The 576716-nt window shown below is 42.9% G+C and overlaps 10 protein-coding genes, 3 long non-coding RNA genes, 2 other non-coding genes and 1 pseudogene across 36 annotated transcripts in view; 8 read left to right on the top strand and 8 right to left on the bottom strand.

The window, feature by feature from the left end:
* The window catches only part of LOC137164829 (uncharacterized), a 15733-nt gene extending 3154 nt beyond the window's left edge, over positions 1-12579 (top strand). Inside the window, exons 2-3 of one of the 2 annotated variants that reach the window (XR_010923213.1) lie at positions 2257-2529; positions 12445-12579. This is a non-coding gene — a long non-coding RNA (uncharacterized lncRNA). Of the gene's footprint in view, positions 1-2256; positions 2530-3401; positions 3528-12444 lie in introns of those variants that run through there. The other variant, XR_010923214.1, reaches the window with a different exon arrangement.
* A 1181-nt stretch (positions 12580-13760) lies between these two features.
* Positions 13761-138485, top strand: DOC2B (double C2 domain beta). Of its 2 annotated transcripts, XM_067565781.1 has the most exons (9): positions 13761-14413; positions 41543-41622; positions 62339-62413; positions 76108-76217; positions 108611-108737; positions 111179-111336; positions 135454-135535; positions 137115-137211; positions 138349-138485. In XM_067565781.1, exons 1-9 carry the CDS (start codon positions 14095-14097, stop codon positions 138483-138485), a joined length of 1185 nt encoding a protein of 394 aa, XP_067421882.1. In that variant the 5' UTR covers positions 13761-14094. The 2 variants fall into 2 exon arrangements, with proteins under 2 accessions (XP_067421882.1, XP_067421883.1); XM_067565782.1 differs by lacking the exons at positions 135454-135535; positions 137115-137211; positions 138349-138485 and adding an exon at positions 112674-113918.
* On the bottom strand, positions 124903-144077 carry LOC137164827 (uncharacterized). The gene is made up of 4 exons (XR_010923210.1): positions 144041-144077; positions 138310-142576; positions 129021-129707; positions 124903-126044 (listed from the first exon to the last, which is right to left on the bottom strand). It is a non-coding gene; the product is annotated as an uncharacterized lncRNA (long non-coding RNA).
* LOC137164828 (uncharacterized) lies at positions 144075-155088 on the bottom strand. The gene is made up of 5 exons (XR_010923211.1): positions 155040-155088; positions 148995-149059; positions 148051-148307; positions 147247-147303; positions 144075-144236 (listed from the first exon to the last, which is right to left on the bottom strand). It is a non-coding gene; the product is annotated as an uncharacterized lncRNA (long non-coding RNA).
* On the top strand, positions 145616-150845 carry LOC137164823 (pinopsin-like). 2 transcript variants are annotated; one of them, XM_067565793.1, is made up of 6 exons: positions 145616-145644; positions 146691-146986; positions 148070-148252; positions 148916-149061; positions 149335-149574; positions 150705-150845. In XM_067565793.1, the coding sequence occupies exons 2-6, from the start codon at positions 146755-146757 to the stop codon at positions 150843-150845; spliced, it is 942 nt and encodes a 313-aa protein (XP_067421894.1). In that variant the 5' UTR covers positions 145616-145644; positions 146691-146754. The 2 variants fall into 2 exon arrangements, with proteins under 2 accessions (XP_067421894.1, XP_067421893.1); XM_067565792.1 differs by lacking the exon at positions 145616-145644 and having other exon boundaries at positions 146638-146986.
* An 8906-nt stretch (positions 155089-163994) lies between the features above and the next one.
* On the bottom strand, positions 163995-233514 carry TEX14 (testis expressed 14, intercellular bridge forming factor). The gene is given in 32 exon segments (XM_067565771.1): positions 163995-165010; positions 165528-165591; positions 167730-167839; positions 168968-169063; positions 170280-170397; positions 174839-174916; positions 176150-176236; positions 176662-176761; positions 180227-180417; positions 180870-180997; positions 188797-188859; positions 190760-190850; positions 191746-191824; positions 192567-192686; positions 194668-194768; positions 196492-196764; positions 198815-198897; positions 201922-202001; positions 202003-202029; positions 203110-204098; positions 205312-205462; positions 205662-205852; positions 206444-206595; positions 208364-208542; positions 213770-213893; positions 214368-214481; positions 215790-215920; positions 216514-216595; positions 217266-217402; positions 218351-218516; positions 220153-220267; positions 233378-233514. Coding segments are annotated over 32 exon segments (4593 nt in total). The 5' UTR covers position 233514; the 3' UTR covers positions 163995-164973.
* On the bottom strand, positions 221458-221673 carry LOC137164974 (small nucleolar RNA U3). Its single transcript, XR_010923255.1, has one exon. It is a non-coding gene; the product is annotated as a small nucleolar RNA U3 (small nucleolar RNA).
* LOC137164973 (small nucleolar RNA U3) lies at positions 226328-226543 on the bottom strand. Its single transcript, XR_010923254.1, has one exon. It is a non-coding gene; the product is annotated as a small nucleolar RNA U3 (small nucleolar RNA).
* Positions 227782-227980, bottom strand: LOC137164975 (small nucleolar RNA U3; annotated as a pseudogene).
* Positions 233515-236559: 3045 nt separating the features above from the next.
* RAD51C (RAD51 paralog C) lies at positions 236560-257404 on the top strand. 3 transcript variants are annotated; one of them, XM_067565784.1, is made up of 10 exons: positions 236560-236738; positions 238785-239043; positions 239322-239488; positions 240120-240253; positions 244245-244376; positions 247039-247105; positions 250446-250506; positions 253706-253766; positions 255989-256067; positions 257022-257138. In XM_067565784.1, exons 1-9 carry the CDS (start codon positions 236621-236623, stop codon positions 256046-256048), a joined length of 1059 nt encoding a protein of 352 aa, XP_067421885.1. In that variant the 5' UTR covers positions 236560-236620; the 3' UTR covers positions 256049-256067; positions 257022-257138. The 3 variants fall into 3 exon arrangements, with proteins under 3 accessions (XP_067421885.1, XP_067421886.1, XP_067421884.1); XM_067565783.1 differs by lacking the exon at positions 255989-256067 and having other exon boundaries at positions 236566-236738; positions 257022-257404; XM_067565785.1 differs by lacking the exons at positions 253706-253766; positions 255989-256067 and having other exon boundaries at positions 257022-257404.
* Positions 257405-267500: 10096 nt separating this feature from the next.
* Positions 267501-365410, top strand: PPM1E (protein phosphatase, Mg2+/Mn2+ dependent 1E). Of its 4 annotated transcripts, XM_067565778.1 has the most exons (10): positions 267640-267939; positions 344132-344250; positions 352125-352324; positions 353749-353937; positions 356822-356965; positions 357331-357424; positions 357578-357989; positions 359127-359169; positions 359743-359781; positions 365295-365410. In XM_067565778.1, the coding sequence occupies exons 1-9, from the start codon at positions 267641-267643 to the stop codon at positions 359770-359772; spliced, it is 1530 nt and encodes a 509-aa protein (XP_067421879.1). In that variant the 5' UTR covers position 267640; the 3' UTR covers positions 359773-359781; positions 365295-365410. The 4 variants fall into 4 exon arrangements, with proteins under 4 accessions (XP_067421878.1, XP_067421879.1, XP_067421880.1 ...); XM_067565779.1 differs by lacking the exon at positions 365295-365410 and having other exon boundaries at positions 359743-362777; XM_067565777.1 differs by lacking the exon at positions 365295-365410 and having other exon boundaries at positions 267501-267939; positions 357578-362777.
* Positions 363274-410308, bottom strand: TRIM37 (tripartite motif containing 37). 3 transcript variants are annotated; one of them, XM_067565772.1, is made up of 26 exons: positions 410230-410308; positions 410029-410126; positions 407578-407679; positions 405447-405487; positions 404522-404638; positions 400819-400906; positions 398971-399093; positions 397738-397861; positions 395606-395673; positions 393122-393246; positions 391913-391963; positions 389676-389757; positions 386441-386517; positions 383523-383702; positions 382707-382821; positions 382217-382429; positions 381639-381775; positions 380841-380938; positions 379144-379344; positions 374722-375033; positions 371063-371194; positions 369771-369957; positions 368743-368861; positions 366374-366526; positions 364633-364717; positions 363274-364036 (listed from the first exon to the last, which is right to left on the bottom strand). In XM_067565772.1, exons 1-26 carry the CDS (start codon positions 410234-410236, stop codon positions 364033-364035), a joined length of 3039 nt encoding a protein of 1012 aa, XP_067421873.1. In that variant the 5' UTR covers positions 410237-410308; the 3' UTR covers positions 363274-364032. The 3 variants fall into 3 exon arrangements, with proteins under 3 accessions (XP_067421873.1, XP_067421876.1, XP_067421874.1); XM_067565773.1 differs by lacking the exons at positions 363274-364036; positions 364633-364717 and adding an exon at positions 365404-365579; XM_067565775.1 differs by lacking the exons at positions 400819-400906; positions 404522-404638; positions 405447-405487; ... (1 more) ...; positions 410029-410126; positions 410230-410308 and having other exon boundaries at positions 397738-397967; positions 398971-399089.
* Positions 410309-413212: 2904 nt separating this feature from the next.
* On the bottom strand, positions 413213-433126 carry SKA2 (spindle and kinetochore associated complex subunit 2). Its single transcript, XM_067565770.1, has 7 exons — positions 433004-433126; positions 418970-419059; positions 417977-418153; positions 416442-416528; positions 415577-415616; positions 414219-414351; positions 413213-413455 (listed from the first exon to the last, which is right to left on the bottom strand). The coding sequence occupies exons 1-7, from the start codon at positions 433034-433036 to the stop codon at positions 413329-413331; spliced, it is 687 nt and encodes a 228-aa protein (XP_067421871.1). The 5' UTR covers positions 433037-433126; the 3' UTR covers positions 413213-413328.
* Positions 433127-433164: 38 nt separating this feature from the next.
* On the top strand, positions 433165-453356 carry SMG8 (SMG8 nonsense mediated mRNA decay factor). 4 transcript variants are annotated; one of them, XM_067565769.1, is made up of 11 exons: positions 433622-433748; positions 434840-434954; positions 435435-435588; positions 436283-436405; positions 437710-437949; positions 438088-438183; positions 439696-439808; positions 439933-439992; positions 440078-440174; positions 441272-441376; positions 446463-446555. In XM_067565769.1, exons 2-10 carry the CDS (start codon positions 434845-434847, stop codon positions 441338-441340), a joined length of 1062 nt encoding a protein of 353 aa, XP_067421870.1. In that variant the 5' UTR covers positions 433622-433748; positions 434840-434844; the 3' UTR covers positions 441341-441376; positions 446463-446555. The 4 variants fall into 4 exon arrangements, with proteins under 4 accessions (XP_067421869.1, XP_067421870.1, XP_067421868.1 ...); XM_067565768.1 differs by lacking the exons at positions 433622-433748; positions 446463-446555 and adding an exon at positions 433165-433340 and having other exon boundaries at positions 441272-442406; XM_067565767.1 differs by lacking the exons at positions 433622-433748; positions 446463-446555 and adding an exon at positions 433812-433836 and having other exon boundaries at positions 441272-442406.
* A 481-nt stretch (positions 453357-453837) lies between these two features.
* On the top strand, positions 453838-496221 carry GDPD1 (glycerophosphodiester phosphodiesterase domain containing 1). 9 transcript variants are annotated; one of them, XR_010923206.1, is made up of 13 exons: positions 453838-454025; positions 461239-461281; positions 466933-467068; positions 467632-467677; positions 468367-468485; positions 473409-473498; positions 475386-475519; positions 477116-477175; positions 478019-478070; positions 479223-479429; positions 479805-479904; positions 487992-488058; positions 490170-490804. XR_010923206.1 is itself a non-coding variant. In XM_067565764.1 (11 exons), exons 1-10 carry the CDS (start codon positions 453890-453892, stop codon positions 479343-479345), a joined length of 939 nt encoding a protein of 312 aa, XP_067421865.1. In that variant the 5' UTR covers positions 453838-453889; the 3' UTR covers positions 479346-479386; positions 479805-483513. The 9 variants fall into 9 exon arrangements, 2 of the variants coding, with proteins under 2 accessions (XP_067421865.1, XP_067421863.1); XR_010923204.1 differs by lacking the exon at positions 490170-490804 and adding an exon at positions 495951-496221 and having other exon boundaries at positions 479223-479904; XR_010923203.1 differs by lacking the exon at positions 490170-490804 and adding an exon at positions 495928-496221 and having other exon boundaries at positions 479223-479904.
* A 7-nt stretch (positions 496222-496228) lies between these two features.
* Positions 496229-547356, top strand: YPEL2 (yippee like 2). The gene is made up of 5 exons (XM_067565765.1): positions 496229-496637; positions 512302-512614; positions 542658-542701; positions 543564-543672; positions 544575-547356. Exons 2-5 carry the CDS (start codon positions 512498-512500, stop codon positions 544662-544664), a joined length of 360 nt encoding a protein of 119 aa, XP_067421866.1. The 5' UTR covers positions 496229-496637; positions 512302-512497; the 3' UTR covers positions 544665-547356.
* The last annotated feature ends 29360 nt before the right edge of the window (positions 547357-576716 follow it).

The raw sequence follows: 576716 nt of genomic DNA, 5'->3' as shown, positions 1-576716 counted from the left end.
AGAAGCCACTCCTAGACTAGTAATAGTTCCTAGTAAAGTTATGTCCACTCCTACCTGAGCCATCTCTTTCCCACCCCCTCTCAGGTCAACAGCCTTTCTTGCAGTCCTGGCTGAATCAGGGCTCTGGGGCCTTGCAGTGTTTTGTTTGAAGAAGCACATGAGGCTCCCTGCAGAATTCCTGTTGATTGGAAAAACTATGATGGAGACCATGACATGACATGACCTTGAGCTTAACCGTAGGGGCCTCAGCAGCGGCATTTACAAGTGTTTGTGAAAAGCCCATTGGCCATTCCTAGCCATGCCCTAACAGGAGAGCAGCTTTCCCTAGCTAGTCCTGATACTGCTGAGCTGGGAATTAAAAGCCACTCCGTACTTGGCAGCCTGTGAGAAGGGATGGTAAGTGGGGAATAACAGTTAGATGCTTAGCCTTAATTTCCATAGCAGTGATGAGGAAAGGCAGGGATCATCGGGGAAGTTTCCAAGCTGTTAGCAGAGGAGGTGGTAAAAAGGAGAATGAAAACATTCCTGGCTTTGGCTGCCTCCACAGTAGCTCAACTCAGTCTCAGAACAGAAGCGATCAGACAATGGAGTGCTGTGTAACTGGGGAAAGGAGAAAGCCAGCCACTAATGTAGGCATAGCAAACAGGACCTTCCCCAGTGGTCTATATAAACCCATGTAATTCTCACTGAAGTCGGTAGGAGTTTTGCTTGCTTAAACCTGCCAGATGGGGTGCTTTGGACGGTCTCTTGTCCAATGGTTACCCTGTGAAATTCACCCCTGTGCAAAGGCCTATGCATCACCTAAGTACTTGTGATGGGAATGAAGCGGTGTTTGGAGCCCTGTGCTGGTCCCCTGCACAGGCTGGATCTCACTTACAGGTGACTGTGTTACATGTTGCTGCAGCTGAGACTGGGACTGGCCCCTCCAGGAGTGTGGGTGTCAGCTTTGTCAGGTTCCCTGGCAGAATGGAGCCTGAGCTGGGAGTTGCCCTTGGCAATCAGAGACTCGATAGCCCTGCGTGCTCCTGATGTACCCCATCCAGGGAAACATGGGGAAGGCGCTTCTGCGACTGATGTTTAGGTCCTGCCCTTACTCTGGCTGAGTAGTGACAATAGGCCTGACCCAAACCCCATTGATATCAGTGGGGAGGCTTTGACTTCAATGGGCTTTGGAGCAGGCCCGGTGTGAGTAGTTTGATTTCAGTAGCACTACTGTAGGTGGGCAAGGCTGGCAGGATTGGGCCCCCAACAATTCAATGACTGAAGGGGAGTAAAGAGATCGTCTGTCCCTCACATCTTGGCACCCAGAGGGCTGGTCTTGGGCAATTTTAGAATACTGACACGAGAGGTCTGCTCAGGCCTAATTTGAAGCTCAGCCCAGAACCCAAGCCCAGCACCGCCAACCCGAACCCAGCCAAGGGTGTCAAGTCATTTTCAGACCCAATTTAAACTCGACACTTCCACTGGAATCTCTGTGCTGCCACCTCATCCTTAGGGCTCAGCCTGGTGGGGGCTTCTCACTCCCCCTGCACATTGCCCATCTCTCTCCGCCTCCTGTCTGACTTCTCTGTAATTTGAGAGAGCGTCTCACCAGCACTCTCACTGCACAGCACAGATGGAGTGCAGCAAAGGGGTGGTGGCCAACGGAAGCAGTACACACAGCTGCTGTCATTGGGTTGATCCCCTGACCTGGTCTGAGCCTGAGTGGGTCAGGTTGTTTTCATATCCAGCCTGGCCTGAATGTGATGCTTGTAGTCGGGTCCCGCTGGGTTCAGGATGGGTCTAAAGGCTCTAAATATCAGCATCCTGCTCTGTCTGGTTCATGGCCTGTATGTCGGCCTGGCTGGGCAAAAGAAAAAGTTTTTAAAATTGCATCCGGCCAGGCCCACATACAGGCCGGTCACCAGCCAGCTGGAGACAGCAGAAAAGCTGCTGCTGGCTGAGGGTCAGGATCTGCACTGGAGAGGAGAGGTGGCTGTTGCTTTATAGCAGACCATCCTGGCTTGTGACCCAACAAGACCTGAGCTTTCTTCTCAGTTCCTGAACGAGTGACTGTGGCTGGATATGTAGTCCTAGAGACCTGCCTGTGCCATGCTGGGCTATCTCAGTGACAGCAGGACTGTGTGAAAAACCGCAGGGCTGCAGTTCTACAGACGGTATGTCACCCAGGCAGCTGTCAGAGGGCCATGGATATATGCAGCTTCTGCTCTCTCAGCTCATCTCAGACACTGAGACATGAACGCTTCTTCCTTGCAGGCTGCCGATGGCCCCCATGCCTGGTGCAGGAATTCCTCAATCTTCAGAACGATGCATGTGATTGGCAGATTGGCCCCCAGGCTAGTCATGTCACCGCTGATATCACTAACCGTACGGCAAACAGCTGGGCTCCTTCTGCTGCTGCCCCGGAGAGGTGCCACTGATGGATGGTCTTATCAGCCAACACACACCACTAGAAGTGAGCTTGAACATCCTGGACCGGTTCCCAGGCTACAAATACCTCCATTCCAGCTCTTCCTGGTTCAGTGACAGGTATGGAAAGTCCCCAGGGCTGGGCTGGAGCTCCTGCGTTTGAAAGGAAATGGTACAATGTTGCCTTGCTGTGGTGGTTGACATAAGATAACAGATCTAAATATATTGTCGATCTAATCGGAAATGGAATGGGCTCAGTGCCCAGCCAGCATCACTTCTGTGGGTGACTCACTGAACCTGGAGATAGGATAATTGGAGCATGAAAAGGGCTGGGTAGAGAATCTCTCACCATTGGCTAAAATCTTCTAGCTGAGAGGGTCTCAAGCTATGGTCTGTGGAGAGCAGGCAAGTCACATGGTGCTGGTTTGCCATCCTTTCCAGCTGCTGCTACACTTCATTTACTACAGCTGCTTTAGTCCCCACATGGATTGGGAGAGTGTGGGCAGGGCGACATCCCTCCTTGCCCAGCTGTGCCCCTCACAGGGCCTGGACCCTGCCACTAGCACGGGCCAGCCTCCCTAGCCAGCGCTCCAGGGGCTATGCTGGGGGTGGGGCTCACTCCAGTCTCCAGCTCCCTTGGCCTGGGAAGCCATAATATGGCCCACAGCTGATGTAACAGTCAGCTAGTGAAACCCACTCTGTCCCTCCTCCTTACCCTCCTTGTGACAAGGGGGCCAAGAGCTTGTTCTGAGTTCATTGACATGCTTGTTCACAAGACATATGTTCAGTCTATAGAACTCCTGGCCACATGAGACCAGCAGATCAAACACAGTTGCTGGATTTTAGACAGGGAGATGTGACTTGAAGCCACTAATATAGTTTGTTCTTGTGTAAAGTGTAAGTGTCTCTTGGAGGCAGAAGGGGATAGTGGGTTGGGGTTGGGCAGGAATTGAGCTATGTGTCTAATGTGCAGGTTTCACTTTATACTGAAGCATCAGGTACAGGCTACCCCCAGAGTCAAGATACCAGATGTGAGGGGCCAAGGAGTCTATCCAGAAAGGCAAACCCTATGAAGGAAACCTCGGTCTGAATAGCAACATTTTACCCTTCTCATCCATTGATCTTAAAGCACTTTAGCATGGAAGCCCGGTATCATTATCCTCATTTTACAGATTGGGGAACTGAGGCCCAGAGCGGTGACTCACTCCCATTCACACAACAGATCCGTGGGACAGCCTGCACTAGAACTCTTCTCTCCTGACTCCTAGCCTGGCACCGTGTCCACGGGACTCTCCTGCCTCTCTTTTACAGTGTTCTGAAAAAAGCCAACCCACATGGGATTATTCCCCGCCAAGTCCCGGGAGGTTATGATGTAAGCTGTTAAACACACCAACAGCACAGGTGCCTTTGCCTGGAGTGCAGTGAAGAATCCATCTCACTCCCTTTCCTCATTAAGTCTAGGACATCTGCCCACAGCTCCTGTTAGTCTGTCCTCTTTCCATGCCGGGTCAGGCTCTGCTTGCCTTGGGCAAGGTCACTTCTTAGTGACTTGCCTCTCTGCCTCTGACAGCGGCCATTTATCAGCGGGGCGTATTTGCAGCCTCATGCCAGTAGATAGCAATGAAGAGTGCAGAGCTGTGGCCAGAGAAGACAGGGAGGGGGAAAAAGCCCTGGGCCAGCTTCCTATGGTACATTTCCTAGTATTTATTTTCAGGCTAAGCAGTGGATCTTCCCCCTCCTTCTTGGGGAGGATTTGTCTATGGCCTAGTGCCGTGGATCTTGCTGCCAGGAAGTTTCCATCCTACATTTTCCTGTTTTACATTTTGTCTCTTCCTACTTGCATTCACCAACAGAGCAGTGCATCTCTGCCCTGCCATTCTTTCTAATCAAGAGGGGCCAGATCCAAAGCTCCACTGATTTCAGCGAAGCCACGTCAGTTTACACCAGCTGAGGATCCGGCCTTCGATTTCAGATCTGAGTAGTGTATGAAAGCACTCTAGATTTACACCACTGGATCTGGGAGCAGAATTCTGTCCCTTCTTCTTAACAGTTTCCAGTTCCCTCTGTTGAATCATTCCTCCCATCAGGTGAGATGGGTGCATGAAAATGATATTTGCAGGGTGGTTTTGCATGAAGAAATCCAATGTGAGTAGTTCACTTGCACCCCAGCAGCTTCCCAATGGGAAAGGCTCACTCAAGCACAGTCAGGATTTGCGGCCGCTTAGCTAGTCAATGTTTGTTTACAGCTTCCTTGTGAGGAAGACAGCAGGACAATTACCCTCACATCTGGCAGGGCCTGAGGAGAAGTGGGTAGGGAAGGACTGAGGCAGGCAGACTCTTTCAAGGCAATGACAAGCACATTTACAGTAATAAGTAGCAGTTAGCACTTAAGCAGAGTTTTGCTTGGATTGCTTTTGACAGGATGATGTGTTAGTCTGATGTGTATGTGGCTGAGAAGTATTTATAATGCTTTTTCAATGCAGCCAAATTGCTCTTTAATTTGGTGAAACCAATAAGTTGTTTTTATGAATCCCCATAGCTAGGCGTGTGGCATTTTGATACTACAGGGGCATTGATGGTCTTTCCTTTGCAGCTGTCTCCCCGATATCCTGAAATCTCTGTGAGGAGTGGGCAGGAGAGGCGTTTATCTCCTTCCTAGTGTGTGCATTCTTCCTTCAGTTTGTGCTTTTGTCTGCTAAGAGGAGTGATCCAAAGCCCATTGAAATCAGGGAAACGACTCCCCTTGACTTTAGTGGGTTTTGGCTCTAGCCTGGGATTGGTGCTAATATTGTATAACACAGCTGGTGGTTTTTTCCCCGGGTTTTCATACTTCCTACTAGCAAACTAAGGCTGGAGCGGTACACAATCATGGCCACAGAAGGGTCTGAATGGAACCTGTGTCCTCTCCCCTGCCAGGACTTTCTGGTGGCGCCATCAGATTCTTCACACTTAAACATTTGTTTAAAAATGAAAATTGGACCAATACTTTCAAGAGTAGTCACTGGTTTGGGGTGTGTCCAGCTTGAGAAACCACGTGCCTGGTTTTCAGAAAGTGATGAACCCTGCAGCTGCCACTGATGTCCCGTGGAGTTGTGGGTCTTTGGCCCCTCTGCAAATCAGAGCCAAGAGGGCAGATTTTTCAAGTGCTGAACCCTGACAACCGGGGGCCAGATTTTCCAGGAGCATTTCTGAAAATCTGGCCTCCTGGCTCGTGCACTGACTGGGAGTCAGGATACCTGGCTTCTGTTCCTGGCTCTGCCACTGGCCTGCTGGATGACCTTGAGCAAAGCACTGCCTCTCTCTACCTCAGTTTCCCTATTTGTAAAATGAGGATAATGACCTCCTTTGTAAACCACTTTGAAATGTACTGATGAAAAGTGCTATATAAGAGCTAGATGGTGATACTGATTTTTATTCTATGGGGGCTCAATCCAGTAGAGCATTGAAGAATATACTTAAATCTATCCCTGTTCAAAAAAGCATTTACACATGCATTTAAGTTCCATTGAAGTCAGTGATGCTTAAAGTTAAGCATATGCTTAAGCACTGGGCTGAACAGAGGGGCCATGATGCCTACGTGGGAACTGGGCTCTTTTGGAAATCCTGTCCCAATTGTGGGGCCCAGCTCTTGAACATGTGGCCCAGGAGTCTGAAGTTTGGGTTTTCCAAAACGTAAGGTTCCTAAAATGCAAGGCTATTATGGAACATGTCACCTTTCCTTTCCAGCCCTACCAGTGGTGGTGGAAAACCTTCTGGATGTGACCCAACACTGGTCAATCTGAGTCTGGAAACAGACAGAAAGAATTGATCTCAGAGGGATAAATTGATTTCATGCCTCATTCAGCTCAATTGATGTTGACTCTGAAGTCTAATGATAACCACCTAAGGGCCTGGTCTCCTGAAATCTCTGGTAAAACTCCCATTAATGTCCATAGTTGCAGGACCAAGCCCTAAATGACATTATTAACTCTTATTGGTAGCTGAATATCCAGTATAGCATAGCACTGTGGGTATGTTTTATGGTACTATCACTTCCCAGTCTGACCCCTATGCACCTGTATAACAGCCCTGCTCCCTCCAGCATGCTGCTGTTTATCTGACTCACACCATGTGGGTGGTATTGATTCTAGACTAAATGTGAGGTTTCTAACCCTCCTGCCTGGGAAAAAAAATGAAAATTGTGCTGTCATCCTCTTGGAGTGAGAGGGGAAGGCTGCAGGGTAAGAAGGAAATGCAGGAAAAAAACCTACTAAGAGAAATGTACTGGATAATTTCATTGAATGCTGACTCCAGTCGGCTGATGTGCTCAGAGCAGATGAAATTAGCCTAGCAGGAATTGATGTTATGCAGTACTCTCTCCCAGACCCCACCCTTGGACACACTGGCTTTGCACTGCTATTTAGTTTACAGATTCAGGAGGAAAGGAGACACAACAACTGAAAAGAGTGAAGCAGACTGACTATGATGGCACTGCTGGCCAGCAAAGCCATTGCTAAGGGTTTTTAGACTTGTGCTCGGGAGTATAATTGAGGGACACAGAATGAATTGAAGAAGTAGGAACAACAGGCTGGCTATCAGGAAAATATTTCTGTCATTGAGGATCAATTATTAGGCCATGGAACAGTCTTCAATGGAAAACATTTCTTGGGCCATTTAAAATTGGTCTGGACAAAGGCAACCATCATGCATTGACTTGGAGCTGGGTTACCTGATGTAAAAAGGCTGTTGATGAGAGGTAGCATGGTCTAGTGCAGTATCCGTGGATTGGTACTGGTCCCTGACGCAGTTTAGGAAGGCAACAAGCAGATCCCTGGTATCAAAAAGGTTGTGAAACACTGACTCTAGCAGGTAGGGCAGTGGATCGGGAGTCAGGAATCATGAATCATGGGTTCTATGCTTGGCCTGTCTCAGATTGAAACAGCTGGGCAACGAAAATCTTAAGAAGGAAGCTTCTTCCTGAAACACCTTCCGACTGCAGCAAAACTTCCAGATTTTGTCATCCACACACATAGAATCATAGAATATTAGAGTTGGAAGGGACATCAGGAGGTCATCTAATCCAACCCCCTGCTCAAAGCAGACATGCAAGACTGACAGTGGCAGTAATGCACACACACAGGCTGCAGCATCACACGCCACGTGGCTGGAGCCTTTCCTCTGAAAATCTTCCTTCAGCCCCCTGACCCTGGATAGATAATAACCAGAAGCACCTTTTGACTATTGACAAATAAGCAATAAAATTCAGTGCCTCCATCTCTCAAGCTCACTGGCTGTATACCCCCAGACAGGAAAAGTAAAATAAGGCTGTTTGTTGGCTTGCAGGAAAGGAACTTGTTGAGAAATGAAATGGTATCTAGCCAGGAGGTTATAGCACTTGCCATCACCAGGGCAGCTAGGGCATACAAGGTTGCCTGTCCACGTACTGACTAGAGTCTAGACCCAGCCCCACTTAACTTATGAGTATTGCTGTGATCATATTACCAGAGGGACTGGATACACCTGTTGAGTTTCATTGCAGAAGGATTTCTACATGAAGGGAGAGATATTAAACTGGGAGAATAATGTGTGCTCAGGATTGCCAACCCTGAAGCATCCAAAAATCAGGAATCAGGCCCCAAAAATCAGGAGTGGTTTAAAAATCGTGAGGTTTTGGCAGGTTTTTAAATTTAGATTTTTTTTTTTAAATGTCTTTTGGTTTCTGAGCTGTTCAGGTACAAACGGGTCATATTTTCAATCTTTACTCTGCAATCAAGAGGGCTAAAAAATTAAATTTTAAGTGGAGAGCTGAGATGCTCATGTAATCACAGGATTCCAGATGCTCCCACTTCAAGAAGAGCACCAAATATTGCGAGACTTGCAATAAAGCTGTGAGAGTTGGCAAACACTGTGTATTAAACATTTGATCATGGTGAGTCACTAGCTAATCTGGGATCATCATGGCACTGAAAATGCAGAGACAAGCGTGTCCTCATGCTTTCCTCCCAGGTCTTTGCTGATTGATCTGGTTGTGGGAAAGCAGGAAAAAACCCTCCATCCGTTCCCATATTTATTAATTTTAAGCAGCATTGTTGAGTACAAAGAGTACAGGAGTTTGCATTGTGACTGGCTTTTCAAAAAGGTTTCGTTTGTGCCTGTTTTGCAAAGGAGTGTAGGCTGTATTTTACCACAATATTCTGCTCACAGCTGGTAATTGTTGGTTAAATCTGGTCAAATGATGGTTGCTAGCTGGACATGCTGGAGAACGGAGAACCGTGTGTATTACTTGAGCAGAATAACAGCAGGGGCCAGGATGGGCCATGTTTACAGGGCTGCTGGGGAGCCTGAAACGGCACAGCCTGTAGTAAGCCTCATGGGATGATTTAACCAAGTCTCCTGCTTGTTCTTACTGCTTTATTTAGCAAATGCAACAAGTGTTTAACCAGGCAGGGTCTGTGCAGCACATGTAATGAGCTCAATAAAGAGACCATTGTAGTCTGTGGCATAGCACTCATTGACTTCAGTGGAAGTAGGTTTGTTCCCAACAGGTGAGCGTTCACTAGGAAGCAGTGCACTGTAGTCAGTCATGGAGCAAGACGCACGCTGGTTTTCAGTTCACAGGCCGCCGCCCCCCCACACACACACTGTAGTGAAGCTCATTTGAATTAAAAACAAATATGCCCATCTAACAGCAGGGCTGGATTAAAGCAATCCAGGCCCCTGGTTATGCCACAGCACCCATGGTCCCACCCCTCTGTCCTCCCCAGGAGTGGATGGGGTTCCCTACCCCACACAGTGCCAATAGGGCTCTCTTCCCCACCCCCACAGAGGCAGGAGTGGCAGCATGGGTCCCCATTCCCTGGAGAGTAGTGGGGCGGCAGCAGCAGGGAGGCCCTGCTGTTCCTGCTCCAGCAGCTAGGGTGGATCTGAGTGGGTGGGCGGACGGGATGCCCCTTCCCCCCCCCCTGCGAGCAGTGGATCTTGGTGTTAGTGCCCTTTTGCCATAGGGTGTGAAGTTCACACATCTCAGAGAGATTGTTTCAAGCTCTCTGGAGACTCAGGCAGACAATACTGCATCAGTTGTGCTTGGATCACATTTTCAATATTTTCTTTGCAACTACAAGAGCTAGAAACTCTTTTAAGGGACGATGAGATTCGGATATTACCGCCTGACCGCAAGAGCCACTGGCCTAAAGTGCGTATGCCTTAATCCCGCCCTGGAAGTGGTTAGAGCAGGGGAATGGGATATAAAACTTGGTAGGGTTCTGTTCTCATATCTGATACTGACCTACCTTGAGCATGTTCTGTCACTGCTCTGTGCCTCCGTTTCCCCATCTATAAAATGAGGAGACTGCTACTTCCTTATCTCACAAGTGTGCGGTGAGCCCTCCTTGATAATTGTTTTAGTGTGCTTTGAGATCCTTGGACGGAATGTAAATGATGATGTCTAGCGATGCCTTATGGTAAAAACTTTAACATGGGATGAGTTTTGAGCAAATCATTCTAACCATGTGTCACATTGACTAGCCCAAGTACAGCAGGAAGGTGGTTTCTTGTGTGTATGGTTTTGTTTTTCACCAGAGATGCTGATCCACAGAGCTGATGTCTAATGCAACCGTAAATAAAGAACCCTTAGAAATGTTACTACCTTTTCTCCATGGTCAGCAATAGGATCATTTGTAATGGACTAGATTCAATCCTCAGTTTCACGGGTGTAAATCTGGAGTAACAGAGAGTGGAAATTGGCCCTATTTTTTTAATGAGACAATTAGGTTGAAATTTGCCACTAAGATAGTCTCCATTTAGGAAGCAGGGTTCAGCTGAGGTTTGTTTGCTCTTTGGGATGAGGGTGGTTTCTTGGCTCTGTGTGTTTGTTTGTACAGAGCCTACCACAGTGGGGTCCCAGTCGCTAGAGAGTACAAATAAGAATAACAACAGCCCTGTAAGGTATTTCCAATACTTTTCAGATAGGGAAACTAAGGTACAGAGCTGTTAAGAGACTTGACCAAGATCAGAGTGAGTCAGTGGCAGTCTTTGATGTGGGAAAGCAAATGTCCTTAAATTATCTCCATTCAGGACAATGATTAACTTTCAAGTTAAGCATGTGCTGAATTGCTGCCCTGAACTGGAATGCCTTCCTGAGTCCGTGCCAGAGAGAGTTGGAGAGATGACTGACTCCCAGTCCTCTGCTCTAGCTAGAGGGCCTCTTTGCTCCGGATACGAGAACATCAATCAATGCCTTGATCTGAAATTAGTTGCCGAACCTTTCTTGCTGCTTGGTGTCACTCTGAGGAGCGACACAAGTTGCTGACCTGCAAGGCTGTGTGTATTGAGCTGGTGCTGTAATTGCCAGCAATATACACCACTGGGAGACACAGCTTTAGATTAGGCTTGATGTACTTACTTCTCCATCATCCAGTTACAGCTTTGATGTCAGTTTCGCTTTGGTCAATTTCACCTTGTCAAAGGGATAAACATCCCCCTCCCCCACTCTTCCCTGGATGGGATATCTCTCAATGCCACTGCAGCAGCAGAGAGTCTGTGCTGAGAGTCTCTTCCTTCCACTGAAGAGTTCTAAGGCAGGCTGCTGCTTAAATGATCAGATATCTTCCTCCCTTTCATTAGGAAGGGGACCTTCACCCCTCTCTGTAAAGGAGGGTGGGTGCAGTGTGGTAGCAGTGAATCACATCGCTGGATCTAGGGGGTCAAATAATGTCATTTTCCAGGCATTAGACAGACGGTGGGAATTAAAAGCTTTACCTGGAAACTGGCTCTGCATCCCCAAGCCTGCTTTTGTCTGCTGGCCCAATTAATACCTCTCACTATTTTTGTCTCTTTACCTACCATATTGTCTACCTGTCAGCGTGTGTGTGTGCATGTGTGTCTGTGTCAGTCTCTCCCTCGGGCCTGATACCTGATCATGTAGCCAGCCTAAGCCACATTCAGAGAAGCACATGGCAAGCCAGTCTAGTGGTTCTCAACCCATGGGCCACTTGCGGCCCAATCAGCACACATCTGCACGGATCTGTGATGTCCTCGGGTCATACAAATAGTATATCTAGTGCGTAGATCCTGCAGCCCACATAACACACACAGCCGCATATGCGACCCACAGTGGTAAATGGGTTGTGAACCACTGCTCTAGTATAATCCTGTAGCCTGGACATCCTGGCCCTTGAATGAAATGGTAGCAGATACTTGGCTGGAAGGGTTTATTGTAAGTAATCCTGTACTTTGGTTTCGGATCATAAGGTCTGATCCCTAGCACATTAAAATTAATGGGACGACTTCCAGTGACTTCAGTGGGCTGTGGACCAGTCCCACGGACAGTAGAGACTGGAAAGGCCTATAAGGTCATCGAGGCCATTTCCAGCAATAGATTTTTAGTGCTGTATCCAGCCCAGTTCTGAAGGCCCCCAGGACAGGGCTCCGACCACTTTCCTGTGGGAGACAATCCCATAATGTAATAGAGCTGGGCGGTTTTGTCTGAACCGTTAACCGAAACTTCCCTTGTCTTAATTTGATCCAACTCCTATTTCTATCCTTTGTACTCTCACCCTGCCCTAGGTGCTGTTCACACCTTTCCAGTGGGGGTAGGTAGTGAAAGTGTCTTGTCACACCTTAAAGCCTGATGCTGTGAGGATGCTGACAGCCTCCTCGGCGTTTTTGAGCAGCTCCAACCTTCCAGCTGCTGCAGCAGAGGAAGTTTAGAACCTTGGTGGGATCTGGCCCCTAATCCTGGCTCTGCCAAGTGGTTAAACTTCCAGCAATCATAAATATACACAAAGTATTCTAGATTACAGCGAGATACAGGATGGTTTCATAGTTAAGGTTAAACCAGAGCCTTGCTGGGTCAGGTTGGGGCAGTCACTCACCTCCTTGTGTCTCAGTTCCCCGTTTGTGAAACCCTCCCTTTCTAGTCTGTTTTGAAGGTAAACTTTGGGAGGCAGCGCTGAGAATAGTGGGACACGGTAGCAATACAAATAATGATTATTTGGACTTTATATGTATGTTTGACTCTTATTTTATTTAATATATATATTCATTTATATATAAAAGGAGAGAAAGAGCTGCTCTTTCTGGGCATCGGGCCTAATTCTGGCGGAAGTCTGAAAGCATGCTGCACCCAGAGCGGGGTACTGTAGAAATGAACACAGATGGTCAGAACCAAGCATAGAAGCAAATCCTCTTCCCGCTGTTTGTAATGTTCCTTGCAGGCTGACCTTGTCAGTCTGGCCCCTGCCCACGGGGCGCCTCAGCCTAAATCCCTTGAACGTGAAGTATCTGATGCTTCCATCTGGACCATGGACACCTGGGAATGAAAACATTGTGATCTCACAGCAGTGGTGCTGTGTACCCTTAGGGCAGGGAACAAGGGACAGCATAATGTCCTTGCACCGAAACCACCAACCTTCTCAGTGCAGCAGACCAGCCTTGAGGGGGAAGGAGAGCAAGAGAGGACAAGGAGGAGACAGTCTCCTGTTCTCTCCCGTCCTCCCCAATGCAGCCTCGGGTGGAGGGACCATGTTTTGGGAGAGGAATATGCTCCCCCTGTAACAGTCCAAGTGGTCTTTGTTGGCTTAGTGTTCGCAGTACGAGTCCAGGATGCTCATTAACAGTTACCAGCAGCTAATGGGAGCTGAACTGTGCATTAGGCAAGAAAGTCGGATCGTTTCCCTGGGTTTCCCCGGATGTACCCCGCAGAGGGCCAGCCCGAAGTCCGTGTAGAGGTGCCCAGAAGGCCCCTCGTGCTCCGAGCACAGGACTGGGCGCTGAGCGCTCGCTGGAGCTAGACCCACTCCGCCTGTGGCTTTGGGAAATCAGGGCTTCTCTGCCCCAGCTTCCCCGCTGGAGACGTTGGGGGGTTTGTGGTTTCCCTTCTGGCTCCCGTCCCGACCTTGCATCGCTGTTGTGGCGACCGCTGAGCGCTGGCGGGGGGCGAAGCGTTCCCGGGGGCAGGCGCCCGGCCCGGCCCCCGGCAGCGGCTGCTGCAGCGTGCAGCGAGACCAGCAGTGCAGGGAGGCGAGTCTCCACAGCACGGGCCGTGCCCATGTGTTGCTTCCCGACCCCTGCGTCTTCGCTGCAGCCCCCGCTACCCGGCCGGGCTCCGGGGAAGGCGAGGCGGGACTGCTCCAGCCCTGGCCGGCTGCCGATCCGCGGCGCGGCGGAGCCGGCAGCTCTGCGGGGCTGTGCGCGCCGCCCGCCAGGGGCTGGAGCCGGCCCGGAATGCGGCGGGCTCCGCTCGGCGCGGGAAGGGGGGAGATGGCCCCGCGCCGCGGCGGGCGTCTGGCCGCCCTCGTGCACCAGGCGCCGGGAAGCCGGGCCCCCTGCGAGCGGCCAGCAGCGAGCGCGGGGGGCGGGAGCGACTCCGCCCGGGCACGTGGTGGTGGGGGGGCGCTGGCCTCTGCTCCCCCCCGCACACCTGTCCTCCCCGGCCCGCATTCCGGGGCACCGCTTGGCGGCGAGCCGGTGACATCACCCGCGTGCCCACCCCCCTCCCCCCGCGCGCGCGGGCGGCCGGCGCGGGCACTGTCTGCCAGTGCCAGGGCGGCCGGCGGCAGCGCGTGCGAGCCCGAGCAGGCAGGGCAGGGCAGGGCGAGCGCCCCGCCGCCTCAGCTGCCCCCGGGACCGGAGCCCGCCCGGCCGCCTCCGCGCCCAGCCTGAGCCCGCCGCCGGCCCGGGGGGCGCGCTCGGCCCGCAGCCGCCTGCATGACACTCCGCAAGGGGGAGCGGGCGACCATCAGCATCCAGGAGCACATGGCCATCGACGTGTGCCCCGGCCCCATCAAGCCCATCAAGCAGATCTCCGACTACTTCCCCCGCTTCCCGCGCGGCCTGCCCGCCGCCGCCAGCCGCCCCGCCGCCAGCCAGCCCGCCCTCAGCCCCGCCGAGCCGGCCCGCGACGAGGACGAGGACGTGGACCGGCTCTTCGGGGCGTACGGCGCCAGCGGCCCCGCCGAGCAGCCGGCCCGGCGCCCGGCCGAGGAGGAGGCGGCGGACGCCGAGGGCTACGAGTCCGACGACTGCAGTAAGTTTCCAACACCCCCCCCCCGGCTCTCGGTGGCCGCCCGCGGCGCGGCGCTGCCCGGCCGGCCGGGCCCTGGCTCGCCTGCAGAGCCCCTGGCGGCGCACTCGGGCGGAGGGACCGTGCAAACAGCCACCAGTTGCCGCGGCTCTGCCCGGGCGCGCCGCTCAGCTCTCCGGGGCCGCGGGCGGTGGGGGTGGGGGCTCGGGCTACCCCGCTCCAGGTCCGGGCTGCAGGGCCGGGGGCTCAGGTGCCGAAGGGCCGCTCCGCTGCCCAGTAAGTCTCCGGCCGCCCGCCCGTGTGAGCCCGGGGTGTCCGGCGGCCCGCGGGGAGCTGCTCGGTGTTTCTCTGGCACCGGGTGTTAGGGGCGGGCTTTGCAGCCAGATTTCACCCCTCCGCGCCCGGAGTGTCCATCTCGCCCCGTGTTAGCGCCGCGGCAGAGCCGTGGCGCGTCCGGCTGCTTTGAACCAGCAGCTCCATGTAGTTGATAAGGAGGGGCCCGATCCTGCCAGGTGCTGAAGCCCATGCGGGTTGAGGGATTTCGCCTTTCGGGATCAGGCCCAAAGTTTGAAGCGAGGAGAGGACTTAGGCAAGGAGCCGGGTTAAGAGCTGACAGTGCCCCGCTGTGCTGAGCTGACGGAGAGGAAGGGATGGATCCCAGGAAGCTGGAGGTGCTCTTTAGGGACCTGCATTGAGAAGGATGTGGTCTTTTCTTTGAGAAATGTCATAGTCCTCTATTGTTGCTTCTGTTTCCCTGCTTCCCCACTGGTAGCTGGCTAAACTCATGAGCCAGATCCTGATCACCCTGGAGTCACGGCAGTTACCCTGGATTTGCACAGCCACGGCTGAGATCAGAATCTGTCTGGCATAAATCCATAGGCCCAAACTGCTGGCAAAGTAGCACTTTCCCAAGGAAGAATTTGGGCTTTGGTGAAACTGAGCATGTGAGAGTCCCAAACTAGTATTTTCTGTGTTCATGGCCTTGTAAGCCAGGTTTGGTGGCACACACCCTCTGGTTGGGAGGCGTCTCGCTGAACCATTCCACTCTGCTAGCGGAATGCAATATTAAACTGCACTCCCAGCCAGACGGTTAATAACGACTTTGATCGGCTTTGGGTTATTTGCTGCTCTAATTATTAGATCATCTTTGTTCATCCTGACAATAGAAATTGGAGCATTTAGGAGCAGGGGCAGAGACACATAATAAGGAGCGAAGTGCTAAGGGGCTCTGCGCCTCTTTCCTTGGCTACCGGGAGATCATCTGGGGAGGTTTCAGAATGTTAGACTTTGGGCTCTAAAAACCACACTTCCCACCCCCGCTAACTAGTCATTTGGAAGGACTACGTGTGGTCGAGCCAGCCCTCCTCGTCCTTCTCACTGACACCATAGAATCAATTAAACTGGTTTCCAGTAGGCCAGCTGGTGTTTGTCTTGTTGCAGCTAAAGTTAAAAATATGTTTCTTACAGTATAACAGGTGGCAGCAAAACTGCTGATGCTGGTTTGCCAGATGTGGTTATTTTTCCACTGGTAAAGATGCAAAAACAAAAGCTTTTCCTGCCTGCGCCAGAGCAGTTAATTCCTGGTTTTATTTGTAGCGCAGCAGCACCTAACGGCCCCAACCGAGGTTGGAGACCCATTTTGCTGGGAATGCTGCATAGGCTTCGGAAGGAACAGCCCTTCCCCTTGAGAGTTTACAATCTAAATAGAAAAGACAGATGAAGGAAGGATTATTATCCCCATTTTAGAGATGGAAAACGAAGTCACAGAGAGGTTAAGGGACTGGCCCAAGGTCCCACCAGAACCCTCAGTGTCAGAGCTGGGATTTGGACACAGATCTCCTGAGTCTGAGTCCAGGGCCTTAGCCTCAAGATCACCTGCACTGACTGATGCATGAATCCTGAATGTCCCTGTACACGTATACCTTGGCATAGAAATAACAGTGATGGTTTAGAAGCATTACTGCGGGTGCCTTTGCTCCTGGAGCAGTAAGTGCTGTGAGCAAGGTGTCTGCAAGATACAATACAGGTACTGTCTGTGGTTGCAAAGGTCAGAACACTTCCCAGCTGATTGGACTTGCTACAGGCTTTCCCAAGGAAATAATATTACCACTGAGACAGCAAGTCGCAAAGCCCTAGATGATCTGAGTGAAGGGATGGCAGGCCTCTTCCACTTAGCCCAGAGGAGCTAGGCCACTACTACATGAGGCTTCAGTGTCAAAAGCTTCCCTTCCCTCCTGGCTTGTGTAGGGCCTTGCCGACCCACAGTGATACAGCAATACTAGTGATGCATCAGGTAGATAACAGTCTGCTGATCACATCTCACACTCAGCCTCTGTTGTTGAAATGCAAGTCTTGCCCTGCAGGGATCCTGCAAGGAACTCAGGGAAACTTCTATTACTAGTCATTATCTCCCACAGAGAGGATTCGCAGAGCTCTCTATGGCTGCACTTCTCACCTGGCTCCATGGAGACGCTCTCAGCGACATGTAACAACACTGTGCCTTGGCTGGAGATGAACCGTAGGTATTGGCACAGCCTGGAGGGGAAGGATGGTGCTGTGGCTAATGTCCGGCCAGGTGACTTGGCTCAGATTCTTGGCGTGGCAGTGACTCACTATGTGAGCTTGGGCAAGTTGCTTCACCAATCTGTGTCTCAGTTTCCCTGCCTGTAAAATGGGAATAATGAAACTTTCCCACCCTCTAGGGGGTTGTAAATGCCTTCTCTTCAGAAGGCTCTCTGGGATTCTCAGGCAGCCTTGTTCTGGAGTAGCCCAGGGTCTCCTTTCCAGCTCGGTTTACTTCTCAAGCCTGGTTATTGATGTTATTTCAACACCACCTTTTTCTTCCTTTTCTGCTCCTCTCAGTTACCTGTTCCCCTCTGACAGCGGGGTATTTCCCAACCCTGTCCCCCACCCCCAAATATTTCCAGAGGTAACAGCAGGGGGATTGGAGGGGCCAGGAGATGGCCAAAGTAGATGACTAAGCTGCTGCCCCCACTGAGATCTCTGTTGTAGAATCAGTTAAAACAGAAGAGAGAAACGGAAAAGACCTGTTCAGCCTTCTGGCTTGACACCCACCCCCATTGCCAATATTGGAGTGTCTCCAGTGTGATCATAGAAAGAGACGTTCTAGAAGGACTTGTCAGATCCTGTCTGGCCCGTTCTCGGGACAGTGTGGGTTTGCTTCAGACAGTGGAGGTTCCAGCCCTCAATCTAATCCCATTTTAAAATGCCACCAATGATCTAATCTAACCTTCTATCTCCTAGGATAGTGTTTCTCAAGAACCGGTCCATGGACCGGCACCAGTCCCTGAAATTTCCCTGACACAGTATAGGAAGCCGGTCCCTGGTACCAAAAAGGTTGAGAAACATTGTCCTAGGTGCCCCCTTGTGCAGCAGGCAGCTCCCCTCCTTCCTGAGGAGTGCAGCCTAGGGCAAACTTACTGAGATCAGGGGCAGTTTTTTGCCTGAGGCTATGTCTACACTGATGGCTGCAAAGTTGCTGCTGTCAGATCGACTTATCTGGATCGACTGAGCGGTCAGTGAAGACCCGCTCAGTCGATCCAGAAGTTGACGTACTAAAAGCACCTCCTCAAGTGACGTAGCGCTGCGCTGATGGGAGCATGGTTCCCGTCGGCGCAGTGCAGTGAAGGCGGCACACAGAAGGGAAGCACAGAAGTCGACGGGAGTTACACAAGTTACACAACTTTGCGTAACTCCCGTCGACTGCCGCCAAATCACCGAGGTAAGTGTAGACCAAGCCTGAGTAAGAAATGAAGAATGACTGACTAAAGACTCCACCAGAATTTCTGCCCAGGAGAGAGAAGCCTTCATTTACTCTCTTAAAAATCTCTCTCTCTCATCTCTTTCCTAGAGATTCTTCTAAATCTCCAAAGGCTTACAGAATGCAGGGAGAAAACCCGCTGTTTGCATCATTGTTTTTAAGAGCAGAACAGGGCGTTTAATTCTGGTGCTTTGCTAAATCAAAACCATAAGGAGCAAAGAGGAACGAGGATTCCTCCAAGGGAGCAATGCAGACACAAGGCAGGGGAACGCAGAGAGAAACCCACTGGGACTGGAACTCCCAGCTGCTGGAGATGGTGCATGACAGGCCGGACCTGCTGTTTCACTGCACCTTCTCCACCAGGAGAGAGGGGCAAGGCTCAGCCTGGGCTTCATCCTGACTGGCAGAGAGCAAGGAGGAATAGCCCAGGGAGAGAGCCCCCAGAGGAGGGGAAAGAAAGGGAGCAGGTGCGGATGGCAGCAAAGGGGAATAGAACTGTGACCTGGTTACAGCAGCTCTTTGGGGAGCTGTGGAAGATTCCGGAGGAGCTCAGGAAAACAACGCCAGTCCCCACAGACCAGCGAGGGAGAGGCGATAATCAGCCTGTTGAATGCTGACTGCGAGAGCCTCAGTGAGTGAGCAGGGCTGGAGGGGACCAACAGAGGGGATAATGAGGGTGGCGGAAACCTCAGGGTGGCTCCGGGAGAGAGTATCGTGGAGCCTGCGTTATCATCAGACACAGGACTGGAGATGCTGGAAGGGGGGGCGGGAGCCACTTGCAAGGTCCTTTATAATAATATAATGACTCTCTGCCCTTCTGCAGCACCTCTTATCTCTGGATCGCCAAGCGCTTTGCAAACAAGAGTGAAGGAAGCCTCAAAAACCACTGAGGGGCAGGCGGGCATAATCCCTGGTTTGCAGAGGGGATGCTGAGAAGCAGAGGGGAATGGCGAAGCCCCGAGTAGAAACCACACCTCCTGCCCTCCACCCTGTGCTCTGGCCACAGGGAAAAGATTGATGCGAAGGCAGGAGAAGCCAGTGAAGGAGCTGTGACTGAGGAGTAAAGTCCCTAATGGATCAAAGGGGTGAAGCTAGAAGGCTAAGGCAAAAGGAAAAATCTCCTCCCGTGGGGTAGTTGGTGGCACACCAGGCCAGGTGGAGGGAGGAACAGCACTTGACAATTATACTCTGAGGGCCAAAGAATTATTATTTATTATTAATTGTATAACTATAGTCCCTAGGAGCCCCCAGTCATAGACCAGGACCCCAATGTGCTAGGTGCTGTACAAACATAGGACACAAAGACAGTCTCTGCCCCAGGAAGCTTACAATCTAAGTATAAGACAGGAGATGGAGACAGACAGGAGCAAAGGAAAACATTGAGACAATATTGGTCTCAGCACACTAACAGCCTAATGTTGTCAAGAAGTGCGCTTCAAGCCACAAGAGCAAATGCTGTTTGTCATCAGTGACCCTTGCAATGTGTCTGTCTGTCTAGGGGTGGATGGGTGCTCTTATGGTTAAGACCTTGAACTAGGAGTCAAGCAAGACTCTTTGGTTCTGTCCCTGCTCTGACCTTCCCTGTGACCTTGGATAAGTTATTCCTCCTCTCTGTGCCTGTGCTGTGTTGTATAGAGATAATAATACTTCCCATATGGGGGTTGTAAAGAGGAGCTCCTGCATGTTTAGGAGGGGCCGGGTCCATCTCTCACTGTGGGGTACTAGGGCCACTGGGACATGCCAGATTTTCATTCCTGTTCTTGTCACTGGTACTCAGGTTGCTTGTAATACATGATTCAGAATCTGGCTGAGACTTTGAAAATACAAGTCTTTGTTCCACAGAGTTTGTTTTCATCAGATGGTTTTCATTGTTCCTAATTGAGCTGCTAATAAGGTGTCAAAGCACTTATGCAAATTAAGGAGAAGAGAGAGTTTGGAGTAGTGATTGGAGCATGGGGGAAAGACAAACACCCCAAAAAATCAGTTTAGTGCATTTTATTAGACGAGAAGCAACTTTTGCATAATGGCTTTTTGGTGGTGGGGAAGGAACTTACTATAGATTTATTGGAACATCATACTTCTCCCATCTACTTCCAGTAGCCTGCAACCTTCCAATGAAACAAGTCTGTGTATTGCACCCATTACCATGGTTTCTGGGCACCAAAAGAAGTACAGAAAGCAAAACTGATAGTTTTTCAATCTTCTACTGTGTTTCCTTTATAATACACTGTGAAAGTGCATGTGCATAGATTTTATTACCAAATATTATTAATTATTGCTATAGTGTTTGCTGTTCTTGGGGAAATGATGCCAAATCATCCTTCAGGGCTGAATTCACATTGTTACAGCTGTTGCTCATGTTTCCTTTTGCTGCACAATCAGTTTGCTGGTCCAGAGTAATTGGTTATTCCCAGACGGTCTGTCAAACACTAATGATAACTTTGTTTACATATAAAATAAGCCAATCTTAGCAGCATGGCGTCATGTTTAGGGCATAGAGCCGGGAGACAGGGAAGCTGGTTCTGTTTGTGACATCACCACTGACTCTCTGTGAATTTGGGCAAGTCCCTTACCCTCTGTCTGCTGCAGTTCCTCATCTGCAAAACAAGCATGATAATACCTAGCTAGCTTTGTAAAGTGCCTTTGGGATCCTCTGATGAAAAGTAGCATCTGAGTGCAATATAGTTAGGCATTATGGGTTTATAGGAAAGCTGTAATTCTCAAATAGTATTGTTAAAGCAGGAATCACTAGAGGGCACTGTTACACACAAATCATTCTTTTTCACAATGTGCAAGTGAGTTTTTAGTTTTTGAAGAAATGCTGTGTGGTTGTTAGTTCATGATAGGCGGGTGTTTTCTGGAGAGAAGCTGTGGCAGATAGCGGAGAGTTTGCTTAGTACTTTATCTTTAAAGGCAATTCTTGGAATAAGGTAGCTTTTTGGGAACATGAGCATTGGCAGGTGGGTTGAGATTTCTAGAAGAGGAAACTGCTGGTCCTGCTTGTGCCTGCCTCTGTCTCATGGCGGATGTGTATGGGTAATCAAAACAAATTACACTTAGAATACACCCAAACTCCTCCGACAGGAAGCTGACATGCAAGGCCCCAGAATTCTGCTACCGTGAGGCACAGGGATGATAGTGTTATAAATGTCAGCTGTAGGAAATCTTATTTCTAGCTCAAATTGCAGGCCTATCCTGATGTACTGCATCTTGTGACATCTGCTACAAGTGATTCTCTGGGAGATGTTTCTTAGGAAGACACTTAATTTGGGCGAAGAAAATCATTAAGCAGCCAAAGTCATAATGAAGATATTTACTACCAGCTGTTTAAAGGTGGTGATAAGAACAAAGGGAGGGAGGCAAAGTCTATGAATGACATTAGTTGACAAAGATGCTGGGAATAAGCGAGGGGGAGAAAACACAGTTTGGAAATAATCAGGATATTTACATCCACAGAGCAGCTCCTTAGCATATGTCACTGCTGCTATTAATAACCTTTTCTTTGACTTTGCAATCCAGATTATGCAAAAAGAATATTTTTACTACACAAATTGCCATTGATTTCAACAGGTGCTTGGATGACAATATTAAGTTTTACTGACACTGTATCAGGTCCAATTTGCCAGTAGCCATAAAGTCAATGGAAGTGTTTTATATGCACAAGTGAGATGTTAAACCCAAGGTTTAAGTGAATAAAAGAGCTTGTAACCCTTTTTGCAACTGGAGAGATGCTAAACTTGATGATTTGGCCAAACTCCAGTTTGAGCGATGTACCAATCAGACCTGAAAGTCCCCTTGCAGTTTCACTTGAGATATTTTACTGATTGAAGGGCATTTATATGGGATAAACTATTCTTCTTCCAGTGATTGCTCATGTCCATTCCACTATAGGTGAGTGCACGCCTCCATGCATGGGTCCCGAAACTTTTTTCCCCTAAGCAGATCCCATAGGACCGGCTCTGGTGCCCCCTGGAGTCCCACGCACATGCCGTGGAATATGAGGTGCTGCCGGCCCTACGCCCTCTCAGTCCCTTCTTTCCGCCCATGATGGTTGCTGGAACTAGCCTTGCTCTCTGCAAGTTCTATTCCCCTTGTTTAAACTCTTTGTTATTCAAAGTACTTTAGTTAGTTTTAAGTAGTTAAGTAGTTGTTAAGTGTAGTTAGATAAGAAGTCCCTGAGGGACTTAGAGTAGCCCGGCCATGCCCCGGCCGCCTGGGTTTAAGCCATGTGCTTCCTGCGGGAAGGCTTTCCCGCTCAGCAACTCCCACGATCAGTGCCTTAAGTGCCTGGGGGAAGAGCACAGGAAGGATAAATGTAAGATCTGCAGGGCTTTTAAACTGCGGACTCAGAAGGACTGAGAGATCCGGTTTTATAGCCCTGCTCATGGAGGCAGCGTGCCACCCGGGGTCTGAGCCGTCCCACTCCAGCTCAGCACGAGTGTCACCGTGGTGCAGAGTGCATCGCCGGCACCAGCCTCGACTCGGCACCAAGCAACGTCCCCGGTGCTGAAGAAGAAGAGACAGCACGCGGAGCGCGGACACTCCCATGCGCCGTCGGTACGGGCAGGGTCAAGTGCAGAGATGCACCGGCCACAGCCCATCGAGTCTTCTCCAGTGCCTGCATCTCTGGTCAGGGAGCCTCCCACGATTCCTGGGAGTGGGAGAGTGCCCCTGCCGACGCCGTCGACACCGGAGGCTTTTCAGGCAGCAAGAGCCTTGTTGGCCTTGCCTACACCACCTCCGCCCCCCCTCCGCCGAGGGAGAAGGGGCCGGTGTCCAGTAACTGATGTTCTTCGAGATGTGTTGCTCATGTCCATTCCACAACCCACCCCCCGTCCCCGCTGCTGGAGTTGGCAGAAAGAAGGGACTGAGGGGGTGCAGGGCCGGCAGTGCCTCATATACTGCGGCATGCGCGCAGGACTCCAGAGGACACCAGAGCCGGCCCTACAGTGTCTGCTAAGGGGAAAAAAGTTCCGGTAGCCATGCACGGAGGTGTGCACGCACCTATAATGGAATGGGCATGAGCAACACATCTCGAAGAACAGCAGTTACTGGTAAGTGACCTTGTTTTCTTTACTACTTACCCTGAGACACAGTGCAGTGTTGCTGTATGCTTTTGGAAAACTGCCATGTTCCGCACCAAGTGGTGGCTGCATTTCAGTGATGGGGAATGTGACGTGCATACATGTGGCTTATCAAGGGCTCTGGTAGCCTGTGGGCTGAGAGCTTTTCCATGCATGTAGGTTATCATTCCTTCCTGAGGTGGTTTTGCTGCAGTTTTCAGGGGACATTTGTTGGCACTGTAGCTACTGTGATAAGCGTTCAACCAAACAGATTGAAGGTGAATGGATTTTGACTAGGCTAATCAGACTCTTTCATAGTAGAGAACTGTAATGTTGGGACCAGGCTGGAGTTCTCATCTATCTTAGGTACTTATTTGTCCCCTACTACCTTTGTATCTGAGCACCTCACAATCTTTAATGCCTTTCTCCTCACCATACCGTTCCTTGTGAGGGAGGGCAGTGCTGTTATCCCCAGTGTATAGAAGGGAACTGAGGCAGAGAAAGATTCGAGCCTGGTCTATACATAAAATTTAGGTTGACCTAGCTAGACCGCTCAGAGCTGTGAAAAATTTTACGCCTGTGCGATGCAGTTAAACCAACCTAAAGCAGTGGTGTACCGATGGGAGGTCGGGGGGACCAGGCCTCCGGGTGCTGGCCAACGGGGGGGTGAGGCCACCCCATCCAAGCTGGCGCTGGGCTGCAGGGCTGGAGCAGCGGGTAAGTGTGGGGTGCTGGACCTGCCCTTCATGACAGGTGGGGGGCACAGGAGGCTGAAGAGTGGCTGTTCCCTCTTCTGCTCCTGTGGTCCCCCCTGGGCATCATGAAGGGCTGGCCCAGCGCCCCCCCCCATCCTCAGGCCAGGGGGTGAGGTTGCCCCCATCCCAGCCAGCGCTGCATGGTGGATAGGTGGGGGGTGGCAGAGCCAAGCCCGCATTTGCACACACCCACAGGCCTCTAACCCCTCTTTGCAGGTACAGACCCCCCCTCTGCCAGGCAGCTGGGGGGCAGCACATGAGGCGGGGTGGCACATGGAGGGGGTGCAAATGTAGGCTTGCCCCCTGGGCTCTGGAGACCCATGGTACACCACTGACCTAAAGTCCAGTGTAGCTAGGTTGACGGAAGAATTCTTCTGTCAACCTAGTTACTCTGAGGAGAAAAACCCCTTCCATTGACGTAGGAAGTGCCATAGCTGTGCCACTGCGCTGGAGTGTAACCAACCCTGTGCCAAATGTCACTCAGGTAGTTTGTGGTGGGCAAGGACTTGAACCTGGGTCTCCTAAGTCAGAGGCTAGTGCTTTAACCGCTAGACAATTCTTCCTTTCTACATACCAACCACCTATTTTTATCCTGACATGTCCCCAGCTGGTTTACAGTCCATGAGCCAAACAAACCAGGTGCTATTCCCATGGGAGACAGTGGGACTTGCCTCCACTTACGCCAGAGCTGAACTTGCCCCAGCACATCTGCTATCTGAGCTAAGGATGGAGTGTGGGGAAGCCTGGTATGAAAGGGTGGGGGAGCAGTCTAGCTAGCGTGTGTCTTGTCCCCACAATTCCGGATCTTCCTCCTGAGACCCCAGGAGGGGAGAATCAGGGGGGTGCTCCGGGGGCAGTCTGCACACAGTGCTCAGGTTTGTCCAGGTCTCCATCTTCCTCTTTCTGGCTGCAGCAAAGGGCTGAGCACTCGCCTGCTGCAGAAAGGAACCATATGGCCGGTAGCCTCGAGCAGTTCAGGCTAATGAATGTGCCACATGGCAGCATCTTAATAATAGGCCTAATTTTGAGTGGGCTGACTCTCCCCACCCCCAACAGTGTGCCATTTATTAACCCTTTCATCCCATCTTCTTCAGTGCTGGCTGTGCAGGAAACCAAAATTCCAGACACGTTCCTTTCCGAGGCTATTGCTCGTAGCAACGTATGCAGCCACGGGTCAGAAGGGATTCAATAACCAAACTCACTGACTGGAGAGAATCATCTCCCAAGCCATGGCTATTACTCCCATTGCCATGAGCCAAAGCCCACTGGAGGCAATGGAAGATTCCCACTGACTTCGGGAAGCTTTCAGTCAGGTTCAGGCAATGCAGCTTCATCCTTCTTGGCTTTTTGTACGTGCTCCTGGGCACTGCCTCTTGGTTAAGCATGCCTGCCGCAGTGCCATGGCTGACCATTGAGCATAGTGCTGTATTTTATTGGTCCACCAAAACTGACTATTAACGTGCCTCTGTGTGCACTGGGATCACCGCTGCACTGCCAGCAAGATACTTACCAAGGATGTGGTCTTTCAAAGTGCCACCTACATCCAATGCTGCAGAGCAAAATGCCAGGGTAGCGGGATGTGCGGACAGGGAGGAGAGTCGTAGTTGTGATGGCGTCTGCCTGATGACCCTGTAGAGAGCTGGAGTTAATGGGAGTTGAGGGCGCTACAGGAACAGGCTCTATGGCTGCCAGGTGCTGAGTGCCCTCAACTCCCAGTTGGCTTGTAGAGACTGAATGCCCACGGGCAGTTCCTGGCAGACCAGTCACTTGGTTTAGTTTGTATCAGCTTGTGGACATCAAAGATTTCCTTCTCCCCATGCCCCTGCAGGATAATTTCCTCTCATTTGTAGTTATTCCCTTGTTGCTCAGCAGTCAAACTCAGGAATGTAGGGCTTCAAAAGCGTCTGCTCTCAGTGCGGCTCTGAATGTTGCGAAGAGACGATCCCTCTGCACAGTGGTGAGCATCTCCTCTGGCCCCTTAGCAGCAGCACTGCTGTTGTACTGTATCGGAGAGTCACATTGAATGTGTGCAGGGATTTCCTCTTACCAACTGCTCCACGACAGATCTCTTCACTCATCGCTCAGACATTCCAAAGCCCAAGTGCTTGCTAAGTTTTTCATCTTTATATTTAACACTAAAGGCAATTTTTTCGTTGTTAATTGCAATGCTGTATTTCATTAAAAAGAGAGAGAGAGAGATTTGAAGGCCATTTCTAAATTGAAATTGCTGAAAGTGTAATTGCTTATGACACCAGGGACCATTTAGTACTGTAAAACATAATTGCATCTCTGAACTGTTCTGAGCAGATAAGTGAGCACTCCTAGTTTGAGAAGATAGAAGACCTATGAGCACTCCATCATCTAGCTACATAATGGGCTCAGCATGCGGGAGCCATCAGAGGTTCAACACTATCACAGTCCATGACCTCTGGAAAATGGAGAAATATTCATTCCTGTAGACTTTTAAGTGTGTTTTGGGAAAAAAACAAAAATCTTCTGCGACGGGGAAACAGTTGGAAGCTTGAAGAGTTTTGTTACTTTCTCACTCCTGATTCCATTGAAGTCAACAGCAAAACGGGACTAGAATCCATTCCCACAGGAATGAAAGGACTACCTGCCTTGTGTGGTAAACGCTGCTCTTCTGTTTGCTTGAAGGCATGCACTGCGTGAATTGAAGTGTTTCCTTCTGCATCCCAAAGAGCCTGCGGCCTCGGGCTCTGATCTTACCAGAGCTCACCAGTTCAGTGGGATAAGCCATGGGCAATCCAAGGCTGAGAGACCTGCATGGAAAGTGCAGGTGTTGCAGAAGGGGGAGGCAGGTAATCCAATAGAGGAGCCTGTCCTCTAAGTCCATGCTGAACGCATTCCTTGGGATAGTGCTAACTGGATAAGTCTCAAGGGCAGGATTTGCAAAAGCACTCAGTTTCAGCCTAACTCTTTCCCATGTGGAGTCAGTGCTAAAACTCACATTGACTTCAACAGGAGCAGAGTTAGACCAAGGATGAGTCCCACCTTGAACCCTGACTGCTTATAGTCATCGAAGTCTAGAGCTGTTGTGGGCACACGCAGCACTTTGCAGGATCTGTCCCCAGAAGTGCCAAGACACTTTTCACCAAGGTAGAAGTGTTAGTTGCAGTGTCCTATCCAAACCGTGTTCTAATTCCCCAGTAGCATCAGCTCGCTTACCCACCACAGACCTGCAGCAAGTGCTAGTGAGACAATGCAGTGGTCACTGTTGGGCTGGAGAGATCTCCCTTTATACTTCAATCTGGGAAGGGTTTGGGGTTTCTTTCTGGATGAGAAGCACTATAGATGAATAGGATGTTGCTATTCTGACTAATCACAGCGGTTGTGGAGAAAGGATGAAGAGAGGAGTCAGCTTTTCAGTCATCCCTGGTAAACTGCTGACCTGAATTACAGTGTAACCCCATTAGTGTCCATGGACTTATTCCTGATTTACACCAATGCAAGCGAGGGAGAATCAAGTTCTGCAGCTGTAAAAACCACCTACATATCGGCTCGCAGCACGTAGTTGATTTAGAAGGTAGCATTATCTCACCCAAAAGCCCTTGACGTGCTGTAATTAGATTACAAACAGAGGCAAGAGTGCCTGAGCCTCTACCTGCTGAAGAGATCTTTGCTAATACTTCTCTGAAATTGCAGTAAATTATCTCCATTCTTCCTGAGCAGTCATGTACTGACATTTTGCACGGGACTCTAAATGCACAGCTTTACTTGCTGTTTTTCAGTACCTTTAAAATAGTTCCAGTGCAGAGAGGAATTAAAGCAGCAGAGGAATGGGGATCCATCTTTTATAGTGTATTTTAAAAAAAACCCACCAGTTTCTGAAGAAGGTTACTGACCCTGTTCTTTCTCTATGGGTGAGCTAATCCAGCCAATCCTCTGGAAGTCTTTTCACTGCTTCAGTCTGATCTGCCTGGCACAAAATCCATGAGCAGATTATTTTGGGAGCAGCAATGCTGATAAGTGCAGGGACTTAAAGCTTGCAGACTCGCTTTTAATTAGTTCTATTGCATTTTTTGGTAAACACCTCCATTCTCTCCACCCTACAAACTTGTGGGTCTTTGTTGCTGTTTTTTTCCAATGGTAGTTCCTGAAATGTAAAGCTTCATAGGAATTGGGGGAGAGGAGGAGGCCTCTCAAGTCATAAATTCCTTCCCCATTAGCCGGAACAAGACTGACCTTACAATTGCTTCACTAAAGTTTGGTCCAGTCATCCAAACAATAGGGCTTCGTCCACATCCCACCAGGGAACTATTCCACTGCTGAATAGATCTCACCATCAGGAACTTTTCACCTTTGCTTAATAGCTTCCCATCTCATCTAATATCAACACCTTGTGCAGGTCTAAATAACTCTTCTTCCTTTGAGTTATGGACACCCTGCAGATACTCGGAGATGTCTAATATCCTCCGGCTGCCTGCTGCTTAAACTTACACGAATGCAAGTTCTTGCCATCTTTCCTAGGCAGTCAAGCCCTGCCTGCAGCCCTTTAATTGTTTTATTTGCTCTTCTGTGAACTTCCTTGTCTCTGTAGTAATGAGATGCCCAGAACTAAACTAGTATGATGTCTCTCCAGGTCCAGCTGGAGGGCAAGAGTTACCGGATCAGTTCTGCCCTATGCTGTGCCTGGCTAGCTGCTGTTTATCCTAGGGAAGGCTGAACCATGATGCCGCCAGTTGAGTGTGTAAGAATGTTGTTTGCAATGTTGTTGCTAGGTTGGTCCCAGGATATCAGAGAGACAAGGTGGGTGAGGTTATATATTTTTATTGGACCAACTTTTGTTGGTGAAAGAGACAAGCTTTTGTGCCACTCAGATCTCTTTGGCATGATACATCAAGAGGGCACCCAACTTATATTGCAAGGGAGGCATTTTGGTCCCAAGATAGTAAAGGTCGTTTTAATGTCTAGACTGAGGTGGATCAGAACCACTGCCCCTCTCCCTTGGGATGCTCAAGATCCAGATCTCAGTTCTGTGGCATCCTCTAGCTTTAATTGATTCTGGTGATATTCCAACGCTCTTGCATCCTTCTGACCTGTTGGCCGTGCAAGCAGGCTGAAAGAGCCCGTGCATTCTATCATCCTTTATAAACTCAGGCCCCAGTAGATTAGGAGACAAATAGAGATTTATTGTTGCATTTTCTTGTTCTTCCAGAGGGTATAAATAGAAGCCGCCCGTCTCAGCCTCCCAGGCACCCAGAATGCTGATAGGAAATGTCAGCAATAAACAGTTTCTCTGGACTTTGCCAATAATAGCAATATAAACTGCCGCTCCCTGACACCTCATTGGCTGATAGGTTCCAAAACAGACGAGATGTATCTCAAGGCCAGGTTCTGAGATGCACCGGCATTTTATTCCATCCTGCAATAATTTTGTGGCCCATTGAATTAATACTCATGTCCAAGAACCGGCAATAAAAGAGACCACGTTCCCGTACACATCAGATTTATCTGCCTTTTAAATTCTGTGTTAAATGCCAAACCTGGCTGGCACCTTCCCATCAATCTTTCATAATTCACAGAGGGAAGAAGGATCAAAACCTGCTAATGAGTTCAGGTCTCCTAATGGTTATTTTATCATTGAAGCAGAATAATAACGCTATTGCTTTGAGATTTCTAAGTGGCAGCTTTATAATTCCTTACAGAAGTTTACAACTAAAAAAAAACTAAACTAAAATAAAACAAACTGTCTGATTAAAGGTCAGTGTCAGGAATAGCCCAGTAGTGTTTTAAATATGTCTAGTAAGCAATGTTTCTGGTCTAATTGCTGTCCTTTCATCTTTGAGAAACTTGCTTCTCAAATTAAAAGCACCGTCCTAGTTTTCATCTCAAATGTGTGTTTGGTAAGAATTGGGAAATAGAATAAAGCAAGCAAGAATTCTGCTTAGCTTCACTAACGGCCTCATTGGAAGTCTAAAGAGCCATTAGGAGTCTTTCTATTAGTGTCAATAGGCTTTGGCTTCATACTCTAATTCCGTCGTCTGTTCTGGAACTAGAGGAATCCTTTTATAGATCCTGATATATGAAGGCCCATCACTTGAAGGCAACTTGAAAAAAGGGGTGGAAATACCGAGGTTGAGTGCACGTTGTGCATTGCCTGCTGCTTGTCTGGTGTATGTTTGGCTGTGAATGTTTGCACTGTCTGCTTCCATTGCTGGGTTTTTGAATATTTATAAGTGGCTCCCTCAAAATCTTTTGCTGTCTTTTGGCTATGACTAGTTTGAGAGCAGAGGCATCTCAATTGCATTCTCTCGGGTGAGATCCCATTTTGGTGGCATCTTCTTCTAAGTCCTTATCAGAAATGCCATTTATGATTCTTGTCCCAAATTTATTCCCTTTTACTGGCCCTAAATTCCCAGTGTTCCTCTAACTCCTACTAGGCTTCTAACAAACGCTCTGACTGGTTTGCCAGGCATTACACTACTGGTGAAAACAAGCTCTTTCCTGGATGTTTCAGCACAAAGCAACCATCAAACTTCTTAAGGACTGTCTCTCAGTCACTCAGCTGTGTTTGCTCGTCCAGCACATAAGCACTGAAAACACAGTCAGCTTCTCTACCCAATGCGTAAATGAGAGAGCTCACCTGGAAAGCCACCTTTCTCTCTTCTGAGCTTGATGGTGACCTGAAAGCATGTGTCACATTGCTTCCACTCTGGCCATTCTGTGAATCTGTTAAAGTTTAGACATTTCAGTTCAACCAACTTAGGCAGATCACTCAGTCTTTCACAGATTTACTTCTGGCATCATGTCATGATATATGGTATCCATGTTTTCTGAATCAGCAGGTATTTATTAAGAAAACAGTTACAGAGACAAACAAATTGGCATCCACATAGCTTGATTCCAGCTTTTTCTCCTCTGTTTACCAGGGACCACACCCTGCATGGAACTCTGTACAGCACACAGAGACCTCTAGCAGCTAAATAATATACTGCATGTAGACATATAATGACAGGAACTGTCGTCCTATCCATTATAAAGCCCTTTTCTCAGGGATACTCCATTATAATTTTCTCCCAGGTGGGTTGCTGTGGGTGAGCAGAGTCCTTCAGACTGTTTCATATCATGGTCTGTCACGTTCTGGAGTTCAATCCAGACCAGAAAGTGGTTGTGTCACCACCTGCCCTGTAACCCTGTGTGCCTTAAATGCTCTGCTGCAGTAGCTCACAGCCTGGACACCGACAGCCAGGAGGCAAATATGTAGGTCCCTGAGTGTGTGCGTGCCATGCAGCCCTGGTTCCATACTTTGGCCCTAGCGGCCTGCCTACAATACATCAGCCCCACCCTAGTCTCCACCAGCTTGCCTAATTTTTGCAGGGTGACTCCAACACGCTCCCAATCTGAATTTGAATTTCCCCAAAACCATCTGCTCTGAAGTGTCCACCCCTCTCTTGCAACACTCAGAAAAGTAATTCTGTCCGTTGCGCCTTTCGAGCAACGAACGCAGTTTATTCCTTTAACTGGAGTTAACAATCACTTCAATTCAGACACAGCACTGGGCTGGTTTAGATTAAAAGTAAAACACTTTTATTTAATTAAAAAGAGGTTTTTAATCAGTTCAAGTACAGGGGATAAAGACAAAATGTCTCCTGTCCAAGCCAGGGCAGTGAGTGGCCTTGGAAATGAATGTGAAGCTGCTGGTGATTTTCTGCAAGACTCAGCTTGTTATCCCAAATGGCGATTTCAAGGCCATTAACAAACGTAGCCTTTTACGTCTCTCTCTAGTGGCTGGTTGAAAGTGGATATTGGTCTATTACGGCTGCCAGCCAGAGGAGTCTGATGTTACCTCAAGTGACAGAGGTTTCTGCTTGTAGTGCCAGAGGCGATGGCCCAGGATGGCTGTTGTTGGGTGTGAAGAAGTTTGAATGCTTATGCAACATTTAACTGAAGTCTGTGCACCTTTTAGAACTGCAGAGTCGTACCTTTTCATGGGGATGGTCTGCATTCAGGGGGGTAGGGTCTGGATCCTCAGTGTCAAGTTCTGACCTAGGGAGGGGAGTTTGACCCTTACCCTCTTAACTCCCAAAATGTGGGGGACTGGTGCTCCAGTCCAAGCCCTTCTCTAGATGAAGACCGCTGTGTTTTTCCAACCTTTGTGCTGTGTTACCTGTCATAGAAACCCCAGAAAAAAAGGGGATGGGGGAAAATAACCATTCATAGTCTAAACACATGCTTCACAGAGGATCCTTTAAATTAATTATACCAAAATGCTTTGGGGTCAGGCATATGAAATGCAGTAATTTCCTGCGGGTGTACTAGCTCTTTGTGTCTTGACATGTGAGACAAGATGATAATGCATTTGTTCTCATCTGTTAAGAGCCCGAAACAAATACAGCTGAATGTCACCATACAGGCCTATAGCCACAGCCAGTGAAACAGGATAACTATCTTTAATTAACCTTCCCGGGACTTCTTTATGGTGGGTCCTTTTTGTTTTCCATTTCCAACAAAGAGGATGCTGTCTACAGGGGCGTTCTGGTAAGTGAAGCTGGCTGGGTGGACTGCTCCAGACCTTTAACTTTAGGTAGCTTAGTAAGGGAGTCTTTGCAGTGAGCAGAAAAGGTTGTGGGAACCCAGAGGATACAATTGATTAAGCACCTGATATCAGGGAAGCCCAGCTACAGAAATTGGGTATGGATGGGGGAAGGAACACTCGCAGACAGCTGGTGCTAATAAAGTGACAGGTACCTTGTGAATGCTTAAATAGATTAGCTAGAACTAGATGGAGCAGGTGAGTTGGATTGAGCTGGATGAATGAATCTCACGGATGATAGAGATAGGCCACAGTCTTCTGGCATGGAGTCAGGCTGCGGTTCTTCGTGTGCTACACTTATTTATTAAAAGAAATACAGAAACTTATGAGCATCTGCTTCAGTGTTTTGGTTCCTTTAAATTTTGTCTGCCTTGCTGGAACTAGGAGATCTGTGCTCCAGCAGCAGCTGAGGGTGAAGAGTTGTTCTGTGAGGACGAGCCGTTTGTCATTTCCTGGCCAAAATCGGGTTTCAAGCTAATCCTGTAATTTATTTTTTAGATCACAGAATCTATCAGGCTAAAAGATCCCTTCATGAGATTAAATTATTCTAGCTGAGCTCAGGACAATCAGAATTCAGGGATCTCAGCAGATGAATGATTAAAGGGCCTTCTCAGCAAACACATGGAAATAAGCAGGCTCCAATTCTGGGAGATTTCTTGGACACCTAAGGTGAACGGAAGACTTGTCAAGTTCTGCTGACTTGGCTTTAGCAGCTGAGATAGTTGGCATTGGAAAATGAGTTATGTCTCTTGGCCTGCTGCTGGGCTGCCTGTTTGTCATGGAGGATTCAGCTAATTATAGCCACAGCTTGAAGGGCTGGGAAAGATTTGGATGAGCCCACCCTTTTCTGGCATCTGAATAATAATAATCATCATCTTATGTTTCTATAACTCCTCAGCCCCAGGCTCCCAACATGCTTCACAAACTATATGCAGAGATCACTTACCTGCTACTGAAGTGCAGCACCGGTGGTTGGGAGCATGGCAATGTTGTATTTGTTCTTGTGTGGTATGGGGAAGTTAATCTCTAGAAAATAACCAGACTGTATGGGCCAAATTCAGAAATAATGTGCAAAGTGCTGTAATTTAGCTCTCATCCTGCTTTAACTTACGTCTTCTTTAAGCTCTTTGGTGTACATTCTACTAATTTAGGGCTGTTCTGCAATAATAATTCCAGAAGAACTCCCTGGATAGATACTCTATTCTGGAATAAAAGTGAGTTTGGAAGCATGTTAATTATTCTGAAATAAACAGTGGATATAATTAGCTGACTCCTCCATAGTAAACAGGTATCCCAGCAGCAAACTGAGACATACAGCTCCCATTTTCCAATGCAGACTATCCCAGTTGCTAAAGCTGAGTCAACAGAATTTGACAAGTCTTCATTTCAATGTAGGGGTCTGTCCTGGGCCTGCTACTAGTCAATATTTTCATTAAGGACTTGGATAATGGAGTGGAGAGTACACTTACAAAACTTGCAAATGACACCAACCTGGGAGTGGTTGCTACACTTTGGAGGACAGGATTAGAATTCAAAATGACCATAACAAATCGGAGAATTGTCCTGAAAGCAATAAGATGAAATTCAGTGAAGACAAATGCAAAGTAGAACACTTCGGAAGGAAAAACCAAATGCACAGCTACAAAATGGGAAAAACTGGCTCAGGGTAGTACTGATGAAAAAGATCTGGAGATTTGAGTGGGTCGCAAAGGGAATATGAGTCAACAATGTGATTTACTTCTGAAAAAGGCTAATATCATTCTGGGGGGATATTCTGAGGAGTGTCATATGTAAGACGTGGGAAGTAATTGTCCCAATCTACTCAGCACAGGTAAGGCCTCAGCTGGAGTACTGTGTCTGGTTCTGGGTGCTACTCTTTAAAAAAGAGGGGGACGAATTGGAGAGAGTCCAGAGGAGAGTAAGAAAAATGATAAAAGGTTTAGAAAGCTTGATCTGTGAGGAAAGATTAAAAAAACGGGGGCTGTTTAGTCCCAAGAAAAAAAGACTGAGGGAGGATCTGATAACAGTCTTCAAGTCACTTTTATTCCAGAAAGGAGTGTCCACACAAGGAGCTATTCTGGTTGATTTCCCTGTGTAGACAAGCCCTCACATTCCTTTGGTTATCACTAGAGTGGGTACAGATAGATCTAAGACATCCTTGGCCCCATTAAACTCCCTAAATTACACTACTTTAAAACACCACCTCTAACTTTTTGTGTCTGTGTGTGAGAGAGAGTGCATGCATGTAGAATACATGTGATGGATGGGCATGGGTGACTGCCAGTGCCCTCCGTGGTCCGTGAGTGGCAGAAGCACCCTATCTCAAGAGAGGGATACTGTGAGTTATGCAGTTCTTTCCTCAGTAGTCAGGTCTTCTCGGCACCTGTAATGCGTGTTGCTTAGATTATCATTATTTTAGCCATTCAAAATTCATAGATTTTTAAAGCAGAAGAGACTGTCTAGTCTGACCTACTGACTAGCACAGGCCAGAGCATTTCACCAAGTGAATCCTGCAGTGAGCCCATATCTTTTGGTTGAGCTAGAGCATATCTTTTAAAAAGACATCCAGTCTTGGTTTAAAGGCTTCAGGTAATGGAGAATCCAGCACCTCCCTAATTTAATTACCCTCCAATGGTTAATTACCCTCACTTAATAATCTGTGCCTTATTTCTAGCCTGAACGTGTCTAACTTCATCTTCTAGTCACTGAATCTTTTAATTTGATTGCAAATGCTTTGAATTTTGGTTTTGAGTCTTTCCATTATCTGACGCGTGCATGTGGGCCCCGAAGGAGGGTACGGTTACCGAGGAAACTGTCGTGGGATTCGGTTTGTTGATTGGCTGTGGTGTTAGATCAGAGGGTGGCGTTTGAGAGGTGTGCAGTGCACAAACAGAAAACATGCCTGCTGGTGAGTTCATGTCCATTTGGACTTGTGAGCTGAAAGAAACGTGGTTGAAGTTGAGGGACTGCTGGCCAGCTGTTAGGGAGTGAGTGAAGTGCTAGAATCCAGGGTTTCATTTCACTGGAGTAGGAAGGATGGCTCTGAGTGCTCGGAAGGGCTATTTTTAAAAGGACACTAGGATAACAGCCATAGAATCATAGAAATGTAGGGCTGGAAAGGACCATCATCTAGTCCAGCCCCCTGCCCTGAGGCAAGACCAAGTAAAGCTAGACCATTCCCGACAGGTGTTCTTAAAAACCTCCAATGACGGGGGTTCCACAGCCTCCCTTGGAAGCCTAAGCCAGTGCTTCTATCCTTCAGAGTTGGAAAGTTTTTTTCCTAATACCTAATCTAAATTTCCCCTGCTGCAGATTAAGTCGATTACATATATATATATATATATAAAAGACGGCAAATGTCCAACCCTGGGTTGGTGACAATCCATCAGATTATCCAAAGAGAATGGAATTTAAAACTCCAATTTGCTTTTCTCCATTCATGCTATTTGTTTGCTGGTTTTTTCATTTCCCTCATTTGGGACCGTGAAACTGGAGCAGTCATTGTACTTTGGTTTCTGCTTGGTTTCCTGTCAGCTTTACTTTCTGATTCTTACACACTTTACAGACTCTGCAAAATGTCTTTGGTTGCGGGTGCTGCAGGGGAATATTGGTTGGTTTTTACGTATTTAACCCCAAAAATATTTTTCTTTTTCAAGTTAAGTTTTAAATTTGGGGCCCAGCTGGATCTGAGAGTGGTGCCCATTGGTGGATCATTTGGCCAGATGTGCAAATATACAGCTGTGCATTCTCTTTATGGCAAGAATAATGGAAATTACAGCATGTGTGTGGAGCAGTTTTTTCAGCCTACTGTTTTGTTGTTTTCAGCATGTGTATGTGGGAACAGATCCGATCCTATATACACAGACAGGCTGGTGGTCAGTGCATGTACAGGATGATATTTCAAGGCATGGTCTCTTGTGCAGATGGAAGATAGGTAGTTTGGTTATCCGAGCAGAGTGGCTCAGTGGAATTTCGAGTCCATCCTGATAGATAGCTTGCCTCCTCATGTGGGGAAATGCCAGACTCCTTCTGACTGAAAATGAGTTATTGGAGCTCTGTTTGCTTTAGGAGCCTCATGGCAGCAGGTGCACATTTAAGACCAACAGTGGCATATTTCAGCTTGAGGCAATGGACACTGCTGCCCACAGTGCAGCTGTCTCAGTCCTATTAAGAACAACCACCGCCCTGAGTGGCATTCACAGCAGTGCTAATTACTCTGCATCTGGGGCCATTAAAATCTGCAATATTGAACAACACAACAGCACGGCCACGCGCTGTTTGCTTCCTTCCGGGCAAAAGGTATACTAAGCGCAGGAACTGAATTCATCTCTCCAGGCTCAGCAGCCATTTCTCTTATCTCTGTTGTATCCCTCTGATGATTCAGGAGCAGTATTAATGGTAATCTTCAATCTTTGCTTGCCTATAGCCGCAGTGTGGGTCATCAACTCTGCCAGGGGGGAAATGGGATTGGGGCAGGGTACTTGGGGCTCCAACATGGGAGGCAGAGCATCCCTGGAAACTGAAAAGTATTAGCTATCATACAGGGCAGCTTCTGCTTTGAAATAACAACCAGGAACATATTGTTACCTGGTGTGTGGCAGGGGTGGGACGGGCTAGTGAGCTAAATTTGTGGCAGTCTTCTCTAGCTTAGGGGGTAGAGATTTGTATGTGTGGAGCAGAAGAAGCTGGGTTTTAATCCTGGCTCCCCAGGAGAGTGATTGGCTTATTCAGTAGCTGCATCTGTTGCGTGCAGCAGACGGATGTGCTGTGTGCAATTCTTTAGCTTGTGTCATGCAGGAGGTCACTAGATCGTAAAGATGCTTGTAGCCTTGAACTCTGTGAGGCTGTCGGGTTAGCTGGAATTCTGTGGAGAGACAATCTCAGATCCCAGCAGCTCTGGCTCAGCCCTTCATCCTTCTGAGAGAGATGAATTGAGCACCCTGCAAACTGTGTTTATGGCCTTCTGAGGGGACCTTTCAGAGTGAGGTCCTGCCATGGAAGAGCCCAGCAGTGGTTGCATTTCAGTGTTAGTGACTCTGTCTGGGTTGCCTTGGTAGGCACTGTCATTACTATTATACCTGAAGAGTTCTTAGGCTCAGTGGCCTGATAATGAACTGTACCACAGGGATAATGGTTGTGCATTGGTTGCTCTCAGTTCTTGCTGTTTCAGCAAACCGAGCTACTCACAAGCCCCAGTGACGTCAGGAAGGAGTAAGAGACACTGGCATCCAGTCAGGATGTACATGAAACTTAGCAGCTGCTGAGGGAAAGATGCCTCCATAAGTAGACTCTCCATCTTAGCGTGAGGAGTGTGGGGAAGACGGAGGATCTTGGGAGTGGCACTGGATAGATGTCTTTAAAAGAATATGGGAGTGAATTCTTTGCTGGTGTAGACTGAAATCAGTGAAGCTATGACCTTTTATATTCACTGGTGAAATCGACATGACAATCAAGTCAAGAGACAGGACTGGTCAGTGTCCATGCTGGTAGCTGTAGGGTACAAAGCCTACATCCTGCCTGAAAAAAAGCACAAGAATGCAAATGTTCCCAAAGAGAATGAACAACAGTCAGAGAAAATTGCTGGCCCTACATAAACACCCACCTGGGTGACCCTATGTAAACACACCACAGGTGTTCCCTCAAGGATTACAGGCTCACCTCCCCTGAAAAGCAGGCTGTGAGCAACCAGCTTGGGGGATCAAACCTGCATCTCCCATGTGGCATACGGATCAGTGTCGCTAAGCCAGCCCACCTGGCTCTGGCTTGTTTTTTAAAGGTGTAAATAATACCAGGGCAAACACCCTTTGCAACTTCCACAGGTGCTGCAGTCCAGATGACATCTTCCCGCTCAGCCGGCTGGAGCTCTGAATGGCACGCTGATTTCCTTTGTGCCCTCAGAACCGCCTTGTCTCCAAATCAAGGCACCACACACACTCAGAGTTTAAAAACAACACCATCACAGGACGTTATTCTGTTCCCATTAAAGCCTATTCATCATTTTCTCCATCTCATCATTATTCATGCTGCTGTTCAAACTCTTTCCTCTGACTGTTTTGCTAAATTTAAGTGGCTTTAGAATAGTCAATTCCCCCTGGTTTTTAATTCTTTCCCCTGAGTTCAGGTAGGGCCCAATCTGAAGTCTCTTGCAGTCAGTTAAGGTCTTTTCACTGATATCAGAGGGTTTTGGATCAGTGCAGGCCCCTTGGCTTTCTGTTTTGTGGGAACCAGTGTGAGGTGGTGGTGTGCTGGTCGTGGGACGTAGGACTGAGGACGAGAGAGGCTAGAATTCCTGCTGAAGTGGGGCTGAATATACCATCATGTGGAGTCCTACATGCAGCAGAGGGAGTGCATCCCTCTGCAGCAGAACATGCTTGGTGCTGGGTCTGGAGAACCCACTCGTGAGCATGACAGGCAGTCGCAAGCTCTTTCACGTGAGTCCTTTAAACTCCTGGGTGAGCCCAGGCTAAACTGACGGTGCTGACAGTTAGGAAAAGCATCTTGTAAACGGATTGAGTCTGATCTGAGAGGCGCTGATTGTGGGGCCTTATGGTGCCATTTATTTGGTGGTCCTGTGCTTTGAACATCTGTTTCCTCTTGGGGAGACCAGCAGATGGGTGATGCTGTAAGGATGAATAATAAAAGGTGGCAACATGGTCTAGTGTTCACAGCATGAGACTGGAAATCAGATGTGGAGATTTGAATTGTAATCCCAGCTCTGACACTGATTTACCATTCGACCTTGGCCATGTCATTTAACTTCTCGGTGCCTGTTCTGTAACACGTGAATAAGGCATGCATTATAAAGTGCCTTTGTTAAACAGCCTGTGATGGCTTGATGAGTCACAGGTAAGGACCGAGCATGATATTTAAAACACATCTATTCCTAGCCCCACACTGCGTGGCTGCAGGGATTCACTCCTTCCTGTTGCTTATCTTGCTTAGAAGGGGACTGTCATGGGGCAGCCTGCCCCTCTAAGGGCCAGGGTTCTTGGGGCCAGCCAGCCCTGTTCAGTTACCGGGGCCAGAGCTTCCTATAAAGGGCTGAGAAAGCTCAGTTGTAGGGGGGTCTGCTGGAGGGAGGTTTGCTTCTGTGGCTGGCCTTGGAGCAGATGGGGTGCACAGGGCAAGGTCTCTGAGCCCCATAGATTGTGTGGGTATAGGGTTTGGATTTATAAACCGTGCTCTGACGGGAGGGCTTGATAGAGATGTGGATGTGGCCTTAGTCCTTCCTGGGTTGGGGGAGACGGGCCGGAGCCTTACCAGGACCAGAAGGGTACAGAGATGGGTGTAAGTTTGCATCCGACTGTTGAGGCTGCTGTGCAGCCCAAGTTATTCTGGGTCTCACTCGTTATCCGGAGTGATCATAAATGGCAGCTCTGCGGTTTTATCAGCTGTATTTGCTGGTCTCCCATTTTAGCAGCTGCAAGGAATACTTGGGACCAAACCTGGCAAGCAAATTCCCATAGCAGGTGGTAAATTGCAAACTGCCAGCCCTCCTGATTCAGTCATAAAGCACTTTCCGAAAACACGGTTTTCGTTCCCTGAGTCTGGAGGGGTGTGGTTCCTAGCCACTGACTCCCAACCGTCGGGAATGGTCGCCTATTGTCCATTGCATGTTCACCAGGATAGTGCCACGCAGGGTGATATCCAGGCACCTGGACCTAAACTGAAAGTGCATCCAGTGTCCCTTCCAGGGCTGGCGCCTGTTCCCGTCACGCTTGTGGAAGCAGCAAGAGTGTCCTGCCCTGGGAGCTGATTTGGGGCAGTTGCATGGCAGTCAGCAGCCGTGGGGATTTTGCCTGCAGTTCCTGCTTTGGCCGCTACGGTCTGCTTGTCCAGCAGGCGGCTGCAGTCGCTGCTGTCTGCTGTCCTCGGGGGTCCCCGTTGGACTGAGCAGGGCACCCTAGAATAGTGAGAGCACAACGGAGCACTAAGCAGTAAGGCGGGGGGATCCCAGCGGGGTGCTGCCTCCCCTCTTTGCCTCCAGCACAGCAGCCTCCCCGCGGTGGCAGCGGGTCCGGGGGCCCCTGCAACATGGGATGGAGGGGCAGTGGAGCTGGCTCCTTGTGGGAGCCTGGGAGGAGGGCTGGGTTGGGGGTTCGGCTGAAGCCAGCCAGGGAGTGGGATTGCAGGGTGACTGCAGCCTGCCAGGGTGGGGTAGGGAAAGCGGGAGCTGCTGTGGGAGGAATGAGGACTAGGTTTGGGGTGGCAGAAGCTGATGGCTCCCAGGGGAGGGGGAGTAAAATGGGTGGGGAGTTAGCAGTAGCATTATGTTAGCCAAATTCAGCTACGCGCACGTGGGTGGCGCTCCCGTTACGACTGAGGGGTGCTCTGCCCCCTTGGCATGGGCTGAATTTGTGCCTCGATATGTCGTGTTACAGTGGAGAAGGGTCGTGACTTATTCCCAGTCCAGCAGGGGCGAACAGCCGACTTGCAAGGGAACCTCCTCCGTGAGCTCTGAAGCTCAGTTTCTTAGACCCAGAGGCTCAGCTGAGGACGTCCCTGGGGCTGGATGCGGGGTGGCTGAAAGCATCATTGTCCCAAGCGTGATACATGTGCTAGTGTCCGATCTGGTTCCCATCAAAACCAGTGGGAGTTTTGCTCATTGCTCCTTGGAGTTGTACATGTCTGGTCTGATTGTCAAAGGTGCTGAGCACCTCGGTGGTGTGACCAGATGTCCTGATTTTATAGGGACAGTCCCGCTATTCGGGGCTCTGTCTTATATAGGCGCCTATTGCCCACCCAGCCCATCCTGATTTTCACACTTGCTAGCTGGTCACCCTAAGCTGGGATTGGTCAGCACCTCTGACAATCGGGTCCCAGGTTTGCAGGCTATTTCACACCAGGCTTGTAGGAGAATCTTTCACATCTCACCAAGTTCCTTTCCCTAGTAGTACTCCACTTTATTTCCCCGTAATGAGAGTGAAAACAGCATTTGCTGGGCCGCTCAAGTTAATAAGGCTCTTCTGTCTTTTTCAGCTACGCTGGGAACACTAGATTTCAGTTTGCTGTACGACCAAGAAAACAATGCTCTCCACTGCACAATCAATAAAGCCAAGGTATGTCTCAATGCTAGTCTACAAGCAGCAAGAATTAAATATGCATAGATCTAATGACCTTTGCTCTGCCTCTTGTCTGTTGTGGAGCCAGTGATGTGCCAATCTGTAATGAGCAAGGGGCTGGGATGCCTCTGGTTCATTGCTCTGTGAATTTCCACTGCACGGGCTGCAGCTAAATCCCCAGAGCGCTGGGTTCTCTCTTTTGAAGTATTTGCTAAAATTAAAATGAAATGTGGGAGTGGTGCAGGGGCTGAGCATGCTGTGGCATTCATGGGAGAGTGGGTGGTTAGATGGCTGGTATCCCTCCAATCTCCAGGGCAGCACTGAGGGGCTTTCACATCTGAGGGGGCGGGACAAAGCAGCGTGGAGGATGAGAAGCTATCCCTTGCCTTGATCTATCTCCGTCTCTCTCTCTTGCTCTCCTTTACTCTCATCTCCCCTCTCCCTTTTCTTCTGGCCCCGTCTCAACTCGTTCCTTTTCCTGCTCCCCTCCCCCTTTTCTATGTATTTTTGATGCTCCCATCTTTTCTTTTCTTTCCCATTCCCTCTCTCTTTGTCCCTGCTCTATGAAAGATTTCTGTGGGTTTGACACTCATCCTGCAGCGATTGCTGATGTTAGTCACCCCACTGGCCAGCGGACCCTGCTGATTCAGCCCTTCCTGGAGTTGGACTCCTTGACAAGGGATGGTATGCCCAGTGGTGCTGACTTGGCAAAGCAGACGATCAGTGGACTCCTGAAATGATGCTCAGGTTGGTCCTGGGACATGTGACGCCTTTGGCCAGATAGCCCATAGAACCCAGTGCATGGGTAGGTGCTCACTGACCGTTCCGGTACTGTACGGCTTCTCAGTCAAGCTTCCGGGATCCCACCCTGGCAGATAAAAGCTATGCTACTGACCGGTCCAGAGAACCTGCCGTCCACAAGTAGGGGGGAGAGGTGGAGACCACATGGTGGAGGGGATCTAGTGTATCCTATGGGAACAACAAGTCCAGTTGCTAGAAAGTTGATTCATCTGTTTTCAGAGATAGGAAGTGCTGGAGGCAGTGCTTCACTTGTGCCCCGGCTGAGCCCCGGCACCTCTGGGCTTACTGCATCAGTTACGAATGTAAAAAAATTGCTTGAGGTCCGGCTGTTGGCATAGCCGTGGGGCCCATTCTTAGTCTGAGTTTGTCTTCTCAATCCTAACTAACCCCTGCCCTCTTTAAAAAGATTCCTCATGTGAGGGGGTGTCTGTAGTTAAAATTTCTTAGCCCAAATTCAGGGCCAATGGGAGCAGGTAGGCCATCAGGTATTGACAGCAGCATTGCCCTCCTTGACCACTGCACAACCAGGGCCAGTTTCTCAACTGGTGTGAATCAACATCAATGGGGCGAGACCCATTTAGACCAGCTGAGGATCTGACCTCCAGGCACCTGGATTTTCCCGTGAAGCTGTGAAATGGCAGTGTACAGATCGGAGCAAAAGGAGGGATGGTCCGGTGATTATGGCACTAGCCTGGGGTTTAGACACTGACAGGGTTGCGGTGATCAGGGGAGGGCGATCTGTGTGTGTAGGTGTCCGCAGGTTCAGAAATCCCACCCCAGGCTCCTAATGGTGGCTCTGCTATTCAAGCCATCGCTTCCATCAGCTGACGCAGCCTCGCCCCAGCTTCCGCCATTCTCGCGTTGTTGTTCTAGCTGTGGCATTTTCAGAGACATTGATGTCCTGAATCACTTTTAATATTTTTTAACTAGAGCATCGACACGATGGCTAGAGCTATTTATACAAAAAAGAAACCAGCCCAACATTATGATTATTTACTTGACGCTGTGACCGGCTGTCAGTTTATGAATGGCTCTGTTAAATGCTGCTAATCATTGCCACAAAGCACTCTGCATCAGCTCCTTTGCTGTCTGGGTAATTGAAGCGATTAGGTTTTTATGCTCATTTTGGAGCAAAAACTGCCTACTTATGGCCTGATTCTGCTTCTGCAGAAGTCGATGAGAAAAGCATTCAGCCCTTCATCAGCTCCCCTTTGTAGGAGGTTTTCTGAGAGGACTACGATAGCTGAGCCCAGAACGATGCAATAAATAAATACAGCAAAGATGAAGGTGACAAGCTGGCTGGAGAGATGCCCAAAAGATAGATGGTGGCTTGGAGAAGCAAAATTGTTGCCCTCTCTCTACAGTTCCATGTAACTTCTGTGAGTTAGTGTCTGCAGGCAGAGTAGGGCTCAGTTGTGATCACAGTAAAGATGCATCTGGCTGGGTGCCATTGGGCAGCACGTTGTTAACATGTTAATTAAACTGCCAGTGCTAGAAGTGGCCGTTGCAAACAGCTGGCAGGGGAAGAGCATCTCAAGAGTCAGGGTAAGGTTTTCCCTCTTGCATCTGATTGCTGCTTTATTGAGTGGAGGAGAATGTTGCCTATGAGTTGATTTCCTGCCTGTCTCCTCTGACTGAAGGTGATGAGATTTTCACCGAGGGAGGGAGTTAATCCCTGCTACGAGGAACACAAAGTCTGAAAGGGCAAAGTACCAGAGCACTAAACTCCCAATACGAGCAGCTCTTGGGCATTCATTGCAAGTCAAATCTGGCTCCTGGTTGCCAGAAGGAGCAAATTGATCTCCCGGGAGTAAGTGGCAAAGTGGGACTGAAAATAATGGGAATTGTTTTATATTCTCCTCACCCAAAAATGAGGTTTTTATTTATGTATTTGGATTGCATGGTCATGGGCCAGAATCCCATTGTGCTTGGCCCTGTACAGACAGAGCAAAAAGACAGTGCCAAGAGTTTACAATCTTAAGCAGGTGTGCATCTGTCAGGACTGTGTAATCTGAGCTATCCAGAGAACAACCACTCCGTTATATGCCTATGGTATGCGTCCCACCCTTTGCTAGTCACCCAGCCTTGCCTCTCAAGGAGCTGCAGTGAAGTCAAGTAGCTCCTGGTATTCCTAACAAGCCACCTCCCAAATTTTGCCTGATCCATTGCATGTGGCACAGGGCTACATTTGTTCTGTCAGCTATAAGTCAAAATGACGAGAAAATACAGCTGCCTGAGGAGATAGAATATCCACCTGCAGAATGAAATTAAGGCCTTTTCCTCCTCAGTGCTTTTCTTATGGTGAAAATCGATGTACGTGTCGGGTGATGTGTTTTGCTTCAGTGCTGTGCATAGTGGGGCCGTGCTAAGTCTGCCTGCACAAAGGTGACAATCTGCCCTGTGCACAGAACATACTCAGATACTGTACCCATTGTGCTATCTCCGGCTCTAAAATCAGTTTCGCCCTCAACATGATAGGCATCAGAACTAATGCCTTGCTCCTTAAAGAAACCACCTCATTACCCTCTGGGTCTGAGGATGTCATGCTGTCTAATCAATATCCCTTTTTTGATCCTCCAGCTCTGCTTTTTTGATGTTAATGTGTAACATACAAGATGTTATTTATCCCCTCCTCCCCCTGTAGCATAAATGCTTGAGGCAGGAAAAAGTGAGAATGCAGTTGAATGAATCTCCATGCTGTCTGAATCAGGTGGCTGAATGGAAAGCATGGAGCTGCATTCCTATAGCTATAGAGAGATGTAGCTATAGAGGCAGAGTTCGGGGAAGTATTATAGATCAATAAGGGAACTGAATGGTGAGATTTCTTCTCCCGCCCCCTTAGCCAGAGTGAGTGAATTTAATATGCTGACACTCAAGCAGTCCTCATTGTCAGGCCGCTCCTTTGGTTTATTTAGAGAGCCGTGCTGAGGATGATGTTTATAATTGGGTTTGTAGTGGGAGGAAGACAAGGAAGAAGGAGACCTCTAAGCAGAAAGTGATATATACTGATGGCGAGACTGAAGGAGAGGGTGACACAATTTTGCAGGTATGGGAGCGGGGGGAAAAGCCCATTCCTGTTCCAGAACGAAGCCATCTGCTAAGGCCAGGACTTATCCCGCGCCGCTCTCAGTCTCTTTCAGCTCATTCTGACAGCAGCTATTGCAGTCTTTTACTGTATCCTTTAATGGCCATGCTTTTTTAGTTCTTCCTCTTCTTACTGCTACTGCCCAGGCCTTATTCACCTCATCAGCAGCAAAATGAGGCAGATCCAGCACACAACTGGGCTCTGAAGGGATATAGACAAATATCTATGTGAAGCCAAAAGTTACTAGCTATGAGGACTGATCCCAAATGAAATGGTTCATCGAGCTCATCTGTAGAGCCATATCCCTTGCTCATGTCAATTTACACAGCTCCATTGGAATCAATGGGCTCAGATCTCCAACTTGTGAAAATCAGCACCGCTCCATTGGAGCCAATGAGCCAGATTTGCAGCTGGTGTAAATTGGTGTAGCTCTAATGGAGCCTCTAAACGCTACTGTAATACAGATAAGGAACTCTAAGGTGCATCTGTGAAACAAATCCAAACTCCAGACCATTTGAGATACCCCCGTTGTTAACAAGTGCCACAGCCATCCTGCCAGGCACGGCAGCTGGAAGGGGCCCACCTGCAAACAGCAAAACACAGACATTGTCTACATGGGGAAATTGATTGGAAGAGCCACTGTGGAGTAGCATCCTGTGTGAACACTCTCCTTCTGGAATAGCTCTAGCTATTTAGATTCACTCCCTGACTTATTCCAGAATTATTCCCCATCTAGACAAGCCCACGGTGGAAAACTAAAGGTTTCATTTACAGCCAACGTTTGCGAGACAGCCACTGAGGAGAGATGTTGTATCTGTGACCACCCAAGAGCTGCACAGCATGGGCCATTTCCTGCCTGCTGTCAAGCTGCCATGGCGGTGAGAAGGGCTCTTTGATAACTAAACAAGTCTGTGTTAAGGCTGGAAAGTGCTTTTGATCTTACCACCAGTCTCTCCACAGGACTCAGCTCATGGAACCAAATTAAGCAATGACAAAGGGTTTGTTTTTCCTGGCCTTGCTTGGAGCTGGTACAGAGCCTGCGGTTAGCTTCCACCAGCTGATCTTGGGGAGCAGTTGACTGGGGAAAAAGGATCCAGAGCCGTTTTGCTGAAGGCTGTGTAAAAACATGGATCCCCTTGAGCCAAGAGAACTTTTTCAGTCTGTGTCTCTTGGCAGCTCTTTGGCACCAGTAAGGACCCTTGTACACACACAAAGGGAGACGCGCACAAAGCTGCCCTCCCATTTCCCTGCATTGAGCATTCTTCTGTTTGGTAGCTCACTTGTGCAATAATAAAGGAAAGTGAAACGTGAGTGACCCTATTAAAATGTACTTCAGGGAAGGGGTGGCATGCAGAAGGGCCAGCCAGACATAATGCACCAGACTAATCTCCGGGGGCTCGAACTTTCCTATCGAATGCATCTGCTACAAATTACCTATAGTCTGGTGCTCCGGGGAAGCAAAGTCTCCATAACTATAGTGAGCTGGAGCTGCTGCAACTGTTCCCGGGGTGTTCCTGGGCAGGGATCCTGTTTGAGGGAGCTCCCTTTTGAGAGGTGAAGCCATGAAGTCGCAGTCTTGCCCCTCTGGTTGATCCTGCATGTTCAGGCTAGTGTAGGGCAAGAGGTTCACTCTGAATAAGCACCCAAAAATCTGAATGCTGATTGATGGCTGATCCAAACCACACAGAATGCTGGAGTTTGGGCTGAAATTTTCTTGAGAACCAGCTTTCCAGGGACTTTCAGAAGCCCGGAGTGTCCGGGTAGGTTGGTTGGTGATCTCATGGGAGCAGCCTTTCCCATGGAGCCTGGTGCTTCTGTTTCGAGGCCCTCATTCCTGAGGCTGGGTCAGAATAGCTTTGTCTCATTTGCAGATAACCAGCCATGAACGTTTCACCCGTATCCTCCGACTCCCTTAGAATGGATTCATGCTTCCCTCTTCCATGCCTTCCTTTGCTCTCTGCATGAGTAACACTGGGTTCTTAGGACAGGAGATTGCAGTAGTAGTCAGAACACCGGGATTGACAGGCACGTTGGGTAGGTGCCATCCCTCAGCTCCTGTGCAAGGATGGTGTCTGTTTATTAGAAGAGCAAACTCCCTGAAAGATCCAGGTGTTCTGGGTGACGTGAGCTCTGTGGGGCAGGGACCATCTCTTTGTTCTGTCCCATTTAATACAGGAGGCCTAGTACCATCCGATGAAATTCAGACTCTGGGGAGTATAGGCAGGGAAAGCCCAGTAACCATGCAGGCTATGAAAGAGGCCAGATCCCCAGCCATGGAAGGGCTCCCACGTCCAGGACCTCCAATCTCAGCCCCATGGACCCAAGGAGGAATGATGGGCTTCCCCAGTGGCTGTAGCTGGGGCGATGTCTCAGCAGCCTCCTCAGTGAATCCCAGACACTCTGCTGGGCATCCTACCACCACTAGGTCGACTCCCAGACATAAGCACTGCTCCGCTAGAGTAAGGGTTGCAGAATCTCCTCTCATGTAAGGAGGTTATTTCTTCTCCTCCCCCCGCAACACACTGTGGGCAGCTCCTGTTCCGACCAACATGCACGATGCCCATGCATCCTTATTTGTCTGCAGTAGCTCCTAGCAGCCTCCATCAAGATTGGGGCCCGGTTGCACTCGGTGCTGCTCACCACTAGAATGGTGGGAACAGACCCCTTGATCCCAGAAAATCACTTTAAAGCTCAGCTTATTTGTGCTGTGACGTTCGAACGTTGCTGTGCTGGTTTTTTCCATCCTTCTCTCACTCCACTTTTCTGTTTTATTTACTGTGCCATCCATCCACCCTCATTTCATCTCTCGGCCGGGGAAAGCTGCCAAAGCTCCGCCACAGAAAGGTAAGGGTCAGGACCCCCGTCTCCCAGATGTAGCTTGTACGTAGATGCATAGACGTAAAACTAGATGTAAACCTAGAGTGGTAGTCTGCCTCAGCCTTGCTAATCCAGCTGAAAGGTGTGAGTGGTATTCGGTAATGAATTGCTCTGATAGCATTACAAATGCAATTTGCTGGATTGACCCGGTGTGACTGTGTGTAGATATTGGGAGAACCTTCCCGGTAAAGCCTGGTTGGGATAAAGCTAATACAAAGGAGCATTCTCCTTGACTCCCAAAGCTGCTGAAGCCTATTATAGGCTCCTGTCCGTGGCACTAATATGTCTACACGAGACCTCCTGCACAGAGAGGGAGGGAGTCAGAGTATTAGATGTGCTGCAATAGACAGGGTAACAAACGAACGTTGCACTTGGTAACAGTCAGGGCTGCAACAGAACACACCCCATTCTTCCGAAGCCTTTAAATCCTGGAAATAGGAAGTGACTGGGCAAGACACGTGCGTTCCTTTGCGCCTTCAGAGTGTCTGCAGTGCTGTCGGGCATGCACTCCAGCATGCCATCAGGCTTCATTTCCATCCCCAGTGGATACCCAAAAGCAACATGTTCTCCAGCATCATTCAGTTCGCATCCAGTGCAAAACCCTGCCAGGGACCCTCACTGCTTTTACTTCAGCTATCTCCACAGATCAGCGCAGCTGGTTGTTCCCTGCGCCAGGCTTTTGGGAAGTGAGGGGCCCCGCATGCTGCTGAGGTCACTGGGAAAGGTTTTGCGTTGGAGAGTGATTAAATCGAGACAAATTGTGAGAGTTACTGTTGGGGGCAGGTGAGGAATGGCTAGTCGATAAGGAAGGAACCAGCGGCTTGCATCCTTGGGTCGTGGTCCAGGACTGGCGCTCGTAGGCACTACCACAATACAAATTAATAGTAGTGCCACGTTTGGCCAGGGACATTGTTGGGAGAAATCAGTGTAAGTCCATTGGCATCAATGGAGGTGACGGCAAGGATGGGTCTGGTTCATTGTCTTTCTAGCACGACACATCCTTCAGGCTACATATCTGCTTTTACAGATAGCATTTAAAAGCCTTCAGTCTTTTATCGGCTCTGGAAACAGCTTTCCCCCTCTTAAATAAAAACTCCTTCCCCTTTGATCTGCTCCTGCTCTTCTCTATTTATTTTGATCTGCTGTTTTCTATCTGCTCACGTGTGTCTCTTGAGTCCTGATAGCTGCTCCTCGCTGGTGTTAGGAGGTCCTGTGCTGCACCTACTGCAGGTTGGATCAAATAACGTGATGTATTAGACCATTGGGCTGACAGTTCTTTCCTCTGCAGCCTTTGCCCATTGGACACGTTGGAAGGTTAGGCTATCCCGGACATGTTCAGTAGGTGTGCTCTGCCTGGTGGTACATTTCCTGGTGCAGGTTAGGGTGTGTTATTATTTATTGACAGCAGGACCTCTGGGATGCTCAGTGCTTTCCAGGCATTCAAGGAACAGTACTACTTGCTTCCAGGGGCTCTCAGTGTAAACGTGCCCTGAGTTTGGAGATAAATGGGAGGAGGACGAGGGAAGCAACTGGAGAGGCAGGAAGGATGGAGGATGACTTTTTGTGGGGATAGGCAGGACTAGGGCATGCTTAGATGCTGACAGTCCTGAGGCTGATTAACTGACACTGGAGGTTTGGCAGGGCCCTGCATGGCCCAGAATAATGGGAGTGCAAAGATGGCTTAAAGTCCTCCCGCTTCATCCCTTCCCCCAGCTCAGGACTGGAGTGACTGCGAATCAGGCCTGTTGTGTTCCCAATCATACAGAATGGACCTATTGGGGGGGCAGCTCTGGCTGGATTAGGAGATCTGGCTGCGTGGATCTAATTGCATGATTGGGACCCTAGAGAATTATTTTTAAAAGTGGCTAGACAAATCAAACAAGCAGAAACATGAACGTCCTTTTCTCAAGCAACAGTAGGTGGGAGTTGTCTGGTCTGCCTGGAATACGGTCTTGGGACACAGTCATGATAAAAATCATAATTCCATAACCTTTGTTACTGCAGATGTTTTACATTATTAGAACTGAAATGGTTTTTGCCGACTTGAATATTGAAGAAGCTCAAATAGCGCCATGTTGCCAGCTGTGTTATATGCAATTACGGTAGCTGTTGCGGGCTCCAGGTCAGATCTTGGCCCCATTGTGCTAGGTGCTGCATACACACATAGTATGAGAGAATCCCTGCCCCAAAGAGCTTACACGCTAAACAGAGAAGCCAGCTGAAGGATGGGAGAATGGAACATATGGCAATGGTGAATTAGGCCCTTTCGTGCCACTGGACATCCTTGGAAGATGGATCCCTGCATTTAGCAGGGTTTCCCCTTCTCTCCTGCGTTGGGTCTGTCGCTTTGGTTCTCTACAAGGATTCAAACTCCAGCCCTTCAGGTGGTGAAGAATGGGTGTCTAATCAGGAGAGGCAGCATGTCTTGGCGTCAGGAACTCCTGTCTTCCAGTCCTGCTCTTGTTTCTGATTTGCAGTGTCACTTTAGGTGCCTAAAGTTGGACTTCTAAACCCACAATGGGTAGCTTGATTTTTTCAGAGCAGCTGTGCACAATAGGAAGCTGGGGGGCCTCAGTGCCTTTGGAAACTAGGCACATTCCTTATGTGTCTAATTTGGACTTAGGTGCCTAACATTTGGACTCCCACGTTTAAACATTTGAGCCATCCCAACTCTGTGCCTTAGTTTTCCCAGTGTTGAATGGGGAGAACAACACTCACCCACCTCACATGGAATTACAGTTTGTAAATGAGCTTTGAAAATGCAAAGTGCTGTCTGAGTGTTTAGCATTATTCTGAATGTATTAGCAGGGGGCATTGGAGGATGGAGGCAATAAAAGTCCCGCCCACCTAGATCTGGCCGAGAGGGCAAGGATTGCTCAGCCCACATTTCTCTATTGATGTTAGAGGATGAGTCACTCCCCGGTTGGGGAGACGAACTGATACAGCAAGAAGAATGCATGCCCAGAAAGGAAACACCTCCAGGATTAACCCTGAATGGCTTTCCCCGTGTATTTATCTATCATTTTGGTAATTTGTTTAACAGGTTCAGTGAATTTGTTACGTTGACCTCAGTGTATCCCCTTACAGACAATAATGTGAATCTGTGGGCTGCAGGTCAGGTACAAACACTGTACTATGTATAGCATGCCCTTACAAACACATACACTTGGATAGAGCCAGATTCTGATCTGTTACACCAGTGTAAGTGCAGAGCAAATGCACCGATTTCTGTAGTCGCTCTAGATTTACATCACTGTGACTCCGATCAGAATCCGTTCCATAGGGACAGAGCCATCCCTAGGGTATGGCGAATCAGAGTGACTGCCCCGGGCCCCCGGGCTTCGCGCCAGGACCGGCGGGAAGGTGGGGTGCACGCCGGGATGGACAGGAGATGGGTGGCTGCCACCAGGGGTCCTGGCTTTGTGCCGGGACCAGGCAGGAGGTGGGTGGCTGCAATCTACCTCCAGGCTATGCTATCCTAGGGACAGCCCTGCATAGGAACCACAGAAATTAAAGACTAGGAGCAAAAGGGATATCAACCTCCCCAACCAGAGTTAGAGCAGGGTCATGAGTAAACATCTACCTTTGACCAGTGTAAATATGCAAGAGGCTTTCTCAGACACAAAAAGGACAAGCTGCCTGCAGCAGCCTAGGACTAATGGAATTCTCTCTCTGGATCACCTTCCCTCAACCCGTATTTCACACATCAGGCACATTTGAATTCAGATGCATTGCTGCTGTGTTTGGATCAATATGAAAATAAATCACTTTGATATATGAGCCTGTTTCTGGAATTTGTTAGCAACAGATTTTTATCTCTTTTGGAGTAAGGGGATTTTTCTCCCCTTGCTGAACTGTTGTGAGTTCACTTAACTTTTTTGTGGGGACTGGAATGGGCAACACAGACAGTGGGAACCCCCACCCCCAGCCTGCACTGTGATGTGCGTCAGTAAACCTGCTGTGCTATATTGGATCATTTTCTTGGCAAAAAGTCCTATAGAATTCAAATGGAAATGCTGACTTTTTTATAGCATCTTTTAACCATTCTAAAGAAATTAATAGGAAATTATACCCCACTATATAATTCCATAGGATTGTTCAGATAACCTATTGAAAGGATGTAATTTTCTGTTACATTCTATAGGAATTTAGAACCATCCTGTAGAATATGACAGAGAATTATATTTCACCATAGAAATTCTATAGGGTGGCTCAGATAACCTGTAGAGAGGATATAATTCTATGTTAGATTCTATACAATCCCATTAGTTTTCTTCCTATTAAATGCCATAGAGTTTTCCTTTCTAGTCCTGTTTCTTCTCTAGGACAATGGTCACTGTCTTGATGCTTCAGAGGGAGACCTATTCATCCCCATTGTGAACCTTTTCAATTTGGCCATGCTGGAGAGGAGATTGAATTCCTTCCTGATCTTTGCAGGCTGGCAGCTCGCACCCTGAAGCATGAGCTCTGATGACGAGCCTCGTGTTAGCATGCAGAGCCTCAGATGTTATTGACGGCTATAAAAATGATTCAGCTTTTTCTCAGTGCATAATAGGATTGCTGTTGTTTGCTTAAGCCAATGGGACTGTTTATGAGGCATCAAATCCTGCTCCTATGTTTTCAGATGAGGTTATTGTGAAACACATACGTCAGCAGAAATAGCAGAGCTAAACAGCTGCACTTGCCTTAAATAGATGCCAAGGTTTGTGCCAGCAAAGTTTTTCATTCATTCACTTTTATCCCCTTAGGATCCATCTTCTCATGGCTGTCTTCTCATTGGTTCCACCTTCAGTTACCTCAGTGTAAAGTGGGAGTCACTCTGAATTCACACCGGGTAACTGAGAGTGAAATCTGCGCCCCTGTGTACAGACTCCAGTCAGTGTTTGGCAAGGAGAGCGTTAACACACTGTCTCTTTGCATAGAGGAAAGACCGGATGAGAGAGAGGGGGTAGGTCCAACTGTAGTGAAACAAGCAATTTCTTTAGCACTAGCTTGTAAGGAAGAGACAATGCTAAATGGAAAAATCCTTTTTTCAGCCAGCTCAGACTTTGGCTGTGTAAAGCCTTCCTGTTGGCTAATTTCATTGAGCAAAAAGGCTGCTGCAGGGAGCCTTTTTAACTCTGAAGTGCAGAGACCTGAATTGTGAAATTTTGTATCATTTTGAGCAAGCCTCCTAAAAGTCTGATAATATCATTTGGCTGGGCATCAAGTTCCTGGGATATTGATACTGCCCTCAGCCTAGACTTGCGTAACTTGTCCCATTATGGTGACTTCCCATCTTTGGAGCCTGCAGGCTCGCTCCAGAATTACATACCAGGGACAACACACTCACTACTGGTGAAGAGAAGTAGCCGGGAGAACCATTAGGGATGATTTCATCCCGAGGTAAGACTCTGTGTCTGATTCTTTTATTAAAATGAGCAGTGCACCCGTGTGCAGAACTGCGTTTGGAACAGGGGTTGGTAACACTGCAGAGCCCATGCTGGCTGTACAAAGGGAGCGTTGCCTAATGATTAGAGCATGGAGCTACGCATCAGGACTCCTGGGTTCTGTTTCCTGGTTTACCACCCAGGCTTCCTTGTGCCTATTTCTCCTTTCCGTAAAATGGGGATGATATTCCTTGTGTTGCAGAGATGTTGTAAGACTTAAAGATTGTAAAATAGCCGGAGGTCATGGAACCAAAGGTACTAGCGGACCAAGTATTAGTGGTATTGGGGTTAGCTAAAAGGGGAGCAACAGAAGGTCTGTCTATCTTCTCTCTCCACCTCCCAGTCTCATAACATGATGGGGATTCTGTACATGGAACCAAAGGCTATTTTTTGCTTTCCACCTTGTCACTGAAAATGCTTCCTGTACTGTTGCACTGCGTGAGCTGCTCTCTCTGTTCATGACAGCTTTGATGACGTGTTGGTAGGTATGCTAATTCAGAGCTGCCCATGTGCTGTTACAAGCTCCCGACCTGGCTCGGCAAGAGCAAGATTTAAATGACCAGCTTTAGAGATTGGCGTTAGTTGTGCTTACCCTAGGCAATGAAAACACATGGGGCAAAGCCTTGTAATTCTTTAGGCTGTTTAGCTATGGACTAAGCTCTCCCATGCTTTGCTTGGTCATTGCAGAAACTCTTTCAGCTTTGTTGTTATTGTTTATTTGTATTACCTTAGCACCAGGGAGCCCTAGTCCTGGACCAGGACCCCACTGTGCCAGACGCTGAACAAACACACAGCAAAAAGATGGTCCCTTTCACAAAGAGCTTAGGATCTAAGCTTCAGACCATGATCCTGGTGTGGGAATACTACATAGCACACCAGCTTATTGTGTCTGATCATATCTCCAAGCTCTAACAGGTGACCTCAGTGACTAAAACCGCCTGCAACTTACTTCTGTGCAGAGCTGTCTGGAAAAAAGAATTTCCATCCAGTTGGACATTCCAGTTGTCCTATCCAAACTGTCCCTTTACAGGGAGTCTGGCTCAGCCTTACCTCTGATGGATCAGCTGGGGCATGGTTATTAGTACCTACCCTATCACTAATTGTTTGTTGCTCCTCTGAAGGGAAGGTAGACCTGAGGCAGAAAGCTCTGATCCAAGGGGATTAAAGATCCCTAGGGAACTTGATGCAGGGCAAGTGAGGCTACCAGCCACTGGGGGCGCTGCAGAGGGCTACTCTGCCACACTCTTATTTCAATATATGTTTCTGTCCCAAAACAGGAGTAAAAGTCAAAACGTTGAAAATTTTCACAGGACCAAAAGTTCCGAAAAACATTTTGTTGAGGAATGTGGATGCTTTCAAAATGTAGATTTGAAACAAAAGGCTTAGCTTAAAACTTTCACATCAAAAGCAGAAAATCTGGTCAGAATCAACATTTTCTCATGGAAAAATTTCAAATTTGGCAAAACCTTATCTTTATTCAGGAAATTTTTTTGGTGGAAAAATTCCCCCAGCTCTGCTTTGAATTCCTTTTGGCTCATCTGGTAGTGGTGGTCGCGGTGTCTGACATGTCCATCCTTTGTGACAAACACGTAGACACCTCCTCACTAGAGTGTTGAAGGGAGAACTTCACGTCCCTTGAAATGAAATTCAGCCAAAGCAAAAGCAGCCCCTTTAGCCTGTGCTGATGACTGAGCAAACTGAACGACCAAGGCGGGTTCCATATCCTGTGTTGCCCAAAAGGGATACGATGAATGACCAAGGGGCAACCACCCCCACCTTTCCCCCCCATGCCTATAAAATACACAGGTGTTTTTAAGGGTTCTAGACTAGCCTGGTTGATAATGCACAAGGGATGGGGCTGTTCTGACAGGCTGTGGGATGATACCTCTGAGTAAATAAACAGCAGAGCTGGGAGCTGCCATGGAGGGGAAATCATAAGGAGGAGTTATGGGCAGTCTGACCCATTTCTGCAAGGCCGCACAGTAGAGTTCTGAGCGAGGCTACAACGCAGAGATCCCTCCACCTCCCCATTCTGTGTAGGAGGATGTAATGTGGTCTGGGGGTGCGGGAGCTGCTGTTGAAGGGTCATCTGAGGTGCCAGAGGGAGGCCATGTGAATGGAGGGGAAGTGGGAAGCGCTTGGAGGTGAGATCACCCTCCCTCCACCCTATTTCAGGTAGACATGCACCTCCAGCCGGTCTCTGGCTGTTCTCTCTCTGCAGCCTCTCATTTTCATGCTGTTGGGCAATGAGGTCCGTGTCAGGGGAGGCCCCGTTACCTCATAGCCAAAGCAGGGGACTAGGAATGGGGAGTGCCATGTCCTGTTCCCAGCTCTGGTATTGACCCCACTGTGTGACCGTGGGCAAGCCCCCCATGGCCTGGTGTATGGAGCTGCTGGTCAACCCTAGCATGCATTAAAGCATGCGGGCAGTCAGGACTTCTGAAAACCAGGCTGTTAATCCCTCAGGGCCTCCGTTTTTAGTGTCTCCTCTACACATGGGGGTGATAATCCATACACCTGGCCCCTCCGTACACAGGTGTAAGACCCTCTGATGGGAAGGGGCAAGAGTCCGGCTAGATCTCTAATACATTTTAGGAAACTACTGTGGTAACTTGACTAGCTGCAGGAGCCCTCAGGCTCTGAGCGTGAGGTTGCTAGGCTGCCTCCTAACTGCACAGAGAGAGCTCCTGGAAAATACCTTGTGTGTGTGTAAAGCGTGGTGGAATCGATCCGTCTCCTATGATTTCTGTACAGTTCTAACATGGAGTTACTAGACAGGCTGATTAGCGCTGCTTGTAATTAAATCCCATTGATCTGCCTTTAGCTAAATGTCGCGGGTGCAGGGAGACATTGGCAATGGCTGGAATACAGCGGGGCCGTTGATCTCTGCAGAGGTGGTGTGTGTCTTTGCAGTTGGAAAATGAACCTTTTTCAGCTGACTTCCTCGTGGCCTGGCAAAGGGCGTGTAGATCGGGTTGTAACATCCTTCTGCACTTGAGCGGATTTGAGTTCCCGTGAAAGTGGGGGACTCATCCAACTCCTGTTGAAGCCAATGGGAAACTTTGCATGAAAGCCCATGGAAGTCTGTCCATTGACTTGTAAAAAGGGTTTGATCAGGGTCTAAGTAGGATCACCTAGATCCGTTCATAGTACGGTCAGGCAGCTTAGCCTGTGCAGCTAAGCTCTTCTGTCCTGGTGTACTTTGGCCCTAGGCTCTCCCTCCACAGCTCTGCTGATACTGCTCAATTTCAGCTCACAGCAGCCACCCCTGTTATTCCAGCCTTGGGCTCCTTCCACACAGATCAGCCAGTGCATCTGTCTTGACCCATATACCGCCCTTCACTATTCCAGGCTGTGGCTCCCACACACAGTTCTGCTTGTTGTTTTCAGTCCTGACCCATGTCTTCCCCCTGCTATTCCAGCCCTAGGTTCCCCACATGTAGCTCTGTTGATGGACATCCATCCTGGCGTTCAGCCCCCAATCTCTGCTGTTCCTGTCCTCGGGCTTTTTCCTGAGCAGCCATGACAGCCACATCAAACAGTGCACACTGATCTTGTGATGCCTGACAGAGGGGCTTGGGATGAGGTCAAACACGCTTTAATGTGTCGACCTTCTAAACCAGTGGTTCCCAACCTGTGGCCCAGGGGACAAAAGTGGCTTGCAGAGTCTTTCAAAGTGGCCCGCTGCTCCCTTCCCACTGGCTGCAGAAGGGAGCCGCTGTCTAAGGACCCAGGTGGAGTGTGTTCCCCTGGGGCTACAAGACCAGTGCAGGATCCTTGCTACACCCAAGGGGCAGGAGATCAGTGCTCTCCTCCCCCTGTCTGTAGCAGGGAGCATGGCAAAGCGCTCCGCCTGGGTCCCTAGGCGCTGAGCCCCTGCTGGAGCCAGAGGGAAGCGAGCACTGATCTTCCATCTCCCTGGCTGCAGAAGGGAGCCACTGCCTAGAGACCCAGGTGGAGCACACGGGGTTACAGGACACAGGCAGTTTCCCTGTTGCAGCCAGGGGAACGGGAAATCAGCAAGGAGGCAGCCTCCTCGCTGAACTCCTTTCGTCTGGCTGCAGTGGGGGTCTACAGGGGCTGCTGGCAGAGCAGCCTGGACCCACCATGCTTGAGGAGGGGCAGGACTCTAAAAACCAGTGCCTTCTGGTTTGGCCTGCACTTAGCAGGACACCCACCATGACTTGGCTGCCTGGCCATGTGCTTCAGTGTGTAGTGACAGTCACTCATCTGCACTAGTGCTTTGTCTGTGAGTCTGTGACACACTGGGCGTAATTTGTAGGTGTAAAATAGTGAATACAAATGAGCACAGTCACATCAAAATGTTTACTTTCAATATGTGGTGATTTGTCGTCCTTAACGGTGCATACATGGATACGTTTTTGTGAGTTGATAGATTGGTGGCCCTTCAGGGTTGTAACGATGATATCTGGGGCCCTTGGGAACCACTGTTCTAAATCATCATGGAGACTCAGGTCCCAGATGTGAAAACTGCCTCAGTGACCTCCTCCTACCCAATATCCCCCTCAAGCCTGTTTTAATACTGCCAACCCAAGCGACGTCACCCACGGTTATACTGATCGGATTGCATCCCCTTGGCTTAAACTCGGATACAGCCCTCAGCTGAGTGCGCACTTCACTGTGGGGATGCACGGCTGGGCAAGGCACATTTGCATTGGAGCAAAGGAGCCTCTAGACTAGGGTATGTTATGAGCTAATCACTTCAGAAAACTGAGCAGCCCAGATTACAAGCTCCATTCCAGCAGCAGAGCACCAGCCGTTAACCCTCTTGTCAGGCTGGGGATTGGCGTGGGCCCCGCATGAGGCTCTCCCTTTCCAAACAACTGGAAGCACATTCTTCTGTGTCTAGCAGTTTTCTCCATTTACTTTAATTAGGTTCCAAAGCTGGGTGGTTTGTGTTTCTCAACACTTGACAGCTTCCTTGTCCGCTGGCTGTTCAGGTACAGTGAAGACGGCGAGCCCCCCTCTCCTCTCGAAGCAAAGGATGGTGTTTGAAGAAGCTCAGCTAGGACATCGTCTCTCCCCCAGCCCCCCACAAACTGTGTTTCATTGTCACCACTACCTCCGTAACCCCTGCCTCCTGCTCTGCTGGGTCGGTAGCACAGAAACGGCAGCAAACGGGTGTGGTGGGAAAGGGTCTCAGCCCGCTTGCTGGCAGGGCAGCTCATGAGAGTGTCTGCTTTGGGAGACTCCAGCCCGGTTTTGCATTCTGGGTACGTCTCTGACCCGCTCTTGTTTTATTATTATTGGTGTGTATTACAGTAGCACTTAGAGGCTACTGTAGTTGTGGTTCTCTTGTGCTTTGCATGTACACAGTGATACAGCTCCTGCCCCAGCGAGCTTACTAGTCAACAGAGGTGCGTCTGAGGGAGGTTCTTATCCCCATGTTACAGGTGAACAGAGAGATCCAGTGATTTGGCCAACCTTACACAGGGAGGCTGTGGCCAAGCCAGGAGCTGATCCCAGGTCTGCCGAGTCCCTGTCCAGGGTCCTAGCCTCCAGACTTTATTTCTGCCTCTAGCTTTCCTAAGGCTCTGCCGCTCCGGCGGTGGGAGCTGGGACGCTCTCTGAACGTTTTGTTGAGGCACTGCTTAGGTTCTCTCTGAAGGCAAGATTCTGCCCTGAGGCCGTCAGTGGGGCCGGTGCACTGCTGGGTGGTGTGCGCGCCATGGGCACAGCTCTGCTCAAGGCCAGGCAGCCCACTGGACCACTAGCTGGGAGCAGGACCTGTGTTCTCCAGGGAGGCTCTGCCCAGCCCCTGGGCCAGGCACAGGAAGGTGGGGGAACTCCTTGTGCTCCCCTCCCCATGCATAGAGGCTGCTCAGAATCTCGCCTCGAATGGGGTTGAGCTGAGGCCTCAGACAGGTGCTGCCTGGATACACGTGGGCCCCAGCTTTGGAGGGAGTCTTAGGGTAGCTGGGGGTGTTTGAGGCCAGCTGGGAGAGGAGTGAACATGAACTGCAGCTGTGGCACGGGCTTGTCTATGTCATGCAAAAATTAGCCTTGTGCCTAAATCAGATCCAGCAGCTGGGGAGGGAGCCAGGAGTGATATCGGGAGCTTCTGACCATTTCCCAGGCTTTATCCCCAGGATGTAGCCCAGTGTTTCTGCTTTGAGTTACCCACAAGCAGGCTTTGATCTCTACAAGCCTATTCATTGTGTGCAATCACTGACCAGCAGTTGATGAATGTGTCTGCCAGTGGGTTGTCTGGCAGTGGTTCGCTCTGATTAATCTTGGACAAGAAATACTTTGTTTGTCATGCGGGGGTGTGTTGGGTTACTAGGGTCACGTGGCATGGTTTCTGCTCCCTGATTGGATGATGGGAGGAGAGTGAATTGGCTGCGTGCAGGTGTAAAATAGTTCCTCCTAAGCTGTTAGCGTGTGGGCAGAAGCCATGTGCGCCGATGTTCATGGAAAGTGACAGTCCCTAGAGCTGCTGGCAGCATCCGCCCCGCTCCAGCTCCCACCTGCGTCGTCAGCTTTCCAGCAAGTGCCCGTTACAGGTTCCAGGGGGTTTGCAGTATGGCAGGTGGTTGGGAGTTTTGCCCTGTGTTCATGACCTGCTTGCTCTGTACCTCCAGAGGTCACCACTGCTCCTTGCGGGTCTGCAGTTGTTTGGATGCCCACGTGGCTTCTGTGGATACAGCCCAGCAAGGACTGCACAGCCCAGCAAGAGGCCTTGGTGGGGCGAGCGAGCAGAGTGGGGAAACCAGATAAGAGGGTAACCTGAGAATGGCTGTAACTGTTGGTCACTGGGGCGGGCGGGGGCCACACTGAGAATGCCCTTTCTGTTGGTGTACTCTGGGGCAAGATGGTCTGGTGCCAAAATAGGCATATGCATGCTGTCTGTTGTTCCACCACAGTTTGCGAACCCCATTGCTGCAGATCCATCCACTATGTCCTGCACATTGCCGAGAGGCACAGTCTTGCGTACCAGATTAATGGCTCTACACAGTTGCCTGACAATGGTCCCTCCAGTGGATTTCCAGCCCCAAAATGATTTCCCACTGACTGGTAGCAATCCGGTGTCACAGCTTTCCCCATGTGATCGCCACTCGCTCCTCCACTGTCACTGCAGCTCTCGTTTTGATGTCCCTGCTCTGAAGGACTAGGTTGAGCTTGGCAAACAGAGCCAGGAATGTGGCCTTGCACATCTGAAAGTTCTGCAGCCCCTGCTCATCCTACCAAGCCTGCATTATGATGTGATCCCACCAGTCAGTGCTTGCTTCTCAGGTCCGGAAACAGCGCTCCACCTACAGCTGCTCCGTGAATGCCATCAGCAGTCTTGAATTGGTTGTCTCGCTGTCCCACAGCAATCTGTCCTCCAAGAAAGTCATGTTTCCTGCTGACTCAGTTCTTTGTGCGGCTCTGCAAACACCAGAGGATCATGCGTTCTGTGCTTACAACGCTTATGCCAATCGTGCAGAGCTGTGCTGGCTCCTTGCTTCTCAGAGGTGGCGGACAGCGAGGAGGGCTGCGCAGTTTCATGGGATTTTAAAAAAGCACGAGAATTATGGGATATAGCTGACATTATGGGATGGAGGCGGTTGCATGCTTCGGAAATTGATCCTTACTCCCAGTCACCCCTGCGCAATTTGTTTCTGCCCCACCATGCATTGCCAAAACTTCCCAAAAGAGCATGCGCTGGATGGTGGTGGGTTGCACAGTGGGATACCTGCCCATGGAGTACTGCACTGTGCATCGACACGAGCTCTGCTGGTGAGTACGCACAGTGCCGACACCAGGAGCCAGGCTGTACAAACCACTGCGGCTTTATGCCAACTCAACTCACATCAACCAAAGTGTGTAGTGTAGACATGGCCTTTATGATCACAATGGTCCTCTCTGGCCTTATCATCGATGAAGGGCTGTGAGTGATTCATTACATTCGCACTCTGTTGCCTCCGGATTCTCACTGCAAATAAAGTAGCAGGAGGCTGAAAGCAGCTTCCGCTTGTTTGAAGACTGTTCTTTCCTCACACAGTGCCTTAATAACGGAGATTAGGTAGGTGCCATCAGACCTTCCCTGTGTGCACAGAAGTAACACCACAACAGCAGAGGTGTGTTTACACTCCAGCAATTATGAAATAGCAGAACCCTACAATTTTATACCTCCAAAATTGCTGAGCTGAGCTGCCTTACTCTTGAATTAATTGTGATTTGGGTGCTAGAATTGGCTGCTAAAATAAAAGCGGAGATGCAGTAACAACCAGTGCTAATTTCTGTGAGTGAAATATTTCGGGGGGCTCTTTCTTGGTCAGAATTGCACACTGCATTTGAATTTCGAGTGTCTGTCTTTTTGCTGCACAGCTTGGATTCCATGGCATGCATACATTGCCATCGAACAGTGCAGGGGAAATGATATAATTGTTAAGCAGGTATATTTATTGAGGTAGAAAATGGATTCGGAGTCACACAGAGGTTGCTCAATCTGAATAGTAAAGAGCTGGCCTGTGCTGTAATTGTTGTAACCTTTCCTGCTTTTTTCCCTCCTCTTCAGGGCCTGAAGCCAATGGATCATAATGGTTTGGCTGATCCATATGTCAAATTGCACTTACTCCCAGGCGCTAGCAAGGTGAGTTGTCTTTTAAATTCCATCTAAAGTCTGTGTCATGTGCACGGTTCAGCTCTGCTGTTCTGCTTGCCTTGTGGAGTTGTACCATCTGCTGTCTAGCGTATAGCAACGGAAGATGCTGCTGGTGTGGGTTGGGATATATTTTCCGATGAAAGTTGGCTATGTCAAAAAATGTGTTTTGTTTCAGGGGCAGATTTTCCATAAGCCTCCTTTCAACATGCATGCACAATCTACAAGTACATCCATGTTATAGTATTTATTTAACATGGACAACACACTGGGTGAGTGAGAGTCCCCAAAGGTATCTCTCCTTAAAGACGCACAGAGGGGCTCAGACACCACGGTGATTGACAGCGTGAGCAATGGTATGAATAGATAGACACAGCTGACAGTGCACTGGTTCCATTCCATACACTCAAAATGTACATTGACCCTTTTCATTTACTGTCTTAGCGAGAGTCTATGTCAGGAGCACATGGGGGGATATTCTGGACCCACTGAAGTCAATCTACCCCGTCATACCTGTCCTCCCTTCCAAAAACCAGAGAGGCCTAGCAGACTGAGCATGGGAGTTTTACCATTGACTTGAACAGAACCAGGATTTTCACCCTTGGGGCTTAGTACAATGTCAAAAACTAGAGTTCAGATTTGAATTTCACGGGGTCCTCCTCTAATAAAATGCCTACGGGGGCTAAACTCTCCAATCAAACAAAGAACCAGACACAAGCGACAAGATATAGTTGGGGCAAAAGTCTGACTCCCCAAAAATGGAGTTCATGGGGCAATCTGAGTAGCGAGTGGAGCTGGGCAAAACAATTTTCTGTCTGAAAATGTCATTTTGACAAAAACACATTTTTTTGCAAAATTCTATAGCTTGCAACAAAATTTTGTCTAGGAAAAAAATTGGCAAAATTAAAAAAATGTCAATGTCCCGTGTTGACTTTTTCAGAACGAGAAGTTTTTTATTTTTATTTTTTATTTTGAAATTTACATACATATATAACATATAATGTTTTAAATGGTCCAAATCCAAACAATATGTTTCAATTAATCCAACACAAAAAAATTGGACATTTGTTTTGTGGGGGGAAAAAAGATATTACAGTTTGTTTATTTAGGAAGTATTAGCTGGTTTAAAAATTCTTGCCCTGAAAATATCTGAAACCAAGTAATAATCCGTACGATGGCGAGCTTTTGTTTAAAGAGATGTTGTATAGGAGTCATCAGAGCTCTACTTTTCTTTTTCTCTTGAGAGGGTATCAAGTAGCCTAGCAGCAACTAGACATTTTGTCCTTTCATCCTGATCCAAGATGAATTTTGTTTTCAAAATCTCTAAATTTTTCACAGGACAGAAAAACTGTTTTTTGACCAGCCCTAGTGGCAAGTGCTAAATGAAGGAGGTAGAGGCCTTTAAATGAGACTATCCCACAACTGAAAAGCTCTTGGCTGTTGCAACAGAAGCAGACAATCTCTTTAATAATTGGGTCCCGCACATACTGGGCTTTAAAGATTATCCCTAGTCCATTGAATTTCACCCAGGGCTGGGAAGGGTGCCAGTGTGATGCATAGATATTATGCCTGCATAGTGACCCACTCAATGGAGAGGCTGATTATTTGTCCTTGACTGTCCTGTCTTGAGCGATGGAAGTGCCCACAAGCTTCCTGGGCAGGTAGAGCCTGTTGAAAACTAGCTGTTGAGTGATAATAGGGCAGGAAAGTCACTAATACAGAGGCTTAAGTCTGTCATAGCTTGTGTGGATTAATGTCAATTTTGCTGATTTAAAAAAAAAAAAATGAAGTTCTGAAAAGATAGCAGTGTTTCCTGGTGAGAAGAGCAGCTCCCTAAACAGAGGATCCCAGTCTCTAGGGCTTCATAAATTAAGAAGACCAAAAGGGACCGTTATGATTATCTAGTTGAGCCTTCTGTGTAACCCAGGCCAGAGACCCCACCCAGTGATTCCTGCAGAGGAGAGGGCTAGTAAAATGAGGAGAGGAGGTGACCACTGGCCATGTGTCTCCACCATTTAGCTGGTGTATCAGAGGCCGGTGGATGCCTGAAAACTGCACAGTCCTGTGTGTCCTTTCTGTATTCCTGACCAGGACTTTGGGACAACCCCTTAGACGGTCCCCTCGCCCCCCCCCAGCCTGAAATTCCTTCCCACAGGGAGCCCTGGGCCAGCTGAGGCAGGACTCTGGGTGTTTGGGAAGCATGTGTGCTCACTCATGCAGTCCTTGCATGATCAGCAGAGAACCCCTAGCTCAGGACTGGGGCCCAGTAGATTTAGTTCACAAGCTCATTGGAAAGCAAGCGGGTGTGGAAGTGTTTTAAAGCCTACCCAAGCCAGGCAGGGGGGTGTTTCTGGGAAAAAGCTCCTTTCTCCTCTTCTTTTGCATTTTAAGCCCCACAGACCATAATCAAGCAGATTACAAACTGGAAGGGAAATATTTCCACAGATGTATGTTTTGAATTTGCTGGCAAGCAGTGTAATTAAAATGCTGCCATATAGGGAGAAGTCAGTATAAGCGATGAGGTAGAAGAATTTAAATACTGTATGCACATATGTTATGAATATTAATCTTGTGCTCCTTTTATACCAAAATAGTGGGGCCTTTTTGGGGCGGTATGTTTTTGTTGAAGTTCAGTTGAATTAATTCATAACACAGGGTATTGGACGGCGTTTCATTACAGATAGGGAGAGCCATGAGCGCTTTCATCAGTAGATATTATCTGTCACTTTGATTTTTGCAAACCGACTGATGGAATTTCTGCTGGAGGCAGTGAAGAGCAAACTGAAGTCTGCATTTCCTATCCTATTTCCTACTCTGTAGTGGCGGGGGCGAAGTGGAAGCAATAAAGCGGTCTTGGGAATGACTGAATTTAAAACCTGGGCAGCTGCACCTAGAATAACTTGCATTCTGGATGTCCTGTTTGTTGCTACAACGTCGCCGTGTGCCATTGATTTCCAGTTTTACAATAGTACTGAGCACTTACCATATGTAGGGCCTTCCCTCTATGCATCTCAAAGTGCTTTGCGAAGGGGATTAAGTATTGTTGTGGCTATTTACCGACTGGGTAGCTGGAGCACACAGTTGTTTTGGAAAGTTCAGCCCTAAAGCTCTGAGAAGTAGGCATCTAAACCCGTTACCCGTCAATGGGACTTGGGCACCTAGCGTCCTCACATGTCTCTTAAAATCCCAGCCATGGGGACTGGCTCAGGGTCACCCAAGAAGCCAGTGGCAGAGCCAGGGATAGAACCAGTAGTCTTGGCTCCCAGTCTAGTCCTCAAAGCACGGGATCGTATTAGGAACAGGTAGAAGGTGCTTCTCTGGGTGGTAACTTGTTCTCTCTGAGGGAGTTCATTATACCCCAGATGCTAATAACCCCTTCTCCATTACAAATCAACAGGGGTACAGACAGTTGAAGGAGGAGCCAGCGTGAGATGTACCTTGCAACACAGCAATGGGGTGGTTCTTAACCTTCTGCCTAAAAGGTGGTCAAGTAATCTTCCTAGTACATCATCTACTGGGGGACAAGATTCTGCTGAGGCAGGGGAGGGGGAGGGATCCCTCAGGCCTTTTCTGTGTCTGAAATCTGGGATCCTGTTGGAAAAATAACCTTAAAATAAGGGTCTGCATTAGCCATGTATCCATGACACATTAAAATGGTTCATGCAGGGGAGAGCTGCTTTGATCAAAGAGCTGCAGCACATCTCTTGAGTGGCATCACTGGCTCTGCAGCTCCGTTTACTTTTCCTTTCCCGTCTTAGGCCCTCATCTTTATACCGCCCCACGACCACAGCTGACTGGCTCAGCTGCATGTGGCCTTGAGTCTCTCTAGGGTTCTCCCCACAGCTGGGGGGGTGGATACTTGCTGCTGTTGCACAAACTGCCCCGAACCATCCACCACCCACCCACCTGGTCCCTCCATCCCTTCAGCTAACTGTTTGGCTCTTGTTTTCGTTAATTTGCTGGGCCTAATTTTCAAATGTGGCCACCTAAGTCTGGCAGCTGGATGTAGGTTCTCCACTAGCAGTTGGCTGGGCATCACATTGAGGCGCTAAGTTGGGCATCTAAATGTAGGTGCTCCAATACCCCTTGGTTGCAAAGAGCATTTAGCTGTGTCAGTGCCAGTTCTCGCTCCCAAGGACCTGCTTCAGTGCCCAGATGGGAGATTTGGGTGCACAGGTAGGTGCCCTGCTCTGTAACTGTGTTTCTGCACTTGGGCGTGAGTTACTATGAAGGACACTGGGCAGAATTAAAGGTGCTGTGTTTATATTTTGGAGGTGGGAGACGCAGGTAGAAATAGTGACCCAAATAGGAAATAGGTGGGGGAAAAGGGAAGTGGCACTGCTTTCTTTGCCCTCACCCAACAACCCTGGCATGGTACAGTAGATTCTACCTGTGCAGACAGGCAGGGTAGCGTCTGGCTTGCCACCTAAGCCCTCCCTCTTCATACAGCAAACCTCTTCTGAATCTTTTGTACAACTGCTGTGGCAGGTGAACCGGAAACCAGTGCCCTGAACCAAACAAACCAGGATTAATCATGGGCTAGGGCTTAACAGCAGGGCCGCTTTTAGCTGCTGGGTGACAAGTGATGATTGGCAGATTCCCCCTTTTCTTGCTGCTCTTGGTTTCCTTTGTGAATTGGTAATGTGAAACACCAGGAGCACTTCTCCTGAAACTTCTGCCTTGAGAAGAACCATTCAGGAATGGTGCCTCAGTCCCCGCCTATCCGCATTTCTGGCGCTGCTAGGAAAAAACTGGCCCATCACCAGCACCCCTCTCCTCAGTGGGGCCCTCTGCAGGTTGCTAGTGAAATCCCAGCCCTCTGCTCCACTGACAGGCACTTGCATGTTTTAGTAACCTTTAGTTTGCTTCAGAGAAATGAATTAAATATTTCAATCTCCAGTGAGTGTGACTGAGAGGACCCCCCCCCTTCCTCCCTCCCATCTTCAGCCCTGGTCCTGCTGAATGCACTGCTCGTGCAAAGAGGGGAGAGCAGGCTCAGGACAGGGGGCATCTCTGACAATTAACAAGCACTTACAGGAGTTTAAATTTAATCCCAACTGGTAATTAACAGCCAGGAAAGTCCCAACCTTCAGGCCACTGTTGCCATTGTGAGGCAAATAAATAAAATATCCAAGACTGGTTTGTCTCCCTGATGCAGGTGATGCAGTTTTCTCGAGTTTACTGTTCTGTTCTCTTGCTAACAGTTAATGCTCTGTACGGTGACCTTCATGAACTCCTGTAGTGAGTTATTGCAGTGCACTCCTCCTGCAAGTCCACTGGGAAATTTTAGTTAATGCTGCCCACTTACTTGGCTGTATTTCATGCCTGGGTGTCCAGTTAATTGCTGGTTACGATCCAGGATGTTACGTTTGATCTACCATATAAAACAATGTGTGTTTCAGATTCTTGGAGATCACCTCTCCAGCTGACAGTCCCTAGAGTCACTAGTCTGGACGCTGGGAGCCGAGCATGTCCTCCACTCTGGAATTTGCTCCCTTTTCTTGCTTTGACTGAGTCCTGGGTGTTGTCAGGCCTGTTAACCTATGTCTTTCCTGAGGAAGTGTGTGGTTCCTTGCCTTGTGGGGAGATTTTCTGTATCATTAGCTGATGAATGATTAGAGAGTTATTTTTCTTGTATCCATGTTTAGAGGTCATGGTTTATGCATTCTGCTATAAATTGGAAATTATAAATAACTCCTGGGAGAAAGCAGAACTTCAGTATCATTGTCCTGTTAGATGCATAATGCAAACTAGCAGCCTGAGATCAAAAATATTCCACACGCATCAGCTGTTTAGCATGCGTTTGTTCTCCATGCTTGTTTGGCCGCCCTGTCCTAATGCAATTCCTGCCTGCAATTGAGTTACTGTATCTGGTATCTTTCAAAACACACTGGTAATCGGCCTTAATGAACACTTTATCTTGTGCCAAGCAAGTTTGCAGACCTAGAGCCAGTCCTCCTGCAGCCTGTGGCTCCAAGACATGCATGGTGCCGTTGATGACAGGAATAAAATGGAAATCAGAACTCTGCCAGGAAGATAAATGGCTGTCAGTGCCTCCTTAGACCTCTTTTGTGAGAACGTGTCTAATTTTGAAACTATTTTACAAAGTTGGGGAACGTTTAAGGTGAGCAAGGCATTCAAATCAGGCTTGGCTGAAGCTGGAAAAGATAATTCCTTTTTGCAATCTTGTTGAGTTTCATTCGCCTCCTACCCTCATGGAACCATCTCCTGTAAGGCGGTGATTGATTTCACGTGAGGTTCTTTTCGGAAGAGCTATGCTGCCTCCTCACCTGACAGCCCTACTAGCTGATTCACTTATTTTATTTTATGCTGAAAGGGAGCTGTACTTGAATGACATGAAATATGATTGGTTTTGCAGGGTTTTAGATGTTCATATTAATTAGTTCCCTCCCTGTATTCCAGCCGTGCTTTATGTTCCTGTAGGATTGACTATCTCTCCATAAGGTCAAAGAAAGAGCCTTGCACTTACAGGTGTCTCTTCGTCCAACCAACTTTCCTTAATCATGGTAGTGGAATAAACCTCAGTAGTGTTGTGCAAATCCAAGATCTCTTCTATAGACAGACTGCTTTTGAAAGCTACCTAAAGGAGCAAACACTAGGAAGAGGTTCCCATTCTAAAGGGACCAAATACATATGAATCCAAGTTAAGCAGGTGTGCTCAAAGCTTTGGGGGGAGAGACTGGTGATTTTTGCACAGATCCCAGCAAAAGTTAGATATGTGCTGTTTACTGGGGCTTCTAGTTGCTGCCATAATGCAAACAAGATTAGAGCTCTGTTGCGCTGGGCGCTGTACAAACCTGTGGTAAGGGCTATTCTACATGGGAGCTTTTCCCAGTTACACCAGTTAACTTTAACTCCATAACCACTATAGTGATACCCTGTAGCTCCTTGGGTGGGGACTCTAATTCTGGAATAAGAGTGGCCTTTTCAGTTTAGCTTAAACTGCTTCCAAAGAAACATATAAGCTAAACTGGAAGATTCTCCTGTACTGAAATAAGAGTGTCCACATGGGGGAGCTACACCAGCATAACTAGAAAGGTTTAAATTCACACCCTGCTTCCACCCCATAGCTCTCCTGTGTCGACAAGCCCTAAGAGACAGTTCCTGCCCCAAAGAGCTTACAGTCTAGATAGACTAGACAGACAAAGGATGGGAGGGGAAGTGACTTAGCCAAAATCACACAGCAAGTCAGTGGAAAAGGTGAGAACAGAACCCAGGTCTCTCGACTCTTAGCCCAGTGCCCTGCCCGCTGGATTTGGCTGCCTGTGGGTTCTGTCTGAATCTCGGGTGAGGCTTTGTACAGTATAGTCAGCAGTCTCATCCCATGACTGCTTAGGCCTACTCCATGCTAGAAAATTAGGTCAGCTGAACAACATCGCTCCACACCTTTGAGTGACATAGTGCAGCCATCCTGACGCTGGCGTAGACAGCGCTAGGCTGAAGGAAGACGTCTTTCATTGACCTAGCTACTGCCTCTCAGGGAGATGGATTACTTATGCCCGTGGAAGAACCCCTCCCGTCAGTGCAGGTAGTGTTTACACGGAAGAGCTACAGCAGCCGCGCAGCTGCAGTTGTGCCCCTCTAGTGTTTCGAGTGTAGACGCACTATTATTCTATGCTGAGATTTAGGGACACCTTGTTGATGACACCAGACAAAAGATTGTATTGGGTTTGTGGGATTGCAAGGAACCAGAGAACAGAGTGAGTCTGTCTGTTCAACAGCCTCGATAAAATATCCCTTTGTATATTAGTTACTGTAGAGTCCTGTCTCTTTTCTAGTGGGAGGGACACACCAGTTTGGTTAGGACATAATAAAGGAAGAATTTGGTTTTTGGGGTTTTTTTTTAACCTATTAATCTATCCCAAAACAGATTTAAAGCCAGATTACCTGACAAGTGTTGAGTGATTCTGATCAGGCCTTCTTTTAACCCTTGGATAAAATAATTGGAGGGTGATTTTTGCTGTAATTTCTTTGAAGGGAATGAAAAATTGCTCCAGAATATAGGATGCCTTTTGTAAAAGAGCAAGTCCATCTAAGCAGCAGGAGTGGCAGCTCTTAAAGCATGAGAGAAACCTTTTACTTCCCAGTGTGCTAAGTGCCCTGCTTGCCTATAATATGGTGCTTGCAAAACAAAGATGATGGATGTAACAATGCGTCTGAAATACTCTGCAGACAACTTTTACGTATTGATTTCATCAGAGCTCATTACATTGAGAAATGGGCAGAATGAGGAGGACTCTCCAGCTTCACACCCAATTACAGTGGAAATTGCTGCTCAGTCAGGCTGTCCCGATATCAGGGAATTAATGGAAAAGCCCTACTTCAAATCAGCAGGCCTTTTCTACAGAACAATGCGTCATTCTCCTCCCCAGTGGGGGGAGGAAAAAGAGTCAAAGTTTTATTAAGCTCAGTCCATCATTATCACCGTTGGGGGGAGGCGGAGAAGGAGGCAGAGTGAGCGGGAAGAGGGAACACAGGCTGTCGTAAAATCGATCGTCCTTTCATCACTGGGATTCTGCACTCTTCTTTTGCCCAGAAGGTATTCTGGGCTCCATGATGGAAAAAAAAAGTGATGGAATGAAGCTGTTGCTGTTCAGGGAGCGCTTGTTTGAGCTACGTGAACTCAGCACTGGTGAGAGATGTTGGGTCGGCAGCCTGGAGATGAAGCCCCTTCTCTCTAGCTCCTGAAGATGACAGAGTGGGGAGTGGTGCTGCAAGGTGCCCCATGCTTCTGCTGCCCCACCAATGGGGGAGAAGGTGGCTTGGTCTCCAGGGCCTGATCGGGCCAGTTAAGTCTAAGGGGATCGTTTTGTTGACATCAGCAGGTTCTAGCTAAGACCCCCGTTGAGTAGTTAACCCTTCTCGTGCAGGCTGGGATGTGCAGCATCTGTGACGTGGCCACCTATCCCCCTGGAAGTGGCCTGAGACCCACCAGACTTGTTTCTCACACACCACTAGCTGGAACGTCGTTCAGCTCACGTTTAAGTTTAAAGCAGGCTGGGGGATAGGTAGGATAATTGGCCGTCTAGTATTCCTCTCACAGAGCCTCTTTCACTCCCAAACGGGCTTTGCGCAGAGGGTAGTAAATTTCTTCTAGAGCAGTGGTTTTCAAACATTTTAGGTTGTGTAACCCTTTCCAAGTAATGTACCCTACCGCATACCCCATCTGAGAGAGGGTCAGAATATACTTATGATTAGATTGCCAAGTCTTACGAAACAAAATGTGTTGTCTGCCATAATAGGATTTTTCTCACATACCCCCTGACGAGAGCTCGTTCACCAAGGGGTATGTGTATCCCAACTGAAAACCACTGCCCTAGAGTGAGGGATGGAGCTGTCTTCTCCCCTTGCTTGGAAAGCATCAGCATTTCTTTCGTTTGTGGAGTGCCTGGCCTGACAGTGGAGAAGATGGTCACACCAGTTCTCTGCTGTTGTGATTGCATGAGCCTGGTCTGGAGACTTCCTATTAAGTATCATCCATCTGGATCCCCGTGGTAGCTGGAATTGCGGTGCTGCCACACCTCCCGTTGTGCAGCTAGCAGTGATGTACACCTGATGCCCAGTTGGCAGTGCTATGCGGGAAGTGTGGGGGATGAGGTGTGTGGGTTTCTACCTAAGCCCTGGGATGCCATGAGTTTATGCCCTGATGCATGAAGTTTGGTTACGCTGTCTTACATCCAGCAGCATTATTTGTCTCTGTGATCCCCACAGGCTGACTACATGCTGGTGGAGGAAGTATTGCCTTATATTTGTTTTAATTTACTTGCTGTTTGTTCACTGACACCCCGATGCGCCTCCCCAAAAAAAGCCTCTTTAGCCAACAGACCCAAAAACTCTCTCTAGCTTTTTCCAGGGTCTCACAGGTTACTGCTTGGCTTTCTTGCTTTTGCCTCTGCTGCTCTCTCTGTGTCTGTTCTCAGTTTCTATGTTCATTCTGCCTTCCTTCACACCCCCTTGGTTACAGTACCCACCTGGTGGTAGTTTCTGGACAGAATCTATTAGGCTTTGTTTTAGGTTAGACCCCCCCACCCCACCCCTAAGTGTTTCTTACAAACTATCTTAAGCAAAAGGTGAGTTCACACATCAGTCTGAATAAGTTTTAACTCAGCCCATCACAAGGTTTCACCTAGTTCATAACATGTTTTCTCACGTGTTGTCTTTCATTATTTGTTCCCTTTACTGTGAAAATTAAAAAAAACAAGGCTTAATTTATACAATCCCACAGCTTGATAAAGCCTCTACTTTTTCTGTCCTCTGCTTTTATTTGCTGCAGCAGCACTTCACATCTGTGTCCACCCTCGCCAGGAGTGTGATGTAATGTCATCTAAAATAAAGAGCAATGGAAGTAACTAGTCCATTAGTCCAGATGGCATTGTTTAATCAAGCTTTCTTTGGTGTGTGCTGCATATTCTGGGCTGCCGAGGACCTGCACCAGTTTATTCCTGCTCTGTATTTTCCTACTGGAGCTAGAAGTTGTTTTAAGAGACATGGATTATGTATTCATTTCCTTAATGCTATATAGTTTTACTGCCCTTCTTCAGCCCTTTTTTAAAAATGCCACTGGATAGTTTTCCTAACCATGCCATCTACGTCCCCAGTGGTTAAACAGTGGCAACATTTGTATTTTCTTTTGGTTACCCTATTATTGTCAATTCCAAGTGTCCAAAAATTACAAGTCAGCCCCTCCATTCTCCCCAATATCATGAGATTTATTTTTATTTGGGGGATTTCCCACTCTCCTCCCCACATTTTCAAGTTTTTCTCTTTAACCCAACGGGCTAGAAAGTGACACTAAAAAAAAGTGAAAGCTGAGATTGTAGTGTGATCACCTGACTCCAGGAACTGGGGCTTTAAGAAAAACACCAAATATCGCACAAGTTGTGAAATAGTCGTGTGGGTGGGCAGTGCTGCCCTGAATGAGCAATTATAGGAGTCAATTGAAAAGTCTCACTTTAAGATGATTTTAAAAAGACTTTAGACCTGGGGAAAGATTCAGGGTTGACAGTCCTAGAGTGGGAAGGCCCCTCTCTGGTCCTCATTCAGCAAAGCAGCTAAGCAGGTATGTTTACTTTAAAAAAACATGCTGAGTTTCAGCCTTCTACAGTAAAATGTGAGCGTGTGCTCAGATTCCATTAAAGCCAATGGGGCTCAATAGCTTGCTTGCAGTTAGGTATGCGCTTAAGTGCAATGCTAGATCAGGGCCTTTCTCCACAGAGCAGGTGAAGCCTGGGCAGTGGCAGGCCAGACTGCCCCTCACTCGCCCCTTGTTTGTTCTGGAAAGGGCTGCCAGATTTTTCGAAGTCAATGGAAAGTGTCCTCACCCAGTATGACTCTGGCCCTTTAAGAGGGAGCAGGGCCAGTGGAGCTGTGCTGCATCAGTTGACCCAGATTAAGCTTTAAAAGGGGAGGCCTGGGATGGGGGAAGAGGTAATGAGAGTCAGAGTCAGAAAGCTGCAGGAGCAGCAGGATGGGGAGAGTCCTGGAGGGGAGGCAGTGAGAGCCTGAAAGGTAAAGGAGAAACCTCCCTTGGGGTTTGTCACCCACAGGAAGCTGAGGAGCTGGCTTTGTTCTGTTTAAGGCTGGGCAATAAAACTGCGTCAGAGAGACTGTGGTTGGCAGTGCATCCTTTGCAAGCTGGGGAGAAACCCTTGTCACTCTCCGCTTCACACGCGCCAACCCCTAGCCAGGAGACTGGTGCATCTCCACTGCCTTTCAGTCCTGGGCACCCGTGCTGAGAGTGCCGGTATAGTGGCCAGTTCGAGCCGGCTGGAGAAGTGGTTCCTAAGGTGATTTTTCTCTGTTCTCCGACTTGTAACCTGTAAACATCCTGCTGATCATCACGACTGGCCGGACGCCCGTGCAGGGAAAGAGATGGCCTCTTGTTTCACTGCGGTGATGTGGAACTAGGAAGTACAGATTAGTCACCAGCAGGATTTGGACTTGGATACTTAATTTTGACCTTTAGGTTGGCAGCCCCTGAGTTTATTCAGACTCTGGAGCAGACTGAATGATCTGGCAACCTTCTCATCAAGAGGTGTTCAGCTTTTGAAACAAGGTGTGTGAAGATGAATCCCTCATGAGCCTGCTTTCTGGCAAAGCTCCTTAGGATTTATATGCTAACGAGAGACCCTTAATTACAAGCCAGTGCCTTGACCCATCTCATAGGCAGAAAGCAGCTGGGGTGCTCTGATGATCTCCATGGGGAGTGGAACACATTCCCACTAAACTTCCTAGTGCCTGTTCCAGGCTGACATTTAGGTATTTATTGGGCAACTCTGTGTCCTAAGATGTGGCCAGCCTTCCTAACAAGATGGAGTAGACTTCCCACGAGGCCTTGCAATGAATGAGTAATAACTGGATAATGTGCAACAAGAGAACAAAAAATGAAAATAAATTCATCCCAAAAATGACTCTGGGAAGCATCTCAATAACGCATTAATAAGAGATACTCATCAGGGTGGTTCGTTATTTTCAGAAATGGATCGGACGTTCGGGCACAGTAGTTTGTTTTTTAGTGACACTAAGTTATGGTGCCAATACTTTATGGAAAAGGCCTTGTGCTGTTTGAGAATTACATGATAGTATCCTGCTGCACCAGGTGTCGTCCCTGGTTTGACAGTGTTGTGCAGGAGTTGAACTGAACTGCTTTCTAGCTCTTATGGCTTTGTTTATGCTAGAAAATTGGACCACTGGCATTGGAACTGGTGCGCGAGCACTGCTGTCTGCGCTAGCCATGCTGTTTTGGGTACATAGTGTTTTTCCCATGTCCATACTAGTCCTGTGTAACATTTTTGCTGTCACAATGTCCCTTGGGTTCTTGGGCTGTGCTTTCTGGCGCAGTTCCTTAAAAGCCGTGTGCTAAGGAGTCGCTCAGGCTTGCTGGGAACTCTTCTCCAGCTGGTACCAATGAGTCTGTGTTACACTAGGGGACTCTGGAACTGTGGGTGGAACTTGGCGGAATACCACCACTGTCCCTCACAGGCTCCCCCTCTGAGCCCTGACACTGTGTCTCTCGTTTCTTCTTGCCTCGTTAGGGTGGTAATGGTCCTTCTGCTGTGGTGCTGTGTTGTGTCCCTCCGGCACAACCTGTTGACAGGCCACATTGAGACGTGGGGTTGAAAAGAACTGCCAAATCTAATCAAATGTAGATCAAGGAAATGATTTTGAGTCTTCCAGAAACTGTAGCTGTACTAAACACAAGAATGCAAATAAACATCCCGAACAGCAAATTGTTGTTCTTTTTATAAAAATAAACCTGAGTTGATTTCCCCCCTCATTCCCCACACACCCTATAAATGAAGTCCCTGTTCCCTTACTGCTGTCTTCCAAGATGCCTATTTTGCTGCTTATTTACAGGATAGATAATTGGGTTGCTCTGTAAATGACCCACAAGGCCACTGTCTTTGTGCACCTCCAATTATCTGCTGCACCTGCGAGGTCGAGGGGGATTTTTGCTATCCTGAGGGAGTGGATCAGCAGGGTGGTGCAAAGTCAATGGATGTGTATTGGAACTGAGGGCCAAAGGGGAGCTGCTCAGGTATTCTGTATCATCATTTCATGGGCCTAGCTTCATTCCAAGTGATCATTCATCATCTGCACCCAGTAACCAAAGCAGTTACCGGGGTCAGGCTAGACTAACCATGTGTATTATTTACTTTTTCCAGGCAAATAAACTAAGAACAAAAACTTTGAGGAACACTCTGAATCCCACCTGGAATGAGACCCTCACTTACTATGGCATCACAGATGAGGACATGATTCGCAAGACGCTAAGGTAAGCGTAACCCCGGGGACATCTCAGAGATGCAGGCGGAAAAGGTCACACATCTCTTTATTTGGAAAGAGAGTTTTCTTTGTACTCAATTCATGCAAGTGGGAAGGAAAAGAATGCCTATTCCAGTGATGCATTGAGAGGGGAAGCCAATGAAATCCATATTCCATACTCCTGTCACCCAGAAGACCAATCCGTACTGGGTGAATGGCCAGCCAAGATGCAGAGCACCAGAAAATCAGCCCCACCGTATTTCAGCTAAATCTGAGCACCTTCAGTCAGCCACATACTGAGTTGCACCAAGGCCCTTACCAATTGAGACTAGAATGTTACGTGTTTATGGAGATTACCAAGCACCAAGTTCAGTTGCCTAGAACCTTCACTGCAAGCAGCCACGGCTGGGATGTTCAGAGCTGAAAGGAGATAAGCACCCAACTGTCATTGAAATTAATTGGGAGCTAGACACCTTAATTCCTTCAAGCCTCTTTGAAAATGTCAGCCCATGTAGCTAGTCAATCTTTCAGGCTATGCTGGGCCTGGGATGTGTTTATAATGGGACGTCAATAGTTAGGATACAGCACAGAACTCTCCCTTTGTCCTGTGTCAAGCAGTCACCTGTGCATGTGCTTTTCAGACTGGAATCGTGATAGCACATTTATAGCTCCTTCTTTCCACCAGATTGAGAGATAATTATTATTTCCCAAGGCCCCTCATTTGCACACTTCTCCTGCCGGGATCAGTCACAGCCCTGTGGTGACAGATATTTGATTTATAAGCTGCCTGAATTTGAATAGCTGGTGAAAAACCTTATAGCATTTCATCATTATAAGCTTCGTAATTCATCAGCTTGGGGTCTGATCTGCAATTTTTTTTCACCTTATAATTCCCAAGCTTGCTAAGCATACCTTATTTATGTGTTGCTTCTCGCTGGAAATACTGTAGGTGAATTGCAGATCTCTATTAGAAGATGTGTTTTGGAGGAGGGCCGAAATGCATTTGTAAATTGCTATAAAATGAAATAGAACTTGGTTTAACTTTGCAAAAATATGAGGAATCTGATATCTTGCAAGCAAAGCAGTGTCCCGCCTGGTCGGGGCGTAGATGGAAAACCTTCAATGTGGTTTAGTAGATGCAATTCCTTCTTCTGAACCTAGCATGGTGTTGGAAATGCTGCCTTTCTGATGGCTACAACACTGAGGTCCCTTTAGCAACACTTAGCTGTTTACCTCAATGTCTTGGCTACCAATTTGGCGTAACTAACTGCCCCCTAACTACATCCCCTCACTTCAACTGATCCTACTTAACTAGGACTCATTCATTTAACCCTTGCTCTTGCATTGAATTTAATTAATTGAAATTAATAGAGAGACTTTTAACTTTTAGATCTGTCCTTCTAAACAGTTGCTGTGATACATCCCAGTGGTTGGCTGCATAGATTCTTATGTACATGATCTGTAAATCTCTTTTATCTAGCTAGTGCCTCCATGTAGAAATCAATGAAAGATGTTTTAAAAGAAAGAAGGATTTTGCATATCGCATCTAGGATTGATAGCTTTTTAGCTCGCTGATTGAAATTTGAACATCTAAAAGTATATGCTGAGAATTTATTTTTTCATGGAAGTATTGAAAACATAATTACTGTAATGTAAAGTTATATATAGTAGGTGAATTTGGACTCTAAACCTGCTGTCATTCATAACTCACGTGCTGATGAGAAATTTATCTCCCTGGATTATTATTTCACTTGGAAAATATTAGTCATGCTGAAAGTGCTGTGGGCTTCTCAGGCTGGAAAGCCTGTGTTTTATTATTTTTTCCTCCATGCCTTTGAAGTTTTCAGCTAGTTTGAGTGTGAAAATCGGTTTATAGAAAGATGACTGGCTGAGTTGTTTGCTGAAATGCACTGGGGAGAAAAAGTGTTTTGGATTCAAACTTCACCTTTCCATCAGCTCTCTTAATTGTTTCTTGCTGAGGAAATGCCATCTGGCCAGCCCCCACTGGGGTGGCATGATCATCTCTTGGGACCAGACAGGTGCAGTGTAGGAATGGAGCCTCCGTGTTTGAAATAGTTTTTAATCTCTCCGTTCTCCTCCTGGTGGAATTATGATTCCCAGCATGTCCCTGATATTGGGATCTGACCCAGCTGTCATCTTCCTCATCAGCTGGTGGTGCGTTGGTTAGTGGTGTGTTACTCTGTCTTTTTGTTTTGCATTCACAGTCTCTAGCACAATGGAGTCCTGGCCCATGACGGGAGCCCCTAGGCATTGTGACAATGCAAATAATTGTATTAATAATAATAATTGGCAGAGAGGAGGATCTTCCTACTTCTCCCACTCCCGGCTTTTCTCCCCAGGGGTTGAGAGCCCCAACAAGAGTCCCATGGGAATGCACTTGGTTTACAGCTTCCTCTGGAGGGAGGGCAGGATCTCCTGCTCTCCCCAGTCCTTCCGTGTCGAGGGGTGTTCTCATTCCAGCCGTCAGGAAGCAGAGACGCTGTAGAGAATTTGAACCACAAAGGTGGGATGCTCTGGGGGAAGACATTAGTAAAAGGTGAATAGCGGCACCCTGCTCAGTCTGATGGCAGGCCCAGTGGCTAGGACACTGGACTTGGACACTGGAGACCAGGGTTTTGCTGCTGGCTCACCATCTGACCTTGGGCAGGTCACTTTCCCTCTCTCAGGTGTTCCCCCATCTGTAATGAAGATAATGATATTTACTAAAGTGCTTTGAGATCTACAGATTAAGAAGTGATGTATAAGAGCCATGTGTTTGTTACTGTTTTCCTACATCACATCTCAGCACGGAATTTGCCGCCCCAGGCGATACCATATGCTCTATCACATCCAGATCCTGTATTCAGCAGTAGCCTGCCCCTGCTGCTTTGGAGCACAATTAGAATCACTGACAAGTGTAACTGGGTGTGCAAACCTCCCTCCCTACACCCCTCTGAATTCCTTCCCGATTCCTAAGGTGGTCAGCTGAACTCCTGAATCATAAGGTTCTGTTGTCCTGCCTGAACATGTGCAACCTGACATGTTGTTGGTCATCAAATTATCCAGCGTTGTAAGTCCAGATACAGGGTCTAATTATGATTTCCAGCAGCAGTGAGTTCCACAGGCTTCTCATTGTGCAGAAAGGGCTGTAACAAGAGGGCTATCTTGAGACTTAAAAGCATACCAATTACCTCGCAAAGAAAGAAAAAAGAAAATGGTCTGAGGAAGCAGAAGAGTGACTGGTGAGAGGAGAAATCTGGACCACATGTAACAACCTGAGAGGAGCAGAGCTGGGGTCTTGTTCTGTCACCATCTCGTTGCTTAGGAGTTTCAGGACCATGTTTGGGTCAGAGTCCCAGTGTCTGGTTTATGAAATTCAGAAGGGGATGTTTGGTTTGTTTTTGTTTGTTTATTTTACCACCACTTTGGTGCTTGTTTAAGAGGAATCAGTCCTGGGGAAACACCAACACACAAAGCGCTAAGATCTTTTGTTTTTCCTCTCCTTCCCTGGGCAAAGCTTGACATTTCTCCTTCTCCACAACATCTCCGGCTCTAGCCTATGGCGCAGAACTCTTCTAATGCTGCTTGATTGCAGCCTGCTAACACTAAGTAAATAACTATAATCTCCGCTAGCTGACTGGGAGAACAGTAACGCGTCTTAGAGAGCAAACCAGCCCCCTGGGGGTGTGGTCAAGCAGGTAAGTACAATGCTGGGCTAGATAGAAATCTAGATAGAAGTCCCACCCTGCTGCTGCATATGGAGAAGAGGAGTCTCATGTCCCCCAATACATCCATGCAACATATCTCAGGATTCGGCCCACAGATATTAGAGCCTGCTTCTGATCCCACATACACTGGTATAAATTGGAAGTAGCTCCATAGAAGTAAAGGGTCACACAGGTGTCAGCGAGAGGAGAATAAGTTGTCTTGTCTATGCATTGCCAGAGAAGGATCGTTTCCTATCAGCTGTACACAGCCTTGCCATACGTATTACTATGCACATCTGTATGTGTGCATACATGTAACTGTATGGCTAAGGGATTTGGGCACCAATTCCAATTAAAATTGACTTAGCTTAGCTTCCGAGCTCCAAGGTGTATTCTCCCCAGATGCAAATGGAACCACTCGCCTCTGGAGAGAGACTATCTCCCCTTTATTGTGATGCATATAACATTGTGATCTCTGATATAACTGAGTTTGTAAACTCGCCTGGTTTTTAGGGAAGCTGCCCGTATCACACCAAATACATGAATCAGCCTCGGTTACACACTGGATTAAATACTAGACAGCTAAGGATTAAACTAGCTGACACTTCTCGCAGGAGCAGCTGCATCTTCTGTCTGTTACAATCCCTCTCAGAGCTAAAATCCAGCTGTACCAATGTGAAAAGTCACTTGCGCAGATTCACTCTCCCAATCTCCTAATTTAAGGCGGTGTGATTCATAGCTGCGTAATAGAGGATGCCAGTGATGTGTAGGTGCCGGTAATAACCTGGTTTGATCAGCAGCAGAGAACAATATGAGAAGAGAGGGGAGGGTTGGGAAGGAATGATGCAAGGGTGGGAAAAGAGGTGGCTGTGCCAGTAGCACATGCTGCAAACTCTGGGCAGCAGGATCTCTGTATCTCATTGCTACTGCTGTTGGATGAAGCTAATGCTTTTCCCATTTATACCTTGGTTTGTAGCTCCATGCTGATGGCACTAGCCCATGGCACATTACAGTTTTCCACTCTCTCGCCTCTGCATTGCAACACACCACCAGCTGCAGCGCCTGTTGGCCTGAATGGACCAGGCTGAGGGTAGGACAAGATGCCTCTTTCCTCTCCTTGGTGAGAGTACAGAGCCATGCGGGCCGTGGGCATGTATTCCGGATGCAACTGGGAAACTGTATATATAGACACTGTTTTGTTTTCTATGTAGTAACTTAACAAGGTGATTCAGAGCTTCACTCAGACAACACTAGTGCAATTTGCTGCTGTCTCTCTGTCCCCAGTGTGTCTGAGTTACTTTTGTGAAGGCTGTTAGTGTGGTTCCTTTGTTCACCACTGCCACTGCTCCCTGTTTCCATCAGACACGTGAACAATCCTCTTTACATTTTGATTTAGAATGATGTTGCGATGTACTGTGTGCGCACCACTGCCCCTCCTGGAGGGAGTTGGAACTGCTTGTCTGTGATATGCCCTGTGCTGTTAGCAGCTGATGGAGATTCTCCTTTCATTCAGGGAAGATGACCTGTGCTTTTGGAGCAGAAGGGTCCCAGTCTTGCTATAAAGTTCCAAATGGCCATAAGGTTAGCACAGTGACACCTAGAACATTGTAGGTATTAGAATGGCTTGGATTGTTATAGGGTTATGGCATCCCTTGTCTGCCCTGGTTTTGCTCTTCAGTTTTTCAGTCCCTCTCAGATGGAGTAGTCAGCGATAAAGGGACTGGGCTCTGTCTAAGCTCACCTGGTTGCAATTCTGCTGCTTATCTTTTGTATTAAGGTTGAATGTGGAGGCTCTGATTGAGGATCAGGCCCCTGTTATGCTAGGTGCTGTACATACACCACGCAAGAAGATGGTTCCTGCCCTAAAGAAATGAGGATAAGATGAGATGACAGGTGGATCCCCAAGCAGGCTGGGAGCAGACGGGGATGCTGAGCTGGCTCTGATAAGGTTAATGAGCAGCAGTGACAGCACGCCAGCTTCCTAGCCACCGCCATTGAGTGTTGTGTAAGTGTGGCAGCGGAGGGGAATTGTCAGCGTTTTAGTGCTTCACAGTGCACGTATGCCACTGCCCTCCCCAGAGCCATGTCCCGGCTTTCTCTGTGCATCAGTTTGCTTTCTAGGGATAACTCCTGAAGAGTTTGGATGCCCAGATGGAGGAAATCAAAGCAGATCAATTCTCGCCTTTGGTCACTATGGCAAACGGGGACCCCCTAGAATTCAGGCAGACGGAACTCGCATGTGAGACATACAGTTCTTCTCCATTTGTGTTAATTAAGTTTCCCTTCCCCCTCACTGATGCAGGCAGAGAGAGACTCTGTTGTAACTTGAGTCTCATCTCATTGCCCCAGGCCCCTTTTCTACTCCATAGGACATGGGAGAAGATTGCTCTGCTACTGATACTTAACTGATCTAATTAGATATCACATCCTTCAATTTGCTGCACTACTGGAGCTGTCGCTTTCATTTACCAGGTAGAGGCAACTGTTGTGGGAGCTTGAGTGGTGAGTTCGAATCCCAGTAGTTAACTCTGGGGATCTCATGCATGCCATTGATGGGCAGTTACACAGGATGCATTCCTGTCGAGCTGCGTAGCAATAATCTACACTCCTGGGGACAATGAAAAGACCCTAGTTTTGGAAAGGGTGTAAAAATGAATTGTGCAGTTGTGTGCCTGCTTCTTGATGGGTACGTCTTCACTGATGGCGGCAAATTCGCCGCCGTCAGATCGGTCTATCTGGATTGACTGAGCAGTCAGTGAAGACCCGCTCAGTCGATCCAGACGTCGACGCGTTAAAACCACCCCCTCAAGTGGTGCAGCACAGTGAAGGCGCCACGTAGAAGAGGAGTTACGAAGCCAACGGGAGTTATGCAAACTTCTCTGCGTAGCTTGTGTAACTCCCGTCGACTGCTGCCGAATTTGAAGGTAAGTGTAGACCAGGTCGATGAGATATCCAGAGACATATATGGTTTCTAACTATGCTAAGATGATGGTAAAGCTTTCTGAAAAGCTGCGATGGATCCTCTAGTTAAAAGCAACCCCTCCGCTAGGAATAACATCTGCTTGGATGAAAACACTCGGTACAATTGAGGATCTTAAGCAACCTGTTTATGTGAGATTCTGAGCCGTCTCTTTTTAGGAAAAGTTAACAGCCAAACTTCTGAAAGTTTGTTCTGTCTTCCCCATGAGGTATTAAGATCACATCTTGCAGCTGCTGTTTCCTCATCAGCAGCCTGCCTCAATTAAATTAGGTGATAATTAAGGATTGAAATTGTGTCTCCTCTTAGCTCCACGCTTGCTAGAAACGCCTAGAATACAGTTCTCACTTCTTGGTGTTTGCATTTCATTGACTGAAGACCTTTGTGGGCTCCTGCATCGCAATGGACTGTACAACATTCTCGGGGTAACGAATCCCCAGCCGCCACCTACTGTGAAAATGTGCATTGACTGGTACTGGGCCCAGCCTAGGGGACCTGAACTTCCCCCAACTTTCAGATTAACGCCAGATTAACTCTTGTTTTGAAGGGAGCAGAGTGTGGCTGGAGCAGGGAATTGGGAATCGTGGATACCAATCCCAGCAGTGCCACCAACGCCACGTGGTGGGACCTTGGACAAGTTCCTTCCACGTCTGTATCTGTAAAACGGGAGTAGGATTCCATATGCTAGTGCAATTGCTGGGGGGAGGCGGCCTAAAAGACCAGGCAGGGCAATGCTTCCTGGGGACTCAACACAGAGCCAGCGAGGAGAGTGCCCCCTGCTGAATTGCTTCTCTGGTGCTGCAGAGTGTGGAAAAGATTTTGGCTTTGGATGTTATTGGTCCCGGAGGACCTGGCTCCCTGCCAGAGAGTGGTGGAAAGTCCAGAGCAAGTGATCTTTATTCCATGTAGCCAGGCTGTAAGGGAATGGGGACACTGCATGGGTGCGTCCTGCACGCCGCGCCCCGCCCCCCCTCGGTATAACACGTCACCCAGCTACCCCTGCACTTAGCACCAAAGCCTCCTTGTGGACACACAGAGCAGGGACACCACTCACAAAAGGGCATCAGTCTTGGGTAAACCGATGCCCCCTGTTCCGGAAGGGGACAAGATTCTGCTACTGCCGGTCTTACCCTCAGATCCTTCTGGGAAGCAGAGTTGCATCCCTGTAGGTTGGAGAGGAAGCAACTTTTCCCATACAAGCCAAAGAACTTGCTTGTCCCCTCTTGGCAGGGGGAACTAATGATACCAGCTTCCAGCTGGGGGAAATCAGCTGCCAGTCGCAGCCAGCCCCATTCAGTAATTCTCTTTGATACGTGAGCACTGCAGTACAGCAGTTTAGTGGGAGGAAGCCAGGCTGGCGTTGGGTTAGAGCTGGAGTTGGGAGTATTGATTTCATTACACAGAGAGTGGTTCTGCTTATTATAACTGTGGTTACATCTGCACTCAGTGCTGGAGGTCTGATTCCTGGCTCGGGGAGATGCGGCTGCGCTAGCTCCGATCCAGCTAGCGGGCTGACAGGGGTGTAGCTGTGGCGATACCAGTAGCAGGTGGACTTGCTGCCCTGAGTCCACCCCCATCAGAGATGCTAGCCTGTCCCTCCCCTGTTGCCCCCATGGCTGCGCTCTATTTTTCGCACACTAGCTCAAATGGGAGCTAAGCACATGCACATCTCTCTGCCAGCTAGGACTTTCACTCCCAGGGGCAGGTGACTAGATAGCAAGTGAGCAAAATCAGGATGGGGTGGGAGGTAATAGGTACCTATCTAAGAAAAAGCCCTGAATATCGGGACTGTCCCTATAAAATCAGGACATCTGGTCACCCCAGCCAGTGGAGATGTACCCTGTTCTGTTATCTAACTCTTCTCCTGTCCCTTCCGCCTGTGGAGGGATTGTTTATCCTTCCACTTCCATTTACTGAGGGTAGAGTTGCACGTGTAGGAATTGCCAGGGGCCCATCCAGTGTCCCATCAGCTCAATGACAAGCACCATATGGTAACGGGGGAAGGTACAACACAGCCCATAGTTACCCCACGGGAAGTTCCTTCACCTCCATCTTAGTTAGAGGCTAACTTATATACCTACAGCTGGAAGGAAGGGGGGTTCATGGTTAGGCCTTGAATACACACAGCTGAATTCACTGCAAATCTGTTTCCTGCCAAAGCTGACATGACAGGATGCGTTGAGGGACTACAAGCCTTCTTGCCATCCCTGCACGCCTGGCTGAAAAGTTCTCCCAGCCGAGCAGCTGTTTGGAAAGGCTGAATTCTGCCCACCCTGAGTCTCCGAGGTGCCCGTTCTACCATAATTCTTCGGGGCTCCAAGTTTAGGAATGCTCGCCAGCATCCCCTCCTTTCCCCTGCATACACTTTAGGAGTCCTCCTCTGCATCTCCGCGCCAGCAGTCAGGCTGATGGATTAGCATTTTATTTCATGGGGCGGAAGGGGGAATTGCATCCTTGATACGTTACTATGGTGACTGGAGCTACAAAGATAACCTAAATCTCAGAATGAATGTACCATGATTTAAACAGGCTTAGATTCTCAGTTGTCTCAGCCCGAAGACATTGTGAACAAAAACTGGGAAAGTTTGACTAATCATGCTTTGTCTTTTTCTGGAAGAGGCTCAAGGAAAGAATTAAAGAATTGCAGTCCCTGAAATCAGCGAGGCAGCAGTGCTGGCCAATGAACTTTGCAGCAACAGCTCTTTGCACCTGGGCTGAGCAGCAAGCAGTCATTTTGGCTGGCCTGAGATTGGTCTGGTGCCCACCTCTTTCCAGCCCTCCTACCGTGAGACTAGTCTACAGCTGGTGTCAGCATTTATTTATTCAGCTCAGCACCCATTCAGGAAAGCACTCATTATTCAAGACAACACTTAAGCATGCGCTTAAATGTAAGCTCAGGCTTCAATCCTCTTGAAGTCAGTGGGACTTACGCACCTGCTTAAAGTTAATCATGTGCTGACGTGCCTTCCTGAATTTAATGTAGCAAAATTTCACATGGAAATGTTCTCCGTTTTTGGTGGCCAACACATTAACATACCAGAGTGAAGTTGTCTGTCACCATGGTCCTGTTTATCCATGTCCAGGGGGAAGCCAGTATATAAAATTCAAGTAGTCCTCAGTTTCATTAAGAATATTTCCCAAACATCTCATTCCTTTTCTACTGCCTTGTGAGTGGGGAATTCACAGTCAATACATCAGAGGAGTGAAGTTCTGGAACAGCCTTCCAAGGGGAACAGTGGGGGCAAGAAACCTAGCTGGCTTCAAGACTGAGTTTGATAAATTTATGGACGGGATGGTCTGATAGGACAGCCGAATTTGGCAATTGACAGATCTTAGATTATTAGTGGTAAATATGCCCAATGGCCTGTGAAGGAATGTTAGATAGGATGGGCTCTGAGTTCCTACAGAGAATTCTTTCTGGGTGTCTGGCTGGTGAGTCTTGCCCACATGCTCAGGGTTAGCTGATCGCCATATTTGGGGTCAGGAAAGAATTTTCTCCCAGGGCAGATTGGCATAGGCCCTGGGAGGTTTTCGCCTTCCTCTGTAGCATGGGGCACACGTCACTTGCTGGTGGATTCTCTGTACCTTGAAGTCTTTAAATCATTCTTTGAGAACTTCAGTAACTCAGTCTTAGGTTAGGGGTCTATTACAGGAGTGGGTGGGTGAGCTTCTGTGGCCTGTGTTGTGCAGGAGGTCAAACTGGATTCATAATGGTCCCTTCTGCCTGTATAATTTATGAGTCTGAGTTTTTATTTAGTTAATTATCTTATAAGCTGCAGATGAGATCAGATGTCTCACAAATTTGCTACAAAGTGGAAAATTTCCTTTTTTTTCCTCCACAGCTTGAGCTTTCTTGCTTTTAAATGGGGGTGGGGGGTGTTAAATCAGGTGAACGGCGTCAATTTGTGAAGTGTTGCACCGCTACGTGCAGCTGTGGTGTAAACTGCATCCTCAGGCCAGAGGCTCCATCGGAATCATTCCAGCCTGTAGCTTGAAAGATCATTTGCCTTTTCCATGAAGAGGAAGGACAGCCTTGTGGATAAGGAACTGGATGGGCCCTCATGAGACCTGGATTCAATTTTGAACTCTGCCACAGACTTCCTGCATGACTTTAGTTGTTACTTTACCTCTCTGTACCTCAGTACAACAGGCAGAATGTCTACTTAGCAAGCACTTCAGGGCAGAGACTCTCTTACTATGTGTATGTACAGCACCTAACGCAATGGGGCCTCTAGGCGCTACCATCATACAAATAACAACAGCAGCTTAGCATGCAAAATAAGACATTGCAGCTTACATATACATGCCCAGCATACAGGGGGTGTGTGTGAATCCAATATGAAAGTAGCACTTGCTGAATTTTTTTCTTTAGTTCTTTGTATGGCTGTAATCTAATGAAAAATGTCTGCTGCTCTGTTGGTAAAAGATAGCTTCAAAGCAGCAGGGACTGCGGATTTGCTCATTCTAATCAACCCAGCCTCATTGAAAGGCAGCTGTACCAAGTTGAAAGAGCCTGGGTGACGCCCCTTTGGTTTGAGAAGAGATTGCTTGCTGGATGCCTCTTTGGTGCTGAAATTCACGGCCTGACAGGGAAATTGATGCTGGAGTCTCTTTAATGTAAAAATAATGGACAAGATCAAAGCTGCCGGTCGCCACCTCCCTGCCGCTTGGGGAGCTGTGTGACGCAGTGGAGCAGAAATGGAACAGGAGCCAAAAATCTTTCTCCCTGCCTCTACTGTCCCGGGCCAATTCCTCCACGGGCTGGCTGACTCCACACTCTGCTTCAAAGGCTGGTGGACTGGATCCTGCCTTGGTCTAATACAGCAATGCAGGGGAGTAAAGGTACTTCCTTCCTGGAGGCTTTAATGCTGCCTGGACTGTAGCTCCACACCCTTGGAGGGCGGGGGAGCAAGGACTGTGATCCTCATGCTTTCTCTCCCATACGCTCCCACCTCATGACAAAGGATCTGTAGAGCCATGGTTAACCTGCCTCCTACGTGCCCACAGACGCTCAGGATAGGGGCAGCCCAGCAAAGGGCTGTACCAGATTACTCTCCCCCACACTTCACCCCCAGTGCAGCTCACTGAAGGCTGGACACTGGGAAAGTCCAGGCCACTGTCAGCTGAGAGCTTTAGGGGTGGCTCTGCTTTAACGAACCTGAGTGACAGGAGGAGGCGATATTAAAAGAGAACAACGATGCTTTGAGGGTGTGCTTTGGCTTCAGCAAGCTCCACAAGCCAGTGCGAGCATCCACAAGAGAAATAAAATGAGGGAACAGCAAGCAAACCGCCCCCCCTAAAATAACACCCCTACTTCACGTATTACCTTAGCACCGAGGCTCTTGAGGGGCCTGATCCAAAGCCCGTTCATTGAATTCAGTGGGCTTTGGATCAGAGCCAAAGTGCTTTGCTAACCATTACCCCATCCACCAACCCGGGATGGTAGGGAAGTAAAACCCTGGCACAGAGAGATTAGGTGACTCAAGGCTACGCAGGAAGTCGGTCACAGAGCAAGAACAGAACCCAGGAGTCCTGGCTTCCAGTCCTGTGCTCTAACCATTCAGACAGAAAGCAGCCAACGTGCTGAAAGCTACTTGTCCTGCAGCATCCAGCCACAGCAACCTTTTGCAAGGCAGTGAGTCATTTCATGACTTGCAAGCTCTTGTGAGCCAGGTGAGCACCACGGCTGTCCTGTGTTTGGGGAGCAGGGCAGTGCCTGGGGTCGGTCACCGTTTACTCTGGACTCGCTGGCTGGCTGTTTTTCAAGTGCTTTTGAATATTGTTTTAGTGCAGGGGCTTTGCTCCTGAAAACCTGGCACTGAACGAATTGCCTAGAGAATTGATAGATCCGTAGTAATGTCACCATAGAGAAACCTCCCTTAATCAGCCCTTCGCTCCCCTTCTGTCACAAAGGAAGGTGACATTTGAGTGCGAGGAATGCGAGTGTCTCCCTCGCAGGGGGAATATCCCATCATGAGCAAATTCTCGTCACTTGTGCATCATTCTGATCCCTTCCCATGGCCTGAGGAAGGGGGTCAGACTCGGGGGGTGGGGAGTAACAAAGAGCAGACGTTAATAACTTTTCTTTAAAAAGAGTGCGGGGGATTTACAGGAGAAAGTCACCTTGCAGCTCACTCTAGTTGAACTAGGAGACCTGTGGCAAGTGTACTGCCACAGGGACGTTTTGAGGCAGGCTGGTGGTGCATGGAGCATGTACTGCTCTAGAGACAAGGACATGGACATTAATGTTAATGAATCAGCCCTCCAAAATAAGACAGCTATTTCAGATTTCACCTAACATCTTGGGTCTGAGGCTCTTGAAGGGCCTGATCCAAAGCCCGTTCATTGAAGGGCACGGATACTTGCTCCTCTTCCATGGATAGTACAAGAAGTTTTCCCCTTGACTTGAATGAATACATTGAAAACAACAGCAGGGTTTGGAAGATTTTCTGTTGAGTGGGGGAAGAACCATGTTTTCGTGCCGTAGCTGTACAAAACTGCAACCAAAAAGTCAAGGAATTGTTTGTCAGATGCTCGGAGGTCGTGAGTCATAACGTTTAATTTAAACGAGTGCACTGCATTTTATCAATGCATGTGTCATAGAGCAAAGAAAATAAGAGCTCTTGGAGAAGTGCATATTACCTGAGACTTCGGAACTACTCACTTGCTGAAGAGAAAACTGACCTCTCCACCTCTATAATAATTTTTTCATTAAATGCTATAGATACCGGCACCTTTATAAATAGCCACGATAAACAGAGACAAAAAAAGGTCAGGGAAGTTTGAAGTTTGAAAATTAAAAGACCAATATTTTCCTCTGGGTGATGTTGTCTTAGTGTCTGATATGTTAGCTAACAAAGGCACAGTGAGATGCAATGGCTGGGGGTTGGAGTTAGACACATTCAAACTGGAAATAAGGTGCAGTTTTTTAATATTGAGGGTCGTTACAAGCATTGGACCAAATTATTAAGAGACGTGATGCATTTTCCGTCTTTAATAGCGAATGGATGTATTTCTACAAGTAACACTCCAGTTCCACGACAAGCGAGGGGCTGGATGAACAGAAAGCATACAGCAGTGGGTAGGAGAATGGACATTAAGAGAAAGGGTAGTGTAGATACAAGCCTAATACGCAATGCTGGCAATAAAATGACTATGCCAAATCGTATAAGGAATGTGAGCAAAGCCCAACAGCAAAAATTAAGATGTTTGTACACCAGTGCGAGGAGCCTGGGTAACAGAATAGAGAAACTAAAGCTACTGGTGCAGGAAGTGAAACCAGGTATTACAGAGATAAGAGAAACATGGTGGAATAATAGTCAATTAACTGATTTTTGACTACTAGCAGTAAATATGCCCAATGGCCTATGATGGGACGTTTGATGGGGTGGGTTCTGAATTACTACAAAGAATTCTTTCTGGGTGTCTGGTTGGTGAGTCTTGCCCACATGTTCAGGATTAGCTGATCGCCATATTTGGGGTCAGGAAAGAATTTTCCCCCAGGGCAGATTGGTAGAGGTCCTGGTGGTTTTTCGCCTTCCTCTTCAACATGGGGCACAGGTCACTTGCTGGTGGATTCTTGAAACCATGATTTGAGGACTTCAGTAAGTCAGTCATAGGTTAGGGGTCTATTACAGGAGAGGGTGGGTGAGGTTCTGTGGCCTGCATTCTGCAGGAGGTCAGACTAGATGATCATAATAGTTCCTTCTACCTTAAAAGTCTATGAGATCCCTGGGGGAAATTCTCTGACCTGTGTTTATGCAGGAGATCAGATTAGATGGTCTCTTCCGGCCTTAAAATCTATGGATCCAGTTCTCATTCACCTGAAGGTTGCTTATGCTACTCTGGTTGTGTAAAGGAGCTTTACAGGGGGCATAAATTATGTTTATACCTACTTAGGGCTCCTACCTTAGCGTGGGCTACGTTGACCTCGATGTTAATGAGAACCAAGCCCTTTGGTTCCATATACCTAGCTAATATTCAGGTAGGGAAAATCAAAGCTCTGGGGCCATGAGGTTATTGACTCTTTTCCCTGGTGCTGAGGCAGCCTCTAGTAACGCATCTTTGTCACCGTTACCATCACACTGTGCATATACAAAGAGTGAGAGATTTTCCTGGGCCAAAACAATCTCAACCACATCTGGACTGAACACCCCAAAGCTGAGGGTGTTGGGGTCTGGGGCCCATCTGTGGCTATATCTCCACTGAAAAAAGGGGCTGTGTTATTTCCCTTGAGATCGCAGTCTTGAACTAGCTACTTCAGTGTAAAATCCTAGTGGAGACAAGATATTAGCTTTTACCGTTCTGTAGCTAGTCATGGCCAACCCTCTGCCCCACCCCTCAGCTGTCCTGGGGATGACCTCAACTAGCTAAATTGAGGCAAAAACTACACTTTTGTCTCTGTGAGGCTCTTACATTGTTAGCATTCATTGTGCTTCTAGAGCCGTTTGCAGCCAAGGCTCTGGACCTGGCAAGATTTATTCACACGCTTATCTTTACACTCTGTGAGAATTCCACTCACAGTCAATGAGATCACTCAAGTATACGTCACAACAGGAGTGGGACCAAAGTGTCTAACAGACTGCATGTATGCCGTAGGCATAGACTGTATGTATACATAGGCTTGGCAGAATTCCATTTTTTAAATAAGTTTGAAAGATAATATTGCTGTTTATTCTTAAGCGTTTTTCCGATTTTTTTATTGATTTTAAATTTTCACAGCTATGTAAAGTTACGGGTTTTAAACATTTTTTTTAAATTGTATCTATTTAAATTTTCACAGTTGCAGGAAATTATGGGTGGGGTCAGACAATGGAGGGTCATATAATAATTATTTAATGAGGGTAGATATTGATAATCAAAAAGTTAAACAGCTGTTAAAACACAAATTGTTAACATCACATGTCAAAATATACAAAGTAAATATTCTTAAATCAAACTCTAATAAATTCTCAAGCAGCATTTTTTTTCCTTTGCCTATCTGTAAATTTTGATTATTATCAGTGGAAATATTTTTACGTCAGTTTGTGTGTATATGGTGAAATCAAACATTTACTGATAAAAACCTAATCCTTCCAAGCCCATGTATACAATAAGCACAATTATACCTTACCCACCGTTAAAATGCAGCCTCCTCTGCGGTGTAACGCAGCAGCTTTTTATTGTTTTAACAGTGTAAAGCAACACCACATATCAGGAAGGACTGTCAGTGAAGAATACCAGACCACGTTGAAGTAATAGGAGAAATTTAAATAGGCAGAACACATTGCCTAAATTAAATAATGTGATGTTCAATAAAATAGATCATATACTCAGTAAATACTAGAGCTGGTCAGATATTGGGTAAAATTATTCATCCAAAAATGTATTGAAGAAAAAATTCATCATTCATTGACTGTAATATTCAGCCAGCTATAGTGCTGGTCTACTAATGCCAATAATCTTTGTTTAATAATACATTTGACAGGCAGCATTACTCATGAAAAGTATTATTAAAAATGTGAGCAGTTCTAATAAATAACATACTTTTAATGTATTATTTGTTAATGTAGCACCAAGGAGCTTTTGTCATGGCCCAGAACCCCATTGGTCTTGCTCAGCCAGCGCTGTACATTACAACTGGTATTTATTAGGAGTGTTATGATAGTGCCTAGGACCCCAGGCATGGCCCAGAAGTCCACCGTGCAAGGTGCTGAATAAACACAGAACAAAAAGAGAGTCCCTGCCCCAATGTGCTTACTATCTACATTTAAGACAAGAGACGACAGATGCAGATGGAGGGGGGAGTACATTTCTGGAATATCTTTCACTTGAGGTTCTCAAAGTGCTTTACTGACAGTAATGGGGATATTCCTAAACCGTGGTCAGTGGGGCACTTGGGGGTGGCTTGTAGATTAATAACAACACCTTGCCATTATATTATACATAGAGTCCAAAGTGCTTCACAAAGGAAGTCAATATCATTGTCCCCAGTATACTGGCTGGTCACATGACACCGGCACCGCCTCCTTGTTTCCAGTTGGCAGATATCCTTCAAAGACAGCTAGACCTAACCTGAACACCTACTTCTCCATTTTAAGCACCTGCTGAAGTTGCCACAGGGACACTGTAGGACTGCAACTGGGAAAGGATGTGTCCATACAGGCACTATCTAGTAAGATGTGGCTCATGCTGTGAAAATGTTTGAGACCCCCTATATTAATGCACTAAGTGCTGAAGTCTCTCCCCTCCTCCTCAAGCTTAAGTAGGTTGTTACACCCATTATACAGTTGTACGTTCTGATTCAGAAGTGGTGATGAGTCCAAGGTTACATAGCAAGTCAGCGGTAGAGTCATGAATAGAACCCAGGAGTCCTGATTGAGTGGGAGGGAGAATAAAGTTTCATGAGCAAAGACTGTTCACTTGCTTTTTAGTTTTCTCCAGAGATTCTTCTTACAGTTACTAACCTGAAGAGCCAAAGACAAGAAGAAGTCCCTATTAAAAGCCATCAAACTAAAAAGGAGACTTGATGGAATATGCTTAATAACGGGGGAGGGGATTTTTTAATTTAAAGAACTTATAATGGCCAAGTCAAACTGTCTGACAGATGCTCTGCTACTGAGGGTTGTCATGGATCAGATTTTATAACCCACAGTATAAAAAAATCCATTGCATTGATTTCTTGTAATAAAATTCAAACAAGTATATTTGCATTACATCCGTTACCAAAGGGAAAGGGTAGGCCAGGAGCTGCAAACAGATCTGACTCACTCTCACTGCATTGAAATACCAGACTAATATACTTCTAGCATCTCATGTTTAAAAAGATCTGATAGGCAGAGAAGATGACACTTGCGCACTTAACGTACACATCCCAATCTGCAAATAACGTGGGTGCACTGAAGCCAGTCAAAGGGATGATGGTTGCTGATGTGAATTAAAGAAAGATCATGTTTCTACTGGGATAGGAGCTTTCTTCTCAACTTAATTTTCCCCCTGTGAAACCGTTAGCCTAAGTTCAAAGATACAAACACTCCTGATACCCCCACAATAGATGGCTGTATCCGAAAGAGACTGTTGGAGGTACCCCATTCTGTTATATCTATGTCCATCTCCACTGCAGCCTCTGCTGTCTTATTAACCTGCTTCTTACTGATGTGCTAATAACTGCATCCTCTGAGGTAATTGACTCAGCAGCCCTTATGATTAATAGCTTTAATTTCTGATGGAACCCAGAGGGAATTTGAAGAAATGATCATTTCTCCCCCCACCTCCTGGTCTTTTACAAAAGCCTGGATCGGGTTGCGCTAGCTGTCAGCCAGCAGGATCCCTTCCACGCTGGTGAAGAGCGTACCTCTTCAGTAGTGACATGAGACGGCTTGCTTTTTGGAAGGTTGACTCTCTCCACCCGTTTGCTGTCTTTGTCAGTCATGATGAGTTGCTCAGGTGGGAATTCGGCTTTAGTGAGACTTGAGTTGGACTAGCTTTAATGGTTTAGCTTCATTCCACATTGGCAACCCAAATAACGAGGGCCTTCTGTCTATCCAACACAGATTCAAGTGCTGCGCCCGGTGCTAAATGCTATCTCATATCCGTTGCTCTCAGTACTGGAATAACGGAAGAATCAGTGTTGGTTCAATTTTTCCCCTTTACTGGTTAATGGAGCAACTGCTTTTAACTTAGTTAACTATAAGTCTCTTAGATGCTGTCCTCTTAAGTTAAATATACGGGTTATGCATTTTCAGCCTCTTGGGGATTAGTTGAGGGTTCCCAATTTAAAAACTTGCCATATGGAATTTCTGTTTTCAAAAGGGTTTTTTGCCTCACACTGTAACTGTCAGAGCCTGGATTTCTCAGCCTTCTGCAAAATAAAGAGCCGGCTGCGTTTTACTGGTAGGTTAGGTGTAACTATCCCTGGGCATTTGGGAAAGGGACGGACTGAGGCCTGGATGGGGTTATCTGTTGGTCAGGGATAACTGGGTTTTAGCACTGAATGCGATGGCAGTAGGGCAGTGAATTTTAACAGATTTGGGATTATTATGAAATCTGAGTTTCATAAGGAGTGCCCCAAACATGGGCTGAGCATATCTAGGGTTCCTATAAGGAGCTGTTACGACTAACGCTCTGGATTGGCTCCTATGCAGTGGCGTACCTTGGCTCTTCGGCACCAGGGGGCCAATCCTGGTTTTTGCGCCCTCCCCTGCCCCCCAGTTGGTGGGAGCAGCAGTGAGGGAGGGGGCTGTCTGTGGGTCCGTTTCCCGCTCTCCTCCAACTCCCTTCCCCACTGTGGCGGCAGTGGCGTACTAAGGGGGCCATATCCCCATGTGCTGGCCTGGGGGGGGCGCTGGCCGGGCCCTCCTTGGCAGAGCTGCCCCCCTGCTGACATCCCCAGTGGCCACACCGACCTGACCCCCTCTCCCCCGGTGGGGAGCAGGAGTGACAGGGGCCGGGCAGATGGCCCCAGGCCGCCCGGCGGGGGAAGGGACCCTATCTGACCCCTGTGCAGCCCAGATCCCTGTGGCTCCCTCCTTGCGCCCAGCGCAGGGGTGGAGAGGCTGGATCAGCACGGCCGCTGGGGATGTGAGTGTGGCGGGTGGGGGTTCCTCCGGGGAGGACCCGACCGGCATCTCCCCCCAGGCTAGCACCCAGGGGCATGGCCCCTTCCCGCCCCCCTCCTCAGTACGCCACTGGCTTCTAATTGTCAAACAGCTAGTCTGTGCTAAAACATCCTTTGTTTATTTGTTGTCACCCCCAGGCGCTCTCCAGCTTCTTTGTCTGCTCCCCTGTTCTCTGGTTTTTAGTTACGAGCTCTTGGAGGCCGGGATTATGATTTGTGATACACTTGCACTGTGCTTGGAATAGTGGGCCTCCAGCCTCCCCGATATTCCCAGCAATGGTAACATCTCTTATCTAACAAATACTTGAGCTCATAAAGCTAAAAGAGCTCGCAGATGTTAAATGCTTCCTTCTGTGCACGTCTAGTTCCTTTCCCATCCTCTCATACACCTAGTCAGAAACAATCTCTGCCCTGAAGTGCTTGCTAGGTAGACAGGACAGGGGGGTGTTATTCTGCCTGTTATACTGAGGTTCAGAGAGCGCGGTGATGTAACTCAACTGAAGTCGTGCCGGAAGTCTGTGGTCGAGCTCAGAACTGGTCTGCATCAAGGACTGCAGCGTGTTAACATTGTGCAGCTTAAGAGGCGTTACAACACAGCATCCTTTCACCGCGTTTACCGGCCCTGATTCTGCCTGGTTCTTGCTGGAGACAGAACTGTATATGACCTATGACCAGTTGTGCCTCCCCCGCGCCCGCCCCCCAACCCTGCTATAAGAAAGTCTGCACAGCCTTTGTCAGGAGCCCTGAGCTCACACAGCGTGGAGCGTGGACCCTTGACCTAAGTCAACATCTATCAGTTTTGAAAAGCATCACTATTTAAGATGCTGCAAGGGAAAACGGTGCTCCCATGCAGCAAGTATTTATTATTCCACTGGCTTCTCTCCTGACACAGAGAGTTGTCTCTGCAAAGTAATGAAGACACGACTCATTAGCTGCCAGCGCAGGAAAGGCATTTATAGATTTAGCAGGGGGACGAAAATTCGGTGAGCACCACCAAAGCTCTGTTAGCCGATTATTGCCGTTCTGTGCAATCAGCCAGCCCCTCTCTTTGTTTGCTGTTCAGAGAGCCATGTAGCTGGAGGCACCTAATTTATGGAGAATGATCAGCAGGGTTGGAACGTATTTGGGGTACGGTTGGCTGTCTCCAACATTAAACTGGGTTTATCCTTCTTTTGAATGCTCTGTCTTACTCACTCTGAACTCCAGGCCCCAAGAGGACATCCTCACCTCACTCCCCACAGGCTGTTCTGGGAATGCAAGAAGGTGGAAAGGTTCAGCAGAAAGAAAAACCCAATCATGTCAGAAAGGGCTTTTCCTGGAAGGTCTGGTACAAGAAAGCAAAACCATAAGCAGAAAGGAAACTGATAGACTCCTCAGCTCAGGTGCAGGCCAGTCCTGTGGGCCTGGCTGTGAAGGCCTGTCATCCCAAAGGCATTCCCCCTGCCTTGTTTTGCCGGCAGCCCTCGAGAATATGAGAATGTGAGCAGTGTGTGACATTTCTCCTGTCCCAGTCCCCACCCCGACTAGGATCCTTGGAGGTACTCTGCCTGCTTTACCTCTGCTTCATGACTTGTTAAACTGCTTTGCCAGTGTGAATTGTAACTGCACTGGGATAATACTGGGGCAAACCCTGTCTGTCCGCCCTGCCACCCCAGCTTTGGAAAGCACTAATCACTGGGAGTTAAGCAGGGAGGCCTGTTACTTCAGCGTCTGCAGTTTGAAACAATCCATTTGTTAGTTAACTGGCTGGAGCCCTAATAGAAGTTTATAGCTGGAAAGACGTGCTGTCAGCAGACTCCTTGTATTAGCTGGAGGAAAGTGGATTAATTTAAGCCAATCTGCAGTCTCTGTTCAACTAGGCTGACTTCATTAATGGCTGTGGGTTTACTCTGGATTCACACTGGTATAAGTGAGATGGGGATCCAGTCTGTTGTCATTTTAGCATCAGTAGCCTGGGCGGTGAAGATCTCTCCAAAGCAACATATTAGGAGCTGGGCTTCTGCAGACTTCATTAAAGTTTAATAAAACTCAATCTAGTGTGGAATGAAATCACATTTCTCCTACCCCTGGCATCTGAAGACAGTTTAATAAGAGCCCTCTCTGGCAACATTGAACGGCCAGCCTGGCTCTTGGCTCAGAAGAATTTTATTTTAGCCACAAATGATTTTGATATTTTAATAGAAGAAAGGTAACAAAGTGAAAGGCCTGGGCCCTGAGCCACGCTGTTTGCTCTTTAGATAACCCAGAGGGCTGTCTCGGCTCGCAATGATTCTTATCAAGTGATTTGCGTCATTAACCACCCTGGTGGATGTCCACTATCAAGTGCATTTCACTGCTTTCTTGCCTTCTTGTCCATTTTTCTTCATTAGAACGCTTTTAATGAGGCCACTTCTGCAAAGGTATTGTCCCAGCTTGATAACCTGTCACCATTGTCTGAGAAATCACTCTACACAGCCGAAGCTTCTAGTGGAAAGGAGCATCTTAGATCTCTAACCAGTCAGCCACTAATGTTTGATGGAACTTGGAAATAGCTGGGAAATAAAGACCTTGCAGGTACCAGGGGCTTCTGAGTTGTGGTCTTTTTAGGGTTATCTTGTAGGAAGATGTTAGGGGGAAAGTAGGGGGAAGGGAAGCAGATTATCCCACAGCTATTATTTTGGAGTCTTCCACCTCTCTCTGAAGCATCTGGTGCTGGCTTCTGTCAGAGACAGGACACTGGACTAGTTGGACCTTGGGTCTAATCCAGTCTAGCCATTCCTATGTTCTCTGTGGCTATGTTGCCCATCTCTAAAACAGATATAATAAGCAGGCACTGAGTTGTGGTTATCAAGATGTGTTGACCTGAGAGGTAGTTATTGACTGAGACCTGGTCAGTATTTTCTTCGAAGGATGAAAAACCCTGATGTTCAGTGAGTCCTGAAATCAGAGCATGGATTGTGACATGCGTTCTGTGTGCCTGCATCAGGAGTCCCTGAAAGCCTCTCCTGTGCAGCCATGAATTTTAAACGCGTAACAGGGTTTTGGTTTGGAAAAGAAATCCGAGAGAAACATTAACAAAGGCAGCTCAGGTCCCAGGTCCGGCGAGAGCATTACTTCTTACAAACCAGTGAGGAATTGAGATTCACATAGGCCGTCTGATTAGCTCACCGGGGTAAATACTAGTTGTATGCAGCGGTGTTGTAGCCTGGTTGGTCCCAGGATATTAGAGAGACAAGGTGGCTGAGTTCATATCTGTTATTGGACCAGCTTCTGTTGGGGAGAGACAAGCTTTCAGGCATATACAGAATTCTTCTTCAGGTTTGAAAGTTTGTCTCACTCACCGACAGAAGTTGGTCCAGTAACAGATCTGACCTCACTCACCTTGTCTCTCTGGTTTTCACATAAACAGTCCTACTCTGAATCTCTCTGATGTTGGAAACAGCTACATCTCCTCCTCTCAGTAGTGTCTCTCTAGCACTGAAGCAAGCCTGGCTCAGTCTGTGTGTATTGAATGTGGGTGCTGTTGTGTGTCTTTCCTCATCTAAGCAACCGTTGATGCCTTGCGGTTAAGATGAATTGGCCTGGGTGTCCTGACAGATGGGGCTGGCTAGGGGCGGGGGTTTCACTGGATTCTGCAGCGATGAAAGGCTTTTGGAAATGGGGCTAATGGCAGCTGGATTGAGGTGAAAGGGCTCTGCATTGATCTCCTGCATCCTCTGACAGCCACAGGCTGCATGAAGTAGAAAGGAGCCTGGAGATTACAGCACCAAAATGCTTATCCAATATCCCACCCATCCCTGCTGGGCATGACTGGGTGGGGTACCCCAGCTGGGTGTAGCTCCCTGCACCTTTCCTTCCCCTTTCATCTTCCCCCCAGCCACAACTGTGATTCAAGTCACCTACATATACTCCTGTGCTTTTCCTGGCTAGACCCCGGACTCAGCAGGTTGGAGTGATGGGGAGAGCGAGGTGTGGGGTTGGATTTCTCTGCCCCTAGTGGAGTTTGTCCCCTGCTCTGCATTCCTGTTAACATCCCCTGTTCACACGCAGGCGCAGGCCGTTAGGGACTGACTTGTAACTCTGCTTCCTGCACATACAGCCAGGAGCACTGGATGTACCAGCTGCAATGTACTGGGGAGGATGTCCCAGGCAAGGGCTCCATTTCCCTGGCCAACCCCCGGGTGTCAGCAAGGTGCAAAGTACACAGGCTGGGATTTTCAGAGAGGACTAAAGGAGCGAGGTATCCAAAGGCAATGAGATTTTCATTCCCTAGATGCCCTCTTCCCACTCCATGCTGGGTTCATCTGTCATGCAGCTGAGCCCAGTGTGTGTGTATTTGGAGGAGTGGGGGAGGTGATTCGCAGGCCACCACAGAGAATGCTCCAGCAACTCCAGCTGGTGACAGATGGCCCAGCTGGGCTGTACCAGGAAGCAGTCCTGTGCTGACGGCAGGAGGATTAGGGAACCCAAATGGTTTTCTTCTGTCTCTCGTGTCTCTGAGGCGATGGTGGGAAGATAAGTCCCTACCTGGGAGGCTACTGTGTTGGAAAGCTGAGCGCTAGCCTGCAGAGGGAGTACCAGCTTCACAGGGATAGCAGTAACTGGGAAAAGTTAGCATTTATACAGAGCTTTGCAGCTCCAAAGCACTCTGCAACGAGAAACTAATCACTAAAGTCTCTGCCACGTTAACTCTTCAGAGTATGAAATAAGCAAACAACCCCCCCACCAAGGTTAGATATGTAACAAATCCCGGCTTTCGTCCCAGGTATCACTTCTCGGCACATCAGGGTCACTCCGAATCTCACCACAGACTCCAGTAGGGCTAGAATGCAGATCCAGAATTACAGTCCCCATCACTTGAACTCCAGGAGATTCCCCACTAGGTGCTAGCAGTACAGGGTCTGTGACAAACAGCTGAGCAATTCTGTTTCCATCCAGTAGAGGATGGTGTTGCCCATACATGCTAGGCAGTTCATTCCCTTATTCTTTATGGGCTTGGGAGCTTCTGGCTGTGTTTTCTGGTTTTAGTCAATGGCTGAGGGAAGTGCACTTTCACGAGAGGTCAGCTATAATAATTGCATAAAGGACGTACATAGTAATGAAGTTACTCTGTTAATCTGCTGCCAGGCAAAGAAGAGAGGTCTGGGAAGCTTACTGGGCTCCTGCTTAATGACAGAAGCAACCAATTAGCACACGAAGAAGGGGAGGGTTAAAAGAAGGGCCGGGCCGTAGGACCCCAGGTCCCATTAAAACAGCGACAGACAGTGCCTGCCTAGCCCCTAGCTAGATGTGACCTTTTATCTTGCAATTGAAATGACTCCCCCAACTGTTCCAGGAGGAATAGCATCATGGAGGGCTGTGATTATGTTGCATTAAGGGCCAATTCTGTGCTCCCTGCCTGCTGTCCCAGAAAGGGGCAAAAAGGGACCAAGACATGCGCCTTGGTGACTTACATTGTCTCTACGTACATGCTTAGGCTCAAGGGAAGGATGGCCAAGTGATTAGGGCACAGGCTGAGACCTAGGTTCAATTCCATGCACTGCTACAGACTTCCAGTGTGGCCATGGGCATGTCACTTAGCCTGTCTGTGCCAACTGTACAATGGGGGTAAGAGCCCTGCCTCTCGGGCATTGAGAGGATAAATCCATTAAACAGTGTGAAGTGCCCAGATGCCATGGTGATGTGGGTCAGAAGATAGATAGAAGCAGCAGAGCAGGGAAAGGTGCAAGGAGCCACATCCAGGTAAAGCCAACCAGAATGTTTGAGACTGAGCAATCCCAGTACAGAGCCTGAGTGGGAAGACAGAGGCTGGTGAGCTAGCATGGCATGAGGCAAAGAGGAGGATTGGGGGCCTGGTTAATCTGGGGACCTTCTTCATGGTTCCCTTGGGGTCGTTCCCTTGGCATTAACCTCGACAAATTCTTTCCAAGTTCAGGTTTATTCTAAATGGGAAGTGGTAGAGGGGCTGGGGTAGGGGGAAATCTGGACCCTGCTGGGTTTGTGCTGGAGTCTGTTAGCAATTTGCACCCCAGAGCGGAGTACAGAAAAGGCACCAATATGTCAAACCAATCTCTGGTGCTTTCATTAGTTACTAAGGCTCTGGAATTGTTAGCACGCACAGTTATTAGCACTGTTGCTGCCGTGATCATTATACTGGTCACTTTTTTTTAATTGTTCTTCCCTGTAGAAAAAAAAAAATGAATCCACCATGCATGAAATGCTCATGTAACATTTAAATTACTCCAATTATGTTGCTTTTGGCCCCAATTCCTCATGGAAAACAACACTGAGCCACTGTAATTAAAATAGACGTGACAGTCTTATCACATCAGCCCTCCCCACGACTCGGAGCCTTGGGAGTTTGTTCTCATCCCTCCTCGCCTACACACAGTGAGCGCGTGCTCTGAAGACGGAAGGAGAGGAGCTGCAAGGTCCACATGTATTGGCAGCCCAGGTAGGATGTCTTGGGTGAAGACAGAAACCTGGCTGCGTTGTCAGGATTTTACACATGTGCTTTGCAGACCGTCTGCATTGGCTGAGCGTAGCCAGACTATGGTGATGAAAGCCCGGTGTTAATGGGACAGCTGCAGGGGTTGTGGAAGCAACGTGGATTGCAGACATGGTTAAAGTAAACAGGGGCATTAAGCACTCAACTCCAAAGTAAAGGGCTGACACCCAGACCACCTGGCATGGCCCCGTGGCCCCGAGGGGAGAGTGGAGCTAATGGAGTTTACTGGATTTCAGACTTGGGAGCTGGAACCAAATTGGTGTGTGGGCGTGAGCAGCAGTGTGTGCCTGCTGCTGATAGTCTGTTGCTTTATCTACACTTAAAGGTAGGATTGCATAGCTACGCGGTCAGGGGTGTGGCAAAACCTGACCGACCTGGCTATGCCAGCAAATCCCAGTGTAGACACAGCCGTGTTGGCGGGAGAGGGTTTCTGTCCGAATAGCTAACATCATTCAAGGAGCTGGTGCTCCTCCACTGACAGGAAGATTCCTGTCATAGGCTGCATCTCCATTAAGGGCCGTGCCCATGTGGATCTTTGGAGAGAGAGGAACAAGACAGAAAAGTTTCTGGCCTGAGGCTTCTGCGGAAGGGAGCTGTCTGCAGGCAGGTCTGTCCAGGTGCCATTCAGGGAAACAGGAGCTTGTTTCTGCAGGAAAGGTTCACAAATCACACAAAGAACATACCTGCCTCTGCCTCCCTGAGTCCTCATCCAAGCAGCCGTTGCCTTCCCAGGCCCTGAAGGCAGCAGTATTTCGGGAAGCGTTTGGGAGAGGCAGCAAGCCACAGGAAAACCGCCAGTCGGGTGTTGCAGCTGCCACTTCCTGGGTGCCAGAACAGAAGCCGTACACACACAACACCGTAACTTCACAACACCTCAATGGTCCAGTGTTCCAGCACGGTGCCAGCAACAGGAAACCTGAGCTCTCATCCCTCTGTGCCAGTGACTCACTCAGGCCTTGGGCAGGGCACGCAGGGTCCGATCCAAAGCCCACTGAAGCCAATGGGAATTCTTCTGTTCACGTCAAAGGCAGCTGTATTGTGCTCTTGACTTGCAATCCTGCAGCTGCCGCTGATTTGCTGGGACTTGTGGATGCTCAGCATCCCTGGCAGTCGGTCATTGACGTGGCCATTCTGGATTCCCCCGCTGTAAAATTGGGGGATCGTGTTGTGGTGCTGGCAGAACAGGTGGCAACTTATGCCAAGGACCCCATGCCTCATCTGAGCACTCAGAGATGCAGAGCTGGAATCAGCCCGGCTCAGCTGTGTGCTGGTCTTGTTAAAACAGGTATTGGAATTCTAAGAATACGTTTAGTGTTTAGACTTTATTGAATGCTTCTGAGCTGCTGCCTGCATTAATCTCACTGACAACAGCTGTAGCCCATACTGAAAGGTCATATTTGAGCATTTGCATTGTAAGCCCATTCTATAACTGTGTAACAGAAGAGAGACATTAACTAGTGTGAAATGCTGGTCTCCAACCAAAGATGGTGTGTCCTGCCCGACAAGGAAGGCCCATTGTTGTCAGATAGACTAGATTGGAACATTAAAGAGGACAAAAGACTTGGTTGTTTACTCTTCCCCCGTCCCCACCACACACGGGAGGATGAGTCTTGCAAGTGAATTCCTTCCATCAGTTGAGTTTGCAGCTCAAGGCTGAAGAGGGCAAGGGAATAAGAACCTCCAACAAGAAGGAACAGGATCTCATTGCTGCTTGGACTCTGGGGGCAAGGTTTCTAGGCATAAGCAAGGGATCCCCAGCTGCTTAGCATGCGTTAGCCCTAAAGGACATCTAGAGGTCGTTTATTATAGAAGCTTCTATTATCTTTTGAAACTTAAGACTTTAACTCATTTGTTTATGTATGTTTACCTGTTTTAACCATGTAAATAATTCTCTTATTTCCTTTCCTATGAATAAATCAGCATGTAATTTATTATAGGCTTGGCTACTAATGTTGTTGGTGTGAGATCTAAGGTGCAATTGACTTGGGGTAAATGACTGGTTCTTTGGGACTGGAAGTAACCAGAATATTGCTGTGATTCATGGTGTGAGGGACTATCTCTCACAACGGTAATCTTGCCTAGGTGACAAGACAGATCAGACAACCCAAAGGAGCGGTCTGGGACTCCATGTTTAAGCTGTTATAGTGCCTGAGGTGTTTACACTTGATAATTGCTTGGTGAAATCTAAGTACAGAACACAGAGCCAGTTTGGGGGTTGTGCCCTGGTTCTTAACAGTCTGATCTGCGTCTGGTACTTACGGTCTTGAGTCTGCAGGACAGCTTGACATGGGCTACCCAGTTTATTATTATTTATTGAATTGTGGTAGCTCCTGGAATTCCTGTCTTAGATCATGGCCCCATTGCACTAGTGCCATGTGTGTATGCACACACACGCTCTCTCTCTCTTTCTTAGTGCCAACCCTGGGGATGTTGTAGGGACTCTGAGCTCTCTGGGTCTTTAAAGCACTTTGGAAATGTAGGACCCAATCCCTACTCACGTGAGGAGCCCTATTTGCTTCAGTGTGGCTGGGCTGCAGGATTGGGCCCACAAATTGTTTGTTTCGGTTACAGTGGTGTCTAGAGACCCACATGGAGGCTGGGGCCACCTTGCACTAAGTGCTGTGCACACATATAGTAAGAAGCAGTCCTGCCCCAATGAGCTTACAATTTAAATAGACAAGACAGAGAGTGGGGTGGGAAGCAGACACCCACAGAGGGTAAGTGACTTGCCCAAGGTCATGCAATGAGTCAGTGGCAGAGCTGGGAATAGAACCCAGGACCTAGTGCAGTGCTTTCTCCACTCACCCATGCTGGCTCCCACCTATAACGCACCATATAAGTCTTGTTGCTCTGCTCTGAAGGCAAAGGAACAGACTGATAGGTCAGTTGATCTAAAAGCACTGGGGATCCTGCAGTGCACCCAGGAGCTACTCCCATGTCCAGTTCAGCCACTGCTCGTGCCGGCTGGCATTAATGTGTTGCCATTGCTCTTGATTAAAGCGCCAAGATGCCAGCAAATTAAATAGTTTCCATAAGAAAAATATTCCCGGAGGTCAACAATCAGGAGCTGCGAGTTGGTGGCTGGGAAAGTTTTCAAAGGTGAACATGAAACCTCTCTGAATGCATGAATTCTCTAAGATTAATGTGGCCATTTCTGCGCTTGGGCTCTAAAATTCTAATAAAAGCCACAGGGTAACTTATCTCATGCACAAAATTAAAGTGCTCTGGATGCAGATGGATTTTTCCCCCCTCAATATTTATTATTTCTTGACACTCGGAGCTAAGAAATAGGAGTTTATATGGAGCCCTATAAACTGCAGTACAAATTGTACACTCAGATCTCTTCAAACACCGCAGAGATCCAGCCATCTCGGAGGTGGAGGACAGCACCAGTTTTGGATGGGGAGTGAAGCAAAATCCCTCACCCAAATGAAACTGCAAGAGGATTTAGCTAGGCAGAATAGAATTTACCGGAGCTGAAATGTGACTGGAGCTCACCAGCGTTATTGTATTATTTGTCTGATGGCTGTGCCTAGGAGCCCAGTCCTGGGCCAGGACCCCATTGCACAGGGCACTAGACAGTGGTCTCTATGCTGAGGAGCAAACAATTTATTAGTGTCTTATTTTTGCAAATAGTGCTTTGCGAGCTTTAGGGATCAGCCTCTCCCCAAGGGAAGTCTCATCTGAAGTGGACCAAAATAAGGCTGGAAATAAGCAAGGGTAATTAACCACTGGAAAAACTTACTAAGGGTCATGGTGGATTCTCTATTATTGACCAATTTTAAATCAAGATTGGATGTTTTTCCAAAAGATCTGTTCCAGGAATTATTTGGGGGAAGGTCTCTGGCTTTTGAAATCTCCAACACTCTGTGCGTCAGCTCTGCACTGTCACATGGGGATGGTAACACGTCATTTCCCCTGGCCTGTGGCTGTCTTGTCTGTTTAGAGTGGACTGGCAGCTCTTTGGGACAGGGACTCTCTCCCCCTATAGGCGTGTGCAGCAATAGCACAGTGAGGCCCTGCTCTCAGTTGGGTCTCTCTAGGTGCTACTGTCATGTACATTTGTAAATATTCATAAGAATAAATTGGCTCTGGTTTGGTGCGTCTCATCTGTAGATCTCAGAGCACTTTACAAAGCTGGCCCCAAGCATGAAAAGTGATTTGCCCAAGGTCATGCAACTAATCAGTAGCAGAGCTGGGGTTAGAAACCAGGAACCCAAATCCATTTTCCCTCCAGTGCTTCCTGCTGCTCTGTGGCCTGACTCTGAGAGCTGCTAAGCACCCGCAGCTCCCACTGACTTCAGTGGAAATGCTCAGGATTGGGCCAGGCCTCCTGGTGAAGCACTGGAATGGGTTACCTAGGGAGGTGGTGGAATCTCCATCCTTAGAGGTTTTTAAGCTGCGGCTTGACAAAGCCCTGGCTGGGATGATTTAGCTGAGGTCAGTCCTGCCTTGAGCAGGGGGTTGGACTAGATACCTCCTGAGGGCCCGTCCAACTCTAATATTCTGTGATTCTATATGTTGGTGCAGGAGTCTGCAGCATTTACCTGTCAATCTCATGCCGTGGCAGGACCCCTCCGCTGCGCATCTCCCTCTAGGTATTGATGAGGCACCTTGGAATCTGAGGTGTGGATTTTCTGTCTCTCCAAACCACCCATGGCTGTGTCTGGCATTGGCCTGGAAGGCAATATCAGAACAAGTTAATGTGTGTAATTTTAAACTTAGTGAGCAACCGTGACTGGAATGATTAATGCTGTGCAGCTGCCAGCAAATGGAAAGTGGATCGAATTGCATTGGCCAGGCATATTGAACGAGCCATCAGTTCGAAGGGGAGGCTGCGAGGCAGTGCGCTCTGCTCTGAGTTCGGGCCGTGTATGCGTGAGCGAGCTGACCAGATGAATTCAACTCTTCTGCAAACAGGAGAGCTGATTGCATTAGTATGTCATTGCTAACAAGGGGCTGGAGTTGGGAGAGTCTTGGTCCATTTCACTCTCAGGTGCAAACTGGCACAGACAGGAGCGAGTGACTGTCCCACGCCTGCTTTGATCACCAGCCTGCCTCTGCCAACGCCTATTGTTTGAGAGCCGCAGGTTGTTCCCTTGATGCTCTCGCCCCCAGGAAATGAGCTGTGAGCACAGTCTAACTCACTCCGTCAGATACAGGGCTAGCCCCCACCTTGAGCTGTGCCTGCAGCATCTCCAAGGACGAGTGCGCTGGCCAGCCTGTCGAGTTATTTCTAACTATATCTCGTTAGCTGTTTAACAGCAGTGCCGCAGCAGAACAACATGCAGGGTGACAATCCCACCTGCTTTAGCTTTCCAGCATTGAGCGTGTGTGCTGGGGGAATGAGATTCCAGCCTGGAGATGCCTCTATTTGCTCCTTTTACTTGGCTGAGTTTAAAATTTGCAGTGAGAAGTTTGAATGGGCTGCAGTCGGCTAGTTAGGCCCTGGCAGCAGAACTTGTGTTAAGCAGAGAGGAGGGAAGGGAAGCGTTCATCGCCGGGGCGGTTTTGGTGTTGGTTTACGTTTTGCATGGTGTTCAATGCAGACTGTGCTCTCAGGCTGTGCTCGGGTTCTCCCAGCGCTCTGTCCCCAGCACCCAGGAGCTTTGTTCTAGCCCACAAGAACTAGAGAATGAAACGGACCCGTCTTGTTTCACCATCCAAGCAGAGTGAAATAGCAGAAGTCAAGAACAGGCACAGAGCCGTGGGGGGTGGCTTAGCAGTGTGACTGTCAGGGCCAACTCCAGTGCAGCAGCATCGACTGCACTCTCCCATCCACGGCGGAGACGCTGCATTCCACTCAGTTTGCCAAGTGTCTGGAGGGTGGTGTTTAAATCTGGATGTCCTCCCTGCTCTGTGTGGGCATTACAGATCCAGAGGTGCTGTTGCTAGAGCTCAGAGTTTGCCACGTGACTTTCTCTGACATTTTCTCATCCCTTCCACCGCTGTACATCAGCTGATGCCCCCCCAAACCAGAGGTGGCTGCATTTTAATGGGAGTACACGCATACACACTTTGTAAAATGGTCTGGGAATACACTTGGATAATACTTGAATATGCACCTACGGTTACTCTGCTTCTGCTCTGTTTCTGATGGGGAGGGAGTCGGGTATGGGCCACCTTTTATGGAGCTCTGAAGACAGCTTCCCATACTTCCTGCACTGTTAAACACGAACCCTCTGAGCTATCCCCTTTCTGACACTGCCCCAATAGCCCTTGGTGAAGGATCTGACTTCTCTTGGGCTGGAGAGTCACTCATTTCAGTCTCTGAGTCATGCTTTGAAGGCTTAGCTCTGGAGAACAGGTGAATTAGTCTATAGTTGGTGAATTGGGACTATATTTTTCCTATGGCCACAAGACACTAACTGGGCCCCTTTCTCAGTCAATTCCATCTGAAAAGCCAACGTTTGGATGGGCCGAGGAGTCAGTGCTCTGCTTTCTCACCCTGGAGGAAGCTTGCTCTGCAGCTGCCCATATCATACCAGGTCTGGGAGAAGCAGGGGGCTTGAATATGGCACTCAGTTCACCCCCAATTAACAGGAAATACTTTTCCTGACCAGATTGGCCCTTCCTCTTTTGCCAGCCTGTCTCGGGACTGATTCTCTCCCCCCCACCCCCCGTGTGTGTGTTTCAGAATTTCAGTCTGTGACGAAGACAAGTTCCGCCACAATGAGTTCATCGGGGAGACGAGAATCCCTCTGAAAAAGCTAAAGCCCAACCAAACCAAAACCTTCAGCATCTGCCTGGAAAAGCAGCTGCCGGTGAGTGGGGGCAGGTTTCTGGGATGGGTGACTGGGCAGAGGGGCAGAATCTAACTTTGACTGGTTGGCTCTGGCTTTGCACGCCACCTTTGGCCTCCTCAGCCCCTTTTGACTTCTTCGACCCGCCCCTAAAGGCCCCCTCGCCAGCCTGGCCTCTCTCAGCTCTCGTGCTTGGCCGCCCGCTGACCCTGACTGGGGCCACCCTCCTCTCCTCCACGGCAGCCAATAGGCCGAGGAGGTTGAGACGGATCAGCCAGAGGGCAAAGAATGCAAGGCCAGCAGCCTTCCTCCATGCTAGGAGGACTCCAGCTCCCGTTAGTGCAGTGCCGCATGGGTTGATGGACTGGACCCCGGGGCAGAGCTCATTTAGCCTGGGAGGAGAACTTGCATACGTGTTGTAAAGAGCTGGCTAGCGTGCGCCACCGCTGCCCTCTGTTGAATAGATTGAGAACGGCTCAACCATGCGCCATAGGCCTTGCACTGCTAATGGAGATTCTCCTTTAGCTTACGTGGCAGAGGTGTATGCATCCGTTCACGTGCAGCCTGATGTTGCATGGTGTGCAGTGTAGTGACCATTGAAGTCAGGCCTGTTACAGTACGATAGACAAAAGGCTAAGCGCTAATCAGCTAGAAACGCAGTTTTTTTAGCTTGTCCCACTCTTCCTAGGGGAGGGTGTGGGGAGGAGAGGTCATCCTGCCATGTGCTACGTCTCCCATCCCTGGGTGGGGAACGGTGATTAGCATATTCCTGGCTAATCGCTCAGGCTGACCACCTTTCAGATCAGAGGAGCAGTGCTGCAGGATGTGTCACTGGGCTGTGACTCCGTCTATCAGTGCGGATCGGTTCCTGGGGATATTAAGCCATGTACGTGCGCAGCAGACACAGATCTCAGATGCTGTTGTCCTTTAAAACCATCCATCCTTTTCTTCCTCGTAAACAGCCCTAACAGCCAGCCGATTGCTTGTCATGCCGATCAGCACAGCCAGGGTTTCATGGCAAATGTCCTTTCCTGTGCCTCAGGGCGTTGCAGTCCTGCCAGGGTGTCCAGGCAGGTGCAAGGAGAGAGCTGGGTTTTTCCTGGCAGTGCAGGCTCAGCGGCGAGTGGATAGGGTCAGCACGCTGGGACGTGCTCCACTCCAGCACTGCCTGGACTGTCCTGCCCTTCTGATGGCAGTGCTGGCTTCCACTGAGCGTCTGCTGCCTGACTCACAGAGAGAGAAAGCGAGAGCCACGTCAGCCCCACGGGGTGAAATCCAGGCCCCACTTGAAGCCAGTTGGGCCATTGGCTCTGGTGGGCCCAGCATTTCACCCTAGGTCCAAGGAGTGAGCAGACTAGGAGGCTGTCTGCCGGCTGGGTCTTTCCAAGCCACCTAACTGATTTGGACGCCCACTTCTCATTCTCTGAAGTCCTCAAGCAGCTGAAAATCTTGGCCTTCTGCCTCCCACCCAGTTTGCTGATTGGATCATTAAACTCCCTGGGTCCAGTTCCCTTCGTGCCCCAGTGACACCCATTTAAGACAGGAGATGCTCTATTGCAGCCAGTGGCCTTATCCCAAAGTCAGGCCGTCTGGGTTGCATTCAGACTGAGGGGTTGTGGCCCAGCTGCGCCTCTCCCGTCCTTGGTCACCCCAGAGGCTCTGTGCACATCCCCATATGCCCAGCTCTGGCCAGTCCCCATGTTGCTCGCCTTGGGGATGAGTTATCTCCAGATTCCATTCCAGGAAACCCTTGCCCGAGGGTGCATGCGAGAGGTACCGTGACTTAATCTGACACCTCCTGAAATGTGCCATTAGTTATCATTTGGGCTGCTTTTAATCCCGGCTTGCAAGCAGGGCCTGGCAATAACAAACACGTTGTTGTTCTCGCAAATGACTTGCCCTCCTCAGAGGGAGGCAGCGATTTATCACCCAAGGTGAGCGCTGCAGTAGGCTGAGTTTCCTGTGCTTTGGCTCTGGATCCAGCAGGGTTTCCCCACCCATGCAGCATTCCTGAGCAGATCCCTGACTTCCAACCCATGGAGCAAGGATAGTAGTCGCCATGCAGCTGTCAGCAACGAACCAGCAGGACGGCTCCTTGACGGAGCAGGGAACTGGCCCAAGCTGGAATAGTTGCTGTAGCTGCGCTCGCAGGCCCATCCGATGCAGTGGGCAGCCCAGACAAGGTGGAGCTGGGCACCTGGTGAAAAACGCAGCTGCAGTGTCCCTGAAACGCTTGGTGAATCCGTGGCCATGTCACTGCATTGCTTCAGTTGGAGAAAAAAATCCCAGGATTTCAATTGTCCAATTCGAAACGACTTTTTGTTTTGAAATTTCCTTTAATTTTATTTTTAAATATTAAAAGACATTTTAAAAATGCTCCAAGTGGAAACGGGATGTTTCATTCCGGGTGGAACGAAAAGCTCGCTGAGTTGTGCTTGCTTCTCCCTCCCGCCGCCTCCCAGATAGATAAAACAGAAGACAAGTCCCTGGAGGAGCGTGGCAGGATCCTCATCTCCCTCAAGTACAGCTCGCAGAAGCAAGGCCTGCTGGTTGGCATCATCCGTTGTGCACACCTGGCTGCCATGGACGCGAACGGGTACTCCGACCCCTACGTGAAAACGTAAGCAAGTGATGCGTGATTTGCAGGAGCCAGGGGCCCGTCCGCCCCAGCAACCTGGCAGAAGGGCCAGGGCTTGCTTCTGGCTTCGGTTGTTAGGGGGATTCCAGCCACACCTCCCCTGCAGAACTAGTGTGGGGGGAAGGGAGCCTTAAACTGGCCTGCTGTGGGGCTACGTGTGAGGCTTGGCTGCGCACGGGGACTGGAAGACGAATCCCCGTCTCGGCGCGAGGCTGGCAGAGTGGGGGGCTGTGGTGAGCTGCCCCAGCCTGTCTGGCTAGCACACCGAGACTGGGAGTTTCACAGGAGCCAGAGGTGCCCAACTGCTAGTGAGTCATGATTCGTAGAAGGGCCCATTGCGATGGTCAGAGAAACAAGCCAGAGAGCCTGCCCAGTGGGTCCTGCCGCGGAGAGGGCCAGGGAGACGCGGAGCTGCTGTATCACAGGCCGGTGAATTGTTGGCCACTGCACACGGTCCTGATTGTCCTTCCCATGTTGCTGACAGGACTTGGAAACCACCCGCTAGCCTCTCCCTCCCACACCCCCGGCCCGGCAGCGGCTTCCCACGTTACAGTGGGCCCAAGGCCTGCTGGGTGCTAGTGGGATTTGGGTGCTGAGTCTCTTAGGGTCAGATTTGTAAAGATATTTAGGAGCCTAAATATGGAGATAGGTGCCGTGTGGGGTTTTCAGAAGCGTCAAGGGCCTGTCTGCATCTTTAGGCTCCTAAATACCTTTTACAATCCAGCCGGTAGGCTCTTGTGAAATCCCAGCCCACCTGTCTGGCTACAAGACAATAGAGCAGCAGGGAAAAAGCCACGTAAAGGGCAGAGACATAACAGCACCTTCCCTAGAGGCAGCTGGGTGCTACGTGCTGCCTGCAACATCCTCTGGTTCTGGCTAGCCAGAGCCGCCTCGCTCCTGGAGTCATAAAGGTGCAGTGACAGATGGGGCAGGTGTCTCCTAAAGCAGGTGGCCGGGGCAGCCACGTGTGATTATAGTCGCCAGCCTGGGGACAGTGATAAGTGTCTATTGCTTACGACATGATCCGGTGACTTTCCCTGCCACTAATGTAACGATTTAATTGTGCACAGTCACGTCCTTATGTGGCGTAACCAGGAAACATTCTGCAGGGCCTGTGCGCATGGCAGGAGGCAGGGAGTTTAACCCATTGCGGGGGGACCATCCATGTATGCTCGGCCTCCTGAGGTACCCGTGCTGCTGAGCGCTTGAGTGAGCCAATGGCGCACATGTGGCTAATTCAGGTAACTTGGCGCTCTCTCGGGAGGCCTGTGGAGTTAGGTCAGGGGACTGGGAGTCACAATTCCTGGTTCTGTTCATAGTTCTGCCTTCGACTCGCCAATGTGGCCTGGAAAAGCAAGGCTGGCGTTGTTCACCTTCCGCAAAGAGGTAGCGTGGGCACAGCAGTGGAAAGCTCCTCGAGATCCACGGATCAGCGGTGCTGTGGGAGAGAAAAGCATTAGTGATGCAGGTTCCTCATCTGGGAGATGAATGTCCGTAAGCAGGAGCATTTGTCCGCGTGCCACTTACCAGCTGACCACCATACACTGCGAGGACATGTTAACGAAAACCGCCTGTGCTCCGCGACCTGCTAGGGATGGTGCTTCCCAACCGCCGGCATGGCCCATTAGCCACTCATCTGCAAGGCCCTTCCCAGGGGAACACGGGCCAAGCACTGAGTGAGGCAGGGGAATGGGGGGGGAATGCTGACAAGCTGTTGTGTGTGGTGCTGAAGGGAGGCTGCAGCGTCCTCTCAGTGCAGGGGAGTGCGGGGCTCCGTGCGCTGCAAAAGCACCAGAGACGGGGAGCTGCGGAGTGACTGGAGCTTTAAACAGTCGTGAGGACGCTGAGCAGAACAAGTTGCATGGAGTGCCCCATTGCCACTCCCAAACAGCACTTGCTGAAACGCACCGTGCCCGGGAAGGGTCGCGGAGGGTCCGGCTTTGCATCACTCCAATTTGGCTCCCTCATTAATGGCCTGCCGTGGAGTAATAGGCTCAGCTTCCCCTTTGTTTATTTCTGTCCAAGACGCAGAGCACCGGGGGCGAGGGCCTGGGAGTCTGATTAGGGAGCCGGGGGTAATTATCTTCAGGGGCAATGGGGCTACCCGGCACTGAGCCCGATTGGATGGGACTCTTCCTATCATCACCCCATCGGGACTGAACTCCACAAGCAGCTGCAGCGATCCGGGGGCAGCCGTTGGGGGGGGCTGTGTGTTTGTGGAACCCCCCCTGCATTCTGATTTCCTCCATCTCGTTCATATCATGGGCCTCTGGCTGTGTAGCAGGGAACAGAGAATTGGGGGGAATAATTGAGATGTCTAATCTTGATTAGAGCCCTGATTAATTCAGCAAGCCCGATAGTTTGCATAATACGAGCTCATTTCCTTGTGCCGGGGAAGCTGGAAAGGTTCAGTCCAAAGAATAAATCAGACCATTTCCCTCCCTTAAATAGATTTTAAAACAAAACAGGGGGCTGTGCAGCAGGCTGGCTTTGAGCTGGGGTGAGGGTGAAGGCTCGTGCCTGTGAAAGGGAGCCAGACATGGTGCAGCAAATTATCCCTCACAGTCCTCTGAATATTCTTCACTTCTGACCTGCAGCCCCCTGCTATTTCCGCCCAGGCTTCCCCACCCTACACACACACAGCTTTGCCAATGCGCCTCAGCTGTGACCCACAGCCCCCTCATAATCGCAGCCCCAGGATCCCTCCCAAACCCACGCGCAGCTCTGCAAAGCGCCTCTCTCTAACCCTCCCTGAGCAGAAACATCCCTTGTCTCACCAGTGGCTGTGGGATGTGCAAAAGTATCTTCTAAGGACAAAGCTGAGGCCAGGACCAAGCTGTTGTGAAACTGGGCGTGACCAGGATGTGATGTTAACGCCCAGTGAACAAGTTAGCCTGAATCTTCGCTTGGGGCCGGGGACATGGGGCCTGGGAATGAGATGTGGAGCCTTTCACCTCTCAGCTGCTGCTTCCAAGTAAGACCAGCCCATCTGGGGTCCCGTCACAGGCAGTGTTAATTTCCCCAGGGAATCTTGGGCTAGCTAGTGTGTATTGCCAGGGGCAGCACACGTGACGCCGCCTTTTAAAATGGGGGGTTAAAGACTCCACCAGGGATGCAGAAATCCAGCACATCTTGCATTCAGGTGTAACCCTGCATCCCCAGTGCACTAAGCCCTGAGAGGAGAGGAGGGCTAAGGGGACTTCAGTACCTTTCAGAAGGCTCGAATAAGTTTGTTTAACAATGGGGCCCTGACCCGTGTCTGGGGTCTCTAGGCATGGCTGGAGTAGAAGCAATAATTGAACACCTCCCTGATTTGCCCCCATAAGAATTCTGCCATGCCCAGCGGTGCAGCCCCTCGCAAGGAGAGGGATTTTCTTTGAGACGCCAGCTACAGCCTTGGCACTCCCTGCAGTTTCATAGAATCATAGAATATTTTGCAGCAGAACAATTCCCTGCCTGGCAATGCAGCCAGAATAACGCGCTTTGGTTAGTGACAGGGCAAAGGGGCTGCCACGGGTGGGCAGCGGCTCAGGTTGGCCATGGCAATTAGCTAACACACCTGGTAGCACCTACTCCCCTCCTTCCCTCCCTCCCCCGCTTGGTGGCCTGTTTTTAAAGACAGTTCAGAAATTGAGGTCACCGGCTAGACCAGTACAAGCGCAACCTGGAGCTAATCTGCTACGAGCACCTGTGATAATCCACCGTGCTGCGAGGGAGCGAAATGCCAAATGCCGCTCTCACAGCACTGTGTGGCAGTAAGCCCTAGGTGGTAAAGGTGGCGCTGTCACAGCTCCCGCTAGGACACGCCGGAGGGGAGAAGGAGAGAAACTGTGAGCTGGATTCTCAGCTGCTATAAAGCGGCACTGACTTGAGGGTTTACACGAGGGGCTGACCGGGCACTTTCACATCCAGCCCATTTCAAAGGGGGATTGCACGAGCTACATCGGGCGAGGATGGACGTCTGGGAAGGGGAGAAGCTCCCTACAGCCAGGTCGGAGCTTGGGGCAGGTGGCTGACTGAGTCCTCCTGGTCTTTGTCGCGAGGGAGCAGCCCAGAGCGGGAGAACCAGGCTGAAAGTGACGCAGCTATTAGATTAACCGACTGTGGGGAGACAGGCTGGGCGCAGTGAGTCCCCCCACTGTTACTTCCCTTTGTTCTCCTGTCTCCCAGAGATCGGCCCCCGTTTGGTCTGCAGGCTGAGCTGCCGTTCGCTGACACTTCCCGGCGCGTTGACTGGCTTGCGCCAGGCCACGCACACCGGGGCATGAGTGACGCTGGCGGCCGGAGGCGCGGCCGGCTGAGCCGTAGGGCGCTGCAAGGGCTGTGTTGCCCATGAGCTCTGCCCTCAGATGAGTCGGGCTGATCCCTCGAGCCGAGTCGCCTTTTGGCGCACGAGGGGGTCTGAGGCTGCCCTGTTGGAGTTGATGGGCACCTTGCCTCTGCCGTCAGCTGGAGCAAGGCTTTCCTTTCTGGTGGGAAAAGGAGGCTGGCACCTGCAAAGCAAAGCACGTGTGGTACAAGCCTCTCCCGCACCGAGCGAGACAAGACAGGTTTGGGCTGGGAGCAGAGCACACCAGCCAGGGACCGAGTGGTTGGTGGGTTCTGTGACGTGCCCACCCCTCCGCCAACACCACCAAACTCTGATGGCACCAAGCCTCCAGCCCTGGTCGCTGTCTGCCTGAGTTGTGTGGCTCCCACCAGCTAACCAACGGCCAGCCCATGTTTAAAGCCCTCCCGAAGGCAATATTTCAAGGCGAGGAAATAACTCTTCCCCTGGAAAGCTTTCAGAACAGCAGAGCCTCAGTGCATTTAAAGGGCAGCGCAAGAGGAGGGTTTCCCCAGCCCCAGAGCCCTGCCAGAGGCCAGTTTGTGCTGCAGGGTAGAGGGGCACAAATCATGAGCACTGATCAGGGGTACTTCTGTGTGTGAGTGTTCAGTAAGCTGTGTGGGGCTGTCTTTAGCGTGTGTGTGTACAGTGCTCCCCGATCTCTAGCCATGCCCTCCAGTTCTACCATCATGTTAATAATGGGGCCCTAACGCGCCGTAGCTCCCGCCCGCTCCAATGTGCGGGGTCAGGTGCTCCATATTGGAGCACATATGGAGTCATAGCGAGAGACAATTATGGCAGTAGCAAAGCCAATCTCTGTAATGGCTCTGTACGGGCAGTGATGCAAGCTATGAGCAGCCTAATCGCTTCTAACTACATGGGAATATCTCTTGGTCACCTCACCATTTGTACCGCAAACACTTGCCTGGCAATCTCTCTCCATGGGGTTGCATACTAACAATGCCCTGTCAGTCCAGTCGCGCTAAAGGAATTCATTCACTCTGGGGAGGGTAGCAGGATTGCTTTCCAGCAACTACGAACACTTCCACTTTTAAGGGAGGGGAGACTCAGGGATGGTGCTTTTCTGTCTCGCCTGTCGCTGCCTGGGTTAATTATTGCAGGTGAGTCTGGAGTCACTGGGAGAGGCTCTCTGGCCTGTGTGATGCAGGTGGTTCTAGATGCCCCCTTTTGGCCTTACAGGCTAAGGCTGAAATTTTTCAAATCCGGCTGTGGGATTTGTGCATCCAATTCCCATTGGAAAATAACAGGATCTGGAGGTCGAAACCCTGCAGCTGGCTTTGGAAAGTTCAGCCTGTGGGTTTATGATCAGTACCTGGAGATCCCAGGGTGGAAGAGGTGAAAGAACATAACGTCTGCCAGATTCTACATTTGTTTGAGAAATCCGCTCTCCATCACCATGATACTGGCGGGGGACACTCCATAGCCACAGTCTAACAAAACCAGGCGCTTTCTTGGCTTCTTCACCTGAGACAGCACAGGGCGCCCCTGGTCACCAGGGCATGGGTACTTCTGCAAAGACAAGGAAGCAGTTAAAGCATATCAGGCAGCGAGAAGCTGTAGTTCCACGTTTGCTGATAACATTTTGCAGGGGCTTGAGGTGAACAATAACACCAGAGGTCTCCTTGACAACCTTTCTGTGGGATTGGTCAGCCGTGGCCATGTTCATTCTGTGCCTGGTTCTGCAGGTTCTTAAGACCGGCCAGACTGGGTCAGACCCATGGTCCCTCTAGCCCAGTGTCCTGTCTTCCGACAGTGGCCAATGCCAGGGGCGCTTGTGTCTAGCTGAAGACAACAGAAAGGGTAACGCCATGCGTAGATCTAGTGCTGCTTGGACAAAGGCAGTTGTGTCCAAGAGGGATGGGAAAACAGTTGGAAAAGCAGGTACCAAGTGAGTGATTTATCCTAGGAGGGCATCATCAGAGCATTGGGAGCAGAGGGGGAGGAGAGTTTGTCAGCTCACATGGGAGGCCTTGGACTGTGAGGCAGGAGAGTTTATAAGTTTCATCTAGATAAAGTGAATAGCCGTTCACCTGGACAGGCACTACCACACACCGGTCAGAAGTCCGATGCTCACACGGGAATTGCCAGATTGGATCAGACCACTGGTCGGTCTATCCCACCCTGCAGTACTGGTATAACCAGCCTCCAGGGAGTTATGTGAGAAATGGATCTCTGTCTGCTACAAATCCTCAGCAAATGCAGAAATCAGGACAGGTGAAAAAGTTTTTATGATCAGACACTGAGGTTAAATTCATTGAGCTATTTAATTTGCAGCCTCATCTAGTAAGTTTTGTTCCCATCCAAGGGTCTGGATGTTGTTGTTCCTCCTGAGATTTTTTTTTTCCCTTGGAGAATTTAATGACAGAATCAGCCAAGTGGAGCTGCCGAGTGGTAGGTGGAGTGCATTTATGCTGGTGTCGGCCCATGATGGTTGTTGACGGGCAGCCCAGTCTGATCTCCTTCTCCCACCACCAGCAGTGGAGACGGTGCGGTGGAGATAGCTCAACGTGACCAATTTAGGACAATGTTCCACATTGGCTTTACTGTACAAAAAGCCTCAGAGCCTGTTGTTGTGTGTGAAATCAGTGTGACGAATCCTGCTCCGCTTCCCAGTGCCAGTGTGACAGAACCATCGTCACGAATCAGCCTGCTGCACAGTCTCTTCTGAAGCCAAGAGCTGAATGAGCAAGGGAGACTGAGCTCTGCCTTTGTCATGCCTGGAGGGCTCCCTCTAGGTGTGCTTGGGGAATGTTGGCAGGGCCGGGGAGTGAGTGGCTTCCACTGGCTCCGCTAAGGGGACTAGCACATAGCCACTGCGCCAGCTATACCGGCCCACTCCCGTTCCATCACTGTAATAACTCCACCTCCCTGAGTGGCCGTAGCCAGGTCAGTGGCAGGAGCACCCTTCCATCAACCTAGCCACACCTACACCGGGGTCAGGTTGTCATAGCGCTGGCACTCAGGGGTGTGACTTTTTTTACATGCCGGAGCTATGTCAATCTAGATTTTAAGTGTAGGCCTGTGTCCTGTGACTCAGTGAAAGACTCTGGTCACCAGGTCTGTCAGTCACTACATTCACAACAGAACAAAACTGCAGAGCAAGAAATGGTAGTATGTTCTGGATGGGTTTTTTTGTTTAAATGCAAAAGATGGGGAGGTTTGGAGAAGGTGACAAAGAAAGAAATGTTGGCAGAGCTGTTTTTTGTTTAACCAGTTCAGGTTCAGCACCAGGAATAAAGAGAACACACTCTCAATGGCTCTGTCCCCGCCACCGTTTCTTCTAGTCCTGGCTTGGCTTTGCAGTAAACAGCCTTCGACCTTGCATTGTTGTTCTTGGAAGTTAGGGGGCAGGAACATAGACATTCCTCATCTAGTCCAGCCCAGGGGAGGTGGCTGGATGAAAAGGGGTGTGTGCCACACACCTAGCATGCACTGTTTGCTACAAGAAGATTAACATATCAAAATTAGATGTTCAGAGCAAAGAGACGAAGAGCAGAGTCCTTTATAGCGCAACTGACTGTGATGAGCCTTTGTGTTGTGCTGGGTTCGAGCCACTACAGTGATAAGAGCATTAGAACAGCCTTGGATAGATTGGCAGAAGTCCCGCCCCCGGTCGCTCCCATTGCGACATTGCTGGCTAGCGTTCGGAAAGAATTCCATGCCCAGCATGCAGCCCACGTGCTGAGCTCCTCTGCAAATCTGGCCACTCGTGGTGCCTAAATGGAAGCTGCAAGCGTGGCCTCTATGGCCAGGCTGGCCTCTGTCCCGTTCACTCTGGGACGTCCATTGGCGCTAGAGCATGAGCCCTGGCCAGAACTACCTCTGGTTGGTTCCCTGCTCGGTGGCACATCAGCCACCTGAAGAAACAAATGCACTTTCTCTGCTGTCTTAACTGGTCACATATGCGCTCAGCCGCCGGTATTTCTTCTAGGTTTTGCATTTGTGATTCCACTAACTCAGCCATTGCCTGGCTTCTTTCCTTTTACCATAGCAAAAAGCAGAGCTGCTGCCTGTGACTCGTGGTCTTGCAAACAAGACTCGCTATTACCAACGCATGTGCCTCTGCTAACTTTGCAGACTGTGCCTTTAACCCCTAGTTCTTCTACCGACCTGGAGCACGTGGGCCCCCAATTCAGATACATGGCTGCTAGGTCCATACAGAAAGCAAACTGGAGTCAGTCTGGCCAGTCTGTGTTTGGAAACTCCACCCCGCCATAGTTGAAATTAACTGATCTCATTAGGATATTCAAATGAGAACATCACAGGAGCAGATTGCATTTCTTTACAAGCCTGTTATTCCCCGGTGATTATTTCACAGCGCATCAAACCAATGTACATGAAAACCTGCCTTTTTGTAATTGAAGCCTCTCGCTCTTGTGCTTTTTAAACTTCACATTTCGTGGATGCTAATTTATTTAAAAGGAGGAGAGGGGAAAACAAAGTTCATCAAATTCCCTGGGGCTTTGGGGGTTTTGTTACAGGAGGGAGTTTCTAAGGTGCCTACGTGATTTAGGAGCACAAGTGCCGAGAACACTCCATGGGGAGTTGTGCTCCGAGTCCCCCGGAGCAGGATGAGCCGTGGCACCGAACTTATGCCAGCCTCTGAACACATGCGCTTCCCCTTCTTCCCTGCTGGCTAATGCAGAGGCGCTGCTCAGATGTGCCCACAGTGGGTGAGTTTGCAGCCCCAGTGTATGATCTTGCCTACGCTGGAGTTTGCCAGGGTTACATCAGCTTATTATTATTTATTGTTTGTGTTGCAGTAGCAGCTGGGAGCCTTAGTTATGGGCCAGGACCCCGTCATGCTCAGTGCTGAACAAACAGGCCAAAGAGTCGGTTTCTGCCCCCAGAGAGCTTTCAGTCGCAGTGTAGCTGCGCCATCACAAACCCCTTGTGCAGACAGACAAAGCTGTTGTTTGTACTGGTGAGCGGAATCAAGGGTCAGTTCCCATGGTACAAATTGTGGTTTAGAAATCCTGTAACGGGGGCAAATTCCCAGTGTAGGGCAGGCCTGTCGAATCCAGGCAGCTATGAGTCCAGCTGTCGCTTAGCTACAGACACAGCAATTCATTATGTCTCCCGAATGGAGCCGTTCCTCTTCAAGGCAGGCAGAGGAGGACGGGATGCCCACTAACTATCCGGAACTCTTCCGGCGGCACGATCCCATTAGCCCATTAAATGGCTTTATTTTTCAGGCCAGCTGTGTGCAGGTCTGACAGTCCAGATGAAGCCATTATGTGCTGTTCCCTCTATTCCAAATGACTGTCTTCTTGAATGTGATTAGTGCTGGACTTTAGCAAGGTGGGGTGGCTGTCTTTAGATAAGCAAAGCTTTCAATATTGCTAATAAACAGGATTGAGCAGGCTGTACCATGTGTGCTGCCTGCTTAATGCAATACTGCTTGCCCTGATCCCGTGCTATTGCCTGGGCTAAGTCAGCTCAGGACTGTCTCTGTTGTTAGTTATCATGTATTCCGGTAGTGCATGTCAGCTCTCGCGAAGGTGGGGGGCTATCGTGCCAGACTGTACAAAAAAACACGAGAAGATAATTCTAGCAACACAAGACTGACAGATGTAGACAAGTAAATAGCCCACCAACATTTTCTTCTGGGTTAGTTTCCCCCATGGATCATGTGTGTGAGAATTATCTAGTCAAATCTACGTGGTGGCTGGCAGTAATTAGCACTGACATGCGGTCACTAAGAAGCAATACTACCGCTGTCCCCCAGTACCGGGGAGGGTTACACGGTGTGTTCAAGATGTAGACTTTTGCTCTCCACCCCACCTCAGGGCTCACTGTTGCATGCAGAAGTAGGTGCTATATTGTCAGTTCTGACTTGCATTGCCCCCAGACAGCACTGGCTCCAAGCCCTGTGGCCAGTCAGGATGAGGGCCCCATTGTACACAGAAGGACAAGGCAGTCCCTGCCCCAATATAGTTCCACTTACCCAGTTCCCTGTATCCAAAAACCCCATCATCCAAAGCCATAGTGTTCCCTCCCATGGAGCCCTGTGTTACGTAGTCACCTGCTCAGGCCCAGCAACAGCAGTTCTGGGCACAGGACAGAACAGTCACAGGCCCCCCTACATGGGGATGGCTGAGGGCCGAGTAGGCTTCTGCCAGACGTTTTTACTTTATTATGTGCCATACAGGTTCCCAGGAGGCTGAGGAGGCGGGAGCTGCTACTCAGATCCCTTGGGCTCCTCAGGGAGATGTCATTGATGACCCTGGGAAGCTGAGTATCTTCCAGCAGATGCCACCTCCTCAACTGCCTGGGACCCTGCATGGCGCATAATAAATCAGCTCAGCTCAGGGGAGAGGGTCTCAGGAAGGGGGGCTGTGGAGGAGAAGAGGATACGTATCTATCCTCCCATCCGCCCAGGCCCTTTTAAATCACGACCCCTGGGCAATTGCCTCCCATCAGCAGGCCTGCACCTGCTAGTAACTTCGCAATTAGCCTCTTAGTGTCTGTTAGTGCTAATCAGCGGCTTTGTATCTGGACAGTAGATCTGAGCAATAACCTGCACTTCCTGAGGCTTGGTCTACACTACCAGTCCACACCCGAGCAATGCAGTTCTAGCTGCCGAACGCCCGGTGCAGACAGCACTGTTGATTGAGGGTTTCTCCTGTCGATGTAGCTATCGTCTCCTGGGGAGACGGAGTACCTAGCTCGCCCGTCAGCGGAGGTACTGTCTTTGCTAAGTGCTACAGCAGCGCAGCTGCAAGTGTAGACGAGACCTATCCCATTTCAGCAACAACAGGATGGTTGGCAGGACCGTGTCAATAAAGTTAGTGCTTTACACGGTGATACAGGATAAAGTATCGGCAGTGTGCCTTTCAGTCCCCATATTTTTGTCAGTGAAATGGCAATTCAGCCTTTCCAGGACCCTCAGGTACCCAGGTGCTGGGATAAAAGGCGTGTACTGTAGATCCACTAGATATCTGCTGTCAAACCTCGTCTCAGAGACAGGGACCACGGCTAGATGGTGCATTTTGTGGCTGGTCTTTCTCTTGGTCTGTGGTTCCCCACAGGCAGAGACCCATGAGCATCGCCCTTCAGTTGCCACAGGAAGATCTCAGTAAAGCTTTCAAACCTACCTCGTGAGTGAGGGGAGGCTGCCCCCATCCTTCAAGTGCTCCATGGGTCGGCGCTAACGGGACAGGGGGTATTCAGATGCTGTTGTGTCCTGTGCCACTTCAGTGGGGCACAAGGATGCACAGAGAGCCACGAAGAGGCTCCAGAATGGTTCCTAGCTTTCTGTCTCGTCCCTTCTCCCTGATCCTCTTCACTTCCCTCTCTTCTGCTCTAGTGCCCCCACCACTGTAATCGTAGCTCTAATCCCTCCTCCACCCTCGCCTGGACTGCCCCCACCCCAAGCTCTTCCTAGACCACATGCTCCTGATGTTGAGAGTTGGCTGTCTCAGGAGGCAGCTGCTGCTGGACCAGTCAGCCCTGCTGGCTACTGGCAGATAGTGAAGTGGCCTCCAGGTCAAACATTTGGGCCAGGCTGGCTCTGGGGGTTGCCCATCCCTGATGCAGATCTTGTGGACAAAGGAGCCCAGCTCTACTGCACACGCTTTTCAAACCTCTCCTACACCAGTCCTTTACTGCGCCATTAACCATCAAGTCTATGGGCTCAGTCTGGATTCAGCAGCAATGAACTCGACAGGCTCCCCTCTGGATCTGATCAGCTGTTTTCTCCCAGTCCTCTCTTACAGCCAAGCTCAGTAACATATTGCAGCAGAGTAAGCAGGGCTTCATGTGCCAGCGCTTTGCTGGAGATTTTGCCGCACTGTCACACACCGCATGCCCTTTGCAGGCGCACACGAGTGTTTTTCTTGCTGACAGATGCCATCTGAATGGGAAGCTTTTGCCACTCCAGAGATGTTACTGTCTGGCTTCTGGCACTAATCCCGCCAGCATCAGACTGGGGATTTTGACACTGAATAAAAGCGACCATGCCGTGAACTAGCAAGAATGAAACATTCTTTTTCATTTTAGCCCCTTAGCATGAGGTCAATTTATTGGACGGTGCGGAGGAAAAATCTCACCAGCCGCAAAGCGCAGACAGCAAATGCAGTCTCCTCTAAACTCAGCGCCGTTCCTCCAGGCGTGTCAAGTGGAGGGACCAGCTAGTGAACACACTGCATTAGCTGCCTTCGGTAGGATACTCAGTTTAGTTTATAAGGTGAGAGCTTTCATCCTTCAAGCACAGCAGCAGCAGCAGCAGCAGCAGCATTCCTGGTGACACGCCTCGTCCTAAAAACACCAGTTCCTCGCCTGCTGAGACGTAAGAAGAGGGTCCCTGTGCAGTGATGAAATCAGGCCCCCAAAGATTGGGCAGCAGCTACAGCTGAACTAAGATGAAAAAGCTTCTATCAGGCCACTGGAGACAGTGTGTGTGGCATGAACGTGCGTCCATGCACTCCTGTAAGTAGCTGTGCCCACCAGTGGAGTAGTTTTCTGGGAACGTTGGGAGATCTAGGAGGGGGTTAGCACGCAGAGCCCATCGGCGCAGACCTGTCAAACCTTCTACAAAGAGTAATTCGAGGCCTGGTCAGTTTTTGCTTCTGAGTGATTTTCACACAATGGAAGTGTGTGGGCACAAGGTGTGGATACCCTGATGAATAAGGGCTGTGACTGCTTTCGGGGGGGGGGGGGGGGGTGTGTGTGTGTGTGTGGGTGTGTGTGTGTGTGTGTGTGTGTGTGTGTGTGTGTGTGTGTGTGTGTGTGTGTGTGTGTGTGTGTGTGTGTGTGTGTGTGTGTGTGTGTGTGTCTACAAGGTGCTGCCAGCGACACAGCCACCCAGGACGGCAGGGATCTGGCCAAACAAATGCACTTCCACGCTGCTAATGCGCGGGCTCTGAGAGCCAGCAGGCGTGTCGCAGCAGACTTTTCAGATGCAGTGCAGTTTTTTTCCCTGAGAGCATAAAAATCAGTGACGCCTGCGATTGCCAGAGGGCGTGATGGGATGGGGGTTAGCAATGCTGTCTGGGTTTTTGTCAGGGAGGAGAGCTGTGGCAGTATTTCACGCAGATAGTTTTTAGTTTCAAGAGCTGAGTCTTCAGGACCAAACTTCTTAGGAGAGTAAAGTGCTGGGTGTAGCCAGAGACGTGCACATGTAAAAAAATGGCACCTCTTAACTGAGCAGAGGCACTCCTTGCAGGGCGCAGTCTCGCCCTGGCTCTGACAGGCTGCTGTGGACGTGTCTAGGAACAAAGGAATTGCCAGGCAGGATCAGCGCCAAGGCCCACCTAGTCCAGTGGCATGTCACAGGCCGTGGCCGACACCATATGCTTCAGGAGGTATGAGAGCCCTGAAGCGTTACATGGGGGAATCTGCCCCCATGTAAATCCAATCGCTCATAGTAGAGCTTGGCTGCTGCCTTGAGGCAGGGGGTTTTGTATCTGAACATAGCGAATGGACCGGGCGAGAAATCTGCCAGTGCAGGGGCAGCGTGGAGCCCTATGCAACCGCCACTTGTGAGTCCCCGGAGTGTGCAGGCATTTTGTGTGGGTGGTCCAAGAGGATGAAGGCTGCTCTTACATTTGGGAGGGGCTTGAAGTTAAGCACTTGCTTAAATGCTTTGTTGAATCAGCTGGAGTGCACCTGGCTGCAGAAGAGTGTTGCTCAGTTCACGCTGGGGCGTCCTTTTAAGAAGTCAGACAATCCCTTTAAAATGATGATCTGAAGCTGTTTTGTTGTATGGATGTCTTTGTATTAATGGAACGAGCTCAGCTTTTCCTCTGTAGATGGGCTGTGAGCTCATCTAACCTCATGCTAATGTGGGGATGAAACTAGCAGTTGCTCCAAGTATCCTGTTCATGTAGCATGTGCTCGTGGTTAGGAGTAAACAACATAATTCAAACGGCAATTACAAAGCTAAGACTAACTAAGGAAAACATATTCTTTCCCTTGCACTCGCTCTTAAAAGCAGCCTGGAAACCTCCATCTCATTTATTACCTGGAAAGTTGAGTGTGTGGGTGTTATGTTTTGTAAAACAGTCTATTCTGTAAAAGGCCCTGTATTTCAGATGTGTTTTGTACCAGCCCCGCGCCAGTTATGATTTTTTTCTTGTTGCTGTTTCAGCTGTTGCTGGTCTCTCTGCTGTGTCTGTGTCCTGCCAGCCTCAATTTTAATTCACTGTGTGTCTGAGAGATGCTTTTATAAACCCCCAGATAGCTACACACGAGAGCTTTATGGCAGTGAAATGGTTGTTGAGCTCATAGTAGTTAATACGTGTATTGACGCTGAGCAATGAATGAGGCAGTCAGATTCAATCTTGAAAGATGGTTTTATCCCACAAAGGACATATGCTGTGTTCCACAAAGTGGTCTTGTCCTAGCAATTGAAAAGAACAGAGACAGTATTTGATGTAGTCACCACCATCAGAGTAAATATTAGCTTTACACATAAGGATCTCAAAGTTCTTTGCAGGAAGCATCCTGACATTGAAATGCAGCCACCTCTGGAGTGGAGGGGCGCAGCTGGCTCACTCACAACAGCATAACAGAGATGTTGCCCTATGACACAAGTGACAGGGCCGAATCCCCTCTCAGAATGTATGTGGTGTCTTAATTTCCTTCATTTCTTCACTTTTTTTTTCTATTATTCATTTTTAATATATATACAGAAAAAACAAGCACAACAAACTGCATAAACTGCTCATAATAATAACTGTTTGCCATCTAACCTTAACTCTACTTGAAATATTTAATTATATATATAATATGAATAAATTGTTTGTATTATACAATTTACAAACAAAATTTGTTTATAAAAATCCAGCTGGTTAAAGAAAAATTATTAAGCTAAGAAAAAGAATGAAATTAGAGTTGGAATCCTTTGTGACACAAACCAAGTCTGCTTTATGTTATAACTAAGAGAATTAAGACTTATTGACTCAGCATATGGCAGCACTTTCGTGGGGGGGGGAGGGAGGGAGGAGGAGGTGTGTGTGTGTGTGTGTTGTGTCCTGTGCATCTCTCCCCCAACCTCTGCAAAGGGCTTTTACATGTTTAGTGCATCATCAAGGCTGCATCTCGCACCCTCCTGAGTGTGATCTCACCCAGCTAAATGTAGCATTTCTTCACCAAAGGGAGCTCACGGCTCCCCGCGGGCAGACTGCCTTGTTTTCCTTTGTAAAAGCCATGCCACGCTCCTGGTGTCTGTCCTGGCCGGGCCCTTGCTAGATGTGACGACTGCAAGTAATTAAAGGAGAGTGCATATGCAGAGATGCCAATTTCATAACGCAGCAACATATGATTTAGCTAGCGTCCTCATTCCTCAGGGTAGATTCCACCAGGACAGAGTGCATTTATTTCCATGAAGTTTACCTTCCAGTCTTTAATTGATAAACACTCTAGCCTGCAGGGTTTTGTTCCTCTGACAATGTGCTTTGATCTAGGCTACCTGAAATGGTCCTAGTGCTGACTTTTCACTTAGTTGTATTAGCAGGAATGTTGTAAGACACTGAGAAGTAATTCTTCCACTCTACACCAGGCTGATAAGGCCTCATCTCATTGTGCCACTTCTGGGCACCACATTTCAGGAAAGATGTTGATATACTGGAGAAAGTCCAGAGAAGAGCAACAAAAATGATTAAAGGTCTAGAAAACATGACCTATGAGGAAAGGTTGAAAAAATTGGGTTTGTTTAGTCTGGAGAAATGAAGACTGGGGGAGATGTGATAAATTTTCAAATACATACAAGGTTGTTACAACGAGGAGGATGAAAAATTGGTCTTGTTAACCTGTGAGGATAGGACAAGAAGCAATGGGCTTAAATTGCGGAATGGGAGGTCTAAGTTGGACATTAGGAAAAACTTCTTCTCAGGGTGGTTAAGCACTGGAATAAATCGCCTAGGGAGGTTGTGAAATCTCCATCACTGGGGATTTTTAAGAGCAGGTCATTAGATAACCATCTGTCAGGAATTGTCTAGTTAGTCTGTAGTCCTGCGTTGAATGCAGGGCACTGGACTAGATGACCTACTAAGGTCACTTCTAGTCCTAGGTTTCTATAATTCTGTGCAGACAAGCCCTTACTTCTAACTAATATGTACTCGTTTGGAAACCCCCCTCCCCCCAGCTCTGGCGCTTGAAGAGGCCAGTCTTAGGCCTAGTCTATAGATAAAAGTGTTGCCAGCATGGCTAGGTCAGTTGGGAGTGTGAAAAAAAATCACTTCCCTAACAGCCAAAGCTATGCCAGCAAAACCCCCAGTGCAAACTCTTATATGAGCCAAAAGGCCTGTGTCGTTTATTTCAGCCAGGGAACTGGTATAAAGCTATACTAGCAAACTAACGCTTTAGCTGGTATAAGCTGCACCTCCGCTAGGAGAGTTGGCCAGTACAGCTGGACCAGTGTATCTGTATCACAACCCCTGCCTTGTATAGACCAGGCCTGAGGAAATGAGATTTCAAGGAGCTCCCCAAAACAAAACTACTGTATGAAGACTCAGCTCCAGCGCGCCTAGGATCCAGAGAGCCCCCTTCACTTCAGCCAACTTCCTGCTAAACCAGTGCACGTTCCCTGCACCGTGCATGGCATGGAGCGACCCAACAGGCAAATGTCTGAGTGCCATGCGATGTTTGTGTGCTGCTACTTTCCCTTCTGGAGTAGGCATCAGGCTATAAATACAGCCCATGTTTATGGGATGGGGGCAGAGGGGGAGGGGAGGCGAGACGAGACGAGAGCCCTTTACCTTTGGGAGCTGTCCTAGTAAATCATGGAGAAAGTGGCAGCCTCTGCAGTCCAATTTGGGTGTTATTTGAGTTTGAAATCTGGCTCTTTCTGAATGTGACTTTACCTCCCCTTTCAAGTACAACATGATTAGTGCCTAACTGATTTGTTGCCCTGCTGGGGCGGCTCAGATTGTATGTTGTCTCTTATCAGCTGTGCACAGGCTGTCGGGGTGCAGGGACTGGGGACCACTGATAACTTGGCTTAAGTGTAGATTCCACTACGGTCACTGAACTGCCACTGTCAGCTGCTGGGAGTGTCATGGATGCTGCTTAGCGCTCGTGCCAGAGGGAGGGCTCGCCTTCCCCCAAACATACGTCAATTATTGCAAGACCCAAAGAGCTGTAGTGATGTGACACCCAAAACAAGGCTTCTGCTGACAGGATTGTATGGGCTGAAGGGGTCTGACAAAAATGCCCACACTCCCAGTGCTAAAGGTAGCTTTATGCTGTTTCCTATCCCTGGCGGCTGCATCCCTGTAGCATCCCTGAGTCTGTGTGGGTTGGCACAGGAAGGTTCATACTCTGCTCATTAGCTAGGATATACACCACTCTTCTTTTGTTATCTGCTGTGGCTCACCTGTGCCACTGGTAGCTGCGACTCCTTCCCAATGTCCCTGGAAACGGTGCTGCTGCATTAAAAGGGGCTTCTGTACTCCTGTGTATTTTACTATCCGATGCAAATCTGATGGTAGGGACGCGCTTGCTTTTCCTCTCGGAATTTTGGGAACTGGTGGTGTTCAGCCCCTTTGAAACCAGGCCTCCAATGTCCCAGTGCTAGCTCCCAGCTGGGTGGAATCCAGACAGAGCCACTCACGTTTTTGACTCTTCATGCAAAAGCTCCAATGCTCATGGTGCTGTGAGAACACACTGTAGGTGTGGCACGGTGCACACACCAGAGAACACAGCAGGGCAGAACTCACTGTAATGGGATAAAACCAAGAGAAGCAGGATGATCTGGTGGGTAAGGTGCTGGGACTCAGGAGAGCTGGGTTCAATTCCTGGCTCTGCCACAGACTCCCTGAGGGCAAGTCATTTCATTTCTCAGTTTAGATTCCCATCTTCACAATGAGCTTACCAGCACTTCCCTTGTGTCCACTGCACCAAAACCAGCCTTAAAACAACCTCTGTGGGCTGGCTTAACACCCTCTGCCCCCTGGCAGCTCAGAGACTCCTGGCTGTTCTCTGCAACTCTTGTCCTGCCCACCAATTGCCAGACTCGGGGTTCAGTGGGTGAGGCTGATGATTCAGACCATGCCAAGGTGAGCTGAGGAAGCAAGGAGAGTCTTAGTGCTAGGTTGTGACATGTTCAAGCCTGCTATTCCTGCAAAGGGAGAAGGCTGTGTCTGTGACTAGATTGTAAAATGTGAGGCATAGAAACAGGTTGTGTGTGAAGTTTCAAGCTGCCCACCTGTCATTGCTATTCAGGCCCTGGGGCTCTGTATGGTCAGGATGTTCTGTCTCGGTCCTTGGACCGCATCCATCATTGCAGTATCAGACAAAAGCTTTGTCTGAGTCTCAGGGCTATGTAATGACCCTCTTTCTTTTCAGCAGAGGATGATCATGGCATTATCCCTTTTTAGAGCAGGTCTGGAAACCTTTCATTTCAAAGGGCCTTTAGCCTCATTTCTGATCTAATTGTGTGAGCTGGGTCTATTCTACCAGCCCATACCCATTTGGGGCACTACGGGCTAACCTGTCAGCTAGAAATATTTCGCTGCTAGCACGTTAGGCACATCGCTGCTGATGGTCACCACCAGGGTGGATGGAGATGCTGCAAGTGGTGCCAGTTTTCTATGCTGTTTAAATGTTATTGGGCATCCAGTCCAAAAAAACATACACACACAAGAAGGGCCATAACTTGTAGGAACATAGTCTAATTTTGACCAAAATTGGCAGAGAACTAAATACAACTGATAATGCGATCCAAATATGTGTCAACATATGTGATCAAAATAGTACTGTTTTGGAAAGTTTGGGAAATATTTAGCCCCAGTGCATATTGAAAATGCATATTATTGCATTTTCCCATACTGTTTAGCCTTCAGTTAAAGCAAAAGTCTGTAGTCACACGACAGTATGAGCTTGTTTGTACCATGTAATGCATCAAAATATTTGTCAATTGTAGAATGGATTGATTTGAGAAAAGTTTTTCTGTTGGCTATTTTTTTGAAGATATGCAAATAATAACCCCTTACTTATAAAACATACTTTTGATGTTATCAACTCTGCTGGAAACAGTCTAAAATACACGATACAACTGTAATTACAAGCTTCTTACTATCACTGAGTATAATGACAATACATGTAAACGGTAATGACTCTTAGAAGGGCTGTAGAATGTTTTGTATGAATACATCACAGAACACAGTATAACCATATACTTTTATATAACCTCCCCATATAACTATGAGCTACTGAATGTCTAATGCAACACCCCTTTGAGCTATATTTACTCATAAAAATAGTCAAAGTAATTTGCAGAGAGTTGAAACATTTCTCCTGCCCCTCAGAATCTGTCTCTGATCTGTTGAATACTCCGTTGTTACACGTGTCGCTGTCAGAGCCGCATGCACTGAATCTTCCCTGTGGCATTTGCATCTCCTTGTTGCACAGGTACTCTCACAGCTACCCTGCACAAAGGTGAGGATGGGTTTTGGAACAGGTGGCAGCATCATCTTGTTAGGAACGAGTTATCCCATGCTATCTGTCTGTCACCTCTCCACTGGTGATGGGACACGAAGATTCTGAACTGCTCCATGATTCCATATATTTGACTGATAATTTGACTGCTTCAGGAGGTCATCGTTGGTGGCAGTTTTTCTTTTTGTTCTTCTTAGCAAACAACTTGTACCACCCATTAGAATAAAGATGAACTGGTGAATTGCCTGCCGGGTGCAAAGGTTGCAGATTGCTCGAGACAGGCTTGTGCCCAGTGCTGGTGGTCAGGGGACACATTGTACCAGTGACATAAGGAAAAGTAGGAGAGCAGTTCTGGAGGCCAAATTTAGGCAGCTAAATAAGAGATTGAAGTCCAGGACCTCCATGGTGGCATTCTCTGAAATGCTTCCAGTTCCACACACTGAGCCAGTTAGACAGGCAGAACTGCAGCGTCTCAATGCATGAATGAGACAATGGTGTAGCAAGGAGAGGGTTCGGTTTATTAGGATCTGGGGAAACTCTTTTCCTTCTTGTATAAGCTCCACCTAAACCAAAACAGAACCAGATTGCTGGCGTGTAAAAGTAAAAAGGTTGTGGAGTAGTTTTTAAACTAATGGCGAGGGGAAAGCCAACAAGTGTGGAGGAGCACATGATTTGTACAGAGACATCCCTTAGGGGGGAGGATCTATTAACAGGGATTCTCTGTATCCTTGTAAGGAGGAAAGGATAGATGTTGAGAAAGTATAGGTAGGAAATGAAATGAAAAAGAGTTGCATCCATTACCTCATACAATGGCAGACAGCTAAAAAGTGACATTTTATCAGTTGTTGTTGTCTTCAATGCTTCAGCGAATCGTCGGCCATAACAATCATTCGCCATTTGGTCTGTTCCTGTGCAGCCGCAAGGGCTTGATGGGCCATGAGTCCAATGCTGGAACAGATGCACCCATGTAATAGTGGATCTGTCTCCGGGCTGCCTTCACCCCTTGGTTGGTGAAATTTTATCCCAGATGTTACAAGCCACCCGGCAAATAGTGTTCACCGGAACGTCTTGCGGCATTCTGGCCACATGTCCAAAAAGCATAAGACACGGTCTGCGAACAATGGCCCCAGTAGTCTGTAGAGGACAGCGACCGTAAACGTCTGTGTTACGAATGAAGTTGTTTCACTTCATGCCCAATATACGATGTTGGCATTGTGTATGGAAAGCCTCCAGCTTTGCCCAGTCTGAGCAGCACGGTGTCCATGTTTCATAACCATACAGCAGGATGCAGCTCGAATAGATCCTGAACTTGGTTGTTGGGGCGAGATTAAGTTGATTCCATATTTGTCGTAAATGACCTATGGCAAACACTGCAATGCCAATCTGGTGGGGAACTTTGGTATGAGAGTTGGAGGAACTGGTGAGTATAGAACCCAAATAGCAAAAGCTGGAGACTGCTCTGATGTCTCATTATTCAAAGAGTTTGGAGTCATGCAGCTTTGTCTTTAATTATGAAACAGTGGAGGCCAATTTGAAGAGCAACTAGCAAAATACTCAAAAACTAACAGCAAAAAAATGTTTAAAGTATATCAGAAGCAGGAAGCCTGTCAAACAATCAGTGGGGCCACTGGAGCTAACGGAGCACTCGAGGAAGAGAACGCCATTGTGGATAAGGTAAATGAATTCTTTGCATCATCTTCACTGCAGAGGAGGTGAGGGAGATTCCCACACCTGAGCCATTCTTTTTAGGTGACAAATCTGAGGAACCCTCCTCTACTGACACCTCAGTTTGGGAGATTTTGGAACAAATTGATCGATTAAACAGTAAGACGTCACCAGGATCAGATGGTATTCACTCAGCAGTTCTGAAGGAACTCAAATATGAAATTGCTGAACTACTAGGTATGTTACCTATCACTTGAATCAGCTTCTGTACCAGATGACTGGAGGGAGGATAGCTAATGTGCTACCAATTTTTAAAATAGGCTCCAGAGGCGATCCTGGCAATAACAGGCCAGTAAGCCTAACTTCAGTACCAGGTAAATTGGTTGAAACAGAATTATCAGACACATAGATTAACTTGATTTGTTGGGGAAGAGTCAACACCGCTTTTGTAAAGGAATTTTGTGAGGGTTTCAGCAACATGTGGATAAGGATGATCCAGTGGATACAGTGTACTTGGACTTTCAGACAAACTTGACAAGGTCCCTCACCAAAGGCTCATAAGCAAAGTAAGCAGTCATAGGATAAGAGGGAAGGTTCACTCATTGATCAGTAACTGGTTAAGACAGGAAACAAAGGGTAGGAGTAAATGGTCAATTTTCAAAAGGAACAGGAGTAAATAGTGGTATCCCGCACAGATCAGTACTCAGACCAGCGCTGTTAAACATGTTAATAAACAATCTAGAAAAGGGAGGTAAGCAGTGAGGTGGCAAAATTTGCAGATAATACAAAACTTCTCAAGATAGTTAAGTCAAAAGCAGACTGCAAAGAGTTACAAAACTGGGTGACTGGGCAACAAAATAACAGATGAAATTCAGTGTTGATAAATGCAAAGTAATGCACATTGGAAAGCATAATCCCAACTATACATACAAAATGGTAGGGCCTAAATTAGCTGTTACCATTCATGGACGAGATCTTGGAGTCACTGTGGATAGCCACTCAGCGTGCATCAGCAACAGCCAAAAACCGGACAATGTTAGGAATCATTAGGAAAGGGATAGATAAAGCAGAAACGATCATAATGCCACTAGATACATCTACGGTACACCCACAATGTGAATACTGCATGCAGTTCTGGTTGCTCCATCTCTAAAAAGATGCTTACTTGGCATGAGCAGCTGGCAAAGAACATGCATGAATCTGCTTCCTCGTGATTTATCGTGAGTTCTGGTATTGCAGAATGGTTGCCAGGCACTGCTTTCATGGCTTGCATGAGGGCATGAAACCCCCAGCAAGGTGCACTTCACGGCCAGGTGACAATCTCTGTTCACAGTGCACTTTCCAGTCACGGAGAAGAAAGTTTGTAATTTTAGATTCAGTCTTTGAATTTGAGATCATCTTCAAGTGTTGCTTTGTTGATGGTGCTAACACAGCAATCAACACATTTCTATGCACTGTGTTTTTTGTTTTTTTACTGAATTGCTTTTTATGAATGGAAGTGTTTTTCATAAAAATAAATCCTTGGTTTGATAAGTGCTCATCGGCTCTGGCTGCATTTTCTCCAAAGTAGCATAATGTCCTGTTTGTTAAAACCCAGTCGTTTTAGCAGTTGCCTATTGTGCTAACACAAATAGTAGATTATGGCTGCAGGGTATGAATAAGAAGCAGGAGCCATTAGAAAAGTATGCTGTTTTCATGCATAAATCCTAATTTTTTAAAATATGAATGAGATACAGAAAACATGAGAGGAAAACAGAACTGATTTTTAAATGGACAGTGTCAACTTGAAACTACACTTAACTCGTTGTGAATCTGAGAAGATTTCAGGCTCAACACTTTCCTCCCTACAATTTTATTTTTCTCTGCTCTGTTGCTGTGTGAAAGACCCACATAAACAGCAGAGCAAACTGGCTACATGCAAAATGTGATCCAGTATATTTATTCCCCCTAATCTCTACAAATGAGTGTAACCTCACTAGGTTAAAAACCAGTTCAGGCAAAAATGTGGTTTTTTAAAGTTGGTATTTCTTTAGAAGGCACCGTGGCCTAGTGGATAGAGCACTGAACTGGAACTCTGGGGGTCCCAACTCAAGATTTTTGAATGCTTGGGGATGGCAATACTGATGTCTTCTCTTTCTCATTCATGAATATTCTTTGTATCTCAGCAAGGATCTAGATTTGTGCCAGTGGCCGTAGACTGGTACTCTACTCTTAAGTCTTTGTGATGCATGATTAACTAGTATTGAAGCCAGCATTTCTGGTGGCAGGAATTATCCAGAGCACACCTGTGCAGTGCATGCAGTTCTAGTGGCCTCTAGGGACTATAATGTGGTATAACCATTGTATTATTGAAAGGTTTATAATAGCATCCAAACAGCTGCTGAGCGTGAGGTGAAGCAGTGCCTCTTTTTGCATGTCAAAGGCCAATATGCTACTTTCCACTGCTGCAACAATTTTCACTCAAGGATCTCAAAAAACTTTAACCAAGGTAGGTAAGAAATAACACCTCCATTTTACAAAAGAAGAAGCCATAGCTCAAGGCAGTTCAGCAGTTTACCCATGGTCACATAACGAGTCACCGGCAGAGCTGGGAATACAACTCAGCTGACTGCTGGGAACAGCTTAAGTCAAACTTGTAAAAAAGAGATGTTGACTGTCAGCTAGGTGGCTGCGTGTTCTGATCAAGTTCTTTATTATAATTACAGCTACTTGAAACCAGACGAGGACAAGAAATCAAAGCACAAGACAGCAGTGAAAAAGAAAACACTAAACCCTGAATTCAATGAGGTACTTTTGCACCATACTATATTTGATAGATGCTAAGAGGCTGTTCTCACTGATAAGAGCCTCACTCATAAAGGAGATAGGCCTATAAATCACATCAGTTTACCCAGCTATGGGACATCCAATCTTATTCTGCCTCTGCTTGCCTTTCTAAATACTTTCATTGCAATCTCAGCAGTGAATAAACTCCCTTCCTCTGGCACTACTGATTGGGATCCCTGCATCTGCCACACCCATTGGGTATGGTGTAGAGCAGGTGTGGGCAAACTATAGCCCATAGGCCGCATATGGCCCCTCTGAGCTTTTAATCAGGCCCTCCAGCTCAACTAGTGGTCTGCAGCAAGGTTGCAGAACAAGCTGTGCGGCATGGTGGCGGCCACTCCCCCTCCCAGCCCCACCCCTTCCCCTCGCCCCTCTCTCACCATGTGGGGCCAGTGGCGCCCTGGCCAGAGCCGCTTCCATCCCTAAGCAGCACTGCGTGGACATCCCCCCCACACAGCCCCGCCCCTTCCCCCCACCCTTCTGTATGGCCCACCATACAATTTCTATATGCAGATGTGGCCCTCAGGCCAAAAAGTTTGCCCCCCCCCCGCTCATTCCCACCTGTTATGGAACTGAACACAAGTCTGGTTTGGGCAGTTGTGTTTTTCACATGAGGGTAGTTATCTAATCTGGCTCATGCTGGTGCAGCAGGATGCACAGGTCTGGGTACAAAGGAGTATTTGCTTTATCTACTTCTATGGCTCCATCTGCATCACATCTCAGCACCTGACAGTCTTTAATGGATTTAGCCCCTTCACGTGTGTGCAGTAGAGAAGTGCTAGTATCTTCATTGTACACGCTGGAAACCAAGGGACAGAGAGGCTACGGCCCAGATCCTCAGTGGTATTTAGGTGCCTAACAGCAGGGTCTAGGCCTACGTGACTTGCCTATGGTCACACAGGAAGGCTCTAGTAGCGCAGGGAATTGAACCCAGGTCTCCCAAGTCCCAGGCTAGTGCACTAACCACTGGACAATCCTTCCTGTCATTCACCTGCTTCTGTTAATGCAGGGGTAAAAGCCTTGCTTTGCACCACTTCCTAATGTCTCTCAGTCATAGGACCATCACCTTGAATGGCCAACGGGTGTTTCATCATATACAATTAAAGCCCTCTCCTCCTCAGTCGCCTCCTACCTAGAGCGTAAGCATTGGCTCAGTGATTCACTTCCCTTTGCATATGCTTCGTGTCTGTTAAATGAGAATTTCCCTGGCCCAGACAACAAATGACACCAAGGGGTATTTATGCAGCGGTCCCAGTAAGCAAGTGCAATTCTTCATGCGCTAGCTCCTCAAAGCTAACTGCTTCTATCCCTGGTCTGCCACTCTTCAGTTCCATCCATCGGACATGCTCTCCAAGCCAGTCAGACCTATTAAATAGCACCTTCAAACCTTCTTTGTGGCTGTAGCTTATAAGCATTTTCTGTGAAACATTTTGATCCTTGCACTGAGGATGTTCTTTAAAGCCACACTGCGCGGCACTAGCATAGCTAGAGTTTTGGAGACAACATACTGCCTCCTGAATTTGGTCTTTTCTCCCCCCAGGAATTTTGTTATGAAATAAAGCATGGTGACCTGGCAAAGAAGACCTTAGAAGTCACTGTGTGGGATTATGACATTGGAAAATCAAATGATTTTATTGGTAAGTAAGATACTCAAGCCACTTTGGGCCTGTGCCCTTTGACATTAATCAGCTGAGGACTTGTCTGTCTGAACACGTCGCTTGCGGCAGGCGGGAGTCGCAATCTAGCACACACTAGCCTGCCCATGTGGATCCTGCCGCCACGCACTAAACATTCCATCATGCACTTTGCTACCCTGTTTTGAAAGGGGAGTGGATTAAAGCACCCAGTGACCTTGTGTGGCAGGTGGTGTAAATCTCCCCTGCACTAGTTGGCTGCGCACCGAGCGTTTGTGTAGATAAGCCCTTACACTCAGTTATGGCTTCCCACTCTCCTAGGACAAGCCTCTCTCCATTCCACCTCAATTTTCAAAGCCTTTTCTTCTGAGAGCCAGAGAAGAGTGAAAGTGGACAGGCTTAATATGTCTTTGTTGAATACACTGGCTTCAAACCACCTTTGCTATATTTAAGGTCATTTTGCTTGATTTATGGCCAAGGAGAGTTCATTACCTCTTAATGTCCTTGGAATCAGAGGGTCATTTTCGGTCCCACTCCAGGCCATTCTTAAAAAGGACAGGCTGTTCCAGCTTCCATGTTTGCTCTTCTGAGCGTAGACTACTTTGGCATATTATTTCATTGGCTTTCCTTTTCTCAGCCCGCTCATAGCTCAAACCCTCCCCTCATGCTAAGGGACCTGTTAAATCAAGGTGGATACTTATAGTGCAACAAATTAAACAAACAAATCACTTGTACTTTGACATTGCAGAGAGTATTAAACTCAGAGGGGGGGGGGGCGCACCATAAAGGGAGCATGGGACAGAGTGGAGGCCAAGCCCATTAACAGTGCTTGAAAGATGTACTCCTTCTGCCATGCCCAGCTCTAAGTGAGTGGGGCCAGGATAATGTAGCCAGGAAGCTTTCATCTACCCATTGATTGTCCCTGTTGCCCACCCACACTAAAAGGAAGCAACTGCCTGTGAGCGTGAGTGAGAACTCCCTTGGCACTCATCCCTCTAAACAGCTGTTTCCAACAGCTACCCAGGAACATGGAAAGCTTTGCAATGTCATGCTCCATACATTTCGCTGGGTAGTTGAACAAGTGTGCACAGCTTGGCTTACCTCAGTGGGACTGAGCTGACTGTCTCTCTCTGTGTTCAGGTGGAGTAGTGTTAGGAATTAACGCCAAAGGCGAGCGGCTGAAGCACTGGTTTGATTGCCTGAAAAACAAGGACAAGAAAATAGAGCGGTGGCACACACTAACGAACGAGCTGCCAGGGGCCATCCTCAGCGATTGACCCTAAAGACAGGCCAGGGACCTTGAAGATTGCACAGCTCTCTCTCGCAACCAGAACCAGGAACAATTCATGCCTTCGGACTTCTAGTTTACTTACTACATTAAAAGGGTTACACTAAGTCAGCAAGAAAGAATGGCTTGGTAAATTCCAACTGATGGTCATACTGCAGGGAAATACCACTGAACAAGACAAAATTGATTTTCTCTGTTCAGTGGGTGCGATCCCCTCGGGTTTTCTCCCAGCTGCCTCTGAGCACCTCCTCACTCCAGCACATACACACACAGTCAATTGAGAAAACACAGGCCTGCATGCACTAGAATTGTGACTTCTTTGCTAACTATTTGATATACCGAATTAGCTTCTTGCTGCCTTGCAAAATGAATGGATCACGTTTTGTTTGTGTAGCTACTATGAGCAAAAAGCATTATAAAACATGGAACTTATTTTACTAAAGGCGATTATGCCGCATTTCTGGTTGTCAATTTCTGTGGTTTGGGCCTGAACAGTCTTTATGCATTTAAACATCACCTTTTGGAATGATCGTGTGTTCTCCAATAATCTATGAGGACTGTTAGCTTTTCTTTCAGAAATGTAATGCTTGTCCTGTCTGATAACCTATATGAAGTATACTTACTAGTAGGCTAAAAGGGCTGTTAGCTTCCTTATATAAGTCCACCGGGAACAGTAGAGGCACTTGCAGCCTCACTAGGAATAATACAAGGCTTCACATTTATTAAGAGAAATTTTGATATTTAAGAAAGATCAGAAAATCAACAAACCATTCCAGCACTTACTGTCACTCTATTACAGACAGTGGGACTTCACACTAGCACTTCCATGCAGCTGCTATTTTTAGCAAACCATGAACCTGCCTTTCTTCCTGTCAACTACACAGCTGGTTTGGACAGGACTATTTTTCACTGAAACTTACCTTAAGATTTTACTTTTAGTTCAGACGTTTCATTCTGGGGTAGTGAGAATTAACAGACCCCCAAAGAGTTGCCACTAGCTAGAATGGAAGAGGAGGCAGATTTGATGCTACAGTAGGTTCCAGGGGTCAAATTCTGCCTTTGGCTACATGCACACAGCTTTCATTGACTCCAGTGGGGCAATGCACACATGTAAGGGACAGAGCATTTGGATTTGTCTTTTCCTTTATTCATTCTTTGCCAATTCTTAACCATGTGTGTAACTCCTTGACTCCCCAGGCAGGCCAATTATCCATTTCTCTCTACAAAGCTATTCTTTGCATCCAAGCTGGCTTCAGTCAGTGGCCAAAGAATTAAGCCCTGATTCTGCCCCACAGCCATCAATGGTAGTTTTGTGGGAACACCATCAAGCCTTGGCGCAGATGTCCCTTGCACATTCCAAATCTGAGTTATTGAGCGGGATCCGATCTAATAAAAAGCTGTTCTGGAATCTCTCTCTTTACCAAACGCACAGTTCCCAAACCACAATTCTCTACTCTGTCCTCTCTTCCTTTCATTGACTACACTGTTCTATTTTCCTGACCACGTCCAAGACAGTTCACAGGTTTTCCTGCAAATACAAACGTCACAAATGCGCTAAACTAACTGCAAAACGCTGCATGTTGGCAGAATTTTTCAGAAGCCTTCAAACCCATGTGTTATTGAAAAGGTCCATAGTCACAGTCTTTATTACATAGTAGTTCAGAAACATGTATTTTTGTGCTAAAGATCATTTTGTGGGATCAATCAGATGTCTTTAGACCTACATTTATTTTTCAAAGGTATAACAATACTACACCTTGTTAGCGATGGGAAAACCTTCATAATAGGGTCTTTTTAATAATGTACTATGTGTAGTGAATTATATAAAGACACGTGAATTTTATTTGACCACAAAGAGTATGTCAAATTAGATGATCTCACCAATTCTCTCTTGCCCATGTATGTTACTGTTCCAGCACTTTAAAATACAGCAGGATATTTAGGGCATGACTTCAGAAGTACTGAGCCCCCACAGCTCCCATTGGAGTCTATGGGAGCTGCATGTGTTCAATGGCGCTGATAATAAGGCTCTTAGACTGGCCAGGAATAATGGGGACATTCCTTTTTTCTCAAAGTTGTTTTAAAAGTACCATTGTTTAAGCATATATATTGCCATAACACTGGTTTATGCCTAACGTGGAGTGGGTCATAACGTGTGGATTCGTTCATTTTGTATTGAAGTCTTTTTTAATTGGACTGTATATATAAATTGCATGCAAGATGGTTGTTGTCATGCAAGAACTTGTTAAATGTTTGATACCAATGTTTTGCTACAACGTGAAGGCTGCAGTAATTGTCCTTAACTGCATCCTAAAAGAATTTTGTATTTCAGTATTACCTAACTGTGTACTTTTTGTTGAATTTGTTAATATTTATAAATAGAACCCAAAATAAAAAGGGAATAAAAGGTAAATTCTAAAGGTTCAGCTTCTGATTCTCCCCCTATTTGTACAGTGATCATGTGCTCAGTCTATTATGCCGCATTTTAAACACTCAAATGCTGGGATGACAACGAACATGACATAGACTTTCACCTCCTTTGAGGTTGTGTCAATTTTCACAGGCACTAGATGAATGATTATGATTTTATGCACTTTTTTTTTAAATGGTCTTAACTTTTCAGAGCACTTTAGGGCAAAAATTGCTCAGCAGCAGCAGATTCTAACTAGAAAAAAGTTTCTTTTGCCAGTTGTAAAACCAAGGACCATATCCTACTTGTTTTACTTGTCTGAGTAATCCCACTGAAGTCAGCTGAGTGAAGAACAGAGGTTGGCTTCCAATTTGTAATGGGACAACGTTGGATGTTACAAGTGCATCATTAAAAAAATGCTACTGATTTGCTTCCTTAGGATTGTTCTACAAGACATACTGACCACTAACAGAAACTCAGAATAGATATTCTCTGTGACATTAAAAGTTGCTGCTGGAGTTACAAAGAGTTATGAATCCATGCGGGGGATAAGCAGCAGGAGCAGATGAACTAAGCAACAAAGAGGCATTTTCTAGTGAGGGAAAAAAGGTACACAATTAAAACCAAAAATTGAGCTATCTAGTGGATTGATTTTTGGAGTTGGAGTCAGGAATGTCTGCATTTTAATCTCAGCTCTGCTGGTGGCTTGCTATGTAGCCTTGGGCAAAGTCACTTAGCTGCTCTGCCTCTGTTTCTCCATTTGTAAAATGGGGATATTCATCTACCTCACTGTGGCATTGTGAGGTTTGTACATAGCTTTGAAAATTTAAAGTGCTACAATTGTGGGAAAAACCCGGAGTGGAGTTCAGAGATTTCCATTAGGCCTTAGTGTCACGAAAAGGATTTATTTAGTAACATTACCAGGGAAGCATTTTAAAAAGAATAAAAGCTCAGAGGGTGCTTCAGTGCATGGGATTTTTTTTTAAAACCAAATGGTACAACACTCTCTGTGGCTCTTAAGATGATCGATAAATAATATTTCCAACCTGCTTCAAGGCATGCAGTGACAAATTTGTGAATATCCTGTTCAAATGAAAGCTACATAAATGAGCAAAGAAATATTTCTAGTCATTTTATACAAAAGATGAGATTACAGCCACCTGTGGAATTCCACTTTGAGCTGAATTCTGTAGATTTGGAAGATTTAACTTTTTTTCCCAAGGGTTTATATTCGGAATTCAAGATGCTGAGTAGCTAAATTGGTACCAGAGGTGAAGATATTATTTAAAGAGCGGCATCTGTTTTAGGGAGCAATGGCTCTTCACAGTGTTATCTTCTTTATTCAGCCTCTCAGATGAAGGGAGGAGCTTTGAATTTCAAATCTCCTATTGAATATTCCGAGTCCTTCTTCATCTCTGAATATAAAACTGCATGTGTTTTCCCATCAGTGTGCACACGACCAATTTATCAGCTGCCTATCCTAATACAGGATATGCAATTAAATGTATACTAGATTTGGACACGTAACTTATCTTGGCTAGTTGTCCTCCATTTTTTCCAAGAGTGAGGGATTGTGTTCTCACAAAGAAAACCCCAGCTCCAGCTGCAGATCAGAAGTTTATGTGGCGATGCACAGCACTGTTAAGCTGCTTCCGATACTAATGCTCTCTCTAGACAAAGAAATAACCAAGAGGTTTTTCTTGATATTGCTTAAAATGAGCTAAATGACAACAAAAAAAGTCAGTGTCTTTGTTTACACAGCTGTCCTAAATGATTTACAATTTCTAACAGTTAGTAGTTGATTTGCCAGCCAGCCACAGCATATTCACAACTATTCAACAGTCAGCTCCATAATGCAGATATTTACTGGATTTTGCAGTAAGCATGTTTTTAAAAACTGATGGACTGAATGGGCATTAATAGTATTCCTAACCTTGTTTTCCTCCCTCCTACCACCAACAAATCCAAGTGTCTGCCTTTCAGCTTTTAATCCAAAGCCTGTCTTGGTTGAAGGGCAAATTCACATACTAGAATTCACCAGCTAGTACCTTGGAACAAATATAACACATACACCAGGAGAAGGTTGTTTTTGTAATTTTCTTACTTGTGTCTAATACTATTGCATCCTTATTCTTAACTGTGACCTCAGTGTTCCTCCTGAGAATACAGGAGATACTTCGGTCTTGACTTGCATATTAAAACTGGCTGGCTGGCGTTTTTATTGTAATCCTCTGTGTCTGTATCAATATTTGGTTGTAACGTCAAAGGTTAATATTATTTTTGGACTTAATTTATGAAACAGGGAAGAGCATGTATTGTATTTAATGTACTAGATTTGACTTGTCTTTTTAAATAATAAAAATAAAGGATGCTTATGCATTGGCTTTTGGCATATACTGTTTAAGTCAAGATTTCCCTTCCTACAGTCAATTTTGGGTAATGCTCCCATATACCAAAGTTCCCAAAACTATTCCTTTTTTGTGTTGTTAATTCACACACAAGAATTAATATTTTCTGTACAAAACATACCTTCCCAGGACCAGCAATACACCTGCTGTATATTAGAGCTACTGAAAATATATTTTATATATAAAAAATCACTGAATGCCTGTTTCACAGTATCACACCTGCCACACTGATGATTCAAATGCTACCTATGAAATGTCAGAAGTTATTTGACAAAGTCCCTTAAAATATCAGATTATATTTAATTTCATTGCATGATCACCACTCCATCTGCCAGATCCTCAACTGGTGTAAGTCAAGGTAGCTGCACTCAAGGCAGTTGCACTGTACTCATTTACACCAGCTGGAGATCTGGCTTCCAGGCATACAAAACATTGTACTATATTTTAGAATGCTTATTAATTAATATTAATTCATTGTATTGTGGTAGCGCCTAGGCGCCCCAGTCCTGGACCCCCACTGTGCTAGGTGCTGTTCAAACAAAGAACAAAAAGATAATCCCCGCCCCAAACAGAAAACAATCTAAGTACATCGTACTGCATTGCCTGCCTATTCAACAGTACTAGAAAAATCTGGGTGTGTAAGGCAGTCAGCAGCTGACCTTTCAGCTATGTAAAATGAGGTTCATTTGTGAACATCCAGAGACTCAAGAAATAGAATCTACTTACCTTTCATATAACTAATACAGTTAGAGCAGTGTTGCCTAGTGGATAAAGCACTGGAGTGAGAATCAAGGGAGCTCGGTTCCATTCCTGTCTCTGCTACTGGTCTACAAGATGATATTGGGAAAGTCACTTCACCTCTCTATACCTCAATATCTCCCACTTGTAAAGAAAGGATAACGATACTGTCCTTCTTTGAGAGCTATGGAGAAGAAGGAATTATTATTGATCAAGGCCATGTTTGCAAACCAGGCTCTGGCACTGAGTAAGTTGCAGGCACAACATCCAGACTTGGATTTTACAAGCCTGTTTGCAGAAGCAAGTCAGTGGAAACACCAAATGGGAGGGTGGCGGTAGGTGGGGGAATTTCACAGACAGGAGTTGTCCAAAAAGATTAACAGCATTTCTGTGACTCCGTATAATGACTGGTTTGCCATCCAAGGGAGTATCACTAGAACGGTACAAAGGCAAGGAACAGAAAATGTAGGCTCAATATTAAAAATAACAGCCTAACACCAAGATCTCTTTGACACTGCCATACTCTCCCAGGGGAAGTGGGAGAAGCCGTATCACTTGAAATATTTAAAGCTGGACTAGACAAGCACTAGATAAAAGTAGTGAACAAGCCAGCACTGGGGGACTGGGAGCAGGACCACAACGCCTTGGGATCATTCATGTTACAGACATCTTTTCACATGCACATTGATATTTTGACAGTACAGTAACAAACTCTACGAAGGATGTTTTCAACACTACACAAGGGACTTGAGAGGGGAAATCCCATTCAAAGTCAGTGCAGACTGGGCTTCTTAGGAACTCTGGAAAACCTCCTCCTAAATCTACCAGTTAACATTGCCAAGCTGCATTTAGCTTGTATACTGCTCGCTGTCTCTTTTTCTCCCTAGAACATCTGGACAATAAATCTCACCTTAATCAGCTCACTAGAACAGATCCCTAGGTTTGTAGCACCCGTGTCAGTCCAGGTAATGCATTTCATATATATTTTTGTCAATTCAGTTCTAACCTGTTTTCTATATTAAAAACATTGGAAGCTCAGTCCTGCATTCCTTACCCAACTAAAATTCCCTTTTATGTCATTTGGGTGCAGGACTGGGCCCACTGCTCTGTTCTTTCCTTGCCGTTTGTTAATACAAAGTCAGGGAGAAACTGAAGGGCTCCAATGGAAACTATACACTGTAGACCATACTGTACATTGCATAGTTGTGAAATACAAAAAAAAGATGGTCTTATTCAGGCACTGGTCTGGAACTCACCAGAGTTGGATTGGATTCCTGGTTCTGTCACCGTCATTCCTGGGAGGCTAAGATCATTCATGGGTGTGAGATACTCAGCTACTACAGTGGAGCACCAGAGACACATCTAACAGTAAAGTTAGACATCTTTATTTGCAAACAGAGGGCTAGTGCCCATTTAGAAACCTAACTAGGCCCCCAGTTTGAGCACTGGGTCTACCATTTGAAAGGGTTAGTGGGTGTTTCACTACCAATAGTGTCCTGAATAGCCAAAGTAATTTAGCCTGCTTTAACCAACGTCATTTAGCTCTCTCCTTAAGCTTATACCTACACGGGTATTAACAGCTCAAAAGACAGATACGCAGAGAGCAAGACCAGATAGCCCGGCAAGCACTTGAGAACTTCAGTAACTCAGCCAGAGGTTAGGGGTCCATTACAGGAGGGGGTGGATGATGTTCTGTGTCCTGCAACGTGCAGGAGGTCAGACCAGATGATCATGATGGTCCCTTCTGATGTCTATGATTCTATTAAGAGTAAGTAGGACTGCTTTGGTCTTTCTCAGATTGGAGTTTCACGCAGACATCTGTTATTTACACTCATCTCACTAGGTTCAGAACACTACAAGCCAAAACATACCAAGGTTGTTTGATTAGTCACAAACCTGTCACTTGAAACAGGCTCTGTTCTCAAAAACCCTGTAAAAATGGGACAGCCTCGTGTGCCCCGATGTTTTGTTACCAATCTATGAAGCCAGCCCTTCCCTGGTTTACAATTTTGGCCATTCTTATGAGGACATAAACTGCTCTCTGCCTGACTTTCAAGCCAGAGAAGACCCTAAGGACTTCATTCCACTGTAGCCCCTTTAAGGACTCACCCCAGTGTTAGGAAATCTAGGCAGAATTCATGCATTTCAATCCCTACACTCAGAGCCCAAACACTGACTGAAATGCAAGTTACATACAACAACCATCATGAACACACAAGAGATTATGATCATTTCTGTTCCAGAAAACTCAAATACAACATTGGTGGGGATTTGGCTCTAAAGAGGTTGTGTTTAGAAAAATGTGTCTGCAGTCATTTAACGACATTGCTGGGAAAAGCACAATCAAAACCTACTCAACTAAATGATGTCGCTTTCACCCGTCAGATTGCAAGTGACTCTCTATCCCCTTATGAGTAAAGAGCTGATTATAAAAACTCTGTATTAAAATACCTTAAGTCTTTTTAATCTACAGATCCTCTTTGGGGTCCCTAAGCCCCTGGCTTTATAAAGAGGGTCTGTTGTCCTTTCAGGTAGGTCACCTGCTCTGTGTTTCCAGGTGTATGTTTTTCATCCCTTGAAGAGAAATGCATGTTTCAAACACTTCTCAGGCTCCCGTGCAACACGGAACTCTCAGCACCTTTGATGGTCCCCAGTGGCCTCACCTGGCTCCCAGAAGTATCTATACATCGGTGGCTGTGCTCATGGGCATCGTAGTGTTTTCTGCCTCCTTTGTGAATGGCTTGGTCATTGTGGTTTCTATCAGGTACAAGAAACTTAGATCCCCACTGAACTACATCCTGGTGAATCTAGCTGTGGCTGATCTGCTGGTGACTTTCTTTGGAAGTACCATCAGTTTCTCCAACAACATCAATGGCTTCTTTGTGCTCGGCAAAAGGATGTGCGGGTTTGAAGGCTTCATGGTTTCCTTAACAGGTAAGGACATTTACAGATATCAGCTGGCTAGTCTCTTTCTCGGTCTTCAGCTAATGCAACTGCACTTGATCTAAAGCTGGTCTAAGACTAGAGACTATAGAGTAACTATGGCTCATTAGCTGTCCTTGGCCATCAAATGTCTCCCCGCCTCTTCTCAAACCAGAGAACAAAGACAGAGGGTTTTTTTTACTCACGATGTTGAATTTGTTATCTTTCCATACGCTCTCAGGCACAGAATGGGAGAGAAGATGGTTACTCACCTGGGTAGTTCAGAACACACTGACTGAGCAGATCCTCAGGTTTGGCCTTGGGATGTGCTTAAAACGGAAAAAGAAGAAATAGAGAATTTTTATATCACATGTAATTTATCATAACATGATACATTGTGATTGCATCCCTTATCACTGCCTCAGCTGCTAGGCTGCATGCCCACAGGCTGATAAGGCAGAATTCTCATACATTTTGCTGTGAACAATCAGTGGCCAATAGAGGTGCCTCTGTGTGGGCAAGGGGCATATTTCTATGAGCATCAGGAACATAATGCATCAAATCCAGTGTCCTGGGGGAAACACTGCAGTGGAGAAATTGCATTTCAGACACTCATATCTGGCGAATCAAACAGTACCATATGTGGTATTGATATCTGTTAAGGCATCCTAGCTAAACTCTATTGAGAAGCTTGAAAACAGCCTTATAAAATGGAAACTGTATGTCCTAGGAAATACAATGTATCCTTTCAGATAGCCCTACGTTAATTAATAGAAAGCTTAATAAACAAGAAACACCTGGGCGCAATCATAAAATAAATAAGAATAATGATCAAATCTGGATGATATTGTGAATGTTTTTTCCCCTGATGGTTTGCCTGCTCGCTTGAAATCTCTGTTTCTAGCACCTGCAAGACAGCTGCTTGAAATATAGCTTATTCTATGGAACAGTCCTTACCCGGACAAAGTAGCACAGCTCAGGAAAACCTGGCACTTCAGATCTAGCAGTTAAGCACAGAAAGCTGCTAGATCATTGAATAGCACAGCAATTTGAAATCATATTCCAAACATACTAACCACTAGTGGTGTCTCTCAGGTATAGTGGGGCTTTGGTCCTTGGCAATCCTGGCCTTTGAAAGGTATATCGTCATCTGCAAACCCGTGGGAGATTTCCGATTTCAACACAAACATGCAGTGCTGGGCTGTGCATTCACTTGGATTTGGTCACTTCTCTGGACAGCCCCACCATTGCTAGGCTGGAGCAGCTATGTGCCAGAAGGTATGAGAGTTGCATTCTTCAAATGAAGTATTCCAGTCTGCAGCTTCAGAAATGTCTGATGGATACAGTTTTTTCTTCAGTTATTGGTGGATATTTTAAGCATGACATACTTGGGGAGAGACGGTTAAGATTTCATCATTGTATTTGACTGTGTGGCTATCTTTGTTCTCCAAGTGCTAACACTCATTTTCTCATTAATATGAGGATTTCCTGTCAGTTATCACTCTTTAAAAGTTAGCTGCTTATTACAATAAACTGCAATGCCTTTATTTTCTTATTATGCATATGCTTAACACAACATCTGATAGACAGAGGAGCAGCAGAGTCCTGTCAGACTACAGTCACTGCATCCTGACTAGCTCAACAAAAATGGTTGAAGCCCAGACCAAGCCTATCAAAAACTTGTTTATTTAGACGTTTACTGTAAATTTATGATTATGATTCATTGTGGTTTGTTTATAAATTAATAACAATGGCACTGCCAGCCAGAAATCATCATAGCTGATGCCAGTATTGTTGTTCATGTGATCTGGCTAGAATTTTGAGAGCTGCTTTAGGAAAACAGGCACAATTCAGCAAGAACAGTAGATGGTATTTGCTGTTCTATCTTTTCCCACTGAAGCCCCTGATCATGCATCAGGACTCTTAATCTCATTGTTCTAGGTCTGAGAACCTCCTGCGGTCCCAACTGGTACACCGGTGGTAGCAACAACAACAGCTACATCATGACTTTATTCATTACCTGTTTCATTATTCCTCTCAGTCTGATCCTCTTCTCCTATACAAATCTGCTGGTGACACTACAAGCTGTAAGTACAAAGACATTTCAATCTAAACAGTCACATGCACCATTGCAGACACAGGTTTTCTGTGCAATTTTTCATGCCTGTTTGTGTGATGTGAACATAGGTTGAAATAGGCCACTGAATGGAAAAGGAGGATAATATAGCTAACAAGTGTGCCACACATGCCTGCTTATCCAGCAAATTTTCCCCCAGCCTAGGCCATTTTATAAGACATCATTTTCTATATAAGGGCAGTGCATATTAAATAGCAGGCTGTTTCCCTTACACTGCCTGTAGGTTGCAGCACAACAAAAAGAATCCGAAACGACTCAGCGAGCTGAGAGGGTGGTGACACGAATGGTGATCGCTATGGTGATGGCCTTTCTTATCTGCTGGCTGCCCTATGCCACCTTTGCCATGGTGGTTGCCACAAACAAAGACATCCCCATCCAGCCTGCTCTAGCATCACTGCCTTCATATTTCTCCAAAACAGCTACAGTTTACAACCCAGTTATCTACATCTTCATGAACAAACAGGTGAGGAAAAACAAAGATTATCAGAGAGCAATTGAAAACAAGACTTCACAGAGCTAGGTACTTATAAGAATTAAGTGGAATTGCAGTAATGGGGAACTCTAATATAGCATAACTATCCTATTGGGGTTCTTGTCAAGTGCTAGATCCCACCGACTGCATCTTTACAACAAGCGAGACTTAGGTATAAAATAGAGATGGAGCCTGATTTTCAACCTGGCCTTAACCAGAGATCCTTTTGCATACCCAGAATTTTGTAGGGGCAAAAGACTTTAGTTTTGGATTATGAACTAACTGCCTGATTGAGCTTGCACAGCAGACAGACAGATGTCTTTCAATCAAAATTGCTAGTGCCTGCAAAAAAAAGGGTCAGGCACTGAACAATCTGACCCAAAAATCATTATTTGCATTCAATGCTGGGCTAGGTATTGTCCACACAACCCCTCCTTGGAGGTTTACTTCCTACAATGTAGTGCATATTATAAAATCATGAACGGTGTGGAAAAAGTGAATAGAGAAATGTTATTTACCCTTTCCCACAATTAAAAAAATAGGTGTCACCCGATAAAATTAATAGGCAGCGGGTTCAATACAAACAAGAGCAAGTATTTTTTCACACAATGCACAATTAACTTCTGGAACTCATTGCCATGGGATGCTGCGATGGTCAAAAGGACAACTGAGTTAAAAAAAGAACTATATAAATTCATGGAAGATAGATCCATCAAAGGCTATTAGTCAAGATGGTCAGGGACATGCAACCCCATGCTCAGGGCAACCCTAAACCTCTGCCTGCCTGAAGGTAGGAGGGGAAGATGGGTGAATCTCTCCAGAATTGCTCTATTCTGTACACTGCCGCTGAAACTGTGGTACTGGCCACTGTTGGAGACAGGATACTGGGCTAAATGGGCCACTGGTCTGAGCCAGTATGGCACTTCTTATGTACTTGTGCCAAAAGCATCAAGGTTGTATCTCATAGAAGCATCACCAACTCACCAATTACAGCAACCGTGTACAGCAAAACCCAATGTAGTAGTGTGGAATAAAGGGACCCAGGGGAGGTATGTTTAGCAGCCTGCCTTATTCTCTTATCTGGTGAATTTTCCTGTAATACATGAACTTTCCCCATTTAGTTCCGGGACTGCCTGCTGAAAATGATGTGCTGCAATCGCAACCTGTCAGAGATGCAGGAATCCTCTCCTGGTATGCCTGGTGCCCACAAAGGCATCACGTCAGCCTTGGAGGGATGCAGAAATAAGGTGACCCCATCGTAACCAGTGCAGATGCTTCAACTCCTGCATGGAGGAATGGCAGCTGCCAGCTCCACACATTCGTCTCAGTTTCATTTGGCACAAACACAAGGAGGAGCAAAGAATCTGGCTATTTTCTAACAGCTCAAATATATACCAGAAAGTGAAAAAAAGATTTCTTCTTAGAGCTGCCCTGTCACGCGAACAGACAGAAGGTAAAACACATTCCCCTTCAATGGCAGAAAAGCAACCATATTAGAGAGTAAACATCAGAGAGAACAGGTCAAACTCATAATGGGAGCAGCCCCCTTCTGACTAGCCCCTTGCCCCCTGGAGGAAGTGCTAACACATGATAATGGGGGGACCTTTTACTAGGCCAAGGAATAACTGAACCACTACATCAGCATTAAAGCCCAAAGGAGCACTTCTTCAGGAGTAATCCCATTAGGAAAACCATAGGCTTACTTTGTTAAATGTATATTTCATGGCAAAGAGCAGAACAGGAGGTGGATCCAGTAATGCAGATTACTGTATAGACCCAGAATTTGTGTTGGCTGATCCTTTTGTGTAATTTTAAGGCAGGCTGTGAACCAATGAAAATTTAATAGGTGTGTTCAAGTACAGCTAGGGCTAATAAATATCCAAACATTTAAATACTAATGTCTCGTCATGGGAGGTCAATTATCAAATCAGTGCTGCTGCATTTCAGCAGTTAGCAAAGGGCCCCAACAGACAGCTAGGTCTAACCTTCAGTAACCACAATTGGAGTTTCATTTCACATGAAAAATGCCACACTCACCTAGACGAAGGACAAGATCAATATGGCAAAAACAAGGGGCCTGAAGCCCAGCAGATTTGTATTTTATTTATAGCTAAGGCAATCAGGAAAGGCCTTAGAAGATGCATTGATTCTGCAATAAAAGTGAAACAAAATCTGTAAAAGTTCTGTGGCTCATAACAAAAAACACAATAAAGCCACTGGGGCCATAAAGGCTGAGACGATAACACAAAGCAACAGATGCACAACACAAGCAGGGAGAAATCCAAAGACGTTAAACTGAGGCAATAACAAGCTGCCATTAAAGTGTTCCTTCAATAATCATGACTTGACCTCCTTCATTACAGCTGGTGGCTTGAGAACATTGCAAGGACTAATGTAACATTTTCAAAAGTGCTTAAATTACTTTGGATCCGAAGTCTCATTGAATAAGTGTCAGATTTTTTAAGGTATTTAGGCACCTAAAATGCAGGTAGGGATTTTCAAAAGCACCCGAGTACCTAACTCCCAAATACCACTCAGCACCTCCCTGCATCTTTAGGCACCTAAATACCTTTGAAAATCTGGCCCAAAGTGCCTAAGATTACTTTTGAAAATGGGCCTTGGGCTCCTCAGTCACATTTGAAAACTTTACCCCTGCTCTCTAAGTAGTTTTCTTTCTATGTCATTTCATTGCGTCATTTTCCTGACAAGAAGATCACTGACCTTCTCTTCCATGACTTTCCACGGCCTTTGATGTTACAACACATAAGTGAAGGAGTCAGAGGGTAACAGGTATTCACACAGTTAAATGGCTCCTACCCCATTATTAGTCATTCCAAATCTGCTGATAATAAGCGGCTACAATGGCCACTGCTCTGCTTTTCTGGAGGTGCACTGATTACGAAATTTGATTTTTTTTTAACCTCTTTAAAAGCTTTAGAAGGAAAAGTTATTTTTTTACTGCAGTGACATATTATAATGAACATCAATTGCATCCAAAGCTGTGTTTCCCTTCTCCTTAGGGAATACCAGTAGGGAACAAGGAGTAATGAGGCAACAAGTGCAAGGGGTAGTTGGATGCATACCCTCTTTGATGCCAACCTTTAGATCATTTGCTTTTTCTTGCTTGGCTTCATTTTGGGGGACTCTGGCTATCACAACCCTTTTGCTTTATTGGAGGGCTTCTACAATATTATGGCTAAGCTAGCTAACCCTTGCAACACAGTAAAAGGTGATGCTACGCCATGCATATACTGGATATTTATTTGTGATATTATGTACACACACATACAAAAATATTTATCTGTATACATATACATCCATATGTCCACATTTACTTATGCAGATGTGTTGAATTAAATCCAACCAAATGGAGGTTACTTACTGTAACTGGAGGTTCTTCGAGATGTGTGGTCCCTACCTGGATGCCATATGTGGGTGTGCATGCGTGCCATGCACTGTACCTGGAACTGTTTGTAAGTAATGTCCATCAACCCATGTATGCATTGTGCATCAGCCACATGATGTGTCCAAGGTCTTACAAGGCTGCGCAGCTTAACGCTCCTCCAGGTCCCTCTTACCAACAGACACAGAGCCTGTAGCAAAGCAGGGGGTAGAACTGGAATCTAGATAAGGACCACACATCTTAAGAACCTCCAGTTATAGTAAGTAACCATTATTTCTTCTTCAAGTACTGGTACCTATGCGCATCCCAATTCTGGGTAGCAAAGTGAGCAGTATTCAGCGCGGAGGTGGGAGCAAGAGCTCGCTGGAACTGAGTGTGTGTAGTTCTGCACGTCCAACTGCTGTATCTGCTGCCATTGTTGGTGCGATGGCATAGTGAACGGTGAAAGTGTGGATGGAGGACCACGTGGCCATCCTTCAAATGTCCTGCCATGGGACGTTGGCTAGAAAGGCAGTGATACTAGGTGGCGGAGAGATGTGGGATTTGGAGTAGCATTCTGTGATGTAACGAGAGATCCATTTAGAGAGGTGTTTTGATGAAACAGCATGGCCTCAGCAATGCTCTGCAATGTCGAGGAAAAGCTGAGATGAGGCCAGGCTCAGAAAGTGGGGGCGCATTGGAGATGGAAGGACAGAGCACAGTGGACATCGAGGGAATGTAACGTGGACATCGAGGGAATGTAACGTGCACAACCTGGGGCAGGTGTGCGGTTTGGGATAGAAGGTAGGGAGGTGAATTGACTGCTTGATGGGGAAGAGAGAGACCACACTGGGTAGAAACTTAGGATGGAGTCTAAGGGAGACCTGTCCTTGTGGAATACAATAAACGGCGAGTCAGTATAGCCGCCAGTTTGCTGACCTGTTGAGCTAAGGTGATGGCCACTAAGAAGATCACCTTCATGGAGAGGTGGGCAAGAGAACAGGTTGCTAGAGGCTCGAAGGATGGTTTGATAAGGGCAGAGAGGACAAAGTTAAGGTCCCCACAGAGGAGTGGGTTGGTGGACTGGTGTAAAGGTGTTGAGGAGACCACAAAGAAAGCGCATAGTAGTTGGGTGGCTAACAGCTGAGAAGCCGTTTATAGGTGGGAGAAAGGCACTGTGTATGGCGAGGTGGACCTGGATGGATGAGTGGGTGAGGCCAGCCTGCCGAAGGTGGAGAAGGTAGTCAAGGAGAATAGGAATGGACACAGAGTCCAAGCGGCAGTGCTGGCTGGACACCCATGCTGTGAAACATCTCTACTTGGCTTGGTAATATGCTCTGGTGGAGGTCATCTGCTATGTGAGAGGATATTGTGCATGGGTGTGGAGCACGCATCGTATATGTGTGAGCCCCATCCAAATACCAGGCCATGAGGTAAAGCGAATCTGGACTGGGGTGTAGGATCTGACTGTGCACTTGTGTGAGGAGATCTCGATGAGAGGGAAGGTGGATTGGAGGGTAGGTGTTGAGGTGAAGGAGGTCGGTGAACCAATATTGGCGAGGCCAATAGAGAAGTATGAGGATGAGGGCAGCTCGGTCATGGCGCATCTTGTGTAGGACCTGTGGGAGGAGTGGGATGGGTGGGAAGGCATATCGGAGACCGAATGTCCAGGGGAGGAGGAGTGCGTCACCCTGAGAGCTGGGTCAGACAGCGCCCCTGGAGCAGAAGAGGGGAAGCTTGTGGTTGGTCACAGTTGCAAAGAGGTCCTTTTGCGCATGCCCCACCGTTGGAAGATGGAGTGGAGAGTGGTATTGTGGAACATATCCGTAACTTCCATTACACATATAACACATGAACATAAACATTATCATCTTACTTAGCACATTATAGCCTTTCTAACAGTACTTGACATGGCATATCCCACATGAATTATTATGATTCTGACGTATTGATGTTAAATAACTTAATAAATGCCTTCCCCCCCACAATCTAGCCAGTCTGACAGGGACAATGTTGTGGAACTCCATGAGCCACACTGCATTAGAAGGGCATGTTCTCCAGACCAAGCTCTTACCACATGGGGAACTCTTTGGCCACCATAATTGCAATGAGTTAGATGTACATCTCCAGCACACCAGGCTTCCATCTGCTTAATGTCATTCATATATGCAGCACTGAAAAACAAATGGGTCAGATCACTAAACAGCATCTGTCAGGTAATATGGGATTGTTTTTATTGTGCAATTCACCTTTAATTCTACACAGCTCTAACATTCCGAAATGCCACGTCACTTATTTTTCTCCTCCCTATGTTATCCTTTTTTGTTTACAGCTGTTGAACTTTAATCAATCACATTCATTAAATGTGAAATCTCTCAATTAGCAATAAATTGAGAATGAAATTGGCAAAAGTTGCAAAGTTAGACAAGACCTATTGGTTTAATAATTGAGTAAATTTCTGAACAGCACTGCAGGTAAAATGAAAGGATGGAATTAAAAGTAATTTAGGACTAGTCTACACTGAGGAATCCACACCCATGAGCAACATAGTCAAGCCAACCTTACCCACAGTGTAAAAGGTGCTAGGTTGGAAAATAATTCTTCCATTGACCTAGCTACCGGCTCTTGAGGAGGTGAATTAAGCACTGTGACAGAAGAACCCCTCCCATCGCTGTAGTGAATGTCTACATTGAAGGACTGCAGCTGTGCCACTGTAGTGTTTTAAGTATAGACATAGCCTCAGAGTTACTCAGCATGCTGTTGTCTAGATATTGCAATCTACATGGTGATTTAAGATCAACCCTCTGTTCTGATATTATCCACAGTATGGATAGTATAAACTGCTCTCTATAAACATAACTGGCCTGAGTGGGACACTGAACAGTTAATAGGAATTTAGATCATAAGTTCTTTGGAGCAAGGATTATCTTTTAGTTCTGTTTTGTACAGCCCCTAGCACAATGGGATCCTGGTTCATGACTAGGGCTCCTGGGCACTATGGTAAAACAAATAATAAATAGTAGTAATAATGTCAAACAACCCAGGACAGCAGAACAAGCAATTCTACTAGGCTTTTTAAGGAGTTAGGGAAGCTTAACACTTATGCAATTCAAATTCATACAGTAATAGCCACCTAGTAGCAATGTATTCTCGTTGTCTATTTTCTTCTGGCTCCATGGGAAGAAACCATAGCTTTTATCAGTTATTGGGATTTACAAAGGTAACTTCTATGCATTGGTGGAAGAAGAAAAAGTTACTCACCCTGGGCAGTAATGATGATTCTTCAAGCTGTGTCCCCCTATCGGTGCTCCACTGCAGGTATGTCTGCGTCCCTGTACCTCTGATCACTCCGATGAGAGGCGCAGGGACGCAGACACACCTACAGTAGAGCACCCATAAAGAACCTACTCAAAGAAGAATGGGCACCTTCCAGTGGTCACTAGTAGTCAATGATGGATTTGTAAAATAGATCACAAGAGAGCGCTAAGCTGATTCTTGCCAGCACAGTTCCATCCCAAGCTGCCAAGATCCATACTCATAGTTGATCCTCCTTTCAATAAACAGTGCAACACCTCAAGGATCCTGAAAAACAGAGGTAGAAATGAAGATTGTCCATTTTCCCTCCACCACGGGCCCAGTATTTCAGCAATTTGGACAACATATACCAAAAAGCGCTCACTGATTTGTGTCTAAAGGGCTAATATGTGGGGCCATAGTCTGATGGTTTCCTTTTCCACCCATTCATCATGCAGGGTTTTTGGGGGGAGGTGAAGGTGGTGAATCTGAAGTGTGATCCAGCCAGTATACCATGATCTGACCTTACATAGCTTAAAGAGATCTCACAAGATCACAGCTATATCCATCTAATTTAGTGTATTTCTAAGATTATGATTATGCTGTTATCTAGACAAAGCCTGCCGAGCTCCAGTAGCTCTTTTATAAGTTTGTATATTTTTATAAGTTTGTATATCCCTCTCTGGGGAGGATTGGCTGCAGGCTTCTTCTGGAATATATCAACATTGCTCCATGTTTTGACCCAATGGGTTGCTGCAGAGCAATGCATATTACCTCTGCAGCACTTTCATTCCTTGCTGATTTGGAAGCCAATAGCCCATGTGGAGGTACTAGGTGCTGATGCTGCTAAACCAGCCAAGCTGAACATACTACAAACAAATGTCGCCTTCTTACTTCACTTGAATGGCAACTTGGAGGGGTATGTCATTATAGCTGTCCTGGGCGCCACAGCTAGCTCCTTTTTTCAGCAAGAAATTGACTGTATCCATGCCTCCCTTCTGATGCAGCCACATGCAGTAGGGTACGAGTGTAAAGATCCACAGCAGTAGCATCAGCCCCCTATAAAGGCAATTTCCACAATAATCATATTCCCACAAGCCCCACCCACTGTGTAGCCTATATCCACTCACTGGGGTGCTATATACCCCTCAAGAGACAGGTGGGGTTACATATAAAGGTTGATGAGCCTGCCACTGACATGGCTAACTGTGATGGGTGTTTTATCTCAGACAGTAGAGCTCGTGCTTTAAGATCTAGAGGGCCTCGGTTTGATTCCTGCTACCAATGAACCATGTAGGGGCCTGGAGTTACAGATGCAGCAGGAGCACTGGAACCTTGCTAGAAGTGGAAGGAGACCATGAGGCCTCGACCCTGTGGCCCCACCCCTATGTGACCTCCTCTTCTGCCTGAGGCCCCACCCCCTGGCCAGACTGGACATGGTAAGAGCCGCCCAGGGAGCCTGGTCCACTGTGTGGAGCCCTGGACCCTCCACCTACCCCATTTCAGGCGCCCCTGGGCTGCAGTCTCCAAACTAGCCTGCATTTGGCTTCCGCTGCAAGCACTCCTAGCATCAGGGACATTGATTAAACACTGGTTAAATGGGTATATGCAAAAGCTTGTTGTGAATGGCAATGGATCACTGTGCAGAAAAGTCATCAGTGAGGTACCGCAAGGTTAATGCTGGGACCCCTACCTTCCAGTTAACAAACTAGGAGGACAAATTCAGACATGATGAAAGTGGGTCCCACTCCACCGACATCAATGCTGGAGTAAGCAGACACAGGTTGAAATCTTCAATTGAAATAAAGAATTGGACCTATTTGAACAAGGGGCCAGATTCTGCCCTGATTTCCCAGTGCAATCCAACTGATACAAGCAAAGTTGAATGGGCTGTTAATCAGGGCAGAGTTTGTACTCACAGTATGTCACTTCCAGTCTTGTTGCCCTTAGGGTTTGTATCCTTCATACCTTCAGGGGCAGAATATTTTCAGAACAATTTAAATCCTAAGAAATGGCAAGTGGATTTTAATGAGAGCAAAATCTCCCACTTTCCAGACGTATCACAGAAACCATGTAAAAAAATTCTCCCCCTGTCCAACACCTGATTTTCAGAGGAATCAATTACATTGGCTCTTGAGTGCAGTGCCAGTCACAATTAAACTTCTGCTTGCACCGAGGCTCCAGGAGCGGCCACGAGGCAATAACACGATCCCAATGTACTTTAATACTATCCCTGCTAAATGCCGATAATATACTTTTCTATCTTTTGAAATTGCACAAATTCAAGGATATTTGAAGGACATGGTGTCAAGCTGTCACGAATGTGGCTGCCAAACTCAGGGCAGACTATTAGAATCCAGGGCACAGACCCCAAATTGATTGTGTGTTCTATAATTAGATTTCACAAACCAAGTATCAAGTGTGAACTCCTCAAGCACTATAACAGCCTTGACATGGAGTCACAGACAGTCCCTTGGACACTCTGGTCTACCTTGTGTACCTTGCCACCAAAAATCTCAACAATATGCAGGTTACTCCCAGTCCCAACGGATCAGTTACATATCCCAGATCAACTACACCTTCGATTCTCAAAGACAACACTTGCAGCCACTCCTGTAATAAAATAACTGAAGATTTATTAACTAGGAAAAAGAAATGAGTTATTTACAAGGTTAAAGGAGGTAAACATGCACACGCAAATGAGTTACAGTCTTAGGTTTCAAAAAGTATAGAAGCTGCTGAAATGTAATTTTTTTTCCCTTCCCCAGGAGTTCAAACTGTGATGGGACAAGGGTTTGTTTGTTCACATCCCCACTTTCATGGGTGTGTGGGGAAGCAATCAGCAAAGCCTTTTGTTCACTTATGTTCCACAATGATTCATCTGGTCTACTGACTTTCCTTTGTTGGACAGGAGATGACATTTTTTATGGCAAACTATTATTTCACACTTGGTAATGGTTCTCTTCGGACTGTGGGGGTTTCCACTCTCATAGCAAAGATTTCTATAGTTACAAAGGAAACACTTATAATATCTGTATCCCATGTTATAAGGTGATATATAAGTGAGATTAATGGATGCAGCAATTCACAAACATTTCATAAAGTCCAAATACTAAATGCATCTCTATAACTCTAATACCTATTTTAACAATACTAACATACAGATAAGCCAGGCTAGTTTCCAGCTATGCATTTGTTAGTGTTCAGTGAGGCCTAGTGGCCTTGGCATGAGATAGCTTTACCTGGTCTGCCACCATCACAGATCAATCAACAGTAAAGCTTTTTTTCAAAGCAGCTTTTAAGTTCTGAGAAGCAATTTGGGGATTTACAATTCTATGCTTCCCCCAGCCCTTCTCCAGCAAGAACAGAACCTCCTGCCCAATAATACAGGGTAAGCTCACTACTTGGACGTACTCTTCCAAGGCCACAATGTCATCCTACCTGGCCACAAGACACATAAGCAAAGGCAAGAGGTTGAGTCAGACCTGTTCCTAGTGGGGGAAAGTATTTGATATGAATCAAAATTTAAAAGAAAAAGGTATAGCCAGACCATGACTTGTGTCTACAATCAGAAATCTACCATTAGCTGCCCGGCATGTACCAGGTACCTAGAAACATACCCTAGAAATTCTTATATACAGGGACAATTTCTGTCTCCAGTTAAACCCCAACCGCCCAAATGACTTCAACAGAGTTGCATGTGATTCACATCAGAATTTGATCCAAAACGTCTTTACATAATGCCCTTGAATTCAAGAGATGTTCACCACAGGCCTGATCCAAAGCCCGTTCAAGCCAAAGGGAGTCTTTCTGTTTATCTCAAAGTGCCTTGGACCAAACCTTAAGGGGAAGGAAGAGGATGAGGTATATGGAATCACCCGCAGAGAATAGGGGCACGGAAATCAATGGGAGTTAGATTACTAAATACTTTTTAGCAGCTAGGCCTAAGGGCTTAAACCTGCAGTCTTTACTGAGGCAACACTATCAGTAGATCAGGATCAGACTCTAAACCACTTTATAAATCATTTCTACTTCCAGCCAAATTCCCGATCACTTCAAGAGCTATAGTCTAACATTTCGTTCACATAGCTCCTAACTTCAGCTGGAGAGATGCCCACCCATTCAAGGGCAGGATTCGGACCCACATCTATCATTCCAGAGAGAAAATTCTGAATTGCAGTCATAAGGGATATCTGCCCCCAAAGAATTTTGATACATTTTCTAAACACCACTTAATTATTTACCAAATCAAGAAAATGAGAGCAAGACACAATCATAACCTCTGTCTCTCTCTTATTCCTAGTCATCGTATGTGGAGGGGAGAAGCCACTGCACCCCAGAACCTGTAACCTTCCCCCAATTCTTTTTTTCTAGATCATTTGTTGCCCATTTTTATGACTTTGTAGAAGACTTGGCAAGAATAAAAATTGTCCAGGGAAGAGAAAATGAACAGAGATTAATAAGAGTGGAAATACTTTGAATCACTATGTAGTTATTGCTAAAGTTCCAGTTGTCATGACAATTTGGTATTTTTTTGTCTGAGTTCTTCTTCAGAATTTGCATGTGAATCGAGTAAATTCTCATGACTGGGGGCTTAAGACAGCCAGCAGCTCCTTCATCGTGCCATCACACAGAAAGTTCGCAAATGGCCATTCCTCCTGCCATTGCTTTTTATTCAGAATATATCATTGATTTCAGTGGCAAACTACCTAAGGAAGGAAGCATGCATGGACCAATGCCCTGGGAGTCAGGAGACCTATTGCCACTGCTGTCACTGACCTGATGTGTGACCTTGAGCAAGTCACTTCCTTTTCCTTTGTTTCTATCTTCTCATCTGCAAAATGGGGATAATGCTATCAACTCAGCAATGTAAAGGGCTTGAGAGCTATGGATTAGATGAGCTCATTAACAATAGTTTCCTTTAGTAGTCCCTTTTTTATTCTTGGTGAGGTAAAAACCTAGATTACACCCTCTGATCTTTTCTATTACCTATCTACCATACCCTATAGACAGAGGGCAAATGCCTTGAACTGAATCAATGGAACAGTCTACTCCCCCACATGCTTGACCTAATTCATCTTTCCTGTATTGCACAGAACCAGGAGCTCCAACATTCCATCAATAAAGTTCATTCCACTGTGTTTGAGAAAGTCCAGTTACTGTCAAGGTCCTGTTCCCATAACAGGCATTCTAGCTAATCAATGTTCTCTCAAATTGCTCACACTGATGTACGACAACTATAAAGTTTCTCTCTGGTTTATTTACCTTTCTGCGGAGATGCTGTTGCCCTACTGGATTGCTCCTTCTTGTCCCAGAGTCCAGTTGCAGCTACTGTGCACAAGCTCAGCCTCCCTTCCTGGGTAACTCCATGTATAGGTTATGAGCTGAGTAGCAAAGAGGTGGGGTACCTCCAGGACTTCTGCCTGATTCGGGAATGGTGTAATGTCTACGAGTCTGATTTTCAGAAATGCTGAGCTCCCAGTACTTTCCCTGAGTCACTCACCCCATATGTCGGTATCAGCCTACAGATAGTCAGTAAGTACTCAGCCGCTATGTGTCTATTCAGCAACATGTGAATATCTTTGCCAAAACATCAGGTACCTGTTTTCATAGATTTTTAAGGCCAGCAGGACCATTATAATCACCTAGTCTGACCCTCCTACATAGCACAAGCCATAGAACCAACTCGGTAATTTCTACATCAAGCCCATAACTTCAGTTTCAGCGAGATCATCTTTTTAAAACAGATATCAAAACACAGTTTAAAGACTGCTTGTGCATTTTACATGGTTAAAGAATTGTGGGTTACCTGATCCTTCCCTATCCCTAGTTAATTCCACCTTTCCCCTCTTGCTTTTTTAATACTGTGATCAATAGCTAACTAGGCAGTGGAACAAAACAGGAAGTGTCAGTCACATAACTGAGAGCACATTTTGGCTTAATTCCTTCTGAATTAGCCAATAAAACTCCTGTTTTTTGTCAGTAGCCAAGGGATCTACAGAAGCAAGGGGATGCATTTCTCTTCAGTCTCTCAATCAGAGCATTGCCAAGAAGCAAATAGATGATGGTCACACCCAGACCATTCCCAAATAACTAAGTCACCAGATATTATTTGCTTTCATCGGGGTATAAAATTCAGAACCAGGTGAAAACATTGGGAAAAATAAGGAAATCCAATACTTCAGGCATTTTTAATACACTGAAATAGAAGCTAGAAGCAATACTACTTACCCTTCAAAGGTAAGATTATCCTGGATTTACAATACTGGGTCTGATAAGATAATGTTTATCTCTATAGTGTATAAGCGTACTCTTCAGAAAGGGAATGAAGCCTGAATAAAAAGGCTGGGAAGATGGAAAAATGCAGTCAAACATTAACTGGTGTGGAATGAAATTCTCAGCCCCAATACAATATTTTGGGACCAGGACTCTATACAGCTGGTCCAGCAAGACTGCTGCTAAGTATTGGAGGGGGTAATGGACATAAACTGCTGACCCCAGGGTTATTTGGGGCCATGTGGATTCATGCTGCATACAGATCTGGTAGCCAGTTCTGGTTCACACCCTATTTTTTTTTTTTTTTTTTTTTGCCTTTCACAATTTCAATTCAATTCAATGAGGCTTTAATTGGCATGATAATTTATCACATACTGTCAAAGCATGAGAGAGACAGATACCCACTGTGTACCTGTCAAGAGTGAGTACAACCCACCAAAGACAAGATTCCACACTGCATGTATGGTTGGAACCTTTGCGTCTATTTGTCACTACTGTTCCTTTGTGATCCTGTGGCAGATTGCTACATACTGTGATGCCTTCCACAGTCCCATGTAGACACATACTAAGTCTTTCACCAACAGCACGTATCCCAAATCCAAAGACCCCTGTGTGGGGCAAGGGCACAGAATTTAGAAATAGAGAAACTGGAGTGTTTGTAAACATGCTAATAAAATGAGCCCATCTTCAGAAAATAAAATCCTACCATAGTAAACTTTTATGAAGAAATAAATTGTGTAATGCACATGAGTTCACATGTGATCTCCATCCTGTATGCAGTGCACTGAGCACCACAGAGTGAAACATGGAATTGTGCCTATAACAAACTTCAGGATGCAGACTTGGAAACCATGGCTTCACTGTTGCTGGTTGTTTTGCCAGTATCATTACTATGGATGAGGAGAAGAAAACCTCATGGTGTCAGCTTGGAGCAAAGACTTCATTTCCTCCAAAGAGAACAACAAAAGAACACCAAAAATATCTGACAAAGCCTGGTAAGGATTATCTGGTGGTTGGGGCACTAGCCTAGGATCTGGGAGACCTAGGTTCAATTTCTTGCTTCACCACAGACTTCCAGTGTGACGCGAGCCAAGTCACTTAGCCTCTCTGAACCTTGGTTCCCCATCTGCACAATGGAGATAACATCCCTGCCCTGCCTCACAGGGAGACTGAGAGGAAAAATTCGTTAAAAAGAGATTTTGAATGCTTTGAGATCTACTGATGAGAAGCACTATATAAGAGGTAGGTTATTATTATTATTATTTTCAGAAACAAATCAGAACTGAAAAGTTAGCCAAATGTATGGTCTAAAACAGAAACATTTATATAAGGCAGTAAAAGGTAGCAAGAAATACCACATAGCAGCATACTAAACTTCAAAGACTTTTATTAGTATTGTTAACAATAAGATAAATGAACCCATGCAATGGTTACAGACATGCATAGTATTTTACTGGAAGAAAGAGCGAAACTCAAGATGTGCACAATAACAGCATGCACAGTTAAAAACCTAACACCAAGTGACACAATATTTGCAATGAAGTGACCAGCAGTAGCTCTAAACATCACAGAGTCACACAACCACAGTAGTGCTACAGACAGACATTCAATTCTAAAGTAGTTATGCCCATTTAGGACCTGGATGGAAGCCCAATTAAATCAATGGGACTCTTTCTTTGGACTGGCTTTGGATCAGGCCCAGCAGGGGCATGGTTTGATTAAATGAGAGAGGTCTTGACACTAACAACCAGTTATTCACACATCCCTGCATGAGACTAGCAATGGATGTTATGCTGCCTTCATAGTGCCTGGAGAGCACCGACTTTTTCTCAGTTATTCAGTTTTTTGCACAAAGATAAATCCCCTAAATCATTTCAGTCAGTTCAATTTATATCACAAGAATTCCACGAAATGAGAAAACAAGAAATTACCTTGTCACATCTAATGAGCAAACGAAGCAATGCTCACATGGGCTGTAACACCACATTCCATTTCTTGGCACTGAAAAGCTAACGAGAGCGAGAGCAGCAGCAGCAATTTAAAGAGACTCGTTTGTGTCAATAATGCATAATGCAACAGAGAAAGAAATGCTTTAATTTATGAAAGCAAGTGTGCACGCGAGGGAGAAAACAAAGCTGTAGCAGGCTTAACAGGTACAGTTGTATTTGGAAAACAATTTCATTTTGCAGCATAATTCAGAGTGCTACCTCTCCCTTATAAGCGATTGCTAAATAAAAATGAACCAAAACTTAATGTACCAGATGTACTTGGAGAGCAAACCATTCAGTCTCTTTGTGTTGATTGTTACAATTAAAGGAAGTCTGAGAGCTATAAGGCTGCTTATCTGGTGAACAGCATTGCACATAACAGAGATAGGTACCGTATAACGAGGAAGATGCCAAACAACTTATTGAAGGTTTATTTGCTATCTAGTTTGATCACTTAGGAATGCTGCTCTGATCCAGGACAATCACCCTGAAATTAAGAAATGAGATTAAACAAAAAATATGGGGTTTTTTGTTTTTTTTTTACATATGCAGTTCATAAGCAGTCATGGGAATGGGATTCTAAAGCACTATCTCTGGCTCCTGGGCACTGGAACAAAAGGTACACCTAGCACACACAGTAAAAGGAAAATGCACAAGTTCTCTCACTTCCACCAGAGGGCCAATTTGGTTTGCACAGGCAATACCTCAGGCTCAGATCCTCAGAGGTATTTAGGTACCTAACTCCCAACGAGAATTGAAATAAATGGATTAGGTACCTAAATACCATTGAGGATCTCGACCGTAGGGCAGAATTTAACATAAACCCCAATACTGTGCTAGGTTTTGATCCCATTTATTTTGCTCACTATGCCAGACATCAAGTTGAAAGACTTCTTTGTCTTTCACTTGTATTAGCGAACATACAGTGTGAATTTGGAGCACATAGCTGTGGTATCAGCAAAATGACTGACGTTCACATATATAAATACCTAAAAGAGATTTACCTGAATGGAGAAGGCCAAGGCAGCCGCTGCCATAAGCTGGGTTTCTGATACTCAGGATTTGTAGCTAGAAAGGAAGTAAACCAGTACAGAAGCAATAAAAACACGTGCATCCTATGTTCACAATACTTCATCAGGGAAGTTTTGGTTTTATCATCAGCATATAATAAAGCTGCAGATGCAGCGTTATAAGCACAGCAACAGATTGCTGCTGCTTTCTGAATACAGCTGCAGGTTAATGGACCCAGTGAAGGGATCTTCACTATCGCAATCTAAACGGTAGATTGTTCTATACCTTTTCTGCAGCACCATTTACTGTGGAAAACATTCCTAGCAGTACTGAACAATTCAGGTGCTGATTCTGCCACCTTAACTCCTGTAGCAGTACCCCCATTGAAATTGCACACACGTGTAAAGTGGAAACAACCCTTTCATTTCCAGATTTGTGCTTACATATATTGCCAACATTTTCAAAAGTGACTAGTAATTTGGGGAACTCCAATTTTTGGGTTCCTGTCTTGAAAGCTCAGCATCCACTCTGTGAACATCAGGCTCCTTAGGTACTCAGAATCACAAGTCACTTTTGAAAGTCAAGGACTACAACCTTAAGACTGCATTAGCCTGTTTTTGCAGAGAGACCCTAGGATTCTCACATATTCGCTTATCCTATACTGAATGCAAATCTACCAACTTCCCCCATTGTAAATCAAGTTCTCTTAACAGGTAAAGAATGAGAACAACAGGAAAGTATTGCCATCTAATCTTTCAACAGCTGCAAAATTCCAGGGCATCTATTTTAACTGTTTCCAATGAAGGCCTAGATTTAGGGAGAACAATACTCAAATGCAATTGCCTAAACCAGCCAAATTATAGGGATGCTCTCCAGTCACTGCCACCCCCTACCCATTTCTCTCATTTATGCAGTTCCTTGTATCCTGGCTGGGGGTCAGCTGGCCTTGTGATTATGTGATTGCTTCTCAATAACTGTATTCAAGTACAGGAACTCTGATTGGCTAAGGTGTACTGTATTATTAGTCACACTGTTTGACTAGGGGGAGCTCCTCTGGAGTAAAACCCTGATTATTTATTTGGGTTTATTATTTTCAAATTAGCTCTTGAATTTTAGAACCTAATTCATTTATTCCATATTTCCTGACTGGGAGGCCTATAGTTACTGGGGGAGAACATCACCAACAGCTCCAGTGTCTCAACTGCCATCACAGTAAAAGGTAGCTGCTTCCTCCTAATCTAAAGAGCCTAAGTAAGAAGGTGTGGATGGTTCAAGCCAGTCAGCAGCAATAGGGTACTACAAGCACCAGTCAATGGAAAACCACTTCACCTTTAAGAGACATATAAAGCAGAGGAAGCTCCTTTGATTTGACTTCTTCCCCTGATGAAGAAAGTACTGCTCCTCACCAACTCCTCTCATCCCCTGCCTCCAGTTGGCAGAGAGGAGAAAGGGGAAGGAGCAAGCTAGGGGACTGAATGCTTAGGATATGTCTACACTGCGATAAGAAACTCATGGCACAGAGTCTCAGAGCATTGGTCAGCTGACTCAGGCTGCAAGGCTAAAAATGGCAGGGTAGACATTGGGGTCCCAGAGATAGGGCTCCAGCCCAAATATCTATGCTGCAATTTTACAGCCCGAGTCAGCTGACCTTGGCCAGCCACAGGTCTTTTGCTGCAATGTAGCCATCCCCTCAGGGACGTGACAGTGTAGGGCAGTGGTTACATGTTCAAACCCACCCCACACCAATAGTAACTGAAAGCCCTTATAATGTGAAGGCCTTAATGTGCCTTAGCAAAAAGGTCAAGGCTTAAATGGGACATGGATACAGTGACCAAAATCCCTCCAAAGCAGATTGATAGCTCAGTGTGGGAAGCTGCACTCTCACTACCCATGTGTAAGCAGTTCTTTAACTCAAGAGAGCAAGCCCAGGGCTGTCAGGCTAATACCTTTCATCAACACTAGCAAAAATCAAAGTTTAACAATAAAATAGCGTTTTACTCTAAAGCAGCTTCCTCTGTTCAAAATGCTTGGAGCAGAAATGGTATCAGTATAAGGCAAAGGAATCAGTAAGAGAATAATAGCTGCTAACAGCCTTGCTCAGCGCAAGTTATTTATTACTAATAAACTCATTGCTGCCAGGATAATAAACAAGTCATTGCCAATCAGTATATCATATCTTTACAGATAAGAAAGACCTTCAGTATTCCCTGCACAGCTTTCTGTCTCTCTGCTTTCTGCCCTGGTGCCACCTTCCTCTATTCCACTCTTCATTTCATCATCTCCTTGATCTTTAAGGTTTGTTGCCCTTCAATGACAGAGATTTGTGTGTCAAGTCACAATTCTATATTTTATCTGAGTGAAGCTGAATAGAGACCATTATTATATAAGTCCCTGAAACAGCTAATCTGCTTTTTCCTCTTGTCCTCTGCTGTGTGGAGCCAGGAGATCAGTTTGCAGCTATGCACTACATTTGCAATCAGACTCCAGTGATCCCCATCCCACTTCTTTGCAGATCAGGAATTATCATTTCAGTCCGATATGTACTACCGCAGCAGGCAACGGCAGGTAGCCCCAATACAGTGTTTCCCTTTGGTTTCTTTCAGCAGATGTCTGAAATATCAGAGATTCTATAGGACCAATCCAAAGCCCATGGTGTCTACATCAGGCCCTCTATCTAACATTGTTGTAAATATCTGAAGCAACCCTACCTGCACCCCTCACCAATTTCCTTCTACTCATCAGGATATTTGGGCTAGGTGAGCAGAGAAATTTTGATGCTAAAAATATTAACGTGTATCCATATAGGACTGTGTGTGTCCCATTAACTCCAAAATGAAGTTGTATTGTAGGAGTGACTATTGCACTTGACAGTTGGTAAGGAGGGGACAGAATCTTCTGAGAACTGCTCACAGCTTTCATAGCATGTGCTAGGCTCTGGTCGCTGGTGCTAACATGGGGGAAAAGCTCATTTGGGACATACACAAAAAAATTTTAAAATTATGTTTCTATGACATTTGCCATTTTCATAATGATTTCCCAAGTTGTACTGACAAATGGTTGCTCTCATCAAAACCTTCTGTTTATAAGATCCCTTACTGTAAAGGCTTTTCTCTTCTCATACATATTCTTCTTTTTTATTTTTTCACATGGTAGTAACATGGCAGGTCACCTCCAGCTTTTAGAAAGATGAACCCTGCCCTTTTACAGCTATTGGCAACTTTTACTTTCCACCTACCAGAGACCACCTTAATAACACAGCTCCTTCTCTCTAGATCTAGTAGTGAGAGTCCCAAATCCTGATGTCTCCTGCTAAGTTCTCTAGGGCATTGCTGCCACCAGAATGACAGTCTTCTTTCTAGAGGGCTCAGCATAGATTCATGCACAAAATAAAAGCACGATATACTTATGAATGAAATGTCCATTATCTCCTAACCTTACAGGGCATCCTCGAGGTTCTCCTTGGACTTCATCCTCCTCAGGAATTGGTTGGAGAATTCTTTCTAAGAGATCATCAAGAGTAGAATGAGCCCTGTTGAATGACAGATTAAAAAGGAGACTGTCAAGTTAAAAGTTTTGAACAATTTCTTTTCCTGAATTACCCAAGATTACTAAAACTGAAAGAACATTTTAAAGATCTAATTTTTCACCATTCATGTAATTTACTTTTTGTCTCTCATATCTTGGGAAATAGGCCTGACAGCTCAATTATCATTCATAGACAGTTTCACTTGCAGGTTCTTATCCACCAGCACAAAGTTGCAGGGTTTGGGATATAAGGCATTTATATCCCCATTAAGGCCCAGTGTAAAGGGCCCTTAATTTAAAAGAGAATCAGGTCCTGAATATTTATCAAACATTATAATGTTGTACTTAAATAATAACCCTCAATCCACATGTAAATCAGGTGTGTACTACAGAGGCAAGCAGTGGTCCAAAATAATGTTCAGGATAATGGAAGGGAACAACTTGCTACCTGCACAGAATCTGCTATAACATAGTATTATAGCAGTCTCTGAAATGTTTCCAGGTCCTCACACAGGGCCAAAAAGACAAGCATAACTGCAGGGTTTCAATGCATGGATGAAATGATGGCGTAGAGATGAGGGTTTTAGGTATATTAGGAATTGAGGAAACTTTTGGGAAGGGAGGCACCTATACAGAAAGGATGGGCTCCACCTAAACCAAAATGGACCAGATTGCTGGCATGTAAAATGAAAAAGGTTGCAGAGGATTTTTTAAATGAAGGGCTGGGGGAAAACCATCAGGTGCAGAGGAGCACAAAGTTTGGGCAGACACATCCATTAAAGATGAATTTATTAAAGGGGGAATTCTATAGCATATACTCTCGTAAAGGAAATAGGAAAGAAGTTGGTAAAGTACAGATAGAAGATAGTGAGGAACAGTCAAATGTAAAAAAGTCCCATTTAAATATAACACATGAAGGCAAGCAACTGAACATTGACACAACCCTATGTTCCAGGTGTCCCTAAACCTCAAGCTTCCAGAAGACCGTATTAGACAACAGGATTGGATGAGAAGATCACTCAAAATTACCCTGTTCTGTTCATCACCTGTGAAGCTTCTGGCACTACCCACTTGTCCGAGATAAATTCTGGGCTAGATGGACCATTATGACCCAATATGGTCATTCTTATGAAACATATTAAACAAGCTCTACTTTAATTCTTTATCATCTGAGATCTAAAGAGTTTTAGAAACAGTGTCCTTATTCTTCTCTTTAGTACCTTTCTGTTTCTTCTGCTAGATTCAATATCTCTTCAGTCCATAAGCTGTGATCTACCTCTCCATTATTCTCAATTTCCTCTTCCTCCTCTTTTTCTTCTGGATTAATTTGAATGGGAACTATTTGCATAAACAGAGTGACTTTTAACATCGAAGATACACGTGAAATGGTTAAAGAAATTAAAATGCATTTGTACATCCTACTGTGCTTCCAAAACTTTCATTCATCAATTTCTTTAGCATCCTGGCCCAGGTCATCTGATTTTCAATTAAATAAGCCCATTGTGGATCTATTTTTAGAAATGGCCAGTAGCAAGACCCAGATAAGTAGTGAAATCTACCACCTTGCTATATTCACAGGAGCTAACATCGTGCTGCATGCTAAAATGGAAAATGCACGAGGAAATAAATCTTTTCCCCTTATCCTTCTAGATATGGGAAAAAATCAAAAGGAAACCTGTAGATGTTGGCTTTGTTGCCCTATTTAGCAGAGTCTAACAATATTTATTTTTCCCTAGACTTATCTTAGTAAATTTTGTTCCCTGTATCATGTGAATTAATTCACAGCCACCTTCTGCTAAGCTATGATAAGCAGGAAGCAGCAGGCTGTCACTAGAATGAAATCTGAAATGGCTATATTTTATACAAATACAAAAACCCACTGAGTGACCAGCAAGCAATACAGGACGCTACATTCCTCACCACCTAAAAACACGATACCCTTGCATATGAACACTCAAAATGGCTTGTTTACCCCGGATAACTATTTTCAGTGGGTAAAGATCTCACACAACATGCAGGGCAACACAAACAAGTGCAAGTATCATTCTTGAGTACCTTTGGAACGTCTATACAGAGTATCTTGTGTTTCTGACTTGCTTTCATCTGCTTTTCCCCTTTTCCTTCTGCCATCTTAATAACAAATGCAGAGTCCATTCATTAAATTTTAGGTTTTCTATTCACCTGGTGGCTTGAACTGTGCATCTGAAACATGACTCCCATCTATTACCATTCTGGGTATCACTGGCATGAGAAATTCAGTATTCTGACCTTTGATATCTTAAAACAGAGTGTGGAACACCTGATATTGGAGCTCTGTAATCATGGCCAAATAGCTACAATTTCCTTACAGTATGAGATCAGAAAGAGATAATAAATGTGAAAGGGTAATCTAAACACAAAATAAACTGCCACACTATTAGGATGCACCCTTGGAGGATGCATGGAGCACTCTTTACTGATTTGCTCTCAGACTGACAACTTGAGCTGTCCTTTGCTGCAAAAATTGAGCCAGTTGTTCATTATCCCTCCTTTCTGGGTTACAGTGCCTGTCTTAGATTAAATCTGTAGTGTCATGATACAAATGGAGGTTACTTACTGTAACTGGAGGTTCTTCGAGATGTGTGGTTCCTATGTGGACTCCAGACATGGGTGTGCATGCATGCCATATGCCGGAGCTGGAACTGTTTGTAGTAGAGTCTGTCAATCCACGTGTGCATCATGCATCAGCCACATGCTACATCTGGGTCTGATGAGGTTGCCAGAGTCGATGCCCCTCCAAGTCCCTTTTACCGACAGGTGCGGAGCCTGTAGCAGAGGGAATGTGGGGTGGGAATGGAATCCAGATAGGGACCACACATCTCAACCTCCAGTTACAGTAAGTAACCTCCATTTCTTCTTCAAGTGCTGGTCCCTATGTGGATTCCAGACGTGGGTAGGATAGCGAGCAGTACTCAGCATGAAGGTTGGAACAAGGGCTCATTAGAAGTGAGAATCTGTAGGACTACACAGCCTGCTGCTGCAAATGGTGCGATGGTGTAATGATCGATGAAAGTATGGATAAAAGACCATGTGGTCACCCTACAAATGTCCTGTGCTGGTACATACACAAGAAAGGCAGGCGTGGTGGCTTGTGCCCCTGTGGAGTGGGCAGTGATGCCAAGTGGCAGGAGACTCATGAAAGGCTGTAGCTTTCAGAGATGCACCGGGAGATCCACTCTGAGAGATGCTGGGAGGAAAGACCTCAGCCTCATACTAGGGAACAGAACATCATGTCAGCTGCATCAACCACAGCTTGGAGGGTCACTTTGGCCACTAGCTTACTCCCATCTATGAAAATCTTGACTTCGGCCTGTTTGTCTTCCAGGAGGAAGGCCTGGAAGTCTGCCAGTTTTGAGTACTATAGAAAGTCGTACTTCATCAATATGGCTTGGTAACTGGTAATACAGAACTGCAGTCCTACTGATGAATAGACTTTTCAACCTATGAGATCAAGTTTCTTGGTAGCTCCATCCAAAGAGGTGGTCTTAAAGTGTTGTTGTCCAGCACGTTCAATTGCCGCTTGGACCATGAGAGAATTCGGTGGTAGGTGTGTAAATAAAAAGTCTGTGTTCTTGGCCGGGACGAAATATCATCACTCTGCCCACTTAGGCGTAGGAGCACAGGACTCCGGGGCATGCCAGATGGCTTGAGCTGATTGAAGTAGCGCACTGTTGATGGGGAGGGCGGCATGTGATGTGCTGGCTGGTTGTAAAATGTCCAGGAACTCATCCTGCAGGTCCTTGATGTCCTCAGCCATCAGGTTGAGGACCTCCACCATACGGCAGAGAAGGTCCTGATATTGCCCATGCTCATCTGGAGGTGAAAGGGAAGGCGGGATGAGCGCCTCATCTGTGGACAAGGAAACCCCCATTGGAATCGATGGGTCCAGTAGTATCTCTGGGCTCCTCATAAACTAAGGGCAAAGTAATATAGCCAGAAGAAGGTCAGCGAGGAAGTCGCGGTGGTGGTCTGTTGCCATAGTAGGCGTCCCAAAGATGCCTGTAGGACCATTTGTATGGAACCGCTGATACTGGTGGTCTGTGAGATAACAGAACCATGCTTCAGCTGGGGGTCCACACTCTGGTGGATAGAATCGTCGTCACAGCTGCAGGCTGTAGGAACGCACCGGAGAAAAAGCGTGATCCTGCTCCGATGACCATTCAGAATCGGAGGTCTGGTCCAGGAAAGGGGGTGCTGTTGGAATGGGCAGAACTGGTGGTGCATGGTAGCTTTGTGATGAGGTTCCCATCTGCAGTACTGACAGCGCAAATGTGAGCAGAGCAGGATGCTGACCGAGCAGTAACGGTTCATCTGCACGGAGCCCACACAGGGGAAAAGCAATTTGGCTGTGGGCATAAGTGGAGATAAATCGGCCAGGAGTGTGCAGAACTGGTTGCACAAGGCCAAACAGTCCCGGCAGTGTGGATCGAGCCAAGGGTGAAGATGGCAGCCCAGTCAGCAAGGCCAAAGACGACGCTGGCTGGTCCTGGTAATGTTTCCTTTAGTGCTCTTCCCAAGGCTTTTTGGGAGGGGAAGCAGCCAGGTCAATGCACGACTTCTCACCTGACCTGGTGCAGCTCAGGAGGTAAAGCTGCAGTTAGAGGTGGTCCCTCTCAGAGATCCGCCTTTATTCCCAGAAGTTGCTTCTTATGAGCATGGTGTGGCTTATTCGGCGCTGCTGGTGGCGTTGGTGCCACTGGTGCTCTGAGAGGAGCCAAGTGAGCGCTCACAAATGATGAGGCTGAGTGCTCCGACGAATCCGCTGGTGCCACACTTGAGTGCACATGCAAGTGCACTGCCTCCTCCATGAGGTATTTTGGAGCTGGAGTTCACGAGCCTCCTGGGTCCATGAAGGAAAAGATCGGCAAATGGAACACCAGGCCATGATGTGGGCTATGCGAAGACAAAATGCCAGTGTTGGTGCTCGTTGTTCATGGAGAAGGAGCGCAGGCATGAAGTGCAGTTTTTAAAGCTGACTTGTTGGGGTATAGTCCCCTGTGATGTTTGGGACACCCCACACAGGGTAAAGTAGCAGGAAGTCAATTAATTACTAACACTAATCTATTAACTATTAAAACCTATATTCAAAGAATTAAACAATCTTATCTGGATGAGTTGGCTATGTAGTCAAGGAAGAACGAGGAGGAAAAGGGGTTCTGACTCTGGAAAACAAGGCGGAAAAAGGATAGGCATTGACCTGTGTAGCCTCATAAGACCTGGGACGCAGCACGAGGCCAACGCATGACACACAGACGGGTCGACGGACACTACTACAAACAGTTCCGGCTCTGGCACATGGCGCACATGCGCGCGCACATGCGCACCCACATCTGGAATCCACATAGGGACCCACACTCGAAGTAGTAGTAAAAGTTACACTCAAAAAAGCACAACCCTGCAGCCTCTCTCCAAGCAAGACTCTCATGGGCTTCAGCGAGAGCTCCATGGACAGATAGATTGCAACACTGGGAAAGAACCTCTGTTACTGATATAAAGGTTTCTGATTTAGGATGATGATGCTCAAAGCCCAGTCTGGAAAGGGGGAAATCTTTTAAAGTTCTTCCAAATATCTGTGTCAGGATAGCAACCACAGATCCAAAAAAAGCCAGTAAATAAAAGTTTAGCATAACAGCTAAATACACCAGTACTCATTATTATAATGAGAACTGCTCTTCAGCAACACCAAGGTTATTTATATTTGCAATCTCAATCTTATTGCTGTTTTTTATCGGCAACTAACCATTCACAGGCATGTTGTGGGTATGGGATCCTTTCTCCTCCAACTCCTGACAAGTAGCATCCTGCTGGTTTAAATTTTCTGTGAATAAAATAGCACTTGTCTCTTTACTACTTCAGATATTGTTTAAAATCCATTCCATGCTATTTGGGGCAGTGTGTTACTTTTTTCATCCAAGTGCAAGCTAAACAATACGTAATCTGAAACTGACACATAATTTAATCTTACAAATTGAGACAGGAACACAAGCTACCCACTCTGTGCCAACCTCCCATTTCTTGCTTTGGGACATGAGGAAACAAGTAGACAAGGTAAGTCAATATATATACACATATATATATACATACACACACAATTCCAAAGAGATCACTCTTTTGGATTTCAGAAGGAAATACTAACATGACTGAACCAGTCTCTTTTCACTAGGAAATTTAGATGGGAGACATGACTGGAAGCGATACGTGACTTTGAATCTGTTTGTCATGTTCAATATCACATGTAAAAGCAGTGACTTCTTTATGGTACTGCACATTAGCACATGTTCTGCAACACAGTCTGAACCATGGTAACAAATTGTAAATGAAGTTAACCTGGCAGAACCATTTTTTGCCAACTGCTGTGACCTAAAAATAGAAGACTCCTTTCAGGATATATTTGCCATTTGTTTAGGAATGCAAAAACATTAAATGATAATCCTCAATTATCTGAATGTAAGAAGTTTGGGAGTGAGGTGGGGGAGGGGAAGTAACTAATTTTGTACAACCACGGGATTATTTGATGTAATACAGAGAAGAACAATGGAAAGTTTTGCACTGTATTTTCAGTCAGGAGATATGTGCAAATAGGGGGAGAAACATAAATCATTTCAATAATGCCTGAGGAATTCGTATGCTCAGATCCCATTAATTTTAATGGAGAATAGGCATCCAAATCCCTTCAGCATTTTGAAATTTCAGCCTTACTTCACATGTGGAATTTGTTCCAATGTTAATTTATAAGAACACTCAGCAAGTTGACTGCCATTACCAGGCAGGATTGCTGTGCACAACTCCTCTATGCTGTTTTTGAATCCATCGAGTCAGGAGTCCCAAAGCCCAATTCATTATGAAGCTTGGTGCCAACTATTTAAGTTGTTGACATCTAATTTGTTACTCATCTCCTGGAAACAGCTGGGTCGAGTTCTCCCATGTGGTCACCTTTGCATTTTGTATTCGTGAATCATGTTGGGAAATCCTGATTGTCCATAGAATAAGGACCATAGATATAAAATTTTACTGACAAGCCACACAGCATTTTGGTTTTAATGTTGCTTACCAATTTCATCAAGTAGCTCCTGGGCTGGTGGAGGCAGCTCATCAATAAAGTGGTCTGATGCCTGGGAGAAAGCTGGGCTCGAATCAGCTGGAAAAAAAAGTCTCATCAACTAATAGCAATTAATAACTACAATACAAGCTCTGATTATAACAATATCCAACAAACCTTCCCAGATTGGGCTCACTCACATTCTACCAAATACCCTCAATAATTTCATAATTTAAAACTAGACTTAGAGCTAGACTTGTAGTTACAGGACTCAATTTTGTGGGTGTAATTTGGAGCCAACTATTATTTACACCTACAGTTTAATCACAGTAGCTGTCCAAATTCTTAATCTGCGGGTGCAAACAGGAAATATGGCATCTGAGTAATCTAATAAAATCATTTGCAAGTGTAAAACTGCCCACCGTTCTCTGCCCCTGCAAAAATAGACATCTGATTAAGGCCTGGTTGAAAACATGTTCCTTACAATAATGCAGCTGTGAGATTTTTTTTAATAACCTGCTTACCTTTCCGTAGGTCACTCTGCTGAATGGCAGGAAATGGATTACCAGATTCTTTCCTGGCCTTTCTCAAAAGTGGAGAAGCATTGAGTGCTGATAAATGACTCTGTAAAAGACCATGTAAAAATGAAGCATAGGCGTATAAACTGTTATTCTGTGTTCTTCTCCTCTACTCTGCTAAACGCAAAATGAGAGGAGGCAATAATCAACTAGCATAAAGTTTATCTGTTCCGTTCTTCATACTGGCCCATAATCTCAGGGGGCAGATCATGCACTCAGTGCGCAGCACAGAATACAAATAAGAAGACAAGGAGCTTCTGTACAAATGCAGCAGCTACCCTTCAGACAAATATTGTGGTGAGTTTCATTAGGGTGCCACCAGTCCTTAATGATACTACGAGATACTCCCATTTTCAGCTGTTTTAACACTTTGTTGCACCATGATCAACATCCTTCCAGCCACAGACAACTGGATAGGACTCTCTCAGAAGGTCACTTTTGTCATCCCCTGAGAGAAGCAAACCCATAATAATAAAAAGCTAGTCATGAGTACATACAAAAATGTTCCAGTAATACACACAAGAAGGAAAGTCTGTAATCACAGAGAAGACCACGTCGTTCTCAAAATGGAAATAGCGGCTTAATACCAAGACTTCACTCCAGAGGATTTTTCAGGCGAGTAAGTGACAGCAATGTACATTTCTCTGCAGTGCAAGTCAAGGCAGACTATGCTGTTAATGTGTTTAATGAACTCCAGCCATCTGCCTTGCAACTCTAAAGAGGCAGAGCTGACCTGAGGACAGTTAAAAGTGGTTGCTACTGTTCTGGATGAACAAAGAGAAGCTATTCACCCTGAGCAGTAACTGGAATTCTTCTAGATGTGTGTCCCTGTGGGTGCTCCACTTCAGGTGACTCAAGAGCAGCGCCCCTCGTTGGACGAAAGGGACTTTGGAGTTATTTGGATGAATAGATGACAGTACTGTTAGGTCTACTGATGCATTTGATCTGGAAGCCTGATCAATGACATAATGTTTTGCGAAAGTGTGTGCCGTGACCCAAGTAGCTGCTCTACATAGGTCTACAATTGGTATGTTATTGAGGAATGCTACAGATGTAGACACTGCTCTGGTGGAATGTGTTTTGACCCCTCGAGGGGTTTACACATTATTTAGTTGGTAGCATAATGCATCCTGAAATCCATTTTGACAATCTCCGTGTGGAAATGGCTGTGCCTTAGGATCATTCTGCGATGGACACAAAGAGTTTAGAGGACTTTCCGAAGGATTTTGTTCCATCCAGATCAAAATCTATTGCATGTCCCTGGGAGGGAGTCCAAGCGGGGACCAGGGAAGCTGAATAGCAGATATCACCAGGCACCAAGGAACCTGAATGGAGCATAAAAACATCTGCCTTCCCAGCAGGGAGGGCAGGGAAAGAGGCGGAGCCACCACAGCCCCATGCTTTCGGTGGCGGCAGCTCTTAGGGAAGGCTCAGCTTTCCCCCCGCCTTTACTGGCAGCTCTTTTTTCCACCTTTAATATGGGCTGCCCATGCGGCCCACCTGCCCTTGAGTGCACTGGCTACTCTGGCATTTGCCAGAACTGCCAGATGGCCAGTCCGCCCCTGATGAAGTTGACTTATTTTTTACTCTCGACTCTGCACCGGAACATTGAGAATCCTTCGGTGCTGCTGGATGAGTGGTACTTGAGGAACCTGGTGCCTCTATGCATTTAGTCTTGGCATCATTGGTATCACAGAGAGATTTGACTGGTGAACTCTTCCTTTTTGCTGGGTCTCTCTATGGCGGAGTTGTGGCTCTTTTCCACAAAGATTTTTCTGCTGTTTGAGCGTTTCTGGACTCTGAAGATGTTTCCTGGCCAGGGTCAGAGGCGGGTCTCAATGACTTTTCCATTAAAATGAGTTTGAGTCAGAGAGCCCTGTCCCTTCTGGCTCTGGATTTTAGGTTCTTGCAATGGGTACACTTTTGGAGTATGTGTCCCTCACCCAGACATCGGACATATTGAGAGTGTCCATCTGATACTGGGATCGCATCCCTGCAGCATGTGCAGCTTTTAAAACTTGGTGAACCAGGTATAAGAACAGGTTCCTGACAGGAAAACTATTCTACACTGTGAAGAAAATAATAATTACTAATTTTTTTATAAACTGGATAAATGGGGAAAGGTAAGTACTAACTAATGACTAAAACTAATACTATATAAAGACTATCTAATTGTTAAGACGGGCTTAGGTAGGAAATGCTGAGGGCTCCATCTCGAACTGCAGATGGTTGAGAAGGAACTGAGGGGATTTGGTCACCCATGCACAGAACAAGGCGCCGATGGTACATGCACAACCCAGACGAGCACTGCTGACAGAAATCTCCAATTGAGGACAAAAGGACACGCCAACTCCTGAAGTGGAATATCCACAGGGACACAACTTGAAGAACTCTAATTTAAGGTTTAGCAGCAACCTCCCCAATGAATAACAGTAAGAAAGGCATTAAGGCAGCTGTTTATATATAATTCTCTTGAACAGCAGTCAAACTAATGTTCTGGAACCAGAATATTTTCAGCTCCAAAGAGATCAGTGGAAAACACTAAGGTTTCCTTGGAACTCTGGTGTCTCTGTACAGTGAGGGCTTTTTGACACAACAGAATTGATAATGTAGCACCAGTCATGTGCATGTAGTAAAAGGACAAATTAAACCCCTTAATTTAATGGTTTTCTGAATGCAGTGAACATCTAAACTACTCTTACGCCCAGGATGTTTCAATTTGTAAGTTGTTTCTGAATAAACCATTCTTCTTTGCCTGTGCATCCTTTCCTAACCCCATTTTAAGACATCCTTCCTAAGTGTAACTTGAAATTTACAAATGTGAAAACTCACACCTTTTCTAAGCAGATGTAATTCTCACTCTCACCAAGTCAAAGATCAAGGGCAAGCTCTAAGGTACTGATACCTTCTGAGATACCACCTTCTACACGCGCACTAATCTTTTGGATTGAGAGTTAGAAGGGACTGATCTCAGTACCAAGAATTCCGTTTCATTTTTGATCAAACAAATTCTCTCTAAATGCTAAATCAAGCAATATAATAGCTAACTTCTAGGAGAGCTCAGAGTCAATGTAAGATTTTATTTTCCTTTTTGCCTTTCTATATATTGAGCTGTGTGAAACATTGATGAGTGAATCGCATTGAGAAGTGCAAGATTTCCTGCCTGCCAATAAGATGCCAAAAAATAAGCCAGATGAAACAAATTACTCTCTCAATTTTACCATGTCCTTCATGGCATACCAAGCAAATTGTTTGAAGATATTATCATACACACAGAGCATACTCAAAATTCTTATTAAAGATAGAGGATGACACTCTAAACCCAGTGATGTCAATAGGAGTTTTGTCATTGACTCCAACAGAGCTAGGATTTAACCCAAAATCTTTATAAAATTATATGACTCTATGTAAGACTTCTTGCGGTTATAATAAGGCATTTTGAAAATATATGAGAGAGAAAAGAGTTTAAGAATTTCGCTGGCATAAAGGAAGTACAATTTCCTACACTTACAGGCTCAGTCAATCCAGAGGAGTAGGTTTCTGAAGGAAGGAAGAGGGTTTCCAAGTTCTTTTCCTTCTCATGGGCTGTAATGATGCTACTAGACACTGTTATGGAAGTCTCTTGAGTAGCCCAACAAGAGGTATCCAGGGAAATTCCATGGCAGTCTTTGTATTTCTTGATGGTTGATGACACTTTTTTCCCTGGGAAGAAAAGGTGACAGAAATTTGCAAATGGATTTTGCTTTTTATTTTGCTGTAACTAAGCTGTTGCTGTATTTTAATATACACAGATTCAGATTTTTAAAGAAATCAGGAATGTAATTGCATGGCTAATTTACATATGTGATTGCATACACCAAACTGTGAAAAATCTTTGCTCATAATAGTTGCTCCCTACACAGAAATTCACTGGTACTGTTACTGATTGTGACTGGCATTTACAGTTCATCTATGACAAAGAGAACTTCCACTCATGAATCTTTAACTACTCAGCTGATAAGGACAGTGAATTAAGGCATATGGAGTGCAAACTAGGTAAAACAATTATTTTTTTAAAATACTATTTAAGCTCAATAATCAAATTCTAGTGGAAAGTTTGGCTCCTAGCATCAAACGGTTAAGCAATTCTCTGATCCTCTCCCCTCGGCAGTTACCTGGGCTAAGTGGCGTGCTGACATTAGTTGGCGCATGATTTGCTCTTGGTGTTTTACAAGTTATTTCCTTACAAAAGTTCTCTTGCTCACATGAAATACTGGACAAATCTTGAATATCTGTCAATGATCTAAAGGATTGATAGTGAAAGAGACTCAGATGGTTAGAAGATTTATTTTTAACTGTTATCTCCTTACATGTATAGTGTTACTACATAATACTACTTTCAGGTTCTAGAACGTTGTTTAGAATTGTGTTTAATCTTGTTTGGTTTTCTAGAGGGAAGTGAGAGATTCCTTAAGACAACTGCATGTGGAGTTCTTAAAAGGTTACAGAATACCTAGTCCAAAGATCCAGAAGATCTTAGAAAGAGAAAGGACATCTTAACTACTGACCTTCAGTTCCTTTTCAAAATCTCTTCCCTACAATAAGTCTATTCTACAGGGTGCCCAGTACAAGGATACCGCTCTACAAGAGGATGCTAATAAAATTGTCTCAAGAGCTCAGGAAAGGATCTTGAGACTTAATGAACAAAGACGACTTCAGCTAGAACACAGACTAGTTTGGAACTCTTGGTTCTTGCAGCTTTAGCTGTCCTCCAAGTGAATTACTTGGATTAAAGTGAAACTTACACACATATACTCTAAAAAGACCTTGGTGTCTTCTCAAGGGCTTACATGCTTGCAGGACTGGGGCCAAACTGAGGAACCCAAAATTCTCACCAGACACATTCTAAGTTTCCCCTTAAGACTGTGATTTAATAAGTTTTGTTGATCAGAAGGGAAATTTCAGCTGTCTATCATTGTCTCAGGAGTTTATATGGGACTTTCACCCATATTTTTTTAAGTTTGCTTTTCAACTTAAAGTCAAAGTTGTAAGTCCAGAAGTCCGCTTTGAGCAGGGGGTTGGACTAGATGACCTCCTGAGGTCCCTTCCAACTCTAATATTCTATGATTCTATGATTCACATCCTACCAAATAATAGGTTAAAAACCTCCCTCACATTAGTTGGAGTCTGTATCTGTTTGCTATGAAAGGTATTTAATTGGGAACTAATAACTTTCCTTTTTTGAGAGAGAAAATCATTTTGTTTGTATTTTCAACATGTTCAGAGGGAACAATGATTCCCTAATACTATAACTTCCATGCAGAATACCCAACTGACATTCTGTTTCATTAATTTAATTACTCATGGATATAAAAATGCTTTGAAGTAAGCTAAGGACAACAGTGGATGTTTAAATTTTTTATACCTATTCCCTCTGCTTATCATGATGAAATATTATCTCTGCAATTCGCAAGGCATCCTGTTTCTTAATTTCTGGTCCATCACATATTCTCATTTTATATCAACAGAAAACTCTTAGAATGGTAAAACAGGGTTACTTACCAGTAACTGTTGTTCTTCGAGATGTGTTGCTCATATCCATTCCATGTAGGTGAGTGCGCGCCCCGTGCACGAGCCTGCGGAAAACTTTTCTGCCCTAGCAACCCAGCGGTCGGTCTCGGCGCCCCCTGGAGTGGCGCGCGTATAGCGCGGTATATAGGGCGCCACCGACTGCGCGGGTCCCCAGTCCCTTCTTTCTGCCGACTCCGACAGCGGGGACGGAGGGTGGGTTTGGAATGGATATGAGCAACACATCTCGAAGAACAACAGTTACTGGTAAGTAACCCTGTTTTCTCTCTTCGAGAGTTGCTCATATGCATTCCATGTAGGTGATTACATAGCCATACCTTTGGCGGTGGGAAGGAGTCAGTGGCGCGAAGCCCTTCTCAGCACGGCTCTGCCAACTGCTGCATCCTCTCTTGCTTGTTGCACGATGGCATAGTGAGAGGTGAAGGTATGGACCGATGACCAGGTTGCAGCTCTGCAGATATCCTGTAGGGGCACTCGTTCCAGAAAAGCCGCCGAGGTGGCTTGGGCCCTGGTGGAGTGCGCTGTAATCGGTCCCGGGAGTGGTACCTTCGCCATCTCATAACAGGTGCGGATGCAGGTGGTGATCCAGGAGGAGATGCACTGGGTGGAGACAGGTGAGCCTTTCATGCGGTCCGCCACTGCGACGAAGAGCTGCGTGGACTTCCGGAACGGCTTGGTCCGGTCTATGTAGAAGGCTAAGGCTCGCCTGACATCCAGTGAGTGCCATCTCCGCTCCTCCTCCGATCCGTGTGGTTTGGGAAAGAACACGGGGAGGAAAATATCCTGATTATAATGAAACTGGGACACCACCTTAGGCAGGAAGGCCGGGTGGGGTCTCAGTCGCACTTTATCTTTGAAAAATACTGTGTAAGGAGGGTCTGAGGTTAGGGCTCTTAGCTCGGAGACCCTCCTAGCCGATGTAATGGCTACGAGGAAGGCTACCTTCCATGATAGGACTAGAAGAGGGCATGTAGCCATAGGCTCAAAGGGGGGACCTGTGAGGATAGTGAGAACTAGGTTTAAGTCCCAGAGAGGCAAGGGATCACGAACTTGTGGGAACAGCCTCTCTATTCCCTTGAGAAACCTGATGGACATCGGGTGGGAGAATATAGACCTCCCCTCCACTGGGCAATGGAAGGCCGAGATGGCCGCCAGATGCACCCTTAGGGAGGCCAGGGCAAGGCCCTGCATCTTTAAATGTAGGAGGTAGTCCAAGATGGCCTGGATAGTTGAGTCCAGAGGCACGATGCCCTGTGACTGTGCCCAGTAGGTGAAGCGTTTCCACTTCGCCCGGTATACCACCTGGGTTGAAGGTTTCCTGCTCCCCAGCAGGACGTTTTGGACTTGTGCGGAACAAGCCCTCTCTCCTTCCGTTAGCCATGGAGCCTCCACGCCGTCAGGTGGAGGGAGTCCAGGTCTGGGTGGAGCAGGCGACCCTGCTCCTGGGATAGGAGATCGTATCGTCTCGGGAGCGGGATCGGCGTGGCGATGGAGAGGTCGAGCAGCATACTGTACCAGTGCTGTCTCGGCCATGCCGGTGCGATCAGGATGATGTCCGCTCTGTCTCTCTTGACTTTCAAGAGCACCTTGGGGAGCAGTGGGGTCGGTGGAAACGCGTAGAGAAGTGGCCCCGACCAGTCTATCAGGAACGCGTCCGAAATGGAGTTCTGTTCTCGCCCGCGCAGGGAGCAGAATAGTGGGCATTTCGCGTTCTGTAGCGTGGCAAAGAGGTCCAGATGGGGAACTCCCCACTTGCGGAAGAGAAACGCTGTAACCTCCCCATGAAGTGACCATTCGTGGCGGGGAAAGAACGATCTGCTGAGGCGGTCTGCCTCGTCGTTCCTCACCCCTGGGAGGTGAGATGCCACCAAGTGAAAGTCGTTTCTCACCGCGAGGTCCCATAGCTGTAGCGCCTCGCGACACAGGGTCGAGGAGCGCGCCCCGCCTTGTCTGTTGATGTAAAACATCGTGGCGGTGTTGTCCGTAAGGACTTGTATCACCCGCCCCCTGAGAAAGCGGAGAAAAACCTTGCAAGCGAGAAGGACTGCTCGGAGTTCCCGAATGTTTATATGAAGCAGTCTGTCTTGCAGCGACCACTGACCTTGGGTACTCAGGTTGTGTGTAATGTGTGCCCCCCACCCGATATCGGAGGCATCTGTGATTAGAGTTACAGAGGGAACCAGGTCTGCGAAGGGGACTCCTTCCATTACTTGTCTCTGGTCTGTCCACCAGATCAGTGACGCTAAGACCTGGGGTGGGACGGTGACTACCCTGCCCAGAGAGTGTCTGGCTGGGGCATATACTGACGCTAACCAGCCCTGCAGAGGCCTGAGTCTGAGGCGAGCCAGCCTGACCACGTATGTGCATGCCGCCATGTGCCCCAACAGCTGCAGGCAGCGTCTGGCTGTTGTTGTGGGGAACGTCTGTAGCTCACGTATGATGGCGGTCATGGCTTGGAAACGAGGTAGTGGGAGGAAGGCCCTGGCCTGTACTGCGTCCAGAGTGGCCCCAATAAATTCTATGCGCTGGACTGGGGTCAGTGTGGATTTCTGCTCGTTTATGAGCAGCCCCAGTCTGTTGCACGTCTCGCATGTTAGGGCTAAACTGTTTGCCACATGGAGTCTGGATCTTCCCCGAAGTAACCAATCGTCCAAGCAGGGGAAAATCTGGACCCCTTTGCGCCTCAGGTAGGCCGCCACCACCGCTATACACTTGGTGAAGACCCGGGGCGCTGAAGAGAGGCCAAAGGGGAGGGCCGTAAACTGGTAGTGGCCACCAGCTACCGTGAACCGTAGGAAACGTCTGTGGCCAGGGAGGATAGACACGTGGAAATATGCGTCTTTCAAGTCGAGAGCGGCATACCAATCTCCAGGAGTAAAACCCCCTGCCCCTTTCCATAGGTGGGACTTCCTCTACTGCTCCTAGGCGGAGCAGGGAGCGGACCTCCTGAAGGAGGAGTTGCTCGTGAGAGGGGTCCCTGAAGAGGGACGGGGTAGGGGGAGAGTCCGGTGGGAAAGCCGAGAGCTGTAAGGCATAACCCCTCCGCACCACGCTTAACACCCAGCGGTCTGAGGTTATGCCTCGCCACTCTCGGAGGAAGGGGCGAAGTCTGTGTTTGAAGGGTAGGGTGAGATCCTGGTCGACCCTCGGGGTCGTTAGAATGGCAGAGGTGCCGCTCCCGAGCGTCCCATCAAAAAGGGCGCTTGCCATTCTTGCGCGGCCCGGATTGGGGGCCCTTGGCAGGCCCGGAGCGGTTCCGGTGGTTGTTCTGCCGGAAACGGTCCCCTGTTCTTCTGGGCTGGGTCTGGCGGGGGGGTAGCCTAGGAGCGGGCTGCTGCTGTTGTTGTCTCTGGGGCTGCTGTCTGCCCTGGTGCCTCGCTGTCTGCGGTACGTAAAGCCCCAAGGATCGCAGAGTGGCGCGAGAATCTTTTAGGGCGTGCAGCTTATCATCTGTCTTGGCGGAGAACAGGCCTGTGCCGTCAAAGGGCAGATCTTGAATGGCCTGTTGCGCCTCAGTGGAGAGGCCAGATGATTGTAGCCAGGACGACCGGCGCATCACAATGCCGGACGCCATGGCCCTACCCGCCGCGTCGGTCGCGTCACTGGCCGACTGGATAGTAGCTCCCCCTACAGTTGACCCTTCCTGGAGGACGGTGGTGAAGTCCTGTGCTAGATCTGGAGGAAGGGCCGACGTAAATCTCTGGAGTGAGGCCCAGAGATTCAAATTATAGCGCCCCAAGAGAGCTTGGTGGTTTGCTATGCGGAGCTGAAGGGCCGCGGTGGAGTATACCTTTCTCCCAAAAAGGTCTAGCTTCTTATAGTCTTTATTTTTGGGAGTATTGGCCTGGGCACCTTGGCGCTCCCTCTGATTGACAGCGTCCACCACTAAGGTACCGGGGGCTGGGTGGTTGTACAAGTACTCAAACCCCTGCTGCGGCACATAGTATTTACGCTCCGCGGTCTTAGAGGTTGGAGCTACCGAGGCAGGGGTCTCCCATATGGGTTTCACCCGTTTGAGTACCTGGTCATGAACTGGGAGTGCCACCCTAGAGGGGCCCGCAGAGGCTGGAATACCAAATATGGGGTCCTCCTCCTCCGAGAGCTCCCTGAGATCTATCTTAAGGTTGTCCGCTAGCCGCTTAAGGAGCTCCTGATGAGCCTTAAAATCAGGCAAAGGGGTCCTCTGGTCCCTAGATGTTGTATCGGGTGGGGAGGAGGAGGAGGACTGTAACAATGGGCCTGTAGAGGGCCTTCCAGAGGATCAGACTCGTAGTCCGACGAATGATCCCCCTCTTGGGGGCGCTCCTCCTGCTGTCCACCCTGTGGTGGGGGGGGTGGCTGAGGTTTGGAGGAGGAGGGGAGTGACCCTGTGCCCTGGATTGTCTGAGGGGGCCAGGGTCCCCAATAAGGCCACTGCCAAGGGCCTTGCCCCCACGCCGGTACCGGGCCCGGTGCCGGGTACGTAGGCGCAGATGGATGAGCCGGGCTGGGAGATCTGCAACTCCTCTTGCGATGCCCTTTACTCGGAGATGGGCTGCGGGATCTAGACGAGCGGTGGTGGCGCCTGCTGCGTCGAGGAGACGAGCTGGACGAGGAGGAGTACCTCCGCGATTTATAACGGCGCTTGGCGTGGGCCTTAGGGCTTCTTGAGCGCCGCTCCCCGGTGGAAAGGTGCGGTACCGTAGAGGCGTCCGGTGCCGAGGCGTCCGGTACCGAGGGTCGCTTAGGGGTGCGGGAACGAGATTTAGAGCGTTCCCGGTGCCGATGGCTGTACGCCGGGCTACGAGAGCGGCCCCGTGCGGTTTGATGGTACCGGCTCCCCCGCGGTACCGAGCTCCCAGAATGCCTCTGATGCTCCGCGTCCTGTCTCGGTGCCGCACGCCGCGCCGGGGAGGGAGCTGGCGACCTCGATCTGGTCCGGTACCGCATGGTATCTGTCGGTACCGGGGATCGGGAGGTGTGGTAGGGGCGAGATGTCTGCCCTGACGCCTTCGAACGCACCGGGCTAGCAGAGCGCCGGTACCGTTCTTGAGTCCTCGGTGCCCTTGAAGCCGGGGCGTCGTGTGAGGAATGGCGGGATGGGCTTGGAGTGCGGGTGGGCGAGCGAGCCCGGCGTGGTGTGTCCCGCTGCCTCTCTGGACGTAATGCCGGGGATCGAGACCGGTGCCGTGGCTGGGGCGCCGGGATCCGCACCGGACTGTGTTCCGATGACCGGGAACGCTCAGCCGCACGTCTCGGCACCGGGGATGGTGAAGAGCGGTGCCGAGAGCCCGAAGACGAGCAGGAGCGGTGCCGTGGCTCCGACGTCCGGGACTTATCCCGCCTTGTTGAGCGGCGCCGGGGCTCCGAAGGTCCCACCTCGGTTACGGAGCTTTCCCGGGAACTTCCCGAACAGCTACGGTGCCGTTCTTTGGAAGAGCTCAACGACTCGCGGTCGGAGCTGGGGGGGGAGGATGTTGCTCTCCCTCTCCCCGACCGTCTGGGGGGAGACACCGAGTCCCGTCTCGACCTCCCACCGGAGTAGCCCAGCACGGGCTTACCCCGAGACGCTATCCCCGATGCCCTCGGCCGAGGGGGGGACGGAGGCGTGGGCAGGGCCATGAGGGCTCGTGCCGCTGTGAACGCCTCCGGCGTCGACGGCCCTTGTAGAGGCGCTCCCCCACCCCTCGGGGTCAGGGGAGGCTCTCTACGAGGAGATGCCGGTGCCGGGACAGATTCAACGGCATGTGGCTGGGGCATCTCCTGTATCACTCCCTGCTGTACCGGTCGCAGGGAGGAGTCCATAGGTGCGGCCGCTGGCCGTTTCTTTTTCTTCGGTACCGGTTTAGACGGTACTGATGGTGTTGGTGTCGGTACCGGTGGTGCGCTCCGGATCGATGAGACGCTCGGTGCCGTGGGTGATCTGGACGGCTCGGAGTCGGGACGAAGTGCCGTCTCCATCAAGATCGCCCGGAGGCGAGCGTCTCTGTCCTTTTGAGTCCGCGGCTTGAAAGCCTTACATATGCGGCACTTGTCCTTGTGGTGTTGTTCTCCGAGGCACCGAAGGCAGCGGTCATGGGGGTCGCTGACGGAGAACACCTTACCGCAAGCCGCACAAGGTTTAAACCCGGTGGAGCCAGGCATGGCTCCTAAGGGAGCCCCTTAGGGGCTAACTATATACACTATCTTATACTACACTAACTATATACTATAAAAACAATAAAGAAGTTATATACAATACTAAAGTAGGTTGCTACTTGCTGATAAAGGCAAGGGGCAGACGTTCCACTGACCGTCACGGGCGGAAAGAAGGAACTGGGGACCCGCGCGGTCGGTGGCGCCCTATATACCGCGCTATACGCGCGCCACTCCAGGGGGCGCCGAGACCGACCGCTGGGTTGCTAGGGCAGAAAAGTTTTCCGCAGGCTCGTGCACAGGGCGCGCACTCACCTACATGGAATGCATATGAGCAACTCTCGAAGAGAGAATGACTGATTTGCTGCAGTTTCACTATGAAACAGTGTGTGTCCTTACATATTTTTCTCTTTGAACTCTTTTGGAATCTCCTTAGGTATAATTTCTTGTGATGCTTCAGCACTGGAAAGAGAAAAAAATTAAGAGCTTATATTCATCTATTTTCTTAGAAAACTATGAAAATAAACTGTTTAAAAGAGCATAAAGGAAACTGAAGAAACTTAAAAGACAAACTTTCTGGCGCTAGCGTGAAGCTTATAAAAAAATCAGAACATTTTAAAAGTTTTGAAGCATGGGAGAAAAGATGATATACACAGTGGATGTGAATCTGTATTATATCTTACTCAATCCATATATGTGTGCTAAATGCTAGTGGTTTTAAACAAAACTATTTGAAAATTAAAGCAAAACATGTTTAAGACATTTCATTACTTCCTTTTCCCCACCTTTTGTCTGACTTTTCTATAGTCTACGCTCTTTGGGACTCTTTCTTGTTAAGTGTATGTACAATTTTTAGTGTAGTGGCGCCCTGATGTGGCTGATGTCCCTATGTATTATTGTAATACAAAATGAGAATAACGGAAATGTAAACACCCCACTTGACAGTTAAACATGTCATAAATAAATATCTCCAAACACTGAGATATTAAGTGCAGACAAGGGTCAGAGACAAGTCTACTTCAAGGGGAGGAGATGTGGACCTCAACGGTGGGGGCAGAGAAACCATCCCTGTGTTCTCTGTGCCCCTCTGCACCACACATTTGACCTCCCCTCCCACAGAAGCTTTGCTGCCATTGGCTGTTACATCCTCTAGCAATGCCCCATTCCTCCATGAAGGTGCAGAAGGGGACAGAAAGCTTCTTGAGACATACTTGAATAAGGCCCCTCTTCAGCATGAATCACTGCAAGTAACAGCCCAGTAGTAAGAAATGGTGCATACAGATGGGATTATGCATATGGCCTTACCTCCCTGAGCCCCACATACATACACACTAACTCTCCCTTATTTTGCATAGTTTTGTGGATTTTATGGGGTTTATTATGGCACAATCCTTTTGACCAGAGTGTCCTGTACTAGGCATGCTCTCCACTATGCAGGGAACCTGTGCAGCCAATTACTTAGGAAAGAGCAAACTGGTGCAAAATACAATACAAACTCAGGTGGAGCAAGTCTCTACCCCACCTTACCTGCCCACTCCCCATCCCCACCCAGCTCCATCCAGGAGGTAGACTAAAGCAAAAAATTGCCTTCAGTGAGAAGGGTCTGCCTTGTTCATGGCAAGTTCAGTAAGAAAAGTCCAACAGCAGGCCCTCAGGCAGCACAGCCTTGGGAGCCACTGCAATATTATTTGAAATGTAAATAAAAACACAGCAGTACGGTTTCAATTAAAAGCCAAGCTCTGGCTGTGCCTGTTTGTAATTTACCATGTGGGAGTTTCACATTTCAAATGTATTAAGCCAAACAAAAGAATATGAACCAACAAAACCCTGTCTATTACATCCTTCCCCCAGCAAACACACCTCCTTCTATTTCTTTTTTGTCATTTTAGACTGTGAGCTGTTTGGATCAGGAACCATCTCTTTTCAGGTTTGTACAGCATCTAGCATGACCACAATATAGACAATACTGAACGATGCCACCTAAGCTGCAATGCTAAGGCACAACTCACGACAAGAGCTCTTGATCTTAATTACCTGGCTTTGGTCTGTTTAAGATGGTGGTACTTCAGTATACTGTATATACTGCATCTAACATACATAGAATTATTTTTCCTATTTTAATCTTAACTCATTCATTAAGCAAAGCCAGGAATAGTAACACAAAAGGTAAAACCTCATCCATCAGGCTTGTGAAAGCCCTTCTAATATTTCCTGGCTAGAAAATACATAGATCACTATTTAAGAAAACACCATTGGCAGCTTATTTGAGCATTAGGTATTTTAGCAAGATTAATAAAGAAAGCATGTTCTCTATAACCTGATTTTTCTTTGAAGTGGCACTGAAAATAATAAGTCTTTATACCTGGCCACAGGAGTATGGTTCAGTTGATTCACTCTCACTTCGTTACTGCCAAGGCTTTTTTCTCTTGAGTTGCAGAGAATTGTTTTCTCTCCTGAATACAGATAGCAAATGTTCCCTGTTATTGGGTTTTGCAAATAAAAAAAGTGACACAAACTTATTGAACAGGAAATTACAACTTTATTATATTTTCAGTTCTTGTGACCTCTGTGTTGGTTGTTCTAAGAGACAAATGCATTTTTAAAGATGCATTTTCATAAACATATCCCAGCTGCCAGTCATCTTGCCAATGGGGATTGGGGATATTGAAAAATGGACAAATCCTCATTGAATAAGGACTGACAAAAGAATAGACATACAATGCTGTTCTTTGCATTCCAGATATATTATTTCAGGTCTAACAGTTCTCACACCCACGGAAAGTCTGGCAATCAGAATATTAGCGCAGATATAAAAACTCTAATTTGATTTTCCATCTCTCTTACATTACGCAAAGCTGCTAATTCAGCAGTAGGTACAAAAGGAATTGGTCACAACAGATTTCTGCTTGCAGTGCTACAAGTGTGTGATCAAAACGTCATAATTCACTGATTGCTGTGTATGGGTCTGATCCTATAAAATATCACGCACCCTCAATTCCCATTAAACTCTCTGCAAATGAAGGGCAAGCAGGCCCTAAATGAGTGTAGTTTCAGCTTTCTACTGGGAAAGTTGCTGACTAAATATTAGGCCTGTCAAGATCTGGCAGTCCTGACCACAAAAGTAAGGACAGGTGAGTATCCATTGCAAGGAGGAAACACAAATAACAAACATGTCTTTAATAGTGTTGTTGTAGGTGTGTTGGTCCCAGGATATGAGAGACAAGGCAGGTGAAGTAGTATATTCTATTGGACCAACTTCTGTTGGTGAAAGAGACAAGCTTTTTGAGCTTCAAAGAGCTCTTCTTTAGGTCTGAGGAAGGTAATCAGAATGTCTAAGCTAAGCATTACCTGACCCTGCATCAGTAGAGATCGGTTTCTGTACACAGTCTTCTTGATTTATTTCTAACTCATCTTCAGAACTTGAGGTCTGAAGAGAAAGAATGCATCAAATTAAATTTCTCACAGGCTAGCTGCAAAAGGAGAACCCTTGTCCCTGTGCTGTGTACACCCTAATCAGTGTAGAGAGAAGCAAATCTTTCAGGAGCTTCTTATTGTTAGGAGCAATAATGAACAGCATGCATTGTGTCTGACATCCTTCACAAATAGTTTCATCTTCTCTAGGAAATGAATAAAAATTGTCTCCAAAACATGCAACGGGGGAGGGGGAGACTTAGGTTATGTCTACACTGATTCGCCGCCGTCACATTGATTTTTCCGTTTCGATTGAGCAGCAGTGAAGACACAGTCAATCAATCCAGAAATCAATTTAATAAAACCATCTCCTCAAAAAGCGTACCATTGCGTTGACGGGTATGCATTTCCCATTGGTGCAGGACAGTGGCGACAGCGCACTAAACAGAAGTTACAAAGTCGACAGGAGTTACGCAAGCTACTCTGCATAGCTTGTGTAACTCCCAGCCGGCAGGGTAGACCAGGCCTCAGTGTAAGAGTGGCCAAAAAAAATTTCTTAGCCTAACAGCAGAATTTTTAATTTTAAGGTAACACAAAAGCCTTAATTTCCCTGTAAAAAATAAGCCAGGAGTGCTTGCCAATAAAGATGTTACAATAAAGATAACTCTTTTCCACACCAACATAAACAAAACCACAAGTGTTTTTATTTGCCCTAAAGCTTGAGATATATTTTACTCCTGTGTACACATTGCTTTTACCTCTAGTTCTGAGTTTTCTTGAGTAGCTGGAGAGAAAAAATAATCTGGATCAGGAGTGAAAAATTCATCTGATATGTCAGGAGAGGAACTGGGGGAACGAGCTAATTCCCTTGAATGCTCCTGTGAAAGATGTTATAAAACATTATGAAGTTAAGATGCCTTCACAGCTATGTCAATATTGTAAAATATACAGCAACACTGTATAATGTTAAACAATAACATGTTAGTTATTTTATTGTCATTTCAGACTGAAACCAATGAGTTTCCTTCACTCAGGTGTATAACATTTATTCTTCTTACATTTTCAATAATTCCGCCTTTAGGATAGCTACTAGGTTTATATTATTTCTCTGGCATTATCCCTTCAGTTATTATGGGACCACTGTGCCTGCACCTGGTGTACCACCTTGTGCAGTGGTTCCCATCAGATCCCCAGGCAAGCAAAGCTGGAGCTATGCTAAAGGAGTACTCCGAGAGACCTCCCACCAGGACATTAAGGCTGGTCTTCACTACAGGGTTAGGTCAACCTAAACTATCTGACGTCAACCTAGCTGTGGAAGAGTCTTCACTTAAATTTGGCTCCCGCCGATGTAAGTGCCTCTCTACCCAAATTTAGTAACACCGCCTCCCTGAGAGGCTTAGAGTCATGGTCGATTTGATTAGGTCAACACAGCATCCATGTAGAGATTGCTTTGCTTACGTTGACTGTAACTGGCTTTCAAGAGCTGTCCCACAATGCTCCACACTGACAACACAATCGAGACAAGCGCTCCTGGTGAGGACACGCACCGCCAACACAAGAAGTCAAGTATGCACACACACAAGCGATTTTATAAGTGCAGTGGCTGTATGCCAACATAAGTTAGGTCAACATAATTCTGTAGTGCAGACATGGCCCTAGTACCGTGAGAAGTGGAACTGTCAATTCAGCATGTTGTATTCTTCTCTCTGAATCAGTCCCAACGCCTGAAACGGTGTCAGAGAGTGTTATGCTGCCAGAGGGACTATTGTTCAGGCCTCTTATAGTCATTAAAATATCCAATGGCATTTTTTGTTTGAATAAGTGTCAACCCTGGCAATAGTCCAACTTGGATGATTACATTCTGTTGACAATACCTACATTTCCCCTCGAGTTTTTATTCACTTTCTGCATTAAACTGCCACTAAACCTCCCAGACATGTTGTAAAACAGATCTGTTGGCCTGGCAGATGTGCTGCAAGGCCCATCTCTTCCCAAGCCTTTGGGGAGGAGGTGGATTGGTGGGAGAGTCTTGTGGGTTTAGGGGAGGAGTCTTATTATCTGGGCAATTTAAGCAATAGTGGCTAAATTTTCAAAGGTATTTAGGCATCTGAAGTGACTAAGCATGTTAGTCATCTAACTCTCATTGATTTCAATGGGAGTTAGTCCTTACCTGATAATACTACTAAGTATCTATCTGCGTTTTTGGGTGCCTAAAGACATTTGAAAATCTGATCCTTGGGGTATTCATATTGTAAGAATTGTCTACACAGCAGATACTATTTTTATTTTATAAAAAGCAGCTCCTGGTGTTTCACAATATTAAACAAATCATATTCCTGCAATATAAAATGTGCCTCGCACATTATTTGAGCCATACAAAAATCATACATATTGCAAACTTGAGAGAGAAAAAAATCTCATCACTCTATGTTCTTTACATGCAAAAACAATTTTTGGTGTTTTCAGGTGCATTCCTGCCTAGTTTTTCTAAACTGCAGGCATACATGTGGCTTTGCCACCACTCTGTGAAAATTGCTTTTAAAAGCATGAATCAATTTCAGATTCATAACTTTTGTTCTCCTGCTTCCAGTTTCTTTAGATTCCCAATCCTAGATATTTCACTTGATTGATATATACTTCAGCCTACCCTCCCGCTGCTCACATTGCCTAGGTGGGTTTACAGACCCAAACAACAAATGGAGGGCTCCTAGGCAACTCAGAGTTAAAAGATCAGCAATATCTGGTTTCCTTCATTTTTCCAGTGTGCAGTATATACAGAACATGTACACAACTATCTGTCACAAAACTGATCTCATAGATTACTAATAATAATTAGATTTATTGGATTACTGTACGTACACAGTAGGGATTCTCATCTTTTGTCGGTGTGATTGAATTCTTAGGAACAGTTACTCTGCACTCTGCTTGCTCATCTTTTGCTACAGACTGCCAACTTCTGCCTAACAAATTGAAGCATGTCAGAATGGAACACAATTATTATTCAAAGGATAATGTGGCTTGAATGGTTTGTGCAACTGATAGAATATAAATATGAATAAATCTATGAATGGCAGTAAAGCTACATGATCTCTTGGGGAATGGAAAGATAATGACAATTAAACACTCAATTCATAAAACCAGGCACGTGAATCTTTACTGAGGATTGTCCTGAAAACGTTCTTCTTCAAAATAGCATCTATGTGCATGTCAATTATGAACAATTTTTGAAAATCTGAATTAGCCACATAATTAGGATCTAAGCAAGCACCATGCAGTAAAACTCTCTCTATAAAGAACAAATCTCAGGCTATGTCTACATTACAAATTATTTCGGTATAACTTATGTCACTCAGGGGCTTGAATAATCCACACCCTTGAGCAGCCTAAGTTCTAACGACCTAAACGCTGGTATGGACAGGCTTATGTCAGCGGGAGAGCTTGTCAAGTTATTAAGCCAACAGAGAGCTCTTTCCTGCCAGCTTAGAGCATCTTCACCAGAAGTGCTACAGTGGCACAGCTGCATCGGTGCAGCCGTGCTGTTGTAGTGTAGACATAGCTTCAAGCTCCATGCATATAAAATACAAGCCATAGGACAGTCATTGTTAGGACTCTGTCCTACTGCTAGTGCCATTTGTCATTGTGTGGGGCTTGCCCTATATGGGATCAGGTCATTGGTTTCATCTGGGTGTGATTATTTCACTGACAAAACACAGTCATTTTCATTTACGGTTCTGTGTGTGTCTTTGCCGAGAAGTGACTCCTTGGTCATTTCCCAGTGTGGGTGGGTGTGAGGAACGTTAGTTTACAATGAGATATACAGCAGCTGGATTCCTCTTTTGCAAGCCATCAGCCTGATTTCATGAGATCTCAGAGACAGAGCTCCAAGGGGGGGTTCCACAGTCAATTAAATATTGATTGCTAAAACTTCCTTTGTGACCTAAGCAGAGGCCCATGGCCTTGCCTTCCTTTCTGTGTGTGTGTGTGTCTGTGTGTGACCATCCAATTACTTAATGTCTCCACACCAGCTGAGACTAATAAGCAGTAGCTACTTAGGAAGTGCAGATATAGGCTTGATTGCTACAAATTTTAAAATAGAGAGTCTCTATTAGCGGTGCCTGTGGACCAAGCCACAAGCCCTTTGAAGATCTGTGGTGGCCAATTCAGATAGGATACACAGGCAGGGGAAATCCATATTTGGAGAATCTGATGAAGCCACATTAATCTATCTTGGCTGTAACGTGGCAATGCATCTACTGGCTTATCTCACATTACCCCATAACTCAGAGGAGACCACAGCTCAGGGAGAGAATGAGGGTCATGTGACTTTTTTACAGGAATCAGGTTAACCATCTGTCTTGTCTGCTACCATAGGACTGTCCAATAGACCGGTATAGAGATATGCAAATATTGAAACTGAGGGAATATTAACCCTCTCTATGGGCTCTAACATGACAAAGCTTAGTTCCTCAATTCCCACCAAAGCCAATGGAAACTGAGGAGGCTCAGTACTCCCGGGCGGGGACCCCCATCCACCCCTTAAGTGCATACAGCTCAGTTCTGGGCATAGTCAATGCTCTTCACTGACCTTCTTTAGGGGACAACTTTGGAAACTACAGTGGCCAATGATCACTCCAAATAACAATCTGACTGGAAAGGCAGAAAGATGGATTCCAACAGCATTACCTGCAAAACTTTTGAATATAGACTCCAAGTCACTCTCATCTGACTCAATTATCTCCTTCCTGCCCAGATCCTGGGTTTCAGTGCCATCGCCTATATGCCACCTGTCATCCTTTCTCTGCCAGCCAGCACATTCCTGCCCCCTGAAGGTGACATGCAGAAAGGCTTCCTTCATGCTTTCTGTCTCGCTCTCTGAGGTGCATTCACTTGGCGGATATGGAGGAATAAGTCCCAGCTGCCCAGACGCCACTCTTTTAGCCATTTGTTTCACTTCAGCTAGGCAAAAAGTATATACTTAAAGTTATCTTCTCGGAATACTGGTCACACACTAGGGTCTCACAGGACCCTCCTGCAAAACCCACCTGCGCTCAACCCAGGTGCTCTGAGTGGGAGCCGGGATTTGGAAGTTCAGTACTTCCCCTGTGTTGCTTCAGGGTGACTGCAAACTGCCCCAGTCATGGCCAAAAGGTTTACTTCACAATCATATAGGCTAGAAACACATTTCTTTTTTAATAAAAGCTTATATCCTGCAGACACTGATGGGGAAGCCTCAACACATACACATTCACATTCACCAAGGAATGTTTGAATGGGTCGAGCTCTGGTAATAGGAACTTTCTACTACTCATGTTCTACTGCCATCTAGTAGCTATTGCAATGACTCACAGGGGAGAAATCCCATTCACATACTTCTCTGGATTCATTCCAGGCTGTTTTGTTACTCCTTCAAGAACTGTGGGCTAACATTTCCTGTATACTATTTCACACCATCTTAATGTGGTTATGCTGAACTCACACATGCTGGATGTACTGGGAACACAGGATTTCCATTCAAAATGCTCAGTGTTTTCACAAGAGTGGCCAGACAGGGCTGAAGATGAATGATGCCCAACATTGAAGATGCCCCTGTTGCATACACAATATCTTTTTTGTAAACCCACAGAAGAAAAAAAAAATGAGGACATCATCAGTGGCCTGACAATTAGCTGCCTGGACTATGGGCTCTTCCAGGGCTTAAATTCAGCAGAGCTGTCTGGAGCAGAGCTCCAGTAAATATTTTCAAATTCACAGGGCAGAAGCCCCGAGCCCCGACACGCCCTCGGAACTGGAACCCCCAATCACAGCACATCCAACGGGGCTGGAGCCCCAAGCCCAAGGAAATACTCTGTGAGAATTTAAGCCCTGGATCTATTTCGAGTACCCTACTCTATTTTTACCCAAAACTCCCAATGAAGTAGATGGGAGCTGCAGATACTCAGCACCTGTGAAAATCAGGTTGCCCTTATTTAAGTGTCTCAACATGCACTTGGGTGTTTGGTCAAGTTTGCAAAAACTTTACACTCAACAGCATTCTTGGTCTGTCTTGCTGTAAAATGATCATTTTTAACACCACATCTGATCAATTCCAAAATTTCAGGGAATGTTCAGTATCAATGGTCAAACAGCTCTTAACGGTGGGAGGGGGATTAGAAAACTGAAAGGTAGAAAATGGGGGACACATGAAGTCATGGCTAGTTCTTTAGCACAGCCACAAACTCAAGCACCTCTGCAATTGTCAATAGATCAAACAACTGCTTGCTGGCACCTATTAACACCTTCCAGCATAACAATACTCCTATCTCCTCTCTGCCTATCCTCCCAGTTGGGTTCAGTATATTGACACACTGAATGATTTCTCTCCAACACAAAAAAAAGAATTATTAGGGGGTGGGAAGAGAGGAGAGACCCTGGTATAGGAGGAGGAGGAATGGGGCACACAGTACCCCTGGTTGGAGGGAGACTGGGGGGAGTTTCAGGGAATCCCTGTTGTAGCAGGTGATGGGAGTGTGGCACACAGGGAACTTGGGGGAGGGGGGAGAAATGAAGGGATGCAAGGAGCCCCAGGGGTGTGCAGTAAGCTCAGGCTCCACAAGCTATGAAGTGTGCAACCCCTAGTTAACTGTAGGCATCCAGATTTGGATATTTTGGCCTATCAGGCAGCATGTTCAGCTTCGAAGCGGGAGAATAGCACATGTTGTTCAAGAATCCTTCTTCCCTCTGTCCCTGGCTAACGGACAGGGAGCCCCTTCCAGTGCTCATTGGTCCTCTATCAGACTGATGATGGACATGCTCAAAATATACAGGTGAGACAAATTAGATGGTGACAGATGAGCAGATCTGAATTTACAAAGATCTAATCACAAGAAGATATGTGAGGATTCTGGAAACCCCAACAGCAGAATAAAGATCTTTCATGAGGGGAAAAAGGCCATTAGAAGGTCTAATGATGTGTTTCAGAAATGTTAGTTAACTCTATAGTGTTTAATCAACACTGCCTTTTACTCACTCGTCCATTCTGACTGCACCATCCTTCGCTCCTCACTTCTTATCCTTGTGCTGTAAATTTCAGACGCTGATTTTGGAACAAACCTACAGTGAATTGTTATAAGATGCACCAAACAGATCTCTGTTAATAAATACAAAAATGTATCATTTTAACTGTTCCCCAGTTAGCAAAACACCGAGAGCTTTGAGATGCGAAGTTTACACTTTAAAGTTATATTTGCATAGCTATGTCAGTTGGGATGTGAAAAAATGACATAGCCATGCCAACAAAAACTCCAGTGTAGATGCAGCTATGTTGACAGAAGAGTGCTTTTGTCGACATAAGTAACATCATCTGGAGGTGATGCTCCTAACACTGTCAGAAAAACTCCTTCTGTACCGGTGTAGGCTGTGTCTACACTAAGGGGCCATGCTGACATAGGCTCCGTTGTGTTGACATAGCCTAGGTCTCACAGCATACAAGGTTCTAAAAACCCCACAGAACTAGCACACGGATTTCCCAATGGCTTAGACTACAGGCGGATGAGTTAGGTCCATTATGGAACAGCATGACACCATTAATACTTTAGAACCTGAACCCACAAGATGCTGAGAACCTTCAAAGGACCAGCCAATCTTGGCATTATGCCTTCCTCATCAGCGAGTGTCATATAGATTTATACTCTGTAGGTCAATCAACTGATGAATGGAGAGTTAAAGACACTTGACATCTCCATTTTGGATACCAATGATCCCATTATCAATTCCTTGACTATCCAACTATTAATCTGTCTCCATTTTCAAGTGCATTGACTCACATGACTGTGTCATCTGTTTTTAATCGATGACAAATCTTTCCCATTTATCTTCTGGTCATTTATTTCTTTACCAAGAGGATTTTGACCCATTGGGTCACCTTCACTTACTCTCTTATTAAATTTTTCCAAAAAAAACTAACAGGTTAGTGCAACATTTTCCCTAGCTGGTTTAACCCTATAAAGTCATTCTAGGGGTAGAACACATCTAGTTCTGTTCCCATTCTCAGCACTGCCATTGGCTCAATTTCATCATTTACTTTGTTGTCTGTTTGGAGATATGCAAAGAAATATGCAGAGAAATGATATGAAGAACAAAGTACAGTACCTCACCAGATCTGGGGAACTGCACATCATGGAGTATAGTGCTGAGGTTTGCACTAGCTGCCATTGAAGGGCTGCACAGGTGCTCTCTGCTGTGCCACTGGGTTTAAGGGGAAGATTCTGTTTCCACCACCCACAACACAGGCATTGATCCAACACCCATGGAAGTCAATAGAAGTCTTCCTTTAAGCGTTGGATCAAGCTATTCACAGGGACCAGGATTTGGCCCTTATTATCTACAAAAACAAAAATATGCACATACACCAAAAATATATTTCATTTCATTGTACGTTAAAGGGGCCAAGAAATAATACTTTAAAAATAAATTCCTTTACCTGTGGTGCTAACAGCACCTGAGAATATTACAATGGAACCTTAAATATCTTGCTTAGTTGCTGCCAGACATGTTATTTGGAATTTTAAAAAAAAATTCACTGAGCTGTGACAGCAAAACTAGACTAGTCTCCTTAGTCAGTTTCACAGTTTAGGAAAAACTCACTTGGCACTATTCCTTTTGTCATGCTGGGTAGATGGGGGGGAGAGAATTTGTCATATTGGTTAATATCAGTGTGTCAAAATCATAATTCATCTGAGATATGCCATGTCAGGTACTGTTAGAAAGGTTATAATGTGCTAAGTCTGATGATAATACTTATGTTCATGTGTGATATGTGAAATGGAAGTTATAGATATATTTGAGATATGTGTATTTCAAATTGTGCTGCCTGGGCAACATCCCAGATAGGATGGCGGCAGGACAATAGCCTGCTTAATGGCCCATTAAGACACTTGCGGATACAAGGGGCCCAGGAAGAAACTAAAGGCATACCTGAAGAGTTACCAAGATTGACCCAGGTGACTCTGGACTCCATTTTAGTTCTTGTAACATTCCACAAGACAGCATGACCAGGGCCAAAGGGTATATAAGGGCAAGCCACAGAATCCATTTTGTCTTTGTTCCTGTTCAGCTACAGACACATGCCTCTGGATCAATTCATTTTGTAACTGAACCAAAGGACTAAGATCCGTCCAGGTACTGGATGTATACCAGAGGAACTGTACAAGCCTGCAACTCCATAATTCTAGAAACCTGATATATGTGGACTTTTAGTCATTTGTATGTATCTGATTGCTCTAATCCTTTAACATTTCTCTTATGGTTTATTTCTTTCTTTTTGCAATAAACCTTTAGTTTAGTTACTAAAGGATTGGCTGGCAGTGTGGTATTTTAGGTAAAGATCCAAACTTATATTGAATTGGTACTGTGGCTCACTCCTTGGGGGTCAGGGGAACCTATTTAGTAAAGCGCATAGAGTTTAAATAACTGGTCTCTTTACGAGACCCAGTGGCTAATTGGGAGCCAGAAAATGAAATGCAGTAAAGGGGGCTGTGTGTATTTGTATACTGGCTTCTGTGGGGATTCAGAAGCGCAGTTTGTGGCTGGTTGGGAAGTCTGGCTTCAGTGCCACCCACCAGTGCTGGGAGAATCTGCTCTCCGTTTGCAGCCTGCCCTGACCTTGACATTATCAGTTGGCTACCCTGGGCACGGGTCGGGTCACACCTTTTAATACATTTTTGTTTCCAAATACATGTTATATATACAAACAGGTATTTGTGTGTAAGTTACAGAAAAGTAATTTAAAAGCTTTTAAAACCATTTTAAAGTGCTTAGATATCATTTATCACATCAATTCTTACCTGTTTCACCTCTTTGCTGGTGAGAACAGATCCCACAGGGACAGGTATTCTACACTGACAGATTCTGACAAGTTATTAAGCTCTCATAGTAGATATCTTGTCACCTCTATAGCTGACAATGAGTCTGTTTCATGGAAAGCCCTAATTGGGTGGATGGCTTTTTGCTTGCTGAGAAAAACTCAATGCCAGTTTTAATCTTGGATGTGTCTCCTTTTGACAGTTGTTTTAGCAGGAGGAATCTGCAGGAATTTATTTCTTTGTGACTAGAACTGAAAAAACAGACAGAACTCACCATATCTCTTCTCCGATTCCACTTCCTCCAGAACTTGAAACAGTTCCTCTTTGGTGCTGCAAGTTGACATTTTTTTTTCCATCGTACAGCCACACACGGATGCAATTGCTGAAAAATCAGCCCACCAAACCATGACTCAGAGCTTGCCAGGCACTATGTGCTTCTTACTAGTTTAGTTTTCTCTAAATGCATACAAAGGACTGGATCCTGCACTCTTTATACATTCTTCATTTCGGTGGCAGGTTCTGATCCTTGATTAGGACAAAATACACTCTAAATCTCCTAGCAGGTTCTTTACATACTTAAGGGCCCAATTCTACAAGTACCTCCTGGGAATTACTGGTACTATACAATTTACAGAAATGTACATAAATCCCTCCTTCAAACCCATTTCTTTGGACTAGCAATCTACTACTTTCATGCTAAACATGTTAAATCATTCTTTCAATATCCACAAAAACCTAGAAGTCCCCATGACATGACATCTCAAATGTCTGTAACCCCAAGGACACAAACAAGAATCCATAATAACCTCTCCCTCTCTGCTTGCTCTGTCTCCTGATATGCCTCCCTCCACCTTATGACATGATGTTTTCTCCACTGTGCCATTGTATTGTCTAAATTAAACTAAGCAGCAGGGACCTTGTCTGATCGCTGTGCCTGTGAAGCATCATGCACACCAGGGGGCTACTCAAATAAGCAAAAAAGCTAAACAACTGTATAGGCAAATATAACTAAGACCTTCTTACGCTTTTACACATAGGCATTTTCAGTCATCTTCAAAATCAGTCTTCAAAATTTGTTCATGCAAAAATTGTGAGCACAAAAATTAGAGACCAGTTTTTAAATGTATGACCCAGATGATTTCCCTACATATGCTATCAGTTACAAGACTCCATGGGATGCAAGTTAGCAGAATGTTGTCATAAATAAAGATGAAATATATGTATGAAAAACTACTATTTTGATAAAACAAAAAAAATTTCAGATATTACTGTACTCAGGAGCAGGCTGATAATTTTCTATTCAGTGCACAACATGCACAGTACACAAACATTCAAATCAATAACCATTGTCTTTTCTTGAAAGAGCATCCAGACCTGTTAATCTTGTCATTGCTACACTCCTGATATACAACATAGTTATGATTAATACCCATATGGCCAGTCACATTCATCTCCCCTTTACCTGATAGTTTGGCACTACTTGAGCCTCACTACTCTTCGAGCTGAAATCACTCTGACAGTCATCATCTTTATTCTTACACCTTTCACCATAGTGCTCAACCGTCTCACTCTGAGCTGCCCTCGGTTTCTGCACAGCTTTTGAGATAGCCTGGAAATGGTCAAATTTCAAAGCACTTTGCGCCCCAGGCACTTGCAGTGATGGTGGTATATAGTTCCCGGATGGAGGGCCTACTGCCTTCCACAAAAAAGCATCAGTTCCTGAAAAGGGAATCTTGATATTTTTGAGAATATCATCAATTTTATCTAAGTAGCTCTCTATGGCCATCTGCTTAGAAACCTGCTCTGCTTGGATTTGCTTAAGCAGCTTTTGTTGGTTTTGAATGATTTCTAATTTGTCTAATTTCGACTCTGTTCTGTACAGGGAATCTGTTGCCTGTTGCAGTAACGTCTGAGAAATCTTGAGATTAAGGACACATTTGCTGATGTGCTGCTCAGTTTTGGATGGACTACGCACACTTTCCTTGGCATCTGCTTCCAACTGGCGTAGCATGCATGACTCGGAGGCCTCACTCAGTCTCTCTACCTCCTCTATACTGTACTCTGTATCCATTTCTGAAGAGCTGCCTTCCTCACTAGAATTTGGCTGCTCCACTAACTGTATTTTAGGAGGCTGAAGTAGGATCTGGGAGGCAGCCCTGTCCTCGTCTACATTTTGCTGTTTTATTTCATCTTCCAAAGCATGATCTAATCCAGCTAGTTCTTCCAGAACATCTTCATGTAATTCTGGATAACATGCATAGATTTCATTGATTTCAAAACTACAGAGGCTGTCGTCCACATCGCTAGCACTGTAGGTCCGCTGGAGTTCAGAAGCTATATCTTGGCTCAGGTCCTGTGTTACTGGCTGAATACTAGTTATACACTCACGTTTTATGACGGTTTCTTTTTCAACAGGAGAAACTGAACACCTTGGTGCAGTCGAGTTGCCAGCTGAAAATCAGATGTTAACATTAATCTACTCCCTCAGACCTCCATTACATATATTGCTTAGACATTTAAAATCCTTTTTTGTAATTCGAGCAGCAGCATTCAACCCCTCTACTTGAGACTGTGTATAAGCATTTCTATTATTATCACACACTGTCTTGAAAAGTGGACCCTGTTTCATGGTGACTGTGAGGTAGAACACTAGGTTTATGTCTTATTCTTTTCAAAATGCATCACAAAATCTTTAGTACTGACCTAGAAGAGTCACATTTTAATAGTTAATGTCCATTTTCCTTCCTCTACGTATGTAAAGAACCTTGATCAGAGCTGACCAGAAATTGAAAAATCACCTCCCACCAAAAAATTCGCATTTTTTAAATAAATTTCCTCTCAGATCAGAATGAAAAGTTAAAGATAGGACATTTTCATGGGAAGGGATTTCCAGAAAATTTCATTTGTGTTCTTCTGAAATGGGATTTTTTCAGCTTCCTGCCCACCTGGAATGCTCTTGTGAACTTCGTTTTCCGCTTCCTGGCTCTTCCCCACCCACCCCCAGCACAGCTGCTGGAAAGGCAGTAAACAGGGAGGCAGAGACACATCATTTAAATTTTCCCAATGAAAACATCAAAATTTTTCAGCAAAACTGAAATGTTCCGATGGAACACTTCAATTTTGTACAAAAATGGCATTTTCTGTCATCGTTCTGACAGAAAATTCCCAATCAACCGTAGCTGGACCTTGTAGTTCCACTGAAGAAGCAGGCAGTAATATGTGGGGATATTGCATACAGGTCCATATTCCCTGCAGCCCATGGAGCTCTGACAGCTAAGGTGGGTCCATAATTAAGTGGCTCCACAACTAATTCTCTTCTGCAGAGAGGGAGTGTGGCAGCAGCAGTGATCTAGTGCAGCCTTCTGCAACCTGTTTTAGAGGGGAGTAAGGAGAGAAGGGAAAATATGACTTGCCCCAAACCCCTATCAGCAGCTGTGCTAGTTCCACGATTTGGCTCTAACTCAGTGGAGGTACACCTTCCAAATGATAGGACACATTCTACTAAGTCTTCTACTGGCCTATGGCTTCTGACAGCACAAAATTCTTTGAGTGCTAATGACCAAGTTGTCAGGATTGTTCCCCCCCCCCCCCCCCCCATCCTGTGGGATAAAAGAAAACACCAATGTGAAGGCACTTGGCATGCCTCCCAGGAATAGAAACATACGAGTCTTTGTTATCTCCTCTCCTTGCACATCCAGTGTTTCCCTCTTGTAATTACATGCTGACCCCAAACAGACATTTATATCTGGAAACACGTCATGCCTTTGTGCAGCTGAACTTTCATCAAAGCGACCCATTCGAGACTCAATCAAGTCCTGTAACATAAGGAAGACTGTGAAGGGCAATTTATTTGTCATTCCTATGTCTTCAACTTTTATTTTAAACCGATTTGCCAAATAAACAAAAGAAAACTCAGACCCAGACTTAAAGAAAACAACTTGAACTCTAGGAAACTATTAATTCTGAGTAATCAAATATGATTTTAAAAACATAAAAGCTATAATCCTGAGTCACCTTTAAGTCATTCTTCAATATATAACGAATATCTTGAAGACTCATAGAGCGGTCCTTCTGTTTAGGTGCTAGACCTGTCTTTACAACGTCATAGTATAGTTTGGGAAGTCTGACATCAGTTTCCAAATGTTGCCCAGAAATTACAAGTTCTTTAATATCTGAGCCTTCAAGCCCATTCCAGGGAAGAGTTTCTGTAAGACATATAACAAATATGGATCACAGCATGGCTCTAATGAAAGAAGGGAAAGAATCACAGGGACATAGCTGTAACTATATATCAGATCAGCAGTCTGTCTCGTCCAGTATCCTGTCTGTCTCTGACAGTGGTCTCTGACAGATGCTTCAGAGGAAGCTGCAAGAAACCTCCTCGTGGACAATTATGGAATAACCTGACCACAGGGAATTTTTTCCTAAGCCCTCTCAGTAGTAGTTGGTTTATCCCTAGAATAATTTTTTTTCAATCTCATCTTTTATAGGTGTGGATGTTCACACTATCAATATAAAAGTCTAATTCTTTTTACAATTTTACTAAAATCTTTGCCTCTATGATATCTTGTGACAGTGAGTTCCACATGTTAATTGTGTGCTATGTAAAGAAGGATTCTCTTTTATCTGGTTTATTTTGTTACCTTCCGCCTCACAGGGAAGTCTACTCTGCAATTAAACAGCACCGCAGCCCAAGCACCATGAGTCCAAGTCAGCTGGCCTAGGCCAGTCGGGAGTGTCTAATTGCAGTGTAGACATACCCTCAGTGACAGAAATCTGAACCTCTTTAACTGTACCTGTTAGGGCTTCCTGCATTACCATACAGAAGCTATAAATGTCTGATTTGACTGTGGCTGCCTTTTCGAGGATCACTTCAGGAGCACACCACTTATACAGCTGGGCTGGGACAGGAACACGCGTGAGATCGCTGTGGTCCCCTCCATCCTTGCTGCCAGGAGAGAAACAGGAGTAAAATTTTGGGAAACTGTAACACGTGGCAAGTAGCTGGCCTATCCAATGTAGTGAGAGACAAAAGAATTCAATAAATCTTATTAAGACTAGGAAACAAACCAACCAATGTCAACTGAGTTGAATGTTTGAGGAATTCAGTCCAAGATGTTAAGTTGAAAATAACCTAGCACTGCAATGACTCCTCTGGAAGCTCTGACACTATGGGATGCAGAAATTAATTTCTTTATTTTCAGATATACATTTATTTTAAATGAGCTATGCTCTGCACAAAATTTACCAAAAAAGCAAAACCAGTTCAAAAGCAGCTTTTTGAAAGAACATTTATAATATGTTATAGAAATAAACAGCTTGTATTGGCACATTATAGAAGAGGCCTTTGTTGGTGAAAATGAGATATAACAGCTTCTTTCAAAGCTTAATCCTCAAATAAAGACAAATCAAAGGTTAAAGATGTCCAAATTATGGGATATTTTTACAACCAAGTCTTTCACTCTGGTCAGCATTCATAGCACAGGTGAAAGACTAGTGAGTTGTGCCATCTAGCTTGTTTATATCCATCTGGCAGTGTAATGCCAGTACTTCCCTATGACTAGAAGTTAACTTCCCTCTACTCTCCACACAATAGTTACACCTCATTCTTCTTCATTTTGAACTGGGAATGGGTGCTCTTTAAAAATCATTATCTAGGACAAAGAGTTTTTTTCTGATTCTACAGATGCCTATTTCCTATGTCATTAATTTAACATTGCTCAAGGGACCATGGTCAGATATTTTAGGTTAAAAGCAATGCCACAGGCATTGTATATTCAAGAGAAACAATCAACTTAAATCATATTTCTGTCAGAAAACATTATATCCATCATGAAAACAAGAAAGATCTAAGACTTATTTATAACTGAAAGAAGCTAACAGGAGTGGAGGATAAATTTCTCTATTTCTTTCAGTTAATTTCCTTTGTATATTTGGGAGGTTTTTTTGGTTTATAGCCATTTTCTCCTCTGAGTAAACACCTATAATCACCACCTGGGAAGTGGGAAAACCCGTGTGTACTTTTTTAATTTTTAAAGGGAACTGAGATAAAATACAAAACTGAAGACACAGTATGTAGTACCTAAAACCAATTTTTAAAAATTCAAATTAACAATGTACCATCACATAGGAAGTAAACATTTGTAGAAGACAAAGAATAAGAGTGATAAAACTTGGCAAGAAGCCGCTATATTTCATTTTCACCAACAGAGGGCTCTGCTAATAAATGTCAATAGTAACTCTGTATTTCTACAGTAGTTAAAATATGATGCTTTTTCAAAGACAGCCTGAGGTGTGTGTGAGAGTCTCATAGGATTTCTGCCTCTGCATGGTCACTAGAAGCAGGTTCCATTTTTTGTTCTCCATCTCTCTTGCAGTGTCTTTACACTAAAGTGGAGCAGAGAACCAGTTTCCATTGTTAACCTCTATTTTCTGATATTTATAGGAAGCCATAAAAATTGAGATCACCTGAAACTTATGACTTTGGGTGAGCACTGACCATGTATCTGAGCAATGGAAATGTGGAAACTCGTCTACCTACAGTCAAATCTACAATGCAGTCAAAGAAAGATTTGGATGGATCTCTGCGGCCTTGTTCATGCACAGAGATCCACTAGTTATCAGGAGAGCTGCAGGATCACCCTGACAAAACAATTCAGTCCTCAATTTGGCCTCACCCATCTGCCTTTCCAAGTAACAATGTGATAATTCTTTACCTTTCTATCATGTACTCCAAGTTGGTTAACTTTGCCTCACCAGCAGAAACAATCTGTATAGCGTAAGAGGTGAGTGAACAGTGGATAAATCCACGTGAGTGCAAAAACCTCAAAGCATCATTAACCTGAAGTAGTAGATGCACAATTGTCTCCATATGCAATACTGGAAATTCTGAACGCTGCAAAAAAAACCCAGAAGAGTCAAGAATTCACATTGCTGATAACTGAAGATCAATGTAATGCAAAAGCTATTGTTAATATAACAATAAAGGTGGAGAAATCAAAAAGTGAAGGTTTTGACTGCAAAGTTAACTCAATCCCCTTGCTCATGAAGATTATTACATGAGCTAGGTGAAGCCAAATGGTAATACATTAAAAAAGAATAGAAAATAATATATATGTGCAACATGCCTAAGTTAACATTGCAACAGAAAATAGCATTTGGAATTTCTCAACCTTGTGTTTTATTTCTCTACTTCAGTAATAATATTTTGTATGTTTCTCCCTTTTGTTAAGGAAAAATTGGTAAGCAATCAGTCATGGGAAAGGGAGGGGAAAAACAATCAGCATAAATAACTGTATGTAAAACAGCTGATAAAACCTCTCACTCACTGTTGTAACTCAGCTCTAATCTGCCCTTTGATACATACAGAATCACAGAAATGTAGGGCTGGAAGGAACCTCAAGAGATCAGCTAGTGCAACCCCCTGAGTTGATGTACGACAAGTAAACCTCGACCATCCCTGACAGATGTTTGTCCAACCTGTTCTTAAAAATTTCCAATCATGGAAATTCCATAATCTTCCCTGGAAGCCTATTCCAGACTTTAACTATCCTTATAGTTAGAAAGTTTTTCCTAATATCAAATCTAAATCTCCCTTACTGCAGATTAAGTTCATTACTTTTTATCCTACTGTGACACTAAGCACCCTTACATTCACACCCTGCATACTACTGTAATAATCTTTGTACAAAATATAACTTGTCAGGTATCATTTGAAAACTAATAACTCACTGATCATTAATGTTCTTGTGTGATGTATGTACACAGTGGGTATAAAGAGTTATGGATATATGCTAGATTTATGACTAAGTGTATTTAAACCAGGCATGTCAAGGGAGTTGTGAAACAGGTCTATCCTAAATAAGGTCATGTGTGTTTAACTCAATTTACATATAAGCAATAAACAGGACCATCAAGAAAGCAGAGGGAACAGTCAGCAGGAAAACAGAATAATTTGCATTTCAGCAAACACTCGTGGGGAAAGCAAAAGCATGGAGCTTCCTTCATCACCAGACTCCATGTCACCTTCCTCACACCTTGAATAAACTTTACTTTGACGGTTGACTCTCAGAAGAATCCATTTCAAAGGTTTACCGGTCTATAATGACAGGGGGTCTGAATATCAGGTGATAAGCAGTTGAATCAACTGATTGTATACAATATTACGGTATTATAAAAGTGTATAGAGAGAGGCCCTTTCTGAAAGCTAATGACACACTGCTGATTAATATCATTGTGAAACGTATGCATTAACATTACATGAGGAAATATGGATACTAGATGATATTATGTTTTAAAGTCTGTGGCTAAATAGGTTCCCTCACAGTTTGGAGAGAAGGCAGCTCTACCAGTCTCCAATTAAATTAAGCAAGGTGTGAGCAAAAACAATGGAAGGCCCATTTACACAGAAATCAGCAGCGAGTTGGGAAGTTCATAGGAAAGGAAGACCAACATGGAGTCATACTGCCTCTTGAAACAAAGTCACTGAACATTGGAAGACAGAAGCCATCTTTTGCATCCATCACTAGACAGACAAAGGCAACAGAGTTCTTGCAGCTGAGAAAGATGGGTCTTTCAACCAAGGGGGAGTTGAAATCTCTGGGAACTGAATATAGGCGAGAAAAAAAATCTTGAACAAACCTGTTCCTGGCTAGCTTGTTTTAGACTTTTAGATGCATGTTTTCACTCTATTTGCTTGTAACCCTCTCTAACTTTTGCTTGGCATCACTTAACATATGGCCTGTTGTTAATAAATGTGTTTTATTTTTTCTATAAACCAACTCAGTGCTGTGTTTAAATGGAAGAGTATATTTATCCAAGATAAGTTAATCAGCTGTGATATGCTTGTGTGTCTTTAGAAAGTTTAGGGGAACAAACAGATCTAACTTTTTCTCTGAACTAACCAGAAGAGGACTGAATATTACAGAGTACATGGTTTTGGGAAAATTCGGGAATAGGAGTGTGTTGGAGTCACCCTTCAAGTAATAACCAAGGCTGGTAGAGAGCAGGGAATGTGACTGGTGTGTTTCTATGCAGTGTTGTTACAGTCATGCTGGTCCCAGGATATTGGAGAGACGAAGTGGGTGAGGTAATATCTTTTACAGGATCAACTTCTGCTGCTGAGAGAGACTAGCTTGGGAGCTTACAAAGAGCTCTTCCTCAGGTCTGGGCTGTGCTGCTGGCAGCCTGCTGGGATCACAGCTGCTGGACCAGGGCTGCAGTTATATATAGATACTCAGGATGTGACCTGCATGCTTGTTGCTGAATGTGAATATCCCAGGCAGGGAGTTACAGTAGCAAAGCATTTGAGGCACTCATGGTTACAGGGCAGGTAGTGACTCAGTCCCTCACTGGTCTGGACTGCATCCCAAACCTACCTTCAGTGGACATGAAGAACAACTGACCACAATCGTCTTTATAACAGCCCTTTACATATTTGAAGACTGTTATTAAGTATCCCCAGACTCTTCCTTTAAAAAGACTAAACATGTCCAGTTATTTTAATCTTTCCTCATAGGTTAGGTTTTCTAAACCTTTTATCATTTTGTGTTGCTTTCCTTGGGACTCTATCTAGTTTGTCCACATCTTGCTTAAAAAGAGTGACACCCAGAACTGAACACAGAACTTCATTTGAGGCCTCACCAGTACTTAGTAGAATGAGACAATTACTTCCTGTGTCTTTCTTACATGTGACACTCCTGTAAATACACCCCAGAATATTAGCCTTTTTCACAACTGCATCATACTGTTGACTCATATTCTATTCGTGATTCACTATAACCCCAGATCCTTTCCAACGGTACTTCCGCATAGACAGTTATTCCCCATTTTTTAGATGTGCATTTAATTTTTCCTTCCTAAGTGTAGTACTTTGCACTTGTCTTTATTGAATTTCATCTTGTTGATTTCAGACCAGTTCTCCAATTTATCAAGGTCATTTTGAATTCTAAGCCTGTCCTCCAAAGTGCTAGCAACTTCACCCAGCTTTGGTGTCATCCACAAATATTATAAGCATACTCTCCACAACATTATCCAAGTCATTAATGTAAATATTGAATAGTACAGGACTCAGGACTGACCCCTGAGGGACCCCACTAGATATTTCCTCCCAGTTTGACAGTGAACCATCGATAACTATTCTTTGAGTACAGTTACACACACGACTTATAGTAATTTCATCTAGACCACATTTCCCTAGCTTGCTTCTGAGAATGTCACATACAACTGTGTCAAAAGTCTTAAAAAGTCAAGATATATAACATCTACTGCTTCCCCAACACCACCATCATCTATTAGGCCAGTAACCCTGTCAAAGAAGGAAGTTAGGTTGGTTTGGCATGATTTGTTCTTGATAGGTCCATACTGGCTACTACTAATGGTCCTATTACTCCCTAGGTGTTTATGAACTGATTGCTTAATAATTTGTTCCAGTGTTTTTCCAGGTATGAGAGCTGTGAAGCTCTCAGTGAAGTCATTAGTAACTGAGCATCTGTGCTCTAGGGAAAAATTTGATCCAGTCGTCTCATTTGCAAATTATAATCATTTCCACGGAGCGAGGCTGGGGGAAAAGTCATCTAAATGCAAGACCAGTGGCTAACTAAGTGAAAAAAAAAATAAGTGTATTTAATCAAAATCTCCAGCAGATGGCACCAGTGAAATGTAACAAGTGAAAGTTTAAAAAGACCTAAAACAAACAAGATGGTAAAAAAACAAAACAAAACAAAAAACCTAGAATTATGGTTAATGTACACTATACCAAAATCCCATACTCTTTTGCCTCACCAAGAAAGGTACTCAAATAATTTTGCTAAGATAGCAAACATTACAGTAAGGACCACACACACAGTAAGGTCAGAGCCTTACTGCCTAAGATGCATCAAGTTACGCATTTAGGCTGGCAATATATTTTCAAAAGTTGGATTCAAAACTGATTTTCCCATCTCTATGACCTAAAAGGAATGATCATTACAACTGGAATTTCTCCAATCACATCTGAATGAATTTACCCAGTATAATTCACTAAGTCTATGTGCAAACCAAGAGACAAAAAGCTAACTCAGTCAACAGTCTTAGGCAAGAACTAATATTGTTAGGTATGGCACCAGAACCCCTGAAATTGTATTAAGCAGACTTGGGATGGTTACTTCCCAGTCTAGACTGATTTCAAAATTCTCCCTGGTAGGCAACCATCCAGAAGTATCAGCCTTCTGTGATTCCAGGTAAACTATCATTGATGTTTCCAAATACAGAAAACAAACACTCTCCCAAAACACACACACTCTCATTTTGAACCATACAGACATTAGGATTCTTCTACTGAAATTCAAGCAAAATCACTGCCCTCTGTGTTTTGAGGAAATAATCCAATCTCCAAGTCAATTACCACTATGTTGGGAATCTGGTAATTGGTGATCAAAATACAAGGGTAATGGCTTTATTGCTGTTACACAGTCACACAAGCTTAATACCAAACTACTAACCATTGTACTCCTACAGTAACAGCCAACCCTGACATTTCCCTGGTATCTGCAATGGGGGCAAGCCATTGTGAACATTTAGGAAACGGAAATGGATTCATACACATCATTTCATTTCTCAAAAAACAATATACTCCCTGTGTAGGTGAGTTGGGACAGGTGCCTATCCCAGCTTGCTCTCAAACAGTCCACCAACTATGTCGAGTCAAAACTCAACCTCTCTTGGAGAATGGCTTTATTAAAATAAATTACCAAGAAGCTAACATAGCCTAAACCTTTCCTCCACAACTAGGAACCAAGAGAGTCACTCATTTGTATCTAGTTACACCTTCCTTATGTCCTATTGGGGGGTAAGATGCCACCTGTCTCAGAGAATTAATTTCCCCAGCCAGCTCAACAACTGTAGGATGGGGTGTATTAGGCAAACAGAGGGAGTGGCTATTGCTGTCTGATGAGACAAGCCTCTAAGAACATAAAGGGAGTTTGAAACAAAATGTAAGAAATCCTAAGTAAAGGATGCTTCTCTCAATGAGATGAATTTAGCACAGAGCACAAAGTATGCTGGTCTCCAGCAGCTGTACTGAACTTCTTACTCATGGGTAATTTTTATTTTAAAAATAAATAAAAAACAATAGTTTCATTTACCCTTTCATGGAGGATGCTGTACAGTGAACCAAAATTAACTCTCTCATACACCAAACGGGTTTTTTCCAAATCACTGGAGAGACAAACTGCCATCAACTGCAGCAAATGAGGATGACGAAGTTTACTGCAAAGAAAAAAAATCCCAATATTATCCCACAAATATGAGATTATATTAAAAGAAAAATAAATGTCTGGCCTCCTGCATCTTTTCACTGATATAGCATTGTTTCTAACTTACCATTAAATAAGAAAAATAAGTCTGTAGGAAAACTGTTCTTTGAGAAACATTGATGTTTTTATTGTTGACACCATGAGAACCTGCAATTATGTTTTCCAGAATCTGTGCAAGAAAGTACTTCTAGGAGGTGTGGGGGGATCCTGTCTACTCCACATTATGCCTTCCACTGCATATTTCAGAAAAGCTCAAGAGGGGAAAGAACAGCAGATCTGTACATCTCATTTCCAGAGGAAGGAGTAACTCTGATTCATTATTTTCTGAACCAATCATTAGCTAAGCCAAGGTGACCTGAACTTTCTTGTGGGCCCCAGGGATGCCCAAAGACCTGACACATCATAGGCATTGTGCATTCTCTCTTACCTGCTATATTCCTGTTCTGCTATTAGAAGATCAGCTAAACGCAGCTTACTACAGTTCTGATGTGGTTTAAGGCTGAGCTCCTTCACTGTGACTCTGCTGCTGCCCCATATTAAACTACAAGAGGAGAAGAGGAGACTTGAGTTTAGTCAAATAAGTTCTTCAGTTACAACATCTCTTACAAACAGCAGCAAAGCTTCTTGGGATTACAAATCGGTCTCCTGCTGTTAGTAACATGCCAGTGCTTCGATAACCCTGGCAATAGGATCAGAGCTTCCTAAACAAACTCTCATCTTGCCAAAGACTAACTGCAGTAAGATAGAGACTTGTTTTGGGGAGAGAAAGAGGAGTGCATCTTGACAGACCATATCCCCACAGTCCTAGGCAAAAAGCCATGACATTATGAACTATTCCTCACAGAGGCAATTTCAACCTACTGTGAGATGGGCTAGATTTGCTGGGAAGGAATGGGCCACCAACTCAGCTGAGCCTCTGAATCGTTCTGTTCTGACAAAACCACTTGCTACAGCAGCAGAAAAGGCAAAAAGGGGCCTGATCTGTACTTGCAACTCTATAGTCAGTTCACTATGGGTTTAAGCAATTGGGGCCTGGAGGCCTGAACTCCAGGTATGCCCTGGAGCCTGAACTCATCCTACCCAAATACAGTCTATGAGACCCACTCAGGGACCAACATTAGCTAGTTCATGTATTATTATTAAAATATTAATAGACCTAAATATGTATTGGCTGATTTAACCATGAATTTGGAGGGGAGAAGAACATGATAACAGTCTATAAATATTAAAAGGAGACAAGACAACACATTAGTCAATGTATAATAGAGAACAAACCCTATTGTGGTAGGAAGATGGACTGGGTGAACTTAAGACTTTTCCATCTCTAACTTTTATGATTACCAGGTCTTTATGAGTATGTCTGTACTGAATTGTAAACCCAGGTCTGTGGGACCCAGGATTATGAACCTGGTGTTTCCAAGCCTGTGCTAGAGTGTCCAATCTGTATTTTAAACCTGGGTTTACAATTGCTGGACCCAGGTATCACAGTCATGCTAACGTGTCCATACTGCACCATGCAGACCTTCTGACTCAGGTCTGTGGTTTGGCCTGTGGCAAAATGACAAGGCTTGGACCTAACTTACAGCAGGACTTTGGCTCTGATCCACATCCCTAGCAAGATCCTAGAACCAGGCCTAAGTGCTTACTGTCCCAAGCAGACTATTTGTGGGGTGGACAGAAGGGGAGCTTGGGCTCAAACATGAATCAGAGCCCAAGCTTAGTGTGCTGTGTAAACATACCCTAGATGCTCAAGGAAAACAAATCCAGACAAATCATCTGGTCCAGTAGTTTGATGATGATGATGATGCATATTAAACAACAGCTGAAAACTGTTGGAGAGTCCACTCACTTTGTCATGATCATGTACGGTCCAGTGTGGAAAGAAAATGTTGGCTCATCATCTGCCTGAACCACTTCTTTATCCCCAATGATAGGGAGAGATGCCAGGTATCCTAGCTGCCTACTGCCTGTTAGATAAAACTGAGACAAAACCACACACTATACATCAAGGAAAAATATTCAACAACTCCTGGGTTCTATGCCCAGCTCTGCCACAGATCAGCTGTGGGATATTAGGGTGTTGTGAAAAATGGATAGTGTTTGTCAAAAATGTTTTGAAGCTGAAAAATGTTGTCTTAGTGCTACATATACATCCAAATGACAACAGAGCACAAGTAAACATTAGCCAAAATCCATAACAATTTGGGATCACTCCAGAAGGTCTTCAGTGACTAAAGGCTATATGCAAAAGGACCTTTCTACTGAATCTTAACTGAACATAGCAGAAACAGCCACCTCAGCCACACAGGCGGGATCCTTCAACCTACTTCTTGGAGTATCTTTTGTTTGTTTCAAAACAAATCCCACTGGACTTACTAATGACTGTAGACCGTGATTTCCACAGTCATTTAGGTAACTCCCCATTTATTTTCCACCATTTAGCGAATGTTAAGAAATATCTAACAGTGCCTGAAAACAACACGTATGGGACCAAACAATGGGATTTCAATCGTGTTCAACAAACAAAACAAAAAACACTTAGATAGTTTGGAGCACTGTCTCTAGCGCCTTACCTTCCCAAACCCAAAACTATAGATGTTCCTTGATGAATTCACTCCACCTTTTAGAAGTCTAGACAGCGGATTGTCAGCATTTCTAAAGGTCAAAACATACAAGCATAGCTACATGTACATTAATAGTGAAAGTCAAGGTTTTGAGAAAGGTTACATTCCATCTCCCAAAGGAGAGAATTTAAAAAAAAAAGAAAGAAAGAAAGAAATTACACAAGTCCTGCAGTAGCTGCATTTCAATTACTACATTTGATATTTGGTCTGGGACAGAAACAGTGAGGCTACTATTATTCTCACTTTCATGGCAGACATCACCCCCAGACCCCACTAGAGCTGAAAGGAAGTCTCGCAAGCACACTGATGGCAACCTCATAGCATGCTGACACCACCAGATGTTGTTTGTTTTTTTTTTTAAAGTAGGCATATTCTACCAACTTGATTTTAATGTGCAATTATTGTTTTATATCTGATTCGTTTCAAGTCACTTGGTACATAGCAATGCAAATATAGAGACACCTTGAATTCACCTCAAGTCTTTTCACTAAAGTATTTTATTTAACACAAAGATATTTCCCACTAGACACATCAGACTTATAAATAAAAAGTGTGAAGCTGATACAGACACATCCTTCAACGACTGGCAGTGACTTACAGATAAACTGGATTTATTTTATGGTACAGAGTACCAGATAGCTGTTAATTAATAAAATACAGAATTATATCTGGTTTATTCAGAGAAACATTTCCTTTCTTACCCATGAGTAATGCCACTAAATCTAGATGGGTTGCAGACCAGTACTTTTGATGAATCAACCTTCCTAAGTAGATCAGAAGGGAAATTCTGAATTGCAGCCTGCATGTGTGATGCACAACGCCTTATAAATTCTAACATCTGAAAAAAATTAAGCATTCAAGAACTATTAGTTTATAAATATTCCTATTTTAAATGAATAAAGCAAGACTATGAAGAAAAATTATTGCCATTTACTTGGTGGAAATATTTGGCACCAGCAGAAATATTTGAGATATTAAAATTTCTATTAGAGAGTCTTTACTATCCATAAATGGTCTAAAATTATAATGCAGATATCAACCTAAATTCAGCACATGCAAAAAGAAGCTGCTTCCACTGTGTACATGTAAAATTAAAGAAAAATCAAGGTTGTGAATATGTAAATATAATCAAACTTCAAACCCTGTAGATGACAGAGAAGATGTCAATAACTGATGATTCCCAAGGTGAAAATGGCAAATTACTGGATTCCAGCACAATTAATAATAAAGGAACAATATATCTTGAATTATTCTGACGATGTCTCAGTAAAACATGCATACTGAAAGACAACAAATTATTTCATACCAAGACAAGAGATCATTTTAAATCAATAGCTTTCTTGTAATATTCTGCTCCAGAACTAAATAAGCAATATTTATACCAGAATGTTTACAGTTCTAGGCCTTGGTCCTGCAAACACTTAAATGCATGTATGCCATTACACATGTGAATAGCTGCAGCTCCAATTGAACTACTTGCATGAGTGTGCAGGGGATTGCAGGATCAGGGCCTATTGTTGTAGTTTTGATCACTGCACATTTACATAGTATGGCTCTGATCCTGCAAGCCTGCAAGTACAGGCAGACATCCACCCTCACAGAGTCCCACTGAAATCACTTTGAACTTGCATGATCAGGGCCTCAGAATATTATCCGAGACTGAAACTAACACAAGGCAAATCGCTCGACATTATCTTAAAAAACAGCTCTTTCCTGCATATGGAGTTTTTGTCCCCATACAACATTTCCGTGATAAAGTTGTGAAGCTCTTGGAACAGATGCGTACCTGAGCACTACTTTCCTTTCCAGCTGACATAGCCCAACACTGTGGATTTCTTCCATTTTTATCATGTACTCGCAGATCACCTCCTGCATCCAGCAACTTACTGAGAATCCACTGATTTCCTGAGAATGCTGCAGCATGTACTGGGGTGCTCCCATCATGACAGCGGCTGAGCAATATTAGAGCAGAAACATTTCAAACTACCTTCAGTACAGTAAATTACAGATATCTCTTGAAAAAAGCGTACTTACAATTACATTATATGCTAGAGCAAAAGAATCCATCCTGATCTTGCCAAAGAGGATTACATGTACAGAGTGAGGACTGCGTGGCCTTTTATTGTAACCAGAGACACTAGAAAATTGCAGGCACGAAAAACCATGCCTTTAACAATGCACCTTTCTGGACTTTGTCTGTGTTCTGCAGAAACCAAGCTTTACGTTTTCACACTTCTTACTGGGAACTTGGGGGGGGGGGGGGGGGGGGGAGGAGGAGGAGGGTGGTGCCTCTGAGGCTTTGCTTAATATTTTTAGTGTTTTGAAACTTCCGAATAGATTTTAAAGATTAACTCCTGACTGAAGTGAATGAGAGAAATAAGTGGAGTTAACACCTTTGCTTGTCTTATTGTTTGGCTGGAGACAGTGCACTGACTATCTGTATAGTGTGGTTACTGCTAGGACTAATGTAGCAGCCTTCCTTGCAAAAATAATCTTCTCACTACAACCAGTGCACTGGTATCCTGTTGATCCAGCCTAGTAAAAAAACTGCCTCCTAAGAGACAAACAATAGCATTAGAAAAACTTGTGAATGATATTCCCTTCTCCCATTCATTTCAATCTAGGGTGACCAGATGTCCTGATTTTATACAGACAGTCCCCATACTTAGGGCTTTGTCTTACATAGGCATCTATTATGCTCTACCCTCTGTCTGAATTTTTCACACTTGCTCTCTGGTCAACCTACTTCAATCAGGCATTCACCTCAAGACCTAGTTGGAAACACAGAGCCCTGGTCTACACTTAAAATACAGATGAGCTATGTCACCCAAGATTTATGTTGTTAAGCATACCTATCCCACTCAGGCAGGTGGATTACCTACATCAACTGAAAAACCCCTTCTGTTGATGTAGGAAGCATCTGCACTGTAGTACTACGGTGGTATACCTACAGCTGTACTACTGCAGCATTTATAGTTTAGACATGCCATTAATATTAACATTATTAAGCTCAACAATTCACTACCCTTCCCCAGAGAGTTTCCTAGGTGGGACACTTTGCTTGTTTTTTAAAGCATTTTATTTGCCTAGGCTGGAAGGCACATGGGCTCTCAGATTTGTACAGGTATTTAGGCTTTGCTATGTTCAGCATTGTGAGATCTAAATCACTTTGACCATGTGTGTACTGCTGTAGTGCCATAGGACAGATGCTTTCTAGAGGGTCGGAAGGTGTTTCTGTTGCTCTAGATAATTCACCTCTCTTACTGGCAATAGTGAGATTGACAGAAGAATTCTTGACTCCCCTGAGTGTCATATCCATGTTGACCTAACTTTTAAATATAGACCAGGCCTTGAGCCGTGCAACACTGAGTGCAGCAAAGCCTAAATACTTTTAAAAATCAGGGCCCTGGTCTTTTTATTTCCCCAGCTATCAGCTCTGTAAAAATTACAGGACAGTTATGTCTCTCTTTCATTTGCCCATTGACAGTTATTAAAGAAAATCTTGTACATTACAATAAAGTAGATGCTATAACAAAGTCAAGTTTATTTCAATTTATTAAGGATGTAATTCGGGCACTTATACTTAACTGATTTGGGTCTGATCCATAATCCAAGAGCATATCTATTAGTTTCCCAAGACCTAGCAACGCAGCAGTAAACAGAGCAGTCTGCCCCAAGGAATTAATTGTGTCAACACATATACCTGAAAAGTATAAATAAATAAATAACCATGCATCTTATGACTATGCAATTACAAAGGCATCACCATTATCAATTTTTTAACTTTTTCAATTAAATGTTATATAACTGTCAGTAAAACAGAACTAGTTAAACAAGGTCTGTCTAATATAACAACAACAAAACAAAAAGCGTGTTCCTAATTTAAAAGAATAAAATAAACTTTTATCTATGAAAAAGGAGCATTTGATACAAATGGTAAGCTATTTTAGCCTACTTGTTGAATTTAAACTTCTAATGGTCATTCTGGATATGTCAGTAGTTTCAGTTTCACATGTATTATTTTAGAGAGAAAGGGTGGGTTAAGTAATATCTTTATTGAGCAAACTTCTGTTGAAATCTTTCCTGAACTCCCTCTTCTGTCCTTCAAACCCCCAATTTAGCCGAGCTCATAATCAGAAACAGGCTACCCACAGGCCACCCATCCACTCTAAGTGACACTAGACCCTGCCATAACAGATGCAAAACCTACAGACATATATATATCCACTGCTATGATGATCAATACCCTCCACAACACACCTTTCAAGATCCATGAGTCCTACACATGCCTATCACAACATGTGGTGTACACAATAAGACAATCACTACTCAACTCACATGAAAAATGTTAAAAATATCACCAGTGGCCGATCAGTTTTCACGAAATGATCACTCAGTATCTGTGATCTCTCAGTGCTGGTCCCTTACCTATTCTCAGACCTAAAGAAGAGCTTGTCTTTTCCACCAACTGAAGTTTGTCTCATAAAACAAAACAGTAAAATCTGCCTTAAGTCTCCCTTAACATGGAACCAACAAAAGTGCAACAGTTCAAGCATGTACTATTTTACATATTTCTATTGTATTTAATACCATATACAACACACAATATAAATATACTCACTCCTTTAAAGATAACAGAATTTTATATTTCATTAAATTTCAGACTGGAGAAAAAGGCAGTATACCTACCACAAAACAAACTCTCACACTAAAGGACAACAAAAACCACCATTTAAAAAAAACAAGGCAAGTTATCTACCACAAAAAACCTCCCTTACACTCAGAAGAACACATTCCAACATCTACCCCTAAAAATTTTTTTTTTTTAAATTAAAGATTAACCAGAAAAAGAAACTTCTAAAGTTCTTCATTTCAAAACTGTTGAAAGAACTAACCACTCAGTCTGTGTTCTCTCCCTCCAACTTCCCCAAAGGAAAGAAGGAACGGTCATCAATAACAGACAGCAGCTGCATTAAAGCAACACTGCCTGCTCGCTTCGCGCTCAGAAGAGAACACTTTAACTCCTCCTCGTGGTTAGCGAGACCGAACACTTTCTACTGCATTTCTCTAGTTACAAACTATAGAAATGATCCCTGAAAGTATAGCCTTAACAGTAAGCTGCTCGGCTACACACCCAAGCGGAAATGCACCAGCTTTCTTCACACGGTGAATGCTTTCATACAACACACTTCATACTCAGCAAATTAAAGGACAAAAATCTAACATCAAGAGTCCATGTCATTAAGGCACAATTGAACCAGCTTAAGAATACTGTGTATTAGAAGGTTTTCATATCGCTATTTACAGACACACACCTCCTGATTAGCATGTAGAGCTCCTAGCAACCAATCAAACCCTTTTGTTGTTATTTCCTGAAACTGCGGCGTCTCTCATAGGCTCGTCTGTACCACGTGACGTTACAGGGTCCATTCTATTGTCACGCACAGATCGATGGCTGCCTACAGAGCCCTTTTTACTGTGCTCGCGTTACCTGCAGCTGTTTCTCTCTCTAGCTCTCAATTTCATCTACACGCACTAAAAGCTTTTGCTGCGTTCTGGTGCCACCTGAACCAAGGCATTCTGAACAGAGGCAACATAACTGCCTAGGTCTGTTGTTCCTCCCTGCACAATCCCCGCTTGGAAAGAAGATATCTTTAGTCCTCAGTTTTGCAAAGTGCATTGCCATAGGCTTTTCCCCCCTTGTGTTTGCCGTTAGACAGCAGCACATGGAATTCACAGCAATATAAACGTAAGTAAAACCATTCAACTATATTTACATAAAAACTAGATAGTCTTTCAAACAAAGAAAAAAACATGACACAAGTGGTACAAATCTCAAATTATTAATATAAACTCCCCCACTGCTGCATAAGAATTAACCTAAATGGATCATGACTATTAAATAGAGTATCCTTCTCCTACAAAATGGAGTAAAACAAAAGGTTGAAGTTGCTCCCCTTCACACTGGGAGGGGGGGGGGGGGAGAAAGAAAAGGATTTTGATGCTCAATCCCTGTCAGATTATGAAAGAAAGCAAACAGCCTAATTATTTACTCAAAACCCACCCCAGAAAAAAGAAAGAAAACCAAACTACCTGCACCTAAGCGTTATACAGGCTTCTCTAAGCTATTATATCTAAACTTCCTCATAACAAGATTTCAGGAACACCTAAGAACCTCCTTCTTTTATTCTGTATACAAAGCCTAAGCACTCAGTCTGTACTAGCTCCCCCCCTTTTCCAAAGGGCCATTAGAGCACAGACTGAATCATTGACCTAGCACAGCCTACACTGGGGGTTAGGGTTAACAAATCTACCTCTCTCAGGGGTGTGGATTTTTCATATAGCTATTTTTGGATTTGGAAAAAAGAAATAAGGTGGGGGAGGAAAAGAACACATGGATAGGGAGGGCAAGGGAGATGTTGACAGAGGCAAGGTCTAACTACAAAATTATGTTGACCTAATTTACATCAGCATACCACACCAATTATTAAATCACTTGTGTGTGCGCACAGTTGGCTCCTTGTGTTAGTGGTGTGCATCCTCACCAGGAGTCTTAGTCCCTATTGTATTGTCAGTGTGGGTATCCTGGAATGGCTCCTGAAAGGCAGTAACAGTCGAGGTAAGCACTGCAGTGTCTACACTGACACTGTGTTGACCTAATTATCTCTACCGTGACTGTACGCGCCACTCGGGAAGATGATGCTACTAAATTGGCATAGAGAGGCATTTGTGTCATTGGGAGCCAAATTTAAGTGACACTTTTACAGCTAGGTTGACACAAGGCAGCTTACATCAATCTAACCAAGTAGTGTAAACCAGGTCAAAGTCTCATATCCCAGATGGGGTTTGGGATCAGCCAAAGCTGTGGCAGTGGTAGTACCAACTGGCTCTTTCTGACCCGGCCCAGTCTGCTCAGAACATCTTTCTGGGTTGGGATGAAAAAGGTCCAGGGACCCAGGAGAGGAGGGAGGGGGTGGTAGCACAAGGATGAAACTTGCTCCAGTAGGCAATTTTTCTCATGAAAGTCTCTCTCTCTCTTTAAAGACCCAAAAAAGGGAATGATGGGTGGAATACCCATTTCCTCATTACTTTGTTCACCAATTAGACCTAATTAATTTCCTACACACCAATTAGGGTTTAATTTTTGGTCTGACACTATCTTTTTTACCAAGCAGGATCTTAGCCCTGTCCTTAAATTATATCAGTAGGCCTTTTTGTTTGGATCAATTCAGTCTCTCTCTCTTTTGCAACTTTTACCATCAACATTTATTGTTATAGATTATTGTGACACATGAATTTTCACTCATTTTTCAGTTAAACTCACAATTAGGATAAATTTGTAGGCCCAATTATCATGATATCCTAAACCAGTCTCAAGTCCTTTCCCCGCTAGAGGTTCTATGTGTCCCTTTCCCACCATATCCTCTATGCTAAGATTTCAACGTGGCCCTCTTCCCAGACCCCATCTCCCATTCCCTCCATCCAAGCCCCTTTCCCCCCATGCCCCTCAATGTCCCCTCCAACCATAGCAGGGTCCCTCTTTCTCTCTCCATGGTAGGGGCTCTGTGTGCTCACTATCCACCCATAGCAGGGGCCCCCAATTTCTCCAATGGCAGGGACTCTGTGTGAACCCCCTTTCTCCCCATTCCACCCTCCACCCACTCCAGGGTCCTCCAGTCTCTTCCCATGGCAGACATTCTATGGGTTCCCAACCCTCCACTGCAGGATCCCCCATTCTCCTCACCATGGCAGGGACTGTCTAAAACCTATTCTCCCTTGCCCCTATACCAAGGTCCCCCAACCTCCCTGCCTTCCAGGGGTTCTTTGTGTCCTATTCCCACCTTACTTCCCTATCAGATGCTCTGCCAGGTGCCCCCTTCCTCTATTCCAGGGTCTCCCATTCTCCCACAGTGGCTCTATGTATACTGTTATTTCCCCTCCACCCATTCCAGGGTCCCTCATTCTACCACTACAGTGGAGGTTCTGTATGAACCCTTGTTGCCCCCATTTGCTCCTCCCCTCATGCCAGGGGACCCATTTACTCCCCCCCAATACCAAGATTCCCCATTCTTCCCCCTTATGCCAGGGCTGTGGATACGGCCCATTCCCCCTATTCCTCTTCTTTCTGCCTGGTGGATAAATCATTCAGGATGTCAGTATGCTAGTACTCCATTGAGAAGACAGGCATAGAGATAGAATAGGATGAGGCAGAAGTACTGTTATGCTGGAAGGCATTAATGGAGGCCAGCAATTTATTGTTTGATCTATAGACAATTGCAGAGGTGCTTGAGGCTTTGGCTGTGCTAATCAGATGGCAGAGCCAGAGGCTCCATTTTTTCCCTTTCAGTTTTCCCCCTGAATCACTAAGGTTCTGGCCACAGATGCCTTGATCATTCCCTGACACTTTGGATTTGATCAGATATGGCATTCAAAAGTTACTGCACTAATGACAGAGAAATTCTACTGAGTTGAGCATACAACCTTCATGAGATCAGCCCCAGCCAACAAATACTCAGGAAAGAAAATTAATAGTACTTTTACACACAGCACTATTTCATCAATAGATTTTAATATTCTTCACAAAAATGGATATTATCCCACCTTAGAGGCCAGGACATTGGGGACACACAGAGCTAGTCACTGACTGAGTTGAGAAGGAACCCAGGCCTCCTAATGCCGGTTTACTAAATCTTGCTGTTTCTATGATAAAGAGAAAATCAAGTACACATCACAGAGGGGAGGGAGATATAATAAGCCCTATTAGACACAAGTAGGCGTTGAGATGAGAGCGTGGGTGATAGGGAGATAATACTGGGAGAAGAAAAGGTACAAGGTAGAGAAAGACGCAGCAGAGAAGGGTGGATAAGAAGCATTTCTCTTGGTTGCCCCTGACAGGGAAGGCAGCAGGGCACACCTAATCTTCCCTACCGTCACAGAGCCTAGAAGCAGGAAGTCAAGAGATGGCAGAGGCTGGAAGTAGGAAGTCAAGAGAAGGCAATTCTCATATCCTGTATGGATTGCCTGAAGTACTTGGGACCAAGAGCAAGCTGCATAGCAACCAACTGCTAGAGCAGGGGTGGGGAACCTTTTCCCTGCCAAGGGCCATTTTGACATGCCTACGGTCATTCGCGGGCCATGCCGAAAAGGGGCACTGCCCGCCGCCGCCGTGAAACTCCACCCCCGCCGCCGAAATGCCGCCGCCGTTTCCGCCTTTTCGGCGGCGCAGTTTTACAGTGTCCGCGGAGTGCCGTGGACCAGTGACCGCCTCCGAACTCCCCCGCCGCCGAAAATGAGCAGATGGCGGCGGGGTTTCGGCGGCAAGCTTTCGGTGGCGCGCACTTCCCGCCTGCCTGCGGGCCGGATTAAATTCTTTCGCGGGCCGGATCCGGCGGAGGTTCCCCACCCCTGTGCTAGAGCAATACAAGTGAAAATAGGGGTTTCCAGAAGGGGGAAGGACAGGGGAAGAGAAGTGGGGAAAAAAGTGGAAAAAATGACTTGCAAAACCAACACAATTCAGACACCTCCATAAACTTCAAAATTGATTACTGCAAAAAGAAACATAGCAGCATAAAGGAAGTTAAATACTTCTAATAATTATTGAAAAAAAACCTTCAAAAAACCATTTCTCATATTATACATTTTTTCCCTCACAGCTTCTCATTCCCTCACAAAACTAAAAAATCCTATGATACAATACCATAACCAACTATTCAAAAACTTTTTATCACCTATTTCAATCCATTTAAAATAATTATGAAAGCTAACCACTCAGTCTGTGTTCTCTCCCTCCAACTTCCCCAAAGGAAAGAAGGAACGGTCATCAATAACAGACAGCAGCTGCATTAAAGCAACACTGCCTGCTCGCTTCGCGCTCAGAAGAGAACACTTTAACTCCTCCTCGTGGTTAGCGAGACCGAACACTTTCTACTGCATTTCTCTAGTTACAAACTATAGAAATGATCCCTGAAAGTATAGCCTTAACAATAAGCTGCTCGGCTACACACCCAAGCGGAAATGCACCAGCTTTCTTCACACGGTGAATGCTTTCATACAACACACTTCATACTCAGCAAATTAAAGGACAAAAATCTAACATCAAGAGTCCATGTCATTAAGGCACAATTGAACCAGCTTAAGAATACTGTGTATTAGAAGGTTTTCATATCGCTATTTACAGACACACACCTCCTGATTAGCATGTGGAGCTCCTAGCAACCAATCAAACCCTTTTGTTGTTATTTCCTGAAACTGCGGCGTCTCTCACAGGCTCGTCTGTACCACGTGACGTTAGAGTCCATTTGATTGTCAGGCACAGATCGATACCGACAGAGCTCTTTTTACCACGCTCTGCAGCTGTTTCTCTCGAATTAGTCTGCGGTAAGGACTCTCGCAAGCGTTCCACGTTACTGATACTACTGCACTAAATCACAGTATGTTTTACTGGAGCAAGCAACTCCAAGCATTTAAGTGGTGCAAAGCAAAGGCAGAGAACCTGGACTTGCTTCAATTGCCCATCTCAACACAATTCCTCAACCTCCTATACAGGGAAGATAGCCTGTCTCTAGTTTTGCAAAATAAATCGCCACAATTTTCTCCCCTTGAGACAGCAGCACTCATAATTCGCAGCAATATAATTGTTAATAAATATTAGCAAACCTACCCACATATACTTAAATAAAATCTAGTTTTACTTTGAAAACAAAGAAAAACATGCTGCATACAGCTGACATCAGAGTCAAGTACTTTATACTTTGCCTGCTTGGATAATATTGTATAATAATTAATGTGTAGAGGGATAACAAGTATTTAACTGCTGTCTCTTTCTCCTGAAAATGGAGAAAGGCAAAGGCTTGAAGCTGCTCTTGGAAGGATTTTCAAAGCCATCCTTTGAAAGGGGAGAGCTTGCAGAATTAATACAATTCATGCCCCTATAACTGTGAAATAGAATGGGGGGCAAAAGAAAGATACTGCATAAAAAAGTGCAATTAGAGGCTCAAGAACCCTTAGGTAACTGCTAAATAAAAACTGTCCAATTTTTACACTTCATTTTCTTCTCTCCACTATTGGAAAGCTTTCACTGAGAAAACACCCTCTACTATAGAAGCAATAAACAGTTAAAAATGAATCACTACACTTTTTTTCTAAATATACACATCAGAAACAAATATCAACTTCACAAAAACTTATTTTTAAATTTAGTTTACACAGATTAACCATTCAGTGTGTTCTCCCCTCCCCCAATTCCCCAAAGAAAAAAAGGAAAACGGTTATCAATTACTGGCAAGAGCTGCATCAAAGCAACACTGCCTGCTCACATCACACTCAGCAATGAACACTTTAAACACATCCTGCAGTTAGCCAGAACTGCACTCTTTTAGTTACTAATTATAGAAATGATATCTGCAAATATAGTATTTTAAAACAACCTTCCATGCCTATACAACCAGCCTAAATCACCCACATTTAATGGTTACAGTGCATAGTTTAATACATCAACTTTCACTATGATCACAGAGAATGACAAACAACACACTGTGTGCACATCTCATTGTGGCACCTAACATATAAAAGAAGCTTTTTAATGCCCTTTCTTTAGCTTCTGTTACAAATAAAGGTCTTCCCGAATTTCACCAGACAACCACATCTCCTAATTAACAGAGGAACAACTCTTTCAGCCAATCAGATATTTTTTCCATAGTTGGTATTCATAGAGGCGGAACTAACAAACTGGCACTGGTTAGGCAGGAAAGACACATCCGAACAGTTACACAAAAAGAAGCCAGCATTGCAAGAGTAGAAAGGCTGCAGGCTGAGTGCTGACGTGCTTCAGAAGCGATGTAAGCAGTAAGCAATCCACTTCCTAAAGAAATGACGTCTGTTCTCTAGAGATCCTCTCTCCTCTCATAGGCCTGATCTACACTGACACTGTAGGTCGACGTAATGTGGCTTACGTCAACCACATAAAGTATACGTCTCCACTGGCACGTCAGTTCCACCAACATAAATCGTGGTAAAATTAAACTTAATAAAACCACCTCCACAAGCAGAGTAGCGCTGAAGTAGAATTCTATGGGTCAAATGAGCGTCAGTGTAGGCAGAGCGCAATGTAAATCGACATCATTGGTCTCCAGGAGATATCCATAATGTTCTGTTGTGACCGCTCTGGACATTCACACTTTGCTGCACCATGGCCATGTGCACAGGAAACAGCCCCCCGCCCTGAAGCCCCAGGAAATTTTGAATTCCCATTTCCTGTTTGGTCAGCATGGAGAGAGCTTTGTAGCTGAACTGCTCATGGTGACTGCATGGCCCAAACACGCTCCAGCATGGAGTCGACCTGAGGTCTTGGATCTCATCAGCCTGTGGGGCAAAGAGTCTGTTCTGGCTAAGCTCCAAGCCAGCAAAAGAAATCTAGATACCTACGAGAAGATTTCATGTGGTATTGTGGAGAAGGGCCACAACAGGGACGCGCAGCAGTGCTGCGTTAAAATCAAAGAGCTGAGACAGGCACATCAGAAAACTAGGGAGGTGAACAGTCATTCTGGCTCGTCACCGAAGACATGCTGCTTTTATGAGGAGCTGCATGTGATTCTCGGCGGTGGCCCCACCACTGTGCTACCACACAGCACTGATACCGCCAAAGAATCCCAGTCCAGGATGAATGAGGAGGATGAGGAGAACAGGGGGCAGGAGAGCGAGGTATCCATTCTCCCTGAAAGCCAGGACCTGTTTGTTACCCAAGAGCAGCCCAGCCAGACACAGAACAGCATTACTGACCGAGATGCCGGGGAAGGCACATCTGGTTACTGTGTATAGCAAACTGCATTTCTGTGGTTATGTCGCCAGTCCAGATTCTTATTTGTGGGGAAAAAGGAGTTAGTGTTTTTGTGGGGATGGACTTCCTGAGTATTGGTCCACTGAAGCAGAGGGTTACCCCGGAACAGACTATTTATGTGCACAGAGATGCTATGAGAATCCTCCGTGGATATCTCCAGGAAACTTTCATGTAGGTACTCTGCAATCCTTTGCAGAAGGTTTCTGGGGAGGGCAGCCTTATTTCTTCTGCCATGGTAGAACACGTTTCCCCGCCAGTCTGCTGTTAAATGAGCAGGCATCATTGCGGAACACAGCATTGCAGCATAAGGGCCAGGCCTGTACCCCGATGCTTGCAGCAAATTTTCCCTTTCCATCTGCGTTACCCGCAGGAGACTGATATCATATATGGTCACCTACAGAAGATGGTGCAAGTTTACAGTACCTGACCAATATAGTCACTTTGTGTTATGACCCTGCCGTGGACGGTGTCCTGGGCCCCAACACAGACAATTCCTAGCCATGATATTGTTGGCATGGGTGTTAGGGGTCCAGGAACGGATGCCCCTATGTTTTCTCCAGCGACACTTCACCCACACCCTCCTCCAATCCCTCTGGATCACCTCCTCCCAAACTGATCTTTGGGATGGTAAAGGGGAGTCCAATGATCCTTCTACTTGGTTAAGTGTGTATTGGAGAATTTAGTGCTACAGAGACTTCCCTATAAGGGATGCAAGGGCCCCTTACTGACCATGGCTGGAATGCCACTCCAACCCATGCAATAGGTACTGATTGGTATGTGGGTCTTGCTTTGCCTTGTGAATATGAAAGGGAGCTCTTTTTACACTGTAACATTTCTTTTCATCCATGGGGCCGCCAGCTAACAATGGCAACTTTGTGCTTTGCTTGCCTTACAGTGGACACCTTGGCCTTCACCCCAGTTTCTACTCCTGCAGAGCGCCTTTCCCAGATTAGAAAGCGGGGAAAAAAACCTCAGGATGACATGTTCAACGAATTAATGAACGCCTCCGCGGCTGCTGACAGAGCTCAGAGCCTGGAGGATGTCACTGCCAGAGAAACTAAACATGGACATGGAAAACTGAAAAAACAGCACAGGAGCAGGAGTGTGCAACTTAACAGGAGATGTTGCGTATTATGAGGGATCAGTCTGACATGCTGAGGCATCTGTAGAGCTCTAGGAAGAGCTCTCTGCAGCCCCACCAAAACACTCAAACAAGCTGTTTTATACCAGCCCCCACCCTCAAGCACTCTAGGAGGAGGTAGAGAGGATGCAGTATGTGCTCCACTCCACACCGGTGGAGGGGAGCAGAAAGAGGTGACCGCCCCTTTAAGAACGGGGAATGTTCATGCTTTTTTCTTTGCCAGTGACATTTTGCTCTGGATGGCCAAGCAACCTTATAAGAATGCTAAATTATCTTCCTTTCCCCACACTGTAACGGGTCACCAATAAAACTGTACTGCTTTAAAAAACAGTACTCTTTATTCATTGAGAGCTCGGGAATTGTCAGCGGGGAAAGAAGGGGAGGGGACTGATGGTGTGAGGGTGGGAATGGGAAGGGAAGGCACAGCACTGAAACATACATTACTGCGGTACATTGCAAAAATGGGTTTTCAATGCTTTGCGGTTGGCTCTCAACGTAGCACTGGAATCTGGCTGCTCAAAATTTGCAGCCAGCCTATCAGCCTCCATGATCCAACCCTGCAGGAACTTTTCCCCCTTTGTTTCACACACATTATGGACCACACAGCAGGCAGAGATAACAGTGGGGATGTTGTGTACACTGAGGTCTAACCTAGTGAGCAAACTCTGTCATCTTGCCTTTAAGTGGCCAAATGCACATTCCACCACCATTCTGCACTTGCTGAATGTATTATTGAATCGCTTTTTGCTGTCCAGGTGCCTAGTGTAGGGCTTCATTAGCCAGGGGAGCAAGGAGTGGGCAGGATCCCCCAGGATCACTACTGGCATTTCAACATCTCCAATATTTATTTTTGGTCAGGGAAGAAACAGCCCGCCTGCATCTCTTTTAATAAACCTGAGTTCCTAAAGATGCGTGCATCATTCACCTTTCCAGACCACCCCATGCTGATGTCGGTGAAACGTCCCCTGTGATCCACAATGGCCTGCAACACCAATGAGAACTATCCCTTTCGGTTTATGTATTCTGTGGCAAGGTGGTCCAGTGCTAAGACAGGGATATGCGTGCCATCTATTGCCCCGCCACAGTGTGGGAACGGCAAACCCATCCACTACGTCCTGCACGTTTCCCAAAATCACTACTCTTCTTAGCAGAAGTCTATTAATGGCCCAGCACACTTGCATCACAGCAGCTCCCATGGTGGATTTACCGACTCCGAATTGATTCCCAGCCGACTGGTAGCAGTCTGGGGTTGCTAGCTTCCACAGAGCGATGGCCACTGGCTTCTCCACTGTCAGAACAGGTCTCAAGTGAATATTCATGTGCTTCAGGACTGGGGACAGCTCTGCGCAAAGTTCAACTAAAGTGGCTTTTCGCATACGAAAGTTCTGCAGCCACTGATCATCATCTCACACCTTCATAACGATGCAATCCCACCAGTGTGTGCCTGTTTCCCAGGACCAGAACCAGCACTCCACCAATTGAAGCCTGCAGCCTGTGACAGCCTGCAGCAAATGGGAATTATTTCACTCTATAACTTGTAGCAGGACGGCTTCAGTAACATTGCAATTGCGGCTCCTGTCTTGGCCTTGAAAATACTGCAGGATAAGTCATGAGGTGTTTGTGATGCTCACAATGATAGTGCACAGCTGTGCAGGCTCCATGCCTCTCCAGCAATGGCATGCGTGCAGCAGAGATGGGTTTGGAAAAATGGCGTGAAAAACCATTCATCTCTTTGTTTTGGATGGGAGGGAGGGAGCAAGTTGCATCATGGGAAGAAGACAACCTTCCCAAAAGGGACTGTGGATAGTTGCACTGTGGGATAGCTACCCATGGTGCACTGCTCTGATTATTGATGCAAGCACGGCTGGTGGGGACACAAACCCCTGACACAATGTGCAAGGTGTGATCATGTGCCTCCGACTTAGTAAGTTCGGCAGCTGAAAGTCGACTGAAACTAAATCAACTTCACTATGCTGTGTAGAAATACCCTTAGATACTGTTTTCTTTATGTCAGCCCATCTGCTTCTCACCACCCCGCACTTCAAAATTATTGGCAATAATGGACCAGATATTATCAACTTGGTTGTTTGCTTTTCGAGCCTCTTGACACTGAGCTCTGTCATTAAGGCGGATCTACACATGTAGCTCCCATTAGTAATAATACAGTTATGTTTCTCAAGTTCACAGAAGAACGTCTGAAGCCAGTAAAATTGGTAAAGGAGTGAATAAACTCGTTTTACCGCTATGCAACTCCCTTCCTATTTCAATTGCTGTACACTATTTGGATCCGGTGTAACTGTAAACATTCAGTATTAGGAATGTCAGATTTTAGATAGAAAACAACAGCAGCAATAGTTTTATAAGAGAAAAATAAAGAGATGACAAATATTAGACCATCTGTAAAATATTTACATTAGCATATAGAGCATAACCAGAGTGCCAAAAATTACAGAAAAATAAACTAAACGTGAAATGCTTTTCAGTTTGAACCAATATGCTGTAAATGGATAGTATACATTTCCTCCTAAAAGAGGACTTCCAAAATTCTTCAAAATTACAGAAGCAGTATTTCAATCATTACCTGGTTCTCTATTCAACTATATAACTTCATATTCCACTTATCACTTTTCAGTTCATACTTGTTTTGTGGCTGCAATAAATAACTAATGCCATTTGCTACAAACAGCCAAATATGTACTTTAACCACAAAAATGGAGAAAACTTTTCATATTGCATTCTGCCTCTGATTTACTAACACAAAGAAAGCATCAACCATTATCAAAAATACAAGAAGAGGTCATGATATTTGCAAACACTTGTCTAAATTCAGCTCTTACCTTTTTTCAGGATTTTTTTCACTTTAACATAGTTTCCTTGCTTAACATATTCGTGCAGTTGAGCTTCCAAGGAATCATTTTTGATAGTACCAAGCTGGACTGGACAAGGTATGGGAATGGGGAGAGAATGAGCCATCCTGTTTCAAAGAAACAGACTGATAAGTGATATGGTACCCAGGTCATAGCCAGAAAATGTAGGGGTACAACCCATTTATTTTAGATTCAAGTAGTTTAATAGCTGTAATAATCACTATCGGGTGACTGCTTCTTCCTCATCAGCAATATAGAAAGAAAGGGAGGAAGGATAGAGCCCATAAAGCTCATTCTAATGGGACCAGCTGCAGTTCTGCTAATAATAAAACCACGTGGGAATATGGCCTGCACAGAAGATTCAAATGTATTCATTAGGGACTTTGGATTATTGGACCCCATGGCATCATAATGGAAATAGAGTGAGCTATGTGCGGGGAAAACCATTGAAGTGAGATAGGAGTTGAGAGGAACCCACTGAAGCTATGGTCAGGATCCATTGAAGGGAACGATCCCAAAGCCCTGAGAGGTGCACAGACCTCGATGAAAGGGCTCTGGATAAGGACAGTACAGAGCGAGTGAAACAGGTGCCAGGCACTGGGCGCCTTCTGCTCGCAGCCGGAGCCTCCAACCGCTTCTAATCACAGCGCACTCAGTACCACCCCTGCACCTGCTGCGCCCCGTATTCAGCACCTCCTTCCTCTTTCACCCCCGACACACTGCGGCCGCACGCGACAACCCCCACCCTTACACCCCACTGCTCCGTGCGCGCGCCCTGGATTCAGCCCCTCTAACCGACCCCACATGCCCAGAACCCCGCCCGCACCCCCCCTCGCCGTGCACCCCACCAGCCCGTGCGCCCCGCTGACAGCACCCCACTCTTATACCCACGCAGCCCGCCCTCAGCGCCCGCCCCCTACCATCCCGCGCGCCCCGCCCTCAGCACCTATTATCCGGCTCCAGCTCCTCAGAGACCCGGCACGGCTCTTCCCAACGTCCCCCCTTATCCCTGCACAGCCGTTCTCCGCTCCAGGCCCCTCCTCGCCCCGCTCCTCCATCCCGACCCCCTCGCCAATCCGCCCCCGTACAATACCCGGGTGAGGTCGCCACCTGGCAGCCCGTGGCCGCGAGGCCCTGGCCAACCGTCGAGTGAGGCGGCCGTTACTGGCACGGGATGGAGGCCCGAACAGGACACACAAGTTCCTGAGGGGTGGAAGCGCCACACCGGTCGCTGCCGGGGCGGGGTGTTGAGGGGAGGAGGTATGGAGGCTCCCCTGGGCCTCAACTCCCTGGCATCAAGTGCGAAGCGGACAGCACGGGCTTTCACCGAGGTTCGGTCAGAGACCGCACCACCTCTGCGGAATTAATCCGCCACAAGGTTGGCCGGGGCGGGAACAGTCGGAGGGCTCGCGACAGGCTGCGTCATCCACTCAGGCTTCTGCCACGTGCACACCTTGCCTACGCCACGCTGCTGCCACGTGCACCCACGACCTATATCGCCAGTCACCCGGTCTGGCAACGTGTCACCATCTGCCAGCTGTGGCTGTACTTAGCCGATGCGTGGGTGCACACCAGGCATTTCCCGCCTTGCCAAGTGCGCCTCGTGCCTTGAAGAAGATGCCACGCGCACAGTAAACATACAACACACGCCGCTCTGTGCACACAACGAGGTGCGAAGGGAGGTGGGGCGCAGCAGTGCGTTTTAGCCACATTTCTCTGGCGCCTTCATGATTTTCACATGGGACCTTTCATTTTGGAAACATTAAGCTGGGCCACGCGAATCAGCTTGCAGAATAAGTTCCCAGTCGTCCTGCTTGCAAATACGATGTAAATGTATCCCGATGCAGCACTGATGCAGACGGACACAAATAACCAAGAGGTACGCGCTGCACTCATTACTCTCCGTGGGGCTGTTAACTTTGGAGCCCAGGATAATTTACATGTCGACGTTGTTGATCATTTCAGCGCGAACAATCAGCTCAATTAGGGCTGTGAGTCAAGACTGGGATATTATTCTGAGCAGAGGTTTCCCATACTACCACTTTTATTTTCCATTGTGACCCCATCCCTTGGAGATAAGTCACTTCAAGTGCCCGCTGTGTAATTGGCTGCTCACAATAGATGTGGCAGGGTCAAATTAACATTTCTGCCTGATCAAATGCAGTTCCCAGCCGTTGCGGACAACGGTAGCAATATACTGAATTAAACACAACCAAATGAAAGTAGCTGTTTGTCCCGTTCTCATGTTTCAGGCACATTCTGCAATTTGTGGTCTGTCCTTGTCTCCCTCTTGGAAGATCCAGGACTAGATGGAGAAATAATTCACCATCAAGTCTTGCATTCTGATGACACTTCCTTGTAGTATGGGGCACAGAAATAATAAAATGAGCCCTAAAGTCTGCTATACCAGCAAAGATTTGTCCCTCTTTCAGCTGTATGTGCACTAAATCACAATGGAGGCTGGACTACTACAAGTGCCCGTTTCTCACTCAGAGCAGCAGATACAAATTTTATGGGCAGATTGAAGCTTGCACATCTGGCCTTGGCAAGGGTGCTGTGCCCGGGCCCAACATAGAGGTGGTTCCAGTGGGGTAGACGACTGAAGCAATACTTCCGACCCCCAGCACTGTGACGAGTCCACCCACTCAACAAATCAAGAGTGGCTTAAAAATCATGATTTATTTTTAAAATAAGTTTTGCACAGCATACTAGTGAAGGGGGTCCAGGGATGGGGAGCCCATAGAGTCTCAAAAAAGCGGACTGGGGGCAAGCAGCACCTAAGGCTGCCCCCCTTTCAGGGGTGCAAACCTCTGTGACTGTAAGGGTCACGCGTGACCGGGACCTGGCCTAGGCCCCGCTCTCCGCGGGCCGGCTCGCCGCGCCAGGATAAGCCTCCGCCTCCAGCGACCAGGAGCCGCCTGAGCCCCACGTGGCCGCACCATGCGCCCTCCTCCGGCAGTACAGGCTCCCCGATGCCCGGCCGGAGTCGCTAGCGGCGGGCAGGGCCGAGGGAGCGGATTTAGAGCCGCAACGGGCGGCCGTCAAAAACCCACATGAGACCGCCCACCGGGCAGGGAGGGCTGGCAGTGCCGGAGGGACGGCGGGTCGGGAGGAGGGGATTGGCCGGGGAGGGGGGGGGCCGGGGCGGAGCGGAGCCCTGGCCTAGAGCGGAAGCCTTAGTCGGCGGCGGCGGCCCGGCCCGCGCCGAGAACCATGCAGCGGGATGTGGGTAGCTTCCCCCTCTCCCCCGGCCTCAGAGCTAAGCTCATCGGAGCCGGGTTCCAGACGGCCCAGGAGCTGCTGGAGATCGGGCCCTGCGAGCTCAGCAAAGGTACCGGGCCGGGGTCCCCGGGGGAGGGGTCTGGTTTACACCCCTTCCCCCCCCCCAGCCAGGGACGCTGACCCCACGTTTTTCTCCAGTCCGGCGGCGGCGCTTTCCTCCTTCCCGCTCCCACTGTTGTCCCTCCCCCCGGTCTCCTGCCAGCCTCTGCTCTTCCCCAGCCCAGGGCTCCCCACACACTGACTGCCCCTCCCCAGCAGACCTCGTCCGTCTCCCCACTCTAAACACCCGGCGAACCTCATCCAGTCTCAGCCTCTTTCCACCCCCCCGGCCGGCGATCTCGCTTCAAAACTCCTTCCGTACCCTCAAACTAGGCACCTTCTCGTCCTCCCCAAGACCCTTCTCTACAGGCCAGGCTAGTTCACCATAAGCCGCCCCCAAGCACGCCAAGCCAGGGACCTCCCCTTTCTAGTCTTGGGAGCTTCCTCTCTTAAAGATTACAGGCTGGAACTCCCCTCATTACTGCATCCCCAGAGACCGTAGCCTAGATTTCATCTTTGTTCAGGCAATCCTGCTCCCTCTCCTAGGGCTTTTCTTGGGGCTCCTTTCAATGCCCTCCCCCAATTCTCCTCAGTCTGCACTGTGATTTTTGGGAACTGATGTATAATTGAGCTCCCCTGTCTACCCAGGAAACCAGGCTAGCACCTTGCTGGTAAGACTGGGGTTTAAACACTGCTTAGTTTAATTAATTAGTTTGTGTTTATAAAGCACTTAACTTCAGAAACGCTCAAGTGTTGTGGTTGGACTTCCTGAGAGGAGGGCCTTATCTCATCCAAGTTTCATGCAATTCTGGAGAAATGAAAGGAAAAGGTTCTGCATGTTTATTTTTACCTAGGGCTCAGTAAAAAGGATCTGACTCTTTGACATTGGATCCTGCTTTTGCTGAGAGCTAAATGGAAATGAGACCCTGAGAAAGGAGAGCTGTAACAGGTTATGCCCACACATACACGTCTCAGGTTCTAAGCCAAGTAAATGAATGTGAAATTGGTTACAAAGATAAGGATCCCAAGAAGTTAGAATAGATCTCCCAAACCTCTAAGAGAAATGTATGAAATAGCTGAGATAGCATGTTATCTTTTCTCATCTCTCAGATCAAAGTGAAATAAATACATCTTATAGTTAGTGGGCAGTTTATGTATATTTATCAGACATGTTAACATATCTTTAATTGTTCCATTATTCACTTGGATTTGAAATAGGTTTTAGGCCCTTGAATATAAGTCTGTGTTATCTGGCACTTAGGACCACTAGGTGTCACTCTCATTTAGTTAAAACTCCATTACCTGTGATTCTGAAGCCATTAAGGAGAAAATGATGTGTTCTTCAAGTGAGTAGTAATTCACTGCATTAGTCCCTGATGTGACACTGGTGAATTTGTCCTCCCAGGTCCCATCCAAATCTATGACACAGGTCACTTCTAGTCTATCATTTGGAGATCTCTTATTCTGCATGCACACTCCCACCTGAACCTTGAACAAACCACATCATTGCTCTTGGAGTCAGTTCATTTGTGTTTGGTTCAGCTCCTGCAGATGTTATTAGTGATGTCCTGTTGTTATGATGAGCTTCTACTGGGATCGAAACCTCTAGTCAGTCTCTTTTTGGGCCATGATGTGAGCCTTTATCATCTGAAAAAAGAATCCTGTCATCACCAAAAGGGAATAGATATTAAAGAAAGCTGGTGTTAAGTGATTAGAAGAAGAAGAAGAAATTTATGGCTTGATTTTCAAAGGGGCTGAGTGCCTGTAGCTTCCACTGACTTCAGTGGAATTTCTCAGTACTGGCCTGGTATTCAGAAGTACTGAGGACTTCTGAATACCAGGACACTAGTTTTTATTCCAAAGATGGAGACAAATAGGTCAGCATGAGTAGTCTGTTTCCATTATTACTTCAAAAATGTTAATAATTTTTGGCAGGCCTTTTTAACTAGTCTAATTGCAGAGCCTATAAATCCAGCAAAAATTGTCTCTCAATTTATACTGGGACCTGTTATTTGTGTTTAAAAACAAAAAAACTGTCCCATGTTTTATCTTTCAGAAATTGGAATTTCTAAAGAGGAGGCACTAGAAACTTTGCAAATTGTAAGAAAGGAATGTCACAGTAATGCTACAAGGACTGCTGGTGAACCTGAGGCTGTTGGGAAGTGCACAGCACTAGAACTCTTGGAACAAGAACAGGCACAGGGCTTCATCATCACCTTCTGTTCAGCTCTAGATGATATGCTGGGAGGTGGTGTGCAGCTAACAAAAATCACAGAGATCTGTGGAGCACCAGGTGTTGGGAAAACCCAGTTATGGTATTTTATTTTTAAATTATTTCTGTGCAACTAGGGATCTAATAACACCGAATATAAGTAGGACCAAAGTCCTTTATTTTTGTTGTCATGGCTGCAACCCCAGATTCCCCTGCTGCATTACAGAAACACCTTAGTACTTGTAATATCTCCTGCTCACTTTACCCCCACCAGAACTAATTGTCACTTTAGAGATAAGTTGGGAGTGGGGGGTTGTAGATACTTGCATATTATTATCTAATTATTGTCCTGTCTTTAACTCTTTTTGTTTCTTCTGACAGTATGCAGCTGGCAGTAGATGTGCAGATTCCAGAATGTTTTGGGGGGCTTGCTGGAGAAATAGTTTTCATTGATACAGAGGGGAGCTTTATGGTAGACAGAGTGGTAGACATTGCAACTGCCTGTGTTGAGCACTGCAAGCTTATTGCTGAAGCACATCAGGAAGAAGGTATATTACCAAGCCATGTGCCTTTCAATATGGTAGACTTACATTCCTATACTAATGTATGTGCAAAACTAATTAAATGTAGGCAGATTGTATTCAATTTAAAAGATTTATTTTACATATAGATAGCTAGGAATACAGGTTGTCAAAGTGTCAGGACCAGCAGCCTTGGCATATGAACATTGAGCAAAGAATTTGTTGTTGTTTAACAGATCAGAGGGGACACCCATATCACGAGTTAGTACCCCCACATTAAGTATTGTCTGGTTAATTTTGACTAGTGTCATTTTGGTCAGTTGGCTTGAAAGTTACATTCCTGAATAAATTTGATTTTTTTGTTTTTAAACTTAGTTTCCATTTTTGCAGCAGTCTTCTCTTCTGCAGATTTCAGTGAATGTGTGTGCAAGTCCTGAGACAGCTTCTGGTACAATTTCTAGAAGGTGATCAGACTGTCCACTTTCAAGCCAAATGGAAAGGAAACTGTCTTCCACTTTTAATCTTTGACTGATAACTTCCTTTTCCTCTCTTACAAAGTTTGAATTGTTGCTTTTGTTGTTAGATGCTGGAGACAGGGGCTGGGGGGAATGATGAGAGTGATAATGTGTTAAGCACAGACTTTTTTTCCCCCCCCCAGACTTTCGAAAAGCCCTGGAGACTTTCTCCCTTGAAAGTATTCTTTCTCATATCTATTACTTCCGTTGCCATGACTACACAGAGCTGCTAGCACAGGTCTACCTCCTCCCAGACTTCCTTTCAGAGCATTCAAAGGTAGGGGTTACTGTAGACTTAGCTTAAGATGCTTTATGTATTTGGAGATGTATTGAAGGTTTGTTCACTGGCATGAGAAAAGGCCGATCCCTCTGAATTGCCAAGCAGATCATGAGCCTGGGAACTGAGATTTGGCTGCTGCCAAACCTCAGATGTAAAAACTTAGGCCGCTTCTTTTCTCCCTCAACACTTGCTCCCAGTTTACTCTTCCTAATAATTTCCTTCCTTTTTACCCTGCTTAATCTCCATCCTAATGCTACTACTCCTGAGGCACCTCACCACAAATGCTATATTTTCTGAGCACAGCAGGCTAGGAATCACCGTAGTCTGCCTTGGAAAATGTTTTTCTAGGTCCATGTTTGCACTTGATCAACATGATGTAATGATGCCAGGATGACACAGTGCCAGTTTGCTCCCCCAGAAGGACAATATCCATCACCAAAAGCACTCATCAGCATCTTGGCAGCCAGAGGCTGACTCTTTTCTCTCTCAATATGTTTCCTGTTGCTACGAGCAACTTCAGCTTGCATCTTGATTGTATAGTGGACAACTGCTGAAAAGTTGCCTAGATTCTGAGTGTAACACTATTGTAATGCAGATTCTCATACCTCCTTTCAAGATTTTTAGATTCTTCAGGGCAAATTGCTCCCCAACAAGCTGCTCTGTGACTCAGTGTAAGAGAGTACAAATGAATATTGTTTAGGAATATTGTATAGGATACCAGGGAGCTGGTAGGTAAGATCCAATGGGAAGCAAGTGTAAGGGGGAAAACAGTTCAAGAGAGTTGGCAGTTTTTCAGGGACACAAGAGCAAACTATTCCGCTGCAGAAGTATAGCAAGGGATCACCCTGGCTTAACCAGGAGATCTTCAATGATCTGAAACTCAAAAAACAGTCCTACAAAAAGTGGAAACTAGGTCAAATTACAGAGAACGAATATAAACAAATAATATAAGTATGTAGGGACAAAATTAGAAAGGCTAAGGCACAACATGAAATTAAATTAGCTAGAGACATAAAGGGTAATAAGAAAACATTCTACAAATACATTAGAAGCAAGAGAAAGACTAAGGACAGAGTAGACCTGTTATACATTGGGGCAGAGGGAACAATAACAACAGACAATGTGGAGTTGGCAGAAGTGCTACATGACTTTTTTGTTTCAGTTTTCACCAAAAGGGTTAATAGCAATTAGATGTCAAACATAGTGAATGCAATTGAAAAGGAGGTAGGATCAGAGGCTAAAATACGGAAAGAACAAGCTAAAAATTACTTAGACAAGTTAAATATCTTCAAGTTATCAGGGCCTGATGAAATACATCCTAGAATATTCAAGGAGCTGATTGAGGAGATATCTGAGCCATTAGCAATTATCATTGAGTAGTCATGGAAGACGGGAGAGATTCTAGAGGCCTGGAAAAGAGCAAATATATTAGTCCATCTAGAAAAAGGGAAATAAGGACAATCTGGGGAATTACAGACCAGTCCTCTTAACATCAGTAGCCAGAAAGATGGAGCAAATAATTAACAGTAAATTTGCAAACACCTAGAAGATAAGGGGATAAGTAACAGTCAGCATGGATTTGTCAAGAACCAATCATGTCAAACCAACTTACTAGCTTTCTTTGACAGGATAATAAGCCTTGTAGATGGGGAGGAGCGATAGATATGGTATATCTTGACTTTAGTAAAGCTTTTGATACTATCTCGTATGATCTTCTCATAAACAAATAGGGAAATACAACCTAAACATAGCTACTATAAGGTGGGTGCATAACAGGTTGGAAAACCATTCCCAGAAAATAGTTATTAGTGGTTCACAGTCAAGATGGAAGGACATATCGAGGGGGGTCTGCCAGGAGTAGTTCTGGGTCTGGTTCTGTTCAGTAACTTCTTCAATGATTTAGAGAATGGCAGAGAGAGTATGCTTTTATAAAGTTTGCAGGTGATACCAAGTTGGGAGGGGTTGCAAGTGCTTTGGAGGATAGAATTAAAATTCAAAATGATCTGGACAAACTGGAGAAATGGTCTGAAGTAAATAGGATGAAATTCAATAAGGACAAATGCAAAATACTCCATTTAGGAAGGAACAATCAGTTGCACACACATAAAATGAGAAATAACTGTCTAGGAAGGAATACTACAGAAAGGGATCTTGGGGTCACAATGGATCACAAGCTAAATATTAGTCAACAGTGTAACATTGTTGCAAAAAAAGCAAACATAATTCTGGGATGTATTAGCAGAAGTATTGTAAGCAAGACATAGGAAGTCTTTTGCTGTATTCAGTTGAGGCCTAATCAGCGCAGGAGTATTGTGTCCAGTTCTGGGCACCACATTTCAGGAAAGACGTGGACAAATTGGAGAAAGTCCAGAGAAGAGCAACAAAAATGATTAAAGGTCTAGAAAACATGATCTATGAGGGAAGATGGAAAAACTTGGATTTGTTTAGTCTAGAGAAGGGAAGACTGAGAGGTGACATAACAGTTTTCAAGTACCTAAAAGGTTGTCACAAGGAGGAGGGAGACAAATTGTTCTCCTTTACCTCTGAGGATAGGACAAGAAGCAATGGGCTTAAATTGCAGCAAGGGCCTTTTAGATTGTACATTAGGAAAAACTTCCTAACTGTTAGGGTGGTTAAGCACTGGAGTAAGTTGCCTAGGGAGGTTGTGGAATCTCCATCATTGGAGATTTTTAAGAGCAGATTAGACAAGCACCTGTGAGGGATGGTCTTCTAGATAATACATAATCCTGCCATGAGTGCAGGGAACTGGACTAAATGACCTCTTGAAGTCCCTTCCAATCCTTTGATTCTATTAATGTGTTAGCTGTGGGGTGGGCAGGGTAGCTGTTATCAAGATTAGATTTGTCCTGTTTTCAGTGCCTTAAACCCACAATTTGTTAATTTTATGACAAATGCAATAAAAAGAAATCTGGTAAATTACCATCATGCCTCAGTACCTGTTAATCAGATAGGCATGTAGATGGGGTAATACAATTTGCCTTCCTAGTCCACTGAATTATTGTACTGTTGATTTGCTCATTCCTGCAAGGGCAGGAGTGAAACTTGTAACAAATTTGATGCACCAGACAGACACCTAAAATCTTGTGAAAGAGTTTTTGGGGAAAAAAGGAGAGGAAACAAGGAAACATTAATTTTGATGTTTTTAGCTCCACCTTTCATTTCAAATTCTTCTTTCCTGTTGGATTCCCAGTACGTTCCAGCCCTAAAGCTATTTTCCAGTGATGTGTTAAATCAATAGTACAATAACAAGGTTTTCCCATTATCATTTTCAAGGTCTTGCCTTGCCCAGTAATGCAAGAACTTGCAGAATCCCATTATTCTGCTGTTTAGCAACCAGGCACTTGAACAATACAAGACTACCAGGGTCTCCCTCCTATACTTGAAGCAATTTTGGCCATCATAAGAGCTATTGCAAATGAAGCTGGAATAAATCAAAATTATCTGCTATGAATGGTGATGAGCCTATAGCAGTGTTGTGCTCTAGTTTTTGCTAATGAATGCTGCAAAGGAAACTGTTCAGCAAAGCAAACACCTACAAGGGAGACAGACACAGAACTCCATAGTGCAGTGCCTGATATATCTGTAAATTTCAGTTAAAATCCATGTTTCCAAGCAAGAATTCTGTTTATAGCATCAGTATCTTGATGAGTTACCGTAACCATGATTACTGATGTTGAGTTTTTTCAGTATTAAAGTTCACCCTGTTCTTTTGTGCAGATGAGATAAAATAATAGGAGTTGAGTATGCTGAAAAGTAATAACTGATGCCTAACTTTCTCCTCCCTTCAGTTTCTATTCTCCACCACTGCTGTTGTCCAGCTTTTTATCTTAGGGTCATATTGGTTATTGGGCACAAATAAGTAGCAAATAAAAGACTTCAATTATTTTATATGGAATGGATTCTGACGCACTCATCACCAGTTTGTAAGATATAAGATTAACACCATTTTCTTGCTTTTTATGTTTAGGTCCGATTGGTGGTTGTTGATGGAATTGCCTTTCCTTTTCGCCACGACTTTGAAGACCTCTCGCTGCGAATGCGGCTTCTGAATGGCTTAGCACAACAGCTGATCAGCATAGCAAATGCTCATAAATTAGCTGTGAGTTTGGGTGTGAGGTTGAGTAAAAGGAGATGAAGTTTTACAATAAATAAAGTACATAATAGGACGCTACAAATGCGATGAGCTGCTGCCTGAAGACAGCAAAATAAAACTGCAGGCATGCAACTGAAGCTAGTGTTTGCCTGTTAGCAGATACAGCTTAACAGCAATTTGGATGTTTACAACCACCCGTGAATAGCAACATTTTGCCAGAAACCAATCCTGTACCATTTACTTTAATATTAATGGGATTGGATTTGAATCAAGTGTTGCGCAGTTAAATAGTCTTTCTCTTGGACTTGCATACATAAATAAAATTGACCTGAGAAACATCGTATGAATCTACTTAAGTGATCAAATACTAATTTGTGGAAGCCTATATTATTTTATACTTTCTTCATGTCTCTTGTTTGGAGTAGGAATTTTAAGTATGATAGCAGAAACAATGAACCCTGCAGGTAGTGGAATGGAAGTCCCAAGTTGTTTTAGTGCATTTTCCTTTCTCATGCTCTCTGCTTGTAGTGAAGTTTCAACCTTCTACAACTGGTTTTCACTGTGCTTGCTAATGAGAGGATTATTACTGCCTTTCCAAGTAGATTATCATCTCTGAACAGGGTAGAAGAGAAGTTACCATTAACCTGTGGAGGGAAGGGGCAAAGGCGGACTCTGTGGTTTATAGTCTAGTTGAATCTTGTTTCCACTGGATAAAGAAGGTATGGCATTTTAGAACACCCCCATCCACACTCTCTGAGACACATAGAGCTGATAGCACCCTCTCCATCTGAGAGGACCAAAGTGGTGCATATGCCTTGTAAAGATGGAGGGGGGTGCAGAAAAGAGTCTGCCACCATCACTAAGGTCAGGAGGGAATGTTTTCCTATGCCTGCCCTTTCTTGTTATAGTGAAACACCAGTTAAAGTGAATCTCTTTTCATGTGTTTAATTCTGCCCACTTGAACTGACCTTTTGTCATTGGTAGCCTCTCCAATTAAAAACACCCAGAAAAGAAAGAGAGCTAGATAGAGCTTGTTCAGGGATGCCTTCAGCTACTTCTCCCCACACATGTGCACACAAGTTTAAATAAACTAGGAATCCTTAAATTGGGCATACTGGTTTAGAAATAATCACTGTCTTAATGAAAGGAACACTCCTAGAGAGGAAAATCACTTTCCTTGCTGTGGTTTGGCTCCTTGCTCTGGCATCCATGGAAACCCATAGCTTCCTGCCTGTAGATTGTTTCTGCATCATTTATCTCAGTATGGAGGTGTGCAAATGTACAGCTGTCTAGCCAGCAGATGGCACGCAGGAGCTACAGCTAACTATAGGGGGTGTTTTTTGAGACATACAACACAGAGAAGCATTGTTCAGGAATTAAAGCTGCTGCAGTCTCAAAATGGTGCTTGTCCACACAGTTTCCAGGTGACTTGATTCCTTGTCAACCAGAATTCTGTCATGCAATTGGCTTTTGTCTATACTGCTAAAAATATATCTTCCCCCTGTGTTTCCTTAGATAACCACAGGAAGGAAAAGAGCATAACTTCATTCTGCCAGTGTAACACATTTGTGGCTGATGATGACAGTAAGCCGCTCACATGAATTGTGAAGGGCTTTTCTTCATGTGTAGGCAACAAGGGATACATATATTATGTGACTGTATTTTATACAGCTTACTCTTTATTCCCACCCAGCCCATACATTAGATGCCTCATGAACTTGAAAGAAAATAGCTTTCATTGTATAGGTCTTTCCTTTACCCAAATATATATATTTTGTTTTGTTGAACAGGGAAGCAGTGCAGCACAAATATCCCTTCCTAAAGAAAAGATAAATCACAACATATAGAAAATTGTCTAATGAATTCACTATTCAGGCATGAGTTGCACAGCAGTAATAAAACCAAACCCTGAAAGATCTTGAGTTTGGGATAGGTGCTGGTGTTTTCAATAAATTGAAATAAACATTACAATGAAGAATATCTGCAAAATTACTAAATCTAGTGTATCAAGTCAGCTGTTACCTCCCTTGCTCCTTTTTATCTCTTCCCCACCACTGCCTCCATTCTACCGGGAATCTAATCTAGACTGTCTGTGAGCCGCCTACGATGATTCATGCTGTAAAAACACTCCCCCACTCTGTCTGTTCTCTTGCGTATTGCTTTGTATTGTACCTACTTGTGCATTTTTAGACTAGAAGCTGCAGGGATTCTGCTAATTGCAGAGCACATGCACACTTTGTACATCACTGTGTACCTTTATGGCACATTGGGTGAAGTCTATCCCTGTGCAGAGGACCTATGCATGTGAATAATAGAATTTATGCTAACTACTGTTTGGATGTCAGTGTAACATTACAGCTTGTATGGTGTTTGTGCATCTGGGATGAGGAGAAGATTTAGCTTTAGAATTACAGTCCTGAAAGAGAGCAATCCCCTACCTTAGCAGACTGAAAATATTTTTGCATTATTTATATTTCCCAGCTTCTCTTTACTTGTGCAAAACTCCCATTCCAGTCAGTGGGTGTCTTGCCTGAGTAATAATGACAGGATTAGACTATTAATATAGCTTTCCTTGATCCAGACTTCTTGGAAAATCAGTTTTTTCTTTTCTTAAATGACAGTTTCCCTGTGTTTTTTCTTTTTTCCTTCTTTTTTTTCCTCTTTTTAGGTAGTTTTGACAAATCAAATGACAACAAGGATTGGACAAAGTCAGTCCATGTTGGTGCCTGCTTTAGGTAGGTGTTTAGCCAGCAAGTTGAAAATTACATTATCCTTTGAATGTTTGTTTTTCTGTTGGGCATCATGAACCAAAACCTGAAAATGTTGGCTGTAATTTCAGTGGCTGCAGGAAAATGCTGAGCAATCAGTAAAATTACCTGAACCTGTAAAAACTTGGTAGTGGGGAGACTTGAAGTACATTAAGCCATGTCATTATTTTCACTATATGCCTCAGTTGCTGCTATAAAAATTCATTCTAAGATCAAATATGGCATCTGAGATCCCAGCCTAAAAATGATTTAATTTTTTTTACAATTTTGTTTTGAAAGTGTTTTGTAACATTTTAAGTTGCAGATTGGGAATGTTACTAGTTTGATCCTTTTTTTCTCCCCCTCCCCCCCTTTTTTTTAACTCCAAGTAATGTTGTATACTAAAACCTGAAATTAGACTTGTAAGGTCTCCCTAACTTGACTGAATTGCTTCTTGAGGGGAGATAGTATAGACTAACTGCTCTATTAAATGGGTATAGTAACTAGTTTCCAGAATGTGAAGCTAATGTTTTGCAGCATGTCCCACAAAAACCTAAGGAGTTGTGGCCCCATCATGCTTTCATTTTCTTCCTACAATTGACTGAAAACCTCTCATCCCTATCCCTAAATATATTCAAACACAGCAGTCAAGTAAATCTTTGAAAGTGTACTCATTAATAGTTTCCAAAAATGTTTCAGTTTTGGTGCACACATTGGAACCGTCAGATAACCTGTCCTTCACACTGTATAATCATGATGTGGAGAGATTCTGTGTGGGACGGTCTATTTTGATCTATCCTATAAGCAGAGTAAAGATTCCCATACGAACTATTCTGGTCTGTCCCATAAGCAAGGTGATCTGTATGGGACTTTCTACGGTGCTTACAGGGCCAACTGGAGCAATTAGCCAGAAGGATTGAGATTGGGCCTAATTAAGCTTTAAATTTCCTGTCTTTTTTGGTTTATGTTGTAACTTAATATTATATTATTTCATGTTGCAATTAGAGGGGAAACATTCTCTGCATACAGCTTCACCTTCTGTGAATCAAGTAATGATTGCCTTTATTATTCCAGAGGGATGATGTGGGGGGAAGGTACAAAGGCAAAGATGTTCCCAATGTGTGTTCAGCCCTTGAACCGTTTGGCATAGATGCAAGATAAAATGAATACAAGGCATCTCCTTGGACAACATTGGATTTTGAACTGTGCATGCAGATAAAGACCTTGCTTTCAGTATCTGACCCTTTGTTGTCTTTACCTCCTGCTCTCAGCTGTATTCATTATTTTTGGCAGCCTTTCTGGCTACAAAGTGAATTAAAGGGAATAGATTCAACCTTGTTTAACAGCCAATGTTTGAAAACTGCTCTGTTTACTGGGTCATAGGGACAGTGAAGAATGTGGAAGGGTTCCATTTAGGTGACATTCCCAAGGTATCACATGCTGTCTTGCACACAGTTTTGAAATTAAGGATCTTTTGATGTGATATAGCCTCCCCATTGCAAAGGACATAAACCATAGGTGACTCTGACCTAAATATGTTTGCAGCCACATAGATCAGCAGGCCTCTGCTCAGCCACATTTTAATTTTAAGGAACAGTAGCTCGGAGGCTGAGAATTCTGAAGTGGCACAAGGCTGTGTGCAATGCAATGTGTATTTACTCTCGAGATCCACTTATTTTAAGTTGCATTGGAGAATTAGGAGAGTGTCTGTCTAGTTGGTACATCTCTGGCAATGGTCTCATAATGAGGTGAAAAATAAACCTGCTCTTCAAATGTTGGTTACAGCCTAAGATGCTATTAAGTGATGGTGTGGTGGCATTTAATCTATTTGTATTCCAAGTCAGTGATTTTCGTCCCTGCTGCCTCTGGTGGTCAGTCTTCTGTCTCCCGCAATGAATGTTGTTTCATTGATTAGCAGGCCCTAGAAAATCTGTCCTATTTGGTTTCCTAGTGGAAGGGAAGCCCTTAATTATGAATAAAACCCAGATGCTGCAAGGTATTAAGTCAGGAGTCTTCTGGGAATGGGGCAGCTTTCTTTCCTACTACTGAGAATTAAGCTGGGTGTTCCTAGACATTTTTATGTGGTATACTTATCCATCAGGTCCAGTATTAATCTGCAACCAGTTTAATTCAGAAGCATCTCATTTTGTCTTTTTTTTTTCTTTTATTAAATATGCATCGAAATGTTAAAATGGAAACCGCACCCATTTGTAAAATTCATGTTCTGACCTCCATTTCAGAACCATGTCCAAAAGACAGAAACTTAAATCTTGCTTTAGCATAGATATGATGGAGTGGGGTTGGGCAAGATACCTCAGGGCCTAGATGTATTAAGCTATTTAATTTAAGGATCTTTTATCGGAGTTGTATTGCTTTCCCCCTCCTCCCCCCGCACCTCCCTGTGTGCTGTAATGAAGATGTGACGGGTTGGGACTGGTGACAGGTCAGAGACAGACAGGTATACTGACTCAGAAGTTATGGTGTTGTGTGGAGATGAATAGGGGATGCTTGCAATATTTAACCAGATGACTGCTTTAAAATTCAATCCATTTTCTGATTATAGAATGTCTCCTGGAACATACAAAGGAAAAACATCTGCTAGTGCTAGCTATAAACTGAATCACATTTCATCTTGTGGTTAGATGTGAACAGAAATAACAGGATTACTTCCCTTGAAATGGGGCAGTTGCCCCAATTTCTCAGGTTTCTGAGCATTCTACTTTACTTCTTGAACAAGTTAGAAGAGGGGTCTCAGAAATGGAGGATTTAGTGTCAAAGTCTTAAGGACTATAATGGTCATAAGATTGCCTTCTTAGGATCCAAAATTTAGGGAGGAAAACAGCAAAATTTGTGTGTTTCACAGATAGAATTGAGAGCCAGAATATAGCAGCCTTGAACTTGGATGCTGCCCCATATAACCACAATACTTTTTTCTGTAAAGATGGGAAAGCTCCTCTTACTCATACTTTCAAGCTGTTACTATTGTCTTCCCTCTTTCAAGGTGTATGTAAAATCTTTTTCTGAATGTAAAGGTATTGCTTCAATCTTAAAATCACATATAAAAAAAATTCGGGGTGGGGTGATGAGGGGGTGTAGATTTCATTCCTTGACCCTTATATAAGCTGGTAAAATCGTTTAAAAATCATTGTACATTTATTTTTGGGGTTATTGAGTCAGCTCACTCTTGTTTGTGTGCTTAATCATCTATCTTTGTGAAGGATTGACTTTTTTTATTTGCTGTTTAAATTTATTGATGCTAATGCATCATAGGAGATGGTAAAGCAGCATGTAATTGGTTGTTTTTTGGTTTTTTTTGTGTCCCCCATAGGGGAAAGCTGGGGACATGCTGCTACCATCCGCTTAATCTTCCACTGGGACAACACACAGAGGTAAGTGAAAACACAGGCTCGTAAATTTACAAAGTGTGCCTACTGCATCTTCTAATTGAGAATCTATTTCAGGTTGAACCCCAAAGCCAAGTAGGATCTGAGTTTGGTTTCAGGTCTTGGCTTCCTTCTCTCGGCTCATAGGGCCCAAGAGCACTACAACGGTTACTAGGTCAGCCCTTTGGTAGGGTGACCACCTTTCTGATAAACTACTCCTTCCTCGTGATCAGTGTGCTGCAACGCTACACTATATTTTTGACAGGATGTCATGTAGCATCAAAATGTCACAGTTTGGTGACAGCTCATCAGCCTCAAGCAATTTGAAGACTGATAGATAATAAACTGTACTTGGCACTTACAGCTCTCTTCATCCATAGACCTCAAAGAGCTTCACTAAATAAAGTAGTGGGGCAGGAACAGTGTTCCCACACTTCTGACCTCACATGCATGGTACATGTGAGGTCACATTGTATGGAGGATGCCATATTATACAGAAACACATGGGGGAAGAGGGAATTGATACCAACAGTGCAGGGTCATACCAGTGGAGGGCTGGCAGGAGCAGAGTACCTGTATTTTAAAAAAATCAGGACAAATTGTGCAGGTTAGGAAATTGAAGCACAAAGAAGTTTTGTGTGACTTTGGGCAACACAGTATGTACAGCACTTAGCACAATGGGGTCTTGGTCCATGACAATGCATTACAATAATAAAAATAATAAGATTTTCTGCCTCCCGATCCATGGCCTCACCCATTTGGCCATTCTGCCTCCCAAAGCAGAGTCTCCCTACTAAAAAATGAAGCAACCCTCTCCTTTCCCAATAGCTCCCTTTAGTTCTCCTCCTGACAGATGGTGGGAAATTTGGAGGGGAACTCTCAGGGCTCAAAGGAAAAAGGATGTCTCTCTCCTCTCCCCCCCTCCTCCCTTCTTCAGGGAGCACTTTGACTTTATCTTTCTGTCTGGTGAGGTGTGATTTCCCTCCCCCCCCTTCTTTTTCCTTCTTCCTTGTATGTTTCTAGCCCTTTTCTGTTATCTGTTCGTTTGACTTTGTCTTGCACATAATATCAGTGTGTAGATATAACTATGGCAGTATGAAACCTCCCTTCTACTCCCTAATCCTCTGCAAACAATGAACAAACCAGACCAGCTGTTGGAGTTTTGTTGTTGTTGTTTTTTTTAAAACTGTGGAGAGAGCTGTGGCTTTTATTTTGCATTTGTGAGAGACATGGAGTGATTACGCCAGGCTGTTTGTTTTGGACTTAACTTGACACTCCTGCCAAAAAGCCTTTAGGAGAAGGGAAGCTGCATCAGCATGTGGACTGCAGATGGAACAAAAGTTCTTAATCATAAACACTCACTGAAAATAAAGGTGGCAGTTACATTTTGATTGTGAGGCCTGCCTCCTTCATGAACCCACTGGAAAGATGGAGGTATAATTGGCAGATAGGGAAAGCAGAAGGGGTTAATATGAATAGAACAGCATTCCTCTTCTTTGGCTTTATACGTGTTATGCATCTCCTTATGGAGAGTGACCTGCAAAGCTACTACAGGTTTGAGTGTTGTTGACTATTTTAGATTTGCTACAAGCAGCAATAACAAAATTTGGTTGTATCTGTAAATGATCCAGATATAGCTAACAATCCATGTAGGCTTTGCTATCCTTGTTTCTGTAGCTGTTATAATGGAGCTCATATGACCATTAGAATGTCTTCCTGCCTTGTCCATTATGCTTTGGTTAAACATGATACCTGTCTCTGTCTCCACCCTGCCAGTGCTGGAAATGTCAGTGCTTAATTACAGTGGGGCTGTTGACTCACAGGCAGGCAGCAGAACTACTGTTGAGTGCCATAAAAATAGGGCTTGTGCTGTTTGAGATTTGGGCTATTTTGTAATGTACAACCCACCACTTAAATGTTCCAAGGAATTCCCTATATAATTAATATGAAATGGCAGTCTTCCTCAGGCTGTAAGTACGTGCCTTCTAATAGAATGGCACCTAAAGGAGAGAAAAACCCTAAAAATAATTAACAGGATCCTTGGCAGGGTATCGCAATGTGGAAGATGACAAATTGTTGCAAGGCAGAACATGTTCCTTATCAGTTTCTCAAAGGAGGGTGTAAGCTTTGGGGAGGTGTAACGTTCCCAGGGCTGGTGGGACAAAACCTCTTGGTGTTCAGATATTTTTCTAGTTATTTATTTATTTAATGTATTGGTATTAGGGTAGCACCTAGTGGCCCCAATCATCATTGGGGTTCCATTGTGCCGGACACTGTACTAACACAGTACAGATAGTCACCACCACAGAGAGATTACTGTCTGAATAGACAAGACTGACAAAGAGTGGAAAGGGAAACAGAGGTACAGAAGGAAGAAGTGATTTGCCCAAGGTCACACAGGTCAGTGGTAGGGCTAGGAATAGAACGCAGGTCTCCTGTGTGCTAGTCCAGTGCTGTAGCCACTTCATTATATGTATAAACCTGAGAAACATCTGGGAAAAACTCCTAATAGCTCCTTGCTTGTTTCCCAGCTTGTTGGTATCTACTAGATACAGTTAATCCTGTCTCTTTCAGCCTTTTTCCAAGGCCAAATCTGTTGCTTAATGGAGTGGAGCAGAATTGTACTCTGTCTTTTTGAAGTGAAACACTTCCATTATTATCTGTATAGGGCCAACAGCACCCCTCAGACATATAAATAAGGAAGCAAGGTCTCTGCCCCAAAGAGTTCACAATCTGAACAGACAATATGCAGATTAAGGATTGGAGAAGGGGAACAGCAGCAAGTATGCATCTGGTTAGTGCCATGATTTGTAAGAGCTTCCGAGAAGGTTAATAGTCTGGTTAGTTAATTCTTCCCATAGTTGTATATTGTTGGCAAATTTTTTTTTAAAGTGCTCAGCATCTGCAGTTGGGACCATATTTGCAAAAGAGCTCAGCTCCCATCTAAAATTAAATGAACAGATTTGCAAAGGCGCTTAGCACCCAGAACTCCCGTTGAGAAAAGCGAGGGCTCCTGAGCGCTGAACTGCTTGAAAATATGGCTGTTTAATTTAGATACCTAAATGGGAACTGTTGAATGTGGAGCACTTTTGAAAATCTGGCCCTAAAGGCTTAAAGTTCGCTTTATATTGTGCTTTGAAAGTGTAGGGAATATACCCTGCTGAAAGATTTAGCAATACTAACAAAACCTGTTTTGTTTGACCAGGTTGGCAACATTGTACAAATCACCAAGTCAGAGGGAGTTGACCGTACCTTTCCACATTACAGTTAGTATTCCTTTTGGGATGGGGATTCAGAGATGGGAGGAGGGGTTTAGCCAAAAGGAAACTTAATCCAAGATGTGCATACAGCTCTAAGGGCACAATTTGGTCCTTTAGAACATTGTGTTTAAGACAATACTGGAGGGTAGCCACATTCCTACAATGCTGAGTGACAAATTATATATTGTGATATTTGTCTTGTGCTATAAGATGTACAGCTCCAAAGCAATATATAGGTACTAAATAATAATAATGTCTAAATTCTATTAAGATAAAATGAGTTCCAAGCTCTCATCTCTCCAGTTTTCATTTAGGTAGCTACAAGTAATAATTGTTTGTTGCAGGTGCTCATGGTAACATGTTGCCATAGCATTTCTTACAGATTTTTAATGCTGTCCATAATACCTGAGGTTTTTCATAATGAACAGAAAGAAATCAAAGCTTTTGTTCACTCCTTAATTTACAAACCTTGGGAGAAAAAAGTCATTTAAAATGTATATTTTAAGCCTCTAGTCACAGTTGTAGGTGCCTTTTCCTGTCAGATTTATTTTGTAAAATAGACCAACTCCACTCCATCCCTCCATACATATCCACACAATCTGAAAATGTGGCTTTCTTGAGTGCACTGTTATCGAAGATGAGTTGAAATTTTAAATTATCCAGGTGTTGTCCCTTAGCCTTGTTGAACTTCTATAGCATAAACTTCAAAGGATAGATCAATTCCAGAAGTGATCAATTCTGTATCTATTTCTTCCATTTAATGCAGGATTGGTGGTAGCCATCCTACGTATCCTTTCTTAAAGATCGTCTTAGTAGTTAGACATTCTATGCTGCAAAATATATGATTCAACATATCTGCACCAAGATACAAAAAGCTGGTCTGATCAACCTTTTTGATACCAGGACTGGCTTGCTGCTTTCCTAAATTGTGTCAGGGAGATCTCAGGGACTGGCATCTCAGACCACTCATTGAGAAACAGTTACAGGCACTTCCATGCCTGTAAATAAACAGTGGTCTGAAGCACAGGCTAGTAAAGGTGTGGTCTGAAGCACAGGCTAGTAACTAGACACTCCTGTTTCTGATATTGGCACTGATGCCCCTCCAGGATATTGGCAAGTCAGTTAACATCTCTGTCCCCCAGTTTTCCCACTTGTAAAAGGGGATAATACTTGGCTGTCTCTCAAGGGTTTTGTGGATTCATTAATACTGAACATGTAAAGCACGCTGTTATGAATTTAAGCATGGGGGGCAGTAGTGAGGAGAGTATAGGCTTCAGTTAACTTTTCCAGATTTTGTCACTTTGTAGCTTAGCAATGGGAGTCTGACACAAAACCTGTAATTCTGAGTGGCCAATGAATGCTTAAGTTCTATAAACACAAGAGCTCCAGGTCTCCAAGACTGATGATTATAAACCAGTTGAAAGGTAATGTCAAGTTATCTATCTTTGGTGATTGTCCTATAGGTCTGTAGAATAGGGAGATTAAAGAATAACTCACCGTGGCCATGTTCTCTCTATCTAAAAGTACTAGCACACTTAATGAAGCTATACAAGAATGATAGCTCTTCTCTGATGATTGAAAAGCATGAAGCTGAAAGTCAAGTACCTTCAACACATGTACAAGCCATCCACATCCACAAGGTTTCATACTTTGGCATGCCACTGCTTACATAACTACTGGAATGCTTCAGCTAGGCGTCTAGTGTGTTAGATTAAATGAATTCTTGGCTACAGCTCAATCTTTGTGTTGAGGGTAAATGGCTGAGATTAGATGAAAGTAGCAATGAAACTCTAAACTTTAAGATTCCCCATTATATAGTTTAGAAGAACAGTTGAGATGCTTAAACTAGTAGATGGACAGTACAAGTTCTGCCCTTGTGGGATCTCTTACTATTTGTTCCTTTTAATTTTTTTTTTTTAAATAAAGCTCCAGCAAACTGTATATGGTGAGACATTTAGAAATAAATGAGAACTGTAGAGACTGGAGTTCAGTCAAAAATTTTTTTTACTGGCTTCATTTCATGGATTGAATTGGTCTTGCACATAGGACCCACTGTCATTTTATAAAAGTCACACACACTTGATAGTAATTCCACCTGATTTTTCACATTGCACTAACCTGAAATGTCAACTCTTCAGAAATGCTCTCTGCCTCTTCATGTCTCTCCCTGAGCATTCAGGATCCTGGCAGCAGTTTTTCCTCCTAATTAATCCCTTTTTCTCTCCAAGGCCTTGCATTGTAGCCACAATCCTTCCACCAGAGGACAACTGTGTGAGAGTCAGCACTGACCCTTAACTATCTGGAGAGGTCAGTGTGTGATGCTTCCAGCATTGTCAGTCTGGAGACAGGAAAAAAAGAGCCAAACCCAGGCTCCCACTTCATAGTATCCCTTTTCCCTACATCCATGTGTCTGAAACGTCATTTGATAGACACATACTTAACATAAAATTGGTTTTCTTGCTATTTGTAAACTTTTTTTTAAACCAGAAATTCTGAACCATGAGCTAAAGAAAATGCTGTTGATGCTAAACAAATTAATTCTCACTATAAGCTTTCTACTGTTCTCTGTGTCTGTCTTTGGTCACTTCCACATTCTGACCCACATTTAGGCTTTGGCAGATAAGGTACATCCCACCATCCCCCATAAATCACAGTTGTTGGCCATGAGCACTCTTGTTCTTGCAGTGACGATCTGAGAAAATTGATAAAAACAGATTCTGACATGCTTTTCTGTAATAACGTGGTGTCCTGTTGCAGTTTTCAGATTTAAAAAAAACCCACTTTGCCCTGGGTTTTAAAAGTTTCCATTTGTGTGTGCAAGTGTGATTCTAGCACTGAATCCTTCAGTTTTTGCCTCTCACTTCTGAGGAAGTTTTGCTTGAGTAAGAACCAAAGGATTTGGCATTCAGTAGGCATAAGTTAATTTACAGAGCAGCAGTGCTCCATAGCCATAGGTAGTGATTAGTGATAAAAGGAAAATGATGACCTGATTGGGGATAGGAAAATATCTTTAAGCTCTCTCTCTTCATTTTACTTTTAGTTGGCCTGTGCATGGAAGAGCTTCCTTTTAATTCTGATTTTAGCCTGGAGTAGGAACACTTTAAACCACTTTGCTAAAATAAATGACATTTTCTGACCTGATTCTGATCTTGGTTTGCACCAGTGCCACTCCATTAACTTCATTAGAGTTACTCCTGATTCTCACAAGTGTAAATGAAATCACAGTTGGGTCCACTGTTTTGCTTGTTTGTATCTTTATAGCCTCATGGCTTCCGGGATGTGCATCCTTCACCTCCAAGCCAGACCCCAGCAGAAGTTGAAATTAACCCTCGTAAACGTCCACGGATAGAAGAGGACAAACAAGAGTGATTCAAAGGCTAAACTTCAACAAAGATGATATATATATGAGAATGTTTGCACTGTAAACATAAGTCCAATATCCAGGGGAGCCTGAGAGACTTTTTTAAACCGAAACTGCTGTTTCACAAATTACTTTAATATTGAACCCAGAATATCCAAGTTTGCACAATGGCAGTGCCATCAAAATGTTTATTTTTATGACATAATTTGGCTTTTCTAATAAATGTTTTCTATAACCAGGGGCTTCAGCTCTTTTAGTTGAGGAATATGGTAGCTGCTTCTACTTTTATGTCTGAGCACAAGAGAGACACACACTTGTTCCATGGAACAATAGTATCTGATTCAGTACATCAGATGACATAGGTATGGATTGTGCATCTGCTTCTGTGTGCAGCTGAACTTCAGTAGAGCTCCATGCAGTGGTCTGTCCATGTAGAACAAGTTGCAGTGGAACTGAAGCACATGCTTAAAGATAAGAATGTGTTTAAGTGCTGTGCTAAATCAGGGCTTTAGCCCTTAACTACTGTGACATCCTTGTTGGAGACCAATAAAAGCTCTCTAACAGCTGAAGCATTGTTACTGGCCATGGTCAGAGACAACACACTGAACTAGGACATATGAATTGCTATACTGCATAAGACACAATCTTGGTGAATGGGAACCCTTCACTGAGGTTTACTCTACATGGCTGGATAGTCTTTAACCGCTGTTCCGCCTTTCTTCTACTAATAGATTTAGTATGATTATCCCAATCACCAGAGCATGTTTTGTTTGTGGTCCTGCTTTAATTTAGAGAAGAGAGATGGGTTCCTTAAAAGACAGCAATGTACTAGCAGCTCCAAAATCTTAAACCAATTGGAAGAACATAAATGTACCCACTGAAAATGCAGCCAAGATCTGTTCTCTCTCACAGAAAAGATACCCCACAGAATGTCTGCATGGCAATTCAAAATATTAATGATTGCAAGAACAAGGGGGGCTAGTTACCATAGTATCTGGGTGCATTTTATAAGGTTTAAATATGAAAGCAAATATTTATCACCATAAGAGGAGTATGTGTGTATTAGCTGACGAACTTGCTAACATGATTGCTGGGGAAACCTAGTTAGCAGCCTAAATATGAGATTCAAGTTGTGGGAGTCAGTAGCTATAATTTTTAATTTAGTAATTCATCCTAAAATTGACTTTGCTTTGAAACAAAATTCAGTGAAGAATGTGAGTCACAAAACCTCCTTCTTTATTAAAATGCTGAAAAAGAGAGTGGCAGTGGCTTCTGGATCATTATAGTGTTTAGATGTAATTTGCATAATAAAATAGTCAGGGAAAAATATTCAAGTGCCATACTGAGAATCAGGTATTGTCAAAATTTAAAATCCAGGAATTAGGGAGAGAAATTGAGCAGGCATGTCACAGAGGAAGAAAGACGGCGGGGCTTGTGACTCAGACAAACATTTCAATGCAGGAGAGACAGGCAAACAAAAGGATTCTACCACATCTGATGTCAGCAACCAAATGCTTCATTTGGGAATAATAGCTTCCTACGTCTTACAGTGCCAGAGAAGGGGGAAATCTGACACAGTGCGCGTGCCTGCTTAGCCACATGGAAAACTGCATTGATAAAGGGTCTTGTAGCAACATTTTAAAAAGCACTGTGGATTACTACTGATGATGGCTGCTACTCTGTAAGAATATTTATGGGGGAAAAAAATGTTAAGTTAATTTACCTGATTCTATTTTAAAGTGTGCAACACATTCTCCACTTTCAGGGGGGGGTGTTTAAAGATGTCTCATATATTTAATACTAAGTTCAGCTGATGATTATTTTTATAATAATTATTTGTATTGCAGTAGCACTTGGAGACTGCACCTGAGACCAGAGTTCCATTATGCTAAGCATTGTACATAGCATAGTTAAAGATAGTCCTTCCTCTAAAGAGCTTATCTAAATAGACAAGACAGACAAACTGTGCAAGGGGAAACAAGCAAAGAGAGGTAAAGTTATTTGCTCAAGGTCATGCTGCAACTCAGTTGGAGAGTTGGGAATAGAAGGCAGGTCTCCTAAATCCTAATGCAGTGCATTAGCCACTGGACCACATCATCCATAGCATTTTTAATCTAAAGATCTCAAACTCATTTACAAACGTTAATTAAGCATTATACCTCCTAACCATTCTGTTCCACCTCATATTTAGCTGTGACTCTGAGTACATTTCCATGACCTGGAGAAGATATTACCTCACCCACCTTGTCTCCCTAAACTCCTGTGTGAGACAGGGAAGTAGTATCCCTGAAGTATTATCCCCATTTTACAGCTGGAAAAGTTGAGACATAGAATGATTAAATTGTCTAAGGTCACACAATGTAACTAGCATAGCTGAGAATAGAACTCAAGCCTCCTGATTCCTACTCCATTGCTCTAATCATTAGATATATGCTCCCTCTGATTTTACAATAATTGAATATATATTTACACTAATGTTTTGGGGTTTTTTGGTTAAATATTAAGGGAGACCAAACAAATATTAATGTTTGGTGTAGAAGTGTTGAGAACATTAACTTGATGCAAGAAAGTATAGCTCCGGATGTCAACTAGATCAATTTTTTTCAGAAAGCACATAATACATAAGGATAGCTTAAAAATACATTTTTTGTTTTGTTTGAATAACTGATGGATTTTTTTCTTTGTTCTAGAAGGTGTCAGATATAATAATTTAGTGGCTAACACCCTAAAGGCAATGTGATCTTATGACTAGTTCCACTTTTTTTTGTTTGTTTGTTTTTTTGGCAGGTTTCTGGGATGAACCACACTGGTCTATGACTTGCACTAGGGCCATTACATTGTTGTAGCTACACCAGTGAAAAAGTGCCCCATATAGACCACCTCTAGAGAGAAGGATCTAATAGCTGAGACAAAACTAGACTTAGTTGGCCAAATTCTGTACTCATCTGCATCAGAAACTGATGGAGTCCGAGGAACTACTCCAGATTTACACCTATGTAAGTGAGAAAAATCTGTCCATTGTCTCAGTGATGAACTAACTCTGTTTAGGGCAAGGTGTTTTCTTGTGAGCGTGGTTGGAACCCTTCATTACACATTGTATATTACTTCAAAGCATCAGTATGCTAACAAAAAGTGGCATGAGAGATAATTTTATGACTGGACAAATTAAGATATAAACTAGCCAAGCTTTGCAGCACTGAATAAAACATAAACATTAGCTTGTTTGGTTTGTTGCTTGATTGCCAGTCATTTCCACATTCAGGAACTGTAAAAAGCAGGCTCAGCTTACTATTATTCAGTTTGGAATTAACACACAAAACTTGCTTATGGCGTGAGGAGCTATTGTTACACCACAACAAAATTCCAATCTCTGCCACAGAGTTTGGCAATAAGAAAACACGGTGGCTGTGATGTGTCTCACCTAACAGCAGAATGCTACTTTGGAATTCTTTATTCTGGGAAGAGGAAATTAACAATTTATTTCCTCCTGACTCTAAGTGTTCTCTGCTTTGAAAACAGCTTTTTTCATTAAGACACTCTGGGAAACCAATTAGCTTCCAAGAAGAATAAATTTAAGATGCAGGGGGTGGAATAGCTTTGACTATAAGTGTGGATGTGGAGTTAGGGCTCAAGTTATGCGACCAAATGTGCTCCCATTTAAATCAATGGCAAAACTCTTATTGACCTCAGCAGGGACAGGATGAGCCCCACAGTTTGGAATACAGTGCTGAGGGGGGAAAAATCTAAAATGTGAACTAGTTCACTTATTGGTGAATTTAAAGTTTTTTGTTTCTCCGGTAGTGGATACTGGAAGCTGCTTATGGTTGGAAAGCTTTATAAAAAAACGTTTACAACATGTTCTGTAGATGGTCATACTCTGGATGCTCATTCCTCAGCTGAATTGTCTTACCCCAAAATGCTCTTTTCTCTGGCTCTCACGCTATGAGAAGGTGTTGATTTTGCTGGGAAGTGGGTTCTGCTGTTTCCTCTCTTTCCTCTCAATCCCATCTTTTTTGTTTTGGTATGAAATGTGTAATTTGGAAGGGGAAATCACTGAGCCCAAGCTTTTAGCAGAGATTATTTTTACTGTGTTCAGGATCATAATTATGTAAAAAGACACATTAAACAGTATTATTCTCCCCTAATTTACAGTAATTATATTTGTAACTTATTTTATGAGGTAATGAAGGTTAGTATGAGGTTCTGTTTTTCCTAAGGCATAGGGAAAATTAAATTAGGAAATTAAATACATTGGGTACTCATTATATTGCTGTCATGTAAATATTACAAGAGAGTATATATGGGGAAAAATTCCTCTCCGTGTTGAGAACCACTGCAAGGTTTATATATCACTTAAGTCCCACTTATGTCCTATGTTAAAAAATTAAAAGGTATGTAGGCCTCAAACTGGCCATCTGCACAGACTGAATTTCACCCACAAATATATTCACTATTAAGCACCACACTACAAACTTGTCTTCTGCAAGTGAGAAATATTTCTGTTAATCACATATATGCTACTGTATTATAGAAATACTAGTCTCTGCCTAGTCATATAGAAATCTATACAAATAGTGATCAGTGTTAAGAGCAATAAATGAAATTACTATACAAGGAGTAGAAACGTTATGATACCATGCTAGAAAGATAACTACTGTACTTTCAAAAGGGCAATATATTACGTCTTACATGAGGGCATTGTTTTTCAAGCAATATTTTATAGCTAATTCTTGCATACTGTTCATTTTATTAAGGTCTGGCTTCTGCATTCAGTGAAGTCAGTAGTAGTTTTGCCATAGACTTCAATGGGAACTGATGGGATAAGTGTCAGATTATAGAAATCATAATTTGGTTTCAACTAATCAGAAAGTGAGGAAATATGAAGTTTTAATAGAATAGTAGTTCATATGAGAAAGAAAGGAAACTATACAGAGGTGATGAAATGGCACTTCCCATGCAGCTTCTTTGCAGTTATGCTGTTGAAGTTCTAGTTTAGTTTGGTGTCTCACATGGCTTGATTTTGGGGTTTAAAATTAATCACCTGAGTTTTAGCAACAAAGTACTAAATATAGTTGCTCAGTGATTCTCAACATTTTAAAAAATAAACTCCAAACCTTTTTGGATAAAAGAACAAGTTGTTTTTTTACATGCAACTTGTGCCTCATAAAATATTGCATGTCAATATGAGATAACAATTAATTACACCTTTTATCATCATCACAGCTGTCATCTTACATTTGTCTGGTAAAAGATTTGGAACACATCACACAGCAGGTTCTATTAATCTCTCCAAGACAATGACTCATTTTATACATTTCTGTATTTAAAGACATACTCCTATGCAGCCAAGAGCCTAGTGATATTTTCAAAAGCATCTTGGCACCTCACTCCCATTGAAATCACTTTTGAAAATCCTGCCTATCTGTATCTTTGGGTACCTAAACACCTTTAACAATCTGGCCTTAACTTCTCTCTTACCTTAGGATGGAACTGGGTCCTCTGCACTGGGGTGAATTTCACTCAACGATTAAAATACTACTTTATCACTTTTATCTTCAAATGAAAGGTGCTATAGAAATGAAAAGTAGAGAGGCAGGGCCTGGCACAGCTATGCTGTCAGTAAGCCTTGCTGTTTGCTCATAGCCCAAAGTGCTGCTCTACTCATCTCTAGTTAGCAGGGGGAAGGAAATTATGATACTCTGAGTGACTGATTAGTTAAGTATATCAGCCTCAAAGGGAACTTACTGGATTCTAGTATACTCCTGTGTGTTGTATGATCACAGGCCTCGTCAACATCCAGCACAAGAGACAGAAGCCATCCGTTTGGCACTTATCTGCAACCACACTTCAATCACAGATGTTTTTCTGGGACAACTACTATCTTTGCCTTTGCTTAAAAGGAAACAACACAACACACCTTTGCCTCTGTTACTACAATATTCCTTTTCTGTTCGCAACTAGTTTCCAGGGTTAAGTCTCTTGAAGTGCTGCTTTTCATTCATTCTCCCTCCTACGTATTTTTCAAATCTAACTAGGACTATGATAGAGTCATAGAAGATTAGGCTTGAAAGAGACCTCAGAAAGTCATCTAGTCCAACCCACTGCTCAAAGCAGGGCCAACCCCAAATAAATCATCCCAGTCAGGGCTTTGTCAAGCCAGGCCTTAACCTCTAAGGATTGAGATTCCACCACCTCCCTAGGTAATTCATTCCAGTGCTTCCACCACCCTCCTACTGAAAAAGATATCCTAATATCCATAAATATGCTACACATCTCGTTAACTCAAGTAGGAATGATAAGTATCAGATTGTAAATGTCAGTTTTACTAACACCATTTTCCACATATGCCCCATTAAAAAACTAAATTTTTAAGTAAAGGGTGCCCTCACAGTTGGATAGCATCGCTGCAGAAAGATATTTTTTTTTTTTTTATAGATACAATTAAAGGAAACCTGGAAAGAGGAAAAAAGTGTATTCCTTTTATTTATTTTATTACTTCCACATGTTGAATAAAGAGAGATTGAAAAGTGGAGGGTTGACTTTTTTGGAAGTGCGGGTAGACAGCAAGTTTTTCTTTCTGCATAGGTTTTTATATTTGCATTTCAGGTCTTGCCTACCCTGTTTTTCCTGGAAGACGCTATGAACCACTGGACTCCTAATAAGATTGTAATTTCACATGTACAAAGAGTGAAACCTGAACAAATTAGAGGGACAAGGGAGTTTTAGTCAGACTGTTAAGCTTTTTGGGGCAGATTCTCTGATGAATTCAGGCCCCTTTGTGGTGTTCTGGAAGGAAAAAAACAAATGGATTTGGCCAGCTGAGACTTCCCCCAGCATGCGGGAAGCTCTCAGCTGGTGCTTGCCGGGCATATCCACTTCCTGAGCAGTTGATACCCTTTTTCCTCCCTACCTGATTATAAAGGGTGGGAAGCTGTAGGAACAGGGTATGGCTGAAGGGCATTGTGCTCTGACTATCCCCTTTTGCAATATAGTCCTTTGGGCATTGTTGACAGCTGATAAATTAGTGACCCTGGGCTGCTCTTACCTACTCTGGCAGTAAGACAGTTCCACCTGAGAATTGGGAAGCCACAAAAGGCTCAGTGGTAGCTTTTCTCTCTCTGCTGTGCTGAGCGGAAACTCATTGGAGGTGAAATTTTGGTCCTTGTTTTTATTATTGATAATGTCACTTTAAGACATTAGGAAAATTCTTGACAAGTGGTAGAAAATATTTCTTTAAGGAAGTTTCAGTACTCCTCCTGTCTTCACTCACGACCTGAGAAAGCTCCTATTCCTGTTCTCTGAGTGTCCAGCAAAATTAGGAAGGACAAGATGACAATTTTATATTTCTAAAGCTAAAATAAAGGAGAATAAAAAACATTTTTGGGAACAAAACCTTTCTAACCACCTTTTATACATGATGATGAAGCCAAAAAATCCCACAAGTACCTTTGATTTCCTTTGCAGGTCACCTTTACAACTCATCTTTTACTTGATAATATGCTGCAATACAAAGTTTTCAGCCCCAAACTTCCTTGATTTGTGAATCCATTTGCTTCAGTTATGCTTGGGGCACAGGAACCATTCATAATGCTGTTACTTAGTAGTCTGGAGTTCATCAAAGCACTACAGAATTTAGCTTGCAAGGTTGCTGGAAATGAAAAACATATAATGTAGGAGCCAATCAGATGACTTATAGATTATTCCTATACAAGACAGTAAATTGTATTTGGATTTTCGTTGTGGAACAGAAGCAAGATAACTGAGGCTACTTTGTGTGGTAATTGCCCACCCACGGTGTCTTATTGTGAATCAATGGCAGACTCTTGGCTGCTTCATGTAGCCACACCACCCACGATCACCATATGTCTGTACGGTAGGTTAATGAGAATGGTTCATCTCTTCCTCTTCCTCCCCCCCTCCTGAAACAAATGTCACCCTGGCTTAGAACCATAACCTCTTAATTTAGTACTCGAAACAAAATAATGCTAACTTAATCTGTAGTACCAAAACCTAACAAAGTATCCTGAGTACAAAGTTATAGGCTATTTAATTTAAATTAGTGTCCTTTGCAATTACACAAATGATGAAAACAGGTGATTGTCAAGGTGAATCACAGGCATCTGGCAACTTTAACATAATATAAAACAGAATTGTTATTCTCACATATTTTCATATGCTGTTAAAGTAAACTAAGAAATGCATTTTTTTAGGGAGTTAAGACAAAATGAAACAAGAGACAAAGTAAAATTTTGTTTAAACCTTTCTCGGCAAGTCTTAATTGTCACACCATCTGAAGATGATCAGACAGCATGTTGAAATATAAAGTGCTTTCCTAATATTAGTGTAATGGTAATTTTAGAGTTCGGTATATTGTACATGACAGATAATACATTGATATTTGCAGGTGCCTAATCCACTGGAAATCCTAACAAAGTTGCCAGATGATCAATCAATAAAGGTTGCCATAGAGACCATACAATTAATTTGGGCATTGGAATAATATTTCCTAGAACAGAAGACAGATTTACTGCACACTTGAGTGAGATTCAATGGTAATTGAGAATATTTTTGAAAAGTAGGCCTGTAATTTGTAATTCTGCAAGGTACATTTGGTGTTAGGGATATCAGTCCCTTTCTTTAAGTACAGGATATTTTTAATCCCTGTGACAATTATACCTACGTATTGTGGTATTTATAGATCTGATGGCTCTGGTCTGCTTTTAGTAGCAATGAACAAAACAAATCAACATGCTTTTTGTAAATGAAGAAATTCATGAGACAAGTAATTTTTCAGCTGCAGTTTGTTTGTCTTTCAGCAACCAGATATAACTTTTAAGAAGTTACATTCTATGTGGCATCTTTAGGCCACTGTGAATTCCCATTAGCCAGACCATCTAATGTGGAAGTATAATTCATATATCACTTAAATTTTGAAAATAATAGAACTACAACTGCTGGTCAAATCACACTGCAGAAGATGAGCATGAGTGCCCCAAATCACCATTCCTAGGTGAGGCCTGAAATTTGGTTACTATTTCCACAAACTCCCAGGTTCCTTTAGTCCACAGAAGGCTCCATCCAAAGCTCATTTAAGTTAATTGGTGTCTTTCCATTGACTTCAATGGGCTTTAGATCAGGCCCAGAAACAAAGCCCATAAATCAATCTATTAGACCACTTCTGAATCTGTAGTAGTCTGTGACTCCACATGCAACAGTTGACTGATTCCAGATGAATCATTTTATGCTGTAATGCCTTTCCAAGGGCTATTAATTTGCTATGTTTCCACCATGCTAATTAATTTTGACTTGAAAAACTTTGAGACTGTTCATAGCAAAAGCTACTGTATGCTCAAATGGGTGATTACACTTTTCTATACTGAAAAGTTAAGGCTGGGCTGCACTTTGCCAGGGTTACAGAATTTTGTTTACTGCCTTGATCTCCTATAAGTGAAGGGCTAGTGCAGTAACTTCTAAGAGAGATAGGAGAATATATGGTGGTGGACACATAAGAAATTCTAAATCTGACAGATTAGATAGCAGGCATTTGTTTTCTAGTTTCTGTTGGGGATCTAGCGCTGAATACTGTGATGAATCCACTTGTCTCTGGTATGGTCACAGCACACACAGAGAAGTTAGATTAAAGAACAGAAATATTCTAGCTGGCCAGTTGCAATCTAACAGTATTTTATTTCTCAGATTGATAAGGCAGAAGAACTCAAAAAAACCAGAAAGAGAAGGGCAGCCAGGCCCAGGGCAGCCAGGCCCAAGTCACCCCACCTTGCTTTAAGCTGCCTTTTTTCAGGTGGCCTGCTGCTAGGCCCACCTCCCGCACAGAGCCCAGCAGCCTGCCCCCAGGGCTAGGAGAAGCCTCTGAGCACTTACCACCTCACTACACCCGAGTCTGTCTCTAAGCCCTGCGTCTGCAGCATTGGTGGCAGAGAGACCAGGTGGGGGTACCCTCGTTTACTGGACCAAGCGCTGCGGGGGAGGAGGGGGAGAGAGAGAGAGTCCCACGGACTGGCCGGCAGCATGGGCATGACTGAGCAACCCATTCACCCCGCTCTCTGGGCCTGTCAGCGGTGGGGCTGGCTGGCTGGCTGGCTGTCGGTCGGTCGGTCGGTCCGTCCGTCCCTCTACCTGCTTTTCTCGCTCGCCTACCCTCTTTTCACTGGCGAGACCAGCTTCCTCTCTCCGCTCCTTCTCTTTCTTCAGGCTCGCTCGCCCGTGCGCTGTCTTCCATCCCCCGCCCCCGCTCGTTGCGGCGCGCTCCCTCTCAGGTCACCTCAGCTCCCTAAGGGCCAGTTGCCCTTCCCGCGCGCTGCGCGAGCCTCGATTTCCCCCGCTCTAGACCGACCACCCCCCCCACCCGCAGCGTGCGCATTCCCGCGGGCCCGGCTCGGGAGTGCGCGCGCGCGCGCGCGCAAAGGGCGGGAGGCTGGACTGACGGACGGCGGGCGGGCAGGGAGCTCTCTGCGGGCGCAGTGCTGATCCGCCGGCAGGCAGCCGGGAATGCGAAGCGATGGCCGCTGGCGGCTCCGGCAGCTGCGGCGCTGAGGAGAAGAGCTACCGCCGCTTCCTGGAGCTCTTCCTGGGCGAGTTCCGTGGGCCCTTCGGGGCAGAGCCAGCCCCCTCGCTCCCCGCCGCTGGGGCGGAAGCGGGACCTGCTGGGGAGGTGGAGGAGAGCGACGCCGGCAACTCCCGGCCGCCCACCCCTCCGCCGCCGCTGCCGCCGCTGTCCCGGCCGCTCTCGGAGCACATCATCGAGGAGGAGGTGGAGGGCGAGTGCTTGGATCTCTGCTTGCAGCAGCTCTACAAATAGTGAGTGCCGGGCTGAGGGGAGCGGGGGCAGGGCAGACCGGACCGAGGGGAGAGGGACAGGGCAGACCGGACCGAGGGGAGCGGAGGAGTGGGGGACAGGGCAGACCGGACTGAGGGGAGTGGGGGGGACGGGACAGGGCAGACCGGACTGAGAGGACCTGGGAGTAGGGCAGACCGGACCGAGGGGAGGGGGACAGGGCAGACCGGACTGAGGGGAGCGGGGGGACAGGGCAGACCGGACTGAGGGGAGCGGGGCGGTGGGGGACAGGGCAGACCGGACTGAGAGGACCTGGGAATAGGGCAGACTGGGCAGAGGCTGAAGAGGACCTGGGTGGGACGGAGGCAGGGCATACCAGGTGGCCGCTGGAAGGGGCAGTAGACCAGGGCAGACTAGCTGGGGCAGAAGGGGCACTTCGGGGGTAAAGAGAATAGGATAAGGGGGGCACCAGTGAGGGGCAGGACACTGAGTGGCAGAGGTCCACAAGGCAAGCTCCTTCTGGTGAGATGCCCAGGACAGGTCAGCAGTGAGAGACCCATGGCAGTCTCTTCCTGTTCTGTCTCTTCCCCATTCCCTTTGTCTCTTTCCTTCCATCAGGCTGGGACAGGGAACTAGTTGAAGAGGCAAGGAGAATAGACGGGGGAAGACATGGGCAGCATTCTATAGAGCAGCTTTGATAAGGGAGTAATGGCTTATGTTCTGGTGCCAGAGCAGGAAGGATTTTGCCATGGCATCTTGTTAAGGTTTGAAACTGAATGTTCCTAACAGAAGGTTTGTAAATACAGAATCAGCTGCCAAGAAGTTAGTTTCTTATGCAAGAAAAAAAGAGGCAATGTATTTACAGATCAAGAGGCAACACAGGGAGAAATCCCCAGGAGAAAGCTATCAGGGATCTTGGGGCTATCTATACTGTTAGCCAGAGAGCTATGAAAGCCGCATATACTGTGTTCTGTGCAGGGGCAGTTTCTAGAACTGTGCTTTGTAAAAGACTAGAACATAAAGGAAAAACACATGGGACCTGTTCCCAGTGTGAAAAAATCTGTGGACTGAAATCTAAAGATCAGTTACCAGTGCTATGTATTGTGTTTGGCTTTGTAGGGTTGAAATAGGAATGGTTGTTAATGGTGTTTCTTTCAAAAAGAACCTTTTTAAAACTGATGCTATAGGAGGAGACAAATGAACCTGTGAAAATATGCACAGCACACAGGGAGCTTTCTGACATTGAACTGATAATTGTAATGAAAGGTGTTACTCCTTTGCATGCACACACACACAAAAAGAGGGAGAGAGAGAAAAAAGCAAGTTTTACAACTACATGATTGGCTTCTCTTAAATTCTGATCTGCCTTCTGCATTTGTGGATGACAGGGACAGCAGAATAAGGGCCATAAAGGACAAATCTTTTCCATTCACACACACCCCACCCACCTCCCAGAAGTCATTCCCTTCAGTATAGCAGAAAATTCATAGTATATGATAGAAAGGGTGTGAAAAATCTCTCTTCATTTTGGAAATATCTTTTTAAAAGCCAGACTTGTGAAAAAAAGAAAAGAAAAGTAAATCTCAGTAAGATGTGTGAAATAGGAACAAGTGATTTATTTTCCTTTTGGTAGAAATAAAGGGAATTTAACAAATTACTGTGGGCCCGATTCTCTAAGTTCCTCTACTCTTGAATTCCTCAATTAAGCGAATACTTGAAGAACTGGGTTCTGTAGCACAATTTGTATGTCTCTCTCTTCCTGCTCAGCAGACAAGAGTATTAAGCAAAAACCTTCTGAAGGGATCTCTCTATCCTGGGGAGGTCTTCTGCTGATTTTTTACCTTTGTGTATATCTCTTTATGGGCTTCAGAATTAACTGCTTTATAGGTTTAGTTTTATTTCTGGTGACGGCAACACAAAATCTCCCTCTAGCTACCTATTTGATGAAGCAGAAGGCAGCATCTGTCTCAAAACGAAGGGAGTGCAGGGACTATATTATTACAGTAGTCCTCTGTCTTACTGTGTTACTCACAGTTTTAATTGTTAGACCTCCAATTTTTGCAAATGGAATGTCTGCATTAGATTATGCAATCATAACTGTAGATGTATAGCTGTTGTATATCCAGCTAGGTAAACTAACATTTAAAATAAATACAAATGCAATTTCTGAAAGTATTCACTCTCAAGCCAAATGTGTTGACATTAAATATTGAGCACTAAAATGACAGAAATAGCTTTTTTTTTTTGAGTGAAGATGAAATATGAGGTAAGTGCAAGTAATTCTAAATGATCTTCAGATGTAGGTGGCACATTTTTAGTATCTTAGCAAAAAAACCCCAAAGACTCTTTTCAACAAGCACATGCATATAAAACAACAAATCAAAGTAGAATGATTTCCATTTGCAAGCTAAGGGCTCAATTCTGCAATTGCTTACAGAGATGAGTAGCTATACTTATTCGAGTAAAGTTACTCATATGCACAAATGATTATGATGGTCTTAAAAGAAGAAGAAACTGAATGTGAAAATAAAAATGAAGTGATATGTTTTATTGCTGCCTCAATGGCAAGGAAGCATATGTTGTCAAGGCATATTTTTGTGACTATTTAACTATATAGTAGTTAAATGACCAGCTTGCGTTAAATGCTGTTAAGACCCACTACTGTGCAAAATTTAACAGCTGTTCTTCAGGTATTTCAAGCATTCTGCTTAGTTCTTTTTTTTTTTTTTTTTTTTTTTTAAGAGAGGGCATGGCTCAGAAATGAGATCATACTGCCAGTGTTGACAAAGTACAGCAATTCTACCTTACAATGTAGCTCAGCCTCAGAAGAGCTCCTCTTTCTTGATTTTCTGATGTTTTCCACCCTTACATTTCCCTTTGAGATTTCTAGCTCATGGTTTCTTTCTAGATACACAATATGTTTGGAAAATTAGATTAATGTAATATTTATATCTGTACTGTTCACTTTCTGAATGATGCACATCAAATTGGGCAGTAGAAGATACAGTACAACAGGGAAAGAAGCTAATAGGAGTCACTCTTTTGGTGCATGCTTTGGAATTGTGGCTTAGAAAGCCTTCATCCAGTTTCATATTCTGTTGTGTAACTGCTTTCTGATTGTGTAAAATGTGTATTTGTAAAAGTGTATGCATAAGAGCAAATCATAAACATTCAAGTTCCAATCCTCCTTTCATTAAAATCAATGGCAACACTCCAGTTGATTTTGGTGGGAGCAGGATCAGGCCTTAAATCTGACCTTTTCTGGAAGTTTTTAACAGAAAGAGTGGTTAAAATTAGATGTAACAATAATTTGTGTATAGAGGGAAAATTATCATTAACTATCTTATGAAAATATACAACATGTATTTATAAAGCTATTTCCTGCCAAAGCACTTGAAAAGCTGCACAAATAGTTAAAAAAACAGAAAGTATGCACTATAAAAGCAAATAAATGGGTATTTGTAAAGTGAGTAGGACTGGGATGAGGAGAGAAGAATGAGCAACAGACTCTAGGACTTGATCTTGCACCTGTTGAAGTTAATGGCAAAGGTCCCATTGACTTCCGTGGTCCAGGATCATGCCTCTGAAGAATGGTCTCATGCCTTTCTAAACTATCTTATGTCAAACTTTAAATACAAAATAATAATCTGATTCTTGAATAAGGAACTACAAACAGCAGTAAGTGAAGAAATCAGTTTTCTAACAGACAAAGGGATGCTGTCTATTTAAAAGTTATGTTGTCAATGGAAAGAACAAATGTACCTTTGTTGCTGTTATGGCTTTTCTTATTTAACGTCAGAGAGTTTAAAAATCCAGTTGAACGGTCACTATGTGCTTTTGCATTTCTCTCAGTTTGAACTATAATAATCATGGTGGTCACCTTCACTTCAGTTTATATTTCATTTCACTTTCAAGTTCTTAATGGTGCATTGCCTTGATTTTAAATGTTTGATTGTCAAAAAAAATAGTTTTATTGGAATTAAAAATGTAGAAATGTTTATCTAGTCTCAACTTTTGTAAAAGCATGTTTTTACAAAATCTAAATTTTAGGCCCCATTTAAGTTGAAAGTGACAATGACCAAACAGTTATTTTGAGGAATGCAGAACATTCCTTGCAATTTGTGGCTTGAAAAGGGAAACATGTAAGCATCATTTATTTACTTTCCTTTGCAGAAGACAAAGTATAAATGTAGCTAGTGAACATTAAAGGGACACTGTTGGGACAATTTAGACCCCAAGTTTAGGATTGACAAAAACAAGGTTTTAGAAAACTTGAGATCAACAGAAATATTCAGTTAAAAAGGGAGTGCAATTTATTTGTCCAAATGTAAATATTCCCATGCAGTATTTGGAACTGAGACATTGCAGCATGAGGTTAATGTTTTAAGAATCAGAAAATCAGTTTGACTTGAACAATTAAAAATGGCTAAGTTGGACTGACTGAATGTGAATAGTAAACAAAAAGCATAAACAGTGAGCATTTAACAGACGATTTAAAATTTCAGTTTTAATGATCTTGAACCTTAATAAGTACACAGGGAGTACAGAGAAAAATACATTATATGGTTTAACATTAGTTTACATCCAAAATGGTCTGTTTGAAAATAAACTTCAAAACAGCCAATATTGTACCCCCATGGGAAGGGGTGATCTCCAGCTATCTCTTACCTCATAAATAAGGCTTCATCTGTCTTGCTCTAGAGGGCAGATGTTGATTTCTTTTCAGTCTGCTGTGATATTAACCAATATTTCATGATCCTTTATATCTAGTGTAGTCATCCTAGGTAGTTACAACATGGCAAGCGTGTAGATATTTCAGTACTTCACGTTCTTCAGATGTTTGTGGTATACTGAGACATCTTCCTCTGTTTTATGCTTTCCTGTTCTATACTAAACATTCTATTGGTGATCTAAAAAGCCTCTACCCATTTGCAATAAAGTGTTTGAATACAGGTGATGTAGTAGGAAATACAACTATAGCACTTACCCATCTCTAAATGTTCAACAGAAGGATTGACACACACAGAACACCTTCCTTTGTTAAGTTGTGGCTTGTTTAATCATTTGCCTGGTTTTAGAATAGAAATTATGCCGATGTTGGCATGTGCTGACAGTAAATGGATTCTATGGGTATCAATTACTTCTGCGCTGGGAATTATGTAGTGATTATAGAATGAGAGACTGACAGTCAAGACCGTTTTAAATTCTATTTCCAGCTCTGCCATGTATTTGCTTTGTGATCTTGGTTGTTACTTAACTTCCCTCAGTTTACTGCACTGTTGGAGGAGTGTGATACATTGGGGGCTTGTGGCTGTGTTGACTCTTGATTGGAGCCCTTTCTAGGCTCAGGAATTTACTTTTAAAGAGAGTTGTGGGGGACAGCTGTTGCCAAGAAAAACCCTGTCAGAATGATTGGATTTGGAGCAATGATAAGGAGTCATGGGAAAGCAACAGTTAGGCTCCTGAGCTGGTGTGCAGGACTGGGACCTCATGCATATATACCTTTTGCATCTAGAGGTTACTCTGAGATCCACATGATTTTATTACCCTGCTCTTTCTTGGAATGAAATCATGTCTCAGACAAAAGAACTTGGAGAAAACTGAAACTTCAGCGTTCTCATTAATTTGGGCTTCTACTCTTTTATGAGATGTTAATTTTACCCCCAATGAAAGGTTTTGCACCTTTTAGAAATGGGCACAATTTATTAATTTATTTTGAAAATCATTATCATTTGCAAATAGATGGTATTTACAGTAATTATAATTTTCAAAACAAAACTAATTAAGTATGCATATATTTGAAGGATTGTAGTTTCCCAGTTAAGTTTATTTTTTCAAAAAGAGGTTAGGCAGATTTCTGCTTGACATTTAGGCAATATTAGCAAATACAACCTCAGGAATTTTGGCATATCTGTGATAAATCATTTTACTACAGGGAGACACCACACAGAATATCCTTCTAATGGCCACATGACACAGAGGGTACAGTATTGTATTTCTTTGATCTTGAAATTTGGGCTGAGTTTCCTCATTAAAATCCAAAATGTCTACATTCCTTAAATTTGTACATGGGAGGCAAAGGAGGGGGGAGGCAACTGAGTGCTCTGGTTGTCTCAACCAGTAAGACTTCTTTGGACTCCATCTTTTGAATGATGTAAGACTGAGCCTCATTCCTTGTGGTCATTAAAGATTCCTTAGCAAACTTTTGTAAGGGTGGTGTTTTTAACCTTGATGTCCAGGCCAAATCCCAAGTAATTGCATTCTTCCTACCTATATTTTCCCTGTAGTTTCACTTAGGCATAGTACACTTCCTGTCTTGAACTACTGTGTAGTGTTTCTCCGTACTGTTAAAAACAGATATACTTCATATCAACCTAGAGGTGGCTGTATTCCAGTTGTCAATGAATTGTTTATTTATATAGCCATTTTCTTATGAAGTTGTGAGGATTAATTTAAGAGCTTCTCAGGTGAAAGGCTCTATAAAAAGTGCATTGTATTATTACTAATTATTATTATTGTTATGTAGAAATACCTTCTCCAAAGGATTTGTGCTTCCAGTTTTGTGCATAAAACACTTTTTTGCCCAGAATATTTTTATTTTAAAAGTCCTGATTACATTTGCCCTCTTCAGTGCTGAAAATATTTCCCCACATATGCATAGAAGTAATAGACCATTCAGTTATAATTCTTAGGAGCGATTTTAGATAATTTTTTCTTGAACCTCCAGGTAAATCTCCAAAGTGCTTTATAATGTATTAATAATTATTGCAATGTCTGTTGTTATTGGAGTGTACTTGTCTTCTTACTGTTGTTCTGCCAAACAGCGTGATTGCACTAAAATGAAAAGCAACAGTGATAGTAGTATGTAGGAATAAATGGTATTGCCAATGTTTTCTTTCTCTGCTGTGACTGAGATATCATTCTTCCTTTTTGATGTCATGTTTTCTCTTTGAGTTATTCTCTGTGTTTTACTTTGTGTTTTTCTCATTGGTGATATTCTAGCTGGCCAGAAAAAAATGTTAAAAATTGGACAAAATTGAATTAGGGTTCTAAAACATTAGATGCTCTTTGAGCCATGTTACAGTTGGTCTTATGTAATACAATCATGATTATGTAATGTGAATGGTTATAAAAATAACGTGTCCCATGACAGTATACATGTCTGCTTACAAGTTAGTAATCCATGACACATGACTAAAATATAATTTATTGTTGCCATAAACTATAATGTAGTAGTCTGCCTCTGGTTACTGTTTAACTGAAATATTACTATACAAATATTTTAGTGGCTTTTACATTACAAAATATTGATATTCAGTGTTTATATAAAATGAATGCAGACTGCAAGCTAATTGCTCAAAAATGTTTGTTATGTCTTTTTTACTTTATTAGGAAGAAAAACATTACACTTAGTTCTAATAAGGCATTTTGTAGAGAAGTAAACAGCAGAGTCATAAATTAGAAGAGCAAGGAAAATAGCTGCCCTTGGGTACTTCAATAATTAATATTGAAGTTAAAGAAGTTAACTAGATTGCAGTATTAGCTCTGTTTGTGTTTATACTGAATGGAAAACATAGCTGCAGGCAACTAATAGCTGAACAACCGAAGGTTTTCAAGCTCTGGCACTGCTCATCAGTTCTGAATTTTGCATGCAATCAGTTGGAAAGTTTCTAGGTATCTAGTGGTCCATCAAGATTGAAAAGCTGGCTGGTAAACTAAGCTTTGCTTGCTGTTATTCCTCTGATCATAGGAAAAGCCTGCTTGAGTCCAGGCAAGTCTGAACTGGGAAGCACTTAGACTTATTTTTTTCTAGCAGATTTTATTACAGGAAGGGAGGTGTGCTATAGATTGGTTACATTAGTGGTCAGCCCTCCAAAAATAAAAATAGGAATATTAAGATCCAGGCCACACAGAGCATAATCTTTATGCTTTTTGTTGTTGTCCTTTTTCCTTTAAGGAGCAATCCAATACATTCATTGCCCCAAATTTGTTGCAAGTTCAACTTTTCTTGCTGTGTAGTTTACAGTAAAGAATTGGAACACTTTGTCTCATTTGAGAACATCAGCTTATATAGGCTCTGTACTTCCAAAGTGATTTGTTAACTAAAAAGAAAAGCAATATATCAAAATAAGAGTTAGCATCTTGATTCCCTAGCCCTAGATCTCTCTTGTCCTCTCAGGATTTTCTTACTGAGGTACAAATAAACCACTTAAAAGAAAGAGTGGCAGGTGACTCTTAACTATAGTGTTATGAACACTATACAGTATGCTTCATATTATTTCTCAGCTCCAGGAAGGATTTTATTCCCCTACAGTTACAGCCTGAAGGGCTAAATGTCCGGGAGGTTATCTAGTCTGGTATTTAATTAATAGTTACACTTTTTTCTTATTCTCTATTTCTCTACAGAGGAAATATTAGGTGACTGTACTTGACCCATCGAAGTGTATCATATTGACGTGGAAGAAGCTCTTGTTACATTACTCATTTGTTTGGAATTGAAGATCCTTAGTCCTTACCAGCTGTATAACTGGATAATAATGCTAAAACAACCTTATTAAAATACTCATTTGTTATTTTACAAAAAGAGAAATTTTGCTTTTGATTTTTAAAACGTTTTAGGTGACCTGAAAATTAGGGAGAAAATAGGAACTGATGTTCAAAATGATTTGGAAATGCAACAAATTTTATGTAACTTTTTCCTAATTCCAAACTTTTTGTTCAATTTTCTCTCACTGAAATCTTTAGAAATATTATCATTGTCTTTAATGGGAGCAGGAACAAGCCCATTGTTCTCTCTCTAAACGGTAAAAGTTCAAACCCTACATCCTGTGTGTAGGAAGCAGAGTATATCATCAGAATATTAAATACTATTATTGAACTATAGCTATCATCAACCTTTCGTCTTCCTATTAATTATTTATATTGTAGTAGTGCCTAAGGACCCAAATAAGGGATCAGAGCTCCATTGGGCTAGGAACTGAATGAAGATATGCCAAAACCTGGTTCCTGCCCCCAAAAGCTTACAATATAAGTAATATTTGTACTACTATACTTTCTTCTATTGAGTATAAGGTATGTAAGTGCTGCATAAAAGTCTGTACATTGACCAAAGTAGAAGAGTTGAGAGTTCTACTTATCTAAAGATTGATAGAGACATACTGGTATGTTGTGAATAGATATGGCTTCTATTTATGGAGTATGGATTTTTCACTTGAGTTGTCCCATCCCGCATTCTTGAACAGTCCAGCTAAATATTTTATTTAACTGGAGTCCATTGCTCCAGTTAAGAGAGGGAGCCATTACCAGGTGAATTTAATTGTTAATGTTTCTTCCAAAAGTATGTTTGTTAAATCATAGAATTTGGGAAGCTTAGGGATATTTACAATAGATTTTACAAGGAGGCTCCATCATCTCAGACTTCAATTGGAACACAGGATGATTGGTGGATTGGTCCCCAATTAAAGCAACTATGGTTAGAAATACTAGGTTGTGTCATATGGTTATTCATGACAGTTACAGTGAAGAAATCCCATTGACTACTATGGAAAAACTATTTTAAAGTTTCAGAAAGCAGAAAAAATGAACCTGTGCTACCAGTACATAGGAGGTACCTCAATGAGAGACAAAGGAGGAGAGGGTACAAATAGAAGTAGTATTCAATTTGTATATGGTCTGCCAGAAAGGAGATAAACTTGTGGTTTAGCCAGGTTCTGGAGGACTAAAGTAAAGGTGAGAGACCTACTGTCTCATTGTGACCTCTCTTAGGCCAGAAGAGAGAAGGAGCAAACTTGTATTCTTCTGCATGACCAAATAATGAACATTGGTACAAAGACGACCAGTCATTCTCTTCTCTTCCCTTAAACAACCGCCCACCCCGAACCCTTTGGAACGTGTACACTCCATAAACATAATTCTGTAACTCTTTACCATCTGCACAGAAGATCAGATTTTACCCAAAGTTATTTTATGCAACTTCCATCAAACTCTTTGGAGAAGAAAAGGTGTAATTTAGGAAAGGATTTGGCTCATTGTGTACCATTGGACTGGTTAGTTGGAAGGAAGAAGTGAACCTGCATTTACTAATCCAATCTTCTTCCCCAGTGCATTGTACACTGGAGAATAAACTTTAAATGGTTTAAACTTTTCTCATTGGTGTTAACCTTTCTTCAGTTTGACTGATTACAAATGACCCAAATGATCACTCACAATTAATTAACAAGATCTTAAATATTCTATGTTAGTTTTAGAATAACAGTTTGGGATATTGATATATACTGGATAGTCCCTCACAAAATGGAGTCATTTCAGATAATATATACTTTATCTTAAATCTTGTAAAACAGGCATTCCACACTGATAGCTGTGCTGACATATGTTGCCTTTTTTAGTAAAGAAGTCAAATGGAAAACATACAGAGCAAACAACAAATTCAGTTCTAAATCTGTCTGCTGGGATTAGAGAGAAAACTGTTTTCTCTGGATTAGGTATTGATCTCTAAAGGATTATTGAATGTCCTAAAATACTTTCCAACAACAAAACCCACCTCTCTATTGGGGGGGAGGGGAAGAATTAGAAGATGCTTTTTAAATGATGGAATACCAGCATACTACAGTAGTATGCATAAGCACAGAACACATTTCTGATTTGTTTTTTGTTTTTTTGCATGTGACCTAAATATTATTGAAAATTTAGAAGAGAATTCACTTATTTTAATTATTGTCTGATTTATCTGTTAAATGTTCTCTTATTAATAAGAAAAATTGAGCAGACTCATTATCCTTTCAGTGTTTTTGTAGCTGTGTTGGTTCCAGGATCTGAAACAGATAAGGTAGGTAAGATAATATCTTTATTGGATCAACTTCTGTTGGTGGATGGTACAAGCTTTCAAGCTACACAGAGCTCTTCTTTAGGTCTCTCCCCATCTTGTCTCGCTCAAACTCAGTATATAAGCTTTTGTACAGATTTTATTATTTAAGACCTGGTTTTGTATAAAATGTATTGGAAACCATTCATAACTTTAAATGATTATCTTCAGAAAAATGAAGCAACTTAGTTCCCACCTCTATGCTGCTGTTGTGGCTCTGGACATCATGTTAGTAGTTATGAATGTGCTTATCACTGAAGATATGTTCTAGTGAAGATATTAAATTAATCCCTTATCTTGGCTTTAGAGTCTGTCTTTTTTTGGTTTCCAAGCTCTGATCAATTTCTTTACTTACAACATTTCCATTTCCATTTCTATTCTGTTTGGTAATGCAAAAGGTGTGAACACAGTGTCATCTTATTTACTACAGAATGGCACAAAAATTAAATTGGGAGGTAGTGTGTGTGTGTGGGCGCATGGACATGCAAAAAGCCATTAAGTAGCAACATTTGCCAGGGGAAAAGCTAAATATTTTGTTTCAGTCCTATTGTTGGATGCCTTTCCTGCAAATACTTTAAGTACAGAACATATATTTTATGGGTTTCAAAGGGGTAGCCGTGTTAGTCTGTTTTTAGCAAAACAGCGAGAGTTCTGTAGCACCTTAAAGACTAACAAATTAATTTGGGCATAAGCTTTCGTGGGCAGAAACCCACTTTGTCGGATTTTGTGGGCAGAAACCTAATGAAGTGGGTTTCTGCCCACGAAAGCTTCTGCCCAAATTAATTTGTTAGTCTTTAAGGTGCCACAGAACTCTCGCCGTTTTGCATATATTTTATGTTTTTTAAGTTTAAAAAAAATCCTTTTCTCTTTGTGTGTCATCCTTTTATTTATGACCATGGAAGATAGTGGGAAGTCAAGCATACATTAGTCAAAAAGGTGCCCAGTGAAATGAAAAGCATTGTCATCTGACACCTAGAACTCCATTATTTAAAATAATGCAGTTAGTTTGAAAATATAATGCCAGTGCATACATAGATTTGGCTGTAGGCAAAGGCTTGTGTAGCTTTTAAAATTTATTTGGGGACCTGAATGCTTGCCCTAGCAACCCCTTCATCACAAAATTCCTATGCTGTTCTTGAAATGTGGTACTCCTTCAGAATAGAATACACACTTCAAAATATGCGGGTGACAAATGTTTTTTTATAGAAACAAACCTACTTTTCCTTGCCAGAGGAGGCAGGCTGGAATATGAGTCACAGGTAGCAACAATTCTTTTACCCACCTCCCTCCCAGTTCCTTTCCCCTTCCTAGAATGTATTTTTTTAGAGGTTTTTAAGCTGCGGTTTGACAAAACCCTCACTGGGATTATTTAGCTGAGGTTAGTCCTGCTCTGAGCAGGGGGTTGGACTAGATGACCTCCTGAGGTCCCTTCCAACTCTACGATTCTATGATTTTTTGTAACCAAATATTTACTCTGTTGTGCACTTGAAATTATTCACCGGATAATGCTGCTCCTTTTTTCTGTTATATTCAATATGATCTCTGAATTGAAGTTGTACAAATGCATTTGGAAATAAAATAGCCAGTAGGATTCGCTAAAGTTAAGAGTTTGGCTTTGCCTACTAATATTTAATTTTGGACAGTTTGTTTGAAAATCAAGAGAATTGCTATCAGATGTAGATACCGCAGAAAAACATCTGCTGAGGATGCTCAGAAAGGAAGCAGTGCTCAGCATTCAAAGCCACTGTTTGTAAATATAAAAATATACAGGAGAAGCTACCAAGAAAAGTTAGGATAAAAACATAGAAAGGGGAAGAAAGACTAAACTAATGCCACAATTTGAGATAAGCACATGGCAGCATAGTATTCACAAATACAATAAGACCCCAAAAGTATCAACAAATGGTAGAAGTTCCAAACTTTTAAGATCCACAGAGCCCCAAGAAGGAGATCACCTGTTTTCCTTCCCTCCTCCTTCATGGAGTGGTTGCCTGGCTGGCTGTAAAATGACATATGAAATGTGTAGAGATTTCTGGAAGCTAACCTTTTCTAATTCTTTCATGGTAGACTCCCTCCACTCACTGCAGGCATCAAATGTTGGTTCTGTCTTACTGCAGCTACTGTTCCTTTGACCTTCTTCTAGGCTGAGGCAAGATCTCCATGTTTCACCATCAACATATCTTTTGGGTCATATGTAGCTCTGATATTTTCCTATCCTCTTTATCCCCCTATTGATGCACTGCAACCACTGTCAGGGTCTCTCTTCAGAAGGGCCATTCATGCTGCACTGCAAGCTACTAGGGAATGATGAGAAACAGATTACTACCATCATTCTTTTCTCCCACACTACATATTTGTACTTTTGTTTCCCAACACATCCACTGGAATAAATCTATGTGCCTCCTGCACTACCCAGGTAACCAAAATCAAGAGGAGTTGAATGCTTTCTGGAAGGACTTTTCAACAGATGGATTAAATAAAAAATCAAGAACATCAGGAGATTACTGGAGCATGTAATTTAGTACTGTTCATTCAGATTCTTTTAGAAGACTTACAGGCCTCAATTAAAGTACATAGTCCTTAGACTTGGAGGACAGCAACAGCTTTGGCAGATTACCCTCTGGCACAGATAGCATGAACAGAATGTTCCAAATGCCTTGCCAGCAATAAGAGCAAACACAAGGCCTGTCAGTGGTGTAAATAGGAGCAATGCCGTTTTGTTATGTCCGGACCCAGCTAGCGCACAGACAAGACATCGTCCAAAAAGGGCTAAATCAGTTGGTGTCTGGATATGCAGAATGAAACCTATTTTCTAACAGATTCCTTTTAAAATGGGAACAGAAATTTGCATTTTTATAGGCTGAAGAGGATGGAAACGAGGCTTGTTAAAATTAAGTAATTAACAATAGGATCACCAATGGCAAATAATTAGAAGTATATGTACATGTAAATACATGCACCTTATCTACCCAGTAGCACAGATAAAAATATATATGTGAGTTATCCTGCTGGTTGCATGATGTGTTTTGTAATTCAAGTCAAGGTCTTGCAGTGTGTGAGAATTTAAGCATGGAAAGGTCTAGAATTGAGGAACTGATTACTAAACAGAGTCAACATGAGGAACTTGATAAAAACTGAAATATAGTTCTTCAGAACTGTAAAATTGTTCTCATGAAGATATTCAAGAAAGCAGAAAAGGATAGCAAAACAGTAAGATGTTGTTTTATGAGAAACAATATCTTCATTTTAGACTTAGGGAAATACACCAACCTAAACTGACAATGAAAATATGCAATTGGAGTATAACTCACAAGTTGCACCAACACTTATTTTTCTGTATATTTCCCACAGCTACACCAATGAAAACATTAATTTTTGGCTGCTAGTTTTTTAATCACTGTATTATGTAGTCTGATTTAGAGCTGATATAGATGATGTGATGAAAAATTGATTTCAGTGGTCAGTCTAAACTAGTTTTCCCATTATTGCCACCACCAGCATAGCTACAACTCTGGGGAAGTTTTAGAAAAATACTAGTGTAGAGAGGTCACATATGGCTATGTTCTGCATTCTTTGTACACCCAACCAAAGTCAAAGTTTTGGGTGAGTAAGGAACGCAGGATCTAGAAATTTATTATACATAAATGTGCTACTTGCCAGTCAGGGAATAAACTAGCATCTTCTGTGACTCAAACTTATGCTGCAGCAGTACATTAGCTCATTACAACCCTTTTGTTCCTATTTTCAGTACTGGAGGAAGCAGAATAGCTGGCTTTACTTTTCTGTTCTCTGAATAAGGAAAGCCAAGTTTATAAAACAGGGCAGCAGGACTGAGTAAATTTAACATCAAATAAAGAATGACATAAGAAAAAAAATATCCAAAAGACTATGGAGGAAAAAAAATGTATCAATATCAAGTGACAGTTTAAACAGCTGTATAGTTAGAGAAACTTACTTATTCAGATAATAGGTACAGGGTCAATTACTCCCTTGTGTCAAAGATCTTACTGAATCCTGAAGAAATAGAGGAAGACGATAAAAGACGAGATTCTAAGCAAGCTAGAAACAGAGATGGTTTAGCATATCAAGAAATGAATGGTAATCCTCAATAGATGAAAAGCTGAGTGTTTCTACTAACTTTGAGATAATTGAATGTATTGGCTAATGATTGAAGAATTAATTAAGAAACTAGGAACAGACAAGTTCATTTCTATCTTGTGGGAAGACAGAAAAAAATTAGCAGATTCTTCTAGAGTCCTTGTAAGGATAACAGACATGCAGAAATAGAATTCAAATGGTAACTGCAATATAAGTAAATTTTGTTTGTTTGTTTGTTTGTTTGTTTGTTTTAAGAAAGCTTAATGCGTTAGTAATCTTTTAATAATTTTACTACTCAGGTTATGTGAAGTTTCAATAACAGATAAAAAAGCAAATTGTTAACAATGTCTTTATAGTGGCAATTTGCTTTGAGGTTTTGCGTTACAGGAATAGCTTTTGCTGTGAAATTTAAATACTTCTGTAGTTAGTTTATGACGTAGTCCAAAACTAAAAATCCAGAATTGGTAGCCTTGTTTGGTCTGTGGGTCTCTTATGCCTATGCTACTACATAATTTTTAGTAGGAGGTGAGGGGTGGGAGGTACAACTTTGGAGAGGAATATATGGAAGAAAAAGTAAAGTAATATTGCCAGCCTCAAATGTAAAAAATCATGTCAGTCCTCCAGAAATCATGAGATTGGCTTAGACTTATGCAGTTTTAAAAAATACAATAAACTTTGGGTTCTTCTTCTTTGTCTTCTAATTTTTGAGCCTGCATGGTGTACTGTGATCACATTTTCAAGCTCTACTGCTTAACCATGAGAGCTAGAACCTTACTTTTTTTAAATGAACACTGAGAATCTCAGGTATTCACTTTTATCCAGAAAAAGGCTGTAAGTAAAGCATCAAATATAGCTAGACTCATGACAGAATCATGAAAGCTGGTAACAAAGGGTGAAATCCTGGCCCTGCTGAAGTCAATGTCAAAACTCCTACTGACTTGAGTGAAGCCAGGATTTCTGTATAGATTTTTTTTAAGTAAAGCCAGGTGTGACAAGCTTTATTTAAAAGTGGTTGGTAGATGGCACTGTAACCTTTGGGTCATAATTAAGCCAGTGCTTTAGCATGCTGCTATGCTGTCTTTCAGATGAAACCTAGAACCATAATCCATATCACTTGAAATAACTAACATTCATGGTACTCTTCAAAAGAGGAAGCATAAATCTTCAGTTTCAGAAAAAAGGCTTACTGACCAAAGTTCAACTCTGGCAATTATATTTTGCATATCTAAACTTTCCCTAGCAGTTTCAATTGAATATTTTACACTTCCCCTTCTAAAAACTGATGAGTAGAAGTTGCTGGCACAGAATGGCTGCCATATTCATACACAAGCAGTAGGAGTAGCTAATGAGAAGGGAAGTGATCTCTATGTGTAAAACGTAGTCTATAAACTGCTTTGAGATCCCTTTGAGTTATATTACATTAGGTGAATATGAGGTAACAAAAATAGTGAATTCCCTGATTGTGGCAACTTCTCAGCGTGCCAAGGACCGTGAGTCACCTTGTTACCCCCTTGCCTCAGTGAGAGAAAGACTTGCCTAACTGGATGTCAACTCCCAGACACCAGCAATCTGTTTTTTTTCCTTGAAGCCTCACTAGATCAGGGAGGAAGCTATCCTCTATATCTTGGATGTCAGAAGGGTGAAAGCTTTCTATTTGAACAGAACCAAAACATTTTGAAAATCTCCCAGACTGTTTCAGTTACGGAAAGATCCAAAGGATCCACAGTCTCCTCTCAGAGACTCTCAAGGTGCAGCTGTCTTGTATTATCTCTTGTTATGAGGCTGCCAGGGTCCAACCTCCTTCTAGGGTACTCACCCATCTTGCAGCTTTCCCAGTCTAACTTTATGGCATTATTGAAAAATATTCCAGTTACTGAAATTTGCAGAGCTGCAACCTGGACCTTTGTACATACCTTCTCCAAACATTATGCTGTGGTTCACGCTTCCAAAATAGATGCTGTGGTTGGCAATGCAGCTCTAACTTCATTGTTACAATTGACTCCAAAGCCTCCTTCCCCCCCCCCTTTTTTTTTTCTGAGAATACTTCTTGGAAGTCACCTAAAGTGGAGCATTCACTGGAACACAACTTGAAGAAAGAGAAGTTACTCACCTTGTGCGTTATATCGAGTTTTTTGAGATACGTGTCCTGATGGGTGCTCCACTACTTGCCCTACTTCCCTTCTGCTGCAGAGTTTCATCTCACGGGAATGCATGTGTTTTATGAACAGGGACTGCTACCAAAAATCCCCCATCAAAGGTGCATAAGGCTCATGCACATCTGAAATGGAGCGCTCATAGGGACACACATCTTGAAGAACTCCTGTTTCTGCACAAGGTGAGTAACCTCTTCTTTGATTCAAGCCTTATTGATCTCCATTAAGTATGAAAATTACAAATTCATTTTCATTTGTTGGTGGCAAGTCAATCTCAAGGGACAGTTGCAATGGATAGTACTCGAGTTCTGTTAGTGGACCTGACAGACAGGTTGGGTCAGGATTCAAAACTGCATCATACGGGCTGGGTCCCAAAATCTTAATGTGACAGCTAACAAGGGAATGAATTTTCAAAGCAGCTGTCTGCAGAAGAAGAAAAATTGGAAACAGTGAGGGGGTGGGTAAGATAGTCATGACAGGATTGTAGGAAACTGGGATTCCTGACTGCATAGGTCTTTAGAGACCACCCACTGAGCTTTGGCAGGTGGTAATGTAATAAACTATAATCATACAGAGGTTCTTAATGAAATTCAAGAGCTGTTTTATCTGTGATCTTCATTACACATTTAATAATCCTTTTGCTATATCAGAAATGGACAGAAGAGACCCCAGAGACAGGACCTCTAACTATGCAGTATCCAGCTAGCTGAGGCTGAGTAAATGATCAAGTCCTGCTGTGGAATTTGACCTCATGGCTAAGAGGCAAGACACAGTCATCTGAGCCCCTTTCCTACTGAATAATACTGAATGTGATCTCCCTATCCCACCCTCCTAATGACCACATTGTAAAAATCTAAATATCATGTCGTGTGGGGAAGGGACTCTGTGGCTGGGAGGCTGAGGATACTGGGGAAAACTCTTACCCCTGTTTAGAACAAATGCCCTGTGATCTGTAATATACATATAGAAACTCATTTTCAAAGGACTCATCTGAAATGCCCACACACATCATAAATTGTTTGGAATTCTGTTTTTCTACCTTGGAAGGATGTATGGTAGTATTGACTCTGCTAGCATTTGAACCTGTGCCTCCAGGGAATCTGTTTTCTGAAATAAACACTAAGCCATCTGCTTAGTAAGCATACATAGGTCTCAAATGCTGCTTGAAATAGGAGATTAGATTGATGCAATAGGATGGGTGTTGAGCCATGTGTGATATCTCCACACATAAGACTTTCTAACTCTTAATAAGAGCACTTAGCTACTTTTTGCCTTGATCAACAAAATTTATAGCTGAGGATTGTAAGGGCAAATAACTCTAAATTTTAAATGTATAATTCGATCTTCTAGTAGCAGCAGTTCCTTTTTTTGTTGCAGGCTGTCACTTGAGGTTTTGTTTGCAGATAAATGTTAGGGATTACTGCTTAATTGTAAACCAAGTTAACATGAAGAAATAACTATTTGCAATGAACTGTATAACCTGATTCCCTTGGCACAAAGCCACCAGACAGATTTTCATCTTAATGCTCACCAGATTAAGCATTCTAGATCTCAGAATGTTTTATAACAGCTTCCCTCCCTCATTGCCTCATCACTTCTTATGGATCTAGAATATAATGCATAGTGTGTATATTTCATCTGGGGGAGGCAGGAAAAGAGTTTTGTGTCTTTTGCTTTCATTGGGAGCATATGGCAGTATGTAATAGGAGGTCCACAGCATATGACTAACAGTTGCATTGTAAAAGAATTCATGTCAGACACTGTTGTTCTGATAATACTTATCAAAGAATGCATAACACTTATCTTTCACTGGCACAGGATTCCAACCCCATTTAACTGTCAATGTATGCTTTTATCTATAATCCTTCCATGCTTGGAATCCTTGATAGAGTGCCAACTGTTTTGGCTTACATATTATCAGAAAGGGAAAAGCCTATGACAGCAGTACCAATCAGGACCAGTGTAGTTATTCAACCAACTAGTGTCTTGCTTCTTCTAATAATGATCATTTATATAAGTCCTGGCTGTCTTAATATCTTTGGTAATGTGAGATAACATAAACTGCTTTATAAGCATCTAAACTAGTTGTGTGTGAAATACATTACTGTTTTATCAAAGATTGATAGTGAATCATTTTAATGACAAAATGTTCGGGTTTTATTAATGATCAGAGTAATATACGGTTTTTCTTGAAAATTTTGTTGGTGGCTTTTACTACCAGGTTCAGCATGGTAATACTTTACCCTGGTCATTCTAGTTGTCCAAATTCCTCCCAAGCTCTTAAACTGTTTACTAACAAGTAATTTTTCCTTCTAAAATTTCAGTGGCACAGTATTTGGATTTGTAGAATAAGTATGTTTGTGCTTTATTTAAAACAAGCATTACTATTGTCATAAGATTTAGGGTTGTTACAAATTGCAACTTGAGATTTATTATTGTGCCTGTGGCTAAATATTAATCTGCACAAAGGGGTAGTTTATTTTCTTATTGTAATACTACTTTGAATGTTTGCAGATCCTAATAGATGAAAGAATGTTTCTACTGGAGGGATCAGTGGGACCGATTTATTAACATTGAAATCAACAAATAATAATGGTTGAAGTGTATGTACAAGAGATGTATCTTTCTGATAAGCAGTCAAGCATTGTCTCTGCTGTTGTTTCAGTAAAAGAATACGTTTCCGAAAGATTGAGCAGATCATTTGAATACGTTATTTGTCCTTGATCTTTGTCATCCAAAGTGTTTACTCAGCTAGTTCACTACTTTGTGTTTCACTCCCACCAAAGAGATACAGATGAAAAGGAGCATTTAATGTGGCTCATTATATACAAAGTGTGTCCACCCTAGATTTCTGTGCTTTTGGTCTTAATTTATTGATTTAAGAAAATTTATGGTTATCTGATCAGAACATAGCTCAAATTTATGAGCTAGATTACTTTTTGAAATTAATAAATCTGACATTGTTCTTGATCTCATCATGTGTCTAGGAAGGGTCACTCCCAGTTCTGACGTTTGACAGGGGATTAATGAGAACCTGTTCTAAGCTGTTGTGCACACTGACAACAGCCCATTGCATCAAGGAGCAGATGTTTATAGAGAGGGTTTGTGGAGGAAGCTGCAGTTTCACAACACTCTCCCAGTAGAAATTCCCCATTGTAATGCTATTTAAAATATATATGAGAAGAGGTGAGGGTTAATGTAATAGTAGTAACAAAAAATGTTGTGGCTTACACAAGTGGGCTCCTTTTCAGATTCTACACTGCCTACCTCTTTGGTCCTCTGAGGACAGTTGCGTTATCCCAGATTGCTGGTGGTTGCTTCCTCCCCTGAAAGGCAGACTTCTTGTTCTTTCCTTTTCCTCATTGATTGTTAGAACCTGCAGGGCTGGAACCATCAGGGTTCCAGGCTGCTGAAACCTTCAAATCACCATAGGAGACTTTGGCTGGGCTCCCATGGGAGGATTCTGCACTGCTGGGCTTGGCAGGAAGTACCACCCAGCAGGACCTGAGTGGCAGCCCTTCACAACCCCCTGATTGGCCAATACCGGTACATAAACCAGGAAGCCACGAAGGGGAGCTGTCTGAGGAACAACACAGACTGCCTGCCTTTCTCTGCTTCAGACCCTAGACTCTGTTGATTTAGCAAGATGGTTGAACCTGCTATGATCTGTGTGAATCGGGAAATTCTTTTTAGAAATTCTGCAGAGGTGGAATGTCACCAGATTAAATTTGGTTCAGGTCCTTCACTGGATTTTGCATTTTGTCTCCCAGATAAAATGAACAAAGACTGAGTTAAATCAGGAGGAATGTTAAATACTGCAATGAGACGCCCATCACTTAACTAGCCCAATCCTTAAGTGTAGACTGATGCCTGAGTTATTAGTTTAGTATTCTTTAGCATTTCCAATTTAGCATGTTGTGGTCTGGCAGGGTTCAGCTGCCTTTAGATTGGCCACAGAATTATTATTATTACAATGAGGATCCTGGTGTTCACAGGAGACATGCTCTCACCTACAGAAGACATTTTGAATCTATAGTAGTTTTATTAGCACAATCAGCAATATCATAAACACTGTAACATAGCAAAGAAGACAGAGATAATACAAAATGCCCAGCACTTGCATGTTCACATTATCCTTTAAAGGGTTAGGGTTACTGAAATATGGTAAGATAAATGATCAGTAAGTGGTCATTACCCTGGCATACTCAGGAAATCCCAATGGCTGAGTCCTGAGTCGGCCCTTTTTATTATAACTTACGCAGCGACCATACATATTCATAGGGTGTTTAGTTCCCTTTATCCCTATCTAACAATGTTGGGGTGTCCTTCTCTTATAAGCTGCCTACTAATTTAAATCAGTTAAATTAGCATATACCTTAATTAGTTACCATTGCATTCTTGCAGTTGAACATCTGCTGATGTTCCTATCTTAAAATATCCAAAGCTATGATAAACTGATACTTTGCAGTCACCTGTCACCAGTTTAGGTATACTTGTGTATTGCAGCACTCTTGTGAAAGCTTATGATACAGGGTCCCTCAGCGGTTAGTTGCTTATGTCAAGTCTTTAGGCCTTAGTTAGTTTGCCTAAACTATTGTCTGTCTTGCTTGAGGCCTGTAGGCTTTTGTGTTACTGCCTTGATCCACAGCTATATCTTACTTAGCAAATACTTACATATCAGTTGCAAAATAACTGGCTACAAGACTTATGTATAATATTTTTTTCCTCCTAGGTGTTGTTCTTCCCAATAGAGTCCTGATAATTCACTCATATCTGTCCTCCCTGATTAATACTCCCATTTCTCTTCAGATAATTATCCTTGGGTCATAAGATCCTGGATGAGATTACTTTTGTAGCCTTTTAACTCTCGCTAGTGGTTCATTCACCTGTATATGCTATCGAGATAGCCTCTGTCCCAGGGAAAGAGAGATACACCTGTCCATCCTCTGCTGACAGATGGGCTAAATGTGACCTTACAAGGCCTCAACACAGAAGTTGGTGGTGGGAGACTGACAGCTAGAATGTTGGGAATCTGTTTGTCAGAGTACAGGGGGCACTGGAAGAACCTTTGAAGCCAGGGAGTCCCAATCATATGAACTGTTTGATCATGTCTTGACCCACCATTGGGTCACCATTTTTTCTGTCCAGAAGCACAAAACTAGGACTGAATCTGGGTTAAAATAGGTAATTTAGTGTCCAAACTGTTACTTTTTGCTTCTGCCTACCATCATACATGTGCAAAGATTTTTAGTTGAATAAGCAAATGTTCTATGGATGCTTTCACTATCAAGTATTATCAATATTACTTACATGGAAAAGCTACATCAATGACAAATGATATTAACATTTACTTACAAATATTACATTTTACCATGATCCATGTTTTGAATCCGTACATTTTTGGTGATATATTACAGCCTCTAACTATATTTTATAAGTTAACTTTTCAGTGGATAATGTTTTAAATTTATGTTCTATGGAAATTATGTTTATTTCAGTTCACTTCATTAATTTTATGATAATTCATCATAGATTTTTTAAATAGAAAAGTCACTTTTAAATTAATAATTTTTTATTCATAAGAATGGAAAGACTTGGTGTATTTGACAGGGGTTACAAAGGGCATTTCAGTGAAAAATGTCAGCATAATTTGTTCCTCTCATCATGTACAGAAGCTCTGAAGTCAGAGGTAAATGTTTTGACATTAAATTCTACTGAACCTCTTTAATCACAGTAAATCTTCTCAGATCAGATTAGTGTCTGCCGGGTGTCTGTCTGACTTTGGGCCTTTCTTTTTGCTAGTATTTTACCTCAGTTACCCCACCATTTTGCCAACAGCACTGGCCTTCATATCGTTGCACTATGTATTTTCTCTCTCTTTTTTTTTTTTAAAGAAAACATTGAGAATTTTAATTTAAACTTCTTATGAAGACAGTGGGGCCACTCCCTTTGCTACTAAGAACTGCACCTTATTCAACTTATTTAAAGGACGGTGTGTGCATGAATAAAGCTGTGTTTAAGTTGCCAATAATTATCTGATTTTTATATCTGATTTTTTTTTGTTTAAAAAGTTGTGTTTAAGTATAGAAGAGTGCACATGAATTTTAAATAACTGGCCTGAGTTATCCTTCCCACTGTTGTGCTTTCACAAAGATAAGCCTGCAGCAATGTTTACTTGAACTAAAGATGTCTGTATTCCGTTGTCTCTCCATGGAAACACAGTATCAGTCATAGAAAACATTTTAATTCAGAAAGGCTGAGTTTCCTTTTTCAAATAGCCCCTAAAATACCTCTTAGTAGGTTTAGTTCAGATTCACATGTGCTGACCACTTGTGAACTATGAAAAGATTGCAGGATATCCTTAGAACTATTTTCAATAGTAAGTTAGGGACATTGTGAGCTGCTCACGCCTAGGTCCATGGGAAATTTTGAGATGATTCCCAAAGCAATTGTGCAAATGAATTGGCTACACTCTAAGTGGACAGAAAGCATGGTATTGTCTTCCTTTTATCCTGCTACTGCTGTGCAGAAGCAGAAAATATTTTCCCATTGAAGTGTAATCATTTCACCAGTGCTTCAGTATTTAACATTGCCTCAAAGAATAAGTCATTAGTTTGCCACTGCACGTCCATCCTATTGCCATTTCAGAATGCTGAGCAGAGTGTTGTTTAATGGGCTAGCAGTAATGGCACTGAATCCTGCCGCTACTGAACTGTTAGTATTCTTTTCTTCCATCCTCTTCTTCCACACTTTGGGTTTAGAAGGTGCTATTAAGATTCACTGCTAACTAATATTATGGCTTCTCTGTAGCTGTTCCATTGGCTAATGTTAGCACCCATACTCTTGCATGCTGTCATGCTTTCTTTGCACTTTTGCTTTTTAAGCCTTTCCTTCACATGCTGATGCCATATGCTTCCTGAAATTGTTTTAACCTTTCTTTCATCCTTGGAGTGGACTTGAATCTTGCCATATGCACACATGAGATATAATATAATTTGGGCCAAATTCTGCTCTCAGTTGCATTTGTGTAAATCCGGAGTAATTTTTTAAATTTCTATGACGTTATTATGGATTTACACTTGAGTAGCAGAGTGAGATTAAGACCCTATATAGCACTGGTCATAGAAGGATCTCAAAGCCCTCTACTTTGACTTTAAGGACCATAAAACATTAAGGTATTAGGCCATTGATTTTTTTAAGGATCACTAAAATCTTGAGGTACTAGAATTATTTTATGGGTAGGTGAATAGAGCACATTGAATCAGTGCCAAAATTGAAAATAATCCAGTCCTCTGCTCTAATTATTAAATTATCCTGTCTCTCTGTAAGGTCGTTAGTTTACAAGCAAAATCAGGTCAATAAATAATATTGTTTTCCCAAAATAACAATATCAAACTCTAGGTTTGTAAAATCTCCATCTCATGCAGAGGAATGGTCTGCAGAGAGCATGAGGTTCATAGAAAACGTAGATATTATACAAAATAAAGGATTGGAAGGGACCACAATAGATCATCTAGTCCAGTCCCCTGCACTGAGGTAGGAATAAATGTTATATAGACCACTCCTGACTGGTGTTATTCTAACCAGTTCTTAAAAACCTCCAATGATGGAGATTCCACAGTGTCCCTAGATAATTTGTTCCAGTGCTTAACTACCCTTGCAGTTAGGAAGCTTTTCCTAATGTCTAACCTAAATCTCCCTTGCTGCAATTTAAACCCATTACTTCTTGTCCTTTCTTCAGTGGTTAAGGAGAACAATTTATTGCCCTCCTCTTTATAACAACCTTTTATGTACTTGAAGACTGTTATGTCCCCCGTTAGTCTTCTCTTCTCCAGATTAAACAAACTCAGTTTTTTTACTCTTTCCTCATAGGCCATGTTTTCTAGATCTTTAATAATTTTTGTTGCTCTCCTCTGGACTTTCTCCAGTTTTTTCACATCTTTCCTGAAGTGTGATACTCCAGCTGAGGCCTTATCAGTGCTAAGTAGAGCAGAAGAATTACTTCTTGTATCCTGCATGCAATACCCCTGCTAATACATCCCAGAATGATGTTTGGTTTTTTTGCAACTGTGTTTCATTGTTGTCTCATATTTAGTTTGTGATCCATTATAAACCTCAGATCCTTTTCCGCAGTATTCCTTCCTAGGCAGTCATTACCCATTTTGTATTTGTACAGTTGATTATTCCTTCAGCAGAGTGTAAGGTGAACTTTCAGCCACCTTTATACAGACACCTTAGCTTGCACTGTTTATAGTTTGGCCTTAATGTAAGGATATGTCTGCACTGGAACTGGAGGTATAATTTTCAGATGAGGTAAACATACCCATGCTATCTCTGATCAAGTTTGCATGCTAAAAATAGAAGGGTGGACACAGCAATGTGAGCAGTGGGATGGGTTAGCTGTCCTGAGTATGATCCCATCTGAAACCTTAAGTACATTCTCAGGCGGCTATCCTTCCAATTCCAGTGTAGACGTACACTAATATCTGTCTCTCTATTTGTACATATTAGCAAGACAAATAAAAAAATACATATTCGAGCATCCCTGAATATAGAATATGCTATCTCCAACACCAATCTGTTCAAGAACAATGGCAATCACCTTAAATCCTTTCCACCTTCTTTTCTGCATCTTCCTGTAAGATTTGGGAGAAAGTCATCATTTTGCAGATTATTTTAAATGGTCTTCCTGTAATTTGGCTGAATATCAAGCTCAACAATTACTTTTAACAGACATTAGAATAGTATTTGTGCTGCAAGTTTCTTTTTCATGAAACTTTGACTATTTCATGACTGTTTTGTTTCATTGTAATTCTTACATTTTCCTTGAAAGTAGATCATAGAGAAGAATCCAAACTGCTTTGATAGAATATACCTTAATATCCCAGATGTTTTATCAATATGGCAGTATCCAAGAGACCTAAGCAAGGTTCCTCCTGCTTACCGTGATCTTAGCTGGTGATTATTACAGTGAACAAATGAGATTCCTTATTGTCAAATTAGAGAATCAAAATTCACAGGGTTGGGAACTGGGACAAACAGGTAAGTCAAGACTTTCCTAAATGATTGCCAAGTCTTTTGTGACCACTTTCTGAAATGTCTGCAATTAAATTTTTAGATTATATTTAGAGTTTTTCTTTATTTGGGGAAATGGCAGATTGCCAGCCTGTTGTTCTAGTCACATCGCCACTGCTGTTTGAATCACTACATTGGCTTATGATCTCCTTTGGGATCAAATTCACCTCCTTATCCTCATTTTCAATGCTGCACCTACCTATGGTTTTTGGTTTCTTCCCTGCTATGCTCTGTGCTCTGCCAACTTGTCACTGCTTGACATTCCTCTGTTCAATTCTGAGCTTGTTTAGCTGATGCTTCTTCATGGGATATCCTTCCTGATCCTATGTGACAGATCCTCCTTCAAATCCCTCCTTGATTTATTTGTTTCCAGCAGCCTTCTGATGCTGACTCATTCCAGCCCACTCTTGATTAACTTTGCTTCCACAAACTATAAATATTAACCAATGAAAATAATGTCAATAATAATAAAAGGAACCAACAAGATGTGCTCATTCCCTTGCAGTGCTATGTCTAACAAGTACCTGCCCTAAGTAGCTCAAAATCTGTCTTTTTTTGTATATAAAGCACAGGCACACATCTATGTTGCTAAAAAAGGTGGTAATAATAATTAATAATGAATTTGTCAAATGCTGAGTTTTGCTGTGTCTTTAGATCTCACTGCACTTAGTTCAGAAACAATGGCTGCACACCTTACACTATTTCAGTAATTATTCTTAGCATTCCTGTGGTGCCATTTGTCCAAGCATCTCCAAGCTCTGTTGTTATCAGGCTCATTAACCAACCCTATGAGGTACACAAGTTTTATTATTCCTGTTTTACAGGTGGGGAAGCTGAACTAATTGATCTCCACAGGGTCAACCAGAAAGCCTGTGAATAGATCCAGGAATAGAACTTAGGTCTATTGATTCCCATTTCTAGCCCCCATCTTCAAGACCATCCTCTTATGGTTTGTGTTTGCTACACCTTAGCAAGGTAGAAGTATTTCATATACTTAGTCCTGCTAATCAGAAAATCATTTTTTTCAGTTGTCCTGGGAGAGTTAGAAGCTAAAAAGGAGGTAAGTCATGTGAATATGTTCCTTGTCTCAAACCCCTTCCATTTTTGTATTAATTTCTTAAGTAGCTGTTTAAAAAGAAAGGATTGGATAGTTCAGGGAATTGTCATATGTCTAGGTTGCATGTTTTGGATCTGGACCAAAAGTCATTACTGTCTGATGGCTGGTTGTTTTGTGGGACAAGAGTTGGCATTTTCAGTTTTGTTCCCAGTGTATAGATGTCCATATAATGAAATTATTGTTAGAGGCCACGGTCCTACAGTTGGATCCACGTGGGTGGTACCTTGCACACATTCATAGTGCTTTTCTCTTCTCTTCAGTTCATGTGGATCCAATTGCAATATGAGAGCTATGATTATTATTCATTAGACATCTCCCTTGCTGGGTAGCAGTCAGGAGGCAAAATAGACAATTCCTCCTGATGATACCTCCTGGGTGGCCCATTGTAAGGGCAGTATAGGGAAAACTTGCACTGCTCTTGTTCATATTGTAGATGTCCTTTTGAATAAGTCGAATTCTTCATTCTCCCGGACTGTTAATCCAAGGCCTCTCACAAGCACTAAAATTGAGGAAGAAAAATTGAAATATTTTAGAAATGTGAGTGCACACATTTTAATTGATATAATTGCTCTCTGACACTCTGAAATCAGTTTTTAATATATACTGTGCAGTAAAATAATAATTACCATAGCAACACATACTACCTCTGAAATATATGGTAGTTCATCCTTTCAAAAGGATAGAAACATAAAGCCTGAACTATTGGCACAGTTCAAAGTAATGAGTGTTTCTTCACCTTCTTTCAAATCATTATCTTTGAAAGCTGCAAAGAGAAGTCATAAAGTAAATAGCAATCAAGTGTTGCTCTCACAGTTCCTGTTTAGTTAGGGCTGGGTAAGTGGCTTGTATATCTTGTGCTGAATATAGCCAAGTGATAGTATTATTAAAACCCATCCAGAGTAAGAATTGCATTTGAGATAGGTGAATGTTATGGAAGTTTTCTTGGTTCCCCTTAATTCCTACCCTAATTAGAAGCACTAGTCATGGATCATGACCCCATTATGTTATGTGCTTGTGATGCTTTCCATGGTAATGAGGCAACTCACCACCACCTTCCCTTAGCATCCTGAAACCACCAGCCTCTGGCAATACAAGCAGTGCCTTCCAGGCCTCCACAGGCTTTGCTTTCTCAGTACAGGTTAGAAAAAGGCACAAGCCAGCCCCCAAGTCCTCTGAATGTTCCCTATAATGTCCAGCCCCTTATCCCCTGAACACTCACAGAAATACCAGTCCTGCTGTTCCCAAAGAAACAGTATATATCAGCTTGTCAGATTCAGCTTAGTATCACTACTTTGCTTAACACCACAGCACTTAAATATATTTATAGTGAAAAGAGGACTAAGTTTATTAGCAAAGAATAGAAATTCAATTGATAGTGAGTCCCACTACTAGAAACAAAATGGTTACATATAACAAAAAATCATAACACAGTTTCTAGAGACTAACCTTCACTAACAAGTTACTTTTCTGTCTAAAGAAGCTTATCTCACCCAAAATTCTCTCCAGTATTTTTAACCAAGCCTGGTTGTTGACACTCCTCTTTCATGAAGCAAACTTGCTGTTCAGTTACTTCTTAGGTGAAGGATGACAGGGTGTGATCTTTGTCCCCCAATTATACTAGAGCAAACCTCTGATGAGCACCTCCAGATAGAGTTCCCCTGAACACCTGGGTGTTTGCTTCTTCCTGTTACTTGTCTCTCTTTGAAATTTTCACAAACCTTCATTAGCCAAATGGTTTAAACTGGTGAGAGGAGACCTACTGTGAACTATACAATACTTAATTTACGTGTTAATAGCCAGATAGATAAACATTTTTTATTTGACAAAAAACCTGTTTCTCATCTTTGCTGGTGACCAGTCCCCTTTAAGAACTAATTTTCAGTATATATACACAAGTCTTTACATAACATCCGTACATGTATTTTGCAGTGATATTGATGACCACTGTGATGCTGGCTCATTTGAAACCTCATATGACACACTTTGCTGAACGAGAATGTGCTTACCATACCCAGGTGGTCACTGTAGCCCTCTGAACCTCCTTGCCAGTTGGCATTAAGAGGTTCTTGGGTCTTAGGGTTCTACTTACATAGAACAAGAAGACAGTCCCTGCCCCAAGAGCCTATACTGTCACTATAAACTAGAGACAACAAATGGAGATGGACAGATGGGGAAGCACAAGGGAACAATAAGACAGTAGTGATCAGCATGACAGGCAGTGGTTTCAGCACATCAGCAGTCTAGCCATTGTCAAGTTTTTTTGTAGGCATCACAGAAAAGGAGTTTTTAAGGTTTTGAAGAAGGATAATGTGTTAGTTTTGCAGATATTTACAGGGCCTCAGCATGAGGGGCATGCTGGGTGAAATCACAAAGGTGCTTGTATGAAAATTTAACAAGTGGGCAATAGAGGCTGGCATCAAGAGCTTATATGGAGGCAGGAGTCAATATCTCAATACTAAATGAGAGAGAAGATGGATTGGAGATTTTAGGATGGAATTGGAGGAGAGGAACTGCAGTGATTGTAAACAGCCAATTCAGTGAGCTCAAAGATGAAAGGCAAAAGGGAAATGGGGCAGTAACTGGAGAGTCATGTGGGGTCAAAGGTGAGATTTTTTTAAAATGGGAGAGTCTAAAGCAGTGGTGCCCAAACTTTTCCTGTCTCGCCCCCTTTTACCAGTAACGGAATCTGTCCGCGTCCCGCTTCCATTACAGCACAGCCAAGGCTTCCTCAGTAGTGGAGCTTGGGCTGAAGGCGGAGTGGGGGACGGGAACTGAGGATTGGGGAGAGCTGGGGCTAGAGGTGCAGCTGGCCTGGCGGTGGAGAAGGGGATGGAGTGGAGCTGGAGCTGGGCTGGGAGCAGAGCAGGGCTGGAAGTGTGGCGCTCTCTCCCTGCCACCCATGGGGGCTGTCCTGGGCCCCACTGAATGTTCCTCCGGGACCCCCTAGGGGGGCGCGCCCCCGAGTTTGGGGCCACTGGTCTAAAGCATGCTCACCCCTGCCCCCCAAAAGAAAAGACACATTCTTCTACTATCCTGTAAGGCTCCATATTGTAATAATCTTCCCTCCAGCTAAGAAGAACAAATAATACTGCCATCAGTCAGCTGCAGAGACTTGCTGGAGTGACTCAGGAAGGTCCATTCCAGAATACATGGATTTTTCAAAAAAGCTATAAGGGAAATCAGGTAGTTCATATGTTGTGCCTTACAAACCCCGACAAAATCCTTGTTGCCTTCCAGAAGACTTACGTGTCCATGAATTATATGACAGATTTTTTTTAGCTAAGACGGAACAGTGGGAGGGAGGGAGGGTGTGTGTGTGTGTGTGTGTGTGTGTGTGTGTGTGTGTGATATCAGCATGCCATAGTTTGTTAGTTATCAAGTTAGTGCACATCTTAACCACTTTCCATAAAGCCAATGCTAAAATCCACATGAAATGCTTGACTATGTAGATATTCATGCTTGCTTATATATTGAGAACCTTGTGGTTTTTCTTTGCATTTATTTTACTTGAAAATTACTGCCGGCAAAGTTCAGAGTTTTCAGCCTCAGTGTGATTTTTTTGAAAAAAAAAAAAATTTGGGGCAAGGGAAAACTTGTTTCTGCCAATTTTAAAGTATGAGTATAAAAATATCAGTGGCCCCAGATGTTTGAATTTGTGCTCTTTTTGTAGCCTAATAGACAGAAGTATAATTGAAGAGGCATTTGCCCTGCAGGGGCTAGAGAGCTACTGAACTGGGTGAATGATGGATGACTAAACTAAAAATGGCTTTCTTTCAAAAATTAAATTTTGCAGGTCACTAATCCTTAATGTAGGGCCTTTGGTTTATTGGCCTTTTTTATTTGTGAGGGGCAGAACCTGTAACAGGTGATTACTTTGTTTAGAAAAGTGGTTATTGCACATACTCTGCATCTTTTCTTTTCCAACAACAATTTCATAAGGACTTTCTGTACATGCAGACAGGACAGGTGTTAGACCCAAAATAGGTAGTAAAACCTTTTAAGGATTCACTTACAGTCTACCACCTCAGTTATGTAGGAATATGAAACCCACCCTGCCCTAAACCTCCAAAATTCATTGATGTAATGGAGTGTCATTGCTCCATCAATTTAAAAATTGTTTCTTACTATGTTCTTACACTGTGTCCATCAACACAGTGGATAGGCCAAGTTAGTGTTGAGTTTTACATTTAGAAGTGAAGATGCTTAAATTTGTGGGCCTTATTACTTCTATGAAAGGGAGTTAGAGCTCTGCAAAGAAAATTCTATCCCAAGCTCTTAGTAGTCTCACCTTTGTAATTGACTAGATCCATAATACCTAGGGTAACCAGATAGCAAGTATGAAAAATCAAGACGGAGTGGGGAGTAATAGATGCCCATATAAGAAAAAGCCCCAAATATCGGGACTATCCCTATAAAATTGGGACATGTGGTCACCCTAATAATATCTGATGAATGTAGCTGTCATAGCAGATCACTGAGAGCAGTCTATCCCCTTGTTCTTAAAAAGTATTTTAATGGATTTAGTCTATAGATTAAAATTGTTCTTTACACTTAAAACCACAAAAGGCCACAAATTTGCAGTTGTGGCTGAAACCTTGTCTTTAACTCATTTTATTGTGCCTTGTTGTTGCAGCTCATATAGTACTCTGAGCATGTCAGAAGAGTGGATGATAAATTGAAATGGGTAGACACAACTTTCTCATGCTTTAGAGTCAGAATGAAAAGTTTCTGCTCTGCTAGAGTATTGCACAATAAATGTACAATGAGGGTTTATGCTTTCTGCTGAGTCATCTAGCTTTGGCCACTGTCTGAGACAGGATACTGGATTAGATGGACTATCTGTCGAGGTACTTATTCCACATTTACCGTTGGTCTATTCTGGTGTGGCAATGTGTATGCTACCAGTAAGTTAAAGATGGAGTGAGAACCACAGGGCCAAATTCTGCCCTCATTTACACCTGTATGACTTAATTTGCATAACTGAGAGCCAAGTCCTCTGTACTAAATATCCTTGTCATTGGGTTGTTGGCCCTATTAAGGGGAGTCTGGGCCCAGGTACCCGTAATGAGCTAATTTAAGGGGGGAAAGCCCACCTGGATGGTTAATAGAATAACCAGTACCTTGGCCTGATAACAGGCCATCAGGAGTTAATTACGGGGAGGTACTCACATAGAGAGAAGTTCTTCTAAGGAAGAGGAGCTCCCAGAGATCACAGGCCCCAAAAATGAGTGCTGGACAACCTATCAGGCCATGGGAAGATATTTACTTATATTTATAAAGTAGAACCCAGCAGGGGAATTGGATCTTAAACTCTTTTGGACTGTGTGGAGTTCTTAAAGGGCCCTGAAAGAGGAGAAACTTAGGCAGGGAGAGCCTGCAATGTCACACTAGGTCAGCAGGGGATGCTACAGAGAGGTAAATTCTGCAGCGCCTGAACTAACTTATTTTTGTGTTTCTGTGGGTGATTTGATATTTGTTACATTCCATTCAGCAAGTTTGTAGCTCTTTCAGAGAGAGTAATTAAATTTGTGTTTCAGTGTTTCAAATAATTACTATCCCAGTGAGTGGAATGATGTCTTTAACTTGATAACTATTGGCACAGCATGTGCACGATGCAAATTCGGAGAACAAAAAACTCAGTTTTGCAAATAAACACAGAATTATGCCTTTTTTCATCTACATGTTAATGCCTTGAAATGCTAAGGGCCTGAAAGTATTTCTTTCTCTTCAATGGTGACTTAGCCAGTTTTCTAATAATGCACAATTTGTTCTTGATTTTTATGTTTAGGTTCTTTTGGCACAGTGAATTTCACACTTTTTCCTGGATGTTTCTAGGGGACAACATTTGTCATTTTCAGTGGCTGATTTCAGCCCCAGAATTGATTATAGCAGCAGCAATTAAATCCATTTTGAAAGGGAGTCCTTTTCAGACATATGTATGCATACATCACTGTGGATAGAAGCATGTGCATGTTTTCATTTGCAGCTTAAACTGCTTCTTTGTTCATTTTCCTTTTTACTTTGCCTTTGCTTTCAATGTTTCCATAACAACAGGAAGAACTATTGTAAACTATTTTCGTATTTTTCAGTGACATATTCAGTTTGGCTCCCCTATCTTTCCTCTTTGTTTGGTATTGATATTGAAAAGGATATAAATTGGATCATATAATGTGAAGAATGGTGTTCCCTCTTTCCTCCTTATGAAATGTTGGTAAAGTATTGGTAGGTCAGAAATTATTTCTGATTTAATTTAATATAATCAAATCAAAATTTTCTGGAGGCTCATCTATAGTCTTCACATTTTCCACACTTTATTCCTCTCTTATTCTGTGGTTGAACATAATAGCAACCCAACCTTGAATCTGAGAACACTGGACAGAGCCTGCCAGCATTTCTGTGAGCTCTGCCCAGAAGTGATCAGCTGGTAATGACATGATGTGCTCAGAGAGCACTTCCTGCACACATTAAGCCACATTCTTAAGAATGAGATTGGCCAAACACTGGAATATGTGACATGCTTTAGATGATGTACATTTCTAACTGTGCTTTCTGGTGAAAAGAGCTTTGTTTTATTTTTAACCAGATTTGTCTGTGTGGAGGTGTAAATTTAATCATTCCTCTTTTCCCTGTTTATCTTTAGAGATAATTAATTGGATGGGGGGAAGCAGTCGATGTGATATACATCGATTTTGGTAAGGCTTTTGATACAGTTCTATATGACATTCTCATAAACAAACTAGGGAAATGTGGGTTAGATGAAATTACTATAAGGTGGGTGCACAAGTGGTTGAAAGACCGTGCTCGAAGAGTAGTTATCAACGATTTGCTGTCAAACTGGGAGGGCATATTTAGTGCGGTCCAGCTGAGGTCAGTCATGAGTCCAGTACTATCCAATAGCGGCTTGGATAATGTAGTAGAGAGTATGCTTATAAAATTTGCAGATAATACCAAGCTGGGAGGGGTTACAAGCACTTTGGAGGACACATTTAACATTCAGAATGACCTTCACAAATTGGAGAATAGGTGTGAATTCAACAAGAGGAAATTCACTAAAGACAAGTTCAAAGTATTTCACTTAGGAAGGAAAAATCAAATGCACAGCTACAAAATGGGGAATAACTAGCTAGGTAATAGTACTGCTGAAAAGAATCAGGGGGTTATAGTGAACTGCAAACTGAATACGAGTTGCCAATGTGATGCAGCTGCAAAAAAGGCTGATATGATTCTGGAGTGTACTAACGCCTTATTGTCCTTAACTCTGTTGGCTATAGATTTCTTCTTGTGTCTGTTGGCTTCCCTTACCAGTTTTCTACAATTACTAACTTCTGATTTATATTCATTACTATCAACTTTTGGAAGCATCTGTCATTTCCATCTACAGTGAAACATGCCTGTTCATCTGGGCTTCCATTATTACAATTACTGGATCTCAAATCTCAGATTCTTGGGCTGCAATGTGCCCAAGATGATGTCGTGTAGGCAGAACACTTGATTCATGTTGCCATGTATATATAATACAGCCTGAATGCCATTAAAATGGAGCACAAACAACAAGATGAAAGGTTTGGCCAGCAACAGCATACCAGACCCTAACAGAGAAGCTCACTATTAAGGTGTGGGGAGAAGCCTAGGATAGCAGGTGCAGAAGTCTGATGTATCACTGTGGTATTAATTAGATAATGTTTATAAAGTAATTTGTACATGAAAAGGGATATAAATACCAAGTATTAGTTATTATGGTACTAGCATCACAGCTGAACTTGTCCTGTGAATAATAGTTATTAATAAACCTAGAACAGGATGTACTCTTGCATTCTTATTTGAGTATATTTTCAGAATTAAATTCTCATATATTCATTTGTCATTTTTGGAACTTCTGGTAAAATCAATATCTAGTTTTATAAGAAAAATAAATTAATTATGGAAACAAATGAGAAATATATAGCAAATGGACTCTGCTTTTATGGAACTTCTCACATTTATCCCTTGCATTAATATATCAACAGATGCTTTCTTCTTGACATTGGAGTTGTATTCTATTAGGGTTTTTCAATGTATATTATTAGATTTTAATGAGTTGTGGCAGCAGAACCAAATTATTGGGAAAAATACTCAAGACTGGGTTTTGCCTTTTGTATTGTTAGCTGGTGTCTTAAACTGTAGGCGTCTGTGTGACTATGAAATGTCCTATGTTAAAACACTGGCAATTTACCTGTCTCTGCATGACGTTAGTAATTATTGATCACCAGACACAAAGTGAACGATTTTATGCTGTTTTAGAAGTGGTGTGGGTGTTGGATGCATTTACTGTAATTACGTATTTACAGCTAACACCAGAACCTGGAAAAGAAGATCCTGTTCTCAATGTTTTTCCCTCTTTGAACTTGAAAGATCAGAGAATATCTTTCATTCAGTGGTTCTCAATCTTTTTTCATTTATGGACCCCCAAAAAATTTCAAATGGTGGTGCGGACTCCTTTGGAAATCTTAGACATAATCTCCTGATCCCAGGTTGAAAACCACTGTTTTATGGTAACGACAACCTTTTGCAGATTCCTTAGACATATGTTGCGGACCTCCAGGAGTCCACAGGTCAATAACCACAGATGTAGTATGTCCATCTAGAATGTATGTAGTTACTTTTTTCTTCAGTGTACACTGAATACTTTAAATCATGATGGAGTTTTATTCCCTGTTTGTAGTTTATGATTTTAGTTGACAGCAGGCCTACCAACGAGGGTAGGAGGGCAAAAGGGGGCAGTTGCCCATGGGCCTGGTGATTTTAAGGGGGCTCAGTGATTTTAAGAGGGACCCGGGCCATGAGCAGTGGGATGGCTTGGCCTCCCTCCTCTCCTCCCCACTCAGCCCCTACAGCTGTCACTCGACACCTAGAGGAAGGGGGAATATGGAAGAGAAGAGGGGGACCGAGCGATGGGGGAGGCATGCGGTGGCAAATGAGGGAGGGGGCATGGTCTGGAGCGGACTGTGAGCAGGGCCGCTGGCAGAAGGAGCAGGGCCATGGGCAAATGATCTTTGCTAGGCAGTCTGGTCTAATGGGTGGTCACTTAATACATCTCTCCAGGACTTTGGGCTATCCATGAACCATCATGCTATCGTGAACTATTGCTGTCTAACACAGACCATGTCATCAGAGCCTTTGCAGATCTATATTTGCTATCCAATGGGAAAAATGGAGTTTGGCATTTGGCATATCAAAAATTACATCCTTACTGTCAGTAGTGAGACAAGAGTATTGTCTATTAGTGTCGCAGAATGCTGGTAGTTGGGAACTCCTGAGTTCTAATTGCAGCTGCATTGCTGACTGTTTTGGTTATTGGCGACTCTCCTAAGCTCTCTCTGCCTCAGTGGGGTTCCTCAGGGTGGACATTGCCTGTCCTTTTTTGAGTAAGTTCTTTACTTGCTGCTGTAAATTTGCCTATTCAGGTCTGTTAGTTTTGCCTAATCACTTTTAGATGTTTTGTTCCCTCTCACCCCCCTTTCTCCCCAGCCACCCTTTATAAACTAGAAATGATTATTGGACATACCTATCTACCTCACAGGGGTATAGTGAGGATAAATTAGTAAGCAGTTGTTAAGTGCCTGGAAAATAAAGTATTTTTCTCTCTTTGTGTAAACATGTTCTTAATGGTAATTTGTACAGTGGTGATAAACCCAGCCAGATGTTGATATACATCCCATTTAGGCTGAGTTTTATTATTAATAGAGAATTGTGCAGGCTTTCTGCCACCCTGTGAAAATGTATATTCTCTTTCACTTAAGCACGTATACAACTCCCATGGTGTATTCAGAAGCTTAATATTTGGGTAAGTTCTTGGTAAGTAGAGCGATATGTACAGTTCAGATGTAGTCATCTTCTGTATCCATCTTCTCTTGTATATTTGCTGCTCATGCTCTATTACTGTGTAGTGTGGAGTACCAGTTACTTCATGCTGACTGAAAATTTTTTGTAATGACACCTTGAGCTCCTAGGAATGAGGATATCTCCCCATTATCTTGCCCCTGTCTAGGGCACATTGCATATTTCTCTTCCTGCTATTGAACAGGAAACCTTATCACTATTCCCCTCGCTCCCTCCACAAACATCACACAGTAGTTCAGGACATCTTCCTTATTCTTTCAGACCCTATGGGTCTGAACCCCACCCTGCACATTGGGCTGGCATAGAAGTTTCAGGCAGGTGAAGTGGAGGAGATCACTCACTGAACCTTGGGGCTTGCATACAGGGATCCAATCATCTGGCTTGCCAGCCAGTCCCAGATTTACTTGAACTGGCTGTTGCCTGCAGGATGAAAGGTGCTATGGAAATGTAAAATATTGTGACTATTAATACATTTCCATGTTAAAGTATTGTAACATTTTACAAAGTAAAATGAACAAAATAATCTTTAATAAATGCACTTTATCTTACAATAGACATGTCTTGTTTAGATTTAAAACAGTTTTCGCCAAATAAATTTCCTTTGGTAAAATATGTTCTAGAGAGAGATATGATGTGCAAATGTGTGAATACAAACAGAGATGAGGGTAAATTATTTTGGAAAAGTTCTATGGTCTTCAGGAGTTCAGACTACATGATGATGATCGTCCCTCCTGACCTTAAAATCTATGACTCTACAAAAACGAAGAATAAATCATTTTTTGAATCCAGAATCGAATAAAACATATCTTAACAAATATGGTGTTTATCAGGAAACTCATTTGGCCTAGCTACTGTATCCTTCACCTCAGTGACCCAGCAATCACTCACTGTGTGAATCAGTAGCAAGTGCTGTAAGACATATTGATCAACATGAGATCCTGCTAATCAGGTACTAGAACCTTCTGTGCAAAGCTTTTGTTATATCTGAGGACCCGGCACACTGTCAAATATAAGTATTTGTGTTGGTTTGGACAACTATGCAAGATAATTATTTTTTACTTCTGTGGACTCTCTGTGGCTAGTAAAGTAGTTTTCCAAGTGAAGGGGAGATTTTAAATGCATTTAGTCTTTCCTGTTGAATTCCAGTAACTTTAGCTGCTTGACAGATTTTGCTTTATAGACACATTCGTCTGTCTGCTTCTTGATGTTATTTTGCATTAATTTTAGAAAGAAAATGAATTAAAAATCTGCAGGTACTATCTGCTCAGATGAAAGATCTCACAGTACAAAAGCTTTGCAGTGCCATTGGAGTTTGGTGCAAAGCTATGAAAAAAGAATGCAAGATTTTCTCATCACTCTCAGATTGCTGCTCATCATGCCAACCTGCAGTATACTGCATGTTTTCAAACCAGAGATTATGGAGCTCTTTGAGTCTAATTGCCTCTGACATTTCTGTCATTATATTAAAAGCTTATTCAGAGGAAATTAAAAATACTTTGTCTTCTTTTATGAGTGGAATCCAGACAGACAAATCCAGCTGTTGCATTTAAAAATAGCTACAGATGTTCTCAGCAATAAAGGATTTTCTCATGTTGTTATAGCAACTGAAATTCAGCAAAACTTCAAGATAAGTGATATTGTACATTTTTCATTGAATATACATTTAAACACATTATAATATTATAAGGAATGTGTTTTAATTAGAGAAGAAGTGCTTGCAGATACTCTGAAAGCAATTACTTAGTGCACAATTATTGTTCATAATAGAGGTTATTTCCACTCTTTTTTACATTAAGGGAAATGCTACAATCTCCTCATCTTTTTGTTTAATTTTATTTTTTTAATTCACAGCCCAGTCCAGCTCTGATGCATGCTTCATGTAACTGTTTTACTTTTGTACATCTCTTGGTATGTTCCATTTGTTACTCTACAAATTTTTTTCAACCTGTGTATATATATTTTTAGATTTTGCAGGGAAGTCCTTGTGCTAATGCTGAAATTGTGGACATGTGATGCAGGAACTAATAGATCCTGCTTTGTTTCTAATAGCTTGGAGTGTAATTTTAAAGCTGCAGTGTTCCTTCTCCTATATGTAAATCCTTTATGAATCAAATATGCATTTGATGGCTACCAAGACATCTCCATCTTTGTTTTGCAGCTGCTCCTGGATTGAGGATGCTTTGTACTCTGTTCTGTGTATGTATCCCAGACTGCTACCCTCAAAATATAGAAGCTTGACAAATATGAGAGCAGTGTTAATATTTCACTAGAAAAAATGTTTTTAGTGTTCTCATTTTCATGATTATCAACTCAGTTGATCATTACGCATTCCTTGCAGGCAAAACTACCGAATTTAAGTAGAGGTTTTGTCTGCATAAGGACATTAAGACTTGGCACCAGATGATGTAACTCTGCATAAGTGGATTTTTGTTTAGCGCTAACAAATACATTCTAGCTGTAGAGGTGACACAAATGCTTAGTTTGCCTCTGGTATCCATTGTGAAACTCTCCAAAGTGCTCTGTCTTCCCCTATCACATCCTCCACAGCAGAGTGACACCCTTGTGCTGCATCCGGTCCACTGCACTATTGGAAGTGGGAAAGCAGCATTTGCACTTTCCCTTTCTCTTCTTGCAAAGAGGTGTTCCATGGTATTTTCCACTGGAGCTGACATGGAAGTGTTAAAAACCTCTAAAAGCCTGTTCATGTAAGATTTCCATTCTAGTCCTGGAGTTTAAAGAGATTTTAGCTCAGATGGACAAGCAATTTAACGTTGCGTGGATAAATATCTAAGCCAAATTCCAACTATGTAGCAATTTTTATGTAAAAAATAAAAAATATTCATAAATGACATTACACAATAGTTTCTCCAGGTTAATAATGAAGTAGACTCTCTGGAAGACTAAATAAATTCTTATGTAAAAACTGGGCTTTAGTCATTTTGAGAGGAATAAAACCATAATGCAGAATTCTTGCATAGAAGAGGGCCTCACTTTCAGACGATTAGAATAGTTCTTTAATTCAGTGATTGCATTTTTATTTTGATAAAGGGTCTGCAGTATCCATGTTTCATTTAAAATTGATATCAAGTAATAGCCAAAATATATGAATGAACAAAATAGTACATGTTACCAGTTAATGGTTTTGGATTATAAATTGTGTGCATGCTTGACTTGTGTGTGTACATGTGTATTATTTTTTAATTGTGAAACTAACATGATGCTAAAAAGCCATCACTCCATCCACTCTACTAGCATTATATCCCTTTCCCCCACCCTATGTCTTTCTTGTCTATTTAAATTGTAAGCTGTTTGGGGCAGGGATCATCTTCTACTCTGTACAGTGCTTTGCACAATGGATCCTTGGGCCTGTAGATGCTACTAGAATATAAATAATAAAGATAAAATGCAGGATTTTTAGTGCATTTTAGACTATTTATGCTCAGTGCATCCAAAGATTGCTAGAGCAAAAGCATCATGCAATTGAGTTTTAGGATCATGTTTGGCAACCGTGTGTTTTCCAGTCTGGCAGCTGCACAGTTGTTCCCGCCATCCCCCCACCTTGTGCTTTGCCTTTACTGCCTCCTCTTCCCATCCAGTCTCTGTGTTGTGCTTCCCAGCTCTTCTACTTGGTATGGCCTTCCAGTAGAGTTGAAGTGACTAAAATCTTAGCCTCTGAAGTATTCTGTGATAGAACTTACATGATCAGAATTCTAATCACTTTCACTAGGCAGCTAATAAATATTGAGATGTAGAGGAGAACAACATAGGGACTGACAAGGAATGGTAAGGGGCCAGATGCAGAACAAGGGAAAGTGAAAAGACGACAAACTGTGCTTTGCCATGTTTTTTATGATGACCCCAACAATACAGAGCTGTTATATAAACCTGCAGTAATAAGTGTGCATCAGCATTGAACTAAAAGGATAGGATATATGCATGTAGGCAGTTCAATTCAGATAAATAGATTTAAATAACCCATCACTACAGAGAATTGAATTCTTTGTAGGGGGGAAGTGCCTTACAAGTGAGTGAGTGTATTCTTCAAAATCTAAACCAGTATGTAAATTTAAAAAATAATAGCAGAATGGAGGCAGGCATCAAAATATCTGTGATATGTTCTGTCTGTGGGAATGGCCAAAACCAGTGGGAACCAAATAGTAAAATTATCTTTTAAAGCCAACTTGAACTGCTTGAAATTTTACTGAAAAGCATTGTTCAAAATGCTGTCCTGAAATCCTTCAGGGCTAGAGTCTGATCTCATTTAACTAAGTATATATCTGAGGTAGCTATTGATTTACAGTGGTTCACACCAGTGAAACTGAGTTCAGAATCTTATCCACAGACTTTGTTTGAACAAGTGATGTATTATTATTGTTCTAGGTTTAAGTCCTGATGTGAAACATCCCTGCTACTATTTGTGGGCTTCAGCTAAGCAAATACTTTAGGCCTGCAAAATTAGTCCAGGCAGAACAAGGACTAAGTGGAGATCATTAAACTCACATCACATTTGCTAAACGTAAAGCCTATATTGCAGGGCAGGTTCATACCATTGCATTGCTGGAATGTAGCACTATCAGTATTTGTCTCTAAATCTTATCCCCAAATTCTTGGGGGAGGGGGGAATTCTGATACGGAACTTGGTTTGGAAGTCCTTAGAACTAATGTGTTATGGCATAATGTAGAAAAGTTATATTAGTCCCTCACATTCTAGAAATATATTGTGATGAATCAGCTAAGCAGAAATAGGTCGTAGAGGGCAGTATGATGAATCTGCTAAGGACAAATCTGCTGCTCCTCTTCTGTCTCCAGGCCGAAGACTGATAGGACAGCCAAAGGGGAAGATTCTGTAGGAGTTGTGGCCTGTGGGAAGACTGTGAACTGGGTGGACTGTGAAGGCAGCTATCCCTGGTGGTATTCCACGGTGACTGAGCTGGGGTTACTGGAGTTTCCTGTGTGTTGGTGGATATAACCCGTTTAAGAGTAACAGGACTTTTGTACTTAGTGTAGATAAGACCATGTATGTAATTTTAAATAAATAATTACACCATACCTGATGCTGTAACATCAATTTCTAGGCTCTAAAATCAACTACTAATTGGACGATGGGCTGCAATATAAAGAAGATATTTCCATGGTCACATTTCTGCATGATGGTACCAACCCTAGCTCTTTATATAATGCTTTTCATCAGTAGAGCTCAAAACACTTTACAAGGAGTTTCTGCATAAGTCTCTACAATTCTTAGAGCAAGTGATCCTATGGTTGCCAACACTGTATTTAAAAAATAAGGACTGTTTTCTTAATACTCCTACCCCACCCCACCCATCCTCCTTATATTATCGTCATTAATTAATAAGCAGTAATCACCTGCATTTGCCAGGGATATTTCTTGCTGCTTTTTGCAGCACTTAGCAACTCCTGATCTTCTTGTACAGAGATGAAAAAATCAGGACTTACCCTTATAATAAGGGACCTGTGTGATACTGTGAGTAGGTGATATCCCTACTATGCTCCAGACACAGTCCACATAAATCTTAATCAGTTGAAACATACCCTTTTCTTGGGAATTTGTTTTTATTAAAAAAAAAGAACTAAAAAATAAAACACAAAATCCTTCCCAAGCTTTCTTCCCAGGCCTGCCTGCTCCCAGGGTTCCTCTCCAGACTGCTCCCATCCCTATATAATATCTAGAGAATGGTGTCACGAAACATACCCAGTGTTTTCCAGCAGCACCATCACATGCTAAGTGGGGGAGGACTGTTAATTGCTTATTCCATTGTAGACTTCTGTGTGGCTTTCTTACTTTCTGTCTGTTTGAAATTTCTTTTAAATAAGTTCTTAAGAATCAGGTCATAAGTACAATACAGTGTGTGTGTGTGTGTGTGTGTGTGTGTGTGTGTGTGTGTGTGTTGGAAGGAGGTAGTGTTGTGTAATGGTCAGGGCAGAGAAATGAGAATTAGGACTCCTGAATTCCAGGTGCCTGGCATGCTACAGTGATATGTTCTGGACAAATGCATAAAATAAAATAGATTCTTGGCTCTTCTACTGACTCAATAGGTGTTATTGGGCAAGCAACTATGAAATGTATTTAAGCCTCCCAAAAGCTCTATTAGCAGTGTAAAATGAATCAATGAGATTTTGAAAAATGTTAGTACCACTGCTTGTAGTTGTCATGCACTGTGTGATAGGGGCATTATTAGGACTTCAAAAATTACCAGATACTCCTAGCCAGAGATCAGTGCAAATGATTGCAAGAGAAGTCCACATGTAATGCAATTTTTTGCATCAGCTTCTAGCTAGGAGGTATCTGATAAATGTGAAGCCTTTGTCTCTGCACCAGTCCTTACTTAAAGGGGAGAGAATTTTCTCACACGGCACACTCTAGAACACTCCTTAGTGAGTGGAGACTATTCTGACTATCCATCAACTTTTGTTTTTGGGATCCTCTTCCCCACTGAACAGCTTCTGTACTCTGACTGCTTATAGCTTTCCACAGCAACAGCACAGTGAAATTGACATGATTTTTCTCCCTTTCACTGCTGTCTACAGAGTTTTGAACAGTAACACTGAAAATGATCAATTTCACAATGCTGATGCTCAGGAAAGCTATGAGAAATAAGAGGTTGGAGCTGTTTGTGGATGCAGGAGGACAGCACTGCACTGCTTTATATTGAGTTAATGTTTAGAAATTTTCTTTTCAACCATAAGCAAGTTGGCCCTGAGGATAGGGCACTGAACTGGGAAATAGAAGACATGGCTCCTGTGGCTGGCATGCTGGATGATCTTGGCATGTCATTTCAATGCTGTATGCCTCAGTTTCCAATCTGTAAAATAGGAAGAATGATTACTTCTTTTGTAATGTGCTTTGGAATCTAGAGATTAAAAATTCTGTGAGTCTGTATAACTGAAAATACACAAAACATTAATTCTTATATTCAAGAGGAATTGAAGGAATTTATACTATACCTTTGTCCTCTCTCTTATCAGGAGAATACTCATCACTAGCAAATAGGTTGTTTTTTTTAAAGCCTGAATGATTTATCTTCATATTAGATGCTATGTATATAGGAAAAATATCTTAAGGGAAACAAGTTCAAGCTGTGAAATGTGGATTTGCAACATCCCAAAATTCAAAGATGTTTGGATACAGGGTTTTCAATTTTAGCCTCTCTTTTAGTATTCATATAATTGTTTGTTATATAGTGCATATTTAAAAATTAATAATCTACAACATGTTGTGTGGAATTTTATAGCATTGTTACTCAGATTTAAAAATATATATTTTGCAAATGAGAGTTCAATTATTAAAAAGTCTGTACAAAACTTTTAGTGGATTCTGAGGGTAGTTGTGGATACTTCATTATTTATTTCTGCCAGCACAGTAAAAGGTTGGTTATTTCTGAAGAGTATTGTGATAATTTCTTAATTGGATTTATGATATTCCGAGAAAATATTAAATAAGAAGCAAGAAGATTGTTATGATGTAGCATGACAGTCTTTCACCAACACCCCAAAAACAATGCTGGCTGATGCCCCCTTGTCACAAGTCCATGAATCCTTCCACTTATGAAAGCAGTAGAAGAGGAAGAAGACAATGGAAAAATGGCAAATGAATAATTGATTGTCCAGACCTAAAAACGTCAGTCTGGGAAAGGCAGATGATTTAAACAAAGCTTTGTCCTTCAAGTGAAGGGGAGAGAATTGGCTTTGCATGCAGAGTCCTTTTAGGTAAGAGTCATTAGGATAATTGTTTCTGTCAGAACAGTTTGATTCCCTTCCAGGTGTCATGAGAAGGTAAAGATGGTGATGCAGTGTCTGTGGTTCAAATCACCAAAAACACTGACTTGCACAAGGATGAAATGCAAGAGGTAATCAACCCCTTGGAGAGGAAAGATCCAACTGATTGCCTTGATGCTGTTTTACACATACAATAAATGGTTAAAAATAAAGATCCAATGGCATAATGAGTTATTGGCATGACTTTTAGCTACATGAACAAGTTTCTGATTATTACATTTTTTTTCATAAGAATGGGAGGGAGTACATAATTTACACATCAGTCTGATCAGGTTTGGTAGATAATATATACAAAATCGTAGTAAGCATATCAGTATTATGAAAATAAAAATTAAAAAAGCAAAAGAAGCACATTAAAAAGAGTCAAACAAAATTATCTTAAAATCAAATGATATTGTGTGGCACTCTACAAAGATAAATTCAGAATAAGGTGAATTAGAGATGAAGAAATTTTATGGGGACCCAGTCCATACCATGCTGCCAGTGTAACTATATTTTTTCTATAGTACATTACCTATCATTTTCTCTGTCTTTAAGATTCTTTATTGAGTCATTTAAACTTTATAAGTAATTTGGATTTTCCTCTAATGTTCCAAACCTTCTCAGACTTTCCTCAAAAAAAAAAAAAAAGGGGGGGTGAGGGGGAGAGAGGCAGTTAATAGTGATTTGCACCTATTGCTTTTCCATCTGTAGATCATGAAGTATTCAACAAAGGCAGGCAAGCATTATTAGTTATAACTGGCATAATTAACTCCAGAGATTTTGATGAAAGTGTGTGTTCCATCTCACATTAGGGTTGTCCTTCTAAGTCTTCTTGTATAATATTTGACAAATCACTTAAACTGTATCTCATCTAAAAAATAGACCTGAGCATGCAAGAGCGAAGGAGTCATTTTACCAGATCCTGGTGTTTCCTTTCACCTTTGAAAAGTAGCTCTGGCAGGTTCAGAGAGGGAATAATATTCTAAATCACTGTGGTTTTCTTTTCCATCTGCTTCATTGACAGATAATTGTCTAGTTTCCAAATAATGGTAAATATACCCTTGAAAACACCTATCGGGCCACTGTTAAAATCCACATATGTTTAATATTTGTGATACAATTCTAGCTGGTCTGAATTTAGTAACACTGTCATTTTCATGCATAAAGACTCTCCCTGAGTTCTAAGGGGCAAACTTTTTTCTGATGTGGGTACTAGATTGGCTGTATTCATAATCAAGAAAATATTTTAAAATAACCTGACCTGTGTGATGATGTAAATGTCTATGTGATAAAAGCACCGAGTATCATTAAAGTGAATTCTCTGTTTAAAGGGACCCTGTGATTCTCTTTTAGTTGTAATTGTTACTAGCTGTGAAGAGAACACAGAAAAGGCAACAGGATGTTCCTCAGTTAAGAGGCTAGCTGTGTAATGTCTCTAAGTTCCTGTCTATATTGAAGAAACTTCCTCAAAAATTCTCCTCAGTTTTAAAATCTATTGGAGCCATACTCTGTAGCAGGTTTACATGAACCAAATTGGTTACAAAACCACTGTATATAGGCAGGGGTTGTCTAGAGGATTGGAGGGTCTGATTCTTCACTGCCTTGCATCTTTCATAGTCGTTTACCACATATGGGAAGTGAGTGTAAAATGCTACTACCAATGTAAGTGACTGGTGAATTCTTATGTGGTAGTGTCTTACTTTCACTTTGCACAGGTGCAAATGCATTTAGAATGTATTTTTCAGTGCAAGACAATGAAGATTCATGCCCTAAGAGTATGATGCGATATCTATCAAAAGTCCATATGTTATTTTGCCCCCAGATGATTCTTTGTTAGGGATTTGATTTGAGGCATCTAGTTCTAAAAACATGCATATCTACTGCTTAAGCTAATGGACCAAATCCTGTAGCTGGAAGACTACCTCTTATGTAGACCAGCCACTATCTGGGTACAAAGACCCCCATGATGTTACTGCTGCTTTCCTTAGTATGGTCATTAATAAGAGACGTGCTCTGGAGTTGTGACTTGAAATATCCTTTCTCCTTTGAAGTAGAAGGGCTGGGCATAATTGTACTTGTTTCTTTATATAGTGGATATGCTAATTTTTATTATGCCTACCACAAACTGAAAGATTTGGTTTGTATTTTGATTATGTTAAATAAGTATTATATAAAAATATTTGCTCTTTTTATCTTAAGATGTGCCTTAAAACAAATACATGCAGCTTATGCAGTAAATGGCATATTAGAAATGCATAGATATAGGAACTCCACTGTCGAGGCTGGTAAGTATAGTATTTTACAGATGGGATAGAGAATTGTGACTTTGGAGAAAGTATGGCCTTAGTAGATAAAGTGGTACTCAGGATACCTTGTTGCTGTTTCCTGGCTCTATCGCTGGCCTACGGGATGACCTTGTGCAAGTAATTTCTCTTCTCTGTGCCTCAGTTTCCCTATATGTAAAATGGAGATTATTGTATTTGCCTTCCTTGTAAAGGGCTTTGAGGTTTACTGATGAAAAGTGCTATATAAGAGCTAGGTATTATTATTATTTATTTATTATTGCTTGAGGACACATGCAATCTGTGGCAGAGCTGGGAATAGACCCCTGGAGTTCTGATTCCCAGTCCATGCTTAATCATAATACATCTTCCTTATAGATGTTAGCTTTTGTTTTCCTCTGGAATGGTGGCATGTGGGTTATGCCTCAGGCAAGTATTCAATATGCTAATCAGCAGTCAGGGCATTTATTTTCTTTGTAGTGTGTTCTGTAAACTCCATCCCTCATACCTAGGCTACTCTTACACAGTACTATTTACAAATTCAATTTCCATACTGTTTATTCTAATTTTTCTTTGAAATAAATTATTTTTATATTGTAAAATCATTCCTGTGGAATTTTTTTCTTTTTTCCTACCCTTTCCCCCTGCCCTTTAAGTTGAATTTTAGTAAGATGAAACATACCAGATGGACCACTCTGGACACTGAAGTCTTCTGTTTATCCACCGAACAGATATAGCATGAACACTAGCCAAACAAGCTTTCTTCACGCCATACCGCCAAGGTGCCATGACCCGGACTTGGTGGGACCACCCACTAGAAGTTAGTCTAAAGACTCACTCAATCCAATCCTTGGCCTCTTTAATGATGATACTGTCAGTACACCAGTAGTTAGAGAATTCCATGACCTTCAAAATACTCTTAATCATGATGCTTCGATGTACCTCCAGGCTTCTCACATGCTGTGGTGTGACAGACTGGAGATCTGTTAGATAAAATATTTGTCATTGTATAGTTAATCTAAGATCTGTGTATTTTCTGTTTTTATTTGCCAGTTGAACCACTAAGACTCATCCCATCATAGAGGCACCCTAGAATTTCTCTTTGTTCTTGTCTGTGGTACTTCCAGAGGAGTATTACAGCAGTCACTGCAAACACTGAGTCACATTTCTGTAGGGAAGGCTCTTGGTTCTGGAAATGTGGAAGAATCTAGGAACTAGGGGTATGTCTACAGAATGTTTGGAAGCCTAGGGAGGAGGGTAGGCTTCAGAGCACAAGGGCCAGCCTGAGCCACAATTTCAAAGTTCAGTCTATTGACCCAGGCTGGGAAGCTCACTTCAGAATGCACTTTATACATATACTCTAGAGGTCAGTGGAGGCAAGAGAGTGTCTAACTACTGAGGAGGGAAGAAGGGAGCAAATATATGCTCCAGAGGGAGTCAGTAGGGAACAGACCTGCATATACTTTCACCTGTCAATAACTTGAATCAGAGCAGCCCAGCATGGGTCAAATACAGCTCCATGTGAATGGGAAGCCTGATGTTACTTATTTTGTCTTTTAAATGTGTGTGGTGATATCATATGTTCACATGATCTTTTTTGTTAAAAGTGGAGATATGCTTCAGTCTGGCAGAAATTGTATGAGTAGAATTTGTCTGACCACAGAAATACCAAAACAAGGCATTATTCCTTGAGCTGGGCTAAAATTAGAGGATGTGCTATATACAGAATGGCTGCAGTTTGAGCATAGTTTTGGTGCATAACAACTGCTGTTACAAGACATCTCAGATTCATAGTATATAGAATACTAAATGACGCCAGGGATGTATACAAGGCTGTATTCACTTGAGGGGCTCTGCTGATGTCGTTGGTTTATGAATAGTAGCAGAGGTCCAAGAGTGAACTGAGCCGTGTATTTGTTCTATGGCCATCTGTTGTTTATCACACAGATTTCAACTCCTTAATATGTTGTTCTTATATTTTTCTGTTAAAACATTAACATTTTTTTAAAAAGATTATAAATTATAATTAACTTTACTCTGAAGGGACTAAGGGAAATGCTGTATTGTCTTAAATGGGACAGTATCTTTTGGTGATGGACAAATAGGCAATGTTAGAATTCCTTCTTTATAGACTCGGCTGTATCACTGAGTGTAGCAGTGCTCTTGATGTAAGCAATAGGGTATGTGTTTGAGATTGTCCTGGTTTTTATATCTGTCCATTTAGTGATCCAGCTTGAACAGGAATTATACTGGAGATACCCCTTACTGTTTCTGTCCTGAATCCCCTTTGACCATAACATATAAGAATGGCCATAATGGGTCAGAGCAATGGTCCATCTAGCCCACTGTCTTGTTTCTGACAATTGCCAGTGCTAGGTGCTTCAGAGGGAATGAATAGAAAGGCAATTTCAAGCAATCCATCCCTTGTCATTGGAGGTTTAGGGACACCTGAAACATGGTGTTTTGTCCCTGGCCATCTTGGCTAATAGCCATTGATGGACCTATCTTCCATGAATGTATCTAATTTTTTTTAATACAGTTATACTTTTGGTCTTCACAACATCCCATGACAATGAGTTCCACAGGTTTTTATATTCTTAAGTCTTTTATAAAGGAATTATTGATGTTTCATCATATTGGTTTATAATGAAAAAAATTAAGTAGTCATCATTACCTGGCCCACAGTGTGATAATGCAGTATATCAAGTTAGTTCCAGCAGAACTTTAAAATAAAATACACTACAAAGTACTTTATTTTACATAGATGTATGTTGAATTATATTAGTGTTGAATGTCATTGTGATGTGTACTTTTGAACTGTTTCTTCTTATGCAGAAGAAAAATATCTTTGGTTATCTCTTCATAAAAATTTTATAGGGAGACCTTTGAGTACTTTCTGTGTATCAGTTTTATTTGTTTAAACCACTTTATTTTAATCATTCACAAGCAGTGTACATCTTATGAGTTAATAACATCAAAATATTTGTTGGTGCTGCAGTCAAAGATAGCTCACTGGAAAGGTTTTAAGAATGTTTTTTAGAAAATATTTTATGGATCCTTCCGTGTGATCAGATTTAATATCATAACTGTCACAACCTCTGTTGGAGGTCTGTATCCTGACTTTGCAGGGTGATGAACTCAATTTAATAGGCAATTAGAATCATATTAGTTTGAGATGGAAAAGACCTGTGTCTCTGGGGATCCTCTTGCTTACTAAGAGATTAATCTGGAAAGTAAATAGTAATAAATACATGTAATACCTAACAGGAAAAATGCATCTTCTTATATTTTTATGGAAGTTAGGCGGGCTGCTTTGACTCTTAAAAAAATTACAATCCCATCTGCTGTTGCAAATAAAATGTCTATTAAACTCTGAAGATGTAATAGAGTGAACTAGTGAAACATTCAGAATGACTGCCAAGATTTAATGCTCTTACTGCCTCCATTTCCTTTCCATTCACATCCCTCCCATTTCACCTCTCCCAATATATTCTCTGCATCCTCAGGTCACAGCAACTCCTGTTAGAGGAAGACAGTCTGTCCCAGCAGGGTGTCCTGGGATAATCATGAAAGATCCTCTCTATTAGTAATCAACGTCACAGGAATCTGGCAGCACAGACCTAAAATGCCCCTGGATTAATTAATTTACTGGGTGGGTTGGGTAAGGGAAATACTGGAGAGAGAAAGAGAGAGAATGTTTGTCTTGCTCTTTGCCATGTTGGGGTTATCTAATCTACAAAAGAAATCCACTATCATTGCTTTGCACTGATGGGCTTCCCAAACTGTATTGGAGCAATTGATGGGACACAATTTGCCCTACAATGTGCCCCCCATCAGGCTTATAAACAGAAAGAGTTGCTCCAAGGGCTGGGTGACCGCCATCACAGGTTTACTGACATAAATGCAGGGTGGCCTGGAAGGGTCCATGATGCTAGGATCTTTCAGAACAGCTCTGTTTACCTTAGTGGACATTAATGGTTTGGACATTGCTCCGGTTATCCTGGGAGACCCGGTGTAGTCTCAGCTTTCCTGTTTAATTAAACCACTCACAGGCTGCTTGGACAGAAGGAAGGAACTGCTTAACTACTGCCTCAGTGTTGCAGAATTGTAGTGGAGTGTGTGAACTTGGTCTCTTGAAAGAAAGTTCATGCTGTTTGTGGAATAGATTGGAAGGTACAGAAAAAATGTGCCAAAGATTATAGCAGCATGTTGTATTTTGCATAATATTTGTGAGAGTAAAGGAGAAAGCCTCAATGATGGGTGTGGGAGGCTGAGGAGAAGAAACTTGCTCAGCAGTTTGAGTAGCTAGTAAGTTTTCCAATACAAAATTGGAAACAGCTAAGTGGAAACTGCCATATTGTCCTTGGCCACTCACAATTTCTCTGGGGAGCCACATTTCTGTTTTCCTCTCCGTTCTCAAATACTGTCCCCACCTCTCCACTATTTTTTTTTTTGGGGGGGGAGGAGGATGACGACGACACAGTGGAGGGATTTTGCAATAATGTCCATAAACATTTCATCATACATTTCCTGCTCTTTTCCCCCTCAAGTTAGCCAGGCACTCTGCCATTGATAAAGGTCTTGAGGGTCTGAGTGGTGCATGTGCCATGGCTGTAGCAGTATTAAAATAAAACACAACTGGTTATTGTTCATATTCTAGAGATGCTGTGATATCTTTTTTTATATGCATGTCTAACTTTACCTCTCTGAGATTTCTCCCAGTCTTGGGGGTAACCTCAGAGATGGTAAATGGTATGTGCACTTGGATTTTGGTCTGTGTAGAATATACTGTTTGGCTTTGCCATTATACCTTGGAGGCCTGGGGTTGGGGTAGGTTGGGAATTATGTTCCTGATTGGTCGGGAGGGAATTGGGAATTGCATTCCTGGTCTGGCTTTGAAGTTTTGGGGGCACCTGGAAGGAAGCTGGATAGTAAGCCCTCTACATCCCCTTTAGGCTGTCCTGAGGCTGGATGATACATTGAGGCAGGTGACTAGCCTGACTTTTTCCTGGCATTCTTGGTTTTAATATAGGTCCTCCTGAGCAGTTTGTTCTTTATCTGGGACTGGTTGGTGTCCTGTCACACACATCTGCTTAGCAGTGTCCACAAAAAGGTCTTTATTCCAGTGGCTGGCCACAAGAGTTTCCTGTACTGACACTTCTCCCCAGATGTTGGTGAGATTCAGGGTCTCAGCATGACTCTGAGTGGCTGCTTGAGGCATGTCGTAGGTCTTCTGGAGTAAGATTGGAACAATTCTGATGTACTTGAACCCAGGAACAAATGAGCCTTGAGCCTGCTTTTAAATGTGGGAATGGACTATCATGTACTTCTGTATCAGATATGGACTGGCTACAGAGCTTGCTTATACACACTGGATGTGTTCATCATCTGGTATGGCTGAGGTTCATTTAAATAAGGTGTTTTATACACAGCACCACCCAGTGACTGAACAGTATAAAACAGTTTGGGACATCCAGTCAACTTGACACCAGAGCAGAGGGCATACAGGTAAACAGACAGGTCAGTAATGATTGCCCACAAAGCAGTGTGGGATAGCTATTGGAGGACTGGCAAAGCAATACACAGCAGCACTGAATGTGGATTCACAGCAAAGTTAGTTCACTTCGAAAGAGGATTCCAGGGATTGTGATAAAAGCTGAGTGAGTGTGCTATAATGAGTTGTGCAAGCATTTTGAAATCATATTACCTCAACTTAATCTGGTTTAAAATCCCGTGTAAAGACCTCTGTAATCCTTTCTAGCCCTCTTGTTCTATGATTCTATGAAACCCTTAGTGCCTGTGCTCCCTGAAACCATCCTCTATTCAATGACCAAAGATCTAAACTTCATAGTCTAAAGTGGAGCCCCTTTTTCCTTGAGTTCCAGACGATGGCTGTCTGCTGTGATGCAGAGAGTTTGAGTGATAGCATTTCTGCAGTTTTCTTTATTAAAAAAAATGTGAAAAAAATCGTGTGAGACAATTGCCAGAAACTTTATAGGCTCAGCCTCACTGGATGAGAGACTTGAAAGAAAAGTATAATATTATCTCTTTTTGACCTGAGCAGCTTATCAAAGTTTTGGGGGCCTTTGGGTGTTCCACTTGGGTTTAGAATTGGTGATATTCAAGTATTTCTTTCATGCAGTCTTGTTCCTTTACAAATAATGTACAAAGTCCTGTGTCTCTGAATGCAGATGGAACAAAAAAATCAGGAAATAGTTTCTTTTGTTCACAGCACCAAGAACAAAAGCACTTTTTTCAGCTTGCACTCCTGACCCAAAAACCTCTTCCTAGGTTTCTTCCATGGTCAAACACCATGCTATGTCTGCACTAGATGCACTACAGTGGTCCAGCTGCACTGCTGTAGCACTTCTAGTGAAGATGCTCTAAGGTGACAGAGAGAACTCTCCTGTTGACATAATTACTCCACCTCCCATGAGAGGCAGTAGCTATGTCAGCAGGAAAAGCTCTCCCACCAACATAGCACTGTCTATACTGGGGCTTAGGTCAGTATAATTTACGTCACTTAAGAGTGTGGATTATCCACACCCCTGAACGCTGTAAATTATTCCAAAGTAAATTCTAGTGTAGACGAGGTTTCAGTCTGATGTCAGTTTCTATGTGATCTCTCTTCCCACACACCTATCCAAAACAATACTCAGCCAAAAGCTCCTATGCAGGTTCACATATGCCTTTTGTCTTAGGTGGAATTTATGCTTTCTGTGTTAATTGAAGGGTGAATTCACACTTACCAATTCTCAATGAGGCATCAACTCAACCCAGAACTAGGTTCTTCCCAGCCCATAACAATAAGCTCTTCTGAGTCTTCTAAATTAAGCTTACATTTTTCCTGATATAACGAATCGATGGTGACTCATAGCTACATGGCAGAAGATATATGTAAAGTGAAGTATTGCACTGTACATAATAAGCCTATGCTAAATATCATGAAATTAATATCTAGCTATAAACAAGGGTTAGTTTTCCTAAATAAGTTTTCTTAAACAAGGTAGTTTTCCTGGATGAGATTTTTCAGAATTCTTTGTCACAGTCTGTCCTTTGGGTAAGAAACGGCATCCTGTCTTGAATTTTAACAGCGGAGCCGAGGAGGATGTCTATGGGGGAGGGGAATTTGTGTTCTTATCAAATGTGCATTGTTTTCCATCTCTATTGTCTTGAGTATGTGAATCTCTTTCATCGTCATAACCACCTTCCTTCCACCACCACCCTATCCATACGCAAGTATCTTGAGTGGGTTTCATAACCTGAAGTTCCAGCTTTATTTTTTGTTTAAGGATGAGCAGTTTTTATAGCTTTCTTTAGCACTAATAAAATGTAATACAAAAATGAGTCATTTGAGGAGAAATCTGGCATGTCCTGATTATATAACCTAACCCTGATCTGAAGGAGCAGACTGAGCATCAGAAAATGCAAACAGCTTTGCTAAAAGGGTAAGGTTTTATCATTAGTCTGCTATTGTTTTATAACAAAGCCCTACAATGTTATACTTGTTTAACTTCTCTGATCTCTGAGGGAGTTCACATTGCTGCCTGTGCATTCCTTCTTATTTGACTTTGCTGTAGTTTATTAATCTAATTTAAGTTGCTTTTTTTCCTCAGTGTTTGGTTTTGAAATAGAAAAACAGCAGCTATGTACAGACATTAAAGATGATAGTGGGGCCAGTTGTGCCTTGTTGCACTGGTGTAAATCTGGAACAGCTCCTTTGACAACAGTGAAGTTGTTCTGGATCACTTGATGATCACCTGTTCTATTCATTCCCTCTCTAGCACCCGGCATCAGCCAATGTCAGAAGACAGGATACTGGGATAGATGGACCATGACCTAGTATGGCTGTTCTTATGGATTTACTCTAGTGTAACAGAGGGCAAAATTGGGGCTAGTGCTGCAAGGAGCTAAGTTTCTCTTGCAAGGTTCTGAATACCTTCAACTCTGCAAAGTGTGTTGCAGGATCAAGCCCATGATCTTTAATTTGCAGTGAGTCCAGCAAAAATCTAGATCAGTGCTTCTCAACCTATTTACATTGTGGGCCACATATGCAGTTCTCTCTGTGTTATGTGGGCTGCATCCGTGCAATATATATACTACCTGTATGGCCCTGAAGATGTCACATGGGCCGCAGCTGTGCACTGATTGGGCCAGAAGTGGCCCTCCGGCTGCAGGTTGAGAACCAGTGATACAATTCGTGATTTACTCTCCCATTCCTTTGAGTTGCCATCTGCTTTCCTCAAAACCTTCTAGAATAATCTATGGGCTAGTCTATACTAGAAAGTTAGGTCGACCCAGTTACATCACTCAGGCATGTGAAAAATTCACACCCTGGAGAGATGTAATTAAGCCGATCTAACCCCCAGTGTAGACAGTGCTAGATCGATGGAGGAATTCTTCTGTTGACCTGGCTTCTCGGAAGTGGATTTACTGCAGTGATAGAGAAACCCCTTCTGTTGCTGTAGGAAGTGTCTACACTGAAGCACTGAAGTTGTCACCTGTATTTTTGCCTCTCTGCCAGTGTACTCTACGCACTGCCCACAGTATTGGAGCAATTGCATTATTGTCTATCCCACCTGGTGCTCAGATATTCCTAGTCCATGACAATAACTGTCATTTACTGATGATGTGAAACAAAGGAAAGTGACACAGTCCTGAGGTACTGTGGAGTACAGGATTTGGGTTAAGAGGGGGAGGCCCAAATTCTTTAGTAAAATAAAAGAAGCCTGAACACTGATCTTTTTCAGAAGTTTTATTAGAAAAAAAGGGAGGAAAAGTCATATAACAAAATAAGCAATTCCTGATCTGCATTATGAAATTTAATTGTAAATGCTTTTGAGGGTTAGGCTGTATGCAGTGCAAGATTTATGGCTTGTAACCCGTAGCAATATGATGGTTAATTTTTATAAGCAAAGAACTATTCTGTTTTCCATTTTGTATTATTGCACTACATTCAGGCAGGTGTTCTGCATAAGCACCTCCTAGAAAACCTGCTATGCAGTAGGGGGAGCTTGGGACTCAATTTCTTGACATTGTACTGCCTCCAGTCACAAAATCTGCGAAAAGACCATTCTGTGGACCCTCCACAAGAGGAACTGTGTGGGGCTTTTTACAAAAGTGTGTCTCCAGTTTACTGGGAAGTCTGTATTGTAAATAATACTAATACTTAGCCCATTCCTAGCACCTTCTGTATTTTGCAGATATTAATGAATTTAGCTTCACTTGTTCAAACCTTTTAAGTATTATCCCTATTTTACAGCTAGGCTGATTGACGTACAGTTAAGTGACTTGACAGAAGATGCATATAAGGTCAGTTGCAGAGCTGGGAACAGATCTAAATCTCCTATCATGGCACATCTTTTGGTTAACTCTTGCTGTGTGACAGAAACTTTTCCTCAACTGTTTCTGAGCTCAGCATTTTGTGTTCCCCAGTTTTCTCTTCTCGGTTCAGTAATATTCTCAGTTTAAACATTTACAGTTGATCACTACTATGTCCCTTTAGACTCTGATTCTATGCATTATATCAATGCTCACATGTGTGCTGTTGTACATCTGTGTTTTATTTTGAAATCCACCTGTATCCGAGGTATTCTCAGTGCTGTCTGACTATTCTTCTGATAGACACAGTTGGATGATATTGGCAATTTTCTGCAACTGAATGTAGCGAAAACAACTCATATTGTTTATAGTGCAGTTTTTTTTCTACATAACCTTGCGTCTCAGGGAGTAGTCAAGGTCTTAGGAACCTCATAGTTGTTTTTAAGGCTTAAGTCTAAATTCTTTCACAAAATGTCTTTTTCCACCTGAGGAAATATACCTATTCTACCCCTTTATCTGGTTCCCTCTGCCTTTGTGACTCTGGGCTGTGCTGAGTTGGATTATTTAATTGCATTGCTAGTTTATTGTAAGACTTCATTTCATCTAGAACTGTGCTTCCAGAGAACTTATATTATTTGTATTTTCCAGAGTCATTATCTTTGGTGGAGTTTGTATTGGCTGTGTGTTTTGGAGACAGGATTGATTGTAAAATGTTCTTTATTTTCAAAATATGTCATGGCACAATTCCTTCATGGTGTGCTTTTTTAGATCAATCATTTTTTATTTATTTCTATATGCCCTTCAGTCGTCTGTCTTTTTTAATAACTTCCTCTGTCTCCCATTTTCCATGGTGTCTTTTGGTCTTTCCCCTCTCCTCCCCTCCCTTGGCTTCAAAAATATGTCGGTAGGATTTCTTTTACCTCGGTATACGTCTGAAGTGAAGTCTCAGGTTGCATATCCTCACCACCTACATGGAGGGGGATACATGGAGGGGGGACCACTTAACCAAGAAGAATAATGAATACTGATGTTTAGTTCTGCCACGTTATGCACCTGGAACGGACCAGTGGCAGTGCACAATGGGAAGGGAGAATATTTTCAAATCCTCCTGCAGGCTGGAGATATACACAAAGACATAATGGAGACATAATGGAACTCAGGCATTATCTTGGATATGTGTTGGGTCTCAGTGTAGCTCCAGGTTCTCCCCATCCCCAGTATTGGCACCGTGACTAAATCTGTTGCTGTTGAGCTGGCACTATTCCCAACCCTGGTGGGTGTGTTTATCTGAATCTTCCATTGGGGGGTCATAGACCAGAAATGGTGAATTAATTCTGCTCGGAAAAATATAAACACTGAGCTCAAATCAGCACTACCATTTACAAACTTTACTGATACCATTCACTGATTACATGCCACACAGGCTAGATATTCCTTGATTTCTTCTTCTTCCTTCAAGGAGCACCTTCTTATTTGAGTGGAACTTCATTTAGTGATAATTTTGAAGAGGGGATTGTGGCATGGGGTAATTCTTTATTGCTACATTTCTCTTCCACTGCATATATTCTCCCTTCCATGTTACATAACTAATGAGAGCATATAGATTGAGTTCTTTAGTTTCTGAAGTTAGTTTTAATTAAATTGTTGTTGGATACTGTATGCACGCAAAATATTGTTAGAACTATAGATTAGACTACAGGCTCTTCAGAGAAGTGACATTTCTTATTTGTATAGTGAGGTGCCTAACACACTTTTGAGCACTATATAATCAATACAGTAATGTGTGGCAGGTGTATGTAGGCAACATGGATTATAGAATTTCTGGATATCAATTTAATGTTTGGGTTTTTTAATCATAAGAGAATAGTGAGATGCAAAGTCACATACTTTCAAATAATTACAACTAAAAGAAAACTTGAGTTTTAATTAGTTAATAGAAATTAGGCTGTAGATTATTTTTGTTCTTTAATTTAAAATAAAACAAAAATGTTGGTAATGCCTTCATAATAAGACAGAAAATAAAATTTATTTTCCAACTAATTTTGTTCTTTTTTCTATTATTTTTTTAATCTCCTTCCTGTGTTACTAATAAAACCTGACATTAACAAGCTCTCTTTGTTTAATTCCTTTGTTGTTCACTAGCAATGTCTGACTTTATTATAACTCTGAAAATATCCAGAACAGAGAGTTCCTGTCTTAGGTAGGTTTTCTTTATGTATTTTGCCAGTGTCCGTTGTTTTTTATCTTTTTATGGAATAAGTAAAGATTTTTGTCAGAACCACTCAAATGTGTGCGTAAGTGAAACAGGCCATATTAGGTAGCTGAAGACTGTGATGATAAGTTCAACACAGAAACTGAGGCCTGAGTAGAAATATTACATGCTGGTTGCCTAATCATGCATGTGCATTCCCTTCATGCTGTCCTACATTCTTGGTATACACTGTATCAATGAACTTGAAGAATTTACAGGTTCATTAAAATAAGTTGTCATGTATTTTCGCTCACCCTGGTTTAGTATTTCCAGGGGAGGTGCAAATTCTTTGAATAATATAGTTGGAAGCTATAGGATTAATTTCAGCTTGGAAATGTTAGGGTTAAAAAAGAAGAACAGTATCCTTTGTTTGTTCTGCTCTCTTCATAAAGTTATGCTTTATAGGAAAACGATCGCCAGTAACACCTGTAGTTTGACTTGACTTTTTCAGTGTCTGTTAATTTTTTTTAATAAAAGGTATGTTTGCTTGCCTACAGCTGAGGTTTTTGCACACCTAGATTGATGTTTGTGATACTGTAGTATATACTTATCAACCATAGGTATTCTTCATTGAAATTATCCATGGCACTTCTTGTGGTGCAGAAGTTTAAACAAATCACTGGATCTCTTTCTCCACTCTTGTCTGGCATTTCCTTGTGAAATTGTGCCCATTTTTTCTTGCCTGGGTTGAGTCTCCTGACTGGGAGAAGAGAATTAGCTATTGCATGAGTAACAGGAAATCTGGCATTTTGTCACTTTCAAGTGCTTGACTTTACAAGCTAAATTACATTATTTTCACATTAGTTTTTTGTATATAATAACATAGATGCAATTATTCATACACACCTTTTGATTCCTCATGCCACTGATAATCATTTAGTAGGATTTCTCCAAACAAGACAATGGTTTTGTTGGAAATGAAGCTGCCATTGGCACTTAATACAGAGAAGTAGATGGAAGCAGTAGTAGCATTGTACAATCTCTACTGCCTCTTTTGAATAAAATTAGCAATACGATTTAGTTGATCTTAGCGGACATAAACTGTAAAAGATAGGAGTGCTAATTAAGTGTACCAGTTAGAACAGGAATTGTCTAGTGTGGGAACTCAACTTTTATACCTATCAGAGAACTAGATGCAGAGGCCTCCTGGTGACCAGAGCTAATTTAGTTGTAATTACTGACTGATAGGAAGCCCATCAACCAATTGGCTAATCAGTGAAATCCCAGCATATGGAATTTCTCATCTCTGTACCCAGTTCTGACTCTGATGCTTGATCTTATGGAATTGAGCAAGTCTAGCCACTTGCATTGGTGGTTCCCAGTGCTCCAAAATGATCTGTGCTGTCAGGGGATCTTTCTAGAGCAGGTTGGGAATTCATGTATTAAGGAAAGGCATAGTCTACTGAGTTCAATAAACAAATGTCCAATGGAAATTTTATCTGGAACGCCAAATGTCAGAACATACAAGTTAGGCAGAATTGCATTGGGTCAGTACGCGGTATGGGGAACACTCCAAGGAACACTTTGCTTCAAGCAGGAAGTATTAAATGTTGATTTAATAGGTGGTGCTTTTCCTTCAGAATCCGGACTGAATCAATGCCTCAGCATGATTCTGGAGAGTACTGTGAAGTTGGAAGTTCTGGCCATTTGTGATCATTAAAAATCCATTGGTATTTTTGATTAGAGTCAGGGTACTGGACACAGTGTTCTGGCAACATTCTAACTTGATAATTGGAATTTGGATAGGAAATAGAATCCAGTAACTTCAGTTGAATATATATCATTCTTCACTTCCTGGCCAAAAGCGGGTAACGTTGTCCATTGTTAATGAATTGCTGCATTTCACCCAGAGGTGGCTACATTTCAGTGTTGGTTGAAGTGACCCCTGTGTTTAAATCATAAATAGTTTTGGGATGTAAAGCACACTAGATATAAAAGATTATCATTTAGTCTCCAAAGCCTCCCTCTTTAGAGTTTTGATTTTGTGTTCCCTTTGTCTGCATATCAATTACTTCCTGCATATGCATTACCCATTGTAATTGATGGTGTGATTCCTAAATAACTCTTAGATGCTGATTATAACTCCATTTGAAGAAGCTTTGAATCTACTCATCAGTGTGGATGACTCAGCCCCCAGTAGCATATTATTTACAGCCCCTGTGCCTGAAGCTTCAAACAAATTCTGTTGTGTTTGCAGAAGATGCCTTTTGATTTGAGTATGTTGATTGTTCGAACCCAAATTAACCTCTAGATAATATTGTTTGTTTGTATTCATTTATCCTACATACAAATCAAAAATAAAATTTTCACACATACACAATTTGATTCCCTTACCCAGGGAATATTAAACTGTGGACTGGCTGGACCCAAGCCAAGAATCAAAGGGAGAGAAGGGATAAAGATGATTTTAATGTTTCTATTTTAATTTTGTATTGACCTATACCATGTTGCTTGCTCTCTGATCCTTGGGGCATCAGGTCCAGTGGGGCCATTGACTGATGTCAGATCCCTGGAGACATTTTCTGATGCATTTTTGCTTATATCTGGAGTTTGCCTGTCATACATTGAGATGTTTGTAATAGAAATAGTTTGTTTATAATCTTTCAAGGTTTATTGAAGAGTAACATTACTGGCTATAAAAGGCTATAGCTCTTCCTGTCAGTTGACCTCAGAACAGTAGATGGAGCCTGTCTGTAGATTGGTCTTTTTTTGCTGTAAATGTTTTGGAACACATTTTTAAATATTAGGTAATCTACTACAGCTTTAAGCATAGAAGAGAAGCCACATTGTATAACACATACTGCAGACTTGTTTGAAATCCTCAGCTCATTCAGAATCAATCCATATAACCTTTGTGCGTAAAAGAGCTATATATAGATGCTCACTGCAGGCAAGCTAAATGGTACTGTGGGTCTTGAAGACTCAGACCATGCTTACAAAACAAAACAGATCTTATATTCCTTTCCCTGCAAACTTTGTCATTCAGTAGCTGACATATTATTTAATATTCGAGGCAACTGTCTGGATAAAATCAAAATTCAAATTATAAGTAACTGAACAGAAAGAGGGCAGGAGGAAGAACTACAAAGAGAGCTGTGTCATTTCAGCTTGCTTGGCAACCAGTGTCTGTATTATCGCTTGTTTTTGCAGTCAAGCACCTGATGGATGGGAATGCCAGACGCCTCAACACCTGGATTGAACTATCATAAAGTGATTTTTAAAAACATATTCCTTCTCCTGGACTTTTTAACCTCTTTCTTCTCCTCTTCAAAGATGGATTCTTGCTTTAAATAAATCATAGGAAATGGAAGGTGAAATATAAAAGGAAAATTTTTTGTTTAGGTTTATTTTGTGGTAACGCTCTCATTCTACTCTCTGTTTTGTATTCAAGCATGAATGCCTTCTAATCATTCTTGGGCACTATTCCCTTCATACCATGTTTGACCCTGTGTAGCAAATTTCACATTAGTCTTAACTCCCACAAGACAATAGAGTGGTGTGAGATGTTCCCCCAAGTTACTGTCTAAGGCTAGGTTGACGGGCATGCTTGCCCAACTCTCAATCAAGGCCATCATCTCCATGATGCATCTATTTTGAAATCACAAAAACGCATCACCTCCACTATCAAGTCTGCCACACTGCAGCAAAATGGGGCCTCCCATCATCACACTTGCTCTTTCAACATTTCATGAAGCAGCCTTTTTAAAGGCATAGGCACACATTAAGTGCATAAACAACGAGAGTTCTGTAGCAGAACTTTAAAGACTAACAAATTTAATTTCTGCAGGCATAAGCTTTCGTGGGCTGTAACCCACTTCGTCAGATGTAAGGAATAGAAATCACATAGGAGGCATATATATACATATCCAAGGGAAGTAACAATAATGGGGAAGGTGGATGAAAGCAAAGTCCATTCAGTTAGAGTAGTTGAGGCCTATTCACAACCATTGATTAGGAGTGAGAATTAAGTATAGTGATTAGTGAGGAAGTGTGGGAGTTGGGATTTCTGGGTTCTATTCCCATCTCTGCCACTGAATGTGCCTTGGGGTGAGTTGTTATAAAATGAAGATAGTACTTACCTATAATTCTTCACAGGGAAAATGGGGGTGGTGTGGGGGGAGGAGCGTTGATGCTTAATGTTATAAAGTGCTTTGATATCTTGAGCGAGAAGATGCTGTAGACATGCTAAGTATTATCTCAGAGCATGATGAATTGAAATACAGTATACTGAAAACATACCCTGTGTTGGTTCTTTATATCAACTTTTGCTGTAATTTTTGTTACAGTTATTCATTTCCTTTCAAGCCTCCCTTTCAGACTGTGAATGTAATTATTAATGAGGGAAGATTTACATTAATTTTCATCATCTTTTGCTTTTGTCTCTTTAGGAAATCCTTTAGACTGAGATTGGAAACTGAACATTTATAGCTTCTGCCCTATAGAAAGATGTCTAAGAGCTGACATTTTGTCTTCCAAATGAGAACAATTCAAAGCTCTTATGCATATTACCTACCTTTCTGTTCCTTAGCACTATAAATAATTCACTTCAGTTAACTTAATTACTGCTGGCAACTTATTTATTAAGAATGACTGAAATAACAATGTACCTCAGTAGAACAGAATACATATGGGACTTAAATATGAAAAGCAGCTAAAACATTTTGAGTATCATTTGAGGTAAATAATAAAATAAAACCTTACTACCAAGATTCATTACAGTTCTGCAATGGACAAGTGACTCTGGGAATTAGCATATGGTAACTTGGAGTTAGTCAAGGTCTTATCCCAGTGCAATAGCATATTCAATGAGTTTATACTCCCTCTACTGCCTTTGTTCATCAGCACTGCAATCAATAGATCACCCTAAATGTCAATCATTTGGGAAGTAAGGCTGAAAATGCAACTTTAGTTCACCTCATTGTGCAATGTTAATAATTATTTGGCTGGATTTATATGCTTAATTGTAACATTTTATATTGATTGTAGAATTTTCAATTCTACTCCTAACATGGTTATCATCCATGTCATGCTTGGGAAAGTCAGTATAATACAGAGAGGAACTATCTCAGTATTACTGATCTGTAAAATGGGGATAATAATTACTTACTTTGAGTAATTGTGTGGCTAAAATAATATTTGTAAGGGGATTTTAGATCTTTCGATATACATCATTAGAAATAGCTGTTATTACTACAAAACTGTAGTATGCTTTTGATGATGATGATTCAAACTTTACATTAGTTATACATTGCCTTTGAAAGCCTATTAACTGAAAACACAGAATGATTTCAAATAATCTATAAAACAGAATTTGACATACCGGATCAGACTGCTGGTCATCTAATCTACTATCCTACATCTGGCAGTGGTCAATGTGCAGTACTTCAGAGAAAGAATCTCACCCTGTAATTCACTTGGAGAGTTGTATGGTGAAGTATATTTTAGGGGGTAAGAAGGGAGAGAATATTGCTTCCTAGTCACAAGTAGTAAATTTATACTGTACAGCTGAGATGTCTAAAGGGATCTAAGGAAATCAGGTACCCAACTACCATTGAAAGTTAATTTCAGTTGAAGTTTGTTTTATAACTTCCTTAGCCTCTTTGAAAATCCCAGTCTACATCTTTAAGTTTGATTTTTTTTCCTACTTTGCAAAATTGTAAATATTATGATGCACATAGAGCTACTTGGGGAACTGTTCTGCAGTCCTTGCTAATGCGTAGCGCCACTGTTTGCTTGAGAAGGTGCTGCAGATTGAGGCTCTTTAATCCTCTTTTAAATCCTTCTACAATTATTTGTCTCAGTGACATCTTGCAGCAGTGAATACCATAGGATGAGCTCCACACCTTATAAGGAAGCATTTAATTTTATTTGTCTGAAGTCAAGGTAATTACATGACATAGTACAATGCAGTTTTCTCTGTGCCTTTAGCAATCAGACAACTTGTGCTTGCTGATTAACCTTGAAATGTAATAAAGACACACAAATGAATGCTCCTTCTCGGTTAACTTTATCTGGATAGCCTGAGTTTGCATAGTAGATCTCTGCAGATATAAATATTAAAAAAAATATAGAGGAAAGCAGTTATGGGTAGATGGAAGAAAACTGAATCCATCAATGGAATGGGAGTTATTCTCCTCCTCCTCCTCCTTCCGCCCCCTCCCCCCCATCATGATTTTCTGATAAAGCCTGCCTGCTCCAATAAATTCTGCTGCAGCATGAACAATATGGGGAGAAAGGAAATCATCATATTCAGGAATCCTGAGCTGCTGTTTTTTAAACATTACCCCAGATATTTTCTGTGCTGGTTCATTAGAACATGTGTAAATATCTCCAGAACAGACACAGAAAAATGATTTCCTCATCAGTTTTAGAAGACATTTCAGTGTTCTGGACAGACAAAATCAATAATTTATTTAAAAAAAAAAAACCCAAAACCTATATACAGTGTAAATAAAATTTGTAGCTAGTGTTGGCTTCTACTCAGATATAAAATTAAATTAGTTTTTTCAATAAGGCAATAGTTGATTGAAGGATGGATTCCTTTATTTGCTAATGGAGCTATTAGAAAGATATTGAATCATGCTGGCTTTCATATTGACTGAGAACCAAGCAGAGAGAAATCAATAAGACACTCTTTAACTTCCTACAGAGCTTTTAAATGGTTCCCAGTCAAGTAGAGGAACTAGCCTTGAGAAGATTGTTGTTGTTGGCATTAGTTTTCCATAGAGAGAGAGAGAGATCACTTGGGCAAGGGTGCATGCATACATGGATTTCATTACTCCTTTGGAATGGTGTCATACTAAGTAATGATGATTTCATATTTGGAATGCTGGTAAGAATGTTTCTGTTACAGGATACAAAAATCATTCAGACATTTAAAAAATTGTGCAGAGAAGGTCCTAGATACTAAGGTGGAAGGTGCTTTGTAAAAATTAAAAATAGTATTTTGGCAGAATTTTTGCCCTTGTAAAATCCAAAATAGGAGTGGCTTGGATCCATTTCATCTGAATTTTCAACGTTTGGGGTTATTGGTTTTTCAGGTATATGATTCCAGTTTTGACTCTCTCTCTCTGTCTTATTAATTACAAGTAACTGAACATTTAATTACATAGTAATCACCCATTCAGCTTTAGTGGATTTACAAGGTAAGCATCACATAACTGCCAATCAAATAAGTGGGTATTTCTGCATTCTGATCCGCATTGTACTTTGGCACCTAAGTATACTTAATTAACAAACTGAATGTCTGATTACTGTGTCATAATATGGTATTTGCCCAATAAAACCTATGTAATTAGAATACTTTATATTTGTTTTCTAATTGGTAATAATATTTAAAACTTATTATACAAAGAGCTAATTATTTAATGCCCCACAATCCAGTCTCCCTACACCACCCCATCCAATAAGATAGGGAAGTATGGGCCCATTTTTACAAATGGGGAGGCTGAACTATAGTGAATTCGACATCCTTTGTAACCTTGTAGAAATCTCAATGTCAGAAATTGGAACTCTGGAGTTTCTAGGTTCCATTCCTGTGATCACATAACTAGACTTCACCTTTCTCTGTATTGCAGAATTACCTTTGTTTTAATAGGCGAATTTAATCCTGGATCCAAACAGCTCCAAAGTCTGGCAAACTTGGATTCAAATCCAAACTTTGCAGGTAGGCTTCTTTATTTAATGAAGGAAACTGTCATATAATTGCCTCCAGAGTTCATACTGGGAATTTAACTTATCACAGTGGCTCACTCTCAGCTCCTCAAAGGTGCATTTTGGGTTTTGAGGCTTGTGTTCTGTATGGTGGGCCTATTATGTAGCTATTTATAAGCATGCATTAATGTAAATGGTGTCATGTTTTGGGCTCAGTAGAGATAAGTAATCTCATATCTCTAAAATTGTCCTACTCCCAGAATGGTTTAGGATAAAGTAGAAAGAGCTTTCAGAGAAAACATACAGAAAACATCCTGTTGCATAAAGCAGCTCTGGAGAAACTGTTTTATGTAACTTGTTTTCTTTGTCGTTCACATTTCTTTCGCATGTTCATTCATTAATGTCTATAAAGGATCACAAATCCTTAAATTGAGATAAATGGTTTGTGATCACTAAAACAACTAATTTTCATAATACACAGTGTTTAGCAACCTTCCTCACCATACCCCATGTTTCCACAACTTTACAAGGGATCAGAGACGCTCCTTTTCTGCTTAAATCTGTTTGGATGTATGTATAGCCATTTACTTTTGCCCTTCCCCTATGAAAAGGAGGGACTTCTGTGCAAAGGACATGTTGTCTCCATCTGGATAATGGTCTCTGATACTTTTTACTCTAATCTCAATCCACCAATTTTGGTGTCCTTTGTAAGTCAAAAGATGTTACTCATGGTGTAAGGAACAAATGTGACCAAAACTCCTGATTGAGAAACAGGAAGAGGGATGGGTTCCAGGGACTCTCAGGAGAACTTTTGCAGTTTCAGGGGGAAAAAAGGAAGTTGGGTAGTGCTGAACACAAGACTGCTTATGTACAGATATGATAATTTACCTTGAAGCCAAAAACACAGATAGAACCCAGAACCATTAATTCTGTGCACACAGGTCTTTTTGCCACTTGACCTAATGGAGAGTCTCTCTTAGCTGTATTTAGTAGTAGGCCTGTGGTACACATACACACTAGCCAGTATGTTGCTGTAGTCTCTTTGCTTAACTGAAAGCTTTGTAACTGTGATGGCTCTCAGAACACACTGGAACTTTTGGAGTTTGATACTCAGTTGCCATAATTTTTATTTAGTCTCATCTTCCATAATGAGAAGTATCAGAAGTTCTTCCTTGAATTTACTGGGGCTTATACCTGACAGCATCCTGCATAATTTCAGCATCACTGAGGCCTCTTCCAAGAAGTTCATTTGGGCAGCTGACTGACCACCAACTGTGATAAGGACCCTAATTCAAATTGTAGTGGATGGAGACAGATCAATGGAAGAAACAATAAGAGTCCTCTGGGTCTTAGAGGGAGCTTATATTTGCCTGAACTATTTGTGGTAAATGATGTTTTAGATGGTTAGGGATCATTAACGGTTTATTTTCTTTGTTGAATTTACCATACAAAGAATTTCATCAGACATACTTGAGGAGCAGATTTTTAGACTGAGACATACAGATGTTTCGGCTTTATTCTTTTCATTGCTCCACCAATCTCTGTTGGTAATAAACATCTCAAAACCAGTGAATTTGCGTAGGATCACATGGAAAAAATTGTATTTTGGGCCACTGAAGCACTGCTAATGGTGTGGCTTAGCCTTTTGTCCCTTTATAAAGCAGTTCAGGGGAAAAATTAATCTGGCTCTTGGAATGTGTTTCTTATTTGGGATTTCATACATTTGGAGCAATTCTTCCCCAACCAGCCCAACTGTGATAAATCATGGAGACAGGATTGTTTTTCATAGTACCTTAGAGTCAACATTCTTTATGTGGCTTCTGTGCTGTGGTCTCTCTTTGTGTTTTTGTTTTAAATCTATATCATTTTGCTTAATTATTACTGAATCACATTATTTAATTCCCTCTATAATGCTTTTCTCCTTGTTCAACTCTGTAATCCACACAGTAGCAGTTCTGTAGGATTTTCCTGTGCTGTAAACATTGGTTTGATCTGAAATTTATGTCCACCAGAGTCCATTTAGTTCTTTTTGATTCAGGATATATACGTTTTTAGTATTCTAGTTATTTTTTCTATTTCTTTCAGATTGTTACTTTGGCTTTCTATATTTTATATATATTTGACTGAAAATTTTGCATATATATGTGAAGTTAAAAAAAATACATAAACAGTTACATTATCAATAGAGCTGGCTGGAAATGCAGTTCTGTTGAAATCTAAACATTTGGTATGTTGATTTCACTGAAATTTAATTTTTTTTTGGGGGGGGGGGGAAGGGGAAGGGAAAATGTACCCCATATTTTCTTTCATTTTATCTTAATTTTACTTTATTAAATCATAAACAAAATACATTTTCCAATATAACTTCTTTTATAAATATTTTAGTTTATTTTACAGCTACAAGTGTCATAAACTATAGCTATATATGAAGACTACGTTGAAAAAAGCACATAATAGAAAAGGGTTATCTATATTAAAAATTATTTTCTGTATACAATTTTATTACCAAATAGTTTGCAAAATCCTTACTTAAAATCAGAGCTGCTGTAACAGTATTCTAGATTGCGATATACAATGTGTTCTTGGCATCAAATACTTGTATATAAGATCATTTTAATTTATCTGAATTAGTAAAATAGATTACTGTATTTTGCAGGTACTGTACTACACTTATTGCATAGTTAAAGTGGCTTTGGGAATTGTGTGTTAAGTTGAAATTGTTCTTTGTGAAATGAAAGTCATAGCTATTGCAGCAGCTAAATCTCATATACAGGAATTTCCCCAGCAGCTTTAAGCACAAGCAACATGATTCCATTGAAGACATGTGCAAAAGGTGCCTGTAATATATTTAGCAAAACAGCAAAAGTCTTGTGGCACCTTAAAGACTAACAAATTTATTTGGTCATAAGCTTTATATATCTATGGCTTTGAAAGCAGATCTCCAGATGACAAGTTTGCTGGTGTTTGCTTCTATGTAAGAGTATTGTTTTCTAGACTCCAGCAGCAGGAAAGCTGCTTAAAGAAGCAAATGCATGGAATAGCAAATGCCACTTGAAGCCTTTGTGCCTGCCGTCTTTTCTTTGTTTCTTATTTTCACTTTCTATATTGCCTTAGTCAGGACTCCATTTATCATGGACTGATTGGATATGACCCATCTATGCTCCTAGTAAACTTTTTCAAAAACTTCAGTCCTCTGGCTCAGTGAGGACTTGTGCTTCAGGATTTCCAGATACAGGGCCCAAATTTCCATTCCAGCTGAGAGGAATACAGAAGAGGGGAAAAGTTATAACAGAATTTCATGCATATTCAGATCTGAAAGAACTCTTCATAAACTACAATTTGTTTCCCTTAATATCTCTAGAATGTTATAGTGTGATCTGAAAGGTTAGGAAATGTTGTTACCAGATACTACTGACATTTCTGCATGTACATTATGATTATTATAAACTAAACTGAAGTGGTGCAGTGTTTTGTGATGGTTGCATATTTTTATCAGTTTCCTACCACTGCCACTACAAGGACAGATTCATCCTGAATTTGATCAGATAACTGTCTGTGAAACCCATAGATAGCAGCTTCCTCATCCTAGCACATTTTCAGCTCTCCCATACAGATTTATCAAAAGTCTTTGCTATCTCAACACTGTCAGTTCAAATGACTTTGCAAGAAGCGTTGGTTACGCAATCTTTTAAAAGATGCATTTGTTTTGCTTCTGCTTCACTGCGGTAGCTCAAATCTAGCTCAGCACTTCACTGCGTCAGAAAAATATACTCCATTTCTTCAGGATTCCTGGCTTAAACTAAACATCAGAGCTTTCACCTGCTGTGAAAAGCCACAAGCTGGCACAGGTCAGATCAGATCAGTGGGCTAACAAGATGAAGCTACTGCTTTGTGAGTAAAGAGAGGAGAATATACAGTGATACGGAGCTGGGAGTAACGTTCTACTGCCATGCTTGAGGTACACCAATAATCCTTTCAGGTTTTACAGGCTGCTTATCAGGATGCTCCTCCCTCTGCCCTTCTCTAATTGCTGTCTGAGCCATAGAACCTCGGAGAGAAACAGAAAATCCAGGGCTGGTACTGTGCAACTACAGATGACCACTAAAACACATATTGAAAAGATGACTGCTGCAGCAGAGGGACTTGTAAATAGCAGGGGATGTTGCCATCCCAAAGAATTCCCTCTGCTCTGTTATTTCTGCCATTCATGACAGAGGAGCCTGCAATGACACTGGCTAACATACTTCTCTAAAGAACTCCCAGACTCTACAAGAGGCTCTGTTTGGGAGATACTAACTTGGCATTGGACTGCTTCACAAATATGCTTTGGGGACCTGTATGAATTTTGTACCTGTCATGCAAAAATATGATTCCTGCAAATACCTTGCAACAGGCTAATGCTGTTAAACAAAATGCTAATGCTACTAAACTAATGCTAGAATTTTCATGAAATCGCATCCCTCGTTTTACATTGTCTCTTGGTGAGGGTGCAGCTAGCTTGTCATTCCTATAAAATGATTCAGAGATACAATAAATCATTATCCTCCTCACAGGAATACCCTGTATTTAGTTCACTTCAGCACACGTCCTTGGTCTTAGATTCCCATTTTTAACTTCACGCAATACATTGCTTGGCCTGTGGTTTAATGGCTTCATTCTGTACTGTAGTAAACTGAGTGACATTTTCAGGTAAGTTGTGGAAGGACTAAAGCAAAGATGATATTTTCTAATATTTCTATTAACTCTACAGTGTCCCTTGTTTGTGGTCTGACTCATGGAATGTTGTGATCTCTGAAGGCCATGAGAGTACTTTATCCTATTTTCTGTCTTATTTGCATCAATAATGCCACAGTCAATTACACTGGATCATGATAGTACAAGCACCCTCCTGAGACTGGTATCACTTAATCTACATATTCTGACTAGTGGTGGGAGAGGAGGCGGGGCCCCCTTTGCCTGTAATTATTTCCTAGCCTTTTTATCAGCAATGCCATATCTGATGCTGTAGAAGCCACTTGCAGCTGAACTCAGCATTGCAGAGCTTAAAGTAAAAACTTGATCTTTTCTTCATCTCACCTTTTTTCTTTGAGAAGCTTGAGCTTTCAAAAAATGTTGTCTACAGACCTTGTGTGGCTGGCCACTTCAGTGCTTCTGGTATGGTGTTCAATAGCAGGGAAGATAGAACAAAAAAGAAAGTATGAAAGGTTGATAAATCTTGGCTGGACTGAAAATATATTCCATGAGAATGATACTTTGCCCTTCAGTAGTGTCTTTATCTAGAAATCTCAGACTGCTTTACAAACCCTTTAATTAAGCCTCTCATAACCTCCAAGAGATATAGTAAGTATTATCATCCCCCTCTTACCGATGAGGAAATTGAAGAACTGACAGGTGAAGTGACTTGTCCAAGATCACATGCTGAGTTATTGTCATGGCTAAGAATGAATCCTAACTCCAGCCCCTGCTAAACTGCTGGATCATATTCTCCCTGTTTCAATTTATTTGCCATAATTTGGTGATTGATAAAATTTGAATGTCTAGGATTTGGCAAAATGTTTTATTTTCAACCAGCCAGTGGATAATCTCTTGAGATGGAGGCAACCCTTTGGCACAGATATGCAGTGCACAGCAGCTGCGCTACTCCCAAGAGTCTAATGCATAATTTCTATTCCTGTTCTATGTACAGGGAGAGGTGAGGCTAGACAAGGACTATCTAGTGTGACAGAATGTTACAATTCAAGAATTAGTCTTTGCGGATGACCATCTTCCTAAATTAAGTGGTACTGAAACTCTCTACTGAATGTTCATTGTTTGTGATAAAAACAAAGGTACTGAACTTGATTCTGATCTCAGTAACTCTGGGATAAATCCAGAGTAAAACCACTGAAGTAAATGGTGTTATTTTTGATTTACTGCAGTGTAATTGAGTTAAAAATATACTCCAAACTGGCATCCCCACCTCCTGTTTAGTCTGTTTATTCTAGACATTGTAGGGGAGAAGCAATCCAACTAAGGTCCATTGCCAGAAGCAGCAGAAATGAAATTTCTGTTGTCCTAATCAGGAACCCACACGCCTCCAACTGGTCATTTCACTGCTTGCAGTGCATAGTCCTAGAAAGGTTCATAAGAAGCTTTGTGATGTATAAATGTCAAAGTCAGTTAATTGTGTGGCAGTCTGCTGTTATTATTAGAACAGAGAATAATCAGCTGCATAAAGGAAAAGCTTTTCCTGGCTTGCTTTTCTCCATCTTGTCCATCAGAACTGATAAATCCAGTCTAAGCCCTGTGATGCCTTTTATGCAGTACAGTGTTAAATTTGCCTTACCTATTTATAGGTGAGGAAATGTTTGGAAATTCATCACTCCTGTGCTATCAGTAAGGAGGAGAGGTGTGTGGTAAGCAAGTATCATTATAGTATGTGGGCTGAGTTAAGCCTACTTCAGACTGTTTCTCTCAAATTTAATTGATGGAGGCTGCCTACGTTCAAGCTCCCTTATTACCTTAGCAGAGTTATCCCAAGATTGTTGAAATACAACTGTGGGTGTTGTACAGACACCCACACTGCCAAAGAATCAGGAAGGATGTACTTTAAAACCTCTAATTTATCTAATAACATCTTTAGTGGCTTTTGTGTAGGTTTGGTATTGTAATGGAAATGTATGCTTTGTTTAGATAAAGAGCTCCAGTGCCAGACTGCAGGCATTACATTTGTATTGTGTGGGGACATGTAGCTAGCTACTGGCAAGCCGGCTAGGAAAGGCTCTGACCAGCCACTTACCTCTACATATTCTAATACACCTCTCTTCTAATCTAACATGCCATTACAGGGTAAAATAATAAAACCAGCTATTTATGTGTGAATGCTAATGACAGGGTATTTATTTTCCTCTGAACCAGGTTCCTCATTGGAACAGAGATTCCTGCTGTATTTTTGCCCTAACTTTTTATGTCTTTGAGGGCCTTTCTTGTAGCTGCTATCTTCTTAGCTAAGGCCTGGTCTACACTGACTGGCAAATACGGCGGCAGTCAACAGGAGTTACACAAACTACATAAAGTAGCTTGCATAATTTACATCGACTTACTAACTTCTGTTCTACGCACTGTCTCCATTATGCGGCGCTGATGGGAAATGTGTGCTCATTGATGCAGCGCTAATTTTTTTCTGAAGGTGGTTTTAATAGATCAACTTCCAGATCGATTGAGCGTGTCTTCACTGCCACTCAATCAAACCGAATAAATTGAGCTGACGGCGGTGAATTTGCCGCCATCAGTGTAGACATAGCCTAAGTTCTTAACAGGACTCTCCATTTGATGAACCATCAGTGCTACTCCTTAGTTGTCCAGAAGGATTGTTTGTGAGTGATGGGAGGCACACTCCTTTCCCAGGAACAAGTATGCTTTCTCCATAGCTCTCCCACTTTGGTACTGCAGGGAGGAAGAGTTTAGGGTTGGTAAACAACTCATATGCTATGCATAGTACCATAAACTCTGTTACATTCCTCTATAAAGTGAGCGCTGTCTGAGAGATTTATGTTCACAAACACATGTACAGCATAAGCTTTCCTGCTTCTGCTGAGGTTTGTGTAGGCTCTTCCTAGGGTTCATACATTTCTGCTTCATAATGTCTTTGGATAGAGATTCTATACATCACTGCTGGTTCTGCTTATGTAATTTTAAAAAATTCTTTAGCTTAGGAGTCAACATATCATCGTTTCTCTTGTAACATGGAATCTGCATAGAATATGCCGGTAACCTTCAATGCTTTTGGGATGTGTAGGAGTTAATAATAGAAATGACAAAAATTATCCCTTCTGAGCTAAAGACAAACAATGCTATCTGCAGTATCAATTTCTACATGCACTGGATATAAAGGAGGTCCCAGAGTTTTTCCTTCTTGCTAATTATTGTAGATTTCCACAAGGTATTGCTGTATATAAACGGGATCTGAATTCTTGTCTTATGCTGGGAAGATCCAACCTTAAGATAGTTAATGTTCTCATACAGTCATGCTTCATTAGCGTACATATTGCTGAGGTTTGGAGTAGCTGTGTGGGTAGAATGCTTAGCTGCTAATTCTAGGAATGACTCTTATTGATGTTTTAACATCAGAAAAACTGTGGCTTTCTGAATAACTTGGAGCCAGAACTTGCCTCATGATAATGTGTCTTTTGGGAAAAAGTGGTATTTATTTCTAATTCTATGTTTAAATAACTTTATATAAACATAAAATACTATTTGTTAAAATAGATGGAAGATTCAGCTTTGTGCAAATCTCTTATAAAATCTTATTCTAAATCTACTGTTTGTAATGGTATTCAATGTCAAATATGTATCTGGAAAGCATTATGGTAAAAGTGTCTCTTCAAAGGAATTGAGGAAAATAGGTTTGACTGAAGTCTTTTGTGGAATTCTGTCTCCATTAATGAAGCTACCATTGGGTCAGTTTAGAACAGAATTGGTTTTCTTTGGTTGGTAGCAGTCCAAATGTGACTACATCTGAGTACTGCCTTGCACGTCTCAAATCTCAAGAGACAGGTCTATCAAAATCCATATTTGGTGCATAGGATAGGAACGAAGTATGGTTATCCCATCCCAGAATCCATCTAGTCCAATATCTTGTCGCTGACAGTAGTCAGTATCAGATGCTTCAGAGGAAGGTGCAAAACACTCTGTAGTGCACAATGATGGGATAGTTTGCCCATAGAGGAAGTTTCTCTCTATTCCTTCTCAGTTGGAGGTTAACTTTCTAATTCTCTGAGGTTTTATTTAGCTAGTTTAAAGCAATATGCTATTATGATTTTGAAAATATATTTGGAAATCTGAATTTTATTTTAGGTGAATCTGGGAGATTACACTCAAAATTAAAACCACTGGGAACCATGCTTCGATTTCTCAGCCATGGGTGCCCAACATTTCTAGATTGACATTGCTCATCTGTCTAATTACTAGTCAGACAATTCCCTCAACCCTTTTGACTCAACATACAGAAAATGTTTTATGATAAAAACATCTCCATAGACAGAGGTTAAGACTATCCATAAAGGTCATCAATTAAGGAATTGTACTTAAACATATGATGCCAGCTAAAACAGTTTCTAAAGTTCAGCAAGACATTTTGGATGAGTCAAACTGTATTAGAATTAGATTCAATAACTAAATTTTAACCTAGCCTATGCAGTGAGGAATCTAGGCTACACAAATGAGGCCTGGTCCATTATGACTATGTAAGCTGTGTTAAAAACAGATTTAGCTAGCTATGCAAATGTTGCCCCTGGTGTTTAATAGGAGCAGCTGGAGGTCTCCATTTGCAAAGTTTCCAAATCGCTTGCCCCTCTTCGAGAATTTGAATCAAGAGCTGAGGCTGAGAAACTGGACAGGATGGATTTCAGCTCAGGTTTGTAAATGCAAACAGAGAAAGTGCATGTGATTTGAGTGTGATTCATAAGTTCCACATGTGTGCACAAAGCCACAGTTTTGTATTGTAAATCAAAGGTGCAAAATGAGGCATAAAGGATTTTAAGAAGGGCACTTGGAAGTGAAATTTAAGCCTACTAAAATTCACAGAATGCATTTCAAGGCTGCAGCAGTGCAATGTTACCTATCAAAAAGAATCTGTCACAAATCTTGGACAACCTTCAGATCCCATTTTCTTTCGCAGATGTAAGTGTTGTTCTGCATTACACCTTGCCAGTTACCTTGTGAAATCAATTTGAAAATATCTTTCCTGTGTTTTTCTTTTTCAGTAATTGCCCTTCATTTTTGGCCGCTGCTTTAGCCAGAGCAACATCAGATGAAGTCCTTCAGAGTGATCTTTCAGTGCACTACTTACCAAAGCATGCGGATAGTACAGAAGGGATCATACGTAAGTGCATACATAAATTATGCTGTATTTTATGTTGATATCTCATATGCAATCTGTGTCCCAGCACACGTTGCAGAGCAAAACAGTACAATTTCAGAGATAATTCATAGATTTTAAGGCCAGAAGGGACTATTGTGATCTCTTGCATAACACAGGCCATAGGACTTCCCTCAATTAATTCCTACTTCACGTCCAATAGCAGTGGTTCAACTAGAACATATCTTTTGGAGAACAAGTCTTGATGTAAAAATTTCTAGTAATAGAGACTCCACCACAATCCCTTGCTAAGTTGTTCAAATGGTTAATTACCCTTCACTGTTAAAAGTTTGAACCTTATTTCCAGTCTGAATTCTTCTTGCTTTGCCATTGGATCTTCTTATACCTTTGTCTGCTAGATTGAAGAGACCTGTTACAAAATTGCTGTTCCCCAGGTAGGTACAGTACTTATGTGATCAAGCTACCCCTTTAACTTTCTCTTTGATAAGGAAATAAATTGAGCTGCTTGAGTCCCTCGCTATAAAGCATGTTTTCGAATCCTTTAATCAGTCTCGTGGCTTTTCTCTGAATCCTCTCCAGTTTTTCAACATCCTTCTTGAAGTGTGGACACCACAACTGGATACAGTATTCCAGTACCAGTTACTCCAGTGCCAAATGCAGAGGTAATATAACCTCTCTCTACTCCTACTCATTGTTCCTATAGCAGAGGGAGAACAAATTTAGGGGCATAAAAGGAGAAAAGATATATTTTCAGATGAGTTTTTAAGAGATGGAGACCCTGAGACAGAGGAAAGCTGTCTCTGACCCAAGGAGCTGTAGAAGAGAAGACTCTCACACCACCAGAGGTGAAGTGATGGAAAGGGACAAAGTAAACCAATGCTACACAAACAGACACATGTAGCCGAAGTGAAGGGAAAGGCTATATATTTAGTGTCAGAATGTTCCCTTTTTCTGTTTTCATGTTACCATAATCACAGTTCTAAAGGCAAAATGTGAGCAAAAGGTATTAAAAAGTGAATTGCAAAGCTTTAAAACAAACTCTTTAAGATCACAAATGAGTATCAGGATCTAATTTCAGACTTTACAATTATAAAAACAACCTATCTAAAAAAAATCTACTGCCATCAGAAACAGCTCCTCTCTGAGTGCTGCTAGAGGGGGAAAAAGCTGAACTCAGGAATTTGGCTGTTTTTCAGATATGTTTCAAATGCCCACTCTCGCCAAAAAAAGTGAGGTGCACCCCCCTCCGGGGCATGGAGGAACGTTCAGGGGGGTGAGTGGCAATGTTTGAGGGGCTGCGGGGAGGGACAGGAGCCTGGCCGATGTGTCTCCGCTATGCCCTTTCCCTCTAATCAGGGATGATGGGGTGTATTGTGCTCACTCTGCAGCCCAATCAGAGGGCAGCACAGTCAGACCCACTCGAATTCAAAGTCTTCCTCAGCCAGGCCATGGAGCCTCAACTCCTGGGCTCCGAGCTCTACTGGGCAACCCGGCTGGTAAGTGTCCGACCAGTTCCTGGAGCATCTGCTTATGCCAGGGCATCAAGCATGGCACAGTCTCCCCAGCAACTCCCAGAGTCCCCACCCCAGCCTCATGTCCTCCCCACCCACCATCCTTTGGGGCCAGTCCTCTGAACCTTTTCTAGATCCCCTTTCTGCCCCCAACCAGTTTCTTTTCCTCTCCAGTTGTCTGCTTCTGCCACATCTCGGCATGGGTGCCATTTAGGGACAGCGGTGGGGGCACCTGCCCCCCCCCCTGAGTTTCATACCACTGGCTGGCAGAGATACTGTGCCTGTCACTTGTTCCTCTCTTCCCTCCCCTCACCAGCCAGGAATTGCCCTCCCCCATTCTGAAATGGCTTCCCTACATCCTGGCCTTCCCCCACCTTCCCAGGGCTGCTCTCTCGATTCTCCTTTGTGCCTCCTGCTAGCTGGAGCCTCCTTCCTGCCTCTGCTATTCCAGCCTCCAAAGGATCATCACACTGCTGACTCATAGTCCAATAGCTTCACCTGGCTCCGAGCTCAAAAGTACTCAGATTTGCACCCAGCTTTGCTGTCCAGATCCCAGCCCATACTCATTCCTCTTCCACCGTGCCCCCATCTCTGCTACTTGGCTCAATTGGAGCCACGGAGGAACGTTCACTGGGGGTGCGAGAGATGAGCAGCAACACCAGATGGCTCAGGCCAGCCCCATCCATCCTGTTTTCAGTTTAGGGAAATTAGTGTCACTAAAGTTCTGTAGTGTCGGAGGAGGGAGTGAGGGGTGTCTGTACCCTCCTGTATGCTTCAGAAAGGGTCTTCATAGGAGCTCCAAGTAGCCCAGGGTTGGATTCCGTGGCCCTGAATTCCTTACCTGCGCACATAATGGCAGGGTGAACTCCATCTACCTTAAGCCAGTTCTTGGGGGAGAAGGGAAGAAATTAATTTCATTCTGAATTATTTTAACTGGTAATTATTTTTACAAAAGCTTTGCAGTTTCTTGGGTTTCAATGATTGTCAAACACAAGGAATTTTCCTTCTTTCTGTTTGTACTTCATTGTATAGCAAGACTTTCCCATCAATCTGCTCAAGGCCACACGTTCTAACTCATTCAGGATTCTGCTGACTTTATTCCTTAGAGACTTCTGGGTTGCTAATTAAGATGGATAACATTCCACAGATTGAGTTGACAGGAGTCCTTCAGTTTGGAAAACATAGTCAGCAACCCTCTCATCCATCCCTCTCTTTTGATAAAAAGATATGAATAGCGCTGTGGGAAAATAAAAGCTTTAGAACTCTGGCCTTCAGAGGAAAAAGTGCAATTTGCTCTGAGCTTGCTGTTTGTAGGTGTTGCTGCGTCTCGCCCTAAGCAGGTGAATGGAATAGATTTGTCATTGTTCTGGCTGAGCAGCCCTCATTATTTCCAAATTGAAATCTCTTAGACTCACATAAATATTTGACAGTCTCCAAGGAAATTTTGACATTTTTCAAACTAAGCCTCCACACAGAATATCTAAAGAAGCTGATGTTTTAAATGAAAACATCTGTAGGTGTCTTTTAAAGTGTGTTTAAACCTATAATACAAAGAAGCAATCATACATTGCTACATGTACCTTGGTGTAGTAGTTAGCCAAATGAAACATGGGACTCTGTCCAGGACCATATTGAAATGATGTGGTCATATGCATGTAAGTGAGGTTTTAATACGCTTTAAATGATGCAAATTAAAGAATAAGAAGTGCAAAGAAAGAGAAATAAAAGCTGGTTTCCTGGACCACAGCAAAGTGATGAATTGATTTACGGGTAATGTAACATGAAGCAATTCCTAGAAATCATGGTTTTGCAAACACATGACTAAGTCAAGGAATGAAGGGTTGCTGTATTGAAGAAAAAATTAGTTGAAGCATTTCACAGAGAACTGAAGGAGTTTTCATTGCAAAGGGTCAGATATTAGTTTTTGACTAATATTCTCAGTGAGAATCACTTAGGAAACCTGGGATAGTTACTTAGGATAATTCAGTGATTGACTGCTTTCCTGTGCCTGGTGCCATCTTCCTGACTAATGTCATGTGGGGATGCCATTACAATTTGAAAGAAACAGAGGAAGCTCTGGAAGATCTATGACAGAGTTGTTTGAGAATGGATTCCTGTTGTAACCTAAAGTTTTGACCTCAGTTTATATCATACTGCTGACTTGAAAGCTGCTTGGATTGGTGCAGGACTGAAAAACACGTCTTGTAATCTGGTGCTTCTGATGTCCACCTCTGTATCAGTCTATATTGGAAAGGTTTTTTTAGGGGTCCAGCAAGCTGATTAATTTGTATAACACAAAAAGTAGAATGATTTAATATTTGCCCAAATTTGTCTCCTAACCTAAGTTTCTCCTTAAGAGACACATTGGGTTCTTCAGGGTGAAGATGCATGATGGAATCTGTGGAGTCCTCTTATATTCAAACTTTGTAAAAAGAGTCAGAGTATGCATGTGGAAGGCAACCTTTTGATCAGAAGTTTCAGGCAGGGAGGATCCTTATCTTAAAAGAAAAAAAATCATTGAATCCAATGATATATGAAAGTAAGAGTGAGGAGTTAGCATATTCAGAGCGACTCTTCAAGCTTGTGAGACCATGAGACTGTAAACCGAAAGGGATTATGAGTTCTAGGTGGAACTGGTCCTGAGTGATTTAATAATCTTCAGTCTGTTTAGTTTGTCAGTATTTTTTTAAAACAAAGAGGCTTCAAAGATGATTTCAAGATCGATTTCTTTTTTGAGTGGAAAACCCAGGAATCCGTAACTTTTGAAAACCCTTTTAATGGAGGTAGAACTCATCCTTGGGGCAGACATGGCTGATAAAGATCCTCACAAGAGAAGACTGAGAGTAGAATAAGGGCAAGGAAAATAGACAGTAAATTTCACAAAACCGGTATCAAAGACCCAGAGCACCATTTTTCCAATTAGCGAGACTAGATGGGTGAGGTAATATCTTTTATTGGACCCAACCTCTGTTGGTGAAAGAGACAAGCTTTTGAGCTTACACAGAGCTCTTCTTCAGGTTCATCTCTCTCATGAACAGACTTAGGTACAATAAAAGATATTGGCCTGGTCTACACAGTTTTTTCAGTGCTTCCCGAAGCCGAAGCGCTCCGTGGTTGGCTCTGAGTGTAGCGCTGGAAACTGGCTGCTCAAAATTTGCAGCCAGCCTATCAGCCTCCACAGCCCAACCCTGCAGGAACTTTTCCCCCTTCGTTTCACACAAATTATGGAGCACACAACACGCAGATATAACTGATGGGATGTTTCTTTCACTAATGTCAAACCTAATAAGCAGACATCTCCATCTGGCTTTTAAACGGCCAAATACAGAGTCCACCACCATCCTGCACTTGCTGAGCCTGCTATTGAAACGCTCCTTCTCGCTGTCCAGGTGCCCACTGTAGAGCTTCATTAGCCAAAGGAGCAAGGGGTAGGCAGGATCTCCCATGTTTATTTTTTGGTCAAGGAAGAAAGTGCCCGCCTGAACAGACCTGAGCTCCTAAAGATGTGCACGTCATGCACCTTTCCACATCACCCTACATTGATGTTGGTGAAATGTCCCCTGTGATCCACAAGGGCCTGCAACACCATTGAGAAGTATACCTTCCAGTTTATGTACTCTGTGGCAAGGTGATCAGGTGCGAGGATAGAGATATGCGTGCCATCTATTACCCCCCCACAGTTTGGGAACCCCATTGCAGAAAACCCATCCACTATGTCCCTTCTTAGCAGAAGCTTATTGATGGCCCTGCACACTTGCATCACAGCAGCTCCAACGGTGGATTTACTGACTCTGAATTGATTCCCAACTGACTGGTAGCAATCTGGAATTGCTAGCTTCCACAGAGCAATGGCCACTCACTTCTCCACTGTCAGAGCTGGTCTCAAGCAAGTATTCATGCACTTCAGGACTGGGGACAGCTCCATGCAAAGTTCAGAGAAAGTGGCCTTTCGCATACGAAAGTTCTGCAGCCACTGCTCATCATCCCACACCTTCATAACGATGTGGTCACACCAATCTCTGCTTGTTTCCCGAGACCAGAACCGGTGCTCCATGGACTGAAGATGATGTGTGACAGTCTGCAACAAACAGGAATTGTTCCACTCTATGGCTTGTAGCAGGGCGACCTCAGTAACATCGCTATTTTCCATGCTGCAGCTCCTCTCTCGCCTTTGAAAATACTGCAGGATAAGCTGTGAAATATTTGTGATGCTCACAATGATCGTGCAGAGCTGAGCGGGCTGCATGTCTTTCTGGCAATAGCATGCATGCAGCATAGAAATATGGCGCGAAAAAGCATTTGGTTTGTTTGGAACAAGAAGAGAGGGGGAGAGAGCATGTTGAATCATGGGAGGACAACAAGCTTCCCAAAAGCCTCTGCAGCTAGTTGCACTGTGGGATAGCTACCTATGGTGCACTGTTCCACTTGCTGCAATGTGCCCGGTCTGATATGTATAGTGAGTGAGAGATTGGAGAGTTTAGAAATTGACAAAAACTTGCCTTTCCAATCCCCCCAGTCTCCTTTGCAAAGATAACCAATCAACCAACATTAGGGACAAAAACGTGTGATCTAGGTCTCCCACTAGCAGTGGCACAATTAAGCTGTACTTCCAATACTGAAGATTCTTGGAGCAGCATTGAGACAGCAGCAGGAGGGAGATGAAATTCCACATGATTCAGGCATGATGACAGCTGACTCAGCTCCAGTTCAGCACCATGACATTAACAATTGAGTAATTTACAGCTGTGCGTGGGTGGATTGGCCGCTGTGGGCCTTTCTCCTTTTTTAATCTCAAGCAACAATTATTGATGATGCTGACACTGTGCACACTCCTCACAGGGGGAAGGTATTTAATATCTCAGCACAGCTAACTATCTCTCCATTCGTTCTTCAGAAGGATTTTCTGAATTGTAATGAATAGGTGACATTAAAATTAACAGGTTTTCTTTCTTAAACATGCCCATCAGAAACAGTGGATGATGAACTCTGTGGATGAAGTTCCCTGACTGAAAATATGATTTGGACAGCTCAGGGACTATTTGTACTATTGTTTCACATGTTGTCCAGCAGTGTGATTGCTGACATCAGTGATGAAACCTGCATATTCCAAGTATCTGTTTCAAACAACCAGCTGGATATATCACTGTGCTATTACTCTAATGGCCTGATGGTATCAGTACTGGCACCACCTGCTTCCAGGAACTGATGAATAAGAAGTTCAGTCTCCTTCCATTAGTAATAAAGGGGATATTCCTTTCTCAGCCTTGCTATGGCTTATTTAGCCGAACATGGAAATAAATCCCAGGAATCTTGCTTGCTAACCACTAGATGCCATATCTTTCCTAACTCTACCAGTGACTATTAACGAGGCCATCATTAGTAGGTGCTGCTTATTGATACTTACTCTGTTTCTGTTAAATCAAAATGTAGAATGGTTCCCACCTCTTGCTTTTATCTCTGGATCTGGTACTTCTACAGGGCTGATTGGAATCACTAGCCACAAAGACTTCTGCTGAAATTGGACTCTGGAGATTCAGATTGGTGAAATTATAATATGAAAAGTGCTTTAGATGTGTTCAGTTCTCCCATGCTTACTTCCTGCTTTTGCTTCCACTAAAAGAAGCTAACTAGACTTTCATAACTGTAGAATGGTTAGCTAGTGCCTGAGTCTGTACATATAAAGAGCGATTATTTTAGGGAATGACAGCTAACCCTCCCCTTAATTGAAGGCTGCTCTGGACTTCTCACTTGCTCACACAGATTTCTTTTGGGCTCACCCTATTCTGGGACCTGAAAACAAAATAAAATTAAACTGTGAACGTGTCTAAGTTAATACACCATTTGCATGAAAGCCCATTAACGTGCTTTAAAGCAATATTACAAACCCTACACTTTATTCACCACTGCATTACTCCAGTTCTATATGGGTGTAACTCCACTGATAAAAAACTGGATCAAGAATGTGGTGAATCATGCCCCTTGAGTTGCTTTTTAGAGTTGCAACTCATTTGCACTATGAAGTATTTAAATCCAGATATTGTAAGGATCCATGGTTGCATCCTCTTGTCTGGAATTCAAATAGGTCTTACCAAAGGAAGCATATAATCTTCTCATTCATTGCTTCTTGCTGATGAATGCAGTAAAGGCAAAGGATACAATCAATCAGCTGTTAGACGGAGAATGCTAATTATATTGCGGGTGGCACGTTCCTCTTTTCTCTTCAGTTAGAATCCAGGTTTTCCGAGTTGGATGTGTATCTCAGTTGCCTGGCTAACATGATTTTGTTTCATCTTTATAATGTACATGAATGAAAAATTCTCATAATAGCATTCTTAGAAAGCCTTTTATGTTTTTTTACCTCCTCAGAGATTGAGACAGTAAAGCTAGCCCGCTCGGTCTTCAGCAAACTCCACGAGATCTGCAGCAGCTGGGTGAAAGACTTTCCACTTCAAAGGAAACCCCTCCGCTACTATGAGACATCCATCCATGCCATCAAAAACATGCGCAGGAAGATGGAAGACAAGCACGTTTGCATTCCTGACTTCAACATGCTCTTCAACCTTGAGGTAAAAGGAGCTGCTGGTATGGGTCAGTTAACCTACTGAATATGGGTTTTGAAAAATTAGTAAGCATTTTACTGTGAAAACTAAAGAAGTATATATAAGATGGACCTGAGATAGACAAGGCTTGCATCTCTTGGAGCCCAACTAAGTTAGAGTGTGCTGTAAATATTTATGGGTCCCACAAAACACACACTGCACTACCATGTTTCTTGAGAGAAACATCAAGAAGTCAAAAGCAGAAGGAGAGGAGGTAAAAAAACAGTCCTACTGGGAGACTAGGTTCACACAAAAAAGACAGCAGCACCAACATTTTGGTAGATCCTGGCCCGGTTTTACTTTCATCCATCTCTTCACGTTATTTACCAATGAAACCCTCATGCAATCTCTTCTTCAGATGTAAAATCTCAGACATTGTGACATGGCAAATTAAAGAAAGTAGCACGAATTACACAACCTGGATCAATATGATGGATGATTGATTTATATTATGCTTTGTCTGTTTAATAACCATTTTCTTGCTTCCTAGCTTAGTTCTTGCCTTTAAGATATATTATATTAATGCAAACAGAGGCAGGTTTGTTTCCTGTGCCTGTCAACTGTCACCTTTCTTCACTCAAATTTATGTTGGAGCCCATCACTTAATTACAATGTATAAATATTCTAGTCATTTAGATGGCTGTCAAGGTTGAGTGGGCACTGACAGTGGGTTGGTGTGTTGGGTGTATGAACTGCATGCGGAAGCTGATGTCTCTTGCTCTTGGAGCATTGTTTTCTCTGTGAGCAGTTTGGGGGAGACCAAGAAGCCTGAGTTGAAGATGAGGGATTCTGTTTATCTTGATTTGAGAATGTGATCACACTTAATTACCTGATGAGACTGTACATATTAATGTATTAATTACAGACACCTGAATCGATGTGGATTGAATAAAAATTTTAGGGCTATGTGTTTCATGATTTAATGCCCTAGCACTTTATCACTAAAAACCAGAATTCAAATCTGGATTTGTACCACAAGCAAAATGCACATGGTTGTCTTATCCTACTGGGTGGCTGTTCAGATCACAAAACCACTTTGGCGTGGATGGCAGTTTTTATTCAGGAAAAGTTGAAGGTATAACCAAACAAATGTGAGTTGCATTAGAGCTATGCAGGTGATGCATGCATAATGCCTACCTATGCTAAGTAAGTGCCATTAGTCAGCTATATAATCTGACTGTGTATGCATAGTCCCACATTATGAAAAATGAAGAATCTATATAGCTGTTCTCAAGTGGCAATTCTGCCTTTCTAATTGCATTATACACTAATGTGAGAGCACAGGGGTGACACCAGAAATCTCAAGTTAAATGGTTTTAATGACTTAGTCCAGTTAACCAGTTGGACTGCTTGTCTTCATCAGTTTTTGATTCAAGGCTGTCTGTTGGCAGGATCAAGAGGAGCAAGCTTATTTTGCAGTATTTGATGGTCATGGAGGGGTGGATGCGGCCATCTATGCCTCCATCCATCTCCATGTGAATATGGTACACCAGGAGATGTTTCAGCATGACCCAGCAGAGGCACTGTGTAGAGCATTCCGGGTGACAGATGAGCGCTTTGTTCAGAAAGCAGCCAGAGAGGTGAGTTAGTATAATTATCTTGGAGCAAGAGGGAAAGTTTTTGATTTGAAGATTTTTTTTTTATAATTTCTGTTTAATATAATTTCTGTTTAAGTGAATTTCATGCTGGGGAGAGATGGAGAGCAAGCATCCTACACATGAGTTCAGCTTCTCTCTCAACAACCAGAGCCCCGTGCCACATGCGACTTGACAATCACCTATCCCTTTCATTCCTGTACAATCATATCCCTTGCTTCCTTCCTGGTAGGCAGTTTTTTCTGCAGCCAGTGCTTGACAGCCTCACTGGAGCTCATGCATGACACTTCTGTAACGAACCTGGAAAGAAGAAAACCCTTGAGCCTGTGTCTTCAGGGTGATAAATCATCAGATGGCCACAGACTGCCATGAATCATTTCATTGAGCATTTGCTGGTGGATTAGGGAATGCCAGTGATGGATTTGAAAATAAGTAATATGCAGGTGTCCTGCCTCTCTTGAAATTGGAGTTAAAGTAGGGAGCAAAAGGCCCTTGAGTGTGCAATAGATGCACATTATCATGCACCCAACACTATCTCCCAGGAGGCAAATTGGAACCTCTCTCTTCATGTTGCTTTACTCATGGATGTTACTGACTAAGCATCATGTGAAAGGGAACAACAAACAATTATACAAATGTACACTGGAGTGAACCTTACTTACTGGTAACCTGTTGGTTCTCTTGCATCTAGAACTGCAGCCAGCATACAGATGGCACTGTGTAAATTCACGGAGTCACTGACTGTAAAGCCTACTGGCTCTGAACAACATGGAAGCACTAGATTTTTGCATTAAACAGCCGTTTTGGTAGAATAAGTCATAGTGAGGAATTAAGCATAAGTACTGGTAGCGCTGCACACGAGCTTTTTAACCAGGGACAAGCAGCAGTGCAATATATTTGTTTTTTTAGCACTTAAGCATGTACGTAGGGCCTGCTGCACACAAACAATATCCGCTAACTGTGGGAGTCACATGTATGTACAGACTGCAGGGGTAGGCTTTTGGACTGCACAGGCCACTTTTGAATTTTTAAACTTGAGGTAAGTGAGGTCAAAATCCTCAATTCCATGTTAAATTTCACAAAGCCTCTTACATGCTTTAGACTCCATGGTGCATTGTATTTGCCAACTGATAATTAATGAACCTGAAAATCTTCACAAACATGGCCAGTAGGTACTGGCCTAAATCTATACAGTCAATGACAACCTTCTCCTTCTCTTGAAAATACTTTCCCTTCCTACCTATTCCCCATACTTCAGATCTGGCTCCAGAGAGGATGCTTTTACTGAAATGGCACTAGCTCACCTCACTCTGCTGAGCCTTGGGTTACAGATTCTTTCACTTATAGGGCACTGGTTCAAATCCAATGTAGGCTGGCAGTTGCCAGATACTTTGACTGTGTTGAGTTGGGGGAAGGTCTTAGTCTCTTTAAATCGCCAAGAGAAAATCATTGATTTAAATCAAGTTTCCCATTGATACTTCTTCACATTTGTTAAACAAATCTGATCACTAAAACATGTTAATTAACAACTCAATTACATCTAGGGGGGTATACCTGTGTAATTTTTTAGATTACTATTTCCTAAATTAATAAAAATCAAGTTAATAATTACTTCTGTCAAGCTGCAGATGCAACAGCAGTACATTAGGAATGGTAAGAACTAAATCACACACAAACACAATAGCACTTATTTTATTAAACTAAATTCAACATCTTCATCCATATCATTTTCTCCCAATAAGCAGTTTTCATTATGATGTTTCATTTTTGCAACTAGGCCCTGCATCTCCTCCTTGCGCCGCTTACACTTGACACATTTTCCTTTTTCACTCAGGGAAGGAATTTATTCAAAATATGCCCAGATAGGGTCTCTCTTTCTGTGGCAAAAGTGTAGGGGAATATAGGAAGCTGTGTGTGTACTGAATAATGTCTTCCCTTTTTCTTTCCAGTCCACTCCACTGTTCCTTTCTACTCTGCCTCTGTCCTTTGTCTTTAAGACAGTGTCTTAACTCCTCTGCCTTGCTTGGCCTAGCTCCACCACCACACAATCCTATCCAGCCTGTGTCTTTCTGCTGCCTTGTTGGCAATTGTCACTACTGAGGCCAATGAGTGAATGGGTCGGAGAGAGGTTTAACTATTACTCCAGGGCAGGGGTCAGCTGCTGTTTATGGTGTAGCTGTCCACTGAATAAACAAAGCACTCATTCTCCAGAACCTTTCACATCCACTAAAATACATTTATGAAGGGGGAGTGGTGGGGCCATTGGTGTGTTCTTACATTACCTGCGTTTTCTTTTTTTTCTTTTAATTATTTCATACCATGATGAAGACAAAGAGGTTACTTGCTTGTACAGTAACCGCTGTTCTTTGAGATGCGTAGCTCATACACATATAAACAGACTATCACTGGAAGAATAAAGGGATATTCAGAACCCAGAAATGCAACTGAGTGTTCAGTATTTAATACTACATCACAGAAGGTGGATCTCAAGATGCTTTATAAGTGACTCTCTCTCTGAGGTAGTTAACTTAAACAAATTCATTTTACAGATGGGAAAATAGGTGCCAGAGAGTGTCACACAGCCCATCAGTGGCAAAGCACAGGATTTAAACATTAGACTGTCACCAGATATAGGACAAAATTGTGCCTTCAGTTACTTGCATTCAGCCACGCTGGCTTTGGGGGAGAGAATGGAACAGAAGTAAATGTAAGACAAATGCAGCCCCTTTTCTCCATCATTAGAAACACCTGCTTATTAGCATGTCAGCATGTTCTGCTTGAGCAAAGCAGTGAAAGCTATTCCAAGGCATTTCACTGCCAGTTCACCTTAATTTGACCATTTAAAACCAGTAGATGGTATTTTTTTCAGAGCCTGCGGTGTGGCACCACTGGTGTGGTAACATTCATCCGAGGAAATATGCTGCATGTAGCTTGGCTTGGTGACTCCCAGGTTATGCTTGTGAGACGGGGCCAACCTGTGGAACTAATGAAGCCTCATAAACCGGACAGAGAGGTGAGGATGCAGATGGATAGCTTTCCAGCTATTTATTTTCTGACTTCCAACAAATATGTATGATTGCTGTCTGCATATATAAGAGCTTCCGTAATATTGATCAACTGCCTTGTCTCTCGCCTTTGGAACAGCTGTGCAAGCATCTGTTTCAGATACTCCAATTGCTTTGGATAAGATGTAGACTTGTCAAAACCTTTTGTTCTGACCTGGTAGAGCAGGATACTACCTCTGTATAAACTGAAGTGCTAACCTTTGCAACATGGGCTCAGGACTGCTGTGGATGTGAAAACACCAATACATTTATGAAAGTGCCTGGAGTCTGATGACAGAGACCTGATCAACTCTTATTTTGCCTTGTGGTTTAGGATGAGAAGAAGCGCATCGAGGCCCTTGGAGGCTGTGTGGTCTGGTTTGGGGCCTGGAGAGTGAATGGGAGTTTGTCCGTCTCCAGAGCTATTGGTAGGAGATATACTTTAATTCTTGTACGTAATTTTTCCTTTTTTTGGTTCCATGTCTGAGAGAATTAATAAAAGGATCCCAGGATACCACTTATCACTCAGCATGCCAGTCAAAAACCTGAGCTTGAGTATCTTTGCTTTCCATTTTCCACAGGGGATGCTGAGCACAAGCCATATATCTGTGGAGATGCAGACTCCGCCTCCACTGTACTGGATGGGTCTGAAGACTACCTCATTTTAGCCTGTGATGGCTTCTATGACACAGTAAATCCTGATGAGGCAGTGAAGGTGGTGGCTGACCACCTGAAAGAGAATAACGGGGATAGTAGCATGGTGGCACATAAATTAGTGGCATCAGCACGAGATGCTGGCTCCAGTGACAACATCACTGTCATTGTGGTATTTCTCAGGGACATTAATACAGCAGTAAGTATGAGTGAGGAATCAGACTGGACAGAGAACTCTTTTCAAGGAGGACAAGAAGATAGTGGGGAAGATAAAGAAAATCATGGAGATTGCAAACGGCCCTGGCCTCAACACCAGTGCTCAGCACCTGCAGATCTCGGGTATGATGGGCGAGTGGATTCCTTCACTGATAGAACTAGTTTGAGCATAGGGTCCAAAATTAACCTGTTTGAAGACCAAGGCTATTTAGATCTGATGAAAACAGAAGCAAGCAAACCTCAGAGTGCCAAGCATTTACCACCAGTTCAAGTGTTTAGTCCCTGCCTACCAAAGGGAATCAATTTGGTTAATGGCTTAATAGTGAAGAATGAATCTCCAGAAAGCACTGCATCTTCAATGTCTGGACAGACTGATCCAAGGGAGTACTCTGCTTCTCTTAGTTTGGGTTCCACAGGGCAGCACATTTACAGAATGGAGGGTTTATCTCCTCTCTTTTCTGGATTGGAAGAGGAACTGTTCAGATCTTTGGGGAAGAGAGCCTCTGCTTTCTCTCACTTCCACTTCTATAATGCAAAGAGGCAACGAGGAGCCAGGCTCAAACCAAAGTTTCACACACATCTCTTTGCTCACAAATCTTCCAATATGAAAGGATTAGGTCCATCCTTACCTGTCCAAAGTGGCAGTAAAATTAGAATGTTAAGAAGTGCTCTGTGGTGGAGGAAGAATAGTCACAAAGATTATGGTGAGAATATGCGGTTGATTCTAAGACAGAGCAATGGGACACCAGATCCATACCTTTATCAGAGCTGCAAAATATAACCATCCTCCATGTATTCCCCCTTCAGGTAACTAGATTAGACAGTCCCAGAATAAAAATGGCTTCAAAAAATCAAAAGGTGAGCATTTCAGAACTGTCTTTTGGTTCCCTGTAAAACTCAGCTCATATGTAAATAGACCAAGGAATTAAACAAAAAACAGTTTGTCACAATAAAACTGCTGGTGGTGCCACTCTATGTAAGCACACCCACACAAACACATGCACATAAGTATCTATATTCTCATTCACTAGAGAAGCTGGTTAGTTGGCTCAGGTGAAGAGACACAGAAACAGTTTAAAAAAAATGCAGCTGAAAATAAAGTTGAACCTGCCTGAGATAGGTCTATGGAGCAATATTTTCAGAAAGCTATCCTGTTTTAGAATGCCAAATTTTGTAATGGGTGTGTATATGGGGAGGGGGGGGGGGAGTTTGCATAGAAGTCCAGGTTGAGCTTTTTCTTATTTTCCTTTGTTTATTCAGACTAATACTGAGAGAAATCTATGGAAAACCATCCACTTTACAGGTAAAAGACTAAAAGCCATACAGGGTATTAACAGGTAATTTAGGAATGGAGAGACTCCTGCTGTAAAATCTCTGTTCTCAGAGTTAGATTAAGGAACATACACATAATTTAGCTATTATTTCCTGTAACATAAAATGTGGAAAATGAAAAAATGGTTTTGTATTTTTTAAAAAATTATTCCCTATGGCTAGAGATACAGTATATGGGGATTTCATAACTTTTTGGTGCTGTTAGTGGCATTTTTATTATTTGTCAGTTTAGGAGGCTGTTGTCAACTGGCTTTAATCTCAGGACAGTGATTAATTGCTATGAGCCAACCTCTTGTCACCACACCTTCATCTCAGGTGTTGAAAGAAACAGTCTGTTGAGATGATATCCAGGTGCAATGTGCTGTTGCTAAACTGATCAAACCATTGAACTACTTGTTAAGAATAATAAACAATTTGATCAGGGTTTTGTTTCAGGTCAGTTTCTAGATGGCATGGGCATAACTTAACATAAAGAAGTTCTTAGGGATGATAAAATGCTGGAATGAGTGTGACACTACTACTGAATTCTTATTATTCCCAACAGATTCAGAAAATGGATGTGAGACTGCTATAGAAACTCAAAGTGAGTGGAAATAGTGGGTGTAGATGAATGAGGGTGGTTGCTTTGTTTAGCTGAGATCATAAAATGCACTGACAATCCAGAGCTCTGCTCCAATGAATTTAGATTTGCAGAGAATGATTAAGAATGTGGGTTGCCCATTTCTGTTTTTTGTCCCACAGAGCAAAAGCATTATTTAAAATCCTTGGGGTGCATCTTGCTCTTAAAGGAAGTTAATTACAACACAAAATAATCTAAAACTGTTACAATTGAATGCATCAGACAACATATTAGGCATCCTGCCGCTGCTATTTGCCCTAACAACTAAGTGTGAGAATGCTCATTTGGCACTGGCATGAATATAAAATGTGATTTTCCAACGACATTTAATTTCAGCAGTGATGTAATATACCATTCAATCTTAACAGTAACACTTTAAAAATCAGACTTAGTTAGCTAGAATTTGTTAAAAATATTTAAGTGTTAAGTAGTCAGGAGAGTCTTCTAAATTATTTGAAAACAGAAGACTTGAACTTTACTGATATCAGCTTGCTCTTTGAGTCAGTCTTTTAAAAGTAATTTGATGAAATAACAAAAAGCTGCAAGCACCCAGTAGTTGAAGTGAGTTTAGATTCCTTTAGTTATTTTGCAGTTTTTTTAAACCATAAAGATAATTAAGGAACCATTGGCCCTTACATCTGTCATCTTATAAAGCCTTAGATGTTAACATTCGCTTTTGATGTGTTGTATGTTTCTAATCAGATTTACTAAGGAAATTTGAGAAACCACAAAATACTAAAGTATGCAATTTTGGGCATCTTGCTGTTGCCTCTTTCTTTAAACTTTTCATACTATGTAGAAGATGCACTGAAAGGCTCTTTTGTTTGATAGCTGTACTTTTACTGGAAGGTGATGTAAGTGCCATTCTTTGAGTAAATATGTCAAGATAAAGTTGTGGATGACAGAACTTCCCAATGTGCAAGACTGGCTAAAAAGCACTGGACTGAGCGTATGTCATCAAGGATGTGGATTCATAAATTATCATGCTGCTTCTCATACCTTTAGGATGGAAATTGCCATTATAGTTCCTGTGTGTTCCAGTGCAATATATTGTATAAATAGCGAGTGTTCATTTCTTCATTAAATACATTTAGAGTAGATAGGAACCATTTGTAAGGTAAGTCCTTTAAAATTCTATAATACATATAAAAGTAGTGGTTATTGGTCTGATATATGCTGCTCTTGATTCTACACACTAGACAAAAAAGCAGTGCTTTGTGAAACGCAATGTTTTCTCTTAAGGCCACTGGTGATAGGAAGTAGTTCTCTTCAGTTCACAATCCTGTGCCCTTATTTGCTGCTTGCTAACGTAAGCAATAAGTTCCCCTCTAACTAATGGTATTTAAATGTTCTGTATCTTGTACTTTGATCGTCTATCTGGTGATGATGTAAAAAAAAAAAAAAAAAGAAATATAAAAGTATCTATATAATTGTATTTATTAATTGTTAATTCTAAGTTTCAGTCTGTGACTTGTTTTGTAATTTTACTGTGTATCTTAGTGGTGAAATTTGTATAACCTTTCCAATAAAGAGCTGAAGTATCCCTTTTTTCGAGTTAACACAATCTGCATCAGTTTCAGTTTACTTGTTAAAATATGTTTTGCAGGAATAAAAGGTAGGTAGTGAAAATAAAATATTGTTAGTTTTGAGAAATGGACTTCAGGCTATTTGTCTGAAGCTGTTCAGAACTCACTGGGATGCTATTCACTGTGAGTTTTAAAGGGATTAATTTAATCCCCAATCTAATAGTTTCCAGTGTACACTTTAAATGTGCAATGTGGAGGAATGTCTGCTATTGCAGAGAGCAGTATAGCACCAGACCAGGGAGCTGTTAACCCATTTCAGTTTGCACTAAAGGTGAGTGGAAACATGTATATAACTTTACCTAGAAGTGCCATCAATTGTCATTGTAAGTTAAAACCATTCACTATTTATTTAGTTTAGTCTGCAGTGTAACATTTAAGGACAATGTCAAAGCAGATTTTAACTTATACCACATTTCTAGTGGTACATTGTCAGGAACTCTGCTCCATTTTTGGAACACTGTCAGTGAAAAATGCATTGTGTTCTGGGCAGATAAACATGAGGTACAAGAAGTTGAGTGTTTACAGAGATGACTGCTGTAGTTCAAGTCCACTATGCTATCCTACCCTGCCACTAAGTAATTCCTACTCTAGCAGTGGCCTGCTGTAGCACTGAGAAAGATTGATCTAAATTAGTGGCTGTTTTAGCACAGTGTATTCACTCATTCAGCACTAGTCACATAGACAAAGCCATTAAAGGGGATGCTACAGCTTTGTTCATGCCTATAATTTAGGGCAATCTTTCTTTGGATCATAACTCTGCAACAGGAAATAAAACTTTCTACCCTTTGAGCATGCAATAAATAATAGTAAAGAATAAATGCAACCTCTAATTTAAATGTTCATGTCCTTTTCCAGTCATTGTTAATCAGGCTTAACGCACTATAGCTGCCAGCATTAAAACTAATTAGAGAAAAATCCCCCTACAATGGGTTAGTCTAAATATTTACACATTGTTATTTCATTTTTTTTGTTTTACTTACAACTTTCTTTGCAGCATTTCTTTACCTTTAAATAAGAAGAAACAAACAGGAATAGGGAAGGTTGGCAGAGATTGTTCCTGTCTTCTCAAAGAAGTAACTTGTGTTAGATAGCCAGACCTGTTTTTAGAACTCCAGGTGTGTTGTCAGTTCCTACATGGAGTGCTTCTGTTGAAAGATACTGGTGTTTTCTTGTTAATGAAAGTTCTAATATTCGTTATGAATAAGTTAATCTTTTTTACTACAGTGTTGGGATCTTTCCATTTCAACCTTGTTCTACAGCTCATGAGTTCAGTTGTAATCCATGTATAGTCACCCATATTTTATTTAAGTGTTTATACGGATAAGGACTATGTTGAAATTTTATCAATATCTTAATAAAACAATTTAAAACATTTCTCAATGGTCTACTTATTTAAAGATAACAACACTGCACTCAAGCTCAAAACAATGGCTAAGCAAATACACATTATAGTAGACTCTGAAAGAAGTGGAATTTAAGGAGGGGGTGGATGGGTATTTGATTCATGAGAGAGTGTTTAAGGATTGTTGGTTGTGAACATCACACAGGGTTACATTTGGAGCACATTGTGGTCTAAGCATTCTGGTTCAACGCCTCTTAAAATGCTCCACTTAATAGCTGCCACCTGGATGTAGATTTTAAAAAAAGCAGAGTGAACTCCTACATAAGCTGTCTGGCAGAAGAAATCTTAAATCTATTAAGATTGCCAGAATTATTCAGCAAAAAGATTTTGCTTGTATCAAACAGCCACTAAAGAATAAGGCATTTTACATAGCAGCATATTTCTTTCCCATAGACATTTGCAATCATACCTGTCCCTACAAATTTTTTTTTGTGCCTAACTGAATGTCTTAAATAATTTCACACAGTATTTCAATGTTCATTTTATTAACAAAAAGTGCAAACAGTTTTAAACTAACTATATGATTTGTATAGCACTTATACACTGGGGAACATTACATACAAAAATGAATGTTTCAGCAAGTACAGTCAAATGAGACAGACACTCAACTAACACTTAAACAGTAATTCATGCTTTTTCAACAGCCAGTTATTCAGCTTTCATTGTAGCTTCACAAAATAGTTTAGCTGCTCAAATGCAATCCACAGTGGTAAAAAGTTTGGCAACAATGTCGTCAGTTGGTCCAAATCAGAGACTGAAGAAAACAAATATAAACTAACTCTTGTGCAGACCATTTTCACTCTAACTTAAAATAGCTTAGATCCCTATGACTGCAACTTCAGTCTCACTTCATCCCATTAATAAAAAGGGAAGGGTATTCCCTCATTCTCTGCCGTACCAATGGTATAATAAGGAGACAAATGTGAACAAGCTCTAGTAGTACCTTCTGAACGTTTGTTCAGAATGGGCATTTGACCCTGACAGCCATGAAAAATACAGTCTTGCTAAGGTTTTTCATAGGGAAAGTTGGCCTATTAACAGGTTTAAAAAAGCCAAGGAAGAACTACATAATCTTATATTCAGCACAATGGAACGTGTGCACACCCTACCAGAAACAATACCGATGGAATAAATAAGCATAAGGAAGTGTGCCTCTTTCCAGGGGCACAAGCAGGCTAGTGTTTAATCCAACTCTTCAAAGTCTTCTGCAATCAACAAGTCAATCCTCTACCTAGCCCAAAAGAAACAGTTTATATGCAATCTGTCATTAAAAAGGGCCCACAGTAGTAGCACTATAACAAATTTTGTGGATTAGAAGGGATTTAAGGTGCTTAAATCTAAAGGTTCCCAAAATAAGTAAATAAATATGAAATTAACTACCAGCAAGGAGTAGGAAAAGGATGACCAGTGACCACACCCACGCTCTGTGCTCCCCCACAAATCAGTGCTGCCTGGTGCTATATAACCTCTAGCAATTCCATTAAGGACAAAGCAGATTAGTTAACAGGTCTCGACATTTTAAGGAAATCAAGGAAATGGAGCAGGGACTCATCTACTTTCAGCAGCAACGGGAAAGTGGGACGTATTTACAAGTTGTAGGATATTAATTATTACATAATGCCCTTTCTTCTTTTATACCCTTCATGTAAATAAGCACTACAGAGAGCACTTGCATCATACTGGGCGTATTTCAGGTGGAGGTGTCAGCACATAAAAAAAGTCAAATCCAGATAAAGTTTTGCTGTGTCAAGAAACTCAAACCAAATTACAATATGACTTGGGTCACGTTAACTGCAATTAAGTCAATGTCCTTATTTTAGAAATTACCTTGTATTGTCCTCTCCGGTAGCAAAGCTGAGGTCTTCAGGGCCTATTTGATCACCTTCAGAAAAAACTGAACACAGCTCTAATACTGAAAAATAATTATATAGCATCCTTAAAGACCAAGCCCCAAACCAGTTAAATTTAAAAATCGAATTTAATGAGATTAGATCTATAATCAGCATTTCTTTGAGAAATTAAGACTTCATTCTTAACATATGAAAGTGTTACAAAGGTGAAACCCCTGTTCTGAATTAGTTTGCGCTACAATTTTAAAACACTGATAGTTGAGTACAAATTAGTGGTGGTTCCACTTTTCTTGTGTCAGCAATATAACATTCAATGTTATGCTGTGGAGTTCTGCAGTAAACTACTAATTCAGAATAAGACATTGATCTTCTCCTGATTGTGTTTGACTACTCATGTTGTTGGCATTTATTCCAAACCATTAACCAAATTTATTTAGAATTAGTAACCATATAAACATGTTATATGTACCCTTTGAGAGGGTTTTGAGCATTTTCACAGAGCAAAATGGTAGACACTTTCAGTCTTTTTTAAAAAATTGAGCTAAAGTGTTCAAAAGCAGTTTTCTGACAGTTAAGATGCAAACTCATTACTATGGGACATTTTGGTTACCACCACTTATTTACTTTTATTTTCTGCAGTGGAAATGGAGAATTTACATAATGGAGCCAAATCCACTCTTCTGCCCAAAAGCCCATCAGATGTTAAAGGATAGAGTCCTTCCCACAGCCTACATGCTGGCTGCTACTGTAGACTCCAAAGCAGCTGCATCTTTCCCCCACAACTGGGATGGTGACTTTGAAGCCACAGGTTCCAACGCCTCTTCCCCAGCTCTACAGTGACCATGGGCTCTTCATTCCTCAGCAGAGGCTCTCTGCATCCTGCCATCACTCGGCGTTATGACACTACACTTATTCTGTGGCTTTCTGCCTTGGCCCAGGGGCACATTAGAGATGGAAGAAACTTTTTAGGTTATTTAGTCCAGTGTCTCTCAACCTTTCCAAACTACTGTACCCCTTTCAGGAGTCTGATTAGTCTTGTGTACCCCCAAGTTTCACCTCACTTATGAACTACTTGCTTACAAAATCAGACAAAAATAAAAGTGTCACAGCACACTTACTGAAAGATTGCTTACTTTCTCGTTTTTACCTATAATTATAAATGTCAATTGGACTATAAATATTATACTTACATTTCAGAGTATAGTACATAGAGCAATATAAACAAGTCATTATCTGTATGAAATTTTAGTTTGTAGTGACTTCACTAGTGTTTTTTATGCAGCCCATTGTAAAACCAGGCAAATATCTAGATGAGCTGACGTATCCCCTGGAATACTTCTGCATACCCCCAGGGGTACACATACCTCCGTCTCAGAACCACTGATTTAATCTATTGCAGTCTATTCTCTGGTGCTTAATCAAGTCCACTTTGAAGTAACTCAAGGAATGGGACTTTTACCACTTCCGCTGTGAGACTATTCCTCCCTTAGATCTCAACACTAGAAAAAATTCACTCCTCCTTTCTTGAGCTCCACTTTAAAATGAGATCAACTACCACCAATAATATTTGGAAGCCTTCACTTGGCACTAACAACTGCATAGTTTTGGCAGTAACTTAACCCCAAATAGTGTCTTTACACACCAGAACAATGAGCCATATCAAAAGTAGCATTAGAAAAGCTGACCATCAGATTGCACAATATAACACCGTGTTCTACCTTCACTTGAGGGCTGGACATCAAAGGCCTGGTTAAATGCATCTGAGGTGGATGTGGCATCTTCCTGCTCTTCATTTTCTGTGTCACATTCAATGTCGCTATCACTGCTCATGCCTGGCAAAAGGTGAAGGACGTGCTTCTGACACAGCCCAGCTGCAAAGAGGAAAGAAGAAACTACTGCAATAAGATTCCTGTAACCACAAAGTCCTCAAGCTTCCCTGCTTTCCCAAGACACACCGATATCAAATGCCAGTACTTGGCTGGAGAACAAGATAAAGTGATCAGTGTGTACATTTAGAAAGCTAAATGTATTTGCCAAAGCGCTAAGGGATCAATAGCAGAACATGTTTGGGGAATAGTTTTAAAGATGTTTTCACTCTCATTATCTTATTCAGTGGAGACTTAATTCAAAGGAGCAACCATATGAAAATCCAAGTAAATGTGAACTCGTATATCTGCATTTCCTTCCTGTTTTAGCTGCAGTCCTCAGCTGGCAGCCAGCCCATTCTTACCAGTGCTTCAATGGGCTACTGTGTAAATGAACCGAAGTCAAAACGTTTAATACTTTTAAGATATGTCATGGCTTTTTAAGCAGACTTTGAAATGTGCTGCTCCTTGGAAGCACAGGTTAACATTCATCAGGTTAACATTCATAATTCACAGATCTCTCTCACTCCCTCCCTCCCCCCCCAAGGAAAACATGATTTTCCTACAAACATATCCAGTCCTATTGTTCTCAAATGAAGACAGGCCTTTGTTTTGCCTTACTCAAGTGTGATTGGAAACTAGTCAAAACAGGAGGAAATCACACAGGTTTCATGGTGTCTGGATTGGTTTGCTTTGTGCTGGTGGACTGTGTGGCGCTAATGGATAGCAAGATGCCAACAATTTTGCAGTGCAGTCCCTCAAAGCAGAGATGTTCCCACTCCTTGCCCATACACAAGGTCAAACTAAATGAGGTAGTAAGATTTCCACAACTCTTCATATAACTTCACCCCTGTCCAAACCCCTTTTAAAAGATCTTATCACAAGCCTTAATGCAAATGGTTCTGAGAAAACAGCAATTCCATTTCCTCTTCTGGCTGCCTTACAGAAGAGATGACTGAGCCCTCTAAATGGCATAATAAAGCTTTATTGCCATATTGTGAAATTCATGGCACTGTCATCTTTGAGCAGAGCTAAGGAAGAAAAATGTAAACATGACTCCTTCAACCACCCTTTTTCTCTGAAGACTTTCTGGAATTACAACACTATAAACACACAAGCACAAACATGCTGACCTGAGACTGAAGTCAGATGGAGAAACTAGGTTTGCTGTTATGTATAAAACACGCTCCTAAAGAAAGATCTAGGTCTCAAAATTCACAGCTAATCATAGCTACCTGAAAACAAATGGTTATGCTACTGCAATTTTTCCTCTCTGAAAGGAAATAAATTGTAATATGTGTTTCCTGGGGTTTTAACAATGAAGTATTTTACTTTTAAAAAAACATTTTCCTATTAATGCTTCCTCCTGGAACAGGAGAACTGCAGGAACACATCACGATCATGCTGCAGTGACTAATAGAAGAAACTCAGTCTTATTTCACTGAGAGACCTTCTGTAAATGCCAACACCTACACAATATTGCACACTGCAGATAGAGATGGATGCTGGCACCTTAATATAGGCTTTGAGCTACAATTCATCAGTCATTGAAATTCAAATTAGTGCAGGGGTGGAAGGCAGCAGAGTTTTAGTAAGATATGAAAAACACTTCTGCATAGAATATCAATAAGAAAGTCAACAGTATTTTCTCCAGCATGAAAAGGCAAGGAAAGAGAGAGAGAGAGAAATTTATTTTCAACAACAGCAAGATTTCTTCGGACTTTCAGAAGAAGTAGTGGACCTCGCATACTGCAAAACCCAATTTAAACTAAATTTAAGAGGTGTTCAGTGAAGACATGGTCCCAGTCACCACCAGACTCACCCCTGAAAGCAGAAACCCTATACTCAAAATCTCTTACTGTATTTTAATAGGTGCACAAGTGCAACCCATATTTTAAATTAGTGATTTTCCAAACCTCATTTCTAAAGTTAAGACTAAAGGTGAAAAAAGGCACCCAGAGGCAGAAAAATAAGCCTGAAATGTAAACTTTAAGAAAAAGCTCCTTGGAAGTTTCTCTATGCTCTCTGAATTCCATCTCACCTCTGTCATACATGTGAGCAGTCATCCTTTTATTTTGGATACTAAATAAATCTACTAAATGTTGCAATATAAGTTCAGCCCTCCAAGTAGACGGCTTTTTACATACAGTTTACAGAAACAGTCATGTTTTAAAATTGTCATTACAGTATTGGAGTATTTATTTTCTTTATCTTGGCTTTACCTTCCTCTGGCCCAGCTGAGGTGCCTTCAGAGAGAATGGCCTGTAGCTCTCCAGTTTCCGAGTTGTTCTCTAGGTCAGCTGGCTGTGTTCCTTCTGTATGACATCCTTTAGAATTTGACCTTAAAATGGGGTTGGTGGAAAAAAACATTAGCACCTAAAGAATTAAGTCCAACCATGGAGGCAGCTTCTCCTAGCGTTAAAAATGTAACACCAGGTGAGACTCTCCTATGCTTATGGGAACTTCCAACTTTGACATTATTTGGAATATTTACAGGCTTCCATTTTGAGATCTGAAAGTACATAACTGATGATCTCCAAAGAATGTATCTTCCCCTGACCTACAATGCTAAGTCACATTCAGCATCTGGAGTTTGTACCTCTACACAGTATCTACTTGGGGGATATGTTGAAAAGTTAAGTTTTCTTAAAGCTAACCTTTAATACTATTTCCTCACACCAAAGACAGAAAGCAAGCACAGAACTCAACACAACTGTTTGCACAAAAGAGCCGAGACACCATCCTGCCATTCATTGGCCTGCTTTTAGAAAAAGCAGATTGCGTAGTTTAAAGCTACTACTACATGTGTTGGGTAACTATAAACTGTATTTGGAGACAGCACAAAAAAAAAAAAAAAAAAAAAAAAAAAAAATCAAAAGTGAGGAGAAGAAATGGTGGATTCTCAGTGAAATATCCTCTCCTATATAAGGAAACTAGATGTAAAATCCTGTTGGATAGAACATTAAAGTAGGAAATAATAAGAAAATGGACAAAAGTCTGACTTGCAAGTCTAAATGGGCAGAATATAGCCACTGCTGCTTCAGCTTTAGTTAAAGTGAGCTGTTATGACCCTCAAAAGTTCTTTAAATAGAAAAATGACGTACAATGCATTACAGGCCATAGCTGGATGTCCAAAGGTAACAGCAGAAAAAAATGAATGACTTCAAAGTAATTTACATTCCTTAATACATAAACTTGATTTTAGCAGTTTTGAATGTTCCATTTATAATTCAGTGAGAAAAGCACTTACCCCAGAATGACAGCTTTCCTTGTCTTCTCCAAAGTGGTTAAGCCATTCAAAGCAGAAAAGCCAACATCAGAATCTGAGCCTTCACATTCTCTTTTCTCTAGCTTAGGCATTGCTTCAGGAGCATTACCACTAGTCAATGATCTGGGAGAGCCATGCCTACTGCTAGATTTTGAGCTTCCTATGTAACCTAAGAAGAGAAAAGGTGAAGATAATTGGCACTTATGAAACACTTTAAATTTTCAAATCATCATAGAAGCAGCATTTGCCATTAGGATCACTTAATGCGTGCTTTACAGAAACATATATACCGTCTTACCTACAGCTTCCACTTCTCATAGCACAGGTTCAGAAAAGCACTTACAAATTTTCCCAGTATAGATGAAACCTTTGGATTTGTGAAAGCTATGAAAGTTAGTTCCCATTTTTCAGCAATTCCACAGGTGCACTAATACAGAAAAATAGATGGTTTTTTTCTAGTGACAGACGCATCTATTTTGCTGGTCTACATAGGGAAAATATAGAGGTGTTTCTCTGAACTGGTGCAGCACTTCTGGGAGTAGCAATGGTGAAAGCTGTACAGATGATGGTACACATGATTTTGTTCTCATGTGCATACACAATAGCAGCATTTCTCAATTTCTTTCCATTTGGGGACTTCTCCCTGGGATTCCACTTTCATTAGCATTAACCCTAACTCCCTCCATGCACACCCCCATTTGTGACCCTCAATTTGAGAGCTCCTGCAGTACAGTTTTCACTGTTGCTACCACTGGTAAAGCCGCATTAAAAAGTGTAAGAGTTTTCCTAGTGGCCATAACGTCCAAGTCTATTACCACATGCTGCAGGAATAAGTCTCACAAGGACTTAAGCAGAATTTTCTTGTACTTCCTTTAGAGGAAACAGAACCCAGAATTTAAGCATTGGCTGGTAAGTTACAGCAGTTACATGTAAATGTAGTAATTAAAGTACAAGATACTACAAGCACCAATTTAGGGTCTTAAAACTATTTAAGAAAGATTGGCAGGTTACTGTTAGAAAATAGAAGTCTCAGGAACACCGAGAAGGAATGGTGGACTGTGTGGCACACAAAGGTTTAATAAGGTGGTGTAATGGGGTCTCAAAGGTCTCTTTTGGTGCAATAATGTTAATCATGTTTAGGGAAAATTATACATAAACCAGATACTAAGTTTCATCAAAGACAGGAACTTTTCTCTATGAGCAAGCCTTTTTAAGAGCTTCTTCCTTGACGCATTCCAAAGCATATTTAAAGCACTCCCACATTTCAAGTTTACCTTCAGAGGAAGTCTGACAGTCTGCCTTTAAGTGAAGATTATTGTCCCCACAGTCCATTGCTCTTCGAAGAGAGAGGCTCCCTGTTGCTCCAGAACGAGTAGCTTTGGAGGAATTACTTTTCTTACTTGTGACTGCAAAAGATATTTAATCGAAAGCAGGGTGAACATACTGCTTACGCATCCAGTCAATCTCTGCATCTTCTCATCTTTATGTTGACCTGAAGTGGAACTAGTTGATAGAAAGGCCCTAGACATTTTCATCCCTTTTATCCTGGGAGCCACCATGTTGTCCTCCTCTCTCTAAATCTCTCAAATTCCTTCAAGGTTTTCATTACATATTATTCCCTGTTTCAAAGGTAGCTTAGGAGGAAGCCACTTGCCTAATCAATGATGCTCCTGAGACTGGATAAGGAACAGTTACTCTAGTTCTTCGAAATACGGTAGTCAGTGTGAACCCACTGTGTCCCCTACTCTGATATCGGAATCTTTTCAACAGCAATGTCTTGGCCTGAGCCTCCTTGTGCTCTTGTGTGAGGGGGGTAAAGGGCAGAGTAGTCCCCAACCCTCCCTTAGTTCCCTCACAATTTAAAGCTAGCAGAGGACTCCAAAAGCAAAGTCAGAGGGTGGGTCATGGGATCCACAGTAACTACACTTCTCAAAGAACTTCAGTTACTATAGAGTAAGTAATTGTTCTCTTCAAATTTGTGTCAGTGCAGATCCCACTGTAGGTGACTGGCAAGCTGTACTCTCCTGGCATGGTGGGAGCAAGAAGCATCAGTAAAAAGGATTAAGTACTGTTCTCCCAAACTTGGCATCAGACCTAGCTGCCATGTAAAGGGTGTAATCTTTAATGAAAGTCAGTGGGTTGCTCCTAAATCGTTGATTTACAGACTTCAGATTCAGGCACATTTCTGAAGCAGGCTGATGACACTGCCTTTGCCCTGATGGAGGGCACCTTGACAACAACTGAAGGGAGAGGTTCAATAGTAGTTGATAATGGGTGGAGCTGCAGAGTGGGGATCCACTTAGAGAGCCTTTTGACAAGCCAGCTACAGCCATGAAGGGGGGGAGAGAGCATCTGAAAGGTTTAGTCTTATCAGTGTAGTAGAGCAGCGCTCTGGAAAAATTCAAAAGTTCCTATAGCTTTCTCTCATCTGGGGTTGAACTGTTTCGGGAAGAATACTGGCAAGTTCATTGATTTAGGTGACACTTCCAAACCACCTTATGAATTTATTTAGAGTGTGGTCTCAGAACCACCTTCTGTCTATAAAAGGATGCATAAAAAGGTCCAGCCATAAGGGTTTGGGAGCACATAAAAGGACTCAAACCCTGCTTAAGGAACCCAATACCACTTCTTACCGGTTTCCCCCAGGTGGTTTTGGGGCCAGAATCTGCCACAAAGCTTTAGCTAGATCAAGCCAGCCTTCATTTGTGGAAAGAGCAACTCTGACTGGACCGACAGTTGCCAAAAAAAATCAAACTTACAAGATTTCTCCAATGCAGCCCTCCCTAGTCTCTCTGCAATTCTCATAAGGCGCTCCTGGAATGACTTGAAGTCATGCCAAAGACGCTGCTTCATCAGGCAATGAGGATAAGAAGTCTTTTGGTAGTGAAGCAGGACGCTGGTGTTCCTCAATCCCCAAGGTCTGGTTGTTTTTGGCGGCCCTCCCTGTGGTCTGGCAGAAAAGTGACAGGGAAGTGATCACTTCCTCCCTCCCATGTGGAGACCAGCTGATACTGCAGACCCAGTGAGCCCAACAGGATCACAGTAGCATGGCATGTCATGGGGAGATCACTGGCTAGCTTGATGTTGGTCAGTCCAATGCCATTTCTTTTGGGACAGTGGTTAGGTCCTATAGGGAGTGCTGCCAGGCCTCTCGGAGATATTGATCACATACTGTAGAGGAGAAGGTTCTCTGCTTGAGGATGGCAGGAACATATGCCGTGGTGATGGACAGGATGACTTCTCTATGGGTAATGCAGAAAAATATGGATGGTTCTCTCAGTACCATGGTCTGCATCAGTACCAGCAGGTGCCTCAGTGCTGGAGACAGACTGGTTTATCCAGAGGCTTGTCTGCAATAGGCATCATTGCTGAGGGGTGACACCAGATCTTGAGTTGGTTGGTAATGGAGTCTTCCAGTGTGCCACAGGCTGCTCTTCTGCATCAGCCCTCAGAGCTGTGCAAGGCTGTCTCTCCAGAAACTTTACATAATCTATCCTTGTATGAAGGTACTGAGCTCGGTATGGAGTCTGCTTCTGTGTGGAACAGCCCCTTTTGGTGCTGGACTTCAGTATCAGAAGTATCAGTGTCTGCTTTAGTGCCAAAGTCTAAGTGGAGTCTGCTTCAGTGCTGGAGGCATTGGTGCTGATGCCAGGTCTTTTCTTGATGCCATCTTCTCTGCACTGGTCTTTGGAGTTGCTTGTTTACTAAATGGTTGCTTGATAAAATCAGTTTGTCCACTGGCAAGACTCTGGTGCCATCTCCTCAGGATCTGAAGAGGCCTTCATAGATTGCTCCAGGAGATGACACTTCAACTGCATGCCATGTAACTTATGTGTTCTTGTGGTCAAAGATATGCACACCGAATATCTACTCAGTGTAGATGACTCTCCTAAACAGAAGAAGCACTTACTATGTCCATCTTTCAGATGAATTAGTCTATCACAGTATTCAAATCCACCATATTGAGAAGCCCTGTACAGCAAGGGAGTGTACAGAAGTGTCTGGCAGTCAGTATTCAATCCAGATGGGTCGAAGGTGTTCACAGAGCTCATATACCAATAGATCAGAAGAGTTCTGAGATTTGAGAAGAATTTTGAAAACTTTAGCTGGAGCTAAGAACTACCAGGTCAGACACTCATCAGGTTCCATCTTGCTGCCATGGGCAATAAGAAGAAACTGAGGGAGAGTTGTGGCTGCCCTGGCCATTAAGACTTTGTATGGGAGCATGAAGAGGCACAGGGGACAAGTGTGTGACACTGCTATTCAAAAGACTCTAATCTCACACATGAACACTTACAGTGGGATCCGCACATACACACACAAAAGATTTTCATGCTGTGAGAAACAATTACCCACTCTCTGGAGCTCTATGAGATTGCCTCTGTAATACCAGAGGAAATACCTTCATTAGTAGCTTCTTGGCTTGCTTGGATTTTCACAAGGTCAGTCACATTTAATAACTTAAACCCTGAAATTCTTTAGCTTTGTTTTATCACGTGCCATAAAGTTGAGAAAGTTTAGAGATGATCTGCATATAGTCTGCAGGTAACCATGGCCAACAAAAAAGTGCCTTTAGAGAAGATTAAACTTCATGCTACCATAAGAACAACATTGTTAATCCAATTTCACATCTGCAGTGGTCTTAAAAAATTTTCATCACATTCTGGAATGTTATTAATAACTACAATGCACTTGCTGAAAAGGTTAGACCAAGTTTCTAGAGAAGCCATTTAATTTCTTTCAATAAATGTACAGGTTTCAAGTTTCTGCTCCTCTCAGTACAGATTTACTATAAACAAATGAGCTATAAAGTTTAAACTATAAAAAGATTGAGTATTTCTATTCCCAGACACCTAGATACAATATCCATCTACACAACTACCATCTAGAGAAGTGACAGTTTTATACCTTCCCTGGCCCATCCCACACTTACAACTCTTTATGTAACAGCTTGTAATTGATGATTTTGTCAGCAACTCCATTCCTATTTCTTGTAACTTGCTGCAGCTTTCTGTGCCACAGGCAGCCAAAGCCCCCTGGTCACTAGGGAGGAAGTTGGATTGCCCATCACAAGATCCAGTGTTGCTGCTTCTTACTTCCGACAGCTGGTTTTTTACATCGGACATTTTGCTTCGAACTTCAGCCATCTGAGTTTTGAGTCTCTTCAGCATCTTCAAGTCAGGTGGCACACGCCACATTGCTTGGTGCCTCCTCTGGTCTCGATCTTTTAGAGAATAGGATGATGCTTTACAAAGGAAAGGTTAAAGGAACACAAAGGTTAAAAATGTTTGTAAACCCATCACTAGTTTCCTTTTCTTTAAACTCTTTCGTTATTAAGACTGGAAACCTTTGTAGAGGGTCTCAGTTTCACATTCAAGTTCCCATACACTAACAAACTGCTGTAAGGATTGGTTGCAAATACTGCAAGAAGATGTTTGTTAAACAGCTTTCAAGAGTATCTTTTAAAAATCCTGGAACATTTCTATTGGTTTAAGAGTTTTTAAATGCTTTGTTTTAATCAGATTTGGCCCAAATTTGACCTGATAATCCCTTTAATCCACCAACAGACAAAAGTCTCCCTACAGGATAAGAGCAAAGAATCAGTGATAGTATTGTTTCTCTTGTGGGCTGTCGAAAATCCACATTACTTTTTATTGCCCGTACAGATGGGAAAACAGGACAGTGTTAGGGAATAATTTTAGTGTTGATCAAGACTGCCTAAAAATGGGAATACCACAGTGTTTTCCTAGTCACATTGGCAAAAAAAATGCTACATGCAATAACATGAACCAGAGCCCTCACATGCCCTGTAAAAGACTGCTAGCACCAATTTGTATAGTGCAGATATGCTCAAAGAGACTCACACACAGATTTCAGAATAGTTATGCACACAATCCTTTCTGTAGTTACTCTAATGTGTGAAAGAGAAATGGGTGCCCAACACAGAATGATCCCATTTCATTTAACAGTCAAACTCAGTTCCCTTCCTCTTGGCTGCAGTGACATAGGGCATCTCCTCTCAGCAGCTCTCCCCAACTCAATGGGCAGAGGAACTGGTTGTTTAGTGCTGGGTGCTCTGCTTTCCCTTAGTGTGCCAGTCATGGTTACGGAGAGCCTTTCACATCACTGGACAGGTCTGAGTTTACCTGCTCATCAGTTCGATAACAAGTGCATTTCTTGGATATAAGAAGAATTTTATAAGCATTTCACATTAACTGACAATTCAGAGGAGGAATCTGAAGTAAAGGAACTCCCTTAGGTACTTTGTTGTCCACGGTCAGGTCTAAAAAGGAACTATCTAGGTGAGCCTTTATGTTAATTAGCCAGAATTAGATCAACTTGGAAATTTTCTATTTGTTACGCTTTCAGACTTCTAAATATCTTATTGCAATTCAGCTGGCTCAGAACTATAACCCCAATGGCTCCTGGGAGGCAAAACTTAGCAAGCCCTGGAAAGAAAAGAAACCTCCTTCCAACATGGTGATTGAACAAGCTACCAGAACCAAGATACTCAGGAATCTCAGCAAAACAAAGACCATCCCAAATGCAGTAAGTAAGTGAAGAAAGCAAAGATCCGACCCACCACCACACTGTATCGTGGAGGCCTCAGTCTGGGTTTGAGTCATACTGCCAATAATGCAAGTTCATCCCATCTCTTCAATGCCTTCATCTGGTCTCTCTAGTTCTGTCAAAGCAGAGTCTAGACAGCATCTGCAGAGTCTTGACAGTACGCAACCTTGCATTACCTGTTACTCACTCTCTGCTTCAAACGGCTTCTTTTCTCCAATCTGCAAGTTTGGGTTTTTTTTGTTTTGTTTTTTAAGAAAAGCTGACTACAGTTTCATAGGACTTATCTATCCCTACGCTGCCTTATATCCTTTTCAGTTTGGAAGCTAGATCAAGCTCTACATCATTATGAAATATCTTCTTAGTCTAAGAGACATTTTCTGCTAATTTGTTTAATGAAGGAGAGAGCTCACACCAGAGACCAAAGTCTTTTCTCCATTTATCTACAGAACAGGTGTGGCACAGACAGCATCAAGGCTTTCCCCTACACAGTCTCCAGCCAATATACCTCATCTGCATTTTGGAAGATACAAGGGTTGGAGTGGGGGAGGGAGGAGAGAGAGCTAAGTTTTTATGGTCCATCCAAATCTGGATTTCTCTACCGAGACTATCAACAGGGTTACCTGTCCCCTAAGAACTGAACAGAGCCTTAGCACCATTTCATACTCTGAAAGGATTAGAGAGGCTAGCGGACGGCTAACACCACGTGAATTTTGGTCAATATACAAACTAGGTCTCTTTGGAAGGATGTTTTAGGGTTCCAACTTTTTTGCATCTACAGAACACAAATATTTAGGGAGCAGATCATGTCCCACAGATCTGCAAGAGCAGTGGACGCTCCATGTACATATCTGTCTGTGCCCACATGCAAAGATATTGAGGGGAATCTGTCTCTTAGGATTCATGGTCCCTTGGCAGGGTCAGGTATCTGTACTTGGGAAGGAGGTGAAAGCACAGGCAGAAGGATGCACAATATTTCCCCATCAACCCTGAGGGAAATATGCAGGCACATTATTATATTCTGGGAGAGAAGGTAGATGAGGTAGTATCTTTTACTGACTGACTTCGGTTGGTGGAAAGCACAAGCTGTCAAGCTACACAGAGATCATCTTCAGGTCTGGGACTGTGTTAGAAAGGGTTTCCTGCAGAGTCCCCCCTACAATGGAGAGCATCCCTTTAAGGGGAGTCCTTAAGGACAGCTCATGGCAGGGGAGTTCCTGAGAGCACAGCTCCCTACTGGGGAGGAAGAGGTGAAACCTCCCTACATTTTTTGTAGGGGCTTGTGCAAACTACTCCATCACTGCAATGGAAGAATCAAAGGAAACTGAGCAGAACCATCATGCAGTTTTTCCAGCAAGAGGGAAGATCTAGCCCTGAACTAGCATTTTGTATTTCCAGAGAGACCAACTAGAAGTAAGAAATGCAACAACAACCAATAGAACAATCTTGCTTCCCACTGTATACATTTTACTACAGGACTAAATTTGAAAGTTTACATCAAAACTCAAACTATTTGCTTCCTATCTTTAGATTGGACAATGTAAATGCCATCATCATGTCAAGAGAAAGAACATATATGTGTACCAGATGGACTATTATTTCTTTTCTGCTCTATTAAGCCGTCAAATAGTTGTTTCAAAGTGACCTGAAATAAGATATTGTGGCTGTGGGCCAATTAGCCCCAAACAAACCTTAACTCTGCTAAATCTATTTATGAGATTTGATTCAATTTACTGATTCTTCCCTAACAAAGAAGAGGAACATCTGACCTTCAACAATAATTAGCTGTGACAGAATTACATTTACAGCTCGCTATCTTTCCCTTTGGTTCACACAAAATTAAAGTTAGGACATATCAGCCTAACACTATAACTCAAATATATTTCATACTAAATACTAGAAGTAAAGTTATTTTATTAAATATCAGCACAGAAACTGACCACTATTCTCTTCCTTTCACATTCTGTACATGTTTCTTTCTCCAGGAATTTTTGGATAAATCTCTACTATTTTTCAAGCTGCTTCTCCTCACTTTTCAAGCTCTCCATCATGATCGCTGCCTTCAACTTCTCTTACACTTCCTTCCTGGCTTTACAATCCACTTGATCTTGCCACTCATGTTCTGTGCCTGCTTTCCTGAGTGCTTTTTTCCATGCCACCTCAAATGCCTGAAATAGCTTCCCCACTATCGTACATAACCTGCTCTGTAGCTCCACTTTCAGTGAACTACTAAAAGGTTGCCTCTTGAATGAAGATGAAATAGCCACTCCCTACTCTGTACATCCTGTTTTTAGCACCATAAGCCCTTCCAGGTAGTTATTTATTATCTATCCGACACTGATCTACTACTGCAGAGGACTAGAGAAGGATAAGGAATTACTTTCTTCATAGATTCCAAGATCGCTTCACAAGATGTGCAGGCAGTTGGAACTACTCTTCAGGAACACCTCCACCCCATCCCAGAGTTATCTTTAAACAAAGACAGATGCAGACACACTCCCACACCCCCATACACAAAAGTTTTTGACTCAGAACTCATCTGCAGTTCTAAATCTGAAAGCAGCTATTAAGCCAAAGATTACTTTGTGGTTTGGTGCACACAGTGACTACCACCAATTATGAATATACGTTAACAGCTGTTGACAGAATCCAATGGCCTTTCTGCAGTCCCACTTCACGATGGGCAATGCAGACAAAGCTAATGGAAACATATTCCTGAGATTTGATGTGCATCTAACTTCATATCAAGGGAATACATGGAAGAGTTGTATTTAAATGCACAGTTTACCTCTGCTCTGCAGAAGAGATGCAGGAGGACGTGGCTGTAGACCCCACAAATTTTCCATCCCATTCCTGTCTTTTAGGTCCAATAAATGGATTAAAATTAAGGGATCTATGTCCAGTAAACTGCTGCTGGTTGCTGAGCCTAAAGTACTTCCTCCCCGCCTTGAAGATCTGCCACTTGCACTGGCATAGCCATGGCTACTACCTGAAAGAGAGCACCAAGGAAAAAGAACCTATGCACACATGCAGACAAATATGGCATGTGTATTAGGTTTCAGTATTTCACAACAGAGCAACTATAAATCCTTAATATAGTTCAAGGATAAAAATCTTAAAAGCACTCTAAAAACACATCACAAAACCTCTGGAAAAGCAATCTTGTTACAAGGAAGTACAGATTCTAGAAGTGCTGAAGAAAAAGCACATCGATAAAAAATAATGACATCCTGAAAAATGGAAAATCAACAGTATTTGACTTCATCAAATACAAAGAACATTTTTTTTTTAAACCCACTAACATAAAAATGAGGATTTTCTTTATCTGATCTAGGGAGATCTTCAATTAAGCCTTACTTTGTGCTATGAAATGTTCCTATTATATAGAGTTCAGCAATCTATAAGAGATCTGAGACCCAGCCACTGTGTCTGGAGTACAATCTGGGAGATTAGACTAGACAGCCCAATAAGGCTTCCTTCCAAAGCAGATGACTAAGAACAGCACCATCAGTACTGCATTATAAGCAATTAAAAGTGAGAGGCTCCCCTTAAAGTGAATGGATTACACACATTCTTTGAATCAAGATTTACAAATACCACTAAAGAGACATGTGAAGAGAGCCTTAGATAACATGATATTCTGCAGACATTACACCCCCATTCCCACTCTTGTTCTTAACTGATTAATGCCATACTTAAATAAATTAGTCAGGCTCCTCAAATGCCTGACTAAAGAAATATTTTGGAGAGAGGCATAATTTGCCTGTGTTATGACAAAGACTGGATCTAAGGCTTAGTAGGTTTTTTTAAAAAAAGAGCAAGGATATGAAGATCAGCATTTCTTAAAGATTGCCAACAGGTCTTGGCTGCATTATGTGCCGTGATTTGTGGTCACTGGTATCACGAGTGCATTTAAATGTGAGTTCAATCATTTTAGATATTCTGGTAAAAATGTGTTAAATTTTGAATTGCAGTCACCTTTATGTTTAAAAGTGATCTTCTGGAGTACCATTTAATCATTTATATTTTAATTTCATTCCAGCTCCACATTTAAAGATTCATACATTTCATCCCCCTCACTTAATTCAAACTTTAGCTAATAACAGTGTGGCAAAATCTAATGGAATGTGTCAAGTGGTCAGAAACCATGGTGACAGCAGTAGAATGGAAGCAGACACACATTTGCTGGTCTACTTTTGACTGGAATGGAAACATCTTAAAATGCAGGCTCCCAAAGAAATTTCAAACTTAAATGACATTTTTTCTTAAGGATATCCAGTACAGGGCCCCTCCACTTTTCTTCTAACCAGTGAAGTTGGCATTCTACCACAACAATTAGCATAGTGTACATGATGCAGCATTTCCAAAAATAGAAAAGCCTCCAGAATAGGCAGCTCAATGTTGGCTCTGATATGCACTGAAAAGAACAGGGGAGGAAACCTGACAAACTAATCCAAGTTCGATTGTGAAAGTTTCCTTCTGTACCTGATGCTCCACCAGCAGCAGCAGCATCATTATCCAGGAGATCTCCTTCTTCTAGCTCCATATTATTACTATTATATTCCACATCATTTTCTCCAGACCTTGGAAAGGAAAAAATTCAGACCATCAGGTCCAGTTAGGCATTGTGATGTTTGCCAACTCAACAGAAAGACTAAACATCCCACTGCAGATATGTAGCTTCCAAACTGCATGAACTAACAAGTCAGAATGTATCATCACTTAACTGAAACCAGAAAGTCTTAACATCTGACATGCTTCCAGGAGGTGGAATTTTAGAACCTGATCCGGCAAGCCTTCCTTATTCATTACAAGAATATACATCTTTAATAGTATGTTAAATATGTGGATCTGACAGTGTCCCTTTGACCGTTTAAATACTGAAAAGTTGAAGGCTAAGTACTTTAACTCCAGTTCTAAACATCACTTGTACTTGTATAGTTTATCACAGTGGTAAATTATTGTAGGATCAGAGTTAACTAATCTCTTGAAAAGAGTCTTATGTGAGACTGCTGGTCAAGGACAATATGTTATATAAAATACGGCAACACACTGAAAATAAACCAGTAAATAAACCAGTAAAAATTGCTTGCAGACCTGGCATCTTGCATTTCTACCACGTGTCATTTCCAGGCCAGCTCTTGGCCTCTGATCTGTCACACATCAATCAAAGACACTACCATTGTGATATACAAAGTAAGTTGATTCTATTCTGATGGGAACTGAAATTAGGCCAAGAGACAAGAGGATAACAATTTTGGGTAAGTTTTTGCAGTCACTCACATAGTCTCTTCATCAATATCATTCTCTTCAGTGTTACTAGTAGCTGTTGAACTAGCAGAGGAGCTGCTGCCATCTAGGTGGTTTACCTCATCTTCCCCACCAAGGTCTACATCCAGATCACCATCTGAGAGCTCATGCTGGAGCAACAAAACAGGAGAAGTTCTGTACAGCACAATTTTTATCTAAAGTGTTTGGTTTTTGTTTTTGTTTTTAAATCTTTTTCTCTACAGTGCATTCTAAACAGAGAAAGCAAAACGAGATGTCAGTAATATCAACCGGGGAGGGTCTGAAAGTGCAGCACAGGTAAATAAACTGCCTGCCTGAAGATCAAGCTCTGACAGTACCATTACCATTTTAGATCATTTGATCCTCTGTTTTGTTTAGCAGATGGTCATGCCCTTGGAATTTTTCTCCCCCAAATGATTCTTTGTGCACCCTGCCTCCATGTTAAGTCTCTACCCTTTCCCCTCATTATCCACTAGTTCTACACTTGTGGAGAATAGTACAACACACATGCTTCTATACATTTTCCTATATAATGGCTAGAAATAAAAATCGAAGCAGAAGAGAATTCCTACATTAAAATCCTCATGCTGGATTTTCTCCTCTTCATCCTCCTTGGCATCTCTCACTAATGCTGGAGTGGCGACACTCTCAAGTAGTACTTCAGGATTGGGTCCAGATTTCTTTGGTCTCATTTCTGGACCATCATCATTCTGGGGACTAAGATGAGTGTCTGGAGGTGACATGCCTCGTGATTTTTGGGTACGGGAAAGTTCAATTGCAAGTCTCTTAAATACATTTTTAAAAATACACACATAAGTATATGCCAAAGAAAATTTGTTAAGAACAAATTACAAGCAGCAACCACAGATTTGAACAGATTAACATGAAAGACGTTGAGACTAACTGGAAACAAAAACCAGCACCAACAGCACTCTAAAAATAGCAACAGGTATCCAAATAAATCTGACCGTGAAACAAATTTAGTGGCCACTGACCCGTATGATTAAAGATTTAAATCCATGTTTGAATTTGGCATGAAAACATATCCAACATCACACTTACTTCTTTAAGGTTGTTTATTTGTTGGATGTAGCTTGTCTGAGCTGCTTCCAACTGAGTAATGTACCAGTGTTGGTCCCGACACTTTTGGAAGAAGGTAGGTGAACGCACCTGGAACCTTTAGAGTGCCACAAAAATAAAATGTTTACAATACTTGAGAAGTTCCACCTAAAACAATGCAATGCTTAAGACCAGATGATGAAATTAAGTTTAAACTTGATGGGAAATTAATTCCTGTACATTTTTCCAGGTAGACTATAATATAGAATTTTGAAATAGCAGAATAGACAAACCACAAATGATACTTTAAAAACCCAATTTGAAGTAGAAATGTAGGATATCTATATTGAGCCATAATGTTGCAATTTCCACTAATAAAGTTAGTTTCAATTCCATTATAAACACCCTTCCACATCTTCCATCCTCAAAATCCTTTAATCTCACTGAATGCCGAAAGGGGAGTGGAATGTATTTTTAATCCCCTTTGAAAACACATGCAGAATCTTCTTAAAATAACTTTTAATTCTCTATCAATGCATGCCCAATATAGGCCTATTAGTGTCAAGTGTAGTTTTTGCAGAGGACTGCTTCATCTCAAAAGGAATCTATGCACTTAAACCTTTCCCATTTCCCCTATACATAATCCCTCCTTTAAAGCTCATGGGAACTAAATCCTTTCATTTTATGACAAAGCATGCCATAATTATTTTTTAATTAAAACAGTTAATTTTATTTCCTATTTTGGTAATAACTACAATACTTATCTAAAACGACGCCACAGAAAACACATTTGTGGAAACAACCAATTATCTCCCTTACCTAAGAATTACAGTGTCATTTTGTCTGTTCAAATATCCTTCATTGGCAAGCAAGTCCAATCGAAAGAATCTGTTATAACCCCAGCATTCTCCAACTTCAAAGTCAGAGGCAAATTCTCGAATTATATTTTTAGCAGGATCATTGGTGGACTGGTGAACCATCTCCACACGGTACTCATACCTACACATGGACAAAATGAAATTAGTTGGAACAGTAACAAAGAACACCAGATTTCAGTATAAGAAAAATGCACATGGTATGTTTATTTCAGGTCATGTTAAGTTACTAAGAGGATCACATTTTAAAAAGAAACTAAGATTTCCTATTAAAAAGGTGATTCAGGATGAAAATCTAGAGTGGAAAATGAACAGCATGTTGATGGCTTGTTTGGGTAATATACAAATCTTAAGCAATAAAGGTCTAAAGCTGAGTTTAGAGGCAACAAACGGTACATTTTTAGGACAGGCTGAAGGCCTCTATGTATTTATAAAGTAAAACAGTTCAATGCCAGAGATCAGGATTTCCCTCAGTGTTAAGCTCTAATGTATTCTGCATTACAGCTTCACAGCAGTCATTCTAGGCTGCTGGTGCCAAGGGCTAGCTGTGTCAGGGGTGATAAAGTCTGAAATCAAAGCTCTGTGCATCTGCCAACCTATCCTATATGAGAAACAAGTGCAACATGATTGACAGTAGTTGGACTGTAAGATGAAGACAGACTTCTCAAACAGAAGTGAACCAGCGAATTAAGAAGACACAATTTGAAATCTAATCAATTTTAAAAAATAAAAATAAAGTAGCTCCAGGATTCCCTGCCAGCTCTTAAATCTCTGTCAAATTTTCAAGGTTTTGCAATCGTTTTCCTATCTTTCAGATGTTTTCCTATCCCCATGTGCTGTGTGTAAAACAGCACAGAGGAACCAGTCAAACTCAGAGAAAGCATAATCAAATGCATAATCAAACTGAAAAAGAGGAAAATATATTTTTTCCTCTCCTTAACTTCTTTCCATTGTAAGTAGCTTCCAAGTTTAAAATATGATTTTCAAGTTCACTGTGTTCTTTAATGTTTGATTTAAGATTATTCTGAGGTCTTTTGAATACTTTATGATGGTTGAGAGATATTTTGGGAATATATGTACACACAATGTATTTCTATCATGTTCTTCTTATCCTTCACAAGTACGTGAAAATGGCAAAAAGCAGTTGCACTGACAGAAAATTACTATAATTACTTCCATAATTATTAGAAAACCCTCTTGTAATAAGGTGAATATTATATTACTTTCTACAGATGCCCTTCATGAGCATCCTTCTCTAGCTGCAGAGGTGCCATGACCACACAATAGTAAAAATACCACCACTTAGGCCTGATCTTCACCTCAAACTTGGGTCAACTTAGCTATATCACTCAGGGGTATGCAGATTCACACCTGAAGAGATGCAGTTAAGCTGACATAAGTCCCAGTACAGACACGGTTAGATTGACAGAAAAATATTTCAAATCAACCTAGCTACTGCCTCTCAAGGGGTGGATTAACACCAGTGACAAAAAAACCTTTCCATCACTGTAGTACGTGACTACATTACAGCGCTATTACAACAGCTGTGTTGCTGTAGCGCTCCTAGTGTAGCCATACCCTGAGACATACTCTGCAACAGCACCGAAAGGGGAAGGGACATACAAATGACAGAGTGCTAATGAAATACATATATACAAAAAGACATGCGGGTTTTTCACCATCCTACACAATGCCAATTGTGAAATGCCAAGAGCACAGCAGATGGCGGGGTGCCTCAAATATTAAGTGTTATCAAGTAGTCTTACTGTGAAGAGGCAACCCCAGTCGCCATCTTATTGCCATGGATGCAGGGAAGACAAGGAATTTTTAAAAGGTTACATTATCTTTTGCTTATTCAAATCCTGCTAACATCAGCCAGCATCTCTTGTTTCAGTCTCACTGTGCTAGGATGACTGCTCAGTCATTTTATGAAAAGACTCTCTCCAATTAGGTCTGGAATCCTCCCATTAGAATTCTTGCTGACCTCAAATCCAAAATTATACCTGAACTCCTCTCTCTCACCTGAAAGGCTCCCTACTCAGTTGTCAGTCTGAAAACCCTTCCACATCACTATTAATATATCCCTCCAGAGCAGGTTCAGCACATTACTTAATTTCAATTCGTTCCTCTCCTCAATCAGAGCATGTCACTCAGCTATCAAATTGTGCTTCCTAAGCCTGGCAAGTCAGTCTTTCATATGCAAAGAAATTCTAAGCAGAGACTCAGTCCCACAAGTTCCTGCTCCTCCAGCAGCTAAAACTGCCTCCAAACCTCCAGTCAGCAGTTAAATTCTAATTCAAAGTTTTAAACAGAACCAGAAAACATTCTGAGAAGATAAATGCTGCAGAAAGTGTCCTATCAAACTAAAGAGTTTTGAGACATTTAGACATATTATGGTGCCTGGCACATAAAAAATGTCATTCGTTGGAGCAACTGTGGAGCACTTTCAAGGGCAAAGTTATAACATTGACACTTAACAGTTTTAATTTATCTGACGATCAAAATATCGTGCAGGGGTCATTATATAGCATCTCTCTCAGCTGAACTCTCTGTATTGGAGTCAGAGTGGTCTAGCTAACCAAGCACAGAACTGGAAGTTGACACTTGGGTTCCACTGACAGTCCTGTTGCTAACGTATTTGTTGCCTTCTGCAGACTCACTTAACCTCTGTGCCTCATCTTATCTTTTGTAAAATGGGACAAGGAGCTTGATCCAAAGAGCAGTGAAGTCAATGGGAATCTTCATCTGCTTCAGTGAGCTTTGGATCAGGCCCTAGAAGAGCCATGAGGCTCAATACACTTTTGTAAAGTACTTTGAACTCCTTGGATGAGGTATAAAAAGCATAAACAAACATTTCCTTACTTGGATGTTTCTGGCAAGCCAGCTGAGAGCTCTAGAAACACAGACAAGTAGTAACCACGCACCACTCCATTTCCGTCCTTTAAAAAGTTAGGAGTAGAATTATTAAAAGGATCTGTTATTGCAGAAAATAAATTCAGAGTTCAAATACACAATTTCTTAAAGCCTCAGTCAGAACACGAACATATGAAATGGACTTCAACCATGCCATGACTAAAAACAGCTACTGTAACTTGAATTGAGGTAGAAATCAACACATTTAGGAAGTGTGCATATGACTGTAGTATCTGGGTGCAAAACTGTATCTCAATAGAAAACTTGGAAGTTACAATTTCTATTACTTTTCTCGCATTTCAATAATTCAAACAAGTGTAAATAGGAATAGTTTGGCAAGGGCTTCTACATACTGTAGAATGATTTTTCCTATTAAATGTGTGTATAAAGAGGGCAATAAAACAGAATATGATTGGTAGATTTTTATCTTGAGAGTATTATTACAGCCCTTTTTCCCCCACGCAAAATTTAATGAGGACTTTTAATATTAAATATCCAGTTATCTGAAATACTAGAGGGCAGAATTCCAAAACCCTTTTATTTTGGAGCTGGGAGTAAAATGAAGTTGTTTTCTAATCTATGTATTGAAAACTAACCAAGATTCATCAAAGAGATATGTTCAGTAGCACTAAGAGTACAACAAAATCAGTAGTATGGCAAAGTCTTCTCCCTTACAATGATGTAAGCGAAAGATGAAGTGTCAGTCTTATCTTGAATTTCCTCAGTTTTAACAACGTCATAACTTAGCATTGTTTAACAATAGTATTTTTATACCTTTTGACAATGTCATGTACAGGGGGTTGACTCTGAATTTAAGATCTCTTGAAAAATTGCACACTATTCCCACCTCTGTGCTCCAAGAACACAATTTGTGCATTCTCTGAAGTTGTCATCTGAATAACTAGCAAACCATAATAAGTTGTTGCTGTATTCAATCACTAAACTATAGGAAAAATTTTACTCCAAGCACAGTTTAAACAGTACCCAGAGCTGCGTTTAAACATTGACCAAACTGGAGGATTGGGGAAAGGCAAAACTCAGAGGTTCATTAACATTCATGCTGAGCCAGTGCTTGGTGATCTGATTGGTGCACCTCAATGAGATTTTGTAAGAAATGTAATTCACATTTGGTATTTCTTATTTCAGTGATGGATATCAGATTCTGTGCAAAAGAAATTCCTCTCAGAAAACAAAATCCTCTCCTCCTCCCAACTTCCAAATACAGTTTTAGGTAGTGAAAGTGTGCGCACACAGACCCAACTACATAGGGTGTAAGTACAACAGGTAGTAAACTAGTTTAGGCCCCAATCCTGCAAATAGTTAAGCACATATATACTACAGCTGGAACAAGTAGCAACACCTATTAAAGCTGCACAATACTTCTCACTATAAAACCCTGTTTTCAGTTGCATGTAACTTTGCCAAACTAACAATTTGGCTGAAGTTTTCCATGCAGGATGTCTGCCTCAGGCTGAATTTTATTAGAAAATTTCAGTCATTTCTGAGAATGAGGCTAGAGGAAAAAATACATTTTACCTATGTTCAATTCTTAGACTTTTTTTTTTTTTTTTTGGAACAGTTCTAATGACCCATGCCGTGGACCAGAGACTTGAAATTTGGCAGGCATGGCTTTTGTGTCAAGGATATGTCTTTTCCCATCCCAGTGAAACTCTGCCCCTTTGAAAAACTGCAGTCTGCACACATTCAGTAGAGACTTCTAAGAATTTAACAGATAAAGTATTGGAAGACTACGTCCTTACTAAGCATGCTTGAGCCTCTCAGAGCTCCTAGTGCTCAGACTGCACATGTGCCATCTTCACAGAGCAACTGAGCATGCTCCACCTCAGGGCTACAAAGATTCAGAAGGACTTTCCCCACAATTGCTGATGCTGGATGCTTTGAGCCAGGAAGGAGGCAGGCTCTTTAAGTGAGAGCAGGGAGCCTGTCTCCTCTCCTCTCAATGACCCCTCTGCTGGACCAAGGTACTGCAGAGGCAGAAGCCATCTGACTTGAATACAGAAGAGACAAGATAAACTAAGGGGCAGGTTAAGCAGTAGATAGGAACCTGGAGCCTGGTGAGACTGGAGGGGTGGAGAGGGAAAAGAGAAACTGACAGAGTTGGGCGGAAGATTGGAACTGGCTGGACAAGAAAACTGCGACAGTGCCGGGGAGACACTCTGACAGGGATACAGGAGGAACCTGAGACTGGCTGGGCAAAGAGAGTAAGTGAAGGAGCTGTGGATGGGAGACAGATTGAAAGAGGAGTCCAGGTAAGGAGAATTAAGACAATGGAAAGGGACAGACTGGATGAGGAGCCAGGAAGGGGCAACGAGGACTGGCAGGGCAAGCAGACTGGGACTTGAATGAGAAGCCTGAGTAGTGGACAGTGGGTTTGGGTATGCAAAAAGAATGAGACAGCCAAGATTGGTACAGGAAAAGATTAGAGGGGACAAGCTTGGGGGAAACTGGCAGAAGTCTGTGCCCACTAGTATACACTCCCCTTAAGAGCTTGGAACAAAACCCAAGATTCCTGAGTCTCATTAGTCCTCTGTCAGCAAGTATTTGTGCAACCCAATGGGAAAGTGTGTGTCATCTCCCTCTAGTGTAGTCCACATATCAATATTTAGTTCTTATATAGTATTTTTCATCAGTAGATTTCAAATTGCTTCACAAAAGGAGGTCAGTCTCATTATCTCCATTTTACAGATAGGCACACAGAGGCACAGAGTGGGGAAGTGATTTCCCAATGTCAACCAGCAGGCCAGTGGCAGAGCTGGTAACAGAATCCAAGTTTCCTAAGCCTAGTGCTCTAGGCCACATTGCCTTCCATAGAGGAAGGGAACCTACTCTTACTATCAGTCACTCCATTAGCTCGTGACAGAAGTCTGCTGATAAATCATGTGGTGTTCATATGACATCACATGATGAAATTTCTGTTTAGTGGTTTTTTTAAACTAAGAAATTACACACACAAAACTATGTTAAAAGAATATTAAAGTTGCAAAGTCAAACACTCAAAAGCTAAGAAATGCCTGAATTAAGGTTGCCTGTCTACACGAGCAGCGATATGTATGTGCTTAAGAGTTTGCAGGATTGAGGTCTAAAATAGCTTGGTACCTAGTTTATTTATAGCCCTGGACACATTTTGGTTAGGAAGAATATTTTAAAGAGTATACAAACTCACTGGATAAACCTTTAGTCTCCAGCAAAGCCCTGACACTTGAAGAGGTGGACTGTACACAGGATCTGCCCGCTGGCGCAAAGTGCTGTTGAAAAAAGGGATGAATATTCAACAGTGAGATGGAGCAAACCCCTTAGTGGCGAGGTGACAGAATAAATAGTATGCCATTTGCATTTGCATGTTAGAACTATCCATTTTGTTGCACCAAATAAAATGCAGTTGTGTGTTTTGAAGTTAGAGATGGAAAAAGGACCTGTTATTTCATCCAGTCCACTTCCATGGGGCAAACTGTTCCCTATTATACCTTTTATTTATCTATCTATTTATTTATTAAAGTTTTAGAATTTCCAAGCAGCCAGCCATGCTACCACAACATTTCTTGGGGAACTATTTCACTGCCTAATACATCTCATTGTTAGGAAAGTTCTTCTGATACTCATCCTAAGTTCTTCTCTCTTCATACCATCCCACTACTTAGTTTTATCATTATATACCATACTAATTCCACTCCATTTTGGCTGTTTATGCTCTTTATATATTTGTAAATTTTTGTTCTTTCCCCATTACTCAGTCATCTCTTAACCAGGCTCATTATATTTAACTCAAGCTTTCCTTATAAGAAATCATTTTCTCCCCCACTTGGCATCCACCCTGCCATTTTGGTGCTCTTATCTGAACTAATTTGTCAACACTGTTTTGGTGAGGCAATGCTCACACCTATATCCCTGGTTCAGTCACACAGGAGATACAGAGAGGAATTTACCTCTCTGCTCCATAATGTGATGTCTCTGCACGTACAGGCCAAAAATACATGATTATTTTTCCTTCCTACAATGCAGATCCACTATCACCCTTACATCTTTCAGCCATTACTGCTTCACAGCTTTCTCTGCTTCATTTTACCCAATGAACATTTATTTTAGGTTTGCCCTCCCACTGCATGTGTATTAATGGCAATTTTCCCTAAGTCTTCTACTGGCCATGTTTCCAGCCTGTCTAGATACCTTTGTATTATTTCTTTGTCCTCAATGGTTAATTATTTGTGTTACCATAGCACCTGTGAGGCACAGTCAAGAATTAGGACCTCATTGAGCTAAGCGCTGTAAGCAACACAAAAGAAAAAGATGTCACAATGATCTTATAATCTAAGTATAAGACAAGAGACAAGAGGTGGATACAGATAGGGGAGCACAAGGAAACAATGACACAGTGTTGGTCAGTATAATAGGCAGTGATCTCAGCACATCAGTAACCTAGCCATTGTCAAATTTTTGTAGGCACCACAGAAAAAGAGTTTTGAGGAGGATAATGCATTAATTTTACAGATGCTTATGGGGAGTTTCTCCCAAGCATGAGGAGCAGGATGGGAGACATCACGAATGGGCTTGTTTTAAAATGTAACAAGTGAGCGATGGAGGCTGGCTTCATGGGCCAATATAGAGGCAGGAGTCAATCTCTTGATAGTGAAAGAGATGATCGTAGATGGGGATAAACTGGACTGGGGAGAGTATAGGATGGAATTAGAGAACAGGAATGGAATACAGCAATTGTAAAAGCACACAGTGATCTTAGAGATGAAAGGGAGAAGGAGTGGTAGTTGAAGAGGCAGTGGAAGTAAAGGATGGAGTTTTACACTGGGAGAGATTAAAGCATGCTTTTATTGTGACGGGAAAAACCCAGAGGAGAGTGAGAAGTTAAGTGTAAGGGTATTTGCAACATCTCTCAATCTACTTCCAAACTTCTCTACTCACTAAAATAAGTCAGAATTCACAAAAAATTGCATAGCAAAGTTCTAGCCTCAAATGCTACTTCTAATTTAATGAAATATTCTAAAATTAATTATTTAATGGTTGCATTACAAAAAAATCAACAGATGATCCAGAAAGATGCAAAACTTGGAGGCTGAGTAGAATTTTAAGTGGCCATGTAGAGATCAAATAAATATTCCTTGTAGAATTTTTTAAACTTGTGCAATGATTAGAGAGAACTAATTTTCCTTCAGTATGGAAAAAAATTTTCAACAATCAGTTTACTGAACTGGTAGTTACTTTTTCTGTTCACTACAAACTTTGACAAGAACTTTGTTCTTGACAAAAGTCAAGAGATTTGATTCAGTTCCCAACACATGCAGGCAGCTATCTTGTAGTTTTCAACAGGTCTATTCAGTGGTTTAAAACAAAATATAGAACAAATGAGAAACACCTTGACATTCATAGTAATTTCTTAGGACACAATCTTACCTGAAATTTTCCAAGACAAAGGTAGTTGAGTCATAGGCTGGTACTAATTCACTGGGGAGAAAACATTTTAGTAGTGTTAAAAACGTGGCATTAAATTCATAGAGGGTAGGATTTTCACAAGTGTCTAGTGAATTAGAAGCACAAGTCCTATCAGGAGTCAATAGTACTTGCACTCCTAATCACTTAGGCACTTTTGAAAATCCCACTCAAGACCTTTAAAAGGACATGAAGGTTATTAGGCTAATAATCATATCTCCACAACAATGGTCATGTCTCTAAAAAAAAAAATCTTACTATCAAACAGAACACAAATACCACTCTAATTTTCAGATGTTGCAATTTATAAAAAAAAATAGTGGTAGCTATATCAATGCATGGTAACATTCTACTATATTACATATGTCCTGGGTAAATATTAAAATTTTTAAGTACATCTTTAGCGGTGGCAACAATTGATTTTGAAGGGGGTGAAAATATTTTTATTTAAAATGAGTATCAGAGTACATTAATGTATCATATCTATGAGCCATTAGTGTTGTTAATCTCAAATGTTACGGACAAATTTTAAGACAATTTATTTTTTTCTAATTAAATTGCATGTGGTTTACATTTCCTTCAGCTTGGAAATGAAAACAGATTTGTACATTCCAATATACTCTAGGATCCTGTGGAATCAGATGTCCTCTTACCTGGCAAGGAAGAAATACATTTTTACACAGTGGTAATAAGCCTTTAGAAAACACCAAGGAAATCAGCTACATTGCTGGAACCATAAAGGCTTTGCAAGTTATAAATAACAAGAATTCAAGTTTTAGAAAAAGCAAGATTACTTTTCCAGGGTATTTTTAGAGCACACAGTATGTCTGTGGGTTTCCAGTGTCAGAACTATCTATCTATCTTTCTCCCCAGCACCCCCGAAAGCATACTTTTCCCTTTTATCCCCTAAACAACATAAACAACTCAGCTATGGTCAGCTGCTCCCTATTTCCCATCCTCCAAAGCCATAGCAGAATTTGCTCTTACAGTGCAATTTTTGAATACTTTATACATCATGAGAATTTTCTCCAGCCTAACCATACCACAGTGCTCAAAGCCATTCAGATATTTATGAAGCTAATTTTTTTTTAAAGGCTAAACCAAACTGCTTTAATGCTTTAGCTTCTAAAGCTAAACAAAAACTTGCAAAATAAAGGACATGCCAGGCTGTACCTTGTGAAGTCTGGAGGGACAGGAGTAGTGACAAAAGATGCCATAGGCTTCCGGTGAACCTGCTGAAACATCATCAGAATCTCTGAACTTTTAGATATCAACTCACTCTTACTGCATGATCGTAGCTGCAGAGGAGAAAGCAAATAATACAAATATCGTTAAAGAAAACGCACAGATTTTGGCTTCATTTTTTGAATGAAGATGTGTCAATACAAGAGGTAACATCTACTACACCGTCACAGAGAAAGATTACAACAGTGCTGTCCATTTTGACAGAGAGTTATGTTTGTTAGAACTTTCATTGAATTTGCCTGTTTTCAAGGCTGTAAAGAAGTATGCTGCTGGAAACAAATTGCCATACTTCTTCCCATAATTGTTTTTATGAGAATTTAATTTATTTAAGTCTGTGTTCTCTTTACTTTCTCCCACAGAACTCAATTTTGAGGACTCTTGAATCCTAATGTGAGAATTATAGTGCCATAGTATTTAAATAATTTTAAAATGTTTTAAAAATGTAATTAGCAGCTACTGTGCAATCAGATTATTTTTCAGCCTAAAGGTCATAAGTATTTGTACTAAGAACAGGTATGTTTGTTTTATCATGTCACTGCCCCTGCCAAAGTCTTATACCAGCTGTGACCTCTGCTATTATGCAATCTGTAGGTGAAACTTGACTAGACTTTGACATGATTAAGCTTAATATAATACATGACCCAGTAAGAGAAGCACCTGTGCATTAAGGAGGGCCTTTTACACTTTCCTTGCTTTTGTTATTCTGTGGTACTGTCACTGTTAAACATAGATGTACATTGATGTTTAAGCCAATACTCACTTCAACTAATCAAAAAGTACATTCTCAATGAAAGAAAGATTGGTTAAATTTATATTCCCGATCTAGTGAAGAAAGCCAAAATGTTTTAAGTATATCTTTTCAACACTAGATGCCTCAAGTAATAAACACTCTTGGAAAAAAAAAGGAGGGAAGAATCTAGTCTTGTGTCCTTTGAACAGCTGGCAACAGATATTTTAAATAGTGAAGCAGTTGCAAAAATAGCTAAATATACTCTGCTTCTTCTATATAATTGAAAGGCAAGAACAGTGAGCTTGAGTTGTAAATCTAAAGTTTTCTACCATGCTCAGACAAGAATAATTATATGCATTTTTGCTCTTACATCAATAAAAAGAACCTGAAATTCAAAGCCTCTCAACAACTAGTGCACACGTAGTGCAACTTTTTAAAGAAGTTCTAGTAAGCCACAGAAGTTCAGAAGATATGAAGACATCTCTTTATTGCTTAAGAGTCATGGCTACAGAAAATATTTGAATGACGACAAGTTACCTAGCTTTTTTTGGGACATATTCTTATTGTTCCAATTCACTGTTATTTTAATGAGTTTTATACAATACAAAACTGTTCTGCAAAGACACATGTACTGAAATCCTTACCATATCAAAACTGGTGAAAAAGGTTAAAAGAGTCCTACTCTACAGAGGTCACTTTATAACAAAAAAAAAAATGGGTTTTGGAATGTAGTGGAAACAAGAAAATAAAAAAACTGGCCCACATACAGCCTGGAGGAGGATTTGCTGAAGAACTGGGGCCTCAGAGATGAAAATATGGGTCTGAAAAAAGTTGCCTCAAGTGCAGAGAGAGAATAATATTTTCATAACAGGTGGTGAATTTTGAGTTAGAACATTCACTGGAACAGAAAAAAGGAATAAAGGACAGAAGGCTAAGTGCATGCACAGAAAAAATTTATTTCAAGAGCTTTGAAGATTTCTTGGCAATTTGAAACACTGAGCTGTGTCATGAGAGAATTATTACATGCAGGGCTTTAAAAATCCTTTTGCCCACTAGCTCAGGGCAAGCAAGAACCTTTCCAGGATGAACATCAACTTTTACAGAATTTAAGCTTTCATTTACAAAAAGTTTCTAATCCTCTGGTTGTGAAGAAATCCTTCAAAAGTGAACTTAAGTGGGAAAACACAAAATCAACGTGGTGCCATCTTTCCCAAAGGTGCAATCTAAGAGCTCCAGAGCCTTTGCTGCATCTCATAACTTCCCAGAAATGCAGAGTGAAAACTGGCCAGTATTGCCTTTTTTTTTTTTTTTTAAATTGCTACTCATAACCTGTGGGCAGCAGTGAAAGTGACAAAAATCAGTTTTGTGCTCCAAGCACTAAGCCACGCTAAATAAGCGAATAAACAATAAAGTTGTCTTTGCATAACTGCTAATTACTTCTGTATTAACTACTCAAAAGACAAAACAGATTAAATAGAGAGAAGGTTATTCCTGATTTAGATATGGAAGCCACAGTTAGTTTTTGGGAAGGAATTTTGGGTGACCTATCTAAGCCCAATTCAAAACTAATTCTACCTTACTGATTAATGCATAATTCAGAGGAAAGAAAGAGGCAAGATCACTAAGTGTCTTCATATAGCTTCCAACATTTTAACTGTGGGTTTCTGGTTTTTTTAAATCACCTGGTGTTCTACTTCCTGCAGCAGGGACTCCAGAAGTTCAGTTTCTTGGGTGAGTGATGTCTTTTGACCTGTTTAAAAGAAATAAGTTCTAGTGATCGTGTATTTTGTGCTGATGGTGTTTTCTTTAAAAAAAAAAACAAAACAAATCCCTCCCCTTTTGGAGATTGCTCTAAATCTAAGGTAAAGGATTTCTAAATATATCAAGGTTGATGGAGAACACATTTTTAAAAAAGCCTATGTATTTAATTAGAGCTGCAGTGAACAATTCACTTGAGGTTTAAGACATTAATGAAGCATTCTTGGTGTCCCAGAAATGACAGAGGCTTTTGAGAGAAAAGCAGGTATGGGCTTCATTGAACTCACTCTGATCCAACCAAACCTTCTTTTATAACATCTGAAATCTAATTTTTTTTTTTTAAATCACTTTTGTAGGCCTTAAACCTTTTAAGTAAAAAATAATTAAAACGGATGTTTAAATATTGTGTTTGTGTATTACAACTGGCATTAAGGCTGTGACAAAACAAAGATGACTCAAAATCAGAGATGACTTCTCTATCACTGGATTTGCTTTTTCTCAATCACACATTAATTCATTCTTGTAAAGCGATCTGAGGTCCTTGAAGAAAAAGTGCTATATAAATGCAAACTATTATTCTGTGTTAACCAAATAATTAGGGAATTCATAAATGGTTTAGTGACTGACCTTCAAACACTGAACCACTGAAATAAATTGCGCGGCTGATTACAGTATTCAATATGATATGCTTAAGTGCACTCATTGCAGATTTTAACTTTAAAATAGTTTAATTAGAAGAATTTAAGAAGTTTTTTGGTAAAAAACAACTAACAGTAATTCTGATAAAAATCTAGATAGGGTATTACACTTATTATGACAGTCTTTATGCAATATAAAAATACAGTAGTTTTAAAAAAATGTATTTAATAAGTTCTATATCCTTTTCAAGTACGTAAAGGTCAGGTCTTATATTTTCTTCTGAACAAAACAATTTCAAATGTTAGGAGTAAGTCTTCAGCATCATTTATTGTTTCTTATGGTTTGTATTATAGTTGGGCTTAGACACTCCCTATCTCCACGAGTTTACAGATTTAGTTTTGTATTTTGCATGACTAAATCCCTAAACAAGTGTTATCTCCCCTATTTCCAAAAAGACTGATATTCCAATTTAGGATAATTATAATATTTAGCTCTTACACAGTGATTAACAATGAAATGCAAGCACAAATGGAAAAGCTGAGGCAAAGTAATTTGCCCAAAGTCACACAAGGTCAGTGGCAGAGTTGGGAATATAATCCAGGTCTCCTGATTTCCAGTCCAATATTCTAGCCATTGAACCACGCTGTCTCCAAGAATGAACCTAAGAGTCAATTGTAGAGATGTTTCCACTTTGGCACAAAAAGTAATTTAAAATACAGTTTTTATTTAAAAAAAAAAACCCCAAAACTGTATTTACACAGGGAAACCCAAAGACTGCACTGTAAAATGATTTGCACATAAATGGAATCTTACATCCACGTATCTCAAATTATTTTATAAAAGTGTTAAGCAAGCATCAGTTATCCTGGGTATACCCCACCTACCTACTTACTTCCTATTTGTAAAAAGGCTAAATAAAAGGGAGAGATTAAGTGGCTGGACCAAGGTCAGTGAGAGTCAGGAACCAAACCTAGAAATCCTGATATCCTGCTCTCACTACTGGATGATATGAATTTATTTACAGATCTGAAATGGTACTCAGCAGAGATATTCCATACAGAAATAATATTTTTAAAAGGTAGATTTGGATAGTAGATATCAGAGGTGATAAATTACAGCTATCAGTGGCACTTTACATCTTCAAAGTGTTGTACAATTATTAATCCTAGCAAAATGGTACATGTAATCTGAGTTACCATACAGTATCTTTTTGTGGAATCAAAACATAGTTACATCTATCACAGTAGCCACGCAATTAACTAATGGCACTGCTATATTTAGAAGACTTCTATCTTCAGTTTGAAGCCAGGAAACTGCTGTATGGGCAGTTTTATGTTTCTACAAATAAACATACCAGAAGATTTCCAACATGTTAGTCTGTTACTTTCCACTTACATCAGATAAGGTGAATACATACCCATTAGTGTTATAAGTTTGTTCTTCAGTTGAGTGTCTAATCGGGCAATCATCATCTCCACTGCATTTCTAATTTCCCGAACTCGTTCATCTTTCGCATTGCGCACTGCCTCTACATTCCTCTCCTAAAGGACAGTTCAGAGGTAACATGTACAAAAAGGAATAATCTTCTGGTTTTGTCCACATCTCTGTCTCTCATCATACCTGTCCATTTCAATGGAATGCTTTTCCCTTGACAAGGATTAGGAAATACAGAAGAGGGGGAGAATATATTTCATGTAGAACAAAAATAGTTTATGTTTTAACTTGTTTGGGAAAACGTGTCTTTATGTAAACTTATTAGCAACTTAAAAGTCAGAAGATGACTCTTCCCCCTTAGATTTGCCACAATGCAATTAGTGAAATACATTCTGAAGTCCTCATTAAAGTAAATACTTGCCAAAAGTGTTTTCTCTCTTTGGTTAGAAAAAAATCACTATCAAAACTAAGACATTTATATTGTTCACATCCAAAACGGAGGTCTTAATGAGGTATAAATTAAGCCATTTTTGAAACTTGTATAAGCAACAGAGGCACAATACAACTGGTAGTAAACTAGAACAGAATGCAGTTGCCCTCTGGTGGTTGACTGAAGGTTAAATTAAAAAGAATAATATACTTTTCTATCACAGACACTTGCTATGATAAGCAGGATGGAGAAAATTATAACCAAGAACAATAGGTAAACTCCTTCTCTTACAACAGTGCAAACGGGATAGCATATGTCCATGCAGAGCAAATGGAGCCCTATTTTACTTTGTTTTCAGTCTTATTCAAAAGATTTGCACACTAAACTGCATAGAGATCAGTAAAATCTCCCCCAGATCTATGAAGGGTTGAATCACTCCAGTGGAATTTGAACCTGTGATCCCAAGAAGTCTGAATATTTCAGATCTCCATTTTACACCATTACGGCCTGGTACTTTTTGTACATGTAACACTATACCACTTAAAGGTGTGTGTTTGTTTCTTTACTGGTACAACCCTTAGCGTGGACGCGGTCATATTGGTATAAAGGTGCCATGTATTAGTATGGCTCATTACAAGGCACCCATATACTCGTATGACTACACTCATGTTATGGGAATTGTAGTGCTTTAACTATACCACCTCCTACTTCTCTTATGTTACAGATATCCTGAATATACCAACATTACACATTATACAGTTAGGAGAGGGTGGAACATTTTCTTACCACTTCTTGCACTAGACTGATCAGCTCCATGAGTCTCCTCCGAAGTTTTGCTACCTCTTCATTCACTTTTGTGACATGTTGCTCATAAATTTCGGCTAGTGGCTTAAAAGTATGTCCTCCATGCTATTAAAAGAAAGGATCAACAGAACACCATATTTCATCTTTACTCCACCCCTGGTAAATGAAGTGTTTTTCCCCCTAAATCTAGGTTACCATTCAGTTTGGGAAAGTTCCAGAGCAGATTGTCCGTAGGAAGTCTATGTCTTTCACTTCCCTTAGTAACAAGCCTTGGATCTGGCTTCTGCACAAGCAATGCTTCCTGTGGAGAGCGATTTGGGGACTGAGTACTCATCCAAAATGAGACACTGCATTTACTGTGTACCTCTTTGGCTAATTAGGGAATGACCGACGGGATGGATCACTTGATGATTACCTGTTCTATCCTCTTAAGCACCTGGCACTGGCCTGTCTGAAGACAGGATACTGGGCTAGATGGACCATTAGTCTGACCCAGCATGGCTGTTCTTATGTTCTTAATTAAATTGGGGGGTGGGAGAAGGAGGAGGAATGGTTTTACATTCAAAGAGGTATACAAGTTTTCAGCTAACACTCCAGGAAAAAAAATGAATTAGTGACATTCAGCCACTTACATTCCCAAGTATGAGGTGTCTCTCTCACTTGGGAAAATTTAACTGGCATAGTATTAAATAGTTGGGGATTTGAGGGGTTTACAAAGCTTTGAGTGCCAGCAAAGGGGTATTCTTTGGAATATGGGGTAAAGGGATATCAGGCTTAAAAGATTCAGGTTTTTTTTCTCTCTTACTTAATGGTACAAAAATAATGTTAAGAAATTAAAAATATAGTTTTTTTTTCTTATAACTCTTGCTATTTGGGTCCTACCCCTCTTTTTTCAAAAAAAAAAACAGTGGTTTGGTCAACTAAAGATAGTCAGGTTCTATTCTGTCCACACTGACTTTAACAATTACAATTCCAGATTCTCATGGGCTTGCACAAGGCTGCAGTGCTTTTAAAAAACTTAATGCGTTTAACAGATTATTCATAATCTGAAGCCTTTGTATCGTGTTCTCTCCTTTCTCCCAAAACTTGATGGATTTTACAAAACAGGTACTTTTTTCTACAATAAAAATAAACTGAACTGTAAAAATAGAGCATTTGAAAGTGTCACAAAAATTCTATTTATTTTTTATAAACACAAAAAGTTTTGTTAACAAATTTAACTTCTGGCCAAAGCGGAGAGTGCCTCCTCAGTCATTCAGGTTTAGGACACTTTATCACAGGAGTCTAAAATAGTTCTCACAGTTGGCCACATTGTGTAAATGAGGGAAAGTGTGTTCTAGTTTCCACTCAGATTGGTGAAGAGAGACTAGCTGCATACAGACAGTGTTTCAAAAAGAGATGGCTGTCTCTTTTGAACTTAATACTGGCTTTCAACTACTGGTGATTATTGCTGAATATGTTTAACCCAAATGTAATTCATGTTACATGATAATTTGAAGGATTTATTTTTTGTGCTAGGAATTCACTGTCACTATCAGTTTAATCTATAATGGTCTAGATTATGAAATTCATACGCAGGATGAGAATTCTTGCCCCTTTCCAGAAGAAGCAAGAATACTTCCTGCTTGAACTTATAACAGGAAATATCTATGTCAAAATTCATAAGATCCATTTGTCCATATACTGTAACTATAGTATTTTCAAGGTAATTTGAAAACAATACTAACGGTGTCATGCCATTGGCACTGCTTCTGTAAAACCGTTCAAGCACTACAAAGATAATTTTCTATTCTTTGCATAGACTTAACATGCTACAAGCCCTCTACTCACCATTCCTCCCCAGAGAGCACACTGGTGGCAGATACATTTCTTACATGTCCAGCAGAATACACTGAGTTTTTCATGATGGTTTTCACACCTTAAAAAAACAGTGATGGGAAATTACATAGTAGTGCATGGAGTCTGCAGAAGGTTCAGCAACCTGATTTATTTTGTTGACATGACTGAGAGCAAAGCACATTCTAGGAGTTACAAATGGTCTCCCAATGGCTAAAAGCAAAATTAATTAGATGTATTCTTCTTGCAACACAAAGCATGCCATCCTTTTACTACATCTCACATTTAATATCTTCCCAGGAAGTTTTTCCTGGAGATGAGAAAATGTACTCAGTAAGTTGGTTTTAAGCACCATCTTATCTGCATGGTATACTAATGAACCAGGTTTTGAATTAATTGATTCTAGAAGCTAAAAATCTCCAATTATTGAAACTCCAACAATTCAGTAACTCAAAGATTTTGTTAACCTAAGTATTCTGAGGTGCACATCAATGTGGCATTTAAATTGAGGTACCAATATTTTAACTAGAACAAGGTTCATATGTAACAGGACTAGACTCTCAAAGTAAATGGCAAATGAAGAGTTTCTTTAAACACAAGTTTCTCAGCTTTCCTTAATCTGGGTTCAAGATAGTTGAGCAACTTTATTTCCCTTTACGTTCCTTCAAGACTTAAGAGGGGCATGGTGACCTGGCTTTACTGTCTATCAGTACTGGACTCGAATAATAGCATGCACTATTCAGGAACTCCTAAATAACGGTATGATATTTCTCCCCTATATTTGGCCATCAGTCAGCTTTCTATATTCAGTACTGTAAGAAGTCCCAGTTTTCTTCTGCAGTAAAGATGAAGCTAGTCAGTTATAATAAGGTCTCCAGTGCTCTGTGTAAGACATATGCATTCATACCAATCCTTTGATGACTTTGTGTTAACTAATTTTTACTGGAAGAGCATAGAGAAACTAGAATGAGTAATTAAAGAAAAAACTACTTATACAGTATGCAACAACAAATTAAATACACAAATTCAGTATTTCAACATCTTGGTTTGCATACATTTGACTATCATATAATTCAATTGCTAAATGTAACATCTGAAGTGTTAGTTTATACTAGTCTTTAATTGTGGTTCCAACTAGTCCTATCATTTTCATCAGCTCAATTTTTCTTCTCTTTCTGAACCTTTTTTCATGAAAATGGCTGATTTCTGGACCATTAGCAGTGGTTTAAAATATTGTTTTGTCTCTACCGTGTCCAGATTCTTCATAGTTTGTGAGGGGCAGGCTTATAAAGCACCATCATAGCAGATGAGAGGTTTGCACAAAGATCAAGGATAGAATAGGGGTCTGTAGGAAGGCGCAGTGGCCTTCCTCTGAGACTGGGCCCGCGGAAGGGCCGCAAGCACCCAATCAGGCCCTAGTAAGGCCGACCGCCCAGTCTGCCTGGCAACCGGACAGCTGGGCTCCGATAGGTCCAGCCGGGCGTCCAACCCGGCAGAAGGGGGGAGGAGCCTCCGGGAGGACAGCAGCCATAAAAAGCCAGCCCCACAGCTCAGAAGGAGGAAGGCGGCCGACGGAGGCAGACACGCTGCCTCGCCGGCTGCAGGGAAGGGCCGAGCCACGCCCAGCCTCCGCCTCAGGTAAGCTTCTCCCGGCCTTGAAGCCCGAGGAACAATGCCGGCAAGCCGCCTGGGTTGGGCCTCCGGGCCCCCTGGACTGGCCGAGGCCTACAGGCCCGAAGCGCTGGACCCAGCCTCAGGCCCGCAGCGGCTGGGACGAGCCCCCTGTACCGGAGAGCTGGGAGTTCCACCCAGAAGCCGGTTCGGACTTGGAGGAGCTGCCAGACGCCCAACCCCTGGAGGCAGGTCCCGACCTGGAGGAGTTGCCGGAGGCTGAACCCTACCCCCAGCTCTACGATCTGGAGGAGCTGCCCCTCGCCGAGGAGCTTCCCAATCTACCCCCCGTGGACGCAGAAGGACTGACTGGCCTACCCGTGTGGTATACCCCGATGACCCAGAGGAACCGACGGACACAGGTACCAGGGAACCCGGGGAGGAAGGAGCCCAGGGACAGCCGGAGGCGTGGCTGTACTAGGGGTAACGCCCAGTCGGCGTGTTGCAGCCGGAGCCCCGCCGACTGAGTGGCAACACCCGTGCCACTCCTAGGGCCCTGGGCTGGGACGCAGTGGAGTTGGGTGGGCCTGCGTCCCCCTTCCCTCCCCCCCCGATCCTTGCCAACCCCCAAAAGGGAAATAGCCTCTACCGCCCACTGGACTCGAGCTCACTGCTCCTTGCCCGCCCGCCCTGCCTGAGGGCTGAGGCGAAAGACTCCTTGCTCGCCCGCCCTGCCTGAGGTCGGGGGCGAAAGACTGTAAAACTAACATTCCCGTCGAGTAGGAAGGCGCAGTGGCCTTCCGCCGAGCCTGGGCCCGCGGAAGGGCCGCCAGGACTGGACCAGGCAGGAGCCCGTCCTACATGGTCTTTATGCAGTACAGAACAGTTACTTACCTTATAGTAACTGTGGTTCTTAAAGACAGTTTCTCAGTGTGAACTGCACTTATGAGGCACACATGCACCTTGAATGGGATCCACACAGACAAAGACTCGAAGAACTACTATACTTTGTTATAATTATAGATTATTTGTTTGCCTTATTCATGATTGCCCAGTGGGAAAATATTCTCATCTTGGAAAAAATACTGCTATTCCTACCCCTTCCCTTTCTTTCTATTCCTTTTCTCCTCTTATTTCCTGCTATATTCCCCCCACTCCTTGCAGCAACTCTCAATACTCTTCCAGTGAGCTTTGCTCCAATGCCTTTCTCCATTTCATGTGCTAAAATGATTAGCAATTAAACAAAGTGCACAAATGAGCAATATTAAGAAATGTCTATTGCAGTTCTCCAAAGGGATGCCTTTGTGCTGAGATATTAACACTCTATTCTTATGCTATCCAAGTATCAGAAGGTGCCCGAATCAGAGGATTTAAGAAGTTGGTTCACATGATTCTTTCCCCACTGTATGAAATCCAAAGAGAAAGGGCATTTTCAAGAGACAGTTAAATTGCACAATACATGACCAATAAATCTTAGTTATCCACATTATGCCAAATCCTACATGCAGCGATTTTAGACCATGCATGCCTTAGACCAAACGTCATACGGCAAATAAATACATAAAGATTTGTCTAGGCTTATGCACTAGCACATCCAGGAGTCCTTTTAGATTTCTGAATGCATAAGCAGAGGAATCTGTACGTACTCTTTGCTTTCATCATCTGGCATCCATATGAATGGCTATGAACAATATGAAAGAGGCACCCCTCTTCATCCTTCCCATGCGCCCTTCACTAAAAGTATTAGGTCAGGCTAATCCAAGTGTAAGGTCATAAAAGGTCATTTCAAGGTCATAAAAACAGAAAGACCTGTAAAGACTTGGCTTTCAGTGCTACTTACAGAAATTGGTTCCATCTCTAGAAATTAAAAAAAAAAAATCATCTGACAAGCTCTTACAACCTTGTAGCTGGACAGTGTAAAAGGAAACATACTTACTGACTGCTTCTATTACATTGTAGCACATTTCAGTTTGCAGGTACTTAGGAACAACAATCCATTCCCTAATTTTAAAAGAATGGAATTAAATGCCTGCTGTTTTGAGAAACTACAAAACCCTCAAATTTGAGACGAGTCTGTTCTACATACTTGTCTTTTTCATTTTCTTCATGCTTAGTGAGATTGCACAGCTGAAGTGTATCAAGCTGTTGGGTAACCTCTTCTGCCCAACGACAGTTTACAAGTTCCCGTAGCTGGAGTGGAGCTCTGGAAAAAAAATGCTGAAATCAGATTCAAGAACACTCAGTTTCAGGGTATCAAGGTTCTAAAGAACACCAATGAAAATTCTGTTGCTACGAAACATATGAGCAAAAGCAGAGGCAATAAAGCTGTCTGCAATGTATAAGTTCACATTCAAAAGGTCGTCGATAGCAGCGGGCTTAGAACATGTAAGGTTTTTGTTTTCTTGCTTTTAATATAAAGAGGTTAAATTCTGAAGAAACTGGTTACTCACCCACCTCAAAAGGAAAAGTCTCTGACTTGCCATTAGGAAGTGGATTTTTTTTAAGCTCTGTACTTATGGGATACAAATGTTAAGAGTGTGCATGCCGCTGTCTCTTTGGGCACGCTGCAACATATCTATTCCTGGAAATGTCTGTCTCACAGATCCATGGAAAAGGGGTAAATTTCAGTCCATCTAAAAACTAGAAGCACTATTTGGTCCTTGTGCTGGCCATTCAAGGGAGTGACCCTGAATAGTTCTGAGAGAAGTCCTGTCCACTTCTCCTGGCTAGATGTGGTCATATGCCTTAAATGGATGAAATAACATGGTGGGATCACCAAGATTCTACATAGTTCAGACCTGGTCATACTAAAAAATGATTTAAAAATAATTACTTTGCCACTTTAGATAAGGGTTCATGTCACGTTAAGAACAAACTTCAAAACAGAAGCTTGTGATTCACATGGTAGACTTACCGAGACCAAAAAACAAAACAAAAACCATACCTAATAAGCATAGAAAGCTGACTACAAAGAGTTGTAGTGTATTTATAATTTATTAAAAATATCTTACCGACAATGAGGGCATTGGGCTCTTTGTTCTGTCAGCCAACGCTATAGAAAAAAGAGGATAGGCATATTTTGAGAGAGACACAAAAGAGTTAAAGATACATAACATTCACACACACCTGTATCACTTTCGTCTTACTTCTACTAAAAGTAATTTCTTCTATGCCAATCCTCCTATATTTTCCCTTATTTACACACGTGATTTTAAATTCATGTGATTTAATCAATACAAGCACTCTCAGTTTAATGTATAACTATTTTAACCCCCACAAGAAACAGAAGGGGTTTTTTTGGGTGGGGGTGTTGGTGTAAAAACAATTCTACTATTAGCCCAAGATCACCTTAATACAACCTGCAAATGCAAACCTTACTGCTAAAACTACTTAACTTATTCAAACCACTACTATGTCTAAAGTCTCTGATTAAAAACTCTGCCAAAGCAGGGTTTCTCAGCCCATAGTAAGTCACGACCCAAACATAGGTCACAAAAAGCATCAAAGGGTTGTGGTGCTGGCTGAGCTTGGCTCTCTGCTCCAGATGTTTTGACCTGTTGAACAGCTTCGCAGATTTGGCCCACTCACCCTCTGTCACGATTACAGAGGGATGGATGGGCCAAATTTGAGTGAGGGGCACTGCAACCCCATGCACCATGTCACAACACCCAGAGTGGGGAGTTGAGCCCAGCCAGGCCTCAAAGACAGGAGCTGGGAGAGTGCAATTGTTGTTAGTGTCTCCCACAGGTACTGTCCCTCCCTCCCTATGTAATGCCTCAACCTGCAGCCAGGTAACACCCTATTTTCCATACCCACTCCTGCCCACCAAACCTTCCAGAATGGACCTCCCAATGTATCCTTCCCCCACAGCAGGGTGTCTCTCCCTCCATTTTACCAATCACCCTAGCCCTCCTGATCTTCCTTCGCTGTACTCCCAGCCCCTTCTGCCTGCCAATTCCTTTCCCTAGCCCAGCCACTTTACCCCCAGGACATCAAATCCCCTTTACTCTCTGCCCCCCATAGACTGTGTGGGGACTGTGTGTTTTCTGAGGAGCTGCTGGGCTTCTGTACCTCCCCCAACCCCCCAGAATCCCCAACTTCTTCCTCATTATACCCCCTGCCTCCGCTGATCTCCCTTTGCCCTCTATCCATCCACCATGCACCACATGGGGGGACTGATTGGGTGTGTAGGTGTCTCAGTTTACCACCCTTCCCCCAAGTTGCCAGTGGGGGATGGGTTGCCCAGCTGTTCACATCTGGACAAAGCACCTGGAATATGAACTCTAAGCTCCTCACCCTGAACAGACCACTAAGAGGAGGAGAATTAGGTGTGGGGGCACGGCTCAGGGTAATGAAAGTCCATCAAGGTTTATAAATGGGTCCTGAGCCAAAAGAAGTTAAGACCACTTCCAGAGAGCAACAGTAACCCAGTAATCCTTAATGTGCGGTTACAGTCCTTAATATCTTGATCTATAATCATGTGCACCACTTAGAAAGTCTATCCTTTGACTTGTATTTGCCAGACCCACAAACACTACTCAAGATCTCAAAATCTTCCACCTACAGTCAAAACCATGCTGAAAGTGTTATTGTCAAATACAACAGTAGCTATCTGCTTGGTACTCCAGTGCTCATAGTTTTGTGGCAGGCAACCACACAGGCCAAAACCATGCCCAAGGCTACACACTCAATGGGTTTCTAGCATGGTGTCGGAACATGATGCAAGACAATCAGTACAGCAGCCATAACTGAAGCCTGTTTTACAGTATGGACAGGGCTTCACAAATTACATAGATATTATGGCCTAGCAGAACTCTGTACTGCAGGTCGAGGTCTCATTTCCCAGGCAGGCAACATTGAAAAGGCCCCTTATGAGATACTAGAGGAAGGGACTGTTATATGCTTGTTGCTCAAAAGTGACTCTTCCAGCCAATTAAGAAGCAGCGTTGAGCGATCCAAAAGGGCTGGTCATGGTACAAGTAATAACTTTTATGGGGGAGCAGGAGGGAGGGAGAGACAAGTAGCACAGAGCGGGGAAATGAAATTCTCAGATCTCTGACAAGGACGCACAAATTTGCCCTGTAGATCTTTAGTTATCAATTTATGTAAACATCGAAATCAGAAAATAAAAGGTGAACTTACCCGAATGCAACTAAAACAACATAGCTTGGAGCAATGTGGACACAGTCGTGCATCACGCAACTTTTCCATACAAATAAAACATCGGAATACCTCAGCAATGCTCTGAAAAAAATTAGATTCATGCCAGTGTTAAGATATATGCTTGAAGCTTGTTAGATGTTCAGCAGGCAAAGTGTCAGGTATAACAACAGTAAGTCCTACTCTTCAAGGCTATGGATGACATGTTGGACTTGAATCATGATGGTGGCTTGCTCCAAGACAAAACTATGGATCACTCTTACCCATTTCCTCCTTTTCCATTAACATGTTGTTAATTCACTTCATTTTATCAATTTATTTTTAACATCTGTATATGTTTGTAGCCAAAAGACACTATTCCCACTTGTACATGCATGACACTGAATAGCCTGAATGAAGAAGTACTCTACGCTTACAGAATCATAGATTCTAAAACCAAAAGGGCCAATGTGATCATCTAGTCTGGCCTCCTAACAACACAGGTCATAGAACTTCTCCACAAAATTTCCTGTTTCAACTGGAGCATATTTTTAGAGAAACATCCATTTACTCTAATTAATTACCCTCACTGTTAAAAATGTACCCCCTTATTTCCAGTCTGAAGTTGTCTAATTACTTACTGTCATTGGATCTTGTTATAGTAGCCTGCTGAATAACACATCATCAAATATTTGTTCTCCATATAGGTACTTATAGACAGTGATTGTCACCATTTAACCTTCTTTTTATTAAATTAGAAAGCTCAAGCTCCTTAAGTCTATTATTGTAAAGCACTTTTTCCAATCCTTTAATCATTCCTGTGGCTCTTCTCTGAACTGTCTCCAATTTATCAACATCAAACTGAATAGGAGTTATCAATGTGATGCAGCTGCAAAAAGGGCTAATTTGATTCTGGGGTGTATGACTGTTGTATGTAAGACCTGGGAGGGAATTGTCTTGCTCCACTCAGCACTGCGGAGGCCCCACCTGGAGCACTGTGTCTAATTCTGGGCACAATTCAGGAAGGATTGTAGACAAATTTGAAAAAATCCAGGAGAGCTCAAAAATCACTCATTCCAGAATATCTAGAGCAGAATGAGAGTCTTGTGGCACCTTAAAGACTAACATTTATTTGGGCATAAGCTTTCGTGAGCAGAAACCCACTTCATCAGATAGCAGAATAGTTAATCTGCTATAACTATGATGGTCAGTTTCCCCATGTAAAGAAGCCCTTATCTCCTGTCTTCTCATTCTCCCCTTACATAAATCTTTCCATACCTCAAAACACTCATCTCGCTTCTCTGAAATCCTATTGTTGCTATAATTTTAAAAGATTAACATAATTGAGTATTTCAGGAGGGCAAAACTTATTTATACAAGTGGCATTATGATATTTTTTGTATTTCCTATACTGTAATATTGTTTGTTTCCCATCATTGGACATTAAGCTGATGTATTTTCACTAAAGCCATCCACAATGGTGTTCAGACCTTTTTCTTTGTGGTTAAATGCTGCTGCTATATTAGTTTTATGATGGGTTCTAATTACTCCTTCCAATGTGCATTTTACCTTTCAAACATGTCAAAACTAAAGTCAATTAGCCAATCAGCTATCATGCTCACCATTCCTAACTTTATTAGATCTCTCCAAGACTCCTCAAAATCTTCTCTAACCTTGACTAACCTAAATAATGTTGTGTCACCTTCATTCCTCTTCACTCCCTGGTCCTGATCATGAACGCATACATTAAAACACCAATCTCAGTACAGAATCTTGTGGCAGCCAACCCTTGACTTGTGACATGCTGAAAAACACCCACTTACACTCTACTTTGTTTCGCGCCTCTTGGGCAATTTCTAATTTATGGCGCTTGTTTGACCTGCTGTCGGGGGCCACAATTACTGAGGCTACCTCTACACCACAAGCCCTGCGGTGGCGCAGCTTCAGCTATGCCACCCTAGCACAGACACCTGCTACAGAGGGGGGGAGGTTTGAATTCTTCCCTCCAGCTAGCGGTGTCCACACCACAGCTTAGATCAGCCTCGCTGGGGTGTGAAAAGGAGGCCGATTCACACCCCTGAGCGCTACAGCTAGGTCCACCCGGCCTCTGTCGGAGACTTGAAAGCCCCAACACCATCCTTGGACCACGACGGGGCAGAGACGCGCCAGCAGCTCGGGCGCGGCCCAGCTTCCCTGTGCAGAGAGCCGCGGTGGCCTCATCGTTTCAAGCAGCAACGTGCCTGGCAACGGAGCGAGGCTCACCTCGCCTGTGGCCCCGTCAGCCCCGCCCCGGGCCAGGGCCGCTCAGCGCGCCGGGGCAGTGCCAGGGGCGGATCCCAGTCACCCTGGCACCCCTCCCCCCAGCTCGGGGAGCAGGCGGCCTCCCGCCAGCGCCCAGCAGCGAGGGGAGCCGGGCCCGCCTCAGCCAACGGACGCTGCCCGCCCCCCCCTCACCTCTACGCTCTGCTCGTCCATGGCCTCGGCTCTCCCGGCGCCCGGCCGGAGCGAGGAGCCTGCCCAGCGCCCCGGGGAGCAGGTCCCGGCCGCAGCCCCTGCAGGAGAGAAGGGGGAGGGGAAGAGCGTGAGGAGCCGCGGGGGAGAGGCTGCTCCTCTCCGGCCCGGCTCCCTCCGCAGCGCCCCGGACCCGCTAGGTACCGGCCATGTCCGCCCAGGGCGCGAGCGAGGGGCGCCGGCGGCTCCTCCTCCTCCCTCAGCTCAGCCGCCTCCCCGTCCCCGCCGCCTTGCGCCTGAGGGAGGGAAGCTGGAACTGCCCCTCCCCCTCACGTGCCCCCAGCCCGGCCTCAGCGCGCGCGCCGCGCATGCGCCGCCTTGTCCTGCCGCAGCCGGACCGGGCGGTTCGGTTGCTGCCTCACTTGTTGACTCCCCCCCCCGCCCCGCCGTGTTCTGCGTTTGCAGGTTGCGGGGAGATGCAGCATCCGCAGAGCGCAGCCGGCGGGGTTGGCGGGCTCCCCCTGCTGCTGCTGCTACTGCTACTGCATCCGCAGAGCCCACAGCCCCACCCCACGTCTGCAACTGCTGCAGGTTGCAGCATCCGCGAAGGTTACAGCCCGGCCACGTGCACAGTGCGGCGGTGTTAGGCTGTGTTTGCAGGCAGAGAAAATAGGCTTTAAATCTTCCCTCTTCGTTATCCCGCAGGCAGCGGCGTGCACCAGCCCCGGCCTCCAATCTCCCGGTGAGCGGGAAGAGGATACAGGCCCAGTTGGCGAGCAGCAGCACTAGCAGGAGCGCCAGCTGCAAGTTATTGCTGGGGGTTGAACATGTCAGACAATCACCCAGGCAAGTTCAGGCAGTCTGGCCTCTGTGGTGCACAGATCCTTGTAGTGTGCTATAGAAAAATAGAAATTGGGGTAGAAAATAACATGCTAGCACGAGTGCAGCAGGTTTCATCTTCAAAGCAGCGTGCTACCAGCACTAGGAAAGACTTGGCTTCTCTAATCAAAACTCCTTTCCTCTGCTGATCACTGTAAGAGTGTTCATGGGTACTGGCAGATGTGCTCGCCATTTCTGATTTTCAAAATGGAAGCTTCAACGGTTTCCTTTGGTAGACTGTTTCACAGGCAGCAGGCTCTCACACAGTCATGTAAGCTTGTCTTGCACGTGAGCCAGAAGTAATACAGGGGAGCTAGATAGTGATACCAATTTTCAAACCTACAGGTTAGTCTGACTGATGATGGTGTTACAAACTGGGCCTCACCTTACATTCTCTGAAAGCAGAGGCTCTTTTGCCACATTTAAAGTTTGGCAGTAAAAAAAGGGTGAAGTATAGTTTGTGAAAAACAGTGGGTTCCTTTCAGCATTTGACAGTTTAAAAAGAATTTTTTGTTTGTTTGTTTGTTTAAAGGGCTACCATAATAATGAGAGGGGGTAGAAGTAACAGCCTATTGCTTTTTCACTAGTCCAGTTCTGTCTATGATAAAAGTAAAAAATTGTAATTACATTTTTAAAAATGCTTCAGGCTCTGTAAATGTATTAAACATTTATATTACCGTAGGCCTGAGATGCCCTAACTGGAATCTCCCCGCCATATTCAACACTGTACAAACCCATTAAAGGGCACCATTTTCAGAAGTATTGAGCACAAACAGCTGCCACTGATGTCTGTGGGAGTTGGGTGTGATCGAATCCTCTGGAAAAAAAAAATCCAGTTCCTAAAGCCATAATCCCTGCTCCAACTCAGGTAAAGTGATTGCCAACTCTCGCCATACTGATGTTTTTTGTAAAACTCCAAATCCTGCCATCATTATTAGGTAAGAATCAGGGTGTTGTTTTTTTTAAAGTTAAGTTGCGAGGGCTCACAATTGCACAAAAAAGTTTAAAAGCTCAACTCTTCCCCTTACAGAAAGTAAATATGAACTCAGTATTTTTTAAAGTCATGATGTTTTGGTTTTTTTGTTTTTTTTTTTTTTGGGGGGGGGGGGGGGTAGAAAAGGGTTTCTGACATTTTTTTAAATGCCTCAGGTTGGTATTATTAGTAAATACTTGTAAATCACCTCTCTCACATACCTGCCAGCTCAGTGTTCTCAGTTGCCCCTGCTACAGTTGATGACATCACTAACTCCTACCAAAGTTTAAATACAGTTCACGGTAGCTGTTGAAGAACCCCCACACATTTCTGAACATCTGTTTCTTCAAAGTAGGGATCAGGGCTTAATTTCAGATATTTATTATTATGTACCAGCAACCCTACTGATTTCCTGCAACTGCACGAAGAAGCTACTGTTAGCACTATCAGCTTCAAAGAGCTATTTGAAACAAAGTGAATTTATAAAAAGTTAAGTGGGTTTCATATGAGAAAATTTAGGGGGGAAGGGGAGGGAGAGAAAACAAATTCTCCACTTTCGGACCCAGCCTTTTGAAGTTACACCTGTAGGAGAAACCCATTGTCTTACTGATTACCTAGTCACTGTCTAAGATCAAAGAGACAGACCATATGAAGAAGAGAGTTAGAGACACATGAGTGTGCTTGTTCTGAGACAATGTGGTTATAAACTTGTAACCAGAAGAAAACCCTTTGAGGTGGGATTTGAAGGACTAATAACCTGCCAAAGCCCTTGCTGGAGTAGAGGTATGCTCTGGTAAAACTCAACATGTTTAGGTTTTTATATTTTTTCTGTAATGCTTTTACCTTAAGAATAAAAGTGCTTGCTTAGAAAGAGCTGTGTGGTAACTTAACTGTAGGCAATCATGCGGTTTATAGTTTCTGAAGAGAAGGCAAAGCAAACCTGCTTAGGCAGTCTGTTTTGCAGGGGAATTCATACTGTAGGAAGGGAACTGTGAAGCCTGGATTTATCGTAGTCAGAAGGCAGTGAGATGCATGTCTCCTCCCAGGACAGGAGACAGTAGAGGAATTAGAAGCCTGAGAATGGAGTGCTCTTGCTGGGCCACTGAAGGGGAATACATGGCCAGTTTTTCTGAATTGTGACCTATAAAATAGTAAAACTTCTATAGCCTACTTGGCTTTCATATCACTTACTCAGAAATCCAAATACAAGTAAGTTTTTGGTTAGTTGCCTTTAAACTGCACCAAGGAAAACAAATAATGAAACATGGTGTTAAAAACTATGATTCTGTCCACTGTATCCTTAAACAAAGGATATCTGTATCTTAAACAAAGTAGTTTACAAAACTCAACATATGCTTTTTAATTCACAATTTAGTATTACAAAGATACACCAGAAGCTGCACCCACATTTCTTGTTTATCAAAATATGAATAGATCGTTTAGGCTTAAATTTACACAGTCATCTTAGCATTTCCTTGTTTGTCAATTTCTACAATGGAAAGTTCTTTCAGGATTTTTAGCCTGGAATCGGTGGCTTTCATATTCATCTTGTTCATCTGTGCAACACTCAATGCCGCTCTGCAAAATAAGAGTAAACTATTCAGCAAAGTATTTACTTAAATCTCAGAAGACAAAACCCAAATACTTTCTCAAAAATGTTGCTCAACATCTTAGGCCAGGTCTACACAAGAAACTTTCCCTGGTATAGCAATGTCAGTTAGGAGTGGGTGGGGGATTGTAATAATTTTATACTGGCAAAAGATCTAATGTAGACCCAGTTATGCCAGTGTCTACATTAATACCAGTGTAAAAGTGTTCTTACAAATATAGCTTATTTAGCTCATCAAACCAGAATAAGCTATACTGGCAAAAGCATTTTTAACTGATAAAAGCTGCAACCTCCCTAAGAGGGTTTTATTGGTATAGCTATACCAGCAAATCTTTTCTAGCATAGGCATTTAAGGCCAGGTCTACAACATAAAAGCAAGTTAAACAATTTAATGTTGTTGAACTTGCTTTTAATTTTGCTAAAATATGAGTAAAGATGATTGATATTTTCATTTAAACACAACCCTATGCAAAAAAGATGTATGGAGGGGAAGAAGGTGGTGTGATGCCATGTCATCTTGGGACATTTACCCTAACAGAAAGTGACAACAGGAGCCTAGATCAATTTCTGAAGCTAATTAACGTAAAGTTTTTAAAAGCCTAATAGCAACTTAGTCAAAATTGCTGGAGTCAAAATATGGCAACAAGCAGTTATGATTTATCAGTCACACCAATGAACTATTAAAAATGAAAGGCTTGAAAACAGATAATCATGTACTGTTTCAATTCTTACCTGTTCCTATTTAGAACAAAGTAGTTAAATAGTTCCCTGTAAAAGCTGTTCAGGTCCACTAATTTAACAGTACTTCTGATAGTCCTTGGTACAGCCATAAGCATCTCCTTAGTCACTGGTTTGAACTGTGGATCTAGCAATTTTAAAATAAAAATTAACTGAAAAATATACACAGATAAAGTTATGGTTACCGTAATATTTAGACCTTTACTTTAGACCTTTTCTTTGATAATAAATCATGGAAGTGGAAGAATAAAAAAAAAAAAAAATGCAGTTTAAAAGTATCAGTGAAGCATATCTTTCAACCTGGCAAGTTCCTCTAAGAGCTTCAAAAGAGTCCTGAAGATTATAGTTTTCTGCGCTTTAGGTACTTCTGGTGGCCAGGCACCAAACAACCTCCTCCCAGCCAAGAAAGAATAAACTGGGTCCCCCTCAGAACTCTTAAAGGACACTCTTAAATGGTCTGTAAAAGACTAAGGCTTCCCCCTCCCAGGCTTGTAGAACACCTCCACAGTGCTAAGGCTTCTACTGACCTGAGGAGCAAGTAGGTGTATATGAAGCCTAATATGGGTCTGTCAATTTGATATGACGAGGCTAACGAGATCACTCGGAAAAACCCTCTTATAAATAACATCTGGATGAAACAATTATTTCCATATTAAGACTAATACTGTATTTTTAAGTTTTAAGACAATTTTAGATTTCAGACCAGTTTCAGTCCTGGCATAAGAGAGCACAACTCCCAATTAAGCAAACAGGAGTTATACCTGGGGTTGAACTTGGCCTTCAGTTTCTTACATTTAAGTTTATAGTCTCCAGTGAATATCAAAAACTAGTTACTAACATGTGTTTATTTATTTTATAATTACAGTAAATAACTGTTTACTTCAGGCACTTAAGTTCTATGGACATCTCAGACCAAAAACTTCAGGGACTGATCCTGTTCCCACAGGAGTCAATGAGAGTTTTGCCACCAGTGGTAGTAGGAGCAAGAATGTGTCTTCATTTCTCAACTAAAATTATTTGCCAGGTCTTACTTTCAGACACTGAAGCAGCTTTATCCAGCTATCCCTTCGTAATGATTATTATAATTGTAAGATATTCAGACATATCAAGTTCAACATTTAGGACATCAATATAGATCTTAAGAGTATATTGATGTTAATGTATTTCATCGTGGGAGACACACACACACACACACACACACACACACACACACACACACACACACTTCTTTTGAATGTTAACCTTAAATTTCACAATATATATACAAATATTTTTAGCAACAGAGAAGAAGTCTTAAAGCTCAGAAAAAGAAATTTATTTATGTGAAGTAGAAGGGGTTTGTCAGCACTTACCCCCATCTGAATTAGGAACTGTAGACACTGAACAAGATGGCTAAAAACAAACAGAATGTGATGTCAAGTTTTGTATATACTGTGCTACAGTTTTTAAGTAGTAGCTGTAGTTATTACATGGTAACCCATAGCAAAATATGGCTGAGTGTTACCAATTAATTGTGAAGGAGCTGATATGGCAGCATTTATGTCAATGGCAAAAATCCTAGACATTAGGATTAGACATTCCTGGTGAGTTACCACACTAGCTGCTAGTTAGCATGTGGAAATATTGGTGCCAAACAGATTTAAAAAAAACCAGCTGTCAAGTCAGGCTAGCCAGTTCTCCAGTCTGATAGTGGCTGAAAGCTCTGCACACAGCACAAGGAAGGGAAAGAGATGCTTAAGAGCATTATAAAGCTTATCACTGCAGGCCAACAGTTCTGATGGGCTCTAGAGGGAGCTGCATCCAGCTTTCCTCAGCCAGAAGAGAGGTTACCAAAACAGCCTTTAAGAGAAGAGAAATCATTCCCTTTCAAAGCAACAAAACCACACAATATTAATATAGAGCCCAATTCTGATTCCCCCTGACCTCAATGGGAGTATGAAGAGGCCCTAATTTTGAATGGGTCTTCTCATACAAACTGAATCTTGAACACTCTAGAGTTCAGAGAAATTAAGATAAACTGGGCAAGTGAAAAGATGATGAGTTTTACTTAGACTAAGATCTCTGGGCTAGGGATTATTCTGTTGCGTTTGTACACTGCCTAGCAAAATGGGTTCCTGTTCCATGAGTAGTCCTAATTCACACAAGTAGTTCCACTGACTTAACCAAGACTACTCAGGAATGAGGGCTTGCGGAATCAAGCCTTGTAAACAGAATTACCTCTTCCAATGGTGGATCTGTTCCTTTAACAGTTTTACATGCTAATTGTTGCGTTGCAGTCCGTTCTTCTTCAGACAGAGGTAAAAGCTAGGGTGAAAAAAGAAACTTGGATGTTTTCAACAATTAGGGGTGGAATTTTCAGAAGCACTCAGTTTGGCTCAAATGGGAAGAGATTTAAGCAATGGTAATTTCCTGTTAGCCTCTAACTGCTCTCTTTGAAGTTAAGTGTTTCTAAAAATCCCACCATTAAGATCTATTCATATTATTCTAATGTTAGGACTATATATTATCAGCTAAAAATAAGTGTTCCGTTTAAAAAAAAATTCTAATTCCTTTGCAATTGTTTCATCAGTTTCTGCTATAGCAGAGGGACAGCTACAAACAAATATACATACTACTAGCTGAAAACTTGTCTAATCCTACCTGGCACAAGTGGCTCAGGACTTTATAGATTTTTGTCCTGGGGGTGAAGTATTAAAGTTATTCTCAACATGCTACTTGGCAGCATAACATTGGCACAAATGGAGAAGAAAAAAAAGTCTTTGTATTTTCTCTTCTCACTGTGAGGGATAACTCATTTTTTAAATAATGAGAAAGCATAACATATAAGAGAGCCACAATGTCTGGGTTAGGGAAATTGTCAAGTTAAATGTAGTATTTTGAGAGAAGCAGTGTTGTCCAGTGTATTGAATACAGGGCTAGGATCCAGGAGTATCTTAGTTAACGTTCTCTGATGTTGGGCTTGTCACTTAACTTCTCTAGGTCTAACCTTCCCTATCTGTAAAGTAACAATAAAGGGTTTTGTAAGGATTAAGTAGCCAATGTTTGCACAGCACTTAGTAACACAAGGAAATTTAAAGTTTTATGACACCTGAGATTATTCAATTCTAAAACTTTCACTTTTTTTTTTTTTTTTTTTAAATTTTTTTACCTCCACTCAGTTTAGACAGTGACAATACATTAGTCATTTTCAGGTTTCTTTAGTCAGTTTCACTGTCTAACTGGCAGTTTCTTTCAAGATACTAGATAACACCTGAAAAATCAGTTTAAAAATTGGGACTTACTTCAGTGTCTGAAACATCAGTTTCCATCAGACCATTCAGAGATATGAAGTGTGATTCACCATTGTGTTACTCCAGTTTGAAAATCAGTGGTGTTCCACCAGAATATCGAGTTGTCACAGTAGTGAAAAATCAGACCTATGAGTTCAAACAAGGGCCCAGTCCCAGAAACTTTTATTAATGTGAGTAGCCCTACTGATTTTAATGGGGCTGCTCTAATGCACAAGCATTTTTAGGATTGAGTACAATATATTGAACTGTTACTTCTGTAATGTGAAACATCAGATCCTCAACAGAAAACATTAGATTTTTCCACTTAAGATTCACCAAAAAAAGAAAATCTAATTTCTGTTCCTGTAAAATTTTTGTACATACATGTTTATTCTTGACTTCAAAATGAAATACTTCCATGCATAAAGTTACACATGTGCATTTACAAAACAAAGACCCATATTAATAATCTGAAAACATTACCTCAAGATCAGCATGTTGCTGTAGTGCCTGCACAATCTTCATAGTGTTATCTAGAGTAGCATGAATACAGCTCATAGACTCTCTCTGCTCTATGGAAATTTCTTCCAGCTGTGCACACAACATTTTATAACGCGACTTCGCCACTGAGAGTTCCTCTAAGAGAGTCACAGGATTTTCCTACATCGAGGTGGAAAGTACATTTAAACTAGCAAATCATAGGAAAGATGATCAGTTTGGCTACATTTTAAACTAAACATAGATAAGATGTTCCCAAAGTATATGGCAACTACAGATGTTTAAAAAAAAAAAAATTGAAAGTGATCCTGTATAGTTAACTACAATCAGCAGGCACATTACCCATAAAAATTACATCTTTTATGTTTTGGAAACTTACACTCCATCCACCCATGCCACACCATAACTTTTAATTGGCAAACATAAGTAATAATAATAAACCACAAGCTCTCTGGTTCCACAGAAGATACAGCATAATGAAGATACTGTGTTTTGGTGCTTTATTAATTTTCCTGAGTTAAAATTAAGTCAGCTCTTGTAAAAAAATCAGTGTTCTTTTTCATTGCATCTGCACATACAGGGTGGGTGAAGGAAGACATACAACAATACTATAAAAAACATATTATATCCCCTCCTTACCCTTTTTCTTTCTCCCACAAGCCCTGAGTCTAGTATCATTTGCTGGCTGATCTACTGCCAGTGTCATAGCAGAGATGTGTATTGAAGAGGGTGTTGAAGTTGATAGTGCCTGCTAACATTCTAGTTGATTTCTCAAAAAACACAAATATGGAATATTCCATTATACTAAAATGTGGCTATTTTGAAATAAATCTATATCAACTGTCTTGGTATGTTGCAAACAAACCCCAAGACCAGGAGTATATCAATAAAATGTTTTAGGATTAAAGAGAATTACCTATTTACCATGAATTTGTGCAAAATACAACAAAATTTACAAATTTAATCTGAAAGTAGTACCTCTGTTGATGGATCATCAGGAAGGTTTTTCATTATTTCAAACTCCAATTTGTGTTGAATGTAATCCAGATCAGATTCTGCCTTCTGGAACTAAAACATCAAAGATCAACCGCAATGTATTAAAGAACAAAAAACATGGACAAAAAGCATAATCTTTCATCGCTCTTATTTTTTTTTTTTTTTTAAAGTGAAAAATCAGAAGCCCAGATGTTTCAGTTTGAAAGGCTGATGTACTATAAGCAGGATGTTGTTCCCCCTCAACTAAGTCCACTTACTAACATTTGTAGATTATTCCAACCTTTGTGTAAACCAAAGAGTAAACTTTCAAACTCTTTATAGTCAAAGTAATTAAAGTTAAGCAGCCTTAAAGCAAATACCTAGGTAAGAACTTGGTAGATGAGATGTAATGACCAAGGTTTTTGAAAACCTACAGGAGCAGACTGCAGCATTTTCTTGCAATATCTGACAGTTGAGCTCACTACTCTTCATAGTGCAAGTGTTGCATACTATACAGTAATCTCTGTTGCCAGTATGTAGTTTAGACAAAGGAAAATAGTGACCCAGAACTGAGAGGGTAAATTAAAAACCTTTGACCTCAGTCAAACCAAGGTAATATTCTAAGACCTACCATAAGGACATGCATTCAGCCATGGCAACATCCCTTTGGGTGCACTCTACTACATGTATAATACACCAGTGTATCATGCTGTACCATTTAGAAGTCATTGAAAAACACTTCTCAGAACAGGAGTAATTTTTTTCAAAACATTCTCTAATGACAAGTCAGCTGCAATCTATATTACTTATCTGTAATTTGAATTTAGTGAGGGCCCATTTCCTCCACAGAGTTGGAGGATACCTAAAAGGACAACGTATTTTAAATATAAAATTAGTTTCTTTGCTTGTAGTTTTTACTTCCACAACTAGGACCAACTGCTCTAGCAATTACTTTGGAAAGCAGCCAGCAGTGCGTGAACATCTTCAAAAAACAGGGGAGGAGGAGGAAGAGAGGAGAAAAAACTAAACCAGAATCAGCTACATTATCCAGAGAAAATCCTCAAAACAAGTGCTCCCAACAGACAGGAACAGCATTTCCTTATTTATCTATATATGTAGATTACTGGCTTTATTGTAATTAATGAAATTTAGAGCTAACTGGGGGATGTTGCATTAAAAGAATATCTTATACTATTTGATCAACAAGAATACAGAGCTCATCCTACTTATGTCTGCTTACAAAGCCAGAGAACAGAATTTCCTTTCCGTGGTTTCTGATTAGGAAAATATTAAAATAAGGAATGGTTAGATTTGGGTTTGTTCAAAGTAGATTTTTTAGAGCCCTGACCACGGCTGGTATATGAAGTTTTATTCAAACCTGTTTGAGGACCTAGAATATATCAATAAACAAACTAGAAGGTTGTTTGACAACTACCTTGTCTGGAAGAAACTGCAGGTAAAACCCTTTTACAAAGAGGGCTACTAGATCTTGGCTGACAGAATGGCCAGTGGGACAGGGACTGGAGATTAAGAAAATATGGTGATTTTTCCACTGCGGGTTTAAAAGGTACCATTTAGGCTCCATTATATGACCTTGGATTTCTGAAAGGAGACTCCTGCTGAGAAAATGCAGAGAGGAAACAAGAGATATGAAGATTCAAAAGAAAATAGAAGAAACTAGGTGCGCTGTACTTTATGCAGACCACTAGAGGTGAAATCATTACCCTACTGAGGTCAGAGAGTTTTGCCATTGACTTCTATGGAACTAGGATAACACGCTTGGACTTTCTGAAAATTCAGGCTCAGCTCTTATGAGAGTTATTCATCAGGAAGTTTTTCATAACAAGCCTCTGGGATCAGTGGATGTGGACTGAATATCTAGAAGCAGTGATCAGAGTTCTGGATACTGAACAAAAGGTGCATTTCCACAGGTATTCACTCATATCATAGGCCTACAGTAGTTTATTGTTGACTTTGTTTTTCTGATACAAATAGGTTTTGAAGGATCTAGATAGGATTTCTCTCTGAGAACTTACTTGATCTGATAACTCCTTTCTTCTGACAGTAGTTATATCTTCCAAACGATAGTTTTCAGTTCTGACTTCAATAATTTCTCTGACATTGAGACGTTGATGTTTATTCCAGGAATTTAAAATTAAGATACAGTGGATGTTCCTGGGTTGTCCCATAAGAGTACTGTTTGTAGTACTTCCCTGGTTTATTAGATTATTTTGGTGAAGTTAGAGATTTAGCTCTTATGATAGAAGGGCTTTCTAGCTTCTTTTAAAAATTGATATTTAATAATTAAATATGAAAGTAAGGATGCCATTCCCTATCACTTCCACAGATAACCTTTCAAATCACCAAGAACTTCTTATAACAAATAACCCATTGCAATTCTCCCTTTGATTCAAGGAACAGTATTAAATTTCAGCTGAAATTTAAGTTAACTGTTTGCATTATGTACTGACAAGATGTGTTTAAATCATTAAAACACATATAACTCATTTTGTATGTTATTGTCAGTTCAACAGCCTTTTTGGTGCTAGCATTCATTATATGAAGACAGCAATCACAAGAGTTTTTCTGTAACCTTTCTATTCTTTAGAGGAAATATAATGTACAAAGTAATCCACCTTCAACTGACATCTCATTATGCAGATCTTTCTCTGAATGACTGAATGTTATGACAAATTTAATACATATTTTAAGTGTATAAAGATAGGTTTTCAGAGTGATGTATAGAGATTTATACACAGCTGCCACAGATATTAGAGAGACTTTACAACAGTTAAGTCACCACATCTAGCTTTGAAATGTTACCCTATTTTGACTACAATTTTAAATGAGTCCAAATACTGCAGAAAAAGAAACTGAGTCAAAATGTTGTATAAGTAGAAACAGGCAGGTAACACATCCAACAGCTGCTCCTAAGATAATTGTGTTGCCGCAGTGAGTAACCACACTAGAGGAATTTTCTAGGCTACCATCAAATACCTTGGTGAATTAGGCCTTGTCTACACTAGCACTTATGCAGGCAAAACTTTTATTGCTTCTGTGTGAAAAAACACCCCAGAGAGACATACGTTTTGCTGACATAAATGCTAGTGTAGACAAGGCTTTGGAAACATTCTATTCAAGTAGCATCCCCACCCCACCACTTCTCCTTATTCCCCCTTGCTCCCTTTGTCTATCCCACTCCACACATATAACTACTGTCTTTCCTTCATCCTACTCATCTTTGTATCTTCTTCCACAATTGCCAGCATTGCCCACTGTGTGGAACCATCTCAATTTCTTACTACACCAAACATATGCCATTTCCTAATTCACATCTCTCAAGATTAACTTCTGTGGTGCTTTTAAGTGATAATCTAAGGTGGGAAATTATATAAAAAAAAGCAAAGAAAACATCTTTCTGAAACTGAACTTTGCCTGATTCATTCATGTTTTAGGCACCTGAATTTTATTGTGTTACATAAGCTGTAAATCCTTTGAGAGATTGTCTTCTATGCATGAATCAGGTTGTTCTTTGTACTTGTAAATTTGACATTTAAAAATATTTTAATATTAAATGTATATGAGAGACGTGCCACAGCAGAATTGGCACATCCATAAAGGAACATTTATACCTAGGGCTTGTCTACACTTACAGTGCTGCAGCAGCACCGCTGCACCACTGTAGCAATTGGTGAAGACACTACCTATGCTGGCAGGAGAGTTTCTCTACCTTTCAGAGAGGTAGTAGTTGTGTTGACAGGAGTAGCTACCCCCATTGATGTAATGCTGTCTACACCAGGGTTAGGTCGATATAACTACGTTGCTTTGCGGCAAGATTTTCTACACCCTTGAGTGACATAATTTATGCCAACATAAGTTTGTAGTGTAGACCAAGGCCTAGTAATGTAACTGTATTTAAGAGTCAGTCACTGCTGCTTCAATTTTAAATCGTGTATTACACAAGTTTGTTACTAGGAGATTAATGGCTCAATCCTGCTCTTCTATTACCAAAAAAAAAAAAAAAAAAAAAAAAAAAAGTGTGTGTAAAGGATTGTTCCTCTAGTAAGCCAATGCAAGAAATATTGCATATAACAACATTGCTAGTTTTATCATTTGCTTAGAGACTAAATATTTGGCATCTGATATTCAAATGTAAGACTTTACTAATGCAACACAAAAAATATGTATTATTTTTTCTTTCTAGTTAAAGGTAATCTTCTCCATCAATTTCTACAGCTTTCTCAGTACTAAAACTATTAGCAATAATGTGTAAACAGCTGTGAGTAGAAAACTATCAATGACGTTTCAGGATCTGGTTATATCAACAGATTTTATTTTTTATTATACTAAAAATGTGTCGTCTTGTCTGATCAAAATACTCGCAAGAAGTTTAATTATTCCCTGATAAATCAGACTGGTAACTGGATAACCAAACTGATGACATCACCAACATGCTTCACTCAATTCTCTTCTTGGGATAAATGAGCCACTAGGGAATTGGATAATTACCTTGTGAAATATGTGATGATAGGATTATTGCTTAATTAACTTTCATCTGCCATTTTAAAGTCTATTAGGCATTTCTGGTTTACAGAAAGGCAATGTGCCCAGTTCACAAAACTAACACTATGAATTTCCTCATAATCATTGGGGATTATAGTTGAGAGACTGTTTTGAAAGCAAGCTAAATATTTATCAAATTAATTTATCTTAATGTGGTTTTTACTGTTTGAACTGACATCTAACTCTATAGCAATAATTACAATTTAAGTTAAACTGTTTGAATTGACCAAAAAATTGTGATGCACTAATACAACCTAAATTCCATTGACCTCAATGGGCTTTGGATCTGGTCCATATTTAAGTAATTAAGTATATCCAATTGTCTTATATTGTTAGAAAATAGCTCCACACGAAATAATGGAAAACAAACAAACAAAAAAACCAACACAATCTTTGCCCATTAAGACTTAAGTCTACATACACGTCTTGGAAATTAGGAATCCTTTAATAATAGTCTTCTTAAAAAGAGAGTTTAAAACTAAATAAACCACTCATAACAAAGCTTCTCCATAGGTCTCAGATTTATGGCACTATAACAAGCCACTTTAACTTCTCCCTTCTGATTTATATCCATCAGATCATTTTTGGTGAATGATGCAAACCTATAATACAGAATTAGCCATCATGTGTAATAAAAAACCACTCTCCTGTTGAGGCACCTCCCTTCCCTTGCACTTATGGATGGAATATACATACTTTATCCAAACATTTGCTGCTATTTATTATTCCAGAAAGGACTGTACAATACTATATACCACATGGAATGTCATGATCTGTACGTCTCAGACTTGTATGTCCCCAATGTCCCTTTATACAAAAATAATCAAATATTAAATATTTTTAACCATCAACAGTAAGTGAGAGAAGACCATGGTGTGTGATCAGAGATCATCTAAATTATTAAACTGTTTTGGGATTACTTTAATAAGGGAATCAAAAGGTTGGATATTTAAAACTCAATCACCAGTGGAAAAAAATCCTCATGATTAGATTTCTTTTAAAACAAGTTTATTAGTGAACAAATAAAACAGCCAGTAAACAAAATTATTAGAAGACTTAAAAAACACACCAAAGTTTATGTATTCAATTAAACATTATCTTCCTTGAAAGGTTCCTTGTGCTTCACAAGGGAGACTCTGTTGAGAAGACACAAAAATAAAATATTGAAACAGTTCTATGAACCCCATAACCTCTTTAAAATATAAATTTTCAATTTCAAAAGTATATAAATAGCTATTTAGCATACAAGCGCTGGATATATCGGACAACCACATTATAAACTGATCTAACGAGTAGGTGCCGCTTGTCCATATAATAAGAGACTAGAATATTTTTTTAAATTTTAATAAAAGCCTGCCAAATATTTCAAAAATATTAATGGGAAAAAAGGATTAAATTAAAAAAATTCTCTTGAGCAGAGTCAATTTTTAAAAGTCAAATAAATATACACAAGCAAGTAGGTCTAGGACAGAACTCACAAAAATCATAATTAGCTCGTTTTCATAACAAATATTAAAGTTCAGATTTGATGGCAAAATACACCAGTTGATTATTTAAGTAGCTTAAATTAAAATACATTACAGTTTAAAGAAAAACATGAAAAAGTGTTAACATCTATTTAGTATATTTGAACAACATACAGAACTTGTTGAACTCTGATTTTTTCAGATTGCCTCAATAAGCCAACACAGTTGCATTATAATATTAGAACCTAGATTTAAAATTGCATTCTTAACGTCACTATTTTTGCAATATTAAATTATAGTTCAAATTTCAAAGGTATTTCCTTTATTGATGATGTCCTGTGTTTCTAACAGAACTCAAAATCAACATAACTCACATTATTTCATTCTTTATATAGCAACAGCAGGGTACTTTTAAATAAATAAATAAATGATTTAGAGAAACTTTTTTCCATTTAAATTTAATTTATTTTAAAAATAAACCTCTAAAATTAAATTGAAATTATGACAGCCTATGTTAAATCTTCAACTTACTATAATCTATTAAAAATTTAAATGAAATTAAATAATTAATATTCAAGCAATAAGTTTGCTATTGAAATTTTAAAGAAAGAAACCACTGAACTGGAGGACGTCATTGGCTAAGCACCTGGAACCCGAGTTTGTTAAAGTGCTAAAATAGCTTTAGACACCGGTAGCTTCTTCTGAAGGTGCAGAGAGAATATTTTCTTCATTTCAATTTATTCAGCTAATTCAGTTCAATTACAAGTTCATTAGAAGCTAAAGAAACCAATTGTTTACCTAGCAGAAAAGCTTGTTTTCCTCTTCCAATCTATGAATATAAACTAGGTGTGAAAGGATGAAATCTACGAGTTCTAAAATCTTGAAACATTTCAAATCACTAACCATAAATAATTTTCCTTGTTTAATAAGTTATTTTGCATTGAAAACTATATTTTATAAGCTTCTTCCCTTCCTCTCCCATTAGGTATCTAGCACATTTAAAGTAGTTTCATTTAATTAATTAAAAATGATTAAGCTGTTTGTGCATTTTTAATAGAATTCCAATTTACAACCAAATAGAGCTTGACACAAATCCATGTTAAAAACATTTAGTAAATAAGAAATGCATCATCCATAAACATAATACAAAAATATAAAAATAAAAAAAATCAGAATAAAGGTAAGTTAAACACATTATTACGACACATTTATGTAAGTACAGCAGTGTACCCTCTTGGTTACCAGAAAAAAGTACCAAATTTAGTGTAAAGGCTATATTTAGTTGCAGATCAACTTATTTTAATGTTTACCAACTAATGAGAATCAACTTTTCTTTGGAAAAATAATTCAAAAGTCCAAAAAAAAAAATTTATTTTGTTTAAATTGTTGATTTAAAATGAAGATTTCTTGCTTGCTGATTTAAATCATGATTAAAGTGGTCGACTTAAATCAGTGATTCTCAATCAGGGATACGCGTGCCCCTGGGTGTACACAGAGGTCTTCCAAGGGTACATCAACTCATCTAGATCAGTGTTTCTCAACCTGGGGGTCATGATCGGGGTGGCGTGGGTCCACAGGACAGGTGGGGGGGGGGGGGAGAGAATCATAAGTGCAGGGCCAGGGTTAAGAGGTGGTAAGCAGGGGAATTGACAAGGGCCCCATGAAGCTAAGTTACCTGCTTCAGCACCAGGTGGTAGGGCCTAGGTTTGAGTCCTGGGTGGTGGAGCCCAGGCTTCAGACTCCTGAAAGGTGTGTAGTAGTTGGGAAAGGTTGACAACCATTAACTTAAAATCAATCCTCCTTGAACAGATTTTTTTTTTATTAAATAGATTACTGGAATTTTTAGAGCTATGTCTTTTACTAGAAGTAATCCTTATAATGATATCCTTTAACAACATGTTAGCATATAAAGATTGTGTAATCAGGAAATTATGTAACCTTGAAAACACAGATAATAGAAACATCAAATCATGAATAATATAGGCTTATTTGTCATTTATAGTCACTACAACAGGTTTCTTAAAATTGAACAAATGAGGATGATGGGAAAAATACAAACAGAGTAAATGGTTTAACCATCAGTAGATGTTGATGTACTTTTGTTATGTGCTTTCTAAAGACTCCCTTCGACATCAATGGGTTTTCCTGCAGGCCCCAAGTCAATGGGAATTTTGCCACTGACTTGTTTGGGAGTAGGGTTTAATCCAAAGCATACATAGTTTTAATTTTTGAGATTCACCTTCCAGCGTACTGAAAATTTTTACTCTCTACAATAGATACGTCTTGGGCAAACTTTGGCATAGTAGTTACAACACAAGACAGATATGAAAGTCTAATCTAAGAGAAGTCCTCCAACTTTAGGAACAAGAATATGCTTCTTTAACCTTTTATTCCAATAATTTACCATTTGACTTTGGACCTCAGAAGCAGTTTTATCAATCCTAAAAGTTACATTAATTATAGAAATTAACAGTAAGCTACTTTGGAAGTACACTCTTTATTGTTTAAAAAAAACTTTCATAAAGATTTTAAAAAACATTTGTCCTGGTAATTCTGTCATCCTCTACTGGAGAATGATTATATATTTTTTGTTTCTAATGACAGGCCATTAAATTGCTTGCACCTGCATAATCTCACAATGAAGACACTGAGAATACTGATTACTATGACTGACGTTAAAAAGCATCAAGGAAGATTCAGTTTCCAAGACAATATAGTATGAACATGTTTGAAATAAGGAATAGGTTATAAATATGCGTGTCTTTGTACAGTATGAAGCACAGCTCACAAGAATATAAAGCGTGTTAAGGAAGGCAGAATTTGAGTCTTACAGACTAATAAGTGAACCATTAACTACAGGCTGCTGCTATAATTGAGGACATTTAATTTTAATGTGACTATTGCTTATCTGTCATGTAACTAGTATTTTAAGACTTGCCCTTAATGAAAATATAAGGGAATATCATAGCTTGTTTTGTACAAATATACTTACTTACATTTAAGAAATTATGCCCATTATAAATAACTTCACAGAATAACTTAAATGCATCGGAGATACAACTCTCCTTTCTTTGCTATTTGTATCTTACTTTATGAATATGTAAGAACTGTCTGTTTCAGCAAATTTATATCTTTTAAACTTTTACAGTGATTTAATCTAATCCATTCAATTTTTTAAAAAATCTACAAATACACCATTTTCTATACCTAAGAATAGTAAAATACAATTTAATTTCAGTGTTATAGATTTGGAACGTTTGCATAATTAATTTTTTGCATTAATTAATTTTTACAACCATCAGAAAGCAAGTTACATTATATGCAGATTTACTCATGGGCTTTGAAGAAACTGTTAGAAGCTGTAGGGCAAGAATCAAGGTATTGCTGTGTACTCTGCTTTCAGATGCTTTGACAATACTATTGCACTGCTAGCTGTAAAATACAGTAGTGCAATAAAGTCAGAGCATTCGTTAGCAGCAAGACGTAGGAAAGGTAAGTGGAAATAATTTGTAATGAAAAGAATAACCAACATCAGCTATATTTTGAACAAGAGTTATGTTTCTATTTAGTAGGTTGACACCTTTTGAAACATGGGAAACCAGAATCCTGAACATCTAGTCAACACCATCTATGTGTACTGTATGTAAAAATAAGTTTATGTCAGATGCTAGTGTCTTGTGGGTTATGCAGATATGGCTAAAGTTAATGTTAATCAGGACTACTAGAGGCATGCAGGGACTTGGAAATTTTTAAACACATTATGGAATGTTTAGATTCTCTTGACCAAGAGAAAAATGATAAAAGACACCAAAAAAAAGTGTTCATAACTGAATTCACAACATTTTTTTGCTGTTGCTTTAGCCTGACAATCACATTTCCAAATACATCTCTTTCAGGTTTGTTATGCAGCTGAAAAAAGATACTGTAGGACAGAGGTTCTCCGCTGTGATCCAGGGAAACTGGCCACATGAAGTTTGTTGTTTTTATTTCCAGCTGCTAAATTACTTTAAAATAAACTTAAAACAAGTTTTTTCCTAATATTTTTCTAGGTAAGCAAATGCTGGTGTTACCACAAGGATGTTACATGATCACAATTGGGAGAGGAGACAACATGATTATGAATTAGGGGAGAGGTGTCCAAAAGACACTCTATTAAAATCTGGTCTACAATAGGAAAAAAAAAACTTCAGAACTTCTAGGGCTAGATAATTCAATAGGCCATCTCCACCTGTATAAGATTCAGTCAAATGGAAGAACTGAGTGGAGGTGCATTAAATCACCATCTTTTTCCCAGAGAAACCAGTATGATGTTCCCTTCCTTGTGTACAGATTATATTTCTTGGGCCATAATCCTCGCCTTGATAAAGACGGCAAGTGTGAAAAATGAAAACAATCCCACTCAGTCTTCCAGTCTAATGAGACACAGATATTTTGACCTTTAACTTGTGATTCCATAAAAAAAAATACTAATGTGGACAGTATCACTGGCCAATGCCCTTTTAACATTGCACTGCTTTTTGTGCATGATCACTAGTAGTACAACATAAAAAGGGCACTGGACAGACACCACTCACCAGGAAGTAAAAGGTAGGTCCCACATACTCCATTTAGTTCATTGTATTTTTAATAAGATTTCTCTGAAACAAGAATTTTATCTAGCAATTGTTTTTACAGTAAGGAACACTGAAGTGTTATACACTTGAATGCATTTTCTCAGACCTTTATGCTACCTCCAACATTTGAAGGTTTGAGACTTAAAAGTAAATACTATAAAACAACCATTTTTAAAATCGGAACCGTATAGTACTCTCACAAGGACCTGAGCCAATGGCCACTGAAGTTAGTAGAAAGACTCCCATTGACTTTAATGAGCACTGGGATCAGAGCTTTGACTTTGGTGCATATCTCCTTCTGAAATGCAACAAGTCTTAAAAAACTTAGGTTTATGCTCTTTTTACATAATGAATTTTACCATATCTTGTGGATGCTTTGACTCACTCTTCTCTTATTGTAATTTGGTCATTTGTCTTTCAAATGTATGCAGATTCGCTTCAAAGGCACCTGGCTATTCAGTATTATCGATCACAATGCTGTTAATATAATTGGTTCTTTTTAAATTTTCCTACAAAAACTACAATAGTTTATCCTCACTTCCTCTACAGACTAAACAAAAGCTTTTCATGAAGTGCATACCAAAACTGGGGAAGTTAGAAGTATTATTTTTCTCACACTTCTATGGAAAGAACGGAGGACTTCATAGAAAACATAGGAAGAACAAACAAGCCAAGGGATAAACAAGAGACACCAAGCTGCAATACATGGATAGTTACCAAGACACAAATTCCCATTAATTTAAGTAACTGACTGCTTAGAGAGAGATATCTACCTACCTGCACACACACTTTTGAAAACCTGACTAAGCTTGTGTGCAAAAAATTAAAGTAAAATGGTACAATCTTGGGTTATTTAAAAAGGTAGCCTTTTTTTAAAAAAAAAGAAAAGACCCAAAAGACACCCACAAAACATGGATCTTTCAAATATGCTATGACATTAAGATTTAGATAGTGATTATATTTAATGCAGTGACCTTTTAACTCTGGAGCATTAGATTCTGATATTTTCTAATACATGGGATACACAGAATGTTATTTTTTCCCCTAATGATAATCTGGTGTTGTCACAAAACCATTACCTATGTTACAGTGCTTACTCAGAAGAGCCTTGGATTGGAATAGGAAGGTAATACAAGTCACTCAATGAGATCACAAAGGCACATTAGAAGAACAAGTTTATGTTTTTGGCTGAATACCTTCAAAATTGTTTATTTTCAGACAAAAAATGCTTAATTTGCTCATTTATATTAATGCATTAGAGAAATAATTACTTTGGAAGTGGAAGTTGAGAAAGATGAATGAAGGGGATAGTTAGGTAACTAAAAGGAGTGTCATTAAATCAAATAGAAGGGGCTAGGAAGTACTTTAATTTGGCATTTATGAAAGTGAAGGGCTTAAAAGCACTCACTAGATTCAAGGATAGCGTAGACGTAAAACATGAACCCATTCCCACAAAGTCCTGCCAATGTACCTCCTAGTTCTGAGTTTCTTTTGAGAAGCTCGCTATGGTAATTTTAAGTGTATAGATAAGGAACAGGAGAACTCATTTTCACTTTCCACCTAATTAAAGTTTCAATCCCACATTTCCAAATATTAAAAGCCAAGGTAGTAATCCACTGCAATAGCTAGCTCCCTGTATTCAATAGCCTAGGTGTGTTCTCTGTGGGGCTATTCCTGGTCTGCTAGACAGGTTACCAAAACAAGCAGCATTATTGGGACAAATGGGTAATGGGCAAATTATCTAGAAGTTCACTGACAAATCCCACAAGGAAACAATATAGTGATATTTTGCACAATCACATTTCATTGTGTACAAGTTTCATATAAAAGCCTATAAAATATGTTTATGGCGCAATGTAAGAGTTAATATCCACAATAAATTAGAATGCATAGAGCATTCCCAAAGGTTTCCAGGCACGTTAACAAACAATTATAAACAGACAAATATGTGCCTATAATAATCCCACTAACTACTGAAATAAATTAATATAAAAACCTCAAACAAAAAAAGAAGTTTAACTCTTGAGCTACATCCTGAAGGATGCCACAGAGAGGCTTCAGAGCATATTAAGTGGAAGTCATTTCTAGGGCCTAACTGCACTATGAAAGTGACTTGTGTTAAAGCACAGCTATTTAACAGACTAGGCAGGCAGGAAAAAAGGCAACTATGTAACATAACATGACTGGTCCTGCCTGGGGAGACTGGATCATTGTTAAAAATCAAGTGAAGAGACCTATGGACTGGAATGGCTGCAGTGATCATCATCATTCTCCTAGCATGCTGAGCGCACAATGGACCTGTCCAAGTGAGAAACATCATTTCTTTGCCAGACTGAAAAGGCCCATGAAAGATCTCCATCAGCATAGTCCGTGGGGAACAGGCCAGCCAACAGGAGCTCTGCCCCACAAGATTTTTGGGAAACAGAATGTCCCACACAAGTTTTGGCCACTCAGCCATCAAAGTCAGTAGAAACAGACCCATCCAAGTGAACTTTTCCCACCCTCAACCAGAGCAGAGAAGGGATCAGCTTCAGCACAGCTCTGCCCTCCTTCCCCCAGACAAGACTAGCCCTATCTGGGGGAAGGATTGGTCTTGATGAAGTCCCCCCTCCCCAACCGCTTCCAAGATAAAGCAGAAAATGGATCAGCCCTGGTGAGCTCGGTTCTACCCCACCAGGATGAGAGGCAAATTGGACCACCCCAGAAAACTTCTGCTCCACACACCCCACCGTCTCCAAGGAGAGAGGAGAATGGACTGGCCCAAACGAGCTCTGCTCCACACCAGGCCCAGTGTGAGGGGAGAAAGGACCAGCCCAAGCCTAGCCAAATCCTGCCCCACATGCTATCTCCGGGGGTGAAAGGGGAATGGACTGGTCCAGCCAACTACTGGTCCATGCCCTCCCCCTCCCTAAAGAATGGACCAGTCCAGGCAACCTGGGCTCCTCTCCACCCCCCACTCCAGCCTGAGAGAAAAATGAACCAGTCCAGGCCCTCTCTGCTCCACCCCCACTCCAGAGCGCGAAAATGGACCGACCCAGGCGAGGTCCGAATCGACACAACCCCTCCCCCCCTCTCTCGGACGGGGAGAAGTACATGGAGCGGCCCACCTACCTCCACCTATTCCCCTCCCCAGGAGGGGAACAAAATGAACAAGCCAAGGCGAATCTAGCCTCCCAAGAAGAATGGATTAGCCCAACGGGTGAGGGAAAAGTCCTGACCCTCCCCCTTCAATCCCCCCTCCCCGTCTGGATGGGGATGGTCGTGGTCCCTCTAGCCCACAGGCTTGCCCTAGCGCCCGCTTACCTCCAGCCTCCCCCCTAGATATAGGCCCCACCGCCTCTCACCCGCCGACCCCGCTCTCGGCCTGGCGTCTGGCCCCCGCCCCCTGAACTCACCATGGTCTCAAGCCTGGTAACCGCCGTCTCCATGTTGAATAGTTGACATTCCTCAGGCGGCGGCGGAGATATAGCCACCCCCTCTTTCACGGGACTGTAAAGCCGAGGGTCGCTATTGGGCGGCTGTCACACATTGCTTCATTATGATTGGCCCTCTGATGACACAGACCCGCCCCCATTGGACGGCGAAGGACGTAAACTCTGTGTCTGAAACGAATGCGCCCATTGGTTGGAAGAAAAACTGCACCTTGTGATTGGTTAAGAAGGCAGCGCCGCGAATTATGACTGGCCGAGAGTGAACTTCAACTGGGATTGGCTAGGATTGGAGCTGGTCTAGGTAATTGGTTAGAAGGGGAACCTCTGTTTTCTGATTGGTCTATTTCAGAGGGCGGGGGCAATATGCCTCTTTTTCGTTTATCTTGTCCACTTCTCTCTTATTGGCCTCTCCCCGCCCACTTTTTAATCTGATTGGTTTTTTTGTAAACCCCACATACTGGCAAACTGATTGGAACCTTTCCAACCAATCGTGGGGCAACTTTCCTTCCTGTGGCGCAGGATGTGCCGATGGCAGATGACAGCTCTGCTGGCGTTGGTTCTTCTCCCCTTCCCCTCCTCCCAAACTTGTACGGTTTTGGCGCCGACTGGCTGGGCCTGAATTCGCTGCAACCAATCAGAGTTTGGATAGCTTTAGCGCCTGATGGTCTCTTTAGGAGGCGGAAGAGAGCGAGGCTGCGATTGGTTTAGGGTGGGTGGTGTAGCGATTCGAATCTCATTGGCAGGGCGGGACTAGGGAGGTGAGCCGGGGTGGGACCGGTGAGCGGGTAAATAGTAAAGTAAGTGAAGGAGGGGGTGAGTGGCTGGTAACCCCCCCCCCCCACCCGGGGGCGGGTCTGGCTGGGGGACATCTCTCCCCTGGGTGGGGTACCAGGGTGGGGGATGTAGGGGGCCAGGAGGTGCTGGGGAGGCGGAGGCCTCTGGGGAAAGCTTAAGGGTGCTGGGAGGTTCGCATGATGCATGCCCTCCTAGGCCTGGCCAGTGGGTCCTTCCGTGGGGAGGGAGTGCAGTCTAGGGACCTAGTTATCTGTGTTATGGAAGCGCCGAAGGGATGTGCTAGGCGCTGTACATAGTAAGACATGGAACGTGTCTCTAAGTAGGCAAGAGATGAACAAAGAGGGGGAGAAAAGGATTTTATTCCTATTCTACAGCTGGGAAAACGTGTGAGCCTGGCACTTTAACCACAAGAAAATCCCTCTCTGACTAGAAGTTAAGAGGAAAGCAGCTGCCATGTGAACAGAGACCTGCTAGTTGTAATAATAGCCACATTGCTAATGGGAACACTTACTGCAAAGGGTCCCAAACTGCTTCCCAGATCCCCTTGCATACACTAGACCGGTGTCCATTTCACTCTAATGATGAGAATGCAAAATACTGAATAGCAAATGAGTGAACAAACAAGTTTTTTAAAAAGAAGGAGAATGCCTCACTGGATACCTACAGTTCCTTTGAGACGTGTGGTTTAATTTTAACTCTGCTACAACCTAAAAATAATTGCAGTGCATTTTGTAAAGGGAGTAGATTCTTTAAGAGGCCTGAATGCAGCTCTCTGCTCTTAAACCTGAGATGCCTGTTTGCATAGGCAGTACTGGATGAGCAAATTACTAAGGTTCCATGTGGTGGCTGTTTAACAGCACACAGTCACGGTACTTGACTGTTCAGACAGGGAGTAAAGCTGAACAGTTTAATTAATTGGAAGGGCAATTTTAACTTCATTAATATCTTTTTAAAAAGTAAATTGCAAAATGATTTTAAAAAATGCTCTTGAACTTGGCTCCATAGAAATAATGGCGAAGTATAAGCAACGCCGGCGGAAGCTGCAGGCCCGAGCAAAACTTCTAATGAAAAAAAAGGGCGATGTCACTAAACTCCAGTGCTTGAGTCCTCTCCCTCAAAGGTAAGCTCACATTACATTTAGTTTTTCTCATTAACCCAATTCATAGGTCCATTGCTAGTTCCAAACAATACATTGAATCACAGAAACTGGAGATGGAGGATACTTGTTATGTTCCATCTATTTCATGGCCTGGCTGCTACAGAATTGTTCCGTCTGGTACATCTTCCAATATCCTGTTCAGTCTAATTTTAAATGCTTCAGGAATTGGGCTTGGAAAAGAGTTATCACAAAATCTCAGCAATTAGAGCCTGGAAAAATCTTTTGGGAAGGTCTTATTCCTTTGCCAGCGCAGGAATATTCTCTACAATGTAACACAATCTTTCCTACCATCCCCTTCCCCAACACTGATGTTTACTCCAAATTCACCTGTTATATTTGACACTTCTAAATTATCAACTGATTGACTGCATTTACATTTTTGGATGGCTAAAATGATGTATTTACTTGTATAGTTGAATTTGAAATTTTTTTCTTCCACAGGTTATTGGATAGTCTTCCTCCAAATACCCGCCACAGCCAAAGTAGCACTTTCTCAATCTGGCCAGTAGCCCTCCCCAGTGTAAAAGATGCAGTAAGGCCCTTGGCAATGACAGCATTGTCTTTGTACTGGTGGTGCCAAAACAGTGTTGCACAGGTATGTTTTCTAAATCTCTATTTCTAAATCTCAGCCTGTGTGAGATTACCATAGTGCTCTGTGCATGTGTACTGCATCTAACTCCAAAATTAAGGTGAAAGTTTAATTCTGGTTATTTGAGAATCTGTCTAGTGAAAGATTTGGAAGGAATTATTAAAATTCAAGTGGAGGTATCTGTTGGAGGAATAGGTATGGTAAAAATAACCAAAATTACTGTGAAAATGAGATTATATGTGAAGTTGGAGACTTTAATACAATATTCAGAGGATTTGCAATGACATAGGTCTCAGTTTGCAACTCTTAATACCCTAGGAAATGTTAGTGCATGACCTTGATGGGTCAGACAAAAAACATATTGTGGAGTTCAGGATTAAAATTAGAGACCTTATTGAGAAACTGCAGGACAACACCTTTCCAAAGAAACATGGCCCAACCTTCACTTCCTTATGATTTAGGAGTTTACAGCACCTGCAACCTTCAAAATTAGCAAATTATAAGATGAGATCTTATGAATGTAACAAGCCTGCTTTTCTGGTGTACACTGATAAAAGGATGGGAAAGGGGGAAAAAATGAAACAGCAGATTTGAATACAATCAGAAGACTTTTCAATGACTTTCAATGGGAGTTGTGCTCCCAAGTCACTTAGGTGCTTAGGTGCATTGTGTTTAACTCTAGTTTCTTTGTGATGCTTAGAGTTATGAAGTCATCAAAGACACCATATTTCCTTCGCGCCTCTACTTACGGCAGCTGAACGTGCTGAGGCAACAGGTGGAAAAGCTGGAAATTGAATTTTCCAGACTACAAGGAGTGCTCCAGGTCAGTCAGATGTCACAGTACCATTAGCAACGTGATTATTCTTGCATTTGCCTAAGCCAATGGTTTTCAGCATGTGATCCACAGATCCCTGAGCATCTGCAGACTATGTCTAAGGTTTCCAAAGGGGTCAGCACCTCCATTCAAAATTTTTGAGGGGTCCACAAATGAAAAAATGTTGAAAAACAGTAGCCTAAGCATTTAAAGATCTGTGGTCAGTGATGGAGACTAAAAGTGTGTTTGTGCTGTGTATATGCTACTTGAAGGGACACCATTAACTTGATATCCAGTCATTTTAAACAAAAAATTCCTGTTCTTCAAAGATGCTTTTTCTATCCCCTATGGCTGTGTGAAAGACTTGTTCAAACAGGTTGAATAAGGCCCTGATCCAGCAATGGGACTTTGTGTGCCACGCTGATTATACACAGAGCAAAGCACTGTTTAAATGCACAAAGTACACACTCTGGAAAAATAGATAAATGTTTTGCTCATCTCTCCAACTTACAATGACTTAAGATGGTGTTTGTGACAATGGTAGATAAAATATTTTCAAAAAGAAGTGAATTTTTAAAAAAAGATCTTCATTGAGTTTTGGCAATGTTTGTTCGTAATGTTCCGTAGTAAAAGATGCAATTTAAATGAAAGCTGCAGCCTTACTCCATGCAGAGAGACCACCATGTTCATGTGGAGCCACACCAAATTCAGGGGAGCACACGCAGGACAAGGAGAGTGGGGTCTGAGTCACTGTTTGAAATTTTCTGCTTTTTTAAAAAGTCTCCAGCCCATAACAATTCCTGAAGACAGGAACTATTATTACTTATGGTCCTAAATATTTCCCCCTGCTGCTTGTCTAGTAGAATATAATTGGGTCACACCTACATATAAACAAAAGTAGGGAATGTTCTCCAATTTTTGATGGTCAAATGAATTTAGTCAATGGAACTTGTGCCCCCACAGAGATGCTTTTGAAAATCCCACCCTATTATGGAATAGAATTGCTAGAGAAATGTATAAGTTCAGGTTTGGAAATTATATGGCCTATGTAAATAAAATATATCTTGCATTTCTTTAGCTCCTTTCACTGCAAAACATTTCATGTACCCTAGGCATACAGCATCACGGAAATGCAAACATCTTGGGGCTGGAGAACAGTAGTTAACCAGCTGGATGGTCACTCCAATAACAAGCACATCAAGGGCCTGGCATCCTGGATCAGTGGAAGATATGAACTCCATTCCCTAAACTTTCCTATTCTTTAAACAATGAATTGAATGTTTTTTATTTTGTCTTTTTTTTTCCCTCCTCAGATGAATGGGACTGTTATCAGTTCCTCAGAAAACTCTCCATGCCAAAGGTGCAATAAACCATTACTAGCTGTTCCTGTCGGTGCACTTATGAGCCTGGCAGAGCCAGTATCCCTGCCTTCTGCAGGAGTGCTACAGCCTGCATCTGCACCCACTCCACCTCCACCACCCCCTCTTCCTCCTCCACCACCACCACCTGCACCTGTGCTACTCAAAAGGGGCAATGGCACAAAAGCATTTCAGGTAGAGAGTAATAGAATTATTGTATTTCTTCAGTTGGTCTTTGATGGGTTTTGGTATGAAGTGAGGGAAAGATATATCTTATGAGAGCTATGCAATTAGCTGATTCTATCCTTTGTTCCAACTTCCCCTTGTTTTCAGGCTACATCAGTAAAAGATGGACCCATACAAATAACTCTCAAGGATCTACTGAATGTGAAACTAAAGAAGACACAAAATTACACAAAAACAGAACAGGTAAACTCAAGGACATGTAGGTAACTGTGTAACTGGATAACGCAGTTCTGGGGAAACCCTGCCTGCTAGCAAACCAGTGTGTTCCACTGTGTGTTGGTGGGAGCCTCATGCAGCAGTTGCAGAACCCCTATGTCCTGTGGAGCCCAGCTCCATAGGGGCTCTGTGCACACTGGGAATCTGAGTACAGGATTAATGGTTCTGCTGTGCAAATATACTTTTTCTTCCCTCAAGTCTGAAGTAGTAGCTGTGGAGTAACTCTTTTGCTTGGGTATGGGGAAAGATTGCTGTCCATGCATAGCCCGTTTGGTTGGATTGTTTACTATACCCAGGATTTGTGTTTTGAAGTTCTGTTCTAACAAAAATAATGATTGCACTCCTGGCTAAATAAACAAACATTTGCCAAGTCAAGAAATCTTTTTTGTTGTTCAGCCTCAATTGGTATACAGATATAGGTCTAATGAAATTAATGGGGGTTAGGTGCCTAAATACCTTTAAGAATCTGGGCCATAGAGACCAGAATCATAATCCTGACCTTTCTTGGCTTCTGCAAAACTTCTCTTGTTCTCATTTAGAACCATGCATTGAATTTTTCAGGCCACAGTGTTAACCAAGGTTGATGCCTATACTCTGCTCAGCTGAAAAATTGCATTTGACAGTTCAACTCTCGAACACCCTCCTAAAAATTAACTTAAGCACCACCTGTTTCTCCTGCCTCAAGCAATACTCCCTACTGAATTGCTGAATATCTGCTATGACCTTTGATCTTTTCCATCTCATGTGTGGGCTGTTTGTTTTAAATAATGTATGCATTTGTATTCTTAGCCACTCTATTTTTTGCTTAGGTTGCCTTTTATAGTTCTAGACAAAACATTTTGGGGTAATGATGTTAACTGAACTACTTTATTAATTGGATTTAATACATTATGAAAAATGTTAGATTTCAGCTAATAATCATAGTTAGTAGATCTGAGTAAATCTTCAAAGTGCTTTAAACATTGGATTAAATCTATATCTAATGTAAAGTTCATTCAAAAACTTCAGTGGGCTCTCAGCAAAGATGAATTTGGGCTCATCAGCTGATTCATTCTATCTCTAAGTCTGCAGTAAGATACATGAGTAAATATTGCTATCCTAACTTTGCTGGTGTGGAATTTTAGGCAGAGAAGTTAAGTTAAGAGAAGTTAAGTTAAGAGAAGTTAAGGGTCATACAGAGAGCCAGGGTCAATGCATGGTGTGTTCTATTTTAGTTTAGAGCAATAGCATCAGCTTTCCTATAGCTTTATGAATGTGTGAATTTTAACCATATATGGATATTTTTCCTTGTACAATGTATGTACAGGAGTCTTCCATAAAATGGCTATTTTTGTCTAAGACACATCAAATCTTAATGACTCAAAACAGCCGATGAGCCATAGTGCACTAAAAACGTGAAGTATAAATATTTAATAGGTTGTATGTTCAGTGCGGCCTTTTAAAATGTATTTTTGATAACATTTTTCTTTTTAACTTTAGGCAGGATCACCAATGAAGAAACACAGGGCATTAATTACAGTCTCTGATTTACAAAGCATTAATCTGAGACCTAAATCCAAACTCCCACCAGCTCCCATTATGAACCTCTTAATGTAAGGAACTTTCTACATTCTTTGATGTCCTACTGGGAAATTATAATATATGTTCAGAATAATAATAATCATTGAGAGTACTTGAAAAATATGTTGGTTTTAATATTTTGTTGTTTTTTATCAGCACTCCCAGCAAAAATCAAATAGATCTTAGAAAACATCTTAAAAAAGTCAATATTCAGAGGTAACTTCCTTTCTGTTTTCTTTTATTTTCTAACTAATCAGAAATCTAAGAATAATGCCCCCTACAATTTTTATGATCTCTTCAGGAGTCCTGGTGGAACTCCATTAACTAACAAAGAGAACGTGGAAACCGGCACAGGATTGACGCCAATAATGACACAGGCACTGAGGCGCAAATTTCAGGCAAGGCTTTGCGTTTAAGCCAGCTTCTTGTTGCATAAAGTTTTGATCAGAGTTTTAAAAACCCAATGTAAGATTTTATTCCAAAATATTATTTAACTAGCTTGATAGTGCCATTAATGTGCATGGCACTTGGCAGACATACAAGATGTCAGTGGGAGGTGAAAGCCCTTGGTGCCTCACACAGCTGAGCCCATAATTACTAATACTCATAATAGTGACACTTATCTCTAATAAAACTTTTCACGCATAGATCTTAGAGTTTTATAAAGGAGGGTCATTATTCCCATTTTACAGATGAGAAAACAGCCATAGAAAGGTGATATGACTTGCCCATGCTTAATCAGAGGGTCATGGGCAGAGCTGGGAATAGTAAGCCTGGTCTCCTGATAACCAGCCCACTGCCTCATGCTACCTACCACTCAATTAACATATGTACAGTACTTTGAGAATATATAGCATGCTAAAAGTGCTAAATTTTATTTGTAGTGTACAAAACAAACTTGAATCTTTTAATTTAATTCAAAGTACAACCAAGTGCTCAACATAGATGCGCAAGGCAGTATTGCAGGATTTTTCATCAAAGTGGACTCTGAATGCTCCTACCTGAGGGAAAACACCCTTACAGAGTCTCCTCCTATATTCCCTTCTCCCTTAGTTCTTTTCTCATAGGATTTTAAAATTTAGGAGGAGGAACTGAGGTGATTAGGGTTGCATGGCATTTCTATAACTGTGGTGCCAAACATTTGGGGCTCATGTGAGGTTGGGCTCCTATAAGGTGATGCTTTCAGAGGTCTCCGAGGCTCAGTGATTGCAGGAGCACACCCTACAAGTGGAACTATGCAGAGGGTTGAAAGAACCATAACTATCATGTTAGCAGTTTTTTGGGCATCATCTTGGGGAAAAAAAAGATAAACATAAGACTGCTGTTGACACTGGAAAGAAACTGAGGATTAAAACTGTTTTACATGTTAAGAATCCTCTTTGTCTAGGTGTTCGCTTACACTTAGGATGCAGTGGATAAGAATTACCCACTAGTAAGTATATAATTATTACTGAAACTTAAAATCTAAAGTCTAACTTTGTTCTTGTTTTAACAGATGGCTCACCCAAAGACTCCCTCTCCAGCTCGGTTACATACTGCAAGCAGCTTTGATGAGCAGAACTAAACCTGAGCTGCAATATTTTTGTCAGTTGAGGGTCAGGTAGCTACTTGTCTAAGCCCAATTTTATATTACTAAGGGTAATTGTTATTTTAAGTAAGTTTAGCACACACAAAAAATGCCATTTTGATGGTCCCCAAGATGGGAAGTCTTCTATCCACAGAAGTACAGCCTTCCCCAGAATGTCCTTCTAATATGCCTCAATCTTGAGACGGAGGTACCTCTTCAAAGGATGAGAAGACAATGAAGTCTCTTTGGTCCTTTGGAACCTTGACTTCTGCTGAAACTTCCAAAAAGTGTTGTCCTTTTCTGATATAGATGCATATGAACTAGGAAGTAATTTAAATTTAATTTACATTTTTTAAAAGATGACTTTGGCAGTATTTGTGATGTTCGAGAAAAAGAAATTCAAAAGAGGAAGTGATTTAGGACTCCAGTAACAAATAAGTTTACAAAAGTTTTTATAAATAATAGTTATGTGGCTCAATAAGAAAGTATAATTACAGTTTTCCAGCATGTACCCTTTTGGTTTGTGTTTATATTAATATACCCAGTTTGAGATAGCACTGTTTAGTGCTTAGAGCCAGAGGACTAGAAGTGAGGAACTCCTAAGTTCCTGGCTGTCCCACTGACTTCCTGTGTTACCTTCAGCAGGGTCACTAAATGTGTCTCAATTTCCCCATCTGCAAAATTTGGCTTATGATACTGACCTCACAGGAAGATTGTGATAATTAACTAATAATGAAGTGCTTCAAAATGGAAAGCTCAGAGGACTTAATTGGTATTATAGGAATTGAATTAATGTTGGTTCCTAAACAAGTATGTCATTACCATAAGCCACCTTAAACTCCTTCTGCTAATATCCAGTCTTATTTATTATAATTAGTACGTTTACACTGCATATATTCCCTCTTTGATTACACATTTCCTATTGTATTAACTATGTAAACCTCAATAGTATCTAGCCTCTGTATACTGTATGTTTCCAAAACAGCTACAGTTTTAACTTGAAATTAAGCCACTAAAAAGCCCTGATCCTTCTTTTTATATATAAAAATAAACATGAATGTTGACAGGCTGGAGTTTATTTCCTTTTGATTGATTATGCAAAGTTTCAAGGGGGAATGAGGTGGAAGAAGTGGAAATTCCTTCTACTCAAATTCTGCTTGATCTGGCTTCTGCTAGTTGCAGTAGAAAGATCCATCAGACCTGTTGCTCTGTTCCATAACCTAGAAAGGTCACCCCATTGCTCGCTGGAAGGCTTACGGTGCTAGACAATTGTTTGCAGGCCCGTTGTGGAAGTTGGGCTCCCCGGGGACATATTTCCTCTGGGTTGTGGTGCGGGTGATTTGAAGGAGAGTTGCTGGATGCAAGTCTCCTGGTCTAGTCTCTCTCCTCGTGGTGCTGCTGTTTGATAGGGCAGCACCCATCTGCTCCCTGAACATCTTCCCTGCTTTAGTGCTTTCCCCCATCTCCTCCTCTCCGCCACTTCATTCACCCACACAACGCAACCCACGTGGCTCCGGCAGCCGAGTGTGAGGGCAAGGTGAGGGCAGCTGCGTTTCCAGCGCTCAGCGTCGCCCGGAGCGGTGAGCGTGCGCAGTAACACCATCGGCGTCTTCGCTGTTACCGCGCATGCTCTGCCGTGGCGCATGCTCAGTAGTAGCTCCGCTCCCACCCGCCCCTCCATGTCTCCCGGACAGGGAGCTGCTGCGCGCGGAGGGATGACCGTGCCGGTGAGCCTGCGGGAGCTGCTGCTGGGCGGGGCGGAGGAGGGCGGGGGTGACGGCGGCGGGAAGGGCGCCCCGGCCCCCGGGGAGAAGGAAAAGGAGAAGGAGCAGGAGCTGTGCGTGGTGGGCATCTTCGGCAAGACGGCCCTGCAGCTGAGCTCCGAGAAGGCAGCGCTGGTGAGCACCGTCTGCGACCGGCAGGTCTTCCCCCTCTTCCAGCGGGAGAGCGCGGGGCCGGGCGGAGCCGAGCCCGGGGCTGGCGGGGAGCCCCAGGCCGGAGAAGGGGAGCCCGACGCCCAGGACTACAACCTGCTGCAGGCCTATTACAGCCAGGAGAGCAAGGTGCTGTACCTGGTGCTCACCTCCATCTGCGACACCCCGCAGCTGCTGCAGGCCTGCAGGGACCTCAGCGCCGGGGACGCCAGGGGCTCGGGGCTCGGCCACCCCCCGGGCAGCCCGGCCCCGCTGCCCCATGCCGAGGCCCATGAGTTCTGGAAGCACCAGGAGAAGCTACACTGCCTGAGCCTCCTCTACCTCTTCTCCGTGTGCCACATCCTGCTGCTGGTGCACCCCACCTGCTCCTTCGACATCACCTACGACCGTGTCTTCAGGGCCCTGGACGGGCTGAGGCAGAAGGTGCTGCCCTCCCTCAAAGCTGCCATCAAGGACTGCCCGGTTGGCAAGGAGTGGAAACTCAACTGCAGGCCGTGCCCGCCCCGCCTTCTCTTCCTCTTCCAACTTAATGGGGCCCTGAAGGTGGACCCCCTACCAGGCAGGGGGCAGGACCTCTGCAGCCAGCTGGAGAAGCCCCCACCCAAGAAACATTCGCCCAAGAGGAGGCTGCAGCATGCCCTGGAGGACCAGATCTACCGCATCTTCCGTAAGAGTCGGGTGCTGACCAACCAGAGCATCAACTGCCTTTTCACTGTGCCTGCTAACCAGGCCTTTGTCTACATTGTGGCCGGTGGGGCTCAGGATGGAGAGGATCCTGTGGCCATGCTGCTGGAGCAGCTCAGGAGCAATTGCACCACGAAAGAGACGGATTCCTTGCTGGCACCCACCTTGGTGGGGCCCAGGAGATACCAGATGATGAGGCATGGCAGGCAGCAGCTATCCTTCCATGTTGAGAGTAGCAGTAGCAGCTCCAGCTCCTCTGGGCAGCTGGTGGACTGCACCCTCAAGGAGTTCCTGTGGCAGCATGTGGAGCTGGTGCTAAGCAAGAAAGGCTTCGATGACAGCGTGGGGAGAAATCCTCAGCCCTCTCACTTTGAACTTCCTACTTATCAGAAGTGGGTTGCTGCAGCTCAGAAATTATATGAAGTGGCCATTGAGGGGAAAGATGATGACCCAGCTTCCCTCACTGGGGAACTGACCTCCAAAATTATGGGCAGCATCAAAGTCTTGGAAGGGTACCTAGATATAGACACCAAGTTTTCTGAAAACCGTTGCCAAAAGGCTCTCCCCATGGCTCACAGTGCCTACCAGTCCAACCTGCCCCATAACTACACCATGACAGTTCATAAGAATCAGCTGGCACAAGCCTTGCGTGTGTACAGCCAACATGCCCGGGGACCAGCCTTTCACAAGTATGCCATGCAACTTCACGAAGACTGTTACAAGTTCTGGAGCAATGGGCATCAGCTCTGTGAGGAGCGAAGTTTAACTGATCAGCACTGCGTGCATAAATTTCACTTACTCCCAAAATCAGGTAACTAAGCTCAGTTGTGTTAGGATCCTTTTTTGCAGTTTACCTTTACAAGTTTTAAGCCGTAAAATGTTTTCCTATCTGACTGACCATCACATTTTAAAACTGGCTTTATTTTAAAAGAGATACCATTAAGTATCATGAATCATAGACTATAAAAATCAATCTTGTGTCTGATTTTAATGTTTATGAAAGGTGCAGGATTTATGGGTCTAGACAAGATTCCATTTCTTTATTTATTGAAGGGATAGTTATAGCAAAGGTGGTGGTGTAGCCTTCCCCTATTTTGCCCTGATAATTTGCCTAATTCTGATTGGGAGTGACCACTCCAAGGAATTGAAAATAGTTGAGTTTCCATGGTCTGTTCAGTTCTTGTTGTGTACAGACTACCAGTTGTGATGGTGTTGTATGCAATGTATATATATGGGATGGGACCAGCAAACTAATTTCATAGAGGACAGAAAACAGTAATCAGATGGTTGTAACATGTTATTAGAACCACTTATCTAGAGTTAAAGGCTCCATACTCTATTATCAGTCCTTCGTGCCATCCATTTCCCCCCATATGTAACTTTGATTTAAAAAAAACAAACCCTAATTGCTACTTGGTGTGAATAAGGATTGCAGGATTGGGCCCATTATTAGCTGAATTCTCTCCATGCTAGTTGGACATACATCCTTTCTAGCAGGAAGCATATTTAAGAAAGATGGTTTCCTAGAGAGGAGCAAATAGTATTTTAAAGATCAGTATATGTAGAGTTGTACTGTTCAATGAATAGAAATTGCAAGGTAGATGTATATGCGTGCGTGTGCGTGTCACTGCCAGAAGAAACATTTGTTCTTTCAAGCAAGACCTAGTAAAGTGTCATGGTTGAGAACTAGCTGCACCTTTGAATCTGTTTGAGAGCATCCCGATATGAGTTAGTCTGGGCAAGAGGATTAACACAATTCTCACACTCGTAAATCTGGATGCTGGGTTACAGCACCCTGTGTACCACCCATGATTACTCTGCAGCCACAGCTGAGTTCAGTGCCTGTGATTAACACAACGAGAGTCCTATAGCACCTTAAAGACTAACAAATTTCTGTGGGCATAAGCTTTTGTGGGCTACAGTCCACTTCGTCAGATGCACCTGACGTCATGCATCTGATGAAGTGGGTTGGCAGGTGCATCTGGCGAAGTGGATTGCAGCCCACTAAAACTTATCCTTGATCTCTTTGTCTCTAGGGATTGGGGTTCAGTCTACTCCCCAGCAGTCTGTGCCTCACTTTCTCCTGTCTTTCAGAGACCATCTTCTTATCCATCCAGACTTCTGTATTCCAGTTTCCTCTGCTTGAATCACCCTTTGGGGGACTTCCAACCCTCATCTGCAAGCCAGACTATTGAACTCAGCTTGGTTAGAGAGAAAACTACATTTAATCATAAATTATTACATAGCAGCTCCACATCCTGCACAACAAGCAATTGGCAAGGAAAGCCAGCTCAGTGTGTACACAGCTTTTGTAACTGGTTGTATAACAAACACAGGGAAGGGGAAAATTGCATGATAAATTGGCGTTGTTGGAAAGTAACTTGGGGGTGAGGGGAAAGTATGAAGAGATTATTGCAGAAGAGGATCGAAGGTAGTCAAATTAACAAGCAACTCTGCAGATGGGGTGAAGCAAACATGAATTAATCTTGTTACTTTTTCAGGGGAAAAACCAGAGCCAGATAGAAATCCTCCAGTGTTATATCACAACAGCCGGGCTCGCTCCACTGGTGCCTGTAACTGTGGAAGAAAACAAGCACCCCGGGATGATCCCTTTGATATCAAAGCAGCCAATTATGACTTCTATCAGGTAATCATTAGTTTGCCATTTTTTATTCAAAAGGAAATATTCGTATGTATTAAGCCACAGCTGTGCTTGTGCTTTACAAAGAAGGCACAGCTTATCCTGAGAAGTCCAAAGAGAAAGGTAAGAAATGAATTGGTGGTGGTCTATAAATACCTATGGGGGTGAAGAGGAAAAAGTGATTGGAAGCTGAAGCCAGACAAATTCAGACTAAAAATAAGGTGCACATTTTTAATAGCAAAGGTAATTAACTGTAGGAATAATTTGCCTGGGGACGTGGTGGATCCTCCATCACTTGAAAGCTGTAAATCAAGACTGGTTATCTGTCTAAATTATATCTTAAATTTATCTTATAAATTATATGAATTATATATTTTTATATCTGAAATAGAAGTTATAGGCTTGATGCAGGAATTACTGGGTGAAGTTCTATGGCCTGTGTTATGCAGGAGGTGAGATGATGATCATAAAAGTCCCTTCTAGCTTCAGAATATGAGCCTAGTTCTGAGACAGACAAAATAGTTCAGACACAACTAGTACCTGGTGTTCCAAGGAAAGTTACAGCTGGTATGGGAGTACTGCAGAGCCTTTTTTTAAAATGGTCTTTGCATGACTACATTTTAAAGAGGGATTTGAAGGAGGAGAAGTGAGTCCTCTGACTACAAGGAGAGACTTAAGTGAAAAGGGTGGCGTGGGAGACGGATAGCAAGAGAGCAGATAGAAGGGAGGTTTAAACTATTTAAGTACTACTTTTTTCTTATCCTGCTCCTGTAAGACCCAACCAGCTTTTACTCCTGTTGCCTTAACAGCAGTTGAGTACTCAGTATATTGCAGGATCAGACCCAAGCCATCTGAACAGCTTGGTGAACAACCTATTGATTTTCTATGAAAGCAGCGAAGTATGGGCTTTTCTACAATCATAAATTTGTACCACGTTGACTTTACTAGGATAAAAGCCGTACAACTCATTACCTTCCAGTCGGGCGTTCACCAATAACTGTATCAAGGTGTAGCTTGTAAGGGAAGGTATAAGGTGCCTTTATTCCAATATAACTGCATCCTCACTAGGGATTGCACTGATTTTTAACTATTTGTGTAGAAAATCATATTCCTAACCAAAATAGTTATACTAGTAAAAAAAACAAACAGACTATGTGGACCAGGCCTAAGCATAATGGTTATGTGTACAGTGTCTAGTTCGTTCAGAAGTGATCTGGTTCCCACTTCACCAAAGAGAACCTCTGAATATTTTTTGGGGGGGTTAGGGGGGGCTAGGTTGCATTGACTTGTTAATACTATAGCTTAATATATTAAACTGCATTCAGTTAGTTTTGTGATTCTGAGCTATGTGAACATTGAGACTACAGATGGCAAGTTAACTGTGTTCCATCTTTCACAGCTGCTGGAAGAGAAGTGTTGTGGGAAACTGGACCACATCAACTTCCCAATATTTCAGCCAAGTACACCTGATCCAGCACCAGCAAAGAATGATTCCTCACCTGCCCCTCCAGAAGGAGAAGTTGAGAAAATTAAAGAAAAAGAACCTCAAACCCAGGGAGAGAGCACCAGCCTGAGCTTAGCCCTTAGTCTGGGTCAATCGATGGATAGCCTGGGCACCTACCCAGCGGATCCTCAAGGTGGAGGAGACAATGCAGAGGCTCATGGGCAAGCTGCAGAGTCTAAAAGCGAGAAGAGGCCAAGCTTGGTTGATCGCCAGGCATCCACTGTTGAGTATCTCCCTGGCATGCTCCATTCTAATTGCCCTAAGGGCCTTCTTCCCAAATTCTCTAGCTGGTCATTGGTCAAACTTGGCCCTGCTAAGGCTTATAACTTCCACACAGGCTTAGACCAACAGGGCTTCATCCCAGGAACAAACTACTTAATGCCTTGGGACATTGTTATCAGGACAAGAGCTGAAGATGAGGGAGATCTAGACACTAATTCCTGGCCTGCTCCTAATAAAGCTGTTCCTGGGAAACGAAATGCAGTTGTAATGGGAAGAGGAAGGCGGAGGGATGACATAGCTCGAGCCTTTGTTGGATTTGAATATGAAGATGCACGTGGTCGGAGGTTCATGTGTTCAGGGCCTGATAAAGTCATGAAAGTGATGGGAGGTGGGCCAAAGGAATCTGCTATAAAAGCCCTTAATTCTGATATGCCCTTATACATCCTCTCATCAACTCAGGGACGAGGACTTAAACCATATTATGCTCAGTTTATAAGACTCTTTGTCGTGGTGCCAGATGCTCCACTGCAGATAATCCTGACTCCGCAGGTAAGAAATTAAAAATAGAATCTAGCTATTTCTAAGTGACTAGGAATAGTAAAATATAACGGTAAAAAGTGTATTAAAAACTCTTATTGTGGGACAAAAAGACACAAAAGTAAGGTAGGATCCTTCATCATTGCGTGGGGGGAGGGAGGGTAGATGATCCAAGAAGTTCCTTCCAACCTGAACCAGGATTTAAATAATGTTCTTTAGGTCAATCCAAATTGGTACTGGCCGAAAGTTATTGTTGCCACCAAACCCATTTCACGCAGGCCAGCTTTAGTTCAGTAATTCTCAGCAGACAGACATCCTGTAAACCACCACCGCATTGGGCATGCTTCTTGATATGTTCAGCCAAGGACTGAATGTCCCTTCTCATTCTTTAAGGAGAGTCCCCACAGATAAGGTTTGAGTACAATGGTGGTGTGGGGAAGCTTGTATGAAAATGCACCAGAATAATCTTTGTCTTTTTAAAAATAACTACTGAGCAATGGGAACATAAGAATTAAATATTAAAATGTCTACAAAGAAAAATGATGATTCATGGCTAAAATGGATTTTTATCTTCAATTCTTCTCTGAACTCTGGGGACAAGGAGAATCTGTAGGAGTGAAAAAGATGTCATTTTAATCTATTTCTAGATGCTGGGAAAAGGAAATTGATCTTTAAAATTGATATATGTGCCAATTTACGTCCTTTTATATATATATTTTTAAAGCAATGACTTATGAACAAGATGTGCTTTCCTATAGTTAAGGTTAAGTTTCTGCCACGGGTATTTTTAGTAAAAGTCAGGAACAGATCACGGGCAATAAACAAAAATTCCTGGAAGCCCGCAACCTGTCCTTGACTTTTACTAAAAATACCCTGCGGGAGGAGGGAAAAACAGCTGCCGGGGCTTGCAGCTGCTCCAGCCCCAGGGGGGCTGATCCAATCTAAGCCTGTGCTCCGGGGCTGGCTAGTGGTCAGCTGTTGGGCGGCAGCTCTGGGCCTAACAGCTGCTCCAACCCTGCCCCAGAAGACGTCCTGGAAATCATGGAATCTATGACATCTGTGACAGAATCATATCCTTACCTATAGTATTCTGTCATGGAATAATCTTACCATTTATATAACACTTTGTAAAATAGGGCAGAAATGTTCATGTGTTGGTACCTAATGTATGTAATACAACGCCACTGAAATGCCAGCACACAGTATGTTATACATCATTTGTGGGGAGAAATCATCTACTCCCCTAAAAAATGTCCTGGGATCGTTCATACACCCATGTTCAAGAAAGATTAATTCAAACTGGAATAGAAAAGGGTTACTAGAATGATCTGGGGAATGCGGAGCTTATCTTATGAGGAGACTAAAAGATGTCTTGGTTAGCCTAGTAAAGTGAAGGCTGAGGGGAAGTATGATTGCTGTCTATCAATACATTCAGAAGTAAACATCAGAGATGGAGAAGAGCTATTTGAGCTGTAGGTTAGAAATTCAGAATGTTTCCAATCAGAGGAGTGAGGTTCTAGAACAGCCTTCCAATAAGAGTAGTGGGGGCAAACAACCTACTTAATTTTAAGATGGAGCTTGATAAGTTTAAGAACAGGATCTTATGACTGGACTGCTTGTGATAGCAAGGGACTAGACTCACTGACTTGAGGTCCCTTCCAGTGTTCTATTCCTACAAAGCAAACAGAACCTGTGTTAGAGGAGACCTTAAAAAGACCCACATACTAAACTGTTTTGTGTTTTGCAAGTTCAAGGAGAAGGAGTGATGTGTAAAGACGCACACAGCAGTGAAGTGACACTGCATTTTGTGTTTATAATTGGTAACTTCACTTTAGTGGTTAAGATACAATTTTCTTTCAGACTCACATTTAACTTCCATGCATTTTGCCTGTGTATGTACTACAAGATCAGGCCCAAATGGTGAGTTTCAAAATTCCCCTTCAGGGGTGAAAGTGGATGAAATGGCAGGGAAAATGCTAAATCAGCTAGTGATACTTATGCCAGTAAGTGATATGATTTCTAAGGCCCTTGTCCATCCTGTGAAAATCTAACATGCTGAAGGAAACAATTACAACACATCAGTTTGACATGGTTAAGACACAGCTCAGCCTTCTGGTGCAGTTGATACCAAACAGTATTTTAAGTGCTCTTGAATCATGCTACAGTCCTGAAAAATCTAAGGTGGTAGAACAATTTGAGATCACAGTTGAAACAGTTTAGTCTTGTCTGCACTACAGAGAAGTAACGGGATCCCTAAATAAATTCAGCATCTTGATCACACCGGGGTTTGAGACTTATTTCCTTTCTGGCAAGAACAGCATTTAATTACTGTCTTCTAGAAATGTGCTAAAGTAGCTTCAAACTTTATTTTAGTAGAGACTTACTAGACCAATGTGGATTTAGTTATTTGGGATGGTTTTATTCTAATAGTTAATTTTATCTTTTGAAACACTTAACATATTTCCTACTCTGTTGGTTTTTTTCAGGTTCAACCAGGGCCTCCACCTTGCCCTATATTTTACCCGGAGAAACAGGAAATAACCCTCCCGCCTGATGGACTGTGGGTGTTGCGATTCCCTTACGCTTATGTGACAGACCGTGGACCCTGTTTTCCTCCAAAAGAAAACCAGCAATTAATGAGTTATAAGGTTGTTCGAGGAATACTAAAAGCCATTACGCAATAAGAGTTATTCTGGTACATTGGTCTTGGTTTATGGTGACTTGTTTTCTCAATCCAAATGATGGATTTTGATTCCTGACTGTTGGTACTTAAATAGTAATCACTGCTGGTATAGAAAAACCACTGCATGTAAAGTGAATAGGGTCCAGATTCAGAATAAAGATCTGATCTATCAAAGTGGAGAAAGGAACTTGTGAACTTTCTCTTTTTACCTATTCAGTTTTCATATGTAGGAAATTAAAAAGAGCTGTTTTATCTTTATATGACTGAGCCTGTGTCCATACATGTTTTGATGAGTCGTCAGCATGTCCATAATACATATTTAGAAACTTATATAAAATTTACCCCTGCTTGGAATCAAGCCTTTTATTTGTCAAAAGGAAACTGAGATGAGAAACATTTTCTGCATGTCTAACCTGACTTTTTAAATAAAAAACATGGATCTCTTATTGTGATGTTAACAGAAACTTTGTGTTTGAGTTTGTAAAATGTAATTACAGATATCTTTTATCATTTTTGGATTTGTCTCAATTCCATCAGTCAGGAACTCTGTTCATTGAGGTCAGACTTTTTTTTAAAATATTTTTTAAAACATGTCTACATTTGTGGTCAGAGAACCACATCTTGTTTTTGAAAATTATCTATCCAGTGCCATAGCTATAAGAAATCTGCTTCTACTCCTGAGTCAAGGTTAGGTGTGCTTAAAAATAAAAGACAAAATGATAAAAACTGAAACCCATTCTTAAACAAGTTTAAAAATTAAAAAACAAATAAAACCTAGAAGCACATATCAAAGAATTGGAATTTCTCCTAATTTGCACTCCTATGGTGATTAAAGTACAGAGCTGGAATTGTGAGAAGTGGGTTCTTTTCCCTTCCAATTATTTCTTTATGTTAAGTAATTTATTAAAGTGTCTGGCCTGTTTTCTGAACTATCAGATGTGGATAATATTCCCTCAGTCTCGGAGGAGTGCTGTGTGACTTAATGCATGAAAGTTTAGAAAGTGTTTTGAGATCCTGGAATAGAAGATGCCAGCAGGAGCCAAATTATTAAATTGTCCAAACTGCTTCTTGTGGCAATTTAATAGAGAAACACCAGTAAGAGGGAAGAAATTTGCCTACAGAAACTGAAATGATGTTTAGACTGTTACTGGAAGAAGAGGAAAATTGAACTGGAAACCGAAACAGCTTGTAGCATTTGTAAAATGCCTGTACAAATATCGTATGTGAAAGGTGCTTCTGGAGTATAGTACTTATGTACAAGAACACATTTGTAGAGAGATAAGAGGAGCTGACCCCCTAGAAGGCTTCCTCTCTCCCCCTTCCCCTCCCCCACCCAACTCTGAAATTAAAGGCTTGGTTTTCAGAGTCAATCTTGTATTCAGATTCTGTATATGCTGTCATTGATCGTAAATTACTGAACTTTAAAGAAAGGTAATCAGTTTCATTTGAGGAAAAAAGTGGAGTGGAAATAGTTTATCAAGAATAAAATGGTGTAGATTATGTTGTCACTGTAGAATAACTACCCAGATTTTGCCATAATTGATAAATTCATGCATGGTCAGTACATGCAGACTGGGTTTAGTGCACTTTTACATGTATTAAATGGCCAAAATACAGTTTGCTTCCAATTCAAGCAACAAGAAGCCCTTGAGAGGAGCACTCCCTGCTGGGATGAAATGGGAGCAAACCCTTCACCTATAAGGGATGGGAGGGGGGAATCCCTTCCAAGACATAAGGTCCCCTATGCTGGTGCTAGGTGACAGGGACTGGGGTTTAATCTCCCTCTAAGGATGGGGAAAGAAAGAGATCACAGTCCTCTGATGAAGGGAGGAAGCAAAGTAGAAGTTAATTCTTGGAGGGGGAGGGAAGAGCCCTCTCAGGGGAGACAGAGGCTGGGGCTTTAGTCCCATCTGGTGGGAGGTGATTAATCCACCTCCTGATGCTCTGGGGGCGGGTCCCCTCAGGTAGAGTGGGGGTGAGGTTAATTTCCCTTTTCTGTGTGTGGGGCAGGGAATGATCTCAGGGAGGTTGTGGGGGGGTTTCAGTCCCCTGCAAGGGGTTAAATCCTTGGTGTACAGGCAGGGGGTGAGGGGTTAATCCCCCTCAGTGTATATGGGGGCGGAGGGGGGGGGTTGAGTCCCCAGGTGGTTAGAAAATGGGTGGCGAGCGATGATTTCCCACAGCCAGAGGGGGGAAGGGCTCCTAGTCCCATCCCCTTCCCGTCTGCGGCTGCGCCGTTCTCCGCCCGGAGGCGGGGGGGTGGCTGCGGCTGCGACTGCGCGCGGGGCGGGCCTTTCCTGAGAAGAGCAGGCCGGCCGGCGGCTCGCCGGGAGCGGGCAGGATGGCGGTTGCCCTGTGTCTGCTCTCCACGCTGGGCGGTTACCTTCTCACCTCGGCGCTGCTGCTCAAGTGCCCGACGCTGTTACACCGGCCCAAGCGGCAGCGCTTCCGCTGCCGGCACATCTCCCACCGCGGCGGTGAGGCGCGGGAAGGGCTCGGGACCCGGGCGGCGGCGGCGGGGGGCTGGGAAGGGGGAATGGGACGTTTCCCGCCATAACCGTGAGGGGCGCGGGGTCACCTCTCGCCGCGGGGGGGCCGTTAAGGAGCCGAGGGGTTACCTCTCTCCCCGGCAAGATGGTGGGGGATTCACGCCCCCCACCCCCCGATGGCCCGGGCATTGTTCTGGCGGGAGCCGGTGCGGGTCAGTAGCCCCCCAGCCTGCAGGGCGTGAGCCGGGCCGGGCCGGGCCGCGCCGCCAAGGGCTGGTTGTCACCTCCGCTGATGCTCTGCCTGTGATGGTGGCACGCGTCGCTCCTCTGCCTGTTACCTGGGCTGGCTCGGCTCGGCTCGGCTGGGGATGGCCGTGCCCTGTGCCCCGGCTTCGTGAAACCCAGCGACTTCAGTTCACACTGGCTCCCCGCTCAGCTTTCTCCCCGCACCCCGTTTTTACCTTCCCCCTCCCCCCACAGACTTCGCCGCCTAATTGCCCTTGGTTTCGGCGTTCATCCAAACCTCGGACTCCAAGCGAATCTCTCATGGAGCCGCCAGGCTTTGCGTGGAATCCACGTTTTGGTGATTTCCACCCCACGCTGAAACCGGGCCGAGATTGACTCTGCGTTTTCTCGTTGTGAGACGTGCGATCTAGTGGTGAGAGCAGGGCATTGGGAGTCAGACTTCTGGGTCCTATTAAAATAATGGAAACATTTGCCAAAACCTCATTTTTTACAAAATCTACATTTCTGATTGGTGGTTGACCTAAGTAATTTTGTACATATTGTGTTTTTCATGGTATGTTAATATACAACCAGCCTATTGATTTACCTCCTAGGTATTTGCAACAAGCAGCAGCTTTAAAAGAGAACTATTTTATGGAAGACGAATTATCTGTTAGGCACTTACACTAACAACCTTTACCCAAATGAAGGACAGTGTATATGCTGTGTAGTGCAACTGGAGTAGTAGTACAACGTTCAGGATACAACAACAGCTTTTAGTTCACCATAAAAGACTGATATTTTGAGAAGTGTGTTGGATATATATAATATAGTGTTTTGCGAAATAAAACTTCTTCAGTCTACTGCTTTGGCTATATTGTCAGGACCTTACTGTGTTACCACTATGAAATTCAGAAATCAAGATGTCTCTTAACCTGTATGAATTTCTCTGCACTGAGATGGCTGATCAAACTCTAACCCTTCAAAAAACACCACAACCTTGGCTTTAGGTAGGAGAGTTTTTATCTATCTCAGTTTACAGCACCTGCATAGAAGTCCTTGTCCATTATTTGTAGATAATCTTCCATTTGTCTAAATTTTAAAATGATAAATCTGAAAGATCAGTAACTGAGCCATTTCTTATATTTTATGCTAGAATTCTGTGCCTATCCATGCAGGCTATGTAGATTGAGTAGCAGCCCCTTTTGAAAGCATTGGAAAGCAGCCAGTTCATTGCAAATAGACATCCAGTTCGTATGTTTTTAATTGATGATGAATGATATTTTCTTGTGGTCATTGGGGATTTATACTGAGACTATTACTTGTACAATGTTGGGGAAGGGGGGCCTTCTTATTTCATATATGTTTTTATAGAATTCTGTCATCTCCTAACTACCTTCATATACTGGCTGTATATGTGGCCCTCTTCTGCCCTACACTGTTGTTCTCAAAAGTAGAATGTGAAATGAAAATCTCTAGATGTGGTCACTTTGGCTCAATGCCAAGTATGCCAGAGAAATAGGTCTTTGTATTTGTTTGGATCTTTGGCTATGTATCTGATATACCAAGTAAGCAAAAAATACCTCTCTGTGGAGGGGTACCTAGACAAGTAATATGTCAGAACACATATAGTAAACCCAGCTTTTGCACTTCCAAGGAAGGAAGATGATTCATCGCAGCATTTAATTTTCTTGTCTCAGTTCCTCTGTCACAAGTTAGTTCATGGAAATTGTGTTGCAGAACTAGGAATCCTTTTTCAAAACCTTACAACAGACGTTTTCAGGGAATATGAATGATGGATGGTAATTCCATAGAGAAGGTTTAATTAGTCCTCGGGCGCTCACCCAGATTTCCTTCCTACAAACTCAGAAAGCTTTGTCTCAACCGTTAACTGTAGCCTTTTGTATTTCTGAGTTTGGGCACTTAGCACAAGAGAAAGTAGGCTTGGAAGAAGGGGAGGAATGGTTGATCTGATGAGGAACGTAAAAATATAGCAGGTAAAATTTTAACATTTTTTGTGGTATTAGGTGTGTAATTTACCATTAATCCTTAATTTCTTATGTAGTATTGAGAAACAACGGTAAAATGAGTACTTGAGCAATTATCTATATTAGTTAGAGTGAGATGAATCCTTTAATTGAAAGAGCTTAGGACAATATTTTTTCAAGGTAAAATCTTTATTGGCCCTGGCAGAGAGAACTTTTTTTTTTTTTTAAACAGTGATCTTTGTCAGGATTGTCTGATTAAACTTAGTTTTTCTGAGAACTACTGGTGCAGAGCACTTAGGTACTTTGTGTGTCCTAGATGTGTCACAGGAATTTCTTCTCATTAAACTGTACTTGCTTCCCCTGGGTAATATGACCCATCAGCATAATCTTAAATGTCATTCTTACACTACGTAGATGCACATTTTTTAATCTTCCTTCTGCTGTCTAAGTTCTTGCACCATGTCGTTTACTTTGGCCTCTGAGTACCTTTGTCCTGCTTGCTAACCTTATAAGGCTTGGACTATAAATGTTTTAAAATAGAATTCAAGCAAAAAAGATAATACTATGGGTATCTAGACAACAGTTTTAATTTTCTATCTGTCATGGCATCTGTGTAGCCTTCTCACATGCTTGAAACCTTAGGAGGAATCATGCCCTCAGCTGACATCTGACTCCTCTTTCTGCTGTAGAAAATCCCTGGTCATTTTAGATATGTTGCTAGGGAGCAGCTCCCATTTTTCTTGCTGTTTTTTGTTTGTTGCCAATGCTTTTATTTTATCCCATTTAGACTACTGTAATATTCTCTTTGTTCACTACATAATTAGCTGACATCAACTGGTAGAAACCACTATTCTAGGAATCTGATTGGCAGCAGACTTGGCAATAAAGCTCAAATCTAGTTTAGATACCTCCTTTGGCTGTCGGGTTCTGTGTTCACTCCAGTGCCTTTGGAATCTTCAACCAACTTTCTGCTCTGGCTGTTCTTTAAACTATTCTTTCTGCTTCCCAAAAGCACCACAAGCATGATTGTCTGCTGCCAACCTATTTGTCTCACCACGATCCGTGCCATGCAGCTTGTCACACCAGTCATTTAAAGCCTTATTTATGGATTTCCTGCCTAGAGATGTCAGGATGCTGCCAGTGAAGATTAATTTGATTTTTTGCCTTTGTATTCACTTTGCATTTTGGACCTATGGGCTGTGTTCCTACAACAGATGGTAAGCTGCAGTCAAAGTTAAAGACAGTTCAAAGTTCTTGTTCTCATCACTAAGGCCCTGTGTGGCTTTACCCTATCTGAGGAATTGAGTTAAGCTACATTGATATAAGCCATGTTTAAATCAAATTAAATGGGTCCACACACAGCCTTGCTGTAGTTTAAGTAAATCAGTTTAAAGTCATACATTTAAATTAAACTGGTGCAACTTTGAATATAGGCAAGGCTTTAGACTCCAAATCCCCTTTTTTACCTCTCTTCTGGGGCTGAATTTCATTTACAGCTCTTGAATTAGCTCTGTGTAAATATCAGAACAAAAGAAGGTGTAAAATTTCTGAACAGTGATGATATAAAAGGCTTAGAAAACCTGACCTATGAGGAAAGGTTAAAAAAACTGGACCTATTATAATCTCTTGAGAAAAGAAGATTGATGGGGAGCCTGACAAGTCTTCAAATATGTTAACAGCTGTTATAAAGAGGACTGTGATCAATTGTTCTCCAGGTCCACTGAAGGTAGGACAAAACAAAATGAGTTTTATCTTCAACAAGGGAGATTTCAGTTAGGTATTGGGAGAAAGTTTCTAACTATAAGGTTTGTTACACTTGGGAGTAGGCTTCTGAGAAAGGTTTTGGAAACTCCATCCCTGAAGGTTTTTAAGAATAAGTTGGGCAAACCTGTCAGGGATGGTCTGGTTTACTTGATCCTGCCTCAGTGCAGGGGGCTGGACTTGATGACATAAAGTCCCTTACAGTCCTGCATCTCTATGATTCTATGAAGGCAGATAGTCACTTTATTAAAAGTGATTTAGATGGACAGACACGAAATCAGAAAATAATCAACTTGTATCTGTAGCATGCCATCAGTCTCTCATGTTCTTGTCAGTCCAACCACAGTACACTTGTTGCCTTCCAACCTGTCAGTCTGGGGGTCCCACAGCCAATGATCCCATTAGTTCACAGAATTTAACTACAGAGTAGTAAGGAGGGCCTTGTCTAAACACAAGCTACATCAGTTAACTTAAACAGGTGTCATGCAATTTTTGTATCTGGAGTATTACATTAGTTTAAAATTATTTCAGTTTAACTTGCACCTGTAAATTTACCGGTGCAAGCTAAACTTACATTAGCCATGTTTAAACTGGTAGGAGTTTCCACACACACAGTTGTATGAGTTTAACTAAATCAGAATAAAATCACACTTTTTATTAAACCATTACAACTTTGTAGACCTCATTATGAATTTGTATTATATTCTTTATTAAGCCCCCCCATTTGTCACAGCCAAGGGGTAGCAGATATTTGCATAGATGCCTTCCCCAGCAGACATTGCTTCCAGATACTGTAGCTCTGATATATTTCCAGTTTTTTAATATTTTATGGACTATGATCTTGTTTATCCATCCTTATCCCAGCTGAAACTAATGTCCTTTTCACCATCCCCCTGCTAGGCCTCTCTATCTTGTCAGAAATCCTTTTGGATGCTAATTAGGCTTCTGTTTATTTTACTCAAATTGATTCAGGAAGTATCCTATCAGTTTAGCCTTTAATCCTAAATTTAAAGATACAGGCTTCTATTTTCTAATAATTCCAACTTTGTATCAAATATGAATTCTTGGCAGGTAGAATTAAATTTGTCATAGTTCTATAATCTTTCTCTGGTTGTTTAGAGCATGTTGTGACTGTTTTCTGTCTATTTAGATCATAAACTGCATGGGGCAGGAATGTAATCTTCCTGATCTTTTGTACAATCCTAAACATGCTATCTGCGCCTAACAAATAATAGCATGAAAATGACCAGGCCCTCTTAAAAATTTAGTTCATTTCCAGTGTTGCAGAAGATGGAACGTTATACAGTTGAGATAAGACATAGTTTTTTTAAATACTTGTGGCTTATCATATCCTGTAGACAAGGAGTTCTCAAACTTTTTCACAGCTTGGACCACTTCTTCAGAGTGTATCACATGGACCACCCTCCTTTCTGTTTACAATCACATAATGTCACTGTGGCAACCACAGCAACTAGTTAAAGGGAAAAGTAATAAGAGGAACATTTTTTTCCTGTAGGTAATTTACCTTCTTTTAATGCAGTGTAGTATTCTGAAACAGGAAGAGACAGGACTATGACCAAACAGGTCTGCGGACCATCAAATGTTTTGCTGACTGCAGTTTGAGAACCTCTGTTGTGGAGTCATTGCTGAAACTTGTTCACAAAAAGAAATAAGTTCTGACTTCTCATTCTGAAGCTATATTCTGTTTGTCTTTCCATGCAGTATCAACATGGAACACATTTAGAGCAACATTTTTAGTGTCTCTAATGGAAGCGATAGTAGTGAAGAGGAGTATTTTGAACATTGGCTGGGCTGTGTGCTTAGGGAGAGGGGGCTTCAAGTTCATGGTCAGTTGGCTCTTTCTTTCACAGCTTTCATTCTCAAAATCTCAGGCCCCCAGTCCCTGAAATAGATCTCCTGTGTGTTGTTCTGCTGTATTATGGAACTTGTTCTCATGAATGAAGGTACTCAAGACAAAATTCTCCAGTAGTGTTAGTGGGTGTTACGCTATTGGACTGCCATCTCTTGGGATGCTGATGTATTCAACTCAGTTTCTAAAGGATGCAGTTTGCACCATCCCTGCCTGGAATCTGAAATTATCTCCTCCACAACCCATACTTAACTCATTTGAAAGGGCCATAGGTTAGCCTTAAACCTTGCAGCTGGGCTTTATGATAGCATGTTCAATAAGTTTAGCAATGTTTTAATTAATCTGCAGAATTTGTCAAGTAGTCATACAAGATTCATTATTCTTAGTACTAGCAGTGGGAGTTAAGCCAGGTCTCTTGACTGATATCAGTAAAATTCTCTCGTCTGAAGCAGACTTGTTTTGTGGTAGGTGTGCTATTGTAGATAATTAAGTGTCTGGTTCATTTAATCTGTGCTGTTGACATCACTATAATGCAATTTGAAAAATAGTCTGAAGTATGTAGTTTTCTAAATGCCTTGTTTGTGACTTGCAGATCATATATAATGAGCAGATAAAATGCAGTCATATATAATATGCAGATCATATATAATATCATATATAATATCATATATAATATAATATATAATATATGATATATATAATATATGATATATGATAATATAATATCATATATAATATGCTCATATATAATATGCAAATATATAATGGCCTTCAGTCTAGCTTTTTTTGGCCTTTTTTTTTTTTATCTAGACGTACGAGCTCAAGGCAGGGCACTATGTCTTGGGAGCAATAGTCTTTGTAGACCACACCTCTGTATTCTGTACTGTGGATATTCAATAGTTTGCTCTACTTTATATCCATTATCTGTGGGCCTCTGGCAAGTTCCCAGTATGGCCCTTTGGGGAAAGTCCAGGGGTCTCTGATTTATATAATACTCAATAAGCCCTTTAGTTCTATGTTCAAAAGGTCTTACTAACACTAAGACTTACAACATTTTCATGGGATAAGTATTAGCCCTGTTTTACAGATTGGAAAGCAGAGGCACAAAGACGTGACATGAGTTGCCTAAAATAATATAAGAAGTCAGTGTCAGTGAGGATTAGAATTCAGGAATCCTACCTCTAGAACTGAACTCAGGATTCCTGGCTCATTCTTCCAGACTACATTCTCTCACAATGCTGACATTTTTACCCGTTGAATTATTTATGTTCACTGGTATAATTTCCCTCAGGGTGGAGTAAAAAGATGTCTTTTTAAAAAAAAAAAAAAAAAAAATTTGTTCTTGATGTTTTCACAGGTGCTGGAGAGAATTTGGAAAACACAATGGCAGCTTTTCGCCAGTAAGTATAAAAGGAGAAAATATCTAAAACAGTCTTATTAAATAATTTTATGTCTCATATATATAATTTTGTCTATACAGAATTGTATGTGGCACATAGCAGTTGTTCAAGATGTATTTTATTTCTATAATCACACTTTACATTTATATAACACCTGCCATCCACATGCTTTATGCACAGTAAGTATTATCCTGATTTACAGATGGGGAAATTGAGGCATAGATGTTGTGACTTGCCCATGATCATATGTTAAGACATTGGCATTTGGGAACAGAACTCAAGGAGAACTGACTCCTCCTATTTCCATGCTTGAACTATGAAAACATACAGCATGCTACTTGTGATACTGCCTTTGAAAAGCCACGTCTTTAGCTGAATGAGACTTGTGTTATAAAGATGGCAGTTAGTCCTGACCTCACTGTATTTGAAAATCAGAATAGCCTGGTGTCCATTCTTGGCACTTCATTTGGGCTGCCATATGGAGATTTGTTGTTCTTTCAATAAATTTCAAAGCTTTTGGCATGGTTCATGTGTTGCACAGATGCATCTTGGAATAATTTACAGCAGAGAGCAAAAGGAAAGCAAAATGGGTTAGGGGATTCTACTCCTGGCATTGTCTGGTGACTTCTGTACTGAAATGGATAGTGTCTGGGCGAAAGAGGAAATATCAAACCAGTTGTTCCTTTTTCCCTTGGCTTCAAAAATTAAACACAGCAAGTTAGTAAAGTTCAGCATGCATATCTGTATGGAAAACATTCCTGGAACTGTCTTTTGAATTAGATCTTATTTTAAGACTTAAGATTTAAAAATAAATGTTTCTTACTCATCTTTAAACTATACCTCAGTCTTTTCTTATTGTAACTATGCCCTTTAACTTACTCATGTACAATATCAATAGACAGTTGCTTTCTGTAATCTTTATCTACTGTTGTTTGTGGGATATAATTTGAAAGACACTAGTTTTATTTCAAATTACAGTGTACCTTCATATGCTAATTAAGACACAGGATTGGGATTCAGGAGACTTGGATCCTTTGTTCAATTCCATGGTGTGGAAACCTTGTGCAAGTCACTCCTTTTGCTGTACCTGAGTTTCCTCATAGTAAAAGGGGATAATAACCCCTTCTTTATACAAGTATTGTGGCTTATGTCATTAATATCAGCAGACTGCTTTGAGATCATTGATGGAAAGTTCATTAGAAATGCATATTATGTTGGGGGGTTTTTCTATACCTGCTGTATACCCATCTTGTTTGAAAGTCTCTTATGTGTGGATTTTTAAACTGAGTTGATATTGGGAAGTCTTTTCTAAAGACTCTTTACAACTTTTGAAAAGGTGAATTACAGCTAAATTCTTAGCAATATTCCAGAAAAAAACAAATCCAAAATTCCTCACAGTCATCCAAGAGTGGTGAGGCAGAAATGTCTTTTTTTTTTTTTTTTTTTTTTTTTTTTTTTGGTATCTTTATTTGTATTTAACAGCCTCATCCCAATTAGTACATTTTCTTCCAGAGTATGCAACAGTGCCAATGTTCCTAACCAAACAGCACTTGAAAAGCGCCACAGGGCTTCTAATCTCCATGGTAGCTTAGCATAGTGGGTAGGTTTTTTAAACATCATCATCCCCCGCTGCTGCCAACTCTTCTAGTACATGCTCCTCAAAGCAAGTTGTTATCAATTCTCAGCTTTCTCTTAAAATCTATGGAGTGGATTGTTGTTAAATCTGTCATTTTAATTATTTATGTTAAAACTTTAGATAGTTTTCTTAATTTAAATACAACTAGCTGGGACAAAATCTGCCATGTTTTTTCTCATCTGCATTTCAGTGTATTTATATATCAGTAATGTGTGTTGCATAATTCTTACCTGGATAATTTGATTTTATTATTTAAAATCCTTCAGTGGTCAGAGATGTAGAAGGTCATGCTTCCTGCCCCAAGGAATAGCAGGAGTCAAGTAGTACTTTGTGTGTCAGATTCACAGTTAATTTCAGTTAGATTGTAAGCTCTTCAGGCTAAGGACCACATTTTTCTTATTTGTAATTTAAAGTGCCCAACATATCTGTGGATGCTGCAAACGAAACCACCCCCGTTCCATAGATTTTTAGGTCTAAAATTATTTCTAAACAAGGGGTGATTTAAAAAAAAAATGATGTTGGGACCTGGCATGCAAGATGCTATAAGAATCACAATAGAAGTCTTAATTGCATCTAGAATACAAACATGCAGCTAAGCACCATGTTCCTGGGATTTTGACAGGAGACAGCTAAAGAAGTTATCAAGAGATTGCCACTTCACTGGTTTGTAGTTTCTTTTTCTAAAACCATATTGTTGATATAAGATAGCTCATTAGAGAATTCAGAGGGCTTCAGGAAATAAAACAGAGGACTTTGTCAGTCTGGTGTCCATAAAACTACAGGCATTGCCAAATGGAAATGCACCTTTAGGGTAGGCCTTCTGTTTCTGACATCGTTCTCTACCTGGACCAAGTTGGGGCTTTAAGAAAACAGACAAACTCACAATTGTGAGTTTATCTCTGAAACTAGAAAACGCTTGTGTGGTCAGGGTTTTATCATTAGGAAGTAAATGAGTCTCTTTGACAACTCAAGTACTGAAGTGATTGGCCAACAGTACCAGAATACTCTATTTTGAGTTGGGGGGAATGTCTTGTCTTAGGGCAATGTGAATTTGAGAGGTTCTGACTGTGCTGTTGAACAAGCTGCCATTTCCAGCTGAAACCACAAAGTAGTGTAAAGAGAAACCTACTAGCAATAGCTATTAGTTACATCCTGGCAAACACTCAAGGGTTATTGACAATAGAAGCTGTTGTTCTCCTGCTTCCATTCTGCAATAGTTCTGTATTTTTGAGCAATTTAATAATAAGTTTGGATATTTTAATGGTAGTATATGATACTCGACTGACATTCATGAACTTGACCATTGTTTGGTAATATAGCTAGAGACTGGGGTGTTTTTTTGGGTTTTTTTTTTTCAGGGAATCAGTCACCTGAAAGAGGCAGAATATCAGAGTATTCTTGATATTGTATTTTCTTCTCTTCTTGCACTTAATTATTGATACTGAATGGTAGCTAATAGCAGACTGGTTTTAATTTGACACATTCCTGGTTCTTGATCATCATCACAGCTAGATCAGAAATCATGTTAAACAGCCTTATGGCAATATACTACAATATTTGTTTGTAGTGTTGCATATATTTGTTATGCTTAAATCATAAAAGGCCTGATCGAAGTCAATGAAAAGTCTTCCCATTGACTTGAATGAACTTTGGATCTGGCCCAAAATGCTGAAATCAAAGCATAGTGGTAAATGTTTGATTCCTTGTCAAACAGCTAAGAAAAATCTTCTACTGTTTTAACCAAAAGACTTTTCAAACTTTGTCTTGTATTTTTTAGCTGACTGGTGTAACTTTATCTCCTGGTTGTCTTTTATATTGATACATGGAGAATACAGTTCTCATTGGAGACTGGTGCCCATTTTGAGTTTAATATTTTAAATTTATTTATATTCAGCAATTTTTTAAAAAGAATTCTTCTGTGACTTACCTTCCCCATGTTGAGAGTTCAGAGTGGTTTTGATACTAGGGTTGTGATCATCTAAACAGAAGAATGGAAGAGGACTGGCAAAGTCCTCTGCACCATTCTGAAAACCTGGATTCTTGTTAGTGATTTTGTGTTTAATTATTTGACCACAAGCAGCAAGTATACCAAATGGCCTGTGAAGGGATGTTAGATGGGTTGGGTTCTGAGTTACTACAGAGAATTCTTTTCCTGGTGTCTGGCTGGTGAGTCTTGTCCACATACTCAGTTTAGCTGATCGCCATATTTGGGGTTGGGAAGGAATTCCCCCGGGGGCAGATTAGCAGAGGCCCTGCGGGTTTTTCACCTTCCTCTGCAGCATAGGGCACGGGTCACTTGCTGGTGGATTCTCTGTACTTTGAAGTCTTTAAACCATGATTTTGAGGACTTCAGTAACTCAGTCATAGGTTGGGGTCTATTACGGGAGTTGGGTGGGTGAGGTTCTGTGCCCTGTGTTGTGCAGACTAGATGATCATAATGGTCCCTTCTGACTTTAAAGTCTATGAGGTGGAGAATGCTTAGATTGGAGGTTTGAATGCTTACTTAATAAAGAAAAATAAATGAGGTCAATAAAGTAATGTTTGCGTGTATATGTAACGTGCCAAGCAGTACCCCTTCCTTTTCAGTCTTACTCACAAAGCAAGAAACAAACAGATTAGAATCCTAACTGTGTCCAAATCCCTAGTCTTTTTAAATCCTTGAAGAGGCATTACATAATGTGTGTACTTGTCACAATTTAACATTTGACTACTTGTTGATGCTGGTAAAATGAGATCATATCTTCCAGGTGAGTGATATTTACAGCTTTAAAAGTTAATGATTAACCCTTTTTACAAACTGGTTTCAGAGGCTTAATTTATAAACTTTAATAATATATTGCAAATTACTCCTGCCCATCTACTCTAATTGATTTTAAATGTAGAAATTAGTCTCTCAAATCTAATTCTGGATTTGTTCAATTTAAGTTTGAAAAAACTGTAAACATAAACAGATGTATCAAGTTCAATTAACTTCATTTTTTTTAATTCAGTGCTCATCAGAGCTTCTCCATTCTTCCAACTTTCCTTCCACATGCAAAATGTATATCAACCTTTTCCTGGAGGTAACCACTATATGAATACAGAGGGAATTTAATCTCCTGGACTCATTTAGTCTTTTACCTCTCAGCTGAGACTATCAAATGTACCAATTATAAAATTGGCTTCTGTAATATGGGCTCCTGTCCATTAGTAATTTGATTGTGGAATTTGGTGATCTCTCATCTGGGAGTCATCAGATGGTAACTGCTTTTGTTCCGTACTAACGGGAGATGCATTTGGGCCAGTATCCAAAAGGTATAAGGCTGCATGTCTCTTTGCTAATTCCCTGGGCCATCCATTCCCTGCTAACTTAAATCAGACATTCTTTTATTTAAAAAATAAATAAATAAATCACAGTACGGCTGTGTTCAATATTTCTTTAGCTGTCTTTTTTGTCATTTGTCATTTAAAGAAAAAAATTAACACTTTAAAAAAAAATCTTTAATTTAAAAGAAAATCCTGTATAGTTCAAGTAATTCTCATTAAAGAGAGTAAATTTTTAATTTTACCAATGGTAAATATGCTGAGGCTAGAAAGTGTCAGATGCCAAAATTATTAAACAATGACCATGGAGAATGAAATACCGTCACCCTTAAAGGTGTGGTCCCTCTGGGTTGAGAGAGATTAACAAGATATGGTGTATTGAGGCTTAGACAGCACAAGGAGAAAAAATACATGATCTGCACAGAGGCCAGAGAATAAGGAGCTTCCAAGTTCCAATCCCAGCTTTGACACTGATTTGGACACTGGTCTTGTGCAAGTTATATAACTTGGCTATGCCTCAGCTCCAAATTGTGTGTGTGTGTGTGTGTGTGTGTGTGTGTGTGTGTGTGTGAAATATAAAAATAATTTCAAGTCGTCTGGTTTCACCCGGCCCGAGTTCATTGGTTAAAAGTTTGTTTATAAATTATTTGTACATTCCTAAAAGTATGGTTCAAAAACATGTGGTTAAAGACTGCTTTCTGGCTTGCTGCAGTGCAGTTAATGTGGGGACAGATATGTTGGAGCTAGACTGTCACCTGACAAAAGATGAACAAGTAGTGGTATCGCATGATGAGAACCTGAAGAGATCGACTGGAGTTGACGTCAGTATATCTGACCTCAAGTACTCGGTAAGTTCAAGAAAACAAACAAAAAAAATCGAAAAAAATCTAATGGTTAAAAAATAAGCAACAGATGTATGTTGCTTTTCTTAAGACACTAGGCTGAGGAAAGGAAGGGAAGAAAAGGACACTGCACTTGTGGTTTCCAAAGTGCATGTCTTGTATTTGTAGAATACCTATTGTAGTAATATCTAAGTATTGAGCAATTTTTTAAAAAAACATTAAAATACATATCTTGCAGAACTGTCATTTTTCACTAACATTTTAATAGAATTACCAAAGTCTTAAATAAAAATTTCAAAATTATTCCTTGGTTTATTCACTCGCTATTAGGGTAGCTCTAAAAATATTTCCTCTGCTTTGTGTCATTGTGCAAAAAACTTGCAAAGTCATTTTTATACCAGATACAAAGGCAAGGAGCCCTTATAAATACATACAAAATGTTAATTTTATTTTTTCAAGATAATTAATGTTTATATGGTGTATGGCTTGAAATTTGTTATGCTCCATCTGCTTCAAGGAAAACAATTATATTTATGTATTTATGCTAATGTTCAATTTTTGTTTTTAAGGAACTCCCACCATATCTCTTAAAATTGGATGTCTCATTTCAGAAAGGTAATCTTTGTTTCCTTGTAGGTAAACCTATCATTTTAAATTGTGACATCATTTACAATGTTTTCCACACATTAACAATAGCATAGTTCTTATTTTGGTGAATGGAATGGAAGATTGTTTTAATCATGTGTCTTGATTAAAAAACATTTTTAAAGCTCTTTTGATTACTAAGGACAGATTGATATTTTCCACATCACTGGATAGTGATTTGATTGAAGATGTCTACTTGGCATGTGATATTTTCCTGTACAGTTACCTGTATGCAGTAGGTACATCCACTTTCCAATTCCCCTGTGATTTACTTTGTTGACTTATGATCCCTGATATGAGAAAAAAAAATTGGAAGGTTTTCTCTTTCAAACTCATGACCTTATCTTGAACCATTAAATTTAGCAGGTTGGAGTTGTTGTAAATTGAGGGTACATTCGCCATGACCATTAGTTTAGGATTTTACAGGGCAGGCATTGAAATATTGATGATGATCATTAATGTTCTAAGTTCTACTGAATTCTGTGTGTTGGAGTTCTGCTAATTGACAGCCAATTCATAGAACCCTTTGATAGAATGTGTCATTCAAACCACACTCTGGCCCTCAATCAAAATGTTGAGTGCTCTTATAGTTTTGCTTTTGTCTGCAAAATACTGAGATACTAATCACAGCAGTGACATAACTCCATTTGCTTTCCCAGAATGCCAGTGTGAGGGTGAAGACAATCGCATTCCACTGCTGAAGGAGGTGTTTGAGGCATTTCCAAATACTCCAGTCAATATTGACATCAAAGTGAACAACAACATGCTGATTAAAAAGGTGCACAACGCAGTACTTGCTGCCCAAAGCTATACCACCTTGAGTTGCAATTGAATCTAATAAGATGTGACTGTTGCGCAATATGTACTTGGGTAGGAAACAGAACTGGTGATTCAGTAGAAGGTGGTGTTCCCCTGAGTCAGAACTTAACCTGTGCCTCAGCACAGCAGTAGGAAGGGGATACTATGTTGCTAGAGGCATTTTTCAAATGACATGCAGAACGGAGGTCCTGACATTTGTGGACACTGGCACCTAGATACTGTGGTACTATATGCTATTTAGGTAACGATAACATAGCACTTCACAGAAGAGAGAAACCCATGATATGACTGGCTGGTAAGCCATCTTGGTGTTTAAGCAGCGCGCACACCCCACCAGGGTACCTTCACCAAGTGTCTTTATTACTATTATTTCTCGTCTTATGCTCCAGGTACAACACAATGTAGCAGCAGATAGAAGTTGCCTCCCTCCTGCTCTCTGGCTCAGCCTTTTATGCTGCTTACTTTCTTCTCTGAGCTATCCAGCTCTTGAGCTCATTTCTTCATTAACTCATCAGACTCCCTACAGGTGCAAGTGATCCCCACTAACCTTCCAAACCTAATCAGACCACCTAACTCCCTCCTACTCAAACTGCACCCAGTGCGCACCCTTGCATGTCCTAAGTGACCAGAGTGCAGGTTCCCCTAAGGAGCTCTATTTATAGCTGCAAATACCCACCATGTCTCAGTATTTTTCATCTCTTGTCCTGAAATGCTGTGATGAACATCAGCTCCATCCTGTCCTGGAAGTGGTTGTGTTACAGTGGTGGGAGAGAGTATGAAGAACTGTTTTTTTTTCTGAAGGAACTCTTTGCTATAATTTGTAGTACATTGAATTCAAGATGAATAATTCTGCATGTGATTTTGAATAAACATATCCCGAATGGGTGATATCAATGAATAAATGCGAGGCTCTTCTTTGAGTGCTTGTTCGTATCGATTCAAGTAGGTGTGTGCGTGCCATGTGCACAGTGGCCAGAAGGTTTTCCCTAGTCGTATTTGTTGGGTCGGCTCTGGTGCCCCCTAGCGTCGCGCCCTCATGGTGCCATGTGTGGGTGCTGACTCCTGCCTCTTCAGTTCCTTCTTGCTGCCCGTGACAGTCTCTGGAACATCAGTCTTCTCTTGCTTCGGCAAACCCTTCCCCAGTCGACTTTCAAACCGTTACCTGCAAATAGTCAAGAAATTAGGGTTGTCTATAGATTAGTATAAATAGAGTAGTTAGGACCCCATTTATCGGGGTTACCCCCCTCCCCTTAATCCCCTTTCCTGTGACTGCGGCAAGCCTAAATCCCCTGGCTTTACACTGTGCAGGGCCTGCAAAAAGTCTATGCCCAGGAGTGATTCATACTGCAGCACTACAAAGGAAGCACTTGAAGCTACAACCCCTGCCTTGGTTTTATCAGTCCCAACAAAGGCTGGACTACAACTGACAGCAGGGCAGAAACTACAGGAGAAGGCCCCCTCAACCTTCTTCCAGTCAAGGACCTGGACCTGCAAGGCAGTCCTCCGGTTCCAAATAGAACTTTTGAGGGTGCACCAAAGGGCGCCCAATTCAAAACTTGGATCCGTCACCCCTACCTTTTTTTCCACCGGCTATCTCTAAAAAGGGAGGCAATTGAAGGGAGTATTCCACTTCCACCATGCGTAGCACCCTGCGATCTGACATGAGTTGGGTCCACACATGGTGGAAGTGGAATACTCCCTTCAGTTGCCTCCCTCCTTCCCACCCTCCCCATCCTTCTTCAGGGACCCTTCTCACAAGCAACTTCTAATCTAATCTAATCTAAGAGGTGCAGACACTCGTAAAATTAGGAGTGGTGGAAGAGGTTCCTCAGGAACTAAGGGGTTTTGCTCCCGCTACTTCTTAATCCTGAAAGCCAAAGGCGGTCTCAGACCCATCTTGGACCTGCAAAATCTCAGCAGGTTCATGAAGAAGCTGAGATTCTGCCAGGTCTCTTTGGCCTCGATTGTTTCCTTCTTGAATCCGGGGGATTGGTTTGTCACCCTCGACTTAAAGGATGTATACTTCCACATGTCTATCATCTCGAGTCACAGAAGATTTCTCCAATTCATAGTCAACCAGACCACTACCAGTTCACAGACCTAACATTTGGCCTGTCTGCAGCCCCTTTGCATGTTTACCAAGTGCATGGCAGTCATTGCCGTGTTCCCGAGGAAGTGGAAGGTGCACGTCTACCTTTACCTTGCCAATTTACTAGTCAAGGGATGCACCAAGGCGCTGGTGGGGGCAGATGTAGGCTTGATAAAATCAACCTTCGACAAGCTGGGTCTCCTGGTCAACATGCAGAAGTTGATTCTCTCACCCACTCAGAGGATAGAATTTATAGGGGCAGTGTTGGACTTGGGCCAGGCCAGGGCATTCCTTCCAGAGTCTCATTTCCAGACCATACATTCCATCATAGAGGACGTAAAACATTACCCCACCACCACAGCTTGAAATTGCCTGAAGCTGTTGGGGCACACGGCAGCATGCACATATGTTGTTCAGTCTGCAAGACTACATCTCAGGCCACTCCAGGTGTGGCTAGCTTCAATGTATCATCCAACTCAAGACCAACTAGACAGGGTCGTCTCACTTCCTCCCTCTGTGATTGAAACCCTTCATTTGTGGCTCAATTTGCAATCAGTCCGCACAGCAGTCCCTTTTTCTACATCTTGCCCCTTGTTGTCTCTAGACACGGATGCCTCAGCAATGGGCTGGGGAGCTCATCTAGGAGTGCTCAGGAACCAAGGTCTCTGGTCCCAAACAGAGCTCTCACTTCACATCCACATAAGAAAAGGGAGAGCAGTACATTTGGCCTGCCAGACCTTTCAAGCCCAACTAGAGGGCAAACGTGTATCCGTCATGACGGAGAAGACAACAGCAACATTCTACATAAACAGGGTGGAACACGCTCCTCTCTCATGTGCCAGGAAGTCCTCAGACTGTGGGACTTGTGCATAGCCCATTTGATACACCTCAAGGCATTTTACCTTTGGGCTTTCAGAATGAGTTAGCGGACCATTTCAGCAGGCCTTTCTCCAGCCATGAGTGGTGTATTAGCTGGATGTCATGAACAGCATCTTCCAAGGTTGGGGAGTTCTCTATATAGACTTGTTTGTAACAAAGCTCAACAGGAAGTGCCTGCAATTCTGGTCCTTGGAATCACATCCTGGGCTCAATTTCAGACGTATTTCTCATCCCATGAATTGGTCATCGGTTCTACATGTTCCTGCCTATCCCACTCATTCACAAAGTACTGCTAAAGGTTAGGAAGGAAGGATCCTCCATGATTCTAGTAGCCCCAGCCTGGGCCACATCAGCATTGGTACACCACAGTCCTCAATTTGTCAGTGAAAGCTCTGATCAGCCTGCCTCTGGTTCCAGACCTGAACACCCAGGACCACAGCTGCCTTCAACATCCCAACCTCGAGTCTCTCCAACTCACAGCATGGAAGCTCCATGGATGAACTCTCTGGTGCTAACCTGCTCAGAGCCAGTTAGAGAGGTCCTCCTTGGCAGTTGAAAACCCTCCCCCAGGACCACTTACCTAGCTAGGTGGAAGAGATTTTTGATCTGCTCGATGCAGAAGGGCACTCTGCCTACCCAGTTATCAGTACCTTTCATCTTGAACTATGTTACATCTAAAGCAGCAAGGGCTGTCAGTGTTGTCAATCAAGGTCCACCTGGCCATGATCTTGGCATTTCATTCCTGGGTTACAGGCTGATCAGTCTTTGCTAACCCCATTGTCAGGTGTTTCCTCAAAGGTCTGGAGAGTTTATACCCTCAAACGGGACAGCCAGTTCCCCAATGGGACCTCAGCCTCATGCTATCAAGACTGATGGGGCCTCCGTTTGAACCCCTAGTAACATGCTTGCGGCTCTCTCTCTCCTGGAAAGGTAATCTTTCTGGTGACTATGACTTTGGCCAGGAGGCCCCCACATCTGAGCCTCCTTACACAATTTTCTACAAAGACAAGGTTCAGCTACACCCCCTCCCAGCCTTCCTTCTGAAGGTGGTCTCGCAATTCCACACAAACCAGGACGTATTCCTCCGTTTTCTACCCAAAGCTACACATCAGTAGCCTAGAGCAGAGGCTTCATTCTCTGGATATCAGGTGGGCCTTGGCGTTACATATCAAAAGGACAAAGCCATTTAGGAAAACAGCTCAGCTCTTTGTGGCAATAGCAGACAGGATGAAAAACCTTCTGGTATCATCCCAAAGAATTTGTTATGTATCCAGTCATGTTATGACTTGGCAAAGGTACTATCCCCAGCACTGACAGCTCACTCCACAAGGGCGCAGGTGTCCTTGGCAGCATTCCTGGCTCAGGTCCCAATCCAGGACATTTTTAGAGCCTTGACATGGACATCTATTCACACCTTTGCAGCACACTATGCTATTGCACAGCAAGCCAGAGATGTTACTGCCTTTGGCAGAGTGGTGCTGCAATCCACGGGTCAATAAGTCCAACCCCTCCTCCTACGGATCTGCTTGGGAGTCACGTGCTTGGATTCGACATGAGCAAGCACTCAAAGAAAACACGGTTACTAACTTTCCATAGCTGTTCTTCGAGATGCATTACTCATGTCCATTCTAAGACCCACCCGCTTATCCCTTTGTCTGAGTCAGCCAGCAAGAAGGAACTGAAGAGGAGATCGGCAGGGCCCTATATACAGCACCATAAGGGCACAACTCCAGAGGACACCAGAGCCGACCCAATGGATACCACTAGGGAAAAACCTTCTGGCAACTGTGCTACGCAGCATGCACATACCTACTTGGAATGGACATGAGCAACACATCTCAAACAACAGTAGTTATGGAAGGTTAGTAACTGTTTTATTGTTGTTTTTTTTTTTTTTTTTATTACTCATCACAGGTTTCAGAGTTGGTGAGCCAATACAAACGGGAACACTTGACGGTGTGGGGCAATGTCAATTATGAGATTGTGGAGAAGTGTCATAAAGAGGTAAGCATCACAAAATAACTATGCTCTAGTTAAGGATCAGTCTCTCCACTCAGTCTGTTTGTTTCTGTGTGGTAATAGCATTTACAGAAAAATACTGTATAAATCAGACTATTTAGCCATTTACCCTGGTTTTTACATGTGGTCAAAACTCTGGCACTAATATGGTATTAACTTTTCCCCACATTAAGATATAAATTAAATAAAATATTGACACTTCCTTTTTTATCTTAATTTTTTTAAATAACTTAATTTTCATACATATGAGTGTATTTAATTGATGCTTGAGAGTAAGACACACACACACTTTTCTTCCACATCTTTCTCTGACCCATTTCCTGGCTTCTGCTGTCTTTCCCCATCAAGCTGAATATTCTCCTTTTCACTTTCAAGACTCTCTATTCCATCTCCTCCCACTTTTCATCCTGCTTTTCTGATCCTACTAAAGTTCTCTCCTGACTCCATGCTCTCCTATTACAGTCTTTAATTTGTGCTGCTAGGTCTCACCGAATTTGAGTGGAATGCCTTTCCAGCTGAGGTGTGTACCAAGGGCACCCCCTCTCCTTCAGAGATTTCCTGAAGACCCTTCTGCTTTGTGATAAAACATTCAAGCAATAAGGCCTCCCTACAACTGTCTGTGTGCTGTTCTGTTCTGTTCTGGACTGTAATGTCCTGGATTTTATGCCTTTGAGCCATAAACTGTTTGTGGGAGGGACTCTTAGGCTTGATCTACACAGTTTTGCACCAAGTTAACTAATTTGGTTGGGGGTATAACTTTTCTTCTGAAGTAGTTCAATTTGGACAATTCCCCTAGTGTGAATGCAGTTAGTTTGTCAATACACACATTTGATTTACACACCAGTTTGCCATGCACTAAGTTTTCATACGGACAATCCCTTATACTGGTGTAAAGATGCTTTATACCGATACAGCTTATTTCTCTTCCTGTACTATAGCTATACCAGTTATAAGCACCTTTAATACTGGTATGATTGTGTCTGCAATGGGAGAGTTGGAGTTTTACCAATTTACAGTTAGTGGTACAACTTTTGTGTGTAGATAACTGCTGGCTTGTTTGGTTTTTTGGGCAAGGTTTACCGACTGCACAGTAGTACTGGGTACATCTGCCATACAGGATAATAATATTGGGGGGAAACAAAATTGGTGGGACGGACAGAGAAATCAATCCATGCAGTGGGTTGTGGGGAAGCAGGTAGGAACTATTCTGACCTTTCTCACTTCTATCCTCTGAATCCTGCTGTCTCTTCTATTCCTCTGCTTTTATTTTCTGACTGCCTTCATTTCCCAGTCACAGCTAAGCTGGATATTGCTACAGTGGTAGCTGGTTTCTCTTGTCTGTAGCCTTCTTCCCCAGGCTGGTGACTGCCCTGGAATCAGTCAGAACCACATTCTGTAGGCACCCCGTGGTTCTTGGAATCTACCCTTTTGGTTTCCTGGGAGAGTGTTCAGCTCATCTGTGCTCTGAAGCTGGACAGCGCCCCTCTGGCATGAGCAGCTTCTATGGTAATGGAAACACAGTATTAGAGACAGGAAGTGTTTAGTGCCAGAGTGTTATCCTGGTTTTCCCCAGAATTTTACTGGATTACAGAAGCAGGGGATGGAGACCACAGGCAGTGGCTCGTTCTCTTGAAACCTCCACCTTCACCCAACTTGATCTTGCAGCAGCTACTGCCTTTTTCAATTGTTTGGAACTTTAGCTGGGATTACAAAATCAAGGGCAGGCCTAGCCAACGCAGGACAGATGGCGATTTGGGTCTTTAAGTACAAGTGTTAAACTTTACAACACATCGATTCACGGAAGATTGTTTCGATGCAAAAGTTTCAGCATCTGATAAATAACTTGCATTATTTTTCTACATGTCTTTACAGAATGCCGATATTCCTATCCTTTTCTGTATGCAACGTGTCCTGCTCCTTGTTGGCTTGTTTTACACTGGTCTGCTGCCATTCATTCCCATCAAGGAGGAATTCTTAGAGATTCCTATGCCTTCAATCATCCTGAAGTAAGTGATGTCCACACTCATCAGGTTGTCATTACAGGAATATGACAGCAAAGCAATAAGATGGGCATGTAGTCTTGGGCACTGATCTAGTTACATTCCTCAAACTGAATAGGGTCAGTTTGTGGTAGTACTTGTATGGGAGACTTGCAGTGAAATCTGAATGCTGAAGTAAGTGGTATTAGTGATCTAGTATGTGGCATTGTTCCCTTTGAGTCAATATTTAATCAGTGCCGTAGTATGTCATAAGGAAACAGCTCTGTTGAAAGTGCTGTCTCTTCAGATTATTGTGGGGGTGTGTGAAATTAGAGTCCTGACTATATGAGTTAAAGATCCCAGTGTGTGTTGGGGACAATGAGTGTGTCTGCACTTGTCACTATCTCTAAGTTCAGACAGCAGCAGCTGAAAGCAACCAATCCCAAGGCAGAAGCTGCTATACAGACAACTCATAACTGGCGTCCCTGGTTCCCCACCCTGCTCAGCAGAAACAGTCCAGTATACACATGGGGGGCGGGGAGAGGGACACAGCCCCCACCTGCTTCACTGGCTCTGCACTGTACATGAGGAGTTACACCTCTCCCCTGTAGTTTAGGGCAGGCAGGACAGGACTGCGTTGTGGAGTGAGCTCTCCTGAAAACTTCCTGGGGCTTTGGAAGAGGAGGGACAGATGGCTGTAGGGCAGCTGAGCTCAAACTGTTTACCAGAGTGGTCTCAGGATGGCATTCTGGGATAATCAGGAGGCTATTTTCAGCAATATAACCTAAAGGCAGTGTCTACACGCATGCTTTTTCACAAAAACTTTGCCGAAAAAGGCTCTACTCCTCTCATCTAGGTGGTTTTATTTTGTTGACAAAAGGGTCATTGCAGTGTGTACACCAGGACTGTTTTGTTGACAAAAGTGACTTTTGTCAACAAAACTCTCTAGTGTAGACCAGGCCTAAGATTAATTTATTCTCTCATTTGTTAGTTTGAATGCTCTTTTGTATATAACTAAGTAAAAGTCTTGCTAAATTTCTATTCTTTAATTAAAACATTTGTACTTTACATCCTTGAATTTTTGTAGTAGTTTGTGGTGGGATGTGTTCAACTACTTGCACTCAGCACATTTCCTGTTTACAGAGAGAAGCAGCTCTTTTTGTAGACACAACTTATCCTGATGCTAGTTTAATAATAGTATCTAGCATTTATGTAGTGATACATTCTTCAGCACTGCAAAAAGAACTTATTCTGACACCATCCACCTATCTTTTATCAGTTGTGGAAACTGACACAGGCCAAAAAGATATAATTATCAGAGCTTGTGCAGATCTCAGGATCTCTTGATTTCTTGTCCCTTTGCCCAGACCATTAGCTTAAATTGCCTCTAGGTCTCCATCTCTCCTGCCTTCCACCTAAAGTAACACGTTTCTCCTTTGTGACAAATCCAAGTCATTGGTCTCAGAGCCAGAGGAAGACTCTTCTTCCCATACTCTTGTGCGTGATACAGAAGCTGATTTTGAAATCACAAGACTGATCCAGTGCACTTCCTTTGCTTGAACATAGTCTGAAATGGCACTTCTCTGTGCTGAGATAAATTTAAGTTCCTTTTTCTTTTTTTAGGTTGAAAGAACCAGAGAAGATGACGAGAAGCCAAAAATTTGTTATCTGGCTTGCTGATGTGTAAGACTTTAATATTTCTCTGGTGCACTTCATTTTCTATATACACTATGATTAGTGCCTCAAGTGACTTGAACAGAGTTACTACTGTGAAATTAACTATATTTTGTATATTGTAAAATGTTGGTGTCTTTTATATTTGAGGTAATAACCATATGCATCTCCTGCAGCACGAGGTAATAACTTTTGTAGGTTGTTTCATATTACATGTACATTTATACAGTAAAATATGCATCAGGGAGCACCAGCATTAGGCAGATTCTTGCCTCCTTTATACCCATAAAATAATCCTGAATTACTCCATTTTCTTTAGTGGTGGTGTTCTAAATTTACATGGGTGTGAGTGGGTTCAAAATCTGGGCCCTTATTTCATGTGGCCATTTCACAATATCCTATACAGTTTTGCTGGACCTTAAAAGATAGTGTTCAATGTGTGTCCTCTGTAGGGTCACTAAATCCTGTACTTGCAGGTGTTGAACTTGATCTAATAAGTCTTTTTCCCCCCCTCCCTTCTGTGATCCAAGTAAAGATCTCTGCTAGGCAATCTGGTCTAATGGGTGGTCACTTAATGCAAGTTTCATGTTTATCAGAATCATGGATAAAGTTCCTCTTTAGCCTCAAGAGGATTATCTTATGGGTATAAATCAGATAAGAATCCTGCCTAATGGTGGTACTCCTTAATGCATATTTCACTGACAAAGAGTTGTGTTGCTATAAAGTAAAAAGACCCTTCTATTAAAAGAAAAAGGATGTCTAACTGGAGTTGAGCTTGTTTAATTTGCCGTGGTCTAAGATGCCTAGCATGCTTTGGGCACTGTAAAAATAATTTTTTTCTCCCTGTTGCAGGTTGTTAATGAGGAAGGCATTATTTGATCACCTCACTGCTCGAGGCATTCAGGTACAGTGATAAAACGAAGTCAAGCTGTTTTGTAGTTATATGGCATTTTAAAAATATTCTTTAAAGTTTGGCCCCATCTTCCCATTTCCATTACCCTGGTTCCTAAATGAGACCCGAGGCTAGGAACTGAAGGCAGGTAGACTTAGACCAGCCAGATCTTCATAAATACTTAAGGGGTTCTCTGTGTGTACAATTTTACTGTAGGCATCATTTTTATACAAATTATTATGGTATTTATAAAAGTTGCAGTGGAGTAAGTGAAACTTGCATCTGATTACTAATTAATATTTGTAGTTTACTTTTCACTACCTACTTGTCTGACATTTTAATATGAAAAGGCTTTTAACAGATTTCCAGATCAAATGACTTTCATAAGGCACCATGCAGGGAGTGGAGATGGGGCACAGAGTATCTTCCCCTACAGTATTTATTTAAAAGGTCTTTATGAAAATAAAAGCATTTAAAATAAATTCACTTCCTTACCTTTGCTACTGAGAACATTTGAGATTATCCAATTGGAATAGATTTTTTTAAATCTAACTAGCTTTTCACCATTAATGTGCACTTTCTGTATCTTGTTCATCACAGGAAGTCAAGATAGATTATGAAACACTATTCTGTTCATAGTCAGGTTTACAGGTTTCATGTTCTATTTTATAGTCTTTCTGTTTCTCAGATACTAACACATGCACTGTAAGGAAATATTTAGATGCTTGGGAAAAGTCCTTTTAACGGAAAACCCTTTTTTGATTTCATTAAACATTTCTCTTCATATTGGATTTGAATAAAAAAAAAAAAAAAACTTTACAAAACCCGCTAAATGATTTGTCCCTTTATTAGCTTTGCATTAGCTAATAGTTTTGCTAATTGGGAACATCTGAACAGAGAGACGTATGTTCTTCTGTAGACCATTAGAAGTTGAAGTTTGTGTTTGTCTGTAGAAAATTTCTTTTCCTAGATGTGAAGTCAGGTACCTGTTTTTATGTATGACCTTGATGTTATGATGATGTAATCATCTTGGATATATCTAGCTTCCCCTTTCATTAATATGAAACAATTTAGATAATAATTTTCCTTACTTAAATTTTGCACACATTTTCTTTAATTTTGATGACTTCCTAGATAATCTCTGTTCTGTACTTTTGTCTTTAGGTGTATATTTGGGTACTAAATGAAGAACAAGAATATAAGAGAGCATTTGATTTGGGAGCAACTGGAGTGATGACAGACTATCCAACAAAGCTTAAGGAGTTTTTACACAATTATTCAGCATAAAGGGGGGAAAAAGATCAAGGAAGACCTACAAAATGGACAGAGTGGGCCAAGAATTTCCTTCCTTCATCACAATTTTTCAGCACTGTATGCATAAATCACTTGCCCAATGGTGAAAGATGTAATCAGATGAGTTATATTACCTCATTCTTAAATCATTACATGATGTAGAGATTGTATACCTTTATTTATTTAAAATTTTAATTGCATAGTTTACATTTGTAAATAGGTTGTTTAGCAGGAGTACACTATGCTAATGGTGATGTATAGAAAGAAGGCCATGGATAAGGGTACTTGTAAATAATATGCAGTATTTTACCAGGCCCCAAGTTCCTATAGCCAGACATCAAGAGATAGCATTTTGAAAACTATTCCAATCAAATGCTCTTGGGTAGAGATTAATAGCTGGCACTGCATCATTGTATTTCAATCTCATTGATTGAGTTGGCTATTGATTTCCAGGTAATCTGCATTGAGGAAAAGTAACTAGCACACAGGAAAAGCAAGAAGTTGGATCCGTGGATATCTGGACAGATTACTCGGCAAGGGGTAGTCAGTAAAGGTAGTAATTTATAGTACTGTATTTTGATTAAAACTAAGTCCTTAGACCAAGATAGGGTTACTTAATTACTTTTATTAATGAGACTGTTGGTTGTAGTCTCCAGCTGTAATTGGATCCTTTTTTGGTGTAACAATAATATCAAGTTCAGTCAATAAATCATAGTATTTAGTTTTAGAATCTAAAGTAGGCCTGGGTTCTGGAATGGTCATATTTTTGTTCAACTCTTTTTAAAACAAGAGTTACTTATTGCTGACAAGGGCTGCAATTTATTGTCTAAATCTGAATTTATAAACCAATTTTACCACTGTAAAATTGAAAAAGGTAGTTGTTTCCAGACTTGTATAAATTGCATATATTTGTATATCTTCATTAATTAGTTTAGCATACTAATAGCACCTTTCAAGTTTAACCTAAAGATAAAAAAAAGATTCTTTTCTCAGCTTTCTTTCAGTATAACTAAAGATATTTCTGGATAATCTTTACCACCATCAGAGCACTGTAGCTCTGGCTAGAGGGTACATTAGGGCTAATCTGGAATGAGTAACAGAGCAAATGTAGCTTACTTGGTAGATAATGCCCACGGTGCTACCCTGACAATTCATTAGCCAATTTTCCAGATAAGGAGGGTTGCACTCACCATTGACTGAGGAAAACAGAGTTCGGTTCTGTGTTTAAAATCTTTTCAAAAAGAAAGCTGATGGTTTTTAGGGTTTTTTTTAACTCCTGCAGTTCCAAAAGGGTTTGAAGATATTTTTAAAATTGAATTCTGGCATTCTGTTGATGCATAATGTGAGCCGAGGGCCTCGGGGGAGGAATGTTGATAGTAGAGGAATTCTGAGATACTTTAATTGGACTCTCTCCACCAATTTTGATGAATATATCTGCATAAAAATTTAGCACAGGAATGAATTGATTGACTCGGATGTTAATGCACAATCTCATCCTTTGGGTTGATGGATTGGAAATCATCTTTAATGTGAGGGACCAAAGATGAGACCTAAGATTGGTCTAGGGACTGGGGACAGCGAAGAAAACGGCCATTAAAATAATTCACCAAGACAAATCTACACTTAATGTGTGTAATGAACCACTGGATCAATACTAGTTGTGTAAAAGTCCATTAAACATATTTACTTATTTATCCTGCCTCTTTAAAAACAAAAAAAACCCAACCCCAAAACACCACCTCATAATACATATCTTGACAATCAGTTTGTATTAGGTCTGTCTTATCTTTAAGGGGGTCTTTTTTCCTAACCAAAAGTAGTAAATTCAATATGCATAACATTTAAACATGCACACCGATGAAGTAATGTTACTAGGAAAAGCCAGGAAATCCCAAATATTGTGGGAAGGAGGTTGTCATAGAACTGCATACTCTCTTCCCATTATCACCAGCAGGAGTTGCATGTGCATGTCTAAAAAAATAATGGAGCTGGTGATTTTTTTTCTTCTTGTGTGTTTTTTGGCATTACTGCTTTAGCATTGTTGCTTTCAGCTGATGTGGTCAGTATGTATGGAAGGACCTGTAAGAGGCTCGATCGTTTAGTCGTTAGACGTGACATTAGACATGACTACATTAATATCTGCTCCTTACCTCTTTTGAGGGACTTCAGCTGTGAGAATTTGACCTCATTCAATAATAAGATTTAGTCAGATGCAGGAATAATATACTTCCAAAACTTTTTAAAAAACATTTTAATGAAGGAACAAATTAAAATAAGAATCTTTTCCCTGCCTCCTCAAACTTTTAAGGGATATCTTGCTTTCCTCCTCAGCCTCCTACCCCACATCTTGTGCCGTAAAACAGAAGTACTGGAGCCTGTTAGCTGTCCTAATGCACAAGCAGGCCTGCTTTCTAAAATAGTGTTTGAATTTTAAGCTTATCTGGATGGATGAACATTCACAGGTGCACTGTAATCACCCCTGTGTAACAGCTACTAAACGGTAACTGTATTCTGAGGAATATTTTCCCTGGAAGAAACCCCTTCTGTAGAAGTTTTAAGTAAACCCACACTAGTGATAGTGGCAAATATGTAGCTAGGTTTAAATAGATGTGGATCTAATTTTGTCTTAATATAATCTGTCTTGTGGTATCTCAGTGAAAGAGAACAAAATAGAAGTAATGTTCTAACAATTCAGATGAAAAATATGCATTTTCAGTAACTTGCTATATGCTAAACTTAGTTTTCTCCAGGCCAGTTATGTTTCAGCCAGATAATTGCATGTGGCCAGAAGAGTTGTTAGCTGTATTGCTTTGTAGCAGAAATAGAGGACTGCAGAATACCTGTTTTGTTGCATATGGGAAATAAACAACCCTCACCATCCTGCTTCTGAGCCTATGCAGATGCTGCCTACTAGAGTTTAATTTCTGGGCAAGCCTGTGTTCACAGGAAAGTTGACCCTGTCTTGATTTGGCTCGATCAGCCCAGTGTATGGATCCAGATACAAGATCCTGAATGTTTCATTTTTCCTTCTCTTGATCCATTGCTTCCATGTTTCCAACATGCATGCTGAATTTTAAAAAAAAAAAAAAAAAAAAACCTCAGTTGTTGGAGAATACCACCATTTATTACCTATACTTTAAAGCCAAACAAGTTATTTCAAATTGGGAAATGTTCTAAGCTTTGTAAACATAGCATTTATGGCTTTTAGACTTCTCAGCTGTTTTCTCATATCATGAGACTCAATTTCCCTCTTCCCAACATGGATGAACAGTTCTCCTTTATTACTCTATATTGAGGTCAGCAGTGCAGTAATTAAAATCATATAATAGAAAATTTAATTTGTTAGCAAAATGTGGGTTTCATCATTTCAGGTCATCTTGTGGCAGTGGTGTTGGAAATCTTTAACTCTTTTTCAGGGGCTCAGCAGACACTATGACCACTAAAATTCCCATATTTAAACGCCACTTGTGACTGTAATGTTTGTACATGGCCTGTGTCTTGATAATCCATAAATCTGTTGTTGGTCTCTGAAATTTGTTGGAGTTGAGGATTAGTGGGGGGTCAGAGCTGGAAAATATATTTAATTCATTCACTTTCACTTACCTTTGCTAAGAGCCAAAGTTTGATTATCCTGAGCACACAGAGGACACCAGAAGACATTGGCTGAATGAGATTTTGAACTACCGTTGCGTAGTACTTGTTAAGGCTCTGATATTCTGTTTATAGCTAAAACAAAGCATTTATTGATCTAGGTAACTCTACAGAAATACAGAAATGTTTGTTCTATTAAACCATTGTTTGGAATGCTCTGGAAATCAGCGTAAAGGTTTAAGTACCAGATTCTTGTACAGAAGAGCATTTGATCTTTCACTGTTGTCCAGGACAATGTGCTCTGTATTAGTCTATCTGTCAGAGGGGATATTTTCAAGTATTTTTCATTTTAAACATTTGTCTGTATAGTGCATTCTCTCTTTTGTGACAGAGGTATCTTATGTATGAAGGATGCAGCAAAATACTCCATGCACTTTTAATTTGCAAAAATTGTCGCAGGCTTCTCCTGCTGCTGGTGCAGAACTATGAAGCGATGTCTTCTTTTGTTCTTTTTAAATACAGGTTAAGACTTACAAAATGTGACACATTAAAACATGTTTGCTCAAAAAGACCTAATTTGAATAATCATTCATTCTAATTTCCTTGCCTTAAATAACAACTGATTTCTGGGATCATATTACTGTACTCTTGAAATGCAATGCAATGAATGTTGGTGATCTGCTGCTGCTCCTTGTCTGTGGGAGGGTTGTTCAGATTGGGAGATGACACCTGTTGTAAACTTTGTAGAAATTTTTGGGGAAACTGCATCAGTGCGTTCATACAGTGGTGATAGGTCTTGGAAGAGGTCCAACAATGCACTGTGTGCTCCTTATTGAAGGACCTGGATTTGAACATGGCAGCTGCTTGTTTGCACTTAGACAGATGAAGATGCAGTATAGCAGGTTACTGATGCTAACCAAACTGGGGAAACTTTGGCTGCAGATATTGAACATGGCTGAGTAGTAACGTTTCACCCACTAAGCACTGCCTTAATATGCTCATCTCACTGCCTGTGTCATCGCTCTCTTGGAACTGACTGAGGTTGATAGTGACTTCAGAACTGTGCTTCAGAATCCGGTTAGTACTGTTGCTTCATGAATGCTTAAAGCAGGCTCCTATGTAGAAGAGGCAGCAGATACTCCTAAAATACCAGACTAGTTTGAATCTTGGTTATTTAAAATTCTTCAGACACACACATTGGAGGAAGGCGAGAGATGCAATCTACAAATTATGTAATAAAATTCTTAAAATGTTACCATAGATATTAAAATTTAATGCAGATGGGATTGCATGATAGCGTTAGGGCCAGAGAGGTCAAGTGTGAAGATTCCTACCACCTAACCACTAGTAGCAGACATTCCAAAACTGAGTGCAAATGTGCTCAAGTTTGTGTGCCTTTTTTAATCATCACCATTATTTTTCCATGTTGAAGAAACTGTTTGTGTGTGAATTCTCTCTGGTCCTCCTGAATTGTAATATATGTTAGTACCATCCATCCAAGGGTATTCAGCGCCTTGCACAATTAGGGCTAGAACATGCACACTCCCTGACTCTAGATTTGAAGAGTAAGGAGTTAGAATGATCATAGTCTGCTATAGTGAAGGTTGCTGGCCTAATGCTGGAAGACATTAGATCAGAGTTTGAGCCTTCATCATAAACTCATTCAGATTTTGTAACCACACAGAACTGGCACGTGATTTGCAAGCAGAAAAAGTACTAAGGAAACACCATGTAAGTGATGAGTTGAAAGTAGTGGGGGTTGCAGGAGGAGAGTGTTACAGAAGAGTAGTGTGAAAACTATTTTGGTCATTTCTTAAGGTGGTCACAATCTGAGAGCAGCAGCTTTGGTAAAACAGTGCTTAAAGTGCACTTTTCAGCAACCGAGCTAGATGTAATAAATAAATTGCCAGGTCTTTGACAGCCCGCCACTTTAAGCTCTGGATTTGCTTTTGAATATGTATGTATCTAACAAATAATTCAAAAGCAAGTTGAGATGACATGAGTGCATCAATGGCTACATATATTCTAAAATGTTCCTAGCCATCTCAAATTGGCCAAGTATAGCTTCTCTCGCCTCCACTGGGCTACAGGTATACATGAAAGCAAAGCAAATAGATGCAGGACACGTTACAAAGGAACATAAGAATATCCATATTGGCTTAGACCTGCGGTCCATCTAGTTCAATATCCTGCCTCCAGAAGCAGCCATATAAGACTGATTTAGGCATCAAATGGCATTTCCATTTCCCAAACTAGATTATGCCCTTTCACACAAGACTTCCACCCATGTGCTAACTCAAACTACTCTGACACTGCAGTGTTGTATTGTGTTTAAGGTAGGTAAAACTGTTGTTTGGAATGTCACTGAGCAAGAAGAATAAGTGATAGACCCCAGGACAAGAATCTAACTTGTTAACCCAATGGAATGTGCCTGGCAAGGGACTATTTTTCCAAGATACTGAAATAGCATCCAGCATTAACTATAGATTAAGCATTTTAACGTTAACTATGGTGGTGGTGCATGTTAGTAAATAGCTACATCTGTGAACATATTGGACCTGAATCTGAGACACACAGGGCCTATGCAACTCCCATTTAAGTTTGATTGGTGCTCAGCACTTCAGGATGAGGCCTACAGTTTGTATAATAGCCACTTTCTAGCTCTTTTTAAATTCACTTATAGAAGTTGTGGGTTTCAATTTTTAAACTACAGTAGCCTGTGAATTTTGCCTCACTAGTGGCTATAAGAAACATTTGTTAATACTTTTTGTTTGTACAAAAAGGTGTCACATTATGGCTGGTGACTTGATCTAGAACAGCGATTAATAGGTTCATCAGAATTAGGCCCTAATTAGGGTCACAAGCATTTGTAAAGTGACATGCAGTAATGTAATAGGTCAGGCTTTCAAAACAAAGCAACAGGATGATCTTGTGTGCCATGCCCATTTGAGCATCTGTTCTGACCTATTTATGTATATTAGGCTTATTAATCTAAATCGCAGAATGTAGCAGTTTTGCAGATGCGGAGGATTTTGTATGTAAACTGGGGGTGAAAAATGCAATTTTCCCATTCTCTGTGCACATAAACTACTCTCTCTGTGGATTTTGGTCCAATAGGCTGAAAACTAGAGAAGCTATTTGTAACAGTGACATGACTGCCTTTTTAAAAAAAAAAAAAAAAAAAAAAAGTTGGTTTCAGCTTAACTTGCTTCATTTAACATTTTCTATTTGACCTGCACTTTAAATGAGAAGTTGCAGGTAACTTGATAGCTTGAAACATGATCTTGCAATGTAGCTTTTGTAAACTGCTTTTAATGTATCCTCTGCAGAGATGCCTTTTTGTAACCTCTTTAGGATACTTGGTCAATTGCAACATATCTCCCTACAGGTGATGAATACTTCCCCCTCACTCTAGTAATAGAACTGTTCCAAAATTATGATAAATGATGTACTGATAGTCCTAAAGTGTGAACCAACCAAGTGCTTATAAGTTGAAATGATGCTCCTGATGACAGCTAACTCATTTGCAGCCACAATTTCATTAAAAAGATTCTATACAATTTCAGCATAGCTCTAAATTTGACCGAAGAGGGTCTTCATTGGAGCATGCTCATGCCCATGCACTTTCTCCCACTTGGGACAGCAGGTTGGTGGTTCTATAGTCCTGGAGCATTACAATTCCACCTGTCCTGCAGGGTGAAATCCTTTGAATAACATTGAGTTGTGGATTTTAAGTTTTTTAAATCTTTTCACTTCAGGTGAAAAAGTTTCCAGGGCTGTATCTAAGGCAGTATGGGTGGCTATCTGAGGCATCAGAGCATTCAATAGCTTTTATGAGGCAAGCTGATGGGAAGGATATTTACCCACATGCTTTGGGGCAGCACTTTATTTCCATTTTATTTCTTGCTGGAAAATCTAAATGCTAAATTGCTGGGGTGGGAGAGATTGGTATACTCTGCCTTCACTCCAGATATGTGGTGCGTGGTCTTCCTAAGATGGAAATCTTGGGGTTGAATTTACCATTTCAGAAGGGGTAACAAATTCCAGATTTGTAACATAAACCTGCTACTGAAAAGGCTAAAGAGTACTAAGAAGTTATGGCTAAAGTACATGCTTCCTTTGTGTAATCATGCAATACAACTTGGTCTGCAGCTATTTTTGTGCATAAGCAGGCTGTTCCCTTCTGTCAGCACCACTGTTGATTACTACGTATGGTACACTAAAAACTTCTTGAAGCCGTTTCAAATGAGTGGTATTGAGTAATGGAAAACATTGGTACAAATTTATATTTCTGTGCTTAAAAGTAACATTTATTAAGATGGATATTTGTGCTGCTGGGTTGTATCTGCTTGTTTTCACCTAATGTCATGAATTAATTTTGTAAAAGTAATGATTGTGGTAGACCAATAAACATAAAGGCCATTTCTAAAGCAGTTTTGTTTAAATTTCCATGGAAAAGATGATTGATCAATCTTTGGTTAGCAGGAAAAGCTGTCTGACACTTTAATTTAGTAAAGTATAATTTCTTCTAAGAAGCTGGTTTTGGGGAATAGCAAGGTCAATAGAAAACTAAGCCATTTATTGCTGTTTGTGTACTGAAATTTCAGAAACTATAGTTCTAGTGGTCCTATATTTAAAATATTTGCTATTTTATTTTCCAGTTGAAGTACTACTTAAACTGCTAGGAAAAAGTGTCAGATGAAGTCTTACTAAAATATGAATAAACCTTTCATTTTTATACTGAGTTGTGATGCTTTCCATTCCTAAGAATGCCTACTGACTATTCCACTATTTGTGTTTGGGATAGAAATATCTCCTAATTTCCAGGTATTAAGCTAATGTAATGTCCAACATATGGCTTTCTTTGCTTCTGTATCAGTCAAATGTTCAGGGACACCAGACACATCAGTGCTGAAGGTATCTGTTGTAAATAAATTGCAATAGGTTAATGTTCAAGGCTGTTACAGATAAGCTGAAGCAATAGAATGGTTGCATGTAGCGTTCTGTAAATGAGAAATGTGGTTACTTTTTGCTCTTATTATTTTACAGTACCCACAGATGTGCTGGACCCCTGACAATACAGAGGAAACTGATTCTTGACCTGAAGAACTTGCAGGTTAGTTTTGGACAAAACACAATAAAAGGGTGTTTAAAATAAAAAGGTACAGAGGAGTTGAGGGAGGAAGGACAGAACTGCATCCATGATATTTTGTTTGTTCAACAAAGTCTAGGGCTGCAGTTGGTAAAATGACCATATAACAGTAGCACCTTTTTAGGGATATCTACACTTTGATCAGGGAGCATAATTCCCAGCCTGAGGAGACGTACTTGTGCTAGCACTGATCAAGCTAGCATGCTAAAAATAGTGTAGCCACAACGGCACGAGCAACAGGAGGAGCTAGCGGCCCCAAATATGTACTCGTCCAAGATGCTTGGCGCACATTCGGTTGTGTTAGGCAGTATTACTCAGTTGACTTTGCCCACAGAAGTCTTGTATATGTAACAAAATTGTACCAGTTTAAATGATTTTTAGAAGCCAATTTAGTTAAAACAGTCCAACTCCTTGTCTACTCAAGCTACATGGATATGACACTGTTACACTGAAATAAGTGTGTCGATACAAGGAGGTTGCACTAATTGAACTACAAGGACTAAGCCTCAGAATGCTCCTTAGAAAGAGGTGCTCTCCTTTTGCAAATGGGAAAACTGAGACAAGAAAGATTAAGCAACTTGTCTAAAACCACACAGCAAACTGTTGTCAGAGCCAGAATTAGTCATTGGGAGTTTCTGGCTTCTGTCAGTGCTCAGTCCACTGCACCACATTGCTTTGATACATGGTTCTCTATATAGCTGTGGGAGAGTGAACTGGTTTATATTCTGCAAAATGGAAAAGGTAGCAGGACAAAGTCTTCAAGCAGCCTGCCCTCCCAAGAAAGTTAACACTTTGTTCTGTACTTGCAAAATCAACCTCTTTGAGTTTCATTGGAGTGAAAGATCTGCAAACTTTCACTGATTTTTTTTTTTTTTTTTTTTTTTAAGGAACTGGTTCTCATACTCAGTGCTGATGTGTTGAATGGCATACAAAACTCTCCATCTCACCATCCCCAGCAGGGTTCAAACATGGTTCTGTAATATAACTGAAGCCTGTTTTAAAAGCTGTAAACAGTACCATTGCATACACTTGGATTCTTTAAAAAAGGGGTTAATACTAAAAACAAATAAGGGTATGAAATAAGATGTTCCATTCTGCTAACTTCCCAGGACCACAGAACTCTAGATAAGTGAAGAATAAATTTGTGTACATAGGCCACAGCCTATAGGTACAAAATGCTTGTTATTGATAATAGGACTTTCTAAGATGGGGGATAGGGGACGTATTCAAATTAAAAAACAAACACACTGGATGGATGGATGAGAAAATTGTGCAATTTTTTTAAAAAAAGTGGGACTAGAGAAAGTAACATCTCAAAGGGGGATAGTTAGCCATCCTAGGGCCCCAATAATAAAGTTGGAAATTACCTATCGCCTATCAACCTGAGATATGACTGTGAGATCTGATGCATGAGCATAGATGAGGCTTGATCAATAGACCCCTCTAATATAACGGGCCTACGCTATTGAGAGCTTTAAAAACCAGCAGAGGCAGTGTAACATCAACCCATCGCTTTATTGACAGAAAAGAGCAAAAGTCAGGTGTGTAATCTCAGTTGCTCAAATCCATCAGCAAATGTGCTGCAGTCCAAACAAGCTGTGAGTGATTGAGGAGTCCTGTAAAGAGGGAATTACAATGACCCAGCTTTGATCCCAAGAGGATGTTTTACTGCTACAAGGTCACCAAAGGATCACTTAAGGAGCAATTTATGTGAATTATGCACCTGAAAATATGCATGAACAGCCTCCAACACACAGAGACTTTCTACCTCTAGGGCAATTGAAACTCTGTAGTGATAAGCAGGCATCTTTTTTACGAGAAACCCCCGGTTGAGTAGACTTTATCCACTACACGCATTAATGGGTTGGAATGAGACAGTCTATAAGTAACTAAATCATGTTCCATTGACTTGACACACACAGTCCCTTCCTTAAGATGATGTACATCTTATTTGTAGTCATATAGGCTCAATATTTGTGTTCTTTTTCTGTACATCCAAATGGGAGCAAACTGCAAATGAAAAATGTGTGAGGTACAGGCTGTATTACCTGTTGCCCTGTCTCTCCATTTTACAGATGGAGAAAATGAGCACCTAGCCCAAGGCATTACAGCGAATCAGTGACTCATCTGAAGTCAAATTTACATTATCTGCAATATTTTATAGTAAAATTATATTAAAATTACAATCCCAAATCACTGAGTAGCACAAATGTAATATTTAAGATTTTGGACTATTGTAGTGTTATTTTTAAGGTAAAAGTCAGGAGTCCTGATTGCCAGCTCTAACCATTGGACCGAGCATCCTCGCTGACCCTGTAAGAAGTGTGTATTCTATCAGAGATGTCTTCAGTGTATTTAAATTCACTTATCTCTGATATGCAAACTTAAACCCTTCAGGGTAATTCATTTTACATTTAAAAAAGCTGGTATACTTGCCTGTTTGGCTGTGTGTGAATAATTTCTCTGAACTGCTTTAGGGCTGGCATACAAACAGGTTTTTTTCACCACTGTAGATTTTGTTTCACTGATGCAACCAAAATGGATCTATATATATTGGTGAACACCCCTAACATATATGCACTTAAACTGTTTTGTTTTTTAATCTGGTAATATACTGAGTGAAACTACATACGTGTAAACTCTACTTAAACCTGTCTAAGTACATCTACGTTAAGGTATAACTAAACTGTATTTAAATAAATTAAGTGCAAGATGCAAGTTTGCTAATATAGATATGTCTTACTTTCAGACATTGGTGGCTATCAGTTTGTAGCCTAGAACTAACTTTGGTCACCAGTCTGTACTATCTAATAACAGGAAAAACATGTTGTCCTAACAAAACAGCTACAGACTTCTCAGGCTTTATTCTCATTTTATGAAGTTAAAGAAACTTGAGATCCATTGAAGGGATGCCTTTTAGACTACAACATCAAGGAATATATTAATGGCACTTTGATTAGATATAGCTTAATAATGCATGTTTTGGTTGTCACTGCATTCACCAGAAATGCATTCTGCTAGCAATCTGCCCCCAAGTGGAGCCTGGGCTTGTCTCTTCTTGTCCTAGCTCAAATTTGCCACAAGAGGTCACCAGAGCCCTTTTATTGTTTTTCATGCATCTTTTAAGTATAGTTCCATATACTCACACCAGGCCTCCCCAGCATGTGAGCTGATTCTAGGGAAATTATGCAGAAACTGCAATGCAGGAATAGAAAATGTTCCTCCAGATTTCAGATCCTGAGCTCTATGCTTTGCCAAAGTTCTAGGGCCACTTAAGTTGGATGATGGTTTTAATGTGATTGACTGCAGTTAATCTAGTTTCAAATTGTAAAAAGCAGAATGCTGCTGCATAAAACAAGAAGCAAAACATTTAAAGGGGAACCATTGAGGATCTTAGTACCAAACAATTAGATAACTTCCCATTCTTCTAGATGTTTTAAATTATGTTGTAGAACCAAAAATGGTGATGCTATGACTGAGAAGAAGGTGGGCGGGGTGACTTAGAATCATTATTATTAATGTATATCACCTTTCATTTGATTATCGGAAAGTGATTTTAAAAGGGTTGTCTTACAATGCCTCTGACAAAGATGGTATTATCATCCCCACTTTACAGAGGAGGAAATTGAGGCAAGGGCAGGTTAAATGATTTGCCTCCATGGTCACATTACAAATCAGTTACTAATAGAACTCAGGAGTCCTGAGAAACTGGGATGTTAAGCAGTTCTTTAGCCAAAGTCCTCCAGAATTTAAATCTGTTTTCCATTCTAATGCATTATTAAGAAATTCAGAAACCATAAGGACTCCCAGAATAGTTTCCTTGTCCCTTGTCTCTGCAGCAACAGTGAAATTGGAAAGATCTGCTTTGCTGACATCAGTAAGTGATGCTTTGTCAACAAGAAAAGTTTTTTAGTCTAAGTTGAAATTAGACACTAACTATATCAATTTCAGATCCATTCAGAATAGAGAGGGAAAAAAAACTGATGTATGCCACATTTTCAGGCTCTGAATATTTGCAAAGAATGAGAAGTAAAAACTATTGCTAGGCTGTCTCAAACGGAAAGACACTGTCAGGTACCAAACCCAAAATTCTGGTTTTGCTTAAAGAAAATACATTTCTCACAACCTAATATCAGTAGAAATGTATTCATGACATTTAAAAATAATCAATAGAATTTTTATTTTGCATGGTTTGCAATCCAAACTTTGTGGCTCAGATCCAGAATCTGAAAGTGACTAAAACAAAATGAACCTGACTGGTCGATTTTCATTTTCAAGATGAGTGAAATTCCTAAAATAAAACAGCATTAGTGATAAATTAAATGACATTTTACACATTTTTAAGTTTTTAATAATTACAGCTGGTGGCAATTTTGTGTTTTGAATAAATGGGACCCAGCTCTTCCTTGACTTTAAACTCTGTGCATTAAATCCATTAATTTTAATGGCATTGTTCTAGATTCGCACCAATGTAACTCATACTAGCCACTATTCCAGCCCCATCTTTGTTACAACAGTGTGCTTCTTTCTTATTCTTTTTGCCCTGTTGACAAACACATATTTTCTGATGAACAGACTCCATAAATTCTGGTGTGCAACACGCTGACACCTTAGGTTTTTGGGTTTTTTAAATTTAACATGAGGTCTTCTGGTACCAACCAGCCTCTCTCAATGATGTGTCTATTTAAATTCTCTTTGGCAATTTCAACTCTGGATGTTGTGTAGTTTACTCATTTGGGAGACACTGGTGATTTAAAATTCAGATAAACGCTCTTACCACTTCATGCACATTAGCACTGGCTGGCTCTGTTGTCAGTCACGGTGCACTTAACACTATTGTGTTTACAGTAAGTTGCACTAAAAGTAAGACATTTTGGTGTGTTTTGTCTCTTGCTGCTGAGTTTTAAGATGACACAAATTACCTTTTTTATAAAGTCAGTTTTTCCTCAGAGTCATCTTCATGGGAGGATAGCCACAGGCTGACTTTGGACCTAACATGACAATATCCCTTTTAATTTGCTATATATGGTTTTGTTGCAAGTGTGTTGAGATAAGTCTCTAACTAGTGTGAGATTTGCATCTCTTATTAATCGTTTCACAACCAGGATATTTAAATCATACTTTGTAGCAGTAACAAAAACCTAGAGAAATGTCTTCTTGAGAAATTCATGTTCTAGAATGCCACTGCTAGCTAGCACAATAGTCCTGTTTCACAGGGTGTTATCCGAGAGTTATATTTTACTGCTGTGAAATGAGGACTGTCTGAGAACAACCCAAGGTAACTTTCATAACTCTAACTAATAGGAATACACTATGCAAACTCATTTAGTTATTTTCTTTACAGTTTCTTTATTTAGCCTGTATTGTCCTCTGTGTAGCTAGTGCAGGGAATAGACATTTTCCCTGATAATTAGTAGTAAAGGATCATATATTGCATGGCTAATGTCAGATGGTTGTTTCAATGCTGGTGGGAGTCCTGGCCATGGAATCATCTGAAATATTTTTATGAACTATCTAAGACGATAGAAGAGAATATATTTGTAAAATGATAAGCACTAAATTCAATAAAACAAAGAAAAATACATTCCAATTTAATACATCTGCTGTGTAACTTTATCCATTAGCTATAAAAGAAAAGGGCACATACTACATTGTGAATTGGTTTTATATCCAGTGCTGCATCATCTTCTATCAGCATTCCGAAAGTGTCCTATCCATAAGCTTTCTTTAACTTGAGATACCTGAAAAATATGTGCTGCAGGAAGCATTATTGTGGTGACAAAATTTATTTTAAGCTATGGATAGTGCCTACCTTTCTAACTAATTACAGTGCTTTGAGTAGATTATTTAATTTTTGTCCTACCACTTTTTTCTGGTTTAGACACTCATGGGTACTTTTTTTTTTTTTTTTTTAATAGAAAACGCACAAACACACACACACCAGGGATGTCCCACCTTGTGCTGTGATATTGCAAGATCTTAAAGGCAGATTGGGCCTGGTCAGTACTTGGAAGCAAAAGTGCCACGGAACAACTTCAGGAAAGGAGATTGGTGGTAGTTAGGAGCAATGTGCTACTGGAGGTTGTCTTTCAGATGAAATGTAAACCCAAGATCCTGACTATGGATGATGATTAACAATCCAATGGCATTTTTCATAGAAGTTGAGTTAACTGGTGTCCTTGCCAGACTTCACCTTAGATAAATATTTTCTGTCCACCCAAATTCCCTATGCAATTTTAAATGTTATCCCTTTCACTTCCTGCCTTAAATTATGTTGTAGTTGCTTTATGGCTATTTAGACAGCTGCTGCATTTAGCCTCAGAGGTGAAGGTTAAAGTGACCATGGTGTAAAGTACTTCTATAAATGTAAGATCATTATTACTAAGGTTGACTAATTGCTTTGGTATTTAAAACCACAACCTTGTATAGTAGAAAGTGACTATTATAACCATTCATTGCTGTAATTCTTCAGGGTTTGACTGTAAATCCTTGGCACAGGCCTAGATTTTCAAAAGTGATTTTGGGAGCTCCAACCTGAAACACCTTAAAGGGGCCTGATTTTCAGAAAGTGCTGATTTCCTGCTTTCTGAAAAATCAGGCCCCTTTAACATGTTTCAAGTTGAGCGGTCAAAAATTGTGGCAGACAAAAGCACTAGCCATGAGCTTTTGGGATGGATTTTTCAAAGGAGCCTAAGAGAGTTAAGTGTCCAAATCCCAATGAAATTCAAGGGAAAATGTTGGGTGCCATATCCCAGCCAGCAATGGTGTGTACATACTGTGTACCTACACTCTCTTCCTCTGCATATACACAACATATTTAATCCTTTGTCACTGCTACCAGTTATTGTTGTCACCAAAATATTATGAAGATAATGAACAATAGACAGTGTAGTTATTTAGCTACCCTGTAGTTATCAGTCCTTCCTTTCTAACATGGAAGGATTCACTCTCTAAGTCTTACCTGTAATAATGCACTGGAAAGTGCCACCTCTAACTTTCCCAACCTTTAGTACTTCCAGAAAATAAATCTCTGATGAGACCCGGGACAAAGGACTTGCTTCTCCAACTTGAAAAGATAAGCACTAGAGTAAAGATGGTCCGGAAATGCAGTGAAGCTTCTCATTGGCTGTCAGGAGAGATTTTAATAGAAATTCAGGCATATGTGGATTTTTGAGATAAATTAAAACTGTCATATATTTAAAATTTCACTGTCTAGCAGCAGTTTGCCATATAAGTGCTACCTACACTTTTCCTATTTAGGCTGAACAACAAGAGGAAACTTTCTAACCCCCAGAGAGATTAATTAGTGGAATAGTTTCTTCCAGGGGAATTGCTGGATGCCTTATCACTGGGGTTAGGAGAGTAGGATTGTATGGCTAAAATTCAGGTATGGAAACCTCTATTTCAGGCTCTGCAATACATTTGCTGTGTGACTTACATTCTCAATGCTTCAGTTTCCCCATCTGTGTAATGGGGATAATGATATTTACCCATCTCTGGAAAGTGCTTGGCAATTTGTGGATGAAAAGTGTTACATAAATGCTAGTTGTAGTATTAGTGGTAAAGGGTCTTTTGAGACTCTCTGAGGGAAGATGCAATAGCAATGCAGTCTGGTTATTAAAACTATTCTGAATAAAAACCTGTTGCATAATACTTTAGAGAACAGCCTGATGCTGGTGCACTGAATCGTCCAGTTTGCAAGCTGTCATAACCCTAGGTAAAAGGAGGTTGCTCCATACAGAATTGGCATCAATCTACCATCCACTTGAGAATTAGACCATACTGCCAAATAGACAGTGGCAATTACATAGTATGAAGCTTAATTCTTGGCAGGTTCTTGATGTCATCTCTTTCAGAGCCAGATCCCTCTGTTATGTTCTGGTGGTGTTCTCCTGGGCCCACTTGCCTTCCCCATCTCCTCAAAGAATTCTGGTGCTGAGTGGGATGCTCATCTACACCTGCTGGCAGATCCTTTCCAGTTCCTAGGCCTATTGCTTTGGTTGGGAGCAAGAGGGGCCGTGCATTATTTCCTTGCCCCAAAGGTGGCTACCTCTACTGCCCTGTGGGTCTCCTAATGCCCCGTGCAAGCAGCTGCCCCTGGTTGCAAGGTGAAGATGCTGCTCCTGCAGCCTTGTAGCTTTAAAAGACAACTCATCTGTTTATCTTCCCTCCCAGCTCCCATGCTGGCAGGGCCAGCGTCTTTCCCATTGGCTGTCTGCTCCCCAGCTGTTGTCTGCTCCCTGCAACCTACGGCTGGGGGACAGGGCGGGGGAGGGGAAATGGACCTGGCTCTGCTGCTTGATTGGCCCCCCCCAAAAAAGGGTTGGGCTTGGCCCCAGCCAACCGTCTGGATGTTGCTATGTGCCAGCTGGTGCGCATAGGCGCTGCCGGCTGGCAGTCAGGGCCAGGAGGCTCGACTGAGCAGCTATAAGGGGGAGGCAGCTGCAGAGTGCAGAGCTGCCTGGGGAGGAGGAGCCTGCTTCGTCCCAGCCGCCGCGCTCCGTCTGCACTGGGGAAGCCCGAGAGCTGCTGCGCTGGGGCTGGTCAGTAACCGGGGGGCGCTCGGGGAAGCGCAGGAGGTCCTGCGCCGGAGACTGGGGGCGTGGGGCGGATTGGGGGGCGGAGAGGGAGGCAGGGGCTCTGTAGCAGGGCGCTCTGAAAATCTGCCACCTCAGCCACAGGAACATGCGCAACAAAAAAACATCGGCTGCCCGGACGGTGTGTTGTGGGTGGGGGAGAGCGCGGGGCAAGGGGCGCGCTCTGCCCGGGGCTGGATCTGTGCCCAGAGGCCGAGGTGTGTGTGTGGGGGGGGGGGGAGAGATCGTGACAGCCCACCTGCGGCGACTGGAACTTGCAGCGTTGCGATGGGTTCCCTCCAGTTCTCTCCCTTCACTTTAATCAGATTCTCTTTGTCCCCTGGGACGAATGTCTCCAGGTGAAGGCACCTCCGTCGGAGCCTGTTGCGCTGGTTTTGGGGGGATGGTGCAGGAGCGAGAGGTTTTGCATCCGTTCAGAATTCAGCCCCTCTCTCTTTAATCTGGGGGAGAGGTACCGGCACGTCCTGCTTTCTCCAAGACCCCGCGTTTGGAAACCTGCACCGTCCGCCTTCCGAGCCCCTCTCCCCCTGCCGCTCCGAGCAAAGATCCTCTGCCCGCTGCATTTCGCTGGGGGGTTGGTGTCGGGCACTCCAGGCTTTGCAAAGCAGGGATTGTTCTAAAGGGGCCAGAGGAGAGATTGGGGGTGTGAAGACAACAGGTCTGAGAGCTTGGAAGGGCAGACAGTGCACACCTTCGTTTGCCTGTTTAACACACCGTTAAGGTGGGCGTCTGCACCTTTCCCTCTCCTAACAGTTTTATTTGGGGAAAGTGCACTTGTCTGAATCTGACAGTTACCCTGCTGTGTAAGTGGCCAGACACTGATGATGTGTTGGTGTAAGTACAGTACTTAGGCAGTGGAGAGTAGTTCTGAATTAAGCTAATGGTGGTAGCAATTGAATGCATAGCACAAAGCTGGGCCGTGAATCTGGAATCTTGAAATGAATTAAAGGGAAGCCTGAAATGGAGAAATGCTTGAGTGGAAGGGACGTGATTCCAAGGACAGACACAGCCGCTTCTCTGGGGAGCTTCCTTTCGCATGGCTGCCAGGACGTCCAAGAGGGTGAGCTGCTGTCCAGTGCTAAATGCCATGTGACTGAGTCTGTTTACTAACACTGCCAGTGGGCCCCTGGAGACTGGGCCTTTCCCCACTCAGGCTGGAGGCTGTGGTTTTGCCTGCTTCGGAGGAGATGAAATCACTGCCTTGTGGTGCAAAGAAAAGATCACAAGGCAGGAGGAACACTGTGGGGAGAGGGGACTGTCATTTCCACACATGCAGTTTTCTGCACAGTGTAGGTAGTTCTTTATGGTTTGTAGCACAGTAGCTTCTAAAACCAACCCCCTCAGGTAATTGGGATCAGTTGCACACTCCTTGCCACAGATATTACCCTTGTTTAGGCATGGAGCAGCTCCCCCCTCCAGAAATGGCTCCCCTGCCTTGTGTTACTCTGGATGAGCTTCAGTTTTTGATCCAACAAGACAGGGAGGATTGAGATGATAGGAGAAGCTGGGGACCAAACTGCGGATTTTGATTTTAGCAGTTGGGTTTATGAAAGCAGAGGCTTTTAAATGTTCTGGTTTAAAAGAGAGAGAGAGAGACAAAGAGAAGTACAGAAAGCATACTTAGTGATCCCATCCGGTGGAGAGTAGGTAAATGGCGAGTGGCAGCAATCTCACTAGTCTCCTGCTGTTGCACTCTTCAGTCACTTGGTAGTTTCTCCAAATGGTAACATTCTGCTATGGCATTTTCATTATTATTGTATTTAACATTTATATTGAGTTAGTTCCTAGGGGTCTTGAACAGGTTGTAGCCTGCCTGTGCTAGGCACTCTGCAAATAGTAGATACCAAAGAACCAATGATCTAAAAGAGGCCTCTGCTTGAGGGGCATCTTCATTTGTTTCCCCTCCATAGCAGAAGGCCTCTGTTTGCTTGGCTTAGGGTTTTATGAGTATTGGTGGGGCCAAGGTCTCTGGATTCCTTGGTATAAATGCCTAGCAACTGAGATATTCGGAGATAAGTGCAAAGGAGAGTTAAGGCTCTTGTTCCATTCCCATTGAATCAGCTAAAGTATTCCTGTCCCAACAGACAGACTAATTAAGCGGAGCTCTAAGTACTTGGGGAAACCAGACTAAGCTCTGGGGACATCCGGCAGGAAGTAAAGGTGAAGTCTTTCATTTCTCTGCCTCAGTGAAGATGGCTTGGACAATAGAGTTTGATTCTATATTGTTTTTGGTTTGCCTATTAGGGCTCACTTCCAGGGGATAGACCTCAACTATAGACTGTCAGGATCTGAGTAGCAGTGGCAGAACTGGATGTGTAGTTGAATTGCCTCTTGAATCCTTCGGAAGTACAGTTTTGTGTCATTGATTTCCTCTTTGTGTGTGTGTGTGGAGGTGGGGGGAGCAGGGAACTGAGATAGTGAGACTATTGACAAAGGCATCAGCACTACCTGTAAACCTACATTCTCAAAGGTGTTGTTGCATCTCACTATGAATCACTGAATGTGTGATACTAAAATCATTTCATTAAGTTCATTTGTCACACGGATGAAGACCCTGGCAAGCATTTTGGAAAGTGGAGACTATTCCATAGCCCCGTTCTGGTTCTCGACAAAGATTGGGGAAGAGGAAAAAACCATTCCTTCCTTGCTGTCACCCTGGGCACTGGCTTCCATCATACTCATGGACGCTTCTCCAGTCACAAAGGAAGTGGCAGAAAACTACCCATGTGGCATGGGAGATGAGTACCAGGCCTTGATTACTTGAGTTTAAGCAGGATCTCCATTGGCTGTCAGCAGTGAGGCTCTATATTCTTTATATAGGCCAATGAAGTTATGGCTAGGGTTAACAGAGCCCCCCACTGCTCAAAAGCAGTATCCGGATATTCTTCAAGTTATTTTCTTCCTCATGTTGGCGAGCTGAAGATTTGTCCCATCAGATTTCCTTTTTTTCCCCTTATCTTTTTTCTGAGACACAATCACAAAAGATCTCACAATCTTAAAAGCTTAGGGTAAAAGTTACCTCTTCCTTCCAGAGATCCTCTCTTCTGCTGAGGCTGTTTCCTATCTCGATGGAAGAGTCTGGAGTACAAAGATGAGATTCTTCCGGATCTCTTGCATTCATAAGGTTTTTCTCACCTCTTTGGGCCAGATTCTCAGCTGGTGTAAATCAGCACGTCTCCATTGACTTCAGTGGAGCTACGATGACTTTTACACCAGTTGAGGATCTGGTGCCCTCTCTGTCTCGCTAGTGGAAGAAAAACTGTAATCAGTTCTCTTGTGTGGGGATAGAGATTACAAAAATGTTTCCCTGGTGAACTACTAGATATGACCTCTGAGTCTGAAGGCACCCATCAGCCTTTGCCCTTGTTCATCGTGGGATAAGTGAGTCTGGCAACTTTCTTCTTTTCTCTCTGCAGTGTCTTGTTTGCCTCTTCTTGAAACTGGGGGGTGACTTCACTTCAGGAAGTTCAAATGTCACCAGACAGGCTGTGCCACTTACATCTGCAGGAAATAACATAATTAATAATACTTCTTCCACACAACAAGCTTGAGGCACTTAATACACATTAATTATGTCTTATTGCACAACTGTATTGTAGGTAAATACTATTATCCCCATTCACTCATGAATAAACTAGTGCACAGAGCAGTGATCTGTCCAAAGCTATGTGGCACGAGTCACTGGAATATATGGGTATGGAACCCAGGAATTCTGGCTTCCAATCTTCTCTCATAACTGGACTACACTTCGTACCAGTGATGATCTTTTTATAAAATCTCCTGTTTTTTAATAGCAGCATTTCCGGAGGGGGAGAGGCAGGTCAACAAAGCTTCCCAGAAATGTGTGGAGTTTTAGTGCAGTATTAATGATTTCTATAGGTCCACGCTATTCTTGTCAGACCAAATACATATCCCTGAAAATACAGAAGCCAAGGATGTCTGCTTTTGCCCTTCAGAGAAGTTTTGACCAGCTGTATACAGTGGAGATAATAATTCTTTCTTACGTCAGAGGGGTGTTTGTGAGACTTAATCTATTAATACTCTTCAGTTAAAGGATTTCTATAGAAGTGGCAAAGTATACATGCTATTGGATTATTATGTTGGTATCCAAATAGCTCCTTACTATGAACACTCCCTTTGACCTAATGAAAAGTTTTTTCTTTCAGTAATCGCCTGAGAGTACAATTTCGGGTAAACATTTTATCTTATTAAAAGTGCAGCTTACAGAACATCAACAGATATAAAATCAGTTTAGTTAGTTTTTACTAAATGTAAAATTGACTGATTAGTTTGTCCTGGTAATCTTAAAACACTCCAATTTAGGGGGCAGGTCATTTACCAGGTAGGATAATTAAGTTTCTTGAAGTGCTATAGTATGCCAACAAAAATAATTAACATAATCCAGGCTCTATATCAAGGTGCAAATTGTTCTGTTAAAATAAAGGCACAGCTGAGTGAGTGGTTTAACATAGACACTAGTGTCAAACAAGGATGCATTCTTTCACCTCTCCTGTTTTGGTATTGCCATTAACTTCATTATGAGAAAAAATGTAGATGGATTCAAAACAGGTATTGCATAGCTTAACAACAATGCCTTACAAGATTTAGATTTTGTAGATGATGTAGCTCTTCTTAAGTGACAGCTCAACAAAGATGCAAGCAAAGACTGAAAGCCTGTCCACCATTGCTTAAAAATAAAATTAAAAAAAGACAGGGTTAATAATTAGCTAATAAAAAAAACTAATCTAATGAGAACTCCAGCAACTCCCAACTCAAGCATTATGTAAGAAGGCAAAGGCATACAAGAGTTGAGTCAATTCACATACCTTGGCAGCAACATGCAAGCCAGTGGGGATATTCAGAAGGAAATAATCTCAAGAATTGGCAAAGTGGCAGTTTAAACAAGATTTTATCATCAAAAATCTACAACTTAAGAGCAAACTACCAATCTTCAGCGCAAATATTATTTCTAGCATAACATATGGATGTAAAAGCTGGAAACCCACCAAAGGTACAGATGGACATCTAAATACCTTTAAAAGCAAATGCCTCAGGAAAATACTAGATATTAAATGGAATAATAAATGCTGAGATTCATCAGAAAGTTAAACAACTCCTTATCTCTAAAGTTATTGAGAAAAGAAGATGGAACTGTCTGGGACATATTAAGGATGAAGCCAGAGTATCTGCCCCGGCAGGCACACCATTGGGCCGCTGGAAGAACGCACAAACAGCGATGATTGAAAGAATCCCTCCATCAGACTTATGGGACTTAACATAGAGGATGTGCAAAGAGTGGCTCAGGATAGACCGGAATGGTGGAGCCTCACGTACGCCCTAAACAACGCTTGATGTCATGGGAAGGATTCACATTCAGATACTGGAGAAACAGAAGAAACGTAATGGGATAAGACAATTTGAAAAGTGAGGCTATTTTACTGGTAAAACAAAGGGAAAGAAAAATTGGGACTACAAATAAAAAAAAATGTTTCAACTTCCAGAGCAAATGGTCAGTTGTATTTGAAGAGAAGAACTCTTCCTTGGTGTCCTTGTTTCAAGTCATAACCTAGATTGTAAAATCATTCAGGCAGGGCCTGTGTCTTTGTTCACTGTTTCGAATGCCAATATACACCCAATGGTGCTACATACCAATTTTAAATAATAACTTGAGAATGTTACTATGTCCTGATGCTGTGACTCCTGTGTTTTAATTACAGGTTTGACATGCAATTTAGCTGGGGCAGAAATCTAGGTAAGGGATGAGGAATTGTATCTTGTTACTATGCCTTTGAGTGGTTGCTTCCTTATCTCACTTTAGTCTCCTGAAGTTTTGTCAAGTTTAGCCAGTTCAGATTAAGGGCTAGTTTAACATTACACAAGCGTGTGTGTGTGTTTGTGTTTGTGTTTTCTCTTCCTGCAGTTTTTATTTATTTATGGCCCAAGCAGGTTTTGCTGGTAGGAGCAAAAGCAAATGCTGATTTGTTTCAAATCCCTTCTCCCAGCCAGCCATGCACCTCTGCTGCATGTTCAGTTTTCTCCTGCAGTTTGGCAGCCCAGGCTGTTATCTGTCATAACTGGTTATTGAATTCTAGGCTCAGACATGATGAGACTGACCTGCAAAGGTGGGCACCCTGCAGCTATAATGCTCGCTGACCCTGCCATGCGTTAGCAATTGCACTGACTTCTCTGCATTGCAAAGATGCCACTGCCTGACAGCTCCTCGGAGACTGGAAAGAAGCTGTTGAATGCCCTTTTGGTAAAGGGATGGGTCTTGCTAGCCCTTACTCACATAAGTAAGGCTGCAGAATCAAACCCAAGGAAGCAGCTAGGTTCTAGGCCAGTCCAGTAAGATGACTTCTGTTTTCAATGTCATGTCTTTTGTATTGAGCTCAACGTGCAAAAGCGGAATTGAACATCTCCAAAGTAACTTTGGTTTTTTCAATTCAGTGGCCACATTAAAAAATATCCAGTTTGATTTTCAACAGTGCTTTAGTTCTTGAATGCAGTGAGACAAGGAAGGATGGGCTTGTGATTAAGGCACTGGACTGGGAAATGGGGATTCAGCTGCTGCTCTCCTGCAGACTTCCTGTGTGATGGAGGGTAAGACACTTGAATCTGTCTGTGCCTTAGTTTCCCCATCTGTAACTGTCACACAAGAATGTCTTGAAGATTAAATGTTTGAGAGGCACTCAAGTGCTACGGCGATCAGAGGCCATATAAGCACCTACTTTTTAAAATGAAGATGTTACCTCAAAATTTGGTTGCTGATTGATGGAACACTGTTAAGTAGATTAGGCCTAAAATATAGAGCTTGTTAAATATTTGTACAAAGCCATACACACACACACACACACACACACACAAACTAAAGTGTACATCCATAGAGGGTAGGTTAATCATTTATTAAAACAACTATTAATCATTTTATCAATTGTTATAGAATCCAACGGTTGCTTATAACCATCTATAACACTTGCTCATGAGGTTTTAAATTTAACCAGAAATTACACCTACTACTTGTGCGTAATATGCGTGTAACATATATTAATCCTTTCTAATTACTTATAAGTGTTCCCTCAATATAAATTCTGACATTTACTTCAATTTAAAGGGCTTTTATGTAGAGAATGCCGAAATCCAGCCCAAACGTGCTAATGAGAACCTGAAAGCGAAATGGAGTGGAAATTGTCTATAAACAACAGTAAATTGACTAGTCTATTTTAATCTTCCAAGCAGGTCAAAGTGTAGAAAGTAAAGCAACTACATAAATGTTGAAAAATAAATTAGACTTTTTCAATTATTTGTTTTAACAATCTAAGGAGTTAATAACTAACACCTATAAAAACAAAATATTTCTAATGTGTCAATATCCCTTTAAATTGCCACCTCGGTTTTTAAATACAACTTCTAAACTGTCTGCACAGAAGACCTCTCCTTAGAGAGGATCTGAATGGTTGGAGCATGTGCAGTCTTGTTTTGATGGGAAGACTTGTAATACATCACAGACTGGCATACTGCCCTGTAAAAGATACTTTAAAATATGATGAATATAATGGCAATGACAGATTTAGTACTGATGGCTCCTGAACAGAATAATAATCTCTGCTGCTTTTCTGGATAAGCTGGCTATGGTATGTGGAGTGTGGCAGGTGCAACACAGTTGGAATTTTGCCTTTCCCTGATTCACTAGGGCCCTGTATAAATAGTCTTTAATTGTTGATTTCCAAAGTGTTTTATAGTGCCATCTAGTGGTTGCTGAGCAAAGCTCGTAATTGCTGTAAATGATCATGTGCATTTATACAGCACCTTTAATGAGAGGATCTCAAAGCACTTTACAAAGATGGGTGGTGATATCCCCACTATAAAGATGGAAGAACTGAGGTCCAGAGAAATGAAATGGCTTGCTAAGGTATATCCAGAGAACTAAAGCGGCTGAAGTTTGTCTCGAGCAGGAGAGCAGTTGATGCCTATCTGCCACATATTTTGACTTTATTATTTGTGTTGTGATTGTGCCCTTGGAGCTGAGGAGAGGGAGAGGAACAAATATCAACCTTTTTATTTAATTGCTGATCCAAACATTTAACTGATTGTTATTAGAATTCATGCTAGGGGCAGTTCACACCTCTCCGAACTATGGTTTCAGTCATCTGCAGACTCAGGCAGATGCTGCTGAGTCCAGTTTAAATCTGGTTCATATTTTGGAGGTGGTCTTTGCATCCATAAGACTTAAACCCTAATTTTTTTAACTGAAGACTCAGATTCTTGAGCAAAAGATGGCAGCCTCGAGATAAAACCACCAGTTCATAGAGATGCTGAGATTCAGTCCCATTTTGAGCCATGATTCTCGTAGAATCTAAGATTACAACTTTCACAGGCATACCATAAAATGTGGATGTCTGGCACAGTCATATGTTAGTGTTAAATCAGAGGAGTATAGTATTGTTTTGCTGTATCTGGAATGGGTGGTGGTGGTGGTTTACATTAACTAATGTTAAAGAGCTTTGAAATGGAAAGTGCCATATAATTGCTAAGTTTTATTACAAGAGTTGCCTTAAAACGGACCAATTACCACAGCACTTCCCCAAAAAGAATACAAACGTAGATAGGGGGCCCATCCTTGACTAACCTGTGTGTTTGCAAAAAATAAATAAATAAACAAACCTGACTTAGATGCTGGAGATAAGGAGACTCTCCTAATTATCCACCCTCAGAATAAAATGTATTTGTACAGTTGCATGTACATTCTGCTTTGCCAATGACAAACTTGTCACTGTACAATCTTTTCCATCACAAATGAACCCTGGAGAAATCTGAATTACAAGCCTCTCGCTGGCTGGATTCTCATCATGTTACATTGTCTTGATTCTAGTATTTGGGTTTACTTCACCCATCAAGTAGCAAGAACACTAATGCTATGTATGCAGATGATTTGATGACTGATAGCCACATACAAGACAGCTTCTTTCCAAAAAGCAGTGACTGGCTAGCTATGGTGTAAACAATCATTTTGCTACTAGATGTTGTTTGAAGTTATTTATATTACAGTGGTCCTGAGAGAGGGGCTCCCATTGTCCTAGGTGCTGTACATACACATGGTGAGACATGATCCCAGTTCCAAAGACCATTTGAATAGACAAAATAGAAAAAATAGTATTTTTATCCCCATTTTCCAGGCCCAGGCAGGTGAAGGATCTGATTTATCCCCGCCGGGCCCCCTCCCCCCCCGTGAACATCTCTAGTTCCGCTTGACTTTTTTTTTTTTTCCCCAGTGCTGGGTTCTCAGTGCCTTTTGAAAACTTGTCTGTTAAATGACTTGCCCAAGGTCACAAAGAAAGATAGTGGCGGAGCTGGGGCTCTGAACCTAGATTTTCTGAGTCCCAGACTAATGCCTTCACCAGAAGTCATCCTTCGTCTTTTAAGTGGCAGTGCACAAATCAGCACTAAAATAGCTTCCATCCTGTGGCTACCCAACCTAAAGATCCATGGCAAGTGAGTGACCTCAAGCAGTCAAAGAGAAACATAAGTGAGAGCCTGGTGGCTACAGTCCATGACCTTGATGAAACAAAGAGCTCTTCAAAGTTGGATTCCCTGCACTGGAATTACACCCAGGGAGCAGGTACATCACTAGCTCCTTGATATATTCATGACTGGAGATACCCAAGAAGGGAGTCTCTGGTTTCCAAATAGACAGGTTTTTTTAAATACTCTGTATCCAAGCGTTCTGTCCTACAAGGTATTTAATTGATTAGCATTTCTCATCATCTTCATCCTCTCAAAAAAGTCTCCATGCTATGTTTTCTTCCTCAGAATGAAATTAAAAAGGGCTGACCCCTTAACTATAGTAGATGTGAGTGTTAAGAGAAACTAGCCTTCAGTTTTCTAAACTTATATTTTCAGCTGTTGTATGTGGAATGCTGCAAGCGACAGCATTATATTGCATGCAACTAAAAGGATGCAAGTGCTTGGCATGGACTTTACTGTTGCTCCTTTTCTGGTCCCAACCATGACTGTATTTCTTGCATGGTTGAGCAACCTCACGAGGGGGGTTGGAGGTGTGTGTGGAGGCGTGAGTGCTCTTGGATAAACATCAAAGTCTGCTCAGCAAAACATCTGTCATGTTTTAGCCCCCTTAGAGAGATGCCATTAACTGATTATTCCTGGAGGATTATACAATACGCCCCTAAAAAAAGGATACATGCATGTAAAACACACACACATATATCATATTCCAGCAGTTATCTCATTGATGGTTAGCTGCAAGAAAGGGGTATTGCAGGGTTACACTACAGAATTGCCTGTCCGCTAATTTTTTCTAACATGTTTTTCCCCTGATTATTTAAATGCCAGGCTCAAATTCCAGCTCCACTGATTTCAATGGGCCATCCGATGAATGAATTTGGCTCTAAGTCTTGATTTATTGGAAGGATGTAGACTCCTGTTGCTGTGGTCTCAGCCTGGTAGAGTGGACACTGAGGTGGCTGGTAATGACCATCGTGTGTGTGCACCTTTCTGCCGGTATTTGTTTTATTCTTAAAATAATAAAGGCTTTTTCGTACCAAAAGGTGTTAATGGAATGGAGACCAGCCAATAGCAGACACAGCAAATGCCATCAGCAAGGAAGATGAGTAGTGCTAGATTGTGTGGCTACCAACATGGCCTAGGATCATGAATTTGTTTTTGTCCTGCATTGGAGTGAGTGAGGTTGCAGTGATGCGTTGTTAACGGTATTTGACTCATTACAGCCCAGCTGTGCTTGAAGAAGAAAAGAACGGTGGTGATGGTGGGCGTGGTGTATTGAGACCATAGTCTTCTATTCCACAAATTCCGAGGTGACATTTTAGTGGAACCTAGGGTATTTCTACGCTGCAAAGAAAAAACCTGCGGCACTGAGTCTCAGAGCCCAGGCTAGTTGACTTGGGCTCACAAGATTTGGGCTGCATGGCTAGATATAGTGGTGTAGATGATCTGACTCAGGCTGGAGCCAAGGCTGAGACCCTCCACCCCCTTTCTAGGATTCAGAGCCCAGGCTTCAGTGGAATGGGAACAGCTACACTGCTGTGTATAGCCCCACATGCTGGAGTCAATTGAGCTGGGCTCCGAGGGGCAGCACTGTGGGTTTTTCTTTGCAGTGTAGAGGTACTCTGAGGTTCTTAGAACTTAGTGACAGTGCTTTCTCGGCTGAAAAGACAGAGGCTCTGTTGTCTGTACTCGTCACCAACAAAACGGAGGAAAGTCCATAGGTTGGTAGCAGTGTTGTATTCTGAACCTTTTTGTGCGTATATAAGTAAATAACATATCTAAAATCTATATTGAAAGTTAGCCAGGCTTACAGAGTTTCTGCACTTCTGCCGTATTCAGGGATGACTGAGGCTTTTAAAAGCCATTTTACAATCCTAGCAGGATCTTTGCTCACAAAATAGTAAACTTTCTCTCTTTTATTCAGCAGAACTAATGGATTAGTCATGAGAGCACAGTACTGGAACCAGGAATTTCTGCCCCTTGATCAGATATTAACTCACTTAAACTCTTTGTTCCTGCTCCCCCATCTATGAAATGGAGACTATACTTAACCACCTCAGGCATGTTGTGAGAGCTGATAGGTTATAAACATTAACATGCTTTGATGTGGAAAGGGCTTATAAGGGCTAACTATTTTTATTCCTTCCCTTCCTCCATTAGACTAACTCCATTTCAGTGTCTCCTCCTCTCATAGCACCCCCAGCTGTTCAAGAATGGCACTGTTGGTACTCCCTGCCTCAGTTTCCTTCCCTGAGATGGGTCCCCTCAGCTCTCCACATGGTGTCTGTGCTGAAGATGTGGCTTTAGCCCTCTGGCCAAGTGATGGGGGGGGGGAATGTAACCCCTTTTGGGGTAGCAAAAGTGAAAACTCTTGTTTGTTGGGACTCTTTAGTTTGTTCTGCCATTTGGGGCTTCTCTTCAGCCCACCCTCTGGATCCTGTTCCCAGGACCTGTTTGGGATGGAGTACTTCGCTCACAGGCTGGTTCCCCTAGAGTACTAGCTCAGGGCTTTCTACAGGAGCTTACCTGTTCTCTGTGGTTCCATTCTCCAAACTGAGCTTTCTCAGCCCTCTTATAAGGCCCAGGTGTCCATTACTATCACCTGGCCTTCCTTAGTCCAGTCCCCCTCAGGCTGGGAAGCAGCTAAGTAATTATGGATCAGCTATGTCTGGGCCAATCTCCTCTTAAAGGTGCCAGTCACCCTGTGACACCTCCCTGTTCTAATTGCTCAGTGACCCTGGGTAGGAAAAGTAGGCAAGTATCAGAGGAGATCATTGTCATGGATTCCTCTAGGCTTTGTCTAGACATCGTTTATGCATCCCTTTTGGCTGAGACACTCCACTGGCTGCTTTTTTTTTTTTTTCTGACTGTAGTGCTGCAGTACAGAGCCAATGCTGCTGTGTTAGGGGGTCAGTCAGAAATGAGATCTGACTTGGCGTTAGGGTAAGGGAGAGAGACGGACAAAACAGCCCTTAGCATATTCCCCACTATTCTTGCAGAAGGGAAGTAAGAGATAAAGTTACACTGTCTTTTACATGCATGATTTTAAAAGCAATCGGATGAGAAGCCAGACAGCTGCAGTATAAACCTTGGAAATAAGGTAAAGCGCTAGCACTTGCCAGTCTTTTCCTCTGTCTCTTTCCTCCAGTTGGCCTTTTCACTTTAATCTGTTCCTTTCTGGCAGGGTTTGGTTCTTTGCCTTGGAATCCAATTGCATTTGGCCCAAGCAAGAGCACATTTAGTCTCCTGCTTTTGGATGGCAAGGTGCATGGCTCACACATCCTGGGCTCCAAGATCTGTTAGTTAGGATATAGTATATTAAATACTGAATCAGGAGTTTGGAATTTTGGGGTGGTTCTGTTGTCTTATGACCATGAATGCTGGTGCTCCGTTAATTCAAGAAAGTCGGGATGTGTTGCACTTGCCTGCATCAAAGGAATAGGGAGCAAATAACAGATCCCCCTTTATGTTTACCTGTCTTTCTCCTGTCATCGTATAATCTTAATCCTGAATTCAGGTCTGATCATACAACCCTAATTCACTATAGAATTCAGTGCTGTCCCGTGCTCTCCAGTCCAGTCTGTCTTTAAAGTCCTTGTGTGCATGTGCAGGCACATGCCTCTCATTTCTCTGATTTATGACAAAAGACAGATCCTGTTGACTGCTGAAATTCAGTGCTGTGACTCTGCATGCAGCACTGGAAAAGTCAGTGGTCTGCAAAGCCACTATCACCTGATACTACTGCCAGTGACGCCAAGGGAAAGACTCCCAGTGACTTCAGTGGGAGCTGGATCAGGTACGGTGGGATTTGAAAGCTGCATCTCTGTGTCAGGACAATTCTCATCAGGCTCCCTTTATTTTTAATGTGAAAAGACTGATCTGATTAGTTCATGTTTGCAAAGTGCTATTACGTGCTGAATATTATGATGATAGATATGCCTTAGCAGCAGTTCGTGGGATAAATAAGATTTTGGTCTCTCTCTCTCTCACACTCGCCTTTGGGGCAGCTCTGCTTGAGGGACTGCCTTCTGGAGGGGAGGAGAAAAATGTTTCAGGGAGTACAAGAGGAAATGCTGCTATCCAAAGAGGCCACCTTTCTGGTTAGTTTCCTAACTGATTCCTTGTCAATAAATACTTATCTCTGGGCACTCCCCAATCCTATGAAATCATGATTCTTGGGCGCTGCCTTGTGTTGCATTTACCATACATTGGTGAGTTTCTTAGAACTTCCCTTGCATACTTATTAGATGCTTGTGGTATTTATTTACTATAAGGGTTGCAGGTAAAATGCTCTGCTTTTAGGTGTTGGCAATGGCTGTGAAGATGTGGTGGATACAATTTTCAGAAGTGCCTAAGTGACTTAGGTACTTAATTCCTAGTTTCAGCAGTTATTTAGGAGCCTACGTACTTTGAAAACAGATGTCTAAAACAGGTGGTCACTTTTACAGATTTTACCCATTGTCCTGAACGTGGGCCCAGGCAGGGCTCTCTAGCAATTAGTGGTTATGCTGATTGGCTTTGTGGGTTGATCATTTTAACCATTTAACTGGCTTCTCCGTTCCCCTCCGAGGGAATTGCCCCATTGCATTGACCTGCTTTAACCTATCACCAACACTAGGCAGAGCTATAGGGAGCACAAGAGACCACCCAAGCTGGGTACCCCCCTCTGTTTTACATCATTCCTACTGAAGCCTCTACTTCTGCTTTCTGAATAGCTTCATGATTTCTCTACATGCTGTTCAGACAATTCACAGTTTGTATAAGCATAAGAGAAAGATGCAGCTGCCTAGAATAGTCCAGGTCCAGCGAGACTCTATGCCTAACACCCCTGCCCTGTATTTGGTTATTGATGTAGTACAACACATCCGTCTGCGCAGTAGCAGAACTGGTGTACTGTGCCTCTATACTGAGCCATTTTAACAGCTCAGCTGAATAAATCCAGCCTGGGTCACTATGCTGACCTGGAAGATAATCAGTTATGCTTCAGGCGAGTTACCACTGTCAGTGTAGAGACAATCTGTTGTGCCACTTTGTTTTGTTCACGCAGGAATTTCCATTACAAATCGTCTGCTTATGAGAAATAAATAAATAAACCTTGCTGTATTTGTCTGACCCACAAAGTGCAAATTCAAGAGCAGAACAACAAAATCACATGTTTTATGGAAAGGAAAAATCCTCTTGGGAAGAGCAGCCAGATTCTATGATTAATTTCTAGAACACACACGTCATTTTTTGTGGAGGGCTGCTTCCTTCATACAGTATGTTCTTTCCACCATTTAAGGATGCAGAGGATCCATTTTTATATACTGTATGACATAGACGTAGGAGTTGCTGAAAGATCTTGTGCTACGAGCTGGTTACATTAAATACATTGGATAGTAGAGAGAGGGTTTTCACAGTGATAGGTCACATGCCTAACAATTGCCCTCTCACCTAGGCATAGCCACTACCTGACTTTTCAGGGGCAAAGTGCTAGAATAATACCTTGCACTTATATAGTAGCTTCCATCTTTGGAACTTACAATACGTACAAGGTGAGTACATTTTATTAATTCTCCATTTACACGTGGTGAAACGGGTAGGAAGAGAAGGATGGACCAGTGGGTATAGCATTTGCCTGGGATTTGGGAAATTTAAGTTCAAATCCCCACTGTCCCACAGGCCTCCTGTGTGACCTTAAGCAAGTCAATTAAACTCTTGGTATCTCAGTCCCCCATCTGTAAAACTGGTATAATAGCACTTCTGTACCTCACAGGGCTGTTACGAGGATAAACACATTCAACTGTGAGGTGCTCAGATACTATGGTAATGGGAGCTGGATTACCTTAGATAGGAAGAAATGCAGAGAGAAGCGAGTTGACCAAGATCTGAAAGCAGATCAGGGACAGAGCCTGGAATAGAACTAAGTCTCCCTTACTGTAGCCTTCTTCTGACTCCTCCATGGTCCCTATGCTTTAACAATAGACCATTATCCAAACTCTGCTATTGCTGGAAGTCCCCTTCCCAGATAGTGTCTGTGTGTCAGGTGTGTTTGTCTGGTGTGAATTTGAAGCTATTAGCTATATTATTTATTCTTTGTTTCTAAACGTAGGTCCATGTGAATCCACCCTTCCCCTCTACTGGAATCTCTTCCTCTGAAGCTATCACCAGTGTGTGGAGCCTGCCGCACACCCATCACCTGCCAAACCACGGCCTTTACCTGCGTCTTCCGCTGTTTCCCGTGCGACCCTTCTTGCGGGAGCGCCTCCTGGGCTACCCCGGAGTTCACGCAGCGTTCAGTGGCTCCAATGGTGAAGATGACGAGGTCCAAGACTTTCCAGGCTTATCTGCCTTCATGCCACAGAACCTATAGCTGCATTCACTGCAGGGCCCACCTTGCCAATCACGATGAACTCATTTCCAAGGTACGTGAAGAGTCTCACCCTACAGATGTTCAGGTTGAGCCTTCCCAGGGAGGAAACGTCCTTAATGTAATCTGAGAAATGTACGAGGCTTGCAGCCCAATTAAGCTGCTTGTGGAAATGTGTGGATTTATTGGCATTGCAATTTGGGCTTTGAAAATGGGTCTTACTGTGATGGCTCTTGCAACTTGATCTTTTCATTTTCATTTGCTCAATAAGCTAGCTTTAGGGCACAGGTTCTCAAACCGTGGCCTGTGGAGCACTTGCTGGTGATCTGTGGAGAGCTCATGTCTCGTCCCATGACGCTTCCTCTCTTCCCCTTTTGTTTCTTGCTGCAAAACTGGATTAAGAGTTGTCTAGAAATACATTAAACTTCTTCTTGGTACTGCTTTTCCATGGAAGCGCTTGCTAAAGTAGCCCCAGGGATGTTGCCTAGTTGTGAATTGAAGGGGAGGTGTCCACGAGCCACTCTATTACAATTGGTCCACACCATGGAAATGTTTGGGTGGCCCTGTTGTAAGGGAATTCCACGCTAGCTTGTTTTGAAATATAACGTAGCATCTCAAACACTTGCTTAATTTGTGCTCAAATTGCTGCAGCTTTGCAGGCCACTTAACAAGAGAATGCAGCCATTAAGAGTGGAAAAGCCGTGGGATGATAGGGTGGCTCTAAGCCCATGCTCTGGTCTGTCAGTCACCATAGGGAAGGATCCTGATGGCCAGTTGAATTTAAAAAAAAAAAAATCTTTAAGAGCCAAACAGTAGGAGATCTGAGTGATGGGGCGCTGGGGGTGGAAATGAGCCCATGAGAGATCTCTTTCTAAAGTGTAGAAACTGCTGCTAGCCCTTCTCGGAGCAGCTATCAGCCCATTGTGCATGGCTGGGGTCAGGCATCAAGTTTCCAGGCAGCCAAGCATTCCATAAAGTTTATTCAGCTCATAAAGTTTGGGTTCAGAAAAAGCAGACACACCACAAGATTTATTAGCTGAGACAGGAAGGAAATTGCAGCATGGGCTCTCGGCAGGACCTTAAACCAGTTCAGCCACTTGGAACAGTGCAGCCTTGAGAGACGGACAAACCTAGATCTCATGATATGTGGGTGCTTTGCATATTATGTTTAGAGGGCCAGAAAGCACATGGTGCCCTCTTTTTATCCATGTGCACAGAAACGCTTAGGATGCATTATCTTGTACTGAGGGAGTCAGTCCCTGGCTTGTCAAAATGCTTGACAGCCATGGATGTGTGTCTGGGTTCTTGTTGCTGTTAGGTGCTCACATATGTACAGCTGTGAAAAATGCCCCCTTCCACCTGAGACTGGCTAGGTGAGGAGTTCCCATCCTGCTGCCTGTTGAGTGGGCCATGGTGCTCCATCCCTTTGTGATGCGACCTCCCTGCGGGATGACTAACGCAAAGGACATATGAGCACTGCAGCACCGACAAGAAGTCGTCTTAGTCCAGAACAGCTAGCCTCACCTGCACCAACCAGTTAGAGAATGTGACCCCAGCTCTGCTCACTATACAGGCTCCCTGTAGGATCCCAGCTCTAATTTAAACCCTTTGTCCTAATTCTCAAGGCCTTCCCTGAGCAGTTTGGAGGGTTCCTCTCACTCTGTGACCATGATAACCTTCCTCAGGAGTGATATCTTTGGGGACCATAAAGCTGTCAGCCTCAAGAGGGACGCTCTCATGTGCAGGAGACTGGGCTTCACAGCCAGCGTTGCTAGAGTCCCTCACTAGAATGGCCACAAACCCGTTGGCCCACAGGGAAAAGCGTAAAACTCACTTCATTGCTTCGCCTTCCCAAAGACACGCCTAGACACAGCGAGGAGGAGGGAAGGGAGGTGAAGGCTAGAAGGGAAAGTGAAGGAGTAAAATACAAAGCCCTCATGGCTTCAGGGGAAATGGGGAGGAAAACATAGGCCCGGCCGCTTGTTATGACCTGTTGTTTAATCTTGAGGAGAGTGTTGGATACAACAGCAGTGGGCATTGTTATAAAGGATAGATCCTGGGTATCCATGGGAAGCCCTGACAGCTCATTTCTGAGGGCCACCTTCGAGGCTTTTGAAATATAAATACATGCAACTTGGTGTAATCGTTAGAGCACAGGACTAGGAATCAGGATTTCAGGTCCTACACCCAGCTCTATTGCTTCTCTCTGTGCTTCCGTTTTCTATATCTGTAAGATGGGGGTAATATCTTCATACTACATACGGGTGTTGTGAGGATGAATTAGTATGTAAAGCTCTGTGGAAGTGTTAAGTATTATGAATAAACTTGCTATAAAAACGTTACATGGAAAAGGAAGCTAATCCAGAGTAATTTTTCCCCACACTGTCCTGTCCAACACACCTTTTTTTCTGATTCTTAAAGCAATGCAGGGTCTCTGTGTCCTACCCATTTATTCCCTCTCTGTGCCCAACTACTTGGGACTGTCTTCACTTAACAAGGCAGTGTTTTAAGGCAGTTGGGAAGGTTTAAAATGCATCTCTCAGGAGCGGAAGGTGGGGACTCACGCAGCATTTGTCCTATTTTTTTTAAATGGTTGCCACCTGTTGAAGTGGCCTTTGGTCTTCAGAGCTGGTGGATTTGTGAATGGAGATCCTGAGCTTTCAGTTACATCATGAGAACTGGATTTCAGGGTGGGACTTGCAAAGCTCTCTGCTGGAAAAGGTGGGTGAGTGCTTGTGCTAATCTTGTTCCAGGGATCAGGGTTTGGGCTCTACCTTTCTATTGATACACCAGGTTCCCAGTCTTGGAAAAGTATGGTGCTAGATATACCCAGTGTTTTCACCCTGTCAGCTGCTGTTTCTTTTCTCTCATTGCTCTGTCTTTCCTCATCCTAGTCATCTCCATTGTGCAATGCAGCCAGACAGCTTTGCAGGTGAACAGCTTCCAGCAGAGCTGATGCTGGTGCTACTGTGGGAACAGATCTCATCTGCTTGGGATCAGTGCTCAAGTCATGAAGGCGTATAACAGCTACCCAGGAATGCTGACTGCTAAAGTACAGACACATGGAGCGATGGTAGCTGTAATAAGCCTGCATGTATTTAATCATGTGCAAATATATTCATTAAAATTATTGTCTCTTCCCCAATGTTCCCACTGTGGTCTATGGTGTAAATTCATATTTAAAGTAACCTTCTTAACCGGGGGCTTTACTGAAATAACTGATGAAGCCTGAAAGGGTCAGATGGCTTAGACTCAAAAGGGTTTTATTTATTTTAAAAAATCATAAATTTATATCAAATTTTGTCATTGTTATTTTTATTGCAGTAGCACCTTAAAGCTCTGGTCATGGACCAGCACCCCATTGTGCTAGGTGCTGTACACACACAGAAGAAAACAATGTCCCTACCCCAATAAGAGTAGAAACTTTCCAATGAAAATTAAAACTAAGTTGTGACAGATGTGGTAATTTCCTGCAATATCCTGGAAAAACCTTATTGAATTAAGTTTAAATATTTTAGGAGAAAATGTGAATTTTTATGTATTGTTGTGGGATTGTATGTAACATCTTTAAGGGGAAGACGTGACAAATGTAAACCTGGGAAGTGTTATGAGCTTCAAAGGACTCTTTTAAACAATAGCCCAGAGCAGAAGGAATGGTTAGTTGAGTGGGTTTCCTAGGAAATACTTGGGTGGAGGGCAATGCAAATACCCATTGCTGGACCCATGCTGTTGAAGCAAAGCAGGGAAACCCATTGTCTACAAATTACCTATTCCCAGGATCAAAGAACCAAGTTGTATAAACAAGACACTGAATTCATGAGGGTGCTTGTTCTGAGCTAACAGCTGTTATGGACCCGTGACCACAGAAAAACCACTTGGTGGGATTTGAAGGCTTGCTCACCTGGCAGAGTCCTTGTGGGAGTTGGAGCGATCTCTGGTAAGCTTACTGGCGAGTGTGTAGGTTCTTTCATTGTATTTAATGTTTTCTGTGTAGTGCTTTCACCTTAAGAATGAATGTGCTTGCTTAGAAAGAGCTGTGTGGTAACTCAACTGTAGGTAATCATGCTGTTGATAGCCTCTGAGGAAGGAAAGCAAAGCAGGCCTGCTGAGGCAGTCTGCATTGCTGGGGATATGACAGTGTAGGCAGGGAACTGTGCAGCCTGGAAAAGATTCTGGTATGGAAGTCTCACTGTGCACAGTGCCTAAGCTGTTTTCTCTTTGTTAAAACTGCATTTCCCAGGAGAGGGAGAGATGCATATCTCCACCCAAGGAAGGCGACAGCTGGGGAGCTGGAAGCCTGAGTGGGTGCCCTTATTGAACTACAGAGGGAGAATACATGTGCAGTTGCCCTGAACTGCGACAAATCTTTTTTTGGTTTGGATTTAAACATACCCTTTCACAGCCCTACCTTCATATCCTTTTATGTTTGCATGTGAGAAGCTGATTGTGAAACTGACCTGCTTGTCTTCCTCATGCAAACCCAGGATGGTGTAAGAAAGAAGCAGCATAAAATTAAAGGTAAATGTGACTTATAAACCCTATACACCAATCTGCAGTGTTAGGGTCATGGACGATATGGATGATTTTAAACCTGACAGTATAACTTTAACCAGAATGACCCAAATGTGTCATCACTGAAAACCTTCCCCAGAAAACCAGCTTTTATGTAATGGCTGGGTGCCATTTTTTGGGCTCAGTGGAATTAATTCTTCTGTTCCTCTTTCCCCAGATTGCACAGAGACCACGAAAACTGTGCTGCTTTGAATGCCACAGACTTTTAGCTCCTTTGGACATATACAAATTGCAGCATTCATAAAATCATAGAAACATAGGACTGGAAGGGACATCAAGAGGCCAACTGGTCCAGTCCCATACACTCAAGGCAGAACTAAATATTATCTAGACCATCCCTGACGGGTGTTTGTCTAACCTGCTCTTAAAAATCTCCAACGATGGAGATTCCACAGCAATTTATTCCAGTGCTTAACTACCCTGACAGTTATGAAGTTTCTCATAATGTCCACTCTAAACCATCCTTGCTGCAATTTAAGCCCATTGCTTCTTGTCCATCCTCAGAGGTTAAAGAGAACAATTTTTCTCCCTCCTCTTTGTACCAACCTTTTATGTACTTGAAAACTGTGATCATGTCCCCTCTCAGTCTTCTCTTCTCTAGATTAAACAAACCCAATTTTTTCAATCTTCCCTCAGAGGTCATGTTTTCTAGACCTTTAATCATTTTTGTTGCTCTTCTCTGGACTTTCTCCAATTTGTCCACATCTTTCCTGAAACATAGCACCCAGAACTGGACACAGTATTCCAGGGGAGGCCTAATCAGCGCAGAGCAGAAGAATTACTACTTGTGTCCTGCTTACAACAATCCTGCTAATACATCCCAGAATGATGTTTGCTCTTTTGTGTTACACTGTTGACTCCTATTTAGCTTGTTTATCCACTATAACCCCCAGATCCCTTTCCACAGTACTCCTACTTAGGCAGTCATTTCCCATTTTGTAGTGTGCAACTGATTGTTCCTTCCTAAGTGGAGTACTTTGAATTTGTCCTCATTGAATTTCATCCAGCATTAGCTAATGCTGTTTGACTGAAGCTGAAGCTGGAATTGAATCTCAGTATTGTTTTATTTCAATCCATAGTTTCCCCTCTTCATCATCAGTGTTAACTTAATCTGATTTTACAAGGTTTTGCCAAAACTGGGGATTGCAAGCTCTTTGACAAGTAGGTTTTGGCATGGCTGATTATTAAAAGGGAAACCTTGTAAGCTTCAGGTGGGCTGACAGCTTCTTAATCACATTGCTATTTAAAGAAAAAGAATTGATGCAGATGCTTTTACAAACTCCAAAGCTGTTCCATGAAATAAGTTACCAAAATGTTGCCTGCTTACCTAGCCTTTTCTTCCATAGTCAGAGGGAGAAAGTGGTTTAATAAAATGTCTGCTTTATAATAAGGTTCCAAGAATGGATTTGAATGTCTGGCCATTAAAGTTATTAGCGATTAAGGAAATATAAGGTGATCAGGTGGGTTGGGTGGAGTGAGTAGCTAGTTTCCTTTGAATGTTCTTTAGGTGTCTCAGTTAACATGAATGGAGGTTCTGCATGTCTAATTTTCTCATTTCCTCATAGCAATGTGCCAGATTTAGCACATGCTTTGGTTTCATTGCTCTTTCTAAGCATGTGCTTAAGGCACTGGACTGAGACTCAGGAGAACTGGGTCCAACGCTTGGCTCCGCCACAGATTCCATGTATGATTGTGGGAAAGTCCATTGATCTCTTTTCCTGGTTTCCACACCTATAAAGGGGGATCATAATACTTCTCTTGTCTGCTTAAATTCTAAGTTTTTCCGGGGCAGGGATTTGTACAGTGGGGCCCCAATCTCAGCTGGGGCTTCTGAGTGCTACTGTAATATAAATAATAATTATGCCATAGAGCTGCAGTTTAGAAAGTCTAGTCCAATGTCTGATATTTGCTAAAAAGGGAGAAAAATGTATATGATATTACACGGCGCTTTCTTCATTTTTCTCCTCCTCCCCAGGCACACAATTTGTAAAGTTTTCAGATCTTTTTATGGAAAACATGGTCCGTAATTGAAAACCAGATGTTAGGGAAATCTCTCTAGTCTCCTTGATTGGGGGGGAAACTGATTGGAGAGGGTGACTTTTGCATTATACTTGAGTGAGCTGTGAGTTCCAAGCTATGGAATGGACTTTAATAGTGTAAATAATATAATTTTTCTGCATCTCCAGCTTGCAGCAGTGGTGCTGCTTTCTATTTTGTTTCAGTTGCATTGGTGGAATCCCAGTTTAGCTTATGAGCCTTTTCTGTTGGAATTAATTTGTACCTGTTGGTGTCCAGTGTAATGCAGATCAAAACCAAGAACTGAAAAAACAAGCTAAACATAGCAATTCTTGTGTCTGAGACACAACCATTTTTTGTTGTAGAGCCATAATCCAACAGAAATGTGTTTGATTATGGAATTATTTAGGGAATGTTTATGGGCTTCCTACAGCTTCTTTTTCATGGAGTATTGTGATCCAAGTGCTAAATACTATACAGTGAAATATTCTTTGAAATTGGCTTAAGGATTGCTTAAGAAGTTTAGTTTCCTCTTTGATATTTGCCCTGGACTCCTCATGAAGGATTCCTTTTTGGTATAGGGAGCTGCATCTGAAGCAGTGAATCATTCAGACCATTGTTCTCAACCCATGGCCCAATCAGTGCACACTGCTGCAACCCATGTGACATCCTCAGGCCATGTAGATAGTATATCTACTGTGTGGATGCAGCCCACATAACACATTTACGACTCGCAGTGGTAAATAGGTTGAGAACCACTGATCCAGAGTAAAGGACTTAGGGAGAAATTAGAAAGGTGCAATATATGCTGACTGGTTTTCATACAGGTAACTGGGCTGCAGAAGGGATCCTTAGTAACAGAGCATACTTGGGACTCTGTATCTCCCTCATCTGTGTACATGCCTGACTGCTGTCATCACTGAGCGAGAAGTCTTGGCCTAGACCACTGGTGGCAGGAGCCCTGAGATTGCTGATTGAATGGCTCTTTTAATGACTCTCCTCATATGCTATATAGATAAGATTTTGTTCCACATTGCACCTGAAAGATCACCGACCTGTTTGAAACTCGGTGCCTGTTTCCAGACAAATCTTGGATGAATTCAGACAAGAGATGCCAGATATGTGTATGAATCAAATACAGATAACATTCAGGCAGTCCATGTCTTAACAGGACTGTCCACTCCCAAGTAGGATTGGGAGAAGCCTAGATACCAGTCACACAAATCTGAAGTACCAGTGGTTGGAATGTACTGCTTCAGGGATAGAATCTCTGCTATTCACCAGTAGGCCCCATGCCCTTGTACTTTTCCTGTTATGGGAACAGCCAGGGCATCTGCACATCAGGAGAGAGTGCAGTAGGGCTGGGCAGGAAATGGTTTTCCTGTCCTGTTTTCTAGATCTATCCACCCCTCAGGATGAAATAGTCAAAATGTTGGGAGAGGATGGTGGAATTCAGGTCCAGTCAATCCAGAATATTTTGTTTCAATTTTGACCATTTAAATTTTAATCGAGTTTTTTAGTGTAAATTAACTGAAATTTTGAAACAAATCATTTTGAATCAGAAAACAAACCTTTTTTGTTTTAAAAAATGTCAAAATGAGATGTATTGACAATTTCAGAACTTTTTTCAAAATTTTTTCAAACACCTGCCAACAGTTTTGGTTTTGACAAATCTGCATTTTTCCGATTTCAAGAAATGTTTCCTTAGAAAATTCTGATCAGCTCTAGGTTGCCATCTTCTTGCTGGATCCCCTTTTTGCTCAACCATCCAGGATGCTTTTTCTCACATACACTCCAGGAAAATCAAGATGTAGGGTGCAGATACCTAACCAGGCAACATGATTTCTCTTCCAAATCTGTTAAGCAATACCTTTAACGATGGAATTGGAGCTCTCAATGGACAGCGAGCATGGATTTAAGATTACTCCCTTCATTCTCTTGTTTCGGGGTGGGGGAGGAGACCAGCCTCCGAACATCACTTAGAAATCCACAAGTGTCAGTGACAGAATTCAGACATACAGAGAAAAGCAGATAGTTAATGCCGAGTGCACTTTATGAATGTTGCTTAGTGATACATACGAAAGAATAAAGTTGGTGTGCACTCTCAAAAGCTTGAGAGGGAAATGGGTGCGTCAGAGCCCGCGGGAAGGTTATGAAGATGCTATGCAGTTCACTGTGTATTGCAGCCTGCAAGGTGGAGTTAGCAGCTTCTTGTAAACTGAAAAAGATTTGGTCCAAAACATTGTGTGCAAGTGCTGGAGTGTGTGAGTTGTGGTCCCAAGCACAGTGGTTTGAATGAGGAGCTCTACTACTAATTTGTGCGTGTCTTTGGTGGGTTTTTGTATCTCTGGAGTTCTATCCTTCCTTTTTTAAATATTCAGCAGCATGTGTCGGAGAGCGCTCTGCATCTCAGCAGCAGCATAAGTGCTTTAGGTGGCAGGCGTTATGTTAAGCAAGTATGTATTTATTTTGTCATTGAATACCTGAGTAAGAAGGCATGTAGCACTCCAACTACTTTGTCTGCCTGGAAACTAGCAGCAGCTGCCAAATGGTTGTGTGAAAAAGAAAAGTATTGTAGTGGGGATTGAGAGCCCTGGTGAATCAAGTCCTCCATTTTTTCCTGGAATAAATGCCTCACAAGCTGCACCAAGACATGTTTCCTCACCCTGCAAACATGCCTGATCTGGAGTACGTACGTGTAGGGAAATTCAGCCTCCATGATCCATTCAGGCCTTGGCATCTCTAAGAGACCCATGGGAGCAATTAATGCCACTGTGGCTTCTGTGATCTAATGACACCAGTGAGCTGGAATCTGGATTGAGACCAAGGGCTACTCAAATGGCCATCAACATTTTTCTTGTCAACTCCTGACACTGACTGGCTTAGAGCTGGTGTCCCAGAACCATCCAGTCCACCAGCACAGAGAGAACTGATTCCTATAAAAAATGCAGAGCTTACCTAGAGGAGAGCATTAAGCAGGAGTTGCCATACAGGATCAGACACAAAGTGTATCTAGTCGAATACCCTATCTCTGACAGTGGCCAGCACCAAATGCTTCAGAGGGAGGTCCAAGAAACCCCAGTGTTTGCTTCCTGGATAAAGTAACCACTTTTGCACCTTTATTATAATGGAGACTGATCCAGAGGCCATTGAAGTGAGTGGGAATCTTTCCACTGACTTCAGTGGGCTTTGGTGCAAGCCCATAATGTCTGTGTCATCTTGGTTTAGAACAACGATCAATCCAAAAAGGGTTCAGGAATTAAAACTGCGTGTTCAACAATAACAAAAGATTTAATCTGAACCACTTGGGGCCCTTGCTGCACTTGGACTTTTCCCTTCATGATGTAGCTCCTGCCTCAAAGCAGTTTTCATCTGCAGCAGAGAGCATCTAGCAAGTGTCTAGAAGCAGCCAAGTGGGCACTGTGTGGTGCCATCGTATGAAGAAACTTAAAAAATATATTCCTCGTTTTTACCAGGGAAATTCAAATTGTTCAGTTGTCGTTTTTCATCAGTTTTCTTCTTTCTTTAAAATACTTTATTTCTTCCTGGACTCCAGCTTTTATAGGCCCCTGGTGCAATGTTAGTATCTGTGTAGGGATGTCAGCGTAAGACCACCTAACTTAGGTGTCTAAATATGGATGTTTAACCTTGCTTTAGATTCATAGATTTTAAGGCCATCACATCATCTAGTCTGACCACCTATCGGGCCAGAGAATTTCATCATGACTAATCTGTCTTCCTGAAAGGCATTCAGTCTTGATTTGAAGACTCTTAGAGATGGAGAATTCAACATTTCCCTTGATAGTTTGTTGCAATGGTTAATTATCCTCATTGTTTACGAATGTGTGCTTTTATATCTTATGCTTTGAATTTGTCTGGCTTTAATTTCAGTCATTGGTACTTGTTATGCCTCTTCTGATAGACTTAAAGAGCCCTTTAATACCCTGTATACTCATCCCCATCACCCCTTGGAAAACAGTACTGAAACACTGTAATCAAGTCACCTCTTGATCTTCTTTTTGATAAGTTAAACAGTTTGAGCTTTCTAAGTATCTCACTGTGAGGCATTATTTCCATTCTATAAATCATGTTTGTGGCTTTTCTCCGCACCCCCTCCAGTTGTTCAACATTCTTTTTAAAATGTGCACACCATAGCTGCACACACAATTCCAGTATCCATCTTACCACAAGTTAAATTACCTTCCTGTTCCTCCTCACTATTCCCCTCTTTATACATCCAAAGTTTGCATTTGCCACTGCATCACTGTGAGAACTCATGCTCACTTATTTTTTTCTTCTTTGCCCCCTTTTGGCACCCAGGTTTGACAATTTTGGTGACCGTTTTCAGTTGCCCTCCAGTTAATGTTGTCTCCCCGATTTCATTACATTCCTACCCATTATTTTCATTAGATGTGTAGAGCTTTGCATTTATTTGGTAGTCTTAAAAGATCCCATACTATATAAGCAACAAACAAGGAAACAGTTCTCTAGAAAGTAATCATTTTTTGAGCCTGTGTTTGCAGTGACATTAACTAAAAGCTTGTGGTATTTAAATATATGTAGTATTGCTTGACTTTGTTCTATATGAAATGAGATTGGTGGATCTCACTCCAGTTCGTAGCAAGACAAATAGACACATCACAACTGGCATTAATTTGGACTCCCTTTATTTACCGTCTTGACCATCTTCAGTCCAAAGACTGGATGGGCCAGAGAGATGTACATTACCCTCTAACTTCTCCCCAGGAGGAGGTCAGGGTGGAGCAGGAGTGCTGGAACAGGTTTTGTAGTGGGGGTGCTGAGAGTCATTGAACCAGACTGTAAACTCTGTATATGATGGAAACCACTTCCAGCCAGGGGGGTGTGGCAGCACGCCTAGTTCTAGCACCTGGGGGGTGGAGTTGTGTTGGTTTGTGCTGCCCATCCTGTAGTTGTTTTGCACCTAAGCAGAGGACATCAGTCTCCAGGGCTGTAGTTCTGGCACCTCTTGCCCGCACAGAGAATTCTTTATTTAAAAAGTGAAGAAAACAAAATGCCTCTTCCTGGAAGAGTCAGAATGTGAAATCTGAGCTGTGTAATAAATGTGAGTAATAAGTGTTAGGCGGCACAACCACCTAAATTAGATCTCAGGTCCTATGGTGCGCTGGGCTGGAATTGCTTCTTTGGGAGTGGTCCTGGGAGTTGCTGAGCGCCTTCAACTTTCAAGGACCTTTCTGGAAGTTGATGGTGCTCAGGATCAGGCCTATTATTTTTTTTTCTCAGCTCTTGGATGTTTAATAGGAAGAGTCCAGAGTAATTCGTATCTCCCTGTATAATTCTGTTTATATTGCAATTCAATGCTTGGTGATTTTAAACCATCTTGTACTTTTTTTTTTTTTTTAAGATAAGAAATCGACATGGTTTAAAATTCTCTGCGAAGGGGGCAATGGGGAAAGCATGAATTTTCTGACTTGCTGCTTTCTTTATGGAAATAGCTTTCCCATGATCTGCAGCTTCCTCCACCCTAGAATTAATGACCTGGGCATAAATAAAATATTGTTTCCATTTATTATCCAGGGAGCTGCCAGAGCTGCAGGGTGGTGAATCATCTGTGGGTTTGGTTTTTGGGTTTTTTTTGGTTTTGTTTTTTTGTTGGGGGTTTGGTTTTGTTTTGGTTTTTTGCTGCATCTGCTGCAGACTCTAGAAGACTGGAGTTCCTCCGCTCTGAGCCTCACTGGTGTTTTTTGCTGCTTCTAATACCAAGAGGAGGAATTTCTGACTGGGTTGAGGAGGGGGATAGCAAGAAAAGCTGCCCTCCACAAAGATCATGCAGAGTTTTTTGTTTTTTTTTTTGTTTTTGTTTTAAATCACTTGGCTTGTACACTTACAGCCTGGGGACACGTCTCCTGGCCTCATAAGGAGGCCCCTATCATAGATCCTTATTGTATTAAGGAATCACAATGAAGGGCCAGTCCTCCCACTACCAGTAATGTGTCCTCAAGGGGAGATTCTCCTTCTGGGGGTTTAGGATCCTTTTCCGCTGCATTCTCCCTTTGGATAACAGGAAATGCTATAAGGAGAGGATATTGCATCTGCTTAGGGCTGCTTGTTACTTCTGGCCTGCAGTGTGCAAATCTGCTCAGCAGCCTGGCTCCTATAGTTTTGCATATTGTTGAACAGGCTTGGGAATGAGTCCATCTGCTGCATGCTAGGCAAGGACCGTCAACGGCTACAGATCTGAACTAGAAGATCATGTCAAATCCCTTAGCTAGCCATGGAGTTGAGACAGACAGAATTGGAAAACAACCACAGAGGGGAAAACCCATCCTGCATCCCCTCCCTTAAAATAAACTGTCCTTTTGCTGCTAAAGGCCGACTGCTTGGCCGGAATATGCAGTGAAAGAGGGAGGCTGAAGCAGAGCCTGTCTTTCCCTGGAAACTGGAATTTCAGATCATCAGTGAGCTTTCCATTTGTAACTAACTGACGTGAAAAAAGACCATTAAAAACAAATTTGGATAGACCAATTAGCAGGGATCTGAAATCAGCATTCCTGGATTCCATTCCCAGTTACAGAGCACTGTCTAGGGGTAAGAGTGGGAGGGCTCATCTACACAAGAAAGTTATTCCAGAATAAGGAGAGGTTGTCAGTTTTGAAGTAGAAAAACTGTTTTGTAATAAATCCATGTGTGGACACACGCTAATGTCGGAAGAGCAGTTCAGCTCTTAATTCACACGCTACCTTATTCTGGAATAATTTTCATGTGTAGACAAGCTCTGAGAGTCGAGACTCTTGCATTTTAATCCCATCTGTACTGCTGGCATGCTGTGTGACCTTGGGGAAGCCAGGTGACTTCAGGGCCTTAGTTTGCCCATCTACATGATGTGGATTTTGCTTCCCTCCTTCACAGGGCTGCTGAGTTTAATTTAATCTGTGTAGAATGTTCTTTGGTCCTCATGCAAGGGCATAATAGTGATATTAAAATGAGGTCCAATATCCTACCCTGCTTTTAAAAAGGGAGGAACATACAAATATAGGCATCATGATAGACTGAGCAAGGGGAAAATAAATTTTATGTTAACCCTCTTCCCGGCATTAGGGTAAGGTTTTGGTGGTTTTTAATGCCTTAGTTTACTGTCCTGGATCTTGTCAGAAGGACGTTCCACCACTCTACTCCATCCAATGAACAGCTCAGTTTTTACAGAAAAGATACTCTCTGCACTTCATAGATATTGCCACATTGTTGCTGTTAGGAACATCCTGGCTGCATTAACAGAATACAATGTTCCACTAATACCAGATGGACAGTTACTATTAAGGCAATAATTAAATAACTGTGTTGCATTAGCAGTTTCCATCTACCATTCCAGCTCTGTCTGGTGTTTATCTTAAAAATCTATAGCTTGGCAGTAATTAAAATGGGGGGGAAGGGCCCTGCCCTCACTACCAGTTGTTTTTTAAGTGACTTAGTTGTTGAAGACTCTGAGCTAGCACCAACCTACAGGAAAACAGCAGCACTCCAAATGGGGGAGGTTGCAGGGGGGCGACCAGCAGCTGCAGCAGCAGCAATTGTAGACTTGCTAAAATAAAAGGCATTGTTCGTTACTCTTTGTGTCCAACTAGAAACAGCTTTCTGTTGTATTTTACTTTTCCAGATCCTACGCTTTCACTCTATTATTATTTATTGTGACTCCTTTCAAAGTGCCCTTCTTACATCCTAAGCCTTCCATCATTGCCTTTTAATTCTGACACCGATGGCTTGATTGGCAGAGGTGCTGAGCCAACTGCAGCTCTCATCGACTGCTCTAGAACCTCGGCTCGTGTAGTGGGAGGGTTAAATGGCAGAATTCTGTAATCTGGCTTAATGCAGGAGGCGGCGTTATCTAGGGCACTGGAGCAGGCATGGTGGATGTGGGTTCTGTTCCCAGGTGTCACCATGGGGGGAGGTCACTTCATCCCTCTGTTTCTTTTATCCCCTCTCCCTTTGTTCGTCTTGTCGGTTCAGACTGTAAGCTCTTTGGGGCAGAGGCTGTCTACCACTGTGTTTATACAGCACCTACCGCATCCAGGCCTAATAATAATGCCTCTTGACCATTCATAATGAGGCAGAGGGTTAACCCAGACCTTATACTCTAACTTTAAAAAGTGAAGCTAGACAGTAATAATACCCTTTTTCAATACAGCACTTCCTATGCGAGTATGTCGATGTGCTTTACAGACATGAAGGGATCGTCTCATAACGGTTTTTCCCATTTCACTGGTGGATAAATTGAGGTGCAGGACCGTCAACTCATTTGGCCTGGGTGACACAGCAGAGCTCGAACAAGCTGCATGCTAGGTTACACTCCCGCCTGCTAGCTGTGTTTTGAAACCGATTAACCTTCAGCCTTCCCAGCAGAGCCTTGCAATCCTACCTGAAGCGAATAGGGTGCAAGGCTACAAATGGCTGGGTCAGTTAAGGTCTGAAAAGAACCCAGTCCTCTGTGGCTCAGGTCAGGTTGTCTCTGATCACCTCCTCCTGGACACGGAGCTGGCACAGAATGGCTGCATGCCCTGCTCCTGCCAGATGCGGCTACCTTGCTTGCCATCCCACTAAAGCCTGACTATGTATAACCAGCACAGCTAACATCTTCAAAGGCAGTTCTCTCCTCTGCTTGTAAGTGAGCTATGTGTGAATTGTTATCTCAAAGCTGCTATGGTGTCATGTGCCTCTATACAACTTGGCTGCATCATTTTAAAAAATTGCATCCCTTTGGTATTTTCATCCCTTTGGCAGATAAAACCAGGTTCTGAAGCAGCAGTAGTGCCAGCTCCAAGCATTCAAGCATCATGAGTCAGGCTGAGAACAATTAGGAAAGTTTTACTAAATAAATAAATTGGGGGTGGGTTTTTTTTTAATCTGCTTGCTGTTTTTTGAGCCTATAGAATTTGTGTTTTCAAGCTTTTCTCTGCAAGCGAGGGCTAAAAACTTACTTTTCTATTTAAAAAAACCACACACCCTGAGTTTTTAACACATCACATGACCCCAGAAGTTGGAGCTTTAATAACAACACAAGATAGCCAAACCTCGCGATAAAATCATGAGAGGGGGATTGGGAACAGGTTGATGTGTATCTACTTTTGAGTTTTGAAACACTGCACTGAGCCTTCCCCAGCTTTCAACTTTGCAGAGCAGTGTTAAATGTGTATGCATGGAAAACTGCCTGACTGTTGGCATTTCCCCAATTACTAACATTCACTAATCCCAAAGACTTTGACGTGCTCTCCCCTTGCCTCTCTAAAAATTGCTCGGACACTATAAAATAAACCTTTGTAAAAAAGTCATATCCCCCTGACGTTAATGGGTGATCAGACAGACATGTGAACTGATTTGGTAATGGTGGAATTGCTCCTGGACACTGACCCACTTAAATCAATTGTTCAGCCTGGCTGGCTGAAAGCAAAGCAGCCCCAGTGCTGCATGTGTGTCCCCTCCTCGTTATGCTGATATGTCTTTCTGACTCGGCCATCCCAGTAAACAGCACAGGGCAGCATTTCATGGCTCCTCTCTGATCTGATCAGTACCTGCCTAAACCCATTTGTTCCCTGAAATATGAGAAGGCAAATTTAAAAAAAAATCCAAATATAATCTTTTTTTTTTTTTTAATCTCATGATTTTTAAAGCCAATCTGATCTTTTTGAGGCCAGACCCAGGATTCTTGAATGCTTGGATTTAGCAATAGTGCATCTCCAAACCTGTAGACAAAGGCTGGCTGAGTCCTAGTAGGTCCTTAGACTATGATTTACAAAGGGGCCTGAGATGGTTAGGGCCCTGGCTTTGATTGTCTTTCAGCGTCAGCTGAGGAACTAATGCCCCAAGACCCCTTTGGGAATCCTACTCTTCAGCTTTTAGGTGTCTTCCATTAAGTGGCAGAATGAGAAGAGGAATAGAGATCCAGCTGGTACAAGATTATTCCTCCAGTGAAAGAGAAGCTATGGATGTGAAGTTGGAATGGAGGAAAGCGAGGCTTTGGTTGTGAAGTTATCAATACATTGTTAAAATGACATGGCTAGTGCATGTGTGCATTGCTGCCCTATATTGCACAGAATCAGATGCAGTCTAGTGACAACCAGGAAGTTCTTAGGAGGCCATCGATTTGTTACGATATGCTGGGTAGTATGCTGTGGCATTCTCCATTTTGGAATACCTGGCTGAGAGACCTGTCTAAATATTCCACTTGCTGGAAGGGAACTTTTTCTCCGTCAGAAGTGACATCCCAAAAGGTCTTTGTGGGTGTGTGGATAGCCCTTTTGTATGGTGATTGCCCTCAGTCTCTCCCCACCTATCCTGTGCAGGGAAAGTGCTGAGATGTTTCCTGTTTGGACAAAAGGTGCTTATCAGCAGCATGACTACCCAACTGAGCTTCTAAAGCAAGCCTAGGGCCATTTGGGTGTGGATAGAACTCAGGGGTTTAATTTGCAGCTGATGGCTAATGGAATAAATTAATAACCAAGTAACCAATTTCTCTACTACATCGTGCCTTTCCTTCCAAAGGATAACAGAAGCAGCATGTTGCAAACCGAGACACAAGCCCCACAAGGATAATTTAATTCATACCTGAAATGCAGCTGTTTCTAATGTGGAAGTATTTAATGTTGCACAGTAGCATAGGAGAATATTGCATCCAATTGAAACTGACAGAGGAATTAATCAGATAGGCCAAACTGAAGTAATTTAATTAACCCAGAGATAAATTTGGCCAACTCACTGTAATTCCACATCTACGTTGGGGCTCAGATACCATTAAGGACCAATGGGGAAACTCAGGAACATGGTTAAAACAGAATTGGGTCACATCTACACTACAAGGTGGAACAGTTTTGTAACCAGTTCCCCTGATCTAGTGTAGCATAAACAGAGCAGAATTGCCTCAGAGTTTCATTTGATCATTCACAGTCTGTAATGTTCTGGAGGATGAGTGGAATTAATGGAACCTGGAGAGGATTCTGCAGTCAGTCATGATTTAGAGACTAGCTCATTAAACTTGTACTTCCTCAGGAAAGAGTTGAGAGGAACTAGCACAGACTGGCGAAAGCCATTTAATTCCACGGCACAGAATTCCAGTGCCCGCAGCACGTTTTAGAGTTACATTTTTCCATCTTTTTTCCATTTAAAGTTCAAGTTAATAACTCACAAATAAACTCCTAAATCATCATGTACCCAGTGCTATTGCTAAGCATTCTGGCTGCTATAAATGTGTGGAAATATTGTCCTCAGATCATTTTTGCCTTTTCAGTCAGTGGGGTCTGAAAGATGCCCTTCAGGCTGAGCTTTGTGTGATGTTGCTTAGTAGGTGGGTTATCAGCAGATAAGAGTTGGGGCTGGGAAAAGAAGAGAGACGGGTGTAAGGAAAGTAAATAAATCTGTCTGATAGGACTGTGTTGCTGATGGAACATCCCTTTGCTGCACCCTGTGGTGTTGTAATGACACAAACAAACTCGGACTCTGTCCTGCTGTTGATCAGCTAATTGGCTGTGTTCGTTTCTGCAGTACATGAATCCAGTACAGGCATAATTGTGCACATACAATGGTCAATGCTTCTGCTTTAGGATAGAAACGGGGAGCTAGAAATATTAATGTTTAGAAACAAGGAGCATGTGTGTGTCCAGAGGAGGGGCCCGGGGGGGGAGAGGGGGACACCAGCAGGATTGGAGTCAATCTGTATTCTAATCCAGCAAGCAAGGTCTGGCCACAGGTTAAACTGCATAAAGATTTTACTCACTAACCCTTTATCAACTGCAGCACTAGATCTGAGTTAAATCCAGGAACAAGCACTATTGTTTGCTCACTGAAAATAAGATGGCCAAAGGTGTTTTTAAAACCCACATTTGCAAACAATCCATGCAGAAGTTGCCTAATGTAAAGATGAAATGTCCTTTGCACGTTTCTCTTCGATCCCTGTCTTTAGTTAACCAGGATAATGCCACTGACTCTTGTTTAAATGGTGACTTAGCCAAGCACAGATTGGTAAAAATAAACCTTTACGGCTTGTGGTGTATATGTTGTTAGAAAGGCCCTGGGCATAGAACTGAGACACAGGAACTCTGGGTTCATTGCCTTGCTCAGCTGAAGACTTCCTATATGACTTTGGGTCAGTCACTGAGGGCCAGATTGTTATAGGCGTTTAAGCACCTAACTTGCTTGCACTGAAATCAACGAGAGTCCAGCACCTAAACACCTTTGAAAATCTGATCCTCCGATTGCACTGACATAATTGGAAAGACTTCCATTGAATTCAAGGTGACCAGGCCTCTCTTAACCATCTGTAAAATGGGAATGTTAATACTTCCTTTCTCCTTGTAGTACTACATATCCATACCACACTCAACACAATAGGGTCCTGATCTTTAGTTGTGGCTTCTAGGTGTTCCCGTAATACAGAGAGTGTTGCCAATTCTTGCAATTTTATAGTGAGTCTCGTGATATTTGGTATTTTCCTTAATGCCCTTAGCTGCTAGAAACCAAAGATTGAAGCTTAAAAATAAATCAAATAGTAAGTGTCTCGCCCTCATGATTGAAGAGAAAAAGCTCCAACTCATGAAGCAAGTGCAGCACCCTGAAAGCAAAGACACCAGAAGGCAAATATAAAATACCCCAAATGTTGTTGCTTTAAAAACATCTCATGGTTTTTAAGCCAATCTCATTATTTGTTTTTTGGGGGGGTTTTTCCCCCCACCCTTTGGGTGCCTGACTCATTTTTTGAATACTTGGGCTTGATAGTAGTGTAAACAATAAATATTAGAACTCAGCCTACCAGTCAGCCAAACTGGGCCACCATGAATGAGATTGCATATAGTCCACACTTGCGTGTAGCTCGGTCCTTTACAAATAATCAGGTATAAGAGAACTGAACTGAGCTGGATAGCTTTTAAAAAAACAGGTTATGTAAAGAAAGCTGATGTGATCAGCTGTCTTGGAATAAACAATCGACTGCCTGTCTGGAGTTAGAATTGGGGGCTCTGATTAAAAATAGATCTGAATCATTCTCTGTGCTCTGATGGGATCAAATCCTTCATCTGAGTTGACCTTTCCTATCTGAAATTGGCTAAATGTTTCTAGGGTAATTGAGTTTCTCTGCGGGGCTAATCAAAGACTTTTAGTCAGCTGCAAACACCCATTGCTGCCAGTGTTAACAGGGTAATGTGGAAAGCAGCGGGAATAAATTTGCATTGGAACTCACATTTAGAGCCATCTTCTGTGCAGCAGATAGAACAGCCTGCGTGTTTCCAGTTAACAGATTCAGTCAAGTTTGCTGCAAAAGAGAACTGACTGGAGTTCTGCATTAGGAAGCCTTCAGCTGGGATAGATATTAAAGGCATGTGGATGTGGAAATAAAATCTTTCTGCAATACTTTGTGTGTACACACAATCTGTATGGCAAACACACATTCTGCTCCCCATTTATTATAACAGAGTCCCCAAAATCAAATATTATCACCAGAGACCAAAGCAGGCAGTTTGCTATTGGATTTGTTCACCCTTTGACTGTGATGGGAATAATTTTACTTTATTTTTTAACAAGTCCACCTTTTCCCTGAAGAAAACTCCAAATACAATGTTTCCAGAACAAGCTGGTGCCTGATGTGAAATTTGGAACCACATTGTGTTCAGAAAGTTTAAATCAGCAAAAGCTGTTTTTGTAAAAGCCTCTTGAAGAAGGAAAGTATCACCTAAATGCTGAATATTTGCCTAATTTATTGTGTGGGTATGGGTGATGAGTGCAATACATGAACCTAAATCAATTCTTCTTTGGGGGGGGCAGTTTGACCGAGCATTGGACAAAGCCTCCGATGACCTGGGTTCTCTTCCTGGCCAACCCCCTGGCTTGCTGGGTGACATTGGGCAAGCCACTTTACGTCTCTGTTTCTCCATCTATGATGGAGATGATACTCATCTCTTTTGTAGATTTTTCTCTCATAGATCTAAAAGCAGAGCTAGGTTTTATTAGCTATGGGCACCTGGAAGCCATAATCAAGATTGGGGCCCCATTGTGCAAGGCACTATACATATACATAGTAAGAAACAGTCGGATAGAGTTCATCGAGGCGGTCCTGGATGCATCCCAAGCAGAGCTTTTCTACCCCAGCCACGCTTTGAGGCGATGTCTCCCATCATTGCTCGCCTGCACCTCTGCCCCACGCCAGCAGCCAGGCACTGTCTGCAGTTGTTAGGCCACATGGCGGCCTGCACTTACATGGTGAGGCTGGCTCATCTAGGACTCCGACCACTTCAGTCATGGCTGGCCTGAGTTTATGCCCTGAGCAGACATTCCCTGGACCGGGTGGTCACAGTTCCCCCGCAGATCTTGGCCACACTCGACTGGTGGCAGAGCCCCCGGGCAGTGTTGAGGATGTACCATTCAAAGAGCTAGTCATCTCGTTCACCCTGGTATGGGACACCTTGGACTTAGGGTGAGGGGCCCATATCAGCGCCAACCTCGGCACACAAGGGGTCTGGTTGAGGGAGGAGAGGCACATGCACATCAGCGTGAGCGAGTTACTGGCTATTCGACTAGCATGTGGAGTGTTCCTCCACTTTGTTGCAGGCAAGGTGGTGCAGCACTGACAGACAATAGAGTGGCCATGTATTACATCAACAGGCAGGGGGGAGCCCGTTCCTCAGCCGTCTGCAAGGAAGCCAATTGTCTGTGGGACCTGGCGGTGGGGCACAGTTTTCACATAATAGCCTCTCCCCTCCCAGGAGTGAGGAACAATGAGGCGGACCCGCCTCAGCAGGTCCTTCTTCCCCGCCACGACTGGTCACTGCATCCAGGTGTGGTCTTTATGGTTTTCCAACGGTGGGGGTCTCCCCAGGTGGACCTGTTCGCATCAGCATGGAACAAGAAATGCCCGCAGTTCTGCTCCCTCCGCCAGGTCACTCTCCGACGCATTCCTGCTGCAGTGGTCAGGGAGCTTCATGTACACGTTTCTGCCCATTCCTCTCCTTCACAAAGTCCTGCTGAAAATCAAAAGGGACAAGGCGGACGTTATCTTAATTGCACTGGCCTGGCATGCTGGACCTATCCATCACCCTCCCCGCTGGAGCTTCCGAGATGGCATGATCTCCTGTCCCAGGATCACAGTCGCTTGCTACATCCAGACCTGGACTCCCTTCACCTCATGGCATGGAGACTCCGTGGCTGAGCACAGACAAGTGAGCCTGTTGAGCGCTAGTCCAGAAAATCCTGCTGTGTAGCAGGAAACCTTCCATGCAGATTATGTATTGGGCTAAATGGAAGTGATTTACCTGTTGGGCCGAGTCCCAGGGGATTTCACCTGGGTTGTTGCTGATACAGGCGATCCTGGAGTACTTGTTGCAACTAAAACTCCAGGGGATAGCTGTGGCCTCCCTGAAGGTCCACCTAGCGGCTATATCGGTGTTCCACCAGCCTTTGGAGGAGAGATCAGATTTCTCCCACCCTATGACAATTAGGCTCCTGTAAGAGGTAGAGAGGCTCTATCCGCAGGTCTGTGACCTGGTTTCCTCCCTGGGATCTCAACCTGGTCCTCTTATGGCTCACGGGGCCCCCCTTTGAGCCATGGCTACATGCCCTTTACTGCTGCTGTCATGGAAGGTGGCCTTCCTGGTGGCCATTACCTCGGCAAGGAGGGTCTCCGAGATTAGGGCTCCTTCTGTAAAGACAAAGTTCAGTTGCGGCCACACTTGGCCTTCCTGCCTAAGGTGGTTTCCCAATTTTATTATAACCAAGACATTTTTCTCCCCGTGTTTTTTCCCAAACCACATGGGTTGGAGGAGGAGAGGAGGTAGCACATGTTAGACGGGCGTTAGCATTCTGCATCGAGAGCATGAGACCGTTCTGGAGATCTACACAACTCTTCGTCGTGGTGGCTGATCAGATGAAAGGTTTACCTGTTTCTGTCCAGCGCATCTCATCATGGATAACTTCCTGCATCAAATTCTGCTATGAGCAGGCGAAGGTGCCGCTTCCAGGGATAATTACAGCCCACTCAACCAGAGCTCAAGCTTTGTTTACAGCCTTCCTAGCGAGAGTGCCTGTGCAAGACATCTGCAGGGCTGCCACCTGATCGTCTGTTTACACCTTCATGTCCCACTACGCCATCGTCCAGCAGGCGTGGGATGATGTGGGCTTCGGCAGAGTGGTGCTGCAGGCAGCTCATCCATAACTCCGGCCCATCTCCAAGGTATTGCTTGAGTCACTTACAATGGAATGGACATGAGCAAGCACTTGAAGAAGAAAAGATGGTTACTTACCTTGTAATTGTTCTTCAAGATGTGTTGCTCATGTCCATTCCACTATCCACCTCCTATCCCCGCTGCCAGAGTTGGCGGCAACAAGGAACTGAGAGGGCATAGAACCGGCAGCACCTCATATACTGTGGCATGTGTGCGGGGCTCCAGGGGGCACCGAAGCCGGCCCTATGGGTACTGTTAACGGGGAAAAAAGTTCCGGTAACTGTGCACGGAGGCATGCACACACCTGCATTGGAATGGACATGAGCAACACATCTTGAAGAACAACAGTTACAAGGTAAGTAACCGTCTTATTTGTTTCACTTATGAATATCAGGGACCCTTTAAATCTAGGCGCATCCAATGTTCCTTTCTCTCCCTGTTCATTTCATAAGTCTATCTTGACAGGAAAATCACAGGGCGTAATACAACTGTCGTCCATTTAAGTGGCTGTGATCAGCTGGTTCCTCCCCTCACTGTCTCCTCCCATCACACTCAGGCCAGGTAAACTTCCTTAGAGCTCAAACACAAACATTGCTCCTTCTAATCCTGAACTTGTTCTTGCAATGAGAGTAATTATCGCTTTCATGGAGCCAACTCATGGGGTCACATTGCAGATTCCTTTCCTCTTGTACTTCAGTGGGCCCAATTACCTTTTCATCTTTGATTCATTGGGTTGTGTAGGCTGCCTGCTTAGTGTAGGTACACGTGTTCTTTTCTGATGTGGTCTTCAGGGATCATGGGGCAGTGTCTGGCAGCAGCTTCTCGGTTTTCCAGTTAATTCCAGCCAGCTCTGTTTACATTTTGCCCTATTGTCTAGCTCCATCACAAAGACTTTGGGAGGTTAATTCTGTCATCTGTTCAATGTGTGGAACTGCTGAGTGAGTGTAAGGGAAATCCTTGCTAATAGACAAGGTGGAAGGGGGCCGTGTGTATTTGGTTCACATTCCGATTTCATAGGTTTCTGCTGCAGTGCTAACTACAAGTGAAAGAATCCCTCTATGCATCCAGGGTTCACTGACAGTAAAGGATTGGATAGGTGTAAGCAGGTGATTGAAGTGGTAAGCAAATAGAACTTTGGACAAGATGGTGGGAAAAGCAGATGAACAGCCCTTCTCCTATTTTAAGCTACACTTGTCCCATGCACTATTGCTCTGCTCAAGGAAGTCCTGGTCGAGCAGCACCTATTTCTCAGCGTATGTAAGTCCGATCAGAATGGCAGAAATTCGGACATTTTAAATCCAGTTCAGAATTTAGCCAATGGACCAAAACAAAACCACAGACTGAAATACTCCCAAACTTGTGGCTGTTTGAAATCTGGATTGACCCATTTCTAGTAGAAGGAGGGTGAGGAATTTAGCGCTCCTTAGTGAGAGAGCGGCTGAGTGATAGGGTATTTTGGCATGATAGGAACTTTGCTCTTGATGGTGCCTGAATGCTGATTTGATTGGCTCATGATTCTTCATTGGATATTCAAATCACCTGTTTAGGGCACTACCTGGATACCCATTTTAGATGTCTACATGCTGAATGGAACTCCCAGATGCAGAAAGAGATTTGAATACTTATATACTATCTTCATCGTGACTATATTTTCTCATCTTTCCCTCCTAACCAAAAAGTCTAGACATTGGGGGAGAGAGAGGAGTGGGGACGGAGAGTTCTGTTGCAAGCGTGGCTGGATGTGTTTCTAGCCAAACCTCCTAAATTAGCAACAGGGAGAAAAATAATTGCTTGGCTTTTCAATGGGAAACAAAAAATCCTTTCCATTTCTTTGAGTTGGATTGGAAAGTATGTTCCAGGAGCTGTTATTTTAGAGGGCAAGAAGTCTGGATTTTTATATATAGAGTATATTTTTACTTGAATTCACGTCACAAAATCTGCCTTGAAAAAATGCACAATGTGGAAACTAGCCACGTTGCGGGTGTCAAAGCAAATATGTTTGCAGAATGGTTTGGGAGGACTGTGCAGGGAACTTCTGCTCAGGTGAGGATGTGATAGTTTTCCTGTGGCTCCATCATGACTACTGCAGCACATCGGTCCTTCTAAAGATGGACTAGAAAGAGGAGGTCCTGGACACCCCACTGGGTTTTGTTTGATTTTTAAAGGGAATGTTTTGAGGATACAAGCCCAAAATATGTCTTACCTGAGTTTCCTTTCCACCACTCCCCCTTCATCGGCATTTGCAAAATCCACTCGGGTGGGGGTGTTTCTTGAAACACAGCATCAGCAGCACCAAATGTGGGAAAACTCCAGTTGGGCATTCCTGAAGGTGACAGCATTGTGCAGTGGTCACAGGCTGATGGTAAAGACTGTGTTCTTCAGTGACAGCAACATCCTTAGGCTGCAGGCGGGTGTTGGTGTCTTTGGGTGGGCAGTGAAGACAGCTCACTCGCATGAGAGTTGCAAGCTTGTGGCTGGAAGTGAAGTAGGGAAGCCCTGGTTGATAGTTGGTGAAGTTGGTTATTCTTGGTGGTCTTTTCAAGCTGGTGGAGACCCTTTGCATAGGTGCGCTCTGTTGACCATCTGGAGCGTTACTGGCTATGCTTCCATCGTGGGGATGAGTGCTTCATATGGGGCTGTGTATAAGGTAGGGATGCCACTGAGAGAATAGTGGTTCTTCAGAATCAAAGCCTGGAGATTTTCAGAATCCCATCTGGACCAGTTTTGTGTCCAGTTTTGGGGCCCCCACTACAGAAATGATGTGGATAAATAGGAGAGAGTCCAGCGGTGGGCAACAAAAATGATGAGGGGGCTGGAGCACATGACTTATGAAGAGAGGCTGAGGGAACCAGGCTTGTTTAATCTGCAGAAGAGAAGAATGAGGAGGGATTTGATAGCAGCGTTTAGCTACCTGAAAGGGGGTTTCAGGGAAGATGGAACTAGGCTGTTCTCAGTGGTAGCAGATGACAGAACTAGGAGAAATGGTCTCAAATTGCAATGGGGGAGGTCTAGGTTGGATATTAGAAAAAACTTTTTTCACTAGGAGGGTGGTGAAGCGCTGGAATGGATTGCCTGGGGAGGTGGTGGAATTTCCATCCTTAAAGGTTTTTAAGGTGCGGCTTGACAAAGCCCTGGCTGGGATGATTTCGTTGGGATTGGTCTTGCTTAGAGCAGGGGGTTGGACTAGATACCTCCTGAAGTCCCTTCCAACCCTAGTTGTCTATGATTCTATGACCATGCCCCGGAGCCTGGGCCTAAGGTTGAAGAAGGGTCCCCAACCGCAGGACACCCCAATCCTCTGGCAGTTGGCTAGAGTAGTGTTCAGGGAGCCCCTGACCCAAAGCTTACGGGTTTGGTTTTGTTCTGTATGCAAGACTGACTGATAGCCAGCAATAATGGAAACTGCTATTTCTGTTCCAGAAGAACTCTGCTCCCATAGCTGTTGTTATTGGCAAACTCAGTCACTTTGGTGTTTATGGAAAACTATTTACTGGGAGGGAGTGGAAGGTTAGTGAGTTTTAGCTGCTCTCATTCTGCTTTGATTAGTGGCAGGTCTCTGTGTCCCTGAGTATCCCTCCTGCTTGATCCACATCACCCACCCAGAATCCATCCATCCAAACTCATAGAACCTCTGTGCAGCCCTTGCAACCTGGAGAATAAATGCCTCAGGTTTTGCACGTGTCATCGTAGAGCACAATACAGAGCCAGCCCATTTATTCCTTCCAAAGGAGAGAGACGGCCTTGGCATGAAGGCCATTAGCTTACAGAGTCCTGTCTTTATTTACCTTACAGTGGCATAGAGGCCCAGAGCATCAAATATTCTGTAGCACTGTCAAGCCCAGATACAGTTGGATTGTGTGGTATCATACAGCTGATAATCACAATAATACAGGACGTCCGTGCTGGGGAGAGATTTGAGGAAGCTGCTCCAATAAATACAATTTAACAAACACGCTTGAGCCATGAGTCCAATTTAATTTGCTTCCTGAGGCATTTCTCAATGCACAGGATCCATGGCTTATGCCAGAGAGCAAGAGAGCCCAGAGGTGCTTCAGGCGTCTCCTCCAAGCCCAGAGACATCTTTTCCCCAAGGATGGCAGCTTATCTGGGATTTCTTTTTGAATCATCTTGGCAGGCAGCCCCTCCGTAGCTGGTTGAGCCATCGCTGCCAGCTGATCCTCTCAGGCGGCCCTTGTCCTGGATGTGGCGTTTTGTCAGCTTGCCCCACAGCATTGGTTTTTCCCACATGCTCTCCTTCCATCGGTGACTGGGAGGTTCTTGCTGCATGCTTGCAGGCACAGATCTTTCCTCGAGTCCCATGATGCTGCGGCTTAAAAGTAGCTTTGTGCCAAGAAATACAGTGAGCTGCAGCCATAGGGGGCTGAATGTGTTCTCTTGTCCAGATGGGTAAACTCAGGCTTTAATGAATTTTAATCTCATATATTGTTCAGGAAATTTTTTCCTTTCTGTATTTCAAATGAATAGGACATGTGAAGCAGGGGATCTGGCTGGATAAGCTCATTAAAGAGCTGCATGCCGCCAACACTTACAGCTGCACTTGTGCAGAGAAGAAATACCTCTTGGATCAAATGGATGTTTCTAATGACTCTGTATTTTCAAACATGGCATGTGCTGCATTCTCTACGTGCAGGTGTAGCCTCCCCTAAACTGAGCATAATGTCCTTTGTGGTTGGGGTCATCTGTAGGGATTGAATTTGGCAACCCTGCATCTGAAAGCATCTGCTGTTAGTGTCTAAGCTAAAGGACTGGACTGTTAGCTTGAATGCATCAACACTCATAAGTCTTTATATGTGGCGTATCCACTAGAGGGAGACAGCCACATTGCGTTAGCATAAATTATATGGCATGAAGAATACAGTGTGGAACAAGGCACTGAGGCTGGGGCGTGGTTGTGCTCTCTGGGGGACAGTGGACGCTTCTGCATTTGCCATGCCCTTGCTGAGTGGATTCCTGGGAGCAGCTTCATGGGAGAACAAGACTTTGTGCATGGAAGTGTCTCCATGGAGACTTCCCAAGTGATCCCTTCTTTGTCAGTTGGAACCAGCCCCTCTGCTGCAGCTGTTCAGATCCCTCTGAATGAAACAAATTGTTGGGTGGATAAAATTCATTTAAACCTTGAAAGCTTCCCTGCTGGTAAAATAGCCTTCATCCTTCCTCCCCTTAGCTATCTCTCTGTATTGGCTCCACCCATCCAGGCCTGCTTTTTCTCTTTGACCTTCAAATAAAGCAGTCATAACCAAAAACATGCTAGTGCCTCTCGGGGGCAGGGTTCCGGATGCTACATCTTTTTTCACTGGGTGTGCATGTCATCTATAAACTGGGTAATGTCATCTTGTCGCTGTCATTGTATTGACCACACAACACCAGTATTGCCAATTCCTATGCACATTCAAAAATCAGGACTCGCCCCTCCCGCCAAATCAGGAGATTGGCTTAAAAGTCATAAGATTTAAAAATATAATAAATTTTTGGGGGGAGGGGTATTTGCCTTCTGTTGTTAGAGATTTCAGGGGTCCCATTTTCAAGCTTTTCTTCACAATCATGAGAGCTAGAAACTCTTTTTTTTTTTTTTTTTTTTAAGGGGAAAAAAAAAGCGGAGATTCTCACATGAATCCAGGAGCTGAGGCCTTAAGAAAAACACCAAATATCACAGGACTCCTCATAAAGTGAGGTACAGCGAGGCTAAGTGACGCAGAAGAGGTGGGATTGGAACTCTTTAGCACCCGGCCCCTTCCTCAATCCACTGCTAGTTCACACCACCTCCTTCGGGTTAACAGGTGTTAGGAGGGAGAACTGTGCTGCAGTTCAAAATCTTGAATTCAATGGGCACTTATCAAAACACATTGAAGATGCAGGTAGCATTGCTCCACAATAGCAACTCCCCTCAGCGAGGCACTGTCGCAGGGGAATGTTACAGGCCAGACACAAACAGACCTTTAGGTGCTTGGAAGCAATGTTATTGGACAGTCCTAGTCAGAGGTAGTCAGTACTGCCCAGTCTTTCATTGCAAAATGCTCCTTTGTCATTGGGAATATTATTTGGCCAGGCATTGGGAATGCCACGATTGCTGCTAATGTTAGCAAATGCAGCAGATTCACTGCTCCCTTGTTCTTCCCTTTCCTTGTTTGTTTGTTTGTTTGTTTATCTCTACTCAGCTCTCTTGTCATACGTTTAGGCCCTGATCCTGGAAAAAATCAGGGTAGCTTTGCATTAAAAAAGCTGCAGGGAGACCGCTGTTTAAGCGCGTTAGTAAAGATGCTACTATGCTGACGGGAGAACTTTTCCCATCGGTGTAGTTAATCCACCTCTTCAAGAGGAGGTAACTATGTGGATGGGTTAGGTCAGTATTAACGGCATTGCTTAGGGGGTGTGGATTTTTCACACCCCTGAGCAACGTAGAGTTTGTTGTGTAGACCTGGCCTTACAAAGATGCTTAACTTTATGCATTGTAAGTAAACCCACTGGCATCAATGGGGCTGCTCAAAGTGCATAACTTTAAGTATTTGCATAGGTCTGTGCAAGACTGGAGTCTTAGACTGTCAGTTCATTTGGGCCAGAGATTCTTTCTCAATATATGTGTGTACAGCACATAGAACAATGAGGCCGTGATCCCTGATGGGAGACTCTAGGCTCTTCTGTAATGCAAATAAATAGTAGTAATCAAATGTGCCTCCTTCATGAGTGGAGCTGCTTCCAAGTGTCCAACGTATGTTTGAAATATTGAAGCGATGCTGTCGGGTAGCGTAGGTCCAAATTTTAGTTTTTGTTTTTAGAAATTAAATTTAAAATAATCATTTGGAGTAGGGTTTTTTGAGATTGGAAACCCATGAACAATGGCAACTGATGCATGAGCACCAGGAAGTAAAATTGATCAACTTTTAGTTTTCACTGGTATGCAGAAAACGCACAAGCATAGAGCTCAATTATGAAAAGTACAATGGATTTTTACAGTGCTGTGAGGGCTGATAATCTCAAGTGATAATGAAGAAGGTAAGGCTGCCAGTGTCCCTTTTAAAATGTGCATGCATTAGAATTTGAGACAGGATGGTTCACTTTCCATTTCCATCTCCAGCTCAGACCTCATCTTCCACTGATGTTTCGCTCTCAGCCTTCTCCACCATACATACTGTAATAATGTGCATTTCTCAGAACTGCACTAACCATTGCTCTAACTACCCTTTGAAGTCAATAACATCGGTATCGGGGGACCGTTCCTGGATAGGGCGGCTTCCTATCAATAATGTCGGTATCGGGGGACCGTGCCTGGATAGGGCGGCTTCCTATCAATCGACTGATTTCTGTTTTCTTGCCTTTCAGTCCTTTCAAGGAAGCCAAGGGCGAGCATACCTCTTCAATTCAGTGTGAGTGTCACTTCATAAAATGTCATCGCTGTGTCTTTTGGGGTACAAATATATATGGCCCTGAGGATAAAATAAGCAGGAGTTGCCTTTTTTGTGACAGAAAGGCACTGACTTGTGAGCTTGCATCATTGCTTTGAAGTGACTGGAAGGAAACAGCACTAATTCAGACTTGACTTTGCCTTTAGGTTTCAGATAAGGGGCTGGGTGGCTGGGTTTTTATCACGGGATAGAAAAATGATAGGAACCAGAAGTAGTTTTGAGTCACTCACTTCTCAGGGGAGGTAGTGAGGACCAATCAGTCAAAGCTTTATAAATATAAAGAGGTTTATAAGTGTTAAATACGAGTGGCTTTTTTTAGACCTGCCAAAAAATTTTGACTGAAAAGAATTTCCTTTAGAAAAATGTGGTTTTCTGGAAATCAGCATTTTCTTTGGGAATATGTTGATTTCAACAAAAATTTCCAGTTTTCCATTCATGAAAATCAAAATGAAAAATCTCATTTCATGTGTCAATTTGAAATGAAAATTTCATTCTGAAAAGTCAAATTATTTCATTTCAGTAGAAAACATTGAAATTCTCCAGTTCAGTGTTTTTAGGAAATTTTCATTGAGTGAAAACTTTCAATATTTCATCTCTTCATTCTGATTTGGAACAGAACATTAATTTGAAATGTGAAAATTTCTTGTGAAAGGAAAGTTCTATTTTTAGAATAGCCATAGTATTTATTATTAGAGATTCAAGTTTATATTTTCCAGTATTGCAACAAAATCACTGCAAAGGTTCTTGCAGTATCTTACTAGTGTGCAAAGAAGGAAGCAATACGCTGATAGGAACCATATCTTTCTCTTCCCTTCCCTCCCAGAGTTAACGTGGGTTGTGGCCCTGCAGAGGAGCGGGTGTTACTAACAGGATTACACGCAGTTGCAGACATTTACTGTGAAAACTGCAAAACCACGCTGGGTTGGAAATACGTGAGTATCATTTATTGTTCTTGTAGACACATTTGTCCCTGTCCCTTTTTGAAGGTGTGTGTATAATGAGGCAGAGCTCTGGAGTGGGCATCAGAAACCTGGGTTCTATTCTTGGCTCTCTGACTTACTGGGTCCCCTCTCTGTGCCTCTGTTTTATCTTGCACCTTTGGTCTGTCTTGAGTGTTTAGGCTGTAAGCTCTTTGTGGCAGAGGCCATCTCGTACTATGTGTAGTCACTGCTCATGTCCCAATGTGCACACTGCTGTTTTAGCTCACTAGCACAAGTGGAGCTAGTACGTGTCTGTCTGTCTGGGCTGGGAGGCACACTCCCAGCTGCAATGCAGATATACTCAAGTTGACTAACTTCGTGATTCCCATTCTGTGGTCCATGGAGCGCTTGTTGATGCCCTGCAGAGGGATGATTGGTCACATGACCCCAATTTCTCCTCCTTGTTTCCAGCTGGTGAATCACATTAAGGACAGCTAAAATGAATTAGATGCATTCTTAATGTTGGGTTTTTTTTTATATAAGCAAATATTTTAGCTGCTCTAGGGACGTTATGCAGTTAGGATGAGAGTGGCCCACAAGTAATCTCTCGATCAAGATGTAGTATAGACTACAGAAATGATCTAATGGGGGGCAGCGAGAGGTTAAGTGACTTACTGAAGTCCAGACAGCAGTGAGCCAGTGGTGTCAGTGGGACCAGAGTCTAGGATTCCTGAAAAAAAAAAAGCTTCCTGAAAGTCAACTGGGTCCCATATTCTTGTGCTGCGTGCCCCAGAGCTGAGACTGGAATACATGACTCCTGACTCCCAGGCACCTGCTCTACTCACTAGACTGCACTTTCTTTTCTGTACCTCTCAAGTCTCCCTCTAACTCCACCTTCTCTCTGTTATGTTTAGGAACACGCTTTCGAGAGCAGCCAGAAGTATAAAGAAGGCAAATACATCATTGAACTAGCTCACATGATCAAGGATAATGGCTGGGATTGAATAGGAGGAACCCAGCCAGACCAGCGTGTAAGAGAATGCCATCCAGCTGAACATTATATCCAAGAGTGAGAGAGTGACTGAACGCTTGGTTCCATGCATTTAGAGGCTCTGCCATCTGGGAGCATCTTCACACCCTTCTCCATCATTATTGGTGACTGGCCTCTAAATTTCTGTCTCTCTGTCTCTTTGCTTTTTATCTGTTTGTGAGTTGACCCTGGCTGCTTCTCTCTATGTTCTGGCATTGGCTAAGAGAATGCACCAAATGCCTGACAGCATTCCATGTTTATGAATGTCTAAGTATAAACTGAAGCTGGTTCTTTGGTGGCATGTTATCAGAGGGTCTCGGTGCGGGAGGGAGACCAGAGTTTTGGGCAGCAGGAGAGAAGAAGGGGGTGGTGGCAGGAGGGGAAATAAGCAGGCACAGACTGTGCTTTTCCTTTAAGTCCTGGTAACCAAGGCTTGAAACTATGGACAGAAATATACCTCATGACTGCGTTCTCTCTGAATCTTGAACCTGCTGTTCCAGAGGCAGAGCTCCAGATTAAGCCAGCTGAGCACAAGTCGTAACCAAAAGCCCCCCTGCTAGCTAATTCCTGAAACAGATGTCCAATTTCATCTTTTGATAGGTTGTTTCATACTAATCACAGTTGCCTTTTGTGAACTTCTCGTTGTGAGCTTGATGGCTAGAGAGATTTCCCAAGCTCTCTCCTTCTCCTTATGCCTCCTCCTGTTTCATAGCAGATGGGCAAACCATCCCATCACAGCATGGCTACAATGACAGCATTGCTGTGGAAACAAAATTCTGACCCTGGGCAACTGAGAGAGGAGGTTTATTGATTACAAATCATGTAACGTAAAGGGGGTTGGTGATGCATTTTAGAAGATATGACAGATATGCGAGAACAAGGCATGTGCTAGGAATATATGGGGTGGGGTGTAGACAAACTCAGAAACATATGGTGCATCTTAATTTTCCCATCCTTACTGTGTGCCATTAGGGGAAATCTTTCACCATGGGTAATGTTACAATTTGCGATCCAATCATTCTATGTGCAATGGGAAAATGCTTTAACAGGATCTTTTTAGATACTAAAATTTCAGACACCAGCCATCGGCTCCACTCTTTGAACCCACCAGAGGTGTGTTGGGACAATAAGTGGCTCTGGTGGTTGTTAATATCATGTTTCACAAGTGGATATTTCAAGCCCTGACATATCCCCTCAATCTTGACCCCTGGTTTTTTAAAAATCCAGTTTCATGCTCTGGAAGAATGAAACTTAGCATCCCCCAAATGATTTAGGCCTCATAGTTGTAGGGGGAGGAGCAGTTTTGATATTTAACTGCAATGGACAAGTCCTACTTTAATTATTTTTAAATTAATTTTTATGGACCATCTTTATGTTGTTGGTGTGGGGGAGGGAGAGAATGTGTATGGAAGAAGATATCGTACACATAAAAGACAATGTAAAGCTTGCTCTACAACAGTCCAGTCAGTATCTGATGCAGAACACAAGACTATTTAACAGAATTAGTATTATTCATCCAAAGTAATTCTTTTTGTTTATGGAATTCTTTCAAAGTAGGTTAATCCTCTGGGGGAAATCCCTCACAATCCAGTGAGGAAAAATAACATGCAGGAATTTGTAGCTCCTTATTAAATTGAACCTTCTGATGATTATAACCTAATGTCACCTTTTTTTTCCAATGGTCAGGTCAGCAGAGTTGGGAGGCTCTTAAAATCGCATTTGCGATTAAGTTGAGGAGAGATCAGAAAGACAAGTCAGTGAGAAGTGGGATTAGACTTCCATCTTGGGTACAATGATTAAAACACAACCTAAACAGCCCATGTGAAAAGTGGATGTTTCCTTTGCTTCTCGCTAGATGATTGTTGTGCATGTGATATCACTGGTAACATTTGGTTGTTGCCAGAAAGTAGGTGACACGATAGAGACTCAGTATTGCTTCTGGAAGGCATGTACTGAATGCCTTCTTTGGCAGTGTGTTGGGAGGTGACTTCTGCCTTCACCCAGCCTGATGTATCTGAATAAGAAGACCATTTCATCTTTGACTTCTGCTAGACTCTACTTCCATCATCCTCATCCCCCTCCATCACCGCTACCTTCAACAAACAAAATTCCTCACTACCCATTAGCTTATTGACTCTGGCATCGGTGGTCTCTTCATTGTCCTTTCCACTGAATGTTTTGTTGGCTTTGGCCATTGAGGAGTCATTTGCTTTCTTGGAAAAGCTCTTCTCTTTCCCTGAAAACACAGTCTTTAAAGGGATCTGATCTGAAATGGGAGAAGTAAGGGATAACCCCCAGCACTTTGTGTGCACATGGGATACAGAGCAGAGCCATACCTAGCTTCTGTTAGTCTTCCCTGAGGGAGTATAACTGTATGCAGTTCAGTGATTGCCAATAAAAAACCCAAATATAATAACCCCCAGCATTCTGTAGTACTAGTCTCAAATACTGCAGCAGCGTCACTGTGCATTGTAATATTTTGCACCATTTTCACACTGCTTCTTACAAATAAGGGGAATTACCATGGAGTGGTGTCAGACACAACAGGTTTTATCCTTTGTGTTCTTAGAACAAGAAGTGATATCTCAGACAGCAACACGCAGTAACCATTTACATAAATTGCATTTGTTATGGCGACCGCTGTACATTTGAATATTTGTGGCCAGATCCTCAATTAATGTAAATCAACTTAGTTCTATTGACTTCCCTGGTACTACATCAGTTTAAATCAATTGAGGATCTGAGCCCAGATCCCCCTTCCTCCTCCTTCCTCCCCCCCCCCCCCCCCCCCCCCCCCCCCCCCCCCCCCCCCCCCCCCCCCCCCCATAGTTGACCGTAGGTTGATTTTTATACACTGTATAAAGAGAGAAGTAAAAATGGACTGCTAGGTTCATTTAATATTTGTTCTCCATTATGTGTTGACTAAACCTAAAGTGTTCTTATGATATTAAGTCCACTGTTAGCTCATCTGTGACCTGCTGTATTAAGACATATGATAGTATTGGGAGTTGAAAACCGAACAGAGTGACAAAATCTGTAGACTAGTGGGTGTGTATCATAATCAGGGCATTCTCAGTTGATGACTTGCAAAACAATATATTCAGAACATAGCCAAAGAACCAAACCACTTGCATCCCATTGGTCAGTCAGTTAACTGTAGCCAGTTAGTTACATCGAAGGGTGGGCAAGGCATGCCCTTCATTTCCAAGATAGAGTGCAGTCCAGAGAGTCAGCATGTCCCAGCATGCAATGTCCAGATCACAGTGGAGTGCTGCATGCAGGGATTTGCAGTCTCCATAGGACACAGCCTCAGCAAAGATGAGAACAACTGCAAGCTTTGCTCCATTTTCTGTCCCGTCGTGTCCCCGCCCCCTATCCCCCCAGGTTTCCAGCATGTGGCCACCAAGGCCCTTGGGCAATGCAAATTCTGGGCGCCCCTGAGATTACATCAAACTCAGTGTACCCCAAAGCTGAACTGTGGTAGGTTTTAAATGTTTTGCTCAGGCGGATTGTCTTGTGTGGAATCGTGACCCTGTAATAAATATTCAGATGATAATATATACAGAACATAAGCATTATCTTGTGAAATATACTTTTGTAAATAATATTTAATTTTTAAAAAAATAATATATTTGGTGCTGTTTTCTCAGAACCTGTCCCTGAGAGCACTTTTTTTGTTTTATTTTTAAATTATACAGTTTCCGCTGTCTTTGTTCGGAAAATATGCTTAAAGGGAAACAACAACCCTAAATATATGCTCTTTTCTTAAGCCGCTACACTTTTCATCTGGACAAGGCAGAAAAGGGGAGAATAATCTCTAGTTCCACCCAGCAGAAATGACCTCCCACACCGGCCATTGCCAGGTTACAAACAGAGGCCCCCAAATCAGAAAGGTACTGAAGCATGTGTGTAACTTTAAGTACATGGGAATGCATATGTGTTTAACGTTCTGCACATGCCTCAGTACCTCCTACGGTCAGTGCCTGAGGCCCCTGACTTGCAATTGGATCCACAGGGGAAGAAGACCTTAATTCCTACATGGAGTTCCGTTAAAGTCAATGGGGTTCTGTGTGAGCTGTGTGGGGGTTGGGTCTGCGTAAGTAGATCTCATTGCAGGTTCTGGACCTGAAATATTCTCTTGCACCAGTATTGGCTAGAATAAAATAAATAATGAAGATTTAGAACATGGAAGTGAATTTAAGTTGCAACCTCAGAATCTTTATTTCCAGTTGCTTGGGATAGTGGGGGCAGGGGATGGAGAATTCTAACTAATCAGGAATTCTGACTAATTTGCTTTTGCAAATATTTTTGAATGTGGATCCTGGTTTTCATTTTTTTTAAATATAAATAAACCTGGCTGCTCCATAGTGAAATCAAGTAAAAGTTTACATCCCTTGCAGTCAAGTTCTTTCCCCTCTCCCCTTTGTCTTTTTTTCACTCCCCTCTCCTCCTTAGATTTTATTTTATTGGTGGTCTTGTTTGTCTCAAAGTGGACCAACAGCACAAATAATTAGACTGTGTTTTGCTGAGTGAGGAGCTGTTTGCAGTGCTGAGTAACTATTGCACACTCTTTCATTTTCTCTTTTTGGTGCACACATTTTTAAAAAAAACCTGCAAATGAAATCTGTGGTTCTTGTGATGATCAGCTAAGAATTTTCTCTTTATGCGTTTTCCTAATTGATATGTGAGTGTATTAATCATGCATTTCATTGCACTTCCTCACTTTGGAAGAAGCATCATGTTTCTGTACGAACCAGTTCTTGGACAAGCACCCTGTTGGGTAAACAGATTTGCAAGACATAGCTGGGCTAACTGGTAAGAGTGCCTCCTCGTTAGGTGAGAGGCCTGAGAAATGGAAAATTCAGAAACAAAAATGTTACGCACTGATTTGGAAGAATCCTGTTTTAAAAGAACAAACAGGAGGGGAAACAAAATAACGTTTAATATAAAAACTACAAAATTTACATTAAAATGCAAGCAGAATGATGTTGTGTAAGGTACAATCCCAAATAAGCTATTCTCGTCGTTACGAACTGTACACACTGTACACAATGTTTTGTTTTTCATAAGGAAATGGGAATGCTTTCCCACTGACAAAATGAAGAGACAATATTTCTGATACCAGCCTGTCTATTGATGCTCTTGTGTTTACAAAATGTGTATGCTTTTATTTCTTTGATTTGGTTTAACTTTATTTTTTTGGCATACTCTTTCAGGTCATTTTGCTTCGATAATAAATGCAATTGTTTGTTTTTAGATAATTTGTCTTCACCTCTTTGTGTCTTTGTACATTGTACATAGTTCTTCAGTATTAGAGGGAGACGCACTGTTTGTCAGATTTACAATATGTGTTGGTGCTCATTTGAGAAAATAAAGTTTTCAAATATTAAAAGCGTGGACCTACTTTTCTGTTTTCGTCTCTAGGAGCATGAACAAAGTGGAAACTGACCAAAGGGGACGGAATTCAGTTGACCTGTAAGTTTGAAAATACCCAAATCACATTATTGTTGTTTGTATTACAATTGCACCAGTTAAAGTCAGGGCCTGTTGTCCCAGGAGCTCGACAAACTTAATCCCTGCCCCAAGGAGTTTATAATCTAATGCGACAAGACAGACAAAGGGTGGGAAGGGGAAACAGGCACATAGAGATAAAGTGATTTACTGGAGGTCACCCAGCTGGTTAGTGGCAGAATTAGAACCTAGATCTCCTGACTCCTATGCCTGTTCACTACACACTCTGCCTTCCACCATTATTCTTTTTTTATTCATTTATTGTATTGATAGGAATTTACAGACCCTAAGCAGGATCACGGCCTCTGTACTTGAATTGTGCAAACACAGAGGTAGACACAGTTCCTGTTCCAAAGAGCATAGACTGCGGAGCCACGGTGCGGTCCCTCAGGCCCTTGCCTAACCACTTTTTGGCTGGACCAAACCTCAGTCGCATTGTGATCCTACACGCCAGGTCACTACTCCACTAACTTAAATTTGGAGGGGGTGATGAAGGGGCTCCTGGGCCAGCACAGTCAGCCTGCTTCTGGGTAGGGAGAGCACCTGAAAGGGGAAGAAGGCGAGGTGAAATCTATGGCCCTTCATTTTAAATGGTGCTCCACAGTCCATGCTGAATACTTTGCATTATAAGGACCTGATCCTGGAATTGGACCTCCAACGGGCCTCCATACAGGAGCAGGGGTTTGCCTGGGTGAATCCGATTCCAGGATCAGAGCTCAAGATTGAACCTTTCCTTAACTTTTCCTTATTTTGTCTCCCACATCCTGTGGGGCAGGGTTTTAGCCTCCTCCTCTTATGCTTTCTGATTCAAGGCATCTTTCCCTCTCAGGAGGCCTGATCCTCCAGGCCTTGCTCACCCTAAACTCCCCTTGATATCTGTTCACTTTTTAAATCTGGATGGTGACACTCAGCTGGCCAACCTACTTTGTGATTTTCAGTCACTTATGGATGGCTGTTCTTCGTTCCTTTCATTGAAATTAAAAGAAAAAAATTCCTCTTGAAAGGTTTCAGGTCACATGAGATTTAACAAATCTCTCCCTACCCTTCTTTTCGATTAACAAATACCCAAATTTCAAGCCTGAACAACTAGGTTGTGTCCCTATCATACCCAGATGCAGCTAGTTTTAAGTTGAGAGAGGAAATATTTAACAAGTACAAAGCCATTAGCTGCACCGTGTCCTGCCTTTGCCTTTCCCTTTCCACACAGGCAAGTCTCAGCAGTTTGTCGTAGCCGTTTCATCTGGGCACTCATGGAGCATTAGTGTAGTTAATGGGATGTGGTGAAATAAGTGCTGAGCTTTCAAACACCAAAAGGCAAATTCACCTGGGCCGATGCTTACAGGGTCCCAAATCTCTCTCTCTCTATTTAAAAAAAAAAAAAAAAAAAAAATTATTTTGGCTGAACTGTACATGAAGGAGGACTTAGATGGGAATTTTACCTGAGTAAAGACTGCAGGATTGGCATCTCAGAAAGCTCTGTAATTGGAATTAATTAATTTGACATCCCCATACTCCCTTCTCTACCCCCTCCCCAAAAAGTTTAGTGTCTTAGAGGTAATTCCTAAATTTGTGTAAATTGTAGTTCCACTGAAGTCAATGGATCTGTCACACCAGCTGAAGCTCTGACCCCTGGAGAAGACATTTCTGACTCCTGGAACTCCGGACAGTCCTTCCCCTGTTCTGCACTGGGCTGCACAGGAATTTGGGAGTTTAGGGACAGATAAACTCAAGAAAGAGCTCAAGGGTGAATTATGTAATGCTCAGCACCCACAGCTAGAGGCTAGATTTTCTGCATCTAGCAGCTTCCAGCATCAGACCAATTGTGGGTCCTTCTGAAAAGCCAATGTGGATATCAGTGCAATGCTGACATGGCCAAGAAAGCTCATATGGGCCCAATTCTACTGTTTCTAAGGGTGAAAGCCTGTTAAAAAGTCGTTCATTCCCAAACCATTGAAAGCTAGGTGTCTAGGTACTTTTGAAAATCCCCCTGGGTGGCTGCATCTTTAGGCCCTGAGGTAACTTGCCTAGTATCACACAGGAAGTCTGTAGCAGACCAGGGACTTGAACTCAGGTTTCCTGAGTCCCAAGCCTGGTGCCCTAACCACTGGATCATCCTTCCTCTCCTACAGCAATTTCATATGGAGCACATTTACTCATCTGTAGGATCTGTGATGCTCTGTAACTGCAAAATATGCTCGTGCTGCTCCTCAGAGCAGGATTCAAGAAACGCAGCTCTTCTTTAAATGCGTGACTGGAAGGAGATTGACAACTTGGTAAGTTCCATTCACCGTTAGGGAGACCGTGAGTCACTAAATGGTATTTATCCTAAATGCGCTTTTTGCAAATTCATCTTGTTATATATATTCTTTAATGAGGGGCTTGGATCCTATTGTCTCCAGGCTCTGGTGAAACTCAGATCTGGAGCCAAACTTTGCAGCTTAGACCCATTTCTAATATTCTCAGCTAGCTCAAGATTGTGGCTACACCCTTATCACAATGTGCAGAGAAGAGAACTAGCTGTACTGCAGATCACAGCAAGGGGAAAGAGAAGCCTCCATGGGGCTGCTACTCCCCAGCCTGGGCAGGGAGACGGGATGTGAGCAGAGAGGTACAAGGATGTGCCTCTAGCCAGCACACCCAAGCTGCCAGCATGGTTTCTGGGCTTGTCTACACATTAAAAGCACACTAATGAACTTTTAGTGCATAGCAGCAGGGTTTACATGGACCAAGTAATGCACACCACATTAGTGTGCTTTAGAAATCACACCCCCTTGGCATGCATTGTGCATCATTTAGCCTTACACTTGGAGTAAGGGGGTACCAGGGAGAGAATTGTGATGTGCTCTTGAAGTGGTGCAGCGAAGTGCCCCCCCTTGCTCAGGCCATATTACAATGTCCCAGGCTAGCCCTGAATAAATATTTGATCACGGTAGAGCTAGGTCTTGCGAGGTGCTAGGTGCCTCAGCACATAATGATTTCAGCAGGTGGAATTCAGTGGGGACAGGGTCCAGAAGCCAAGGAAGCAGCAGCCTGTGGAGGAGCCGGGCTGCAGGGCCTGGTTTGCCTGACTTGAAGGATGCTGGATTGTGTCTGCATTTGAGCAATAAATGCATCAATCTCTCAGAAAAGAGAGAGAAATACTGGCACTAGTGGAACTTTGTTGGCTTGCTGGCTTATGGGATAATGGGTAAACTGAGGCAGAGGCAGGATTTGGGGAGATCCTGTTACAATCAGGCTCTCAGATACTGTAATGTATCTCTTGGGTGTCCCACTAAACACTTTTTTCCCCAGTTGGACCGATAATCTTTTTTTTTCCCATGAAAATGACCTTGTGTATTAACCCTCCAGAGAAGTTTCTGTGGGGAGAAACTGCCCTCCTAACAAAAATCATCTAGCACAAGAATGAGAAAGGAATATTATCTCTGTGTTGTGGGGCTGTTGTTTTCTTTCCAGCTGCACTTAAGATATTAAACTTAAAGGGCAGTTTCCTAATATATGTAACTGGCTAGAGAGCTTGTCATTCCTATCTGTCTCTTAGAGCAGGAGCAGCTTCAGCTATAAAAATCATTCCAAACACTGTCCCATTCTCACACCATGTAGGCAGGGGACGGGACATCTGCTACTTGTAACAGCTCATTAATTTACAAGTGTTATTTTAATGACTCCATAATAACCATCCGTAAACACACACACAGTTAAAATAAAATTAATGGTTTAGCTTAAATTGACAAGAGCCAGGAAATTCAGACTTGAGGGTGACGTGTTACCTTTAATTTGCTGTGTTTTTTAAGACAGTGTTATCCCCATTTTACTGATGGGAAAACGGAGGCACAGATTGGGGAAGTGACTCACCCAAGGAAATCAGTAGCAGAGCCAGCAATGGAACCTGGCTGCCCTTGGGTTCTGCTCATGTGTCTTTGTTTAACCTCACCTGACAGCCCCACTTTGCTGTGGGCTTGAGGCTGTTTACTACCGGGCCCAGATGCAGCATCTTCCCCCCCCCCCCCCCCGCTCCCCCCCCTCTCTCCTTCCATTTGCAGAGAACCTGTATTTTTACTTGGCTGCTGGTAGCTTTGCGTTTCCCTGACAACAGGGTGAACCAACTCTCCCCAGGCACCCAGGCTTAAAGTGGTTTCCATGGAGACAGAGGACACCTGTGTGCTGGGCCTGGCTTCCTTGCCAGCCAGAAAATTTGGGATACTGAGACCCTACATCATCCCCAGTGGGTGAAAAATGAAAGGGTGGGAACATTAGACCTTACACCATCTCCTGACAGGCCCTTCCAGCAGCAGCCATGATCAGGCAGGGAGTAACCACTCCCATTAGAGGACCAGCCTGAGGAGAGTAAGGCCACGTTTCTGGCTTAAGCAGCATCTGTCTCAGCTGGGACAGGGATGCTCTGAGGAGGTCACTGGGGAGATGGGAGAAGCACAGTGGGAGCAAGGAAGGAAGTGGGCTAGTCTGGAGGGTGGCTGGGGAAGAAAGGCTGCTGCGGGGGCTCGGAATCAAAAAGGAAAGGAAGGATGGACTGGAGGGGAGGGATACTGGGCTAGGTCAGGATGTGGTTTATATGTCAGAGGGTGCCGAGGGGGACTGGGACACCTAAAAGAGCCATGGAGGAAGCTACAGAGTTGCCCAGGAAGGCAGGTGGGAAAGGCTGTTCTGACATGGTGGGGAGACGCTGGCACTATAATACCCGTGGGGAAGAGGCTGTCCATTCTGGAACACAGCAGGAAGCCCTCAGCAAAGGGAGAGAAGCAGCAGGAAGGTCAGGAAAAGGCAGAAGGTGAGGGGGTCTCTCCTAGAACCATCATGCTGCAGAGGGATTGGGGAGGGTGAAAGGCACCGAGACCAAAGGGAAGCAGAAGTAGGACCTGTTCTCTATGTGGCTTACAAAGTTACTATGGTTGGTATTATCACAGTGCCTAGGCACGGTACAAATACAGAATAAAAAGACAGTCCCTTCCCCGAAGAGCTCAGTGCAGGACATGAGTGCAGTCAAGTAAGCTGGGGTTAGAGGAAATGTCTCTTGTCCAGCTCGATAACCAACATGCATCTAAAGCAAAAGTGGATTAAAGTCCAAACACAGCCAAACTCTGGGAAGCCAAACTCAGATCGTGTCTGGCCTTTGTAGTTCAGGCCCCATCCCTCCCTAACCTTAAGCAGAGCCCCTTGCACCTGTGAATTCCACCTCCCCAAATGGCTAGACTGGAAGTTAACAGCACTTTTTACAAGCTGACCCTTCTGCATCTCCCATGAGTTCCTTTGGGGGAGATTTTTCTCAAGGCCATTTGTGTGTCTGATGAACATAGCTGGGACTGAACCAGCTGTGAGAATGGACAGTCATAGTAGCAGGATAAAGAGCTGTCCACCAGGAAAGGTGTGTGGGGAGATCAGAGAGAGAACTGAAAAGAGAGGGATTTTCCTAGAGTCAACTCACGTGGACCAGAAGCAGAGGTGATGGTGGTAGGAAAGCGGCTGTGAGATCAGCACCAGAGACTGAATACACTGGGCTTGTGATTTAGAGACAAAGAAGGCACACTGTGAGAGTTTTTAAAATATTGAAATTTAGAGCAATTCGTTTGAATAATTGAAGGACCACGTTCATCTCAAACACACACTGTAGCATTTTTATGAGTCATCCCTCTCACTAGGTGATACTGCAACCTGTCAACTTTCTTGGCTGATTTAGTGCTGCTAACTTAAAGGCCAAAATTGCTTCTGTGGAGCTGGATGAGCATTATAAAATGTATCTGATTCTTGCTGACCTCAGTTCTAAAATGCATTTGAAACTGTATCTGATTAGATTTAGAGCAGCACTTTATTTTAGCTTGTTTTGAAAGTGCTGATGCAACTGTCACGTCCTGTCCCCCCCCCACCACTGAAAATGACATGGGATTCTCTCTTGAACTCTACACAGTAGACTGCCCTAGGTGTATTATAGTGTCACTTTAACTGGACTCTCCATCTGAGTGTCTGGGACCTGTCTCTAAGTCCCTAGACTTTAGCATGAGAGCAAGGGGTGGAGGACCTACTCCTGCAAGGTGCTGAATGTTCTCATCTCACAAAGAGTGCCAGGAAGACAGAGGGGGCCGCCAGGCCATGATGTGCAAAAGCTCACCCTGAGCTCAGCCAGCTAAAGAGGATTGGTCCGCTAGTTGGGAGATCAGGCTTCAGTAGAGGAGGAGGGCTGAAGCATCTGCTCTGAAACGCTGGCCTGCCTTGGAGGAGGAAGCTGGTGTAGACACAGCCATGCAAACACAGCAGACATCATTCAGCCTGAGCAAATGGGCTCATCCAGCAGAGAGGTCCATATGACGCATCATCTGCCCAACAAAGCCAATGTAATCCAAGTCCTGATTTCGGCCATGCTATGCATTTGGCTCGCGAGGACCATCATGATGGATGCCGTGTATGATATAAATCCCTGACACCAAATGCATGAGAACTAAGTGTTAATGATCTCAGTGTCCCTCTCAATCCTTTGCCACCCAGACTGGGGCCTGCAAAGGCTTAAGTAAGGTGATATCTTCAATTAATACGATCCCTAAACTTTGGGTGTTGAGCAGTAACCTGTGACCCAACACTGGACATAGATTAGAAGCTCTATTTCTCAGGCCTGCTCTAGAGTTAAAGTTTAGGTTGACGTAGCTACAGTGCTCAGGGCAAGAGTGTAAAAAAATCCATGCTGTTGCTATGTTGATCTAACCCCTGGTGTAGACACAGCTAGGTTGACGGAAGAATAATTCTATCAACTTAACTATTATTGCTTAGGAAGCTGGTGTTCCTATAGCAACGGGAAAAATCCCTTTTGGGATTTTGCCGGCCTAGCTATGGCACTGAAGTTATGTCCCTATCCTCTCCGTAGCGTAGACCTGGCCTCAGCCTCCATTCTGTAATGAGACTTGTTGCTACAAACCACTGAAGCTGACTTGATGAGTTACTCCAGAAGCTGGAAAACTCTGTTTGCTTTATCTGTGTTTCCATCTCCGGTTGTCAAGGCGAGTAATTACTGCATTAAAAGGCTAGCTAGACAACAGTGCCTCTCTCCCATGGATATCAGAGTGAGAAAGAGAGGGTGTGTGTGTGTGTATATATGGTGGAGGGAGAGACTGGGTTTCCCTCCTACAATCAGCTGGTGCTATTTGGTTACAGTTACCAGGCAATAAATTATGGTGAACAAATGAAAGGCTGATGCATCCAACCACACTTTGCAGAAGCCCTCTGGGCACATGTTCCTAGAGACAGCTAATATGCTGGAAGACTATAAGACTGCAGCCCTGGAGTGTCACAAGGAGTCTTATCAGGAATGTTAATATCCTGGTATTAACCCAGCTCTGCCACTGACCTGCAATGTGAGCTTGGGAAAATAATTTCTCTGTGCCTCTGTCTCCCACTGTTTACTTGTCTCATCTGTTTAGATTATGATCAGTTTTGGGGCAGGGACCATCACTTACTATGTGTCTGTATAGTTCCTAGCACAATTGGGTCCTGACCTCAGTTGGAGCCTCTGGGCACTACCACAATATATATGTCTGGATGGATAAATAAATAAATAAGGAGGCCCGTCTTTAAGTTTTAGGACTAGCAGGATTTTATGTGTTGCTGCTAATGCTGGACATACCGCAGAGTCAAAGGATACAGAAGATTTTTTCTAGCCAAAAAATCTGGAGTTTTGAAGTTCCCAAAAGCCAAAAATAGCCTGTCATAAATGTACAAACCCTACCTCACACCACCAAGTAAGACTCCTTGGGCGTGGGGAGAGAAAGAGACCTGTTGACCTAAACATACCAATAAGCAAAAACTCTAGATCCCATGTTCTCACGGGACTAATATGTCTGCCTGCCGCATACAAAGGGCATAGAACTGGGGTCTGTCATTACTGCAGAATTCACTCAGGCTCTTACTCAGCCAATGTCCTGACCCCGGTACCCTCCACACACGGCACAAATCCTCTCACCGGTATTGGTGGCTCTTTAAAGCCAGGCTGGCTGGAACTGCCGGGGTTACAGCATAGAGGGAGGCTGCTTTCCCTCAAGCTCCTTTGCACTGAGAACCAGGCTAAAGTGCTGCTAGTCCTCCAGGCTCCACTGCCTTCCCACAATTCCCCCCAGGTGCCCAGAAGGACGGACAAGTTCTCCCACAATCCTCAGGAATGAATCATAGAGCAGCTCAGCACAAAGAGCCATGGGCCATCCCCCCCCCAGCACGGTCAGCCCAGGAGTCACGCTAGACGCACAGTCTGCTGTGGGAGGCAGTCGAATGCATGAATGTTTGTTCAGCAAATAAGAATAAACGGCTTAACAAGCTTCTGGCCATTGTGGAATGGTCATCATGCCGCGTTGTCCTGGGAGACAGTGGAACACAAGCTACTCCCTGTGACTGCGACAGGTTTCGAGGCCAAGATTTTCAGAAGGGACTCGTGATTTTTGGGGTGCAACCTGAGACACATTACAGGGGCCCTGCTTTTCAGAGGGCGATGTAGTATCAGGAGTGGGATTGAAGAAAGAGGAGGAAGTTTCCGGAGGGACACACTCCTGTGTGAAACCTGGAACACGGACCTGCTTCTTTCATTAGTAATAAGAGATGCAGTGGCTAGGCTGCTACTGAACAAACATAGGCCTCTTAACGTGTAACCCTGGCTTCTGTGCATGTTCAGTAAAGACCTTTCGTACAACTCGGTCTGCCTGCCACATCACGCGCTGCTAATGAAGCAGTTGGGTCTTAGCACTTCCTGAAAATCAAGTCTCTTCTCAAGTTGGACATTGTAACATCGTAACTGGTCCCGTAAATGAAGTCAGGCCCAGCACTCTTGGGTGTGGGTGGACCCTAGTTGGTGTAATGAGGAGGGTGGGGCTGTCTCAGAAGAAGAGCAGAGCTTCAGAGAGGGGACGCCCCTAAAAGAGGGAGACGTAAGAGTTCCCTAGTGGAGCCAGATCAGGCTGGTGCAAGTGAAAGGGAGAAAGGCAGTCATAGGGTCACCTACAAACTTCCCTAAACCATAGAGCCAGGGCTGAAGGCTGGAGAATGATGGAGGGGTGAGCCGGCTGATGTCTGCAGGCAAGAGTAAAACTGTACCTGGGAAGGAAACAGGGTGGAGAATCACCCCAGCTAGAGGGGCTGGGATAAAGTGTGGTGAGAGATGCCAGAGCTATACTGGGCAGCTGAGGCATGGTGAGATGCTGGAGCTGTTCCAAGCAGCCGGTGTGCAGTGAGAGATGCTGGAGCTCCACTTCCTGTGTTGATGGACTATTGGGACTTGAAAGAGAGAAAATAGGGTTTGGATTATGCTGAGGGAATCTGGTTTATGGTTGTGGGACTTTTTGTAATAAATTAACCCTGCAAAAGACTATTTACTCGAGGAAAGCTTTCATGGAATTACTGGGGACTCTACCTAGAAAGGGGAAACTAATGCAGGTGCAGAAGGGTGCCCCAGGAAGGAGCTGCCCTATCCCAGGCACCCAGAATCACTTTTTGGAAAATTTTGGCCAGAGTGTTTTGCACAGTACTGATCTTGTGGTACAGGGGGAGCCTTTCCGGCTGTCTTGTCTCAGAACCTTAGCGTCTACGGAGAAAATGAGAACTACCACGTAACGACACACATGAGTTGGGCACTGTGCTGGGGTATACTCGCCCCGCACTGGAGATGAAGGGGTTAAGCCAATGCTGCTGGCAGCAGATGCCCCACCCCGCCCCGCCTGCTGGGCATGCTCCAACTGCGGCAGCAGTATAAAGGGGAGCTGCCCAGCTCATGGCTGGGGTGAGGGGGATGGTGAGCAAGGAGGATGCTTGGCGGAGGCGCCAGGGCATCCTGGCCTGCAGGAGTTGGGGCCCTAGAGGATGCTGAGACAGAGGCCTCAGGAATCAGGGTAGGAAGTGGCCCAGGGGAAAGGCTACTTATGACTTTTGAGGAGACTGTGTGTATTGGCCAGACCCCTGTTGTCACAGCGACCACCCTAAGTCACTGAGAGGGCCCTGGGCTGGGGCCTGATAGAACAGGGAGGGTCTGGGCCTTCCTACCCTGGCTGCCACCTCACCCCCAGTGGTGGCCCTCCCCTTTCCTGCTCCACTGCCTGCTGGGCTGCCTGGCCCCTGCATGCAAGGGCCATCTCTGCCTCTGGCCACTAGGCCACCTGGCCTCTGCCTCGGGCTGCTACATGAGGGCTGCCCCAGACTGGTTGCTAGGCTGCCTGGCCCTGCCCCTGAGGCTCCCTGTCTGTGCTGTTGGGATGCCTGGGCCCCATGACAGGCACCATGGTAACGCTCTCTTGAGGATGGGCACTCTCCTCCCAGTAAAGTTTGTAAGGTTGCCTGTAACAGCCCGAGAGCAAGACCAGACTGCAGCGTGGCTAGCGCACAGCTAGTTCCCTCCTCCCTTTCCCTACCACTGCTTTAGCATCTGATGTTGGCAAGGAATGATCACCTCAGTGGAAGATGGGGCATCAGGAGACCTGGGTTCTGTTGCCAGCTCATCTATAAACATAACATTTCACCCTGGGAATGTAACTTAAACTCTCTGCCTTAGTTTCACCCACTGATACTTACTGACCGCACAGGCGGTTGTGGTGCTTCTCTCATTTGTGTTTGGAGAGCCTGTCGATCTTCCAAGGCAGGCTGCCAAGGAAATGCAAATTATTATGGCTGTGGGGGCAAAACATTTGATGGCAAAGCCTGTGAGTTGTGTGAGTTTACGCTAACTGTGGCAGACAGTGTTGCTCATTGGTTTGGCTTTTCTCTAGGACTGGCCTGTGGTGCCGATGTTCACTGTGGGGATGTAGCAGTGAGCGGCTGGAATGTCCCAAAATCCAGCCCCAGGGAGGCTAAACTCATGGTCCGTGGAGTTTGTCAGGATGACTAGTGGCTATGCTTGTCTTTAATCTGGCCAATGAAGAGCTGGCTGCTCAAATCACGACAGAGCATTCATTGCATGCTGGAACATGGAGGGTGCTGGGATGTGGCAGTGCTGGGTGGCAGTACAAAGCCCCAAGGCAGAGAGAGGCACCTCTATGTAAGATAGGAGCAGCTGTTGTCTGCAAATTCATTGCTGTACCTTGGCTCTGGGCAAGTTGCTGATGCAGCCCCTGGCTAGACACAGCCTGGGCATGCTTTCTTCAGTCCATTTCCATTCTCCTACAGTGAGACTAGCTGCTCAGTGTTTGCCCTCATGTGCAATGAAATTTGCCATTTGGATCCAATTCTCATCGCAACCCGGCTATGTGCAGAAAAGCAGGAGAAGGGTCCTAAGGAGGCAGCTTACAAACGGAGAGCAGGCGGGAGAACCCGAAATCCCATGTCAGCCCTTTGATTGTATTTAACGGAGATCAGAAAAGCTCTGGAGCCAAGAAATGGCCTTGACGTCCAGTTGGCTATAAATGGAAAGTGAGCCCTGTCACTGGGGACGCCTTGGTTACCTGTCCGCAGCTCAGCAGGCCTGGAGCTTAAGAGCAAGGGCTCATGGAAACCTATGCTGGCCTCCTGTTCGTCAGGGAGGGAGACGTGCTGCAAGCTGCAGGGAGTATTGTACTGTATGTGCAGTACAGTGGGGTTATCTGCCTCTCACATTAGATGTATTATTAAACTGCAATTATAGTGGGAGTGCAGCAAGCCAAAGCAGTCTATTAATAGTGAAGTGCAGATAAGCTGACTCAGACAGATCAGGCTTTGGAGAGAGGCTGCAGCCCTTGCCAAGTTGGCCTGCGGTCCAGGAACAGCCGATCAAGGGGGGGGGGGGGGAGGAGAGGTATGAGTGGGGCTGGACGGAGAAGAATCTTTTTTTTTTTCCCCCTTGGAGGAAGGCATAATTGGGTTGGTTTCCTGATCGCTTGCTTTAAAACCTATATGCAGATGGTGATGATGAACAGAAATCCCTTCCTCTGGTGCCCTTGGAACGAGGGAACCTTTTATCAGTGACTGAGAGGCTGGTAGGAGAGAAACAAGACTCGGCAGTGAGGCAGCTCTTCCCTCTGAGCCACAAATGACAATTTTTAAAAAAAGGCAATCCAGGCTATAAATACAGCAGTGCCTGTGGCCTGTAATCCTAGCTTGGGAACAAGCTCGCCAGCCACAGACCACTAAGGAGGACTGGCTCTTGCCCTGCGGCTGGGATGTCGTCTTTTGCATCGACATGTATCTTTAAAACAGAGAGGGACCCAAGCGGCTACGCTGAGATCCAGATTGGACCTTTCCTAGAGCTGGGTGATATTCACATTTCACATCTGGCTTTTTGATCTTGTCCCTGGTTTTGAGACTTCAGGGGTTCGATTCTTCCCTCTCCAATGCTGCTTCTCAATTATTAATAATCCTAATCCTTTGTCATGCTCTTGTTCTTTCCATCCATGATCGCAAAGTGCTTTACAAACATTTAGGAACTAAGCCTGACAATCTACCTTACCCCCAAAGTAGGCATCATTATTATTATATCCATTTTACAGATGGGTAAGCTAAGACACAGAGCAGTTGTCATTTACCCAATGTGTCACCAGCTGGTAGCAGAGCTAGGAACAGAACTTAAGAGTCCTGGCTCTCAGCCCTTTGTTCACACCGCTAGGCAACACTTCCCACTGAGTTTCTATGGTCCTATGTTCTTTAGTGTTTGTTAACAGGGTAGGTGGGATTTCTATTTTTCACCTTCAGTGGTCACTGTGGGGCTGGATATCGGGCGGGGAGGCATAGCTATGTGGTTTTGGGGGGGCATAGCTATGTGGTTTGGGCTTCAGCTGGACCATTTCACAGATAGAACTGGCTTGAAAAGGTTCAGAGGGCAGGAGAGTTGCTACAATCATCCAGGTATGTAAGGCAGAGAAAGAAATCTGGTTTGTGAAAGGCCGATTTGGACGGCTGTGATTGCGGTGGGATAATCTATTTGCAATTGATCTTACTGACCCCTCCCTTTAATCACTTTTTTTTTTTACTGTCTTGGAAAACAAAGTGTAATAGCATTAACTTACAAAGAGATTTCAGAGCCGTGTGGCAAGCTGACATCTGTCCCCTTTGTCAGAGTTCATTAACTCTCACTGGACTCTTAATCAGGTCATACAGAGGGGTTGGGGTGGGCCAGATGCTGGTTTTATGGCTATGGGAACTTGGCTGTCTCAGTTCACCTCCAGTTGTATTTCTCATCTCCTCTGCAGAGAAGGAAGAATATGTTTAGGCGGGGATGGGAGATTTTCTTACCCAAAGGTTTTACAATGGAATTTTAAGACTGAAAAAAATGCCAGAGCTATTTTTACCCAAGTTTCTGCTCAGGGTATAAATAGCAAGCAGGGCTGTTCTTCCCACAGCTGACTGGCATAGCTAGATACATGTCCTGTAGAAAGAGGCTTGCGCACAGAGTGTATGTAACTTAGAGGGCAGATTGCCATGCAGCTTATTTTCATGTCCACTTGGGCAGCGGGCAGCTTTGATGACATCTTTACTGCTCAGGGCACCTCGCCCCCTTCATGAATTCCTTCCACACAGGCTGTGAAACTAGACCCGGTGAGGAAGTCTCCTTTCAAAAGGCTGAGGCTGGCAGAGGGCTGTCCCAATTGCCAGGCAGTTTCCTGCACCTGTTCTGGTCACATGGAAATAGTTCTGCTCTGTCCTATACTTTCCGTGCTCACCCAGCCTGGCCCAGTTCAAGCCACTCATGTATTTCCTAAAGCAAAGCTCCAGATTCAATTGCATCCTGTCCCACCCCCACTACCACCGGACTTGTGACATTCCCATCTGGCTCTAAACTTCATGGCTGGTCTCATGGGTCTGTAGCCAAACTCTGTGACTCTGGCCCATCCCTAATTTGACATAATAAATTTAAAACCACTCCTCGTGGCCTAGAGAGAGTTTATCTGGTCAGGGGCAGACCCCCCTCATGGCCAGCTGGGCCTGTCTTGTGAGTACATCAGCCTGGAAAGAATTTGAAACCTGAAACCCGCCCGAACATCCCTCGGCTTTGTTACCATCCCCAGGCAGTGGCCAGAGGACTGGGAAAGCTTGCACCCGGCTTTTACACAAGGCAAGCTGAAGCGTTGGAGATTGATGTGTGTTACAGTAGCCCTTGGAGGCCCCGACTAGCAGCAGGGCCCCATTGTGCTCTGCACTGTAGACACTGTAAGACACAGTCCTGGCCCAAAGACTTTCTGATCTAAGCAGACAAGACTGACGAAGGGTGAGAGAGAAAATGACATCCCCAAGATCCACCAGCCGGTCACTGGAATAGAACCCAGATCATCTGCTTGCCTGCCAGGTCGGTGGCCCTATCCATGAGACTGTGTGGCAGCGTGCACACGCTTTCAGAAAGGGACAGGATAAATCCATCCACCGAAATGTTTTGCTGAGACTCCTGTGGATTAGATCACAAAACCAAGCCCTCAAAGGGAGGGGGAAGGGAAAAAGATTGTATGGCCCCTCCCTAAGTGAATTGAAACTGCCACGAATCCTAGAGAGCCAAACAGAACTACAGCGGGAAAGACAAAGGGAGCCCCTGTTGGCTGGGTGCGTGGGAGCTGCTCGGAGCCCCTCTCCTCTGGATCAGAACTAGGCCAGCACTGGGGGTTGTCTGCCCCTGGGGTTTTGTCTGAGGCCCATCTCTGCTGGAAACCAGCTTGCTGCAGCCCTTACAGGCAACACCACTGCCTCATCATCTGATCTTGTTGCTCGCCCCACCTTGGCTACTCTGTGTGGATTGAAACAGGAGGGGGGCTCTCCCCGCGCCATCCAAGGAGGAATGAAGTTGTGTGGGGTGGGAGCGCTGCCACAAACTAGGGAATGGAAGGGGAATACTCCCTCTGCGGATAGCAGAGCAGCGGGGGGTGTCCTCTGCTCCCAGTCACTTAGCCCTGGATGGGAATGTGCTGGATGCAGCAGGAATTTGGTAGAGTTGTGGGCCCTCCAGGGGGAAGGAGACAGCTGGAACTGTGGGGATGGGGAGGAGGGAAAGCAGATGGAAATGATTCCTGACACTTTCTGCTGAGCAGATGCTGTTTGTCAGGAGGAGGTGAGGTGATGGAAGAGACCTGGATGATATTTATGGCCCGTGTCCCCTTTGAACAGCTCTCTGGGTTATTGGTGCATAAAATAACACTGGAGAGGCTAAGGGCAAAAGTAGGAGAAGGCAATGAAAAGGGGAATGGCTTTGTACTTCTAAGGGTAAAACAGGTAAAACTCATCTCACTCTGCTGAGTCCCAGCCCTAAATTATCAGCTGCCCGTGAGCAGCATTCCCCTGTCCGAGGCCAACCAGCTCCTAACATCCTGCAGCAAGAACACACAAGTAAAAACTCTGTTTAACTATCTAGCCGTCAGGACAGGCAGATGAATGCAACACTTAGGGCAGCCGCCTCACTCGTATTAGGCCCGTTAATTAAACATTAAATATTTACAGAAAGAGACATTAGTGAGGAGGCATCTCCCCATGTCTCTTACATTTGATGAATTGGAGCTGTCTGGGATGGGGACTGTTTACGTACACTGCATTGGCTCCCCGCTCTCCCTTAAACATCATGTCAGCATCGGTTTCCCCCACACGCCCCCAAAGTAGGGAACTGTGCTTGGTAGTTTTTCAGTGAAAGGTCGTGTTTGCATCCTGGCAGTCTGCCAGCAACCTCTTCCCCACTTCAGCCATCTCTTTCATTTGGTGTTTATATGGGGAAAAAGCTGGGTCTAGTGTTTGGAGAACAGGCAGTGGGAGTTTGGGTTCTATTGTCAATTCTCCCACTATGAATCATTCTGTGGCCTTGAAGCTGCTTAATCTTTTCCTGACTCAGTTTCCCAATCTGTAAAATGACGGTGCTAATATGTCCCTATAGGGGTGACTGAAAAGTCACTGACTTGACTGAAAAGTGCTATAGAAATGTCATGTATTTAGAACTGGTTGGAAAATGGCATGAGGGGGCTTGTGTGTGTTTGTTTTCCTTTTCTCTGTGTGAAAATTGTGACTTTTCATCAAAAAACTGAAAACGGCTGAAAAATTTTCAGATGAAAACTACCAAAAACTTAATTTTGTGTATTTTTTGTTTTTTTACCTCCCTCCTCCAACCTCATCACACAAAAACCCAAAAAGGTTTAGAGGAAAGTGGATGCTTTCTGTGAAAACTTTCATTTAGTTTAAAATCCAGTTTTCTATTGGAAAACTTTCCATCAACGCTCTTTTACAATCTGCTCTATTTATGATTCAATATCACTGAAATAAGCTATCGTGTTCTGAATGCAGCAGCCAATTGCAGGGCAAAAGGTTGTTCGTGAATGCTTTATTCTCCCTGTAAAGGAATCACTCAGTGTAAGGTAAAATGCTTGGCAAAATAAAATTAAGACTTTAGTGGCCTAGTCACCCCAAATGGAAAAATGTATACAGCCTTTTGTAAAGAATTTCTGTTAGAAATCTTGGCCCCTTTATAGAAATAACAAAAAGTATAGAGTGCTCTTTCATATATCTGTTTGGTTGTCAAACTCAAATCAGTGTTTTCTTGTCTACGTGAAAGAGGATTTTCCCATAATTGTGCTGGTTTTATGAGGATTTAAGAAGTAGAAGGCAAAATGCGTCCACCAGAGAAGGCATGGTCTATACACTAAAGTAAACAACTTGGTGTTGAAAGATCTGAGTTCTGTTCTAGCCTCTGCAACAGATTTTCTGCGAGACCTGGGCAAGTTACTTCACTGATCAGTTTTCCCTCTCTGTTAAAATGGGGATAGTGATGCTGCCTCACCACAAAGGGTCTTTGTGAAGGTTAATTCCTTGATGTATGAAGCATGTAGAGAAACTTTGGATGGAAGCCCCAGCGGAAATGCAAGATACCATCTGGTTTGAAATGCTTAGTATCTAATACTTGGAAAGGAGAATCATTACACAGAGAATAATACCAAGGCTCCACTAGAGGTGCATTTATTCATGATGTACAGAATTAATCTAATTAGAATTCATGCTTGGAAGACAAGATAACAAACACTTCGTTAAGTAAATGTAACTGAAGGCTAAGGTGCCTTTACGCATGACTCTTCAACTTAAGATGCACCAAATTGTCACTGATGGGAAAGTTTTATAATACTATATAACTGCTTGAAACACAGGTACAGATGAGAGTTACTACGGCATCTGATTGCTGAAGACTATGGAAATTGTTGACTTTCCAGGGGTAGCACTAATAGTGCTCATCAGAAAGATACTTTTTTTTTTTTTTTTTTTTTTTTTTTAAACCCATGATCACCTTCCTCTGAAGCCTTCGCCACAACAATGGTGCCTTCCTGCTATTCTTTCCACGTACTAGTAATTCTCAAGGCAACTTTTCATGTTTTACCCTTGGAAGGAGTCTTTTCCAGAATGATACTGCTGCTCAGATAGACCCGTCACCTCATTCTTTAAGAGAATCTATGCAGGAGCTGCCTTCTTCCTAATAATGCCCTCACATAGCTAAGCTTTGATACTGCAGTCTGTGTAACTCACCCTGGGCTCAGGAGTCCATGAGAGGAGATGCTGGTGTGGGATTTGGAACCTAGAAGGCACATTTCCTTTATTAGGAAAGGCAATCAACCTTAGAACAACTTACCAAAGGATGTGGTAGATTCTCCATCACTTGACATTTTTGGATTGAGAGTGGATGTCTTCCTAAGAGATGCTCTAGTTCATCCACAAGTTATTGAGTGAAAGTCTATGTCCTGTGTTATGCAGGAAGTCAGACTAGATGTTCACAATAGTCCCTTCTAACTGTAAAATACATTCATCTAGATTATATGATCTTAGAATAGGAACCATGGACCAGATTCTCATTTTGGGGACTCCAGTGTAAATCTCACTGAGGTACTCTGGATTTACACTGATGTCCCTGATGTCAGAATCTGATCCTGTGCCTCATTGTCTCTGTAAAGCACCATGTGTATATATGCAATGCTCTTATTTATACAAATGTTAGTGCATTGATCTGATCTGGAAGCCAATATTCCTCCTCCATAACTTATGAACATGTCATTTGAATTTGGATTGTGCATTTTTAAGCCCTGCTGGTTAGGCTTTCCAAGCTGTGAATTCCTATCTAGACAGTCTGTTAACATGTGCTAGTAAATGGGACTGTCATGCTGTGCAAATGAGTGATAGAAATGTGTTTCTCTCTTAATTGTACGGGGCATGGGTTTGCCACTTCTGTTTTACTTCACTGGAATTTAGGATTTTGTTTTGAGATGCTGGGGTGTTGAAATCATTGACCTAGAAACCAAAGAGTTGGGATTGTCATTCTCTTCCATGTCCATAGACTAGAAGAGACCATTATTGACCATCTAGTCTGACCTCCTGCATAATGCAAGCCATAGAATTTCACCCAGTGACTTCAGCAGTGGAGGAAGTTATTCTTCAGCCTGCAACCTGCAAAACACACAATTATCTGTGGATTCACCTTACTCTTCTTTATCTCTGCTTGCTAAGGTGCTTCCCTTCCCATGGCTTCCAAGCATTCCTGACCTACTTCCCCTACACGTAATGTACTTGGTACATTGAAGCTAATAAGGGTTGGAAAAGCTTTCAGTGTGGGAGAACGAGCGTTAGCAGCTCCTGCAGAGAGAGATTTTAGTTGTACTTGCAGCTGTTTCGGTGGTTGCAGAATCAGTAAAAAGCTTTGATTCCCAGATCCCCCAGATTGCATGACCAATTAATTTTCTCTTGTATCAGTGACTGCTCCTATGTATGCTACAAATGACTTTTATATTGTTACTTCAAACAATTCTTTCTAATGTATTGGGGACATGGATAATTTTATATAAATGGGGCTATTAAGAAAAGAATCTCATATATTAAGCATTGCAGAAATGAACACCATAACTTTAAATGACAGGGTATGTCCATTCTGGCTCAGCTCCCACAATCTGTGAAATAACCAGCAGCGGTGTCCTCTTCTTTAACATTTGTTTTTATCTACTGGTATCCAGTAGTATATACAGAGATGAGACTTATTGAACTTTTAATCTGAAATGATAGCGGTCCAGTCTCAAATTGTTCAGAGCCAAAATTGCAACTATTGTACCTTTGAAATTTTGATCTGCTGGGAAACATCCTCCAGACACCACTCCAGAACTACAGTGGTATTTAAGCTCCTAACTTCCATTGAAACAAATTGAAGTTAGGAGGCTAAATATCTTTGTGGATCTGGGCCATGGTCCTTTTGGATTTTTTTGTACACGACCACTTTGGTGATTTTTAAAAACGTCAATAACTATTTATGTAGGACCTACCATTCTTTTCCTCACGGGATCAGCATAATGTCAAATCCACCAGCCCTCAGTGTGTGCGGGGACACCAGCTCCAGTACATTTGTGGTTGTAGAGAATAGGGACCTGTGTGTGTGTGTGATAGTCACCAGTTGTGACTCTGTAGTTAAATTTTAGTTCTGTTTTTCAGTTAAAGGGATTCAGCCTCTTTTGTTTCTTTAAAAAAAAATTAAAATATAGCATATCTGTTCCAAATTTACAGCATTTACTCTGTGGGCACAGAATTAACTTTCTGAGAATTTACAAGTAAATTGGTTAATTAGTTTCACTTAAAATTAATTAAACTGTATCCTTTAAGAAATTGAACATCTGTGTCAGTCTTTTTTCTTTATTTAGAATTATCTTAATAACAGAATGAGGCAGACTCTTCAAACATCCCATGTACTATATTAAAACTCATTGTGCATAAAATCTTGTGCTTCAGCTATAGTTGAGGAAATTAGTCCGTAATTATGTTTTTTTGGATGCATTTCCATACCTTAACATGTTTGGATTTCTTTTAAATGTAATCTCAACTTTGAATTTCTTGGATTTGTAATGTTTGGCTTTGGAATGATACACACACACACACACACACACACACACACACACAAACTACAAGTGTGTGTGTGTGTGTGTGTGTGTGTGTGTGTGTGTGTGTGTGTGTGTGTGTGTGTGTGTGTGTGTACACACAAACATTGCAAGCCTTCAGGATTGATTGAGTCCTTTACTTGTTCCTCCATTAGTCTTTGGCAAGGATACAGGAACGGAGACATTTATTATGGTTTTTGTTCTACCCATCAGCAATCAAGTCGATGGCCCAGTGAAAGTACATCCATGCAGTCAGGCTCAAGTAACAAGTTTACATAGTATCTGCTTAATCCTTATGTATCTAAAGGAGGACGAGGACCACTTGGACTGATAGAACCAGCATCTGTCACCACGAGAGAAGGATCCCCTAATTAACTGTGAATCAGAACTTCCTTTTTGTTTTTTGTTCTCAGCATGAGAGATGCTGAAAGGGGGGAGTGAACAAGACCTGTTAGGCTTGGGAACACAAGGATCAGGGATCAATTTACCATAATGCTAAGTTTTGTATTATCTTAGTGATGATGAGAGCACAAGGGGGAGCAGTGCAGAGTGCTGTACTCTCTCCCTGACAGATGTGACCAGCGCTTACCAAATGTAAAGGCTGAGTTGGAGCTGACTTGGAGACCATACACTCTTCCAGTGGCTTTACTGCTATTGAACCAGTCTGGTTAACACGGACAAACACAATGTGGCTTTGTCTATGCTAGAAGTTCCTGGTCCCACTGAACTCCGTGCAAGTCATTCTACTGAATTCACTGTGTTGTCATTTCTTCATTTAAGAAGCTGGATCCTTAAAGGTGCTGGCTGCTGTAATTTCCAATTGATGTGATTCAGGATCGGGCCGTATACTATTATTAAAGAACTGAATCCTATATTAAAGCACTGTCCTCTCCATACTTAGCTGAGTCAAGCGCTTTTTGGCCACAGGTGAAGAAGTGGTTCTATATTCTCTGCACTAGTAGCCAGTGTTCCCTGTCATTAGCACCCTTTAAAAATACAAAGAAATATGACACTGCAACTTTTTTCATCTCCGCAAAGCCTTTTATCTCCATTTCCAATTCTTTCCTCTAACCCTTGGCTGCCATGACAGTAATAAATGGCACTCGACATTACCAACACAATCGCTGCCCATTTGGTTCCCCAGCTCTGAGAAGCTATGTTGAACTAATTGCCCACAAAGTAACCAGACCCACATTTACAGTAGATCAGCAATTCAGTTTTGTTCTATTAGAACAAGCCCAGCAGCTTTGAAAGGTTCTATCCTCAGTGAAGACAACCAGCTCACGCCATGAAGAGGATTTGCATAGGGCTGGGTGGGGTATATCAGAGTCTTATTTGGCCCCTATTATCAAACCCTGAGAGAGGCCTTTGTGATGTTCTCGTGCAGATGAGGAGGGACTGTAGGCTGGGGAACAATAATGCTATGTGGGAAACAATAATGACTCAGTCTTTGTGCCACGGAGATCATCTGTGGAGCTAGTAACTTTCACAGGTGCTAACTTTCCACAAACTCTCAGTAGTTGAAACTGTTTTAGCCAGTTCCCATCACAGACTATTAGCCGGGCTGTGAATGCTCATCAGACAACCCAAGGAGATAGCCCTGTGTTGTGAGACTTGTCGGGATCCGCCTATAGAGAGATCAGATAGAAGATGGGATGTACAAAGTGACTGAGACTAGGACTGTCCACACTGCATTGGCCATGCAGTGGCTGCCAGGACTACAATACTCTGTCAAAAAGGTCTCCTTGGGAACAACAATCTGAGTGTAAGCTGTAGGGTACAGAAGAACTGAAGACTCTGAAATCATATACTTAGTAATATGGAACAACCCGTATACCTGACCAATTAGATTTCTAGAACTGGTTAATAACATGTGTTGGAGCAGGCCCTCTTTCTGTCAGTTCCATAGGTATAGTAGTATACATCTTTCTTGGAAGAGAGCCTTGTATAGTGATTAGAGCACGTGACGGGGAGTTGGGGGTTCTGGCTGCCATTTCCTGTTCTGCCACTGGCTTTGTGTGGGCTTGGGTAAGTCACTGAACCTCTCTGGGCCCCCATTTCTCCATCTGATATGGGGGAGGAGGGGTAACAGTTTCACAAATTCTTTCATCTCATTGACATTCAGTGGAATAATACGCTCCAACGTCATTTAGGTACTTTTGAAAATTTTACCAATCATAATTTCCTAAATCCAAAGAGTGTCAGGAGGCTTCATTATTTTTTTCCTTGAGAGCTTTAGATAAAAAGCACTATAGAAATGCAAAGTATTATATAGTACTGATAAGTGGGCCCATCTATTATGTTACTTAATAGTCTTCAAAACAAGGTACCAGCTGCAAATGAATGTTCATACCCAGAACACTTATTTAATAGCACAGCAACCTTATGATGACACCAAATGCTGTACAAAACAGGAATGCAGGAAAACACAGGGGAGGTAAACGTATGTGCAGTTTTAGATGTGGTTCTTATTAAGCACCTCCAAGATTGGACGCTCTGCACCCTTTGTAGTGGGATTACAAGAACTACATTTTGATGGGATTACCATGTTACATAATCAAAGGAGTGAGAATGTGCTCAGATTCCTGGTGGTGACTTTTTTGAATTTCCTTGATGTGTGTTTGCTCTTCCTGTATAGCGTGCAAAGTCTTTATATTCAGAAATCCAGGCAGCTGCCACTGATGTGATGGGTGAAATCAGGCAATCGGAACCTGTTTGGCTCTTTTGTATGCATCACCTTGCAGGAAAATGTAGTTGACCTTTTAAAAATGTCTGATTGCGAGTCTCTGTGTGGTGTTGGGAGGACTGATAGACATCTGATCTGGAGCACCCAGAGCTGCCTTAGTTGGATAAGTTAGTTCTGCCTTCAGTGTAATGTCTCTTTTGTCGATAGAATTATCACTGCAGAAGGCTCCAGACCTATTATGAGCTATCAATGATATAGTTACTGATTTTATCAGAACTGTCTCATACATGGTACTTACATTTATGAGTAAAATACCCTGTGAATCTGACTTTCTTACAGTGTTTTACTAATAACTAAGAGTTGCCTGAATTCACTAACCCCCACAGAAGCAGACTTCAGTTTTATGATCATAAGACTCCAAGGATCCTGCTATACATCCCTCTCCATCTAACATCCTTGTAGGCTGTGCTCTGTTCTCTCGCTGATGTACTGGAGATTCATTTCAGTAACTTACATTGATACTAATGATGGTTACACATGTAACTCAGAGCTCTGACAGCTGACACAGCTTCAGAAAAAGGGATTTTTAAACTGAGATGACTATCCCTTCCTTAGGCAAAATCAATTTGGTGCAGGAAATAGTCACAGTGACTACCTTTTTAATGATCTGGCTGGAAGATGAAGAAGCGTTCTAATCTTTTTCCTTAAAAACCTCTTTTACATAAATTTATATTGTAGGAAGATTTTCTTGGACTTTTTTCTCCCCAAATGTAAGTGGACTAAGAATTTCCATCGTTTATAAAGCTGTACTCTGATTCATTGAGGAAACTGTCCTTCATATTTATGTTTTTTCCTGAAACAGAGCACCTAATACAATACCTGATATCACCAGCACAGTTCTCATGCCAAGGTGGTGTAATATTGCTATGACCCTGTGGATTTCATAGTTTTTTCTTAGCTGGACTCCATGATCACTCAGAATTTCATGGCCAGAGCAGGGATAGAGCACAGATCATCATGCTCCAAAAGGACTGGCTCTTACCACTTGTGCTGCAGGAAACTCTCCTTTACCTGCCAACTGTATAGGGCCTATGACATGCAGTTGAACTTTTCTGAATCCATCCAGTAGAGATGAGTGCTACATAACCACACAGGCCAATTCATTACAGTAATCCTGTGTAGCTAGTGGTTCCACTGAATTGTCAGTGCTTTTATATTCTCCATTTTTAAGATGAGCTGTATTAATAACTCAGTTATATTGATGATGATACCTTTGTATCTGTTGCATCTGTTTCATCAAAGTGCTTTATGGGTGTTAAAGTTAAGTCCTTAGAAAGTACGTGTTTATTAAGACCATTGGGGAAACTAAGTCACAGAGAGGAGAAGTGACCTGCTCAAGGACAGTTGCAGCGTGAGGGTGCCTGCGTTCTATTCCTAACTTCTAGTCCCCTGGTCTGACAAGTAGACAACATTCCCATTCTGTGTGATTAAACTAGGTTCATAAACTTGGAATTAAATCCATTCATTCCTTTCTGATATGGGGGTGGGGAATATGCTTACATTCTTGGAGGGGGAGGCTGATATTATATTAGCTAGTTTCACAGCAGAACTAGCTGAATTTTGAACCATAAAAATGCTCCTTCCCAAGATTTCAGGTAATCTTCCTGCACAATAGTATCGTCCAGTGTACAAAACCCTGGCTAAAGGCCTGTAGCCTTTATGATGCATAGGAGAGCTGTAATGGTTCCACTCAGATCACTTCAGGATTGAGGAACTTAGTTTTCAGCAGAAATTCAGCTTGAGGAAAACCACAGAGGAAATTTCAAGTGGAAGCAAGCAGTAGCTAGCAATTTGAAATTGATACACATGCCCACCCGTTGGCTTTTGCCTCCCTTCCCCATCCACAGTGCAGCACACACCTGGTCTCCTGAGGCATTGTGCACTGCTAACACATCAGGCACAGCTAGAGATCTCGCAGCTAGCTGCCATGAGAAACGTCCTTCCTTTACCACTACACACCCACCAGAAGGCTACATGCTTCTCAAGGTGAGGGTCACCCATTAAAACTTCTGACCGCTGAGCAGAGGAGAGAAGTGTGGACAGGCTCCACGTCTGAGCTGGCCACACCAGGGAGTGGGGTGGCTTCCAAGGAGCCAACTGCTGCTTTCCCTGAAGCCATAGCAGCATATTGGGGATAGTGAGTGGTGATCTAGAAATCACGCAGCTTCCCTGTTTCTTTGCCTGGACCACCACAGGATTAGTCTGTCTGTCCCATCCCCTCTCCCAGTTGGGAAATACTGGATGATAGTGTGACAATTAAAGTAAATATCTGAACATGTTCTGTGCTTAAGTGTCAATTTCAGAACAAGTACTTATAAACACTTGACTGTGTGAAACTTACCAGGGTCATGCCTGCTTTTTCTCCTTTTTGTTTCAGTCTATGTTGGTAAAGGGCTCAGAATTGCTGTATACTTTGATCTTTCAGCTTTTTTAACTCCATTTGCTCTAGAGCCTGAATTTAAGTAGGGGTGGGAAGGGAACCTCATTACACTATTTTAAATAATGTGTAACATTATTTAATGCAATTAATAATGTATTAATTAATGTAATTAATGATGCAATTAATGCCTTATAAGGAATGACTGCTACAGGGTTCAGAAAGCTCCAACTGCCCTGTCTGTTGCAATGATACAGTCCATGAATTTCAGAGAGGAAACAAGCCTGTTGCAATAAAGCCACCAATAACATTTGAGAAAATCAAAGGTGCTTTCAACAAATTTCAACCTTCTGAGCTTTGAAGGAGAGGTTGGAGGGAATATTTTCAAAGTATGCAATTTTACCACCCAGAAAATTTTCTTTGTGCAGTTTATGGATTGTTAGGGTTAGCAAGAAAGCAGCAGCATGTCTGTAGAAAGACTTCTTTCTACTAATGCTGTTAAACTCTGGGACTTGTAACTAGTGGTTTGAGGATTGCAGAGCTAAATAAATTAGGCATCAATATCTTTTTCCCCGTAGGATGGACTCTATGTTAAAATTAAAGTGTTGGTAAAGATTTTGATGCCCAGTGATACCGTCGAACAAATTAATAACAAATATCACATACTCCTAAATTTTCAAAGATTTTGCAGGGGATTTTGCTGCACAAACCCTCATTAGTCAGTGCAAGTTATCATTTAATTCCATGCATCTCTGCAAATTTAGGAGGCTCGGGTAAGCAAAACTTCAGGCTTGATGAGACTTCAAACTGATGAAACTTCAGACTGATGAGCAGAGGCATTACATGGCTCCATTAATACTCATAGAAACTGCCCATCTAAATCTGTTGTGTAACAGTGGGTGGATTTGACTCATCTGTGTCAACAGTCCAAGGAAATTATTTAGATTAAGGACACCGTTTTCCTGGTTCACCAGAGGAAATTGAATCAGGATCTGATTTTAGTTGCTCTTTGTGATACAGATAGCCAATGTGAAATGGTGATCTTTCTCCATATAGTGTAATTGCTCCATTGCATTGACATCCGTGATTAAAGAGACTGCACCTAGTGTTAGTCAACAGAGACCCCTGTGCATTCATTCATATTAACCTGTGCATGCTACTTGGCTGGAGAAATGGAAGATGATCCTGAGCCTATTTATTATACCTTCTGGGTGGGATCCTAAGTATCCAATCCCCTACTAGTTAAACCTACTGTAAATATGCACCATCTCCCATAAGAAGGTATTTTATTGCATACTCTTACTGGTCTCCTTCCTATGCCTTACAGAAGCTGCATGTATCAAACAGTAGCAATGTTCATTTGATGGCACAGTCATCAACTGGGGTTGAACTGGGAGCATCTACACCAAAAACACAAGCCCTCCTTCCTCTGGAGCTAAAGGATGACTTTTAGCTTTCAGAAGCAGGCTGTTTATAGATGCTGAGGCCAGAAACTAGAGAGAGACAAGGCCACATGTAGTAATCCACTGTGCTACTGCTGTGTGTTATGAAGGAGTGGTCAGCAAGAGGCTCACTGGGTCAGTAATCTGCAAACAT

The sequence above is a fragment of the Emydura macquarii genome, unplaced genomic scaffold (genome assembly GCF_026122565.2).
Source record: "Emydura macquarii macquarii isolate MOO-44397 ecotype Brisbane River unplaced genomic scaffold, CSIRO-AGI_Emac_v2 contig_2699, whole genome shotgun sequence".
Lineage (NCBI taxonomy): Eukaryota > Metazoa > Chordata > Testudines > Chelidae > Emydura > Emydura macquarii.
Note: the sequence above shows the minus strand (reverse complement) of the source record. Positions and strands in the feature narration are given on the sequence as shown.

What these genes read in the sequence shown, in the direction of transcription:
- YPEL2 (XM_067565765.1), top strand. Translation starts at nt 512,498, where the DNA reads ATGGTGAAGATGACGAGGTCCAAGACTTTCCAGGCTTATCTGCCTTCA. An exon ending in GCATACCTCTTCAATTCAGT is followed by an intron (nt 542,702 to 543,563) that starts GTGAGTGTCACT and finishes CTTCCCTCCCAG; the next exon opens with AGTTAACGTGGGTTGTGGCC. An exon ending in CCACGCTGGGTTGGAAATAC is followed by an intron (nt 543,673 to 544,574) that starts GTGAGTATCATT and finishes TGTTATGTTTAG; the next exon opens with GAACACGCTTTCGAGAGCAG.
- RAD51C (XM_067565783.1), top strand. Translation starts at nt 236,621, where the DNA reads ATGCAGCGGGATGTGGGTAGCTTCCCCCTCTCCCCCGGCCTCAGAGCT. An exon ending in GTTGGGAAAACCCAGTTATG is followed by an intron (nt 239,044 to 239,321) that starts GTATTTTATTTT and finishes TTCTTCTGACAG; the next exon opens with TATGCAGCTGGCAGTAGATG. An exon ending in CACTGGGACAACACACAGAG is followed by an intron (nt 250,507 to 253,705) that starts GTAAGTGAAAAC and finishes TTGTTTGACCAG; the next exon opens with GTTGGCAACATTGTACAAAT.
- SMG8 (XM_067565766.1), top strand. Translation starts at nt 442,987, where the DNA reads ATGCTCAGTAGTAGCTCCGCTCCCACCCGCCCCTCCATGTCTCCCGGA. An exon ending in TCACTTACTCCCAAAATCAG is followed by an intron (nt 444,773 to 446,462) that starts GTAACTAAGCTC and finishes TTACTTTTTCAG; the next exon opens with GGGAAAAACCAGAGCCAGAT. An exon ending in AGATAATCCTGACTCCGCAG is followed by an intron (nt 448,878 to 451,351) that starts GTAAGAAATTAA and finishes GGTTTTTTTCAG; the next exon opens with GTTCAACCAGGGCCTCCACC.
- DOC2B (XM_067565781.1), top strand. Translation starts at nt 14,095, where the DNA reads ATGACACTCCGCAAGGGGGAGCGGGCGACCATCAGCATCCAGGAGCAC. An exon ending in GCACAATCAATAAAGCCAAG is followed by an intron (nt 41,623 to 62,338) that starts GTATGTCTCAAT and finishes CCTCCTCTTCAG; the next exon opens with GGCCTGAAGCCAATGGATCA. An exon ending in AAAATCAAATGATTTTATTG is followed by an intron (nt 137,212 to 138,348) that starts GTAAGTAAGATA and finishes CTCTGTGTTCAG; the next exon opens with GTGGAGTAGTGTTAGGAATT.
- SKA2 (XM_067565770.1), bottom strand. Translation starts at nt 433,036, where the DNA reads ATGGAGACGGCGGTTACCAGGCTTGAGACCATG. An exon ending in AGCAACATGCTGATCTTGAG is followed by an intron (nt 416,529 to 417,976) that starts GTAATGTTTTCA and finishes TTTTCACCCTAG; the next exon opens with CTTTTACCTCTGTCTGAAGA. An exon ending in CAGATCCACCATTGGAAGAG is followed by an intron (nt 415,617 to 416,441) that starts GTAATTCTGTTT and finishes GTTTGTTTTTAG; the next exon opens with CCATCTTGTTCAGTGTCTAC.
- PPM1E (XM_067565777.1), top strand. Translation starts at nt 267,641, where the DNA reads ATGGCCGCTGGCGGCTCCGGCAGCTGCGGCGCTGAGGAGAAGAGCTAC. An exon ending in TTGCAGCAGCTCTACAAATA is followed by an intron (nt 267,940 to 344,131) that starts GTGAGTGCCGGG and finishes TTTCTTTTTCAG; the next exon opens with TAATTGCCCTTCATTTTTGG. An exon ending in CTCATAAACCGGACAGAGAG is followed by an intron (nt 356,966 to 357,330) that starts GTGAGGATGCAG and finishes CTTGTGGTTTAG; the next exon opens with GATGAGAAGAAGCGCATCGA.
- TRIM37 (XM_067565772.1), bottom strand. An exon ending in GTTGTTTTAGTTGCATTCGG is followed by an intron (nt 405,488 to 407,577) that starts GTAAGTTCACCT and finishes TTTTTTCTATAG; the next exon opens with CGTTGGCTGACAGAACAAAG. An exon ending in GTGCTCTCTGGGGAGGAATG is followed by an intron (nt 399,094 to 400,818) that starts GTGAGTAGAGGG and finishes TTCTTTTAATAG; the next exon opens with CATGGAGGACATACTTTTAA.
- LOC137164823 (XM_067565792.1), top strand. Translation starts at nt 146,638, where the DNA reads ATGCATGTTTCAAACACTTCTCAGGCTCCCGTGCAACACGGAACTCTC. An exon ending in GAGCAGCTATGTGCCAGAAG is followed by an intron (nt 148,253 to 148,915) that starts GTATGAGAGTTG and finishes TCATTGTTCTAG; the next exon opens with GTCTGAGAACCTCCTGCGGT. An exon ending in ACATCTTCATGAACAAACAG is followed by an intron (nt 149,575 to 150,704) that starts GTGAGGAAAAAC and finishes TTCCCCATTTAG; the next exon opens with TTCCGGGACTGCCTGCTGAA.
- GDPD1 (XM_067565764.1), top strand. Translation starts at nt 453,890, where the DNA reads ATGGCGGTTGCCCTGTGTCTGCTCTCCACGCTGGGCGGTTACCTTCTC. An exon ending in ACAATGGCAGCTTTTCGCCA is followed by an intron (nt 461,282 to 466,932) that starts GTAAGTATAAAA and finishes GGCTTGCTGCAG; the next exon opens with TGCAGTTAATGTGGGGACAG. An exon ending in GTTATCTGGCTTGCTGATGT is followed by an intron (nt 477,176 to 478,018) that starts GTAAGACTTTAA and finishes TCCCTGTTGCAG; the next exon opens with GTTGTTAATGAGGAAGGCAT.